A 572,902-nucleotide genomic window follows, 5' to 3' on the forward strand; every position below is an offset into this window, starting at 1 on the left:
CAAAAGAAAAAACAGATTGAAGAGACAACCCATGGACTGGGAGAAAATATTTGTAAATCATACATCTAACAAGGGACTAATATCCAACATATATGAGAAACTCAAACAACTCGATAGCAAGAAAATAGAACACCTTTTTAAAGAACAGACAAAGGATCTAAACAGACTCTTCTCAAAAGAAAAGATACAAATGGCCAAAAGATTTATGAAAGAAGCTCAACATCTCTAATCACCAGGGAAATGCAAATTAAAACCACAGTGAAAAATCACCCCATAGAATGGCTAATATAAAAAAGATGAAAGTTAACAAGAGGTGGTGAGGATGTAGAGAAAAGGGAAACTTGCACACTATTCATGGAAATATAAATTAGTACAGCCATTTTGGAAAATAGTATGGAGGTACCTCAAAAAAATAGAATTCTATAAATAGAATCACTATATAATTCAGCAATTTTACTTCTGGAAAACTGTCAATCATATTTCAAAGAGACTTAAGTAATAAGTGGAAAATTCCATGTATTTATTCATGTAATTCCAATTTCAATAGTTTTTTATTAATTTCATAGATCCGTATTTCCATCTGGTAGAATATTCCTCCTGCCTGAAGGATTTTCTTTAACATTTCTTATGTGTCTGCTGGCAATAGATACTTTCTGCTTTTCTATGTCTGAAAAAGTCTTTAGTTAGCTTCATTTTTGACATATTTTCACCAAGTATAGGATTCTCACTTGGCATGTTGGACTTTTGTTGTTGTTGTACTTTAAAAATGTTACCGTGCTGTCTTCTTACTTACATGGTTTCCAATAAGAAATCTGCTGTCATCCTTATCACTGCTGGTCTGAACATAATGCACCTTTTTTCCAAGATGTTTTTCCTAGCTTTTACTAGCAGCTAGTGAAAAAGGTGCATCGTGTGTATTATTTTTCCTTTATCACTGGTTTTGAGCAAATTGGTTATGATATACCTTAGTTTTGTTTTCTTCATTTTTCTTATACTTAAAGTTATTTAGCTTCTTAAATGTGTGGATTTATAGTTTCTATCAAACTTGGAAAATTCTTGACTATTCAATATTTTTAAGCTCCTCCCCTCTGTCCTCTCCTTGAGGCACTTCAATCACACGTATATTTGGCTACTTGCAGTTGTCCCACAGTTCTCTGAGGCTCTGTTTATTTCCTCGCTACAGGTCATATTTTCTTGCTTATTTGCATGCCTTGTAATTTTTATTGAATTTCATATACTGTGAATTTTGCTTTGTTGGGAACTGGATATTTCTGTATTCCTATACATATTCTTGAGCTTTGATCAGTTAAATCATGTGGAAACAGTTTGAAACTCTGGGGTTTAATATTCATTAGTTGTGACCAGAATAGTGCCCAATTTAGGGCTAAATATTTCCCTCTATTGAGGCAAAGCCTTCCTGTGTACTCTACCTAATTCTTAATGAATCTCACGCCTTTCCAGGCTGTCTGATGGAATAGACATTCTTTGCAGCCAAGTGTGAGTATTGGGTACTTTTGCTTTTCATCCTTCCAGATGCTTCTCTCCTTGGCCTTGGGTAGTTTTCTGCAATCAGGGATTTATGTGAACACATTGTATGCCATCTGCAGGTTGCCAGAGTTCTTTCTGTGTGCCCTTTCTTCTCTCAAGAACCAAGTTGAGCAAATTCTAGCCACTTTGTTACCATTGACTCTCAGCTTCATCTCTTCAACTCAGAACTCCACCAGGCTGTCTGGGTTCCCTCTTCCTGCCCCTGATACTGGAAACCCTCTCAAGGCAGTAAGCTAGAGAAATTATAGGGCTCACCTTGTTCTATTCCTGTCTCTCAGAGATGATGGTCCTTTACTGCCTGATATTCAGTGTCTTAATTAAAACATATTGTTTTATATGTTTTGCTAATTTGTTTTGTTTCAGGCAAGAGGCAAACATACACTCCATTACTTTGCCCTGCCCCAAAACAAAATTCAATACATCAAACAATTTTTGATCTTGGATTTTTAATAAGATCTAAAATATATATTTAACGCATTTTGTTTGTTGTCCTTTGCAAGAAAGTTATTTCCCAAAAATGTGATTGATTTTATCCACTATGTCAAATAATTGCTGTAAGTTCTATGTATAAAAGGTTACAGAATCTCATTGGATTCAAACAAATCCCATGGCAGAATATATTTTATTAGATATATATTCTACTAGATACTATTTCAAATATATACATAAAATATATATTACTAAATATAAGATAAAGATATATGTATGAAACAAAATGACATGGAAAACGTAAAATATAACAAAGATACAGAAAAAGAAAATTAAGGAGATAATAAGCAGTGATCATGATGAGACAGGCAGAAATTTAAGGAAAGATTGCTTAATAGCGTGAAGAACAATATCTTGTTTTGATAAAAGTATGACACAGATGTACCAGTCATGAACCAGGTGCTTGGAATGAGAAGAACCAAAAGATCTTGTTGAGCATCAAGAAAGCTCTAAAATTAAGAATCTGACAAAGAGGAATGAGGCTGTCATTTCTAGTCATAATGAGTCCAAATCAATCATGATGCATTGCCTGGGGGCTGGGCGTGTTCCTGTCTCTCACAAAATGAAAGTTCTTTAGCAAAGAGTAGTGAGAAAATTAGAAAGGCAACCAACAGTGCCACAGGAGCAAAGCCCTCAGCGTCCAAACTGCATGGTGGATAGTGATAAGGGGGACTCCTCCCACCCTCTGAAACACTGTCTGGTTAGTGTTGTCACAAAAATATTCTTTTTGCCTCAAATGCACTACACATTTTTTAAGTTCAAGTGTTCTTATTATAGGTTTTTCTCATGTTGCTCCACCCTGCACTCCACAGCACTCAGAGTCGTCGAGTGTCATACGGCTGGTCTGGCAGATAGTTCTGCACTCATAATCGTCTTCTCTCCAAAGATCAGCGCTACTTTCTGCAGGGCTGTGCTCGTTTCGAAGCTTCTTCTTCCTTCCAGAAGCTTCTAAGCCCCTCACACAGTTACTTCTAATCTACTAAGTGGATGTCAGCCTTAATGGAGTTTAAAGGACATCAATCTTAGATTTAGCAAACTGGGTTTAAACCTTGCTTGCATCATCTCCCAGCTGGTGAACTGGCACAAATAACCTGTTAGACCATTAGTTTCCTCACATAAAACTAAGATAATAAGATCCATCCTTTAGACATGCCTGATACATAGGGGCAAAAATGGACAAGTGTTGGCCATGATTGTTAGAAAAATATCCACCTGACTCCAGTGCCTGGGTTCTATCCACAACGTGCATTGTGCATCTTAGCTTTTATGATTTGTTTCAGAACATATTCAAATTAGATGTTCTTTTAAGTATATGTATTTTGCCACAGAATGGGAGTGGAGAAGGCAAATAAAATTTGGAATGACATGAACAGAAAAATTTGTCAATAAGTATTTCAAAAAATTGAATCGTAATGTCTCCATGAAAATTTCAGTCAAAATAGCCAGTGGTAAGAATTAGAGTTGAAAGCACCTACCTATTACACACAGGAGTAGAACGCTCACTTAAGGAGGCAATGCAAAGCCAAATGAAATAAATAAATGTGCAAGTTATCACAGTCCCTAGGGTTTTAAAAAATCCTTCTTTTTTTCCAAATTAAATCTGTTTATGTCCTTGGGAATGAGTCAAACACACAATGCTGAGACAAGTAAAAAGAATTCAGTGTTTTTTTCCCACTGGTATGTGTTGAGTCATTACCAGTGGTAAATAACTCTTTTACATGAATTATCCATTAAAGATAGAGGAAAATTAAGTACTGACAAGGTTTCAATTACCAATCATTAAATCAAGAAAAATGTTTCTATTATTCCATTTCTTCTTAATTAACTCTATCATATCTGACTTAATGGTTCTCAACTTTGTGCCTCCAAGATAACAAACAAGGGGTTACTCTGTGCTCCTGATGAAGTTAAATGTTATTCTGTATATACTACTATTTTGTTCCTACTGATTTCTGAGATGTTAGATTTAGAATTCATAAATGTCTGGTGTTAGAATTATTACTCCCATATTACAGATAATAAACTGAAGGTCTTCAATCTCAGCAGCAACACGGGACACATAGCTAATACTTAGAGGGCTGGCATTTGTATCCAGGTGCGCTTAATTACTCCACCTCACTATTCGCAAGGTAGTGGTTCCCTTTATTATGAACAAAACATGAGTCTATTTTTTCTTATACTAGATGCTATGGGTTAAATTGTGCTCCTCACCAAAAAATGCATACATTAAATTTATAACGACCAGTACCTCAGAATAGGATCTTATATGGATATAGGGTCTTCGAAGAGGTAATCAAGTTAAATGAGATCATTAGGCTTTGCCTTAATCCAATATGACTAGTATGTTTATTAAAATAAGAGACTTAGCCACATACGCATAGAGAGAAAATGTGAAAACTAGAAGATGGCCATCTACAAACCAAGAACAGAGGCTTTACAAGGAACCAACCCCGCCAGCACCTTGATCTTGGAGCTTTCAGCCTCCAAAACTGAAAGAGAATAAATTTCTGTTGCGGCAGTCACCCAGGCCATGGTACTTTGTTAAGTACCTAGCAAGCTAATATATTTCCATCATATTTACTACAAGCTTATACACTTCCATTGTGTTTACTACGGCATCTTGATATGCATGTATTGAAGTCATTGATTTAAAAAACACTGCATGCCACAGGGACCAGGAGAGCCCCAAATCTCACCTCTAGAGACTCAGTCACTAGACTGATGTGGGTGTACAAAGAGATGTCCTCTGAGAATGGCTCATTTCTCATCCTTGCTCTGCCATCTCAGCTGGCTCTTTTCTGGGTTTGTGTGTGCCTGGTATATCACCCACCACAATCTACCCTCTATGAGGGAATATAATATGTATGTGCCATTCTCCCTCGCTACAGGGTGGTTACTTGAAGGTAAAAGACCCAAGATTCATTTGTCTCTGAATCTCAGGCAGATATTAGTCCTGAGTGCATCAGTTACTAGAGACACACTGCATTGAATTAAGTTAATACTCATTGTATGTTAAAGCTGAAATAATACTTAGAGATCTTCTAGTTTTTGGAGAGCAAAACTGGGTCCAAGTGGGCTGAAATGGTATATTTCTTTAGCAATTGGCCAAAAGCAATCTGACCCTCAGAATATCTGCTTCCATTTTCCTCTTACTCTCTATATGCATCTCTCTCAAATTTAGCATACTATTTTGCATTTAGGTTTAGTTGACTTGTTCTTACAAATTTGTTGGTTTTTACATTTGTTTACAGATGATAAACTTCTCCCTTTTCCCCTTTGTCTGTTTCTATGAGTTATTTTTAAACCTGGATTGCAGTAAGGGAAATTCCTTAGAAAATAACTCTTAGGAAAACTGGCTCTGATTATTTTCTATTTAGAATTATATTGACAACAGCAATCCCCATGGCTGTGCTCAAAGATGCATTGTATAACAAAAAGATATTCCATTTCACATGGTCACATTAAGGAACATTGGTTTTGCCATTCTCTATCATTTTCCCTCCGTTTTCATGTTACTCAGTGGTGTTCCTTGCTTTCCCCCACAGGAACAGCTAACAAATATCATGAGATAGTTTTTCTTAAGAAAGTAGTTTGCAGTTCCAGGAATTGTCAAATGTCTGAATCAGCATATTAAATACACTCAGCCTGCATTCCCTCAGTACCAGTATTTCTTTGGTCCCCAGTTGACTGCTTTAGGTCAAGAAGGGTTGAATTGGATTAGAAGAAGTAGGAAAAGGAGGAAAAAGGAAATGGCATTTTTAGTACAGGGAAGAACACAAGCAATGGGATGGGGTGACAAAGTTGCACACAAGTGAAGGAGCAACACAGGAGGGGTGGGGAGTGGGGTAGGGCACCAGCAGGAAGAGCTCTGAAGGAGGGCCCAGCTAGAGTTTATGCTATATATTACAGGTAACAGGGAACCAGAAAAGTGTGTGGGAAGAGTGACATGATTGGGCCTTGTGTGGGAAATATATTGGAGCAATTGCACTTCTCATTTGAGGAGGGAGTACAGGGTAGGCAGAAAGATGAAACCAAAGGCTTTAATAGTAATCCAGATGAAAACAGGTAATGGTTAGAAATAGGGCTTGGTAATGAGCAAAGAAGCAGATAAAACCAGGAGCATATCAGAAGTAAAATGAACCAGAGTTAGTGAAAAGATGGGGTTGTAAGAGAGATGGCTGTGGGATGTTTTCAGCAGGAGGGATGCCTCAGGGTGGGGCTGCCATTGGCTGAGATAGTGACTGTGAGCAAAGCAATACATTTCTAGGGAGGGTGACAGATCTATTCTGAGCTGTGATGGAATGTCCTGGTAGAAATGTCATGCAGGCAAATGAAAGTTTTCACCTGGTGTCACAAGAAAGCTTGGGTGACAGGTGTATACTTGTCACTTATGAGATGAAGATGGAAGTTGAAGTGAAGAGAGAGGCTGAGCTAACCCGGAGAGATATACAATATGGAAAGGGAAGAAGCTAGAGTCAGAAATCTAAGGACAGTACTATTTAAAGGGTATGTTGAAAAGAAGGACGGGGAAAAGGGAAGAGGAGAAGAACTGAAAAACAAACCAGAGTTTTGTACACCAAAGTAAAGAGAGTTTCATGAAGAAAAGTATGATCATAATTGTAAGTCGATACGCGAAAGTTGAATATGAGAAAGAATGAAAAGAAGCGGAATAATCAGAAAGTCATTAGTTACCTTTGAGGGAGCATTTTCAGTCCCGTGGTTATGTGATAGGGTATAGAGATCGGCCTCAGTTTTGTTGAGAATTCAGGAGGAAATCAGCAGAGGCAGCACATGCAGGGAATTCTTTCAGAAGTTTCGTATAAATAGAGATAAAAGCAAATTGCCACAAAATGTGTTCAATGTAGGGAGACCAAAGCAAATATAGATACCACCATATACAGGAGTGAATGGTAGCACCACATGATGTACCTGAGTCAAACTTGGGAGAACTTCCTTTCTCTTGTTCTGTATGTGTTCTTTCAAAAAATCTTCAAAGATTATTACACTATTAAAGTTTTGCTACAATCTTCAGGAGTTCTTCAGCTAATCAATAGCATTTTCCTTTGCAAGTCACGTGTCAGAAAATTTACGCTTTGTTAACACAAGTAATATTCTTCACTGGGGAATAACTTAATCCAGCTTCTCTCACTTGCCCCTTTGCCATCCTCAGAAATATCTGGTCATGAGTCACTTTTTGCTCATGCAGTACTCCTAATAGGTTCAAGAGATTTTTCTACATAAAGTGTCTCTATGTATTGAGAGACTGTGGCCAAATCTATCTTTTCCTTACCCATGACCAACTCTAAATAGGAGCACCTAGTGTCTGTTGCAGGGCCCTGGCGGGGAGGGGGGGTGGCAGCAAGTGAGGACAAAGCTGCCAAGGGCTAGCAGTAACCAGTCAACGGGTCCTACCATCTGAGTTCCTATGACAAGTTCCCCACCTACATGGTGAGGTGTTTTAGAGCTGTGGTCAAACGTTTTATATAAACAAGAGCTGAGACCACAAACTATTAAGTGCAACATGTCAGTTAATAATTATTTAGTGTCCAGAGCCAAGAAAGTACTTCTCACACAGAGTGTCCTTGAAAAGAGAACCATGATATTTACAATGCCAAGAGGACTTTTGTGAAGCAAGGCTATGTGTGAAGCAAGGCTATGTGTGAAGCAAGTATGCAAATGCAGACTGGGCTAGGCCAAGTTTGGCTCCATTTGGAATAAAAGCTTTCTTTTTCTCTGCTTCTACTACATGCAACAACTATTTTATTTGGTTGCTTTATTAGCAAGTAAGTGGAGCTGCAGAAAAGATTAATACAAATAAGTAAATTTTATTTAGCAAGTAAGTGGAGCTGTAGAAAAGATTAATGCCATTTGTATGACTTTTCTTGATTGCAGTTATTAAGAACAATTCTTTCCTTATCTTTAGTGGTATTTGTATTTTTATGTTACTTTTTTTAAATTTTAAAACTACAGAAAATATTATCTGTAGTATAATAAATACATTAAGATTAGTTAAAATCCCATCATGGGAGAAAAGCACTTTTAACATTATGTTCCAGTATTGATACATAGGGAAAAGATACAAAAATATAAACCAAAGAGATTTCCATAGAAATTATTTAGTGGCTACACAGCATTTCATTGTTTGGATGTGTCATATTTTATTTTAAAAATCCTCTGTTGCTGGATATTTATGCTGAATTCAACTTATTACTGTTTTTAACAATACTGAGAAAAATCTTACACATATATATTCATATATGGCACAAAATTTCCTCGACATACCATTGATAAATGAGATTGTTCAAATGGATTAGCAATATTTCAAATCAGATAATAAATGGTGTTTGTAAAGCACTTACTGATAAGATACAATTCCTAAAGCGTATTTTCAAACTCAAAGTAGAGATATATTTAACTACCCTCCATCTATGAAACAAAACAGAAAACGGAGTGGAAAATCCTGATAAGATTAAACATATTTCTTATTTATTGCCTGACCTAATTTGGTCAGTCACCTCTAGTTACCTTTAACAGTTTGAAGTCTGTGAGAGAGGCCTTTGACTTATGCTTCTTTCTTTAATGGAAGGATTTTTTTCCCTTTTTAAATAGTAAGACTTGTGTGATGATAGAGCAAAGGTTTTTCTAGAGGAAGACATTTGCTCACCAATGTCACTGATCCTAGTTCTCTTTTCTAGCCTGAGGGGCAGTTATTAAAAAGAATTCACCACAAAGAGTCTATTTTTCTTATTAATCCACTTCCACGGGGTGGGGAAATAAAGATAAACTAAGGATGAATCTATAAATTATTTACATTTTTCTTCTTTGTTAGGACAGAATCCATGACCAAATCATCTTGGAATCCTGCAGAGTTCCTGATGCTTAACACTAACTCCATTTGGACCTTAATCACTTCATTTGACCATTGCAATAACCATATAATATCAGAAAAGGCAGATGTCATTTTTCCCATTTTGCCAATGAAAATGAAAGACTGACAGGGCAGAAATGCAATGAGGCTAGCCAGGCTAAGAAGGGGGGGCACTTTTTTTGTAAGAAAGGAACAGAGAATTCTCTCTGGCTGGGAAAGAAGAGTGTATAAATAAGAGCCAGGAAACTGTTGCTTATCAGATCCGCGAAGCCCAGAGGATTCAATTCAGGCCAGTGCTACTATTGCAGGTCAGATTACAAGGAAGAGTGTCAAGAGGGAAAAGATGTTGAAGTCTTTGCCCTAGCTATTTGTGTAATGTCCACACGAAGATGTGATTAAGCACTATACGTGTGGCACTAGCTGTTACTGTACAATCAAAACTTCAATCAGAGTCATCATGAAGCATCTGTCTTGATGGTATGACTTTTAAGTCTAGGTGTAATGAGGCTGGAATGATCTATGGCAGGGGTTCCCAACCCCCAGGCCACAGCATTGGTCCATGGCCTGTTAGGAACCGGTCCACAGAACAGGAGGTGAGCAGAGGTGAGTGAGCATTACTGCCAGAGCTCCGCCTCCTGTCAGATCAGCACCGGCATCAGATTCTCATAGGAGCGCAAACCATATTGTGAACTGCACATGCAAGGGATCTAGGCTGAGCCCTCCTTATGAGAATCTAACTAATGCCTGATGATCTGAGGTGGAACAGTTTCATCCCAAAACCAACCCCCATCCCTGGTGTCAGGAAGGTTGGGAACCGCTGCTCTATAGTGTCAGCTGTCATACACCTGGTGTGGTGGGCAGTATGGTGGCGTTAGGGGAACAGAAACCAAATTTGAGAAGTTCATGTTTATTTCAGTTAATGTTTATTTCAAATTACACATCCTATATGTAACTTCCTCTTCTTTCTCTTTCTCTGCCTTTTTTATTTTTGTCTCTCTCATCTTTCTCACTGTTATTCAGAGAGAACTTAAAGGGGCAATAACTTCAAACACATGGACTGTGACCAATTGACAAATATGGGTGCTATGGGAGCTGCACTCAAGTTTATCTTATTTCCTCCATGTCTTCCCATCCACCCTATCACTAAAATAGACTTCCATGGACACACGGGGCCCACATGAGCACCCACACAGCCTTCCCTGAGAGCGCCATAGGACCCTTCTCCTGGGCCTCTCTTCCACTGCTGTCTGCAGTCCAGGGGCTGGCACCACCAGTCAAGAGGCTGATGACTTACCTAAAACCACACAGGTAATGGCTAATTATTGTACAACAGAGATGTGTAACAAACAACTGAATTACCCTAGCAGCATACAACAACAAGCATTTCATTTTACTAGCCACCTGTGGGCCAGCTGGGCAGTTACGGTCTCAACTGAGCAGTTCTACTGGTCTGAGCTGGGATCACGGGGTTCACTTAGGTGTTGTGAGATTTTTTAAATAATAAAATAGAATTCCAAATACAATTGCATTTATGGAAAATATTGTATTTACTCCAAACAAATTGATGCACACATGTTTTGGCGATAAGGAAAGATTTTACATTTGTTGTTTGTGATAAAATTAAGAATATTATTTATTTTTTTAAAGGTGCATAAACCCATCACTCTTCTGCAATTATTTCCATGTTTGTGTATTCTCTTGTATACAAGAGAATTTTTGTAAAAAACAAAGGGTTGTTATAATATATATCCCATTTTATATTCTGCTTTTTCATATTTTCAAATCTCCCTATTATCAATTGTGAGTTGACTAGAGATTGGATGTGTGGCTTTACTGATCTGGGCTGGGCTCTCACACATGTCTGGGCCCAGCAAAGACAGCTGGTCAAAGCAGAGAAGCAAGGGATACCACAAACACGTGCACAGCCTCTTAATGCCTAGTGCTCAAGGGTTGCACAGCATCACTTCCTCACATCCTATGTTCAGACTTTGGAAACGGGGAAATTCTTTCAATCTCTTGATTAAAGGGACTCCACAGTCACATTGCAAACGATTAGGATGCAGGAAAGGCTGGAGAAAAGAACCCATATTTGCAATCAATCCCCCACTCCATGAAACATACCTGGTCTAGCTTGCTGGAGGAAGAGCCATTTGTCTACAATGGGGCCATATTAAATAAGCCAATACCCAGCCAGCCACCAGGCATACATGAGAGAGCCACAAGAGCAGAAGAACCTCCCTGACAAGCCCAGCCCAGATTGTCACAGTAGGCTTGTGAGGAATGTGTCAATCACTAATACACACAGTAAGTGATTTGATTCAGGGCAGAATTCTACGTCTTTTGCCTACCAATTAAATGTTCCTACCCTGAGCTATGTTATCCTTTGTAATATTTGTTGAATGAGTTAAGAAATGAAAGAACACATGAATCAACATGAATAATCTAAGGTTAAGGTTCTAAAATAGTCTAGATTTAGTTGTCTAGTGTGCCATCATTTTTATTAAGAAGTAAGCTCTATATGGTCAGTGATTTTATTATTTTCTGCCTTCAGCTCCTAGAACAGTGAAAGCCACACACTAAATATTTGTGTTTATATTATCGGTTTCCAGCTGGCATGAATGAACTTCTCTCAAAACACATTTGCTTTAATTATTTTATTCAAAATAGATTCACATTAAATTGCTCTCTTATATAGATCAGAGTGGAAGAGCACAGTGAAGTGTGTAGGGAACACACTCCAAGGCCCTCCTGAATTCCCAGACCTGCCAGCACCAGGCTTCTCACAGGATCACCCCAAAAAGGAACATGAGGCGTGGAGATCAGGCCAGGCAGAACTGACAAAGTGGGTGACTGATTCCTAAAAACCCCTTTCAGAGAGAAAAACATGATTTTAGGGGCTTAACCACAACTGCTAACAGTGATTATGAAAAATACAGCAGCTACTACCTGTATATAATAAATGACAAACGTATTTATTCCAACTTTTATTTACTAAGAAATTTTCCTTGAACCCATATATTAAAAAGAAAAAAATTCAGAAAGATATTTCAGATATTCAGTATTATGCCTCTATACTTAGTATTTATTTAAAGCTTATAAACATTTAGTCAAAACATTTGACAAAATCTGAGTAAGGATTTCTAAATTTGTAAGGGGAAAATTCTTTCCGTTCCTGTTGTAGATTTCACTGACCATTAGTCTTTTAACTGCCGTATTTCCTCCTGTTTACGATGACACTCTGTTATGGCATATGGACCATCTTAAAAATTAGCATCACATTACCTTTACTAATCCTGAGAGAGCAGGAACTCTTCATCGGTCTTACTTATTGGTCGTATAGGGAAAACAAGAGATCCATTTTTAGATGCCGAGAGTTTTACTAGATTCTGGTTTTAAGTATAGCAATAAAAATTGTTTTTGACCCACACCACAAAAATGTCCAAATTTCTTTCATTGCCAAACACACACACATGCACAAGCATGCATGTATGTGCTCACACATACATTTGAGTGTGCATGAGTTAAAACATGGAGTTAAAATGTGTGAAATTATAGGAACTCAAGTATTTAAAATTATGCGAACTACTAAAAGGAATAGTGTCATTCCTGTGTAAGAGACTCACGTGGTTGATCTAGAGTTTAAAATGAACAGGAGTTTATAGAAATATAAACACATATTTAATATTAAATAATAATAAACAATAAATAATAATAATAATAATGAACAATAATATTATAATTAAATTCCATATCTCAAAAAATTCCATAATAAGAAATTCCATATCTGAGAAAAAGAAATGGAATATCCATAGAAGAGTTATATACTTTTACAATTTTAGCATCTAAAGGGTGCTCAACCCCTGCCCACTCTACTCTGCCACTTTATTAATGAACTTTGAGGACAGTCAAGTATATACCTCACCCAAAGCTACCCAGCTCAGAGATAAGAGGCCTGGTTTTCAAACCCAGGAGTCAAGTGTTTTCTACTTTCTCCCAGTGTATTTCTTTATAGACAATTTTAAGTCTTAAAACTAGGAGCTTGATTATAGGTTGTCTAGTTGAACTTCATTTTTTAACTGGAGAGAGAATTAAAATGTCCAAAATGAAGATCGCATGGCTGGGCATTGACAGATCTTGAATCCAGGAACCCCGATGTTAAACCATTATTTTTCCCACTTTACTAAACTCTCTCTTTTTTAATTTTATTAGATTCTGGGTATAATTTTGCCTCACATGCTATGATGTGTTTCCCATTTTTAAAAAGCTTCATAATGTTCTGAGAATAAAAAGAAGGGAACACATCTTTAAGCTTAGTAGCAAAGTTATGAAAACATAAATTTGTTAATGATAGTATGACATCGACTTCAGCATCCCCAGATCTCATTCTTTATATGCGAACATCTATGAGCAAATGCACTTAGTATTTGGACACAGGAACCACATAACAGCTATTAACAGCAAGTGAAAAATATTTCAAACACTACGTACCCCAACTGACATTTGAGTAGCAGTTAAGTTCTTGGAACGCTGCCATTTTGATCTGTTACGTAACAGCTCATTGTAAACAGGATGAAATAGGGCAGTTAAAAGACTAATGGTCAGTGAAATCTACAACAGGAATGGAAAGAATTTTCCCCTTAAAAATTTGGAAATCCTTATTCAGATTTTGTCAAATTATTAATTAAAAATAAAACTCACAAGGTCAAAGTATAAAAATAACAGCCAACCAATTTGCTCTCCTCTGGAGAACATATATCACAGGATGCTTTACTCAGCCCCATACTGTTTAAACATAGTTTTACAGTCTCTCCTGCTTGAAAACCCAGATATGCTCTTTGCAGATATGTTAAAACCACACATACAGGTAAACACGCGCCACATGGGAGGTAGCTCTGTTCCTGTGCACGGGTCCCGCATACAAGGTAGCTCATCTGCATCACCATGACAACAGCCAGGAATGCAGCTCACAGGCCACTACTGCAGGCCTTGGAGCCAGGCAGACCTGGGGCTAAAGCCAGCTGCACCAGCTACCTGTGCTGTTTGGTTACTTATTTAACCTCTCTCAGGCTGTGAAAATAAATTAATTAACCCATGTGAAGCATTCAGCCAATGGCTGGCACACAGGAAAGTGGTAGCACGTGTTATTTTTGTAATCATTATATGAAAAGCCAGCTCGAGCACCTGAGCCTCTGCAGGTACACAGAAATGGAATCCACTATTATTTTAACCATTTTCCTGATAGTTGCTAGTCCACATTACTTACAATTCAGAGCAAGTGATTTTCCCTTGGTCTAAACTTTCCCCTTCATTTTTATGGCTGTTTCACCGTTTCTCAGAATTTCTGTTGCCCTCCACTTACAACAACTTTCCACACACACTCACCCCATCTCAGGAATAAAAATAGTGACCCATTAAAAAAAATTCAAAAACATCATTTCAATCTAAGTCACATTCTTCATGCATGGCTTATTTGAATCTTCTGTGTCCTTCGTTCTCATGATTGTATGTCACACTGTGCATTTTAATGTTCTAATTATCCATAGGTCGAAACAGCAGCCACTATTTTAGAGCTGTAGCAATCCACTTGAAAAATCTGGAGGAAAAATGTTTTTCATATTAACCAAAGCACATTTCCTTCCTGATATTTCCTTATTACCCCCTTTTGACATTCAAGTGAAGGTGATTGCCAAGAAAAGATTTTGATGGTAGAACACTGAACATAAAAGAGCCAGTTCTTGGTTTTTAAATCTCAAAAGTCAACAAGTATGTGATAACTTTCCCCATCCTTCAGAATAGAAAAAAAAAAAATCCCCCAAATCATGGGAGGAACAGAGAATTGCGGAAGGACAGGAAGCTTGATTATTCAGCAGCATCTCTGACTTGAGGTCTGAGCTCCAGGTCCACTCCAAGGCAGGTCTAGTGTGAGAAGAGAACATTCTAGACAGGCCTGGGGAACCTGAGGGCATAGTAGACCTTCACATGTCCCTCTTGTTGAAGCCCCAGGAAGCAGTGCAGCCTCAAGCCCGGCAAGGGAGCAGCAGGCTAGAACCGTCTGGGACAACCTCCATCCAACAATTCCCTATAGCCCAGATTGCTGCAAAAACATCAGTTTCCCATCTCCCCCAAATAGCATGAAACTATAAAGAAGATTAGTCAGATGCAGAGATAATTAAAACTGAGGATGAGATCACTGAAGAACATAGTTGTGAAAATGCATGCCAACAACTAAATAACAGGCAGAATTAAGGATGGCTCAGTGGCTACCAGCCCAGAGAAGCACTGCAAAAATCACAAGCCATTAAACCTCGGGCATCCTCTGAGAAATAAAGGAGAGAGTGAGGTCATCCAGAGTTATCAAGCATTAGGTTTCAGAAATTAAGGAACTCAACATAGAAATTGTGATCAGGTACCAAAAAATAAAGTTACATTTCTTGCACACCTAAATTTATATATATGTAAATTCATATCTACAACATAAACAGACACTTTTAAAAAAATATCAGGATATCGGAGAAGCAGTTCTCTCAATTCACAATTATTTTACTATTTGAGTTCATGAGCATGAGCTTTAGAAAAATCAAAGGGCAGAGCACAGCATTAGGACCGGAGGTGCTGGGCAGATTTTGGCTCCCAATCCCCCATACAGACACTTGTCTGGTGCTTCTTCATTTTTCCATTCGACTTCACCAATGCAGAGCTGGTCTTCTCTTTTTTATCTTCAGTTTCTAGGGTTTTACCAAATTTAAAATGCCAGGGGCATATCTTAACCCCACACCAGAAGGGCTCTAGCAACATAACAGTGGGATTCATCTTGTTGACCTCACTTCTGATTTACCTTCTAACAACAACAAAAATGACAAAGCATGATAAAGGCATGAAAAAACACTTCTTATGAGACAAAGCAAACATTAGAACTAGGCTTAAGTAATACAGAGTGTATTCGTCAGGGTTCTCTAGAGGAACAAAACTAATAGAATAGATGTATATATGAAGGGGAGTTAATTAAGGAGTATTGACTCACATGATCACAAGGTGAAGTACTGCAATAGGCCATCTGCAAGCTGAGGAGCAAGGAAGACAGTGCAAGTCCCAAAACCTCAAAAGCAAGGAAACCGACAGTGCAGCCTTCAGTCTGTGGGTGAAGGCCCAGGAGCCCCTGGCAAACCACAGTGTAAGTCCAAGAGTCCAAAAGCCGAGGAACTTGGAGTCAGATGTTTGGAGGCAGGAAGCATCCAGCACAGGAAAGAGATGAAGGCTGGAAGACTCAGCAAGTTCACTCCTTCCACCTTCTTCTGCCTGCTTTAGCCACGCTGGTATCTGATTAGACGGCGCCCACCCAGATTGAGGGTGGGTCTGCCTCTCCCAGTCCACTGACTCAAATGTTAATCTCCTTTGGCAACACCCTCATAGACACACCCAGGAACAATACTTTGCATCCTTCAATCCAGTGAAGTTGATACTTTATATTAGTCATCATACGGATTTAAAAACTATCAGACAGCATATTTAAAATAACTATAATTAATATGTTAAGAACTCTCATAGAAAAAGGAGGCAATATGTAACAGATAACTAATGGAAGCAGAGATGAAAACTTGAAGAAAGAACTAGAAAGAAATGCTTCTAGCCACCAAAAGAGGACTAGTGTATGATCTCATTTATATGAGGTATCTAAAGTACTCAGATTAATAAAAGCACAAAGTAGAACGGTGGCCACCAGGGACTGGAGGAAAGGGGGAAAGGCATGTTGTTGTTTAGTGGGTACAGCATTTCAGTTTGGAATGATGAAAAAGTTCTGGATATTTGTTGCACAATGTAAATATCATTAACAACACCGACTTGTACCCTTAAAAATGGTCTAGGTGGAAATTTTACATTATGTGGTAGTTTTTTTTCTAATCACAATTTTTTAAAATGTTGAGGCTGCAGAAAATCAAGACCTGTCTTGATATCCTACAGGCTGGGGTGGAAATTGGCATCCCATGCTGGAATGAACTTAATAGTGTCTAGTCTAATTGAAATCTGTATGCACATAACTCAACAAATCTACTTCTATGTATATGCCCTAGAAAAACTCCTTTGTTTGCCCAAGAGGCTCAAAGCTGTTCATTAAATCACTATTTTTATCGCAGAAATTTTTTAAAAGAAAAATATTTTTTGTGTTGGTAATGGATACGTAAATGTTGTAAGTTAATATGGCAGAATACTATATATAGCGATTAAAAATATGATTAAAGTATTTAGCAGCTAGTCATTGAGCAGTTACTATATGTCAGATAGTGTCTGTCAATAAACCTTTTCTTATTTAATTAAAAGAAAAGAATCAGTGATTTTAAAGACAGCCAAATAGAAACTTCCTAAGCTGAAATGCAAAGAGAAAAAAAGTAAAAAAAAAAAACCAGAATATTCAAGAATTGTAGGACAATTTCTACAGATATAAGATATGCATAATTGAAATACCAGAAGGAAAGATAAAAGAAAATGGATCAGAAGAAAATTTAAAGTAACAATAGCTGAGAATTTCCAAAATTAATGACAGGGACCAAACCACTGATCTAGGAAACTCAGAGAACAATGAGCAAGGTAAATATCATCCCATATTCAAACTTTAGAAAATCAAAGACAAAGAGGAAAATCTTGAAATAAAATTCGGGGTGGCACAGAACGTTTTACTTATAGAGGAATACAAGTAAGAATTTCAGAAGACTTTTTAGAAGCTATGAAAGAAAAAAGACAAAGTGAAATATTTAAAATGTTGAAAAGGGCTGGGCACAGTGGCTCACGCCTGTAATCCCAGCACTTTGGCAGGCCAAGGCATGAAGATCTCCTGAGGTCAGGAGTTCAAGACCAGCCTGGCCAATGTGGTGAAACCCTGTCTCTACTAAAAATACAAAAATTAGCCTGGTGTGGTGGCACATGCTTGTAGTCCCAGCTACTTGGGAGGCTAAGGCAGGAGAATCACTTGAACCCGGGAGGTGGAGGTTGCAGTGAGCTGAGATCGCACCATTGCACTCTAGCCTGGGTGACAAGAGTGAAACTCCATCTCAAAATAAAATAAAATAAAATGTTGAAAAGAAAAAAAATACCAACCTATAGGATTTTAGGTTGGCGAAATTATCCTTCAAAAAGGACAGATAAATTAAGACTTTCTCAGACAAACCAGAACTGAGATAATTCACGGCAAGCAGACCTGCCCTGCAAGAAGTGTTCAAAGAGGTTCTTTAGGCAGTGAGATAATGGTACAGGCCAGAAACTAGAATCTGCCTAAGAAAGAAAGTTCATCATAGAAGGAATAAGTGAGGGTAAAACAAAATACTTCATTTTTCTCATTCTTAATTGATCTGAAAAATAACTGTTTGTTACCGCATGTTCTCATTCATAAGTGGGAGTGGAACAATGAGAACACATGGCCACAGGGAGGGGAACATCACACACCGGGGCCTGTTTGGGGGTGGGGGGCAAGGGGAGGCAGAGCATTAGAACAAATACCTAATGCATGCGGGGCTAAAAACCTAGATGACAGGTTGATAGGTGCAGCAAACCACCATGGCACACATATACCTATATAACAAACCTGCACATTCTGCACATGTATCCCAGAACTCAAAGTAAAATAAAATAAATAAATAAATAAATAATAACTATTTGTTTAATCATAGTAACAATGTACTGGATTCTTATAGTATATGGAAAAAATGAAATGTGTGACAACAATGTTATAAGGAACAGGAGGGAGGAATTGGAAGAATTCTGTTACAAGACACCTGTGCCTGAATCAGTATGGTGTTATTTGAAGGGGGACTTAGGTTAGTTAAAAATGTGTATTATACACTTTTGGGCAACAACAACAAAAAATTTCAGTGTACTTGATATGCTGGTAGAGGAGATAAAATAGAGTCATAGAAAATGTGCAATTAAAACCAGAGAAAGCAGAAAAAGAGGAGAGGTTTTAAAAACCACAATAAATAGAAAACAGTAACAAACATGGCAGATATTAATCCAACTATACTGTACCAATAATCACTTGATTGAGAATGATTTTAATACACCAATTAAAAGACTGAGATTGTCAGAGTGGATTGAAAACAAACCTAACTCTGTATTGCTTACAAAAAAAACCCCACACATTAAATATAATCAGAAATGTGAAAAGCAAAAGGCAAGAGGAAAAATAAACCATGCTTACTCTAAGCAAAATGAATTTCAAGTGGCTATATTAGTTTCAGACAAATCAGACTTCAGACAAGAAATTTTTCATGGGTAAAGAACGGTGTTACATGATGATAAAGAGGTCAGTTCTCCAAGAAGACATAAAAATCCTAAACATCTATCCACTGAAAAACAAGGCATCAAAATCCATAAATTACAACTGATGGAAATGAAAGGAGAAATGGACAACTCTACCTATACAGTTGTGGACTTTAACACCCCTCATTCAGTAATTAGTAGGTCAGGCAGGCAGAATGCTGGTAAAGACACAATTTACTGGCAAAGAACTATCCATCATCTTGATCTAACTGACATTCTAGACTACTCCATCCAACAACAGAAAACACATTATTTTTAAGTTATGGAACATTTACCATGATTAACCACATAATGGATCATAAAACACAATTTAGGTAATTGAAAAGAACAGAAATCATACAAAGGATATTTCCAGGCAACAATGAATTAAGCTAGAAAGATAGCTGCAAAACACTCACATATTTGGATATAAAACAGCATACTTTTAAATAACACAAGGGTCAAAAGAACTCAAGGGAAATTAAAAATATTTTGAACTAGTTGCAAATGAAAATATAATTTATCAAAATGTTTGGGAAACAGCAAAGTAATGCTTAGAGGGAAATTTATGGCACTAAATTTGTATGTTAGAAAATAAGAAAACCGGGAGGTGGTTCCAAGATGGCTCCAGGAGGAACAGGTCCATCTACAGCTCCCAGAGTGAGCGACGCAGAAGACGGGTGATTTCTGCATTTCCACCTGAGGTACTGGGTTCATCTCACTGGGGCTCATTGGACAGTGAGGGCAGGACAGTGGGTGCAGCCCACCAAGTGTAAGCCAAAGCAGGGCGAGGCATTGCCTCACCCAGGAAGCCCAAGGGGTCAGGGAATTCCCTTTCCTAGCCAAGGGAAGGGGTGACAGATGGCACCTAGAAAATCGGGTCACTCCCACCCTAATACTGCGCTTTTCCAACAGTCTTAGCAAATGGCACACCAGGAGATTATATCCCACACCTGGCTCGGAGGGTCCCACGCTCACGGAGCCTCGCTCATTGCTAGCACAGCAGTCTGAAATCAAACTGCAAGGCGGCAGCGAGGCTGGGGGAGGGGCACCCACCATTGCTGAGGCTTGAGTAGGTAAACAAAGTGGCCAGGAAGCTCGAAGTGGGTAGAGCCCACCACAGCTCAAGGAGGCCTGCTTCCTCTGTAGATTCCACCTCTGGAGGCAGGGCACAGCCAAACAAAAGGCAGCAGAAACCTCTGCAGACTTAAATGTCCCCGTCTGACAGCTTTGAAGAGAGTAGTGTTCTCCCAGCATGGAGTTTGAGATCTGAGAACAGACAGACTGCCTCTTCAAGTTGGTCCCTGACCCCTGAGTAGCCTAACTGGGAGGCACCCCCCAGTAGGGGCAGACTGACACCTCACACAGCAGGGTTCCCCTCTGAGATGAAGCTTCCAGAGGAACAATCAGGCAGTAACATTTGCTGTTCAGCAATATTCACTGTTCTGCTGCTGATACCCAGGCAAACAGGGTTTGGAGTGGACCTCCAGCAAACTCCAACACACCTGCAGCTGAGGGTCCTGACTGTTAGAAGGAAAACTAACAAACAGAAAGGACATCCACACCACAACCCCATCTGTATGTCACCATCATCAAAGACCAAAGGTAGATAAAACCACAAAGATGGGGAAAAAACAGAGCAGAAAAGGTGAAAATTCTGAAAATCAGAGCACCTCTCCCACTCCAAAGGAACACAGCTCCTTGCCAGCAACAGAACAAAGCTGGATGGAGAATGACTTTGATGAGTTGAGAGAAGCAGGCTTCAGATGATCAAACTTCTCCGAGCTAAAGGAGGAAGTTCGAATCCAACACAAAGAAGCTTAACACCTTGAAAAAAGATTAGACGAATGGCTAACTAGAATAACCAGTGTAGAGAAGTCCTTAAATGACCTGATGGAGCTGAAAACTATGGCATGAGAACTATGTGATGAATGCACAAGCTTCAGTAGCCAATTCGATCAACTGGAAGAAAGGGGATCAGTGAATGAAGATCAAATGAATGAAATGAAGCAAGAAGAGAAGTTTAGAGAATAAAGAATAAAAAGAAATGAACAAAGCCTCCAAGAAATATGGGACTATGTGAAAAGACCAAATCTACGTCTGATTGGTGTACCTGAAAGTGACGGGGAGAATGGAACCAAGTTGGAAAACACTCTTCAGGATATTACCCAGGAGAACTTCCCCAATCTAGCAAGGCAGGCCAACATTCAAATTCAGGAAATACAGAGAACGCCACAAAGATACTCCTCAAGAAGAGCAACTCCAAGACACATAATTGTCAGATTCACCAAAGTTGAAATGAAGGAAAAAATGTTAAGTGCAGCCAGAGAGAAAGGTCAGGTTACCCACAAAGGGAAACCCATCAGTCTAACAGCGGATCTCTCAGCAGAAACTCTACAAGCCAGAAGAGAGTGGGGGCCAGTATTCAACATTCTTAAAGAAAAGAATTTTCAACCCAGAATTTCATATCCAGCCAAACTAAGCTTCATAAGTGAAGGAGAAATAAAATCCTTTACAGACAAGCAAATGCTGAGAGATTTTGTCACCACCAGGCCTGCCCTACAAGAGTTCCTGAAGGAAGCACTAAACATGGAAAGGAAAAACTGGTACCAGCCACTGCAAAAACATGCCAAATTGTAAAGACCATCGATGCTAGGAAGAAACTGCATCAACTAACGAGCAAAATAACCAGCTAACATCATAATGACAGGATCAAATTCACACATAACAATATTAACTTTAAATGTAAATGGACTAAATGCTCCAATTAAAAGACACAGACTGGCAAATTGGATAAAGAGTCAAGACCCATCAGTGTGCTGTATTCAGGAAACCCATCTCACGTGCAGAGACACACATAGGCTCAAAATAAAGGGATGGAGGAAAATCTACGAAGCAAATGGAAAAAAAAAAAAAAGGCAGGGGTTGCAATCCTAGTCTCCGATAAAACAGACTTTAAACCAACAAAGATCCAAAGAGACAAAGAAGGCCATTACATAATGGTAAAGGGATCAATTCAACAAGAAGAGCTAACTATCCTAAATATATATGCACCCAATACAGGAACACCCAGATTCAAAAAGCAAGTCCTTAAAGATCTACAAAGAGACTTAGACTCCCACACAATAATAATGGGAGATTTTAACATCCCACTGTCAACATTAGACAGATCAGCGAGACAGAAAGTTAACAAGGATATCCAGGAATTGAACTCAGCTCTGCACCAAATGGACCTAATAGACATCTACAGAACTCTCCACCCCAAATCAACAGAATATGCATTCTTCTCAGCATCACATTGCACTTATTCCAAAATTGACCACACAGTTGGAAGTAAAGCACTCCTCAGCAAATGTAAAAGAACAGAAATTATAACAAACTGTCTCTCAGACCACAGTGCAATGAAACTAGAACTCAGGATTAAGAAACTCACTCAAAACCACTCAACTACATGGAAACTGGACAACCTGCTGCTGAATGACTACTGGGTACGTAATGAAATGAAGGCAGAAATAAAGATGTTCTTTGAAACCAATGAGAACAAAGAAACAACATACCAGAATCTCTGGGACCCATTTAAAGCAGTGTGTAGAGGGAAATTTATGGCACTAAATGCCCACAAAAGAAAGCAAGAAACATCTAAAATTGACACCCTAACATCACCATTAAAAGAACTGGAGAAGCAAGAGCAAACACATTCAAAAGCTAGCAGAAGGCAAGAAATAACTAAGATCAGAGAAGAACTGAAGGAGATAGAGACACAAAAAACCCTTCAAAAAATCAATGAATCCAGGAGCTGGTTTTTTGAAGAGATCAACAAAGTTGATAGACCACTAGCAAGACTAATAAAGAGGAAAAGAGAGAAGAATCAAATAGACGCAATAAAAAATGATAAAGGGGATATCACCACCAATCCCACAGAAATACAAACTATGATCAGAGAATACTATAAACACCTCTACGCAAATAAACTAGAAAATCTAGAAGAAATGGATAAATTCCTCGACACATACACCCTCCCAAGACTAAACCAGGAAGAAATTGAATCCCTGAATAGATCAATAACAGCTTCTGAAATTGAGGCAATAATTAATAGCCTACCAACCAAAAAAAGTCCAGGACCAGACTGATTCACAGCTGAATTCTACCAGAGGTACAAGGAGGAATGGGTACCATTCCTTCTGAAATTATTCCAATCAATAGAAAAAGAGGGAATACTCCCTAACTCATTTTATGAGGCCAGCATCATCCTGATACCAAAGCCCAGCAGAGACACAACAAAAAAAAGAGAATTTTAGACCAATATCCCTGATGAACATCGATGCAAAAATCCTTAATAAAATACTGGCAAACCAAATCCAGCAAAACATCAAAAAGCTTACCCACCATGATCAAGTGGGCTTCATCCCTGGGATGCAAGGCTGGTTCAACATATGCAAGTCAATAAACGTAATCCAGCATATAAACAGAATCAAAGACAAAAACCACATGATTATCTCAACAGATGCAGAAAAGGCCTTTGACAAAATTCAACAACCCTTCATGCTAAAAACTCTCAATAAATTAGGTATTGATGGGACGTATCTCAAAATAATAAGAGCTATTTATGACAAACCCACAGCCAATATCATACTGAATGGGCAAAAGCTGGAAGCATTCCCTTTGAAAACTGGCACAAGACAGGGATGCTCTCTCTCACCACTCTTATTCAACATAGTGTTGGAAGTTCTGGCCAGGGCAATCAGGCAGGAGAAAGAAATAAAGGGTACTCAGTTAGGAAAAGAGGAAGTCAAATTGTCCCTGTTTGCAGATGACATGATTGTATATTTAGAAAACCCCATCGTCTCAGCCCAAAATCTCCTTAAGCTGATAAGCAACTTCAGCAAAGTCTCAGGATACAAAATCAATGTGCAAAAGTCACAAGCATTCTTGTACACCAATAACAGACAAACAGAGAGCCAAATCATGAGTGAACTCCCATTCACAATTGCTTCAAAGAGAATAAAATACCTAGGAATCCAGCTTACAAGGGATGTGAAGGACCTCTTCAAGGAGAACTGCAAACCACTGCTCAACGAAATAAAAGAGGATACAAACAAATGGAAGAACATTCCATGCTCATGGATAGGAAGAATCAATATCGTGAAAATGGCCATACTGCCCAGGGTAATTTATAGATTCAATGCCACCTCCATCAAGCTACCAATGACTTTCTTCACAGAATTGGAAAAAACTACCTTAAAGTTCATATGGAATCAAAAAAGAGCCCGCATTGCCAAGACAATCCTAAGCCAAAAGAACAAAGCTGGAGGCATTAAGCTACCTGACTTCAAACTATACTACAAGGCTACAGTAACCAAAACAGCACTGTACTGGTACCAAAACAGAGATATAGACCAGTGGAACAGAACAGAGCCCTCAGAAATAATACCACACATCTACAACCATCTGATCTTTGACAAACCTGACAAAACCAAGAAATGGGGAAAGGATTCTCTATCTAATAAATGGTGCTGGGGAAACTGGCTAGCCATATGTAGAAAGCTGAAACTGGATCCCTTCCTTACACCTTATACAAAAATTAATTCAAGATGGATTAAAGACTTCAATGTTAGACCTGAAACGATAAAAACCCTAGAAGAAAACCTAGCCAATACCATTCAGGACATAGGCATGGGCAAGGGCTTCATGTCTAAAACACCAAAAGCAATGGCAACAAAAACCAAAATTGACAAAAGGGATCTAATTAAACTAAAGAGCTTCAGCACAGCAAAAGAAACTACCATCAGAGTGAACAGGCAACCTACAGAATGGGAGAAAATTTTTGCAATCTACTCATCTGACAAAGGGCTAATATCCAGAATCTACAATGAACTCAAACAAATTAACAAGAATAAAACAAACAACCCCATCAAAAAGTGGGCAAAGGATATGAACAGACACTTCTCAAAAGAAGACATTTATGCAGCCAACAGACACATGAAAAAACGCTCATCATCACTGGCCATCAGAGAAATGCAAATCAAAACCACAGTGAGATACAATCTCATACCAGTTAGAATGTCGATCATTCTAAGATGTGGAGAAATAGGAACACTTTTACACTGTTGGTGGGACTGTAAACTAGTTCAACCATTGTGGAAGACAGTGTGGCGATTCCTCAAGGATCTAGAACTAGAAATACCATTTGACCCAGCCATCCCATTATTGGGTGTATACCCAAAGGATTATAAATCACGCTGCTATAAAGGCACATGCACACGTATGTTTATAGCGGCACTATTCACAACAGCAAAGACTTGGAACCAACCCAAATGTCCATCAATGATAGACTGGATTAAGAAAATGTGGCACATACACATCATGGAATACCATGCAGCCATAAAAAAAAAATGAGTTCATGTCCTTTGTAGGGACATGGATGAAGCTGGAAACCATCATTCTCAGCAAACTATCGCAAGAACAAAAAACCAAACACCGCATGTTCTCACTCACAGGTGGGAATTGACAATGAGAACACTTGGACACAGGAAGAGGAACATCATACACTGGGGCCTGTTGTGGGGTTGGGGGAGGGGGGAGGGAAAGCATTAGGAGATATACCTAATGTAAATGACGAGTTAATGGGTACAGCACACCCACATGGCACATGTATACATATCTAACAAACCTGCACATTGTGCACATGTACCCTAGAACTTAAAGTATAATAAAAAATAAATAAATAAAAAAGAAAAGGAAAAAAAAGAAAATAAGAAAATCCAGCCAGGTGCGGTGGCTCACGCCTGTAATCCCAGCACTGTGGGAGGCCGAGGTGGGCAGATCACCTGAGATCGTGAGTTCGAGACCAGCCTGACCAACATGGAGAAACCCCGTCTCTACTAAAAATACAAATTTGCCAGGCATGGTGGCACATGCCTGTAATCCCAGCTACTCGGGAAGCTGAGGCAGGAGAATCGCTTGAACCCCGGAGGCGGAGGTTGCTGTGAGCCGAGATAGCGCCATTGCACTCCAGCCTGGGCAACAAGAGTGAGACTCCATCTCAAAAAAAAAAAGAAAAAATAAAATAAGAAAACCCTATAATAAGTAACTTTCACATTAAGAAACTAAAGAAAGAACAATGTAAGTCTAAAGCAAGTAGAAGAAAACAATAACATTTAGAGCAGATGTAATTCAAATTAAAAACAGAAAAACAATTGAGAAAATAAATGAAACCCAAAGCTGGTTCTTTGAAAAGATCATTAAAATTTATAAAATCCCAGCCAGCCTAACCAAAAGAGAGGAAGAGGGAGAACACAAATTATCAGTATCAGAAATCCATGAGAGGTCATCATTATTGATCTCATGAGTATTAAAAGAATAATAAAGGAATATTATAAATAACCCTATTTGTTACTTGATAACATAGATGAAATGGGCCAATTCCTTGAAAGATACAAACTACCAAAATTTTACAATATTCATTTAAATAGGCTCATATCTATTTAAGAAATTGACTTAATAATTAATAACCTTCCAAAAGAAAGCAAAGCAAAGCAGGTCCAGATAATTTCAGGAGTAAGTATTATCAAACATTTAGAGAAAATAATCCTACCAATTCTCTACAATCACACCTAGAAAGTGGAAGTAGAAAAATTACTTCCTGACTTATTACCTGATGCTAGCATTACCCTAATGCCAAAACCAGGTTAAGACATCTTAAGGAAGGGAATCTATAGACCCATATGTTTCATGTACATAGATGCAAATATATTTTAAACTATTACCTTCAAAATATTAGTGAATTGAATCCAATAATGTACAAAAACAATTACATCCCACAACCAAGTGCGATTTTTTTTTTTAGGTGTGGAATGCTACTTAACATTTGAAAATCAGTCAGCGTGATCCACCACATTATCAGGTCATAGATAAAAAATGATATGATCCTATCAATTGATACAGAAAAAGCACTGGACAAAATCAACTCCCAGTCATGATAAAAACTCTCATCAAGGAATAGAAGGGAACTTTCTCAACTTGATTTAAAAATATTTTTACAAAAAACACCCTAAAGCTAGTATTATATGTAACAGTGGGAAAGTAGACAATTTCCCCCTGGAATCAGGAGCAAGGCAAGGGTGTCCACTGTTCCCACTTCTATTTAACATCTTACTTACTAAGTCCTAGTTTACACAAATTAGATGAGAAAAGGAAATAAAAGTTCATAAATAAATAAAAAGTTATCAAAAACAAAAACGTCTAAGAACTGTCACAGCCTATGGAAACAAGATAACTAAATGTAATGTGGTATTCTGGATAATACCCTGGAATAGAACAACTATGGAAATCTGAATAAAGTATGGGCTCTAGTTAATAATGCAACAATATTGGTTTATTAATTGTAAGAGATGGGCCATACTAAGGTGTCCATAACGAAGAAGACCAAGTGTGGGATACATGTGAGCTCTCTGTACTATCTTCACATCTTTTCTGTAAAACTGTTCTAAAACATAAAGTTTATTTTCAAAATGCTAGAGGCAAAGGTCAGAAAGTTTTGAATACAAGGCGTCCATTCCCCACTGGCTCACACAACATTTCCCTGGTGGGGAAGCCGAGGTTCAGCACTGGGAAGGAAGACCTAGAATACAGGTCTCCTAAATCCCAATCTAGTTCTTTTCCCAGATGTTTGCCTATCCCTTTTGACTTTGTTTTACTCTTCTCCTATTCACACTCCTGTTTCTTACTGCTTTGTTTGTATTTACGTGTATTTGTCAGGAGACTTCTCCAACTCACACAGAAGCAGTTGTTTGCACCATGTCCAGACCAGGTCTCAAAATGTCTTTGCCCGCTAACAGCAGCCAGGCCCCCTGGGAGGAATAACCAAGGCTGGGTCTGAATGCGTTTTCCCTCTAGGTAGCAGGAGCACTATCACAGCTACTGGGGCTATGGCAGAAGAAGTCAACTGGCCAAGGATGGGACAATTTGAGAATCTGATAAGTAATAACTGCAAAAATAGAGCAAATATACAAAAACCCATGCATTCATTATCAAACACACATACTTGCACACTCCACTGTTACCCCACAGAGCTGGAGAAAGTAAAGAAACACAAGCTCATGATCTCGAAAACTGGTTGAAAAATAACAGTAATCACACTTTAATCTTGCTTTCTTAAGAACTGTACCTCAATTGAAAAATTCAAACCAAGATGTACAAAAAGAAGAATATAATTTTAAATATAACTGCCTTGCAATTCCTACTGATGTAGATAGGACAATAGTTGCTAGCGGCTGTTAAATCTTTTAGGCAAACAGCTGATGGGGAATTTTATAATGAGCAGATCAGATTGACCTCATCTGTACCACTGATCCAATTTAACATTAGCAAACAATTCCATTCCTCCCTGTGTGGTACAAAAGGGAGAGCATAATGACACCTATTCCCAAGAATTCTTACCAACTGAGCATGCTAACCTGACCAGGCCTCTCGGTAGAACTAACAGGTTACAGGAAACAGACAGGAGACAGCAGCATATCAAACTTCACCACGGAAATAAAATTAGCAAGATTCTGTATTCAGGAAAGACTGCTGTAGGACAAATAATCTGGTTTTTTCAATGAATAAGTAACAAGGGGGAGAAAAAGGAAGGACAAAATTAGAAAGATGTAAGAAATATACCCATCAGCTGCAAGGGATAGACCTGACAAGCCAACAAGAACATTGATGAGATATCGAGAAATATTTCAACACTGACTGAACATTTGTTAACTTAGGTAATTGTCAGTTAGCCTAGGTGTAATAAAGCATTTCTTATTGCACTTTAAGAGGAGCCTGTATTGGTTAGAGATACTATTGAGAATGGATAAAATGATCTGCAGGCTGGGGTTTGCTTCACAATAATGCTGTGAGTGCGTGGGGGTGGGGTAGACACTAGGCAAGATCGGTCATGTGGATTATTGCTTCATTAGGTGAGAGCTACAAGAGGGGCTTGGCATACTCTTTCTTCTACTTTTATGTATGTTTGTAATTTTCCATCATAAAACATTCAAATCCTATCAGTTGCCCCCTCCTTTGTGCCCCACGTCTGCCATAGCACATTGTTCCTCCCTCAACTATAATGATTGCTTACTGCTTACCAAATCTAGTCTTCAGGGAGTGCCCACGGGCATGATTTTCTGTGCCTGTCCAGGTCTAAGCACAATGACCAGCACACCATAGGCATTTATGCAGCAAATGAACATACGGTTACTATACACCAGATTCCCGCCTATCCACCTCTCAATTTCAAACCACGGAAATTAGAATTAGATCTTATTTTTCCATATCTACAGTATCTTAAAATTGTGTGGCTAATTCTATCCACATCCTGAAGGAGGTGAGGGCATTTTAAATGAATCTTGAATGTACAGATAAAACACAATTGTAAAAAGAATAGCTGTATCCATTTGAAACTAAACAAATAGTAAATACAATCTGGTTTCACAATCCAATTTCTTGCACAGTATAAAATAAAGCAATATGTTTATTATGGATTTAGGGCTGTCACAAGAGAGTCATAGGGCAGACAATATATGCTTACAGGGAGACTGCAGTTCCAGGGTAAACTACAGCTGGAGGAAAGAGCCTTTGGGTGTCTAACTGTGGAAAGAAACAAGGACATTAGAATTTCTAGCCATCACAGGGAAAAGAACAGTGAGAAGAGGAAAGGATATTGACTGAGAGAAAATTTGTTACATTCTCTTTCTCCATAAAAATTTCATCCGTGGTTGTGGGTGACAGCCTGCCTGATGAAGTAGGAAAATGGTCCATGAGAAGTTCACCATCAGGAAGTGGCACCTGAGGCCAGGGTTTTGTTGTTGTTGTTTGCTTGTCTGTTAACTTCCTTCCTGTGGGTTCAAAGAATAGGACCCATATACCAGTGCCTCTACCCATGAAGGGAACCAAATCTGATTAATTTGTTGGAATTCTACAACACTTTCAAAGCTTGAGAAGTACCTGTACTGACCATTTAAACACACTTTTAAAACATTTTACTGAACAGTTAGTATATGCACATGATAAAATGCAAAAACATAGATGGATATACAGTCAACAACCAATCTCCTTCCCCTAGAGATGACCTATGAGCAGTCACTTGTGTATTCTTCCAGAAATATTTAATGCATACATGTGTTTAATGCATGAATACATATATATGTATTCATATATTATATATATATATATATCCCTATTTTTACGCATGTTTTTACATTATCCACTGTTCTGTGCCTTGTGTTATTTTTAACTTATTTGGAGACCATTCCATATCAGCACATACATATCTTTCTATTCCTTTCAATGGTTCATAGTCTTTGGATGGTCTTTAAATTATTACACTTTAGGCTAGCTATGCAGTTCTAGGCTTTCTCCAGTGTTTTGTGGCATGGTGGCGCAATGTGGTTATCATTCTTGTAATGATGTCTTTACAAATACATATATGTGTATAGCTGAAGGAAAATTTTCTAAAAGTGAAACTGTTTTTGTAAAAACTATAGGCATGTTTAACCTGGATCAACATAGTCTAATTGCTACCCAATGATCCTGTAATAATTTATTATCAACACAGTCTTCAGATTGTTACCTGTGAGCAGAGTGAATGTTGAGGAGGTCAAAAAACAGCAGCACACCCTACAGGCTGACTCAATGCATGACATATGTGTTGAAGGGTACCTTCTATTAATTAAACTACTTAAATTGATTTTGCTGTGAGAGTGCGTATCTAATGTTTCAGCTATTCTCATGAATGCTAGCAAAGAGATTACTATGTTATTCAGAGATCAACATCTCATAAAATATTCAAAAATAAAATGAAGATTAAGATAGAAATAAGACAAATAGGCCAGGCGCGGTGGCTCATGCCTGTAATCCCAGCACTTTGGGAGGCCGAGGCAGGTGGATCACGAGGTCAGGAGATCGAGACCATCCTGGCTAACACAATGAAACCCCATCTCTACTAAAAATACAAAAAATTAGCCGGGCGTGGTGGCGGGTGCCTATAGTCGCAGCTACTCGGGAGGCTGAGGCAGGAGAATGGCGTGAACCTGGGAGGTGGAGCTTGCAGTGAGCCAAGATCATGCCACTGCACTCCAGCCTGGGCAACAGAGCGAGACTCCCTCTCAAAAAAAAAGAAAAGAAAAGAAAAGAAAAAGAAATAAGACAAATAATCTCATTTAAAAATGGGCAAAAAATCTAGGCTGGGCACAGTGGCTCACACCTGTAATCCCAGCACTTTGGGAGGCCAAAACAGGTGAGTCACTTGGTGTTAGGAGTTTGAGACCAGCCTAGGCAATGTGGCAAAAGCCCATCTCTACAAAACATAAAAAATTAGCCGAGAATGGTGTAGTCCTAGTACTCAGGAAGCTGAGGTGAAAGGATCACTTGGAGCCTAGGAGGTAGAGGTTGCAGGGAGCCAAGATGGCACCACTGCACTCCAGCCTGGGTGACAGATTGAAACCTCATCTCAAAAAAATAAGATAAAAAGTAAAATCAAAAATACAAAAATAAAAATGGGCAAAAAATCAGAATCGAATTTCTCCAAAGAAAATATGCATATAAAACCAATAAGCATATAAAAAGGTGTTCAACATTATTAGCTATCAGGGAAATAAAAATAAAAACCAAATGAGCTACCACTTCATATCCTTTAGGATGGCTGTAATCAAAATGACCAGCAAATGTTGGCAAGTAAGTGGAGAAAGTAGAAACCTTATACACTACTGGTGAGAATGTCAAATGGTGCAGCCACTTTAGAAAACAGTCTGGCTGTTCCTCAAAAGGCTGAACATAGAGTTGTCATGTGACTCAGTAATTCCACTCCTAAGTATAGATCCAAGAGAAATGAAACATATGTGCACCGAAAACTTGTACATAAATGTTGATAGCATCAGATAATAGCCAAAAAGCAGAAATAACCAAATGTCCATCAAACATCAAAGATGAATACACAAAATGTGATATATTCATACAATAGAATATTACTTGACAATGAGAAGGAAGGAAATTCTGACACAGGGTACAATGTGGATAAACCTTGAAAACACTAGGCCAAGTAAAAGAAGTCATCACAAAGAACTCTGTATGATTCCATTTACATGAAATGTGCAGAACAGGCAAATCTATGAAGACAGAAAGTACACTGGTGGTTGCTAAGGGGTAGGGGGTGAGTGAGTCGAGGAGAATGAGTGAAAAGCAGAGGAACTGCTAAGAGGTACAGGATTTCTTTATAGGATGACAAAAATGTGGTAAAATTGATTATGGTAATGGCCGCACAACCCAGGAAATATGCTAAAAAACACTGAGGGCACCAATACATTGACATATAAAAGAAGATTAGCATGTGGCAAGTAGATTTCCTTCTATTTTGTGAGGATAATTTGGCAAAATGTTTTCCCTAACTTTAATCCTTATGACAAATATGAAATGGAAAGCTATTTTATAGAGGAAACTATGTAAGTATCCATCCTATAAGTATCCATCCTATGCCAAGTAATCAGGGCATAATCTGAAATGCAAGTGTTTTTCTCTTTGACTATCAGACTATAAATGCCTGCTGTGCAAAAGTTGAACATAGTGTCTGTGCCCAAAGTGTCTACTCCGAGTCTTTGGAGTAGTCTGGGCATGTCAACTGTGGCATTGTGAGAATGACACAAACAGCAGCCGACATTTCTCTCGCAGCCATATCACTTTGCAGCTCCAGTGAGCATGGTACAGGTGTGGAGTCATAACTGGATGCGAGAGAGCAACCATGGTGCCGTTTCAATAAATAATTAACTGATTTTTAGCCATTGACGCAGGACCCCCAAGTCAAGCACAGCAACTGTCAGTGGCCTCTGTGTCTATATGAATGGCCTCCACTCCAGGGGGTAGGTAATAATTAACTAATTTTTAGCCATTGACACAGAACCCCCAAGTCAAGTACAGCAACTATCAGTGGCCTCTGTGTCTACGAATGGCCTCCAATCCAGGGGGTAGGTAATAATTAACTAATTTTTAGCCATTGACACAGAACCCCCAAGTCAAGCACAGCAACTGTCAGTGGCCTCTGTGTCTATATGAATGGCCTCCACTCCAGGGGGTAGGTAATAATTAACTAATTTTTAGCCATTGACACAGAACCCCCAAGTCAAGTACAGCAACTATCAGTGGCCTCTGTGTCTATGAATGGCCTCCAATCCAGGGGGTAGATAATAATTAACTAATTTTTAGCCATTGACACAGAACCCCCAAGTCAAGTACAGCAACTGTCAGTGGCCTCTGTGTCTATATGAATGGCCTCCACTTCAGGGGGTAGGTTTAGTCTGGGGCCTGTGTCCAGCTTCTGAGACTGAAGACCTCATGCCAGAGATTGGGCTAACAAGGACATTCTTCCCCCTTATGATTAGATGGGTCTCCTTTAGAATGCAGGGCAGTGAGACAATGTGCTTTGCTCTTGCCTTGCTTTAAACTTCTAGTCTCTCTCACAGCTAAAAATCCGAAGGGTTTTGCTTCACTCCAGAAGTGATAACAGTGTTCAGCGCCAATGCTGGACAGGTAGGCTATCTGCCTGCACGAGGAATCCTCCTGTCCATCTGCCTCCCCTGTTGGCACATGGAGGGCATGGGCTTATCCTAGACACAAACCCCTGGCAGGTGTGATGGTCGGACCTGGTTTTGGTATCTCTCCTCTGGAGGTGTCCTTGTTCATCTCTTCCCTCTTAAGTGAGATGACCTAAAAGGTATAAAATAATTTTTATTGACTTTTTGGGATCACACTTAAAGCATAAATGCAAATATGCATGGAAACTTAGCTGTAATTATGCCTACATAGCTAAGGTATTTATAATAGAAATAAGTAGGAATACTTAAATGCCCATGAAAAAGGACAGTTTAAAACTGTGAGATAATCAAAATGGATTCATAAAACCATTTAAAGTTATCTTCTAAAGGAATACTTGATAACCTGGGAAACTTTAGCATCCCCTGATGGTGTACAAACCGCATCAACCTCTTCCACGTCCCAGGTATTTAACCATGATGCTAGTGTTTTTCTAGTGCTTTTTTCAATGTTCTCCATTACAGCTCCCTCTTGGCAGACTCCAAAATCTCACTCAAGTTTTGGAGGCTTCCTAAATGTTCCTAGAAGATTTAGGCCATGCTGTCTCTGTGCACCCAAATCTCCTTTACAGGAAGCATCCTCCTAGCACTGACCACCTTGAGCCATGTTTATGTTCAAGCATCTGTATTCTTCACACACTGTGGACTTCTCAAGGATGGAGGCAAGCAACTGGAAGCATCTTTGCACCCTATAGGTGATCAGTGTTGGAGACAGAGAGGAAAAGAGACAGAAGACAGAGAATAGAGATGGAAGGCAGCAGCAAGGGAGTGTCCCTAAGGATCAGAAGAAATAAAATGGAACGGTTTTCACAGCCTTTAAGTATTTGAGTGAAACTGAGCTGTAACAAACACATATTATAAAAATACATGACATAATTGCCTCCTTCCTGAACCATATCCTACACACACTGAAATTCATGCCCCTATAAGGCAGAGGATAGGTTAGCTATGAAACCTGGAACTGGAGTCAGCTCCAACATCCCAGCCAGACAACAGGTCATCTTCCCCACCCTACCCCAGGGTAGGCCTTCCCTGAAGCCAGCTTCCCATTCTACACAGAGATGGCCAGTCAGAAATAATAGGGTATATTCATTTGCTAGGGCTTCCATAACAAAAGACCACAATTTATTGTCTCACAGTTCTGGAGGCTACAAGTCTGAAATCGAGGCAGGGCCACCGTCCCTCTTAAGATGCCAGCAAAGGATTCATTCCTGCCCTCTCTCCTTGTTCTGCATATGGTCATATTCTGCCTGTCTCTTCACATCTTCTTCCTCTTTTTAGAAGGATGCAGTCTTATTGGAATAGGGCACATCCAAATAACCTCATCTTAACTCGATCATCTGCAAAGATCCTGTTTACAAATAAAGTCCCATTCCCAGGTACTGTGGATTAGGTCCCTTTGCAGGGAACACAATTCAACCATAACATATAGTGAATGCCTGGAAGAAATAACTTTTAAAAAGTCATATGGGCCAAAGAATTGAAAGTAGGCATCACAAAATTAAACATCAAAAAAGGAAACTTGAAAAGTTTAACCTAAACTGTGCAATTGTCAGAATCACAAGCCCCTGACACATTCTGCAATGTATCAGAAAATCCAGAAACCAATACTTTTGACTCTGTCTCTGAAAGTCCCTTCCTCTTCAACACCTTTCACTCATCCTGCTGGCAGGTGATATGTTCCACTGGTTTGTGCTGCAAAAAGTCTAAGAAGGAAGCTGCATGATGTATTGGTATGGGAGCATCTCTGTACCAGGCTTAGTCACGCCATTTTAATCCATTCTCAACTTTGCAAAATAAGAGTCATTCTATTCATTTTACCTGGGGTCTGCCAGAGGAAGCAACTTTCCCAGAGCAGCATCCCAGGGAGCCCAGGTGAGAAGCCCAGCTCTGTGTGCCAACTGTGCAAACTTCCAGGTCCTGGAGGGAAGGATCATGGACAGTCGGGTCTAGTCAGCTGGAACTTTGTGAGGACACAGCCTCAGCCTTTGTCTCAATCTGACTCTCTTGTTGTATCAGTTGCGGTTCTCCAGAGAAGCAGAACCAAGGGAATGCATATATACAGAAAAGTTTCATAAGGGACTAGCTCATGCAGTTATGGAGTGATATGGTTTGGCTGTGTCCTCACCCAAATCTCATCTTGAATTCCCATGTGTTGTACAAGGGACCTGGTGGGAGGTAATTGAATCGGGGGGTAGGTCTTTCCCGTGCTGTTCTTGTGATAGTGAGTAAGTCTAACAAGATCTAATGGTTTTAAAAAGGGGAGTTTCCCTGTACAAGCTCTCTTCTCTTGTCTGCTGCCATGTGAGATGTGCCTTTCACCTTCCACCATGTTTGTGAGGCATCCCCAGCCATGCGGAACTTTAAGTTCATTAAACCTCTTTCTTTTGTAAGTTGCCAGTCTCAAGTATGTCTTTATCAGCAGCATGAAAATAGATTAATACAGTAAATTGGTACCAGTAGAGTGGGGCACTACTGAAAAGATACTGGGAAATGTGGAAGCAACTTTGAAACTGGGTAACAGGCAGAGGTTGGAACCATGTGGAGGGCTCAGAAGAAGACAGGAAAATGTGGGAAAGTTTGGAACTCCCTAGAGACTTGTTGAATGGCTTTGACCAAAATGCTGATAATGATACAGAAAATGAAAACCAGGATGAGGTGGTCTCAGACAGAGATGAGGACTTGTTGGGAGCCGAAGTCAAGGTGACTCTTGTTATGTTTTAGCAAAGAGACTGGTGGCATTTTGCTCCCCTCCTAGAGATTTATGAAGCTTTGAACTTGAGAGAGATGATTTAGGGTATCTGGTGGAAGAGATTTCTAAGCAGCAAAACACTCAAGTCGTGTCTTGAGTGAATGTTAAAGGTATTCACTTTAAAAAGGGAAACAGAGCATAAACGTTTGGAAAATTTGCAGCCTGACAATGCAATAAAAAAGAAAATCTCATTTTCTGAGGAGAAATTCAAGCTGGCTGCAGAAATTTGCATAAGTAACAAGGAGCCGAATGTTAATCACCAAGACAATGGGGAAAATGTCTCCAGGGCATGTCAGAGACCTTTGCAGCAGCCCCTCCCATCACAGGCCTGGAGGTTTAGGAGGAAAAAATTATTTCATAGGCTGGGCCCAGGGTTCCTTGGCTGTGTGCAGTCTAGGGATTTGGTGCCCTGCATCCCAGCCGCTTCAGCTGTGACTAAAAGGGGCCAAGGTACAGATTGGGCTGTTGCTTCAGAGGATGGAAGCCCCAGGTCTTGGCAGCTTCCACGTGGTGTTGAGCCTATGGGTGCATAGAAGTCAAGAATTGAGGTTTGGGAACCTCCACCTAGATTTCAGAGGATGTATGGAAACGCCTGGATGCCCAGGCAGAACTTTGCTGCAAGGGTGGGGCTCTCATGGAGAACTTCTGCTAGGGCAGTGTAGAAGGGAAATGTGGGGTCAGAGCCCCCACACAGACTCCCTACTGAGGCACTGCCTAATGGAGCTGTGAGAAGAGGGCCACAATTCTCCAGACCCCAGAATGGTATATTCACTGAGAGCTTGCACCGTGCACCTAGAAAAGCCACAGACACTCAACACCAGCCCATGAAAGCAGCCGGGAGGGAGGCTGTACCCTGCAAAGCCACAGGGACAGAGCTGCCCAAGGCTGTGGGAGCCCACCTCTTGCATCAGCATGACCTGAATATGAGACATGGAGTCAAAGGAGATCATTTTGGACCCTTAAGATTTGACTGCTCCACTGGATTTCAGACTTGCATTGGGCCTGTAGCCCCTTTGTTTTGGCCAATTTCTCCCATTTGGAATAGCTGTATTTACCCAGTGTCTGTACCCCCATTGTATCTAGGAAGTAACTAACTTGCTTTTGATTTCACTGGCTCATAGGGGGAAGAGATTTGCCTCATCTCAGGTGAGACTTTGGACTATGGACTTCTGAGTTAATGCTGAAATGAGTTAAGACTTTGGGGGACTGTTGGGAAGGCATGATTGGTTTTGAAATGTGAGGACATGAGATTTTGGAGGGGCCAGGAGCAGAATGATATGGTTTGGTTGTATCCCTACCCAAATCTCATCTTCAATTCCCATGTGTCAGAGGGACCCTGTGAGAAGTAATTGAATCATGGGGGCAGGTTTTCCTGTGCTGTTCTTGTGATAGTGAATAAGTCTCACAAAATCTGATGGTTTTAAAAAGGGTAGTTTCCCTGCACAAGCTCTCTTCTCTTGTCTGCTGCCATGTGAAACATGCCTTTCCCTTCCCTCATGATTGTGAGGCCTCCCCAGCCATGCGGAACTGTAAGTCCATTAAATCTCTTTCTTTCGTAAATTGCCCAGTCTCAGGTATGTCTTCATCAGCAGCATGAAAACTGACTAATACATGAAGGCTGAGAAGTCCCATATCTGCCATCTGCAAGCTGGAGACCCAGAAAAGCCAATGGAATCACTCAGTCTGAGTACCAAGGCCTGAGAACCAGGTGAGCTGATGATGGAAATCCCAGTTCAAGCGCAGGAGCAGATGAGATGTCCCAGCTCAGCAATGAGGCAGAAAAAATGGAGGGAGAATTCCTCTTTTTTCCACATTTTGTTCTCCTTGGGCCCTCAATGGATTAGATGATACCCAGCAATATTGAGGAGGGCAATTTACTGTCCTGAATCCGCAAATTCACATGCCAATCTCATTCAGAAACACCCTCACAGACACACTCAGAAAAAAAGGGTAACCTGGACACACCATGGGAATGGAATTGACACATACAGTTTACCATTAGACTTGTCTGGGGCTCACCCCAAGCTGCAGAATGAGAGGACCCTAATGAATTCAGGGAGTGGCAAAGTCAGAGCTCACAGGACCCTGATAAAGTGAAAAGAAAAGGGACTCTCTTCTCATTTCCTTGTTCTCATTAAACCTTTCTCTGCAGGGCTTTGTTTTGGAGGAGAAAAGCCTATGTGTTTTGTCAATTTAGACTTACCGATTAGTGACAGAGAAGAAACATGAGAAAGGACTCTGACTGGAAGGACAGCCCCATGGTCTTCCCTCTGCAGGACAGCCTGGTGTGGTGAAAGCAAAGGTTGAACCAAAGCACAGGTCCTGAGTTCTGCCATTCCCTGCTGGGGGCTGGCTGTCTCCAGCATCAGGCCTCTCTGCTCTGAGATTACAGTTTATAGTTATTCCTGCAGTGAGGAAGACTTTAATCTTGGTAGGAAAGTCATTTCAACAGCACGTAACAAAGAACAAGCATGTGAGAGACAGAGAAGACAGAGGATGTGAAGCATGACAATGGTGGCTGGAAGGGCAAGAAGCCCCAAGGCTCACCCGAGGGATAGAAGGTAATGGGCAGGGCCAGTGCAGTAACTCAGTGGCTGCATCCTTGGGGGAGAAGCAAAAGGCAAGGAAGAGAATATCTGCATGTCTTGAAGATGAACTAGAGATGCTTGGGATTGTTGGTTGAAGACCACCCCGAAACGTGTTTCCCACATGCTGTATAAGAAACACACAAAAAAGAGAATGGATGAGTGAGTGAGGAGTAAATGCTGGCAAGTTAGTGCGTTGCTTGACTTTAGACCATTTTAGTAAACGGAGTAGAATTGGCACGAATGGCTAGGGCCCAAGATGAGGTGTCTTACTGTCTGCAAAGGATATTTGCTATCTCTTGAGTGTGTGTTGGGGGTGGAGGCCTACAGAGCTTCTGCATCTCTTTCTGGGGTTTGAGGAATCCCTATTACACACACACACACACACACACACACACACACACACACACACACACACACACCAGGAACCCATCTCTCAGTGAGAAGCTGGACAAGCCCCTTGCAGCTTGGGATGTAAGCAGTAGGCTACATTTCCTTCTGCTGGGCATGTGCCACAGCCGCCCTGCAAGCCACTGTCTGAAGGGTGTCCCTCACTCTGCATAGACCGCAGAGCATGTCAACTCCAACTGTGGGGGAAACAGATGATGTAACTGAGCATTCTATGCCTCAAAATCCTATTTCCCTGTTGATATTAGTTATAAACTCCACCAGGACAAGGAATCCACTTGGCTGGCTACCCCTGCATCCAGATAGAAAAAGTGAAAGATAGAATATGCATGTGTGAGTGCAGAAGGAGAAAGAGAAGGGGAGGAGGGTGAGGAGAGGAGGGGGCCAGGCCCTGCTACCTGCAGATGAGCCCAGTTCCTCTCAGCTTCCCCCTCTGCATGAGCCAGCAGAATGCCTCCACACCCCCACCCCAGTCCCAGATTTTCCATAGCAGCTGAAGGAAGATTCATCAGCATGTCAGCACCAGATGTTTTCTGTTTTTTCTGTGGAAAGTAACCTGACCCCTTTCCCACCTGACGATCCCAGTCACAGCTGTCACAGTAACCAAGGACACAGCGCCTTTTTTTTGTTGTTTTTCTAAGAAAATACCAAGATGAAAATCAGGAAGAACAAGGGAAAGCCATCTCCTAGCTGTCGTGGATCTCTTAGAGCATAGGTGTGCCCTGTAACCTGGCAATGCACCCGGAAAACAAAGCGTGCGACCTCAAGGGTTATCACCTGCATTTTGCAGAAACCTAAGAGAAATCCACATCAGTTGCTTGGGAGAAAGTGTTTCCTCTTCATTACACAAGTTCTTCGTAGAAAATAATATATAATATTTCTTTATTTGGGTTTTCTTGGACAAATCCTCTATAGGGCAGCAGTTTCCCATGGCAGCTAGGCCAAGAGATTCCTGATCAGAGACTGCCATCTGCTGGATGAAGGGGATGGCCAGAGGCTTCTGTGCTTCGTTTTGTTTTGTTCTGAATTCTAAGAAACAAATTGCAGGGCAGATGGGGTCTGATTAATGCAGAAGGGAGTGCTTTTGGCATTGATTGACAAGGAAATTGGCTTTTCTGATGCAACCATAATGGATCAGCCATGGTTACGGCTTTCCCCTGTGTTAGCCCTCAGTAGGGTTATGTCTACCTCATTTGGCAGAAAGTTAAGGCTCAGCGAGGCTAAACCACAAATACAGAGTTACCCAAGTAATAAGCAATAGAACTGGGACTGGGACCTTGGACTATTAGATCCCAAAGATGCTTGATCATCCCAGAGTGAGTCAGAGGCAGTTAGAGGATGAGATTCTTAGGCAAGGAAGGAAGTGAGATGCTAGAAGGGTCGCAAGGAAGAAAAAGAGAGAAAGAAAGGGAAGAAGGTTGGTGGTGGGACCTAAGCTCCAAACACTCTCCGTCCTCACCAGGATGGCTCAGGATGAACCCAGAGCTCTCACATAGATGGACAGACTCACAATGGCCAGGAAGGAAAAAAAAGGATGAAGACCACAAGTAGGTATAACCATGCACTTGCAGAGAAGAGGGGGCATATTGGGCTGTGAGATTGTATAACCAGTGCATCAAGGGACACGGAATCAGTGGCACCATTTCCTGAGTCTGCAGTATAAAGGTTAGCTGGCTGCCCAAGGAGAAACACAGCAAGTCAAAGAGAGGTCAGAGGTTTCTCCCTGAGGTCTTTATACAGAGATCATGATGTAGCGTAGTCAAGGACAGCCTCACCGATGTCCTCATGGCGAGCAAAGTCATGCATTTTACAGGGCTCTGTCTTAGAATGTCCCTGCAATGTACATTACATTTTAGGAGCATTCAGGAAAAGTACTGCAATAAAAGAAAGCCATGTGGTCCCCAGAGCACTCTGATGATGTGGCTTAAGGCTGGGACCAAATGAACAGTATTGAACACTAGCAAATGCCTAGGTGCTTGTCTCCGTGAGTTTTCTTTGCGACGCATTTTGACAAGCGTGGGATAGCTCTGAGTTTGACATTTTATCTTCTGAGATGAAGCTGGAGAGAAGCCAGTCCAGGCATCCCGTGCTGCAGTGGCTTTTAGGGGAGCTGAGGACGGCAGTCTTCCTGTGTCCAGGCCCCCCAACCAACCTCCTCCACAGATGGGCAGAAGAATCTCAGTGAACTGCATTAAAATTGGTCTTTACCCCATGAAAGATTGGCAGTGGTGCAGGAAAAAGAACAAAGGGCCAAGCCTCAGTCTCCCCATCATCAAATTAGAAGAGTTAGCTAGATCCGTGATTTCAAACTTCCCTCAATCCAGCTCCCTGCTCAGCCCTGTCCCAGCCCGGCCCCAGAGTCCTTCCCTGAGTGCTGCAGCTGCAGCAGGACTGAGAATTCCCACCCTGAATGCTACAGCTGCTTCCCAAGTATGAAGCTGAACAAATGAATTTTCTCACCAACTTGCTCACATGTCTGACCTGACAGTGCACCTGTACCTCAGCTCCTCCTCTCTGCAGTCCGCCTAGGGCCCTCCCCACTACACTAAAGAGAGGCGTTACCTGTCCTAGGAATAGCACACTGTTCCCTGCTCTCCCCCCACCATGCCCCAGCAGCTTCCCAAGCTTGGCATTCCTACCAATTCATGTAAGCCAATCCCAAAGGACTCTATTTATAGTTTTCAAATATTGGCACATGAGCTGCTTCCAGCCTGCCAGGTACTTTCTGAGAAAGAACACAGTACAGCTCTCTCTTGCTCGCTCTGCCTCTCTCCCTCCTACCTCTCTCCTTCTGTGTGTGTCTCTCTCTCTCCCCAAATGCTGCTTTTAAGCCTATCAGCCCCTTCACCAGGGACTGTGAACACAAAGACCAATGCAAAAAACATCTTCAACTGAAGCCATTCCAAATTGGAAACAAGCCACCATCCATGGAGAGTTTGGGATGGTTTGGAAAAAAGTATTTTGCTATTGCCAAAGTTCTAATTCAGCATCCTTTGAAATCTTACATTCAAGAAGTAGTCCTTATATAACACAAATTTGGTGAGAACATTCCAATGCTCATCATTCAGGTGTCAGGAAAAGATCCAAATAATAAAAAACTTAAATGAGTCCTTATTTTTTTTTCCACTGGGGCACATATGGCATTCACATGTAAGAAACACTCATAAATGTGTGCCCAGTATTACCCACGACTCACTGGAACCCCAGGCCAGGGGTGGGGACCACAGACACTGAGTGATGGTACAGGAAGAGGAAAGGGGTAGGCCTCCTCCACTGGGCAATGGTTTACTTCTGTGACAACAGGGTCTCCATAGCACAGCATGGTGCCCAGCATGATGATGGGCATCGTTCCTGCACCCTGGGGTCCCCAGAGCTGTTTGGGGTCCCACTGATGGGATGCAAGTAGAGATACCGGACAAGAGCTGGAGTGAGCTGAGGCTGCTAATGTTGCCCCATGGCAGGCATCAAAAGTTTCTTCCTGCCCAGGCTGGGTTGGAGCAAGGAAGACCCTAAGCCTCCCCAGCATCTACCGTATTGTTAGATCTGGAAGTGGGAGCCCTCAGAGAGTATAACTTTGAACCCTATCACAAAATGCTGATATAAGACACAAACAGAGAGCATTCCCCTCTCTGTGCCTTGGCCCACACCTGGGATTGGTGGAGCCTCACATCTCTATGACCTTTAACCTTCACCATCACTGCAGTTGCCTGACTTCTCTTGTTGCCAGAACACACAGAGCTCATAACCAGGGAGCATTTGCAGGTATTTCTGCCTCTGTCTGGAATGCTCTGTCTCCTCTCCTTTTCACTCTGCCACCTGGCTCTCCCTGTTGGAAGGGCCACTATCTGAAACTGCCTTATGTCTTCATATGTTTCACGTGTGCAGCTGTCTCCCCTAGTAGAATGTAAGCTTCAGGGGACAAGGCACTGTTTTATTTATCACCATACCTCCTGCATTTAGCATGTTAATTAGTCATAGTATTTGTTCAATTAGACATGGCAAATTGATACTAGCTACTCTTTATTGAGTACCTATAATGTTGTCAGAGAGTTCACATGCCTTCTGGGAAGTTCCCAGAACAATTCCATGAGACACAAACCTCACACCCAGCTTCAGTCAAGCTGGAATACTATCATTAATATATGCAAATTCAGTAAAGGCAGCTTTATATGAAAGTAAGGTACCATTCCCTGAGCCTTCTAATGGGCCATCTGACCAGGGGAGCAGTGGGAGTAGAGAGAAGTGGGTGAGTCCCAGGGTCAGATGTGGAGGGTGAAGCATGTTCACATGTCTGTGCTCCTAGGAATGTACCCCTGCATCTGGGGTGATGCTTCAGCCTCACCCACAGTGCCCTACACACCTGTCATGCACCATTTACTGGAATGGGTTGTTAGGAGAACGTTCTGCACATTTACAGGGTTTAACCTTCATCCTGGAGAAAAATCACAGCCCTCAAGCTTCAAAGATTCTCATAGAAAATTTCTGGAAAATAGAGATCTCTAGAATTACAAGTCAGAATTGATGTGATTCTTCTGAGACTGAACTTGGAACCAATACAAATGAGAAAAAAGCAGAAAGAATGTGCGCCAGACCCACGTCTGCCCCACCCCCCGCCACTGCAGCCTTCTACTCCTCCCCACCCCGTCCTACAGAATCCAGTTCTGACCACCGCTGTCACTCAGCGTCTCTCCAGTTATCCCCAAGGGGCTCGTCAGTACCAGAGAAATGTAAACTAGAACCACGATCCAGTGCCCCTTTGAACCATCAAACTGGCAAAATATAAAAAATAAGAAACCAAGCATTGGTGAGGATGTGGAGCAGTGGAAACCCCCCTACACTTCCAACTGGAAGGTAACGTGGCCCAACCACCTGGAAAATCAATTTGACAAAATTTAACAGAACAGAGCATATACAGACTCTACAACACAGTCATTCCACCCAAAAGAGACAAGTGCCCATGTGCTTGGGAGACGGCCAGCTGTGCAGAATGGCTCTCTGCCCACTGGAAACCAAGGAGGGAAGGCAACAGCCAGCACTCCCTCGGGAGTACAATTAATAAACAGGTTGTGGTATCTTCTTCGCACATGAAATATCATAGAGCAATACCAGTAAATGAACTCACCACATCTGCAGGCTTAAGAAAAATCATAAGACCAAACCAGAGAAATTAATAAACTACAGTTACATCAACAAGTTACAATGTTTCAAACACATACTATTGCCTGAATAAAAAGTCAGTTTCAGAATGGTGGACACATTGTAATTCCATGTACATAAATTTCACAGTAGGCTCCACTAAGCAACTAAGCAATGCATTGTTTTGAAGAGTGGATGTCTGAGATTAGACTATAAAGCAAAGGAATGTGATTAACATGAAATCCCAAGCAGGGGTCCTCTGGGGTGGGAGAGGAGGAGGCATCTAGAACACCTGGGGAAAGGTGTGCAGAGATATTTAAGGGTATTGTGTGGGGAATTCTATAGGAATTATTTGCGTTAATTATTATTATTAATATTCTTTAAAATGTACAATATGTTTATATAGTCTTTACTCTTTAGAAGACATTTCACAATTTAGGGAATTAAAAATACAAAAGTAATGAGTCCTTCATGTTACGACATTCCTGACATAAGCATAACACACTATAAGTAGATCCGTAAGACTCAATGACTAATTTTCCCCTTCTAAAAGAAGGAAATTAAGAATAAAGACTAAAGGACAGGGATGGAAATTATACCTGCATACAGATCTCTAATCCCAATCTTGCTCTGTTACACAGAGATTATTTTACCTTTTAGCCCCATTTGCCATTTTTACTTAGTACTTGTGTTGCTCTATTCGAGTTCATATTCTTGGCACTCAGAATGTTTTCTGGCATGAAAGTTGGAGAAACTTGGGTAACCTTTCAGAGAGTCTCCTGAGCTCGACATATCAAACTTAACTGCCAGGATATTTTTAAATTATCTGCTGTGATTCATGGAAGTCAGCTCCTATGGCCGGCCACTGAGCATTTTGTTGACAATGATTTGCTCCTCTGGGCCAGGCTCTGGGAGGACACTTGTTTCAGGAAAGGAAGGAAGCCCAAGACACAAAGCCTACAGATTAAAAGCCAGTGGCCTGGGCCTGGATGAGAGGAGCTCTGGGGTCTGGGGGATCCAAGAGGCAAGGCCACAGGCTCCTGGAGGAGGGTAACGGCTCCCGGAGTGGACTCCACTGAAAGTGGGCTTTGGAAGGTCCTGGGCTATTACTGGTGGAAGGACATTCCATCAAGACACACAAGAGAATCCCATCAAGACACACTTACCTCAACTTTTAAAAAATGCACATTTTATTCCTCTTCTGTTGCATTATGAGGCACACATAAAATTCCTCTTTTTTATGGACAGAACTGCCCATCTCAGGGCCTGCAGGATGACATTCAGAAGCCGGTGCTCTGCTGGAACCCACTGTTCCTTGCTCTCTGTCACCATCAGCTCCTCACTCCGAGTCTGATTCTCCTCATGACTCCGGGTTTCAGGAGGCCACGGATCAACTTCTGCCATCAGCCCCTTCCCTTCTCAGGGCCTTGCCTGACAGCTTCCTTGTCAGCCTGTGTGCACTGGGCATCTACTGTATGGTTCATTTCTGGAAGGTGCCCCTGAAGCACAGACATCACTCGTAGAACGACTAGGCTCTCTGAGAGCTTGTCATGGACACAGAACTCTCAAAGAATTTTGAGGGGGAGATGAGTAAGGTATTTCATCAGAGGCAATGTCTGAACATGGAGGTGACAATGTGCAGAATCCCGTTTACCTTCCTCCTTCTTTTCTGCAACGTCTTCAGCCTGCTGCATCCCACAGGAGTCATCCACAGAGATGCGCTACTCAGACCCATGAAGAGAAGGACTTGTGGCCCAGCTAGCTGCAGGACCATGGCCGCCTGGCAGCCTCCTCTGCTGATCTTCTCAACTTCCCCTCTGTATTCAAGCACACGCTTCCTGAGCAGCCACTGGCCCAGGACTGAGATAGTCAGGGGCCCATGGCCTGACCCTCCCCACCCTCAGAGGCAGCTGAGATGGGCTAGCAGACGGGCTGGCAGTGAGGTCCGAAGAGCTGCCTGGTGGCTCTTTTTGCCCAGTTTCACTTCCTCCTCTCCTCCAGGCACTGAGGTTCCTCCCCAGTATGCCTTCTGTACACCTAGCTCTCTGTCTGTGTCTACTTTCAGGAGGACACCACCCACGATACTTCAGTTCCACTTAACCCCTAAACCCATCAAATATTGCTTCAAAATAGGATCCCATTGATTCATTATTCCAGAGATGTAAATGTGTGCATACCACATTCTTGATGTATTTTAACACACGAAACAGCTCCAAGCCAAAAGAATAAAAATCCAACTGTGAACCTTCAAGCATCACAATATCTATGTGCATTTCTTGCCTTATTGCTGTCAAGCCCCCTGACTTTCCATTGCTCCAGCCCCAGGGAATCTCTTCCTGTCTCCACAAACCATCTCGAGAAATGTCTGAACTTTTAGCCAGGCACTCTCTTCTCTTCCACAGCTTTCCTATCCAGCAAACCTCACGAACTCTTGTAAAAATCACCTCCAAATCACTGAAAGTGTGAGTTGCCTCTTCTCTATAAACCTTAGGATTTCTTCCACATCTACCATAGGCTGTCTCTCTCTCTCTCTGTTCTCCTTGGCCAATTACATCTCTACTTGTTCCATTACAGCCAGAGCCCATCCTAAAGATTGACATTATACCCCATTCACCTTTGCATCCCCAGTATCTAGCACATAGAGGGTGTTAACAGTGAGGTTTTGTTGAGTGAATGAATGAATAAATGAACAAGTGAATAAACAAATGATACAGCCGGGCACGGTGGCTCACGCCTGTAATCCCAGCACTTTGGGAGGCTGAGGCTGGTGGATCACCTGAGGTCGGAGGTTCGAGTCCAGCCTGACCAACATGGAGAAACCCCATCTCTGCTAGAAATACAAAATTAGCCAGGCGTGGTGGCGCATGCCTGTAATCCCAGCTACGCGGGAGGCTGAGGCAGGAGAATCACTTGAACCTGGAAGGAGGCAGAGGTTGTGGTGAGCTGAGATCACACCATTGCACTCCAGGCCAGGCAACAAGAGCAAAACTCTGTCTCAAAAAAAAAAAAGAAAAAAGGCTGGGCTCAGTGGCTCTCGCCTGTAATCCCAGAACTTTGGGAGGCCAAGGCGGGCAGATCGCGAGGTCAGGAGATCAAGACCATCCTGGCTAACACGGTGAAACCCCATCTCTACTAAAAAATAGAAAAAATTAGCCAGGCGTAGTGGCGGGCACCTGTAGTCCCAGCTACTCAGGAGGCTGAGGCAGGAGAATGGCGTGAACCCGGGAGGCGGAGCTTGCAGCGAGCCGAGATCGTGCCACTGCACTCCAGCCTGGGCGACAGGGCGAGACTCAGTATCAAAAAAAAAAAAAAAGTGATTTGGCATGGTAACTCTCCCAACATCCCTTAAGCTATATAAACCATTAGCTACTCTTCCCATACACTATGTCCACCCCGGGTTTGAAAAACAAACCAGATAATGTGGAAGAAGAACTCCTAGATGAGAAATCAGAAGACACAATTTATGGTTCAACCACCTATACAAAGTGTTTGACTTTGAGTGAACGAGTTTCCCTCTCTGGCCTTAGAGCCCCCGTTTTCTTATCAAATTATGTGTCTACCACATGCCAGGGGCCCTTCCTGCAATATCCCCTGAGACTCTGCAAAGTCTTTCTGCCATTTCGGTTGCATTTGCTTTCTTTTTCAATCTGCATCCCATATCCCTCCCCCAGCAGGCAGAGTGTCAGCAGGTACAGCATTCCAGGTGGATGGGTTTAACTCTTGGGAAAGCATCTGCCATTTGTTTATTTGTTTCTCTACTGACTCCAGAAAAGAAATAATAAAACGCTCATAAAGGAATTGGCAGAACTAGCAGAAAATTTAAGCCAAAACATGTGTGAGTGTATTGTAAAGTCCAATACTTTAAAATCCCTAAACGCTTCTTTTCCAGAAGCAAGAAGAGCTGCTTAGTCTAAGACTGGGGTATAATCTATAAGAGCTACATTGTCCAATAAAAATCTCCATAGCTTAGAGTTAGAGATAGGGATGGAGCTAGAAGAAAAGGCAGCAACAGAGATAGAGATAATAGAGGCAGAAAGAGAGAGAAAGACAGATAGAGTTGGGCAGGAAGCACAGGAGGTCGGCAAGGCAAAGGGATCATGTTATAAAATGAAAATCTGAACAAATTCTTCTGTTCACTCAATCAAATTTCACTCTTGATTTGAAGCAGAAATGCACATCAAAAAGGTGAGATCCTCCACAGAGAGAGAGGTTGCCACTCGGGTGAACTGTACAGCTCTCCACTCTCCCTCCCCTTCCTCCCAGGAACTGGCCAGATGAGACCAGATGGTCCCACCAGATGTGGTTTTGTGCCTGTGCACTCATCATTATGAATTCCACCCCAGCCCAGTGATTGGGTTTGAATGGTTGACTAGGATCTAAGCTCATTTTTAAACCCCAGGACTTCTGTTCTCCCCTCCCTCCCTGTGTGTATTCCAGCACCTCCACCCCATCTCTGAATCCCTTAGGGGGACTTGCCTGGTGATGGGCACACCCCATGGTCTGGGCCACTGGCCCCTGGGCTGCTGGCTGTCAGAATGGTGCAGCCATCACTCATAGGGAGGACTCACCACTTTCTATTGGGCACTGGTCCAAGTTTTGCTCTCAGCAGTAGGGTTGTTTCCTAAATGTTAACATTGTGGGTCTAAATTATATCTTCTATGTTACATCCTGCACCCAGAAGCAGCATAAAAGTCTTTCACAACATGTATCTTACTCTGCAGTTCAGAGAGTATCATACGCACCATAGATGTGAGGAAGCAGAAATTTATTTATTTGTTTATTTATTTATTTATTATTTTTCAGACGGAGTTTCACTCTTATTGCCCAGGCTAGAGTGCGGTATGTTCTCAGCTCATTTCTACCTCTGCCTCCTGGCCTCAAGCAATTCTCCTGCCTCAGTCTCCCAAGTAGCTGAGATTATAGGCACCTGCCACCACACCCGGCTAATTTTTTGTATTTTTTAGTACAGACAGGGTTTCACCATGTTGGCCAGGCTGGTCTTGAGCTCCTGACCTCAGGCAATCCACCCTCCTTGGTCCCCCAAAGTGCTGAGATTACAGGTGTGAGCCACCGCACCCAGCCTAGGAAGCAGAAATATAGTACTACTAAATTAAACTTGGTCTTTAAATAATCATTACTTTAATACTACTGCTATTAAATTTGGCAAACAGGTTTCATATCAACTTCACACAAAATCTTTTCTGGAATTTGGTGCATTGTGTATTGCTCGAGTCTGGGCTCGACAGTCAACAGATAAATCCTAGCCTCATGTGCTGTGAAACCTTGACCAAAAAAAAGCTCACTAGGGTTGTTAATGGTGTTTATGTTATCCTATGACTATCATCTTACCATTATTCTACAAAGTTAAACTAGACTGTGACATCTTTGCATAGAATTCATGAGCAGGCTTCCAGAAGATTCTCCTACTTATAGATTTGTGTTTCCTCAATTTTTGCAGGAGTCATTGAAGCAAATTTAGTGACTAACCAGGTTTGAAACAGACACTCACCCATTGCCCCCAATCCCCTCCAGCCTCTTGGCTTGGCTTCTCAGTGTGGTAGGCACTGGCAGCTGCCTCAGGGGGTTTTGGCTTGGAGCACAACCTCAACCCAGGGGAACACATATGTGACTGGACCCTGGGTCACTCACACTCTCCCCAAAATAACTGGAAATGTAGCATTACATTAGCCACAAAAGCCATGGGCTGAAGGGATTAGCTATTACCCTAACAAGTGCAAGCCACCAGTCCCAGTACAGCAGAGCCTCCCCAAACCTCTTCCCGCCTAGAAGTGGGGCAGGGGGAGTGGAACGAAAAAGAAAACACCTAGGGTTTTTGTGGACAGAGACAACTGGCCCACCCCCCAGCATGACACTCCAAGTGCTCTCTCAGCTCTGCTGGGCAGGTGTGCTCAAATGTTCCTTTATCATACACTGGGTCCCACTAATCCCATTATGGAGCCTCTCTTTCCCCACCCCCATGCTGCTCTCCGGGCTGCCAGGTTCCAGGTGGGGTTGGCTTTCCATTGTCAGACACTTAAGACCCTCTCCTTTCCTCCCTGCCTCCTCTTCTTATCTCATGTGACCCTGATCACACTGTTCCTCTATGCAGCCAACTCCCCCACCACTCCCGCAGCCATCTGCCATCCGCATCAGCAGCTTTGTCTGTTGCCAGAGTGGAGATCTGGCTGTGTGAGCTGTCACTGTTAGGTGGCACAGCAAATGTGAGCTGCATGCTGGTCAAGGGGACATTTCACAGGGGGAAGCAACCCGTTAAAAGCCTCCTGGGGACTGGATGGAGATAGTGTCTCTGCCCCAAAGCAGTGGCCAGCTATGACCCAGTGACCTCTATTCTGCAGCTTATCATAGCCAACAGAGGGCTGGACAGAGAGCCCAGTGCACCAAGGTCTGTAACAGGCACCATGGCACTGAGCAAAGCCCTTGTCCTTGTCCTTTTCCACATAAAGAGAGGCTGGCCCAGAAGGTCAGTGTGGGGAGCAGTTCTCTCTCTTGGGCTGACTCAGATAGTTGGATGTTTGCTCCCTTGAGTGCTCTACTGCTAAGAATTCTGAGGCCAGGTGAGTGCATTAAATCCCAAAGGTGCTCAGCCCTCGGAGGCACTGCCTGGACTCCATCCTCAAGCCAGGGAGGTTGGTGCAGCGGAAGGTCAGAGACAAGAAGTTACTTGGTCCTTTTCTCCTCAACCAGCATGCTGCCCTCTCTCACGTGGGAAAACTGCAGAGAATTTGATTTCTTATTCCAAAAAGCAACATAGTAGAGTAGAAAAAAAAACTTATTTAACCAAACCTTCAGAGTCAGTGGATTGGGTTTAAGTTTATACTCTAAGACTTTGCAGCCATGTATTTCTGGAAAAGGCTATGACCTAATTTCTGCATCAGTGAAAGAGGGGTGATGGCTCCTGTTTTAGAGTTGGTGACAGGACTAAATGACACAACATATGTCAAATCCATAACAAGTGGCCAGGGACCTGGATCAACAATTTTAAGTTACTGATATGATTAAAAGCTCACACCGTGAGTGCATGCAATGCCACTGAATTTGTTCATGTTAAAATATCCGACTGTATGTAATGTGAATTCAACTCCATATATTTTTTAAATATAAAAGAGCCCCAAATCTAGACAATGCTGTTATTTTTCCTTCTTCAATACATGGAGCACTGGGTGCACAGGGAATGTTAGCCAGCGAGGCCGGTGGGGAGGAAAAGATATCAATGGAGAGAGGGTACAGGGTCTAGGAGAACAAACAGGCCAGAAGTCAACCCCACCTCCAGGAGCCTCCAGCCAGCCTCACATAAATCCACTGATGTGCAGAGCTTAGGTTGGACTGAACTCTGAGCACCTGCTGTGTGCCTCACCCCCACAGTCAACAATATCAGGACTTTACAACTACCAGGTGGGGCAGCATGCCAGACAACCAGGAAGAAGTCACCATGATGGTGTCCCATGGCCGGCACCTCCAAAGGCCATTCCGGAGATGTCCTCAGCCAGTAGATCCTCTGACAGCTCGGAGTGGCCCATTAGCCACGAGGCTCCCTCCACATGGTGGCCAAACCAGGCACGCTTCCTCCCCAGAAGGGTGGCGGGAGAACAGAGGAACTGAAACGCAGGCAGTCCCCTTTGCCACCGTGTCCCTCTGCCTGGTGAGGGTGGGGCAGGGCTGCAAGTCTGAGAAGCCGGCTGAGCCTCTGGTCACCTGCTGGGGCATTGCTGGGCCTTCTGCAAGTGTTGTGCGATTATTCCAGCTTGCCCTGAGCTGTTCTGTGGGAAACGAAGGGAAGGGCCATGTTTCCATGTCCAGCTGAGAGCCTTAAAGTAGTTGCAAACATGCAGATATCTGTAATGGCTCCCAGTGGGCTCCTGAGAGAGGCTGAAGTCAGGAGCCCAGGGTCCACAGATCCAGGCCCACTCTCTCCCATGGAGAGTCTCCCATCCTGCCTCACTGTACCTTGGGAGGAAGAGCACAGAGGCACTTCCTTCTGATGGCTGTCAGGATGGAGGTCGTTAGAAGGACCTCCTGCTGGTGGTCCTCTTACCCACCCCTTGCTGACCAGTCCTGGATCTGCAATCTTGATCTCTTCATTTATTTTCTATTTACTACAATATCTGACCCCTCAGACCCCAGACCTGGTACACAGTGCTGTCCCAATAGTAGCCGTAATGAGTCTGCTTCCAGCAGTGTGAAGAAACCCCTGGTCTGATCCACCCAGGACAGGTGAGTAGGCTCCAGTCTCCCTAACCCTGGGTCCAGGCTCTTCATAGTGGGACCTAGGAAAGGGCCCCAGTGAGGAAGGTCGTGCTTATCAAAGAGCCTGGGCCAGTTACAGGAACTTCTAGGGCATATTGCTAGAGGACTGGACACCAAGCCCTGTGCCTGGATCGTGTGAGGCTGCCCCAGGCAAGCACAGAGGGGAGGGAAGGGTACATAGAAGATAAGTAGTAGGGATTCTGAGGATAGATCAGAAAGAAAAGAAGCAGGATGACTTGTGATCACAGATATTGACTGCTGCTGCTCACCTTGCTTCCCCCAGCACTTCTCCCGGGTTTAAACTCTGGGAGGAGGAGCTCGTATGCTGAGGTCTGACACTGTGTTGGATGTCTCAGCCCCACTCCCCACTCCAGACCACGCCCTGCATGCCACCTGTCAACGAAGAATGCACAGAAGCCATGTGACAGGCAGAGAGTACCAGCACTCCACAGCCTTTCCCAGGTTAACAGGTAAGGCATATAACCTAAAATTTGCAGAGAAAATAGGACAGATGCAACATTTCTGATACACAGCCAGTTTTTCAATTATAACTCTAAAGCTGTGCTTTCAGTGAGTAAGAAAACACCAGTACTTAATTATAATGGCCTTAAAGCAGGAAATGGACATTCTAGTACCAAAGAACCTAAGATACAGCAGATACATGTGGAAAAGAAGCCTCTGGTCTGCAATACTGCTTTCTCCAGCCCAGTGGTCACAGGCCGTTTTCAGGTCCTTCGTGATGGCTCGATCCTGGGACCTGTGACCACATTCTTGCCTTCAGTGTAGTGTGAATTAAGACTTCCCAATACATCTCATTATAAATAAAGACAGTTTTATTTCTTAGAAGTGTACTTTAGAGAATGCTACTTGAGCCAGACTCCATCTTTCTGGGTCTGCTCCATGTTACAAGAGCACTTACTACTCTGTATTGCAATCGCTTGTTATCAAGAGTCTTTTCCTCACTTATAAAGGTAAGCACCATTCTATAATTCATCATTGAGTTCCTAGTGGTCAAAAAAGTGCTTAACTTTGAACAAGCCAGATGGGCACTACCTAGCATGCACCCCACCACACCCTTCCCTGCCCTGCTCCTTGGCACCTAAGGAGACACCACCCATCCCTCACAGAACTCCCAACCACTGAGTCTGGTTGGGACTTATGTCTTTCTCTGTACAGGGATCCAGGCAGTAACTCCCATGAGATTAGACAAATGTGTCACCCCCATGTCAGGCTCCCATCCTCACCCAAATGGTTCTGTTGAAAAAAATGCATTAAACAAAGTCTATCCTAATGGAGCTAAACTTGTTTTTGAATGACCAAGATGAAGAGATAGAAGCTATTTTAACTGGAATTGAAGTTTTCTTAATGGAAAAGTAAATGGCCACAAACAGGGGTGTGATAAGGTAGTAACTGGAGCCATAAGAAAGGATAGGAGTTAAAACACAAAAAGTACCAAAATAGGGGGAAATGTTTAGAAAATGAAAGACCAAAGGAGATTCAGAAAGTGTTATGGGTTTAATCATGTCTCCTAAAAGATATTGAAGTCCTAACCCCCCACTACCTCAGAATGGGGCCTTATTTGGAAATAGGGATTTTGCAGATGATCAAGTTAAAATGAGGTCATTAGGGTGAGGCCCTAACTGGATAGGCCTGGTGTCCTTATAAAAAGGGAACATTTACACACAGAGTCACACACAGGGGAAGATAATGTGAAGCATGGCGGTAAGGTGGTTCTCTGCAAGCCAAGAAGCCCCCGGGGCTACCAGAAGCTGGAAGAGCAAGGATGGATCCTTCCCCTGCAGATTTCAAAGGGAGCTTGGCCCTGTTGAGACCTTGATCTCAGACTTCAGTCTCCAGAACTGTGAGACAATAAATTTCTGTTGTCCCAAACCAACCGGTTTGGCAGTACTTTGTTCCTGCAGTCTTGGGAGATGAATACAGATGGTGGAGCACAAGCCAGAGGCTGCAGACTCAGAGGGCAGCAGCTAGGAGGTACTTGGCCAAGACCCTCATTCTCAGCACTGGCGTGACAGAGGAGGGATGGATGGTCACTATAGGGCCATGCAGGAGCTGAACGGGCAGTCACAGCTTAGGCAGCGTCAGCCAACAGCTGCTATTCGGGAAGGAGCCTAACAATGTGTATTTCTATATGATATATGATTTTTGTTAAAATGTGGTAATACATTCAAAAATTGCAAATCACAGAACAACATGGTTGAAGCCAAAAAGGAACTTATCTGTGGGTTTGGAGCAGTTTATGGGTTGGACTTATCTTATGGGTGAAAATACTTTCCATTTGGTTAGACCACTGCATTCAGGTTTCTTTTATATGCAGCCAAACCTAACCCTAACTGATGCTATCTGTTGGTCTCAATGTGGCTTAAAAAGAGAATTAGACACCATTATCCTATTGGCTGGCTCTGATGTGGGAAAAACTCATGGTTTTGAAACAGAAAGATGTGGCCTTCGTCATCTGACACATGGAAAAAATTACATTTCCGTGAAGGTGGACAAAATAAGACGGAAATCTAAAACTTATTGGCACAGCGTGTAGGGTGTGTACGAGGGTTTGCTAGTCTCTCAGGATATATCAGTGTCCTTCCCCACACGTGCATTTCTTAAATCAAAATGATACTTTTCTTTCCACGGATTTAAAACATTATAGGTAGGGTGGTAAAGTGCTGTGCGGAACAGAGGTGAACTCACAGACCTTACGAAGTCACAAAATTGACTCTCAAGGCATGTTACATTCAGAGTGGCTGAGCAGCCTAGAAGACTGCACATTCCGGCTAAACCAGAGGGGCTATATCCCATTCCTATAAGCGTTACTGTCCACAAAAGCTAACATTAAATTTGTAGTTTCTTTTTACTCATGTGCGTAGAAAAGTGGGAGCTGTGTTGGCAGGTAGGTTCTCAAGTGTTGGATGAACAGACACAGCATGTTCCTGTAATCTTCATTTTGACCACTAGGGAAGCCTGGAAGCTTCCTGGGAAGGATGGGTCCAAGCAGATGCTCCATTATGTCTGAAGGATTTCAGGCACTCGGCTGAGCAGCCACAACGGCAGTGGCCGTGCCTTCCAAAGGCCTGGGACCGGTTCTGGGTTGGCACAGGCCCAAGGATTCCCAGACCCCAGGCCCCTTGCTGTCAGTGATGTCCAGGGGTCCTGACAGAAGAGCCCACTGAATGTCAACTGTAGGAATTAATTCCATAGACATGATTCAATTATCATCAATCATCTGTTTATTGTGTTTCTTCATTTGTTAATCTTTTTAAGTCCTGATTTAAAAAAAAAAAAACTGGTATTGTTAATAAGAAGAAACTCAAAAAACGGGTCCCAGTTTGTTTATACTTATTGATCTACACTGTCCGTGGGCACACCAACCACCGAGAAACTCCAGAATAGGTGAATTCCTGTTAATATTTCAACATGCCTCATAGGAATTTTATCACAGGAATGGACCTCAGGGAGTGTAGTCCCATTTTTGCTAAGGTCAAGGTGCCAGAGAATACTTGATTTCAAATCTCAGTCTTAGTAAGGTACTCATGCTTCAAGACACAGTTGAAATGTACCCTTCCATGCAGTCTGCCATGCTTACTAACTTGTGTTCAGAGCACTCAATCCCCCATGCCCAGAATCTGTGATCACTGGGTGTGCTGGGCACCTTAAAATAAGCTTTCATGATCTTCAGTAATTTCACTAGCAGATGACAGCCAAAAGCCTATGAGAGTTCAATGAGGCCCCTGAAATAAGTCTAATTCAAAATCAAAAGCTTTCCTGGAAGTTCTGTAAGCTGCATCACTTCAGTTTCTACACAGGCACAAACAGACAAACAGGAGGGAGAGGCAGCCTGCAAAGCTTTCTTTGCTTATTATACCACATGTCACTCATGTTAGACTTTGAACAACTATTTATAATAGATTTTAAAACACACCTGTATTACAGGGCCAGTTACACCATACTGTAATTTATTTTGCATGTCTAAGCCCCCTTTCAAAGAATCAGTGAAACTGTAACGGGGAGAAACTATGTCTGAGGCACATGTTCCTCCCCAAGCTTCAATCACAGAACTTGGCATAAAATAGACCTTCACAGCATAAATGATCTACTGCAATGGATGGCTAAAAATAGAGGTGGGGAGGGAATACAAGCACAATTTTTAGGAAATTAATTTTCAAAAAGTCACTGGAGTAGAGGAAGTCATTTACAATGTGTCACTCCACGTGAAAGCCCCTTGCATCCCCTTCTCTCTGTTCTCATTTTTTGTCCCTGCTCTCATTCACGTCTTCTCTTCCCTCCTGTCTTGGGGAGTTCAGGATCCTCATGTTCTAGGCTAGTCCCACTCACCTCTGCAGTTGATATTATTTCCTCCTACATCCCTTCGACAGTTATTTGACAAATCTCTTGGTGAGACCTTCTACAAAAATTGAGTGAGCTGGGTGGTATAATGGACTAAATTGTGTTCCCCCAAAATTCCTATGGTGAAGCCCTAACCCCTAATATAACTATATTTGGAGATAAGGTCTTTATGGAGGTAAATAAGGTTAAATGAGGTCCTAAGAGTGGGTCCCTAACCTGCTAGGACTGGTGGCCTTATAAGAATAGGAAGAGAGAAAAAGAGTAGGGTACTCTCTCCACCACCCCTGTATGCACAGAGAAGAGGCCATGTCAGGACACAGCAAGAAGGCAGCCGTCTACAAGCCAGGAAGTGAGCCCTCACCAGAAACCAACGATGGCACCTTTATCTTGTCATCTGAACTCCAGAACTGTGAAAAGATAAATTTCTGTTGCTTAAGCCACCCAGCCTATGATACTATGTTATGGCAGCCCAAGCCAACTAGGACAGATGGGGAGTGTGGGAAGTAAGTAAAGTGTTTGGAATACCTCCAGTGGGGGTAAAGAAAGAAATTATATATCCACTGAAGAGAAGGATTTCTTTGCAGTTCTTGAGGGCCCTGTTGGCTAGGATCACACACATCCTTCTGATTTCTCCCAAGTCTGTGACCACTTCCTTCTAGTGTCCTTAGCTAGCAACTCTCCTTCTGCTGTAAAATGTTAGGCTTCCCCTGTGGCCTTCCTGTCTCCCTTTACATAGGCTACACATGCTCCCTTAGTTGCCTTGTCACCTCCCTAGCATCAGCCACCACCACGTGTTAATGACCAACCTCCTGTGTCTTCTGTACAGCCTTCCTTCCCCAACTCCCAAATAGCATTTCCAACTCCTTACTAAGAGTCCCCCAGGTATTGAAAATTCAACATATCTAAAAGAAAACACATCATCTCTATCCCCTTAGACTGATCGTCCACTCAGCCCTCAGCACTTCCATGCTGCTGCTTGACCAGACAAAAAGCACTAGATCAATCCCTGGGCATCCCTGCCTTTGTTTATCATGTTTCTTTAACATCTTTGGTCCAGCCCAATTTACTCTTCTGACTGGATGATTGTGATACAGTCATCCTTTCTAGTCATATTCTTGGCTTCAATTCATTCCTCACATGACAGCTGCAATGCTCTTCTGATTACACTGCCCCACTGCTTAGTGCAGTTTAAGAGCCCAGGTTAAAGTCCAAACTGCCTGCCAGACCCTTCAGATCTGTCCCTGATTCATCTGCAGCCTCATCCCTCACCATTCCCCAGTGCTCACCTCCCAGTGTGTAGCATAAACTCACTTTGCTCATGGCTTCTCACATTCTACGCTTCTGCCTAACTGGCCCCCACCTTGACCCACTTTATATCGAACCAACCCATGTTGTCTTTCAAGAATCTCCTCCTAGGAAGTTTCTTCTAATTCCCTAGATGCTTAAGTCATTTTAGCTGTCTAAGGCCAGCTCACTATCAGTAGGATAGAGATAGTGTTTGACCCTATAGAGAGAGTAGTGTGCTGGCATGTTGTGGCTTATGTAGATAAACCCACAACTAAGTGCTCCTCCTAATGCCTGGTACCCACGTGCTCAATAAACGCTCACTGCTGATGTTTTTATTTTCATTTTTATTGTTACAATCATCTACTTTGTTCAACTTGGGCTGCAATGACAGAATACCGTGGACTAAGCATCTAAAATAACAGACATTTATTTTCTCACAGTTCTGGAGGCTGAAAGTCTTGATCAGAATGTCTGCAGCATGGTTGGGTTCTGGTGAAGGCCTTCTTCCTGACTTGCAAATGGTCACCTTCTCTCTGTGTCCTCACATGGCAGGGGGAAGGCGGAGAGGGAGAGAAAGAGAAAGAGAGATGAAGACAAAAAGTGAGTGAACTCTGGTCTCTCTTGTCTCTTCTTACAAAGACACTTAATCCTATCATGGGCCCACCCATCACCTCATCTAAATTCAATCTCCCCCAAAGACCCCACTTCCAAATATCACCCCATTGGGGGTTAGAGCTTCAACATATGAATTCGAGGGGGAATATTTAGTCCATAACATCGTCATTATGTGCTGCCATTTAGAGTTTGTCATAGTGACTGTCTTAGTCTACCTGTGCTGCTGTAACAAAATACCTGAAACTGGGTAATTTATAAAGAACAGAAATGTATTTCTCACAGTTCTAGAGAAAGGGAAATCCAAAATCAACATGCCAGCAGGTTCAGCCTTCTGGCGAGGGTCGAGTCTCTACTTCCAAGAGGGCACATTGAATGCTGCATCCTCCAGAGTGGAGGGACGCTGTGTCCTCACATGGCAGAGACCTCAGAAGGGCAAAAAGAGATGAACCACTTCCATCAAGTTTTTTCATAAGGGCATCTAATCCTATCATGAGAACAGAGCCCTCATGACCCAGTCACCTCCCAAAGACCTCATTTCCCAATATGGTTGCAGTGGGGATTAAGTTTCAACATAAATTTTGGAGGGACATGAACATTCAAACAATAGCATTTTGCTCCTGGCCCCCAAAGTTCACTTCTTTCTTACATAAAAAGAAAATGCAGTCACTCCATTTCAACAGCCCCAGTAGCCCCCAAGTCTTAATTTATCTCAGAATTAATTTTAAATTTTAAATCCAGTCTCATGTAAACATCATGTGGGTGAGACTCAAGGAACTATTCATCCTAAGGCTAATTTCCTCCCAGCTGTGAACCTGTAAAATCAAATTAGATATGTATTTCCAAAATACAATAGTGGGACAGGCATCCATGTTGTTACATAGATAAAAAGTGTTTACCACAAGTATACCGCAATTTACTTATTCATTCTCCTAGTGATAGACATTTGGGCTGTTTCCGGATTGGGGCTATTATAAATAATGCATCTATAAACATTTTCATACAAAACTTTTACAAGAAATACTTACATTAGAACATTTTCATTTCAAAAGAGAGAAATAAGAAGAAAGAAATGACAAGTCCGAAACACAACAGAGCAAACATTAAATCTTAAGGCTAGAGAATAATTTTCTTTGAGTCCATGTATCACCTTCCAGACATACTGGGGCAGAGATTTGCCCTCAAGATTCCTGGCAGCCCCCACCCTCATGGCTCTGCTAGAGATTTTTGTTTTTGCTCATACCACAGTTCTCTCAGGTGGGAGTCCAGGTGCCTACAGCCCTCCCAGGCTGGTGCTGCACACTGGTGTTTCTATAGCCATGAGGTCTCTGGGGGTGGTCCTGTCCCCACAACTTCACTAAGCATTCCCATAGGGTGGGTTCTCTGTAACAGCCCCACCGCTGTGGCAGATATGCCTTGGCCTCAAGGCATTCTTGAAAATCTAGGTGGAGGTAGCTATGCCTCCACAGCTCTTGCATTCTGCTTGCCTGAAAAATTAGCACCACATAAACAACATTAAATCTCACTCCCTGTGTCTTCTGTAGCAGTGGCCCCAGCTGCATGTAGGTCCCCTCTAAGCCATAGCAGGGGTGGCCAAGGAGCATTACACCAGAATGTGGAGAACAGAGACTTGGGACAGCCTTGGGCCACAAACCCTGAGGTCCTATGGGTATCCTGGTTTCTCCCCAGAAACTGTTCTGCCCGCAAGGCCCTAGAACTCTGGGCCTGCAATGAGCATGGGAACCCCAAATATATCCGAAATGGCTTTGGGGTCATCATCCATTGTCTTGATGAATAGCATCTGGTCCCTTCTATCCATGTTAATTTCCTTATCAAATGTTCATTTGGCCATACCCTTGGTTTTCTCTTCTAAGCATACATATTTATTCTTTAAATAGACAAGCTTAGAATTTTCAAAATCTTTAGGTTCTGTTTTACTTTTAATTACAAATTCCATCTTTAAATCATTTCTCTCTTCTTTCGTTTTACTATAAGCAGTTAAGAGAAGCCATACAGTATCCTGAACACTTTGCTAGAAGAAATTTCTTCCACCAAATATCCTAGTTTATCGCTCTTAAGTTGTGCATTCTACAAAGTCCCAGGACAATGACAGAAGTCAGTCAAGTTCTTTGTAACAAGAATGGCCTTTCCTCCAGTTTCTCATACCTGTCTCTCACTTTCATCTGAGACCTCAGCAGAATAGTCTTCAATGTCCATGTTTCTATCAGCATTCTGGCCAAGCACTTAAGTAATCTCTAAGAAGAATGAGGTTTTCCTACAGCTCTCCTTTTCTTCCAAGCCTTCACCACCATCACTGTGAATGCACCACTCTTGGCAATCTGGGCTTTTTCCTGCATTCCCTTCAAACCTGTTCCAGTGCCAGCCATCATCCAGTCCCAAAGCCATTTCCACAGTTTTAGGTTTTTGTTGTAGCAACACCCCAATTCCCTGGTACCAATTTTTGTTTTAGTCAGTTCGTGCTGCTATAACAGAATACCTGAGAGTGGGGAATTTATAAAGAACAAAAATTTATTTCTCACAGTTCTAGAAGCTGGAGAGTCCAAGATCAAGGTGCCAGCAGGTTTCTTATCTGCTGAAGATCCAGTCATTGCTTCCAACAATTTTGGAGAGGACAAAAACATTTAAACCATAACAATGACCTATCAAATAATACTATGTAGCTAGCTAGCTACTTATCTACCTGAGGAGACTCTCCAGATGGTGAGGCAAGGTCAAAGGGAAGGATGGCTAGAGTGTTAATTACTAGGCAGTGGTGACTTGATGCAAACAAGATGGGACTGAAGCTTTGAGTTCCTATGGCATACTCACAATCACAATCTCCCCCTATTCAGAGACCATCTTTTAAAATTCATCTGTTTGGATCATTCCCCTCTCTCTTCTCAACCCTTTGGTTGGTTTGTTAGAAGCTGCACACATATCCTTTGTTAAGGAGGATGGCATACTTTCTTTGATGCACTGGACTATGAAGAGCAGGACTAGTTATTTCCGCACCTTTGGGAGGCATGATTTTTCTCTTTGCTGTCTTGAGTTTGCCTTTTTCTCAAAGTCATAGTGTTGATATCTAGAGTCCTAATGTTGCACGGGGCAGAGTGGATGCTCAGAAGGGCTGGTTTCAGCCATGGAGGCTGCAGACTTCACTGTTGCCTGACCTCAGAGGTGCCTACAGCTCCAGTGGTCCACAGAGTTAAAACCAGATGACTGTACAAAGATTTGGGGCCAAGGCCTATTGAGTAATGCCAGAGAATATGCATGCCTGAGCTTGTCCCCATGGCGAGCATCAGCTTTGGAAAGCTGAGTGGCAGTAGGTGGGAATTAAAAACACAAAGCCATCTCGAGCTTATGTTATGCCATGACATAAAAATTTGGATGACTTTGGCTTTGAGTGTTGTAAATCAGCAATATCAACAGCTCATCATCTGGCAGGGCTCGGGATGAGATTCCAGTGGTGGCTGCCACATACCTGGAGCTGGCTGTGACATCGACAGCACACTCACAGGCCAGCAGCCTGCTGCTGCCACATCGCCCAGCCCTGTCCATGTGCTTCAGCAAGGGCTCTCGGAGTCCTCCAAGCTCTGCTGCTCAGTGCCTTTAAGTGAGTTTTTCCATTTCCCTGCTTTTCACTCAGCCTATTTGGCTTCTGTTCCCATGGAACTGCTCTCTCTTTTCATCATATTCAATGAGCTCTTTTTGTTTTGGTGAGGGGACATATATTTCACATTTCATTCAGCCACATAAAAAGTGACTGAGGGTGTGCTGCACCCATCAACTCGTCATTTAACATTAGGTATAGCACCTACATGGCACATGTATACATATGTAACTAACCTGCACGTTGTGCACATGTACCTAAAACTTAAAGTATAATAAAAAAAATAGAAAATAAAGAAACACAATGACCTGGATGTGCAGGGGTGAGGAGAGTTCAGGTTCTAAATGGTGATTTAACAATTACATAATACGTTAGCATCTGAGAATAGGCATACAAGAAAAAAAATCACTGGGAACAAAGATCAGAGAAAAATGTTTAAACTAAAACATACCTTCTTCAATATAAGAAGTACCCCTTGTAGTTTGTTTTGGCTCACTTGAACTTAGCAGGACATTTTGTCCAAAATTCTACAAAAATAGAATATTGAATTAAAACATATCTCCATATTTAAAATTCATAATATGTTCATGAGCTTTTAAAAAACTTTTAATTGCTGTATATATTTTTAGCTATAATTGTTCATGTAACTTGCATATTACATTTTTTAGAGCTGAATTCAAGAATTATTATAATAAAGATTTCTATGGTAATGGAAAAAAAAGTGACTGAGGGAAAGCAAAACTGAAATATTACACTTACCTTGAAAACATTATTGAATTATTTTCCCTATGTAGTAAAATTATTTGTCTTGTGACTGACACTTTCTTAACTGTGCAGCAAGCAGCTCATCTGTGTGAGACCCCTGGCAAGCCCATAGCATTCAGGCCAGTGTCTGGGGACTGATGAGGACACAGGATTGTCTACCCGGAAGTGCACCTTGTCGTGCCCAGGCTGGCTCCAGGCCTGAATAGGTTACATCACGTAATAGAAGGGATGTCAATATATGGAGAAATGGAAAACAAGAGTTCTGAGATCATTACTTCCTGGGTCCCTGTGAAAATGCAGAATAAACACTTTATGGAGCACAGCGTAAAGCGAGGAACATCTCTATCCTACTTGGTGTTTCCATACACTAATTTATCAAGTCCTCATTTTGTCTGGCATTTGCTACAGGAATGAGATAATTTGTCTAGTTTCTTTCACTTAGTATTATTTTTAATATGGAACAAATATAACTTTATACATAATGATGAACAGGAAAAAAATCATTATTCTTTTACTCTCATTTTTCTCTTCCTATTCTCTCTCCCTCCCTTCCTCTTTCCCCTTCCCTCTCACTTTCTCCCTCTCTACTCCTTTTCCTCATTTTACTTTTTATGGAGGTTTAGCACAATGTACATAAAGCAAACTAATTTTAGTACAACTCAGTAAATTTCTACATATGTATATGATTGTGTATATATCCACAAGATGAAAATTTAGAATGGCACCCTAAAAAATTTCCACATGCCTCTTCCTAGTCAATAACCAATCCCTTCCTTTCTAAGGGTAAGTGTTATTGTGAAATGTATCATCATCAATTAGTTTTGTCTTTTGTGAATTTCATATCAATAGAATTGCACAGTCTGAACATTTTTCTGTTATTTTCTTTTTGCCACATGAAGACTACAAGAGTCATCCATGTTGTTACACAGATAAAAAGTGTTTACCACAAGTATACCACAATTTACCTTCTCCTAGTGATAGACATTTGGACTGTTTCCAGATTGGGGCTATTACAAATAATGCATCTATAAACATTTTCACACAAAACTTTTACAAGAAATACTAATTTTTCTTGGTTATATACATAGGCATGAAATTTCCAATCTCTTCTATGATAAAAAATTGAAAATGATACCAGCAGAAGCCATTTCACCTCTCTGGAGATATTGCAGAAATTAATGTCACTATAAAATACTTCAAAGAAACAAGGGCAGGGATACCTATCACACTGCCATTTAACTCACCAGTTAGACCTGTGCAGAAGGCTTATGGAATGACTATTGATTGTTATAAACTTAATCAGGTAGTGCTCCAATTGCAGCTACCCAGATGTATTGTAGCTGTCTGCTGTAACACGGTCTGCAGAGATCTTGATCATCTTGGCTTTCCACAAAACATCACACAGCTCTACCTCCAAGATGAAATGCAAGTCACTGCCCTATACCCTCTACCACAAAAAGAGGCACTTGCTTAGGAGGCCATTTTGGATTTGGAGTGGCCATACAAGTCGTGTTTGAATTTGATGCTTTGATTTTTCTACACACTTGTCCAAAAGACTGTTAGCTTTGAGCAGGACTAGAAAATGAGAAGCATGTGTCACTTGCTCAGCCTGCAGTACAAATTGTTCTTGTAAGTCTTGTGACTGAGCAGATCCAAAGATAATTTATGTATTTGTGGCTAAAAGCAACCAAAAGAACTATCAACCAGCTTCAGTTCAGTGCCATTTACAGCGGATTCTACATAACAATAGCAGAACATTTTTCCCAAATGTACATGGAACATTTACCAATATAGGCTACAGCCTGGGCCATAAAACAGGTCTCAGCACTTTTAAAAGGATTGAAATTATATAAAATATGTTCTTTGCCATAAAATTGAACTAGAAATGAATAAAAGAAAGAAATCTAGCATATTGGAAAATATTTGGTAATTCAGCAACAAACTTCTAAATAAGCAAGAAGCAATACAGTAAATGTAAAGACATTTGCAACTCAAAGATATTGGAAAGAAAAATATCGAAATATGGGATGTAGAACTAAAGAAGTGCTTAGAGAGAAATCTATAACATTAAATTACTGTATTCAAAAAGAAAAATGGTTTCAAATTAAGTAACTCAATAAAGAAGAGCAAATTGAATCCAAAACAAGCAGAAGGAAGGAAATAATAAAGAAAATGTCAGTAGCTAATGAAATGAAAAGTGGACATGCAATAGAGATAATCAGTGAAACCAAAATTTGTTCTTTGAAAAAAATTCATAAAGTTGATAAACCTCTTGCAAGACTTATTAGGAAAAAATAAAAACAGAAGATCCAAATTACCAGTATAAGGAATTAAAAAGTGAACATCACTACATATCCTACAGACATCAAAAAGATGATAAGGGAATATTATGAATGACTTTAGAACAATATATTTGACAAGTTAGATGAAATGGAAAATACCTTGAAAGACACAAACTACCAATGATCAACCTAGAAAAATAGATAAACTTAATAGTTCTACATCTTTAAAAGATATTAAAATATTAGTTTAAAGCCTTCCTACATAGAAAACTCCAGATCTACATCGCTTCATTGGTGAATTCTGCCAAATATTTAAGGAAGAAATAATACCAAATTAACCCAAATTCTTCCAGACAAGAGAAGAGTTGGAAACATTTTACTATTCATTTTTGAGGCCAGAATTATCCTGATAACAATACAGAGTATCTAATATCTTAATACCAGACCAAAGGCATTAGAAGATTTTTAAAAATGCAATCAAAATTCTTATAAGCCAAACCCAGGAATATATAAAAAGGATGAAACATCAAAACCAAATTGGGGTTGTCCCAGGAATATTATCTTGGTTTAAAATTTGAAAATCAATCACTGTAAACTGTACCCACAGACTTAAAAAAAGAACTATCATCATTTCAGTAAATGCAGTAAAAGCATTTGACAAAATTTAACACCCACACATGATAGAAACTCCAAGTAAACTAAAAATAAAAGGAAATTTCCTTAAATTTAGAAAATGGATGTACAAAAAAACTAGAGTTAACACCATACTAATAGACAACCGACTACTTCCCCTTAAGATAGGGAAGAAGACACAGATTTCTACTTTTACCTTGTATTCAACATTGCACAGAAGAACCTAGCCAGAACAACAAGTGAGAAAGTTACTAAGATCAGTCAAATAATACAAGGTCAATATACAAAAAACCATTGTATTTCTATATGCTAACAAAAACATTGGAAATGAAATTTATAAAACAATACAATTTACAGTAACATCAGAGAAATATTTACTCTTTAAAGATAAATGGAATAAAATATGTGCAGGATCAGTACACTGAGAGCTATAAAATATTGATGAAATTAAAGAAGTCCTGAATAAAGCAAGAGGCTGGACGTGGTGGCTCATGCCTGTAATCCCAGCACTTTGGGAGGCTGAGGCAGAAGGACCACTTAAGCCCAAGAGTTCAAGACCAGCCTGTGCAAAACCTATCTCTACAAAAAGGCAAAAACCTGTCTCTACAAAAAATACAAAAAATTAGCCAGGTGTGGTGGCACACACCTGTAGTACCTGCTACTGGGAGGCTGAGGTGGTAGGATCACCTGAGCCCAGGGAGCTCAAGGCTGCAGTGGGCCATGATCGTGCCACTGTACTCCAGCCTGGAAGACAAAGTGAGACCCTGTCTCGAGAAAATAAAACAAAATAAATCAAGAGACTGGAAGACTATGTGTTGTTAATGTGAATTCTTCCAAATTGATCTATAAATTTAATGTAATCCCAAGAAATGTCACAGTGTTTTAGGAATTACCAAGCTAATTCTACAACATATATGGATATACAAAAAACCTGAAATAGACAAAACAAATGTATTAAAAGAAGGACAAAGTTGGAAGACTCACACTCTCTGATTTTAAGACAGTATAAAAGTAGAAGAATCAAAAAAGTGTGACACCAGTATCAAGCTGGGTATAAAGATCAGTGGAGCCATGGCCACAAGGAAACACCTCAGCTTCCCCTGAGTTACAGGCTGGTGGTGGAGCAGAGTTCACCTGAAAGAAATTGTGGTGCTGCTAATAAGGGCAAAACATATACGCTTGCTGGACAGGCAAATAGCCGTGTTCAGGCCACATGGGATAGCAGGAAATGACGCCTTTTTTTTTTTTTTTTTTTTTTTTTTTTTGAGACGGTGTCTCGCTCTGTTGCCCAGGCTGGAGTGCAGTGGTACAATCTCAGCTCACGGCAAGCTCCACCTCCCGGGTTCACGCCATTATTCTGCCTCAGCATCCCAAGTAGCTGGGACTACAGGCGCCCGCCACCATGTCTGGCTAATTTTTTGTATTTTTAGTAGAGACAGGGTTTCACCGTGTTAGCCAGGATGATCTCGATTCCCTGACCTCGTGATCCACTGGCCTCAGCCTCCCAAAGTGCTGAGATTACAGGCGTGAGCCACCACCACAGCCAGCCTCTGAAATGACGACTTTTTTATGAAAAAAGATATTGTGGGAAGGAAGCAGTAAATGGTGGCTACAAGACAAAGCATAAGGCAGAGAGGGTGTGTTAGGCAGGGTTCTCCAGAGGAAGACAGCCAATAGGATGTGTGTGTGTGCATGTGTGTGACAGAAAGAGGGAGTGTGTGTGTGTGTGTGTGTGCACGTGTGTGTGTGCATAGAGAGAGAGGAACTGGCTTCCACAATATGGATCTGGCAAGTCAAGTTTATAGAGCAGGCCAGCAGGCTGGAAATTCACCAAGAGTTGATGTTGCAGTCTTGAGTCTAAATTCTGCAGAGCAACAGGCTGGAAACTCAGGCAAGATTTTTATGTTGTAGTCTGGAGACAACATTCCTCTTCCTGGGGTACCACAGCCTTTTCTCTTACGGCCTTCGACTGATTGGATGAGGTCCACCACATTATGGAAGGTCATCAGCTTTACTCAAAGTCTACTGATTAAAATCTTAATCTCCTCTAAAAAATACCTTCACAGCAACATCTAGACAGGTGTTAAAACAACTGGAGATCATAGCCTAGACAAGGTGGCACATAAAACCAACCATCACAGAGGACAGATGGAGTTGGAAATCCTGATGATGGTAAATTTTATTGTTCTTTCTGAGCTTGGGAACACTAATGGGGAGTGGAAGAGCAATGGCACAAGTTGAGTTTGTAATCGACTATAACACAATGTGGTGCCTTAATTAGCCTTTAATCATGAATAAGGAATGACTTCAGGATAAGAGAAAGGTTGGATGAAATGCTCCATCCCATGTTGTCCACCTTGAGGGAGAAGAGAGAAGCAGCTTCATGTCAGCCACTGGCTGCATGTGGGACCACCCACATGGTCCTCAGGAGAAGATGGTAGCATGATCAGATAACTGTGAGGCTTCCAGCCTCTCCAACACTCCAGGCATGCATGAGGCATGTTCTAAATGATTTGGTTGGATTTTTATGTCTACCATGCAAAATAGGTGGCATTATCTTCACATTACAATTAAGGAAACTAGAGTGAAGAGAGTTTAAGATCACAGGGCTAGTAAATGACTGAGTAAGGCTATTAATAAGTCCCAGGTAAGGCTAAAATCCATGTAGAATGCAGCAGCCCTCCCTGGCTCCCCTGCAAGAGCTTTTCCATGGCTCCAGGTAGGATGTACTCTTAAGAGTAAAGCTGCCGACTGCAGGGCGATAGCTGCTCCCGGCTGGCAAACCTCCCATCTCATTATATGAGGAAGTGATCTGAGAGGGAGAATCAGTCTCCTTACTGATGTTAGCATTAGACTGATGTCTAACCACATTCTGGAAGGCTGGAGGAAAGGAAAAGGCCCTTCTTCTCTCTCAACTATTCCCACCCAGTGCATGCAGAGACAGATCACCCAGATGGGGAGCCTCTTGTTGGAAAGGAAGAACAGTCATTGCCCCTGCTCAGTGCCGTACAGTCAGCCTGGAGGACAGAGCCAGAGGAGAGAGCTCTGACTTCTTAACTCAATACATTGTTCCAGGAACAAGCCGGCAGTCCAGAATTTCAGTGGCACTAAGAGGAATACTTAATTTGTCATCCCAGTTGCTGACATCATGGGTTAGGGGCCTGTCACTCTGAGAGGTCTCCACCTGCTCTGACCCAGCAGGGTTCCTTCACCCTCAGCATTTGAGGTCCCTTCTTCATACCTCTGGACTAGGTTCACACCAGACAGGCTCTCACTAGCTGGAAAGAAACCTGAACTAGGACTTCTCAGGGCTGAAAAATCAGTAAGCCCTATTTAATATCATGGTCAAATATGTTAATCATAACAACCATTTAATAAATGTATGTGCCAGGTACCAGACTGGCACACTTAACCTTTGCAATAATACACTGAGGTTGCTATTATTTTCCTTATTTTGTGGATTAACATACTGAAATTCATAGGAACTAACTTGCTCACGGTTGTTCAACTAAACCTTGTAATTAACTCAGCCTTAACTCCCAGATCTGACTTGCAATCTTTGAGGGTAGAAAGGAGGTCTAAAACTAATGATAACAACCATGACTATCATTTTTCTGTAGCTTACCAAAAATTAAAAATTTAAGAAAAGAAAATCTTCAAACCTAACCCTCATTAAATGCCTCATGGGTCAGGTACAGGCTACACTTATTGACATCCCTATTTTATTGCAATGACCACTGTAGATTGAAAAAGAGAAATCGGTTATTAACCAACTATCATGGAGTAGGATCAGTCCCAGGATGGACTTGTAACTCAACAGCTTAGAGAGCACTGAGAGTTGAGGAACTGATCCTGAGAGTGGTGGAGATCTTCAAAGAAGGACAGATATTTATACTTGGCCTTGAAGGTGAAGTATTTTTTCTGTAAACAGAGTAGATCATGTAGCATTTACAGACACCATTCTAAGAACCAGGCATGGAGTAAAGGCATGGAGGGAAGAAAAAAAACAGAGATGGTATCCAAAGAATGACAAGTAGAATGCATGTGTAGAGAGGAGGTGCATAGCAGAGCCGATCAGGGAGTGTTAGCATTGGGAGTGACAAAAGATAAGTAGGTTGGGAACAAAGTGCAAAGTACCCTGAATGTCTTGCTAAGGAGTCTATTTAATAAAGAAGAGGCAGTACATAAGGAGTACAAACAGAATGACTTTCAATTAAGTAGTTAATAGTGATGATGATACAAATCCCTGACATTTCGTCAAACTGCATTAGTCAGGGTACACTAGTTTATGCTTGATAACAAAGAAGCCCCAATATCCCTTTGGCTTTGCACAACAGAAATTCACTTATCCACTTCCAATTAAAGCAGAGGAGTGTCCTGATGGCACAGCGCTGCCACTGTTCAAGCAGTGCCTGGAAGACCCAGGCAACTTCCAAAGTATACATTTGTCGTTCCAACTCTGTAAAATAAAGAGGCTTATTCTGAGCCAAATAGGAGTGACTATGGCCTGAGGCACGGTCTCAAGAGGTTTTGAGAGCATGCCCAATGTGGCTGGGTTACAGCTTGGTTTTTACATGTTTTAGGGAGACATAAGACATCAATTAATATATGTAAGGTATATATTGGTTCTGTCTGGAAAAGCAGGAAAGCTCAAAGCGGAGGCTTACAGGTCACAGGTGGATTCAAAGATTTTTCTGATTGGCAGTTGGTTGAAAGAGTTAAGTTATTATCTAAGGATCTGGAACCAATAGAATGGAGCTCCTGAGTTAAGATAAAGCCTGTGGAGACCAAGGTTCTTATTATGCAGATGAAGCCTCATAGGTGGCTGTCCTCAGAGGCAATAGATGGCAAATGGTTGTCATTCAGACCCTTAAGGATACTAGACTCTCAGCTAATTTCTTCAGGATTATAAAATGTAAATTTCCCCCACAAGAGACAGCTTTGCAGGGCCATTTTAAAATATGTTAAAGAAACATATTTTGGGGTAAAATATTTGATTTCTTTCAGGTCCTGCTATCTGTCATGTTGGTATCTTATTGCTGCGAAGAGTCTCCTTTGTCAGTCTTAAGATCTCTGTTTCAATGTTAACGTTGGTCAGTTGTGCTTGAATTCCAAAAAGAGGAGAGTATAATGAGGCATGCCTGACCACCCTGCCCATCATGGCCTGAACTAGTTTTTCAGGTTTCTTCAAAATCTCTTTGCCTGGGACAAGGGGTCCATTCTGTTGGTTGGGGAACTTAGAATTCACTTTTGGTTTCAATCCCAACATGCGGCCCCATGGCTGCCACAGCAGATAAGAGTCAGAAGTGACACCTGAGAACTCTGCTCACAGCCTGGTGGCTGGAGGCACTCACGTGACAGTGTCTGCCTGCATGAGGTCTGGGGAGGAGACTCTTCCATATGTCAGCAAGGAGTGGAGAAGAGAACAAGTGAGTTTGAGGGAGCTCTACCACAAACACGAGTGATTTACATTTTTATTTGGCTCAGTCTCTGCCGACATGAGCATGCTGAGTGTCAAACATTTCTCTAACGCTTCTTTTCTTGTCATTTTAATTTGTGATTTTGGTTTCAGGACAAATATTGCTTTTCACATACTTGGCAACTTACTTATTTGGATTACAGAGTGGCCTTCACTTAGTATTCACTTGAAAGAAAAGGAATATTTTTAAATAGTCATTCTATTGATTTAGTAGCAGCACTGTAACATAAAAGAAAAATGTTCTGAAAAAGATCTTGCCATGTGGTTAGGGATTGCAGATTCCAGCCTCCTAAATCCCAGTTGACATGGCACAGAGAACTTCAACACAGAGAATCCAATTTTTGCTTCTCCAGCCTCCACCTTTAACTCTGCCTGACACACTCCTGACCACATTCTCACCTGTCCACAAGGGTGACCTGTAATCTCCCCTGTGCTTCCTTCCTCCTCCAGGTGTCTTCATAGTTCTCTGGTGCCCAGCCCTTCTGGTGCCAGAGGGTGTTTAGCTTGCTGCTGTAGAGTCCAGTCTAGTGTCTATGGCTGCGTCTCCAGGCATCTGGCTTGGGTTTACCTTCCCTACTCTCCCACATTTTGTAAGGACTTGACAGTCACCCAAGATTCTACTCCCAACCTGGTCCCCTCATCTTCAAAATGATAAGTGCATTTAGAAGCCACTTCTACCCACATCCATCGACAAGCATGAGGTCAGTGTGGGAGTTTATACTGACAATCGCTACTACTGAGAAACTGGGGTAGGAGAACTTAAAGTCCAAGTTCAGTATCCAGGGCCAGGAGATGTACACTCAGGGATGCCTCGTCTCTGTTACTTGAAAAGAATCCAGTTCTGAGCTCCTCTTTTTCAAGGTTAGCAAGAGCACCCATCACTCGTGAGGTCTCTCTTGTGATTTCCATGAGTGGCACTAGAACCCCAGGGCTTACATGATTCTGGATGAGTGTGGGGCTCTCTCTTGTGACCACAGCATCTCTAAAGGCCAAGTGTCCTTGTTCAAGTGTCCTCCTCCATCCTAGGTCAAACACTGCTGCCCCGGGTAGACGGAGGGAAGACCCACTGATCTCTTTCCAAATTGGATGTATTCCTTCTACTCCCAGAGTCCCTCTGCTTGTGATAGACACTACAGGCATTCTCTGGGATCTGTCCACGAGTGTGAGGTCATCTTCCAGAACGTGTGGAACCCAACACCCCATTTCCTATCCCATCCAGGGGAACCCAACACCTTTGAATTGTCTGGCTACACCACATCTTACTTGAAAACCACCAAAGTTTCCCCTAAGTCGATTTTTCTTGATTCCACGAAGGGTCCTATAGCCCTGAAAAATGGAGACCTCCCCACTGGGATTACTCCTGAGGGCAAGAAATGCAATAGTAATCTCTTATGTCACCAAGAATGGCCAATGGGCTTCTTCTCAAAGAACACAAATTAATATACACCTTGAGTTGGCATGCCCTGCTACTTGAACTTTCCGTGATTTCATCTCATTACGCTGTGCTGGGAAAAGAACCCACAACTACAAGACACAGCACCTTCCACTGAGTGCCTTTTAGGCATCCAGCACATGTATCAGGCATAGTCTTGATAATCCTGACAAATTCCCTCGAAGCCAGGAATGTTTTCTTCCCCATTTTATAGATAAGAAAAGGGCAGCTCAGACAAGGAGGATTCGTAAGCTCATAGGTCCTGAATCAGGATGTATACTCGGGCCTCCACACTGGTCAGGAGTTGCTGACCAACACAGGGTCTCACTGCCTGGGACCCCAGACTCACCACCCAGCTGCACCCACCAGGAGTGATGGGGCCTTGGCACCTCCTAAAGCTCTATGGCCACATTTCCAGATAAGAAGACAGACAGACAGACAGAGAGAGAGAGAGAGAGAGATTGATTTACTTTAAGGAATTGGCTTACAAAGTTTTGACAGCTGGCAAGTCTGAAATCCTTAGGGCAGGCCAGCAGGCTAAAAATTCAGGTAAAAGCCTTGAATCTGAAATCTGCAGAGGAGACCCAGCAGGCAGGGATTTTATCTTGTAATCTTGAAGCAGAATTGCTTCTTCTTCGGAAAACCTCCATTTTTGTTCTCAAGGTCTTCATCTGATTGAATGAGGCCCACCCACATTACAAAGGGTCATCTTCTTTACTCAAAGTCTACTGATTGAAATTGAATCACCTCTAAAGAAAATCTGCATAGCAATATCTAGACTAGTACTTGAGCAAACAACTAGGCACCATGGCCTGGCCAAGTTGGTTCAAAATTAACCATAGTCCCTGTGCTAAGAGGACAGAGAAAAATGAGGTTGCAAGTGTTTTTCTACTTAAGATGGCTCCCTCTGACAGTCGCAAGCATGACTGGGAAGCCATCTAGTCTGCAGGTGCCAGGTGGAGCTTGGAGTCCAGGCTGGCTCAGACTCTGTGCTGGCTCCGTCCGGCTGTCCTGACTCAAGGATCCAGCTGAGGACACCCTCTAGTTGCAGGCTTTCAACTTGGGGACTTTTTCTTTCAATTTGTTTGGTTTTGTTTCCAGATATTTGAGGATGTATTTATTCTGCTTTAAATACACTCAAACCGTTGCAACGCTGCCATGCTTTCATATATTCTGGGGTTCTGACTTATGCTGTCTTTAATCACTTTCCCTCTTTCCATCCATCTTGCTAATCTCCAAGTTTACTGCTTTCATTTTTTCCATTTTTTAACTATCTATTCATGACAAGCAGTGTCTTCATAGTTATGAGCCTTTGTTTATAACCCTTATATTCATTTAGCTCTTTCTCAGCTCCATGGGTATTTTTCTCTGTCCTCTGTCCTAGAATTTCATTTCTTTTATGATTTGTTTCTAGGCCAATTTTCTGTCTCACTAGCTTGAGTCATCTTTCCCTGCTTTTGTGGAGACGTTTATTTAGTGCATTGGTTTTTAAATTTTGTATTTTAACTGTTCCTCCTTTTCATCATTTATTTTAGTCTATTTTTTTCTACTCAATTCTGATAGCACTTTTGCTTTAATGATTACTTCCTTTATTATTTCTGTTCATGATTATTTCTCTTATTATTTTCTCAAAATTTATTTTTATTATTTATTTTTATATGTCTGTTTGTCTCTTTCATGTGAAAGCTAGGGCTTGAATGTGGCTGTAGCCAAGGCAGGACAAGAATTTTGGCACACATGCTAACATAAACTGCATTCTTATTATCTTCTGTATTTTTTCATTTAAATTCAGTGTCTATTTTATACATGGTACTATCCTTAAATCACAGAGATGTATCCTCATGGAACAAGGCAAGAGTGGTTATGAAGCCCCTGCCTGGAGAAGAGATTGTGCAAAAGTGGACTGGCTGAGGCGGTGCTTCTCAGGGGAGTCCCCTAGGGAGGCTGCTAGTCAGTGTTATTCCTGCGCCCGCCCAGCCTCCTGCCCCAGATCTTGAAATGTCCCCAGATGGCTCATGTTCACAGAAGGTCCGAAGCCCCCAGTTGTAAGTGTCTCTTGCCTCCCACTGGCTTCCCATCCCCCCACTTTGTGTACCCCCACAAGAGACCCCCACCCCACTGGGCACTGAGACTCCCAGAGCTCTTCAAGGTGGGCTTCTTTCCCATGACATTCCAGTTCTTTGCCAAGTGGAGGGGGCTGGTGCTGAGCCGCTGAAACCATGTTGTTACGACCAAGATATCATGGGTCTGATCTCTGTGCTCCCTGGAAGGGACTGAGTACCCAAACACCCATCCACCCTTGCTTGCAGTCTGGGTTGCAGTCTGACCAGGAGCAGGGCAGACGGCTGCAGTCTCAGGCCGGGAGCCTGAGAGAGATTCTTAGTCCCCAGTTACTCCCCAGGAGCAGCACCGTGGTACCAAGCCCAGAACGGGCAAGGTGGGAGAGTGAAGATGTGCGGTCAAGAAAGCCCCAGAACTCCCTGAGACCGTGGACAGCTGAGGCCTGAGGAGTTTCTAGAACCTCAGCAGCTGCAGAGGCATCTGGGCTGATTCCACAGCCTGTCCCCTGGAGCTTCCAAGCCAATGCTGGAACCAGGTCTAGACTGGGAGCCTTGTAAGAAACTGAACGATGTAAAACGTGCCAAGAGTGTACTATTTGATTAAAGGAGAGAGGAGATAAGAAAATATCCAGGAAGCAGATGCTGTTACCCAGCTTCTCATCTCAATAAAAAACATGAGATGAGGATTAATCTTTTATAACCTGGTTACCATTCCCCAGGCCCAAAGTTGATCACTCTCAAGGATAATGAATGAATTTATATCACTGTCTTAGTCAGTCAGGGCTGCCATACAAAGCACCACAGACTGGGGGCTTAAACCACAGACATTTATTCTCTCCCTGTTCTGGAGACCGGAAGTCCAAGATCAAGGGGCGGCTGGGGCGTTTTCTGCCGAGGCCTCGCTCCTGGCTTTGTAGATGCCATCTTCTCCCTGTGTTCTCATGTGGTCTTCCCTCATGTGTGTCTGTGTCCTCATCTCTTCTTACAAGGGCACAGCCCTATGGGGTTAGGGCCTGCCATGTGACCTCATTTTTACCTAGTCACACATTTAAAGACCCCATCTACAAACACACAGTCACATTGTGAGGTCCTGGGGGGTTGGGACTCCAACATATGAATTTGGCTTGGCAGGGAGACATAATTCAGCCCCTCATAAGTGCAAAATATAAAGTCATAGAATGTATTCTCTGCCAACTCAATCTGATCCCAATTCCTCAAGCTCATTGAACACATCTGCTGAGCGTCACCATACTCAGTCTGTTCTGGGAGGTGAAACACAGTCCTGTCTCCTCCTCCCATGAGTGCTTCCTGCTTCTTTGCCTCCTGCTGTGTCTCTGCCTTAGCCAGTTCCAAACTGCCGCCTTCCCCATGGTACTGGCCTCATCCCCGCTTCTTATCTCCTTCAGAATTATCTTTTAGAAGTGTTTGTTTTCTGTTTTCATGTTTCCTTTAGTCTTCTATTATAAAACTCCAAGCTAAGAAAATATGATTCCAAACCATGAACTCTAGCCAGAAGGCACCCATTGAATGGTCACCAGATGATAAAGTAACCATTACATCAAAGATAATCTGTCAAGTAAAGCTTCTTAATCTGAGTTTCTCACCAGTTGAACAAGAAGGGAAATAAAAATTACAAATTCCTTTTTCCCAAGTAAGCATATTAATTTTCCCTCTGGAAAAGTCCTCTGGGGAGACTTTGAACACATATTGACTGAAATTCACAGCAGTCTTGAAGACCAACACCAGGCAACAGAAGTTGTAGCCAGAAGTGTCCCATTCAGCCCATTATCCTAGGACATTTTTGCATACAGTATTTGGACATTTGTTTCCTCCAGCCTTTTCCTAAGAAACCACGAATAGTGTTGCCGTTTTAAAAATTCAGTATCAGAGGTCCTTTACAGAAGTTTTTCACTTCTGGACAGAGAGGTCAATGACTTCCACTCTTGTCCCTCTGTGACCTCATCCCGCTATGGCCCTGAAGAACCTTCTGTGATTTCACAAAACTTCATGCTTGTCCTAACCCATAAGCAAGTGTAGCCATGGGGTACCCCCATGGGCCCAATGGTCAGTGAGAGAGGGGAGGGCTTGGCCCTAGCAAGAGGATTGAGAGTGCACCTTCCCACAGGTTTTAGAGCCAGGCAGCACTGCCTGGTTGACCCCTTCAGATTTGATTAATGTCATCAAAAATAGCAAAAGCAGCAACAAGGATGCCTCCCGCTTAGAGAATGTAGCAGGATGAGCCGCAGACAAAACCCCACAGACACCGAGGTAGTAAAGGAAGTGGCTTTAATCAGCTGGAAGCATTGGCAGACTAACGTCTCAAAATTCGAGCTTGTTGAGTGCACAATTTCTGTCCCTTTTAAGGGCTCACAATGCTAAAGGTTTCACATAAGAGGGTCGTGATTGATTGAGCAACCTAGGGGGGTACGTGACAGGGGCTACATGTACCAGTAATCAGAGTGAAACAGAACAGAATGGAAAGTTTCACAATGTCCTTCCATACAATGTCTGGAATCTATGGATAACATCAGTTGCTAGGTCATTGGTTGAATTTTAACTATCAGGCTAAGTTCAGGCAGGCCCAGGCCTGGTTTGGGGTCTGGTTTTGGGTCTGGGGCCTGGTGCCGGGCTACCTGCCTTTGGTTTCACTTCCTTGTTTCTTCTTAAAACAGTTACTGAGTATAAAACAATATAGAACAATATGGGGGGGGGTCTCTTTCTCTCTTCTCTCAAGAATCCTACTTAGGGGTCATTCATGATGCAAACCCTTTTGGCTAGTCATTTCATCCTTGACAATAAGCCTGCAAGGCATTTAGATGTCTGTGGCAAAGAGAAGTGTTACCAGCTAAGATCAAACAGTATAAGTAAGCATGAGTAGGGAGGAGGCAGAGGAGCATCTGGGATTGGAGCTGAGGTACACCTGTCAAGGAGCCCACTGGGGGAGGCCCCAGATCTGAATAAGGTGGCTTTCCAGCTCTGGTGACAGGCAACCAGCAGGAGCACCCATCACTTCCCTCCTTCCTGTTGGTCTAGGTAGCTAACTTCTCTGGGCCTCAGTTTCCTCAACCGTGATCTGTACATCATGACCCATGCCTCATGGGTGGAGGGAGAGGGGTAAAGGGCTTGGGCAGTGTCCCGCTCAGGATCTTGCACACTGCAGTTGCTCCATAATCCCCTCGTCCCACCCCTAATTTCAAAAGAGAGACTTGTGTGTCTCCAAGCTCTGGGCTTGCTTCACCCAGGGCTCACTCTCCAAAGAGGTGAGCCTCTTTCCTCCTTCCAGTTCCACTCCTTCCTCCTTGGGTGTTGCCAGTGTCCCAGCAGACTTAACGCCATGCCTGCCTTGATTAAGGAATGCAAGCTGCCAAGGGGAGGGCAAAGGAAACTTAACCCCCACTGTTTGCCGAGCCTTCCTTCACTCCCACAGCTTACCTGGAGGGAGCAGCCAGGCTTGGTCCCAGCCCTTCATCACCTTTTGTGACAGTGTGAAGCTACGATGCACTGCTCCTCTGTGCCCCTCACCCCATCCCTGCCTCTCCACCCTAACATCCATGAAGCAACTGGGCCACAGGCAGCTGGAACCCATTATAGTTATTTGGAGCAAGAAGGAAGCCTGCCCCAAACCACTGATTTCTAGGAACCTCAGTCTTGATTCCAGGAATGCTGTTTGTGGTAGAAGCATGACAGTGCCATATCGCTGAAGGCTGCATCTCCTTGCACAGACTCCCAGCTCAGAGCGCAGCCCCAAGGCCTCTGCGTGCTGCCCCTAATTTGACTCAGCCCCTTCTCACATTTAGTAGCTTATTTTTAGGGTGAGTGTCAAAGCTAGATGTCTCTGTAGATACTCCTTCTCTAATTTTGGCTCTCCCTCCAGCATAAGCCTGGAGCTGGGGACAAGAGCTGAGCTGAAAACCTCTGGCCTCACCTTTCTTCTACAAACTACCTTAAGAAAAATGGATTATCCAGGGATAGGAAAGTCAGACTGCATCTGCCAGTGCTGTGGTCATTTGTACAGGACTGGAGGGAAGGAGTGGCTGTCACACAGGTCTCATACACGGGATTTTCTTAGAATCACAGGGCAAGTTCCATTGTTTCAGCTTTCCTTGTGAAAAGGATTTAAAAGTAAACAAGAAGCCAGGCACGGTGGCTCACACCTGCAATCCCAGCACTTTGGGAGGCCAAGGCAGGCGGATCACCTGAGGTCAGGATTTCGAGACTAGCCTGGCCAACAATGGTGAAACCCCATCTCTACTAAAAATGCAAACATTAGCCAAGCGTAGTTGTGCACTCCTGTACTATCAGCTACTCGGGAGGTGGAGACAGGAGAATCACTTGAACCCAGAAGGAGGAGGTTGCAGTGAGCTGAGATTATGCCATTGCCCTCCAGCCTGGGTGACAAGAGTGAAACTCCAGTTCAAAAAAAAAAAAATACAGTAAACAAAAGAGAAGCCTCAGATCCTTCCTTCATTCTAGCAGATTTTGAAAGAACAGGGTAATGGGCACAGAGAAGACATATATATATATATATATAAATTAACATATACTATAATATTATTGCATGTATAATGATATATTCTATATGATAAAGGATTCGTTAGAAAAAATGGGGCCTAGGACAAATTACGTTAAGAAAATGACTTGTAAGTTGTAACAAAAAAACAAATAGGTTCATATATTATTTTCCAAGATAAATTTCCAATAGGTTCAAGAATTCAATCTAGAATTTGCTATAGAAGTGACCATTTTCTGGTGGGTGAAGGGCATGCTAAACACAAAATAATAAAATTAACCACAATTGGAACAAAATGATAGATTGGATGTCGTGAGAATTTTAAACATCTTTTAATTGCAAATAAAATACCAAAAATTTTTCAAAAAAACATTTGCTACTCAGGTCACAAAAAAGCGCTAATTATGTAGAGAAATCTCAAACAAAATGTATTACACCTTAATATCTAAAAGAAACACACACACATGTGCACACACACAGATTAAACATAAACAGACAGTCATCAGAGGAGAAATTATAAAGGGTAATAAAAATATGGGGAAATCTGTACCATGGCTATCCCCTCCTCATGGGACATTATTCTCTCCTCTCTCCATTTAACTTACGTTCAACTGCAATAACTTTATGAAAGTTATCTTCTGTGTGAGATACCTCACTTTTCCATCTGGGCCGCCACAGCTTCATATAAACTATTATTGCTTTGTTATATTCATTTTTTAGTAAAGATTTATTGAGAATGTACTCACTGATGCTTTTTTAGGCACAGAGATTCAACAGGAAATCAGAGATATGTCGTTACCAGCTTCATGGAGCATGCTTTTTATTACAACGAATGCATGTGTGTCTGTCTAGCCTGTGAATCCTTTGAGGACCTGAATCACATCTCTTTCATCTTTGTCTTCATATCCCTAATGCCTAATATGCTATCTGAGACAGAACTAATAGTCAATTTCTGATGAATCCATTCACAGCTAGATCACTGCCCTGTAAGTATGTTTCTAAGCAGAAATATAAAGCGAGATTTACACAGATTTTGTTGCAACTTATTAATAACAGTAAAATAATGGTATCAAACTAAATTTACATGGTAGTTAGTTTCTAAAGACAGTTTACCAGTGAACCATGCCTCAGTGTATTTACAGCCTTGGATGATCATCTCCCAAGTGAATTTTGACCAGTCCTGTGTAACCAATAGAGTGAGGCTGAAGTGGTTGTTGTGACGTCCAAGATTAAGTCATAAGGAAAACTGGAGTATCCACCTCAGTTTGTGTTTTAGAATGTGGATTCTGGTAGAATCCAGCTGTCATATACAACATCTGACTATCCTGAAAATGCCAAGAAGTGAGGAAGCCCAAGCAGTCACATGAAAGGCTGAATGGAGAGGGAGTGATGCCTGGCTGGCCCTCAGCTATTCAAGCCATTCCCACTGAGGCATCAGATATGAGAGTGAACATCCAGCCCAGTTCAACCTTCTGATGATGCCACCATCTGAGCAACTGCATGAGAGATCTCAGGTAAGAACCCACCCAGCTGAATGCAGTCACCCACAAAATTAACAGATATATATTTTTACTTTGAAGCTACATTTTATTATGCACATTTTATTAAGTAATAAATAATCAGAAAATATTCACCCACCAGATAGCATAGCCTGCAGCCTCTTAAATAATAGTTATAATAAGTTTTTAAATGTCTAGAAAATCCTTATGGTATACTATTAAGCAAAGTAAGCAGAATTGCATATTCAATGTAATCCCAACTATGTAAAGAAAAAAAAAAGAATAGAAAAAACTGGAAGGAAATTTACCGTTGTGTTAACAGTAATTGTCTCAGGGTAGTGATATTATGATTTTTGTTCTACTTCCTTTTATATTTTAGCATGAATTTCATTAATAAGCATAGAATTTAAAAAGCAAAGAACAGCTTTGTACCCAATACAGAATCAATGACCCAAAGAAATAGCCCTGGCTTTACGTGTTTCTGTCCTGAATGACAAAGAAACACATGCTCTCTTTCGAAAAGTAGTCATGGAAGAGATGGTTACAGCTTTCCCTTTACACATTTTATGGGCAGCACACTGTGCTGATACAGAAGTTCAATTTTTTAAAGACATGTTCAATTTATTCTTTTTCACTTGAAAACTAGTCAAATCCGATGTCTAGATTAATCAGAAAGGAATTTGGCTCAAGTTTAACTTCTGAGTCTTTCCTTGAAACATTTCCATCTTCCTTTCCTAGGAAATTTTTTTATTTAACTGTGATATAATTATTCATGTACCATGAAATTCATGCTTTAAAGTTTGTGATCTAGTGAATTTAGGATATTCACAAAGGTGTAGAACCAGCACCACTATCTAACTCCAGAACACTTAGATCACTCTGACAAGAAACTCCTGCCCACCAACAGTCAGTCCCATTATCTCCCTCCTGGCCCTGGAAACCACTACTCTAACTTCTTTATATATAGGCTTGCCTATTCTGATTGTTTCATATAAATGGAATTATTATACAGATGCAACTTTTGTGCCTGGCTTCTTTCAGGTAGCATAGTGTTTTCAAGGTTCATCCATGTGGGAGCATGTGTAAGTACTTCATTCCATTTAATGGCTGAATCATACCCCATCTTATGCCACTTTTTAAATACATTTATCAACAGATAGACATTCAAGTTGTTTTTCCATTTCGGCTGTGAGCATTCACATATTGTGAACATAATGCAGCTGTGAACATTCATGTATAAGATTTTGTGTCATCATTTGTTTTCAATTGTCTTATGTATATACCTAGAGTGGAATTGCTGGGTGATTTGGTAGCTGTATACTTCACTTTTTAAGGAATTGCCAGAATGTTCTCCAAGTTGCAGCATTTCATATTTCTACCAGCAATGAATGAGGGCTCTAATTTTCCACATCCTCATCAATACTAGTTACTGTTTGTCTTTTGTATTCTAGCCATCCCAAGGGGTGTGAGGGGATATCTCACTGTGGTTTAGATTTGAATTTCCTTAATGACGAATGATGTTGAGCAGCTTTTCATGTCCCTATCGGCCATGAATTTTTTCTTTAGAAAAATGTGTATTCAAATCCTTAGCCCATTTAAAAATCGGGTTATTTGTCTTTTTATTATTGAGTTGTAAGAATTTTTTATATATTCTGTATACTTGACCCTTATCAGATGTATGATTTGCAAATATTTTCTCTCATTTTTGTTGCGGGAAGTCAGGGACCCCCAACGGATGGACCGGCTGAAGCCATGGCAGAAGAACATAAATTGTGAAGATTTCATGGACGTTTATTAATTCCCCAAATTAATACTTTTTTAATTTCTTATGCCTGTCTTTACTGCAATCTCTGAACATAAATTGTGAAGATTTCATGAACACTTGTCACTTCCCCAATCAATACCCTTGTGATTTCCTATGCCTGTCTTTAATCTCTTAATTCCATCATCTTCATAAGCTGAGTATGAATGTCACCTCAGGACCCCGGGATGATTGCGTTAACTGCAAAAATTGTTTAAACAATATGAAATCTGGGCACCTTGAAGAAAGAACAGGATAACAGCAATGTTCAGGGAACAAGGGAGATAACCTTAAAGTCTGGCTGCCTGTGGGCCGGGTGGAACAGAGTCATATTTCTCTTCTTTCAAAAGCAAATAGGAGAAATATCGCTGAATTCTTTTTCTCAGCAAGGAACATCCCTGAGAAAGAGAATGCACCCCTAAGGGGAGGCCTCTGAAATGGCCATTTTGGGGACATCTGTCTTTTATGGTTGTAGATAAGGGATAAAATAAGCCCCGGTCTCCCGTAGCGCTCCCAGGCTTATTAGGACGAGGAAATTCCCGCCTAATAAATTTTGGTCAGACCGGTTGTCTGCTCTCAAACCCTGTCTCCTGATAAGATGTTATCAAAGACAATGCGTGCCCAAAACTTCATTAGCAATTTTAATTTTGCCCAGGCCTGTGATCTCGCCCTGCCTCCATTTGCCTTGTGATATTTTATTACCTTGTGAAGCATGTGATCTCTGTGACCCACACCCTATTCATACACTCCCTCCCCTTTTGAAAATCACTAATAAAAACTTGCTAGTTTTGCAGCTTGGCGGGCATCACGGAACCTGCCGACATGTGATGTCTCCCCTGGACACCCAGCTTTAAAATTTCTCTCTTTTGTACTCTTTCCCTTTATTTCTCAGACCAGCTGACACTTAGGGAACATAGCAAAGAACCTATGTGAAATATCGGGAGTGAATTTCCCCCAATATATTTTGTGAGTTTTCTTTTTACCTTCTTGATAGTATCTTTTGAAGCACAAAGTTTTTAAATTTTGATTAAGTCCAATATATCTACTTTTTTATTGTTGCTTGTACCTTTGGGGTCATATCTAAGAAAGCACTGCCTAATCCAAGGTCACTAAGATTCACACATTTATGTTTTCTCCTAAAAGTTTTGTAGTTTTATCTCCTATATTTAGGTCTTCAGTTAATTTTTGCATGAAGTAGAAGCCCAATGTAATTATCTTGTATGTTATATCTATCTAGTTGTTGTAGCACCATCTGTTGAAAAGACAGTTTTTGTCTCTGTTGAATTACACTGACATCTTTGTTGAAAAATCAATTGTATGGATTCATTTCTGGAATCTCAAGTTTATTCCATTGATCTATATGTCTATCCTCATGCCAATACCAAACAGTCTTGATTACTTTGTAGTATGTTTTTAAACTGGGAGGTGTGAGATTTCTAACTTTGTTCTTTCTTTTTAAAATTGTTTTTGCTGGGATCACACCTGTAATCCCAGGACTTTGGAAGGCTAAAGGGGTGGATCACCTGAAGTCAGGGGTTTGAGACCAGCCTGGCCAACATGGTGAAACCCCAGCTCTACTAAAAATACAAAAATTAGCCGGGCATGGTGGTGCGCACCTGTAATTCCAGCCACTCAGGAGGCTGAGGCAGGAGAATCGCTTGAACCCAGGAGGCAGAGGTTGGAGTCAGCCAAGATCGCGCCACTGTACTCCAGCCTGGGCAACATAATGATACTCCTTCTCAAAATAAAACAAACAACAACAAAAAAAATGTTTTGGCAACTCTGGGTTCCTTGCATTTCCACATGAAGTTTAGAATCAGCTTGCCAATTTCTAGAAAAAAAAGAGGCACCTATGATTTTGATAGGTATTGTGTTAAATCTGCAAATCAATTTGCAGAGTTTTGCCATCTTAACAATATTAAGCCTTCCAGTCCACAAACACAAGGTGTCCTTCCATCATTTAGGTCTTCTTCAATGTCTTTCAATGATGTTTTGCAGTGTTCAGGGCACAAATCTTGCACTTTTTTGTTAGATTTACTCATAAGTGTATCATTCCTTTTTATGTTACTGTACATGAAATTGTTTTCTTAATTCCAATTTTAGATTGTTCATGCATAATACATAGAAGTATAATTGACTTTTGTGTGTTGGTTTAGTATCCTACATCTTTGCTGAACTCACTTATTGGCTCTAATAGCCTTTGTGTCTGTGTCTGTGTGTGTGTGTGTGTGTGTGTGTGTGTGTGTGTGTGTGTTAACATTTTCTCAATAAAAGATCATGTCATCTGAAAATAGAATTTTGCTTCTTTCTTCCCAATCTGGGTGTCTTTTGTTACTTTATTTCTTATGAGCAGAGTTTCATCTTGGTGCTTTCGTCATTCCTGAATGATGCAAGAAGAACAACATGCAACTTATAGGGCTTTGGGTAAAAGCTGTATTTCCCTCCGTGGAAGCTGGGACAAGTCACAACCTCAGATGCTCACCCATCCCTGATGAAGATGTATAAATCTTGAGTCACTGCAGCTCCAGTCTTCTCCAGCTGAGCCCAATGGTAGACTTCATCTTCTAAGCTGATCCCTGGCCCTGCAGCTTGACTTTCCTCTCCCCATTTAAGACTTAAAATTCATCCTCTGTCTTATAACTTAGCAGATGCTTATCTCAGCCCCTGGTGGGTGTGGCCGTGGAGGGGCAGCTTTGTTCCTGTATCTGCTGGGTGGTTTTTTGCTGCATTCAGACTTTCCAGGGCCAAAGACACCACAGGCCATAGCAGAACTTGGACTCTAACCCAGTCATTCTCATGTCAAGACTGGGTTAGAGTCCTCACTATGCCACTTCCTCTCCCACTAGGCCATGTCCTCAGGACAGGAAGTCCAGCCTTCCTGCAGCCACCTGAGAACTAGATAGAGTAGATCTCATGAGGAAAGGGGAAGTTAAAAGGGAAATTCCAAAGTTTAGAAAATATTTCAAGGAGAGTAGTGTAGAGAAAAGGAGAAGGGATCCAAACATTGTTGAATATTTCTTTAGGGCAAGGTGATTTGATTTTTCATAACTATTCTCATTTAATTAATACCAGGGAGGCACAGTTATATTCCTTTTATAGGCAAAGAAACTGAGATCGCTAAGTTATTTTTGTTTGTTTGTTTTTGTTTTTTAAGAGATGGGGTCTTGCTCTGTCATCCAAGCTGGAGTGCAGTGGCACAATCATAGTTCACTGCAGCCTGGAACTCCTGGGCTCAAACCATCCTCCCGCTTCAGTCTCCCAAGTAGCTGGCACTACAGGTGCATGCCATTATGTCTGGCTTGAGATTGATAGTTTTTAAATAATGCTCAAAATTATAGATCTGGATTTAAAACTAAATCCTAATCCTATATTCACTTGACTCCGGGACTCTGGCTTCCCCCCACTGCAGCCCAAGAAGTAACCTGCCCAAAGTAAATAATAGCAACAAATAAATTTAAAAATGTTACTTAGCAAGTGGCATAAAACAATAAAACAGAGCTGAGTAAGGTGTTTGTGTTTAGTATATCCAGGTGTCCCCTATTAAGGCTCATCCCTCACCTCTAGCCAAGAAATCAAATTGTGATATTCAATTAACTGAGAATTAGGCCGCTCCTTTCAGGAACCTGCCAATACACATAATAAACACAAACGGGCTCTGCTGAGTAGAACAATGTGAACTCAAGAGTGAACAGCTGTGAAGGCAAGCCTTGGCTCTGCCTCTGACCAGCCATGCACATCTGGGCAAGTCACTTCCCCTAGATTCCATTTCCCCATCTGCAAAGTGGGCACTGCAAGACCTACGTCACCGGTTTGCTGGGAGAATAGCATAAGTTTCCCAGACCTCCAACCTGGGGATATTAAACAGGGCTATACCAGCAGCATTACCTGTATGTCCCTAACTCTTCCCGGAGAAACCACAGAATAGCCAGCACCTCCTCCAGGCACACCCACACCACAGTACACACAGAAACACAGTAGGGTGTTTCAGCATTCTTCCTTACAAATTCGCCAGCCACCAAGCACCACCTCCATTCTCTGCTTCTCTTGTGCTAGGACTTTAGGATGAAATTCACTGTAGTTCCCCCACACCCTGTAATAGAATCCATAAATGAGCCCTCCTGATATGTCCAGAGCTGCTGCTGGGCTGCCTCCTGCCACTGCTGCCCTGTCCTGCTGGGCCTTCCCACCTCCTAGGGCATCTCCATGGGACACGGGAATCCACTAAAGCTCATGCTTGTGCCAAGATGGTGCTGTGGGACCCCACCCCATGCCCTGATCCCTGCAGAAGGGAGAGGAAATGCCCTCCTTCTCCACACCAGGTTACACATGGGTGCACGGTCCCCTGTGTCTTGCAAAGTGTTTGTGAACACACATTCTCAGTTTCTCCTCATGACCCTCCCATTCCCAGGATCCTGCCAGATGTCCTCAGGACCTGAGCTGGGGGATCGATTCTAGAGAGGACACCATACTCTGATCAGAATTGCCCTGGCTCCACACCAGTCCAGTCCTCCAGCTTCCTCTTTCCTTGCGGGGGAGGGTCCCCCACTGCTGTTTCTCCTACGGGGAGATGGAGGGAGCTGGAAAAGAGATGAACAGATGAACTCTGCCCTCATCATCCTGAGAAGCCCTTCCCTGCTGCCCCACTGCAACTCTGAGTCCCATACCAACAAGGGCAGAAAGTTGGCAAGGCCACGGAGCCCCTGGCCTTCGCTAGTCAGGGGATGTCTCCTGGAGAATACACAGCCGCTGCTCAACTGTCATGGCAATAAATAACCCAACCACAACTGTCCCCTGGCCTGCCTCCTGGTGAGAAACACTCATTCCCGGCAGGGACACAGGCTCTGAGAGAGCCTCTGTCTCCCAGGAGACTGCTGAGGAGGGTGTTTCCAGGGTCCTGTGGGCTAAGTGACTCATCACCCACAGAGCCCCAGAGGCCGGCTGTTTGCAGCTGGAACTGGGTCTCCTGAGATCCAGAGCAATGGAGGGCAGTACCCTCGGCCCTGTGTCAGGTCACAAAGGAGTTCTGGAGTTGGATGGTGGTGATGGCTGCACAACAGTGGGAACGTCCTTAATACCATTGAACCACACGCTTAAAACGGGCTACCATGGTAAACATTATGTATATGTTATCACAATTACTTAAAATATTTGAATTCAGAGAGAAAAATACATAATATATAAGAAATATTATATATATAATGTATATACACCAATATTCATAAATAATCTGACTAGTAATTTACAAGGGATCTTTTTACTTTTCTGTATTTTCTGAGTTTTTCTTTTAGTTTGCTTGTAGTACCTTTGTAATAAGATCAATAACAAGAATTGTTCATTAGAATTAACAGTTATAACAATAAGCCTTTTCAAAGAAGCACTTTCAAAAATCCTTCCTGTGTATTTCTCCTGTCAATCACTTGTTCAGTGGCTGGAACACAGACATGTCTGAGGGGCTCACTGCCCTCTCTCACCAACCATGGCTACCAGAGTGACCAATAAAGGGGCCTGGGCAACGGTTCCCTCAGACCATCCTTCCCTGCTCCGAACCCTTCACCGCCCTGCCCAGCTCCAAGATGTCTCCACCTGCAGCCTCGCCTCCCTTCTCCTCCAGCCTCGCCTCCCTCCTCCTGCAACCTCCCTTCCCTCCACCTCCAACCCCGCCTCCCTCCACCTCCAAACCCGCCTCCCTCCTCCTCCGGCCCCACCTCTCTCCTCCTCCAGCCCCGCCCACCTCCACCTACAACCCCGCCTCCCTCCAACCTTGCTTCCCTCCACCTCCAACCCCGTCTCCCTCCAAACCTGCCTCCATCCTCCTCCAGTCCTGCCTTCCTCCTCCTCTGATCAGCCTCCCTCCTCCTCAACTCCTTAACTCATGATGGATCGTAAGCCTAAATGGAAAACGTAAAGTGTAAAACCTTTAGAATCAAACACAAAAAAATATTGTGTGAACTTAGATTAGGCCAAGAGTTATCAGATATGACTCCGAAAGCAAGACCCACAAAAGAAAAATTACTAAGTTGGATTTTATCAAAATTTTACCTTTTATGATTCAAAAGACACTGTTAAGAACATAAAAGTGATAAGCCAGAGAATGAAAGAAAATACTTGCAAGTCATATATCTGACAAAGGACTTATATCTGGAATATAAAAAGAATATTCAAAGCTCTACAATAAGAAAACAGCCCAACTTTCTTTTTAAAAAAAGGGCAAAGGATTTAAACAGATATTTCACCAAAGACAAGATATCAAATGGCAAATAAGCACATAAAAAGATTGTAAACATTAAGAAAATCAAAACTAAAACCACAATGATATATAACTGCACATCTGTTAGCATGGGGAAAAAAAGGCTGACAACACTGCATGCTAGAGAGAATATAGCAAAACAGGAGCTTGGCTGGGTGCAGTGGCTCACACCTGTAATCCCAACACTTTAGGAGGTTGAGGAGGGCGGATCACCTGAGTTCAGGAGTTAGAGACCAGCCTGACCAACATGGTGAAACTCCGTCGCTACTAAAAATACAAAAATTAGCCGGGCATGGTGGTGGGAGCCTGTAATCCCAGCTACTCGGGAGGCTGAGCCAAGAGAATCACTTGAACCCAGGAGGCAGAGGTTGAAGTGAGCTGAGATTGCACCACTGCACTCCATCTAGCCTGGGAAAGAAAGAAAAACAGTATCTCTAATTCATAGCTGAAGGGAAAGCAAAATGGTGCAGCCACTTTGGCCAACAGTTTCACACTTTATTACATTTTCCACGCTCTTAGATGAAACCACACAGGTCAGTGAATGGCCAGATCAGGTGAGGTTTGAGGGGAGAGCTTTGCAATCTTCACCATGTGACTTCCATCCCTAGGTTTGCATATTCCTACTTCCCAGCCAATAGGAAGAAGGGAAAACAGAAAGTGAAGTGAAAACAGCTTTATCATAAAAACAAAAAGGTAAAAAGAAAAAGTCAAAAACATCAATATTTGAAGATGATATGATCATGCACATAGAAAACACAAGAGGATCAATAAACTATTGAAAATAGCAAGAGAACTTAGCAAGGTTTATGGAAATAGGAGCAATATACAAAATTAATAGCATTTCTCCACACTTTAATTTTTTTTAACTGAGAAAGTAGAATAAAAAATAAACTACACATTTAAAATGCCAACCATGGCCAGGTGTGGTGGCTCACACCTGTAATCCTAGCACTTTGGAAGGCCGAGGCAGTAGGGTCGCTTGGGCCCAGGAGTTTGAGACCACCCTGGGCAACATAGCGAGACCCCGATCTCTATTTTCTTAAAAAAAGGAAAAAGAAACAAAAAATTTAAAAATTAAAAGACTAAAATACCAACCAAAACTATAGAAATACCAACCAAAACTATAGAGAACCTCAGAATCCACCTAAAAATACAGAAGGTAGTTACTGATGTATTCGACTACATCAAAGTTGAAAACATCTTTTCAAAAACAAAGTTAAAAATCAAATGGTCTCCTGGGAGATGGGTATTTTTAAAGCCTACAGCAAACAGTATCTAGGTTCTGGATGTATACAGTATCTAAAATGCACAGATAATTCTTACAAATCAAAAAAGAGAGAGAAGAAATATATTAGAAAAGTGAACAAAAGATAAAAATTGACAATTGAGAGAAGCAACCTGAATAACTAACAAGTATATGAAGAGGACCCTGATTCATTAGTAATAACAAAAGCACACATTTAAATAATGACAACATACTACTTTGTGTAAAGTATAGAGAAGACGTGAGTAGACAGGTCCCTGTGCTCTGCTGGTGTGAGTGTGGAGTGGCATGCTGCTCTGCACAACAGCGGGGCTATACTTGGTGAGTTTACAGATGCATCTGCCGCACAACCAGCCATCCCACTCCTCATTATAGGTCACACAGAAGCCCTCGCACACACCCATGACAGCATGCATTGCAGCCCTCAGCGGTAACAAGGAACTAAAGGCCACTTAGGCTGCCAGTACAGCCAAGGAGGAGGGAGAAGGGAGCAAGGAGGAGGGAGAAGGCAGGAGCCATCAGTATGTCCAGAGATTGCTATGTGGCCCTGGAAACACCAAGTCTGGGGATGATCGGGTGTGGGATAAATCAGGGGAGGGTGATGAGTGGAGCTCATTCTCCCACACTCCCTTCAGATCAAACTGATTTGGGAGCACCATGGAATGAGAACAATGTCAAATGATGTGTGAGGAAAGAGATTCACATAAGGAGAATATTTGCAGTCTTATGGCCACAGCAGTTTAAAAGCTAGAGACAGTTAACCTGGAGAACAGATTTTAAAGGACAGACATTACCATAAAAAAAGATAAAGTCACTTTATTACCTCTGTCTCTACATACAGTAACAGTGAGGTATGGAGATGTACATTTTAGCTCAGTAACAGAATGTATTGTCTAGAATCAGCAACATCAAATGGACAAAGGAAAATCCAGCAGCTCTCAGCAGGTTGCCAGAAACAGGCCATGCCATGAGGCCTGGGCAGACTCCTGAGACATGAAGAGATTGCAGTCATGTCCACGGCAGCAGCAGCAGCAGCATCTCTTGCATTGGTCAATGTCTGCTTGGATTCAAAATGGTGTTAGTTGCTTTACACATAATAATCTCAGTCTACAAATTGCTACACCTGCAAAACCCATTCTGCAGATGAGTAAACTGAGAGTTAGAAAATGCACTTGCAGAACTCAGATTTGAAGTCACTCCTTTGACTGCAGTCTATCTTCTTCCTGTTTGGAAGACCTATCTAGATAGGCTTAGCTTCAGCATCTCAAAGGCACAGAGAAAACAGCCCTGCAGGATCTCATGCAAGAAATATGGGTTAAGGGGCATAGTTCCAAGAGTACCAGCCAGGATCTGTATGACCCTGGCTGGATGGTGACAGACTTGAACATCAGCAGAGACAGGAGTGGCATAATCCTCATGCCTCCCCACTCCCGGAACTGGCATGGCAGGCATAAGCTGAATGGAGGGCCAGGGAGTGGTCAGCCCTCTGGAAATCACAGACCAACCCTCCTTCAGCCTTGGCTGGAAGGAAGCAGGGAGGCACATGGGGCCTGCAGACCTACTGTTCACCCAGGTGGACAACGTGATGAACTCCAAATCACCCCAGGACTTGGGGAAGGGCCTGGACCACCCTCAAATGCCAGAGAACACACAGAAAACTAATAGGAAGGGCTGGGGAGGAGCCAAAGGGGGAGGATGGGCTTCATCCCCCTAAAGCAGTGCTTCCAGAGTAATCGATTCCAGGGCAATTCCTTATTTCATAATAATGAATGAATGAACAGGACAAAGGAAGGGTGGTATTTAGGAGCAAGGAGAGGAGGCCATGGAGCCACCTATATTAGGAACTGTCACCATCCCTCACCTCAGGCAAAGAGGTAAATAAATGCTCAGAACAGACACCTAAAGGGCCCACAAATAAATGGCTGCAAGAAACTACTGAAATGTAGTTGCTTAGTATGATTTTTAGATTATACACAAAAATAAGCATTAGGATGTGAATTGTGTCCTCCCCATGGATGTTGTAGTCCTAACTCTAGTACCTGTAGACGTGACCTTATTTGGAAATGGGGTCTTTGCAGATGATCAAGTTCAAATGAGGACCTTAGGGTGGTCCTTAGCCCACCCTAAGGGGCCCTAATCCGATATGACCATGTCCTTATAAAAAGGAGAAATTTGGAAACAGACATAGAGGCAAGAAAAATGCCTTGTGAAGGTCAGAGTTATGCCACCACAAGCCAAGGAATGCCAAAGATTGCCAGCAAACCACAAAAGCTAGGGCGGAGACCCAGCACCGATTCTCCCTCACAGTCTCAGAAGGAATCAACAAGGCTGCCGTGTTGATTTCAGACTTCTATCGGCCAGAATCCTGAGAGAATACATTTCTGTTGCTTTGTTAAGGCAGTCCCAGCAAACTAACACAAGTATGTGTTGAAATTCTGAAATGCAATATATGATATAATATAAATTTAGAGCTTAATTAGTAAGTGTGGTGCCCACACCAGTGTCTCATGTTCATATACTATCTTCCCTTCGTGGGACACTACTGACATCTCCTGGTGCATGTCATCCCACTGAAAATGGTTTGAAAAACATCCATGCTCTTCCCACAGTAAACTCGGAAACGTGTCCATACAATACCCATAGAAGGCCTTCTTGTATTCTAGTGTACAGACTTGAAGTTTGAAACCAGAAAAACCTGGTTTTAATTTTGCCTTTGCCACATACTGTTTAGATAACTTTGGGCTGGGTCATACCCTATGCCTGTCTGCTCATCTGTAAAATGGGACTAATAACAACCACTCAACAGAACTCTTCTAAGAAACAATTAAATGATCTAAAGTATGTAAAGACTCTACACAGTAATGGAGACATTTGGAAAAGAGCTGCCACTCTTATGTGGCCTTCAGATTCTCTTGCTTTTTCTCAAATGTTTCTAGTTAGAACAGGGTTCAGCAAACCTTTTTTGTAAAGGATGAGAGCTTTGTGGACCATACAGTCTCTATAGGAACTATTTAATTCTGCCACTGAGGTGCAAAAGCAGCCACAGACAAGATGTAAGTGAATGGGCGTAACTGTGCCCCAGAAAACTTTATTTAACAAAATAGTGGATTGGATTGGGCCTGATGCTGATCCCTGAGTTAGAAGATGTATTAAATATGTTTGGCTATAAGGACTTTAAATTCAACTAGAAATATAGATTATGCATGTTTTACTGAGACTTAGCAAGACCTACGCTGATACTCTCGTGTGCTCATTTTCAAGTACTTTCAATGTGGAACAGGAAGCTGAGTAGATTTAAAACATCAATTGCAGAAATCAAAGAAATATTCAAAATACAACAAAGAATGCATCTTGATTTGAAAAGTAAAATAGGCTTACATGAGAAGTGAACAATTAAAAACATTCAAGTTCCCATTAACACAAATAATATTAGACCAGAAAATTCCCACCTTTCCATCTATCTGCCCTTGTAAGTAAGCTTCACATGGCTTCTGATCAGGTGATGTTGTGTTCAGCAAACTGAACCAGCCTTGCAAGTGAAAAGTATTTAAAGGAATCACAGCATGAACTCGTTCTGTGCCAAAGTAAGCCACAATTTAGATGGTGTTTGCTTTTGAACAGTCAATTTTTCTTTCCAGTTTTCTTTCTGTATTGGGTGCATTGATGTTTAGAATTCTTTGTTACTTGGAGTTTCTGACAATCAAAGTGTTGACTATTTTCACTAGTTTAAACATTTCATATATTTCTAATAAAGTAAAAAAGACTAATAAGGAAACACATTAGGAGGAAAGATTGTTGGGAATATTTTTGGACATTTGTACCCTGACAAATATAATGAGAATTATGTGATGGAATTGGAGGGTAAAAAGGAGAAGAAATGATGGATGTAGCTGCTATAGTCAACTGAAATGCAATCTTTTTTCCTCTAAGAACCACAGTGTGCAAAGGCAATGGGCTTTGAACTGTGCTACTTCTTAGTGCTTGGCTTGGTCCTCAGTTTCCTCCCCAATAGGTTGAAGAGAAGAAGACAATCTATCTCAAAAATATTCCAACTGCGTTCATCCTAATTGCCTCTTATCTAAGTAATAGTGAAAGCTGTTCAAGTTTCTATTGGCCTCTCAACTCTCCTGGCCCATTCTCATAGCCCTCCTCACTAGACTGTAAGTCCATGTGTTCGTTAGCTTCGGCTACTATAACAAAATAACACAGACTGAGCAGCTTGAGCAACAGAAATTTATTTTTCATACAGTTCTGGAGGCTGCAATCCAAGATTTGGGGGCCAGTGCAGTCAGGTTCTAGTGAGGGCTCTCTTTCTAAATGGCTGCCTTCATCCTTTGTCCTCACATGGCATTTCCTCTGTGCTAATGTGGAGGAAGAGAGATGGAAAGCTCTCTGGCATCTCTTTTTATAATATGAATCCTATCAGATCAGGGCCCCACCCTTAGGACCTCATTTAACCTGGATTACTTCCTTGGAAACCCCATATCCAAATACAGTTGATCCTTGAGCAAAACGGGTTTGAACAGTGTGAGTCCACTTACACATGGGTTTTCTTTCATCTCTTCTGCCCCTAAGACAGCAAGGCCAACTGCTCCTCTTCCTCTTCTTCCTCCTCCTCAGCCTACTCAATATGAAGATGATAGGGATGATGACTTTATAATGATCCAGTTCCATTTAATGAGTACTAAATATATTTTCTCTTCCTTATGCTTTTCATATAAGATTTTCTTTCCTCTAGCTAACTTCATTGTAAGAATACAGTATGTAATGCATTTAACCATACAAAAAGTGTCTTACTCAACTATGTTATCAGTAAGGCTTCTGGTCAACAGTAAGCTTTTAGTAGTTATGTTTTTGGGAGAGTTAAAAGTTATATGCAAATTTTCAACTGTGCAGTGGTTAGTACGCCTAACCCCCATGCTGTTTGAAGGTCAACTGTGCAGCCATGCTGGGGGTTAGGGCTTCAAGATATGAATTAGGGGTGTGCAGGGAGGGACACAAACATTCAGTTCCTAAGAGTCTATGAGGGTATAAATAGTGTCATCTTCTTTTGCTCACCATTTTGTCCCTAGTGCCTAGTAGAAAATACAGCACTAGATAATTAGTAAGCGCACTGACTAAATAAATACATAGGCAATAATTTTTTTAGATGACCTGTAGATTACACAATTTTGACATTTGTCTGATCTGTTAAAACTGACATGGGAAAAAACCTAAGATATATCTCCTATGTTCAAAACTACTCTGAATTTAAAGCATAGTCTTACTGGCAGACTTACAACTTCCTGTAATACCTCTATGTCCTGTTATGAGCTAAGACATTGTACAGTCTTCAGTGGGAGAAGGGATTTTTCTCTTATAAAAGGCTTAGTCAAATACGTCCTTTTGAGTTATGCTTAAGATACACATAGTTTGCTCCAACTGTGCCAGTATACATTATTCTACGAATAAAGTTTCCCAAATTTTTTTCATGAGGCAGAGAAATCTCGCACTTACCTATATTATTACAATTAGTACTGCAATGACTACTGATTACCAGAAGGCTGGGGGGTGGGCAGGCAGAATGCTCCAATGGCAGTAACCTTAAGGTAAAAAATATCCAAAAATTTGAACCACATTCATGAACAACAAACTGGGTAACTTTGTGTAAGACACTTCACCTCTCCACTTAGGTCCAATATTTTATAAATGCGTTATTTTGTTTATAATATTTGTATTGATGCATGAAATCATTGCACTTATTCTTCTGAGAAAGCTCCAAATAGTGACACAATGACACTGCAGAGAGCAAGGCCATCAAGATATGAGAAATTACTAAAAATCATGCCCTAAGATGGGTGATGATTGAACTGCAGTAATGAAACTCTATCTCCTAACTCTGCTCAATCTATCCAGTGAAATCAGAGGTCAGCTGTACCACAGGAAACACTGAGAAGTCAAGACAAGATCAGTATGGTCATCTGACCTTTGTTCTCTGCTTGAGGGATAAGCTCATCTGGGAGCCCAAAGAACAAAGCAAGAGGTATCAAGGGAGTTGAAGACGTTTATTTTTCCACAAACCAAGCAATTACTGTACCCTGAAGTGTTGAAATTTCATAATAGGCTATATTTGCAGTATTTCCCTCCAGAATAACAAGAGCCAGAACTCCAGAAAGAGAGAAATCTGAACTGATTCCCAGGCTATTTCAATATAGTCAAAGTTTCAATTATCTTCAGTAAATGAGAACTATTCTAGGTACAATATTCCTTTGTGGTCAATCCGATACTGATGCAATTTCTATCATAACATGTGGACAGAAATTTTCCTGGAAGGCTTTCGATCATATCTCCAGATGGATTTATATCCAGGAGGCAATGACCTAAAAACAAGAACTGCATGTACTCATTACAACAGTGGATCTGCTCACTAGAAACAAACAAGGCTGTCAACTGCCTTGAATAAAATGACATTACATACATTTTTTTTAGCCCATACAACGTACCAAGCAACTGCCAGCTGCATCCACCATGTTGTCTAGTTCAATAATGATGATAGCCCAATGAGGTGAAGTCATTATTTTCATTTGATATAGGAAAAAGCACAGGATCAGAGGACATCCCATTGGCTTAGATGTCACTTCCAATGTTTACCCCACTACACATGTGTGCCTTTGGCCTCCAAGAGACTTTGATGAGATCAACTCAATCACATTATTTGGGCCTTCTATGGAAGTTCTGCTGTCTACATTCCTAACAGTATATAAGGCGTTGAATTCCTCAGAATATTCCTCAGAATTCCTCATCCAGTAAAAATATCCTTCAGGAATGAAAGGGAAATAGACATTCTCTGATACAGAAGAGCTAAGAGAATTTGTTACCAGAGATCTGTTCAAAAGAAATGCTAAAGAAAGCTCTTCATACTAAATGCAAATGGCACTGGAGGGAAACATAATTTCAGGATTTAAGGAAAAAAACACAAATCAAAATATCTGTGTAAATATAATAGACTATAACTTCTTAGACTCTTTAAAATGTATATAATCATTGACAGAAGGAATTATAACATTTTATGTGACAACTATAACATTAAGTGGGGAGGATAAAGGGACCTATATGGTTGTGAGACTTCTGAATTTTACTTTAAATGGTAAGTATTAATTCTAAGTAGACAGTGAGAAATTAGGTATGTGTTATATCTTTGGAGTAATCACTTTTTAAAAAAAGGAAAAAGAGATAGCCTAAAAGCCAACAGATAAATCTAAATAGCATACCAAAAATATTCAAATAGCCTAAAAGAAGTCATGAAAGGAAAAATCAAGGAAAAGCAACAAAAACAAAAAACAGAAGAAACACACAGAAAAACAAAATAATAAATCTAAATCTCAATGATTTCTTAACTGTAAATTATAGAAACATACCAATTACGGGACAGAGATTATAAGATTCAATTCTATGCTGTCTGCAAGAAACCCTTTTTACAAAAGGTAACTGTGAGGTGATAGATACATTAATTAGTTTGATTTCACAATGTATATGTAAATCAAAACGTTTTACATCTTAAATTATACAATTTTTCTTTATCAATTATATCTCAATAAAGCTGGTGGAACTCTTTTTAAATGCAATGATATAAATGACACTAATTATAAGAAAACTGGAATCCATACCCCCAGATTAATCATGAGAAAAACATTACACAAATTCAAATTGGTGGGCACTCTACAAAATACTTGACCAGTATACCTCAAGCTGTCAATATCTGAAAAACGAAAAAAGACTGAAAAGCTGTCTCAGACCAGAATTCCTCCAGGCATCACACCCTCCTTAAAGGTAGAGACGGGGCAGATGGGCAAAAGGCCAGTGGGAGAGGTAGACAAGGTAGCCTCACAAGAAAGTGCTCCTGGGTCCCCTCTGTGGGCTTTCTCTTGCATCTTATGGACCAGAACTGAGTCCCATGTCATCCTAGTAGCAAGGAGAGCTAAAGAGACTCTAACCTCTGAAGCAAAAGGCTAGGCAGGAGGGGCTGCGAGCAGCAGTGCATGTCGGGGTAAGTTGGAGGGTTAATACTTTTTTGTATTTGAATTTGTGCTTTCGTCATCGTGAGAATTATTCCATTCATGTTAATTGGAGGTGGGTGGGAGTGCTGGTCTCTAGCCAACCACCCCGCACTACAGGTATATACAGACTGACCAGGAACCCCATTATGGTTGTTCAAATACGAATATGTTTGTGCAGTTTTTCATTTGAGGAAGATGTGTTTTGGCTTCTTAATGGTGCTATGATTCCATCAAGTAGGCTGAATTATAGCTCCTCACTTCCCACGAGAAGCTAATATTCTCAACTAGAACACCCACAGAGAAAGCAAGGAGAACAACTTTAGAAAATATGTGCCACCCTGCATGCCTGTAACCTTATTGAGACATTCCCCATCACAACAGACGCCCTCCGCTGTAGCCCCCCGTCAGCCATCTCCAAGGGCCAGGCAGAGGTCAGCAGAGTGTGGCAGATGTCACCACACAGGAGTCAACCCTAGACCTGAGCAGGGAATGGGCAGCACCCAAGCCAAAGCTCCCCCTTTCCCCACGTCACCAGGAGGCCTGGAACTCTCCCATTGCCGCCACCATGCGTAGAGCCTGCTTCCCTCCCTAGAAGAATGAGGCTGTCCAGGGTAGAACTGGCTGCAAGGAGGGGCACATGCTTTGCAGCCCAGAAAGACAGATTCCAAAGTGAGCTCCAGACCCAGCGACCCTGGGATTTGGGGAGAATTCCTCAGCTTGCTTATCAGCAAGACCAGGATGCAGAATCTGCCTGGGCAATGGCAGCATCATGAGATGCTAGGAATAATAGAGAGCAGGAAATACTCCTCTCTCTGTAAAATACTAGGTTAATGTTGTAATTTGGCATAAGTATACAGGGAAAATTGTGTGATTGTATTTTTATGTTTATTCATCCTTCACTTTTTAAAAAAAAATGACACTTCTACAGATTATTGTATCATCTTATCCATCATCTCCAGATGTTTTTGTTTGGTTTCTAATGGTTATTCTGAAATTGTTACTACGATTGACCTCTTTTTGTTGATTTTCAGAGGATCCTTATTTAAAAAAGTAAAAATAAAAATAAAAAAACAGAAAATCTAGGAAAGTTGCATGTATCCAAAACTAAGATGCTCTGTTATTTCCAAATTTTTATTTGTAAATGTGTTTTTCCCTCCCTAAGCTTTTCTCAAGGGGCTACATTGTTCCAGATCTTTCCAGCATTTGGAATAAAGTTGAGTTGCACACTTAACATTCTTCTTTAATTATGAAGTTGAAATAAACATTAGTATATGCCAGACCCAATTGTTGTTGGGGACAAAAGTGCATTGGGCAATGGAGAAAGGAGTGAGTCTTTCTGTGGTCGCTCACCACATGAAATAAAAATGATGGATACTCCACATTATCATCCTTTGACAAAAAGGATAAGGGAGACAGTTTCCACTTTGGCAATTTCTTTGTTTACAGAAAAGGAAAGGTGGGAGAGGCCTGTGTTCCCAAAAGCATACTCAGTGTTTTGCAACTTCTTTGAAAAGCTGCTAGGGAACCAAGGCCTTTGCTCTCAACTGAGAGTTTCCAAGGATCATGGTCCTGGTGCTGCAAACAGGGTCAGAGCTGAGGTGGTTGTTCTGTTTGTTTTGTTTTTTTTGCCAAGCTTGGGGCCGTCTCTGGGCTTATTGTGGGCTTGCACTGAGGCACTGCCTGGCAGCAGTACATGCACGGCCCAGAGAAAACTCAGATGCGTCCATGCAGCCATCAGACTGATTATTTCCATTCATCTCTGGTTACTACACTCTGGGGCATCCCCATGCTCCACAGGTAGCATTCCAAGCCCTCCCAATTCTCCATTTTCACCCCATCTCAGCCACTCCCCTGCAGCCCAGGCTCCTTCATTTGACTTTAGCACCCATGTTTCCCCTGCTGAAATGGTTGCTCCTTCCTTTCCACTGGGAGGACAATGATCTTCCATAGGTCACCTTCCCCTAGGCTCAGGGAAGCCCTGCACTCCCGCCAACACAGCAGCCATCACATTGCTTGATAACTGTTAGGAACAGAACTGTGTGCTCCCCAAAATTCACAGGCGGAAGCCCTAACCCCCAGTGTGACTGTATCTGCAGATAGAATGTTTAAAGAGGTAATTATGGTTAAATGATATCATAAGGGTAGGGCCTAATCCAATAGGACTGGTGGCCTTATAAGAAGAGAGAAAGACACCAGGAATGTGTGCACAGGAAAAAGACTACATGAGGACACCGGGAGAAAGTGGCATCTACAATCCAAGGATAGAGGCCTCAGGAGGAGCCAACCCTGCTGATGGACTTCCAGCCTCAAGGATGTGAGAAATGTCTGTTGTTTGAGCTTCCCAGTCTACGGTACTTCATCAAGCAGCCCCAGCCGACTAATACAGTCACTGCCTGCACCTCTCCTCCACAGTGGCCTCCCCTTACAACCAGAAGAGACCATCATTTCAAGTCACTTTTCTAGCATGGGATCCTCAGTAAGTGCATCACCAATAGTAGCTGTGTTGACAAAGTTTCAGCTGCAGCAGCTGTACTTGTTATCTTTCTTGTTATTGCCTTCAAGCAGAAAAATAAAATCTTCCTTATCTCTGTTAAGAAGTGTGCTTCCTGAGACTCCCTTCCCACGCTCCAGGCAATTGCCTGGAAGTCTCCACTCAATGTATCATGAGAAAGAAAGCAGCTTCAGAGGCCCAGATGGGTCACAAGGAGCAAGGTTGTTATGAAGGCTAAAAAGCTATAATGATGTGTGCATCAGCCCTCCGATGCCTGCCATGGGCCAGGGATCACACAGGGCAGTGGACGAAGATGAACAGGTGAACTGGCCTCTCTCAGAGCAACAGCCATGGAGAGATAGGAAACCCCTGTTTTGTTTTGTTTCATTTTGTTTTGTTTTCTGAGACAGAGTTTCGTTCTTGTTGTCCAGGCTGGAGTGCAATCGCGCAATCTCAGCTCACTGCAAACTCCGCCTCCCAGGTTCAAGCGATTCTCCTGCCTCAGCCTTCCAAGTAGCTGGGATTACAGGCATGCACCACCAACCCTGGCTAATTTTTAGTAGAGATGGGGTTTCACCACGTTGGTCAGGCTGGTCTCAAACTCCTGACCTCAAGTGATCCACCTGCCTTGGCCTCCAAAGTGCAGGAATTACAGGCGTGAGTCACTGTGCCTGGCCAGGAAATTCCTGTTCATCTGTCTTCCTTTCCAGAAATTCTGGACATGCCCACAAACAGAGCTCTGTCTAAGATTCATCTTGGTACTCCCAAACTTTAGTTAAACTGACCATATTTTTGCATTTGATTTTTAAAAATTTTTCCTTTCCCCTTTCTTCCTCCACAATTAAATATTTTATTTTGTTTATTTATTTATTTATCATTTTATTTGTTTTTTTTTTTTTTTTTGAGACTGAGTCTCACTCTATCGCCCAGGCTGGAGTGCAGTGGCACGATTTCGGCTCGCTGCAATCTCCGCCTCCCAGGTTCAAGTGATTCTCCTGCCTCAGCCTCTCAAGTAGCTGGAATTACAGGCGCCCGCCACCACGCCTGGCTAATTTCTTTATTTTTATTAGAGACAAAGTTTCACCATGTTGGCCAGGATGGTCTCGAACTCCTGACCACAAATGATCCGCCCACCTCAGCCTCCCAAAGTGCTGGGATTACAGGTGGGTGTGAGCCACCTCGCCCAGCCCACAATTAAATATTTTAAATCAAGTGTCTTCATACCTCTGTTCTTCTCTGAAGATACTCATAATGGAATATTCTGGAGAAGCAGAGACATGGAAGAAACATCAATTTCCCCATGAGTTTTCAAAAGCAGAGAAATTAGATGTCCAACAAAAAATTCTATATATCCTACCAGACACTTCTCTCTATCTCTCCCCTAATTTTAGGGTTCAGAACTAACTCAAGAAAATGTTTCTTGTTATGATCGAATGAAAAAAGTAAGCATTTCAAAGGTGTTATGACTTTATTTAATTTCCAAGGCCACATGAACCTTTTGAAGCTTTACCCAGACCTAACACTTTGCTGACACACTGGGTGAACATTAGGCAGCACACAAAAAGTCATCATATGCAGTCCTTTTGACATTTTTAAAAATTTCAGGCTGGGCGTGGTGGCTCATACCTGTAATCCCAGCACTTTGGGAGGCCCAGGCAGGCAGATCACGAGGTCATGAGTTTGAGACTAGCCTGGCTAACATAGTGAAACCCTGTCTCTACTAAAAATACCAAAAATTAGCTGGGCGTGGTGGCACACACCTGTAATCCCAGCAACTTGGGAGGCTGAGGAAGGAGAATCTCTTGAAGATGGTAGACAGAGGTTGCAGTGAGCTGAGATCACGCCACTGCACTCCAGCCCGGGCGACAGTGCGAGACCCCATCTCAAAAAAAAATTTGTTTTCAAATAAATATGCATAAAGTGGTTATCAGAGACAGGAGCTCCTTGAGTGAGGCACAGTGATAGTTCCTAATATAGATGGCTCCACGGCCTCCTCTCCTTGCTCCTAAACACCACCCCTCCTTTGTCTTATTGGGGCCACATGACTTAACCCTGCCCATTCCTCTTACCTAGAGATGGGCTTCATGACAAGGCCGTTTCCCTAGACTCCACCTGCCCCACTGTGGCTAAAAATAAACCCTTGGAGCCAGCTGGCTCTGTCGCTCATCCTTTCTTTCCCCTCCCTCCCTTCCACCACCCTCCTCTCTCTTTCTCCTTGTCTCTCTCTCAAGGGATCACACCTGTAATCCCAGCACTTTGGAAGGCTGAGGTGGGTGGATCACCTGAGGTCAAGAGTTCGAGACCAGCCTGGCCAACATGGAGAAACCCCATATCTACTAAAAATACAAAAACTGATTGGGTGTGGTGGCGGACACCTGTAATCCCAACTACTCAGGAGGCTGATTAGGGAGGATCACTTGAACCTGGGAGGTGGAGGTTGCAGTGAGACAAGATTGTACCACTGCACTCCAGCCTGGGCAACAGAGTAAGACCCTATCTCAAAAAAATAAATAAATAAAAATTAAAAATTAAATAAAATGAAATAAAAATAAAGTGAAATACATGTAAAGAAATTGGATATCACCTCAAATCTCCAAGTTTTTCATGATAATTTTTCCTGGTTTTCTTTCTGAGCACTGCATGAAGTAGGCTACATACTTGCTTCCAAACAGAAAATGTCCTCAAAAGATGCACACTAATCTGATAATAATGGTAACCACCGGGAAAACAAGTGGAAATGGGTAGTGGTCAAGTGGAATTTGAGATCTAAGTGGATTGCACGGATGTTTTATGATAAGAATATATTCAAAATAAAATTAGAAGAAAATTGTTGGCTATGAGCTTCCTAGTATCCAGTGCAACTATTTATAGAATGAGGCATAAAATCCCTCAGGAGTGACCTGCCTGGTCTCAAAAGGGTTGTGTGACTTCAGGAACTATGAAGCCTAGTTGTGGGTTTCCATCTTGGCACCCAGGATGCTCCCCCTTCTTCCATGTTCCTCTTGGAGACCACTCCCTACTCTCAATTATGGTTTGCAGTGGTGGTGATGGGCCTGGTCGATCCAATCACTCCTCTGACCAGGTAAGAATCATCAAGACACAAAGAGACCTTGAGCTCCTGGGGAAGCCATTCTCATTCTGGAGAAGCTGAGAGGATGCCGGGCCTGCAGGGCTGTAGCCGGCATTGTCGCAGTAAAGATCTGTTGAGGCAGGCCTGTGCAAATAGTGTTGAACCAGCGATGGGAATGAGCTCCTGGTCAAACCACACAAAAAGGAGGATGACCTTTGAGGTGGGTACACCTCTATTTTCTCTTCTTTTCTTTCCTTTTGCATTCTTTCCTCTTTTTTAAAGCCAGTTTATGTTGGCTTTTCTGCCTATAGCGCCTGAAAGAGCACAGGGAAGCTTATCTTACTGCACCTGTAACTCACACCTCCAGAAGTGCAACCCAGCGTGAGCGGATTCCGACCCTTCACCCACGACCTCTTGGACAGCGTGCACAGAGGATGTTTCCTAGCCCTGGACAAAGCTCTCACCCTGTGACCTGCCATGACCAATTCAGGCAGGTGCTATCAGAGGCATTTGCTGGGATGTCCCACTGCTTTCTTTCCTTTCTGCTGTGAGCACAGGATGTTCCAGATTACAGAGAGCCCTGTGTCACCAGCTTCAGAATGTAGCAGTGTGGAGCAAGACACAAGGAACAGAGTTGCCCTCATGAGCCACTGACAGTCCCTACTAGCTAAGAAATATGCCTCTGGTGAGCAGTGGCATTGGCTGGCTTCTGTTGCATCAACTAATGACAGCTGATGAAAACACAACCCAACCAGACACCAGAAGAACAGGCCCTTGCCCCTCCCAGGATAGGTCCACTTGACTATCTCCTTGAAGCCACTTAGAAAGTTAAGGTGGCCTAAGCTTTTCTCAGATGCCTCCTCTGTCTCGGCAGAAGCAACTTTCAAAATTGACTTCACTGGCTGCATTAGCAATCAACACTCTGCAGAAACTGATCATTAAAAGTAAATAGTGAGACATTTTCCCTCACTATTTCCAACTTATTGTTTTTATCATGTGATAGAAAATTCTGGCATCTTAAAATATATACTTAAGAGAATACCACACACTGGTGGCTTTCGAGAACTAGCTCTTTTCTGAAGATGGGAAGAGTCCAAGAAACGAGAAATGACTGTCACCAAAGCTTTAGAAAAAAGAAAAAGTAGAAGAGTCTGTTTATGGTTCCTGGGCTAATGACTTCGGAGAGCTGTCAGTGTCAACAGAGCCAAGCACCACATGGGACAGAATTTGGTTCATTAGCAAATTATGGCTTGTGAGTACAAAAAAATAAATAATTTGCGCTGCAATGGAATTCCATACCCCAAGGAGCTCTGGGAAGATCGATGGGTGCTCTGCTCAAAGGGCTCTTCCAACCTCATGGGGCCTCCTGTCGGGTGTCCCACGTCCCCCATGGCCCTGGTGTGGCCACACTCATCTCCGTGCAAAGCAGAATGTGTGGGGGCACCCCTCACAGGGTAATTGGCCCAACCTTCATCTTCTACAGACGAAAAAAGAGGGCATGAGGCTGTGTAAACCCACAATCAAGTCACAGCCAAACCAGAGGCGAAACCCCAGCATCACAACACAGCCATTCATTGTTCTCCCATAAGCGCATCAGTAAACATGGTTTCCTCCAGGACTTCTTGTTGGAGCTGTAGGAGGTTGAGTCTTACATGCAGCCAGCTGACAGGGTGTGCCGTTGGGGGGAGTAGCTGAAAGATATGGAAATGCTCCTTCCTCATAACTGCCTGAAGCCCCCAGGACACTCCGAATAATGATTAAAATGTCTTCCATGTAAATTCAGCTTCTAGACTATCCTCTTGGTGCCTTCTTACACAAAATCCCGGAGCTGCCCTGGGGATGCTTGTAGTCTAGAGAGCTTCCTGGAAGGCAATGGGTTAAGGGGCTCCCAGTTTTCCTACCAAGGAGAGGAGGGATGGTGGTGTGAGAGATGGGGTGCTCAACAAGCATCTGTTGCCAGCAGAGCCCACCCTGCAGAGTAATAATTCCAAAGTACAGGGAAGAGGAGGCAGGGACCAGGCCTTGGACCTGCTCTGGTAGGAGCCATGCTCTCTCCCTGCCCCTCTCTCCAGGTCTCAGCTGCAAGGGACAGTGACTCAGGCCCTTTTCTCCCTACACATACCCCTGCTCTGTATAACCCAGGGTTCCCAGAACTTGTCTAACTCAATGGTTTGGGATCCCAGTTCTCCAAAGCTCCACGATTATTCCCAGAGTCCCCCAGCATGCCCTGAATACTTTCGACCAGCAAGCCAGGCCACACGGGCCTGGCAGTCCACTTCTTGCCACAAGCCCATGGCCACTTGTGGTGTGTCTGCCACTCCTGCCTCGCCTCACAGCAGCCTCTGCTAGGTGTCTCAAGGTATCCCGGGTACTGTCTTTCCAAGTGACTGAGACCCCTGTCACCATTGCTCTGAGCCCAAGAAATGCTCCTGGATGGATGGCCAGTCTCAGAGATGGCTGATGTCTTCTTCCCTGTGTGTGACACTTGCTCATCTGGGCCGGTGCTCCCTGCCACAGAGATTTGAGTGCAATTGTTGTTATTCATGGTCCTGCCTGCACCCCAGGAAACACTCACACATTTATGCATGAGCCAGGAGATAAACCCAAGAGACAAAAACAAAAAAAATTGCTGGGTGCAGTGGCAGGCACCTGTAATCCCAGCTACTTGGGAGGCTGAGGCAGGAGAATCACTTGAACTCAGAGGGCGGAGGTTGCAGTGAGCCAAGATCGCTCCACTGCACTCCAGCCTGGGTGACGAAGTGAGACTCCATCTCAAAAAAACAAAACAAAAAAAACTTACACAGCATGTTACTGTACTATTCACTGTAGGAAATTGTAACCAATGGCAAGTACTTATGTATCTAAACATACCTAAACACTGAAAAGATACAGTAAAAATACAGTATTATAATCTTATGAGACCACCACATGCATTGTTCAGAGAAACACTGTTAGGCAGTGCATGACTGTATATAACTACATATCCAGAAATGAATTGGCGAAGGAGCTCGGGGAATGCATTCTCTGCAGTACCCTGTGGTCCCAAGCCAGCTAGGAGAAGGTACAAATGGATCAGATCCAAGAGCAATGAGCAGCCAAAATAGGAAGCAGCTGTGTCATGCAAAAGTGGCTCGAAGATCCTGTTAAATTCTTTGCTTTTCGCCATTTCACTTGGAAGGACACTGTGGAGCCCAATCTGTATGGAAGACTTAGGGGTTCGGGGAAAGACTGCAAGTCTAATTTAGGCCACATGGCTCTGAAGTTAGAACTGCTTACAAGCCATGGAAGAGGCCCCTGACTTAGGATGAAACAGCTGACCTGCTGCAGGAGGGTATGCAGCAGGTGCTCTGATCCCTGAACATCCAGGGTCACGCCAGTGCAGTCCTCTTCCTGAGTGACCCCTTCGATCTTGTCACTCCTTGACTGCCTGCCTCCCACGGCTCCCCTTCCCTGCTGACTTCAGGCTTCCAGGTTCCAAGGAAGACTGTGCACATTCCCAAATCCCCTCCTTCAAAATGAACCCCACTGTAAATTCATAAAAATGTGGGAGTAAAAATCTTTTTGATATTAAAAGTACTACCTTAGTTCAGAAACAAGAAAGGGCAAACTCTGTGAGATAAACAAGAGAAAACCCCAACAGCTGGTGTAGCCAGTGCCTCCCAGCCCTTGGGGAATGGGACAAGCCAGGATTCATGATGCAGGGATGAATGCCCCAGCATAGGTATTGATGCACCCATCCTAGAGACATCCTCCCCGAGACTGAACTCGTAGCCTGCTGGTACCTGGTGCAGGGCCCAAATTCTCACCTTTGCCATGGTGCATGAATATCAGAAACACTAGGTAAAAACTGATTTGGAGCCAACAAGCATCACACTACCCGAATCGAGGGGCCCATGAAACTGCCCCACAGGGAGACCACCAAGGCCAGGTGCACCTGGTAGGGAAGCCCACCAGGAGATGGACTTGCACACAAATATGAGACAGCACATTAGGAAGGCTAAGGTCCTGGCACCTGGGCGAAACCATACCTGTAGAAGTAGGTGACAGAACAATGTGAAGGGAGCATGAAATAAGTGTATCCAATGCTGGATTTATTTTAAAAAAGATTTGTTCACCATCCCAGAAGCCATTATCACTTTTACATGGATGTTCCTTTCCTTTCTTCTTTATTACTGAAGAAGATCAGGCCAGGGACTTACATAGGCTTACATAATAATGCTAGCAGTTTGTGGGCAGTGTCTTGTTTATCACAACAATCTTAGACTTAACATAACTAAGGCTCAGAGAAATTAAGCAACCTGTCCAAAGTAACACAGCTAGAGATGGAGGTGATGGAGCGAGGCAGGGTTGGACCAGATCCAAGGTGGCCACCAAGTCCTGTAATCACTGAGAACTCCCAACTCCTGTCTTGCTGTTTTTATTCTACCACATGTATTGTGAAGCACGTCCACAATGCATTGGTTTCCAACTTGTCTGAGTCCAATGACACAGAACACCCATCCATGCACAAGTTACAGCAAATGGATTTATCACTTACAGCTAAGCAGTAAGGACAACGGGAGCCTAGGATTCATTGCAAGCCATCCCCCAGAACTCAGGAAAGGTGCCTGGGGCAGATGGAGTCTCTTTTGCTTGTGCCCCACTTGCACTACAGCTGCCGGACTCTGGAAAGCAGCCTACACAGGTTTTTACACTCCAGAGGCTACATGGTGTGCTGGGCTAAAGCACTGAAGGACATCTTGTTTCTAGGAAGGGACTGGACAGAGCCCAGGCTATTCCAGCCAGTCCCCGGCATCTCAGAATGTTGCACTCTCAGCACAAGCTACAGTTACTCTTGAAATCCACAAGCAAGTAGGTGGGAAGTACTGGGTCAGACCCAAAGAACTGTCCTGCATTTTTGTCCCTTTTTGCTTTCTTCTCCAAGCCAAATGACTACTCTTGGCCTCTTGAAATGTGCCAAGTGTCTGTGCTGACACTGCAGTTATATCATCTCATTTAATCCTTGAAGTAACACCAATTGACCATGCGTTCCAGATACAGAATCCAGTTCCAAGAGGTTTTCCCAAGGTCATAGAGTGAGAAAATACAAGATCAAATCTTATCACATCTGAAATCCATGGTGTTTTCACTGAACTGCACTACCTCTCAAAAGACTATTAAAAGCCCACCCATTTATGGTTTTATCGTAGTAAAATACACACAACACAAAACAAAGTTTTCACCATGTTTAAGTGTTGTAATTCAGTGGCATTTAGTACATTCAGAATGTTGCTCAATCATCATCTCTCTCTCTAGTTTCAGAACTATTTCACTCAGACGCATCAAACAGTCATTCCCTATTTCCCCTCCCTCCAGCCTTTGGAAGCCACTAGTCTCCTTTCTATCTCTGTGGATTTATGTATTTTGCATGTTTTACATAAGTGAAATTATACAATATGTAATCTTTGGTGTCTGGCTTCATTTACTAACATAATATTTTTGAGGATCATCCACATTGTACCATGTATCAGTACTTTATTCCTTTTTATGGCTAAATAATGTTCCACTATATGGATATAACACATTTTCTGTTCATTCATCAGCTGATGAAACTTTGGGTTGTTTCCACCTTTTGGCGATTATGAATAGTGCTACTATGGACATTTATGTACACATTTTTATTTGAACATTTGTTTTCAATTATTTGGGGGTATGCATTTATAAGTGAAATTTATGAATCATTTAGTCATTCTGTTTAACTTCTTGAGGAGCCAACAAAATGTCTTCCATAGGGGCTGTACCATTTTACACTCCCACCAGTGGTGTACAAGAGTTCTAATTTCTTCACATCCTTGCCAACACTTGTTATTCTCTAATTTTTTTTTTTTTTTTAGTAATAGCTATCCTAATGGGTTTGAAGCAGTTCTAATTGTGATTTTGATTTACATTTCTCTAATGACTAAATGGCACTGAACCACTTTTCATGTGGTTATTGTCCATTTGTATACATTCTTTGGAGAAAAGTCTGTTCAAGTTCATTGCCTATTTTGTTGCTGAGCTGTAGTAATTCTTTATATATTTTGGATACTAGTCCCTTATTGGATACATGATGTGCAAATATTGTCTTCCATTTTGTGGTTGCCTTCTTTCTTAATAATGTCTCTTGATGCACAAGAGCTTTTAATTTAAATGAATTCCAACTTGTCTGTTTTTTATTTTGTTGCTTGTGCTTTCATGTCATTTCTAAGCATATATTTGTCAATTGATTTTTGACAAAAATGCCAAGACAATCCAATAGGGAAATAATAGTATTTTCAACAAATATTGAATTTCCACATTTAAAAAATAATTTAACCCTTTTTTCTTATCATACACAAAAATTAACTAAAAATGGGTCATAGACCCAAATGTAAAATGAACTATAAAATTTCTTGGGCCAGGCATGGTGGCTCACGCCTGTAATCCCAGCACTTTGGGAGGCCGAGGCAGGTGGATCATGAGGTCAGGAGTTCAAAACCAGCATGACCAACATGGTGAAACCCCACCTCTACTAAAAAATACAAAAATTAGCCGAGCATGGTGTAATCCCAGCTACTCAGGAGGCTAAGGCAGGAGAATTGCTTGAACCCAGGAGGTGGAGGTTGCAGTGAGCCAAGATCGCACCACTGCACTCCAGCCTGGGCAACAGAGGGAGACGCTGTCTCAAAAAAAAAAAAAAAACACTTCTTAAAAGTCTGTGATCTTGGGTTTGGCAAAGATTTCATAGACATGGCACCAAAAGCACAATCCCTAGAGAAAAAAATGAATAAGCTGGACTTTATCAAAGTTAACAAAAATTTGTTCTGCAAAATATATCATTATTTCTTATTGGATGAAAGGACAAGCTGCAGAATTGAAGAAAATATTTGCAAATCTTAGGTCTGATAAAGCACTTGTGTCCAGAATATATGAAGAACTCTTACAGTTTAATAATAATAAGATAAGCAACCCACTGAAAAATTGGCATAAAAGTTTTTAAAAAAAAGGAAAAACTGGCAAAAGCTTTAAATAGACACCAAAGATATATAAATAAATAATGACAAACATGCTATAATAAATAATGAGATAAAAGATGCCATTAGCCGTTAAGGAAATGCAAATTAAAAACATAACAAGATATTACCAGAAACCTATTGGAATAGCCAACATTCAAACACCAACACCCACTGTCAAGGATGTGGAGAAACCGGAACCCATATACATCACTTGTAGGAAAAAAAAATGCCACAGCCACTTTGGCAAAAAGTTGGGCAGCTTCTTAAAAATATCCACTCAGCATATCCTGAACAATTTCACTTCTAGGTATATATCCCAGAAAAATGAAAACACATATCCACACAAAGACCTATATGTGAATGTTTCACAAAAGCATTATTCATAATATCCAAAAAGTGAAAACAATCTAAATGTTCACCAACTTATGAATGCATAAACAATATATGGTATATTCATCCAATGGAACGCACTTAGAAATAAGAATGAAGGCAATGCTGATACAGGAAACCACACGGATGAACTTCAAAAACATTATACGAAGTGAAAGAAGCCGGACACAAAAGACCACATATAGTATGATTCTACTTATATGAAATTTCTAGGAATTTCTGTCTATAGAGATAGAAAGCAGGTCAGTAGTTGCCTGGAGTCAAAAATGGTAGCTGGGATTGATTGCAAATGGGTAGGAGGAAATTTTGGGGGTGGTGATAATGTTCTAAAACTGAATTGTGATGGTTTACTAAAAGTCACTGAATGTACATTTCAAATTGGATGAATTTTATGGTATGTATACCTCAATAAAGATGCTTGAAGACATACATAGTTTTAAGAAATATCATTTTAATTGCTATATAATATTCCATCAAATGGATATGCCACATTTTATTAAGCAACTACTGAATAACTATTGAATAATGAGATTATTTCCAAACTTTCATTCTTTTAAATGCTTCAACCAATATGTTTGTTTGATTTTGTGCAAATCTGGTTTTTAATGGTCTCTTTAAGTTGATTCCCAGAAACGGAACATAGGAGAAGGGGATGCCCATTGACAGGGCTCTTGTTACCTAGCTGCCATCTGTTTTCTTTAACATTATATAAGGTTAAACAGCTCAGCAATGAATGGAAACATACATGTTAAAAATTGAGGGCCAGGCACAGTGGCTCACTCCTGCAATCCCAACACTTCGGGAGGCTGAGGCAGGTGGATTGCACGAGGTCAGGAGTTCAAGACCAGTCTGGCCGACATGATGAAACCCCATGTCTATAAAAAATACAAAAATTATCCAGGTGTGGTGGCGCATGCCTGTAATCCCAGCTACTCAGGAGGCTGAGGCAGGAGAATCACTTGAGCCTGGGAAGTGGAGGTTGCAGAGAGCCGAGATGGCTTGATAGGGTTTGGCTGTGTTTCCCCCCAAATCTCATCTTGAATTGTAACTCCCACAATTCCATGTGTCATGGGAGGGACCCAGTGGGTCCCTGTGAATCACAGGGGCAGGTCTTTCTCGTGCTGGTCTCATGATAGTGAATAAGTCTCACATGAGATCTGATGGTTTTATAAAGAGGAGTTCCCCTACACAAGTTCTCTCTCTTTTCCTGCCGCCATCCGTGTAAGACCTGACTTGCTCTTCCTTGCCCTCCACCACGATTGTAAGGCCTCCCCAGTCATGTGGAACTGCAAGTCCACTAAACCTCTTCTTCTTCCCATTCTGGGGTATGTCTTTATCAGCAGCATGAAAACGGACTAATACAAGGTGCCACTGCACTCCAACCTGGGAGACAGAGCAAGACTCTGTCTCAAAATGAATAAATAAATAAATAAATAAATATAAATAAAATAAAAATTGAGGGGTTTGGAAAGGCACTTCTCAACAAACAAACCTTACTTGGGCACATTTGGATTATAAAAAATAAACCCCTTCTAAAAACTATAAAAAATAAAAGGGGCAGAATCAATAATTTATCCTGATTTTTCTGCAAAAACTATTTCAGGGACACAAAATCAGATAATTACAACAAGTAAATGCCTGAAGTAAATAAATAGAGTAATTCTAGCTAGTACACAAAAAGGAAAAAAATAGAATGTTGCCATGGTGTGACCCCCTTAAGTTACAATACTAAGAGGTCTTTACTCGTCATAACAGGAATAGTCTGGTGTTCTGGGGAAGGTGTTAATACCAGAAATAGGGGAGCAGGGGAAACACCCCAAGTTTGCTTGGTAGGATCTTGCAGAGGAGGCTCAGGAGCTGAACTGGATAATTCAAACAAGTCATCTGGCTTCTCAAAAGTCCTCATGGGGAAGTGTCAGATCATGCAGGTGTCCACAGTGGACTGGGACCTGGGCAGCACTGAGTTCCCCTTACTGACTGCACCATCCATGAGCTGAGCCTGCCTTCTGGGGAAGGAGGGGCATCTCCAGGAAGGGCAACCGGGCCAGGTCAGAAGGCCTCCTGTGTCTCCGGGGCAGTGTGGTCTTCTTTCAGGAGAGAGTGAGTCATCACTGAAGGAGAACAGAGCGAAGGCTGCACAGTCCAGCAGTACTGGGCCCAGACTCTCAGCCCCTTTCTGGCCCTGCCACGCTAAGATAGGATCATCTCCCTCATGGATGCAGCTGATGTGTGCGTGAGCACACGCTTGCCAGGCAACTGGCCAGCACCGGCTGTCTCTGCAACGCGGAATTTACAAATGCCCTTCCCGTGAGGAAGGAAGAGTAACCCGATTGATTCTCCGCTACCAAGCAAGCCCTCTGCCACTTTACAGTGCAGTAACTGCTTACAATGATTCCCCTTCTCGGGAATCGCTTTTCTAGCTCTTCCTCTACAGTCGGGGAGCTGAGCCCCCAGAAGCCAGCAGTCACACTAGTAGGGCAGGGCAGAGCCCGCTTGACCCCTTCCTTGGGAGGGGGGCCTAGCGCCGGGGCGCGTTTCCTCTTCGCGCTGCCCTGTCCTGGCCCGCCACTGGAGCCGGTAGCCCGCAGGGCAGCGGGGGCGGAGGCGACCCTGGGGGTGGCCTGTGGGCCCCCCTGCGAGATCTCGACGGTTCCTATCTATTCCATTCTCCCTCCCCGTCTCCCTGAGCCCCGCCCCTGGGTCCCTTGCTGGAGCCGCTCACCCCCTCCCCCGCAGGCGTTGTGCTGGGCCCGGGGCAACTTCCCCAGAACGTCCGGCCACCCTGCGCGGAAGCACGCCTGGCAGAGCTGCTGAGCCAGGCTCAGGTCGCGGAGTAGCGGCGCTCCGGACCGGCGGAACACGGCGTCCTCGGCTCAGCTTCGGAAGCGCCCCCGCCCCGCCCGGCGAGCCCGGGAATGGCGCGCGCGCCCCCTGCCGGCCACACCGGGACCAGCGGCACCCACAGAGGGCGCGCGGGCAGGGCGCGAGGCGGCAGGCCCCTCTCTTCCTCCCGACCCTCGCAGGCTGAGCACATCAAAAGGCAGGCTTCCTTATGGGTGCTTTCGTTGAAATTCAGCATTGTGGCCAGTCTTGAAAGTACAAAAAAAAAAGAGGGCAAATGTGCTGCACCACTTTAACACAACTTCAGTGACCCTGTTGTCTTCTTCTCTCAGATCTTCCTTCTGCTGCTGTATCTGCATTTCCTCATAACGCCAACAATAATGAGAGCATGGCCCGGGAACCCGCAAACTTTTTTCTGGAAAAGGCCAGATAGTAAATGTTCCTGGTTTTGTGAGCAAGATGGAAAATCGCCCATAGACAATATGCTGAGCCGACTGAGCCTGTGCCAGTCCCTGGGAGCCGACGCTAACTGGAAACAGCCAGGCCAGTTGTGCAAACTGCCCACTTGTTCATTAAATCGAGGCAGGTGTGACTTCAAGGCTACCACTCTCTGGTCCTTGTCAGGTGCAGGCTCTGTTAGAGGTTCCTGCCACATCCCTGCCTGGGCCACAGGGCCGTCCCTGGGTCCCCAGGTGTCTCTCCAACCATAACCCTGCCTGGGCCCTGCTATGTCATTTGAGCCATGAGGCCCCTGAAGATCAGTGGCCCCTGCTGCCCTGGGCCCACAACCTGTCACTAGCCTGTTGGGGTTTAAGGGTGAAAAGAAAGACCTCAGACACACATATGTGCACATGCATGCACAAACACACGCATGCACGCACACACACGAACATGCACCAACATGCGGACCCACTAACCCGGAACCACTGGGTTTCTGTGGCAGTGAGAGTAGGAGAAAGGCCTAGGATGCAGCTTGTAGTGAACTCTTATAATTCCATGTTACCATTCCCAACAGAGGTTTAACTTTTTCCTACCAGAGGCAGGGCTTACTCACCCTTAACACAGTTTCCAGCTCTCCACCTCCTTCCAGTTCCTCAATGTGATCAATCCAGACATCTGCCTTATACAAACACCTCCTGGTGACCACTGCCCTACGAGACAGCTGGATACAACCTACTTGACTCACCCCACTGACCCCACATGGACCTCACAGATATGCTGCAATGACCACCTCTCAGTCATGGCGTGATTACATGGAACCGGTGCCTGCTTGCTCTAAACCCATCAATTAGAACTCCCTATGGGAAACCTGCCTGGGGTAGACCCCTGGACCCCACTTAAGGCCTCAGCTTACAGGTCCTCCTCTCTCTCGATCCCCACCCAGTGGTTGTGTGTGTGTGTGCCCCAGGCAGCTCCCTCCATTCCGCTAGCCATGTGAGGTATTCTGCCTTCTTCTCTCTGGGATCTGTGAGGAATATGCTGCTTCTGTGACTCTATGTGCTTTGTCCAGTTGCCTCCTCTGTCTCCCCGGACAGATGCACCAGAACCTAGCTCCTCTCCTAGTCAGGGCTGGCCTAAAGAGTGGCTATCTTATTGGGAATAGCTGGAAACAGGTCAGATGGGAGCCACAAGGAGTCTGCCAGTATGAACAAGATTCCTGTGAGAGCAACACCAGACCATGGGTCTCACCCTCAGGCATGAGGCCACCTGCCAGGATAAAGAAGAATCTTGTGAAAGGCGTGCTGTACACATCCACCACCAAATCCCCGAGGCCCATTAGGTGGGGCACAGTTTATAGGAACTCTGCAGAAAGAGACCACAAGACCAAATCAGAAAGAATCACAACAGCCTCAGCCACATGGTTCCCTCCATGAGCAGAGGCACCCACAGCACCGAGGAGAGGGGAGGGGAGCTGAAGAAAGGGGAGGGGAGAGTAGGAGAGGATGTCTTCAAGCCACCCTGTTTTCAGCCCCACAGGCCCCGTGATATGAGAAGCACAGAGGGTTTCTCCAAGTACAGAGAACAAAACAGGAATAATCCTCTAGTTCTCCTTCCACATCCTCATCCTAGGGCATTTTTATTTATGCAGAGTACACACTCCCTGTCTTGTACCTCACTTTCCTAGGTGAGGGTGCCCCCTAACATGCTGGCTTGGTGGGTGTTTTCCTGGGTCATCCCCAGCGGGCACCTGAGCCTGGGCTATGCAACCTGCTGCCTCCTCCTTGTAGGAGCCCCCTCTCCCAGCTGTAGGTCTCTTCCTCTCAAAGGACTCAGCATCAGCCTCATGCAAGAAATATCCTTGGGAAACAGTGGCCTGACAAGAAGGGTGAGGGTGAAGGAAAGGCTAAGAATTGGGCAGCCAGGAGATGGCTAGAATTGGCTAAGAATTGGAAAAATTGGAAAAGGCTAAGAATTGAGATGGAGACGGTGAGGGAGGAGGGAAAGGAACAGTGGACCCACTTTGCTGATAAAGGAGCTTAGGTCAGAACAGCCTCCAGACACAGAGAGGAATGGCCTCCAGGTATGAGGGCAGCAGAGGGGCTGGAAATGGGAAAGAAGAGTGGCCTCCAGGTATGAGGGCAGCAGAGGGACTGGAAATGGGAAAGAGTACAGGGTGTGGAGGAAGAAGGGGCAGCCACATCACTGCAGGAGACTCTGGACAAAGGAACATTTTCCTCCAAGTACCCAAGGTGCTTTGGTATGACACCATCTGGTTGTAAATTGATTTAAGGATAGGAACAGAAATTTGATCAAAAGTCAGAAATATTTTCATACCTTTGACCAAATCGTCCTCCTTACTCACTGGAATTTACATCAAAGAAGTGACATGAGTGGAGAAGGCTTTTCTGGGAAGGATGGGAGGGGCCGGGATAGGGAGGTGCTGGCAGGAAGGGGAGGATTCAGGAGGGAAAGAAAAGGGGAGGGGAGGGCAGGCTGCAGCCCCGGGGAACCTTGCACAGGCCTCGCAGCCTCACCCACCTGGGGTTGAGTTGGACTCTGCTGACTGTAGCCTCTCTGAGCCTCCAGTTCTCTCTGGAGCTCTACCTCATAATATCTACCCCAGTGGCTAGTTTTGAGGACTTCACAAGATAACACCTGGCACAAAGTAAATGCTCAATAAAGGTTAATACTAATATTACTCAGATAACTTATTAGGTCTCTGTTCAGAAACCAACCCTCACATTTTATAGTTATTTTTAAAATTTACGTACAATGCAATTCCTTTCTCTGTCTCTCTCTCTCGTCTACAGTTCTATGAGTTTTGACAAATGCACAGGATCATGGAACCAGCACCACAATCAAGACAGAAAAGTTCCACCCACCTCAAAAGTCTTTCTCACCATCCTTTGAAATCCAGCTCTCTCCCATCTCTAACCCAGGACATCTCCATCCCTAAGGCTTTCCCTTTTCCAGAAGGTCATATAAATGGAATTGTATAGTTTGTAGTCTTTTGAGTTGGACTTCTTTCATTCAGCATAATTATTTTAAGATTCTTGCATTCTGTTGAGAGTATCAATAATTTGGGGTTTCTTTGCTGAATAATATTCCATTGGATGGATGTACCCCAGTTGGTTGGTACATCCATCAGCTGAAGGACATTAGGTTTTCATTCTTGGCAATTATAAATAAAAGTTGCTCTAAGTATTCATGTAATAAGTTTTTGTGTGACCCATAAGCTTTCATTTCCACTGGGTAAACACCTAAGAGGGAGATTGCTGCAACATACATGGTAAATGTAAGTTTTACTTTACAGGGAAATTTTCAAACTGTTTTCTTTTTTTTGTTTTGTTTTTTTGAGACGGAGTCTTGCTCTGTCGCCCAGGCTGGAGTGCAGTGGTGCAATCTTAGCTCATTGCAACCTCCGCCTCCCGAGTTCAAGCGATTCTCCTGCCTCAGCCTCCCAAGTAGCTGGGACTACAGGCAGGTGCCACCAGGCCCAGCTAATTTTGTATTTTTAGTAGAGATGGGGTTTCACCATGTTGGCCAGGCTGGTCTCAAACTCCTGACCTCGTGATCCAACTGCCTCAGCCTCCCAAAGTGCTGGGATTACAGGCGTGAGCCACCGCACCCGGCCCCTTCAAACTGTTTTCTAAGCAGTTGACCCATTCTGTATCTCCACCAGCAAGCGTAAGAGTTCCAGTTTCTCTGCCTCTGCCAGAACTTGATAATGTCCATTTTTGGTTTTGTTTAGCTTTGCCTTGTTTTTGAACTAAGGGAGGTGGAATGAGAGCTCACTGTGCTTTTAACCGGCATATCCCTAGTGTCTCATGCTGTTACATTCATGTGCTGCCTTACCATCTGTGTATCTTCTTCCAGAAAGTATCTGTTCAAATCTTTTCCTTTTTAATTCAACCCTCACTTTTACTTGTAACTGTGTGAACTTGCCACATGCCTTTCCCTGCTTTGCTTTGGGTAACTAGAGGGAAATAAACCCATTGAAGACACTAAGTATGTATGAGACACACCCAGTCATGTTTGGCCATATGCCAGAAGGACTAGTAACTTTGCCATCTTACCCAGGGTGGCAAGTAGACATCCTTCAGCTTCACCCACACCTCAGGCAGCTGTCAGTATTTCATTCCAGGAGTCTTCTTCTTTGCTTTCAACTGGGCCATCATAGAGCGGCCAAGCTCTCCCAACATGCCCCCCGTGCACTCCAAATCTTGGGAGAGGGGTTGGAGACAGACTTTGGCTGCCCTAAGAAGACCCCAGGTTCCTGTTGCCCCTGAAGCTCTTCCTCATGACCAGCCTCGCCCACAGTGAATCTCAGGCTGTATGGGCTTAGGAGAGTTGCTCCAAGATTTAGGAAACCCCCACCTCAGGGCCCTGACTTTCCAGGCATGTCTCTCACTATTGAAGCTACATAGAGGATACTCAATAGAGAAAATCAATGGTTTTGGTGTAAAATAGTTATACCCTAGAAGTTAGCATTATAAAGCTTAGAGAAAAGTCACTCCTATAAATACCCTTGTAAGGAAGCTCCTCTGAGACATTCCTACAGCACTGGGCAGCCAGGAATGACACTGGCCAGACTGGAGTCCCTGCCTAAGATGCTACTTCTGGTAGCCAGGATGCAAAAGGGGGTTACTTAGAGAAAACCGTGGATGAACATCACTGTGAATCACCAAAGAAAGGAGAGAAATTGAAACTTCTGTATAAGACTGCAAAGAGGAGAGAAGCAAGGAGGTGTTTGCTTCTTACGCCCTTGGGAAGCTTGTCTAGTACCCAGGTAGATGTTTCCTATTTTGAGTTCCTATCATACTTTTCTCTCCCCTTCCTTCCTCCCTTCCTTCTTCCTTTTTCTTTTCTTTTCTTTCTCTCTCTTTCTTTCTTCTTTCTCTCTTTCTCTTTCGCCCCCTCTCTCCCTCTCACCTTCTCTATCTCTTTTTCTCTCTCTCTCCCTCTTTTTCTCTCTCTCTCCCTCTCTCTTTCTCCCTCCCTCTCTCTTTCTTTCTCTGTCTCTCTCTTTCTTAGAGATGGAGTTTCACTCTGTTACCCAGGCTGGACTCCTGAATAGCTGAGAGAACAGGCATGCACCACTGTGCTGAGCTTATAATACTTTTCAATAGCTCTTCAGAAGCCAAAAAAAAAAAAAAATGAGAGAGAGGGAGAGAGAATAACACATGGCAATGGCACATACACAGACACAAACATGTAAATATAGTTTTTACATAAACTAACACCCACCAGAGTGGCTTCCCCCAACTCATACTCCTTCCCTGGCTTTAGGTTGTCAAAGATGATCATATCTGATGCCTGATAACAAAAAAATGTTGATAAATATGGTAGTGATAATGGTGATAGTGATGGTGATGTTGAGGATGGTGGTGATAATGATGGTGATGATGGTGATGATGATGATGGTGGTGGTAATGATGATGACAGCGATGATGATGATGGTAATGAAGAGATGATAAAGTGATGATTTTTTCAGTAATGGTGATGATGATGATGATGATGGTGATGATGTGATGACCATGATGATGATGATGGTAATGGTGATGATGACAGTGATGAGGATATGGTAATGGTGATAATGATGATGGTGGAGATGGTGATAATGGTGATGATGATGATGGTAATGGGGATAATGATGATGGTGATGTTGATTGTGATAATGGTGAAGATGATGATGATGGTGATGATGAAGATATAGCACAATCTATGGAAAGTTCACTATGTCCTTGGCTTTGTACTAGTTCTTCTTACACATAATTTCATTCCATGTTCACAGCAACCCTTTTCAAAAATGGAGTCCCAGGAGCATGATCACACAGCGTGGACTGACCAGCCTGACTCTCACCCACAAACAGAGAAGGAGGATCATCAGTGCACAGCTCTAAAACACACTGTCACGAAGAACTCTGTCAATCGGAGAGGTTATTTCTTTTAAAACTGACATTTAAACACTTTCCTTATGCCATAAGCAAAAATCAACTAAAGATGGATTAAAGACTTAAATGTAAAACCTAAAACTGTAAAAACTCTGGAAGATAATCTAGGAAATTCCATTCTGGACATATAGACCCTGGCCAGGAGGGCCAAACAATTGTAACAAAAACAAAAATTGACAAATGGGACCTAATTAAACAACAGAGCTCCTGCATAGTAAAAGAAACTATCAACAGAGCAAACAGACAATCCACAGAATGGGAGAAAATATTTGCTAACTATGCATCTGACAAGGGTCTAATATCCAGAATCTATAAAGACCTTAAACAAGTTAACAAGCAAAAAACAAACAACCCCATTAAAAAGTGGGAAAAGGACATGAACAAACACATTTCAAAAAAGATATACATGTGGCCAACAAGCATATGAAAAAAATGCTCAACATCACTAATCATTAGAGAAATGCAAATCAAAATGACAATGAGACACCTTCTCACATCAGTCAGAATGGCTATTATTAAAAAGTCAAGGCTGGGTGCAGTGGCTCATGCCTGTAATCCCAGCACTTTGGGAGGCCGAGGCAGGTGGATCACAAGGTCAGGAGATTGAGACCATCCTGGCTAACACGGTCTCTAGTAAAAAATACAAAAAATTAGCCGGGAGTGGTGGTGGGTGCCTGTAGTCCCAGCTACTCGGGAGGCTGAGGCAAGAGAATGGCATGAACCCAGGAGGTGGAGCTTGCAGTGAGCCAAGATCGTGCTGCTGCACTCCAGCCTGGGTGACAGAGTAAGACTCCGTCTAAAAAAAAAAAAAAAGTCAAAAAATAACAGATGCTGGCCAGGTTGGGGAGAAAAGGGAACACTTACACACTGCTGATAGGAATGTAAATTAGCTCAGCCATTGTGGAAATCAGTGTGGCAATTTCTCAAAAAACTTAAAACAGAAGTACCATTCCACCCAGCAATCCATTATTGGGTATATACCCAAAGGAATATAAATTGTTCTATCATGAAGACACATGCACATGTATGTTCATCACACCACTATTCACACAACAGCAAAGTCATGGAATCAACCTAAATGCCCGTCAATGGTAGACTGAATAAAGAAAATGTGATGCATATATACCATGGAATACTATGCAGCCATACAAAAGAATGAGATCAGGTGCTTTGCAGCAACATGGTTGGAGCTGAAGGTCATTATCCTAAACAAACTAATGTAAGAATAGAAAACCAAATACCACATGTTGTTACTTATAAGTGGGAGCTAAATGTTGAATACACATGGACACAAACAGTAGAACAACAGACGCTGGGGCCTACTTAAGGGTGGAGGGTAGGAGGAGGGAGAGGATCAAAGAACTACATATCGGGGCAGGGCATGGTGACTCATGCCTGTAATCCCAGCACTTTGGGAGGCGGAGGCAGGTGTATCACCCGAGGTCAGGGGTTCGAGACCAGCCTGGCCAACATGATGAAACTCCGTCTCTACTGAAAATACAAAAATTAGCCCAGCATGGTGGCACATGCCTGTAATTCCAGCTAATAGGGAGGCTGAGGCAGAAGAATCCCTTGAACCTGGGAGGCGGAGGTTGCAGTGAACCGAGATCGCACCACTGCAGTCCAGCCTGGGCGATAGAGCAAGACTCCGTCACAAAACAAAACAAAACAAAACAAAACAAAAAAACTACCTATTAGGTACTATGCTTATTACTGGGTGGTGAAATAATCTGTACACCAAACCCCAAACCCCCAAGACACACAATTTACCTATATAACAAACCTGCACATGTACCCTTGAACCTGAAATAAAAGTTAAAAAAAAATAATTCTGGAAGTGGGTTTTAGAGTAATAAACCCATTTACAGTAAATAAGAAAAAGAGGTACCTGCATGTACATCCTTTGATTTTTTCTTTCTTTTTTTTTTTTAAAGACACTGCCAAAGTACCTGTCTTTCTTTGCTTGGCTTTTTCTCTTTGTTCTTAAATTCACGTGGAAAGAGCAACTGTGCCTTCACAACCATTATTTGGTTGGCTTCGCTCCACAACCCAGAGAGCTGACTTTCTTTGAATTTCTGTCTTATAGAGGGAGAAAATCATCCCACTCCAACACCCTCCTCCCCACACAGAGTGCCAGGACCTGGCCCCCCATGTGCTGTACACCTGCTAGAAAAGACAGGTTTTCCCGCCCATCACCTGCCTGCCCAGGCCAGGGTGTGTGAGTGAATGTGAAGCATGCAAGACTCATGGGAGCATTGCAAAGGCAGCCTTACCTTTGTCTCTCTTGCACCTTTTTGCCTCTTCTGGGGGAACATTTGCTGGGGGAAACCTCAGGCAGGCCAAATGACTCCCCTGGAAATTTTAAATAATGCAGTGTTCCCCAGTGACTCTTAGTTGTGGAAAACAATCCATTTCAGGTTTGAAGACGTGCAGGTGCCTGTGAGAATTCTAGGGTCCAGGCCAGAAGCGGTGGCTCATGCCTGTAAACCCCAACACTCTGGGAGGCCAAGGCAGTGGGATCACGAGGTCAGGAGTTCAAGACCAGTCTGGTCAACATAGTGAAACCCTGTCTCTACTAAAAATACAAAAAACAAAAACAAAAACAAAACAAAACAAAAATTAGCCAGGTAATGGTGATGTGTGCCTGTAATCCCAGTTACTCAGGAGGCCGAGGCAGGAGAATCACGTGAACCCAGGAGGCAGAGGTTGCAGTGAGCCGAGATGGCGCCACTGCACTCTAGCCCGGGCAACAGTGCGAGACTCCGTCTAAAAAATAATAATAAATAAGAATTCTAGGGTCCAACATGACTCAGGGCCGTGCACCTCCCCTCTTCAGCTAGCTGCAATCTTGGGTCTTTAAGAGAAACCTTGTAAAGGGAAAGGAAGAAGAGTAGAAAGGTGCTCAGAGCTATGAGCTCACCTGGCCCATGGCAAAGAGGAACTTTCTCTGGGTGCTTCCGTTAGGTATTCAGAGCCTGTACCCCATTACTTTGCATCTTCTTGGATCAAGGAGAAGGTTTTCTCTTTTGGAAATCACTGTCCACCTCTTTAGCCCCTAAACATCCTGGCTACCTATAGCTTCTCCTTGCTGAGACTTGTTTATCCTGCCGAGTGGCCATACAGGATAGGATCCAAGATTTAAGACATCCCCATCTGGCTTTCCCTGTTTGAGGTACACAGCTATAAATCTTCTCCTCCAAACCACAACCATAGCACAAGACCACACGGAGTTGGTATTATTTCTTTACATATTTGTCTTCCCCATAAGACTTTTGAGTGTGGGAAACAAATCATGTTTGTTTTTGTAACTCTCTCAGCATTTTGCGTGATGCCTGGCACTTAGCAAAGTCTAGGTGGCTGGTTGAGAAAGTGATTAACAAATGAGTAAATGTGCATGGCAACAAAAGTTTAAATCACAGACCAGCCCTGTAAGAAACTCAATCATTGTGGGATAAACCAGCCATTGGGCCCACAGAGCCACGGGAATTCTTCCTTGCCCACGTCCTGGTGTCTCCACCAGGCTCTCCAGCTCTCTATCAAGGCTGCAGTGCAGGCCTGAGCCCCACCTAATCATTTGGCAAGCTCCAAGTCTCTGCCACGTTCTCATCAGTCCCCTCTTCTGTGATCAAGGTCTATTGCTCCCCAGTTCCCAGACGATGACTGAATGATGACCAAAAATACTCTGGTCTTCTCCCTGACTGGCTTGGAGCAGCAACGCCCATCTACGAGTCCCCTTTGCATTCCTATCTGCTGGGTTACATTTCTTATCTAAGGTAAAGTTGGGAAGCTAAACCCAGATCTTTTGGAGAACCAGCCACTTCACTCAGAGGCCCCCATTATGCCTGGGAGGTTTGTCTGTCCCCAAATTCTCCTCCTATCTCTCAGTTCTCCTACCCCTACCACTCAGTTCTTTTTTTGCATACTTTGCTGCTAAGGCTGCCAAGTGATACCATGTCACAGATGAAGGGATTGAGGTGGTGCCATCATATAGGCTCATCCACTACAGGGTGCTTATAGTTCTTGAAATTGGCACCAGCCAGAAGAGTGTTTGATGGATAAAGTTTATTTTCTTTTTGCTTTTATTATTATTATTATTATTATTATTATTTTGAGACAGAGTCTTGCTCTGCTTCCCAGGCTTAAGTCCATGGTGCGACCTCAGCTCACTGCAACCTCCACCTCCTGGGTTCAAGCGATTCTCCTGCCTCAGCCTCCCAAGTAGCTGGGATTACAGGCACTTGCCACCACTCTGGCTGATTTTTTTGTGTGTGTGTATTTTTAATAGAGATGGGGTTTCACCACGTTGGCCAGGCTGGTCTCAAACTCCAGACCTCAGGTGATACCCCAGCCTCGGCCTCCCAAAGTGCTGGGATTACAATCGTGAGCCACCGCGCCTAGCCAATGAAGTTTATTTTCACGTTGATTCCCAAGTCTAGGTCTCGAAAATGACATGTCTCAAGACCATAGCCACTTTGGCACTGTAAGGCCATTGTTCCCCCAGCAATCTGTGTGCAGAGATCTAAGGATGATGGCCCATACACTGAGGCCTCTTGAGTTTGTCTTTAGTCTCCTTTTAGATTCTTTTATAATAGCTTTATTGAGACATAATGCACATACTGTGCAATTCACATATTTGAAGTGTACGATTCAATGGTTTTTAGTATATCCACCATCACTGCAATCAATTTTAGAAGATTTTCATCACCTCATAAAGGAAATTTCTTTTGTTTTATCTCCTGGTATTTCTTTATAGTTATAGACAGATGGTAAAGATGGCTGAAATGTGGGTGGGGAGCACAAAGGGGGGTGAGGAAGTTGCATAGTAGGAAAGGGAGAAGGGTCTGCACTGTCCTGCCTGAAGGAACTTACCATAGTGATGATGTGAGCTGTTATGTGCACTGAGACGGGAGACCCCCAGACCAATGCATCAGTCACGTGAAGATGGGGGCAGCCTCGGCCCCAGCAGTACGAGGAGTTCACCTTGACCCTTTGAAAAGCTTACCAACCCCTGTCCTGTGTGATCACTATTACAGAGGATAAACTAGTCATATGGGAAATGGGTCTCAATGTTTCACAGTTTGAGATGCTGAACATCCACAAATCCTGTCAAATGACTTCATGGGGATTACAGAAAATCCTATTCAATAATTTTTAAAGGTAACTCTATCTAGATATTATTTAGTGAAGATTCCTTGCCAGGCAACATCTGAATCACTTAATGTGTACTAACTCATCTGATTCTCACCACAATCTTGGCATGTAAGCCTGATTGCTTTTCCCATTTGACAAATGGGAGAAGCTAAATAACTTGTCATTGTACTAGAGTGTATACAAGGCAGAGCCAAGATTTGAAGCCAGGCAACGTGGCTCCAGCATCCACATTTCTAACCACTAAATTTTCCATTTCACTAGCTTTCCATTTTGAACCTAGCCACTAACATATGCAGCCCTCATCTTTGCAAATAAAGTTTTAAAATACGGCCTTCTGTAGTAAGTGACGCTGCCCACCAGGGGGCAGGACTGCCCCACAATGCTCTCAGTCACTCCCTTCATTCACTACAGTCCCTGGCCCACTGAGGTTGTAAATTGAGCTCAAACCTTTCTGTGAAAATGCAGGGCAAAGGGCAGAAAGAGGGAACCACTCAGGGGAAATGGCTCACTGGGGACGTGTGTGCACAGAAGTCCTCTCCGTGCCATAGCAGAGGACACAGGCTCTGGAATCCCGTGGGCCAAGTTTTCGCAACATTCTGTGCTAGTTGGCTGGATGCCTCTATACAAAGAAATTAAAGCAAAGAGAAAAGCAGGGGGTAAAGGGGACCATAGAAGAAAAAATTCTTCATATTTTTCTTTGCCTGTCTCCCGACCATAGCCAAATCACTAAACTTTTCTGACCCTGACCTTCATGATCTGTAAAATGGGGATGGGCCAGCTGCTATGTGACCCCTGGAGAAGAAACGTCCCGTCAGCAGGGCCCCTCCTGTCAGGGAGAACCTCAGCCGCCTTCAACAGCTCATTTCCAGGCAGCTAAGGTCACCTCACTCTTCTTGAGCCCTTCAGTGTGGAGCTGCCATTGCAGCTCTAACAAGTTAATCATAAGCCACCCCTCATGGCGCCAGGGCGAGGCTGTTTATAGACTTATCAACTCATGACACACAGGGTGGTTCACGTGACTTAAGCTTTGAGTCCTATATCTTGGCCCAGATGGCAGGAAGGATGCTTTGACCCATGACCACTCTGGTTTGTTCCTGGGTTGGACATTCCTTGGGCTTTCTTCAGTAGAGGGAAGCTTGAATACATAAACCATAGCTAACATGGGAAGTGCAGACATTGCGTTCTGCAAGCAGTAGGCACTCAACCAATGTCTGCTGTGCTGTCCTAATCGGCTGAATGTGGCACAGGAATCCAGGAGAGTCGATACGGCCTGGGAAACCATGCAGAATCTCCCCAAGGAGGAGGCACTTCTCCATATTCATTCTACTCTGACCCAAGCACGTGGCAGGGCTTGCTCTGTTCTTTGCAAAAGAGACAGTTTGATTGACATTTTCCTCACCTCCATCTTTCCTGCTCTAAACCACAAGCCAGACAGACAGAAAGACAGCTCCATTACTTCAGTGCTGAGCCAGTCTCCGCAAGGAGACAGCCTTACGTTGACCAGGCAGTGGGCTGGCGGGTGAGTGACGAGTGACAGGTGTCAAGTGTGAACCTGCCTAGGTGCTCCTGAAGCCTGACCCTGGCCTTCTTACACATCCGTCTGGAGGACATTCCCAGTGAAAACTGAATGCCTGCAACTTCATCAGCCTTTAGGGGAAAAAAATGAAGCCACGTTAACTTATAAAATAATAATAAACTTGGAAGTTAGACATAGAGGAAAGTACACAAATAATAAGGAAAAAGCTCCATTAATTTTCACAGTGAATACACCCAAATGAAAAAAAAAAAAAAAAAAAAAAAACAGAACAGCATCAGTGCCTCAAAAGCCCCTCTAATATTCCCTCCCAAACAGCACTGTCTCTTTCCTCCCCAAGAACTGCCATCCTGCCCTCTACTGCCACAGGTTAGTTTTGTCTGATTGTGATATCCATATAAATGAAATTTGATAATAAGTACTCTATGACAGGTCTGGCTTTTTTGGCCTGTGGTTATGTCTAAGTTTCATCCGTGTTGTTGAGTGTAGCCACTGATAACACCTAGACCACCAGGTCTCAACTCAGTCCTTTTAAAGTGGGCCCCAGGTATCTCAGGGCCTCCTCAAGAGGTGCCTTACATGTACTTAAGAATAGGTCTGCCTGAGGCACCATGCAACACCAAAAGATCACAGTGCTTCTAGTACTATGGGCTGAGTCAATCAGGCTGCAGAAGGCAGGGAGAGATGCTGAAACTCACTGCTCCAACCCAACCCAAGCCACATCTGTTACTGATTTGAGACCTTTCCTCATTTCTAGTGTAAGCATTTAGTGCTATAAATTTCCCTCTCAGCACTACATTAGCTGCATCCCATGGATTGTGATATGTTTTATTTTCTACAGAATTCATTCTGTTCTATGTTTTAAAAAAATTATTTTTGAGACTTCTTTGATGGGTTATTTAGAAGAGTGTTGTTTAATTTCTAAGTAATGAGAAATTGTTAATCTTATTATTATTAAATTTAACTTTTATTCCATTATGATCAGAGAACATGCTCTGGATGATATCCATTTTTTAAAATTTGTTGAGATTTTTTTCGTGGCTGAGAACATGACCTATCTTGGTGAGTATTCCATGAGTGCTTAAAAAATGCATAATTCTACTATTCTGTGGAGCATTCTACATACCAATTAGATTCTGTTGGTTGCTTGTGTTGTTCAGTTCTTCTGCATCCTTTCTGACTTGTTGTCTAGTCATTTGTCTTAGTCTGTTTGGGCTGCTATAACAAGAATATTATAGAATTATAAAATGCAAACATTTTTTCTCACAGTTGTGGCGGGTGAGAAGGCCAAGATCAAGATGTCAGCAGATTTAGTGTCTGGTGAGGGCCCATTCCTCATAGATGGCTCCTTCTAGCTGTGTCTTCACATAGTGGAAGAGGCAAACAAGTTCCCTTGGGCCTCTTTTATAAGGCCACTAATCCCAGTCATAAAGTCTCTGCCCTCATGACCCAATTACCTCCCAAAGGCCCTATCTTTCAATGCCATCGCATTGAGTATTAGGTTTCAACACATAAACTTTAAAGAGACACAAACATTCCAACCATGGCATTCCAACTCTGGCCCCCCCAAATTAATATCCTCCTCACATGCAAAATACATTCATTTCATTTCAATTTCTCCAAAAGTCTTAACTTGTTCCAGCATCAACTACAAAGTCTAAAGTCCAGAGTCTCATCTATAAATATTATCCAAATCAGATAAGGGTGAGACTCCAAGGTATATTTTATCCTGAGGCACATTGCTGTCCACCTGTGAACTGTGAAACAAACAAGTTATGTGCTTCCAAAATGCAATGATGGAACAGGCATAGGATAGACCTTCCCATTCTGAAGGGAAGAGATAGGAAAGAAAGGAATAACATGTCCTAAGTAAGTTCAAGACCCAACAGGGTAAACAGCACTTAATCTTAAGGCTTGAGAATAATCCTGTTTGACTTGATGTCCACCTTCTGGACACACTGGGCCAGGCGTTGGACTGCCAAGACCTCAAGCAGCCTTGCCCACATGGCTTTGCTGGACACAGCTTACATGGCAGCTCTTATGGGTTGCAGCCGCATGCCTGAGGCTCTCCCAGGCTAGAGTTGCAGCCGGCGGCTGCACCTGTCTAACATCACTAGAGCCCCTGCTCCTATGGCTCCACTAGGCATTGCCCTAGCCGAGGCTCTCTGCAGTGGCTCTACCTCTGTGGCAGTTATCTGCCTGGGCCCCTAGATTCTCTGGTCATCTTTTGAAATCTAGGTGGAGGCAGCTGCACATCCATAGCTCATGTACTCTGTGCACCTGTGGAAATGGTGTCATGCTGATGCCACCAAGGTTAGCTACCTATATGTCATCTGGGGGGTAGCCTGGTTTCTACTGACCCATACTAATCTCCTAATCAAATGGTCATTTGGTCACACCCTTGACGTTCACTACTGAACATGCGATCTCATTTTGTATTAATGCCATACTGCCAGACTAAGAATGTTCCAAATCTTTAAGCTCTGCTTCTCTTTTCATTATAAATTTTGCCTTTAAATCATTTTCTCTTCTCACATTTTACTATAAGTAGTCAAGAGAAGCCACGCTACTCCTTCAACATCTTGCTTAGATATTTCCTCAGCTAAATATCCCAGCTTCATCACTCACATCACTCACAAGTTCTACCTTCCTCAAAACATTAGGGCATGGACACAATTCAGCCAAGTTCTTTGCCACTTGTTTCCTTCAGTTTCCAATACGTGTTCCTCATTTCCATCTGAAACCTCATCAGAATGGCCCTTACCGTCCATATTTCTACTAACATCATGCTCATGACCACTTAGGTATTATCTAAGAAGAGTGAGACTTTCTCTATGGCTCTCCTTTCCTTCTGTGCTCCCAGCTGAATCCTGTTTACCATTAACAGCAATGTAGGCTTTTTTTAGCATGTACCTTAAAACCCCTCCAGCCTCTACACATTACCCAATTCCAAAGCCACTTCCACATTTTTAGATATTTATTATACAATATCCCTAGTCCTTGGTACAAATTTCTGTCTTAGTGCATTTGGGCTGCTATAATAAAAATATCATAAACTGGGTAGCTTATAAAAACAAACTTCAGTTCTGGAGGTTGGGGAGTCCAAGATTAAGGTGCTAGCATATTTGGTGTCTGGTGAGGGTCCATTCCTCACACATGGCACCTTCTAGCTGTGTCCTCACACTGTGGAGGAGGCAAACAAGCTCCCTTGGGCCTCTATAATAAGGGCACTAATCCCATTCATGATGCTCCACCCCTATGACTTAGTCACCTACCAAAGGCCTCACCTTTTAGTACCTTCACGTTAGGATTAGGTTTCAACATGTAGATTCCATGGAAGAACACAAATACTAAAACCATGGCATAGTTCTACCAGTTAGTGAGTGGAGAATGTTAAATTCTCCAACTATAATTGTGGATTTGTCTATTTCTGCTTTCGACTTTATCAGTTTTTACTTTACGTACAGTAAGTCCTCACTTAATGCTGTCCATAGGTTCTTGGAACTGTGGCTTAACACAAAATGGCATATAAGGCAACACTTTTTTTCTCATCAACATTAAAACGGAACTATGAAGAAAGAAACATCATTTCCAGCATCTGCTGTAGGCCATTTCACTGAAAGTCAATTTCCAAGAGCCTATCAATTATTTTAAGTGAGGATTTTCTGTATTAAGGCTCTGTTGTTTGATGAGTACGCATTTGAGACCCTTATGCATTTCTGGCGGATTGATCCTTTTATCATCGTATAATGTCACTCATTGGCTCTAGTAATTTCATTTTCTCTACAGTTGACTTTGTTAACTGTAGAGCAAATAAAACTGTAGAGCAAATAAACTGATTTTATTACATTAATATAATGATTCCTCCTTTTAAAAATGTTTATGTACTATGTTTTTATATCCTCTTATTTTCAATCTACCTATGTCACCGAATTTGAAGTTTCTTGTTAGCAGCATGTAATTGGGCCATTTTCTCCCCACTTTGCCAATCTCTGTCTTTTGATTGATATAGTTGCTCCATTTACATTTAAGGTAATTAGTACGTTAAGACTAAAGTCTACCATGTTATTGTTTTGTTTTGCTTCATCTTTGTTTTTCTGTTTCTATCTTCTTGTCTTCCTGTGGGCTAGGACCCATCTTTTAAGATTCCATCTTGATTTTTTAATTGCTATTGCATGTATCTTTGTGCATAGTTTTTGTAGTGGTTGCTCTGGTTATTACAAAAATATTCATAACATCACTATTTTTATCAACCTTTTACTACTTGTGTTGAAGTCTCACCTCCATATACGTTCTTTCATATTTCTCACTTTTTCCTTTCATTGTCTTGAGTATCAGACGGTGGTGTAATATCTTTTCCAATCATCAGATGTGATTGATGACTTGTGATGAGAAGGAGGGTTTGTTGTATGACTCATGCTCTGCTCTTTTCATTCTTCTTTCTTCCCTCTGGATGCTCCAAGGTGCTTTCTCTTACCATTTCCTTTGTGTTTGAACTTCTTTTGTCAATCTTTAAATGTAGGCTTGCTAGCAACTAATTCTTTTCGTTTCCTTCATCTGACAATATCTTTATTTCCTCTTCATTTCTAAAGGAGAGTTTCACTGAATATAGAATGCATGGTTGATTTTTATTTTCTTTCTGTCCTTGGAAAATGTTGCATAGCTTCCTTCTGGCCTTTATGGTTTCATAGGAAAAATCCACTGTCATTCCAATTGGTGTGCTCCTATTCCTATTCAGAATCCATCATTTCTCTGTGGCTGCCTACAGGTTGTCTTTAGTTTTCAGAAGTTTAATTACAATATTTCTTGGCATGGATTTTGGTTGTGGTTGTTGATCCTGTTTGGAGTTCACTTGGCTTCTTGATGTATACATGTCTTTTTGCTATATTTGGGGAATTTTTATCCATTAATCTTCAAATATTCTATAGCCTCTCTCTTCTCCTTTGGGCACACCAGTGATACAAATGTTGGATCTTTTGTTAGTGTCCTACAGGTTCTTGTGGGTGTTCTTTTTCTTTTTTTTAGTTTATTTTCTCTGTGTTATTCAGATTGAGTGAATTACATTGTCGCCACAGTCACTGATTCTATCCTGCCATTTCCACTAGTCTACTACTGAATCCATCTAGTAAGATTCCTTCACTTCTGTTATTATACCTTTTAGCCCTGTAATTTCCATTTGGTTCTTCTTCATCACTTCTATTTCTTTACTGTGGCTTTCTATTTTTTCATTTCTTCAACAGATTTGCCTCTTGAAGCATTTTTATGATGGCTGTTTTCAGATCCTTGCCAGATAACTCCAGCAGTTGGTTCATCTTGACGTTGGCATTCATTGTCTTTCTCATTCATGCTGCACATTTCTTGGTACTTGGTATGAAAGGAATTTTCTATTGTATCCCATTTTACCTATTAGGGAATTCTGGGTCTTATTTAAATATTTAATTTTAGCAGGTAATTGCCCTGATTCTGCTTAGGGAGCAGGGCCTGGCCTGATTTGTGGCCTGTGGTCCCACTGACAGTTTAATCGTCAGAGCCTTTCAGCGTTATGTTAGTCTGCTTGGTTTATCAGGTACCTCTGGGGTCCCTGCTGACGTTACCTGAGGGACAGAAGGGGTGTCTCTCAGTGGGAGAGGGAAGCTGCCAGCACACAGCTATGAAACCTTCCTGGCCTGGTGTGTGTTCTGGTGGGTCCCCTGCCTGTGGGAGATGGAGTGTGCTTCCCAGGTGGGGCTAAGGGGGATCCTGCTGTTTTCTCCAGCCCCCCAACCCTGGACTCTCTGAGATGGGACAGAGAGGCTCCCTCGGCCAGATCAATCATTGCAGTGGAGTCCCTTTTGCTGTTTCCTCTTCCTGGTCATCTGGCTTGGTGATAGGCTCTTGGTGACCTATTTGTTCTGTTGCCTCAGGCCAGGCTTCACACTGTGAACTGATTTTTCAGGAATTTAAGGGCGACTTGTGTTTTTCCCACTTATCTTGTTTGCCAGTTCAACAGCCCTTCTGTCCAAATGTGTCCAGATCTCACCAATCCCTGCATCATAAAATGTCCCTTCCCAGTCCAGGCCCCAAGTCTACCTGGAAAACTCCAATTCATCCTCTGAGACCAGCCCAACTGCCCCTGGTCTGTGAAGTGTGATCCCCAAAGCCATCAGGCAGGCAACCTACCTCCCTGGGGACAGGATGAGACACAGAAGCCCAACTGAGCTACAGACCTACTGTCCTCCAGTGGGCAGATCCAAAGTGTTCATTACACAATAGATCAATGACCCCCCAAGTGGACGGACCAAGGTGCCCACCACATTAATAGAAGGACGACCCCAGTAGGTAAGGCCCAGGTACTCATTAGGTAACAGATTGCTGAGAGATGAATGGGGGACCCATAACATCCTCCTGCAGCAAGTGGCAGGGGCCTGTCCAGCTGAGGTCTCATGGCCACTGGGTCTCTCCAACAGTCCCCAGGGCTGGCTCTGGTCGGGGACCTAGGCACATGTGCACACTGTACGGAGCCCAGTAATTGTGACAAGTATGGTGTTCTTGGGAAGCACACTCCCTAAGCCGCAGTGAAATCAATGCCCTGTCCACCTTTCCACCTTGTGACATTGGTCAAAGGTCTGGGCAATGACTGGCTTCAAAGACTCAATGGGAGCTTCCTGTTGGACAAGATTTAATCTGCCACCACCTGCCCTCTCTTCTGCTCCAAAGCAGTAGTACCGGGACCATTTCAAGTTCACTCTCCCAACATAGCTGGGGTGAAATATCTCTGTGTCTCCTCAGAGTGGAAAGCTACAGTCTCTGGGGGCTGACCACGCAGGCAGAAAACTGTGCACAGGGTGGCAGCTAACTGCCATCTTTATCTGTCCATAACCAAATGAGCCCAAAGCATTGCTTCTTTTCTGGTTTGGATCTGAGGGAGTGAGGTTAGATGGGGTCCTGTGTCCCATCACCTGACTCAGGAGGGAGGGGACAGGCCCAAGAGGGCAGAGTCCGTAGAAAAGGGCAAACTCCCTTAAGGTGGGGAGGGAGGAGCCTTGGCTGGGGGAACAGAAGAGGCAGGTGACACTGGCTGTCTCCAGCATCTGTTGATGTGTAAGTGAATCCACCAGTCTCAATATTCACTTTTAGTGCCCACTTCAATAGACACTGGGAGGTCCTTCAGGAGCTGGCCCACTTCAGGGGTGTGTTTCTGCAGCCAGTGTGTGTGTAGGGGTATTCATAGCAACATCGAAAACATGTCAGGACCCATTATCAACACTGCATTGTGGTTAATCTTCAAAGATCTTTGAATATAACATTTCAAAGGTCTCTGGGCAGAAATCTTAATATATTCCTGACAGCAAAACATTTGTGATTTTATAACTGAATCCACTGATTTGTAAACACACAGACACACATTCATGAACGAGCACACACGCAGACGCACAGACACATGTGGACAAAGATACATCTGTGCAAGCACATGCACACATTTGCAGAGACACATACACAAAAGTGCACACATGCACACGCATACACACATGTGCAAACACACACAAACATACTTCAGGGTACACAAATACCGTCTCACGGAGGCTTACCAAGTTCATAATTTTATTATACTCTGAATAGAGATGATATTTAAGGAGCAGAGAAAATGACTATACAAAAGATTTATAGAACATTCATTTACATACTGGATATATTCTTTACAGTATCAGAAAAGTAAAAATATGCACTAACAAGGCAGAGAAGACGTTACAAGGTATTTGATGCTGAGAATAAATGCACAGTGACTTTTAACATGGCTATAGCTTAACACTGGAGGAATACAACAATACGTTCTTTTACTGAGTAGTTAGTAGGACCCTGGCTATAACATGCGTTGGGCACAGTTCGTGAACTCTCCGCATTTACTCCCCAGGGCAGTACGTGCCTGTCCAGCGGGAGCCCTGGAGACAAAATGCCTGGAAACGTTCCTTTTCCTGTGGCCCTAGAGCCGGTGTCCACGGTGGGGGCTCTCTCACGGTTTCTGAGCCCACAGTACAATCTGTGATGACACACAGCTTGTTCTGTTTAATGCACATGTAACACAAAAGGAAGAAAGAAACTTCCTATACCAGCTCTTCAGAAATCGTGGAAACTTGCTTCCTTTGGTTCCTCAGAGGGAGCTATCTGCTTGGAGCAAATTCCCCGATGCCCTTGACCACGTTTACCTTGTGTAAAAATCACACCTGGCCAATGAGTTCAAAAAGCACGTTTGCAGGGCTTCCTGAATGCCGTCGAGGCATGGCTTCATGAGGGCCATCGCGGGCACCCCGATGTCTCTGTGATTCCCTGGCAGGCTGCGTTTCTCAATACTGAGACCCTAGTTTGCTCTGACTTCTAAATGAGCTCTCTCATCCTTCATCAGAAGGATAAGGAACCTGGCCTGCACTCTTTGGGTTAAACATGGGTAGAGACCGTCTCAGGATGAGGACCTCTTGGGGAAAGTACAAACCTCTGCTCCCTGTGGCCACATTCCTGCAGTGGATGAAAAACCGAGATGCTAGAGGCCTCTGCTAAAGACATCAGGGTCAACACATGAGGATCTGCTGAAAATGCCAGCACCTCCTGACAGTCATGCCACCGCAAGTTAGAGAAGGAGGTCCACAACGACCAAGGCAAACATTTGGCACAGAAATGAGGCACTTGGTTTGGTGCATCAATAGGAGCTAAAAAGTGGAATGGTCCACCTGCTTTCACACACGCATACACGCACGCATGCACACACGCACACACACACAACACCCACTGTGATTTGGCTGCTTCCAACTCTGCCTGTTTCTAAGTTTTCCTCGGCCCCTCACTTTAAAGCAGAGTTCACAAAGCACATTCCCAAACCCCAGCTCCCTGACAGGAGCTTGTGACACCAGTGTGGCCTAAGAATGGGGGATTTGACTTTTGAAAGCAGAGGAGGGAATTTCGGGCTGGATCGCAATCAGGACAGTCAGCATGCCTGCAGAGCACCTAGGCTGTGAGAGGATGGGGCCAAGGCCTTATTCTGATGTGGCCCAGCTCCATCTTTCACTCTGGGGATGTTCCAGGGTCACAAATTCCCCCAAACCTTTGACCACGAACAGATTCAAGCAGGAAAACCAGGGCATTGGAATGTTGAAATAAGCCTGAAATACACTTGATTCAGTGGCTTAGATGATGGCAAACAGTGGCACTCAAAAACAGCTTGTCAGTACCGGGGTTTCTTCTCTTTTTCCTCATCCTCCCTTCTGCTCACACATGCCACAACCACACATGGTCCCCAGCAGGAACCCCAAGGTGGCAAGGAGCAGCACAAAGAGGGCTGATAAATGCAGGCGAACTTCAGGTCGTGCAGCTTCAGGCCTGAAGATGATCGAAAAGCCCATGTGGGGGATGCTGAGCTTAAATCCAGGAGTTTTCCATCCCTCCTGGACTCTCTCCATCAGAAAAGAAGTCATCCACAATCGGGGAAAAACATTCCAATGAGTAAAACATCAGGGTAGGTTGCTTGAGGCAAAGCCACCTTTGGGCGGCACCGCATATGGGAGACCCACAGTCCACTGCACACTCTTTCAGTGGCCAGGGGCCTGCGGTGCATCCTACATAGGGACAAGCCTCACAAAATCACAGCTTGGCAGGCTGCAGCATTTGACACTGGTACAGTATAGCAATGGCAAATTATCATAAATAATTTGGCATAAGTAAAATATAAATTACATAGAAATAATATTTTTGTTCCTTCTTCTCATTTCTCCTCTCGGTCCTCACAGGCTCTCCCCAGCCCAGCTCGCCCAGCTCGCCCAGCTCGCCCAGCTCACCACAGGTGAGCAGGAGGCACAGAGCACTCACCATGGTGGGGTGGCATGGGGTCTCCAACGTGGCCAATTCTTCCCACCACCCCCATCCTCACAGCCCATCGCAAAGGCCCCTCGTTGTAGGCCCTGCTGTGTTCCAGAAGGGCCTGACTTGCACAAACCTTCGTCAAACATACGCCCCCTTCTCAGTTTCGTTAGCATCTCCATCTTGGGAAGACCGAGGTGAGGGAAACCCCCGGCCTCGGGTGCAGCTGGACAGAAGCGCCCATGCGGACGGGCGAAGCATGGCAGTCACTCGGCACCTCTGCCTCAAGGGCTGGGGATTCCTCATCCCCCGGAATGCTAGTGTGCCAGGGACATGGGGACCACCTCGTGTTCTGTGCTGTTTCCTTGCATGTCCCTTTCCCATGGGGACCCTAGGGGGTGGGGTGCACCCATGCCCAGCTTCTTCTACCCAAAAAGCATGTGGCTACAGAGATGTGTCAGATAAGTCACTTTCAGGAAAGGCCAATTCACGGTGATGTTGTTTGTTCTTGTTTTTGCAGAGCTGGAAGATCCTCTTTCCCCTCATGGGCCTGGAATGTCAGGTTTACTAGTTTGGTAAAAAGTGGGGGCCCCACCCTCACCCAACGGCTGTCTCCAGGGCTTCGAGAGGCATCGGTGGGTCCAGGGAGGGAGGGGAGTTCTCAGACCTTCTTTGGGGAACCAATCATGACCTTTGATACGAAGTTGACAATGGCACTGGCAGGCTGCTCAGGGTCATGCTCTGCAAACAGGTGGCACACATTATCCGTGGCACTGCCCTGCTTCCGGGCCACAAATCCAAAGACTCTGCCAAAGGAAAGTCCAGTCAGAGTGGTCAGTGTCCCACAAAGTACCAAGCTTCTACTTCCTCCAGCTGCCAGCGGCACTGTCAGGAGGAATTTTAAGTGGCACCTATCAAAAATCAACCACGTGCCCAGCACCCTGCTGGCCACCTGTTCATGCACTTTACCTCCAGCCTTCACAGACCTACAGATGGGATGTCTGACTCTAGCTCTGCAGTGAGGACCCTGAGGCTGAGAGGTGAGTGCCCTGTCCACAGCCCCAGGTTAGGACCTGAATCAAAGCTGAGGCTCAACTTCCTCTATAGATGCTTCCCCACGCCAGGGCCAGAATCTCCTGGGCACCTGTCCCTGCAGATTCCTGAGCCCCAGTCCTGACATACTGGACCACAGTCTGCAAGGCGAGTGGCAAGGGACTCAGGGGCTCCTGAGATGATGCCAGAATGCAAGTCCTGTCTGGACTTCGACACTCCCACCCACTGGGACCGAAGGGGAAATACACTAGGCGCTCCTCTCAGGCCTTGGAAGCCTGCATTACAAACTACATAGACTTCAGGGAGCTGTTTAAAAAGAACAGCCCATCGAATTATTTTTCTTAGAAGAATTAGAGCCATTATCTTAATAGGCTTTTATGAGTCCTGCACTTCACACAATAATGACCATATCCCTATCCAGGTCCTGGGCAAAGGACTTTCTTCTCTTTCTTAGAAAAATGAAGGATTTTTTTTGTTTAAATTTAGCAGTTTCCGCATCATGAAGGGACCAGTCAATGACACTCAGGTAACCCCAATACAGTCACAAATTCCAAGCACATGAAAGCCCGTGTTTCTGCTACCAGCCAGAGTGGGAGTGTGCCCAGAACACAGTCCCCACCGGGGAAGCCCAGCTCGTCAGTACCAGGGTCTCTTCTCCTTCTCCCCGCTTCTGCTAACGCATGCACTGAGCAACTTCCTGGACAGACAAGCCATTTGAAAACAGGATTCCAGGGAAGGATGCCTGTGATCAGGCACTGTGGTCATTAAATCCGGGTTATGCCGAGGAAACCAGGCTGGGGGGATACAGCCCATTGTGCCTCCAAGTGGGAGGTTAGGATGAGGTCCCTCAGCTGGCCCTGACAGGAACACTGGGCCAGGAATGAGCCCAGGCCAAGCAAGGCCACGGTACTCAGGGAGCCAGGGAAAGGTGTGCTTATAAAAGGGGAACTCTAAGCCGGGCACGGTGGCTCACACCTTTAATCCCGGCACTTTGGGAGGCTGAGGCAGGTGGATCACCTGAGGTCAGGAGTTCGAGACCAGCCTGACCAACATGGTGAAACCCCGTCTCTACTAAATACAAAAAATTAGCTGGGCCTGGTGGCGGACGCCTGTAATCCCAGCTATTTGGGAGGCTGAGGCAGGAGAATTGCTTGAACCCGGGAGGCAGAGGTTGCAGTGAGCCAAGATCGCGCCACTGCACTCCAGCCTGGGCAAAAAGAGCAAAACTCTGTCTCAAAAAAAAAAAAAAACTCTAACAGCTGCCTGGACTGGCTGTGGAGCAACGGTGTGATGAAGGCCCTCCTCCGTTGCATTTGGTAAATTTGGAACACCCGCTTCATCCACACACCTGCACAAAGGGAGCAATTCCTTCTAGCTGTGCAGACCTCAGCACTGCTGAGCCCATGCATTCCCAAATGGCCAAAAAGGCTGTGCCATCCATCTCCCTGTATCTATGCCACAGTGTTATATGACACATGTAAATATTGCACATCCAGCCAACAGCCGGCAGAAAAGTTAACAGCATCCAGATCCTTGTCCATAATGAGAACACTTTTACTTTTTTCTTTTTTAAAAGAAATTGGCATGGTGTAGTCATTTTCTTATAAGGCACCCCCTGTGCAAATCTGGAAGAGAATTCAACTTTGGAGTACAACTGCAGACAAGGAGAGAATGTAAAGAAATCTCAGCAACTTACTTTGAGGAAGGGCCATCTTTGATCCACCTTGCAAATTAAAGAGAAAAACAGAGGTTAATTTTTTTAAACTAAAGGATAGAATTAAGTACACTCCTTGCTCAATAAAAATGCAAATTTCTTACTTCCTGTCTTGTGGGTCCAAGGCACAGAAAATCACACTGTTCACGGGGTAATGCCTCCGGAAGAAGAGCCTGTTGGGACATGGGGGAGAGAGGATGGCTCCTGTTACTAGGGCTTTTGGGTGATGGGGGATGCACTGGGCGGGCTCTCCCATACATGAAGATTCTTCCAGCAGAAAACATTTCATACTTTTACTCATCACTTGGAGAGAAGAAAGTGCGTGCTCATTCAAAGTCAACAGATGTCATGAAGCTGGGCAGAACAGTTGTTACCAGTAGACGGAAGCACCACACAGGCTGAAACTGTCAGCCGTGTGGAAGGCGGGAATCGGGTCAAGAAGCCCTAACAAGCCGGGTGCAGTGGCTCACGCCTGTAATCCCAGCACTTTGGGAGGCTGAGGCGGGTTGATCACCTGAGGTCAGGAGTTCAAGACCAGCCTGACCAACATGTGAAACCCCGTCTCTACTAAAAACACAAAAATTAGTCGGGTGTGGTGACATGTGCCTGTAATTCCAGCTACTTGGGAGGTGGAAACAGGAGAATTGCTTGAACCTGGGAGGCAGAGGTTGCAGTGGGCTGAGATCGCTCCACTGCACTCCAGCTTGGGCGACAGAGTGAGATTCCATCTCAAAAAAAAAAAAGCCCTAACAAACTGGAAAAGCTGGTAGGGTGTGAGATGGACACAAGGAAGCACCTCTGGCCCTGCCAGACACTGCTGGCTGCAGGATCGTGGGGAAACCACTAACAGCCTCCAGGCTCCGAGCCTTGGTTTCCTCACCTGTGAAAAGTGGATCATGTTACCAGCCCACCCCTTCCACAGGACAGATGCCCAAGTCAGATGCAGTCACAGGTCTGAGAGCACTGAGTGAACAATAAAGTGCTGTGCAAGGAATATTCCTTAAGGAAGGACTCCACATGGTCACTGATACGACCCCCATAGAGACCTCCTTCCAGGCTCACCTGACAGCCCTTAGTCACTGACATGACCACCTGGGGCATTCTCCTCCGGCTCACCTGCCCAGCCCTTCCTTCCAAGAGTGCTATCCACCCAGTCCACATGGTCCCCAGAGGATGCCCAACTCAACACTCTGCTGTGTCCAGGCTGGGCCAGTCTAGCTGGCTTTGGGGTCACCCCTCTCCTTCTGGGAATGACTCTGCACCGGCACAGAGTAAAGCTCATCTGGAGATGAAGAGAGAGGCCAGGAGATAGGCTAGGGCAGAGGCAGAGCCTGGGTGTGCTTCAATTCAAGGTGACCCTGCAGCCACCTGCAGCCCCTCTCAAACAGGTGCCTTTTAAGGCTGATTGTTGGTGAGAAGATCCCCCTTTTGTCTAGAATTAGCCAGTCTGAACTCAAACGCTATCTCTTACAGTATGAAAGATCTGAACTGATGTGGACATGACCCATCTCCAGGGAATATAAAGAATACAGGGAAACTAAAGAGACACAGAAAAAAGACAACTCTGACAAGGGCACATAGAACAGATCCTGTGAAGAAATAACATATCTTCCAAGGGCAGCAGGGAGGAGGGAACAGTCAACATTGTGAGGGTCCTTAAGGAGCCCAACCCTGACCCTGAGTCTACCATGTCGCCAAGCTATGCCTCCAGACCCTGAGTCCACCATGCAGCCTAGCCATGCCCCTGACCCTGACCCTGACCCTGAGTCCACTAGGCAGTCTAGCCATACTCCTGACTGTAAGCCTGAGTCCACCAAGCAGCCTGGCCATGCCCTGAGCCTGACCCTGAGCCCACCAGGTAGATGATCCATATCCCAAACCCTAAGTCCACCATGTAGCTCCGCTATGCCCCTGACACTGACTCTGAGTCCACCGTGCAGCTGAGCCACACCCAACGGGAACCCTGAGTGAGCCATGTAGCCGAGCCATGCCCCTGACCCTGTGTCCACCATGTAACTGAGCTATGCCTGACACTGACCCTGAGTCCACCATGCAGCTGAGCCATACCCAACTGGGACCCTGGGTGAGCCATGCAGCTGAGCCATGCCCCTGACCCTGAGTCTACCATGCAGATGAGCCATGCCCCGACCCTGAGTCTACCATAAAGCCAAGGCACAACCCTGACTCTGACCCTGAGTCCACCAAACAGCAAAGCTATGCCCCCTGAACCTGACCATGAGTCCACCATACAGCTGAGCTATGTCCCTGACCCTGAGTCCACCGTGAAACTGAGCCTTGCCTGTGACCCTGACCCTGAGAACACAGTGGGGCTGAGCCATGCCCCTGACCCTGAGAACATGGTGGGGTTGAGCCACAACCCTGACCCTGTCCCTGCGTGTGCCACACAGGGCACTTGCTGAGTGCCCTTTTCATTTGAGACACTAAACCTTGAAATAGGTATTTTGGTGCAGGATTGAAATACGAGAGCATCAAGCATTGGGACCCTGCCCAGGGTCATCTACTGGTCAGTGTCAGGGGCACTGAACGGGTCTGACCAGCAAAACCCACGTTCTGCTTTGTGCTCATTTTTTTCAGCAGATGAAGGGTGATGAGCTAAACCTGCCTAAACTCACTTATTCCTGAAGCTACAGAGGGGAAGATCCTGCCTTCAACCTCCCAGGTGGTTTGGGCAGATGAAGAAAATGTCTTGCTTCTAGGGACATGGGCACCACAGAGAGGCATGGGGGCCCTGCTCGGGGAGCATCCTGGGAAAGCAGCCAGGCTGGTCTGAGTGTCCCCTGCCGGCCTGTCTGCTGTGATGGCTGCTGCCATCATGCTGCTGCCACGGTTGATGCCAACGTGCCTCCTCAACCACACAATACAAAATAATTGCATCTGAAATGCTCTGTTCCTAGGCCACAGGCTGCACTCAGGGATGGCATTCTGGAGGGAGGGAGACAGGAACAGCCCTGTGGCTGCTCTGTTCCATGCTTATGCTGGGCATTCAGTAAAGATCCACATGGAGAACATCTGCTCCAGCATAACTGGCTCAGTAACAGCTCAGGCGTAAGTCATTTGAAATTGGCCAACGGAAATAGTACATATCAAGGTCATACGCTCACCTGAAAGGAAATGACCCTCTGTTAAAACAATAGGTTCCAAGATCATTGGACTCTGATCATAGTATCAGAGTGTTTTTAAGGAACTGAGTTAAAAGATTTTTTGCATTTGCAATTATGTGTGTATGTGTGTAATTTTAAAACGCCAAACGTCTTTTTTTATTTTATTTTACTGATTTCTAAGAAAAATAGCCTTGCAAACAAATGCTAAGAGTTCCTATGTGGTTCCCAGGACGTATTTAATGACAGAAAAATACCTAGACAGACCCTGGGTGACTCATGACCTCAAAGACGGCTAATGATTTACCTGGATGACTACTCACACTAGGGAAGAACAAGAGGAACGTGACAGCCCCGCCCCTGCTGGACGGCTCCTGCCTCCCTCTAGGCACTCACTTCCTCTGATTGTCTGTCAGGGTGATGCCCTGGGCTGACACCTTGAAGTGCACAACTGTGGACACAGGTGGAGGCTCCTGGACCAGGGTGATGCTCAGGGCCTTCTGGATCGCCTGGTGGCCGGTGAGGGACTCCATCTCCACAGAGTTCAAGTACCACACATTGCAGGCTGGAAGACACCAAGGGAGACACATGTTAGTTGCAACTATTGGGACAGGTGTGTCCTGTTAACACACAGGCAGTTGCTGATGTGCAGACTGGGTTTATGAACAACTTGCGCATGTGGCCTATGCTGGGTGCATGTAAGGCAGATGGCCTTTGCCCCTAATTCTGAAAACATGAACAGTGAGTGCTCCAAGGATGCACTTACTCCCATGTCAAGGCAGAGAATAAGCGAGTTACTAGAGCAAAGCAGACCCGCCTGGTGTGGCTTTGCCTTCCCACCAGCCAGAGGGAGCTTTCTATTCGCCCTGCAGCAGTATTAAACCCTCGTGTCCCAGGTGGAGCCCAAGGCACCTTCTCTGGTCTCAGGGTGGGTATGGACAACAGTCACATTAATATGAAACCCAACTACTGTTATAGGTAAGGAGCCCAGAGGCCCTTGAGAAACAACCATGAGGGAAGCATGTGTCCTCAAATCCTGGTTGCCAAGAGAAGGAATGGCTTGCAGTGAGCTCAGAGAACAGGCTGGAAAAAGCCAAAAGTGGCCCGGCCTCACCTGTGTCCTGGCTCCCCATGCTGCCAAGGGAGAGCTGTGGGTCTTGTCCCTGACCATCTCCTCTTGGGAGAAGAAAAACAACTGGGCTCCATAACAACCCTTCTTTCCCTTCTAGCCTGTGACCCTGCAGTTCAAGCATAAGTGCACGTGTGACTTTGGGGCATGGGTGAAATTGAGGTGTTCCAAGACATCCAGCCTTAGCCTGAAGCTCATTCACTGAAGTAAACCAGGGCCTCTCCTGCCCAAAGGCTGAGTAGGCTTCCTCCTGAGGAACAGAACTGCCCTCACTCACTTGCCCCTTGTCTACTGTATACATGTCCCTCTATGTGAGCATGTGGGTGTCTTAATTCCGTGGTTAAAGGCCTCTAAAGTTTCACTTAACAGAAAAAGAGTGTTTTCCCACAGTCTACAGCAACACATCTCAGCACTCGGATGCACGGTACGCGCTGGGTAGTGTTGTCTCCCTCGGCCGTGTCCTCCTGGGGTAGGCAGCCCTGGGAAGCAGCTCCATTTTCTCTTTGCCTTTAAGTCTGACTTTTCAGAACCAGCAAGGGCCATGCCTATTGGCAGGTGTGTTGGCAGGTGCACAGACAGATGTGTTGGCAGGTGGTTTGGCAGGTATGTTGGTAGACGTTCTGGCAGATGTGTTGGCAGGTGCACTGGAAGGTGTGCTGGCAGGTGGTCTGACAGGTGTGCCACAGGGTGCATTGACACACAAGCCCACAGATGGGCTAGGATGTCCCTGGGTGTCACAGTGCAGGGTGACTTGTGAGTTGCTGGACCATCCTTTCTATCCACCGCAAAGGCCATATTGTTTATAGCTGAAGACACTCTGAGGAATTGAGCCCACTATTTTTGATGATCACTTGGTGATATGGTTTGGCTCTGTCCCCACCCAAATCTCATCTTGAATTGTAGCTCCCATAATTCCCATGTGTGGTGGGAGCAACCTGGTGGGAGGTAATTGAATCATGGGGGTGGGTTTTTCCCATGCTGTTCTCGTAATAGTGAGTAAGTCTCACGAGATCTGATGATTTTATAAAGGGTAGTTCCCCTGCACATACTCTCTTGCCTGCCACCATGTAAGATGTGCCTTTGCTCTTCCTTTGCCTTCTACCATGATCATGAGGCCTCCCCAGCCATGTGAAACTGTGAGTCCATTAAACCTCTTCTTCTTTATAAATTACCCAGTCTCAGATATGGCTGTATTAGCATCATGAGAGCCGACTAGTATACTTGGCGATATTTATCAGGTGGATATGAAATGCCTAGAAGTAACCTAGTGGTCCCGCTTCTGAGGAGATTGAGAAAGGAAATATTCTGTAACCACATAGGATAGCTAACCTTCAGGGAAAGACATTTGTGCCACATATTCATTACAGTGGGAAAAACCAGAAACACATTAGAAATGAGAGAGGGGTGAAATTAGCTCCCTCGGTGTAATACCAAGCAACCAGCAAGCGGTAACCAGGAAAATCACATGGCAGCATGGAAAGACGTCATCAGCAATCAGCAGGGAAAGCAGAATAAAAACCACGTCTGCTATGATTAGAACGGGAAAATGAAAAGCATGTGTGCATCAGATAGGAGCTGCGAGGGAGCCTGGAGAATTCAAAACAGACTTCACGAGAGGGACAGTCCGCCTTTGATTTTATTAGCATTACTGTCATGCTGATCATGCAGTTATGAAAGAGAGAAAAAAGGGAAAATTTTGACCTAACTACTAGGAAAATTCCACAAAATTGGCACAATCTCAATCAGTTCACACAGAACCACAGCTGCCACAACCCAGACCCATGCTCTCTTGAAGGAGTCACAGATGGCTTTCTGATGAGGAGCAGTCTTGCTGGCTAGAGTTTGGTAGCAATCTGCTGTTTGGGGAATCTCTCTCCCCAAATGCAGGAACTATGTCATCATTCCTTAAAGCAGAGAAGAAAATGCTGCCACTAGGGAGGCTGTTCTACGGAGCACACATCAACCAACTGACACCAAGTGCCCCAAAGCCTCTCTCCAGCAGAGAACAGGCATGCCTGCGCCTGCCTATGATTGTCCAACTGCACCTGACCCAAGACCATCCAATGCCACTTGACAGGTGCTCTTGGCCAGAGGTGAAGATTCAGTGCCCAGTAAGAGTTACCAGGAAGGCACCCACCAGACCCATGGCATGGAGTTCTGTCAATTGCTAGGCTACTCTGGGAAAGGGACTTGATAACACAGAACAAAAGTCTGAGGCCCACATGTGGGAATTTGTCCTAAGGCAACAATCCAGATTTCAGAAAAAATAAATAATGCAGAAAGATGGTCCTCTAAGCATTGTCTGTGGTATTAAAAATTAGAAACATGGTAAATGAACATCCATAAGGAGGTGAATTATATGATGGACTATTGTGTAGCCATGAAAAAAATGAGACCTGCATTATGTTTGTAAAAACCATGGGTAAACTTATTATGCTAAGAGAAGAGAAAAGAATCGTACAGGCAGCATGACCCCAAGTACAAGGAAAAAGGCAGCATAGGATTGGATCTGCTTGACATCAGGAGTGGTCTTTGGGCTGGAGAACACTTTACCTGCTGTCCACTCTTCCTCCCAATATTCAGGGGCTGCATAGGGGCAACCGATCTATGAGTAGTTCATTTTTCCTTTTCTTTTATTTTCCATTTTTAAAACTTAAAGAACATATAAGACTCTATAAAAAAAAAAAAGTATACCTACCATATGCTAAAAAATGCAACTGCAACATTTCTGGGAAATCTATTAGAAGGCTACTGAAAAGAAGTAAGTCTTTCTTTTCAGGATTATATTATATTCCTCTGCTTCAACAAGAAACAATTAAGAACCGAGGCTTAAAACACAAATAGAAATTGTTTTAGAGATTGGAACAAAGGCATAATGGCCTTAATATTTAAAAAAAGGGATTAAACTGGAGAGCATTACAAGTTTATTCCCATCTTTGTGAGTTGTCTGCTAATATTTCTGAGTTTCAGCTTCCTGAATCTTTATAACGGGGAAATTGGACATGATCATCTCAAAGAACATTGCACATCCAGGAGTCTAGGACTCTAAGTGAATTAGGACAACAGATGAAGTTCAGTTTAGGAAAGAAAACTCACTAAATTGCTGGAGGTCATCAGAGATTGCAATAATTCCACCGTCTTGCTACAATGGTTGTTCTGCACTGATTCTAAACACCTGCAGCCAATCCTCCAGGTGAAGACGACACTAGCTGAGGGGTGGTCACTGTGACAGCCTCACTCCTCTGGTGACAGATCTGCTGTCCTGGTTCCGTGGCTTGGAATCGCGGTTAATGTAATGGACAGCAGACATTCGCAGCTCTCAATGTGTTTCAGAAATGAGATTTTTAAAGGAAAGAAGCTCAAGGCAGTCATAATTTAAGCTTCATATATAAATGCCCAACTCAGATGATCAGATACAAACTCCAAGTTCTGAATGAAGTCTTGACTCTAAGAAGACCCACCCTTAAAAAACATTTGGAGTTATTGATACATTTCATACGTAATTTTAAAAGATGGAAGTGCACTTAAAAATGATAAGTCAAGATAGAAGAGAAAGTTTTAATATCTAAAAACAAGTGCTATTAGGATGCACTGTTATGATCAACTAAATTCATTCAATTCATTTATTAATTCCACACTTACTGGGTGAATGCAGGATAACTAAGAAGCTTAAGGAGAAAAGTGAAATTGCGTGTGCCCTGGTGCTACCATATAGGGCTGAATGGGCAGGGCTGTGTCCCTGAGACAATATGGGCACAGCTGGACGTGGGAGCTGAATGCCAGGCCTAGATCTACCATTCAGGAGCCAGAGCTGCCAACTTGGGTCCTCTGTCTATGACATGGGATGACAGGACACTACACCCACACGCCCTGTGGGTGAAGGGGAGGAGACAATAAGCTGGGCAGGACAAGTGCTCTGTGCCTGTTGCTATCACCGTTCTTCTGCGCTTTCTTGAACACTGCCGATGCATAAGTTGTGATTTTAAAACCACTAATTAAAGGTTTTCAAAATTTCAAATACATTTTTAAAAGGTGCAACTGAAACAAATAAATCCATCAGAGTGGAGCTGGTTTTGTAGCCCTGTCTCCTCAGTTGAGAGTGAGTGAGCTGCTCATCAGATAGGTCTACAGTAAATTCCTGCATCCTTCTGGGCACTTCACTGGGACCCACAGACAGGGTCCACTGTTACTTTAACAGAAGAAAGCTAAGAACCATGATGGGCTCCAGGGACCCCCTAAAACAGATTTAGGGGCTGTGGCCCAGGACCAGCCCAGGTCCCTCACAAGGGAAAGGGTGAGGCCGGCTTCCCAGGAAAGGCCATTCCTCTTGGGCCAGAAAAATGCTCCCAAGGCATTGTCAATGTCCTATTCATTTAATCTTTTCAACTGCTATGTGTGGAAATATTATTATCCCCACTGACCAGATACAAACCTCAGGTCCGCATGGCTAAGTGATTTGCCAGAGATCAAAATCCTGAGTAGCAGAACATGGCCGGAAACCCATGACCACAGCTACATTTTTCATTTTGGAGCTTCGAGTTTTAGCACACTTGCAATTTGGGGCAAGCTATTTTCACCTTTGTTTTGGCCACAGATAACTTATCCTATAAGGAGAGTCTAAAATAACTTAAACACTACAAAATTCCATTCAAAACAGAGTAATTTTACTTTAGCTTGGTAACAGACACAGTGATGTATAATTTTACAGGGAAAAGCTACATAGAAGAATAATACAAATTGTAGAGGAAATAAGAAAATGCCTATACATTTCATACACCTTCATTGTGGAGTTACACCTGTAAACTACTCTGCAGATATGAGGTACAGAATGGAGGTATTTCTAGTCCAATTTTCTACCAGACTCAGAAATTCCCTCCCCAACATTTCTGACAATAAACACCTACCTTGCATGAAAAACTTAAAACAGTTTTGAAAGTCAGGGTTTGAAAGTCAGCAGTCCCCACTGTCCTCTCTAGCTGTGTCCCTCCCTCATGGCCACAGAACCACAAGAGCCCTATGGTGTGTGGTTTGTTTACAACCTTCTTAAACTGGGGCCACTACGACTGCATCTAATGCTGCAAAAGTAACCTGGCCTGGAACTAGTAAGCGATTACAGAAAGATGCTGGATACAAGGTTAATGTACAAATGGTCAACTGCTTTCCTACAGACCAGCAATAAACAAGTAAAATTTGAAATTAAATACACAATACCATTTACAGTAGCACCTCCCAAAAACTACTTACATATAAATCTAACAAACTATAGACAAGATCTATATGAGGAACACTATTAAACTTTGATGAAAGATACAAAAAACTAAATAAATGGAGAGATATTCCATATTCATGGACAGCAGGACTCAACTTTTGCCAAGGTGTCAGTTCTTCCTAATTTCATCTATAGATTCAATGCAATCTCAATAAAAATCCCAGCAACTTATTTTGTGGATATTAACAAAGTGATTCTACAGTTAATACAGAAAGGCAAAAGATCAAAAATAGCAAACACAATATTGAAAGAGAAGAGCAAAGTTGGAGGACTGACATTATTTGACTTCCAGGATTACTATAAAGCTAAAGCAATCAAGAAAATGTGATATTGGTGAAAGAACAAATAGGTCAATTAAAGAACTCGAAAGTAGACCCACATGAATATAGTTAACTGATCTTAGACAAAAGAGCAAAGGGAATACAACTGTGAAAAGACAGATTTTTCAACTGGTGGTACAGAAGCAACTGTACATCTGCAGGCAAAAAAATAAAAAATGAATCAAGACACAGACCTTACTTCCTTCACAAAAATTAACTTAAAACGGATCACAGACTTAAAGGTAAAATTTGAAACTATAAAATCTAGCTGGCCTTGGGTTTGGTGGTGACTTTTAAGATACAATACCAAAGTCACAATCCATAAAACAGGAAATCAATAAGCTGGATTTTATTAAAATTAAAAACTTCTGCTCTGTAGAAGAATGAAAAGGCAAGCCATGAAATGGAAGAAAATATTTTCAAAAGGCCTATCAGGTAAAGGACTAGTGTCTAAAATACACCAAGAATTCCCAAAATTTAACAATAAGAAAACAAAACCCAATTAAACAAACAAGCCAAAGGCCTTTATGGACACCTCACCAAAGAAGATATACAGATGGTAAATAAGCATATGAAAAGGTGCTACACATCATAAGTCATCAGAAACAATGAGATACCACTACGCTACTATTAGAAAGGCCACATTCCAGAACACTGGCAACACCAAATTCTGGAGAGGATGTGGGGCAACAAGAACTCACATTCATTGCTAGTGGGAATGCAAAATGGGACAGCCACATTGGAAGACAGTTTGCCTGTACCTTATAAAACCAAACACACTCTTACCATACAATCCAGGAATGCGCTCCTTGGTATCTACGCACAGGAGTTGAAAACTTATATCCACTCAAAAACCTGCACATGGGTGTTTAGAGCAGCATTATTCATTACTGCCAAAACCTGAAAGCACCCACAATGTCCTTTAGTAGGTGAATGGGTTACTAAACTGATACACCCAGACAAGGAAATATTTGCTGCTAAAAAAAAATGAGCTATCAAGCCATAAAAACACATGGAGGAAACTTAAATGCATATGACTAAGTGAAAGGAGCCAACCTCAAAAGGCTATGAACTGTATGGTTTCAACTATATGACAATACTGGAAAAGTTGAAAATATGGAGACAATAAAAATATGAGTGGTTGCTTGGGGTTGGTGGGGGAGGGAGAACGAACAGAAAAGGCACAGAGGATTTTTAGGGCAATAAAACTATTCACTATGATACTGTAACGGTGATTACCTGTCATTATGCATTTGTCCAAACCTGTAGAATGCATGACATCAAGGTGAACCTAAATATCAAGTCCCTAAACTAGGGACTCAGGTGACGAGGCTGTGTTAATGCAGGTTCATCAACCATAACATGTGCATCACTTTGCTGGGGGATGTTGACAGCGGGGAGGCTATGCGTGTATATGGTGTATCTCTGTACCTTCTTCTCCATTTTGCTGTGAATCTGTCACTGCTCTAAAAAAGAAACTCTATGAATAATTTTTTTAAGTGACCTGCTCTGTCTGGCGAGCTGGTTCTTGGGTGTTGTATGTCTCACTGGGGTTGCTGGCAGTGTGGGTCAAATCATTGACTCATGTCAAGTGACTTGTTGAGTCATGTCTCTGGAACATTTTTACATTTACAGTTGCCGAGACAGATCACCCACATCCTGTCTTACTATATTTTCCCCCAAACTAAATCCAGGGCTTGACATTTATTCCACTGAATTTAGTCTTGCTTGAGTTAGACCGGCCCATGAAGGCCTTGCTGATGTCCCAACAACTGCACCCCACCCAGCTCTGTGCAAGCTTCTATAAAAGGAAACCTCCTTCAAGGCTCACAGAAAAGAAAGGAAACCTGAATACTGAAGTGCAAAAGGAAGTTGTGTCAGTGAGTCCTTTTTCTCCCCAGTCACCAGATGTAGAAATGGAGCTGCATTTACTGACCTGCCCCCTGCTTCAACAGCTCAGCTGCTGAATTGGCTGCCGTCTGGGGAGAACTTTCTGCTATTTCCTCCAATGGATCTGTAGGAAGGGGCAAGAAAATACAGAAATGAGTCCTGCTCCTGACCAAGAATCCTCATGACAAAGTTAGACAATTTGATGACAGAATTCCCAGATGGTGACATGCAATGGTTTTGCAGAGTCAAGAGTTTCTCTTTGGGACAATAATTTGGCCCATAGAAACCATGATCACATTCTGAATAAAAGTAGAGATGACAAGGCCTAACAAAATATTTTTCTAATCACCGAATTAGTCATATGAACAATGACACTTTGAAAAGTAAATCACATTTACCTATATATTAAGTTAGACCATTTTTATGTGAAGTTGTGACTGCTTAGGAAAGTGGGACATACGGTCACATCGCCCTGACATGCTGTGGGTGTTATTTAATTTCATTATGGATATTGTTTAACAAACATAAAAGTAAAAAGAACAGTGCATCCATCATCTAAGTTCAACAACATCAACATTTTGCCCATTCCGTAGAAACGTAAAAATTAAATGTCAATGACCCTGAAGCCTTCTTTGTCTGAGGGTTTTATATTTTTAAACTACAGAATCTTTGCTCTATAGAAATCTTTCATCAAAATCCATGATGTAAAGCTATCTGGGAGCTGTCAGTGAAGTAGAATCTCCTCTTCTCTCCTTAATTTGGATGAACTCATTGGCCTTTTCTTGGGTTCAACCAAGAGAATACGAAAAAACTTCCAGTCTTATTATTTTTCTCAGTGGATCTTCATGGATCTCTAAAACCGGTGGCCTTGACTGCAGACAATCTACACAGAGCCTGACTAGCACTGAGGACCCCTTACCTCTCTCTGGGATAAGCAGCTTGCACGGCAAGGCCAAGGGCGTGATGGAATGCTGGCACACCAAGGCCGTCAGGCTCCCTGCAAAGTGGACAGACAGCAAACAAGAGTCAACAACTGCTGTAGATGTTGTGTGCTCAGCCAATTTATCAGCTGGAATGAAACGGATGCAAAGGCTGAGCCCTTATCTTTTTAGCAACTGGTATGTTAGATTAGTGTGCAGCTTTGTGTAAAACTTCAAAGAAGTATAAAGTTCCACAAGATAGTTGAGAGGTAAGTAAATGGAACTGTTTATCATTCTTATCATAGACACATCATTACCAAATTATATAAAGACTAAAGCATACAGTTTGTTGGATCTTGAATCAGGAGGGTTGACATCAAGCCAACTCCAACTTCAACCATATATATTACCCCTGCACAATGCTTCTTAACAAAGCTCTAATAACAATGATGCCTAAGGCTGCACTGTGCTTTGTGTGGATTGCTCAAGTCATCTTTCCAACAAGCTCGTGAGGTAGGGAAGGCTCCCAATTTGCAGGGAAGGGAGGGTGCTCTGTTGGGAGCTCTATGTTGTTCCTTGTGCTGTGGGATAGGGTCATGCTGGAGCTCCAACCTTCTCAGGACTTACCTGCCTGCCAACTAGGATAGAATCTTATTGACGTCTGTAATTCCTACGTCTGATATGGTGCTTTTCATTTGTTTGGTTTTGACAGAGCTTTTAAGAACAACTTCAAATCTAGTTTATCTTAAAGATAATAATGCAGATCAGCAGGATTTCAGAACTGGGGACTGAAATATGAGTAAACCACCATAAGAGTGATAGTCCCAAATCTCAGGTTGGTGAGCAGAGGGAATCCAGGCCTCATGAGTTCAGAACATTGACAGCAACCTCTCAAGCAACTCACCGAAATATGGTTCATTCGAGCACCCTTTCAACCGCACTCCCTTCGGGGTACACTCGATCAAAAAGTGCCGGACGAGTTCATTGGCCAAATCTCCAGCTGTGGCAAGAAATTTAAAGAAAGAAGAATTTTTTGAAAATGGGAGCATGGGAGAATTCAATAGAGAGAACATAAAAGCCAGGAGCTACAGTTGAAAAGGCTCTTCTCTGAATACGAGTCCAGTCACTGCAAAAGAGGCTGCCAAGAACCATCTTCGTCCTAGGAATGGTAGCCGGGCTGCAGGACAGCTGGATGAGCACAGGCTAGGCCAGATACAGGGCGGGAACCCTTGCAATGACAGTGTGGGGGCTGGAGAGGTCCCTTGGGAGAGGCCCTCAAACATTGTGCAAGAATCCCCAACGAAGGGAATGAGCTTGCAGCTAAGAAAGAGGATCATGAATCTCCAGCTGAATCCTCTCCCAAAGAGGAGAGGTGAGAAAGGCTCAGACACAAAATGATACCTATAATGAATCACTGAAAAGAGCTGGAAGGAGGTCAGTCTTCTGGGTGGGATTTAACCAGGAGCCTGGATCTTTAAAACCTTCCAGAAAGCAAGCACTCAGCTGCACGGGAGCAGCACTCTACCACATTGCTATTAACAGTAAACAGTGCATCTGCTTTAGGCCAGCCCATGAGTCCAAAGAGAAAACACATCATAAAAAGCCACTGAATGGCAAAACTATCTGAGAGTGGAAAAGTACAAACAGCACAACCAAAAGAACAAGAAGTCACTGCCCTATGCTAATGAGTCCAACAGACCTTCACAGTGTGCTGTATTTCTGGGATCCAGTGCTTCCTTCATCACCCTCCATTGGGGCATGTCTGCCTAAACTTCTAATATTTCTGGTGTTGGAAACCTCCTGGCAGCAAGATCCACTGGAGTTGGGCTTGGTCCCCAGTGCCTTGCCCACAGTAGGCTTCCAAAAGATGTTTATAAACATGACAAATATCACTGTGTCAGCATTTCACAAGGGCAGTAAAGCTTGCAGAAAAGGAAATGATCAGATTCCATAAAAGGCTGTGTTGAATTAAAGTGGGATAAGAACATATTGACATTCAGTTGTGGGAAGAAAATGACGCCTGGCTTCCAAACTGAAGGGGACACCAAGCGTGGGTCTGGATTCCACTTGTGAGAAATGGCTCAGTGGGAAGTCCTTCTGGCCAGGGCTCTCTGGAGAACAGCATCCAGAACGTCCCTAGCTGTCCCATCTCCAGTTTACTGGAGGTGGTATGGTGAATGGTTGTGGCTCTTTATGACCTGGTAAACTCTTTGCTCAAATCTATCCTTGGATTGTGAAATCTGAATGTCAAATCCAGGGACAAGATGAAGACACAGCAGTCAGATAAGATTTCACCCAGAGGCCACCAACAACACTCGGTTTCCTCAAGTCTGCTATTCTAATATCCCCTATTTTGTTCCTTTCATCTTAAGATTGAGTCCAAAGTCTGTCAGAGAGGCAGGATGCACGCACAGAGGTAAAAACAGTTATATACTCTCATCTAGATTCCAAAAAGATAATGCATGCAGAAATGTTATTTGTCCTTGCTTTAAAACTTTACACGGAAACGAAGGAGCCAACCAAAACCATCCATCATTCCTCCTCTCCCAATAATCTCTCATCTCTGCAGACTCGCCAGATGCTCTTGGTCCTGCGACCCTCTTTCCTGCCATCATCATTATTCAGTTTCAGTCCTCAACAATCAGGTCTAATTCAGCTCTCCAGCTACAAAAGCCCTTATCTCCACTCAGAAATAGCATCGTGTTGGGCTTCTTATGCTGGAATTCTGGATGCTAGAAGATCCTACTTTTCAAGAATTATCTGTCCTTTCTCCCCTACACAACGCCTTCTCTCTACTTCACTTCAGGACAATCAGTAGCCACAGGCTTCGGGGCTGAGCTTTGACTGAGCCCCGGGTCTTTCCCAGCCTCACTCCCCACCCCTTCCACTCTCACACCATTACCTGTGCCAAAATGAACCCATCTATGTTTCCCGGAAACGCTACAGCCCTGCCTGAGGCTGGACCTCCTGGCAGCCAAATCATACATTCCACAGGGTGTAACTCCAAGGCGATTTTCTCCAGGAAGCATGAAGCAGAGGTTTCATCCAAGAATTTGGAAAAATTCTCTCAGGTATTAGGCACAGAGCATGAGTGAACCAGGTGGGTGTCTCACTTTTCTATAAACACAGGGAGTTTAAAATCCGAGCTGCTTCTGATTTCCCCACTCCTAGTGAATCAAGCTGTCCTTACTGGGAACCAACGACCTGCAATGTCCCCTCAGTCCACAATTTCCATTTGGGGAGACAGACAGAGTGAAAGAATAGCTTCCCTTTCCTTAGTCTAGTCTGCAGCATGGTAGCACACAAAGATGAGTATAATGGGGCAAAAAGGGCAGGGGGAGAAAAAAAAAAGAAAACTGAAAATCAAGTGTCCACCAACAATAGAATGGATCAATTGGCTGTAGGATTTTCATAAGATAGAAAGCCAGAACTTCCAAAGAGAACAACAGCTACAAGCAATCTTAGAAATATGATTGGTGGATGCTGGTGAGGTTGTAGAGAAAAAGGAATGCTTTTGCACTGTTGGTGAGAGTGTAAAATAGTTCAGCCATTGTGGAAGACAGCGTGGCGATTCCTCAAAGACCTAGAGGCAGTAATACCATAGGACCCAGCAATCCCATTACTGGGTATTATACCCAAAGGAATAGAAATCCTTCTATTACAGGTTGGTGCAAAAGTCATTATGGTTTTTGCCATGATTTTTAATGCAAAAAGGATTCAGGCAGGCATAGTCCTTTACCTGCATTAGAGATCATCTCATGAGTCTAGGCTTATTCTAGTATCACTTTTAATCCATCTAAAAATGCCCTACTGGGTATAGATACAAGAATAGTACTCAACAGTATGCTAGTTTTCATATAAAAAATGTGTTTGCCTGCATTTGGACAGGTAACCAGTGAAAAGACACACACGAATCTACTCCAGATGGTTGCCCAAGGGAGGTGACAGGGTGGTGAGGGGGGTAGAGCCGAAATGGAAGCAAAACGGGCTTAGTGGATGCCTTATCCCATGGTTCTAATTTTTGAACAATGAAATGGATTACCTATTCAAAACAATAGAAAATAAAATTAACAAATTAATGTTCTTTCTTAAATAAGGTGAAAACTTTGTAAAATATACCTGAAAAAATAAATACTAAGAATAAAATTTGTGAGTATTGTTAAAGTCATCTTTTATTTTATTAGCCTAAAAATAAACCAACAGAGTTTCTCTGTGGATGAGCTGAACAGATCAATAGGGAGCAGTAACCTTACCTTTCTTGTTCAGCTGCAGGACTGAAGGTGGGGGCGTGGCCACCTTCATGGCCAGGCCATAGGCCCCTCGGAAGGAATGGCTGTCTCGAACAATGAATGAGCCCGGCTCCTTGTCCTTCAACATGGCGATGGCTGGAGAAAGGGAGGAGAAAGACAAGAAGGTCTGCCGGGTGGACAAAGGTCTATGCCCACTCATAACCTTGGGTAGGTCCTCTCCCCTTACTCTTTTTGCAAACTGGATCAGTGGGGACCTGGCCGGGATCCCTCTGCTTGGCTGGAAGAACTACATGTCCATGCAGTTGAGGGACCTTCAGGGAGGTCTCTGTGGTGTCGTGTATGTTTCATGGGTGGGCCTGCCTGTTGAGGAGGCAGAAAGGACAGGAACATCCCTCTCTTTAGCTAGACTGAGGTGCCGGGCACTGTCCTGTGGGCTGCCCATGGAAGAACACAGGATTTCTGTTAATCCCACAATACCTGTGATGTCCAAATGATGGTCCCCACCTGACAGCCCAGGAAACCAAGGCTCACGCTGAGTAAGAAACAAGACCAGATCCAAATATACACAAAGGGGAGAAACAGGCAGTGGGAGGGAGGCTGTCGCAGAACACCCTGCCTCTGCTTGGACACTGCCCCCTGTGGCATTTTTCTTAAAGATTTTAGAACATGAGAACATGAACTCTTTCAACAGCATAAAAGGAAAGAAGTTTTTTTTTTTTTTTTTTTTGAGATGGAGTCTCGCTCTGTTGCCCAGGCTAGAGTGCAGTGGCATGGTCTCGGCTCACTGCAACCTCCACTTCTGGGTTCAAGCGATTCTCCTGCCTCAGCCTCCGGAGTAGCTGGGACTACAGGCACCTGCCACCACGTCTGGCTAATTTTTTGTATTTTTAGTAGAGATGGGGTTTCACCATGTTAGCCAGGATGGTCTTGATCTCCTGACCTTGTGATCCACCCGCCTCAGCCTCCCAAAGTGCTGGGATTACAGGCGTGAGCCACTGCGCCTGGCCAGGAAAGAAGTTTCTAATTACATTTTCTGATGATAGAAAGGGCATACCCAAAATGTTACTGAAAATTTAATACAAATTCCAAGATTCACCAAGGAAGTAACAAAAACCTGGCCTGCAGGTGGCCCCCTATCCCGTGGCTCCATGGCTGATGTGGCCAAATGGGCCCAGCCTGGATGGGGCTGAGGACACATTCCCCATGTGCCCGCCAACCCAGGGCCTCGCACAGTGGGTCACCCAGCTTCCCTGGTGAGGCTGGTAGGCATTCAACTAATCATAATCATTGCTTCAAAAAATCTCTCTCCTTCATGGCCAAAATCTGGCATTTCCAAGAAGAGGGAGTGGGTTAGGGTAATAGTAACCTCAACTCGATACTGCCCAGACAAGCCAGAGTGTTCCCTGATAACTAGACTACATCTCAGAATTTCTTTTCTAGACATTTACTCTTTATTTTAAAAAAGGGAAAACTGGGGATTTAGAGTATAAAGTTATACATAATTACAGCCATGGAAATGCTGCCTTTCTGGAATGCCAAAGGCTCTGCCTGGAAGCGATCAGGGCGCAGAACATGAACCAGTAAGTGCTGGGATGCCCCCGGCATGCCTCAGTAAATACCTCCACGGCGCACTCCCACAGAGGCCCCTCACATGCCCCCAGGCCTGACCGGACCCACAGCCAAGGCATCTGTCTGGCCATAGGATGAAACGAATGGTTTCTTTTACACATTTTTCAATGTCTGCACCGTGGCCCTGTGCACAGGATGAGGGCACGGGGAGGAGCTCAACATGCCCCTGGGGATGAAGCAGGAGCTTCTAAACAGCACGCAGTGGGAAGGATGGGCAGGAAAACACAGGCAGGCTCACCGTGCATGCCCGAGACTGCTGGTAGCTCCAGCCAGGCCTGCAGCCGCCCATGCAAGGGACCCAGGGCTGGGTGGGGGGCCTCCTGGGGCAGGGCACAGGCCCTGGGAATAAACCCTGAATTCTGGTGCACGTTTTCTCACAGCGTAGTCTATAAACTTGGGGGCTGAACGTGAATGACATTTTTTCAGTTTTTAATTTTTATTTTTTTGAGATAGGCTCTCTCACTCTGTTGCCCAGACTGAAGTACAGTGACACAATCATAGCTCACTGCAGCCTCAACCTGCTGGGCCCAAGTGATCCTCCCACCTCAGCTTCCTGAGTAGCTGGGACTACAAGTGTACACCACCACACCCAGCTAATTTTTAAAAATTTTTGGTAGACACTGGGTCTCACTATGTTGCCCAGGCTGGCCTTAAACTCCTGGGCTCAAGTGATCCTCCCACCTCAGCTTCCCTAAGTTGCTGGGATTATAGGAGTGAGTCACTGCGCCGGGCCTACTTTTTTGTTTTCTCTAAGTAGGACAAAAGATCACTTACATTTTGTTTCAACTGTGATATACCTCAGAGCTTTTCTTTTTGTAAGTCATGGTTCTACTTCTCTGTGGTAAATAAAGTGTAGAAGCCTCACGGGACTGAGACTTTGGGCACCTGTGGATGGCAGTGGAGGGAACACGGGCTTTGCTCCGACCAGTTCTCCCCATGCCAGGAGGGAAGCCCCAGCTGCCAGGCTGCAGGGGTGCAAGGGGGCTGTGCTCTCCTGCACAGGCAATGGGAGTAAGAGGAGAATTTTAGACCCGCTGTTTTTCCAAACAGAAGTAGGCTGAGGAGCCTGGTGTGCTGAAGTTGGAAAAACGAGCGTCCACACACTGCACACAGCAGCTGCGTGCTCCACCCTGGCACTGGCATCGCATTCCTCACCTGGAGACAGGGATGAGGGGAGGGGAGGCAAGTGAGTCTCCTCGCACCTTCTCACACTGTCGCGCCCTGCATCTGGAGAAGCATCTGGAGAAGCAACACCCCAGAAGTACAACTGGGACAGTAGTACTTAATTTTGATTTTACTTTAAGGTCCTCTTTTCCTCCTGAGGTATTTTTATGTTAGCTTTAAGAAACCTCAAGGAATTAAGTATGTGACAAATTGCACTCCCAAAGAGGTTATCTGGGTGTTTTTTTTCCTCCTGCATCACCCTGAAATGTCATTGTAGCTTTTCTAGAAAAAGGCACATCTGACAGTTAAAATCCAAATAAATGACACCCAAGGGCAGCCTTCCGCTGTTTGGAGACTCTGACACGGGCAGTAGAAGGTTCGTCTGCACAGGTCTCTTCTATGTAAAATATGTAGAAAATGAAAGTTATCCTTTTAGAGCTCAGCTGGAAAAACCAACACTCGATGCACATGTTGGCCATCCTGAGATGGGGTCCTCCCAGCAAACCTTCTACAATGTGTGCTGAAGATCAAGCACATGCCAACAGCAGCCCCTACACATACTGCACATCCACATCCACTTATCCTGCATCTACCAGGCGCCAGCAAGGGCAGGTACCTTCCACATGGCACTGCTCTCAGCAAACCCCCGCGGCAGGCTCGAACCTTGCTACCCTGCCGAGGAAGCCAGCAGTGCACTCCAACCCAAATCTGTCTGTTTCAGATCCCCCCTGCTACAATGACATTGCACAATGAGAGAAGGGGGCATCCAGCCCCACACATCGCCCTGCCCTAGAAGACGGCACCAATAGAGTGGAAGGGTCTGTGCAGAATCTCTTAGGTGCTGGATAGGCACCTCTCAGTTTGGCCAGCTGGAGGAGGTGCCGAGGCACTGGGGGCCACAGTCATCGGGATTCTTGAGACACAAGCAGGGCCAGGGTGGTGGCAACAGGCACACAGCATCCGGCCGCAGAGAGGCCCTCAGCCATGGTGAGCAGTGTTTCACAAAGGCCAATTCAGGGAAATGAAGGTCTTTCCAGGCCACAGGCTTTTTTTTCTCTCTCTTCCACTTAAAATGACAATCGCTTCTTTGAGATCATAAGAGATGCACATTCTTACCATTTCTGTCATCTACATAACTGAATAGCAGAATTTCAGTGGAGAGCTGGACAGAGCTATTTTTCTGCCACTCAACTATTCATTTCTAGGCATTCCTGAGGCATCTTCATAAGGAGAGAGCTTGATTTTCTTCTGAAGTTGAGGTAAAGAGGCACAGAGGAGCCAAGTGGGTCTCCTGCTGACTGCGGGCAGCTTGTCATTTCTCACCGCTTTAAACCAACCCATTCCCTCTTTCACTCCAGCCTCCACCAGGTGGCCACCGGGATTCACTTTGGTTCCTAGGAATCCTGACTCCGTCTTCCAGGCACTGGAGGCATGGCCCTGCCCTGCCTTGCCAGTCACACACCATCTCTTCTGAGGTATATCCCAGAAGCAACAAACTCTATGCACTGCCAAAATGAGGTATCCAGAGGAAGGTACGCTCAGCTGAGACACAGCATCCAGGGAGAAAAGCCATCCCACAGCCGAGGGAAGCACCTTATGAATTCTCCTCATTGCCCAGGGGCTGTCTCCAAGCAGGGCTGCCCAGAAGAGCTTGCTAGCCTTCCTCTCCCACATCTCTTCTATTCATGCTCTGGTAAAAAGTGATGCTCAAAATATTCAAATATTCATTGCTCAAAAATTAGTATTAATGATTTCAAATTAGAAAAAAAAAAAAAAAAAGCCTGACATTGTACCAAGCAGAGAGATGCTCTGTCTGGTTTGTGTGTGAGGCATGCGGCTAAGTCCACAACCGGGTCTCATTATTAAGTGCTTATGTAGGTGTTCACAAACACACAGTGTCCCTGACTTCTCAGAGGAGGGTGTCTCTCCTGCTTCCTCACCCTGTCCTCTCTGGTTTCATGGAGATGCAGGAGAGTGTGTCTCCTCCTCACAGTCAGCAGTTGTGGGCTGGCATCACTGGCAAGCCAGTGGCTGGTGCAAGCAGCCAGAAATTACACCCTACACACTGGAATGCTCATGGCTGGGGCCCATTCCTCACCAACTCCCTCATTAGTAGTGAGTTTTCCCCTATAAAAACTTAAAGGTTGTAGCATGTCCCCAGGAGGCATGGAATAACGTGTGGGCCCTGCTCAAACTCAATCCATATGAAGGCCACGGCTGCCCGATGTTCCCACCGCAGGGCCCATCTTCACACAAGGCAGCGAAGCGGGCACTAGGGCAGATGCCCAAGGAGGCCCTCATCCTCCCCACATACCTTGTTCTCTTGAAATATCCGCCTTGTACCAGAACTTGGAAGTGTCTTGAACAAATTTCACGATCACAAGTTTATCACCTGGACTATCTGTAAAGCAAAATTTAAAAACAGTGACCATGATGGGCACTTTTCTTCTTGCAACCTCTCATCTGCTGTGATCCCAGAAGTCCAAATCCCATGCCAAGGGCAAGCAAGCGAGCGATGTTCTAAGGAAAGGGAACCCTGCCTTTGAAATGACTGAGTTGGAGGAGGCAGTGACTGTTTTATAACACAAAACAGAACAACAGGATGCTTGGATTGAGCCTTTGCAATACATTTTAAGAATACATAGGAAGGTAGTGAGGAAAGAGAGGGTAAGGTTGGTGTTGTTCAACCCATAGACCACACTGCTTCTTATACACTTGAAATATTTCATAATGACGTTTTGGATGAATTAATTTAATTTGACAAGGAATTTGTTATTTACAAAAAGCCATGTTCCCAAGTGACATGGAAAGTAGAACCACTGCAAATGTCTGCACTTTCTACAACTGGAAGGAATCCAAGGTGGCCAAACACAGAAGCCAAGAAGAGTGAATGAAAAGCCTGAGCCAGTGCTTGGTTTTGGACGAGGAAAATGGAAAAGTACCCCAACGGCTCTGGATTTCCTCTCCAGGTGCCCAGCCCAGCACTAGAGATATGCCAGCTCAGCTGCAGGTCTGAACCCTTCCCTTCCCCAGTGAATGGACAGAGGGGCCCTTCCAACCAGCTGGAAACACACCTACCTGGCAGAGGTGAGGCCGCTTCTGAAGCCTTGGAAAAGTCGGGAAGGACATTTGGGAAGGGGATACTGATGGTGCTCCCGCTGTGCGGGCTGGAGAAGCCACTGGAGGAGGGAGAGACTGAGCCCAAAGAACGATCCCCCTCCGAGGCCCGCTTCTTCTCAGGGAGGGGTGGCTGCCCGGGCAGGGTCACACCCTGGCCCTGCAGGCCTGGACTGTGGTGGCTGCTGTGTCCAGGCGCCACCGTGAGAAAGTTGTGGGACAGGAAGCCATTGTCGGCAGCCCCTGTCGCTGTCAGCGGGATGCTGGGGGTCGGTGACGCTCCATGAGAATTGGCCAGCAAGGCCCCCAGGTCCTCCTCGGGCGGAAGGCCACTTCCCACTGGGGCGGTGCCGAAGCCCAGGAAGGCCTGGCTGCTGGGAGGCGCCAGGGAGTCCGGTGGCTCTGCTAGGGACAGCTCATGGCTGTGGAAAGGAGCCTGGAGCTCTGACGGCGGGAAGCAGGACAGCACTGGGGAGTCCTTCCTGGTACCGGAGAACTCAGCGCTGAGGGGACTTCCGGTGGGCCGGCCGCTCCCCAGCAGGGAAACCATGGGCTTGGGGCTGCTCTCCACCCACTGGCGTTCTGCAGAAGAGGAGCTGTTCAAAAGACAAGCCGACCAAGACAGCATGTAAGGTACAAAGAGACACCTGAAGACCAGCAAGCGTCACCCACACGGGAAGACAGGGATGGGGAAGTGGGTGCTGAGGCCCTCCAGGCAGCACAGGAGGTATTTTCCAAAATATGTACACTAAGGCCCTCTCTGAGCTCACGCTGCCTGCCTTTCAAGCCCCCATTTCATGCCTGGATGCTGCAGCCCGCATGAGGGCACCCAGGGGAGCCGCCCCATGAAGGCCTCCACATGCGCAGATGCTGCTCCCTCGGCCCCTGCGCCTTCCCTCCTGCATCTTCACCGGGTCAAGGCCCTTTCGTCCTTTAAGACGCAGCTCAGCTGTGCACCCACTGGGAAGCCTTTTCCTAGCCCTTAGCCAGCACCTGTGGCCACATACACGTGTGCCCTCGGGAGTAGAAATGCCCTCCCGTCTTGTCCCACAGCACTAGGCAGGGATGCCACCCACATTCATCCCCCGCAGCCAGGCCGTTGGTTCACTGTGGGTCCCCTCCTCCTCGCAGCATGATCCCTCTGCCCCATCTCCTTTATCTGCCAGATACACCATCAGTCCTCAATCCATGCTTGCTAGATGAACCAGTTGATTAACGGATACCACAAAGACTACTGGAAATTACCAACCACTTACGAGTACGGAAAGACAGCTAAAACCACACCACGTGACACACGTATTTCACTAGCAATGGAACATTCATGGGTACAGAGTCTATGCGTAATGTCCTTAAATGAGGGCTCCTCTTTTATTTTAAGGAGAACAGAGGTAGAATTTAAAAAGTTAAATAGGGAGCTACGTGTTCATACAACAAAGCATAAAGAAACTTATTCCTACTCTGAGCAAGTGGAATGGTCTCACGTATGAATGTCCTCAGGGGTAGTATCTTTGTGAAGCAGAAATAGGCCATTTTTCCCTGTTAATACCCACCCTCTCCCACCCCCAGGTCTTTCTGTAAACCAGAAGCCCTCTAAGACTGATTTTTCCTGTATTTCCTGTATGTCCCTATATTTTCTCGTATGTCACCACATACACCTGTCCCCGGCGGTAGCAGTGTCGTGCACACAGCCCTGGTCCCCTGCCCCGCCCCATCTTCAGGCCAGTCCCTGCCTGGTCTAGCTTCAGCTTCTCTGAAGAGCAAGCCCCCGCTGGTCCCACATGCCTCTCAGCATTCTGGGTCTTTAAGGGGAACTTGTGCCAAGTTTAAAGATCCATCTTCTTACCTCTCTCTCCTCTGCCCAGGGCCGTTGCTGGAAATGGTGCAGGAAGAAGCAAAAGCCTGCTGAAAGGAGGGCGTCGAGGACGCATCAGCCCGGAGCATCGTGGATTTGGGTCCGATGGGGCTCTCTGACATCCCCACAGCGTGAGTGAGCGTCTCAGGGCAGCTTCGTGGTTCTGTAGCGGGAACACAGGAAGCAGAGAGACCTCGGTTGTAGGACTGGAGAAGTCATAATCTCTGCTGCTTTTGCATGTTCCACAAGAAACAGTGCTGACTTTGAGGCTTTCTGTCATCCATGGCCATACTGAACATGACATCACTACCCGTAATAGGCTGGAGGAGGCGGCCAGCCCTGCACCCACAAGCATGGGTTTATTCTCACCCATCACTGTTTCCAAAAATAAAGCGACCTAATTCAGTCCCCCACAGTGTCCAGCCCATTACCACGAGCTGGTCATGTGAGGAGATGCACATTGGGCCGCCTGGGCTGGTCCTCCCAGCCCCATCCCCCACAAAGGCTGATGTCCTGTAATGTACTCTCCACTCCATGATCTAGGCTGCACCTCACTTTAGAATTGGCATGGCCTTTCCTCTGCAAACCAGCAGGCGACTTCTCCCAATAAAGACCATAAGTGCAGGCCCTGCGGCAGCCGGGCGGCCTAGGTGTCCTCCACCTTCCTTTGGTCCCTACCCTCCCCCCAGCTGGTAACTGGGCCATCAACATCGAGCACTATGAGGGTGCAAACCCATGCTGCTGCTTTCCAGGTCAAACCCCGCTGCTTCAAAGGCCACACCGTGGGGTGCAGAAGCCACCCTCGCAGGTGGGCCAGAACGCAAACCTGCTTGTGTCCCATGCCTGAGCCCAGGCACATTCCTCTGACAGAATTTCTGTTTGGTTTCTTGCCCAGCAGCTGCATTATTTCTGGATATTTAAAACATCTTACCTTTTATATTTTTTCTTTTTTTAAACCAGGCTTCAAGAAATGGACAAATCTACCATGGTCAGTAAAATAATATTATTAGAAATACTGGTCAGTTTGTTTTCTGTTTCAAAACTAATGAGGATTGATAAGAGAATATTAATGTAGAAAAAAACTCCATATTATTCATTTCCTGGAGAGGGTATTGAAATTTAGAGATTTCCAAATAATGCTGTTTTCCCTACAACTCACAGGACTATCACCTCACATGCTTGAAATATGTGTTATTTTAATTATACTGAAAAAAAGGCTACCTTCTTTACCCTTCAAATGAAAACCAATAATAAAACTGAATACCAGAATCACACTTTATAAAAATGACATTTACTAAGAATACTCTGAAAGGAATTATCAACAGCATATGTGATTTCTGAAGATGAAATACCTAGGGGGTTTTCATTAATCCAGGTGCCAATGAGCACTGGTCTGTGGATTATTCAGACCAGTGAGGAATTATATCCAAAAAAAGCAAGGGAAAGCCCTGACCACTCAACTAAATTACCTCCACATACAGGATGTAATATCCTGGTTTTTTAAAAAAAATTGATCTCTACAGAATTTGCACTATCAATTCACAAATGGAATGCACTTCACTCCAATGAGGTAAACAAGCTCCATCTCTACCAAGACAGAATGAACATTCTAAAAATTATATGGTATCCCCACATATGTGAAGTGAAGCACTTTTTTGGTCACACGTCATTTCAATATGAATTAAAAATTACTATTTTTATTTAGCACGAATTCTTTTCCTAAGGAAACCTTAGAGAATTTTTTTTTTTTTGGAGACGGAGTCTCGCTCTGTCGCCCAGACTGGAGTGCAGTGGCGTGATCTCGACTCACTGCAAGCTCCACCTCCCGCGTTCACGCCATTCTCCTGCCTCGGCCTCCCGAGTAGCTGGGACTGCAGGCACCTGCCACCACACCCGGCTAATTTCTTTTTGTATTTTTAGTAGAGACGGGGTTTCATCATGTTAGCAAGCATGGCTACGATCTCCTGAACTCGTGATCTGCCCGCCTTGGCCTCCCAAAGTGCTGGGATTACAGGTGTGAGCCACCACGCGTGGCCTAGAATTTTAAAATATATTAATCAGCACACAAAATGTCTGGAGTTATGCCTAAATTAACAACTATCCTAAGTTATCTAATAGACCTTGGTAGAGAAAAAGTGAACTTTAAATGTTTAATTTTTCATGAAACTTTAAAAACCACACCTTTATATATTGAGGTATAACTAATATACAAAAAACTGGATATGCTTAAAGTAAATAATTCGGTCAGTTTGTCATATGTAAACGTCCATGAAACCATCATCATGATTGAGATAATTAACAGTTACATCATCATTCCAAGAGTTTCCTCCAGCCCCTTCTCCTGCTCATCTGGTTTATGTCACTTTGCTTTAGTGTGCATTTCCTAAAATTCTACATGAATAAAATCATTCATATAAACTCTTTTTTTCCTCTACTTTCACTTAAGAAATTATTTTGAGATTCCGCCACATTGTAGAATGTATACATAGCTCATTGCTTTTCAACGGTGAGTACTTTTCCATTGTATGGACATATCACATTTTCTCTGTCCATTTACCTGTTGATGGACACTTGGGTTGTTGCCACTATGGGGCTGCTACATATAAAGCTGCAATGAGTATTTTTAGACACTTTTGGGTGAATACCTAGGGATGGAATGGCTGGACCATATGGTAAGTGTCTATGTAACTTTTTAAGAAAATGCAAAGCTGCTTCCCAGAATACTTGCAGCATTTCACATCCCCACCATCAATCCTGCCCCTACTTGGTATGGTTGGCATTTCGAATTTTAGCCATTCTAGTGCTGGCGTAGTGGTATAACACTGTGTTTTTAATTTGCAACTTTATTAATTACTAATGATGTTGAACATCTTTTTGTATGCTTATTAATAGGCATTTTTATGTGTTCTCTGGTAAAATGTTTGTTCAAATCCTTTTCCTTTTTTTCACTAGGTTGTTTGCTTTCTTAACACTCAGTTGTAAGAGTTCTTTATATATTTTAGATGCAAGTCCCTTATCATATATATGATTTGCAAATATTTCTTCTGAGTCTGTTGCCTGTGCATATATTCACTTAAGAATCTTTTGAAGAACAAAATCTTGTAATTTAAGTCCAGTTTATCAATTTGTTCTTTTAGGAATAGTGTGTTTGGTGTTGTATCTAAAATAGTATCTGCCTAATCCAGTCACAAAACATGTTTTTCTGTTTTCTTCCAAAAGTGTAATAGTTTTGGAAGAAACTATAAACATAAGCCTATGATCCATTTTCAGTTAATTTTTACACATGGTGTGAGGCATATATATCAACAAAGTTTAGTTTTTTAAATATGGATATTCAATGGTACCACTACCATTTGTTGAGACTATCTATTCTTCATTGAATTGCTTTTGTAATTTTATCCAAAATCAGCCAAATGTTAAATCCATCTAGGTTATTTTTCATTTCAGACACTGGAGTTTCTCTCTCCAGTGAAGTTTGGTTTGGGTCTTTTTATATGTTCCACGACTCTACTTAACTTTTTGAACACATTAAACATAGTAAAAATAAATGTCTTAATGTCCTTGTCTTAATGTTCATAATCTTAACATTAGTTTTGTGTCCTCATTAGTTTTGTTTTGCTTTCTCTCTTAACTATATTGCTATTTTCAGGCTTCTTTGATTGCCTGGTAATTTTTGATTGAATGCCAGACACTGTGATTTTATGTTTTTGGATGCTGGATATTTTTGTATTCTTATAAATATTCTTGAACTTTATTCTGGGATGCAGTTAAGTTGCTTAGAAACATTTTTATCTTTTTGGGTCTTGCTCTTCACATTTGTTAGGAAGGCCTGGAGTCATGCTCCATCTAGTGCAAGTTATCCCCCACTACTGGGCAAAACCCTTCTGTATATCACTCAATGCCCAGTGAATCTTGATACTTTCCTCTCTTGCTCATGAGAACAGGCACTCTTCCCAGCTTTGAGTTAGCACTGGGTTAGCCTCTCTTTCCAATCTTTTCATTTGGTTCTTTCCCTGGCCTTCAATGTCCCTAATGTCCTCCTACCCAACGCTCAGTTGAATACGTATGGCGGATCCTCTGCAGATCTCCAACAGCTCTCTCTCTGTTCAGCCTTCTCTCCATCCTGCAAGTCATTGTGGTCCCCTGGAGTTTCAACTCCAAATGCCCAACTCAGAGTCTCCCAGATTCTGCGTGAGTTTCCTCTCCCTGCCTTACACCTGGAAACTTTGTCTAGGCGGTAAACTGGGACAACTGTACTGTCACCATGTTTGTTTCTTACTTTTCAGGGATCGTTGTCTTTCACTGCCTGATGCCCATTGGCTTGGAAGCCATTATTTCATATAGTTTGTCCATTTTTTGTTTGTTCAGTCAGGATAATAAATCAAGTCTCTGTTACTCCATCCTGACCTGAAGCATACATCTCTAATCTTTCATATTTAAAGACGAACAATTCACTGAAATTAAAGTTAACTTATCAATTATTCAATAATTATAAATTATTGAAAACTCTATAAATTAATATCCCCAAGACTTAAGAGTATTTAAAATGAAAAAGAGCAAAAAAAAAATATGCTATGAGAGTATGTTTAAAACATAACTGTGGAATAATAAAAATAGCTCAACAAGCCGGAGGTTTGTGTTTGAATTTAAAGTAATTTGTTTTACCTTTCTCAGTTTACCACCTCACCGATAAATAGGATTAATACTGCTACCCACCACAGAGGGTTCATTAGTAGGCTAAAAGGGAGGATGAATAATTTACACAAATGTTCAATGTTATGGCTAAAGAGAAAGAGGTTAAACAGATGTTTATCCAGTGAGGTAGAAGAAGCCAGAATGTTAGATTGTTCACTGCAGGTCGTCAAGAAAGGTGGAAAAACATGCTTATCAACAATCTTGGAGACATTACAATCTGTAAACCCTTATCTATCAAAGATGGCCACATCAGCTGCATCAGCTCAAAGCCAGTACTAGAAAGAGAGAGCATGTTAATTTTCAGTTACAGTGCAGGAGTTAAACTTCCACTAAGGACAATTATGAAAGCTACACAAAATACTAACAACAATAGTTTGAACCCATTCAGATCGCCCAAGGCAGCCAGGGCTTACTGGGCCAAAACCTCCAGGGAAGGGAGCAGGAGATCCATGGCCATTTTTCCTTCTCAGACATGGACCCGTTTGGAAGCATGTGGTATAGGGGCCATACACAAACTAGCAGTGGTAATCACACTGTTCTGGGGAGACCAAGTTTGGAGTTCAGAGCTACCAAGGCACCAGTTCTGGAAGTGCCAAGGTCTCAGAGAAATGAGGACTGCAGAGACAGAGTCAACACTCTGAGCATGTTTCCCCTCAAGGCATTTCTGAGTCCTAAGTGGCAGAGGTACAGGGCCCAATGCCCAGTAAACAAGACAAAGCCAGCTGCTACGAATCTAAAAAAGATCAGCAGGGATTGTGGCAGTCTCTTAGTGGATGCTAAGTAACCAAAAACGGCAGTTCAAGATGCACCTAGGAAGAGGGGCCTTTGCAAACACCACAAGGTTTCAAGGTGAGACCCTTGAAGGGCTACAAACTAGAAACAAGAGGACCATGACAGGATCTGATTAGGCAGCCTGGAAGAAAAATTATATCCTCTCTAAAGAACATGCCTCCCCCACCCAGAGCCTGACTTTGTCTATACTCTAAAAATACAGTATCAAATATTTAATTGTAAAAAAATGATCATCAATGCCAGGAAACATGACAAATGAAAACCAAGACTGCCACCACCCCACACACAGAAAAAACGCCCACAGCTAGTTCAAAAATTGATGTTAAAAGCCACAGATACTAACATAACTGAACAGAATGTTTAAGAAAGCAGAAGCAAAAAGAATTTCACCAAAGAACTGAAGTCCATTAAGAATAATCAAATGATGTTCCCTGCCCTGTGTCCAGGTGTTCTGATTGTTCAATTCCCACCTATGAGTGAGAACATGCAGTGTTTGGTTTTCTGTCCTTGTGATAGTTTGCTCAAAATGATGGTTTCCAGCTTCATCCATGTCCCTACAAAGGACATGAACTCATTCTTTTTTATGGCTGCATAGTATTCCATGGTGTATATGTGCCACATTTTCTTAATCCAGTCTATTATTGATGGAAATTTGGGTTGGTTCCAAGTCTTTGCTGTTGTGAATAGTTCGCAATAAGCATACGTGTGCATGTGTCTTTATAGCAGCATGATTTATAGTCCTTTGGGTATATACCCAGTAATGGGATCACTGGGTCAATAGTATTTCTAGTTCTAGATCCTTGAGGAATCTCCACACTGTCTTCCACAATGGTTGAACTAGTTTACAGTCCCACCAACAGTGTATAAGTGTTCCTATTTCTCCACATCCTCTCCAGCACCTGTTGTTTCCTGACTTTTTAATGATTGCCATTCTGGGGGCAGGGGGAGGGATAGCATTAAGAGAAATACCTAATGTAAATGACGAGTTAATGGGTGCAGCACACCAACATGGCACATGTATACATATGTAACAAACCTGCACATTGTGCACATGTACCCTAGAACTTAAAGAGTGTGTGTGTGTGTGTGTGTGTGTGTGTGTGTGTGTGTGTATACATATATATATAGAGAGAGAGAGAGAAAGAGAGAATAATCAAATGGAAACTCTAGAACTCAAAACAAAATAAATGAAATTAAGCATTCAGTTCATGATTTTATCAGCAGACTAAACACAGCAAAAGAAATTGTGAGTGAACTGGGAGAAAAATAGGAAGAAAATATGCAGTCTGAAGCATAAAGAGGAACAAGACTGAGAAATACACAAAAGACAGTAAGACATGAGAAATGATTCTTAAAAATTCTAACATACCTATAATTGGAGTCCAAGAAGTTGTGGAGAAATTGAATGAGGCAGAGGCAATATTGGAAAATATACATACTGAGAATTTCCTAAAAGACTCAAGAAATCAAGCCACAAGTTAAAAAACAAAACAAACAAACAAAAAACCTAAGAAGGATTAATAAAAAGAAAATTACACATAAGCACTTAATAGTAAAACTTCTGAAAAATCAAATACAAAGTCTGAAACACAGTGCCTTGTCCATTTTGGGGGAAAGGACGAGACACCAATTTCCGCACTAATGTTTTCAACATTTAATCATGTTTCCATTATAGAAAAGCCCAGTACTAATGTTCTGTTTGTATGAACATACTGTTAAGACCCTTGGGAATGGTGTGTCTGCTGCACCCAACTGTAAATACCATGACCATCTCAAGGCCAGGCCTGGCAAATGCTCAGTTTGTGTCATGAATACATGTGCACGTTTTCTGCTATGACTGACCTGTAAATCCATAGAGCAGATGCAGTTGTGTGACTGACCGCCCCTCCTCCCAGTATGGCCCACAGGAAATGTCCTAAAATAAGTGTTTGCTGAATTTATTATTTCTTTCTATTAAAGCTGGGATAGAAAAACAAAGATGCATGGAGTTTAAAACCATCCCTCTGCACCCTCACTTCTATTCCCAGTACTAAGATGACTTATCTCCATTTGTGTTTGTCCGTATTTCTTTTCCATTAAAAATGTCTTTGCTGGGGCTGGGTGCGGCGGGTCATGCCTGTAATCCCAGCACTTTGGGAGGCGAGGCAGGCGGATCACCTGAGGTTAGAAGTTCAAGACCATCCTAGCCAACATGGTGAAACCCCGTCTCTTCTAAAAATACAAAAATTAGCTGGGTGTGGTGGTGTGTGCCTGTAATCCCAGCTACTCGGGAGGCTAAGGCAAGAGAATCACTTGAACCTGGGAGGCAGAGGTTGCAATGAGCTGAGATCATGCCACTGCACTCCAGCCTGGGCGAGAGAGCAAAACTCTGTCTCAAAAAATAAAAATAAAAATAAAAAAATAAAATGTCAGGGGGAGGGGGGAGGGATAGCATTAAGAGATATACCTAATGCTAAATGACAAGTTAATGGGTGCAGCACACCAACATGGCACATGTACACATGTGTAACCTGCACGTTGTGCACATGTACCCTAAAACTTAAAGTATAATAATAATAAAATTAAAAAATAAAAATAAAAAATAAAATGTCTTTGCTGGGCACCAGTTTTCCACTAACATGGCCTACACCAGCCGGAGAACGGAAGAGAGAAACAAAAGCGAAACAGGGAGTGCCTGCGTGTCCTGCTTGTGTCAGCCAGATGAGACCATGTGCAAATTACTACTGCATGGAGGAACATGTGAGGTGCAGCTCTTGAGCTGCAGGAGGACCCACAGGGAGACTTGCTTCATCTGGAGGGAGCTTCATCTGAAGGCTTCCTGGAGCAAGTGGCATTTGATGAATGCCATCCTGGAAGGATGGGTGGCATGCATTCTGACAAAACCACCTCATGGGTTCTTTGCTTATTGGGCAGGGGCCACTCCTGCCATTCACTGCTGTGTCCCCAGCACTGGGCTGGCACCTGTAGGAGCTCCATGTCATTCACATTGTGAATTAATGAATGAACTAGCAAAGGCTTAGAGGTTAGAGGGAGAGGTTCAGAGCATGACGTGGAAATACTGCTCAGGGGTCTGGTTCAGAGGAGTAGGTGGACAGTTGGTTGATCAGTTCCTAGGGTCTCATGCCAAGAAGCAGCACAGAACTTTGGAATAAAAAAAAGTTTATTAATCAAGTTTAATATGCCCACCTTATGGTTGGTTGGTTGAGCTTTCAAAGAGTCATATAAGAGAGGAGCACATACCCAGCACAGCATGCAGTACCTGTTTCTATGACTGACATTGCTCTTAGTGGTTCCCACAAAGCCACGGGGGCAATCCCTGGTGCTTCACATCCCTGTTTACAGAGTCCCCGTGCCTCAAGGCTCTAGAAGACCCCATGCCATGACTCAGAAGCCCTCAATGCACTCCCATGGCGCCTGGGAATTTCACCAAATGAGAAGAGGCTGAAGGAAAATAAAATCCACTTTGTTCCTGTTATCACAGTGCTTGTCCCAGAAAACAGCAAGCCCAGCAATTCCCATGAAAGTGGCTTTGTTTATCATTCAATTAGCACCAACTCTGGGGCACTCTGGCTGTGTAGTTCCCTCTGTCAGACCAGTTCCTGACCGGGTGACAGGACTTAACCCTTTATTTGGAGAAGGGGCTGCTCAAAGCATCAGATTCCATGTTTATCCCAAGGACTTCAGCACAGGGAGACTTGGGCTTCCTGGGCCATTTCTCCTGAAGGTCCTTGGTCTTTGCCTGTGCTCAGAGATGCAAGTCGGCTAACAGAGTGCCACACAGCTCAATGCCACAGCAATTAATCCACTTATTAGATGGGCCTTGGCATTCCCAGATAAGTTGGGTGAGTGTCACATCTTCAGGTCAGTGCAGTCACTTCCAGTGACTGGGACTGCAGACAGCAAGGAGGATGCTGACAGCAGCTACACTTTACACAGAACCTACACCCTGCAGGCGCTGTGCTTGGCACCTACCATCTCCACTTCCCTTAGGTCTGCACAGCTCCTCGAGATGTGCCCATGCTTAACGGAAGAGGAGAGCGAGGCAGCGGGAGCCTGGGTCCCTTTCTAAGTGCTCCTCTGCACTGTCCCTGCTGAGCATCTAGCAAGCACAGAACAGGAGCCGGCAGGGCTGGGGGAGGTGCACCAAAAATCGTATAGTCAAATGCACCAGTCAAGTGAGGATGATCTACCTACTGCAAACCCTTTTGCATGAGTTCACTTCATTTCTAGAAATGTGGCTCACCATAAGAACAGGCAGAATTGTTGTTGTTGCTCAACTTGTACATTTGATGTTCACGGTTAAACTACCATGAACATTTTTAGCAATGTTAAAAATGAGGACAGGACGTGGGCTGAGCTCCTTGTTGTGGGGCGATCAGGTGCCTGTATCCTCAGCTCTGTACCTAGAAGAGCCCAGGAGATGGCCCGGGGTGGGGATGACCGGGGTGAGGAGCAGATGGGATTTGCACCGTCTTGGACAGGGGCATCTGCGGAGGCATTAAGCCCGCTGCTCTCTCCAGAGCCCTGCGCCTGTGGCAGCCTGTCTCTCTGCTTCAGAGGTGGAGACATAAGGGCACCACAGTGAGCATAATGGTCCCTCAAAGCAACTACATGGAGGGTTTTCCGGTGCAGGCCAACTTCTACTAAGGCAAAAGCCGTCTTCCTGAGGCCATGCACCCCTCCCCTATGAAGATGTGTTTCCACAACGTGGGAGGCTCCAGAGGCCACACAGGGATGCTGTTTAGACCGTGTGCACGCCAGCACAGCCCTGCCAGCCACAGCCGATCTTGGGCCCTGAACAGACGCTCCTTTTAGTTCCAGCATCCTGCTGGCTCGGCCTCCTTCTGCCCTTAATTCCCACAATATTCTCACATTTTCCCTTTGCTGCTCAGACCCAGAGCAGGAGGCATAATACCGTTAGTGTGTGGAAACAACACTCATCTCACTTTCTGGTATTCCGCCTAAGCAGCTGGTGTCCCTGGTGCCCTGCGGGGGTGAGGTGGCCGGGAAGGCTGCTGCTGCGGGGCAGCCCCCCGGGACCGGGCTAGAACTTGGGAGGCGCGTGCCCGTCGTTCTGGGACTTCAGGAATGTCTATGCTCCTCTCCTCTCGGCTTCCACCTCCTTCATTTCCTTTACCCAGAACAAGGGTGACAGAGGGTCACGGGCCCTTTTCCAAACGATCTATTTTTATGCTCTCATCCAGGCTTCTGTGGGAAGCTGGATACCACTCATTCTCCAACGGCCACTATTTACATGACATATAAGTTAACAGGAAGAGGAGAAACCCACGGGGCTCAGGCAGGGCCACTGGCTCGCTCTTCGGAAGCCTTAGAGCCTGGCCAAAACCTGCAACCTAAATGTGTAAGGAGTTGTCAGACATATTAAACATTCATGAGGGATCCAAACATCAAAGTTCATCCTCAGGAACCATAACTTACTTAGCAAAAAATCAGGACATGTGACATTAAAAACAAAATCAGCATTTTCCTGTGTTCCCAATTTCCCGTGTTCCTGATAAGGCATAAAAATTATTCACTCATACATCAATTAGTAACTACAAATCGCCTTTGAATGTTTTATATCACCTTTAATGAAAAATAAAATAAATTTAGCTGAGGTCAATATTATAGTCTCCTATCCAAGTGAAGAAACTTGAGTTTTGTTAACTACCTAAAAATACAGTCTCAATCTTTGGCCCATAAATACACAGTCATATTCACAATAAACTTTCAGAAGTAAGTGAGACTATCCACCTAACTAACTATTTCTCTCTCTCTCTCTCTCTCTCTCTCTCTCTCTCTCTCTCTCTCTCTCTCTCCATTCTTTCCTCCCTCCTAGTCACATCCCGGGATTATTATGCAGTTAAATAGGAAGTATCTTTTTCCATTATTTGAGAGAGTTCTAAAAAAATGGAACATCAAATCTCTCGTATCCTTCTTCCATTACATTTCTAGGCGGGGAATTGGGGCTGCTGCAGAGAAACAGCTCAGATCTCCAAGTTCTAGCCTGAGCTCTTCTGCCATAAACCATGGGGTGTTGGGCACATTGTCAACCCCTGGGGCCTTCAGGATCTTCATTTACAGACTCACTTCAATTGGGATCAGATTAGATGATTTCTAGGGTTTATTTAGCTAGGAATTTTTAAATTCTAATTTAGAAAAGCAAGACTTTGTATTGGAGTTTCCTCAGTAGTGATTAGTTTTATTTTTTTGTTTGTTTGTTTTTGTTTTTTTTTTTTAAAGTCCTTATCTTCACTTTGGGAGGCCAAGGCAGGCAGATCACTTGAGATCAGGAGTTTGAGACCAGCCTGGCCAACATTGTGAAACACCGTCTCTATTCAAAATACAAAAGTTAGCCAGAAATCACTTGAACCCGGGAGGTGGAGGTTGCAGTGAGCCAAGATCGTGCCACTGCACTCCAGCCTGGGCAACAGAGCGAGACTCCATCTCAAAAAAAAAAAAAAAAAAAAGTCATTATCCTATAATTCTTTTGTTATTTGTCTATGAACAATCAGGCCATTTAACCAACCTTCTTGAAAGCAAAGAGAAAATGGCAGGCAGCCAGATATAATGAGAATTAATTAGTGACCACCCCAACACTGGAAAAGCATTTTCATGGTTTCCGATGAGAATCAAAGTCCTACAGATACAAACAAACAAACAAAAATGATGAAAAACCCACAAATGGATAAATAAATACTTTCTTGGTGTTGAATCTTTTCTTTTTAAAATCCTGATGTCAACATAATACAAATAATATGAAATTTGTTCTACAGCTTAAGGTCAACTGATTTCAGCAAATATGAGAAATGCTCTCAAAAGGATAAATTGTTTCTGTCTTTTTAAAGGAAGCAAGGTTCTTATTCCCCCAGTGAAGCCAGAATTGCTCCAGCCAGGGCTGAAATGGGAATCCTGTCCACCAAAAGCCGGGTGACCCTTTTATGACATTCTCATCACAATTGGAATTATCCCCTTCAAAAGAGACCATGCCACAGTCTTCCTTTTAAGCAATAACACAAAAGGAAGTAGAAAATGTAGATGCAATAGTTCATTACAGTTGGAGCCCTATTTTCTCTTATTCTTTGAAGATGTCCCATTTATATTCAAGGTTTTGATCAGACTGGAAAGAAAACACATTTACCAGTTTAGTTGGTGTTGTGTAGAGAATTCTAATGTTGAAACAGTGAAAACAGCGTTTTTCTTCATAGTGAGTGTTTCCCAAGCAGTTTTTACACTTGGGATGCACTAAGTGAGGCCAGTTCCTCCAGGGACTCACATAGTCCCTTAGCAACCTACAAGGGATGAGAGTTGTAAAAAAATGTGCTTTGGTTTGAGTTCTCAAGAAAACAAATGACTTCCTTCCTTCTAGACTTTAAAGAAAGATGACACTGAAGTGGAGCTACTGAGGCTGCCTAGAGACCACATCAAGCCTGCAGACAGAGCCAACACACAGCTGAGAAGATCAGGGTCTAGGGAGTCACTGGAAATAAATGTGTGAGAGAGACAGAGAGAGAGACCCACCCGCTGAGTGGCCAAGGAGTCCTCATGAAGCCAAATCTGAGGCCACAGCCACCCACAGCTGCTCAGTGAGTTTCGTTATTTTTCTCAAATTGTGATAAGACATACATAACAAAATTTACCATCTTAGCCATTTTTAAGTGTACAGTGCTGTAGCATCAAGTACATTCACTTTTTCGTACACCAACTATCTCCAGAACTTTATAATCTTACAAAACTATAACTCTTTCCCCATTGAAATAATTTCCTATCCTCCACCCAAGTCCCCACCATCCCACTTTCTGTATGTATGAATTCAATGACTCTAGGGACCTCATGTAAGTGGAATCATACAGAATTTGTCTTCTTGTGACTGACTTACTTCACTGAACACAATGTCCCTGAAGTTCTTCCATGTTGTAGTGCGTGTCAGAACGTCCTTCCTTTTTAAGGCTGAGTAATATTCCACTGCATGCATAGATCACATTTTGTTTATCCATTCAGCTGTCCCTGGACACTCGATAGCTTTCACCCTTTGACTTTGCGAACAGTTACATTTTCTCCTCTCTTGTTCCTTTAGCCAGTTTGAGTTGGGACTGGTTACTTGCAACAGGAAACAGACTCAGTGACACAATGTCCTTGCCTCAAAGCTGCTTCCAGTCCAGTGGGAGTGCAAACAGACAGGAATGCACCAGCACAGGGCAGTCAGGCCAGGGTGAGGGTATGCAAAGCAGCACCAGAAAAGAAAAGAGCCATCTGACCCTCCTCAGGGAAGCTTTCCTTATGCTGAGCCAAAACAAAACAAAAACAAAAACCCACAAACAGAGGAAGTATTGCCCTTCACAAGCAGAGAGAGAACCTGCATAAGAGGCTTTGAGAGCCCTGGGCTGATTATCATGATGGAGAATGGAGGTTACCATAATGTATACACCACGTCCACACAGGAGTGGACAGCGGTCAGAGAAAGCTTCAGGCAGCTCAAGATGATACCGGCGAGGGTCTATGCCAATGAAGAGGCTGTACCTAAGATGCTTGGTTCCAAGTCTTTAGTCCGCAGAATAATTCCAGTCTCATAACTGGACTTGTCCACAGGACAGGAAGTCTTGATGTTTTCTGTTTTCAGGCAGAATTCCCAGAGAATCTGGCTTTCCTTTAGAAACGGCACATGGGACACAGATGACATGTGCTGAACTTTGCCACAGCCCTTCTAAGGAAAGGTCACTTTAGCCTGGTGGCTCAACAGCTGAAGTCCCGAGGAGTCCTGGTCCAGGATCATCATTTTGTCCTACAACCACTGTCTGAGTCCATGTGCACCGCTATATAGGAACAACCGAGGCTGGGCAATTTATTTTAAAAAGAGGTTTATTTGGCTCACGGTTCTGAAGGCTGTAGAAAAAGCATCTGCACCTGGTGAGGGCCTCAGGAAGCTTCCATTGATGTGCACTCTGCACACCCTCACCCTGGCCTAACCACCCCATGCCAGTGCATTCCTGTCTACCTCCACTCCCACTGGACTTGTGAAAGGAAGCTGGCATCACATGGTGAGAGGAAGGCGAGAGAGAGAGAGTGAGAGAGTGATAGAGAGAGAGACAGAGAGAGAGAGAGAGAGGAGGGGAGGTGCCAGGCTCTTTTTGACAATCAGTTCTCGTGTGAACTAACAGTGAGAACTCACTCGTTACCATGAGGACAGCACCAAGCCCTTCATGAAGTATCTGCCCCCATGGAGGGGACAAATATCCAAACTGTATCAATGACTGCACCATGGAAGTCTAAATCACATAAGGCCCAGGGGGAGAAACCTCCCCTGTAATCTCAGAAGTCTCTTACCATGACTTGAAAACCTTATTCTATGTGGCAGATTTCAATGGACCTGAATAGAATCAAAGACACCCTTAAAGGACCTGCCTGTCTAAGAACCCCTGTGGCACTCGGGGCATCTGCATCCCTTATGCCCACCAGCCCATGTGCCAGGGACCACAGGCAGCTAATGGGGGTTTCTCATGTAGTTTCAGAAACTGGAAGACTGCTGCTTTTGAGAGAATATCACTGGTCAGACTCTAACCAGGTCCCTAACCAGGCGTTGCCATCTTCACCCAGTATTTCTAAAGCGTCCTGTGAGCAATGAGGAATGCAACACTGGGAATCCTGTGTTAGGTAAGAATTCGAAACCTCAGCTTCACTTAAACCCTTCACTCAGTTAACAAAAAGATGTACTCTCATTGCAGTAAATATAAACAGAGACTCAGAATGCATTTTATCTTTGTTCAGAAAACATAAGTTATCTTTATAAATTATCACTATTTTACTAATAGTGACTATCTGCGCGGTGCTCAGTGGGCTTACTTGACCCTCAGAACAACTCTTAAAGGTGTGCACTCTCGTCCATCTATACCTGTGAGGAGGCCGAGGCTTCAGCACTTCCCCTCACCTGCACCTGGAGGGAAACACACGCACCACCCAGCTGGAGCAGGACTCAAACATGATTCTTGGGTTTCCCACCTCTAGCTCATTAGCACGAACCTCATTCCTTTTCCTTTTCACTCTGTCCACAGCTCTGTGAGTTAAGAGGAATCCTGGTATTCCACGAGTTGGGAGTATTAGTCAGCTTGGGCTGCTATAAAAAATACCACACAGTGACTGAACCAACAGAAATGTATCCCCTCCCAGTCTAGCAGCTGGAAGTCCAAGATCAAGGCATTGGCAGGGCTGGTTTCTCCCGAGGCTTCTCTCTGCGGTGCACAGATGGCCATCTTCTCCCTGTGTCCTCACATGGTCTTCCCTCTGTGTGTCTGTGTCCTGATCGCCCCCTTCTACAGGGACACAAGTCATGTTGGATGAGGGCTCACCCTAAGGGACCCACTTTCACCAGTCACCACTGTAAAGGCCCTTTCTCCAAACACTCACATCCTGGGGTTCGGGTTAAGGCATCATTCAACATAGGAATGTGCAGGGGGTGGAGGGAGTCACAATTCAGCCTAACACGAATTGTGTGTGGTTTGGGGAGATGCAGCCCCTCTATAAATGGCAGGAGAGTGACATAGGCCCTACTTCAGAGTTCTCAGGGAATCTGCCAAGTTAGGGCATGAAAGGTGTTTACAGCAGGGCCTGGCCCCTGGCAAGCACTCGAAAGATCCATCGCGACGAGGAAGAAATGAAAACTGACATGAGGCATGTGGCTTTTGAGGAGACCACACAGACTTTCTAATGTGTCCCTTCTGACTCTTGGAGCATGGGAATTCTGACCAGCCTGAGGCAGGACTCCAGGAGGAGCCAATTGTGCCAGAAAACCTGCATCTCATGGGGCCCTGAGCCAGCCCGAGGAGGGAGATGATGCGGCTTCACCCGCCTTCCTTCTTGGTCCCGATTCTCCTCTCTTTGTGTTTTTGTTTCACTAAGGTTTCCGATTCATACCATGCCTAATGGGTAGGCTACTCACTTTGCTGATGCAAGGGTCTCATTCTCAACCCACTGGTTTTCGGTGGTACCATTCTCCTTCAGGCTGGCTCTATGTTCTTCATGGGCAGCGTCTCCACGGTCATGCACCATGCCACTGGCTTCTGGACCCCGAAGGTGCTATGGAGCCCAGCTCCATTCCACTGAGTCCAAAACTCACGAATACAGAGGCCACCAGCACTACTGAAATGCCAGCAGGGTGTGTCGGCATTTGGAGGGCCTTCCAGCAAAGCTTTGAACATGCTATAATTGCTCCAATATAACAAGTGATGTTCCAATTAATAAGATAATTTACAGCAATCCACAGTCTCTGCCACAGGTGGTTCTCTCTCCAAGAGGGCTGTCCCGGGACAGAACTGGACAATGCTTGAAGCTCTCATCTGTCCCTCTGCCCATAATTACTCCTGTCTCATAGGAAATAAATTTAAGAAATAACCATTGTGCTCTGAGGGGAAGGAGGGAACAAACACTTGGGAGTTCAGAAAGACCTTCGCTCAAATAGACCAAATTGTCCTGATTTTACTCTACATTGTTTTCTTCCCCCAAAGACCATCCACTTAGAATGCACAACACAATATAAAAGACCTCCTTGTCTACAGCACTCAAGCCTCTCTCTAACCAGCAGTTCAGGGAGGGGGACCCACTGCTGAAGCTTCCCTCCTGCCCATCATCCACCAAGGTTTTCCTGATGATGAACATTCACTGAGGACTTCCCGACCCTCCCAGCTGTCCTGGAAGGAGGAGTCTCATTGGCATTCTACAAAAAGATTAAAGGCTAAAGAACTGTAAAAGCATCAAGCATCCCTCAGAACTGGTCCCTCAGCCCCAGGACCAGGGTCTGGGTACATTACATAGCCTTGACCTATAGAAGGAAGCTGATGCAACAGCAAAACCACAAACCAATGGGAAAGCACATGAGAGTGAAGTAGAACGGGCAAAAAAAAAAAAAAAAAAAAAAAGCAAAGGCCAGGTGCAGTGGCTCACGCCTGTAATCCCAGCACTTTGGGAGACTGACGCAGGCGGATCACGAGGTCAGGAATTCAAGACCAGCCTGACCAACATGGTGAAACCCCGTCTCTACTAAAAATACAAAAATTAGCCGGGCGTGGTAGTTCATGCCTGTAATCCCAGCTACTCAGGAGGATGAAGCAGGAGAATCGCTTGAACCCGGGAGGCGGAGGTTGCAGTGAGCCAAGATCGCGCCACTGCACTCCAGCCTGGGTGACAGAGTGAGACTCCGTATCAAACAAACAAACAAACAAACACACACACACACACAATCAAAAAAACAACCCAGTGAAATGAAAATTAACAAACATACCCTAGGAATGGAATGTTATGATTAGAAAAAGAAAAAAGAAAATGGTTTGTGAAAGCCTGTATATGACGAACATAAAACTGAGGGGAGTGCCTAAATATTCTAAGTTGCTGATAATATTTACCATGAGTCGAGTGCAGTGCTCAAGCTGGAAGGACTGGAGACCCCGCAGAATCACAGAAGCCCTACCCGGGGCATGAAGCCCTCTAAAGCCCTCAAGAGCAGCCTGCCTCCGCTCCCTGATTCCCTCTTACGGAGGCCCTCGGTGGCCACGGACCCTGCTCTATCTGGCACATGGCCAGTAGCACACTGCTGGAACCGTGTCAGAGGTGAGGCTGTGTCTCATTCACTGTCACATCACCAGGGCTTCCTACATAGGAGGCCAGCAGGGAGGGGTCCCCTGCTGAGGATTCATTGCATGGTAGGCACCCCGTCTCCAGCCCACCTGCAGCTCTGCACACCCTGGGCCGACCATGCAGCCAGTCTAGGGCTGGAGGTACCGCTCCTCGAGGCCTCATGTGCCCAGTCCCCAGTTGCTTTTTCTCACGGAGCCACATTTCTGAAATCTGTGCATACCTTTTCACCCACAGTGCATCCTGTTTTACCTGGCACTGTTTTCCCTATCTTAGTGTCATATAAAATGACAGCTTTTCTGAGAATCCACCTATCTTCGAATCTTCAAAAGAAACCCAAACCAAAGAGGCCAGAAAGAAGTGGCACATGCTTCCGGTACTGAAAGAAAAGAACTGTCAACTGTGAATTCTATATCCTGCAGAAATACCATTCAGGAATGAAGGAAAAATAAAGAAATCCAGAGATGAAGGAAAATGAAGAGATTTTGTTGTTTGCAAATGTCCCAGTAGGGAATGGCCAAAGGAAATTTTCTAAACAGAATGAAAATCATAAGATTTGGAACTTCCAAAAGGAAAGAAGAATGTTCAAATGAGTCAAAGTAAGGGTAAATATAACAGTCCATTCTTCTCATGAGTTTCTTAAGTCACTTTTTATAGTTGGAGCAACTAGCAGACATCATCACATGTGGTACTCACCATAAACGGATAAGATACTTCCAACAATTGTACTTTAAAAATGGGGAGGGTGAAGAAACTTAAATTGAAGTAAGATTTCTATGCTACGCTCCAAGTGATAAAATAATACAAGTAGCCATAAATAATGACAAGTTATGTATATACCAAGAGCGAGGACTAAAAAAACTACAGGGAGGGATATACTCAAAAATACTATCAATAAATAAAGACAGAGTTTCCCCTAAATGATAAATAAATCCACAGTAAGGCAGGAAAAGAGAAACAGAAGAGCAGAAGACAGGAAGGAAAAAATCCGGAAAAACGTATGCACCCGGATTTTCTACTAAGAATTTATTTGACATTGACATCCTTGGTCCATCTGGAACTGATGTTGGCATGTGTTATAAAAGGGATCCATTAACCTTTTCTACCTGGCAAACCTCAGCTCTATTTATGAGGCAGCTCCTCTTTCCCCTCCTGACCTGGCTGCCTGTTTTGTCTGGCACCAAAGTTCCAAGCATGTGCTGGTCTGTTTTGCACTTTCATCTGTTTGTTGGTCAATTTATCTGTCCTTGTACCAGCTCATGTTTACCGAATTTTCTATCTTTGTGGTAAGTCCTCATTTCTAGTAGTTGTATACTGGCTACTGAGAATTTTTACTTTATTATATAAATTTTGAATCAGCTTATCAAGTTCCACAAAATAATCTGCTGGCACTCTGACTGGAATTAAATTAAGTACACAGATGAAATTGGGAGGGTCCAACATGTTTGTGACATTGTCTTCCTATCCACAAACATGGCTTTCTCTCCATTTATTTTTATCTTTTTAAATGTCTCTTAACAGGGCTAGGCAAGGTGGCTCACGCCTGTAATCCCAGCACTTTAGGAGGCGGAGGCAGGCAGACCGCTTGAGGTCAGGAGTTTGAGACCAGCCTGGCCAACATGGTGAAACCCCATCTCTACTAAAAAGACAAAAATTAGCCGTGTGTGGTGGTGCACATCTGTAGTCCCAGCTACTCAGGAGGCTGAGGCCAGAGAATCACTTGAACCTGGGAGGCGAAGGTTGCAGTGAGCCAAGATCATGCCACTGCACTCTGGCTTGGGCAACAAAGTGAGACTCCATCTAAATAAATGAATAAATATTTTTTAAAAGTCTCTTAATAAAAACTTTGAAAATCTTTGAAAAACTTTGAAAAATGTCCCTGTTAAGAAAAAAATAGTGTCTTTTTAAATAGTCTGCGCATAACTGTATAATTCCTGTATCCCTTCAATTGTCACCAAGATATCCTTGACTTGATTTCCTCCAGTCAAGTGCAGCATGAGCTACAAAGGAAACTGGGACTTTTCTCGTGATGATAAATCTAGTAGGCAGCAGAAGTGATGGGACCACTGGGAAAACTATCAAGGGAAACCAGACTTGGAGGAGTCAGCTTGGAAGCATGATGGACCGTGTGGTTTTGTGTATCCATTACTCCCATCAACAGATGCACAAAGAGGGGTTCCCAAGACCCACATCTTCCAGAAGCAAGCCTTATCTTTGGTCCCATTTCCTTCTTACCTCCACAGAGCAGTAAATGAGTTCCATAGCATTCTAGAAGCTTTTCTATCTGTACTTGGTCACTCAAGAAAGCCAGGCATCCCACTGGTGACCCTCGTCCTCCTGCCAGCTGAGCCCTCATTCCTCTATCTTCCACTCCACGTTTGTAAAACCCTGTTTAACTTTAATTTACTTGGGTGACCCGGTACCCACCTGCCTTCTCCACCCAGCTATCCATTCTACCTGAGGCTAATCAAGAATCATATGTCCACAGAGAACACTGCTCAAGGAAGGCCACAGGCCACTCTGCTATCTCGTGGTGGAACGAGAAGTTGACATTCCAGTGATTTCTTAGTCCTGCGTTCTTAGGTTATCTCCTGGTAAAATCACAGTGAGCAATGGGACGGAGCAAGAAGGCAGAGTGTGCTGTGTGACGGGGACCTTCTGGTCCCTTGACTCTTACTGTAAACTCATTCTGTTTACAGTCCCTCCTGATAGGAGGGAGAGGCCACCTGTCTCAGGTGAGCCTAATGTAAACAAAATGGGCATGGTATTCTCATCAGACCACAGGACTTCGAGCCATCCCAGACCTGTGTCTGACAGCAGTAAGACCACCTTCCATGCATCACACCCACCAGGCTTCCTGTCCTGATCCTACATCAACTAGGCAGCTTGATTGCCTTGGATGTTATTTTTTTTAAAGACAGGGAAGTGGAAACAGAAGGGTAGAGGAGAGAAGGTCAAAGTGCGCAGCAGTTAGAACTATGTTGATGCATGGTCCTGGCTGCAAACTGCCTTTTTAGAACCATGCGGATTATCAGATCCCAGCTCCAACCACGGGAGCTTTCACTGTGCTTTTGGAGAAATGTTGCCATCAGTACAGGTGCCAATCTGAATGTCAACAGCTTTTAAATCACACAGCTCTTGGGACTGTTGTAAAATCCTGTTTATATGACACATATCAACTTTTCATATAAAGAAAGTAAAATGGAAATCAGAATTACAGCTCCCTTTCTCTGAGTGCCTACTATACACCAGGCACTCTGCTAACCCACACATAGGTGTTATCTGATTTAATCCTCATACAAACATTTCCACATGCAAATCATCTTATGGATGAGGAAACAGATTCTGAAAAGTGAGGTTAAGAAGCTTATTCAAAGGAAGCCAACTCATCTGTTGGACTCAGAAAACTATGTTCTTTCCACAAGACATCCCTGCCTCCCACCAGCAGGGTCTGAGTCAGAACGCAGAATGTAATACAATTACTCTGCCCCTACAGGAGGACAAGGAACCTTCTGCACAGGTTTGCCCTGGGGATTAGGAAGGCACAGGTACTCTGGGAGCAACTTAGAGCCCTGTCACTGAGGTTCCCCCTTAGAGTGCAGGAAGCCCCAGCAGAAGACAGCACCAGGCTCCCCACGGGCCACCATGGCTACAGGTTGGCCAAGGGAGAAAATCACCCCTCTCTCGAAATAGGTGGACCAAAATTCTTTTAATCTCACCTCCAAAGTCAGAAAACTATGTCCGTCCTAACCAGACAATCTCTAATACACTGACACGCATATGGAATTCATGAAAAATTACTAATGTATATAAAATACATTAAAAGGACAGGAAACTTTTGAAAAGATAGCATCTTCCATCAGCTGGAGAGCAATCCATCAATCCTGGAAGGGATACTGGGCAAGATTTTCAGCCTGGGAAGGAGAAGCTGGACCTTGAGCCACTTGGGCTTGTCTCAGAGCGGCTGCAGTGCTCGTTTCACAATAAAGAGCTCTGGGTTTTCCCCTCGCTCCCTCTTAATCTTCCCCATCCTTCCAGCTGGAATACACACACACACGCTGTGTCGGCTGCAGGGCCAGCAGAATCACAGGCCAGCCACGCAGAGGAGGGAGCAGATGCCCAGGAGGCCCACCCTGGGCCCAGGCGCCAGCCCTGCCCGTGCTACCCCCAGTGCCTGGCTGACTCTCCCAGGGTCCCACAGAGCCCCAGCCCCAGTTCAGACATTTGGGAGGGAAGGGACAGTGAAGAAACAAAGCCCCTAGGTCCAGAAGCTCTGTTAACATAATCTGAGCAGGTTCTTTCAGTGAATGCATGGGTTTTTGTTTTTGTTTTTTTCAATGACATGAACTCGTTTAGAAATACTCTCTTTGCTTGCTTCAACCACAGAAGAGACAACAGTAAATCTCATTTTAGAACCCAGCGCCTGATCCTAACGCTTGCTTTCGGCATTTAGTAGAAACAACTGTGCTGGGTGCTCAGAAGTGCAGCCTTCTGGTCCTCTGAAGGTCCTGCTGCCCGCTGCCCGGGATCCCTCAAGGGCCCTGGAACTGGGGTGGGGGCGGTGACAGCCCTGGAATGGGGCAGGCTCGCTTTATCAGTTTCAGTAAAGGAATGCACTGTGCTAGGAAGCAGTCCTGTTCCAGAAAAGCTGCACATCTGTAAACCAGGCTTTTGTTAGCCCTGAGTGAATCTCAGCAAAGACAAAGCATGACTTTCTTCTGGAAGGACTAGCCCTCCAGGCTCAAGGGCTGGGGCGTTTTGTCCCAAAGCCTTGGCGACTTGAGAACTGTCATCAAGTGACAAGGGGACTCTTGGAACAATCAGCCCTCCTCCCAAGTCCTGCCCAGGATTCCTGGCCCAGTGACCTCTGCATCCCACCTCATACCCCTCCCCACCCCCCTCCACTGGAGCCCAGGAGATCAAGTTTCAGCAAGGGCAACTGGATCCGGGCCAGAGGCGCCAGGAGCACAGAAGACACCAGGCGTGTAGGGACTGAGCAGGAAGAAGCAATGAGTCCCAATGTACAGCTTACCTGGCACCCAGGACCCTGGTCAGTCCATGGAAGGGCCTGGGAGGATGTGGGCCAGACAGAGGGAACTCCTTGGGCTGTGTCCCCAGCAGCCCTACGTGGTGAGCAGAGTCCCGAGTCCCTGTCCCAGCGGTGGCGTCCCCCACCCACCCAGGCAGGGCTCTGTGTTCCGGCCTGTCCCGAGGGAGTCGTGCAGGGGGCGGGGCGGCCACCTCCAAAGAGGCCCATTCAGAGGGCGGCCGAGAGAGCTCAGGCCCGGGAAAGAATCCCGGGATTGTTGAGCTGCTGCTGGCTGTCGCGGGCGGCCTGCCCAGTCAGTGCCTCCAGACGGCCCTGGCCCCGCCTTGCTCACTGCTGCGGTTTGCTTCCTTTTCATTTCTTTTCACTTTTTCCTCCCCCAACTTTAATTTCTTGCAACCTCCCTGCTGAAACCCAACCAGGCTTAGTTTCAGCCTCAGGCCAGCCATCACCCAAGGCACAAGCGGCAGGACCTGCCCACCATGCCCCCAAACCTGCCCCTCCAAAATCAAACCCCCATTCCCCTGGGACCCCACACTCACAGCAGAGAGAGGCTTCCAGCAACTAGCCAGAGAGGAAGTGGAAGCCTGAACAGTCTCTAACAACAAGGATGTCCCTAGTCAGTCCTCTGCCCCCCACCCCGGCAGGAGCCTACACCCATGTCCCTTTCCTCTGGATGGGGCCATCTGCCTCTCATCTGGCCTGGCCACCAGGCTGGAAGCCTTTCACTCCTCAAGGCAGCCCAGGGGACCTTCCAATGCAAATCCCACCCTGTCACTGCACTGCTCAAACCCTGCAGGTTTTCTTCCGGGCCCCAATGGGCTATAACATCCTGCCCAAACCCTGTCCTAGAGCCTGATTCTGGATCCCTCAGCCTGTTCTGCCTGGCTGGCACCTACTGTAGGCTGTTGGCAGCCTCTACGCACTGTGTCCCCTTTCTTCCATGTTCTTTGCTCATATGCTTCTCTCATCTAAAAGGCCAAACTCCTAAGCCAACTGCTGAAAAACTCCTATACATTCTACAAAGCCCTTTTCAAGTGACCCCACATTTTTTTCAGCATTTGGAACACCATCTCCCTCAGTCAAGTCAAAGTGCTCTGTTCCCGTGACCCGAAATCTGACTATAACCCAGTCCACATGGCAGAACATAGGGGCCTGTCATGTGTCTGGGCCTTAGAGACACGGTACATTACTCAGGGTTTTCACAAGGGGAAGCACAGAACAGACACTCACTCCTGGCTTCTCTTGTCTCTTGTGTCTGGCAAAATCCCACTCCCTCTTCAAATGCTGGTGTGTCACCCCTTCCCCTAGAAAGCTCTCCCTGGAAGAGCAGGTCCCCGTTCCTCCTGGGCTGCCTCCTTTCTTACAGCCCCTGTGCACGCCTGTGCTTCCAGCACAGCTTGCTGCCCAGCCTGAGCCGAGCCATTGGCCGGTCCAGCCCCTGCACGACCCTGGCACACTCATCAACCTGTGAAGAGTGGGCAGGTCAATGCCCTACCCCAAGAGGGACACGGCTTGCCTGGGACCCTCAGGGCCACCGCTCCGCACATGGGCCAGGAAGATCCCTGGGACCTTCCTCCCAAAGGTCTGAGTAGGCATTTCCTCCCTGGTTGTTTATGTGTTGCAGAGCAGCAGCTCCTGCAAATGATGCTGTCGGAAATGCCTGACCACGGACAGAGCAGGCTCAGCGGAAGCGGATGGACTGGCCTTTCCCGTGCCTGTCACTCCCCAAGCAGAGAGGAAGGCGGCACGGGGCGGCACCAGCATGGGGCAGCCAGGCCCAGGAAGGGTGACTGTGACCAGGATGGCACTCCCAAGGGTGGGTCCCATTCCCTCCGTGGAACTGTGGGCTCAGTGACTCGGAGCAAACCCACAGGGATGGGCAGCAGGGAGGAGGAGGCAGGGCATGCTGCTTCTGTGCCCGTGTCACAGCCATGACTGGGACAATCCTGAGTGTGAATCTACAGATTTAAGCATCTTCTGGAGATCTGTTTATCTTTCCTCTCTTGCTTCTTTCTCCTCAGCTGCAGTGCCAGGGACTAAAGTGATTTCAAAGGTGGGCTCCAGGTGGCAGCAAGTCCACTGAGGAAAAAACATTTAAAAATTCTTCCCGGACAGTCTGCTCCCCCCACCCAAACACCCAGAGATCCCCGGGGACGACAGGACCTGGACTGTCCACATGTTGACTCTGCTACAGCCAGGACCACCCACTGCACCTTAGCAAAATCAAGCAGGGGTGCAAATCAGACACCTGGAAGAGGACAGCCCACCCCACCAGCCGGCAATGCCAGGTCTCCTCTCAGAAACACAGGTGCTGGTCTCACGCAGCTCCCACTCTGCGGGCTCAGGCCCTTTGCAGGCATGATGCACTCAGCTCCCTGGAGCTGAGAGACTGTCTCTCTCCTTCCACTTACCCATCAGAAAACAAAACAAACTTTTATCCAGATCCTTCTCTGTGTTAGATGCCAGGAGTGTGATGAAGACTCTGCTCTGGAAATGTCCTGAGGCTGAGGGAGGGAGGGTGACACCAAATCCCAACCCAGGTCCCACTGGGAAGTCACATCCTTCAAATGCAGGTGAGAGCGAGGCAGCAGAAACAAAAGGACGGAGGGAAGGTGAAGCAAGGAGGGAGAGGAGGAACAGAGGGAGAGAAGGGGCAACAGGAGTTTCCCTTTCGGAGGAAGACACAAGCAGACTTGGTTGCCAGAGGGAGGTGAGAAAAGGGGCATTAAACCAAGGAGAAGGGAGGAGCTGGGGCGCCCAGAGAAGACACACGGGAAGGGATGAGCAAGTTTAAAGGTCTCGCAGCCTCCATAGGGGGCACGTCCTTCCTGAGACACGACCTGATCAGCTGGATGGAATTCTCCCTTAACACCCTCCCACCAGCCCGCACTGCCTGTCCACCAGCCTCACGGGTCCTACAGGGGCTGCATCCCATCACCTCCCACATCTCTGTCCCACCGGACTCGGGCGAACCTTATGTGTGCACACAATAAGAGGAACCCTGGACCAGCCCTACTCCCAGCGATCAGGTGATCTGCAGGTACCTTTGAGGACTGGGCACATGACTTAGCAAAGGAACTTCAGATGCTTTATGTGAAAGCTGCCTCAAAGACGGTGCCACTCCTGCAAACTGTGAGTCTCTCTACTACATGCAAGGCAGTTCTCGAAGGCCTGGGAAGGATAGTCAGGGTGACCCACAGGTTCTGTTTTCAGCAACAGGCTCTGCCCCAATAAAACAAAACTAAGAGGGATACTAGAATGCCTCCGAGGGACCAGGCACTGCAGACTGAGATCCTCAGCTTTATTCGAATGTACTTGTTTGTTCCTGAGAATTACGTGCTGGCCAGCACCCCAGGGCGAGCTCTACTCTGGGGTTCTTGAGACTCAAGTGGAGTGCTCACTTGGGCATTGCGGAGAAGGAATTAAAAACAAACACAAAACACAAACCCTCCACAACCTCAGCGACACTGGGACTTCACAGTAACCCAATCTCATGCTCCTCTGGAAAAATCAAATTCCAGTGAGCTGCTCACACCATCCCTCTGCCAGGTGACACATGGAGACCTGACCTCTGACGCCCATCGCACACTTGGTTGGCCCTGAAGCATCAGAAAAGTTTACTTTCATTCCAAATGATGGAATTCTCACTTGCCTGGCTTTCAGGATTTTTTGTAAACTTGTTCATTTGCTCTTTCTCTACATGTGTGCATATATAAGTGCATGGCCTGTAAGAAGTGCTCAGAAAGTGGCAAATGCCTCAATCTAGGCAGAGCCATAAATACCTGCACACATAACACACATATGTACCATATAACATGTCTACATATGTGTGTCACTAAAATGTGATAGAATTTAAACAGACAACAAGGTGGTTCCTGGCCTAAGTAGGACAGCCTGGCCAATGCCTATCTGTTGAGGAGGTACACTAATCTGGGGGGCACCTTGGTAATGCCCTCAAAGGCTCTGATGGGGCAGGCCCGGGCCAGTAACAAATGTCAAGAAGCAGACTACATATTCCTTCTTCAGCCCTCTCAGTGACTCAAGACATCTGACCCTTCTGCAAGTCTCACAATCCCAGACCCTCCCAAGTGTGTCAAAAAGAATGGGTGCATTTTGGCCAGGAATCACAGCCTGAAGGGACAGTGGTAACAGGTGCTTCAGAGAAAATGCCCAGGCATTTTACCTCTTGACGCCCAGTGCTCTTGGGACACCACTGTGAGGCAGGCTGCTGTCTAGAGGGGATGGAACTGTGGGGAGGTGGATTACAAGGTGAGGGCCTTCGGAGGAAAGTAAAAATGCAAGGGATACCAGGTAAATGCTTCCAGCAGGGAAACATCCTTGCACATTTTATATGCTGGGGCTTCATAAGCATTTTCTTCCAAGCCATTCCCAGTTCTAAGAGGCATCCTGCTGGGCTGAACTGCCTTTTCCTGTTCAAAGCAGCGAGGAGGAGACAAGCCCAGGCTCAGGCCCGAGCTGTGGATTCCGGATTCCACACCAGCCACAGGCTGCTTCAGAAGGGACCCCAGCCCGCGAGCTGCCCCAGGGCCAGGACCGCCTCCCTTCCTCAATCCCGGGATGGAGCACAATTCTCATAGACAATGGGGCTCAGAAAATGCTTGAATAAGGAAGTGCATTTTGAATTTAAAAAATGAAATTTTAAGACAAATTTTTGTTACACTACCGTATTCACAGGCTGAAATTTTCATTTTTAAGAGACTTCCCCCAACACCATGCATGGCACACATATTCTTATTTTACTTAGATTTAAAAGATGCTTTCAGAGGTTATGCAAACTGTTCAAGATCACAGAGCTACAGACGGGCAGGACCAGAGCCACATCTGTCACCAAGCCCCAGGGCCAGCATCAAATCCTGTTAGCAGCACTTCAGAATAACTTCTACATGCTGAGGGTCAAGAACAGTCCACCAGGAGAGGAGGGGGTAATGGAATGAGCTGATAAATAAATTTAGAAAAGCAGATTCCTCTAAACCCAAAGTGAGCAAACGAGAACATTCAGCATGGTAGAGAAGTCTGCAGGCTGACATGGGGACACTTCCAAGCTGGCCTGCTCCGCGGATGAGGTGTCAGCACAGAAAGCCAACACCTTTTTTTTTTTTAGCTTCATCACCCTCAAATGAATTCATGTTCTCATCTCAAAAGACCCCTAAAGGCACATTCACAGGCCAGCACTTTAGGCTGACCTCCACGAACCCAGCACTGATGTTTACTTTTAAATATAATTTAGAAGCAGTCAACTTTTCTTTTTCATGTTGTTCATCTGGGGCAGGGGTTGGAGGAGGCTGCGATGTTTGCTAATCCACACCAGTTTTTTGGGGTCACCATGCACCAGTGTGCATTCTTTGGCACTAATTGGAATGCAAAGTACATCACAGGCATGTATCCAGGCATGTCTATTCCTATGCACACTTACATATGCCTACGTACCTGAATATAAACCCATGGAGAAATCCATATAGGAATGCATGTGCTTTTGAGGCTCTAGAAAATCCAAAGTAAACAAGGGCCTCTATAAATGTCACACATATTCACATTCAGTACATGCCTTTGTCCCTATTATAAACATTCTCATTCAGAGCTCATAAAAATTCAACAGAAAAGGGAGTCGAGTACAGGAAAGAAAGAAGAAGATTGGTAAAAGCATTGTATCTGTCAATTTTTGAAGGATGACAGCTTTTTCAATAAAAATAAAGCATTGTGTCAAAATAATCTCTCTGTCTCTGTCTTCCTCTTGTCCTCTTCTCACGCTGTGTCTCTCTATCAGTCCCTGGGGCTCTGAAACTATTTCAATAAGAAAGTGCATTCTGAATTAAAAAACTAAATTTTAAGACAAATTTTTGTTACACTAGCATATTCATAGGCTGAAATCTTCATTTTTAAGACTGCCCCCAATACCATGCATGGCACACACATTCTTATTTTGCTTAGATTTAAATGATGCTTCCAGAGGTTATGCAAACTGTTCAAGATCATAGAGCTACAGAGGGTAAGGACCAGTGCCACTGGTACTGCCCTTTTCTTCCTCCCTGTGGCAAACATCATGACCCTTTGAAACCTACCAAATCCAGGAAGTCCGCACAGCACCAACCAAACCCCTGTGTCCCCTCTTGTGAGCCAATGAGGACCACTTCACATGCTACCACTCCTGATCAGTCTCATGCACTGGCACTTGGATGGAGGCAATCCTCCCAGCCCTTCACAAAACCTCCAATCGACAGCAGAGAAGAGGCTGCATGCTTGGAAGCCAGGCCCCTAAAATGCCTACACCCTACTCTCCAGAAGAACTGAACACAAAATAGAAGTTGCAAAATATATAAAGGCATCCTCTTGAAGTAAACTAACATTAACTGCTAATCTTTTTCACTGAAGCCTAAAGTCCCCAAACCCCCTCTGAATACCACTTGTAAAGCTGTTATAGGATAAGGATGCTCTGGAACTACCTAGGGGCGATGGTCTCATGACTCCGTAAATCTACTGAATGCTGGTGCAATGTTCACCTTCAAATAGATGCTTTTATGTTATGTGTTTATATTTTTAAAAAATTATGAAATAGTTTGGAAGCTGAGATGTATCAGAACCACGACTCTTTTTTTTTTTTTTTTTTTTGACAGAGTCTCACTCTGTTGTCAGGCTGCAGTACAGTGGTGCGATCTCGGCTCATGCAACCTCCGCCTCCTGGGTTCAAACAGTATTTAAATCCTGCCTCAGCCTCCCGAGTAGCTGGAACTACAGGCATGCGCCACCATGCCCAGCTAATTCTTGCATTTTTAGTAGAGACAGGGTTTCACCATGTTGGCCAGGATGGTCTCTATCTCTTGACCTCATGATCCGCCTGCCTTGGCCTCCTAAGGTGCTGGGATTACAGGCATGAGCCACTGCGCCTGGCGAGAACCACGACTTTTTAAAGGAAACCTTTTCTCATGTCTTTATTATTCATTTGTTTTGAAAATATCATCAAGATTAAGGATCAGCTAAGAAACAGAATAATTTACATCTTACATTTCATAATTTTATCTATTTTTGCTTATAGGGGAGACTTGAGATTAAACGACTCCCATTGTTACATTTTTACAAATATTTTTGTTTTCAAGAAAAGCATGTCCATTTGAGGCTCCCATGTGGAATTTCTGAGAAGCCTAAGGATACTGTCCTCCAACACATGGCTCCTGGGGCATAATGTGGCCATGTGGCAATACATTCAACAGACGGACGATGGCGAGGGCTGCCACTGACGCTCCCGCTTGAGGGCCCCAAATGGGTGAAGCCTGGTTGGGCCCGTCCTCATAAAGCTGGAGGCATTACATCAGTGCCTACAGCTGCTCTGCCATCTCCTGCTCCTGTCCCCAGTCCTTCATGCTAATCACAACCTCTTTTAAATGACAACACATCCCTAGGAGAATTAAACAGTATTTAAATTCATATTTAAATATGCATAATGTGAGCAGATATTGAAATACCCATCATTTTCCTGGAGTAGGTGCTGGCATTTAAAACATGAGCACACTGGGCACAAGCACATCTCTGGGAAAAGCAGGATTCCCAGGGCTCAGCCACCCAGGGCCAGATGCCCAGGGGCCTTCTCCGTCCCCCGACTCATGCTCTGAACCCAGACTTACAGTTGTCACTGGTCTCCCCAGCTCAGGGAACCGCCCTTCATATGGATGCTCTGTTCTCCTAACAGCATCAGTGTCCACTATTTGCTGAGTGTTGATCAGGTCTGGGCCAGGAGCCAGAGCTACATGTTCTGGTCCAATCTTCTCAAGAACCATGTGCAGTAGGAATGACTACTGTTGTACAGGACATGAAACTAGGGCTCAGAGAGGTCCCTAGAACTGCCTGAGCTCACCCAGATAGGAAGTCTCAGAGCCACTATATGTGTGCATCCAGCATTTGACCAGAGAGAGAAGAAATGTCAGGAGAGGACCCACCAGACACCACTCTGCCGTGTCCTTTTAGGCCTCCCTATCTGCTGAGAGATGCTTCGGACAGCAGTTTCCAACAGCTGAGTGTTGTTATCACAGAGCTTACTTGAGCCTGGCAATGGGACTAGAATCCAAATGCTGAATGCGGAAAATCTTTCCAAATATTTGAATGTCAAAATGCAGAAAGATCTCTTTGGTCACTTCAGCCTCTATTCTTCATGACTAGTTAGCTAACACCAAGCAGAGTTAAAAAAAAAAAAAAAAAAGGCAGTGAATTTCTACTGTTTGGTGTGTCAGGGAAGCTTGGGGCCGATGGAGGGGTTGATTCATAACGTTTGCTAAATCCTGTGGTGTAAACAATCCCGCCCTGGCAGATCCCAAGCTGCCAATGTGCTGTCAGCTGGCTCACAAAATTCCTCACACTTCAGCAATCAGCTCTCGGTACCAGCAGGTTCTGGCAAGCCCCAGCTTTGGGCATTCATCCCCCTTGGCTTCTGTTAGTCACATTATTTGGAAAAGACTCCTTTAATTCACCCATCTATTAATAAATCTAGAGATGTTTTGGTTTGCTTTTTGTGTATTCTGTTTATTGTTTATTGAAGAATCGCTTGTTTGTGAGAAGGGTGGGTGAAGGATGCCTGTGGCAGAAGCTGGCCCCAGCTGGCTCCCAGGCCACTTGGCACGGAAGCCTTATGGCTAAACTAAGTGCCCATAATACCCTGTTTTCCATGATGTGATTATTACACATTGCATGCCTGTATCAAAACATCTCATGTACTCCATACACACCTATACTATGTACCCATAAAAATAAAAAATAGAAAATAAAAAATTATAAACTAAGTGCCCAAAGGACCTGGAGAGAAACACAGAGAAGCGTGCGGGCTGCATTTGGTCACCCTATTGCGTTAGCCTGGATACAGATGGGTCTATCTTGTGACAGACTCTCCTTGACCAAACCTTAGCCAGGCTCCTCCAAGCCCTCTTCTCCACTAGGCCTCAACATTGGCCTTCCACGTCCAACCGTGGCAAGCTCAGTTCCAGCAAGAATCCTGCTTTTCATCCCCCACACTTGATATCTAATCCCCCTTGACACGTCATCAAGCTCCTCATCCCTCGCCATTTGTGTCTAAGTCCCTGGCCTGTCTGTAGCAGAAACCGTGTTAGGCCAGTTTAGCAAGAACCCCCCTACCCTTGATGTCCCTTCTTAATGACTTTCCATCCACCAGATCCTTTTGCTCTATTCCTCGGTCATAAATCTCCAGCTGTCTTTGCTGCATTTGGGGCTGAGCCCAGCACTTTCTCCTGTTGCAATAATCCTGAATAAAATCTGTCCTTACAGCCTTTAACTAACTGGGCTATTTCTCTTGGACACCTATCCTGGTGGTTGTCTGGAAAAGAACTTAACACATGGGGCTTATGCTGACTAAGGAGGTATCAAGTTATGTTTTAGTAATGCGATCTGCAGAGGAATTTTATGGAGATAGTGTTATACTAACTGCATACTAATTAACAAGAAGCCAGAACCTAATTTAAACAATAATGACAAAAGCAATACAATTAGAAAGAGCAGTCAGGCTCCAATTCCACTGTGTTAAGGTCAGCTGATTGCACCACCTGAATCCTACACAAATGTTCTGATTTCCTCCTATCTCTTCTGAAACCATTTGGTCTGTTCCAGCCCACTGTCCATCCCACCGTGTTCTTCATGCAGCAGCCACAGTGATGTGTGAAAATGCAAATCTGAGCAGTCACCTCCCCATCCTGAGGTTCAGTAATGACCTCACATTGCATGTGGATGCCACACCACCACCTTCTGGGAACTACAGAGAACGGCTCCTGGCCTGGCTCCACCTTCCCGACCTCTTACTCCACCACTCTTCTGCCAATCTCCTGTTGCCTTTTTGGCTACTCCATTCCCCTTCTACTCTTGCCCCTCCCAACCATTAGCAGACATGAATCTCTTCTCTGTGTCTACAATTTTGCCATGTAAAAAGTGTGACATATATGGAATCATACACTATACAGACTTCAGGTTTTGACTTTTCTCACTCAACCTAATGTTCTAGAGACCCATCCGGGTTGTTGTGTGTATGAATAATTCACTTATTTTTATTGCTGAGAAGTGTTCCATGGTATTGAGGTACTACAATTTGTTTAACCACTGGCCTGTTGAAGGACATCTACAGTTTGGGGCTATTAAAGTAAAAAGAGTTCCTGTACAGGTTTTATGTGAACATAAGTCTATTTCTTTGGGATAAATGCCCAGGAATGCAATCACTGAGTCACATGGCAGATGTAGGTTTTTCATTTTTAAGAAATTGCCAAAATTGTTTTCCACAGCAGCTGTACCATTTTAACAATCCCTCCAGCAACGTATAAGGGGTCTAGTTTTTCCACATGCTCACCAGTATTGGATGTTGTCACTATTTTTTATTTTAGCCATTCTGATAGGTGTGATTTAAATTTATATTTTGCTAATGGCTAATGATGTTGAGCATCTTTTCACGTGCTCATAAGCCACCTCTACGTCCTCTTCAGTGACATGTCTCTTTTTTTCTTTGAACCATTTTCTAATTTTTTTTCCTACTGAATAAAAATCCATTTATTTAATTTAGTCAGTGGCTTTTCTTTTTAATTTCAACTTTTATTTTAAATTCAGGGGATACTGAATTTGCTTAGGACAATGGCCTACAGCTGCATCCATGTTGTTGCAAAGGACATGATTTGGTTCTTTTTTTACGTCTGCGGAGTACTTCGATGGTGTATATGTCCCACATTTTCTTTATCCAATTCACTGTTGATGGGCACCTAGGTTGAGTCCAGGTCTTTGCTATTGTGAATTGTGCTGTGATAAACATACAAGTGCATGCGTCTTTTTGGTAGAATGATTTTTTTTCTTTTGGGTGTATATCCGGTAATGGGACTGCTGGGTCAAATGGCAGTTCTGTTTTCAGTTCTTTGAGAAATCTTTAAACTACTTTCCACAGTGGCTTAACTAATTCACATTCCCTCCAACAGTGTATACATGTTCTTTTTCTCTGCAGCTTTGCCAGCATCTGTTGTTTTTCGACTTTTTAATAATAGTTTGGCTCATTTTCTAAGTGAATTGTTTGTTCTTTACTGCTGAGTATTGAGAGATTATATACATTCTAGATGATATTCCTTTTTTTGGACATGTGGTTTGCAAACCTTTTCTCCTACTCTGCAGTTTGTCTTTTTTATCCTCTTCACAGGTTCTTTCCATAGCAAAAATGTTTAATTTTTATAAAGTCTAATTTGTCAACTTTTCCTTTTATGGTTCATGCTTTTGTCCTAACCTCATAACTCTTTGCCTAGTGATCCCAAAGATTTTCTCCCATTTTAAAAAATACTATGTTTTACATTTTACATTTAAGTCCATCATCCATTTTAAGTTAATTTTTGTATAAAGTGTGAGCCTTTGGTGGCTGTTCATTGTTTTGCCTGTGGGTGCCCAGGTGCCCCCGCATCATTTGTTGAAAGGCTGACCTTCCCCGACTTGCTTCTGTACCTTTGTCAAAAAAATCAGCTGGGCATATCTGTGTAGGCCTGTTTCTGGGTTCTCTACTCTGTTTCATGAACCTAAGTGTCTGTTCCTCCATCCACACCACAGTCTTGATGACTGTAGCTATACAATAAGTCTTGAAATTAGGTAACCTCATTCCTTCCACTTAATTCTTTCTCAAAGTTGTTTTGGCTATTCTGGTTCCTTAGCCTTTCCACATAAATTTTAGAATTATGTTGTCTATATCTACAAAAAAATCTTGCTGAGATTTTGATAGGAATTGTGGTAAAACTGTCTGTCAATCTGGAAAGAAGTGACAGCTCTACTAGGTTGAGTTTTCCATCCATGAAAACAGTATGTCTCCCCACTTATTGAAATATTCTGTGGTTTCCTTCATCAGCATTGTGCAGTTTTCAGCACAGAAGTCTTGTGCATGGTTTGCTAGGTTTACATCTAACCATTTAATTTTTTTGAGCTATTATAAGTGGCATATATATATATATATATATATATGTATACATATGCGATCATATGCCACCTCTATGTCCTTTTCATAAATATATGTATACATATGTGTATATGTGTGTATATATATACATACGAATATATGTGTGTGTGCATATACATATATATATATATATATATATATTTTTTTTTTTTTTTTTTTTTTTTTTTGAGACGGAGTCTAGCTCGTCGCCAGGCTGGAATGCAGTGGTGCAATCACAGCTCACTGTAACCTCCACCTCCTGGGTTCAAGTGATTCTCCTGCCTCAGCCTCCTGAATAGCCGGGATTACAGGCACGCACTGCCACGCCCAACTAATTTTTGTATTTTGAGTACAGACAGAGTTTCACCATGTTGGCCAGGATGGTCTCGATCTCTTGACCTCGTGATCTGCCCACCCCTGCCTCCCAAAGTGCTGGGATTACAGGCGTGAGCTACTCCGCCGGGCTGTGACTTATATTTTTAATTTCAGCTTCTACAGGTGCATTGCTAGCGTACTGAAATAGAACTAGTTTTTGTGTGTCGAACTAGAATCCTGCAAAGTGGCTGAATTTGTTCTAACAGTTTCACTTTTTGTTGTTGTTTTGTTGTTCCCTGGGATTTTCTTTTTTTTCTTTTTTTTTTTTTTGAGACAGAGTCTCACACTGTCGCCCAGGCTGGAGTGCAGTGGTGCAATCTCAGCTCACTGCAAGCTCCGCCTCTTCCCTGGGATTTTCTGTTTGGACAATCATGTCAGCAGCAGACTCAAGATTCCCTGGGGCTTTCTACGTAGATGATCATGTCACCAGCAAAAAGGGACAGTTTTATTTCTTTCCTCTCATCTGTTGTCTTAATTTCCTTTTCTTGTATTATGTCTCTGTAGAACTTCCAGAACTATGTTGAAAAAGAGTGCTGTCAGCTGTGGGGCTTTTTAGATGCTTTTTGTAAGGTTGAAGGAGTACCTGTCTTCTATTTTGCTGGAAGTTTTGAGTCATGAATGATGTGAATTTTGCCAAACTCTTTTTATTCTTTTTTTGGATTGACTGATATAGTCGTGAGCTTTTTCTTTAGCCTGTTAGTATAGTGTATTACATGAATGAATTTTCAAATACTAAACCAGCCTTGCATCTCAGAATATGTCCCATTTGGCTACAGTGTGTCAATCTTTTTATATATTGCTGTGTTCTATTTGTTTATGTTTTGTTAAGGAGTTTTGTATCTGAATCTGCGAGGGATATTGGTCTGTAGTTTTCTTTTTCTGTTCTTTTTGCCTGGTTTTGGTATCAGGGTAATACTAGCTTCACAAAATGAATTAGGACATGATCCCCCCTCTTCTGTTTTCTGGAAGGTATTGCGTAGAATCAGTGTTAATTCTTCTTTACATGTTTGGTAGAATTATCCAGTGAAACCTGAAGATTTCTTTTTTGGGAGATTATAAATTACTAGGTCAATTTCCTTATAGTTACAGGGTATTCAAGTAGTCTATTTCCTATTGGGTGAGTTGTGACAGTTCATGCTCATTAAGGAACTGGTCTATTTAACCTAAGTTTTAAAAACTATGCATGTAGAGTAGTTTGTGTATTCCTTCATTATTCTTTTGGTGTCTGCAGGGTCTTTAGTGATGGTGCCTGTTTCCTTCCTAACAATAGTAATCTATGTCCTCCATTTTTTTGTTAGTCTTGCTAGAGGTTTGTCAATTTTATTGATCTTTTCAAAGAACCACTTCTTTCATTTATTTTCTCTATTACTTCTCTGTATCTTTTTAAATTTCTGCTTAGATTTTTATTATCTCCTTCCTTCTGCTTGCCTTGGGTCTAGTTTGTTCTCCTTTTTCTAGGTTATGGAGGTAAGAGCATAAACTATTCATTTCAGAATTTTCTTCTTGCCCAAAATTTCCTCTCAGTGCGGCTGTATTAAAGCAGTGGATAAAGCCATGTCTCACAATTTTTGATATTTTATCCTCATTTTCATTCAGTTCAGTATGTTTTTGGATTTCCCTCGAGACCTCTTCTTTGACCCATAGATTATTTATAAGTGTGCTGTTCAGTTTCCAAGTGTTGAAGGTGTTCCTGTTGCCCTTCTGTTACTGATTTCTAGTGAGTCCATTGTGGTTGGAGAACATGTTCTGCATGGTTCAGTTACTTTTAGTCCTCTGAAGATTGTTTCCTGGCCCATAGATATTATAAATAAGGCCTACCGGGTCCCTTGGCCCTGAAGTCCATGGCTAGCTGGCCTATTTCTCCCCATCTTTCAGAGCTTTCTTATATTTGTCTTATACTTACTGTCCAAGGTTTTAAGTTGTACTTAGCAGGAGAAATAGAGAAAAGTATGTCTAATTCACCCTCCGGGAAGTGAAGCCTCTCCCTAATGGTATTTTAAAGCAAATACTGTCATTTATATGCACATCAGTATCTAGGCCTAAATGATACGCAGTTAAGCATTACTGCAGATGCCTAAAGCCTACTACTTCAAAACTGCACAGTGGCTGTGAATGGCAGGTACTATAGTCTGCATTTTTAGATAAGGAGGTGGAGGTTCATAGGGGTTACCTAAATGTACAAATTACATGGTTATTCCATGACTGTGAGACTTTCCATGTGCTTTTTAGTTGTGACATTAGGTCACTTCTAGGTTAGACAAGACAAAGTGAAACATCAGCCCTGTATAATCTGCCCATGGCTGTGGAGTCGGCTGATGGAGCTGAAACTCTGACTTTGCCACTTACTAGCTACTCAACTTCTTCGTGTCAATTTCCTTGCCTGTAAAATGGGGGTAACAGTAAGAGTGACCCATAGAATGTGACTGTGAAATGGAAGGAAATCATAAAGATCAGGGGACACATTCTGTATGGGCGAGCTACCTCTGTTATTACTGTGCCCTTGGAGGAGTCTCACAACTCCACTTGACTTTGCAGAGTGGGTGGGGCCTCCTGGCAAGGGCACTGGCTCACCACACTGTCTGATGAAAGCATCCACTAAGTCAGCACTGTGTTATCTCTGTGCTCCTTGTGGGCTAATGTGAAGTTGACCCTCCCTGGGGACTGCTGAAATAAAAATCTAGAAGGCTCACATTAATATTGTTATCATGTCACCTTTTTATATTTAAAGGCAAAGCCCTGACTTCTTCTGTGTGAATATGTACATGCAGATAGTACTCAGGACAAGTTGAAGCCACTGGAATCTAACACATGCTGGTGTGCAGAGCCATCCTCATCCACACATAGTGCAGCGCTCATCCACGCACAGGACATGGAGCTCATCTCCAGGCTGGGACAATCGGGCCAGCATAAGACAGCCAGGCCACTGGGTACCCCACGCTGAGCACCCAGGCTTCCTGCAGCCTCCTAGACCCTTCTGGAGTTTAGACGGGGCTCCACATTCTCTTATGCTCAATACAGTGATCTTAGAGGCCTCCCTCAGGAGCTGTTAATGAGTTTGCAGGCTGTTTCTAGTATTTTATTTCCTCAGGCTTATTACCCACCTTCCACTGTTTGTCATCTACCTATTTCAAACAAACCCGGTTTTGGTGTTGCAGGAGAAGACAGGATTCCAGGCCAGAGGGCTAGATGCCAGCCCAAACCCACTGAACACTTTCAAGCTAGGAGCCAAGTACAGTCACCTCCATGAGGAGGAGGGGTTACATGGGGTGGAAGGGACATCCCTCTTTCTGCATCTATTGAAATGATAAAAAATATAGAACAGATGCATGGCTACCTATGTGTGAGTCCATCATGCTAATGCATATTGGAACATACACACTTCTCATGTAATGCTCACATAATGTAGACATTAAAATGCAGCTTATTTTAAATTTCAGTAGCACTTACTGAGAAATACAGGCAGTATAACTGCTATATGCTACATATGAAGAGAGCAATTTATGGTCCTGAAACCATAAAGGGAATTTTAGGAGAAGGATGTCTTTCTATTACATAGTCCACAGGCTTGGTTTACTATGGAGAAAGAGAGAGAATGGAGCTAGCTGTCATGATCACAACACTCCTGGGTAAGGGGTAGATGAAAATACAAGTTAATGAAAGTCTCAGTCTCAGGTAACGTGCCTAATAACCATTAACAGCAGCCTTCACTAGGGCAAAAAAGCAGCAGCGTAATGAACGAAACTCCCAGAGAAGAGTGATTTTGAAATGTGCACGAGCTTTAGGTTTACATTCTCTCTCCACCTGCCTGAGCTCGGCCTTGTCCTGGACTCTCAGGCAAGTCCTCAAGTCCACCCAGAAGAAGTGCACAGTAACTCGCCCTAAACACCGCCCACTAACACTCTCTCGCCTGAGCCAGCTATGCAGACAGACGGACGCGATCAGGCCATGGACAGAGCCCCTGAGTTCCTGCAGAGATCCAGGGACAGTGATTAGGCACCCACTAATAACAGACAGGAGGGGCCACAAGGTACGTGTGAGAAGGCAGCTGGGGTGGCAGAGCTGGGGCGCCCGTGCGGCACAATCCCCACAGAGAACGTGAAGTGTGGGGTGGGCATTCTCGTTTCTTCAAAAGCACCAATGCTAAGCTGCCCGACAGTCACCACTGATGGTCCCATCAACTGCATATTACAGGAGGGTTCCCCACAGGATGCCAGGCAGCGATGCAAGGCCAGGTTGCCACCACACAGTGGATTTCACGGCCACATCCCTACATCTTTCCCAGCAAGATCCATCCTCATCCAAGGCTTCTGAGATACGACACAAATGGAAACATTTCTGCATACGAGTTCTTCTCTGTAAAAATGGCGACCCCGCGATGCAGCGCCTGAGTGCCGCGCGCCTGTGACCCGCGGGTAGATTTCTTACCACGTCCTCCTTTGTGCTGACTGGCTGGGCTGCTCAGCGGGGGCTCAGGTGGGCTGAACGGAGGATGGCGCAGCGCTGTTTTCACTGGAAAAGAAAGCAGAGCAAGGGGCTGTTGTCACCCTCCTTGGGCATGGAGCAGCACATGCAGCTAGTGTTACTTCATTCTTACCATACGGTGTCTCTGGAGACACAGGAAATGCTGGAGTTGAACACATGGACTCCTTGCTACTTAAAATTCTGCCATCGATAATATCGAGGTCCTGGGGATAGCCAGGGGTCATCGTCTGAAATTGGCACAGGGAGTAGAATGTGAGAACAGGGAGTCAAGTGAAGGCCCCTCCAAACAGTTGTGGTTGTGGCTCCCCCAGGCTGGCCCACTGAGCAAACCCCTCCTCTGACAGTAGGACAAGGAGGCTGAGGTCTGGATCCACTGCACAAAACCAGCCCGCCTCTCCTAGCCATGGAAAACTGGAAAACACTTTCACCTTCAACAGTAAAGGAAACGGAAGGTATCTTACGGCCCATCCTTCTAATACAATATACAGCTAATAAGTGAAGTAGACAGAGTTTGTAATGGTACAGGTAAATGAGTATCTCAATATTAAGCGAAAAAGCTGGATAAAACAGTCCTTACCCATGGTATTAATATATTCACAGATGCATAAAAACACATAGTATTTTAAATACATAGCACAGAAAAAAGGCCGGGTGGAAATATTCTAAATATTAACAGTGGTTTCCTTTGTGAGTCAAGACTATGAATAGCTTTTTTTTCTTGTGAATTCTGTAGCTTCCAACTTTGCCAACTTGAAAAGAAATCCCACCCAAGTCTAAAATAATTAATCGTTTTGGATACACCGACCTGCTTTACATCCATTCTGACTAGAAGCCTTACCTAGGCCTCTTGGAAGAGCAAGAAGCTCTCATCTGTGGCCCTCATCTGTGGGTCACCTCCTAGGGAGGTCTCGGAGGGAGGACTGAGGACCCTGTGTGAGTGTGATGACCCTGAAGGAAGGCTGTGTGTGCCACTGGCTGCTGCTGTCGGGCTATGGAGAATGGCTAAGGCCAGGCCTATAAGAGCCCTACCTCGAACCCACACAACCCACCCACATGCTGTGCTCCTTGTGCCCATTCTACAGATTAGAACATAGAGGCTCGAGTGCCCTGAGTGAGGTGGCCTCACCAGCATAGCTATCTCTGGGGTGCATTACCCAGGCCAGCTGACTGCACACTGTGCTCTCCCAGCCACACCGCTTGCCAGGTACAGAGGAGCCACGACCATATTTGTGAAACCAGGACGGAAGGTGGGTGCGGAGGATAATGTGGGCTGTATTCAGGGACAAGGCCTGGTCATTGCCCATTCACTCGGGGTTCCAGGACAAGAAAGGGAGTGGAATGGGCCCAGAAACTGGGACCTGGCTGTGGCACATACCTCTTTGACGTCCGCTGGTGAGGGGAATGGCGGCAGGTTTGGGGCATAGTCCACACCAGCCTTTCCCCATGCACATTTGGAGAAGGGCAGCTGCCCCCCAGCATCGTTGTCGTACTGCCCCAGGCTCAGCTTCCTGAGTCTCCCGCCCAGGGGCTGTTCAGCAGAGGAGCCTGTTAAAAGGGAGACAAGCAGGCTGCAGGGCGCTTCCTCAAGGCGGAGTGAGGCGCCCCTTCCTTAAATCTTGCCTGCTGCTTCTCAAAGGTGCTGTATGCTGCATCCTGGTCACCACTGCTCTGGGAAGATGCTGTGGTTGCTGAAGGCAGCTGATGGGAAACCCAGGGCATTCTCAGACTCTCAGGGATGAACAAGGCCACAGCCTTGGAAATGTGCAGCTTCCCCAGGCCAGCATGCTCCTTCCAGAACAGGCCACTTGGAGATAGGACCAAGCACCCAGACTCACTCTCAGTGCTGGGAAAGGACAGTGCCCGGATGGAATGCTGGGTGGGACTGACGATGACCCAGCTGGGAAGGAGGCCCCCACATGCCACCCCTGGTGTCCTGTCAGGACCAGAGTGCCCTGAGGACCACACACCTGCGGTGACCTTGGGCAGAGCATGGCCCGACTATGATAATTTGAATCTTAGCAATGAGAAATTCTGGAGAGGGAAAAAACCTATTATTTCAAGCATCAACAATAAATATTCACCATCCCAATCTTTCCTTGCCAGAAACACCACAGGCGGTTATTCCTGACACAGATCCCTGGGGTCCCCACTCTTGACCAAATTCTGTTCTTTTTGTGTTGGTGAAAATGGGGGTCGGGCTGGGATCTAATTTTCTAAAACCTCTTCCCAGGGATTCTTATCATTTGGCAGTTAGGAAAAACCTGCTGCCGGCTATTAAAAGAGGAATGTTTCTATTGATGACATAGTCTGAATATGCAAACCCAACAACACTGTCCCCTACAGTTTAGATTTAAACTATAAATACATAGTCCCTGTAAGTGTAGAGTGCAGAGTAGCATTTCACTGAAAGATGGAGTTTGATTCATAAACATGAGTGGCCCACATAAGGCTCCTCTTAGAATGACTTTGTTCCAAATTGGTTGATGGCCACCCTCCAAAATACATCATGATAGTGACATACAGTCGTGCTGAGTCCATGATATGCCACTGACACCTCCTACATCCAGAGACTTCAGAAGCTCACAGGAATGCAAAGGTCGGCATGATAAAGAGAAGGTTCCACAGAGAGCGACAAGACATCAACCCACCATGCCTGCCTGAGAGGAGCAGCAGGACCGCTGTAAGGTTTCTTGTTTCTGTCTGCAGCATGGGGGGGCTCCACTGCCCGACCCTACCAGCTACTAGATGCCATTCAGGTGAGGCTTAAGGAGGCTCCTGGGCTGAGCCAGGCTGTACACCACCCTCCCTGTCCCATGGGACATCTGCTCAGCACCACACAACAGCGACCAAGCAAGGGAGATCCAAACACAGGTCCTTCCAAGCAACCTTCCACCTCTTCCTTCCATCCTCTCTTCGGTTCCCAGCAGCTCCCTCCACAGATCCAGGGAAAGAAGGAGGAAGAAGTGTGCGTTAGGACCTGGGATTTGGGGTCTCACGTGTATCCCTCACCAGCTGCAGGACATCCTCAGCCCCCATTTCTTTATGGGTAAAATGAGCATAATGCTTGCTCTCTTTTCCCTCCCACAAGGGGGAGGATTAAATGAAATGAAATGGCATATCTGAGAGTCCTACTCACACAGCAGCCCCTCACTACAGCATCCTCATCCCCATGGTGCAGTGGTCCTCATCCTCACACTCACCACCCTCCACAGGACGCAAGTGCTGCAGGCCAGGGAGGGGACCACCCTCACTCCAGTGCTCTTCAACACACACATGCATTTGCAGCCATTCCAAGAATGAGTTTAAAGAGGGCTAGCAGAGGTGTGAGGTCACAAAGTTGGGCTGGCCCCACGCACCACCTGGTACTCAGCTCAGACGTGGAGTTTGTTCCTGAAGCAGTCAAGGTGGCAGGCGATAGCCCTGGGTGTTAGTGACGGAAAGGAAGTGTCATGGCCACAGACAAGTGACTGAGAGCCTGGTCCCCTTCCTGGAAAAAGGAGCCATGCAGCTGGCCTCAAGGGAAATCATTCCACCAGGGAGGACCTATCTTTGGAGAGCACCAGGAGCTCCGCTGCCCTGTACTGACATTACAGTCCACTCACTGCCTAGAACTTCAGAGGTCACTTCTAGAGAGGTAATTTTCAAAGGGGAGGGAATAGTACTTCTGTTCAACATGCAAGATAATATGTGGTGTTTTATCAAAAATGACATGGCAGTATCATTCCAACATGCAGTGTTGCATGAAGAACACAGAAAAAATGGCTATGCAAATCACCGATTTGAGCATTGTACATTGTATACATTTATCAAAATATCACACTGTGCCCCATAAATATGTACAATTATTATGTCTCAACTAAAAATAGTAATAATAATAAAACTGTGGACAGTGTGGTCAAGTGTTCTCTTTGATCTGGAGAAGGAGGATGGGAAGTGCATGTTAACGCACTCTGATCTCAGGCCTGAGGTTGGAAACTCACTGGCTTCAGAAACTGAGGTCCCATTAGGGTTAGCTGACAACAGCCAGCACAGCCTTGCAGCTGCACTCGAAGGCACAACCAGGTCGTAACAGGGTCCGAAAAGGAATTTCCAGGACTAAAACATAAGTCTCAATGCAGGACGCTTAGACTTCTTCTAACCTTTCAACTTGGAAGTTTCCTTCAACATGTCTCCTTTAGAGCAGCTAGGGAATACAATCTGTGCATGAGCTGACACAGAGCCAACAGTGGGCTCCGTTCTGGGCCTCCCACACCAGAGGAGGCTCTGAAACACAGGCATTCTGTGAGCTGGCCCCAGAAATGTTCCTGTTGAACACATGGATTTGAAACTGTTCCTCAATTCTCTCTCTCCCCAAAGAATTACAACGAAAAACAATGTTCTTCATTCAAAAAGAGTCTCAAAAAAAAATCAATCTTCATTTAAAAAAAGTCTCAAAAAAAATCAATCTTCATTTAAAAAAAGTCTCAAAAAAAATGTTCTTACTGTCCCACCTCCGGTGCTTGTGCTCAAATCTGTGTGGCACCATGTCTGGTTAAGCAGAACTACATGCCTCTCCCTCTGGATGGATCAATACTTCTCAGTATCCTGCCACTGGGACCACCAGGAGTAAGATGGTTTCCACAATGGAGGGAACTCAGCGACGGAGAGCAGCTGTGGGTCTGAGGCCAGAAAGAGGCTCTGCAAGCGCAGGAAGAATGGGGGAGTCAAGGCACCTGCAAAAGCAGGGCCACCGGGCCCTGGATTCCAGGATGTGGCCTGTACAGAAAGTGTGGCTTCAGCCCTGCAGGGTCCTGCTTTCCATTCCCAAAAGGGAAAAGACACAGGCACACAAGGTCAGCAAGGCTCAGGCCTCTGTGGGGTGTGGAGATCCCTTCCTCTCGGACTGCAAACCTTGGAAATGAGAAGTTTGAAACGCCAGGAAAAAACAGGACAAAATGAGACAGGGTTTAAGATACTGCAAAACCACTACGTGCTAGGATGCACCCACATCTGCCCAGGAGGTAGTTACAAAAGAAAGAAAAACAGGAGACCAACGTTTATCCAGCAACAGTGACAGTCTAAGCCTGGGCAGGTGCTCTCATAGAGAAAAGCCCATTATCACTCCATTAAGGCGGCCTGCTACGTCTTTTTTGCAGACAAGGAGAATGGAGGCTCAGGTCTGAGTACTCATCCTACACCACACAGCATGTCAGCAGAGAGCAATGATTTGTCACCACATGTATCTGACTTTAAAATCCACAACTGCCAACTCTATTCCTCTGTGGTCACTCTTCCTTACCCACTGGTGCCTTTCCTTCCCTTCCATCCCTTCCCACCCCAAAAAGCCTACACGGGGCAGACAGGGGCCCCATGAGCCCTGGGAGGCACTGCCCACTTCCACTGCCTGTGGTGACAGAGGGGCCCCTGGGAACAAGATGGCTACCCTCATCCTGCTGAGGAAGGGGCACTCTTCCTCCCGGACATGTCCTGATGGGGCAGCCAGCAAAGGCTTCACAAATTCTTCTGTCTCTCGTGTGAATTTCAGATTTAACAATGGTTTATTCTTCCCAGTCTTAGGAAATCTGCCAAGTGTCTAAGTAAATACATGGGGTCCAGCAGAGAACCTGGTGGGGGTGCATTTCCAAAGGGTCTGAGTGCACAGCAGTCTAGAGAAAAGGAAGGAGGGACAGTTTTCAAGTTCTTCCCATCTGAGAGTCCTTGGCTACGGGGAAGGTCAGAGAAGAAGAGAGAGGGCAGCTTGCTCAAGGCGTTGCTACCGGGCTGGCGGGAGCTGCTGTTGAACCCATGTCCTGTCACCAGCAGTAGATGCTCACTCAGAGGCCAGCCCAGGGGCCACTTGGCAGGGGTGGACTCTGCCTCTCTGCTCACAGGGGACGAGTCCTCAAAGCCATCTCCAGAATGAAATAAGAACAACACAAAGCTGGCTTAGGGGATCCTACAGATAATGCAGCAAAGGCTGGGGCTTGGCACACAGTTGCAGGCAGTAAGTGTTATAATGGGCCACACTCAAAATGGGCTGTTCATGTTGTCATTAAAAGTCAAGTTTATGGAACTTGAAGTGGACAAACACGCTCCAACATTAAGTGACAAAAGACAGTGGGCAAAGATGCATGTGTAGTGTGGTTTCATTTTTATTTTAAAAACTAAGAAAATGTCCTAAAATGCTCATAAGAGCTTCTCTCTGGGTTGTGTAATTCTAGGCACCATTCATATTTTTTCGGAAATGTTTCTATCTTTCAGGGTTTTCGCCAGTAATATGTATTACTTTTTAAAATTAGGGAAACAACACACAGATTACCTTCGAGAGGAACAAAGCTTCTTTTATTTTGTAGTACTCTGTGCTGCTGTACTGAATTTCCCTAAATCCCGTTCTAATTTTGCATTAGTATTAGTTCCTGTATTCTCCCAAACTCACGTGTTTGATCCTTACACTTTTCCTTCTCTCTGATAAATCTCCCATGTCTGATAGCCATATGAAAATTAATGTGGGAGGTAGTTTTCTGGACCAATATGCTCAGAGGAGATGTGGAAGTGACATTCTCATTTATAGCGAGCAGGGCTTATGCTTCCCAGAGGTTACAATGCAAGGCGTCCTGCAGCAGGGGTCTCTCTCTCCCTTCTTTAATTATTCAACAGAGGGGATCTCGGTGCTCCTTTAATTGTTCAACAGAGACCCAAGGCAGGCCCACTAGCTGTCTTCTTCAGGCAAGACAACTTGAACGTGAGACTCCACGCTAGGTCCAAGGTAGATGCCCAGGAAGCCCAGTAGTGGAACAGAATCCAGTCAAGGCTCCGGTGCCACATCCAAGCCCAGGACGTTCCACCAGGCGCTGCCTCCCTTTAACCCGTGCACAACGTCTAGGGCAGAGATGGCAATGGAAGCCAGGCCACGGCACCTATGTCTGCTGTGTGCAAGAAAGAACCAAGGAAGGCCCTAGGGCACGGGTGCAACAGCGAGCAGGAACTAAGCTCAGAGTGGGGTTACAAAACGGGCTCCTGTCCGTGAAGAATGGACCACGCTAGGAGTGCTCCCTGGAGACTGGAGCTGCCCCTCCCACACACCCCGCACCTCTCTCACAGGAACACACCCACATACTCACATGCACACAGTCAAACTCTCATGTGCTCCCAGTCTCCGGCACTTTTTCACACCCACACACTTGCAGACACATGTATGAACACTCACTCTCACGTGGTCTCTTACACACATTTTCTCATAACACTCATGCAGACTCAGCCACTCATGCATTTGCACACACACTCTTACACCCACGTCACACACACCTGCATACTTCACACTCTTAGTCTCTCACACACTCTTACACTCACACACCCTTGCACTAACACTCTCACCCACATTCACACAACAGTCACAAGCAGACACACACACTCATGCTCTCACACTTTCTCATATACTTACACTATACTCACTGGCACTCACACACGTGCAGTCTCTCACAGTGTTTTTCATGATACACACATTGTCACACTCACATTCAGTCTCAGTCTTGTACACTCACAGACAGCCTCACACAGTCTCACACTCATTCTCACACTCACACTCACGCACAGTCTCACACGCTCACTCACACCCACCCTGTGCTCCAACACGGCCCCACAGCTGCATGTGCTGCTCACAAACGGATGGTCCGTGATGGTGGAGGGTCAGGTTCTGCATTCTGAATACTGGCCCCACCTCATCACCCTGTATCTGCAAACCTCACACCTGTGTCAAACAAGCCCTTCTCCCCACCTGGGAGCTGCCTGTCAGGAAGCCAGGGCGCTGGCTGTTCCTGGAGGTCCGTCCTTTCCATCCTGGCCCCTTCTCCAGGACGAGGCCACCCATCAGCATCTCCACTGTAGAGGGGTTGGTTCCTGGCTCCCTTCCAGGGGCAGATGCAGCCAAAGGCACCCTCTTCTCACTGAGAGCTGCCCCTCCACTCAAGGCCCCCAGATCCTCATCCCATCTACTGCTCTGACTAGCCCAGCCCCTGGGTCCACAGGTGACTCCATGGCAGTGGTGACTTGCGCTGGGTCTCGAGTGTGCACACAGAGCCCACAGCCCATGTGCTACACCAAAGTTACACCAGGGACTTCCAGAACCACTCTTTTCATGTGGCTACAGGTGGGGCAGAGGTGGGAGAAGCAAAGCACTTTTGCTTCACACTCTGATGTCTGGGTGACCTATGAGAGGCCACAGCTTGGGGACATTTCCTCAGGCGGTTCATTTGCTAGCTCTGGTACGCTGCCTACCAGGATCAATGCTCACCTCTCCAGAGAAGGTCTGCATAAACAGCAAGCTCCGTACCTCTGCACTGCCAGCTCAGAGAGCTCTTGGATTGCTTTCTGAGGACAGAGGCAGTAGCAGCCAGCTGTCCCAGGTGGGGACAAGGATCAGGTCTTATTCAGCTCCAAAGTCTGTCCAAGCTGAGACACCCTGCGGGTTCAGTACTTCTTTGCTAAGTCGGTGAGCTCTGAAGGGGTGAAGAGGTGAGGGGTGAACAGGTGAGCCCAGGCCACAGGTTAGGAGCCCTGGCGCTGAGGCACTGACTTCTGAATTAAACCCAAAGGAGGCCCTAGCACTTGGTAAAACACTCTCTCTCTACCCCAAATCTCTCTTCCAAAGTGACTGATTTATGGTTTTCTTTAGTATGATGTTCTATCATTGCAGAAGATTAGAAAAACACATAGAAACATATGGAAGCAAACCAAGCTCCCTGGAACCTGTGAAGAGCCACATATCTCAATGAAGACACACATGACTTTTACATTTCTTTTTCCTCACTGAGGCTTAATTCCTGAGCACTCCCCGAGGGAATCATTTAATTGTTTGAGTCCATCAATTACTTCTTACACACTTCACATCAATGTGAAATGACCAGCACCTGAAGCAGTCTCTTCCTGTCCCCTAGCCTCCCTCCTACCACAGCCCAGCACCCCTCCTCCTCCACCCTCCTCAGCTGCCCTGGTCTTGCTTGGGACCACAAGGGGCCTCACCCTACAACCATCCTATCCTTGAGCTTCTGGTAAAACTGCAGGGGCCAGCAGTGTAGCCTCAGGTCTCACTCCGCAACCTGCAGCCCTCCCACTCACACCTGCAGAAAGGGGAGGTATGGCCTTCACCAAGAATATTACATTATATGCATCAAAAGGAAACAAACAAACAAACACAGAGGACAAAACACACACACACACACACACACACACACACACACACACACAAATTCCAAGGTACGACAAAGAACTGGCCGTAATGCAATGAGATTGGGCAGTTTGAACAATGAAATCATGAATTGAATAATTATATTGTTAAGGCCTATTCTCCAAACACTACTACAAAACTGTCCATGCCTATATATTTTTCTGTTCAGTTAAGAAGTCAAATCCAGGAAAAGAGAAGAAAAAGGAGACCTCATGGGAGCAGGAGAGAGCTGCCACCACACAGATGGCTGTCACCTCTGGAAGGAGCTGATAAGGGGACAAGAGGGAATTTGCCAGCACTGGAGAGCACCTGCAGGGCTCTGGGCGATCCGCCCTCCCACCCCCAGCTCCCCAACGTACCCCTTCTCAGAAAAACCAAGGAGAAAGGGAACAAAACCCAAGCTCCCACACAGGGATGTTCACGGGCAAAGGGCAGCTCCCAAAGCCCTGGGGTGGGGCAGGGGGGCACCTGCATCTGGCTGCACCCATGGCACACACACCCTGATCTCTCACACCTGTGCCCACCCTGCTCCCAGCCTGAGGCCCAGGTGCTGGGGAAGAGCTGCCCTTACTTCCCTGCCAGTTCCCAGCCAGGAAAAAAAAAAAAAAATCCTGCATCCTCTCCTTACAAAGGTCATGAGTACTCAGTGCAGAAATCTCAGGCCCCTTGAAACCCCCAGTGAACACAGACCCCGGTGATCTGCAGGTGATGTGCAGCTTCACCCACTCCATGCAGCTGGGGTCTCTGTGGAGGGAGGGACAGGCAGTGGCTTTTTCTTTACACAGTCTTGTGCCCCTCTTGTCGCGGTGACACGCTCATTGTCCACCAAAACATGACATGGTAACATGGTCTCCAAAGGTCACATGACTGGACGCTGCCCATCTCTTTGGGCAGTCCCCACACCAGGCATTTAGCTGTCTTCGCCCAAGCCTCCTTCCCTCCAGACACTGGGTGCTACCCACCCAGAGCCTCGGGAACCACGTGACCTTGAGTATAAAATGGGACACATGCCCCAAAGTCCCCTACACTGCCACTCCCAAAGACCAGCATGTTTCCTCATTTAGCAGTCTCACTGTTATTCACGGGTGGAGCCGGCGTCAAGGACAGATAAGGAAACGTGCTGAGGGCTGCCCAGCCAGCAAGTTGCGCAGGGTCACCTGAGACTCCGCCACGCCCAGCGGGATCTGGGATTCACCACAGGGTGCAAAAGGACACCGAGCCTGCGAGGCAGGAGGACGCTCAGTCATTCCGGCCCCACAGGAGGAGCTGGGGATGGTGGGGCCTCAGCCCCAGGTGCATCCTATGACGTACCTTATCCAAAGCCACCACAACAGGGTGGGGGACGGTCCTGACAGGGAATCCTCACGTGCTCTGAGGAAAGAGCAGGAAAGCCAGTCCTTGACTGGGGGCACCCAGGGGCCTCGTGAGAAGGGGATGCATCGCCGTCAGAGCCCTGGAGAATCAGGGATTCAGGCCAAGACACTGGGTGCTGTACTAAACACATGTGGGACTGAACTCAGCCCAGCCTGGGGGTCAGCACTGTTGCCATCAATTCACCCCTGAGCAGTCTGAAGTGCAGGAGAGGGCTTCTCAGATCGCTTAGCCAGAAAATGTTTTTTAAATTTTGTTTAAAACACCCACAAAGCTCTTCGGCAACTTTCCACCTTGTCCAAATACACTGAACTCCCAATTATGTAAACTAATTGAGAGTGTAAAATAACACATCCTGATAGGTAAGTCAGTACTTATGTTGACCCTGAGCTGTGATTCTGTGATTCAGACTGCTCTTGGAGACTGATCTTTGCCAGCGCACGGCCTGGCAGATCCCAGGCCCTGAGGCTCTGCTGGGAAGTGGGATGAGGGAGGGGAAGGAAGATGGGTCAAGTGTTCAGGAGCGGACACCCACCATGCTGCCCACTCACACACTTCATGTCACTGCATTCTCTCCACTGTGGGGTCACATAGCCCACTCTGCCCTGGTGAAATAAAGCCAGCACCCAGGTGGAAGGCAGCCCATGGGGTCGCCTGCCTCTGCCTCTGATAACCAATACGTGACTGTTGGCTGTCCTCTAAATTCCACAGCAGGGTCACAAATCTTAGAACCACCCTGCGGCACGTTCCAGCCTCAATGAGCCAAGGGCCAGCTCTCCTGGAGGCTGGGACACGCACCTAAGTTGAGAACTGCAAATATACAACAGTGGTTCTCAAAGGCCATTGTCCACCTTTTATCACTAAAATCCTAAAGCTCGGGCCTCACCTGTGAAGTCAGAACCTCCAGCGGTGAGACCTAGGTGTCAGTATTTTTAAAAACTCCCTAGTGTTTCCAACACACAACCAAGCTCAAGAATCACAGCAGGTCTCAACCCTGAATTAGCACTGCATTATTTGGGGAGCATTTTTAAAGCAAGTCTGACATCCAGGCCCCACCAGGGCCAACTCAATCTGCCACCCTCTGGAGGTAGAAGCAGGTACCCACATTTTTAGCGTCTGCATTTTTAAAGCTCCCCAGGTGACTCCAACATGCAAGACAAAGTGTCCAACCTCTGTTCTAAAAGAGACGGAATCCGCTCCCTGAGCAAATCTTCAGGATGCAATATTGACTAAGACAGTAGACCTTAGGTGCTCTTACACAAAAGTAACTAGGTAAAGTGGTGGATATGTCCATTGGTTTGACTGTAGTGATCCTCTCCCTATGTATAGATATAACAAACAAAATATCATGTTAAACACCTTAAATAAATACGATGATAAATAAGTTAATTAAAACATAGAAAAAACAGGGGCCGGGCACAGTGGCTCACGCCTGTAATCCCACCACTTTGAGAGACTGAGGAGGGTGGATCTTTTGAGCCCAGGAGTTCCAGACCAGCCTGGGCAACATGATGAAACCCAGTCTCTACAGAAAAATACAAAAAAAAAAAAAAATGATCCAGGCATGGTGGCACATGCCTGTCGTCCTAACTACTCTGGAGGCTGAGGTGAGAGGATCAATTGAGCCCAGGAGGTCAAGGATGCAGTGAGCTGTGATCACACCAACTACACTGCAGCCTGGGTGACAGAGTGAGATCCTATCTCAAATGATAAATTAATTAATTAACTTAAAAAATAAGAACAGGTGAAAACTCATGACATGCTAGAACATTACCTATTTTAAAACATGCCTTCTTTCATTTTCTATCTGGGCACTAGAAGGTAAAGTCCCCATAAGCTACTGATTTATCTTGATGTGATCTTCTAGGAATAAAGCGCGACATCACACAGGTGTGCCTGATAGGTTCTGGAAGCTCCCTTGCATTCCTAGGAGTGAAAACAAATAACAGGCAAAGACTGCTTCACGGTGAGCTTGAGGCCTCCAGACTTCAGCTCATTCACACACACACACTAATCTTTTCGAGACAGTGTGTAAAAGGAGGCAGGGTGGCATGACAAGGATGCCCCAACACTCCTCCCAGCTGAAATGCTCCCAGAAATGGTTTTAGGAGTCTTCTCCCAAAACTGAAACAGGACTGATTGACCAGCCCCTTCCACGTGGAGGGCATAGCCTTAAAGAGCCGCACAACTTGCAGTTTTTTACAGCGTAATGTGTTAGGAAATCATTAGCCAGGGTTCTGACGGACATATCAAGACCAACCCAGGGAAGAGCCTTCCCCTCCCAGGCCCACCCTCCCTCAGTCGTGCTGTCTTCATGTCTAACCCTGATTCTAAGAGAACGGGTAGGCGCCGGCAAAACTGCAACAGAAGGCGGAAGGGGGGAATCCCATTTTTTAGATTGCAAAATTGAAAATTCTTTCCACTGGGAAACACTGAAGTCCATGGCTAGGTGGTGGCATTTCTTCTAAAAAGGCATATTTAAAAGGGAAATGATACGTCCACACAACGAAGCCCTCCAACATGAGAAATGCCAGCAATACCCCATGTTTTGTAAGTCAACTGTAACCTTACGTGCAGATGTGAAAAGCTGCAAACCACAGAAGGGGGACCCCCGCCTGCCTCACACACTGCCCCGCCCCAAATACCTCATCAATGGGGCTTCTGTACAGGCTTCAATGCCTGCCTGTTCACATGCATTGGTTTTCTTTTTGGATCACCCCCCATCACGTGACCTTACTGGCCTCTTCCACTAACACTTCATCTTTTTTTTTTTGACGGAGTCTCACTCTGTTGCCTAGGCTGGAGTGAAATGGTATGATCTTGGCTCACTGAAACCTCTGTCTCCCCAGTTCCAGTGATTCTCCTGCCTCAGCCTCCCGAGTAGCTGGGACTACAGGCACGTGCCACCATGCCCGGCTAATTTTTGTATTTTTTAGTAGAGATGAGGTTTCATCATATTGGCCAGGCTAGTCTTGAACTCCTGACCTCGTGATCCACCCACCGTGGCCTCTCAAAGTGTTGGGATTACAGGCATGAGCCACCGCGCCTGGCCAACATTTCCTCTTTTAATCACTGTGGCGTTTATTATCCCATGCCTCAGTACGGATACAAAAGCTGTCCACCTTCAGGGCCACATGGGCTGCGCTGAACATAAGTGTGGCCACAGGTCCACCAGGCTGATGAACTGTGGGGAGCGACGCAGCCGGTGACTTCTGGCAGAAGCCGTGGGAGCCGGCAGTGCTCTCGGGAGTGTCGGCAGCCTTGGGTGCACAGAGAGGGCTCACCCCTCATCCCAGGTCCTGGCATGAGGCCCATGTCAAGCCACAATGCAGTGGACATGTGGCATGATTGGAAAAAGACCATGTTGCTTTATGTCCCTGAGACTGTGGATTTGTCGTAACTGCTCCACCCTGACAGAGGGAGAGAATTCTACCACCACCTACCTAGGATTCCATAAATTAGCAGTTCCCCTGAGCCAGCACTCAGGCCGTTAGGGTCACACAGATCAGCCCACTCCCAGTGCAGCTTAGGCAGAGCTTCTGGGGACAAATGAAACACCCCAGAGACCTGGTGATACCAAATGACTTTCAAGCATCAGTGGGGAAGTTCCCCAGCAAGTTACAGAGGTGCCACAGGACCTAGCAACCCCTCTCCTGGGTAACGCCCCAAACAACTGAAAGCAGGTGTTCAGACAAACACAGGCACACCCATGATCACAGCATCACCATTCACCGAGGCCAAAGGTGGGAACAACCCAAGTCTCCATCGAGAGAGGAATGAATAAACAAACTGTGCTCTATCCCAGCTGTGGAATATTACTCTGCCAGGAGCAGTACTGAAGTTCCCACATGGGCTGTAACACGTCCGGCTCGAAAACATCACACACCACGTCACAGGAGCCAGCCACAAAAAGCACATACTTTGTGATGCCATTTATGTAAAATGTCCACAGTAGGCACATCCCCAGGGACAGGAGGGGATGAGTGAGTGCCAGGGGTTTGGCAGGGAGGTGTGGACAGGAAGTGACTTCAGGGGGTATAAGGTTTCCCTTTGGGATGACGACAAATTTCTGAAACTAGATAGTCATGATGGTTGCACAGCAATGCAAATGTCCTTACTACCACTGAACAGTACACTTAAAAATGATTAAAATGCTAAATTTTATGTTACATGTATTTCACCACAATAAAAAATTAATGAGTATTTTTTAAACCTGAGGGATGATTTCTGTTTTCTACTGTGGGCCGGACCAAAGATTTTCATCTCAAAATTCATATGACTTTATTGTGAATTACTTTCTTTTTATTTTTCCTTTGACATGAGTGTTAGGGTGTTAAATTTAGTTTTCAGTATGTGCTTAAGGAGGTTATATTCGCTATGACTTTCATCTCAGAAGAGTAAAGATGGCGCTAGAAGGTATCTGTTATAGAAACGATACTTCATTTTGGGCCTGAACCAGTGAAGGTCCCTTGATGTAGCTATCACGGGCAGTGTGGACTGAGCAGAAGGTGGGCTGGAATCCACACCTCAAAGTCCCAGAAGGCCCAGATAGCACCTTCTCCTCTGTGGCCCTAGCCTCTCAGCAGTGTCTTCAGAGCGCCCACCAAGGTGGTAGGGTGGGAAACCAAGGCCCCCTGCTTTGCAGAGTGAGAGTATCTGGGGCAAATGGAAAGCTTCATCAACTCTAAAATTTCAAAGTTGGTTTTATGCAATAAAAAGAAAGTAATTGCAATGGCAGTTTCCCCAAGCAGACTGGAGTTTCTCATTCTAAAACGTTTTCCGAATTGGACACCCACAGAGCTCCCTGCAGTGCAGTGGGCTGACTCGGTTATTAAATGTGCACTCACATACACATGACCTGTTCATACCCACGGCCCTAAAGCATCGGGGTCTGAAGGTGGAGAGGAGCTGTGTCTAGTCCTGACCCCTGGGCAGGAGTCTCTTTTCAGAGTTCTCAAGGCACATAAATATCCCATCTCTCTCAGAAACCTCCAGAGACTGAAGCTCACAGATGGAGAAAAAGCCTTGTTTTGCCAGTGGTAGCAAACAAAGAGCAAGAGTCCCTCACGGACGCATGTCCAGCGCCCGGGGCCCTGGCTCCTTGGCTCCCAGACCTCCTCTATCCTGGTTCTCTGATGTGAGTACCAGGAAGTCCCTTTATAAGACCTGGGTCCTAGGACCTCACTCAGCTCCCTGGAGGGGGTGGTGGCCAAGGGAAGCATCTCAGAATAAAGGTGACCCTGGGCTGACTGAGACCATCCAGAGACAGCCCCCAAAAGGCAGAGGTGCTGCCATCAGCCCTGGTCTCTTGCTGACGCCTGAGTCCTTGGAGGGCTCCAGGAGTGTCTATGCCTGGTGCTGCGGTCACTCCTCCATCCTCCACCTCAGATGCGCACGCTGCTGTCTTCCCCCATGCTCTGAGGGCCCGGCACTGGCAGGATGATGCCCATAACTGGGCACTGCTCAGTTATAACACACAGTACGGAAATAACGACACCTGGACTTTTAGAAAGTACCATGGATCCCCTGTGTCCCTAGCACGGATCTGAAACCCCCATACCCAGATCACTAATAGCCAAATTCAAGGCCCCTTCATTCTTCCAATGTCCAGCTGCTACGGGCGCAGGCGCTGGGGCCCACTTGCTTACTTCCCTCCCTCCCTCCTGAGATTCTTCCTCTGCAGAGTTGGAGGCCAATGCCACCCCATGGAACCCCCATCCTGCCTAAATGCTATCCTCCATTGTCTCTGGGACCCTAATAGAGCTCCCAGGCTCAGTGCACCTTCTCAGTGCCTTCTCTTCTGGTAAGACAGTAACCATGCCAAAAAAAAAAAAAAAAAACAAGCAAGGGCCCAGCCCAAGACCCCAAGGCTCGCCTCTGCCCTCAGGGAAGAGCCACACTCCTTGGCCCCCATCCTGGCCCTCCATGGTGGGGCCTATCTGCATCTCCAGCCTCACTCCCCAGCACTGAACTTCCCTGGCACACTATGCTTTCTCCCGGTCTGCCTCTCCTCCAGACCATCTGCCTGGTAAGGATCCCTCTGCCTCACAAGGCCTGGCTGAGAGGCTCTGGCTGAGCACCCCCAGCACGTTCCCCAACTCTGGAGTTGAAATGAGGTGGGACTGTCTGCCTGTCTCCACTTTGTGAGGCTGTGAGCCTTCTGCCACGGAATCAGAGCTTGCAGATAAGCTGCTTTCTGAATCCTAAAGCGCTCTTCCAGCTTTCACATTTGGTTCCTTTGGTTGGGGTTTAGCACACAATTTAAATCAACGGGCTCTCCATGGTCAATTATTAAAAGCTTACAGTTTCCATTGCTCTGAACTTTCTTTAGGATGCACAGGTTATCAGCCATGGGTTAGCACTAACAGAGCAGATGCCGAGTCTGGGAGGGACATTAAATGCCTGGTGGGAATGCCACAGCACTATCTGCAAGCAGAACAGGGCCTGCCAGGTTGCTGTCATCACAGGGTGGAGGTTGATGTAACATGAATAAAATATTTTGACAACATGAAGCAAAGAGCCCTCAAGGTATGAAAAAAAACCACAGAACTGGCTTTTTGCCACCCACGGAATCATGAATTTCACAGGTTGAGTCATTTCTTTTGTTACTGGGATATCATCAGTTGAAATATTCTCCCACTTAAAAGGGTATGATACAAAAAACCCACCACGTGCAGGCTGAAACCAGGCTGAGACCCAGAGTGGGGCGGGGACAATGAGCCTGGCAGCAGCACCCAGGGGCTCTTCCACAAAACACCAGTGGCAGCAGAAGTCAGACCAGAGTGAGGGAGCAGGGCCTCATGGCTGGCAGGCACTTGTGGGGAGTAAAATGTCCCCAAACCAACTCCCTGAATCTCACCCATTCTACAAGAAGGATACAAAACTGTGCTCACTGGCACACAGAGCACCCAGGTCTCAGCCACCAGAGCTTTGTGATACCCCACCTCTGGAGGGCCTCTCTCTGATCTTGTAGGTGGGCAGGGCTACTCTACACTGTCCAGCGATAAATCTCCCCTCAGTGCCCATTCAGCAGAGTAGTTCAGGTCTCAAAAGGATCATTTGCAGTTCCGCCTGTCCCAGACCCCTGTATTTGCAAACATATGTCGAACTCTTCCTGCATGCCAGGGAAAAAAAATAATGAGCACTTCCCTCAACAGGTTTACTGGCTGGTGTAAGAGTGTGAGTTTAGTGGAATTAGGACATAGCCATGGGGTGCAGAGTCAGAGAGACGAGAGCTCTGTTACGTGTCCTGGTGAAATGAAGGTACCTAAAACAGTGTAGGCACTCAGAGTAACAGTTCTTACTATTACCAACATCATCAACATCACCATCACTAACACCACCATAAACATCATCACTATCATCACAGTCATCACCGTCATCATCACTATCACCAAAGCATCATCACCACCATCAGCATCATCACCATCATCACAGTCATAACCATCATCACTGTCATCATCACCATCACCATTACCACCATCAACATCATCACAGTCATCACCATCACCATCACCACCATCAACATCACCATTACCACCATTAACATCATCACCACCATCAACATCACCACCATCATCAGAGTCATTTACCATCACCATCACCAACATCATCACAGTCATCACCATCATCAGGGTCATCACCATCACCATCAACATCATCACCACCATCACCGTCATCATCCACCATCACCACCATCAATATCACAGTCATCACCATCATCATCATCATCATCATCACCATCATCACTGTCATCATCACCATCATCATCATCAGTCATCACCATCATAAGGGTCATCACCATCAACATCAACATCATCACCACCATCAACATCACCATCATTACAATCAACACCACCACCATATCCATCACCACCATCAATATCATCACAGTCATTACCATCATCACCATCACCATCATCATCACCATCACCATCACTGTGATCATCACCACCATCAGCAGCAGCACCACTATTATTATTATGGTGCTGGTATGAAAGACTTTCTCAGGAAATACTTAGCCTTCACATATAATTTTCATCTCATAAATAATGCAGGATGCACAGAAGTCCCCCGGAGGAGCACAGGGCAATGCTATTCCCAACTCTCTACCACAAGTGGTGGTCTTTCTCATAATGAGGACATAATCTGCAAATAGTGAAAGATTCTGGTAACTTCAGGATGCTGAGGTCTCTGTGACAAACCTTCATCCACAGTCAGAATTAAGAAAGTTGTGTAGCAGTTTGTGTCCAGGGATGAGATGGAAGGCAGGCCAGCAAGAAGGGGCTCATGTAGACATAGTGCTCTCAGAACTTCCAGTCTATGGTTTCCCCTTGTGAGCGAGACTCAAGGTAGTCTCCAGTCAGTCAGGCAATGCCACACTATCTATGGGGCTGAACCTCATGCACACAGATGTGGAAATGATGCCCCTTGCAGGGTTAGGTGATGGTACCATTCTGGGCATGTCATGAGCCTTTTGGACGTGCCAGAATCCTTCCTATTCACACATGGATCTAAGCTGAAAGAGGAGGGCTCCAGCTCAACAGCCCTGGTCTCCTTTGGCTGGCTGAGGAGACGGATATGGATTGAGGGATCTAGGACACCTTCAAAGTGCAGGCACTCCAGCAGCATCCCCAACCTTCTGACGATGTCCCAGGGACTCGGAACTAGCTGCTTTGCTACCACACTTGTACGCGTGTCCCTGCTAGGATCTAGTAATTTTTGTTTTCTGCCGCTTGCCAAAGTAGCCATTTCCTATTGAGAAATGTCAATACTGAAATTTAAATTTTAAAATCAAAAGAGTTCCAGTGTTTTCTATACCTGCTAGTGAGGGAAGAAACAATTCCTTCCTTGCTTAGCTGCAGTGCCTGAGAGCTACAGAAGTAAGCAATAATTTTTTTTTTTTTTTTTTTTTTTGGGCCAGAGTGCTTGCTCTGTCACCCAGGCTGGAGTGCAGTGCACGGTCTCAGTTCACTGCAATCTCTGCCTCCTGGGTTCAAGTGATTCTCCTGCCTCAGCCTCCCAAGAAGCTGGAATTACAGGCATGCACCACCATGCCTGACCAATTTTTGTAACTTTGTAGAGACAGGGTTTTGCCATGTTGGCCAGGCTGGTCTTGAACTCCTGACCTCAGGTGATCTGCCTGCCTCGGCCCAGTAAGCATCTTTTAATGGGATTTCTATCAGGTCAGAAAGTCTTGGACTGAGATCCAAAAGCCTGCCATGCAGGCTGTTCAGAGACCACCTCTACACTGTGCAGGCTTTTGACACTAAATGAAGTGCAAGTCTCAAGGCTTGCTCCATCTCCCAGCTTGGTGCTTACCTAGCACAAGAGGCACGTCCTGGAAGAGGAAGCGGAGCTCCCAGGAAGGGCATGGCTCACTCTGCCCTGTTTCCAATGCTGCGGCTAACCCTTCAGTGTCCATTCATCACTGCTCATGGACAGTTGCTCATGTGTGGCAGGGTTCCTACAAGAAGGTCACTTCCCAATTTTAAAAAGCTCTGGGGAGACTGGTAACCAGTTTTGCTTATACCTAATCTTCTGACATCTTTTTAGTTCTGAAGCTATGAAAAAAATGGACCAATGGCCCCAGATGCCTGTCAAATATGAATAGATTAATAAATACTTTAAATTTGTATTGTCAATACCCAAATATGCACTGAATTTTACTGGTCTGTTGTTGAGATATGAAAGTCCTTAGACTTCAAAATGATAATTAAATAACTTTTATAATAAAACGCATTAAAGAGTATCTAAAATCAAAATCAAAATGTGTTATTGGGCTGGGCGCGGTGGCTCATGCCTGTAATCCCAGCACTTTGGGAGGCCAAGGTGGGCAGATCGTGAGGTCGGGAGTTCAAGACCACCTTGGCCAATATGGTGAAACCCCATCTCTACTAAAAATACAAAAATTAACCAGGCATGGAGGTGCACGCCTGTAGTCCCAGCTACTCGGGAGGCTGAGCCAAGAGAATCATTTGAACCCAGGAGGCGGAGGTTGCAGTGAGCCAAGATTGTGCCACTGCACTCCAGCCTGGGCGACAGAGCAAGACTCCATCTCAAAAAAAAAAAAAAAGTGTTCTCAAAGTAACGAGTTTGGCTGGGAGCAACGGCTCATGCCTGTAATCCCAGCACTTTGGGAAGCCGAGGGGGGCGGATCACAAGGTCAGGAGATCGAGACCTTCTTGGCTAACATGGTGAAACTCCATCTCTACTAAAAATACAAAAAAATTAGCCGGGCGTGATGGCGGGCGCCTGTAGTCCCAGCTACTGGGTTGAGGCAGGAGAATGGTGCGAACCCGGGAGGTGGAGCTTGCAGTAAGCTGAGATCACGCCATTGCACTCCAGCTTGGGCGACAGAGTGAGACTCTGTCTCAAAAAAATAAATAAAAAAATAAAGTAATGAGTTTACCAAGTAATTTAAAAACAGCCAAACTGAGGGTGGATAATATGATGTGGCTTTCGAAAATTCCAGGCCTTATAACTGTTTCTTTGCAGCAAGAACAGGGAATCACTAAGGATTGAATTCAATCAATTGGAAGACATATTAACCTCAAGAGACTACTATATGTTAACCTAAGCCAAGAGACTACTATATGTTAACCTAAGTATGTGGAGTCCTCTTCTCCACATACACTCAGATGCCTCCAGCCTCCTCCAAACCTACATGAGATTGTTATCCAGGAGAAAAGACTTCTGATTTTAATGTTTCCAAGTAACTTCTTTTAAGAAGGTTTGGTGAAGTAAGTCAGGTATGATACTGCAGATAGTTTTTTCCCATTAGAGCCTTTTTAGTAAACTCAGAATTTCCCAAATATATTTGTTTAATGCATCGACCTGGACCTATTGTTCAGGGACTGCTACCCTGCTGTGGTGTTGTGGTTGCTATACGGCTGTATTGTAAAGTCCAATAATCTACTCATGGGGGACTCTCCAGGCTCCTTCCAACTCCCAGCACATGACATACAAAGAGGGAGTTACTCAGGCAAGCTGGAATGACAGCTGTTTGCTCAGTCACACACCTAGTACATGAAAGGTGGATGTGAACGAGCGTTTCTTCACACCTTCCCCGGGCCAGGCACTGGGATAGGGTTTCCTTCTCACAGATGGAGTGAAGAGAAATTCACAGAGACGCTGCCCTTTACCCACTTGCATCACTCAGGCAACCCACAGCACACTCAGACCTGAAGCCAGGACCAACATCTGCAGGGTGTGTGCTCCTTCGCCCAGGCCACCCCAGACCTGAGTCGGGACTGCAGTCCTCACCTGTGTGACTCCAAAGAGGATGGAGACACTGAGTCCACACCTCAGGGCACTGACTTTTGCTCTACTATGCAGGTCCCATGTGAACCTGGGCAGGCCACATAATCTACTGACACCTCCATCAACACGACTGTAAGGCAGAGACTGGTGCCTGCAGCCGGGGTGCTTAGGACGATGACATGGGCCAGCACACCTAAACCAAGAACCACGCCAGCATAAATGGTAGCATCTCTCATCCGTGTTACCAGCACATGGTGGGAATCACATGCACGGCGTCACACAGCCATGTCCCTTGTCCTTTACCTCTCTGGTCTTCACTTTTAGAGGCAAGTCCCTCTAAGGAGCCAGCAGCCCCCAGATGGCAAAACACCCCAACGTGCCAATGTGGGAGGCCCTGGCACCACACGGATGCCACACTTTCTGGCCCAAGGTTATCCTTTGGGTCCTGGTCCTTGCATGGCACTGCCAGGGCTCCCAGAACACAGCTCTGTCTCTCCACCTTCTGTAGCCTCCCAGTGCCCGCAGGCACAGCCGCTACAGCCTGGCCGTCCTCTCCTGGCGTGCACCTCTGTGCAGGAGCTTCCAGACCACATGATCTCACCCACACAGTCCCCTACCTGAGACAACCCTGCTCCGTCCCAATGCCCCTCTCTGCCTGCTGAGTGTTTCCCTGGCCGACCTGACCACCTCCAGCTCTCTGGTCCCCTCAGCCTTCATGCTTTCCCAACAGAAAGAACACTGTATAGTAACCTGGTCCCAACATGCAACTTGCCCCATTACATCGATGCAGCTTGAAGATAGTGCTGCTGTAACCCAGGCAGATGTCACTGCCTGTCCACCACTCTCAGCCCTGGTTCCTCCCAGGCCTCAAGGCTGCACAGAAAGGCACTGTGCTGGTTTCCAAACCACCAGCCTCACGGGAAAAGGACATGTGCAGTCCTGGCCTCCCTGCAGTTAGCATGACCCCGGCCTGGTTTTGGGGCATCCCCAGAGGCCCCCGCACCGGGTCCCATGGCTTTGGGTCCCACCACAGCTCTCAGTCCCCTCACCCCTGGGCCTGTTCCCCCAAGCCCCTCCCATCACTGAGCTGCTCTCCACAGTAGAACCCCTTGTGGACCCCAGGCCTCTGCCCAGCCACTGCCTTCCATAACCAGTCTCCCCACACCACCACGGCCAACTCTGACAGGTGTATTTGTAATCAGAACATTTTATACCACGACTGCTTAATCAATTCCTTGTGCCAAAGCTGTCTGAGGGCTCAGTAGTCTTCTTCATCCCCAACCTTCAGCCCCACTGAAGTACCTGGCATTCTTCCACAAAGCCCTGACCTATACCGCAGGGACAGAAGTAAGTATGCTTTCTTTGTAAATCCACCAACATTCACGAAGGAAGAATGGTTTCACTGTTAAGCCCATTCTGCAATGGAGGCATGACCGGCCCTTTCCAGCAGAGAGCATGCTGTCCCTGCCCCTGCACTGACGTTAACAGCAAGTCTTCTGCCTGGTTCTTCCCATCCTCCAAATCTCCTACCAAGGGACCACACCAGCATGACAGCATTTGGATCCTAGGCCAAAATTCACAAGAGTTGAAACTGCAAGGGAAATGTCCCTCCCTTGTGGATTTCGCCAAAAGCTAACCTACTAGGCTGATTTCTCATCACACATTAGCCTCCCGTGGAGCACCTCCCGTGGAGCACCTCCCATGGAGACCCAGCTCACCTTGCCGCCCGGTGGCCCTGCTGGGGCCCTCTCCTGTGTCAGGCAGCCTGCTGCTTGCCCGGAGCCCACCTCCCACGCTGTCTGGAGACACAGAGCCATTGGCCTGGCTACCGAGGGCGTTCATGTGGGTAGGGATGGGCTCGAAGGTGGGATCCAGCTCCAGGATCAGCCTGTTGAGCTGCTCGATGGACTGGTCGATGTCCAGGGTGGGCGAGCCTGGGGAGGGGCCTGTGCTCAGCTCTGGGCCGGCTCCATTCACAACCTGGTCTCCTGGAAACCTGGGTTTGAACGCTTTGCTGGGAGAGGGCTGCTGTGTGTCAGGGGGATGTGGCCCACTGCCTACACCCCTCTGGACAGCCACCCTACTGCTGGTCCCTCGGGTGGGGGTGAGTGGCACTCTGGGCTGGGCCTGGACGAGGCCAGGATTGTCTGCAGGGCAGCGGCTCACCAGCCGGGCCTCCCCATCTGGGGCGAAGCTATACTGGTGAGCTACAACCATCTGCTGCTGGCGCACCCAGGTCTGTGTGGAGTAGCTGCTCTGCCCATAGGCCTGCATCTGGGCGGACACTGAGGGCTTTCTCAGCAGGGGCTGGGGCTGCTTGGGCTCTCGACTCCCAAAAGTCCGCTCCCGCTCATAGGGGCCGTCCATGCCAAGGCCCAGGTCCGGAACGAGGGTGCCCTGCGGATCTTCACCAACGTTGCTGCCAAAACCGTCAGATAGGAGTGAGTTCTGGCTGCTCTTGTGGCAGGTGAAGGGACCCAGGTGGGCCGACTGAGGCCCTTCCGAGGAGGACAGGGTCCCAAGGCTGTCCACACTGTGCAGGTCGTGGTGGGGCATCTCGTCATCCAGAATGTCTGTCTCCCGATCCTTCAGAGCAGCGTCTCCATTCACGTGAACCTGGGCTGGCACCACGTGGCGGGTCCCACTGTACTTGCTTCGAGCATCAGTCATTTCCTTGAGGGAGCTTCCAGGATCTTCCAGGCCAAAGCCACTGAGCAGCTGGTCCAACTCTGCCTTCTCCTGGGCACTCAGGCCCCTCCTGGTTCCTGGGGCCAGGCGCTCTTCCGTCTTATCCGTCCTGGCAGAGGCTGTAGAGTGGCCGGAGTCACTGCTGACAGACAAGGTGTGGTCACTGTGGTCTGGGCTGTTGGTGGCCGGGATTGCCTGGGGGCCACCTGGGATGCCAGGATCCGAGGAGCTTTTCTTCCTCACCTTCGCGTAAAGGCTGCCATCGACAGGGCCCTGCGTGTGTAGCACTGCGGGGGAGAAAACCGGAGAGAGGCTTTCAGTCAGGGATGAAAGTGAGCCTCACACCCTCTGAATGGGCGTGTGCATCTGTCTAAACAAATAAATGGATTCAAAATATGACTTACAATAAACAAGGACAAAGATTCCTCTAACATCACAAAGTTCTATATATACTCTGGAGGATGCCAATGAAAAGGCATTCAAATAAACATCTTCAGGTGCTAGAATCACTTCTACCTTTCCATGCAAAACAAATTGTCATTTTGAACTCTGGGATTCTTCACCTTTTGAATCATCTTGCCTTTAGGGCTCATGGTTAATTTCATCATGATTGTGAACATTGAGCTCGGCTTGGATCATAAATCCCCAAGAATGGACTGTTCATCTTAGACAAGAAGAGCTTCCGTTCATAGACCTGTCTAACATTTGTTGAGCATCAGCTAGGTGCTGGGTAGCAAACTCCTACTAAATTGAATGTCTTGGTGAAACCCGTCTCTATTAAAAATACAAAAATTAGCTGGGCGTGGTGGCGCATGCCTGTAGTCCCAGCTACTCGGGAGGCTGAGTCAGGAGAATCACTTGAACCTGGGAGGCAGAGGTTGCAGTGAGCCGAGATCATGCCACTGCACTCACTCCAGCCTGGGCAAGAGAGCAAGACTCCGTCTCAAAAAAAAAAGAAAAGAAAAAAACTGAATGTCTGCTCAAATGTCAATACGAAATTCAATGAAAAGAGAAAGTGCAGGAATTGATTTGGGTCTTCCTGTTTGGCACAGCAACTTTGGGCCACGTAGGTGCCGGGTGAATGTCTCAGGATCACAGACACTTGAGGCTGACCTGCATGCGCTGATTTCCATACATGGAATGTCAGGAAAATGAAACTTTGAACTAAAGTGTGGGCAGGAAGGGCTGAAGCATCAGCTGCTATTATTAATCACGGCCATGGCTCTGGCATTCGGGGACTCCCAAGCCTCAATCTGCTGACTGGCCAATTGCCGCGACCACACATAGCAGGTCCTTACCAAGAGCCTCCTAAAATAAGCGGGAGTTTGTAGTCAGCACATGCCTCACCCCATGGGCCTCCCGCACTTTCTTCTACTTCCTCGACTGTGAAATTGCAAGCATTCCACAGCCAGGGAGCTGCTGGTGGTGGGAAGCCCACGCTGCGTGGGCACCTGGAATTTGAGAGACGTGAGCCACTACCTAACAGCAGTCACTGAGCCTGGCCCAGGAGCCCTCTGGAGGGACCTGCCCTGAGCATGTGCCTCACAGCCCCGGGCTCCAGGTTGATGCACCACCATGGTCAGCAGCTGCTGGCCTTTTTGAAAACACTGGGACAACGTGTTGGGACAGAGTCCCAAGGGGTCCTGGGGTGTGGTGCTGAAAACGCGCCCACGCCAGGCTTTCTTCTTGTTTCAACAGTGCCCAAGGGAAAGCACGCAGAGAAGTGGGGAGTGGGGAGAGTGGACACAGGGGTATGGGCCCGTCTGCAGTGGCCCTGACTCCCATCCTAAAGTCAAGCCTAGGGGAGGAAGGGTCTGGGAGTAGAAATGCTACATAAAATGCTGAAAATAAACCAAGGCTTCAAGGCAGGGAAAGTGATGACAGAACATATGCCATGGGATTAATTCAAGGTAACAGTCTCAGTGACAGCTACTGTTTTCTGAGTACCTTTTATTGACAGGGCAGGAGCATCGTGCATTTTCTCTAATTCTCACAGTATGACCTATGTTGTTATTCCTTGTTTATCTATAAGGAACTGAGGATCAAAGAGAATAAATAACTTGCCCAAGGTCAGGCAGCTGCTAGGAGGTGGAGGTGGGCCTAGAACCCAGGTGCACTGGCCCTGAAACCTGTGTGCTCCTGCTGGCCCACTGCCCACCTGCCCAGAGAGCACCAGGAGGGCACACACCTGGAGGCTCTGTCAGTGGCCCTGCCCACAAAGAGGTGGCATTGAACTCACATTGCTCTGACCAGGGATCAGTGAGTGACCAGGCTTCAGACTAGGCAGAGACTAAAAAACCTATTTCGCCCAGCTCTGTGCAAATTAAACAAAGGGAAAGACTGGAAAGACTGGACTAAACTATAAGGCATGTGCAAATATCACCTCTACAATTTCAAAAATGGAAAATGCAATGCATTTGTTAATGCCATCACTAGGTGACTGTGAAGTAGAGTGGTCCCTTGAAGAAGCTCTGGCATCAGATGGACACTGGTTCAAATCCCAGCTCCATCCTGAGTCCACCCTTAGGGTTCTACCAACTGGTGCATTCACCTTGACCTTCAGCTTCCCCGCTATAAAATGAGGGTGTGGGTAGATGGTTCTATGTAAAGGTTGACCTGAGAATTAAATGGCATAGCACACGGGTGAGTGTCTTTATAGGCCCTGAGTAAACATCAATTTAATTTGGTTTCTGTTTAGATTTCCTGTTACCAGGAAAATTTAACAAATGAAAGAACCTGGTAAATCCTTCCTGCTGTTTTCAGCGTGTGAGAAGGAGGTGCTGATAAACGGCTTCTGCTCCGTGAGAATGACAGAAACTACTCCTCCTCCCCACGATGGAAGGTGTTGTATGGCCATCAGCCCAGTCCCTCCCACGCCTGGCGGGCAGCCAGGACACACACTGCAGGGCCACTCAGCCCAGAGCATGAGCCTACCCATTACGGTCACAGATTTCACGCTGCTAAGTCTATATGACTTCCCACACTCTTCTCCCTAAATCTGAGTTAAAATAAATTGGCACAATGACTTAAAAAAAAGCCCAATAATGAGTTGTAAAACAATTCTTCTAATCTAAATTAAAATGCTGTCAAAAAGTGCTTATTAATCAGTCTGAGGTGGAATCCTTCAGCTAGCTCCCTGCCCCGTATGCTAAGAACAGTACCTGATTAGAAGGCCCTGTACCAAATGGTAAGGCACAGGATAGTCCCTCTCCTGGGGGGAGGGTATGAATAATCCTATTTTATTAGTAGTAGAAATCTTAAAATAATAATAGATGCATTAAAAACAACAACTTTTCCATTACCATTGACTAAACACTCCATCTACGTCAGGCCCATTCTGAGCACTCAGAGCAGGGTCTCATCGAATCCTGACAGCCCAGGTGGCGTTCAACCACCTTCCTATTAATACATGAAAGTACAGCCATGGGACAGAGAGAGTCCAATCCAACTGTGTCCAGTGCCAAAGACCAGGCTGGACTCTTGCTAAACTTCCTGCTACATACATAGGTAGTTTTCTACATCAGAAAATGCCCAATAAATGTTAAACGTACAGGAAAAGAATATGAAACATATCAAGTGAATTCCAAGATAGGACTGGTCAAGCTTCTGAATCACTCTGTAGGAGCACAGATCTTCCTAAAGGTGCAGAGCTCTGGGTAGGCCATCCCAGGAGCTCCACAGACAACCCCCTGCACCTACACCTCCGTGGTCTTCAGTGGGGGCAGGAGAGTCAGCCTCAGGGGGAGGGAAGGAGAAGGGGCCTCTGGAACACACCGTTCCTATCCTGTTTTCTCATAAAGGGCTATCATTTTGCAAAAGGAAGAGCTTGAACTTCAGTCGGACAAAGGAGACGGCCGTTTCCCTTTATCTTTGAAGATGGGATCCCCATTCCACCATTTACTCTGTGTGTGTTCCTGGTCATGACATTCAGGCTGTTCAGTTTCCTGGTTTTACGTTTACAAAATGGAATGCTTCCTATCTTTCAAGGGAATGAAAGATACAAAGATGCCATCCATTTTTCTCTTAAAGTTATGAGAACTAGAGAATATGGACATAAAGTACCCAGCTCATAGGCTCCAAGTAAGAGTACTCATAATTACTATTAAAGGCTCTTCCCATAGTGGACAGGGCCTTGCATCCGCTCCCTGGGCTCATCTCTTTACCGCCTGCCCTGTTCCTAGCAGTCCACTGCAGGCATGCACCTGCCCTGTGGCCTTGGCTTTTGTCTTTCTCTGCATCTCAGCTCCCTCACCTCCTCAACAGGTGCTGCCCTACCACCCTTTCCTCACTGAGTTTTTGTCCACAGCACATACTTGCATTCAGAAGAACTGCACCTTTACCCACTGGAACTCAGGCTCACTGAGGGCAGGGAGTTTGCTTTATTTTGCTCTCCCTTGCATTTCTAGCATTAGTGAACAGCCTCTGACACCCGGTGAATATTGAGTGACAGGCTAAAAGTTTGAGCTTTTTCACACATGACAAAATGTGGGGAGCTATTTTGGAAAGCTCAGCTGCCTTAGCAGGCAAAACAAGCAAACGAAGAACAATCACCAACCAAAACCAAACACACACACAGCCCACAAGGATCTGAAGGTAGAAGAGCCGTGCAGCGCTTGGCCACCTGCAACCCAGGTGTCCCCACTCTCTGGGCCTCTTCCCAGGCAGCACAGCCAGGTCCAGCCATCCGTGAGAGGCGGGAGCAGGGCAGCCATCACTACTGACCTGGCTGGTCTCCAACTGATAATGAACACAACTGGAAAAATAACTGAAGTCACCCAATCTAAGGGTTCTAAATTCCAAAGAAAACAAAAGTCATGACCTAAAGGTTAGCCCATTTGCCCATGAAGCAGGAAGCATGGGCCAGAGATCCAGGGAACATTTGAACATTATCTGGCCACAGTGTGCTTGGAACCAGGGGCACAAAGATTAATGAGACAGAGCCCTGGCAAACAGCAGCTGCAAGCAAATGGCACCATGCTATCTGCCATTTCCAGTCTCCTTTATCCTCCTGCCACCTGTGAGGCTGGCGTTTCGTTGCTCAAACCCACACAGCTCCAAGTGGCAGGGCTGGGTAAATATCTGTCTTCTGACCTCTGTATCGTCTATCTTCTCACCTATGAAACTGCTACCTCTACACTGGGCACATAGGAAAGAGCCTCATCTAAACACTTTCTGCCATTGCTATGCTTTCTAAGACTCAATGCAAAAGCTGCAGGATAAGAGCAATAAAAAGAGAATCATGACTAGAAAAGACACCTAACAGAGGTGTGGAAGCAGGGTCACTGCATGGCTGACTGCCAGTCTCGCCAATGAGAAACCAAACAGGAGCCCGCACCCTGCTGTTTGCAGCCCCCAAAGGCGCTGATCCATCATTAAAGAATACCCTCCTTAACTGATGAGAGAATGCTACTGATAATATGGTTCTGGTTTGGAAAAGTGATGTAGAAAGACCACAGAAATGACATAGCCAACTAAACTCCCATTTGTGGTTCCTGGACATGGGTTGTGGGTGGGGTTCCTGGTGCCCTGATGAGCTCCTAGGAGCAGGCAGGGTGAGGAGCCCCCACCAGATGAGGGAGGCTGCAGGGCTTTAAGTCTCCACTCTGTCTCTGGCACCTGATGTGCTATTAGGGCTGACACTGCTGTGAGGAGGTGGTGGGGTAAGGACAGAGTTCTAAAAGGTGGGGTCCTGCCACTCGTCTGCTCCTTCCATCTTTTTATATCATTAAATAACATATTTTAACATTTTGCTTCCATCTCAAAGGGAGCATGGGGAAGTCTGAATCAACCCTCATTCTGCAAATTCAGAACCTAATCTTAGAGTGGGAGGAAGTAACTTGCAGGGATGCCATAGCTCTTCAGCTGCGGATGCAGGAGGAGAACCTTTCCACATCTCAGTCCAGGGTAAATCATCCCATTCGGTGTCCCCTTTCCCTTGCGTTGCCACCAGACCCAGCCAACGAGCATCAAGGACCTCCCCTCCCAAGGGAGGCTGTCCACTGTCTGGCAACGATTTCCTGGTGGCCAGATCTTAGTTAAAAATCCAACAAACATAAATACAGCCCTGAATGACTTTCACTGCATGACATACCAGTGAGGTTTATCGCCTGGAAAAGGACCAGAAGGAAGAAAATACAGAGCATACATTCTTGTCTCCTTGGAGGACTTGCAGCAACAGACTTCCTCACCCACCTTCCCTGCAGGGGATCCTTCTCTTTCCAACCCAACCCTGCTACTGAAACGTGGCTTTCCCACAAGGAGGTAAGAGGGTTAAGAGGCACTCAGAAAGTATTTCAAAAGTCACCCAAAAAATGGAGAAGACCAAAAAAATATATGAAAACATCCCTTCCATCCCGGTTGAAAACAGATTAGGCAATGCCCAACTGTGCTCCCCGGCATGCTAACAATCAGATAGCCAAAGGGACAGCTGATCTCACACTTCAGCACCCTCCATCATCAATCACTCAGCAACCAAAAATATTCATCACTGATGTGTAATCCACTGAACTGTCCACTGGCCCTGCTTCCAACAGAAGTTGGTTTGAAGCAAAGGAAGGACAAATCTGATAGATTTATGAAGCGACGTGGAACCTTTCCTTTTTCTAGGTATTGATGCTAAGAATCTCATGTTCTATTTTTGTGACAGGTGTGCTTAAAAAGTAACTTTTTCATTTCAAAAGAACTAACAGTATCCTCCCTGCAATTTTTTAGTTTCAAAGGAGAAACTAGAAAATTCTTCTCCATGAAAGTTGGTTAGAATTGACTAAGCACTTGCTATGATTGCTAGTCATAAACGGGGACTTAAAAGCAATACTCAGCCCAGTCCTGATGATGTGCTGGAGAATGGACAAGCCCCCTTGGGGAACAGAGAGAGAAACAAGAGATGGAAAGGGTGGTGGGCACATTTCACGGCATCCGAATAGACAGATCAACAGAGGCAAGGGAAAGACGGAGCAGTGTGTGAGAAGAAAGGCATCCACTGATGCTGAAGCAGCCACCCTCAGGTGAGCCAGGTGAGGCTGCAGGAATTGGCATCTTCATCACCTGACAAACAGAGAGAATTCTGGAAACACCCCTCTCTTACAACTCAGCTGACCTCCTAAAGACAAGGCCACCGTGCAAGCTCCTCCCATGCGCCCAGCACACTGTTAGGCCCCAGGGATCCTACTCAATTCCCAAAGCAATCCTGTGAAGCAGGAAACGGGAAGTCCATTTTACAGATGAGAAATCAGAGGCTGAGAGAGCCTGCACTAACATTAACGATTTTTTTTACAAGCCTACTGAATAGAATATCTGAAATTTAAACCAACCTCCCTCCACTCCAAAAAAAGATAAAATTCTAATCCTAGTCAATCACTTTTTATATTTCACAGATCAACTATCTAGATCAAGACACACACACACACACACACACACACACAAACTCATATACACCTCACTCACTCTTCAGAGACTATTAAGTGCTTTGTGCTTTCCTCCCTAACTCCTAAAATTATTCATTATCAGGAACAGACCCTTGTGGTGTCACAGCCGCTGCAGTGATGGTCACAGTTTTTGTTCCGTTTCTTAAAGCTAGTGCATTTCTATCCTCACAGTTAGTGGATCGGGTGCTGTTCCTAGCATGGAGTCTTCAGTTCTCCCACACACCCATGGTACCAGCAGCCCCATCGGGGTCAGGAGCCATGGATATGCCAGAGGTCCTGCCTGTGCCTGGACCACCACAGGGAACAGGTAGCTTCTCCAGACACAGCCAGGAACCATCCTGTCCCTAGGTCACCCTCAAATGACTCACTTGGGGCCGTCCAGCTGAATCAATTCACCATATCCAAACAGTCCCAATAAGTGGAGGCTTATTGGAATGATGTCTGCAGCTGCAAGTGCCCATGGTGGGCTCTGACAACCACAGCCCAGGGAAAATGCTGAAGACAGAGAGGCTTCGGTTTCAAAAACGAGTGCTCATCTGCAGGCAGTCTCCTGGAGGGGTCTCAAGGACTATGCCGAGTGAACACTGCCAGACTCAAAGGGCTCGACTGTACGACTCCACATAGGTGACATTCTGGGGTGGAGACACTGTGTCTGGACACAAATGGGTGTGGTCGGGGCCAGGAGAAGAGTGGGGCTGCAAAGGGTGTGAGGGATGGTTTGGGCAATAGAAATATTTGCGTCTTGATAGTGGTGGGAGTGTCATGGCATAATGTTTGTCAAACTCAGACTACTATATACTAAACAGAGCAAATTTTACTGCATGTAAATTGCATCTCAGTTAAAACAACCGTTGTGAGATCAAGACAAAAATGAGACTCACAGCAGACTAGACCCCAACCTGAGGTGGCTCCTCTTGATCTCCTCCCTTCCTTCCCTCTTCCTCTTTTTCCCCCTCCTCCCTTTCCTCCTCCTTCTCCTCCTCCCTTTCCTCTTCTTCTCCCTCCTCCCCTCCCTCCTTCTCCTTCTCCCCCATGCCCTCCTCCCCCTCTTCAAAGGCCTTCCCTCCTCTTCCTAAATTCCATGAGACAATGGAAACCCTCTCTCCTTGGGATAACGATCATAGTCCCTTTGCGCCTCATTGTCACATAAAGCGTCTTTTGACATTTCCATTGGAGTGATTCATGTGCACACCTTCCCTCCCCTTCTAGAGGTTCTGGCATAATCCAGGCTTGAGTCCTGGCTTGATCATAGCTGTGTGACTTCAGATGAATCACTCCGCCTTTCTGTGCCTCACTGTCCTTGTCTGCAGAGAAGCAACCTGGAGAAGGGGGTGTTTGCTGATATCAGCTCCCAGGACCACTGGGATTCAACACAAAAGGCATGGCACACAGCAGGCATTGGGCAAACCCTCCTTTCTGTGCTTTCCCCCTCTCTGGTCAAGTGAAGAATTCCCAGAACTCACAAGTGATTCATGTGTGGACCCTCTGGGTGCAGAGCTGAGGGACAGAGGAGTGCTCCATGAACATCTAATCAGTGAGTACACAGAACGCAGGTCCACTGACCTCCCGTCTCGAGAATTACACTGAGGAACTGTTCTCTAATATAAAGCTATGGTGAAAGATGGGTTTAAAAAAACGTATTCAGAAGTTCCCTAAGTCATTTTTTGATATGACTGAAATTGTCCCAGGCACCAACTTTGCTAACCATCCACCCAGTGCGACTTTATGGCCAAGCTGCCCAGCTCAGGATCTTACCAGCTGTAAAACAGTTTTCCCATCCCATACTTTGTTTGTTTCCTCGGTGACTGACAGCAATGATGGCAAAAGCAGCAGTAATAAGCTAACTGGGCAACCACTGTCTTCCAAGCACTTCGTACCTATTGTCTCATTAGGCTCAAACCAAACCCAGAAGGGGTATGGATTCTCCTCTGCTTAACCCACAAGGTTAGGGGGATTGCAAGGGACCGAAGCATGTCCAAGTTTCATGGGGGGAGGGCTAAGGGTTTTCTGGCAGATTGTGTCATGCACACCCAGGGTTCCCATCACTGCATCACATGACCTCCCCTCAGCAGTGAGAGAACATTTCTCCTGGATTTGCTAGGTCAACTGACACATGAGCCATGGCACCGGCGCTGGACTTGTGAGTTTTCCAGCAGACCATTCAGTTGATGGGTCTGGTGCTGCACAATGTGGAACAGCCAGTGGGGGTTTCAGTGCTGGTGAGGACAGGTGCTAAGGGACTGCCTGGATTTCAGGCTCCGGCGCATGGAAGAGTCCATCACCAAGCCAGGAGGGCTGAAAACTAGGCTGTGGCCCAGAGCACAAGGCAGGGTTGAATGGGGTTAACAATGAAGCAAGGGGCATTCTCACATTTGCGAGGAGGGGAGGTACGGGTAGCCCGGGCAGTGTCCCAAGGGTACCTGATCCCTGGAGGCCTGGTAGGGGCTGCAGACACCGAAAGACCTTCCCAGTCAGGAAGCGATATCTGAGCCAAGAGGTTCCTTCTCAAGGGGCGTTGTATTATCTTACCCATAGCATATGCAAAAATCACTCTCGTTTTTTCCATGTGGACATTTATAATTAGAGCATGTATAACCTCTCACTCAAACAAGGTCTGCTTTAATTTTATTACAATAGAATTCTGACTCTTTGCTAATTAATGATTTTTGGAGTTTTTATTAAATCATTTTCTATTCCACAGAAAATTCAAGAGCTAAGAAATGAGGACTACACTTGGGTCTTTGAGAACACTGCTTTTAATCTACTAAATCAGATACTCTATGATTTTGATATATTTCAAGACGCGATGAAATGTGCCCTTTTCCTCTTTTTTTATTTTTGTTTTTACAAAAAATAAAAGACGGTAATAAACTCTACTCTGTAGGGACAACTCTTTCTCTCCTTAGGCAGAATAACTCCATTCTAAGGCATTGCTCCCTTGGTGCATCAGTCTCACCTTGAGAGTTAACTCCTTCCCAAGCCCCCAAACCCAAATCACCCTCTGAGCTGCCAGGAGGGGAGGTGCCCAGCAGGAAAGAGGCTGCAGCGGCAGCACCAGGACACCTTGCTGAGACTGCCGGAGGGCGCTGGAAAATCCCTCCCTCTGAAGTAAAGCTGAGCTGCTTGCTCACGCTTTCTAAAAATGAGGCAGACTGTAAATTCTTAGAGAAATATAGAGCAGAAAAAAAATTAACAAAAGCAAGAACCAGAGCAGAACCTTCCACACAGAAACGCCTGCCCAGCCACACACTGCCTCTCTGGGAAGGGAAGGCATCCCACTGCAGAGCAGGAGCGACTCAGGAGCTGGGCCAGATTCCAAGCGCTCCCGCGGTCTCCTGGGTGAGGCTCTGGAATGTGGCGATAAAGGAGCACTGTGCTCCGAGTGGGGCTGTGGCAGGCGTGTCACAGACGCCGCCAAGGTGCCCCCACAGCCGTACTGACAGCAGGGCAGGCCAGGGCGGCTCCCCGGGCAGACCTCTCACACCAGCACGCCGGTGCAGGCTCAGCATTCAGCAGGCGCCTATCTCAGGCCTCTGACTGGGCAGCTCAGTTCCCTTTTGGGCACTCCTAACTGAAAACACAGGGGCCCAAGCCCAGAGGAAAAGAGGAGGTCCTGTTGGCCTTATCTGAGGCCACCCACGCCGGCTGGCCACAGAGGCGGCCAGAGAGCTTGCAAACAGCATGTCAGACCATCACTGACTCTTCCCCAAAAAGAAGTCAGTAAGTTAAGACTCCTCCAGCTTGCAAACCAATAAAGGCATTCCTGGACAAGTCCTGAGCGACATTCCTTCTTGCCCGGTTAAAGCATCCGTTCTGCTGATTATTCCACTCCATAACGCCCTCTCCTCCTGGCTAGTACCAGCTCTTTTCCTCTGGAAGTCTTGGCAAGTTGGTAAATCTCAGCAGGCACACAGCTCAGTTTCAGGTCTTTGTAGCATTACAGAAGCCACACACATGCACACACACACTCACCACACAGGCACAGACACACATACACATATGCACGCGCGCGCACACACACACACACACAAATGCTCTCTGCTTACCTTCCTTCAAAACAGCCCAGCGGCTCTCTCAGTCTGCACCTCTGAGCCCAGTTTTCCTTGACACAGGCTTTCACAGCAGGACAGTGGCATGCCAGAGGAGGGCGGGGGCGTGCCACCTCCCTCCCAGGCACCTGGCCTCCCACTAGTGTAGAAGGTAAAAGATCTCCTTGGCTATGTAGGGACTTTGATTCCGCCAAAAAGGCCAGGGCAATGTAAATAAGAGGGTGGGGTTTGGTGCACTCAGGTTGAGTGAAATTTGAACTCCAGAGGCTGAAAGGTGGAGAAAGAAGCTCCTCCTGGGAGTCCCTCACCAGGTTTCTGCCTTCACTCCTGAGTGTTCTGAACTGACGTCCAGGAGCCAGCACCAACCCATGCAGCTTACAAAGCACAGTTTCAGCCTCCTTTTGCTTTCTTCAAAGTAACCAGGCGGAAAATCTTTGCCACACATGCTCCATCTCCTGGGAGCTGTCTCTCTGTCTTTTGTGCGGGATGTGGCTAAGAGTACAGCGTGAATGTTCACTGCACACAGCATATTTTGTGTGGTTAGCCCAGACCTCCACGTTCTGTGTTCAGTGTAGCAGATCCTTTTCATCTCAGCCTCATTACATTCAACGTAGGTGGGCTTCAGACAGTGGCTTACTCTTTGCTTTGGCTCAACATGGGCCACAATACCAACCACACACTTTTACTCTTTAAATGAACAGAATATGACACAGCAAACAAGCAAAAGCCCGTTCTGATGCCTTCAGGTTCCCACAGCACAATGGAAACCCTTTTAAAAATCACCAATCAGCCATCCAGGGGAGACAGGACATACCTGGGCTATAAGTGCACGCAGAGGGTAACAAATCTTTTAAATCACCCGAGATGGCCACATTGGCATATGTCGCTTACAGGAGGTTAAGGTAAAACTCAGCGCACCCTTGGGAGAAACAATCTCTTTTATGATGAGACATAATGCACTTATTGTGCAAAAAGTTCTATCAAATTTGGTATTCTTTAAAGGGTATTGGCTAACCCACCTTCCTATCAAGAGAACCGAAATTATTGTTACCATTCTGCAAATGATGTGATCACTGCAATAAAGGCAGTGACTAATTTATCACAAAATACTTTGCTTTAAAGAATACACATCAAACGAAAAGAGATTAGAAGTAGTGAATACAACGCAATGAATGTCCGAGTCTCTCCTGAGCACCGGGGTCTTTCCAAACTGTAGCTAACTGTATGTCTAGATATGGCTAGGGGGTCCCAGCCTCCTACAGGATACAAATCTTAAAATCAGACCACTGCATCACAAAACTGTGCAAGAAAAGCAACGGCCAAGGTACCTTTATCCATTTCTAATGGAAAGAGGCAGCAGGATTAGTTGTATGTTCAAAAGGAGTGTTTCCTTTCATGTTGTTCTGGGTTGGGCTTGATTTGGGTGGGGTTGGGGTTTTTGTTGTTTTGTTTTTCGGTGGCTGAGGGCAAATTTTCTTCATGTGGATGACAGCTTTGTAAACGGGCTGCCATAAGCCTTTGTGAATATATGGCAACAGGCACCCACTGGTCTTCAGATCTTGTTTACGTAGCTGGCAGCCACTGAGCAGGCAGGCTCAGAACGCTCTCATTTTCTACAGGTTCCCTGCTAATGGGTCTTGATTATATGGAGCCTGTGCAGGCTGTTAGTATTAACCTTTCTTGAAACAACGTGGTCTTTTGAAGCTTTGCTGATGTTTGGCCAGAAGGCAGTTCTGTGGCTCAGAGTGTTTTGAAAGCCCCCAAGCCTTTTCACCCTGAAGGGTTGTAATTCTGTGCAGGAGGCTGGCCAGTCCACCCTTAGTATGTGCGGGGGATTGGTTCCAAGACACCAGCACCCCCCAGTCCCCCACCACCCCCTGTGAGTATACTAAATCTGTACATACTCAAATCCTGCAGTCGACCTCGAGGAACCTGAGTATAGGAAAAGTGGACTCTCCATATACACAGATTTCTCATCCTAAATACACCGTATTTTCAATCTGTGTGTTGGCTGAAAAAAATCTGCATATAAGTGGACTCACACAGTTCAATTATCGTTCAAGGGACCACTGTGCAGCTAATGAAGAAAAGACTTGTTGAGTTTCCCGAATATCTCTGAAAATAGCAAGCGGGACAGGAGGTTGGCAGTATGTTTAGTGCCACTCCTATTTGGGACTCCCTAAAGGCAGAAGAAAATTCCAGAATGGGAAACCAATTAGAAGGATGAGAAAAGATGTGGAAATTTCAAAAAGTAGTGGGAAAGATTAGAGGTATAAGAATATCCTAGGGCCAAAACACAGACAAGAATGTTCACAGGCAACGTTATTCATACTAGACAAAAAGTGTTACGAGCCCAAATGCACACCAGCTAACAAATGAATAGGCAGAGTGTGGTGTGTCCACACAGTGGCACACCACAGCCATGAAAGGATGGAGCGTAACAGGAATGCAGCTGGAACACAGGCTGAGTGAAAGAAGCGAATCACAGAAGGCCACTCATTGCACGACTCCAGTGAGTGAGATGTCCGGAATGGGAAACAGAGAGAAGGAAAGTAGCTTCGTGGTTGCCAGGGGCTGAGGAAAGGAGGAACTGGGAGTGACCACTAATGAGTACAGGGCTTCTTTTGGGGTGATGAAGATGTTCTGGAATTAGATAATGGCGACAGTTCCACAACCTTGTGAACGTACTAAAAATCAATGCATCGTATACTTTAAAATGATTAGAATGGTAAATTTATGTGCTATGAATCTGATCTCAACAAATAAAAAGTAAGAACATTCTCAGGCTAGAAACCACATGGTAACAAGGGCATATTTAGAAAGCAACGGCAACCAGCCCGAGGCTCGCACATGCACTCAGGTTTTATACAAAGCGTCTGGGGACAGAGGCAGGCTCTGACCCCAGGTAGACAGGGGATTTCTGCAAGGGAGCCTGGGGCACACAACATTCAAGGAGAGAGAAGACACTCTCTTCTGTGCACTGGTCACCGGAATGAAACCGACACTGTGATCACATGCTGCACCCTCTAGTGCAGGGTTCCAGGCCAAAAGAAAGCTGTCCACCTAGACAGATCAGGGTGTGGCTTCTGAGGAGGCCATTACCTGGACTGCAGGTCAGAAAGTGACACGCAGGGCCTCCTGTGAAGTTCCTCCTCATAAGGAGAGACACATGAAAGTGACATCTAAATTCAGATAGCTTCTGGTAGAAAGTTCTGATTTGAAAACATGACACCACCAACTTTCAACAAATGCAGGTCCCTCCAGCCCGTGACCACCCATTCTCCCCCCACTGTCTCCACCGTTTGCTCCTCTCCCAACTTTCTTTCCAAGGACTCATCCTCCTGAGCTGACATCCCTACCTGTCCACCACACTGAGCCTGTGTGATCCCTGCTCCAATGTCAGGCCCCTCCCCACCCACATGGGCAGACAGGCCCGTCCCAGGGGGTCTCTGGAGGGGCAGCTGTGTGCCTAGAGGCCGGGAAGGGGCAGCCTGTGCCTCCTGCACTCCACTTCAGAACACTTTCACCCAAAACTCATTTCTCTCTGGAAACTGGTACCCCTGGCTACAGCGTTCTCCAGCCCTGCGGGCTGCCATTGCCCCTCACTTCCCAGCCCATCCCCCAAACGTCCATGCCTCCCTTGGTCCAGGTTCAAACACTCTCATCACCGGCATTTCTGTGGCTTCTCCTGGGAAACCATCAACATTTTATTGAGGCCCTGGCCTTGACTCTTTGGACTTTAGATAACTTTCTTTGGTTTGACTTTAGAATTTCTCATGACATACCCTCAACTTCCACCAAACTTTGAAAGCCTTGAGCTCTTCAGGAGTGGTGGCCAGGACTCTCCTTTCTCTAGCAGCCGCTACAGCTCCCTGGCTCCTGCTCTTCTCTGCATGTATCCAGCCCTTCCCTCAGCACAGTGGAGTCACAGCCAATGTATGTTTAACTCCAGCACCAAATTTAAGACATCGAGGGCAACACAGATCCATGGTGCTTCCTCTCCTAGCCCATCTAGACCCACAAGGCCTGCTGTCTCCCTCGCCTGTGGCCCACGTCCATGCCCCTGCTGATGTGCATGCCTCTGAAATCACAGAGGCCGTAACAGTGTGGCGTCCACACATCACTGGGCACACCACACTGCTCACCCAACAACCACCTGTTGCCAGGGGAAGCTCCTCCAAGCTGTCCCAGCTCTCAACACCTCCACTCCCCAGACTGTTGTCCACTCCCAACAGACAACCTCGCCTGCCTTGTACAGGTCAAGTGACGCCACAGCCAGTGAACTCACTCCCAGTCTGCTCTCTACCCTTCTCTGCATCCTGGCTCCTGCACCAGGCACCCTGCTTTGGACACACTCATGGTGCTCTCAGTCTCCTGCCTCTGTCAATCCAGTCCCTGCCTGAACTGAGCTCAGCACATCAGCAGAAGGAGATTCACAGCCGGCGACCAAGCCCCCACTCTTGGCTTCACCAACTAGCCCTCTGACCCCTCAGTGTGGTAAAGATTAGATATGTTAATGCAAGCTGCATGCTCGGAAGGTTGTGCAGCTCGTGAGCAGCACTCAGCAAGGGTGAGCTCTGACAACAACAACCATTAGCCATTCCAGCCCTGTCCTGGCCTCTGCACGGAGCTGTGCCATCCAATTCAGCTCTGTATCTGCAGCATCCAGCACTGCCGATGCTCAGAGAGGCAGGGAGGAGATGGAGACTGCATCCTGGATCCTACAGAGCCTGCCTGACAAGCACACGTGGCCTCTGGTTTTCTTTCATGAGCTTCCCAGAAGGTGACACTCTGCCTTCACTCCCCAGGTGACCTATTGGAATCCTCCGATTTATGATTAACAAGAGAGCAATATATTACATGTACAGGAATAAAGAATGAACTCCCAATACTACGAGAAAGATGGTTTCCTCGCAGCCTCTTCCCACCCTCAGGAAAGCACCCATAGTGCCCATCACTCGGTGGCTCCCCCGCCGCTTTTCCTTCTGCCTCATCCTAGTCAGGGGCCCAGCAGCATCCCAGACTCACTGCTACGAGTTCAGGGGCAATGTATGGCTACTGCTGCCACCAAAGGACGGCTGTTGAGATCTTGGCAGAATTCCCACAATCAATCAACACCAAATCTTGCTATTGCTCTAACCGTTTGGCCTAATTTCAGTGAGAATATATCCCAGGTCATAAATTAGCTCACATTCACACTGACAAAAATAAATACTATTGAATTTTCATAGTATAATTTCCCATAGACTGTCAACACCATGAATCCTAAATTAATTCAACTTTCCATAGTGAAGTCTGAAAGACTACTATGTCAAAGGGTGTATTTTCCTTGTTAAGAAATCATCACTATGCACTTATAAAGAAACACTAAACACATCTCTGGCTCTTGCTATGTGGAAGAAAACTTCCTGGGAGCAGTTGTACCCTCCACCTAGGCCCTATCAACTGGAGGGGGTCCCCCCACATCCACAACAGGCAGGTGCAGGCGGAGCGCACACAGGACATTTGCTGGGGACGCCCTCCTCCTGTCCACAGAAACCTGTTTTCCCAGCTCCTGGGGTCAATGGCTTTCCCTGCACTTCGCATCAGTCTCTCGGGCCCTAGGGATTTAAATCTGGGCTCCCAGCTCCAGAGCAACTGTCACTGGGTGTCCACCCTCGACAGGCCTTGACCTTGGCTCCCTCTCTGTGACATGCTCTAATAACACTCCTGGCTCACATAGCAAAGTGGTCACCCTGTCTCTTACCCCGATCCATGGACCTCCATGCCAGGTCTCCCCGACAGACAGCCAGGCAGGCTCTAGGTATATGGCTGTGCTGAGGCAACGAGCCGAGGCGGTCTCAGCTTTGCTCAGCCTGGCATGCGTCCCCATCCAGCACAGTGTCCACAGGGGGAAAGGAGTGCTGTGAAAACCAGCTTTCATCCCCAAAGTAGGTCAGAATTGCTCCTATCGGCAAGATAAACTGAGCAAGTCTGAAGATCCATTAAAGCTCGCTTTTCTTACATAACAGCACAAGCTGCCATTATATCAACCCTGTTTTTCAAGAAATAGCTGGATGTTTTACATAAAATATCCCTGCAATCTGTGCTATGTTAAAAAATTTAAGTAAGGAACACACCCACTAGTCTCTGACACCTATGCCTTCTACCTCACATGCCCTGCCCTCCATGGCATCTTAGATAACAGTAACAGAATACAACAACTGCATCCCCTCTGTCCTTGGACTTACAGAGAGAGTAAGTGACAATTTATATGCAACTGAATGCATGTTTAACATCAAGTAGCTTGCTTGTCAACATTTAAACACAACTTTAACTATCTAAAGTCCCAGAATCAACTGTACAGGGCCAGAGTGCCCAACTTTCAATAGCAGAACTTGATCTTCAAACAAATCTTTATGCAGAAACCCAATATAAAAACAGAAAAAGATCAAGGTGGGGCTGGGGCTGTGGAGGGTTCTTACAGGAGTGGATGGAGAGAGACTGGGGCTGCTCCTTAAGAACCAACTTGGAATCCTGGAGCCACAGGCATAGAGTTTGAAAGCTGTTGACCCCAAGAGTGTTGTTACTCCTAAGGTCAACGCCAGCACCAAGAACGTCACTCTAAAAGGCAGAAGAATCATTTGCTTAAAGGGAGCGTGCATGTGGATGGTGGTCTCCTAGCCCAGATGGCCGAATGGGGCCAGAGATGCAGGCCATGAGGGTGCACCTCCATGTAAGGGTCCCTGTCCCCATAAGGACAAAGGACCCAAGTCAAAGAGATTGTCCCAGCTGCACCTTTTGTATGAACACCTCCCTTTTCCACTAAGTCATCCGCAACCTTTCCCTCCCCTAGGAGGCCCTGGCAGCTCCATCTTGTAGCACTTTCCAAAGAAAGAAGTAGATGAGACAGTCTTGCATGCATAATCTAAAACGCCTCCCCAGACATTCCTTCAAGGCTGAAAGAGAAGAGCCAGAGCACGCACAAGTTCTACTCTTCCAGCCAAGGGCTGAGGAAGATGGTGAGGATGACCCTGTGGGCCGGGCACACAGAAGCATGTTCATGTGAGGAAGAGACTCTGCTTTTCTTCAGTCCCAGCCTCGTTCTCTCTCACATTTTGGTTCTGTATATCAAATACTTAAAGTCAGCAGGTGCTCTCTTTCCCCGACTTGGCACAAGTGCAATTGCAGGCTCTTATAGACAGGCACAATGAAGTTGCAGCCCTGCCTCTTCCAGGCAATGGAGAGAAAGGTTCTACGCACGGAAGACACAGATGGAAACTCAGCAGGTTTGATCGCCTGCCATTCAGGCCCCCTACTCCTACCAGGAGATGGACATAAGAGCACATCTGGGAATAGGGGCTTGACTGAGATGTGACTTAGAAAGGGGTGGCAGCAAGGGCCTTGTAAGAAGAATAAGGACCAAACCCTCATTACACCAGGGTCTACACACACACATACACACACACACACTGCTGCTCACGCTAGGTGTGAGAAGCTTCGTGGCTCAGGGTCCCAGGGAGACTGTGGGGATGGAGCCCTCTTCCAGGTTCATGTCTCAGGGAATCCACCAACAGAAGAACAGTCAAGGTTGTAGTCCCCATAGGTGGGAATTAGAGTCCAAAGATCTGCAGCTTTGGGGAAGGAATGTAGGGCAGGGGCATGAATCATTGCATGCATGTTGGTTAAGTGGGCAGGGTCACCAAAGAGCAATGGAGATACTGATCACAAACAGCAGAGGAAAGTGAAAAGAGATTAAGAAGCACAGCTCCTCTGGACTCTAAGAAGACATAGTAGGCCAGGCGTGGTGGCTCACACCTGTAATCCCAGCACTTTGGGAGGCCCAGGTGGGCAGATCTCCTGAGTTGAAGAGATCGAGACTAGCCTGGCCAACATAGTGAAAACCCCATCTCTACTAAAAATACAAAAATTAGCTGGGCATGGTGGCAGGCACCTGTAGTCCCAGCTACTCGGGAGGCTGAGGCAGGGACAACTGCTTGAACCCGGGAGGTGGAGGTTGCAGTGAGCCAAGATTGGGCAGCTGCACTCCAGCCTGGGTCTCAGAGCGAGATTTCCTCTCAAAGAAAGAAAAAAAAGAAAAAGAAGAAGAAAGAAGAAGAAGGGGAGAGGGAGAGGGAGGAGAAGAGAAGAAGAAGGAGAAGCAGAAACAGAAGAAGCAGAAGCAGAAGAAGCAGCAGAGGAAGAAGAAGAAGAAGGAAGAAGAAGAAGAAGAAGAAGAAGAAGAAGAAGAAGAAGAAGAAGAAGAAGAAGAAGAAGAAGAAGAAGAAGAAGAAGAAGAGGAAGAGGAAGAGGAAGCGGAAGCAGAAGAAGAAGAAGAAGAAGAAGAAGAAGAAGAAGAAGAAGAAGAAGCAGAAGAAGCAGCAGAAGCAGAAGAAGCAGAAGAAGAAGAAGAAGAAGAAGAGGGAGAAGACACAGTAACTACAGAAATACAAACAAGCCATCCACCTTGTAGACCCGTCTGCATGCACAGGACACCCCGTCCAGTGGGATATCGGGGGTACCCTTCCTCCCAGGAAGCAGAGGAGGCCCAAGGTTTGTGTGCCGACTGGGGGTTGGGAGGACCCTGAGGACCCAGGACAAATCCAGCCAACTCTCAGCACCTCTTTCTCTGTCCCAGGGGGTGATGCTACTTAACTATTAAGGCCACTCTTGTGGGCTGATTTCTGCAAACTTGTACAGGACAACATACAACTTGAGCCAATTCCTCTGATTCCTGTCGGATTCGAAAAGTAACGAACACTTAATGAGATGGCGGCTCAGGGACTGGAACAACTCTTTTGACTGCCCCCAATGCCACCCTCCTCTTCTGATGGAGTGTATCAATTTTTTGAAAGTAACACCCACATGACTTGATCCTGGTTTTAACAGAGGGTACGCCTCTCGCACTTGAGACAGGAGGAAGCCGGCGCCCCCAGGCCACTCTCTCAGGTGACATTGAGGAAGATTTGCTGTTTGGTCTGCGATCACGCCTGCAAGGGGGTCCTTTGGTGTTTGTGGGTTGAAGGCTTGCTGCCTCAATTCACAATCAAGAGATGCAGAGGGAGGAAATCTCAGGCTCAGAACAGGACTACCCGCCCATCTGGCCCGTTTCTGTCTCATACAACTTCAGTTGCCTGATGACAGCTGCTTTTCACTGGAGCTATCTAAGCAAGCAATGCTTAGAAAAGCCTGGTTTGGGGACAAGACCTAAAGAAATATTCTTCTGCCTGGTGCAGAGTCAAATGTCATAGGGTGGCTGAATACCATGCAAAGAGCCCTGGAGCAGCTCTCAATGCTGGGGGACAGCACTCCACGTTGCCAACAAGGACCGAGGCTGCAGACACAAGGCACTGTGTATACCCAAGCACTCAGCAAAAAGCAGAGCCAAGACTGAAGGATCTGTCAGGTGCCATCGGCCCCCTCCTCCACTAAAGTTGTCAAAGTTTACTTCAATTTCCAAATCTTAAAACCCAACAATGTCTGGGGAGGAAAGTTTTCAAATCCATTTTCAAAGTGGCAATACTTGAATGGTCTCAGCTTGATCTGGCACTTCCGGGCCAGCTCTGCACACTGCAGCCAGCACTTCCTGACCCAACATGTCCTCGTGGTAGCCCATTCCTGGAGCTCGGAACAGTACTCTGAGAACGCGGTATGGCCACTTCAGGACTGTGTCTTATTGCGAAGGCTGCAGACAAATGTGAATCTCCTCTGTCTGCCTGCTCTAGCAGCCCCATGGGAGCCCCAAAGCGTGGATTCTGGGAATGTTCATCAAGGTATCCACTTAAAGTGGCAGAGCCCAGGCCTGGCAATGCCACGGCCCTCGTCCTGCACACTCTTGGATTGGTAAGTTTGAGCTGCACTCAAAAAGTCCTAGGTCAAGGCAAGAAACCAAGGACAAGAGTGACAGAGCAGGCCTTCATCTCCAACCCTCAGACATTCTTGAAGCTTCCCTGCTGCTCAACCCTTCCTCTAAATCTGTCATAGAGTCTCACTCATCTACCTCCTAAATATCTAAAGGCCCCTACTCTCCATCGCCAGAGCCACATCCAAGTCCAGGCCTCCGTCAGTTCTTAGCTGGGGAGTCCAGAAGCCCATTCTCTACTCTCCTTCCTCTCCAGACTCTGCCTCCCAGAGGGCGTCCTCCAGCCTCTTTGTTATCTTTCTGTATCCTCCAGTCATGTGGCACCTGGGATCCTCACTGTCACCCAGCAAAGAAGCCAGGCTCAGGAAAGGAAGCTGACATTCCCCCGATCTCACGATCCACCACACACAGCACCTCTTACTTCCTCCTGCACACACCAGCCAGGCGGAACACACTTCCACCCCGTGAATATGTGCTGCTCGCCTATGCCCCATGCCCAGGGCTAGGCATACCCTGTCTGCCTTCCCTACCTGCAAGGGCTGTCCTCTTCGTGAATCTCCTTGGATTGTACAGGCAAAGTGGTTGTTTCTCTTCAATTCTTTCCTAATTCCTGGTACCCAATTATGGTACACGGTGCACCCTGTGGCAACAACTGATGTATATCTGTGTCTTCCCAATTAGAGGGTCTGCTGTGTTTCTTCCTGCGCCCACCCCAGCATCAGAGCCATGGCAATTCCCAAGAAAATATGAGATGCGTGAATATGACAAATGGTGTGTATGATAACAAAAATCTCAGAGTTGGAGGGAGGTATCTTTAGAGTCATCCAATTACAACAGGCCACTTTACAGACTGGGAAAGTGAAAGGGAATGAGGCTTATGAGAGCAAGTAGAAAGCACCCCAATGGGGAGTGTGGCCACTGACACCGACGCTCCAGAGATGTCCAGCGAGGAAAATGAGATGTTCTCCATAGGGCTCAGCAACATGGGGGTCCAGAGCTTTGCAGAGCCTCCCTGAAGAGTACTGTGGGGACAATCCTGGTGGTGACAATACAAATCCAGGGACACATATGCTGCTGTGGGCATTCCCTTAGACCATCACAGCAAGTCTGATCCTGAAAGAGCAGGTACATCCTGCTAGGGTAAGAAATCCCCCCACCCACAGCCCTCTTGTGTGACGAGGAGGTGGGGCACCCAGTGAGACTCAGCCCAGTCTCACTGAGTCTCAAAGTCTCAAAGAGGAAAGTCAAGGGTATGAGCCCTGTCCCGCACGGTCTCGAGCACAAGACACACTCTGAGCCACAGCTGCCATCGCCGACAGTGTACGCCAGAAGGCTACCAGGGTCCCTGGCCAGTTACTAGCTTTTGATTTCTCTTTGGATCTGCTCTCTTTATCTCTAAAATGGGCTCACAGGCTCTCTCGAGGATTAAAACACCATAGTGAGGCTTCCGGCAGGCAGCCACACTGTGTGCCGCGAGATATTCTTCCCTCTCCTCAGGGACAGCAACTACCCCAGGGAACACTGACACGACTGCCGTCCCCCGCAGCCACCACCTGCCAGGACCACAGACCCACGGGGAGACCAGGACCATGTGCTCCTCTCTGTGCTGAAGACAGGGCGTTTGTAATCACTTGCCCACATTGGAACGGATTCAAGGCCGGCTCCTTTCTGAGTATAGAAGCAGAATGTTGCGCTCACACATCAAAGCCAGCGCTCCCCTAACAGGCCCAGATTGAAGGCAGCTGCAGAGGGCTCCATTCCAGGACGGCAACCACTGCTAGAGATAAATGCGGCTTAAGTCAACATTTTTGGGGTTTTTTAACCAGGCGGCGGGGGGATAGAAAAGGCAGGGGCAGGGGTGGAAAAGAGAGTGCCGCAATACATCATTTTCCCAGCTAAAAGAGAATGTTTCAGAGGCTGCCAAACCTTCCTTAACTCCTCAAAGCACTGGACAGCTCTGAAGACTAAAGCCCTGGTGGGAATGCGGCTGGGACTCAGCCTTTCACCCGCCAGGCGGCGTCCAGTCCAGGGACCTGAGCCAGGCACTGCTGACCGCAGGCAAGAGCGAAGACTGCCTGGAGTAATAGCTCACCAATGCAGCACACCGGCCTCCATGCCAAAGAGGGGCTGAGGAGGGCTGCAGAGTGGAAGAGAGGAGGGAAATTCAACAAGGATGAGTTTTCTATCCAAAGGTGACTACTCTTTCTGGGGAACACCTTCTCAAAAGGACCCAAGCCTGGGGATTCTGCAGAACTTTGATGGCAGAGGTGGTGATGGCAGCCTCGTGTCTCACAGGGAGAACTTGGAAACCCTGCAGGAGTGCAGCAATAAGATCAAACGCACTTTGGAAGCCCCTCTAAGGGAATCCAGTGTGCTCAGTGAGAAGGACATGGGAAGAAAGTTTAAAGATGTGCACAGATGCTAAAGGAGGTGGGTTAAGTGAAAAACTCAGGCTATAAAACAATGCACAGGCTGATCCTACTATGAGAAATTACATGATATTTAGAAATCATGCCAAAAATACACCAATGACGAGTGCTTCATCTCTAGACAGTAAGATGGCGGTAATTATTCCTTCTTTTTGATAATTTACATCTTCAAAAAATATTGATACAAGCTTAAATGTATGTAAAAGAAAGAAAGAAAAGCATAAAACTCATTCCATTGAATCAGGTACCCCAGACACGCCAGACAGCACGTGGGGATGGAGGGTCAGGAGGAGGGGATGCAGATTTGAGGAAAGGCTCCGTGCTTGTCTGTAACTCAGGAGCTGGAATTCTCAAGAATACTCAGGCAGTGGTTCAAGGGAAGGTTGCTGAGATCCAGTTTTGGGAGAGGACTCAGATTCCGTGTGGCGGGTTCTGGGCTAAGCATCCGGATACCAGTCCTGAGCTCGCTCTGAGTCCTCCCCTGTCACTCCACCTCCCTGGGGGTGCTCATGGGCTTCAGATATCATCGAGGCTGCAAGGGATGAACCAGGCACTGGGAGGAGGCTGCACTCTCACCCACTATATCCCTGAGGAGTCTGGGCATGACTCTGCCCATAAAGGGGGTCTCTGCTGCTTTATGAAGCCTGGAAGCAGTAATGACAAAGCTGTGAATCTGGCTGCAAAGTGTACCTGGCTGCCTTGGCGCCCTATCCGACTCCTCACCCTCCTGTCTGGGAACCACTCTTTCCCGGGTGTCCTTCCCACTCTGCCCTGTCCTTCTCAGTTTCTTTCCAGAACTCCTATGCACCCACTCCCAACTGGCTCCATCTTTTGCATGGCAATGCCAGACCTTCTCTACTCGCCCCTAGACCCAACTCTCGGTGACACAGAGTCCCGAGTGCATGCCCAGACCATCACCTGCATGGCTCCACCACCTCCAACCACACAATCCATAGCAGTCTCCCACCTGCTCACACCACTGGCTCAGAAGATGCTGCATGAAAAATACACCAATGGGAATTGTGATTTGTAATGTCAGGGCCTTAGATATTTAAAGTTCAAATTGCTTCTCTAATCATTCATTCAAGAAACACGCATTGAGTATCTGCTATGGACTGAATATTTGTGTCCCCTAAGATTCATATGTCAAAACCTAATCCCCAGAGTGATGGTATTAGGAGGCAGGACCTTTGGCGGTGCTCAGAGCATAAGGGTGGAACCCCTATAAGTGGGATTGATGCCCTCAGAAAGGAGGCTCCAAGGAGCTCCCTCTCCTCACCACCACGTGGAGACACAAGAAGGCAGGAGTTGGCAACCAGATGACAGCCCTCACCAGAATCCGCCAGGCTGGCTGCCTGATCTTGGACTTCCCAGCCTCTCAAAGTAGGAGAAATACACGCTTGTTGTTTAAGACACCCAGGTTATGGTCATCTGTCAAGGCAGCGTGAATGGGCTGAGAGGGCCTCAAAGTAAAGAAGTATCTCCCTCTGCATCTTCAGGAGACACTGCGGTGGCTGAGAGTCTTTAAGACTGAATTCTGTCTATTTCACCCAGTGATAACGGCAAGTCCTCCACATGTATGGATCTATACACACACGCTCACACACATAATTCCACAGATTCTCCGTAAAGTTTCATGTAACCCCTAAAGGATGGTGAACACTCAACTGATTTTCTGTCTATATGTTTTCTACATAAAATCAACGTAGGTCCTTCACCACCTGTGAGTGACATGCTGCAGGCGCCCAGCTTTCAGTTCCCTGGTTGTGACATGGGAAGGATAAAGCCTGCCCCGCAGGCAGGTCACAGGCTTAGCTGGGAGCCAGCTTGGGGACAAGAGCGGGGCACCCAATGAGGGACTGAGCACAGAGCTGCCCTCCAGAGCATGCTCCTCACAGGAGCTGGGGCTCCTCCACACTGTCCACCGGACTTCACTGCTCCCCTCTTACGGCATTGGCACAGAGAACACCCACCTGTGTTTTAGAACCCCTGCCTCCCTCATGGTCAATAACCCTCCAGGCTCGCCCCTCCCTTGGCAAGCAAGGAACCTCCCAGCATCACGAGAATGACCTTTCCACAACTCGCCTCCCTGTTCTCCATGAGACTCGGCACAGCCACTGATTCATCACCTCAGGACAGAGCGCTGCTCACTGGCTCCCATGCAGCAAGGGACCTCTCTGGTAAAATCCACTCGCCTCAGCCTGGAATTTAGGATGCTAAGTCAGCTGTCCTCAGAGTCCCCATCCAGCTCTCCAAATTAGCCCCTTTCCCCATCTTGCCTTGCGATGATTATTTACACACTTCACCAGCCACCGCTTCACCCTTCTCTCCTCCAGTGGAAAACATCACCATGTGATGGACAGAATATAGCTATGCAGATGCAAACAGACGTTACTGGAAAAAGAGCTCTGTGATCAAAAAGTTTGATAACTGTTGTTTGATAAATCTTATGAAATTATTCTCACAGCTTTAAGATTCCAGTGTGCACTGTGATCTTTTGAAAGACAATGTATCATTTTGCAAGAGTTTTCAGCTACATTTCTTTTAACGTGCTGGTTATCTGGAAGGACTGGTGTGCTGAATAATTCACACCAGCAAAGAACACTCTGTTTACTTTACAGGCCAGAGCAAAGCTCTCCCCGTCCACAACTTGCCCACTAGCCCCAGATATCATCTGTGTTTTAATGTCCTTACCATCAACATTCCATCTGTGGGTCTCCACCTCTGGTCTAGGTGTATTTGGGTTGCAACAATTCCTTGAGTTGAAATTCCATCCCACAAGGCCTATGAAGGAGCAAGCTTTTCCCCAGGACAACAGAGAGGAGCCATGTGCTGCCCTGGGACACACAATTGGTGTCCTTTCTCACTAACCACAGACACCCCCTTCCTGGAGTCATGGGAAGCTCAGCGATCCACAAAGATGAGGCGCTACTGCAGTTCTTTCCACAACACTTGCTTTTAGCTATTTTACATCTGGATGTAACTAATCTGACAAAAAGTGTTTTAATTTCTTTCCCAAAGCAAGTCTGATTCTCAATCGGTGGTTGAAAAAGACAAGGGATCAGCATGACATGCTAGGAAAAGCCTCAATTCCCCTCCTTTGAAATCAGCCTCCAGTTGTGTCTTGTGGAGATTCCAGCACACAGCTGCCCCTTCCTTCCTTTCCTCCTTCACGCTCCTAGCTATGACCCAATGTGCATATTACACAGGTGAACAGAGGACATGTTTGGGTGAGACGGTTTCACGAAAACAGAGATTTAAATGATACAGCCATAAATCAGGAACACTAGACTAACAAGCAAACAGAAATTAAAACAAGATGTCTGTTGCATGTGGGGCCGTACAACAGTAGCTAGTTTGGCTGTGGCCAGCGCTTGGCATCCCCATATGCAAAACGGAAGGGACGGAAGAAGGGGGAACGGTCCCTGGCATTATACATACACACAAGTTCAGGCCAAGGAGCTCCTGGATATAACTTCACTGACAGCTCATCCACCCGTTACAGCTTCACAAAAAGCCCTGACCCAAACTCACCATGCCTTATTCTCACGAAGACCCTCAAAACTCACAACTGTGTCACACGAAGGTGTGATTCTGGACCTCTGAGAAAACAGGGGAAATTTTTTCTTCTTAGCAGACTGCAAAATACTTCAGATATTTGAGTGGGCTGTCTTCCCTGTGCCCTTTGCCTCCATAACTGCACACAAGATGAACACACGCACCTTCTCCATCTGCACTGAGGTTCTCGTACGAGTCCCAGCGTATCAGTGGGTCTGTTGTGTTGTAGTCCACAATCACACCGTGGTCGTTGTACAAGTGTTCGGACCCTGCACAGAGCACAGGCAGCAACATTAGTCCCAGTGAAACCCATCACCTCCATCCAACCGACTCCACCATAAGGACAGGTGAGCAGCCTGACTTGAGCAGGAGAGAGAAGCCTCTCCATCCTCCACCCTCCTGCCAGGAGCCACAACACTAATCAGAGACTGTGGAGGATTTTCCACAACTAGAACCATAGTTAAAGCCACGAGGGGGAAGGGATAAGTAAGCACTGATCTTTCGTCCACTGTGAACCAGGCTTGGACACTTCTGCAAAACGAGTCTTCAGACCACCTCACTGATGAGGACACAGAGGCCCGGTAAGCTGTCTCTGAGCCTCAGAGTCCACAGATTTGAATCCAGGCTCCAGGCTCTCAGATCCACACTCCTCCCTTCAAGTCTTTTTAGGAATACCAAGGGGATTTTTAACACACAAGCCATGTATTTAAAGGTTTTTGCCTAAATCTATGACAATGAACATAGAAAAAGCATGATTATTTCCACAGCTATTAAAAAGGGAAACAAAACTCCCATGCATGTGGATCTTGGTGATGGATCTGGACAATTCACCTTGATGATAAAGGGACTGGTTTCTTTTGAAATATATTTTTTAGGGAAAAAAATTGTTTCGCACATAATACTTGCAGCCTACTATACTTCTAATTCTCTTTTTAAAATGCTGGTTACTTTGGGGTTAATGATGAAATCATGATGGAAATTTAAAAATTCCTTGAAATGAATGATAATAGTGACACAAGTTATCAAAACCTCTGGGATACAGCAAAGCAAGTGTTAAGAGGAAAGTTTATAGCACTAAATGCCTACATCAAAAAGTCTGAAAGATCACATATTGACAACCTCATGTCACACCTCAAGGAACTAGAGAAGCAAGAATAAACTAAACACAAAGCTAGTAGAAGAAAATGAAAAACAAAAATCAGTGCAGAACTAAATGAAATTGAAACAAAATACAAAAGATCAATGAAACAAAAAGCTGGTATTTTGAAAAGATAAACAAAACTGATAGACCATTAGCTAGATTAACCAAGAAGAGAGAAGATTCAAATAAATTCAATTAGAAATGAAACGAAACATTACAACCAGCACGAAAGATCATTCAAGACTATTATGAACACCTTTATGTATATAAACTACAAAACTGAGAGGAAATTGGTCAATTCCTGGACACAGACAACCCTCCTCGATTAAATCAGGAAGAAATAGAAACCCTGAACAGACTAGTAAAAAGCAGTGAAAATGAATCAATAATTTTTTTAATGCCAATAAAAAAGAGCCCAGGGCCAGATGGATTCACAGCTGAATTCTACCATCCATTCAAAGAAGAACTGGTGCCAATCCTACTGAACAATTCCAAAAGACTGAGAAAGAGGAATTGTCCCTAACTAACTCATTCTATGAAGCCAGTATCACCCTGATACCAAAACTAGGAAAGAATATAACAAACAAACAAACAAAAAAGAAAATCACAGACAAATATCCCTGATGAACATAGATGCAAAAATCTTCAACAAAATACTAGCTAACTGAATCTAACAGCACATTAAACAGATAATACACCATGATCAAGTGGATTTCATCCCAGGAAGCAGGGGTGATTTAACATATAGAAGTCAATAAATGTGATACACCATACAAACAGAATTAAAAACAAAAACCATATGTCATTTCAGTAGATGTGAAAAAGGCATTCGATAAAATCTAGCATCCCTTTATGATAAAAACACTCAACAAACTAGGCATAGAAGGGACTTACCTCAAAATAATAAAAGCCATGTATGACAAACCCATAGCCAATGTCATACTGAATGGGGAAAGGTTGAAAGCATTCCCCCTGAGAAGTGTAACAAGACAAGGATGCCTACCTTCACCACTTCTATTCAACATAGTACTGGAATAGTACTGCCAGAGCAATCAGCTAAGAGAAAGAAATAAAGGGCACCTAAATCGGAAAAGAGGAATTAAAACTGTTGCTATTTGCCAATGATATGATCATATACCTAGAAAACAATAAAAACTCCTCCAAAAGACTTCTAGATTTGATAAACGAATTCAGTAAAGTATCAGGTTTCAAAATCAATGTACACATATCTGTAGCACTGCTGTACACCAACAATGACCAAACTGACAATCAAATTAAGAACTCAATTCTTTTTACGACAGCTGAAAAAAAAAAAAAAAAAAAACTAGAAATATACTTAATCAAAACGTGAAAGATCCATACGAGGAGAACTACAAAACACTGATGAAAGAAATCAGAAATGACACAAACAAGTGGAAACACATCCCATGCTCATGGATTGGAAGAATCAATATACTGAAAACAACCATACTGTCCAAAGCAATCTACAGATTCAATGCAATTCCTATCAAAATACTAATATCATTCTTCACGAAATTGGAAAAAAAAAATCCTAAAATTCATATGGAACCAAAAAGGGGCCCAAATGGCCAAAGCAATCCTAAAAACAAAACAAAACAAAAATCTGGAGGCATCGCACTATTGGACTTCAAACTATACTAAAAGGCTATAGTTACCAAAACATCATGGTATAAAAGTAGACACACAGATCAATGGAACAGAATAGAGAATCCAGAAATACAACTGACTACAACTGATTGATCTTCAACAAAGCATATAAAAACATAAACTGGGGAAAGAATACCCTATTTAACAAATGGTGCTGGGAAAACTGGCTAGCCACATGTAGAAGAATAAGACTGGATCCCCATTTCTCACCTTATATTATAAAAATCAACTCAAGATGGATCCAAGATTTAAATCTAAGACCTGAAACCATAAAAAGTCTAGAAGACAACCTAGGAAAAACTCTTCTGGACATTTGCCTAGGCAAATAATCCATGACTAAGACCCCAAAAGCAAATGCAACAGAACAAAAATAAGTAAATGGGACCGAATTAAACTAAAAATCTTCTGTACCACAAAAGAAATAATCATCAGAGTAAACAGAACCCACAGAGTGAGACAGAATATTTGCAAACTATGCATCTGACAAAGAGCTAATATCCAAAATCTTCAAGGAACTCGAACAAATCCTCAAAAAAAAAAAACAAATAATCCCATCAAAAAGTGGGCAAATGATATGAACAGACATTTTTCAAAAGATATACAAATGGCCAACAAACACATGAAAAAATGCTAAACATCACTAACCCCCAGAGAAATGCAAATTAAAACCACAATGCAATACCACCTTACTCCTACAAGAATGGCCAGTCATGCCCAAGGCTCTCCTGGCTGAGTGGTTGTGAGCAAGTCACGCCACTTCTGGGGCTTACTGACACAAGTGGGCCTTCTTGTTCCACTATCCAATATCCTACATTTAAATAAAATTAATCACAGAAATCTCCAAATATGCACAAAGGCAGGAGACTAGTACTACAGCCCCAGCGTAGCCATCATGCACCTTTCACCAGTGTCAGCAAGGACCACCCAGTATTCCACCAAGCTACCCACCTTGAATCTTCTCAGGCGTGGCAGAGAAGACTAATTCAACCTTCCCATAGTCAGGAAAACGGTCATCTGAAAAAAACAATGTATTTTAACACATTTGTGGAGACAATTAACCGGAAAAGTATGGACTGACTTTGTCCTTTATTCCAACCAGTACAGCACCACTCCCAAATCTGCAATAAAGACACCCCATGATACAGAAAGTATAGGCAGTTTCATTGGTTATCCATAATTTTTTTCCCCCAGGGATCAATGATCATTTTCTCCTACTTTGGGAACAATTTTGTCAGTAGGCTGAATTTTGGAAAGAGGGTAAAGGGGATAGTGAAAGAATCAACCAAGGAGGTTCAACCGCAGCTGCCCACAAGCACAGGGCCGCCAGCTCCGCGCCTCACCTTTGCTGGCATTGTCCAGATCCTCCTTCCCAAACACCAGCCCGTAGCCCTGCACAGCCCCAGTGTGAAACTGCAGGCGGAAAATGACGTCACGGGTGGCCGAGCGGTATTTCTTGTGGTAGCATTTCACCTGGGTTAGAGAGACAAAACAAAACAAAGTAGCTGCAGCGGGGGACACACGTTCCCGGCAAGGAACACACTCCGCGGAGGCCGGCACAGCAGGGCCTCCCCTCTGGACTCTGGCTGGGAGTTCACGCTTTGGAGTGGAACTTCAGCCCTGGGGCACAGGCGCCTGCAGACAGCTGGGGTGCAGGCAGAGGCACCACACTGCTGCTGCTGGGTGCGGGGCTCCACTGGAGGCTTCAATGTGTTCCCTGTGCTGCTCCTGTGGAACCGCAGCTCTGAACACCACTATCGCTAGTCCTCAGAGAGGCCACACCTAAACCCTTTCAGACCACGTGAATGTGCCCTGTTTTGGAACACATCCGAAAAATAGAATTCCATGGTCTCTTTTTTCTAGACTTTAACAACTGATTGTGATAGCTTTTCTTTGATCTCAATGCTCCATGTTGCAACTTAAAGCTTTTTGTTTTCCAAAAAGCAGCAGCCGGTCATTACTGTGTGTACTATCCTAAATGATTATGTGCATGCTGTAATTTAGAGACAGAGATACAAAGAAGGAGGAAGGGAGAGAGGGAGACAGAGAGGGTGTTGGCATTTAGACAAGTGTTCAGAATCACCCTGATGTGATCTGAACTCAAGCTGGGGTTCATGAGGTCCCCAGGGTGCAGCTCAAGCACCCTAAATGATTGTGCCAATGAGCCAAAGGGTAGAGCAAGCCCCTCCTTGCAGATGCTTGGCATGTGGGGAACGGTGGGCAGAGCAGGAGCCTGAGTGTCCTGACCTGCCTGTATAACTAGGTCCCCCCTGCTTCTTGTGACCGTGCGCAGCACTGGCATCATTGGAAGGGTTCTCAGGCCACAGCTGGGGGAGCTGCAGGGACAGGGATACCCCTCACTCAGAGATCAGGGGCAGGACCACCAGGTAGTGGCACTTTCCCAAATCCCCAGAAGGCCGAAGGCCCTGGACAGGCTGGATTCTGCTCTCAGACCAAATCGTGCACAGGCAGGTACCTCCCCAACCCCGAGGCTGTGGGGTAGTGACTACCAGAGACAGCCACGTTCCCATAAAAGAGACTTTTCTTGGAGAAAGATGGCTTTAAAATATCACATGCCTCACAACAGTAAATGAGAAGCCACCGCAGCAGGTATGATCCGGACCAGCATGCGGGAGAATTCTGCAGGGAGGGTCTTCCCTAACCAGATGAACATCCACCAGAGGAACAAAAAGCCCAGAAACCCAGCCCAGGAGGCAGGGAGCTGTGACTCCAGGCAGACCCAGAAGATGTTTACCTTTGTGCTATCTACAAGGAAAGGGACGGGTAAATAAACCAAAAAAATATAATTAAGACTGTGGAAGGATGTTCCCTGTTGACAAACATGACTGGGTCTCCCTTGTACGGCCTGGCGCTGGCCAGCGGTGCTGTAAACATGGGGCTCAGACTCAGGCCTGGCCTCCAGGGGCCCAGGAACCAGGGCGTTTGCAAGTAGAAAACTGGCATTGTGAAGAAATGTTGCCTCAATTTGCTTTCCAACAGCCAATGGCACGTTGGCCACAAATCTACCACCTCTGTCCGAGACTGACTTCTCAGCAAGACTCAATCAAAGGCTGCCCTTGCAGGGATCCTTCCAGGATGTTCTGAGAGTATCTGGGCCCCTCCTTTGAGCTCCCCATGCCCCACACTCACTACACTGACCACCCATCAAATGCTTCAACCTGGGGCATATTGTAGAGATCCCCAGAGGGAGGTCCTTCTGGCCAAGGGTAAATCCACACATGCACCCCCATTGATAGAGATGATAGCACCCACCTTTCCCTGTCTGCCTTCAAATGTGCCTGTCTGCCTCCACTAGTGCCTTGCAAATGGGGAGTGAAAAGTGGTTAGGGAAGGGAAAAGGAAAAGAGATGCCCCAATTCAAGCCAGTCTTGCTCTCAAATTTTATAAATATTTAAGGGAACCAGAGATTTAAAAAAATAAAAACAACAACACGATGTCAGCTGATAGCTCACGCAGCCTGTGCTGCCATGGGCGCCAACATTTGCCCACAGGAGTCAGGAAACTCCTCAGGAGGCAGCTGTGGGCTCAGTCCTGGCAGGCAGGGAGTGTCCTGGGTGAAAACAGAGGGAGCTGTGGGCTCCAGTACGGGCCACATAAGGGGCACAGTGGAATATCCCCAACCGCAGCTCACCGTGCCCCTCCCGTCAGTACCGCCCCGCCCAGCGCAGGGCCTCCTTCCAGGCCAGGTCCTGCCCTCCCTCTTCAGGAATCCAGGATGCTCCCCCAGGTCCCCCCACTGCTCCTCATAGCAGCTACACACAAACACACTGCTCCTCCCGCAGCAATCCCAGCTCCCTCCACATACCAGAAGGGAGGAGAAGGCAGGCCACGGTGCCCAGGAGGTACAGAGTGGCAGGAGATGGGAATCGGCCTGTCCCAAACAGGTTCCTCTCCAGGCCCCATATGATTCTCCTGTAAGATTCCTATTTTTCACAGCACAAGCTTTCAAATACTCCTAAGGCTCCACAGTGAAAGAAAGAGCGGTCTATCCCACTGGCAGAGAACAACTGCTGCCTGAAATCACGTGGCCCTCCCTTCAGGGGTTTCTCTGTGTATTTTAATGCTAACTTTGTTTGCTGGCTTGAGATCCTAACGGCCTCATCATACACAATCCCTGTTTCATATTAAACCTCTTTCCTCTTGATTAATGGAGGTAAACACCACCCTCCCCAGTCCTCCTGACCAAATCATGAACTGACTCCAGCTTCTTCTGAAAGACACGGAAAACCACAGGATTTTCCCTAACTCGGGGCTCCCAGCAACCACCATCAACACAGCAGGTCAGATCTTGAGACAAAATCCACTCACCAACCAGGAGCCCTCCATAGTGTGCAATAATTATGCATTATCTACATCAACAAATCTTTTTAGGAGCAATGGCAAGAGATCAGAATTATGCTTGTAATACTTAACAGAAAGAACAATCAACATGGTACTTGGTACGAGGGCCCCCAAATGCCTCCCTTTAAGATATAATAGTAATGCAAACATTTCGTAAAGATTAGACTGATTCAAGTCTATAATTTTCCCTTCATCCCTCCGGCTTTAACTTTATTTACCTGGGTCTCCCCAGAGTGTTTCTAGAATATGTTGATCCTTTGCCTTCAGATTTTAGAATATCTGCATTTAAAATAACAACTCAAAGATGTGCAGTCACAATTTTGTAGCATAGAAAAATGAAATAAGAAATAGCAAGCACCACAACAAAGGCTGCGCACAGCCTGTCACCATGCTATCATAGAGCCAACCACAAAAGTACGTGGGTGTGATGTTGACATCACAAATCGCTGGGAGCACTCAGATCTTGAGAAAGTTGCAGCCTCTTTAGACTTTAAATTCTCTGACTGCAAAATGAGTATTATGATATTGACCTGGCTATGTTGTTATAAAGATTAAATTAGCACTACATATTAATATAATTCATTATCCAATAATGATATGCTATATTTATATGAATATATTATTTAAAGGGCATAAGCTTCTAGAGAGAGGGCACTTGGTACTCAAAAACATATAGGGTGAATGATGATCTCAATGGGAAGGCCTGTAAGCACTCTTGCTTTCTTTTAGTCTGATGAGGCAATTCAGAAACCATCGCCAAAATTTATTTTCTAATAGTGGTATAAAAATATGCCTGTGCCCGGCCGGGCGCGGTGGCTCACGCCTGTAATCCCAGCACTTTGGGAGGCCGAGGCAGGCGGATCACAAGGTCAGGAGATCGACACCATCCTGGCTAACATGGTGAAACCCCGTCTTTACTAAAAAAATACAAAAAGCCGGTCATGGGGGCAGGCGCCTGTAGTCCCAGCTACTCGGGAGGCTGAGGCAGGAGAATGGCATGAACCCAGGAGGTGGAGCTTGCGGTGAGCCAAGATTGCACCACTGTACTCCAGCCTGGGTGACAGAGAGACACTCAGTCTCAAAAAATAAAAATAAAAATAAAAATAAAAATATGCCTGTGCCCTTGACTGGACTGGACAAGTTGCTGGTGACCAGGAACGGAGCCCTGCCTTGACCTCATTTGCTCCTGGAGTACACCAAGTCGAAGGCAGACACATGGAATTCTCAAAGAAGTTATCCCTCAATCCAGTGTTTAAAGACACTGATGACTTGCTTAACTTTAGGCCACATAAGTGTATTTTTATTTCAAACTCTCCATCAACAAGAGAAAAAGCACCATGTACCAAGAGAGTCAAGGCTTAAGGTATCAGCCCCAGGAATGCCAGTCCCCAATTCAGAAGTCAGCCCTCAGGTTCCTATCATCCCCCAATGCCAGCCGTTGCTGGGCAGCTCCTATTCAGCTCTGCTTCCCCTAAATTTACTAAGCAAAAGAGCAGAACCCTCAAAGCATCCCTAACAGAAAAGAGTAACATTCTCACTCAATGCTCCACTGGTGGCCCAGGCAACTGTCTACGCAGGCCTCAAGGAATCTGTGAACTCAGAGAATGAGTTACAACCGCATATTTGGAGGGTAAAAAGTTAGATAGCTAAGCCCCATAGGTCAAAGACTTAAGTCAGGCAGGGCCAACACTAACCATGATTTCTTCACTTGGAGCTGAAAATGACTTCAGATGTTCGCAATATTGTAATTCATGACCTAAAGCAATTGAAAGGTGGGTAAATATTGGCTGCAAACGAAAACACAACCAAGTCCACTATGCTGAGATGACAGCATGGATTAAGACCCAGCCCAGTCTAAAAGGGAGAGGAAAAGGCAATCACAAAATAATGCTGTGATGCGTCCAACAGAGATCTGTAGAAACCTCTCCTGGGGCAGAGTCTCAGGAGAACACTTTCATTTTCCCTGGCCTTATGTAAGTGCCCTCGGTAAGAAACAACCAGCAACAGCACTATTTGTTTGTGAAAACTTCTTGAGCAGGCAACACCTTTGTTTACAAGTCGGGTCACTGGAGCGAGGTTCTAGAGCCAGCAACCATGAACACAAAATTCAAGTGGCCGTGGATTTGTCCAAGCAGGGGCAGCAAGATGAAGCATGTGTTTACAAACTGTGGACCTGAGAGCCGAGACCAGGGAGGGAGCAAGCCGGATCAGGCCCCTGGAGCCCTGCCAGACTCCTGATGAGCCCGCTGCCCGCATGAATTCCTGAACAGGGTTACATAACGCCTCGGCTGCCCTCCCCATGGCACTGTCTGACAATGCCATATTTACTAAACCTCTTGAGGTTCTGCCCTTTTGAAAGGAGCAGACTTAAGAATCTGACCTTTTGGGAAAAGCACACTGCAAAGATGGGATGGGTCAGGTGTGCAGCTGGGAGGGGCCAAGCAGGGATGGGCTGGCTGTGTCGAGGCGAAGGCAGACGGTGGGTCAAGGTCAGCTTTGCTGTTGCCTGCAGCAGCTCCATCTGCTAGTAACTGAGTCCAGGGAGTGGCAAGTGGGGCTCTGTTTTCCCAAGTCACTTTCTGCAGTTAGACTTGACTCTGGCCCTTCCTTCTCTGTGAACTTGACCACTGTGATCTTTGCCAGTAAGTCCCAGTGCAGAGGCCCTCATGAGGAAAGCCAGGCAGATGTCCCTGCAGGCAAGGCAGACACCAGAACCACGGAGGGGAAAACTCAAAGAGGACAAGAGGCCTTTTGAAGGAGGAGGATTAAGGATGGCTACCCCGCCTGGGAAGCCACTTTCCGCCTTCAAAAGTACACAGACAGCCTCAGAAAACACCCAGACTGAGGGCACCAAGCCATCTGCAGTCTTCAGGGTGTAAATCTATGCACATGCTTTCTGCTCGTTAGGATCCTCTCCAAGCCATGACTGTTGCCAAAAGAAATAAAACCACCTGCATATCTGAACTTTACACAGAAAAGGCCCTGTAACTTCTTCCCCCACTACAGCCTTCTCAACTTAAGGATTGCTCAGTGAACCTGCAGCAGGGCACGTCACGCAGGCACAGGGAAAAACTGAAGGAAGGGCAAAGTGAAGGCGGCGTGGGCATCCTGTGCTGAGCATGGCAGAGTGGGTCACTGGAAGGTCGGAAGAGGCTGGAGAGGAGGAATCCGGTGCTGCTCCTGCCCTGCACACCCTCAGAACACCCAGAAGAAGCATGAACGGGAGGAGGGGATGGCTCCCGCTCCTCTCTAGGGATGCTTTGCCAATAATGAGAAACGTGCAACCGCATTTTTTTCTTCCTGTGTTGTTCCCTTAGGTCGTTTTCAGAGGGAGTCAACAGCACTGAGATTTCTGGGCTTTGGCAAAAGATGCACTCCCGACTCTGATGGGAGTGCTGGCAGTGACACCCTGGGTTTCTACTCTCCAGGTCGACCACAGATGTGAGCTCTGCTGTGAAGCCACTCCTTCTCTGACACGCTGGAAATCATCTCTCCCACCTAACCTTTAGCTCTTGCCGCCGCGCACCTTCTGCCATGCTCAGTTCCACCTGCCCTAGCTATCTGCATGCTCATCTCCCTGAAGGACCCAGACTCCCGGGAGCAGGAGCCCTGCACTGCCCACTCACGTGTCCACCGCATCTTCTCATGCAGGCCGCACGCTGAACGTGCTCAGGATAAAGGCTGGTGACAAACCACAGCCACAGGGACTGGGCCGTCAATGGCACCTGACTGCGCTAGTAATCTTACTAAACTTTCTAGGAGAGGTTTATTTAATAAACAGACTTGTTACAGGCTGAATGGTGTCCTTCCAAAATCCATAAGTTGAAGGTCTCAGCACTTCAGCATAGGGCTGTGTTTGGAGATGGGGTCTTCACAAAGGTAAATTAAAATGAGGTCATTAGGCTGGGCCCGAATGAATGATAACTGGTGTCCTTGTAAGAAGAGATGAGGACATAGACACACAGAGGGAAGCCCAGGTGAGGACACAGGGAGAAGACAGCCACCTCCAGGTCAAGGAGAGAGGCCTCAGGAGAAACCACCCTGCCCACACCTGGATCTCAGGCTCCCAGCCTCCAGGACTGTGGGAGAATCACCTCTGTTGTTTAAGCTGAGACCAAAGGGTGAAGCCTGAGTTGAGAGGTCAGGGCCAGGGTGGGTGGACAGTGCTAGATCAGCAGGGCTTGGGGACAGAATGGCGGGATCAGCTGGGGCAGCAAGAGGCGGCTGGCGGGTTCCAGTGGCCTGAGGGACACAGAGTCTGAATGCCAAGCAGGTTAGAGCCAGCAACAGGTAGAAGACCAGGAGGAGATGGCAGGCTGGAGAACGCCAGCCCAGGGTGGCCTGGAGGCCATTGGGAACACTCCCAAGGGCTGCAGGTGGGACACTGAGGAAAGGAGGCCACCGCCTCCTTCACCCACTCACGGCCCCTCTCTGCCCTGCCCCACCCTGTTCCTGGGCCTGCCTCATTTATCAAGTGCCAAACCCACACCTCCACCACACCCCTTCCAAGTCCCACCCACACCGCCCACTCAAAGCCTCATTCCAACTGCTACAACAGAGATGCATGTAATGTCTACTCAGACCACACGCTTGGGCTGCGGTGCCCACTACAGGGTGGGACAGGATAAGACGCAGCACCATGGGGAGAGGGCCTATGGGGTGGGTGGGGTGCTGGGGGCTCTTCCAGAGGGAAGAGGCAGTGGCTGCCCCAAAGACTAAGCCACAGTCTGGTCCGATAGAGGAAAGTGACCTGGTGATGCCGCAGGGTCACATCGATGCAGTTTCATCCTCTGCCAGGCGCTGTCCTGGGAGACTTATGTGACTGAGTACATTTAATCCTTACAAACCTGCACTAGGCAGAGGTCTAACACTTCCCAAAACAAAATATGCAAATATGTAAGCCCTACAAAATCTGGTTTCAACCTTCCAAGACAACGACTTTCCTTGCAAGACAGACATCCTTACAACAGCATCAGCCTTTGTGGGTGCCTCAAGCCTGGGATGCTTCATCTGTTTGTATAATAACACCCCTTCCAACCTGGAGCCAACTCACAGGACACGTCCATCTGAGTCCTCCTGTGACCTCTCCCACCCCGTCTCATCAAGGCCTCTGTAGGCTACACGGTATCAGTAGGTTCCCTCCTGCCAGAAAGCCCATGTCCCCAACGGGATCCTCTAGGGCAAAAACTTCACTCATGGGCCTAGAGCAAGCATAGCAACTCCAAAAGCACAAAACATTAAAAAAAAAGACTACTGGATGAATGACAGTAGGAAGAAGGGGCCACAGAAAATAATGAGGAGGAAGGAGGGAGGGAGCAGAGAGGAGGAAAAGGAAGAAGGGCAAGAGGAGGAGGGAGAAGTTTGTAAAGGCAGGGTGGGAGAGAAGAGAGGGGAGAAGAGAAGGAAGGAGGAGGAGGTAGCTGGGAAGAGAGGAGAGGAGCCAGGCACTTCCCAGGAGACTGCCCCCGCCCGCCTGGTCTCAGGAAGACCCTGCAGCTACCAGCCCATAAACAGCCCAGGGGAGAGGGCCCCGCCTGGTCTCAGGAAGACCCTGCAGCTACCAGCCCATAAACAGCCCAGGGGAGAGGGCCGTCCCATGCTCTTGGTGGGCGGTAGGGGGGAAGACACATCTTAGCCTGAGGGTCACCCTCTATGACTGAGTTGTTCAGCTGCCTCCCATGAGTCATCTTAAAGGGACGGAGCCGTGGGGCAATAACTACTCATCACTGAAGACCTGGTTCAGGGAGCACCCGCCCTTGAGATGCTGCCTCCCAGGGCAGGTAGAACACTACGCAAACAAGATGAGGGCGGGTGCAAATCCTACCAGCATCGCCCCCAGCCTCTCTTGGCCTATTCTTTTTTTTTTACCTCTGAGACGGAGTCTCGCTCTGTCGCCCAGGCTGGAGTGCAGTAGCGCAATTTTGGCTCACTGCAAGCTCCGCCTCCTGGGTTCATGCCATTCTCCTGCCTCAGCCTCCTGAGTAGGTGGGACTACAGGCACGCGCCACCTTGCCCAGCTTATTTTTTGTATTTTTAGTAGAGATGGGGTTTCACCGTGTCAGCCAGGATGGTCTCGATCTCCTGACCTCGTGATCCGCCCACCTCAGCCTCCCAAAGTGCTGGGATTACAGGCGTGAGCCACTGCGCCCAGCCCGGCCTCCTCTTTAAAGCTGGAACACTAGACCCAGTTCCAGAGTGGGTGGAGGAGTAAAGTGCTGAACATAGCCGGTGCTCAATACAGACTCAGGCCCTTCGTCCAACGATCCCAGGAAGTGTCCTGGGAGAAGGAGCCTCCAGGGTGAAGCCTCCTAGGAAACAAGCCCAGGGCTGCCTTCTGGACCACAGGATGTGAGGAACACCAGAGCGGATGTTTCTCTCCCCTCCTGGTCCTCCCTCTCACTTCCAGCCACAGGGATGCTGCACCATCGCTGCAGCACAGCACTGCTGAGGACAGACTTCCAGCCCAGGTCCTCCTCCTTAGGACAGTAGAACAGAGAGCTGAGGAAACGGGCCTATAAAAACGTATGACGCACCCCAAACCTCAGCTTTCTTGCCTATGAAACAGGAGGCAAGATGTTTATAAAGTGCTTACTCAATGCCTTGAAAAGGGCTGGGCCCAGCTGTTGTTCCAGACCTGCCTTCCAGGCCTGAAGAACCCCTCAATTAGGTGGTGAGCATGTGAAACAGGACAGACCTGGAGGCCCCAGAGGGACCCCGCAGGCGTGGATGGGTTTAGACTGTCTCCACCTTCAATCCTCTCCACCTTCGATCCTCGCTGATTTGATTTTTGTAAGAATTCAGGACCAGCAAGGTAGGGAGTTCACCATCCACTAAGCTAAGATTTCAAAATCTAGGGGTTACAGGGAAATTAATGAAAATCCTCAAAAACTTTGTATAGGGTATTTATAATACAATGAAAAGCTATTTCTCGAGTCACCCTACTGCCTTATAGAAGTGGGTCTTCCAAGGCCATGAAATCTTTACATTCTATGATTCTATGCATGCTGAAAGTCATACATATGCCTTAAAAGCTTACCTTATTTCAGATAAAAAATTTTCCTAAAATTATTTTAAATGTATGAATTGTTTGTATTCAAGAAAGATAAAAGGCAAAAATGTAATGGCTAATCTCCTCCAAGAACCAACACACATAAGAATCAAAATTATCTGGAGAAATCATTGTTTTGATCATTAATCAAGCTGTAATTGCACCAGCTGTATTTCACACTTTGGCTATTAATGATACATAAATATTCTATTTCTGCACCCACACTCTGGGAGGCCTGTGATCATGTGAAGAATGCAAATTATAGTCAGAACACAGGGGTTCTCAGAAGTGAGTGGCCGAGTTAGGACATTAATTTCCAGGTTGTATATCTCGAGGGGCTCTAGAATGAAAGAGAATCAAGAATGAAGATTTGTTCCGTCCCTTTAATTAAAATAGTTTTATTCAGAAAGTTAACTAAATGCCTTAAGGCAGTGGTCACCAATCTTTTTGGCACCAGGGACTGGTTTCACAGAAGATGATTTTTCCATGGACTGGTGGAGGATGGTTTCAGGATGAAACTGTTCCACCTCAGATCATCATTCTCCTAAGGAGTGTGCAACCTAGATCGCTCGCATACACAGTTCACAATAGGGTTCGCACTCTTATAAGAATCTCATGGCGCCGCTGATCTGACGGGAGGCTCAGGTGGTCATGCTCGCTCGCTGGCCCGGTTCCTAACAGGCCACAGACCGATAAGGTCCACGGCCCAGGCGTGGGGGACCCCAGTGTTAAGGTAAAAGCTACTTTTCCTTCTTCCTACAGGGTACTTTTTTTGGGGGTGAGGGTTACTGTTTTAACACAGAATCATGATTTCAAGTCATCACCACTGGGAGAGTGGGGACACCAACCCATCTGCGGCCACAGCGGGCACTCACCATGACATCTCCCTTCAGAAGCTGGGCCGGCTCGATGACGATGCAGATCCTGCTGGGGTTTTCTGGGCCAACGTTGCTTTGGGATGAAGAAGAAGGTAGATCATTATGCAACTTCATGATTTTGTGGGAAGAATACATGTAGAGAAAAGCAACCCTACAACCCAAAACTCAGAAATTACACAGAATGCCCAATCAGCCCAGAATCTAATTCCTGAGAATCTAAATGAATCTAAAAAGGTAAAGAAAGCTCCCAGGCCATGGAGGGTCCTCATAGCATCATCATGGTCAGTGACTGACTTGAAGTGACTAAGGTCCAACTCCAGAGGCCCGAGCTTGGAGACGACCATGCAGGCTTAGAGGAAGGGGCCCAGGGTGTGCACAGCCACAGTTTCAGTTACAAACTGAGGGTGCAATTCCAGAGTGACATCAGTGCACAGAGGGCCCAGAGCAAACCCAGAAATGTGACAACAGCTCTTTGTGAGTAATGAGAATATTTGTTTCCTTTACTGACTTTTCATAAAATGCCTGTCCACATACAAAAAGACAAAGAAAACTCAGGAATGTGTACAAATTTGGGGGATGTGTGGCTACGTATTGTTTAAAATGCAAAGGAGGCTAGACATGGCTCACGCCTGTAATCCCAGCACTTTGGGAAGCCAAGGCAGGCAGATCACTTGAGGTCAGGAGTTTGAGACCAGCCTGGCTAACATAGTGAAACCCCGTCTCTACAAAAATATGAAATTTAGCTGGGCATGATGGCAGGTGCCTGTAATCCCAGCTACTCGGGAGGCTGAAGCAGGAGAATCGCTTGAACCTAGGAAGTGGAGGTTGCAGTGAGTGGAGATCGTGCCAGAGCGAGATGCTCTCTCAAAAAAAATAAATAAATAAAAATGGAAAACAAAATGGAAAGGAGCGAGAAAGAAAAACCATAGTAGTGAGATCCTATCGTAGGACTCTCTCCAGTAGGCTCACAGTTAACCTTCCCTATTCTTGGGTTCCACATTCATGGACTCAACTGACTGGGGACAGAAAATATTGTGGGAAATAAATAAAAAACAAAAATGCAACCATAAAAAATAATAGAAGTTAAAAAACAATACATTGTAACAACTATTTTCACAGCCTTTACATTGAATTAGGTATTGTTATGTAATCTAGAGATGATTTAAAGTATACAGGAGAATGCTCATGGGTTATATGAAAATACAATGCCAGTTTTTTTGTTGTTGTTGTTTTCTTTTTTTTTCAGACCGAGTCTCGCTCTGTCGCCAGGCTGGAGTGCCATGGCACAATCTCGGCTCACTGCAACCTCTGCCTCTCAGGTTCAAGCAATTCTCCTGCCTCAGCCTCCCAAGCAGCTGGGACTACAGGCACACGCCACCATGCCCAGCTAATTTTTGTATTTTTAGTAGAGACGGGATTTCACCATATTGGCCAGGATGGTCTCAATCTCTTGACCTTGTGATCAGCCCACCTCCACCTCCCAAAGTGCTGGGATTACAGGTGTGAGCCACCAAGCCTGGCCTTTTTTTTTTTTTTTTTTTTTTTTGACTCTCGCTCTGTCACCTAGCCTGGAGTGCAGTGGTGTGATCTCGGCTCACTGCAACCTCCACCTCCCAGGTTCAAGTGAATTCTCCTGCCTCCACCTCGAGTGGCTGGGTTTACAGATGCACGACCCCAAGACTGGCTAATTTTTGTATTTTTAGTAGAGACGGGGTTTCACCATGATGGCCAGGGGCTCGGTGGCTCACATCTGTAATCCTGGCACTTTGGGAGGCCGAGACGGGTAGATCACTTGAGGTCAGGAGTTCAAGACAATGCCGTTTTATAAAACACACTTGAACATCCTCGGATTTGGTAATCAAAGGGGGTCCTGGAATCAATACCCCTTGAAAACCAAGGGGCCACCATACTCCAAAAAGCAAATGGCCCACTCTCCCCTCAAAATTCCAGCCCCCACGTCCTTTAATGGAGCCAACTAGTGTGACAGCCCAAAGACACTTGTGCAGGGCAGGAGGGAGGGCCAAGGCGTGATGCTGGAGCACGGGCCACGAGAGGATTTTCCCCACTGGACTCTTCTTTGGCTTCTTGGCATTCTCTGACCTGAACCCTCCCACACTCTTCCTGCGGGACAGGCAGCTGAGGGTCAGCTGCAGTTCCCTGAGCCGTCCAGGTCCCACAACAGCAGCAGCAGCAGCAGCAGCACTCACTAGATCCCGGAGGTGTACACAGGCTGCATGGCTTGGTAGAGCTTCAGAAAGGGCCGGCACACTGAAAGAAAGGCACAACTGTCTGTAGAGGCATGACCGGTACAGAACGAACAGGAATTTGGCAATCAGAAAGACAGAAAGCGACGAGGAGACCAGGAGACTGCACCTGCGGCCTTTGAGGTCTGGGAAAGCAGTGCATGGAGCCACAGGGTTGCTGCAGGAAAAGGCCGGACCCGGTCCTAGAAGCCTGCAGAGCAACACAGTTTGACCTTTATCCAAAGGGTGCCAAAGGCTCCTGAAGTGAAGCCAAGCTGCTTCAAAACCAACTAGCAGCTTGGCAAGGTCACTCTGGCCATAATGACCAGGGGGACCTGAAGGCACAGATGTACTTCAGAGACAATAGAAACCTCTGAGCAAGCACCTGCATGCGACTGGCGAGGAAGGGCAAGGGTCCTGAATCCCAGCCATGTGCTGTGTGTGCCTGCATAGGACTGGGAAGGAGAGGACAGGGCCCTGACCCTCAGCCATGTGCCATTTGCTCCTGCATGGGACAAGGGAGGAGGGATAGGGCCCTGCTGACCCTCGGCCATATACTCTGTGCACCTTTGGGGAACTGGGGATGTGGAGACAGGGCCGTGATCCCCAGTCGTGTGCTGTGCTCATCTAAGTGGGACAGGAAGGAGGGCTCAGGGCCCTCACCCTCAGCTACATGCTGTGTGCTTTCCTGTGGGGTCATTTTAAAGGAGGAGGAGGAGATGGGTTCATGAGATGCGTCAGGGGAGACTGGGTCACATTCATGCCTCTTACTGGGCTTCTTCCATGGCTTGTGACCTCAAGGCCAACTGCACAGCTGACCCACTAGGGCTGCAGCCCAGAACAATGCTTGTCTGCCCTAGTCACTGTGCATATACACAGGGGTATTTCTGATCCCCCTTGCTGGCCGCCAGTCCCTCCCCTGATTAAATAACTTGGCCCAACCACATAAACATGGGGCTCTGACCACTGAAGGGGGACCCAGTCAATCGCCAGGGAGGCAGAGGAGCAGATCCTGGGCCCTCTCGGAAGGAAAGCCGAGGCTTATCTAAATTGAGGGGCCCAGGACCAGCTCCAAGTCTGGGCCAGCCAATCGCAGGTGCCACGTCATAGGGGACACTCACCTCCACCTGTGTCGAAGTTGGGGGTGCCGTGGAGGATGACAAAATGCAGGAACAGGGGAGAGGCATTCATTTTCACCGATCCGGACAGGAGCCCACTGAGGAACTGAACATACCTGCAAAACGGACAGCTGGGTTACACTTCCCAGAAGTGTCTTCAGCCTCTGCTGAGAAGGGAACTCAAGGAGAAACACATCCTGGCTGAGTCTGGGGCTCTGGGAGAGAATCGGTCCACTGCTCACAGCCAGGGGTTCTCAGCATGGTGCTGCGCTTACAGGTCTGAGGGCTTCCCACCAGCGCACCAGGCACCAAGCACCAGACACCAAGGCACAACCGGCCTCTTGGCTTGAGCATCCCACACCTGAAAGGCCTCTGTGCCTGTCCACTGAACCTATCGCCAGGCAAAGCCAGGCCACAGGCCACAGGCCATCACAATCCCCACTGGTGAGCAGCAGGAAGCAGAGGCCTGGCACACCGGTGGGCGTGTGCTCTGTCACTAGCATTGCACCTATGGCAGGGTCACATGACCCAGGCCCAGAACCACTCACTGCACCTGCTGCTTTCTGCTCATACTCGAGAGCCCTAAGAAAAGGCTGGAGTCCATACTCCCCTCCTATCCCGCAGCCTTCCACGCCACATCTGATAAGAGGCTCTCCTTCCTGCTGTCCCCCTCTTCAAGGCCCAGCTCCAAAGGCGAAGGCCATGTGGGCCATCAGCCTTTCTGAGTTCTAGGAGTCGGCCTCATGCTTCCAACACTGACTGCACACAACTTCCATGAGCATTTGGTGGTCAAGAGGGAAGCTTCTACACTAGGAGCATCTGACTGCTGGGGTCCTCATGAGGCATGACGTGGCAGCAGTGACCACAGGATGAGCCGGAGGCTTACCAAGCTCTCTGACGCTTCCCTGGCCTGTCCTGCCTGTTGGTGCCCTGCCTGGCGTGGCCCCTGCCCTGAGGTCCCTCACCATGGCCACTTCACCCACATAACCTCCACTGTAGCCTCAACACCTTGCATGGAATCTGTGTTTCCATATCTGTCTCCACCAAAGTACTGTACTCTTTGCAAGAAAAACCCAAACAATCAAAAACTCCGCAATATTTAACAATCTGTGCATCTCTCTACTGCCATGGCAGACTGAGGCAGGAAGTGGCAGGTGACTGTGTTGCCAGCACCTACAACCATCCTACCCTAAGCCAGAAACGGCCATCATGGACCTTGTGTTAAGACAAAAGTCTCTCACTTACGCTGGCAATTCACACCCAGTCCCTTATTCAAGCAGTTAAATTTGTATACAAACAAACTAAACAAGAGAAGATTTCTGTTAAACATTAACAAAAAAGGAAAGCCCTACTTATAGTCCACCCACTAGGAAAATGTTAGAAAAGCGAGTTTGCTTCAGTTCAGTTACAATTCGTAGTGAGAAACAGGGCATGTCAGTATTTCCATCTTCCTGGCAGCAAACTTCTCTTCTGCTCTCTCAGAACAGGGCAAAACCTCACAAGAGTCGCAGAGGACAGATGCTCAGCCTGGAGACGTGGGGACCCTGTGAGGCTGATGACCAGACTTCAGTGGACCTCCAGGCAGCTCCCACACGCCTCTCCTGCAGGGTACTTTCTACCCTGGCAACAAGACTTCTCACCCTCAGTTGTACGTAGGCAGAGGAATGCATGAATTGTATATGTTTAATCATGCAAATTTTACGCATTGTGGATTTCATGGGTCCTTTGGCTCCCTGGTTTTGAGTAAAAGTGAGGAACCACAAATGCCCGGATTGAGAGGCCTGAGTCACCTCCTCTGGAGCAGTTCCGCCCTCCTTCCAGCACGGGGCAGCCCTGGTCACTGGGAAATCAGCTTCCTCAGCTCGTCCAGTTTGTCAGTGGCACCCTGAGTCCCACACTGCCTGGCCATGTGCTGCAGTGACCACGCGGCTAAGACGGACCTGTTCCCTGGGGGTGTTCTCAGTGCCCCATGTGCACCTGGACCAGGCATCTAGGTGAAGTCGATGTTTGTTTTATGACTTCCTGCAAACATGGAAGACTCTGGAGCGCTGGGCCTGAGGGGCTCCTGTTCATGGCAGCATAAGGGGTCCAAGTAGCTAAGCCCAGAGTTAGCGCCAAGGTCCTATGAGGGGCAAACAGCCATCCTCCGGGAAACCATGGCCTCTCCCTGACCCAGGTCTTGTACCATACTGTGGTCACACAGCTTCATTTCTGCTGATGTGGCCTGGCCGAAATTGTTGCCCCTGACACCAGACGAAGCACGAGAAGTATTTCCTTCAGATGAGGAGGGCCAAGCTGACAGCAGAAGAACTTTGTTTTGCCACGAGCTCCCAAAGAAGGCCAAAGTCCAGGGCCACAAGCCCAGTAGTGGTCAGAGGGGAAGGGAAGGAGGCTGTCACTGCCTGGGACCCAGGACTCCAGAGTCTTCTCCCCAAAACCAGTTCTCAACAGTCATCACCTCCCAGGTCAGTCTACAAAGGGCTGCTCAGGTGGTAGCTTAACCAATCAAAAAGTAACCTCTTGGAATATAATTCTCATCTGTCCTTTATAGAAAACAACTTTTTATGCATCATATTTTCAGGTAAATTAAAGACATAAAATGCTAAGGTAAATGTAATTTTTTTTCTTCCTTCACATGCTTTCTTAATAAGGTAAGATTAACAACAACAACAAAAAAAAACCAACATATTGTTCAAAATCCCAAATAAAAGCATGCCTTTAAAAAACATTTTTTAAAAAATAGCAATGCCTTATAAAAACAACAAAGTTCACTGCAACTATAAGCTGTAGTGAATGCTATGAGATTGCAGACAGATAGCCAACGTAGGTAATAGCACTGAGTTTGTGAGTGACTTCTTAGAGAACCACCATCAGTACCAAAGAACAGAACATTCAGGTATGGATGAAAATAAGGGAGGCCAGGCGCAGTGGCTCCCGCCTATAATCCCAGCACTCTGGGAGGCTGAGGTGGGAGGATCACCTGAGGTCAGGAGTTTGAGACCAGCCTAGCCAACATGCTGAAATCCTGTCTCTACAAAAAATTAATTAATTAATTTTAAAAATTAGCTGGGCATGGTGGCATGCGCCTGTAATCCCAGCTACACAGGAAGCTGAGGCATGAGAATTGCTTGAACCAGGAGGCAGAGGTTGCAGTGAGCCTAGACTGCACCACTGCACTCCAGCCTGAGTGACAGAGCAAGACCCTGTCTCAAAGTAAAAAAAGAAAAGAAGGGGAAATGAACATAATAGGACAGAATTGCACAATTAGTTCATCCAGCTGACTATGGAAAGGATCAACTTTAACTTCGTATACACAGTATTTATCTGTGGCATTAAAGGTAGATATAAATGAATCAATTGTAGGGTATCAGATGCCCTCTAAAGACCATCCCAACAGCCTTATCCAAAATAAAATGTTCCTACTTAGTCAACACAGTTTTCAGAGCTGGAAAGATTAGAAACCAGATACTTTATAAAAACAGCTCCATTATTTTCCCATTGCTATCTTTTCTTTCTTTTTAGGAAATAACTCCCTGGAGATGATGTTTTCCATGCTGCTTCTCAAACCAGTGAGTACATTTTAAAAACTAAAGGATTGTTTTTAAACTTGTAAGCAAACGAACATAAAAGCAGCTTGAAATTTTCAGTTGTCCCTTGCATTATTCACAGCCACTTCTAACAGCAAAAACTTCCATTTGGAATCTCCATAAATCTCCCTAAACATTTGAGTTGCACTAGACGTTAGCTTAAATCTGTCTGAAATGGTGGGTGCATAAAAATCAGCATTCAAATGTTACTTTTTCCAAGCAACAGGAACCATCGTCACAGGACATCTTTCCCAACAGCTTACTCATTCTACATTCCCAGCACTCACAGAGTCAGCCATGGCTGCAGGGGCAGCACCAACCGGCCAGGAAAGGTGAGCTGGGCCACCTGTTGGTGTCAGCCAAGCCTGGGCTGTTTCTTAACGTTCTGCTGAGCATTCCCTTCCCTCTCATGTAATGGGAAGAATAATGAGACCTACACATTGGAATTGCTGCAAAGATGAGTCAGTTGCATGGACATAAGGGTCAGAGTAGACCACAACACATCTGCCACAGCCTCTGCTCTCCTGAGGTATGCTGCCAGAGTGTAGGTGGCTTTGCCCACAGAGTTGGAGGCTCAGAGGGGATGTCCAGGCCCAGGCAAAGTGTGTGGCTCCCTGAGGAATGGTCACCCTTTTTCCGCAGGCTGTGGGCAGCAAGGAGGATGTGCAGGGAGGGGCCACAGGGGCATGAAGTAAAATAGCCTTTGCAAAAATTTTAACAGTGAGAGAAGTATGACAGTGAAAGAGATCTAATGTAACCAACCCCCATCTTGCCTTTAACCTCCTAGCTGCCCTTGGCTATTCCTGGGCTTGGACCAAACTAACTTTAGGAGAAAGTAAAGTTTATAGTTTAAATGATAATAGCCCAAAACTAAACCACTTTTGTAAAACTAATGCAAGACCACCACATTGGTAGGATGAAAGCGGCTTGAATTCTGCCAAGGTATAGACTTAAAAGATTACTCTGGGGATCACAAGATTTGCAACTTCCTCAATTACTGCTAGAGATAACATCACCATTGTAGAACCTAAGATTGGCCTTTTGAGATGTCTATTCAGGCTTTTGCATTTCTGACAACTGACAGCTCTACCTGACCTGCCAACTGTTCTCTGGCCCCACCCAGAAGTGGACTCAGAGGCAAAAGGGTCACTTTCCCCTATGATTGCACCCCCAACCACTCAGCAGCACCCCATTCCCTAGCCACCCCCTTCTCCCCAAAATATCTTTGAAAAACCCTAGCCTCCAAATTTTCCAGGGGGCTGATTTGGGTAGTAATAAAACTCTGGTCTCCTGTTCAGCCAGCTCTGCATGAATTAAACTCTTTCTCTACTGCAATTCCCCTGTCTTGGTAAATCGGCTATATCTGGGCATTGAATAATGAACCCATTTGTCGGTTACAGAGACTATCTGAGGAGCCTCATCCTTTAGAGAATGTGGAAAACTACTCTCCTTGTATCTTTAAAGTATTCTTTCAGGCACCTGAGGTACTGTGTCAAAAATGACAGAAATATGAAAAATCAAATAATGCCATTTTTACAGGCAGTTAGACAGGCATGAGCAGGGCAGCAGAGGGCTCTTTCCGCACGCACTAGGAGAATGTGGGGTAATGGTTCGGCAATTATCACATTGCCTCTCTGAAAGTGATACACTGGCAGCTGGTGCCAGGAGGAGGCCGTTTCCTGATGGTCCACGCCTATTGCACTGTTAATTGAATGCAGGCTCCAGGGAGACACAACTTCTTGGGCACGTGCATTAACAGAAAAAATGGCAGAGTATGACCTTCTCAGGGTACATCACCAGAAAAGGGAAGAAACCCTCAGATAGGCATGCGTACAACTTCCTAAACATACTGCATGTGCTCACTTCCCAAGCAAAAGGAGGGCACTATGCATTCGGGCAGCCCCCTCTGAGGGAAGAATCACGGGAAAGGGGCACAAGACATGGGAAGTGGGCCAGCCTATAAAGTCTAGGACCAAGGTTAAACACCACACTTGACCTTCATGTGCCCGCTTGGGTCTCTTCTAAGCGTACTTTCCTTTCTTTCTTGTTCTAAAGCCTTTTAAAATAAACTTCCACTCTGGCTCTGAAACTTGTCTCTGTCTCTTTTTCTGCCTTATATCCCTCAGTCAAATTCTTTCTTCTGAGCAGGCAAGAATTGAGGTTCCTGCAGACCCTTATGGATTCACTGCTGGTAACTCGGATACCTTCCACCAGTAACACTATATAGGATAATTTCTAGGACATCCTGATTTCTGTATGCCAAGACATTTGTTTGGTCTGTCTTCCCTTTACCTCAAAGGGACACCCAAATGTGCATAGACAACATGACTGATGGTCTTAGGTGACTCCCACATGGGGCCTCCCAGGGTCACCTTGGCAGGCAACACTCAGGAGAGATCAGCTCCCCAAAGAAACAACTGGCTACCTGTCACTTTCCCCATTAACTCCGTGATGGGGCCAAGAAACATGTGCTGCTGTCTCAACTATCTCAGAAAGAAAGGAAAGGCAGAAAAGAAAAGAGATGTCAGAAACGTTAATAATTTTAATATTATTTCCATGATGCTGATAATAAACCAAAACTATACCCGGATTTTTGGGGCGTTAGGAGGAGACAGGGTCTAGCTCTGTCATCCAGGCTGGCATGCAGTGGGGCAATTACAGCTCACTGTAACCTCCAACTCCTGGGCTCAAGGGATCCTCCCACCTCAGCTTCCAGAGTAGCTGGGACTACAGGTGTGTGCCATCACATCCAGCTAATTTTTTTTTTTTTTTTCTGATAGAGATGGGGTCTTCCTGTGTTGCTAAGGCAGGTCTCAAACTCCTGGACTCAAGGGATTGTCCGGCCTCAGCCTCCCAAAGAATCGGGATTACAGGTTAGAGTCACTGTGCCACACCCAGTATTTCTTTTTAACTACTTCTCAAAGAGGAAGGCTTCCAAGTTTAGGGAAGGAAGTTCAGGGGTGCCTCAATAACACAATGGTGGTCATGAGCACCAACAGGAGGCCACACTGGGGTGTCAACAAGCTGCTTCTCATGATTTGCTGAAGACAAGGAAGGTATAAAAACAGAAAACTTACATGGGCACATGTGAGTTTTACGGGTCAGCTCCATGGGCCAACTGCTCCATGGCGTTTCAGTGTAACAAAGATTGACCTCCCATCAGAGTTGCTGTTGAGACTTCTGAGCTTCCCAGTCACAAATTCCTTGCTAATTAATTATTCTCAAGAGTGATTATTACGAGTTTGACTTTAAAATGATTTCTTGAGCTCAGTCCTAAAGCAGCCTGCAGCGCACCCATCCCACTCCCCAGGCCATTCAGGACAACAGAGAAGCCTCCCATCACAGAGCCTATTCCCATACAAGCTGTCCTCACACGTTCTTCTGGTCTCAAACTTTCCTCCAGATTTATCTTATGCATTCATTCGTTTACATGCTCGATTACCATTTGGTGAGCATCTTTTCATGCAGGCTCTGGTCAAAATAAAAAGAAAAGAGCAAGGAGTAAGGGGCATTTCCCTAATCTCAGGAGCAGAGGGATTAACCTTGGAATGTAAAATTGAATCCAGCAAGCATTAAAAAATGCAAATGTTCTGGCTTCAAATGTGCAATGACGGGAAGGATGCATGAAAACCCTGGGCATGGGAATGTGAGAAGAGCAGGGCATGGTGGCTCACACGTGCAATCCCAGCATTTTGGGAAGCCACAGCAGAAGGATTATTCAAGCTCAGGGGTTCAAGACCAGCCTGGGCAACACAGTGAGACACTGTCTCCACAAAAATTTTAAAATTAGCTGAGCATGGTGATGTGCGCCTATAGTCTCAGCTACTCAAGAGGCTGAGGTGGAAGGATTGCTTGAGCCCAGGAGGTTGAGGCTGCTGTGAGCCAAGATTGCACCACTGCACTACAGCCTGGGTGACAGAGCAACACTCTGTTTCAAAAAAAGAAAAAAGAAAAGAAAAAAAAAATGAAGAGATATCTTCCCCCTTTTTCCATATTCTTTTAATGTTATAAACAAGCTGCTGGTGCCGTAAGAAATAAGAACAAAAAAAAGAAAAGACGACAGCTGGACTTCCTGTGTGCCAAGCATTCTGCATGGGTTACTCCCTATTTACACCTCATTTTCCATGCAGGAGGTCATATGAATGTCACGATTTTGGAAACTGTTCAACAAAGAAATAACATTTAATGGTTCCAAAAAAAAACAAAAAAAAAACCCAAGTGACTGTTTAACTAAAATATTTTAGAAAATGCTAGGTTTTCTGCACACAACTTGCATTGCATGTGGGCCCTGTTGCTGACCACAGTCCTACACCCTAGCCCATGTTCCTCCAACACACCCGGTTTCAAGAGAAACAGAGCCATGCCATTGGAAATAGCAAGACAAAAGGAAAAGGTGCCTCTGGTGATGCTTGAAATCCCTTTCTGCCCGTCTACCCCCATGTCTGCTGACATAGCCCTCAGTTGCACTGGAGAAAATAGATACAAGGCATCAAAACTTGCATACACAAGGTCGGGTGTGCAACTACCTGTCTCCAAAACGGAACACCATTTGGCAATCACCTTGGCAATTCTCCTACAAATTCCCTGCTGTGGGCTTTGAAATATGCCATGGAGCTACCTGGTTGGCTCTAAGTGTCACCATCTGTGGAGGAAGTAAGTGCACCTGGATGGGGAGCCAGCTGTGGGTCCTTCTCACTGCCTCTCAGCCAGCCCTGCTCAGGTTCTTGACCTCAGCCTGCTGGGGTGGGCAGCAAAAGGAGAAAGTTCTGCACCCCACCATGACTATTCCCCATCACTTACTGAGCTCATTCCAGGGGCCACGCCCAGGAGCAGAGAAGGGAGAGATGGGCAGCATGACAGAAAAATACTCCGTGGCCTCAGGGAACTGATGAGCTACAAGAATTGGCCAAGTGCAACTGCTAATGTGTTTGTGTAAGTAAAGTTTTATTGCAATACAGCCACATTCCCTGATTTCCATATTGCCCAGGGCTGCTTTCATGTTAGAACAGTTGCGATAAAGATCCTGTAGCCTGCAAAGCCTAAAATATCCACTCTCTAGTCCGTTGCAGAGATAGTTCACTGACCCCTGGTCTAGCCAATAGAACCAAGTTCCAACATAATAATGGAAATCAAAACTCACTCACTGCAAGAGAGGAAAATGCCAACTGGAGCAAGTCCTCCCTTTACCTGTCAGTGCAAGCCAGCAGCATAGGGGGCTGTCTCTCACCACAGACACACAGGATGGCTAAGTCCTTAACCTCTGGGAGGGACAAGTCTCCCCACCACCTTCACAGTCTTTGGCATGACCCAAGAATACTATTCATTTAGGTGTCGGGACAGAGGAGATGCCTCTTCTGTTTTCACATTTTTATATGTAAAATTTCATTCACCTCTTCACTCTGGCTTTGGGGATCTATACATACCGTTTTTGGGAAGGCTGCATTAAAGCTGAAACTTTGTCATCATAAAACTTCTTCATTGCAAACCTGTCAAGGGCCTGGTCGGCGCTGAAGGGGAGAGAGAGAGAAAGAGAGTTAACTCAGTGGAGCCCACACCACGTGGGTACTTGACGGGGGATGTGTCTCATGGCTGTTCAAAGCGACCAGCTCCCACAAGGGGCTTCACCCTTTGCTGCACCTGTGCACACCCAATCCACCTGTCCCTTGTTAGACTTCATTTCCCCCGCAGGAATATGCTGTGCTCAAAGTGGGAGCCATAGTGCAGGGTCAGAATTCTCATCTGAAATAACAGCTCCTTATCTAAAGATATTATTCTTAAGAGTGCTGAATACCCAGCTTGCAGAAGAACCAACTGAGGCTTCTCAGCAGGCAGGTGGTAGGGCTGGTGTCCAAAACTGTCCCTTGGCCACCCTACGTCCTAAATAAAGAAGACCATTTTAAGTGGGCTCTGTGCAAGACAAGCAGGCAGACTCAAGTTTCAGGACCACATGGATGCAGGGAGCAACCCAGGGCAGGAGAGTCAACAGACACCCCCATGAAGTCCCAAGAGGCACCCTCGGGACACAAGTGGGCCAGCCTGTGCCCCGCCAGTATGTCACTCCCAGGACTGGGCTTGAGAAGGCTGTAGGGCACTGGGGTTGGAAAGGTGTCTCAGGCCTCGGGGCTGCAGCATTGTTTTTGAAGTGACTGAAAGTAACCCTGCTTTCCAACAATATATTTGACCTTCAATGCCAGGTCCACAGTGCCCACAGGAAGTGTCTGACAGAAACTTCCAGAAATCTCACAGCAGGGCATTCATGGGATTTCTTGATATGACTTCAGCACAAATCCTGGAATATGAGTGCAGTGTCTTAACAATTCCAACTCATTTGGGCCAAATGCTTCCTTAAAACCCTGATAGGCTGGGTGCGGTGGCTCACGCCTGTACTCCCAGCACTTTGGGAGGCCAAGGCGGGCGGATCACCTGAGGTCAGGAGTTCAAGACCAGCCTGGTCAACAGGGTGAAATCCCAGCTCTACTGAAAATAAAAATTACCGCGGCATGATGGTGGGTGCCTATAATCCCAGCTACTTGGGAGGCTGAGGTGGGAGAATCACTTGAACCCGGGAGGCAGAGGTTGTAGTGAGCAGAGATCGCACCATTGCACTCCAGCCTGGGTGACAGAGTGAGACTCCATCTCAAAACAACAACAACAACAACAACAACACCTGATAAAGTGGGCCCGTTACTTAGAAAAATGTGTCTGTGCCCCTCCAGAAAAATGATGTACATAAGCACTGCGGACTTCATAAAAATCCTGGTAGAGAGACAGGCAGGAGGAAAAAGAAACATACTCAAAAGTAAGTTGAGTGTGATTTGACTTTCACAGAATACTATAAAATGGACAACTTGCTACGTGCATTTGCTAGGCAAGGGGCTGTGCTGGTGGGGCAGTCACACACAGAAGGGCCCACTTTAGCACCGAGTCCATCACATACTGAGCAGCAGAGTGCAGCTCCATAGCCTCCCAGTGACTTTTAAGCATTCCTTTTTCTGAAATTTACTTGTTTTATTAAATGCTGAGAATACATTTTGACCAATGTTTATTTTCTATAGTGATATGAGTAGTAGTAATAATATTAGTACTGGTTTTGTCTTTATAACTCTTATTTCTATGGTGTTGATACAAGAATGTTCTTCTCTGGTGACTTGAAGTTTCTTTTTTCTTCTGTTTGCAGTTTGTGATAAAGATCTCAAATGTGTGCTTGTGCTATCTGGGATTACTCTACTTCTGGAATATAATCTAAGAGGGAACATTGTAGAAATGATCAAAAATATATGTATAAGAATGTGTTCATCATGGCAAGCTTTGCAGTAGAAAACAACTGGAAGCAACCTAAATTACAAAAAAAAAACACACACTTAGGAGGCTGAGGTGGGCAAATCACGAGGTCAGGAGTTCAAGACCAGCCTGTCCAACATGGTGAAACCACGTCTCTACTAAAAATACAAAAAATTAGCTGGGCATAGTGGCGGGCACCAGTAATCCCAGCTACTTGAGAGGCTGAGGCAGGAGAATCACTTGAACCTGGGAGGTGGAGGTTACAGCGAACCAAGATCACGCCACTGCACTCCAGCCCCGGCAACAGAGTGAGACTCTGTCTTAAACACACACGTACACAAAACTGGAAGCAACTTGGATAGGCAAAATCAACAAATGCTTAAATACATAACATATCCATTGAATAAAGTGCTATGCTGCCACTGAAATGATGTCGGGAAATGATGCATATAAAATGATATTAATGTAGAAAATCAAGTCACAAAAAGCATGTGGTATCAGCCCATTTAATTGAAAGGCACTTAATACTATTACTCCTAATAATCACAGCAGCGTTAATGATAGCCAATACCTGAGTACCGATGCTGTTCTAAGTGCTTTTTGTGTAACATATGTTGAACTGTCACAACATTCTGGGAAGTAGAGCTACCATCATTTTCCAGGTAAGGATGCTGAGGCTTAGAGAGATTCAGGTAAATTGCCTGACACATGCAGCTGAAATACATATTGACTATTGAGAGAAAACAGAGTTTGTACCAAGAGCGTCAAAGGTGTGTTTTTAGCCCTAAGACATCTACCCTTCCCAAAAAATCCGGGACTATCCACAGTGCATGGAACTTCGGTTCAGGCAGTACTACTTTGCTGGGGATAGAAATGCTCAGGTGTGGCTGGGCGTGGTGGCTCACACCTGTAATCCCAGCACTTTGGCAGGCCGAGGTGAGTGATCACCTGAGGTCGGGAGTTCAAGACCAGCCTGGCCAACATGGTGAAACCCTGTCCCTACTAAAAATACAAAAAATTAGCTGGGCATCTTGGCACACACCTATAATCCCAGCTACTCAGGAGGCTGAGGCAGGAGAATCGCTTGAACCCGGGAAGCAGAGGTGGCAGTAAGCCAAGATTGCACCACTGCACTCCAACCTGGGCAACGAAGCAAGACTCTGTCAAAAAAAAAAAAAAAAAAAAAACAGAAGTGCTCAGGTGGTCTCTGTCCAGAACCAGCCAGGCTATGTTTAGTCACCAACCAAATGTCTTTGGCATCATTGAGGGATGGATGTGCCCAGGAATCTCGATTTTCCTGGCACACACACACACCGATGATTATTCTCACCAAGAGGGTATCTGATTTTCACTTGGGGGTTGGTTTCCTCCCTGGCAGGCACCAACTCCTCAGTTGGTTTCCAGAGAAAACATTCAGAAAGTCAAATTTCACTCCTTGGTGCTAGAAAGGAAAAGGTTTATCGGCTGATATGAATAGGCTTCTATTTCCTCAGAATGGAAAGTTCAGGCTTTACAAAGAGGCCATTGAGAAGACAGGGCAGATGCAAATGTAGACCCCATAAATAATATTTTCTGCACTGCATTTCAGCGAGAGTGAAGATCTGCACTCTGGGAAGGGTCCGGGTGTACACCACAGCTGCCCAGGGCCAGAAGGATGGGCATAGGGCTGAGGTCCTTGTGGCCCTGCTGTGTTTGTGTCATGTCTGGCTTAGGGGACCCGAGTGGCACCTCCAAAGTCTCCACGATTACAGTTCCATCTCATGGAAACCAGCCCAGACCTGGCTCTCCACTCCTAGGCTGTGAGATCATGAGCAAGCTGCCTGGCTCCTCTGAGCCTCACCTCCCTCATCCATGCAATGGGAATGATAGTAACTGCCTCGTGGATTAGTTAGGAGAATTCAGGGAGAAAAGGAAAATAATCAGTATACTTCCCAGAGGCCCAGTGCCTGCAAAAGAGGTGGCTGTCATCATCATTATATACAAGGTATGAGCTGATTTAGTGAGACCACTCTGTTCTTTTCATAATGGTGACTTTTATCTCTGTTATTTTTTGTTAGAGAATTCTCTATTAAAGAACAAGGGACAGTGGGGTCACTTATTTTTTTAATGCCTCCATGGAAGTACTTAGAATCAATCACACAGTCACCCAACCTGGAAAATGCCACTTTCACAAGTGTAAACGCTTAACTGGAAACTGGGTTTCTAGGCACTGACCAACCCAGCACTGGGGAATGGGAAACACAGGTCAGCCGAGCCCTTGGTATCCAGAACAGCTCCCGCGCAGACAGCCTTCAGCCCCATGCAGGCCCAGCTTTTAGCACCTCAAGACAGCGAGCTGACATCTTCATCCTACCTGGCTGAGACGTTGGTGAAATGCATGTAGGATGATATGACCACTCCTATGCGTCCTTTCCCGCCCTGCAGGAGACAAAAGATCAGCTGATTTTCTCTGAAATCCCACAGCAGAGATGTAATTAGAACAGGAAAAGACTCACTAGTGGACAAAACAATAGAGAGCCTGCTTTGGTGGTAAGGCCAGCATTACCCACAGCCTTCCTGTCTGGGAAAGTCAGTACCCAGTGCAACTGGAGTCTCTGCAACAGGGAACCCGCACGCTGGGTGCAAACAGTAAGAGTGGGTGCTAACTGGAGCAGCTGTAGAAGCCCAGGAGGGCTGACCAACACAGCAGCTGCCTGTCATTTTACCCAATTAGGCTGGAAAAAACTGTGCCAGGAGCTGCAGCAATTAGCATGACTTAATTATCCAGGTCAGACAGAAGTGAACGCCTGCCTGCTCACGGGCTGACAATGATCAGGGCTGCAAACACAGCTCAGCATGATGGGACATAGATTCCAGCTTACTGGCAGCACTGCCGGCACCTGAGCTCCACATACACCGCCGCAGCCCACCCTCATTACACATAAAGGAACCACTGTCCCAGGCAGAAGTTCTGGAAAAGGACTCACTCAAACCATAACCACAGACACCAACAGCCCAGCCCACAGACCAGCAACACCAGCAGGAGAAGCAGAAACTATTGGACAGGCCACCTTCACCCAGGGCCACAGAGTGCCACCTTCTAGAACATACTCTTACAACCTACAACAGCAGATTGCAAACCACAGCCCAGGAGCTACTTCTGCCCATTACCTACTTTCCCACAACTTGTGAGCTAAGAGTTAGTTTTACATTTTCTAACTATTAAGAAAAAATTTTGAAAAGATAAGATTCCATGCCATGTGAAAATGTGTTGAAGTTCAGATTTCAGTGTCCAAACACAAAGTTTGACTAGAACATGGCCACTCCCATCTGTTTACCTACATCCAGGGCTGCTTTCACTCTCACTGCAGGGGTAGGTTTGAGTATTTGCAGCAAGACCACGGGGACTGAAAAGTGTAAAATACAATCTGGCTCTTTTTTTTTTGGAGACGGAGTCTCACGCTCTGTCCCCCAGGCTGGAGTGCAGTGGCACAATCTCGGCTCACTGTAAGCTCCGCCTCCCGGGTTCACGCCATTCTCCTGCCTCAGCCTCCCAAGTAGCTGGGACTACAGGCGCCCGCCACCATACCCAGCTAATTTTTTGTATTTTTAGTAGAGATGGGGTTTCACCATGTTAGCCAGGATGGTCTCGATCTCCTGACCTTGTGATCCACCAGCCTCGGCCTCCCAAAGTGCTGGGACTATGGGACTACAGGCGTGAGCCACCGCACCCGGCCTAATCTGGCTGTTTTTAAAAATATTTGCCAACCCCTGATCTGGAATCATATAAAGCCAAAAAGGCAGGGCCTCTAATATGTAGCTCCCTAACTTCTTGAGAAGAAACTACTGATCAAATTCAAGTCACAATTCTGATAAGCCCAGTCATACATGAAAGTCACCCAGGAGCATCCTTCTCTCTGTCAGTGAAAGTCAAGAGCATGCCTTATAGATACTCAATGCGGGCACTTGATACACTCTTTGCAGCTGAATCCTGGCACGTGCAATTATTAATGGTATGGCTACTAGTATACCTCTTGCATAAAACTATATTTGACAGCAATTCACCTACAAAGAAACAACACCTCAGCCAAAACAGGCACACATGGTGGTGACATTCACCCCATTATCAATCACTTTTGTGGCACTATTTATGGATGTATAAAGCAAGTATTTCTTTTCTTTTCTTTTCTTTTCTTTTTTTTTTTTTTGAGACAGAGTTTCGCTCTTGTTGCCCAGGCTGGAGTGCAATGGAACGATCTTGGCTCACGGCAACCTCCACCTCCCGAGTTCAAGCGATTATCCTGCCTCAGCCTCCCAAGTAGCTGGAATTACAGGCATGCATCACCATGCCCGGCTAATTTTTTGTATTTTTAATAGAGACGGGCTTGCTCCATGTTAGTCAGGCTGATCTCGAACTCCCGATGTCAGGTGATCCCCCCGCCTCGGCCTCCCAAAGTGCTGGGATTACAGGCATGAGCCACTGCACCCGGCCTATAAAGCAAATATTAAAAGATCTGAAGGGACAGATAGAAATACCACAACCGTACGGGACTTCAGTACCCCATTTTCAACAATGGACAGATCACCTAGACAGAAAACCAGTAAGAAAACAGGGTACTCAACCTGCACTTTAGACCAAATAGACCTTACAGACATATACAGAACATTGCATCAGAATACGCATTCTTCTGAAGTGCACACAGAAAGTTCTCCAGCATAGATGGCATGTTAGGCCACAAAACAAACCTTAACGAATTTAAGGAGACTGAAATCATATTCAGTATTTTTTCTTTTTTTTTTTTTAATGGAGTCTCCCTCTGTCATCCAGGTTAGAGTGCAGTGGCATGATCTCAGCTCACTACAACCTCCACCGCCTGGGTTCAAGCGATTCTCGTGCCTCAGCCTCCCGAGTAGCTGGGAATACAGGTGCATGCCACCACACCCAGCTAATTTTTTTGTATTTTTAGTAGAGACGGAGTTTTGCCATGTTGGCCAGGCTGGTCTCGAACTCCTGACCTCAGGTGATCTGCCCGCCTTGGCCTCCCAAAGTGCTGGGATCACAGGCATGAGCCACCGCGCCTGGCCTCAAGTATCATTTCTGACCATAGTGGTATGAAACTAGAAATCAATAACAGGAAGAATCTTGGAAAATTCACAAGTTTATGGAAATAAAACAACATACTCCTAAATAACTACTGGGTCAAAGAAAAAAAGTCAGAAGAGAGATTTAGAAATATCTTGGGAGAAACAAAAATTGAAACACAACACACCAAAACTTATGGGATGCAGCAAAAGCAGTTGTAAGAGGAAGGTTTATGGCAATAAATGCCTATGTTAAAAGACAAAAAACTCTCAAATAAAAAAACCTAATGTCAGGCAGGGCGCGGTGGCTCATGCCTGTAATCCCAGCGCTTTGGGAGGCCGAGGTGGGTGGATCACGAGGTCAGGAGATCAAGACCTTCCTGGCCAACATGGTGAAACCCCATCTCTATTAAAAATACAAAAATTAGCTGGGTGTGGTGGCACGTGCCTGTAATCCCAGCTACTAGGGAGGCTGAGGCAGGAGAATCACTTGAACCTGGGAGTTGGAGGTTGCAGTGAGCCGAGATCACGCCACTGCACTCCAGCCTGGTGACAGAGTGAGACTCCGTCTCAAAAAACAAAACAAAACACAAAACCTAATGTTGTACCTGAAGGAACAAAGAACAAACTAAACCCCAAATTAGCAAAGGAAGGAAAAAACAAAGGTCAGAGCAGAAACAAATAAAGGAGAGACTAGAAAAACAATAGAAAAGATCAACAAAACTAAGGGTTGGGTTTTCTGAAGACTAACAAAATTGACAAATCTTTACCTAGATAAGATAAAAAGAGAAAACTCAAAATCAGAAATGAAAGAGCAGTCATCATAACTGATGCCATTTAAGACACAAAGAAACATAAAAAACTATGAACAAGTACATAGCAATAAATTGGATAACCTGGAACAAACTCATAAATTCCTGGACACATACAACCTACTAAGACTGAATCATGAAGAAACAGAAAATCCGAACAAAACAATAACAAGTAAGGAGATTGAATCAGTAATATAAACTCTCCCACAAAGAAAAGCCCAGGACCTGATCACTTAACTGATGAATTCCATCACCGAAAAAAAGAGAAAACTTCGCTATGGTTTAAATATTAGCCCCCTCCAAAACTCATGTTGAAATTTAATCTCCAATGTGGCAGTATTGAGTGGTGAGGCCTATAAAAGATGATTGGGTCATGAGGAACCTTGCCTTCATGAATGGGTTAATACATCTGTGGATTAATTAACTAATGGATTAACCAGTTATCACAGGAGTAGAACTGGTGGCTTTCTAAGAAGAGGAAGAGAGACCTGAGCTAGCACCCTCAGCCCCCTCGCCATGTGATGCCCCATGCAGCCCCAGGACCTCTGCAGAATCCCCAACAGCAAGAAGGCTCTCACCAGACGCAGCCCCTTGAGCTTGGACATCTCAGCCCCTATAAATATTAATATAAGAAATAAATTCCTTTTCTTTACAAATTACCCAGTTTCACATATTCTGTTATAAGTAACAGAAAACAGACTAATGCAAACTCTGCCAGAAAGCTGAAGAAATGCAAACACTTTCAAACTCATTTTACAAGGCCAGCAGTACCCTGATATGAGGTCTTTCTTAATGAAATAGTAAGTATTTAAGGTTTTGCAGGCTGCAAGGTCTTGTTTCAACCATCCAAACCTACCCCTGCATTGTGGGTGGAAGCAGCCATGGATGTACGTGAACAGATGGAGGTGGCCATGTTCCACTCAAACTACGTATGGAACTGAAGTAGGACATCTTCATATAATGTTCATGTAAATACAGCTCTTAGCTCACAGGATGTAGAAAACACAAGAGGGCACGATAGGCTCATGGACTGTTACGTTTTAGTGCAAGCTGCATTCTTTTGGACTTGGAATTGTTAACAAAAATCACAGAATCACTAACTGCACAATTTTCCATGGGTATTCTTCACCATGGACTCAGAAACAAAAGGTATGGTGTGGATGAAATCTCCCAAAAGAACTGCAGGCCATTTCTGGTCAGTCAATAACCAGGGTGTGGAGGGGTGAGGAGGAGACTGCACACACCCACACAAACACAAGCCTCTGCATCACACGGCAGAACGGGAAGCATAGGAGGACCGACCCTCACTCTGTTCCTGCCCAGGCTGAGACAGGCCCAGCTACGCTAGAAATTCCTGGCATGTGTGGAAGGAAACGCGCATTCTGCAAAGCAGGCGGATTTCGCCAAATGTCAGCGATTTCACCCCCGCAGTGATGATGATGAACTTCTGTTAACATCGACATCAGCAATTTCAAATTAAAAGAGGGCTTATCTCTCAGGGCACAATTTCTAAGCGTTTCAAAAATGGTTTACATGGCACCAGAAGAGGGCAAGCCATTAGCAAATCACTTCTGAGAAGTTTCAACATGTTCCCATGAATTCCACTAACAAGAGCTGTCCAGAAAGCCGAAAGTTGCTTAGCAAAAGGATGCATTTTAGAAAGCTCTAGGTGGTCCCCACTAGGACCCATATGTTTTAAATAATCTCATCATTTCTTTCAATTTCATTTAAAAAATTGAAGTGAACAACAACTAAAATGGAATAAATGGCCAAGGATGGCACTTTTCAAGTCCAGCAACTCCAAGAGACTTCTGACAATGCAGCAGGCAGCAGGTCTGGGTGTGCCCTAGAACCTGCACTTTCCACAGGTGCTGCTGCTGGGCCCAGGCTCACAGCTCAGGAATGCTGCTTAGAACAGCTTGCTACGTGATCCTGGGCAATGATGATCCATCAATATCAGGCTCACTGTGTCAAAATCACCACACCAAGCCTGAAAAGCATAGGTTGTTTTAATTAACAAGAATTATATTTATTTAAAAGTCCGTCTGTCTATCTCTCTCTCTCTCTCTCTCTCTCTCTCTCTCTCTCTCTTAGTTTGCACCAAAACACAATTTGGGTGAAGGATCCATAATCTAAAATAATACTTGAAAAGATCAGGTCATCACGGACGATTTGGTGGTCCTAATGGGTGTACCTGTCCATTTGGGGGGAAAATATGATCAAGTTAGATGTGAGGAAAGAGACAACACTAGAGAGAAGCAAATAACATCTGTGTGCCCCGATGGAAGTTTTCTGCACATCAAGTGGTCATCATATGCCTTACAGCTGTAAACACCATCCACAAGCCAGCCTACCTAGTGCCTTTGCAGGAAAGATATACTGAGAGTCTAATATAACTCAAAGGGAAGCTTCTTTCAAACTAAATTCCATAATACAATGGATTTCTGTGCAGTTTTTTAGTGTAAAAGAGTCCGGAAGAAAAAAAAAAAAAAAACTTCTATCTTGAACCGTCAACACTTCCTAGATACTTTGATGGTCCTAAGAATGCTTTGTCAAACACACAAAATAGGGAGCTGCCCATTAATGAACAGTGACCCCAGCCCACTGGCTACATCCTTTCCCAAAGGATTCCTCCCTGACTCAAGGTGTGACTGGAATAAGAGCTTTTCTCTAATAGTAAGTTTCTGGCAGGAGGGTTAAGCTTCACACACTTACCCCTCAGTGAGTTTGCTTTCAGTCCAACCCCTTTCAACAACAATCACATTTGAGGAGCAGTACAAAGCAGTTGAGAAAACTGGGAATTAAGAGGAAAGATCCCAGGAGGTGGGAGGAGGAAGCATGGAAGGAGCCCGATGCAGCCAGGAGGAGGAGTGCCCACCAGCTATGCACCTGGGCTGCTGGCATCCACCAACCCTGCTGGGGCTGACAGACAGACAGTCCCGGCCACTCTGTGAAGATGTACAGGCCATGTCTGCACTGCAATGGCTCCACGTGGAAAGGACAACACGTTTACTGCAATGGCATCATGCCATCATCTAGTCCATCAACTGATTACCATAACTCAAGATGGCATGGAAAGTCTGACACAGTCCATCTGAAAAGGGCATACATAGCTCTTTTGAAAAGGAGGGCTTTCCATGAAAAATAAAATTTAATAAAAATGAAACGATTTGCTCTCATAATCGTGGTCAATTTGGGGTCAACAGTTTCAAATGTCCAGCTACACATTCAGGGACCACAATCCTATAAATTCTAAAGCCAAACTTGGGGAGGTGTGATAACTCTGTTTCCTTCTTTAAGAGCAAGTAGGAAAACCTAAAGACAAACCCATAAGGAGCACATCGCACCAGCTCAAAGCGGAAATGTGCTCAGATGCAGCATTGGTCTCCATCTCAACTCCAAAGGCTGAAGCCCAGCCAGACCCCCAAATGTGAGAGGGGGCGCACTCACCCTGCAGTGAATGACGACCACATGCTGGAGGTTGCTGTTCAGCCAGGACTCCTGCGCCTTGCATATGGTACACATCTTATCCAGGGGCGGTGCGTGGAGCTCTGGCCAGCCCACATCCATGATCTGCAACAAGAAAGGGGAGCTTCCTCGGTTTCCATTTCCTAAAACCTTCTGAGGCCATCTCACAATGACTTCTTTCATCATCAGTACATTTCATTTGGGAGTAAAGAACATGCTGGGTGACCCTTTCCTAAAACTCAGTGAGCATGAGGATCAACTTCCTTCACTGGGAAGAAAAAATAAAGCATTATACTGCCCATGTGATGCCTCTTCTTCCAGGGGCTCATCTGCTCTTCTGCAGCTGGGGTGACAATTCTAGAAAGGTCTTTGAGTTGCTGATGGTGCAGGTTGTGTGGACGGGGCTGCAGTCCAGTGAGATCACAAACAGGAGTCCTAGGCCCAAGCTGCTGCCAAAATCTCCCCACTCGGGTTAAAATCCCAGTTTGGAGAGTGCAGCCAGCCATCTCCCACACCGTGCGGACAACACCTCAGAGACAATCTCCTGGAAAGGCAGCACTTAAGGAGGAAGCACCTTCAAAACTCTAATTAAGTTTGGTGCTTGGACAAAGAAAATCACCACCATGTGCTAAAGACACAGTGACTCGGTGCAGAACTGCAGCTCTGAGCGTCCTGAGGCACACACAAGTCCACAGTGGCCCACAGTGGCCACACGGGGGTGTTGCTTTTCCTTTGATTTCCTTTTGTCAGTAGGACGAGGACAAGGAGCTCTATCTTATGATGAAAGTCGTAGAAATAGTGTAAGACTGTTGGAAATTTCAGAAAGTTGCCAGGAAGTAGGAAAAGTCACTACCCCTGCCACCACTCAAAGATAACCACTGCAATGTTTTCATGAATCCCTTAGTCTCTTTTCTGTATACATTTAGCATAATTGAGATACTATTATACATAAATTCTATACTCTACTATTGTTAACTAGTATTAAAATAGGCAACTTATCATGTTTCTGCTTTGTTACTCTAATGGCTGCAAAATATTTCAACATATAGAATATACATACATATATGTACCACAACTTATGTTGACTCAGTCTTAAAATTATCCCAAACTTTGCTGTTGAAAATGATCATGAAGGGTGAGGGGCAAGGGGAATGAGAGCATTAGGACAAATACTTAATGCATGAGGGGCCTAAAACCTAGATGACAGGTTGATAGGTGCAGCAAATCACCATGGCATATGTGTATCTATGTAACAAACCTGCACGTTCTGCACCTGTATCCCAGAACTTAAAGTAAAATTTGAAAAAATTTTAAAAATTTTTTAAAAAATGAAAATTATCATGAAAGGAGTGGATTAGTATGACCATAAAGAGATACTAGCAGAAGAGAGCCCCATGCTGATGGAAATGTTTTGTCTCTTGTTTGTGGTGGCTTAACAAATCTATACACATGATGCAGTTTAGATTTATTCTATACATATATTTGTTATAGATTTGTTCCATGCATATATATATGCAGTATATATGAAAGATCCCAGGAGGCGGGAGGAGGAAGCATCATGTGTATAGATTTGTTCTATACATATATATTAGTATTTATCATCTATACACACGATGCCGAGAAACACACATGTACGCAAAACCAGGGAAATGTGAGTGAGGTCCGTGGACTATACCAATGCCAACTTCCTGACCTAGATATTTCACTATTAGTGTTGTAAGATTCTCCCACTGGAAAGACTGGGTGAGAAGTACAGGAGATCTCTGTATTATTTTCACAACTTCCTACGAATCTCTAACTATTTCAAACTGAAAAAAAAGTAATTAAAATAATTGATATGAACAATTCCTAATACTCCTTATCAAGTCACATTCCACAAAGACTAGTAGCAAATTATTTTTGCACAAAATAAGCATTGTTTACATTTTACAAAATGCAGAATATAAAGGGATGAACTCTGTACCTTTGGGTTAAGCTTCGTAAGGTCATATCTCTTTTCTGAAAGGTTTAATACCTATAAAAGAGAGGAAAAATTGCCTTGCATAAAATAGATTTTAATATTTTAAAAATTAATACTTTAATTTTTATTTAATTTTAATTAATACTAATTTTTTAAAAAAATATCTAAAATCTTCACACTCACAAATCAGGGGGAAAAAAAGCTTTTAGACAAATCCTTGACATCAGAGATGAAAGCAGAAAACACATTGCATTTTTACATGATGTTTCCCTTCCAGGTACCGAGGATCAGAAAAGATTGAAAAATACAGACTTGTGTGGTCACAGAATAAAAAACAAATAAAATAAATAAGATAAGGATGGCATACAGAACCCTTACACATAAAGTCTATATTCTACTTCTTCAACTAGTATTAAACCAGGCGATTTACTGTGTTACTATTTTTTTTTAATTCTCATGGCTACAAAATATCCCAACATATAGGATACACACACACACACACACACACACACACACACACACACACGTATAAAATATATAATATAAAATATATATACACATATATATAAAATAAATATCACGGTCTTGCTCCTGACAACACAAACTGACCCGATAGAGAGGTGGTACATGGTGGGGAAGGCTGTCCCTCCTCTATGGCCTGGTGGCCCCAGGCCTGGAAAGGGCTGAGTTCATGCCCGGCCAAAAGCCATGGCCTAAGTTCACTGAAAAATCACAGCCATTTGTGGAACCTTGCTAAATACTCAAGTAGTTCAAAATGAAAATAATAATAATAATAATAATAATAATAATAATGTTCCAGCAGCAAGGAGCCTTAAAAATTAACTAAACGTCCCTCTCACTTCAGAGTCAGAGATGTGAGGAAAGTGGAGGGTGGGGGCTTGTCCTGGTCACCCAGCAAGCCCTGTTTATGACAAGGGGGGGCGCTGCTTTGTGACCCACAGTTCATTTCTAACCCTGCACAAGAAAAAGATCCCTGCCATAGCCATTTTGCAGGGAGAGCTCTGGCCCTGACAAGGCCCCACAGACAGGTGCTGGCCAGGGCTCCAGGCCCTCTGCATGGTCTCTTTGGGGAAGGGGGACTGGGGAAGAGGGGAAGGATGGCCAGAGAGGAGACTCAGGATGCGCTGACCAGCCTGGGAGTGGCTTCCAAAGGAAGGAGCCATGGTCCTGCAGAGCACACCGCCTCAGTGATGAAGGAGGAAGCCCTGAGGAGGAGAGGGCCCCTGGTGAGAGGCACCACCATCAAATGGGGCTTGGCCACCACTTCCTGTCCACTGCCAGGTCACAGACAAGACGGGCTTCAAGACCAGAAAGAGGCAGGAGCCTGAGTGAATCAAGGATCGGGGAGGGGTCAGGACCCAGGTAGCACCTGGGCCAGGGCTGCTCTGGCATCAGACGGAGGCCACATCCTACTCTGCCACTTGGGTCCACCTCTCCCAGCCACTGGTGCCCCAGTCATTGGAGCAGACCAGCAAGGAAGACAATGAACACCTTGTAGGTTTGCAGGGCAGATTAGCTTTACCACAGATAAGGAGGCCTCCTTACTAGAGATAACAAGGCAGGTAGAGAGAGGGTGCCAGGGAGCTGTCATTCAATCCCATTAGTGACTGTTGACAGCAGAAGGAAGTCAGCCTCCACCTGGGCTACCAACCATGGGAACAGAAAACAAGGGGCCAATCAGAGGGTGAGAGATGGTGAGAGGCTGTTCTGTATTATTCCTCAGATGTGGCTCCACCATCAACTCGACAAGTGTGTTTTGAAAATCAAGCTGTCTCCTTGTCTCCAGGGCAGCCCCTGGTTTCTTGGGTGCCCACCTAATTTGTCTTCCTAATTTCTGGCTCAGGAGGAGAGTCACAAGTTTGTCTCTTGATACGAGGGATGCAGCATGGGAGCGCAAGGGTGGCTGGCTGGGGACATGTCCCAAGGCACTGGGGAGCCAGCCTCACTGATGAGTGCAGGACAAGGCAACAGCCATCCCTGCGGTCAGCAGTCGTGTGTCCCTGAAAGCTACCTACAGAGACACATAAGTCTCCTCCCCAGGCGTGGCAGCAGAGAGACAGAGGACGAAGGCGCCACGGACAGCTGTGTGAGCCCAGGCCCTTGAGCTTCTCCCTCATGTGTAAACCAGTGTTCTGTGAGTGCCCATCCCTACACAGTGCCTGCTGCAGAGCCTGCCCAAAGGCTCCCAGAGCCGCCCACCGCTCACCAGGTAGTTGTCCCCGTGCTTGGACTTGAGCATGCGCGTGACCTCCTGTAGGTTGTGCAGGTAGGACTCCTCAGAGCAGCCGGCAGGGAAGGACACAGCGATGATGCGCTCCGTGATGTAAGTGAGGTCCAGCCCATGGCCCTCCTCCATGGTGGGACTCAGGATGACGGGCCTGCGAGAGAGCAGTGGGCAGATCAGAAACAGGGTAAGGAGGCAGCAGACATTCATCCTCTAGGAAAAAGGTGAAGACGACGGACACTCATCCCCTGGGTGTTCACATCAGCACCTGGGCGGCCAGCTACGGGAATTTACAGTGTGTGCAGCCTCTGTGCTGTGTTCCCATAACAGCGGGCAGTGTGGGGAGGGGCACAAGATTGAATTTTCCTAGCAGGGCATGACGGGGTACCGCAAGCTGCGGTCAGGGAACGCACAGAGAGAAAGCAACTCAGAGCAGTGACGCATGGGCTCAAATGCAAAAGCACGAAGGCGGGAAGGACTCTTTGTGGTTACACTGGGAGCAGGAACAGGGTTCCAGGCGGGACTCCTGGAGTGGGAGCCTCAACCCTGCTCTGAGGTGTCAAGGTCGGCACGAGGGGGCACCGGGAGGGGGCCAGGAGGAAGCGGAGATGGTGTGAGCAGAAGCCAAACATCAGCAAGCAGCTCCTCGTGTCCGTATGCGGCATCCTGGGGGAGGTGCGGCCAAGGATGAGGCTGGTGAGGTGGCCAGCTATGGTCGTGGAGGACCCTGCAGGCCCAAGAAGGAGGCAGGACCTCACGTGGAGAGGGGACCAGCTGGGGCATAATCAAAGCGGCCTTTCATCTACTGAGTAGCAACTCAGCAGACTCCTATCAGAAGGCTAAGAGCTCCATGGGGCCCCGCTGGGACCCCACCCAGCTAGCCACAGGCCAGGTGGATGCAGGGTAGAATGTGGGGCTGGCCACCCAACCAGGTGCCCAGGTGGCCAGGGCAGGCCCCCAAGTGTGAGATGAAGACTGTGGAGGAGGGAAGAGGGAAGAGGGCAGAAATGGTCATGTCATGGCCAGCAGGCTGAGGACTTGGGCAGGACTGGCAGTGTGGAGTCAGGCACCCAATGTGACTGGAGACAAGGGCCTCCCACAGACCACAGATTCTCCACCAGCCCTGTGGGCCCCAGGGAGGCCTGAGCCCCTCCCAGGAGTGCTCCTAACATTATGGCTGAGGGTGGTATCCAGGAGGAGGTGGAAAAGGTTCCAGGGAGAGGGGATGGGGTTGAACCCAATCGGTGCCCCCATGAGGTAAAGCCAGAGGCATGGGTGCACGGGACGTGTCCTTAAGTCCCTCCAAAGTGCTGCCACCAGCTTTGGGGTTTTCATTTTTACTACTCCTATGTGTTTCTCTCTTTCTTTTAATTTTGGAAAAATTCAAAACCATATAAAATGGTTTTGCAAACCTCCATGTACCCACATCACCTAACTTCAAAATTACCAACACACAGCTAACCTCTGTCCATCAATATCTCCAGCAATCTCCTCCACCACTTTGATTGCTTTAAAGCAATCCCAGATACTATGTAATTTCATTTATAAATCTTGCAGAATTTATTTCTAAAAGATAAGGGCACTTTTTGATTAAAATGTCTACAATGCCATTATCACACCTCAAAAAGAAATAATAACATCAAACATCCAATACCATACATTTATTTTTATTTTTATTTATTTTTATTTTTTCGAGACAGAGTCTCGCTCTGTCGCCAGGCTGGAATGCAGTGGCGCAATCTCGGCTTACTGCAGTCTCTGCCTCCTGGGTTAAAGGGATTCTCCTGCCTCAGCCTCCCGAATAGCTGGGATTACAGGCATGCGCTATCACACCCAGCTAATTTTGTATTTTTAGTAGAGATGGGGTTTCACTGTGTTGGCCAGGATGGTCTCGATTTCCTGACCTTGTGGTCTCCCCACCTCAGCCTCCCAAAGTGCTGGGATTACAAGTGTGAGCCACTGTGCCCGGCCCATACATTTATTTTTTAAGGTTGATTTGTTCAAATCAGCATCCAAACAATTCCCAAGGATTTTGTTTTCTCTACCTTATTTATCAGACATGGATTTCATTCCAATTCAAATGTATTGAACACTGTTAGAACAGAAATAAAGCGCTTCCTACGGTCATGAGGATCCACAGTGAGTGCCTCTCCAGAAGATGCTGGCTCAGGGCCCCCCTCATCTGCTCTAAAGGGGCTCTTGCCAGCACACCCTGGAGTCTCCCCCAAAAGTGACACTTGCACAATCAGGCCTCAGCAGTGCAATTATTTATTCAAAGACAATCACAGGTGTTTCTACCACCTGGGCTTCTGACCCTGACACAGCATTTAGAAACGGACAGAAAACCTGGCCTGTATCACCTTTGATTGGCAATGTTTACAACCAAAGCAGAAATTATGATTTCTACAGAAGAAAATGATGCCATGCCCAAGTTTCCTCTGTAGAGAGCTGACCTACAGCCAGAGACACAGGAATGCATGACCCACACAGACACTCACCGCAGAGGTTTATCACGGCAGAGAGAACTGGACAGCGTGGAACTCCCTGGAGCCTGCAAATAACAAAACAAGGGTCATTTTGAAGTTTCCTTTCCTGCCAGTCTACATGACACAGACACCACTGAGAGGGAACAATGACAGCCGTTCCACAGTTTAATCATAAACAGCAAGTCAATCGTAACTACAAGCCCACCTTATCACCTCAGAAGGGTCTACACCATGTTGTGTGATTCAGCTCACCAGAGGACGCAGTGCCACTAACCAGCATCAGGACGGGCTTTCACAGGAGCCAGTGAGGCCACCCTCCAGTCAGGGCAAGGTAGGCATCGCTTGGCCTGCAAACAGTGCCCTGCCCTCCAACACAGGAGGTGCCAGATGACACCAGCGCTATGACTATCATGGCTGCTATTATTTACTTGAAAGAACCAATTAATGAGTGACTTTCAGGAATTCTCAGTCATACCTACTCTTTTTTAAAGAGCCTATTCAACAGGGAGAAAAGACTCGGGTTATAATTACTTTATAGTTATATAACTCTTCCTTGTGTGTAAGGGTTGTTATATACTATGGTGACAGAGATCTACTATTTCAGGAAAAATGCCCAGCAACTGTGTGAGTAAGAAGGCTCTTCAATATTTCAGAAGTGAGGAAATTGGGACTCAAAGAGGGAAGCGATCTTGTCAGATGGCAGAGGTGAATGGGGAAACCCAGACACCCACTACAGGGCTCCCTCAAAGTCTCTTTCTGCCCCAAGCCAGGTAATGCTGCACACAGGAGCCCAGAGACCCCCGAGTTGGGGGGACACAGAGCCTCCGGCACTCCTCCTGCTCCCCGATCAAAGCAGGCCCACAGACACCACCATCAGAGGCATCAACACCCCCGATCACACCTGGGATCCCACTCAGGCAGGTGCAGCTCACCTGGACTCCTTAGGCAAGAAATGAACAGAAAACAAATTCTATGTATATTTCGGAGACCAACAATACAGATGTTTTCCTGAAATCATACCAATGCAAAGCCTAGCGCCAATTCCAAAACCACAGAGATCATCGTCTCAGCCTCCCAAGACAGGGGCAGGATCTAGGGGCGTGCTCTTCAGTTCTACACCAAGGTGCCGGTGAGCTCAGCCCTGGGTCCACCTCCTCATTGTTTTTCCCGGGAAAGCCCCTTGGCCACTCCACTTCTTTGTCTCCTGCCTTTTGAAGTGAGAATAGTAACAGACAGGGCCAGTCTCATGGAGCTGTCCAGGGATTCACTGAGGTAATTCTGTCAATGGCTTGGAATCCAGCCTGGCACCGCATGGCCACTGCCCGTGCTGGGCAGACCTGGTCAAGTGAAGTCCCGTGGTCTCCAGACCCCGCCCACCCCTGACATCTGAGCTGCACCCCCTGCTCATCCCCTATGCCCACAAAGCTGCAGGAGGCTCCAAACATGTTCCTCTGATCTTCTCAAAGCCCTAACCCAAAGCCTTTCACAGCTCAGACTAGACAGCTACAAAACAGAAGACTACTCTTTTGCCTAGTAGAGCAGCAAAAATAAAAATCTTGAAAACATTTTTTAAAGTTTTGATGAAATATAAACAGATGCAAGATTTCAGAGGACAACTTGTCAGTGTGTATAAAAAGTATTTAGAATACGGCCGGGCACAGTGGCTCACACCTGTAATCCCAGCACTTTGAGAGGCCGAGGCGGGCAGATCACTTGAAGCCAGGAGTTCAAGACCACCCTGGCCAACATGGTGAAACCACGTCTCTACTAAAAATACAAAAATTAGCCTGCGTGGTGGCGCACACCTGTAATCCTAGCTACTCGGGAGGCTGAGGCACAAGAATCACTTGAACCTGGGAGGAGGAGGTTGCAGTGAGCCAAGATCGTGCCACTGCACTCCAGCCTGGGCAACAGAGCAAGACTCTGTCCCAAACAAATAAACAACAAAAAAAAAGTATTTAGAATACAATCCCAGAGTAAACTGAATGCACTAAAATGAAGTCTCCGAAAAGGTAAGGAAATGATACATCAAAAACCCGTTTAGGTTAATTCATACAATCTGTACATGTAACACTCAAATTCAAGCAGCTCAGATGCAATCCTAATAGAGCCAATCTCATTATGGGGAAACTCAGCTTAACCAGGGTCCCATTTAATTCAAAAAAGTATTCAATAAGCCAACATCTCAGGGGAGAACAGCAAGGAGTTTGATCGACCATGGTCCTGGGTCTTACATGAACCCACCAGGATCTGACTATATGTGTCCCACATCTTCACCAGACCACGCATCCAAAATACAGTGACTCCCATTGCAATGCCATGCTGGAGTACACTGGCCCAGTTCCTACAAGTGGGCTGTCGCTTCAGACCCTATGTCACGCTTATCATTTGACCGTGAAAGACTGGCACGCAACTTAACATATAAACAGCATTATATAACTCATGGGGCAAAACTATTTAACTCTCACATGACACATCATTCCAAGATGACAACCACACAAATACGTGACTGCTCACTGCCGGCACCAACGTGATGGGGTAGGAGTGTCACCGTCCCTCAGGCGGGGCCCTGACGGCAGGAGGGAAGGAGGGAAGGGTCCCAGAAGGCATGAGGACTCTGCTGTCCCTGACGGAACCCAGGGCCCATTTCCTCAGCTGCAGAGTGAGAAGGGCAGGTCAGACAGACCCACGGGATCTTCTCAATCCAATAGTCTCTGAATCCAATTCAGCATTATAGGCCTCGATACAGTAACTCCAATGTTCAAACCCCGAAACCATACAAATTGCAACCACTGCCAAAAAAACAAACAAAAAAAACCTTTTAAACCAATAGTTATATAATTTCTAAGGTCAAGGCCAATGGAGGAAACTGTAATCTGTGCTATCACCACAGGGAGGCCCCAGCACCTGAGCTGGTGAAAAGTCAGAAAGTGTTGAATTGCACAAAGTTGCTTACATGAAGTGTTCGGAAATGCAGGGTTCCTGTAAAGTGTCCCAGCATTGCCCAGAGACACCCCTTCCTTAACCTCTGTATTGGGAAGAGGGGCAGGAAGGAGGAATTCAGCCCGTCCCCCAACATACCCAATTTTCTATGTAAGTCTACATCCACTTAAAATCGAGGCGAGAAACCCAGCACAGCTCAGGGCCACCCTCCAAAAACACAGACAGCTTGACACCCACTCAAATCCCCAGCCCCAGACCCGCATCTGTCCACCTCATGCCTCCAGATGTGCAAACACAGGTCTGGCCACCTCCAAGGCATGTGGTGCTCAGCAGCTTCCATAGCACAACCCTGAAGAGCATTGCACGGAGCCCAGCAGAAACCCCAGTAAGCAGACATCACCACCCCTATGTTACATGTTACAGGTTGGTAACATAGGGATGGTGATGAGGAAATGAGGATTTGGTGGGCGGACGTGTTGGAATCCCACAGTTAAGCTGCAGTAGCACCTTCTGACACCAAAACTCTGTTCTCCTTCCATCTCCTGGCTTTCAGGTGGTCCACACCCTCTCCTGCACAGGCTGCCCCTGAATCACATGAACATCAGTGAGGATAAAAGACTCTTGCTTGGGGGAGCTGTTCTAGCCCCGTGCCAAAAAGGGCAGAGAAACTATGGCCCTTCCATCACTTCCAAGTCAGCGTCTGAGATCTCATGTGACTAAAATCCCCCTGAATCATTCAGGGGTTAAATCTGGAACCAAGTAGAGGACATGCCTATGACAGGTCCCCCTGACACACTGGGGTAGAACCCCCTCAGCTGCTTTGACTTGGACTAAAATGAGAACCAGGCCCCATACTGAACTGGAACTGCCGCCAAGAGTTTCTGAAATACTGTGCTTGTCAAGAGGAGACTCAGGGATACAATGTCACTGTAAGTCTTTATTTGAAAGTAAACAATACACCTACACTTGGGTTGCACAAATCTAAACCCTGTGTGTGCACCATAATGCATTTCATGACTGAAGGATGACTGAGAAACTAACTTGCTATAGGTTATATTAAACCTGGCTCCTGAGAAACCCGAAATCCTAACCTCATATAAGGTTTAAAAAACTCTCTCTACTTGTAGGCACCAGTCCTGCAAATCTGTGTTGCAAACTCACTCTCTAGGTGTTTTTTTCTTTTGTTTTGTTTTGTTTTGAGATAGAGTCTTGCTGTTGCACAGGCTGGAGTGCAGTGGCACGATCTCAGCTCACTGCAAGCTCCACCTCCCAGGTTCATGCCATTCTCCTGCCTCAGCCTCCCAAGTAGCTGGGACTACAGGTGCCTGCTACCATGCCCAGCTAATTTTTTTGTATTTTTAATAGAGGCAAGGTTCCACTCTCTAGGTGTTTTGAAAAGAGAGCTGCCTGCTCACGTCCTCAGAAGCCTTCCCAAGCTGTGGTTTCCTTGTGGACCCTATCGCCAATGTCAATCAAATCCAAGCCCTTAGTGATTAGAGTTTCCATGAGATAGAAACACAAGTTGCTTCTTTTGTTCTCTTGTTTTCCAGGGTGAAAAAACCCAGACAGCAAAGCCTCCCACCCAGCCTCTGCCCAGCCCATGCCTCCCTCACCTGTGTCCCTGTTGGCATGCTCTTATCACAGCCTTCAACACCCAAATAAGAGAAAGAGAAAAGGGAGGCCCAGGTAGAATCTGTGGTTAAGGTTAAACCTGCAAAAGGTAAGCCTGCAAAGACCGCCCTGTTCCAGGCTGCCTTTTTTTTTTTTTTTTTTTTTTTTTGAGTCTCACTGTCGCCCAGGCTGGAGTGCAGTGGCATGATCACGGCTGACTGCAGCCTCTCAGTGACTTCTCGGGCTCAGATCATCCTCCCACCTCATCCTCTCAAGTAGCTGGGACTACATGCATGTACCACCAAATACGGCTAATTTTTGTTTTTTTTTTGTAGAGATGGGGGTCTCGCCATGTTGTCCAGGCTGCTCTGACGCTCAAGCAATCCACTGGCCTCGGTCTCCCAGAGTGCTGGGATCACAGGCATGAGCTTCCGTGCCCGGCCAGACTGCTCTTTAGAAGCATTTTCCTTCTACAGGTCCTGGAGCTCATCCTGGCCACGTGACAAACTGGCCCCATGGGCTCAATGAGGTCAATGAGGTCACTAAACTCCCTTTCTCTTCCGGTAAAATGACAGCTGTGGATCAAACACTTGGAGGTCATCCCAGTCCTGGACTCCCTGAGTCAGTGAGTGAAAAGTGAGGAGAGGCATTCCTCAGATAAAAAATTAGATGCACTGCCTGGAGGGTCATTCTGGTTCCACATATGTTTGTTTGTTTGTTTGTTTGTTTGTTTGTTTGTTTGTTTTTGAGATGGAGTCTTGCTCTGTTGCCCAGGACAGAGCACTTCCTAGTGTGTCACAGCAGTGGGCGAGAGCAGACTAAGCGGCAGGAAGGCAAAAACACCTCTTTTGGGAGAAAGTAGCCTAGCCTTATGGCAAAGCACACAGGCTCCACATCAGGCAGTCTGGGTCCAAGTTAAGGGTCCACCGCTTGGCACCTGCAGCCTCAGGAAAGGTCCTCCACTCGCCTAGGCCTCATCTCCCTCCTCTTTCCAGGACTGTGCGCTCATGTCCCGACCTCACCTTGGAGTTAGCAATCCACGCATGGCACACTAGGGCAAACCTGCTTTTCACAGTGGCCCTATGGCACATGGTCCTGCAGTGACCCTACAGTTCTCAGTCCCGCTGTGCCCTCCTGCAGGGCGCCATCCTGCAGTGCGCTATCCTAGCACACCCTAGGCTTCACCCTAAAGACCCTACCCTAAAGCCTCATCCCATCCCACAGCGCCCCACCCCACCACGCGCCATTTGCCAAGACCAGCGGACAACTCTAGAACATGTGATGATGCTCGCTCTAGTATCTCTATGAGAACCATGCTTTCCACTGTGAACTGCGGCTTCTTGCTCAGGAGGACAGCCCTGATCAGAAGGAAGACCTGAGCTTCAAAGAGTCTTTCTGCACATCTGGGAGCAGAACAAGGGAAGAGCCAAGCACATCCACCTAAAGAAGGCAGAGAAGACAGCAGGAGGCTGGGGGCCCTGGCAGAAGGAGGGGAGGCTGTGGACTGCTGGGACTGAAAGGGCCACTGGAGATTCCCCAAGGCCACTGCCAAAGCACATTTCCAGAGCAGCCATCCCTGGAGCTGCTCCCTTGGCTGTCACATCAACACCATGGCCACCACCCGGGCAGGAGTAAGCACACTCACCAGAAAGCCAGCAGCCTCCTCTGCACTCACCCATGTGGGGCATGCAGAGGGGGAGCACAGGGAGGAGGGAAGAGTGAAAGACACAGGCCCCATTCCCTCTGCAACAAAACTTCCTTGAAGTCCACGACGTCCCAGGGAGACATGGGATCCTCCCCAGGTGGGGTGGGATCCCAGCTGGTTTGATGTTCCTCTCCACAGCTGAGGATCTGGGAGCCCCCACCTGACAGGAAGGTTAATTTCGAGACAAGCTTGTAATCAATGAGAGCCCAACTCTGGTGGGAATTCGATTTTTTTTTTTTTTTTTTTTTGAGACAGAGTCTCACTCTGCCACCCAGGCTGGAATGGAGTGGCACGATCTCGGCTCACTGCAACCTCTGCCTCCTGGGTTCAAGCGATTGTCCTGCTTCAGCCTCCCGAGTAGCTAGGATTATAAGCACCCACCAACACACCTGGCTAATTTTTGTATTTTTAGTAGAGACAGGGCTTCACCATGTTGGCCAGGCTGCTCTCGAACTCCTGACCTCAGGCAATCCACCCACCTCGGCTTCCAATGCTGGGATTGCAGGCGTAAGCCACCGCTCCCAGCCAGAATTTGGTTCTTTTTTAACCTATGTCCTTCGACTGCTTGTTTGAACAAATCAACAGTTTCCAAAACCTCACAGTATAGTAATGAAATCTGAAATCAGACAGACCTGGGTGTGAGTCCCACACCACCTGCCAGCTGCAGAATCTTGGGCCAGGGCACTCATGAGCCTCAGTGACCCCATCTGTGGAGCGGGACAATGATGTCTCCCTTGTGAGACTGTTCACAGAATAAAGACAAAAATGTCCAATGCCTGCCTGAGACTAACAAGCCAGCCTTGCTCACTGCAGATTGTCCCTGAGCCTTGCACTGTATGTTGCCGATACATCCAGTTAAACTGTACAGAATCTCTACTGCCCAGGGAAGTCACTGCTCGACGTTCAGCACTGTGCGCCTGGCACGGGTGCGTATCCTGCAGGTGGAAGGCAGTGTGAAGAGTAGAGTCAGCTGCAGCAAACCAAGCCTATGTCGTGCAATTAATGCTAGTGCGGCATTTCAAATGGAGCATCCTTCACTGACGTCCCATTGCCATGGGGTGAAAGGCAGGTGCTCAGCCTGGTCCTCAGAGCCCTGGGTGAGCCAGCCCCTGCCTCCTCATGTGCCTCCCTCACTCCCTGTCCCTACCTTACCTGCTGTGCTTCCTCCTGCCCCAGGTTCTTTGCACATACCACACAGTTTAGAATGCTCCTCATTCATGTATCCCAGCTTTACCTGGTTAACTCCTGTGATTTCTCAAGCACTTGGCTCAGATGGCAACTTCCAGCAAAGCATAATCTGATCTCCCTACCCGACCTGAGTCATATGTTCCTTTCTACTTTGGTCTCCTTTTTGTTTTGTTTTTGTTTGTTTGTTTGAGACAGGGTCTCACTCTGTTGCCCAGGCTGGAGTGCAGTGGGGTGATCTTGGCTCACTGCAACCTCCATCTGCCGGGTTCAAGTGATTCTCCTGCCTCAGCCTCCAGTAGTTGGGATTACAGGCGCCCGCCACCACACCCGGCTAATTTTTGTATTTTTAGTAGAGATGGGGTTTCACCATGTTGGCCAGGCTGGTCTTGAACTCCTGACCTCAGGTGATATGCCCGCCTCGGCCTCCCAAAGTGTTAGGATTACAGGCGTGAGCCACCACGCCCAGCCCTGGTCTACTTTACTGTGCCGACCACAACTGCAAGAAAACAACTAACTGTGAATTCTCGTCTGAGCTCTACAGCCCCCTCCCATGCGGATCCAGCAGAGGCACTGGCAGTCTAGCTCCCAGAGGTATCTCTAGCCTCTGGGGCCGCACTCTGCACACAATAGCCACCCAGCACAGCAGTCTGTAGAATGAAGAAAGGAAGAAACGAACCACTAATCCCAAAGTGGCTGTGGAGTCATCTGGCCATCTGAAGAGGCATGAGGATGCTGTTATTAGATTTCAATAACAGACAGCTAGTTAGCTTTAGTTTTGGGTTAACAAAAATAAATGTACCCATTGACTTTAACAGGCTTATCTAAAAGAAGAATAGGATGAAAAGCAGTGACATCTGCTCCTTCCCAAGGTCATAACATGGAATAACTGGGGCCTATTTAGGAAGACAGTGCCCACAGAATAGCAATGTGGTTAAGCATCAGCTTGACAGCTCGGTAAAAGCTAACAGTGTGACTTGGATACACATGACTATAAACTGTGGATTTTTCTCACCCACTGAGCTGACCTCAGTACCCTGTGCCTACTCAAGTACTGAAAACGGTAATACACATTTTTTAAGTGTTTTCTCACATAATTCCCCAAGACTACCCTTTAAGAAGCAGTCCCCTTAGCATCTCTGCCTCCCTAAGACCCAAGACCCTGGAGCAGAGGTGACCATCCCTCTTCCCAGGGGGGCTCTGACCACTGGCAGAAAGCAGGTCTCCACTATCTGCCAGGCCTCTAGCTACAGCCCAGGCTGGCCAAAGAAGCAGTAACTAGCACTGGCCCTCACTCCTGCTTACCCAGGGGCCAATATGGGTGCAGGGCAGTGCCAGGATAGGTTAAACATGGCACCCCGTTCCCTGCCTCTCCTTGTCCTCACTGGCTTTTGGTGAAGAGGAAAGAAAAGAAGCCCTTGGCAGGGCATGGTGGCTCACACCTGTAATCCCAGCACTTTGGGAGGCCAAGGCAGGGGATCACAAGGTCAGGAGTTCAAGACCAGCCTGGCCAACGTGATGAAACCCCGTCTCTACTAAAAATACAAAAATTAGCCAGGTGTGGTGGCAGGTGCCTGTAAACCCAGCTACTTGGGTGACTGAGGCAGGAGGATTGTTTGAACCCAGGAGGTGGAGGTTGCAGTGAGCCAAGATCATGTCATTGCACTCCAGCCTGAGACGCTGTCTAAAAAATAAGAAAAAGCAGCCCTTTTATGGACGTCATGTTAGGAATCCCAGCAAGGCCTAAGCCTGCAAAGAGAATATCAGCTCCCCTGGGTGTCCCCAGGGCCTGTGCGCTGCTCCTAGCAGCCTGACCAGCCCTGAAAACTAGCAGTGTAAACAGCTCTGTAAAAAGAAACAAAAGGCCAGGCACAGTGGCTCACGTCTGTAATCCCAGCATTTTGGGAGGTGGAGGCAAATGGATCACTTGAGGCCAGGAGTTCGAGACCAACCTGGCCAACATGGCGAAATCCTGTCTCTACTAAAAATACAAAAAATTAGCCGGGCGTGGTGGTATGTGGCTGTAGTCCCAGGTACTCCAGAGGCTAAGGCAGGAAAATCGCTCAAACCCAGGAGGTGGAGATTGCAGTGAGCCGAGATGGTGCCACTGCACTCCAGCCTGGGCAACAGAGCGAGACTCCATCTCCAATAAATAAATAAATCAAAAGAAACAAAAGCCACGGATAAATCCACAAGGAAGCAGGACTATGAACAGCCCGGTGACGAGAGACACAGATCACAGCTGCCGGGCCATGTGTGAGGTGAGGACAATTAAACAGGTTGGGCTGAGACACCTCTGCACATTCTGTTTTTGTTTCACCAAGCAAATGGAGAAGAAATAAATGTAAAATCTTTTTCAAAGGCAACAACCTGAACAACATTCAGCTGGCAAATTTCAAGGCATTTATTTGTTCATCCTTCATTGATTCCTCCACCACCCAGCACATACGACTTGGGGGTTCAGCACACACTCTTTGTAATACTAATGCCTGGGTAGGCAGCCAGCTCTACTGCTCGAGTAAGCCGTCTGATCTTGGGAATTTACTTGCCCTCTGTGTGACTCAGTTTTCTCATCTGGAAAAGGGAGACAGAAACAGCATTCTTGGAAGGATTAAATAAGGAAACATAAACATAGGGCTTAGAACAGTGCCTGGCCAGTAATAAGTGCCAAAGAAATATTAGCTACTTATTCCATCATCTTATTTCTGTGTCAGGCCTCTGTGAGGCCCTGGAAATGCACTTTATCCACAAGTTATTAGGATCCCCCTTAGATCACAAAACCAGCTGTGACCACAATGCCCATTTAACAGTAGGAGAAACAATGCTCAGAGAGGGTAAGTGATTTTCCCAAAGCCACACAGTTAATAAGACATTTTTTTCCCTTCCAGAACAAGAATACCAGGAACCAATTAATTGTCAGGATTGCCCAACTTGATTTTCTGCTTAATGCTTTTAAACATAAGCAGCAATCGTTAAGAACTGCCAGAGAAAGTACACCCCATGGAGGGTGGGAAACTAAAATAAAGTCATCTTGTCATTTTACCTTCATGTTCAACTATGAGAAACAACAGACTAAGATTGTATCTCTATTTATTTGTAACGAAATAGTCACAGGATCCTGCCTCCCTGGCCAGGAGCTCAGGCTGGTTTGGAACCATATGGAAGGAGGCAGCTCAGGAAGACTGGCAGCAGGGAGAGGTAAGCAACACTCAGGGAGGACACAGAGATGTCAGCATTTCCAAAGAAGTCGGAAGCTCCCCTTTGCTCTTCTCACAAATAAGTTTCCCAAGAAGGGGCAGATGGGGCGGATGGTTCTTAGGACACAAGGTCCCACCGAACATCTGCAGCATTGAAGTGAAAGGGGAAAAATGACTTGGAAATGCCCCTTCACTGCAAAGCAGCCAGTACCGGAGGCCACAGAGGAGGGTGGCCAGGGACAGACAAAGTGCCCAGTGCCAGCCCAGCCGAGAGGCGGCACGTGGGGAGTTGGGAACTTACTGTGCTGGGCCTGGGCAGGGACCACCGGCCAGGGCTGCTTTTCCCTTCCAGAAACAGCTCCTCCTACGTTTCGCTCCTTCCCCTGCTTTAGTCAAGCACACCCCTCTTCGTGTTAATGTCTCGGCAGCTCTGGGCATAAAGGAGGCAGCTGGAATAGCCCACCAGGTGGGAGAGCCTGGTGAGTGTGGGAGTCCCCAGAACCACAGCCAGGAGCAGCTGGCAGGTGTGCCCGGCCCCACGGTGAGCACGCAGGCATGGAGCTCACAGGACAATGTCCGCCCGGGGCTGAGGGCCAGCCTGCCGAGGGCCAGCCTGCCAAGGGCCTGAGGGACAGGAACAAGAACAGCGCTCTCCGGGAGAGCCTTCTGACCAGGAAGCTGAGTGGCTGTGCCTTCCTGGGGACTAGCCACTAGGGAGAACCGCCTCTCAAAAGTTCCCCCAGGAAAAACAAAACCTACTTCGAGCTGCTGGGAGGGCAGGTTACTCACCTCTGTATCCCAGGTAACAGATGCCTGATGCCCACTGGCCTTCCTCCCTCCCTCTTTCCTTCCTCTCCCCCAACCCCATTCTCTCCTTTACCACTTCCTTCCTTAGTTCATTTTTGCTCCACTTCATTCCAAATAGAATTTGAGATGACTCATCGAATGAATTCAACATAACTAAATAAAATTTTTAAAATAAAAACCAAACCAATAAACAAGCACAAAAACAGGGTTAAAGACAAGAGTGGCCAGGCCAGAGAGAAGGAAAGGTATGCAGCGAAACCTCAGTTATGGGAATGAGGCACCAGACGGTTCTGAGTTACAAAACGGGAGATGGAGGCCGGATACACGGCAGATCTTGGTGACATAGAGTCCCGGACCTGCCCGAGGCGGGTTTATTTCCTCACTTAGCACTCAGAGCTAAGAGGAAGGGTGGCCAGCCCGGGCCACATCGTGTCCTCAGCTGTTAGACTCACCCAGGCAGCTGTTTAAACTGATCTCACTGATCTCATGACTACATGGTCAGTCACGTCCCTTTAACTGACAGGGAGATTTGTGTGTGCTTTTTTGTAACATCTTACATGCACTTACATTCTTTTATTTTTATCACTTATTTCATAACGAAAACATTTCTTCACATAGAAAAGTGGACCAAGGGAGGGGAGGTGGGGAGGGCCTCATTGGGCCCCCAGCATAACCCTATCAGTGGGCAGGGTGTTCTGGGGGCGCCCATTCCACTGGAAACCACGTGGTGTCTCCTTCCAGGCTGAACACAAACAGGGGGCCCCAGTTTATAACTAGCCAGGGGTGCACTGCTCAGACCAGGCTCAGCTCCACAAGGCAGCCTGCGCTTCCTGCCACCTGCCCACCATTTGGCAGGGGCAGACACAGCAGTGACGGCAGGGGGTCAAAATAGGACCACCTGTCCCTTTACTGGCCACAGTCATCAGACCCGGAGACACTAAACAGGACTTTAACTCCTCCGAGCATTGGTTTCCACCTCTGTGAAACTAGCTGACAACACCACCAGCCTCCCAGGATCTCTGTGGGGACTAAGAAGATGCCTCAAGGCACCAAGCCCAAGCCAGCAGCACTCATCATCAGCCCTGGGGGAGAGAGGAGGGTTGCATGTGTTGTTTCCAGTCCAACTCCCGCATTTTACAATGGAGGAAAGGCCATGGGGAGGGGCTGCTCTGGGGGGGCAACAGCTGGGCAGGGTGTGGCACCCTGAGGACAGGCCAGTTTATTCCTTACTTCATGGTGACAGAAAACAGGCCGAGCCCTAGAGAGCCAGCTCTCTCAAAGTACCCCCAATGGGAGTGTCCTCAACTGCAGGCAGCGGCCAGCCAGGCAGAGCCAGGCAGGGGGCTCCCATCCATAGGCGAGCAAGTTAGCAAGGGCGGCCTGGGAGGGAAGTGCCTTCTCTAGAAGGTGACAACATTGTTAATGAGCCCGTGTTAATGTCAGTCATCTCCGGAGTCTGAAAGTGCCCTGCAGCAGGTGGGAGGGGTTATGTATGCTGAGTCCACTCTGGAGTATGCCCTGCAGAGCTGCGTTCTGTCCTGTTAGATGTCCCACCCAAACTCACACAGATCCCCCTGCAGAGAGCCTGGAAACCAGCCCCTCAGGGCACAGCACAGGCATCCCAAGGACAGCCCCACCAAACCCCCAGCATACAGATACCTGGTCCTGTCCACATGGGATGTCGGGGGTGCTGACGGGGGCAAGACCCACAGATGCTGACCACCATGGGCCACAGAGATAGGTCTCTGGCCCTGCAGCCAGCTGGTTCCATACAATAGCTCAATGTTTGCAAGGCTGAGGGAAGGGCCTAATTCACCCACCCCAGCCTGGCCAACTCTGATGGGCAAAGGGGCTGCCCAGAGAATGCTGAGAGGATCACCCCAACTCAGACCAGGACCATACCTGCCTCCACACCCAGAAGGGCACAGCAGGGCTTTTGCTTTAGAATGAAGAGCTAATGAATTGCACTGACACTGACAGAGCAGCCTTAACCTGGAGTTTATCCCACAATAATCAGATTCATATGGATAACCCTGGAAACAACAAGCAGAGAGGGCTCTGAGCAGCCCTGCTTCCCTTTCATATCCACAAATGCAAACAAGTATTTGCAGGAGGGCTAGCCCATTTCAGGCACTGCAGGGAGAATGCAGGTGTGACAGAGGGGAAAGACCAGGATGGACTGAAAACTGAATGGATGAGAATCCTGTCCTGGAGGTGCTGGATAAGTACACATTTAAGACCCCATAAAGGAGAGAGAAGGCAGTGCCAGAGGTGGCGGCGATGGGCACCTGGGAGAAGAAGAGCTCGTCTCCAGCTCTAGAAACCACGGCCACTTTGCAGATCCATCAGGGCAGCTCTTGGGATAGGCCAGGATGGCTAGAAAGCATCTGATACAAAGTGGGCGCCTGTGGCAGAGGTGGGGCAGGAGGAGCAAATTCCTTCAGAGGACAGAGTCTGGGCAGAGAAATGGAGGCACACTGCGTGTGGTGGGTGGGGCAGCCAGGAGTGACACACGCCATGCTCACAGGATGCATGAGAAAGAGGCTCAAGCCCGGGCTCAAGGAGCCCAAATGCCAGATGATGAATCCATGACGATGAAAGGTGTCAGAAGTTTCTGCATAGGGGAGTGACACAATCTCAATTGTTTTTAACAAGGTTTAGTGGTAGTAGCAGCAGCAAGATTAATATAAGGGGAACACTGGGCAGTGGACGACATAGGTGGAAATGTCAGGCCCAAGAGCAGACAGCTGCTGACCTGGACCTCATCTGTTAGTGGCATCAGGAGTGGCTCCAGCAGGCTCCAGGAGCCCAGGGTGCACTTCCCAGACATCAGGTCGGAGGTTGAAATCAGCAATGGGGGGAGTATTTATACCAAAGAAATCAGCAAACACTGCCGACCGAGCTTTTACCTGGAAAACCTCTATTAAACATTCACCAGCAACCCCGTGATATTCGTCCTCTAGAAGCCTCAGATTCCCCACCTGGGGAATGGGGGTGGAAATGGCACATAATGCAGAGTTCTAGGAAGATCAAGTAAGGTAAGCATGCAAAGTGCTTAATACTGTGCCTGGAACACCACACATGCTCAACACGTGCCAGCTTTTACTAGTATATTACATTATTACTATTGGGGCAATCAACGGAGGCCAGGAGGGCATCCATTCAGGATGTGAGGAGAAGGAAGACAAGGCCAACAGACCCAGGTCCCCTGAAGCTGAGGAGGTAAATGATGCTGAGACAGCAACAGGGAACGCTCAAGGACCAGCACGTATAGGTGCAGGCCCGGCAAGCACACACACAACACAGCCCACGAGACATTCGCTGCCCCACACCTGCTGCTCACCTCAGCCAACCCCCTCCACATCTGGAGCTCCAACAGTGAGAACCAGCTGGGTAACAACAGGTCCCCATTCCTTAAGGACGCTTTCAGCTCTTCCTCCTTGAGTGTTTCTCAGCCCTTTTGAAGGTTATGAGTATTAGTGAATGACATTAACGAGACTGTCTTCCAAGGACTCCCATTGTGTAGGACAATTCAGTATCATAGTAACTTTCTCCCTACCTTACCCCTTTCTTTTAAGAAAATGATAATCTCTCTTTATAAATGTCTTTTAAAATATTCAGTGTGGGCTCAATTCTTCCCATATCATTATCCCTGGAGGTGTGCTGGTAAAGGGGAGGGGAGGGGAGGGGAGGGGAGGAGGGGAGGGGAGGGGAGGGGAAGAGAGGGGAGGGGAAGGGAGGGGAGGGGAGGGGAGGGGAGAGGCAACCACCTCGATGTATCCTCTGTCCATTCCTGTGGCGTAAATACTGCCACCATGGTTCATTCTAAGCTAGCTGGGTAATTCCACTGAAGATGGAGTGGGGATGTGTGAGTGATCTCACTCAATTCCTCACTAAAATGTTCTCTTTTTATAGGTGTGGAAATGATGCCCTTGATATCTAATTGACCTGATCAGTGCTCTAGGCCAGGGCCTACAGCTCCTCCCCACTTCCACACACGTCATGGATAGGCAACCTATCTCAGAGACAGGCCCTTCTCACTCCAAATAGCTTCAACAGCCTCCAAGAGGCCACTCCTCCTAATCACTCTCCCTTTCATCTTCCCACTTTCTCCACTAAATTAACTTCGTTACCACTTCTGAAACCCAAGCTATCAAAAACCCATCACCACCATGGTTTCCTGCCACTCAAGCACCTAGAATGCTCCCTATTTCTATAGAGCTCCAAGTCAGTCCCCTCCAACCACTACACACTATGGTGCCCTCCATCCATCTACCACCACTCATCCTTTCTGCAGAGGCAGAGCGTATTACAGTTGAAGGACCATGGGAAAGGACTTGGAGGCAGGGAGCCTGACTCAAATCCTAGCTCTGCCCTACAGACAGGTTACTCTGGGTAGTCAGTGAGCCCTGTCGCCTCAGTGTCCTCATCTGTAAAAACAGGGACAATGACAGGGACCCAGCACTGTCCTCAGGTGCACCCTGAACTTGCTCCTAGCAGCTCACAAGCAGAAGCTTGAGCCTATCAGGAGACTCTGGGAAGAGGACATAGTCTGAGGCACCAAAAAAAGGAAGTATATCTGCTCAGGTCAATCCTAAAACCTATTGAGACAGTACGTCTCATGCCAAAATAATGTCAATATGCCACATACATGACGTTTACACTACACAGAAACATGGGTGATCTTACTCAATTTCTTACAGGTGAGGAAATAATGTCCTTGGTATCTAACTGACCCGTTCAAGGTCATCTGGTTAGTCAGCTGAGGCCACGTCTGCCCAGGATGAGTGCTCTAGGCCAGGGCCCACGGGCTCCTCCCAACTCCCACACACACACGCCATGGGACAGTCACCTGGGGCTCTGCCAAAGGGCAGCTTCACTAGCTGAGCACAGGGCATCCATTTCCCTTTTAAACATGGGGACAGATGTGTCCTCTAACCTCTGAGGCTTCCATCTGGAAGTGCCTCATGAGTCAGTGGCTCACATTTAGAACAGCTGTGCCTCCTGGATGCCCCAACCTTTTTTCTCCCTCATTTCTATCCCAGAGAGATTAGATGTCCTGTACAAATTGGATCTGAAAATGATAATAAAATAAAATGTAATATAAAACAAGATGAAATAAAATCAGTCTGCGCTGGGATGAGCTGTGAAAAACGGGGCTGCTCAAGCCACCTCCTGTGAGCACAAGCCAACCACAGACGAAGCCTTCTGCATGAGGAACAAGCAGTCCCCCCATCCCTTCCCGCAGGTGCAGGCTTGCAGCTCGGGAGTCAGACCCCAGGCATGTAGGTCCCAGGCCATCTGAGGAGCCTGTGTAGACCCCTGTGGCTGAAGAGCAGGGCCTCACTGCCCTTGAGAGGCTAGCTCTGAGAACCAGCTTTTTAAATAACAAGTACCACCTACTTTCATTCTTATGATAAAAGTTACTTGGTTATAGAAAATTCAGAAAGTAGACATATACAAAAAGAAGCAGACAGAATCAGCCTCTCTCTCCCTCCCATACCCCAAGATAACCAACTTTAGCCAGATAGGATGGACCCCTAAATAAGTACGGGCGACTTTCTTCCGCCCATACTTATTTAAAAGCCAAATGGTGCTTTATGTCCATATCACTATATTTTCTTCTGCACTGCAATTTTTAACAGTGGCATAGTACCCAATTATCCAGATGGAACATAATCCCTCTTTAACAGCATGTTTTTTGGTCTCAAATTTCCCACTCTTATGAATGATGCTATGAGAAACATTCTATAGTTTAAAATGTTAACATCCTTAGTGGCTGCCTCGGGATAAACACCCAGAGATGCCATGTGCTTTGGGGTCCACATCACTAGGACTTCCTCTAGAAAGTGCTGTGACTTCCAGGACCACATGCATCATCCCAGAGAAGAGGAAACATACAAAACATGAAACCCATTCCATCTTTTTCTATTTAAGCATATTTTATCCCCTTTCCAAAAAAGAAACTATCTTGTCAAAGGTAAAGAGACTTGAAGTGTCTGGATAGTTATGAAACCAGTGTCCCAGAGAACACAGCAGAGGAGAAAACGGCACCTCCAAACCTCTCTGCAAGCACCTTCATCCCCTCCCAGGTCAGTCTCAGGCCCCAAGTGGACTATGCCACTGGAGTGTCCTAGAATGTAAATTCCCCCACAAGAGAACCACGGCAGGCCTCCATATCCCCACACAGGGCCCAGTGTCTGGTGCATCAGAGGTCCCCAGGACATAAATATTTATAAACTGATTGATTAATGAAGGAGGGGCAGGGCAGTGGAAGAGAGGACTCATCTGTTCCATAATCAAGACCATAACTTCAAGTTTATGATTTATTACCCACCATATCTGGCAAAGGTAGCACCGTCCTCCTCCCCACTGGAGACTGACAAAATGCCTGGTACCATCTGTTAATGGATGAAATGCATTCCCACAAACATCCATATGTTGAAGTCCTAGTGCCCAGGACCTCAGAGGGTGACAGTTTGGAAACAGGATCTTTAAAGAAGTGATTAAGTTAAAATGACACCATTAGGGTGGCCCTAATCCAGTATGAGTGGTGTCTTTATAAAAAGAGGAGATTATCCTGGCTAACACGGTGAAACCTCGTCTCTACTAAAAATACAAAAAATTAGCCATGCATGGTGGCGGGCTCCTGTAGTCCCAGCTACTCGGGAGGCTGAGGCAGGAGAATGGCGTGAACCTGAGAGGCGGAGCTTGCAGTGAGCCGAGATCGCACCACTGCACTCCAGCCCGGGCGACAGAGCAAGACTCTGTCCCAAAAAAAAAAAAAAAAAAAAAAAAAGAAGAGGAGATTAGGACACAGACACACATAGAGGGGCAGCCATGTGAGGACACAGGGAGAAAACGGCCACCTACAAGCCAATGAGAAAGCCCTCAGGAGAATCCAACCCTGCAGACACCCTCATCTCAGCCTTCCAGCCTCCAGGACTGAGGGTGATAACCGCCCATTGCTGCAGCTGCCCCGCACGGTGGTGCTTTGTCTTGGCAGCCTAAGCTGACTAAGACGACATCTGAAAGCTCTGAGATGCCTGGTGGGTGTTTGGGAAATGCTGCTGCCAGGAGCAACCTTCAGCTCCCAGGATGGGCAGGTGGCCTGGAGATGCTCACCTGCCGCCCTGCGCTCCCCTCACTTCACCCTCTCCTGGCAGGAAGCCAGGCTGACTGTGAACAGCAGCAATAAAGCAAGGAGTGGCATAAGGTGTGGGGCCGGAATGGCCCCTAGCCACACGTGGAAACGTTGCCTCCTCCTCCTGAATGTGTTAAATAAAAGGGAGAGGCAGTGGGGAAAACAATCCAGTAAGTCAAGCTGGTTAATGTAACTAGGAAGATTGGGCAATTTGATGGGCATGCCAAAATATTGAAGGAGGAGGAACAGCAGGAGCATCAAGACACAAGATATCCAACTACTTTCAGCTCTTCCTCCACCTAGTAACTTCCAATAAAGCTGAAGGAGGATGTGCTCTAAACCAGAGAGGTTTTATGTGCATCATATACCTTAACATTACAGATCTATAGATCCCGCCATGAGAAAATAAGTTTATTGAGCAATTAACTTCAAAATTTATTTTCCAGCTGTTAGAATGTGTCCAGTCTCACTGACAATGCTGGAGTTGAAAAAAAACGGGAAAGAGCATATTCCCGCCTTTGGGAAGCTTACAGTGAGATGAGGGGACACAGGCAGGTGTAAACATAAGACAGTGAGCCCCGCATTAAGTGTTGTATGTCAAGAAATGAGTACATTGGAAGCTGAACCAGGCTGAGCAAAGCCACATTCATGTGTGAGTCTTTTCTGCTTACTGGTTAGAATGAAACTGCATCTTGCCCTCCAAGGACCACATAAATGAGGTCACTCCAAAACCACCTCTACAGGCTTCCCACCAACCATGGATCTGCTGTCTCCCTGTTCGTTCCATGAGACAATATGGAATGCATGGCCTGAGCCAGCTGGCTGGGCTCCACAATGGAGCACTAGAGAATTGGCTGTCCCCGCTCCCACTGAGGGGCTCAGTCAGCCAAGACTCTAGCAGTGCAGAAGTAGGAACTAGATGAAGACCGAAGGGGCCCAGGGCCTTCCTCACCACCCCTGTCCAGGAACATCATTGTTACTACTGAGGAGCCGGGCACTGCATGCCCACTGCATGCCTGAAGCCAGCAGGCTGGGCTCTGCAGTCCCGCACTGTGTTTCTTCTGTCAATTCAAAAGCTGACCAAATGACCACTGCGTCTGCTCCCAACCCTGCAAATGCCAGTTGTACCAGTTATTGTAATTGCAGAGCTTAATAAAATACTGCAGAAATCAATGAAATGTGAGCAAAAAAGGATTTGTTACTGCTGCAAACACTGAAGTTTTTGAGAGCCTTGCGTGAGGCAGTCAGTAAAACTCATCAAATTTCTGTAGGGCAGCTGGGGCAGAGTCCAGAGGATTTCTATGCTCCAATTATTCCTAAGTATCTTTAAGCTTTCTTACACTCTGAGGAACCCCAAATGGGAAATTTCAATGACTCATTGTAGATGTACACTATGTAAAAACAGGACAGGGAACCCCAGACCCTGGAGAGAACTCAAAGACAGGGTGGGATGGTACGTCAAAGACAGGTGGCTACTTTTACCGGTTTTCAGACACAATGGAATCCTAAATGAAAGGTTCAGGATTCCGCAAGTTAACTGATACTTCAGTTCAATAATCACTTATAAATTCTGATCCCTTTAAATGACAGATTCTGCCTGGATGTGAAGCCAAATGCATAGTAAGTGACATGCAAGCAGCAATGACCCTCCTCGTTGCCCCTGTATTAATACCAGTAACGATCATTGTCACAGCAAGTTATTCCACATCCACTCTATTCCTGACATAATGCAACATGATTTGCTTGTATTCTCTCTCCATCCTTGTAGCAGCCTGCTGAGCAAGGAACCCTTATCATCCCCACTTTCAAACAGGCATAAGCCACTGCGCCTGGCCGAGGTTATGTGTTGATCAGTTCGTGAAAACACTGTGACTAGAGCTCGCAGGACCCTAACCCTTTATTTCTCCTAGAGACAGAAGCTCAGTGTTGGCTAAATCAGTGTTTGCAGCAACTTTATCGAACATGACTACCACCAATAATGAGAATCTACTGTAATTGATTAGGTATTGACTAGGGTTCCATAGTAAGACAGCCCCATTGTCAGGCTGTCACTTCATCTAGTTCAAACCCAGGACCAGGCTTGCCCACCTGAGGCCATTTGCAGCAAGGGGAGTGCTAGGACACAGGCCAGGTCTGTCTTAGCTTTCACTCCACCACGAGGGACCATCGACTTTTCTACCTCCCTAGAACTCCACAGCCAAGACTAGTTAGCCCTCTGCCCTGATTCCTCCCCGCTGTGCCTCTCTTCTCCCTGCCTCTCCGGTTTGTAAGCAAATTGCCTATCATAGGTTCACAGAAGGCAGCCAGAAAGTGGGCTGGGATCTGTTCTCTCAGATAGTAAAGCTCAGGGAAAGAATCATTAAGTGAAAACCTGACAATGAGGCTGTCCTACAATGGACCCTAATCAATGCCTAATCAATTACAGTTGATTTTCGTTATTGGCAGTAGTTGTGTTCTATAAAGTTGCTGCAAACACTGATTTGACCAACACTGAGCTTCCGTCTCTAGGAGAAATACAGGGTTAGGGTCCTGCGAGCTCTAGTCACAGCATTTTCACCAACCGCTTCAAGGCATAACCTTGGCCGGGTGCAGTGGCTCACACCTGTAATCTCAGCACTTTGAGAGGCCTAGGCAGGTGGATCACCTGAGGTCAGGAGTTCGAGACCAGCCTGGCCAATGTGGTGAAACCCCATCTCTACTAAAAATGTACAAATTGTCGGGAGTGGTTGTGCATGCCTGTAATCCCAGTTACTCAGGAGGCTGGGGCATGAGAATCACTTGAACCCAGGAGGCAGAGGTTGCAGTGAACCGAGATCATGCCACAGCACTCCGGCCTGGGTGACAAAGAGAGACCCTAATTTAATAAATACTGTGGATTCATTAACATGAAACTCTCAGCCATTGGTGCTGTAACTCACACCTGAAGGAAGGACTGTCTAACACATGCGCTTTCTCCACCAGGCACAGGACAGTCATCTTGTGCTTAGGGACACTGGACATCACATCAGCACTACACTTGCATTTTAAACAGCATAATCAACAACAGAAGCACAAAAATGGGGGAAATGTGGCACTAAATAGACTGTGGAAAGGATGCCTGTCTGCAGTATGAGTTGAAACAAGGAAGAGCTTTGCTTTGTTCAGTGTCAGACGGGAACATGCAGGTGGGCAACCCGAATTTTGAGTCTTTTTGTTCATGTCTTCAAATGACCACAAAATTGTCCTTGGTATTGATTTTGGTGTTACAAATAAATTGTATCCAGGAGGCTAATTTGCAAATATGGAATCCACAAGTAATGAAAATCAACTATAATTTAATCTTCAAATTTGTAGATTTAAAATTGCTAGAAACTTGCCAGTTTCTAATTCTAATGCCCCCACTTAATACACCTGTTACTCTAACATTATTAAAAGGGCCGTAATCACAGCCTAGTCCACCCGTAATTTTTATCTACCTGACTCTACTTCTTCATCCCTAGGATGCCTCATGCTGCTACAGAAAGCAAAGCCTTAGAGGAATCCTTCCTCCTGACAAGGAAGCTCCAGGGTGGCAAGTTCAGGCTGCAGATGCCTTCTTCTAAAGACGTGCACTTCTTTTCCAGATTTATGTTCCCTACCTGAGGACCTCTATTGATTTGGCAATGCCTTGCCTTGAGAAGCTTACAGCATTTTCTAGGCAAACACACTGAGGACTCTGGCATCAGAATATTTTCTGGAGCACGTACGACAGAAGCCAATAGTCATCTGCCCGGGATGGAAAGAAGAAAGGCATCAGAGAATGTGAGTTTCTCAGGTGGAAGGAAATCATAAACGTCAGGTCACCCAAACCCCAGAGGCCGCCGAGTTCTCAGTAACCCTACGCCCCGAGCACCCTCAACACCCCTAGGATTGCTCAAGGTGGCCCCGGGTGGCAGCCCCACCCCAGCAAGTCATCTCCTAGAACAGGCTGAACAGACTTCAGTTTGCATCAGAACCACCAGGAGGGCATATTAGGAGAGAGACTTAGGGACCCTATCCCAGAATTTCTGATTCAACAGGTCTGAGTGGGCACAAAGAGTTTGTATTTCTAAGTTCCCAGGTTTATGCTGATGCTGCTGGTCTTAGATGACACTCTGAGATCCACTGACCTAAAATATTTGTGCATCAGTGTGGTTTATACTAACGACCTTGTCACCACATGCAATGCGGGCTTCATTACTGCATCCTCTGCCATCATTTGCACTCAGTCTCCCAATCACCCTAAGAAGGAACACTGCAACATAACTTCCAGCCACTACTTAAATGGCACCAATGATGGGGAGCTCAGGACCTCATACAAGTCCAAGTCCATGTTTAACTCCCCTAATATTCCAAAGTGCTTCACTCTCTTGAATCACAATCTGTGCTCACTGGATGCCTGCGCCTTGGCCCTATTTCCTTCCATGCACAAAACCTATCAAGGCTGATCTCCCTGGTGAGTGAGTTGTATGATTTTCCCAGGGGAAAAAAAGTAAAAATGTACCTGGCTAGTGTGAAACAACCCTTTATTCAGAATGATTTCTTTAAAGGCTTTATGAAGCAAGTGTTACTATTTTACAAAGCAGCCTGTGAACTCTGTGCCATGTGTTGACAAACTCAGTGGGTTTTCAGCGAAACATTTCATCAAATAAGACACATTGTAGCACTGCTGAGGGGCTATCACCCAGATGTCAACGGCTCAATGCCACACAGGAGACTTGTGGGAAAAGTCTTAAGCCATTAGGTCATGGAAGATAACTGCAAGAGGGGGAAAGGACGCTGGCTTGGGAAACACTGGTGTGTCATATGATAAAAACAGTGACCAGCCAGCCTGAGCTCTGTGCCTAAACACATCATCTGCGCCCTGCACAATGCCCCTGTGAAGTAGAGACACGCGGATCAGAAGCCCCAGGTCCCACCACTTTGTTTCCAGTCACCAACTTGTCCCCAAATCAACTGCATCCATACACCGACACCCCCTACCCAACTGTGCCATTTAAAGCTAACCCTAGATATCACATCACTTCATCCATAAATATCTCAGTACATATCTTTAAAAGTCAAGCCGGGCACAATGGCTCACGTCTGTAATCCCAGCACTTTGGGAGGCCGAGGTGGGAGGATCACCTGAGGTCAGGAGTTCGAGACAAGCCTGACCAACATGGAGAAACCCCATCTCTACTAAAAATACAAAATTAGCCGGGCGTGGTGGTGGATGCCTGTAATCCCAGCTATTCAGGAGGCTGAGGCAGGAGAATTGCTTGAACACAAGAGGCGGAGGTTGCTGTGAGCCGAGATCACACCATTGCACTCCAGCCTGGGCAACAAGAGCGAAACTCCGTCTAAAAATAAATAAATAAATAAATAAATAAATAATTTAAAAAAATAAAAGTCAAGAACATTTTAATACATAGAACAAACTGCCAGAATTGTGAAGAATAATTTCTTAAAATATCTAATTCATGTTCAAATTTCTCTGCCATACGTGTTTTGGGGTTGTTTGGATTTATTTTTACAGTCTAAGTTACAGTCTGAATAAAGTCTTACGATGTTTATTCAATATGTCACTTCAGTTCCTTTCTTTTTTTTTTCTTTGATACGGAGCCTCTGTCGCCCAGGCTGGAGTGCAGTGGTACAATCTCGGCTCACTGCAATCTCTGCCTCCTGGGTTCAAGCCATTCTCCTGCCTCAGCCTCCCAAGTAGCTGGGATTACAGACGTGCACCACCAAGACCAGCTAATTTTTGTATTTTTATAGAGATGGGGTTTCACCATGTTGGCCAGGCTGGTCTCCTGACCTCAGATGATCCGCCTGCCTTGGCCTCCCAAAGTGCTGGGATTACAGGCGTGAGCCACAGCACCCGACCCAGTTCCTTTTTCTTCCTCCTCTTTTTGCAATGTATTTGAAAAAGACTGGGGTTGTTTCCACACAGTAGAATTCCCTCTGCCCTGGATTTCGCTGAGCCCTGCAGTATGGCTTCACAGATGTCCTGGCCCCTGGACTTCCTGTCAGTTGCAGATGGATCTGAGGCTGGGTCTGATTCTGGTTTGATTCTGGTGAGGACTTGGCTAGGGTGAGGACTCAGCTGTGTACTTCCTGCAAGGAGGCTTACAACCCTATGACCCATGGTCTAACTCCCCTTTTGTGATAGTGCAGGTTACAGAGGACCAGAGCCTAGAGCCAGACAGTCATTTATTAGGAGTTTGGAAAGGGCACTATGTTAACCCTATCACATTTTCAAGGTTTATTAGCTGGAATTCTTCTTTCAATACAACTTTCCCTCTTCCTTTATTTGGAAACTCCAAAGAACAGTTCCCAAAGGTTAAATGCTCGATTGCTTCTCTTTATTTACCAAATCAGAATGAGTTGGTTCCCTACATCCCCCAAAGGTAACTAGGGAGTGCTGTGGTGATGACGGTGGTAATGGTGGTGATGACGGTGGTGGTGATGGTGTAAGTAGTACTTTTGAAAGTCTGTTGCATATGTTAGATAATTACATCTGTGTCCAAAGTACAAAGCTAACAGCTATTACAACCTGGATGCAAGCACAGCCTGCCCCGGTGAAGTCCCTCATCTTCCATGACCCCAGGTTCTCTTCAAATTCCATAATTTCTGGAAAGACAGGCCATGGGGCTACCCCAGGGCCTGAGGGCCAGAGAGGACGGGATGGGGAGTGCTAGTGGTCATCACGCTGGGAAACGAAGTGTTAGTTAAGTAGAGAAAAACTTCCCACTAAAGTAGAAAATACTCATCCAATTAAACATGTTTCTCCTTATTCTTTCTCTACGATTGAGTCTCCAAATATGACAAGGTTTCCGGCAGGGACTTTTTTCTTTTTAATTTTTTAACAAAAATTGTTTCCTGATACTCTCGGGAAAGTGCACATTTTAAAGAAACCTGTTATAAATGCACCAGGAGAATGAGACAATTATCACAGCAGCTATGAGGACCAGGAGCCCATGAAGTTTCAGATTTTGAAGCCAACAGTTGTCCTGATGCTGGCAGACTGACACCCAGACTTGGGTCCCCAGCAACACACAGTATGAGTGAAGTTTCTGCCCAAAAAGCTCAAGATGCCTTCAGTGACCTGAGGAAACCGCCATGGTACCTGCTTCTCTAAAATAGGACTATTGAGCCACAGGAGACCACAGATTCATAGCCAAGCAACCCCCATATTTGAAGATAAGAAAACAGAAGGTTAGAAAACAAGGCCATGTATAACAGGAGGGGCCTGAGCCTAGACCCTGGCTCCTGGACCAAGCCAGCTCCCTCCCACAGCACGCTGGCTGTCCCCCAAGTGGATGTAGGTTGGAGATGTTGTTGTGTGTGGTTTTCTACATGAGTATCCCTTTTGCAGGTAAAATACACTCAGGTAATATAAATAATGCACAAACGAATGCCTCCTCTGACCTGGAATCTGTAACGTCTCCTTGTCACATGCCAACTTCTCTCCAACTGCAGACATTTAAAAAAAAAAATCAGCACTTTGAGAGCCTGAGGCAGGCAGATCACTTGAGATCAGGAGTTCAAGACCAGCCTGGACAACACAGTGAAACCCCATCTCTACTAAAAATACAAAAATTAGGCCGGGCACAGTGGCTCACACTTGTAATCCCAGCACTTTAGGAGGCAGGCAGAATTACCTGAGGTCAGGAGTTCGAGACCAGCCTGGCCAACATGATGAAACCCCGTCTCTAGTAAAAATACAAAAATCATCCAGGCGTGGTGGCACACGCATATAATCGCAGCTACTCGGGAGGCTGAGGCATGAGAATCACTTGAACCCGGGAGGCAGAGGTTGCAGTGAACCAAGATTACATCACTGCACTCCAGCCTGAGCAACAGGGCAAGAATCTGTCTCAAAAATAAATAAATAAATAAATAAAATCAGTATTTAATGTTCCCCTTCAGTAGTTACTGCTATTTCCCGAACCAATCACATATGGCCACTGCGTTTAAGGGCCTCTCCATATTTAAAATGCGTGACTACTGCTGAAAGAAATCAGAGAAAACACAAGCAAATGGAAAAACATCCCATGCTTATGAATTAGAAGAATCAATATCATTAAAATGGCCATACTACCCAAAGCAATTTACAGATTCAATGCTATTCCTATCAAACTACTGACATCATTCTTCACAGAATCAGAAAAAAAACTATTGTAAAATTCATATGGAACCAAAAAAGAGCCAAAATAGCCAAAGCAATCCTAAGCAAAAAGAACAAAGCCAAAGGCATCACATTATTCAACTTCAAACTATACTACAAGGCTAATGTAACCAAAACAGTACGGTACTGGCACAGAAACAGACACATATTCCAACTGAACAGAACAGAAAACACAAATAAAGCTGCACACTTACAACCATCTAATCTTCAACAAGGTCAACAAAAACAAGCAATGGGGAAAGGACACCTTATTCAATAAATAGTGCTGGGATAACTTGCTAGCCATATGCAGAAGAATGGAACTAGACCCTTACCTTTCACCGTATATAAAAACTAACCCAAGGTAGATTACAGATTTAAATGTAAGACCTCAAACTATAAAAATCCTGAAGAAAACCTAAGAAATACCCTTATCGACATCAGCCTTGGCAAAGAATTTATGGCCAAGTACCCAAAAATAATTTCAACAAAAACAAAAATTGACAAGTGGGAGCTAATTAAACTAAAGAACTTCTGCTTAACAAAAGAAACTATCAACAGAGTAAACAGACATCCTACAGAATGGGAGAAAATATTCACAAACTATGCATCCAACAAAGGCTGAATATCTCACACCAGTCAGAATGGCTATTATTAAAAAGTCAAAAAACATCAGACGTCGGCTAGGCTGCAGAGAAAAGGAATGCTTGTACACTGCTAGTGGAAAAGTAAATGAGTTCAGCCACTGTGGAAAGCAGTGTGGAGATTTCTCAAAGAACTTAAAACAGAACTACCATTCAACCCAGCAACTCACTTATGGGTACATACCCAAAGAAATATAGATCATTATACCAAAAAGACACATGCACTCATATGTTCATCACCGTGCTATTCACAATAGCAAAGACATAGAATTATCCTAAGTGCCATTAAGGGTGGACTGGATAAAGAAAATGTGGTATAGGCTGGGCACGGTGGCTCACGCCTGTAATCCCAGCACTCTGAAAGGCCAGGGCGGGCGGATCACCTGAGGTCAGGAGTTCGAGACCAGCCTGACCAACATGGTGAAACACTGTCCCTGATAAAAATATAAAAATTAGCCAGGCGTAATGGCAGGTGCGTGTAATCCAAGTTACTCAGGAGGCTAAGGCAGGAGAATCGCTTGAGCCCAGGAGGCAGAGGTTGCAGTGAGCCAAGATTGTTCCACTGCACTCCAGCCTGGGCAACAGAATGAAACTCTGTCTCAAAAAAAAAAAAAAAAAAAAAAAATTGTGGTACATGTACACCATGGAATACTACAAACCCATAAACAAGAACGAAATCATGTCCTTTGCAGCAACATAGATGGATGTGGATGCCATAACCCTAGACAAATTAACACAGGAACAGAAAACAAAACACCACATGTTCTCACATGGGAACTGAGCACACTGAGCACACGTGAACATAAACATGGGAACAGTAAACACTGGGAACTGCCCAAGTGAGGAGAGTGGGAGAGGGACGTGAATTGAAAAACCACCTATTGGGTACTATGCTCCTTACCTGGGTCCAACACACCTGGGTAACAATCATACACATGTACACTCTATATCTAAAATAAAAGCTGAAGTTTTTAAACTTTAAAAACAACTTTAAAAATCTTAAAATAAATAAGTAAAATATGTGACCACTCTAGAATCTGTGCCATAAAAGAAAAGAAATCCCACTCAACCTGATTTTTCTTGTCTGCTGCAGACGTCCAGTCATCAGACTTGGCAGCATTCATTCATTCGAAACACTGCTTACAGGTGAGTCCAGGGACCACACGACAATACTTCAGCCAAAGGTGCCTTTGGTGCGTCCAGCCCTGACCTGGCCCACCTGTCACTTTAGGAAGAGATCCCCAGCGCAGAGAAATGCAGCAACCCTGAACCACAGACGCAGGTAATGGTCAGGGCTGATGGGAATCCAGTGTCTGTGAGCCACACACCTGCAGCCCAGGCCTCCTAGCCGGAGTGGGTTTTTAATCATTAGCCAAGGCTTTGTGCTCCCGGGTGGATGTAAGCTGACACCAGGGTTAATATGTTCCCTGCTGTTGACCGTTCACAATTCCCTCCACCTGCAGAGGTGGGACAATAGCTTCAGGAACAGTATCCAACCCACCACTTTCAAATTCCAGCTACAAAGGGAGAGCGCCTGCTTGTGTGAGGCTCACATTGACGGGTGTGTTTTGTTTTTTGTTTTTTTTTAATGTGTTGAAGGTTTTTCGTCTTTCTCAGCAGGTCAGTGAACTGAGACCTGTGGGCTCCTGACTGTGGATGAGGAGTCTGCCTGAAGGGAAGGCCAAGGCTGCTGGGAAGCCTCCTCACTGGGGCGCAGTTCCCAGAAACCCTTTGGAAATAGCCAAAGGCCTGTATGTTATTTTAGGCGTGAGAGGAGACGGTGAAATCAAAGGAAAAGTGTGGATCAAAGTTCAGCCTGTGGGGAGAAGGGGTGAGGGTGGGGGTGCCACAACCACAGGCATCAGTCCCAGAAGACTGTGCCCACAGGGTCATGATGGCCTCACTAGGCAATTGTGCAGATGCTAAGGGGAGCAGCTGGAAACAGAGGCCGGGGCCAAGGGGCAGGGACCATCCTGGTAACCATCTCACCGTCTCGTCTCTGGGAACTGGGCTGAGCTCTGAAGGGCAGCCGTCCTGGGTCCCACTCACCCATGGAGTCATTCAGGATGGAATGGAAGGGGGTCTTCCTTTCCAACCTTGGCTCCCACTGACTTAGTGCCTGACTCCTGCAGGCAGCTCCAGGGCACCCGCGGGCCCTGCCAGCCTTTCCTGGAAGAGCCCTGGGGTGACAGAAGCCTCACAATCCCGCCCAGTTCGAATGACAGTTCATCACCAGAAGCTCCTCTTTTAAACACGTTCCACTAACATCTTCTGCTGTTTATCTGCCCATTCTCAAAGTCTGCTCCATCTGAGCAGAATGCGGCAGTTTGGAGAAGGGGCCTCAGCCAGGCTTGCCCAGGAGCCACCTCCCCCTCGGGTGTCCACTGGGTACCAGCTCCTCGCGGCCCATGTCTTCACCCAGATGAGGCTGGAGAGGTGTGAGCCAAAAAGGATTTCCAGAAATGCCTGAGGAACAACTAATCAATATGAAAGAAGTGAAGGGATGCACCCCATTGTATTAATTTCCTAAGGCTGCTGTAAAGCACTACAAAGTGGTTGGCTTCAAACAAGGCATGTGTTCTCTCACAGACCCAGGGGCTGGAGGTCTGAAACCAAGGCGGCAGGCTGCGCTCCTTCTGAGAGCCCCAGGGAGGATCTGTCCCTGCCTCTTCCACCTTCTCAGGCTGCCACAATTGGTGAGGTTCCTTGGCTTGCAGACACGTGGCTCCAGCCTCTGCCTCTGTCATCACCTGGCTTTCTCCCTGTGTCTGCATCCTCTCCTCTTCTTACAAGAACCCAGTCATGGAAATCAGGCCCAATCTAATCCAGCATGACCTCATCTCTGTCATCATTCCAAATAAGGTCACATTCAGGGGTTTCAGGTGGACATGAATTTCGGGGGAACACAACTCAACCCCCTGTACCTCCCCTACAGATGGTTCTCTGGGATCCGTGAGAAGGAGGGAGGCCCCACTGCATGTTCCAGGTCGAATGTTCTCATAGCACGTCGTTTCCTTACCTGCAAGGCTAGGTGTCAGTGTCACTGGGAAAGGAGCCCATTGGCTTGCCCTCCTTCACTGGTACTCACTGTGTGTGCCCATCAAGAGAAAGGCACGTGCACAGGGATATAGGGAGAAACTTTCAAAGGGGTGAAATGCACAGAAAACTGAGAGCAGTCCAGGACTGTGGCCCTAAACTTGCTCCCTGGCAGCTCCCTACACACAGGCCTTATGGTTGATTCGCTTAAGCCACTCTCTAGGGACTAGAGGCGTCTAGACCAGAAGGCGCAGGTGAGCCATGGGAACAGGAAGTCCCAGCCCACATCTCAGCACATCTTCAGCCTGTCCTACTCCCTCCCACAGAGTAAATCCCGGACACTCCTGCTGGTCTGCACTTGCTCCAAAGCAACAGAGAACCAGCCTGCACTACATCCACACCCTCCCAGGGCTGAGGCCATGGGCAATGATGAGGCAGGACCCTGAGCCGTTGTTGTTCAGGACGCAGCAGCTGGGAGATGGGGGTGAGGGTCATCCCCAACAACGAAGCACCCTCCAGAGGGGCGCTGGGTGAGAAACAGACGGACTTACAGTGCTGGCCCCACCCCTTCCTCACCTTCTGCTGAGCGACCTCACGCGCATCCAGCCCTCCCAATCTGAGTGTGATCGCCCACGCAGCCCTCCTCCCACCCGACTGCTCAGCATCCACACCCATCGTCCTCCACCGTGCCCTGCCAATGCCCGAATGCTGTATGCACAGGCTAACTAAACACCACTCTGTGATGACTGAGTGTCAAGGTAAGATCTGGGGAATGCAGTATCGGTTTGTACTTTTATTTTTGGGTCTCACCTGACTTTTGCCAAAGCCACAGATGTTGAGTTTGGCTCTTCTGACCAAATGGAACACCTGGATGCTGATCTAACAGGATCCTTGAAACTCTTCTCTCTGCTTCCTGGAGATCAGAGAGATTAAGGAGCAAGAACATTTGCGTATATCCATTGACCTAATAGAACTCAATTTCACTGTGACTCTGGTCAAATATGTTTGCATGAAGACTCCTGATGAGACACACAGAATCTGGAAGGGGCAGCGGTGAATCCAGAAACCATGAGCACGCACACATACACGTGTAGGTGATCTTCAGCCGAGACTCTGCTGTGGTGTATAGACCCGTGTCTGTGTTTCTGAAGTTTACTGAGGGGTGGAAACAATCTATAAGCAGGAAATAACCACTGTCCAGTCAAATACCTGGACTTATGGGCCGTGAGGACAAGAAATGCATACCCAGAGACTTGTGGGAAGCCTTCTGTGACAACATGCATGCAGAAACCACTGCAGGCTGGGGCCGGCAGAACAGACCCACATAGGTCACCTGGATCCACTGTCCCAGATCACTGGATGCTCAGCTCACTAAGCCCCACACCCAGTAATTTACAGGTGGAAAGTGTGGGTGTTTTGTTGGAAATTTGCTTAATTTTTCAGTAAAATAAAATGGAGACCATTAAAGTGATTTCATTTATCTGAAGCTCCTCATCATCCATTTGGTCAGCATTCTTTCTGAAAGAATCAAATAGCTTCATGAGACTCCATCACGGTCACTGGGGCAGAGGCAGGGATGGCAGCACGTGACCTGCAAGACTTCCTGACAGTCACATCTGTCCTGTCCTTGTGTTGGTTGGTCTTGTTGCTCTGGTCACTTCCTCTGTCTGGCTTTCTGAGTTCAAGTAAAACATACTGAGCAAGTCTCAACACACACACACACACACACACACACACAACACACATAAAAAAACCTCACACACAACACCTCACACAACACACAAAACAGCACACAAAAAACACCTCACACACAACACACACAAAACACCTCACAAACAATACACATCACATACACAAAACACTTCACACACAACACACACACATAAACACACACAGCACACACACCTCACATAACCCACACAACACACACAAAACACCTCACAACACACACAAAACACTTCACACACAACACAACACATACACAAAATAAGCAACACATACACAAAACACAACACAAACAACACACACTACACATACAACACACACTGCAACACACACACAACACCTCACACAATACACACAACACAGACATGTACACACACACAACACAGGCATGTACACACACAACACACTTCAGCACAACACACACAGCACAACACACACACCTCACAACACACACAAGACACACCTCACACACAAAACACCTCACACACAACACTTCACACACAACACACACCACAACACACACAAAAAACACCTCACACACACAAAACACCTCACACATAATACACACAACACACACAGCACAGACATGTACACACACAACACACCTCAGCACAACACACAACACACAAAGCACAACACACACACCTCACACACAACACACAAAGCACAACACACACACCTCACACACAACACACACGACAGACACACCTCACACACAAAACACCTCACACACAACACTTCACACACAACACACACACCGCAACACACACAAAAAAAAACACCTCACACACACAGGTAACACCTCACACAATACAACACATGCAACACACACAAAACACTACACACACTGCAACGCACTCAAAGCACCTCACACGCAACACACAACACACACACCTCACACAACAGACAACAGACAACTCACACACAAAAACACACCTCACGTACAACACACACACTGCATCACACAACACACAAACACAACATACACACACAAAACACCTCACACACACCACAGACCACAGACACACGCATCTTGCACACAGAGCTGTGCAAAGGTGGAGTGTGAGCTCCAGCCTCAGGCTGAAATGTGAGCCCTGCAGTCACCTTGGAGGGAACTAGCCCACTGGCCTCGGGTGAGGTGAACCAAGAGAAGCACCGCCCTGATGACTCAGCCACTATTCTTACCCAACCCCTCTTCCAGGGCCACAGACCACAGTGGCCAAGGCCAAGCAAGAACAATCACAGCGTGAGTGCAGGCAGCTGGTGCGGGCTCGGGACCTGCCCGGAGCTGGATCAGGCACTGCCCTGAACCCTCCCACACCAGAGGCCGCCACCAGAAGGCGGAGACACCGGCCTCCTTCAAGGACAGTGGCCCCTCTGTAAACAGGCGGCACTTCCCCGGGGGGGGGGCCAGGCCCTCCCTGGACTCAGGCTGGCTGTGGGCTGCCCAGGAGGCCGGGCGGGGAAGTGGGTCCCATACATGGCCTCGGGGTGTCCTAGTGAAGGCTGCCCTGCACCTGAGGGCATCAAGATTTGCTGGTATGAATCAATCGCTTGCAGAGTGTATGAAGGTAAACACAGGATGGAAAAAAACAAGGACACTCTGCCCTTGAACTTCAATCAAAAGCTGTGGGGCCACCATTCGGACCACTGTTAGGCCGCAGCATCATGAAAAGATCCTGCAAACCTGCAACTACCAAGGACAGACTCGCATGCGCCCTTGTTCTGACCGTGGTGCCTCCAAGTCTGCAAATGCGGGATCACAGGAATCATCTACTGTGTCTGTCATCGGTGCCCTCACCCTCAGGAAGCAGGGGACACGCTCTGGAACTCATCAGACTGGTTCTCTCCATCAGGAGAACCAGATCAACAATGAATGGCACACAGCAAAGGCTGTGGGCACCAGAAGAACCGCACTGCCAACTCACCTTCACAGGACAACCAACCAGGCTCTTCCCCACACATCACGTGTCTTCCCTGTGTCACACTAGCACTGAGGATCTAAGCATGTTATTTCATTCGATCCTGGCAGTGACCCCAAGAAGAGCTGGTGGCGTCCTCATTTTACAGAAGAGGAAAGTGGAGCCCAGAAAAGTGAAAGAACTCCATTCAGGGCCACACAGCTCACCAGTGTCATACCCCGGATGGGACTCAACCCAACTCTAGTCCATGCTCACACCTACCACTACATTCTGTGCCTGTGTGCGCATGTGAGCACTGCGTGTACACATACACGTAGACTTACAGAGCAGCTGGACCACAGGCTGTGACTCCCCTGTAAGGAGCCCGGCCACCTCTCCCAGCCTTAGGGACAGTAGTTACCTGAACAATGGTGAAGCATTCTCTCTATGACCCAGAAGACCACAGCCCATAGAACGGTAATGTAAGCAGAAAGACACCAATTGTCCCTTTATAGTTCTAAAAGCCAGAGGTCCCAATGAGGCTATGCTGCAATAGCTTGCCTCTGACATCCCTCCAAAATCATCATTCTGCTCGACTCATGGAGACGTGGTGCATGCCCCTGATGCCTTAGTCTACACCCTCCATAATTTCCCACGTCGCACATTTTCTCTGCTGATTCTTGTTTCTTCCCACCTTCCAGAAAGGCACATGCCAATCATTGTGGTTTCCTTTTCACACTGGCTCCCAGGAAGCTCCAACCCTGTGTCCATGTAACATATGCCAAGTTGACATTCACAAAGGGAGGTTTGCCTCCCAGCTCCTTTCTCAACAATACTATGTGCCGATTTTGAGTCCATGAATTAATCTAACCTCACATCCCACTTTTGTAAGCTGCTGCAGTAAACAGAAGATTCTGCTACCAGGAATATGAAAACGAACATCACAGGTAAATAGCCACGGGTTCAATGCGCCACAATCACGGAAAAGGTTCCTTCTCCATTGTGTCTTAAATGCCCCGGGGAGCCACAAAGGCACCCTATGCCTGCAGACAAAGAACCCTCACACAGTATGTCATTAAGATGACAGACACCCTTACAGTCCTGTCCTGGGATGTCGGTAAGTATGGCTGGCAAGGCTCATCACTGCCTTCTTTCTGCCCTACCAGGGAATTAGGCCCAGGGGTTTCAAAACAATCATGCCCTCAGCCAGCACAACTCCAGGAATTTTGACAGACCCGGCAGCTCACCTCGATAAAACATGCTGGGATGAAGCTATTCTAGAACCTCTCCAAAGGGGTCATGCCCCTCAGGTTAGCTGCAGAGCAGAGGAGGGCCTGGGGGTGGGTACAAGTGCCAGGTAAACTCCAGGTGTGGGAGGGGCCGCCAGCACAGGACAGAGCAGAAGAGCAGCCAGGTCTAAGGGCAGGTCACAGAGGGGCCTGCAGGGGCACTGACACCCCAGAGAGCAGAAGCCCCTTAGTGTCTGGGTGATGTGGGAGTTTCTTCAGTTTTCTGAGCTCCAGCAGGTGAGGGAGGGCAGGGCATCTGAGACAGAATAGGTACTCAATGAATGGTAACAAAGAGAAAAACAAAAACAGCTATCAGGTGACCTGGCCAGGTGCCACAGGGCACAGTGACAACCCAGGTGACATCGGGGATGTCAGTATTATCTGAAAGCAATTCCATGCCCATCCAAAATGCCAAGGATCACAGTGCCAGAAGACTCAGCCCAGACAGGATCAGGAAAGAAAAAAAAGATTCTGTGCTTTCTGCCCTGAGAAGCCACACGGTGCAGGCGGAAACCCTCCTGCCCAAGCTCCGCTAAATGGGGGGGTCTGCTTCTACAAGGCCACCCAGCAGGGAGGCAGAAGAGTGCTCAGGCTGGGCTGGGCTGCCACGTCCATCCTTCCATTTACTCCTCCATGCCAGGAGGAAGACAGCACTGCCCTGTTTAGGGGAGAAAGCTCCATGCAAAATAAAGATGTGAGGGAACTGGGTGTCTTGGCATCAAAGGCCCTCTCATGACCCCACACCACCACACGGGGAGAGCAGCCCAGAAAGGCAGGCATTTGCCAAGGCCACCCCTGACTGCACGCCCACGGGCTGATCTCTGCCCCAGTTCCAGCCCACAGCCAGGATTCCCACACTTGAGCTGATCAGCCTTGCCAGAGGGTTTGTTAAAGCACCGATCGCAGGGCCCCAGCAATTCAGTACGTCTGGGCTGGGGCCTGAGAATGTGCATTTCTATAGGTCCCCAGGCAATGCTGAGGCTGTAGGTCCAGGGACCACACCTGGGGGCCAGCTGGTCAAGGCAAGTTGAAAAGGCCACAGAGAGCTTAGTACAGAGTGGACTCATGCATGTTCATCTCAGGGAAATACACACACACACACACACACACACATTCACATACACATAAACTGACATACATAATAAACACACACATCCATATGTTCACACACAGGTAACAATTACATTATCCACATATATATACCCTCAGATATATAACAACTACATTAAAAACCTACACACATTAATAATTACATACAAGATACATATATTCACATGTGTAACATTTATATACATAATATATGCATACAAACCTTCATATAAACAATTACATAACATATATACACTCACATATAAAGACTGCATACCTAATATACATATATATTCACATACATAACTCTCATATGTATGGCACATGTATGTATTCATGTGTTGACACATGTATAACATACATATTCATTTGTGTGCGTATAACAATTACATGTATAACATGCATGTATGTGTTCATGTACCAATAAAATTACATGCATAACATGCATGTCTATCCATATACATGTAACAACTACATGCATAACATACATGTATGTATTTGTACGCACAACAATTACACACATAATACACACACACACACACAGAGCAGCAGCAAGGGGAGTGGGCAGGAGCCAGGCTGGGCTAGAAGAGCGAGATCTCTTAGCAACCACACCTGTGAAAAGGTTAACAGGGAGGCCGTGTCCTGACGCAGGGGGAGGGCTGTGCTCCAGGAGACTGAAGACTCCTCTCTGGGACCCTGGGCTCCAGAGGGAACAATGACAACATCTAAGCAGCCAGGATGGGCCCTTTGGGCTCTGGCCTGTCTGACAGCCCTGCAACCGGCATCTTTAGAGCCAGCACACAGCTTTAGCCCTCTGGTGCCTCTGATGTCCAGGGCTCACCAACAAATCTGATGGCAAGGGACTGTCTGCGAGGTGGGAGAGCCTCAGCTGCCACCAGGAAAACAGGCTTCAGCCAGGGCCTCGGGACAGGCACACAGCTCTGGGGCCACCTGGGCCTCAGCCCCTGGCTCCCGGGGCCTATGACAAGCCTGAGGAAATCAGTCACAAACCGCAGCCTGTCAAAACCAACTACAAACACAGGCTCCCAAGTCCCCCCACGCCCCCTACTCCCCCACCCCCCCGTCGGCGGTGAGTGCCACAGGAGGAATGGAGTGAGACTGGACCACAGGCCTGGGGACACAGCTGAGGCCAGCAGGGACAGCCAGGCAGGCGCCCGCCCCGGACGGCCTCAGCTCTTGATGCTGCAACATGTTTCTCATAGTTTGTCAATATTTTAGGTTTCTGGGTGAGATTTTATTTTTAACGTTCCTATGACCTCAAATGCATACTTTGCTCTTCCAGAACCAAAGAGACCACACCACATGCCAGCATTAAAAGGAGCATAATAAGGGCACCCCGCCTGTGGCCAGGCTTCTGTGACAGGCCTGACCCTGTAGTCCCTCTTCTCTCATCCGCAGCTAGGTTAGAGAGCACCTCTATGGCCATTGCATAAAGGAGAAAACCGAGGCTCAGGTGGGCAGGGGGCGAGGGCAGGGCCTGGCCACTCAAGTGATGAGGTTAGAGAGCCACCCCCACGCCCACTGGGTAAAGGAGGAAACCAAGGCTCAGATGGGCAGGGGGCAAGGGCAAGGCCCAGCCACTGGAGCCAGGATCTGATCTTGACTTCATCAAAGCAGGGAAGCTGCCACACGGGCGCCGCTGGCCGAGCCTGGGGAAGGATGTCCTACTGCACCACAAGACAGAGCCAGTTAGCCAGTTCCATGTCTGGAGGCCACCAGGCTCACAATCCAGAAAGGCTGCCAAATCTCCGGCAGAACACCCCAGATTCTGTGTATGGCGAAGCTAGGGGGAGCCAAGAGCAGAAAGCCCTGCCCTACTTGAGAAGTACAGGGAACAACACACCTGACAGATGCCCAGGAGGAACCACAGGGTGCACCTGTTTCCCTGCCCCACCGGGGAGGCCCAGACCTGCACACACTTCCCCAGCAGCAAGAGGCAGCTTCCCATTTGCCTCCCAGGGAGTCGCTTCTGACTTGCAGTGAGAGAAGAGGGTCCTGTATCCTACTGTCTTGGCACAGTGAGCCTTTCAATTATCCTGCAAGCTGCTAATAAGCCCTCAGAAACAAAGCTTCACTCACTCAGCTCCAAAGGATGGAGGCAAAGAAAACACCAGGAGGTACCATGACCTTCCAAGGAGCTGCATTTGAAAAGCAGACAGCAATTTAAATTTGCCTAATCACAAGCCAAAGAGAAAGTGCTATTGTGTTTACCTTCAATCTGATTTGAACACACACACACACACCCAGTATTTGTCAGAGCTGGATGTCAGTCTACAAACCACTGCACTACACTGTCCACAGCCACCTGGCGACCCAGGCACCCTCACTGTCCAGGTTTTTATCACTAAGACAACAGACTTGTGCTGTCTTCACTTTATAGCCAAGGAAACTCGGCCCAGGGAGATTCGCCCCGAAGGTAACTATTACTGATAGAAAGGCAGCTCCCGCAAAGGCGCAGCGGATCCTCTTCTCTAAAAAACCATGCAAATGGCCAGTGCAGCATGGTCAAAGGACCTCAGATAGAGCCTTGTGAATGCAAGCTACAGGTCAAAGGGAGGGCATGGATCCTAGAGGAAGCCAAAAGATCCCCAAAGAGGGAGCAGCTTCAAGAAAGGACTTAGTCCTTTCTTGGATGGAACAAGGGAGCCAAAGAAATGCAAAGGGCTTACCTGTTCCAGTCGGACTTGCACACCGCAGGGAATCACCACCTTTCAAAGAGAGAAGAAACAGATAAGCAAATGGATTCTCCAGGAAAAAATTAGCATAATAATCAAGCCAGGCTCCCAAAGACTGAATGAAACTGTCTCTAACCTCACTCTGGCTACAAAGCTGTAGCAGATCAAGACTGACAAGATTTAGAGTTAAGAGAGTCCAGGGTTTTGTTCACTTTTGGAAAGTCCCTGTCATTTTTGCTAATGTCATGGAAACCATGGGGCCTCCCCTTCCAGAAAAATGCAAATCACTCATAGATACAAAATTTAGCCCCCACTTTCACAAAGAACTGGTAGACCTCAAGGATGGAAACCTCTGAGTCGGTCCGTGCTTGGGGAGCTTGGGAGCGGGGCCCAGAGAAGGAGGTGGAAGGCTCTGCCTGGTGGTCTTCAAGACCCCACTCCTCCCATCCTCACCCAGGGGCATGCATTCTCTACACAAGGGGCCATCTTTTCTAGAACTATTTCTACAAGTAGAACTGAAGAGTCTGAATGTGGCAATGTCAACCTGGTTATTCCATTCCGCACAAGAGACGGGGAGAGGAGACTTTGACTCCACCATAGTCTCTGAAGACCGAGAGCTCCCTGGGAAAGATAAAGAAAGTAACGGAGGCAAGGTGGCTCAAACACAGTCAGGAGAGGCAGTTAGTAACAGGCACAGGGAGCCACCAGTCCTGCAGGGCAAAGACCCCACCTTGGGCAGGATCTCCACCACTTACTAGCCACAGGACCTTGGCCTTTAATCTCTCTGGGCCTCAGTTTCCACATCTGAAAACTGCAGGTAACAATAGTGCCTTCCGGGCAGGGTCATGGTGAGAATTAAGAGATGGCGCGTGAGGAGCTCAGAAGAGTGGCACAGGGCAGGGGCTAAGGGAGCCAGGCAGGCATTGCGCTGCTCTGGGGGGCCGCTCAGGAGCCAGGCGCCAGCAAACAGGATTCAGTTCCTGGTGAGTGACCTCACTCCTTAGCTTTCTCCTGGCACTGCCCCCTCCAGATCCCTGGCACCTGCCTTCTCAAAGAGTTTTCTGAAAATGTGCAACCGAAGGAGAATCGTAGAGAATCTCAGAGATCTGACTAATTGTACTTGTGGTTTGGAGTGGGCGGCGGCGTAATCTTGGCTTTTACCAGGATAACTATTTATAGCCTCTTGCTTATCTTACGCAGTCCAGTCCTCAGGGAGTATGTGACACATGGCCGTTCCTGTGTCTGGGACACATCATTACTCCACCATGGCTCTGACTCAGACGGATGTCTGGGGCAGGGGTCCTCTCTCAGGGCCCCTTTAAAGTTTGATGAATGGATGAGAGAATAAGTAAACAAATAAATGTAAAGCAAAACAAAACAAAAACAGCTTTGGAAACAGAAGGAGTCACAGACAAAACCTTACAGGATGGCGGAAACAGCCGGACAAGGAGACCCCATGGTTAACAGAGCGGTGTGACTTATCTCCCCTCAAGCATGGTATCTACTCAGTGCACACATGCATCTTGTTGCCTCACTCCACATGTGACATGCAGGCAAGAAATGTGCGAAGAATCAGGGCCCCTGCCTTTCAAACTCACTATCAGCATTCCTGCAATGGCATGTCAAGCATGATGAAAAAAAAAATGAGCTATGAAGGCAGGAAAACACAAAGAGGAAACTTAAATGCATATTACTAAGTGAAAGAAGCCACTCTGAAAAGGCCACATACTGTATGATTTCAACTCTGTGACATTCTGGAAAAGGCAAAACTATGGGACAGTGAAAAGGTCAGTGAAAGCCAGGGATTAGGAGGGAGAGAGGAACAGGCAGAGCACAGAGACTCTTTAGGGCCATGAAGCTATTCTGCTTGACACTATAAGGATGGACGCACGTCATTCTGCATTTGTCTAAACCCACAGAATGTACAACACCAGGAGAGAATCCTAATGTAAACCGAGGGCTCTGGTTACTAAGACTGTATCAATATTGGCTAATCAAGTGTAACAAATGTACCACAGGAATGGAAAATGTTTATATATGAAGAGGAAGAAGAGTGTGTCCAATTTTTTTTTTTTTTTTGAGACGGAGTCTCACTCTGTCACCCAGGCTAGAGTGCAGTGGCACGATCTTGGCTCACTGCAAGCTCCGCCTCCCGGGTTCACGCCATTCTCCTGCCTCAGCCTCTCGAGTAGCTGGGACTACAGGCGCCCGCCACCACGCCTGGCTAATTTTTTGTATTTTTAGTAGAGATGGGGTTTCACTGTGTGAGCCAGGATAGTCTCGATCTCCTGACCTCATGATCCACCCACCTCGGCCTCCCAAAGTACTGGGATTACAGGCGTGAGCCACCATACCTGGCCTGAGTGTCTGATTTTTGTATAAATCTAAAACTCTCTTAAAAATACAGTCTATAATACATTTTTTAAATTCACTCTCTGGAAGCACACGTTTGTTGAGACAATGAAAAGAAAAGCCTTGTGCAATGTCAGAAACTTGAGTTTTAAAGACGGCAGCCACTTAAGGATTTGGTCCAGAAGCCAGGTCTGTGTGTTCCCACATCCCTCTGTGGCCAGATGGGGTGCAATAACGGCCCACCACCTGGCCTGGCCCCAGGGTGTCCTACAGAAAAGGAGAGGTGAGCTCTGTAAGCCGGGACTGCCCGAGTCCCATCTCACCCCAGACCATCCACGGCTTATATGGCTAACCGGCTCGCGCGATAAGTTGGCACGCCCAATCTTGTCGAACTCCATCCATCACTTGTGCTGCACATTTTCACTGACAGCCTTCTCCTGCCAGGACTTCACTTGGAAATGAAGCAGACTGGTCCCTAACCCCACAGAGCTTACGGCTCACGTAATAGAAACTGCATAAAATGAATCGTTTTTAAGAAAGTGAGCTGGGGAACAGTAGGGGGCGAGCAGCCCCCAGGTTCTGCAGAGCAAATGGCAGGCAGCCTTGCCCTGAGCCTCCACATTCGCATCCTACTGAACTTGCTCCTCTCTTCCAAGAGAACCAGTCACAGGCCCTACTGTCTGTTTGCACATGTGCTGTTACAAAATGCAGACAAAAATGTCTCAGGAAAGACCTTTTGTGGGAGTGGATTTGCAAATAAAAATGCACATGGAGCACCAACCAGAGAAAAAGGGACATTCTAGAAGCAAAGAGTCACCTGTTGATAAAGAGAAAACTCATCATTTCTATAAGTACAAACATCTCATTTAGCAAAAACCATGACCAAGTGAACACAGAGGGCACTTGTTCTTTCAATGTGGCTAAAACCAGATTCCAGGACAGGAAGTCCCTGAAAAGAGACTGTATTTCCGTCACACTTTTCCTCCCTTATACTAAGGCAGGTAAGCTGACCACAGACAGAACCACAGGATGAGGCGGCCGGGCTGGGGATGCTCATACCGGCCTGCTCAGCACCAAGGAACCTATGGGGACTGTGCGACGGTGCTATCAGCTGCATTTGCTGGACAGTCAAGTGTCACTTGCTGTTCTTCAGCCTTAGCAGAGGCAGAAGCACAGTGCTTCCGTGCACAGAGCTGCATCCCTGCTGGAGCGCACACAGCTCTCCACTGATCTACAGGCTGCCCTGCCTCCCATGCATCAGGAGGGTATCTCCTGTGGATGGAGCCAGGTAAGGGAGTAAGGCACACCTGCTTGCTCTCCTCACCTCAAACTCCAGCTCTGATCACACATTCCCCAGCACTGTGGGGTTCTTTCACTGTTTTCACTGGACAGAGGGAAGCACCGTGGGTCGGGGCCAACTCCAGGTGGGCTTGGCCTTCCTCGGCACAAAGAAGCTAACACTTCTTTAGCACTTATGTTCTTAACATGCCAGTCTGACTTATTCAGAGAGAGCAGCCACCCAACGCTGCAGGGCTGGGAGGGTCCCGGTGCACTGCATCCCCTGAGACCGTCCTGCAGACGCCAACCAGAAGCCTCTGAGCTGCGCCTGGCCCCATCAGTGCACAGCCAGCATGGCTGGGATGTGTGCGGTGGCATGGCCAGGAGTCTAGATGGGCACCCGCTGGCCTTGTGCTTTGCCTGCTCTGTAACATGATGCTGAGTGAGCTGCAGGGGCGTGAAAGGATGAGACAAGAACCAGGCAGCGTTCCCTGTGTCAAGGCACACTCCTGGGGAGGCCCACGGCTCATCCAATGTGTGGACTCGAATCAGCTGGATAAACACGAAACAGTGCCCTGTCTGTAGGTCTTTCTCTGTAGCCCTCACAATAAGGCCAGCGAGCCCCCACTCTGTGTATGAGAAGCTGCGTCTCAGAGAGGGCCAGCGCCAGCCACGGGAACTCTCCCAGAGATGACTCCAGCTGGTGCCCCAGCTCCAGGCTCCTCTCCTGATAGGAGCTGCACCCTCTCTCATAATGAGCAGCTCCCTCAGGGATTAGGGTGACAAGAGGTGACAACAGTGAGACAAGGAAGGGGGCAGAGCAGCTCCCGTTAGCAGCTACAGAAGGCTGGAGAGAAGGCAGTGGGTCATGGGCTGTGGGCCAAAAGCCATGGGCTGTGGCATCCCCGGGATCCGTCCCTCCCATGGTGGAGGCGAGGGCCCCTCTGAGAAGCCTGTTTGGGAGCCTCTTTATTGCCTTCTTTCAGCTATCCTGGGATCCTAATCTACTGTTCCCAAGGAAACCACAAACAAACACTGCTGTGCCTGCCCCACACCTGGCTACGTGGGTGCCTGGGTACACTGGCATCAATAACCTTGTCCCCAAGCCAGCAGGTCCACAGGACAGAGGGGCAGAGGGACAAGTGCTTGCCACCAAGTCATGACTGTGTCCTTGGGAATGTGAGTGTGTGGGTGAGCGTATGTGTGTGTGGATGAGTGTGAGTGTGGGTGTGTGAATGTGGGTGAGTGTGGGTGTGTGAGTGTGGGTGTGTGGAGGTGAGTGTGTGTGGGGGTGAGTGCAGGTGTGTGAGTGTGGGTGTGTGGGTGAGTGTGTGTGTGTGAGTGACTACATGTGGTGGTGTCTGTGTTTGACTAGGTATATTTTACTGTGGATATCTGCAAATATATTCTTTTGTGTGAATGTGTGTAAGTTTGAGAGTGTTGTGAGTTTGCATATGAGTGGGTGAGTCAGTAGTTATGTGCATGGGAGTGTAAAAGTGTAGGGGGTGTGAGCGTGTGTGCTTGTGAGAATGTATGAACGTGCATGTGTGAAACTGAGTTTTGTAAGTGTGTCTGTGTGTGTTTCTATGTATGCCTATGCCTCATGTGTGTGTATTGATGTGAGAGCGTGTCTGTGTGTGTCTCCGTGTGTGAGTGTATACCTGTATGTGTCTCTGTGTGTTTGTGTGTGTGCACACACAACAAAGCTTAGCCCTGCAGTTCCATCCCCCAAGGTGAATGAAAGCACTTCAGCTAACAAGTACATTCTGCCTTAGAAAGTGCTTTCATCCAAGGTGCACTGGCCCGGCCACCATTACCCCCAGTGCTAACAGACACAGGGCCTCGGGTGCAGATCTTCCTCAGTAAGGAGTGAGATCAACTCTTCAAACCTGAACCAATCCCTCTCTGCTTACTTCTGGGAGATCCAAGTCCTGGGAGAAATAAAGGACAACTCAGTTCTCCTCGTGCTTGACCGACATTGTTTTCCTTTTGATGAACACAATAAAACTCCAAACTCAGCTTTTATTGTTGTTTCTTATTAAATTTCACTTTGTAAACAGCCATATAGAAAGTGACATTTTTCCATCAGTTTCTCTAAAGCCGTGTGGGTATAGCTGATGCACTACATATTCTGTATAAACATGCATATTCTGTATAAAGAGAATAAATGTAAATTTCAATTCTATCTTTTCCAAATCATCAAAAATTCCAGTCATGGTGGGTCACGTGAATCAGCTTCCTAGAACCTCACAGAAACATGAAGTAAGGACTGAAGAGAGGCCGGGCGCAGTAGCTCAAACCTATAATCCCAGCACTTTGGGAGGCCCAGATGGGCGGATCACCTGAGGTCAGGAGCTCGAGACCAACCTGGTCAACATGGCAAAACCCCGTCTCTACTAAAAATACAAAACTTAGCAGGGCGTGGCGGCACGTGCCTGTAATCCCAGCTACTCAGGAGGCTGAGACAGGAGAATTGCTTGAACCTGGGAGGTTGCAGTGAGCTGGGATCGTGCCACTGCACTCCAGCCTGGGCGACAGAGCAAGACTCCGTCTCAAAAGAAAAAAAAAAAAGAACTGAAGCGAGCACCCTCAAGTGTCAAGCATGCTTTTACACACCCGGCAGCTACAGGGAAAGCCTGGAGGCTTGGCTCCTCTAATCGTTTCTTCCTGCTTGTTCTCCAGGTCATTCTGCCCACAGGTGAAGTCTCTACTCTACTCTGGTATCAAGCAGGCCTGGGCAAACCTTGTTCATGTCAGGATTCTGGAGGGGAGAATCAGCTCAACAATACCAACCCACAGCAATGAAACGGGCGTTCCACAAATGCACACACACCACACAACACCGAATGCAAATCCGTGGGACAGCATTCAGGTGCAAAACAAGTAGAAACTGAGTAGAGACAAACGGGCCAGCCACTGACCTTGCCAAACCTTGCAGACAAGGGAGAAAGCAATTCACTGAGTTAAGCCAAGTACAGAGACATCACCTTATGCACAAGTTCTATCATACATAAAATTACTTTAATCATAATAGTTTTAACTCTAAGATAAGTTGCAAAGACTCAGAAATGAAGTTTACTTTTATTTTATCTTTACAAAAACAATTCTTTTTAAAGAAACTTCGTGATGGCGCCAAGATGGCAGTACTTTCTTTCCTAAGTCATAAAAACAGTCAGAGGTAACCTACCTCTGAGGCCCTGAACTAGCCAGGGAAAAACAGATACGGACGCCAAATATTTGCTGACCACCAGGACCTTACGATATAATTGGGGGTTGGGACTCTTCTATAATCTCTACACGGAGTAGCAGCCTGGTTGCAAGGAGGGTGGAGCTTTTACGAAGGGCCACTTCTATTATACCACAGCTTTGACTTCTTACATTGTATGTTACTGATCAATAAACTAGCAAGATCTTTAATTCACCCATTAGTTAAGATTGAAAAAGGATGCATTGTTCATGTGTTTATATTACCATTATTATCATTTATTACAAGGGCAGGGTAAGGAGAATAATCACAGAAGGAAAGTCCCCTCATTCCCAGTGCTGACACTGACCCAAGTGTTTATCTGCTTAAATAAGCAACAGTCTTAGCTCGGGTAAGGGGCGGCTGTTGTAACAACATACCACAGAATGGGCAGCTGACACCACAGCCGTTTATCCTCCCATAGTCCTGGAGGCTAGGAGGCTGAGATGAAGATGTGGGCAGGGTGGTTCCTCCTGAGGCCTCTCTCCCGGGCCTGCAGATGGCCACCTTCTCCCCGTGTCCTCACGTGGCCATTCCTTGTGTGTGTCTGTGTCCCAGTCTTTCTAAGGACACCAGTCATACTGGATTAGGCCCATCCTAATGACCCTATTTCAACCTAATTACCTCTTTAAAGACCTTATCTCCAAATCCTGCCATACTCTGGGGTCCTGGGGATTTGGACTTCAACATTTGAATTTGGGGAAACAAAATGCAACCCCCCAGCACTAACAATCAAAGGTCTGACAGGACGGGTGGAGACGTCAGGTCGACACAGAACGTTCTGGGCACACCAACAAGAGCTGGGTCCCCCAGGTGAGGCCGGGGGCTCCTGACATGCCGAAGGTGGCCTTACTCATCATTCAAGGCTGCTTTTCCAATGGTGCCTGGGGACAGGGGGCTAGGTAGAGGGTTGAAGAGAGGCCCAGGGTCAGATTTTCAACACAAGCCTGCAAACAACAGCAGATCTATACAAAGAATGGCAGTACAAAATGAGGACATTCGAGACTTTATTAACTTTCTCTGCTTCCTTCAAGAGCTCACCCTAACTTTGCTTCTGTGTCTCCTTTGTCAGGCTTGACCCTGGAATCCCTAATTAGGTTCACATTCCTCAGGAAGCTCTGTTATCCCACTAAGCGTCAAAGCCCAATTTAGCCTGCTCTAATCCCCATGAGAAAACACCCGCCCGGCAGACGCAATTAAACCTTCTCAGCCTGCGGGCTGAGAACCGGGACAGGAGCGGAAGAGAAAGAGAAGGAAAATTCCCAGAATCAGGTCATTATATTTTTCCTTACAGTTAACAAGCAGCTAGTGAAGATCATGTCTGTGGCACAGTAAAATGAAAAAAGAAAGGCTCAAGCTTTCCCAGTCCTTGGTCTTGGCTTGGTCTCGGCTCTTCTCACCTCTAGGGGCCTCAGTTTCCCCTTTCAATCCAACTCTATGGAATCTAATAATTTTTAGACAAAAGAGTAGTGCCCCTATCCCAGATGGGCTTAGCTGAACCTACTGGAACCTTCTTTTTCATTCTTTACTTAGGCTGTGTAGCTGTTTAACATTGGCTACCTTTACCCAGTTGAGGCCCATGGCCCACAAGGCAGGGCCAGGCCTTCGCTGGCCTCAGGCAAACAAGTTACCACTGGTAGGGAATATAATAGATTTAAAGCAAAAGCATAGTATCCTGTATCCATTATGTCACCATTATTTGTCTCAGATCAGAAATCAAATGTGAACCTATTGTTGGAACAATGTCCAGGGGATTCTCGAAGTGGCTGAAAAGCACTTTCAGGATCACTTGCATGCTGTATACACAAGTCCCAGCAAAGGGCACAGCACAGGATCGCTCGGGGGCCCAAACGCCTTCCTGCAGTGAGTCTGTCTTACAAGACCAGGGCTGAGCAGGGAGGCCAAGCATCTCATGGTGCAGCCGAGGCCCGCAGAGGCAGAATCAGGGTCTACAGACCCCTGAAGGCCAACACTTACCACAGTCCTACGCCTTATCTTTTCAAAAAGAGAAAGAGGACATCTGGTGATTGATAAAATGCTAATGGCTTGCAAAAAAAGCAAGAAGAAAAACTCATAAATCATAAATCCAACCTAATTGCAGAAAGATTAAAAGGTAGTATTGAGTTGATGAACCGTCTTTTTATTAGAGCATTATAATGCCAAGGACCAAGATTTAACTGCATCCACATTACTGGATCCATTTCCACAAGGAAAATCCAGGTCCCAACTCATGCATTCCTCACCAGCTACATCTGATCAGCCTATAATTCTCACCGGCCACCTATAATTAATAATAAAGTAATAAAGTACTGACACTGACATTTGTGAGTAATTTACATTTTAATTCATCAGAAGAGACTGATGATTACCTCTACAATAACATCCCTGCATGCTATTGCCTGAATAAGTTTAGTAGGTTGTGTTTTCAAAGACGGTGGCATCACACAGGGTCTTCTGTAAAGGAACTCTGCCATTCCCCCATCAAGAGGTAGAGTCTGTCCCTGTTCCTCTTGAGTCTGGGCTCGTCCTGGGTTTGCCCTGTGGCCTGCTGTGAGTGGTGGAATATGGCAGAACTCCGAAGCCTGGCCTTAGACAGCTGCAGTTGCCGCCTTCGCCTGGAGCATCCCATTCTTGGGCCCAGCCCCCATAATGAAGGGAAGCCTGAACAGCCGCATGGAGACACCTACAAGGGGGCACCGAGGTGCCCAGTGCCAATCGTTGGAAATGGGCATGAGGGCGTTTGTGACCTTCTGGCCACCCAGTCCCCCTGTCAGCACCACATGAAGCAAGCACTGCCCAGCCAGCTCACGAATCCATCACAGCTTGTTGGTTTCAGCCACTGAGTGTACAGGGGATTTGTTAGGCAACAACAGAGAACAGAAATAGTGTGCCCAGCAATGCGCACAGCCCCAGCATGCCCAGACGAGTGTGTTGGGCACCAGAATGCCATCCTTCAGTGCTCTGTGTCGGGAAGTAGAGGAAAGGGGCTCAAAATCAGCACTTGAAAAAGCCAACAGCAGCAATGAGGCCATGAGCTGTCACAGATGAGGAGATTTCAGCCGCCGATGGTGGGGGCAAGAGGCCGACAGAGCGCGGCTGTGGCTTCAGCACGAGGCGGGCAGACATGACCCAGGACACTAGCCAGTGGGCAGAGAGGCAGAGGGGCAGCCTCTCGTCCATCTACGCTGCGATTCACCAAAAAATGCATCAGGCTGAACATGCACGGTATGTGGTGTTCTTGAATGTAAGCTTCGGTTTTAAACAAATATGTATTTTAAACCATATATATACTGTTTCAAGCCCCAGAGTGACTGGACAGAACCGAAAAAGCTCTGTCTTTGCATCCAGAGACTGAAATTAGGGCAAGCCCTCTGCTTCTCCCAGCTGGCTCTGATGAATTTACGGAGACTGTCCTCTGTGAACTCAATTTTCCTCCTCATCTGTGACATAGGGATAATACGACCTCGCGGGGTGGATGTGAACCTCAAGCTCATAGGAAAGTCTTGACAGTGGGACTATATCAAATATACACTGTCAGATTGGAGTGAGGGTGAAAGGGGACCCCACGGCCTTTCAAAGACAGCAGCATAGTTACCGAAGGCCATCTCAGTCGGCCATACAGACTTTGCCTCTCTCCTGAAACACGAACTCCATATTTTTCAGACTAGGCATTTCCTGGACAATTTTCTGATGATGAGGCTGCAGCAATGAGACTGATTCATGATAATACTTAACCAGGGGCAAAACAGACATGTCCCTCGCCCCGTCCTGTTCACCTGAAGGAAGGCAGGGAGGAACCACTGCCCAAGACCATAGGCCTGAGTGGGACGGTGAAACCCGAGAGTCATGTCCTACAGAGATGGCCCCGGGTGTATGTTGATGTGTGCATGGCCCCATCAATCACAGCCAGTTCCTGAGAGCGATCCTACAGGCTCCTGGAAGGACGGGTCCAGATGCCATGCCTGACACCATGAACATTCTAAAACACTCAACTGGTAGTCTAAGCAAATGAAGGAACGCTTTTTGATTTTGCTTTGATTTATTCATGTTTAACATACAAGTTAAAATACCTGACTCTGAAGAAGCTGTAGGGGCCTACTGAGTGGGGACCTTAACTATTGGCACCAGAAATGGCTCCCTTTCCAACTGTGTGCCAGTGACTCCTAATCCCACTCACGAATGACAGGGAGTCATCATCTCATGTCCACCCTACACTGGCTTTCTGTCATGGCTCTGGCCACCCCACAGTGGGGGCAGCCCCTCACCACAGCTCTCTGTTTGGCCAGCAGCAGGAAGGCTGGGTTTGGAGCCCATGTGCCTGGTGCGCAGGCCTTCATGGAGGACACAGCCGCATATCGGCAGGCTGCCCTGCCTGCCGCACGGTAGACTCCAGGGCCTGGCACTGTCAGCTCCCCACACCTGATCTCTTCTTATCCTCTTTCCTCACCTGCAGCCAACATAGTCCAGGCTCAACTCCCTTGCCTAACCCTACCTCCCACCTGTGAGCCTCAGCCCAGGCTGCTCCCTCTGCCTGGAAAACCACCTGCCCACCTCCTACTGGGCAGGTGCCTGTGCCTCAAGGCCCAGTGGCAAGGCCCCTTCTTCAGGAGACACACAAATAAGATGTGCTTTTATTTCTGCTTCAAGAGAAGAGCACAGAAATGTTATGACCCTCTGCTCCTGTGATTTTGTAATATCCTCTTCTTATTTTAAAGGAAAAGGTCCAAGGAGGCAGTAACACTAAAACAAAGCACAGTTTTCCGAGGCTTTTAAAATGAGGGGTGGGCCCCACATCCACCAGGGAGCAGGCAAGCAGGTGTTTGTATTTTCAACCACGCCAGCCTCATGCTGAGAAAGGCGGGGTTCCGGACATGGAGCTCTGGAGCAGGAGGAGCTCCCACTGCCTGTGAGAGCCAAGGCCCGTTCATCAGGACGGCACTGAGCTCACAGGGAGCAGAGCCTCGGGCGATGACATCAGCTAATGCCACCCCCAGCTCCTGCTTCTTGGGGGTCTGTGGCATCTGAGGTTTCCATATGAAATCAATAGCAGGCTCTTCATATCAAGCCCTGGCTTCCACTGACCTGTTGCTAATGACAAGGCAGAGGAAGTGGTCACCCCTAGGGAGGGGATGCCCAGATCTCGAATAAAACCACCCTCCAGAGTGAAGCGCAGAGCTCTGACAGTCAATGTTCAGTGGTCATCCGTAAAGAAAAGGAATAGCACAAATAAGTGAGCTGGTCACTTCGCCAGACTTTGGGTCAGTTGTCTCAACCTCTCATTCATTCATTCATTGCAGAATGGCATATCAAATATCACACTTCGGGGCACTCGGAGATGAGAAAGAATTAGCAGTTGCCTTCGAAATTCAGTTTAAAATGGAAGAAAAGGTATAAACATACAACAGTTATTCAGGGAAGAAAATGGTAAATTCCACAAAGGTAGGCACCAGAGAAATTTTCCCTGAAATACATTTTGGCAAGAGTGTTTAACAATCACATGATGAACAGTTTGGGTTTTACCAACTGTCCTTTGCTCTAAAGAAGGCTGACAAGAGGCCGGGCGCGGTGGCTCACACCTGTAATCCCAGCACTTTGGGAGGCCAAGGCGGGTGGATCACGAGGTCAGGAGATCGAGACCATCCTGGCTAACACGCTGAAACCCTGTCTCTACTAAAAATACAAAAAAAAAAAAAAAAATAGCCGGGCATGGTGGCGGGCGCCTGTAGTCCCAGCTACTTGGGAGGCTGAGGCAGGAGAATGGCATGAACCCAGGAGGCGGAGCTTGCAATGAGCCGAGATCGCGCCACTGCACTCCAGCCTGGGCAACAGAGCGAGACTCCGTCTCAAAAAAAAAAAAAAGCTGACAAGAAAAGAAAACATGAGAAACCCTAAGAGCTCACAACTTATCAAATCTTTTAAAATTAAGCATTGAGCTGCAAATGGCCAACTGGCCAACTCTAATGTCCACATAAGCATATTTCATGAAACCCAAACTAGTTCCTGCTGGTCTGAAGCTAAACTGCCACCCCTGTTCACAAAATCTTGATAATGGCATTCCATTTAACTCTAATGTCCACATAAACATATTCCATGAAACCTAAACTGGTTCCTGCAGGTCTAAAGCTAAACTTCCACCCCTGTTCACAAAATCCTGCCAGTGGCATTCCTCTCTGCCCAGTGTCTCAAATTCAAAACCTAAGGATTACTCACAAGCCGTGCCTCTGACCCACCGGGTGGGTATGCCAATCCTAACAGGTCTACCTTTAAAATGCCCACAAGTCTACTTCCTACTGACCCCACCCATTGTTCAAGGTTGGGCCACTCCAGCTCTTGCTGGGCAGTGCTAAGCTTTCTAACCAACCTCCTGAGGTTCAATCGACTCCCCTCCAAATGCTTTTTAGAAGTAAAGAAACCTCTGAAAAAGCGAAAGGTTTTAGATAAAGATTCTGAAAGCAGAATTTCTCACATCACAGTATTGCAACCATTCAGCCATTCTATCCACTCCACCTCCCCTGAAAGACACAGTTGTGAGTTTGTTATTCTAAAGACCTTCTGAACAGGGGGCAGTTTCCAGTGATAAGGGAGGGTTAACAGCTCAGATCCTTGCACACCGCTTTATTAAGAACAGAAAGGAAGCCTGCGGGCTTCGGAAAGTTCCAGGGTAATTTGGAGTTGAGGGTGCACAGACACACACACAGTGCGCAGAAAGGCAGGAGTTGAAATGCCTAGAAACACACAAAAATGAACTCCGCCAGCTGCTCCCGGGAGGCGGAGAGAGGGCGCCCCGCGAGCTATTTCTGTGCTTGACAGAAAATGGGAGTAGGCACTTCCTGAATCCCTGCCTAAAATTAACTGCTTTACAAAAGGGGGGAAGGGGAAACCCATGGTGAAACAAGTTTTATTTTACAATTCAAAATCTGGAGGTGGGGATTTGAATGCTTCGTTATGGGTTTTGGCCCCGCTGATAAAAATGTGGCTGAAAAAAAGAAGAAATGGGGGCTTCACTAGGAAACCTACCCTTCAGAAGTAGCCCCACAAAAATAAAGCCAGCGGTTTGATTAGAAACGTTCTTCTCCCCGGCGCCTGTAGTCCCAGCTACTCGGGAGGCTGAGGCAGGAGAATAGCGTGAACCCGGGAGGCGGAGCTTGCAGTGAGCCGAGATTGCGCCACTGCACCCCAGCCTGGGCGACAGAGCCAGACTCCGTCTCAAAAAAAAAAAAAAAAAAAAAGAAACGTTCTTCTCCCCATGGAACGTGAAGCCATGTCTCAATGAGAGGCATGAAGGCGCATGCACAGCAACACTGGTGCAGTCGCCAGAGAGCACAGGCTTCAGTGCCGCACATCAACTAAGTGCCTGTCCTGTGGTCTAGGGGGCTGAGACTCATGGACACACACGCTGACAACATGAGAGGGCAGCGTCTGGGGCAGGGGCTGCACGAGACAGAGTGGGGTATCTGGAAGTATGGTGGGCACAGGGCCACGACCCCCGCCCTGAGGACGAGGCCTGCAGAGGTCTCTCCTAGCCTGACAGGGATGGTTATGTCCCAACAGGGGCGGGCTTCCAACACCTCTCCCAGCCTGAACTCAGGCTCTGGAAGACCTGAGTCTGAACGGGCCATAGAGAGGTCTCAGGAACAAGATCCCACTGGGAACCTACACTCAGAGCCAGAATGCAGTCTCCCAGCCAGAGCCAGGGCCCAGGACTGCCAGAAAGTCCCGGAGATAAGCTTCTGCAGAGATGACATTGCTAGATGCCAGGGTGGGTGGCATCCATGTGGAAGAATGACTGTAGTAGAAATTTTAAAAAGATGCACTGCATATGGTGTCTAAACATTGAAAGAGAACAGGCCGTTCTGCAGCTCCCCAACTGCAGCACACCTTCCTCCTCCATCTCGGCAGAGGGAAGGGGTAAGGACAGACCACTCAGGAGAGCAGTGGACGAAACCACACACATTATGACAAGTGGATTTCTAACCTGGACAGAGCCAGAGGCAGGGTCAGAGAGGAAGAGCTGTGATCCAGAAGGAGCACACGGTGCCACAGGGCTGGGGAGAGGCCCCGATGCCACCCAGCCCAGAAGCCCAGAGGTGAAGAGGCCCTGGATTGAGGAGAGGAGAGGACCCCAGTGAGCCTGGAGGAGGGGTGACAGGATAATGGGAGGAAGCATACATTATAGACTCTGAGCAGTTCAAAAACTGAATGGTGGTCTGAAAAAAGGGGTAGTAAGATAAGCACGTCAAAAAAGGACATCACTGAACAGGATGTGAGCTCACACAGGGGAATACAGAGTTTGGGGTCTTCTAGAAAGGGGCCAAGGGCTCCTGCAGATGGCAGCCAGAGTCAGCAGAAAGAGCACCTGGGGCCACATGTGTGGAAGGAGGGACGTTTCCCCTGTGACCAGAGCTGATGGGCAGGAGGTGCTGGAGCCAAATGGCATTTTCAGGAGTGTTTCAAGCTGATTAATGTCAGGCTGGTAGCTTGGAAGCAGGCGGGGGGAGGTGAGGTATTTTCACCAGGGGAATCAGCAGAGGCTGCCAATCAGCCCGCTGCACCCCCAGCAGGGTATAAACCCTCATCTGCACACCACCGGCCAGAACGTGTTTCAAGAGAAGCGGGAGTAAAAGCGATGGTGGCCAACGCAAACAGAGTCTGAGTGGGAGAGTCCACGCACACGCAGTACAGAACGCCAGGCACAGGTGAGAGAGGCGGAGGGCTGGGGATGCATCTGTACCTGCTCGTCAGGGGCTTGTGGGAAATCACATCAGAAGTCCAAGACCAAGCAGGCAGGGACACCTGCAGCACCCAGCTCTGCCCTAGGCCCAGATACCCTGGCTGCAGCGATGTGGGCCAGGACTACGGAAGTCCTCTGTGGGGTGAGCCAAGGCAGGGTGAGCCTGTGCAAATGCAGGAGGCTGGGGGGAGTAGAAAGAAGGGCAGCCAGTCAGGGGAAAGGTCACAGAGCTGGCCAGAACCAAGGCAGCATCGAGCAAGAGGCACTTGGATTCCAGTGTCAGAAAATATTAAGCCCACGGCTCTGCCATTAGCCATATGGAACCACTTTCAGGTGGGCCTCAGGCTAAGTCTGAGGCACTAATTAAGCCCACTAAATGGAATTTGTTTGCTTAAAAGAGCAGACCCCATTCTCAGAAGAAAATTTAGAAAATATATATACTTTCTTGTCATTTAACAGTTAATAAATAAAATGCATAGTGATTTATGCTAGCGGTAGGCAACATTTCATGAAATAAATCTACTAGCGTCAGTACCACAACTGCAGAAAGAGTAGTTTCCAGCAACTGACACTGTAGACATCTACAGTGATTCCTAATACAATGATGCAGATTAAGGTATTAAAAGGGGAAAAGAGCACTCCTGCAGAAGCCACCAGGCCCTGTGCTTGGGGAGCTGTTGAATTCAGTTCTCCGCAGTCCTCTTAGTAGGGGTTAATTCCTGTTTTATAGAGGAAGAAACTGAAGCCCAAGGTCACATGGGTAAGACAAAGCAGAGTCAGGATCCAGACCCAGGTCTGTTATTCATTCTTCTCTTTTATGAGTCCTCAAAGTTTCAGAAGCTGCTTCTGAGAGCTACACATGCAAATTTCCATTTTGTACTTCTGTTCTCCCAAAGAGGCCAGGCAAGAGAAAATAAGTATTCGCCTAGTACAGAGTTTCACGTATGGAACACACACACACACACACACACACACACACACACAGAGCAGGAAATGTTCACCGCGTGCTCTTTTCTTTTGTTTTTGTTTACACTGGAGCGACGTGTGCCCATGGATGCCTGGCCTTGCTGCTCTGTCCCCTGCCCCTCGAGCTATATGGGGCTCCCTCCAGGACCGGGCTCCCCACCCTGGTCTATCTGACCCAGTCAGGGCAGTCACTCAAACATTCATTACTGTCACCATGAAAGTGGCATCTGTTTTGAATTCAGGGGCCTCATCTTCTCTGGGTGTCCCACTCTGTCATCAGAGCCTGGCTGCATGAGGTCAGCTGGCCCCTTCTCTCCTCCGTGACACCCCTGGTAAACAGACACCCAACAACATCCCGCAGGGTGGAGGTGGGGAGTGAACCTTAACCAACAGCACGCTTGTCCAAATTATTTCTCAAGTAATGGAGGTTCTGCAGGGAGAGCTTCTTTCTCAGGTTAGAACTGGTCAAAAGACACAGAGGTGGGGTTCAGAAGAAGATTTCCAGGGCACCTCGAAAGCCCTAGTTTAATCAATAAAACACACTTGCAGGCACGGGGTGCCCTTGCCAACAGCCTCCTACCCTCCCATGTAACCACAGTGCCATGGAAAGTTACCCTCATTTCACAGATGCCGAGAGTCAAGGCAGACAGGCCTGGCCTGAGCCACGTGCAGGATGCAGGGACCCACATTCTCCCTCCGGCTGCACCTTCTAGCCTCCTGCCCAGGACACAGATACAGATGCTGGCTGCAGAGCTGCTAATTAGGTTACTGGCCACGTAGTTAAAATGATGTGGCAAATAGGTGCAGATTCATTCCAGGTATGTGTTGTTTCATCTGTTACAACACAATGTGGAATGAAAACTGATGATTCAGAGAAAACACAGGATACATTTTAAAATTATATTATTTATTTAAAACAAATATCTTGTTTCAAAAGATCATAATTCTCTTTTGGCCTCTTTTTGGGGCAGGGCTAGGACTTCCTACACAAATATAGCTTACACTTATGCCGCACTAAAAAACAAACCTGCCATCACAGGGCGAGAACTTCACTCATAACCAGACAGCCAACATGGTCCCGTCAGCCCGGCCAAAGGTCACCACCAGTTTCAAAGACCTGTTTCCTCTGGTGTAAAGTGGCGAACTCAGTGACTTCCCAGCCTGTGGAATGCCAGCAGGGTCACCATAAAGCCCCGCAGATGCCGAGACGGTGCAAGGAGCAGAGCCCCACAGGGCAAGGCCCCGAGCTGCTGGCAGCTGGTGTCGCCCAGCTGACGCACTTCCTCAGTTGACAGTGGCTTGGTCCTGCTGGCCACCTTCGAGTCCAAGAAAGGCCTAGAAGTCCACAATGAATGCCTCTGATTGAGGCTCAGATTACTAGGGATTTAGAAACCTTAATTCTTTTGTACAAAGTATAATTGTGCTGACATGAAAAGCCAAATGTGGCTTGCTGACTTTGAGAGTGAGCCTAGAGCCCACATGGTGGCCTTGGCTGATGGGATTCACACAGTGGGGCCACTTCCCAGACTCTGGGAGTCAGGAGTAATAGTTCCCAGTAGAAAAAGAGACACAGGTATAAACATGCCTCTAGTAAGGTGTTAATGTGTAAAGTGACTTTCTAATTAAAATGAGTCAAAAATGATTGGTGAGGACAGCCTACCAGAAAAGGGATCTTACAGGAAAAGGAATAAAAGTGTCCTCAAAAAGAGCAGAATTTAAGGATGCTTCATGGTTCTTCTGACAGTAGTGACAACTAGCAAAAAAGAAAGACATGGAAGCCACCAATCAGTACCCACCTTGAGTAGGTGAATGGAGGGTAAACTGTGGCACATCCAGATGACAGAGTGTTATTCAGCTGAAAAGAAATGAGCTATCAAGCCAAGAAATGACAGGGAAGAAATTTAAATGCATATTATCAAGTGAAGGAAGCCCATCTGAAAAGGCTACACATGTATGATTCCAACCCTATGGCATTCTGGAAAAGGCAACACTATGAAGACAGTGAAAAGGTCAGCGGCTGCCGGGGTGCAGGAGAGAGAAGCGCGGCACAGAGGATTTCTAGGGCAGCGAAACTACTCCATACGGTACTGTCATGGTGGATGTCACTTATCATGCACCTGTCCAAACCCATGGAATGTACAACACCCAGAGTGAGCCCTAACGTAGACTGTGGACTCATCAATACTGGCTCATCAATTCTAACAAATGTGCTGTTCTGGTGCGGCGATGCTGACGGCAGGAGAGTGTGTGTCTCTGTGCGTGAATATGCATGCGTGTGTACATGTAAGCACGTGTGTGTGAGCCCTCGGTTCTTTCCCCTCGATTTTGCGGCAAATCTGAAACTGCTCTAAAAATAACATCTTCTAATTTTAAAAACCATTTTAAAAGCTGTCAAACATTAAAACACACACACACACGCACACACACACACACTTGGCAAACATAGGTGGAGACCTGCAATCATCTGGCAGAATCAGACTCTCATTTCGTCCTGTGGGGCTGCAGACAGAAGCTCCCTGTGGACAGCACGCTGCATCTGGGTCCAGCTCTGTGCACGGCCGAGAGCTACCCTCAGGAAATGTCTGCTGAACTGGCTGGCTTAAAAATTAACTGCCTCCGCCCTTAGAGCAAGAAGTGGGGAGGGAGGAGAAGGGATGCCCGTGTAAACATTTACTGAGACGGCAGAGAGAGGCAGAGCCCGTGCTGGCCGCGTGAGCTGGGGCAGGACCATCGCAGGCTTTAGCAAGAGATGCAACTGCTCGGTCCCAGCCCTGTCACCTGTAAGAGGGAGCAGAACAAGCCTCCTCAGACAGAAGTGTGACGAGTAAATGACAGAGCATATCTAAAGCACTCGGCAGGGTCCTGCAGATCCCTCAACAGCGCTGACTGAGTGGCATTCCTTCTGCACAGGCTGGACATGGAGAGATGTATCTCATGACATCCCTAAAAATCCTATGCTCAAATGAAGAAGCTGAGTTCAGAGGGAGTAACCATCTTCCTGAAGCTATTGTAAAGGGTACAAATAGGGGCAGGAAAGAGATGAACTCACAAACAACAAAAGAGCTTTTACACGCAGGGCCAGGGATTTTCCTTTTGGTTATGAAAAACGTATTGGTCCTGGCTGGGCTCAATGGCTCACACTAGAATCCCAGCACTCTGGGAGGCCAAGGTGGGTGGATCACTTGAGGTTAGGAGTTTGAGACCAGCCTGGCCAATATGGTGAAACCCCGTCTCTACTAAAAATAAAAATTAAAAAAAAATAGCCAGGCGTGTTGGCACACGCCTATAACCCCAGCTACTTGGGAGGCTGAGGCAGAAGAATCCCTTGAACCCAAGAGGTGGACGTTGCTGTGAAAGATCGCACCACTGCATTCCAGCCCGGGTGACGGAGGGAAGAAAGACAAACAGAAAGAGAGAAAGAGAGAAAGGGAGAAAGGGAGAAGAGGAGAAAGGGAGGAAGAGAGGAAGGGAGGAAGGAAAGAAAGGGAGGAAGAGAGGAAGGAAGGAAGGGAGGGAGGGAGGGAGGGAGGGAGGGAGGGAGAAAGGAAGAGAGAAAGAAAGAATTTATTAGGCCTTGTTACTAGCAAATTCAGATCATTCATTCCTAGTGAAGACCATATGAAGAAAGGCCACTACTTACACCTTTTGGGGAGGTCAAAGCTGACACCCCAACCTTAAAAGCTGTGGCAATGAGCTTCACCAGATTCCATCCTCCACCAACAGCCCAGGGAGCACCAACCCTGCTGAAGGTGGGGACGAGAGTCTGCAGCCTCCGTGGCCTGTGTGCTGGCAGGAAAGACAGGCCCCTGCCCTGAGCAGAGCGGAGCTGGCTGGTGGGATGCTGGAGAGTGGAGGCTCTGGGGCCCTAGACAGGGTAAGGTCTGGACATGGAAGATGAGACAGGCTCAAAGAATGCAGTAACCGAGAGCTCAGGGTCAGCAAAGCAGCAGCTCCCACAGCCTCCCTCCTTGTGCACGGGTGAGAAGGTCCAAAACAGAAACGCACAGCTGCGACAGCCGAGGCCCCTGCAGGGTTGCAAAGAGCTATGGGAATTGGGGAGAGATACTGCCCCTGCTCACTGTCTCGTGGGAGGACTGGGAGTCTCGGACAAGATGCCACGGATGTATGAGCAGAGCCTTCATGGGGAAGAAGAGGCCTGAGCCATGCGGGAGTCAGAGAATTCTCAGGCATCATTTCATGAGAGAGAAATAGAGATGCAGCCCAAGAGGAGTGAGCCCCAAGCCAAGCGGGAGAGACGCTCAACTCGTGTTTTAGAGAAGTTGGCCCTGGAGCTGGAGTTCACAAGAGGCATAGTAGGTTCTGTAGGCATACGAGCAAGGTGGGCTAAAGTCACCCACACAAACCTCAGCTCCATTTCTGATACATGAAGATGGCAAAGCACCAAAAAGAACACATGGAACAGCAAAAATCAGAACTTTGAAATGCAACGCCCATGAATTCTGGGCCCAGAAGCTAGGTGACAATAGGTAAGTTGTTTCACCTCCCTGGGGTCTCGAGGTTTTTCATCAGACAATGGGGAGAGGGGGCTGGAGAGGTCAATCCCTGGGACCCAGCAGGCCCGTATCCCACTGCACGGCAGCTGCGGCTCTTAGCATGCAGAGAAAAGGAGTGATCTGAAGATGAAAGTTAACTGCCAGACAGAAGTTAATGGTTGAAACTTATCAGTTAGGCCACTGAGCGTCTGTTGACGCCCAGGATGAATGTCTAGGGACAGTTTCTGAAGAAGCCATAAACTCTAGGTCCCGTGTTTTCCATGGCAGAGGACCAAGTCTTTGCCCTGGGCCTGTCTGGTGGAAGTGAAAAAGCTCCTGCATCAGCCGCAGCCAGGACATGGGGATCCCTGATGGGAGAGCCCAGCAAAGGCCCCCAGGGCAGCAGGCGATGAGGGCAGCAGGGGGTTCCGCTGACTTCCCCAGGACCTCCTGTAGTCTCAGCTTAAAAAGAGCAGCAAGCCTATCACAAAGTTCTCTCTCCCTCAAGCAGCCAGCTGGAGAGCGGGGAAAGGCTCCTGGCTTGGCAAGTGCCCAGACGTAGCACCGGGACAGTGGAAGAAGATGCTGAGGCCACCTGCAGGAGCCAAGAGGCTGGACAGAGCCTGGGACCTCTCTCCTCTTGCTGCACTCTCCTTCTACAGACTCAGCAAGGAGGCAACACCAGCACTCCTGTATTTTATATCCAAGAAGGGTGCAAACCGAGGCACATGCAGAGAGAGAAACAGCAAGCTGGACCTTCGCAGCCAGGCTGCAAAGGCTGAGGATGAGCCAGGGGGTCTGAGAGCATTGGAGCCCAGGTGGTAGGAGGTTCTGTGTTTTTCCTGGATTAAAGGGGGAGCTGCGCATCGGGACCCTGTGCAGGGCATCTCCCCAACATTACTCCTGCGCATGTTCCCCTCACTAACTCCTGCGTATGGTCCCTACGTGGGGTCTTAAGTTTACAAAAAAATTATCTGCAGGTCCATTTCACCTCTGATGATTCAAGATGATACTCAATACCCTACACAAAGTGCAACTCTAAGGAGCAAATGTGTCTGCAAGTGGGCAGAGGCGGAAGAGGCATCTCACCATGATGCCAGGCTGCAGGTTTCAAGGATAGGATTCCCATGCCTCCATCTGCTTGCCTAAGCTCCCCTTCATTTCCTTCAGGGGGGCACCACCTGCCACCCTTTCCTCCCCCTTCTCCCCTCCCCAACATCTGCTTTCCTACAACTGCTTCATTTCTCCTACTTCTTTTTTCACTCTTGCCAGTAAGTCAAGTGACAGCCAGGAAAAAAGCAAGTCATGATGCCCACACAGCTCATGTGGCTCACATGAATAAGCACTGCATTCCAGGAAGCAAAACAGTTGAAATCCCAAACTTTCAAGTGATTGTACATACATTATGTGACTTCCCTGAAACTTAAGTATTAACATAACCAACAGCTAAGAGAAAGTTATTTTTCTGTTTATTACAGAAACCTATTATTCACTTTTTTTATGCAGGAAGAAAGTGAGGCTCAGGGCCTATCTAAGTCCATGTGGGCTGCTATAACAAAATATTGGGAGGCTTATAAACAACAGAAATATACTTCCCAAGGTTCTAGGGTTGGGAAGTACAAGATCAAGGCACCAGCAGATTCAGTGTCTGGTGTGGGCCCTTTTCAGGGTTCATAGAGGGTGCCTTCTTGCCATGTATGCTCATGGCAGAAGAGGTAAGGGATCTCTCTGGGGTCCCTTTTATAAAGGCACTAATCTCATTTATAGACACTCCACCCTCGCGACCTAATCATCTCCCCAAAGGCCTCCATTTCCAGCTACCATCACCTTGGGGGTCAGGTTTCAACACAGGAATCTGGGGGAGACACAAACATCAAGACCATAGCAAGGGGGACTAGAAAGGCTTCAGGAGACAAAAAGCCCCACTGGGATCCAAGTCCAGGTCTCTGCCTCCATCCATCCACTGAGCTGCATGGCCTGGCCTGAGAGGACATACTGTCCAATGGCTCAAGAAGAGAGTGATAGCAGTCTTTTGGCGCTTCTCAAAATGTCCCAACGATGGCTCTGCCTCCCTGCCTGAGGCAGGTCCCCAGCTGCTGTCTCGGTCCCCATTTCTGCAGGATGGTTTCTCCACATTGTCAGTGCCACAGAAGGGGCTCTGAGGGCCTGGATGGGAGGAGCCTGTGACAATGTCACTGACAGCAGCAGATCAACAGCACCACCACACACCAGCCACATGCTCCAGGGCATGTGTGGAGCCTGTAGACACAGGCGCAAGTGCTCCCACACAGAGGGGAACACCATCGAGGGGGTTTAACACAGCACACGCTACCACCCAGTCTTGGGTCTGATGCCAGACCAAAGCCTATGAGCTGAACCAAGGCTTCATACTTGCCTGAGCAATCTGAGTGCAGCGTCTAAGGAGCCCACTGGGCAATATATGTAAACACAGTAATGAAGGACTCAAAAGCCGAGTGCAATAATGTGGGAGAAGCCACAGCCATATTCAGTTCCTGGAAGACCGAGCGGCTCCCTTAGCCACATACCCTGCAGGAGCAGCTGGGGAGTTATGGCCCTCATATCCCCAACAACGACGGCATTATATTTTTGGAATGAGAAGGTGCTTTGTTATTGCCAGGGGCTTTCTCCCCTGTGGTTCAAAGCTGTATTATAAAAAAAATGAACACGGATATATTTCCCCACACTGTGATCTGATAGGAATAAGAGCTTATCCATCCCTCAGCAAACTGCCAATTGCTGCCGTTAGAAATTCCATATTCAGTGATAGTTAAGGATTTTGGAATACACTTTGAACCAAAGAATTCAATCCCTTAAGCAGCCGGCGACAGGCTTCATTTAAGAAATGGAAGGAACAACAGCAGGCTCATCTCTGCGGCTGTGGCTCAGAGGTGGCTGGGCCCACAACAGAGTCAGGACAAGCAGCCCACCCCCTCCTCCTACTCCGCAGCCGACCCAAGGTGCAAGCAATGCGGACAAAGGCACCATACAACAGGGGTGAGGGACAACACATCCCAGTCCTCCTAGGGGAGGGGGAAGCTCTCCAAGTCTGAAATGCTCCCCCAAAGGTACAATCTTCCCACTCACCACTGCATTCAGAAGCACTGCTCCCACACCACTGAAGGTGCACAGCACCCCAGGAAAGGAGCCTATCTGTGGACAAAAAACCTCAAATAAACCACGGTCAGAAATCAGCTACGCCTAGGAGTGTGTGAACAAGAAATGCCCACTCCTCTGGAAAAGGGGAAGCCCTCTCCAGAGCAGGGTGGAAAGCAAGAGGAGAAGCGCTCCACACAGCCCCCAGGAGGCCCGAGAAGTGCACCCCACATGACATCTGAAGGAGGCAGCCAGCAAGGAGGTGTGGCCAGGTCACAGGGGCTGCTGGTCTGGGGTTCAGGAAGGGGGCAGCAAGGCCCTGTGCCATCCTCTCTGCTCCTGCACGTGCTCGGCATTCTCCATAATGAAGACTTTAAAAAGTCTCTTGGGAGAAAAGAAATAGAGCTATACTAGTCTAGTTCTTCCAACTTTGTGTGTGTGTGTGTGTGTGTGTATTTCTGTGCACACATATGCATGTATGCGTGTGAGCACAAATGTGTTTGTGTGCATGTGTATTTATGTGCATGCATGTGTATTTATGTGCATGCACATGTGTGTATTTACTCATGTGTGTGTTTGTGTATGCCTGAGATCGGGAGGGTCGGGGAAACCAGCCGCCCTAGTCCTCACATGGAAAACAGACCCACATGCAGTGAGTTCATGGTAACATGAAGTCAGCTTCCAGCATAGCCTTCCACTCGGAGCCGAAGGCAGGGCTGGAAATGATCAAAACAGCTGACCCATGAGGTCTGTAACAGTAGCAAAATCCCAAGACTCTAAAACTCCTCTTCCCTGGACCTACAGCCATGGGGACAACCTGTCAGGGCACCTACAGAGCCCCCATAGGCAGGGCCAAACAGTAGATGGGGCAAAACACTGCTGACACCCCGACTGCAGACCCAAATCATACTTGGGGATTCCGTAAGTACAGCCACCATCCCCAGGAGATCTGAAGGTGCGAGCACCAAGACAACGTAGAAAACCATGTGCTTCTTCCTTGGGGTGTCTGTCACTTCCCACACGGCACTTCCAGGCCACCTCACTTCCCCACTCACCAAAACCCTAAGCCCAACAGGACATAGCCAGGCCTCCTTTGGTCATAGAGGCCATCGGGCAATTGAACCTCTCTAGAGACTCACAAACCTCAGTGAACATCACTAAACCTTACTCCAGGGTTCCCAGGTTTCCGTGGCAGCTGAAAACCCCAATCCGTCTATGCACAACTATCTCCAAAATGAGGCAGAAAAGTCTCCAGGCCAGGGGAATGCCCTGGACCTCCCTGCTCCTGCCCTCTCTCCACCGAGAGGCAGTATGACAAGGCAGTGAGAAACCAGGGACCATGTGCCACTGAGAAGGAGCTGTTGATGTGGCCAGGGGACAACTATTGAATTCTTATCTGAAATCAAATTCTTAAGAATTATTTTCCATAATCAAAACCGTGGATTTCAAAGCTCTTTGGTTTATCCTTGAGATGAAAAGTATACACCGTACCCCAGCCCTGGCTTTCCTAAAGAGTTTTCTTTCCGTGGCTGCAGTCCAAAGAGGCCCCCCCACACATATCATTCAATGAAGGCCAAGTCAGCTATAAAAAGTCCCATGGGAAAGCAACGGAATGCTTACCTTGGCTTCACATTTCTTGTGGCAGGAATACTTGCAGGCTGGGAAAAAAAAAAAGAGAAAGAATGTGTGTCAAGCAGTCTCTCTAGCAAGAATTCTTACATCTTCAAACCCTCTCAATCCTTCAGAGTCTCTGGCTTGAAGATCCCATAGGTGGCCTCTCTCTGGCACGAGAGAGATTTTTACATATGACACACGGCAGTGTGGACAGAAGGCAGTGAGGACATGGTGTGCAAGAGCAGAGTTACAACTGTTGTCTGTTAGCAACAGCTCAGGTGGCTCAGGTAGGAATGTCTTGGGAGCACGGTCATGAGCAGATTGGTTTTTCAAGGGGTCATGAGCAGATTGGTTTTTCAAGGGGTATGTACGTCCAGCCGAACTGGATCCCTAAAGAAGAATAGTGAATTTCAGCAGCAGAATGCATTCGTGTGTGCCCAGAAATTATAGCTGATCCCTGAAAAAAGAAGAGAAACTGGAAGATGCCCCTTAAGAATCAGAATTTAAAGTGTCCATGAAAGACCGGATGGGAGCCTTTAAATTTGTGAGAAAGTCGTGCATCTGGATTTCGGAAGTGCTTCCACTTCCGGCCAACCTGAGAACTGACTGTCAGAATAAATTCATGTCTAAATTCCTATAGGAGAATCCTTCCAGAGGGGCCATTGTGTGAACGGAGCGAGTCCTGTGTCCCTTCGGAGGCCCTAACAATGCAATGCAGAGCTGGAACCAATGCGGATTTCACAGGCCCTTCTGCCCAGAGGCTGCAGCTGTGATCATGAGGCATAAACCTCCCCACGAGCACCACGGGCATGCTGCAGGCAGGCCTTGCAGGACAGGGAGAGAGAAATGAAGCAACAACACCTAATAATCCCAACACAGCCTCCTGTGCCAGCTCCAAGGGAACGTCGGGTACATGCCCTCCCTTCCCCCACGTTTGCCAGCCCACAGGGACAGCTGTGGGAGGAGGGAAAGAGACCTGGGTTGGGGAACAGTGACCAAAGCCTCCTATCCAGGCTCTGCCCCTCAAGCTGGGTCTCTGCTTCCTCCCACGGAGCTATCATGGGTCAAATGGAATCCTTCAAGGGACCCTGCTTTGAAACTAGAAAGCAATGTCCACATGCAGAAGTGTGTGGGACCTGAAGACCAAGGCCTCAGAAGTCAGGGAGAGGGGCCCCACATCCCAGCTCTGCGTGTCAACACCCCGTGAATTTAATCAATGTCTCACTCCCCCTCCTGCACTCTGTTTTCTATGATGTGTCAAAGTCAAAAAGGTTTGTGTAGGGTTGAATGAGGATGAAACAGATAAGGTCACTTGCCCACTGCCTGGCAATTATTAGAACTCCAGTAGTTACAGCTAGGTTGTTATCTTTGTATGATCTATATTTTTGAATTGCTGAATTGTCATTCTATACCTTGAGGTTTGTAAGATTATTCACAAAGACATGTATTTATCCTACACCTTCTGATGGGCAAAACACACAAAGGTGATCAGTGATTTTCAAATCAAGAGAGACTTGCCATTGGGAAACAAGGGGCTTCCACACAAGATTAAAAGTCCAGACAGAAACCATCCCCAGCAGAGGCCAGCACAAAGGACTGAGATAAGGAGAAGGGCGGTGGGCAGGCCTCTGGCCTCTGGCTGAGTGAGAGTCAGGCAAAGAATTCTGCCCACACACGTCTAGCAGCATGTCACAGGACCACGACATCATGCAGCGGTTAGCCTTCCAGATGGCCTGGGTGACCTCGTCTCTTGGCCCCCATGCTGGTGTATAGCCCCCTCCCACAGTGAATCAGCTGGGCTGTGTGACAGTGCAACCTGGCAGAGGAGATGGTGTGTGACTTTTGTGGCTAAAAGACATCGTGACTTCTGTCCTGGTCTCCAGGATCACTCATTCTGAGGACAGCCAGATGCCATGTTGTGAGGACACTCAAGCAGCCCTGTGGAGAGGCCCCCATGGAGAGGAACTGAGGCTTCCCACAAACAGCTGGCCCCAGCTTCCCAGCCACAGAAGTGTGCCACCTCGGAAGCTGGTCTCCAACCCCAACCAAGCCTTCAGATGGTGCAGCCTCTCCAGAGACCCTGAGCCAGAACTGCCCAGTCACCTGTGTCCCAAATTCCTGATCACTGACACAGTGGGAGATAACAGATGCTTACTGCTATGTTAAGGTACTAACTTTGGGGATCATTTGTCATGCAACACGCCAACTCAACACAAAAAAATGGCCCTGGTCAGTGCAAGGGTGGCAGTGGTATGATACATTCATGGTGGGTGGCCTACTCGGCCACCAGACAGCCATCGGCACTGTAGGGCAAAATCATTAAATTCAATTATCATAGTGAAATCATATAAACTGCCCATGAGCCAAGACTACAATCCTGAGAGGCAGGGCCATTGTTTCTGGTATGTAGACAAGTGACCCTCAAAGTTTTACAAATGTTTGGACTAGGACTTCACACTCGATTGTCAGCAGCATGGATAATCCTCAGAGTAGCAAGTCCACCGTCAATCTATCCGTGGCCCAGCTCTGGTCAGCACCGCACCAGGCAGTGTACAAGATACTTTCCCGTATGTTACTGCACTTGCTCCTCGTAAGCACCTCTCGGGGAGGAACTGTAAGGGTGACTCAGCCAAGGGGGCAGCCATGGTCCATGAAGGTGGGACTCCAGCCCGTCTGTGCATCAAATTCAGTGTTTGCATCCAGCCATACTCTCCCTGCCTTTCTGACATATTACAAAATATGAATCAAACAGTGCCCAGGCCCAGCTTCCTATCCTGCCGCCCACAGGAGACAGCCCCCTGCCTGCCCTACCCCTGCCTGCCCTAACCCTGCCCATACCAACCTCACCTCCTCATTCACGCCATCCTGCACCCACCTCCTGGGCCCGGCTCAGCTGCCTCCGTTCCTGAGTTGACACCCTTCTGTGCCACTGAACCATCATGGCAGGTCATCATGGCTTGTCATATCATGATGATCTCCCTGTGTCCATCTCTCCCGATGGGCTGCAAGCTCCTCAAGGGACAGCGTCTCTGTTGTGCATGACCAGGGTCTCACAATAGCAGCACTAACACGAGTAACAGGCAGCTAATACACTCAGCACCTAAAAGTTTGAACTGCATGCGTATTGCCAAATTTCCACCACACCCTGGAAAGAAGCTACCTATCTTCGCCTGTTTTACTAATGTGAGACTGGGGTTTGTGGATGAGACTGAGGATTCACGTGCTGGACAACTGTGTCCCAATCTTGACCTGTTCCAGGTCTGCTTTCAGAAGCCCATAGCCAGCAGGCCCACAAGCTATGGAGACCTCATTACCTGATCACCACTTAGGGATTCGGGGCTGTGAAGGTGCTGGCCAGAAGGGAGGCTGCAAAACAGAAGAAGAACTTCGCACCAAAATCCATCTCTGAAGCACACAGGCCCAGAAGACAAAACGTATGTGTTCACTTTGACCCTCAGCCAGGCAGACCCGCCTCCTTTTTGGAATAGCAGTTGTGTGAGCTGGCAGCTAAACTAGCCACCTTCTCAGGGGATGTCATTTTTATTTGAAAGAACTCCTAGCAGACAAAATGCAGTTATTCAGACTCGAGTGCTTGTCATTTTCTCAAAAATGAAGTGAGTCTGTCATCATAAACCAATGTCAAAATTTGAGATTTCAAGTGAAAATTAGAATTTTAAAAGACTAGTACCCAGGCCAGGTGCGGTGGCTCACGCCTGTAATCTCAACACTTTGGGAGGCTGAGGCGGGCAGATCACTTGAGGTCAGGAGTTTGAGACTAGCCTGGCCAACATAGTGAAACCCCATCTCTACTAAAAATACAAGAAATTAGCTGGGCATGATGATGCATGTCTGTAATCCCAGCTACTTGGGAGGCTGAGGCACAAGAATCTCCTGAACCCAGGAGGCAGAGGTTGCAGTGAGCCGAGATCGTGCCCTGGGTGACAGAGTAAGACTGTCTTTAAAAAAAAAAAAAAAAAAAAGACTTGTACCCATCACCAGGGCCTAACAACTCCTAGGACATTTCTGTTAAAATCAACAATATTATTAACAAATGTGGGGATTTTCCTGAGATTGTATAACAAATATGTCAACATTTAGAAGTTCTGCGAAATTGTCAGTGGACCAATAATTTCCAAATGTCCAGTGCGTGGTGTTCCACACCGGGTAAAAGATGCACTTGGTGTGCAAGACAGGCCAGTGGATTTTAATAAAACAGCGTAGGAAAAACTCTACTGACACAATTTCAGATTCCACAGTGAAACTGAACTTTAAGCAACTGTCACTTGAGTTCTGGTGTAGAATCAAAATGAAATAGCTACAATGGCCGGAAAAGCCTATTAAAATGCCTCCTTTTCCAAGTAGATATGTTTATGGGGCTAGATTGTCTTTGACGCTTCAAACCAAACATTGCAGAAGACTGCATGCAAGGGTAACCAGCCTCTTGATTAAGGCTGCATAACAGAATCACAAAAAAAAATGCACCTCCTCTCATTTTGTTGTTTTGAAACATAGTTATTTTTTATTAAGCTTATGTTCATTTTAACATGTAATTGGTTCATTACCATTGCTTTTAACTGACTTAAATATTTTAAATACTCATCAGTTTCCCATTTCTAATAGGGTAAATCGTGATGAATACAAACCACACTGACAAGAGCCCTTTAGGGTCTTCTAGGACCCTAGCAGTGGGTGCCCGAGACCCGCAGCGCGAGGGCAACCCCGTTCATTCTCCTTGCCTGAGGCTCTCAGAATGGGGTAAGGACCCAACTTTGACCAACAGAAAGGTAAGTGAATTCTCCCAGGGGCTTCTGGCGAAGGCCTTCCCACTCCTGTAAACGAAGCAAGGGAAAATGCCTCAGCTTCTGGAACCTCCCCCTCTGAGCACGGAGCTGGACCCACAAGAAGAACCTGGAGAACTTGGGTTGCAGAACCGGGGCCCAGGCACACTGCCCGGAGCCTGCCGGCCGCTGCACCTCCCCCTGCAGAAGACACATGCCCTGCTGGCTGGGAGAGGCTCCTTCCATGCAGCCCCGTTATTGGCTGCCACGGTGCCTTCCACGAAGCTCCATGTACTTTAGACGCCTTGTTCCACCTGTTCCCATGGGGACCAGGGAGAAAGTCACATTCTCACTCCGTTGCACGAACAGCAAACTGCAGCACAGAGCGGAAGCTGCCTGCCCTGGGCGACAGAGCAGGTTAAGCAGTGACACCAGCTGCCAGCCCAGCTCTAGATGGGCAGAGCCCACCTCCCAGAGCTGGACTGGAACACCCAGTGAGCTGGTGTGCAAAGGCTCTTCTGTGCCTGGTGCAAGAACTGGGGCTCCACATGCATGAGCCCACTAAAGCAAACATCTACCATGAGCTACACACCAGGACCAGGAGCAGGTGTCCAGGGACCTCAGGAGTCTGAACTCACATGCTCACTCCAGCCCCTCTCCAAGGATCCGTGCCAGTCATGTCCCCTCTGGCACACATTTCCCCTTCTGTAATTAGGAGTAGAACAGGGTGATAGCCAAGATTCCTCTCTGCCATGAAAAGAATAGTTTACCTAAGCAATAAAAAGATAAAATTACATATATATACAAACAAAATATTAGGTAGCTATTGAAAAATTATGATCTCAAACTATTTCACATGTGAGAGTTCTTACAAAAGGCAAGGCTAACAGATATACAGCACTCTGTGTTGTATGAAATAAACTTTGTGACCGACAGACATGCGCGGTGGCCTCATCTATAGGAGAGAAAATGACACTGGAGAGAGACCTCACAACTCAGACAGAAAGGAGGAGCCAGACAACAAAACTGGGAAAACTGGTTACTCCATGAAAAACATCATCATAATAATAACAGAAATACCATGAATTTCAGATGCATCAATCATAGAACTGATTCGGAATTGGAAAAGCTGAAATGAATTATTAGAATAAAATATCAGAGAACATCTTTGTGACTTTGGAAAAGGGCAGACATTCTACAACAAGGAACAAGAGTATGAACTAAATGAAAAGATGAGTAGATCTGAACAAACCAAACATTACAACTTTTGCGTGACAAACAGGCCACAAACAAACTTAGACAAGCAACTGACTGGAATGTTTGCAATGTACAAAGTGGAAAGATAAGAAACTGACCTTTTCTGAGGACAAATGTCATTAGAAATTGGCAAAAGTTCTGCCTAATATCACAGATAAGATTTAGTATTCATAATATAGTGAAGTCTCAGAAATTTAAAAAAATGATTTTTAAATTTATTAATTTTCAAAATGTTATTTATTTTTTTCTTTTTAGAGATGAGGTCTCACTGTCACCCAGGCTGGAGTGCAGTGGCATGATCATAGCTCACTGCAGCCTCAAATTTACAGGCTGAAGCAATCCTCCTGCCTCAGCCTCTAGGGTAGCTGGGACCATTGGCGCGTGCCACTGTGCAGGCCAATTTTTAAATTTTTTGTAGAAATGGGGTCTTGTTTTGTTGCCCAGGCTGGTCTTGAACTCCCGGTTTCGATCGATTCTCCCGCCTCGGCGTCCCAAAATGCTGGGATTACAAGCATAAGCCACCTCACCACGCCCTAAAATAATCTAATTTTTAAATAAGCAATGAACAAAGGATTTGAAAGGCTACTTTGCTAAGTAAACAGAAATGCTGCAGGCAGCTTTTTTGTATCTTTTTAGATGTTCAACCTCATGTAATCACCAGATGAATGAAAAACATAATAAAAAGGAGACATCACTTTTCATCCATCAACTTGCAAAAACTGAAAAGCTGAAAAATCTCAAGTGAGAGGGTCAGTGACATTCCATGCAAGTAGGCTCCACCAAAAGCGTTTTCCTGTGAGGAGCCTGAACCTTCTCCAGCCCAGCTTACCCTCCGGCGTCTGAGCTGGTGTGTGGCAGGCCCCTTCTCGTGGCTTTGCCTGAACACTCGGCTCCACAGCTGACAGTCTGCAAACCACACATCAGTTCCCTTGTCAGACGAGGTTTCCAGACTCATGTTTAAGAATCCTGGCTCCCGCTGCAGCAGTTACAGCCCAGAGCTGTCTGGCTTGCAAACGCCCAACATTTTTATATGTTGTCTTGGAACTGCTATTCTTCACAACGTCTCCACGAGCCTTGGGAATCCAGGCCACTGTCTTACAGGGTTGTCAGAATCTTTTATACAACACTCGAAACATATTGACCAAGTTATAAACAAGCCTGTGAGTCACCCTCTGCTTCTCCTAGCATCAACTGTCAAGTTTGCCAGCCTCTCTGTGTCCCAGTAACAGGCTCCACAAGGCAGGAGGGGACTGATTAACCCACAGCGGGGGACCGCCAGACAAGGCCTGCCCAATGCCCACATTCACTGCTCAACCCCATGACCCCATTGTTGCCTTGTTAGTTTTAAATAACTACCATGTTCTCCTGAAGTCCTAATACTGCACCTGGCCCAAAGCAAAAAACACACACCTACCGACCTGCCCGTCTATCTCCAAACCTTTATCTGTAATCACTTAGTGTATTGCTGACTCCGATGGACTCAAAGACAGGACACAAAACTCTCATCTTTCTCTCCTAGCAGGTGCTTAATAATGTTGGGTTAACTGCGTGGAACAACCCATTACCAAATCTTTCTTACAAAACTCCCTTCATCCCACTTTCCCTCTGGTCTCCTTTCTCAGCTTTCTCCTTGCTTCTTTTCTCCTTTCTCCTTGCTTCCTTTCTCAACTCTCATCTCCTTTAGGCCTTCCCTACAGCTGTCTCTCTTGTTGCAGCACTTCTTTATTCTGTGCCATCCTGTCTCATTCCATGATAGTCTCGCTGATTCCACTATTAGATCCCAGAAAACCATCTCTCAAATGGGGAGCATTTATGCGTGGTCTGACCCTGGATCCTCCCTGGATCTACCTTCTTCCAGGGACCAAGTCCCACAAAACTTGTAACTTTTGGGGCCGAATCTACTCAATTCCAGAATGCCGAGACTCACCCATAACAGCACCTTCCTCTGTCCTCTGTGAAATACAACCATTTTGGGATATCAATGGCAACTGGACCATGTTAGGCCACCCAAGGGAACTCAGTGACATGTAGTGAGAACGGGTTGCCTCAGAGTCCTAACTGATGGTATGAGCACACCAGCAAGGTTTTGAGGAGTGTAAGAAAAACCACAACTGGACACTTAACCCCATTGCTCAATGTCATTTCTATCTTTTCTTTCCCTTACTTAAAGTTCCAAGAGTAGAGATAACAGGGCCCTTACATGTTAACATAACAGTTTTTAAAAGATGAAATGTTTTCTTTCTACTTAACCACATATGAAATTTGCATTTAACTAGGAGGTTAAAATGTGAAAGTCAGGGACCTGAAAGTCCAAGAATGAGCCAGAAAAGGAACGGTAGAAATACTGGCCTGCATCACAGAATATGCCCCTAACCCTTCTCCATCTATCATCACCATCAGTATCATCACGATCAGCATCATCATCACAATCGTTACCATTGCCATTGTTACTATCACCATCAACTACACTATCACTATCACCATCACCAGTCACAGCACTATCATTGCTGTCATCAACATCATCATCACCATCATTGTCACCATTCATCAACATCGTCACCATCACCATCATCATGTCAACATAATCACCAGTGCCATGGTCACCATCAACCACACCATCACCATCATCATCTCCATCAATTACACCATCACCACTCACCATCACCATCATGATCATCTTGACCATCACCATCTTCACCAACATCATACCATCATCATCACCATCCCCATCAACACCATCATCACTAATATACCATCATCATCAATCACGCCACCACCCACCATCACCATCATCGTTACCATCATCACCATCAATTACAACATCATTATCGGCATACCATTGCCACCCTCATCACCATCACTAACAATATCATTATCACCATCGTCATTACTGACACCATTGAACACTTTCTGGAGCTCCTCAGTGTTCTTTGTGTTTCATGTGTATTTACCCTGCTATTCCTCACAATGACTCTAAGCAGAAAGAGGCAGAGCAGGAATGCTGGCAGGCTGTCTCCACCATCCACCTCACCTCCACCACGCTCTGCTGCTTCCCCAGAAATAAGCCAAAGAAAGAACACCTCTACCAAAACGTCACATCACTGTGATGCATGATGACTTACATAATCTATGTAAAGGGAATACCTTGTTGTTTCCAGGTAGCATGTACACAAAGGGATCAAAATGCAAATGTATATGACATATGTGAATTATTAGTAGAGAACACTATGAAATTGTCTATTTGGGGAGTGGTCTCTATATAGTCTATTGAGAAAGAGAAAATCCTAGAGATTAACTACTCTAATGTACAAATTGTAAAGATCACGGCACTGAGGAACAGAAATAGGGTGCAACTGTCCAGGGCCACAGCTTCCTGTGGAGCAGCCCATCCCTGACTCTGCCAGGCTCCCATCTACACTTGCAGTGACTGCCAGGACCCCATCTCAACTCAGTGAGCAGAGTCCTCACATCCTGCCTCTGTCCCATCTAAACTTGCAGTGACTGCCAGGACCCCATCTCAACTCAGTGAGCAGCATCCTCCCATCCTGCCTCTGCCTTGTCTACACCTGCAGTGACTATCAGGACCCCATCTCAACTCAATGAGCTGCAGCATCCCCACATCCTGCCTCTACCCCGTTCTACACCCACAGTGACTGTGCCCGGCTCCCAGCTCCAACTCAGTAAGCAGCACCCCCTACCCTGCTAATGCCCCATCTACACATGCGGCAGCACGTAAGGAGATGGGCCAGGTCCGTCCTCCTCCTACTACGCTGACAAGAGCAATGGCTAAAATGATTTCCTGTGAAGATACACAAACACACACAAATAAAAATCTAGCTCTTGTGGGTCAGGAGCAGTGGCTCACGGCTATAATCCCAGCACTTTGGGAGGCCGAGGTGGGTGGATCATCTGAGGTCAGGAGTTCGAGACCAGCCTGGCCAACATGGTGAAACCCCAACTCTACTAAAACTACAAAAATTAGCCAGGCGTGGTGGTGGGCGCCTGTAATCCCAGCTACTCGGGAAGCTGAGGCAGGAGAATCACTTGAACCCAGGAGGCGGAGGTTGCAGTGAGCCAAGACCACAGCACTGCACTCCAGCCTGGGCAACAAGAGCAAAACTCCGTCTCAAAAACAAACAAACAAAAATCTAGCTCATGTGTTGTATCCCAATTCAGCCTGGTGTACTTACACAGGCTCTTTTTCCTTCACAGTGTCATGGGGTGTGCCAATTCTATGGTCCTACTGGAGGCTGGCCAATGTTGACTGAAGACAAGAACGCCCAACCTTGCAATAGAAACCCTGCTGTGCTGTTTTCCTGGATGGTCTCCACAAGCCCCGCTTCAAATCACACTCATCTTACCAGGGCTACCAGCCACAGCGTCCTGCAGCCCCACGCTTGACAAAAGAAACCTAGAGGAAAGGTGTCATTACCAATCTTTACCCCCGAAAGCCACCCACAGGGCAAGCCTCAGATAAGTCTCGTCGGGAAAGGGAAGGGGAAGAGCTCACCCGCAGGGACCTTCACCACCTCCAACAAACCAGATGTTTGTAAAGATACAAAGCTAACCACAAGTTAATACTCACCAAACTAAATACTTCTACCTTTTATTCCCTCCTTAATTCCACCAGTATTCATTAATACCCACAGCTGAAACATTTTGTAAGCCTATAAATATGTCCTGGACACCTACAACAGGGCAGAAACTGATCTGGACCTGGATACTATTGGGAACACAAAAAACATTCATGAATGTACACTGCAGTGCAAGAGGAAAGGAAAATCAACAGGAACCGTGGATTCAATCAGGATGACCTGAGGTACAGGAAAGTAACTCCAGGAAGGTGCAGCGGGAGCCTAAAGGCGGAGGGAGGGTTCCACAGTCATTTCTGTATCGGGGGTCAAGAAAAGTCTGAAGAGACAAGAAGAAAAATAGCAGCAAATGGGTGAGAAGGTGACAGGGAGCTGGGTCACACAGCCTGAGGGAGGCCACCACCCAAAAGGCACTATAAAATTAATTGTTGAGGGCATCAACCAATCAATAATCAATCAATCAAGAATCAGTCAACAATAATCAATCAATCAAGAATCAGTCAACCAAGATAGTCACTCTCACAAACTCCAGTATTTGCACAGGCCTTTGTGGCAGGTTGACTGGGGTTGCAGAGAGCCCAAGGCTCTTGGCTGCACCCAGCCTGCCTCCCACAGCACCATTTCCTCAGCCAGGTGCCTCCCAAAAGGGAAGTTAAACCCTCCAGACCACCCTCTGTTGAACACAAACTCAGGAATGGGGATAAGGCTCAAGATGCTCCCATTCGAGACAGAGCAGCCCTCTCTGTGCGCCCGTGTGGCACAGGTAGGATTGGATGTCGCCGCAAGGTCCCTCCGCCGATGTCATAGGGCGGCCATCTCCATGCTCTTATCTATTTGCTGTTCTCACTCTCCTCACAGATCCTCACCTCCCCACGCCAGATCTGCCCAAGAACACTGCAACACACTTCAAGACAACAGCCCCTAAAACTCTTGAAGTTTTCATCCCCAGATATTCAGTTTTACTCTTTCTCTCTTTCTTTCCACGTAATGATTTTCTTTTCTCGAAAAATAATCACTGGGGCCAGGCACAGAGGCCGACGCCTGAATTCCCAGCACTTTGGGAGGCAAAGTTGGCAGGCTTATTTGAGGTTATGAGTTGGAAAACAGCCTGGGCAACAGTAAGACCCCCATCTCTACAAGAAAGAATATAAATAAATAAGTAAATAAATAAATAAATCATTATCCCCCTCAAGGGATTCTTATCGTATGGGCATGGTTCACGTGCTCAGACATGAATCTGATCCTCACACAACCCCTTGATGAGTATCAGTTATTGTCCTCATGTGGCAGACCGGGAAACTGAAGCACAGAGAGGCAGTGGAGCTAAGGTCTGAACTCACATCAGCCTGGCTCTGGAGATCACAGGTTTAACCTTTGAGCCTCTCAGAAATCAATCGAGGTGGACTTAATCTTCACAAATAGGACACTGAATCAGCTGCGGCACTGACTAATGTTGATGAAGCACTCAAGAGCTGACAGAGTCCTTTTACGTCCCTTGACTCACATGTTCCTCCAAACAGCCTGTGAGTAGGGCCAGCCAGGCCTCACTGCCCACTTCACAGTCCAGAGAATCAAGCCCAGAGTCAGTGAGACCCACTGAGGCCCCGCCTGCTGCTTCGTCTCAGGGCGCCAGCTCCCATCCCTAACATTACTTACATAATCTATGTATAGGACGAACCTTGTTGTCTCTTTACCTTGTTGTTAACCTGCCCCCCATTTAAGATATCCCCCCCCAACACAAGGCACGGGTGCAAAGGAGAATGTCTCTGCATCTCCATCAGATATTCAAAGGGATCATATTATACAATATTGCAGAATGAAAGGAAAGAAAGAAGATGGTACCAATCCCTCAAAAACATCTTAAGTCTAACTCAGGAAACCCTCTTAGTAATTGTCTCCTTCAAATACACATTTGGAAGGAAACAAGTCCCCCACCTCACTCAGTGTGTGAGCAGACCCCAGCGGTGGGGCCACTCATCACCATGTAAACCAGGAGCACCCTCCCAAGAACCCCAGTCCCCCACACACATGGGTGTGACTGTCCAGGACTTCTTTGTCCCTCACTAGCCCAGCAGCCCGGTGGCAGATGTCCACCTGTGTGTGGGTGGCCAGCACCTAACACAGTAGGCACCTCCTAGACCCATGCTAGCCACAGTGAGCTGGCTGGAGGGGCGAGGGTGATAGGGGATCCTGCCTGTCCATGCTCACCCTAGGTTAGGGGCCGTCTGGCTGAGTCATGCAGAGGCCAGGCTTCGACTCCATCCTCTGGAACAGAGCTCCTCACATTTCTTTTTTTTTTTTTTTTTTTTTTTTTGAGACGGAGTCTCGCTCTGTTGCCCAGGCTGGAGTGCAGTGGCACAATCTCGGCTCACTGCAAGCTCCGCCTCCCGGGTTCATGTCATTCTCCTGCCTCAGTCTCCCGAGTAGCTGGGACTACAGGCGCCCGCCACCACACCTGCTAATTTTTTGTGTTTTTTTTAGTAGAGACGGGGTTTCACCATGTTATCCAGGATGGTCTCGATCTCCTGACCTCGTGATCCGCCTGCCTCAGCCTCCCAAAGTGCTGGGATTACAGGCTTCAGCCACCATGCCCGGCCGCTCCTCACATTTCTTAACACTTCAGGCCTGCCAGTGTCCCAGGGTTGCTGATACCCACGTGGGCTCCGTGAAGCACAGCACTGCCTCTTCCCTGGCTTCGAGGATGTGGAATCAGAAGTTGCCACTTGGCCTTGCCCCCCTGCCACACCTAGGCAGACCTTGAACACCCAGAGAGTAGCATTACATCCATCTGAATAAACCAACAGAAAACAACCCCACAACTTAACATAAAATTCCAGATCACAGTTACTGCAAAACAAATACTTGGATTTATGAGCTTGGCTACACTACTCAGTGAGTTTTAAAAATCAAAATCCACCAGCACAATCAACTAACACAACCCAGACGTCCCTGGCATGCAGAAACCTCAAATCCTGACAACCCAGACCGTTGAGAAACATCTGGGAGGGGTCCAGGCCTTCTTCCCAGCCACAGAGTTAGAAAACAGGAAGGATTTCAGACAAAATCCACGAGTAAAGTCCGTGTGGAGGCGGCTGAGAAAGGCTTTGTATTGCAACAGAGGAGCAGAATTTAGAGGCAGGGAAGTGCTGCTTCCCATCGGATAACCACCACCGACCAGAAATTATTCAGATGAAATTTGGCCTGGGTGCCTCCTTCCCCTTTGGGAGCTTCTGGGAGATTCTGTCGTGTTGCCACCTCTCTGGATGGGGCAAGTCTGATGGGAGGGCTGAGCTCAGTTCCCCGGTAGAAGTCAACCCCAGGGTGGGGCTGGGCTTGCCCTCAGGGTTGGGGGACTCACCACCTCCAATTGTTCTGGAAAGAACTTTGGAAATAACATCTGGAGCCATTTCACATGGATTTGCCAGAGAAGAGCGGATCAATGAGCCAGGTGTTTATCTGCACAAATTCATCTGGATTGTCATGCAACTTACATTCCCTGTGCACCTACTGGGCTCTAGGCCCTTTGCTGAGACTCAGGATACCCAAGAAACAGCAGTGCATCGCATCATAGTAGGGGCAGTCGGCCCAGGGGAGCAGATAGATTCATAAACAAATGATCAGAACACAGCAGTTCCTCCATCGTCCTGACAATGCCCACACTCCCTGCCCCACCCACCTCCCAGAATTGCCTGTCCCTCCTCTGTGCTCCCAAGGAGGCTGCAAATACCTCTGATAAAGCACTCCTCACACGGGATCCTGTTCCTGCTCACTACTCCAGCCCACTAGACTCCGAGCCCTTCGAAGCCTTGGTCACCGTGGGCATCGCAATGCACCAGCTGCCGCACCTGCTCAGTAAAAGTGTGCTGGTGAGGGTTCACCCTGCAAGACAAGACAGCACTCCACTTTGGGACGGAGGTGTCTGCCCTGTGCACAGGCATCTGGTGAACAACACAGAGCCAGCCCCTCATGCCTCCTGGGCTCCAGCTGAGGGCAGAGAATCACTGCCCCAGTGAACATCCGGATGGCTGGCTAGTCACTGGCCATGGATAGTTCTGGAGGGAAAAGGGCAGATGCTAGGGGACACAGCGGCAGGGCAGGGAGGCACCTTCCTGAGGACCTGGTGCTTGAGCTGAAACCTAAAGGATGAGGGTCAGCAGGCAGAGCAGCACAGTCCAGCAAGAGGTCAAAAATGAGCCCTGTGCAGCCGGCCTCTCAAAGCACCTGGGGGAGTCAGGAGAGACCAAATAAGGCAGGCACAGCCTCAAAGGGCCACCATGAGGATGCAGGCACAGGTTCTTCCCGCTGGATGGTTTACAGTTTCCCAGAGCCGTTCTCTGAGTACAAACAGGAGAGGAGCGGAGAGGCAAACAGGAGACTGGATCTCAAGGGCATCCCAGCCTGGGCAGACAAAGGGCCAGACCCAGGGAAGCTGGGTTAGGAAGGAGGAATGGGAGGTCTGCACGGCGATGGAGACCGGGGCCCAGCCTCCAGGAAGAAGGCCAGCAAGGGTGGAGCAGCAGGCAGGGCTGGGGGCCAAAGCCTGGCCAGGGGCTCTCCCATTCAGTGGATCTGGGTCCCAGGTATCAGCAGGGATGGGATGCCCGCCCCCCAAAAGTGGGGACACCATATCCCCCGCCTTCTCACAGGCAAGCAGGATCATAGATTTGTTGCTTGCATTAAGTTAGAAAACTAAAGCCTCTGTGCATCAGCAGCCTTTGCAGGCCTAGGGCTCTCGACGGGTGACATTCCCTGGTGTGTCTCCCTAAGGCATTTCAGATCTGCCCACCTCTGAGCCGCAAGCCTCTGCACTGGTAGTCCATCCCACCCACACCCCCAGGCCAGCCTCACAGCCTCCACGTAACTTCCGACCCCCCAGTACTCCTGCTCTGATGATGGGGGCTTATCTCAGCCGCCTCAGCCTACACCATGACACCTCCTGTCCACAGGGACCCTTGGCCTCAACAGACCATGGCACCTCAGGCTTGGGAGCATCCCTGAACACCTCCTGGTCTCTAGCACACACATTAACTTAACATAACTGAAAAAGCTAATGAAAACAATCATGTCTAAAAGACTTCTGAAACATGGAATCCTGTATGTTTTTTATAAAGAGTTTCTAGGCCGGGCACGGTGGCTCACGCCTGTAATCCCAGCACTTTGAGAGGCCAAAGCAGGCGGATCATGAGGTCAGGAGATCGAGACCATCCTGGCTAACATGGTGAAACCCCGTTTCTACTAAAAATACAAAAAATTAGCCGGGTGTGGTGGCGGGCGCCTGTAGTCCCAGCTACTCGGGAGGCTGAGGCGGGAGAATGGCGTGAACCTGGGAGGCAGAGCTTGCTGTGAGCTGAGATCGCGCCAATGCACTCCAGCCTGGGTGACAGAGCGAGACTCCATCTCAAAAAAAAAAAGAGTTTCTATTGTTTATTAACATAATTCCTAGAGCTATGTGCATAAAAACATGATGTCTCCTCCAGTTTGGGCTACTGTTTAAAAATTACCCTAAACTAGGTGGCTTATAAACAGTTGCTTATTTCTCACAGCTCTGGAGGCTGCAAGTCCAAGGTCAAGGCACCACAGATGTGGTGTCTGGGGAAGACCCACTTCCTGGTTCATAGATGGTGCCTCCTTACTGCATCCTCACATAGCCAAAGGTGTGAGGGAGCTTTCTAGGGTCCCTTTCATAAGGGCCCTAATCCCACCCATGAGGCTCCACTCACAAAACATATCACCTCCCCAAGGCCCCATCTCCTAATGCCACCATCCCATGGAGGGTTAGAATGTCAACATAAGAATTTTGGGGAGACACAAACATTCTGACCATAACACAGGGCACACGTGAGGCAGTTCCAAAAAACTATGCCACAGAAAGAAGAAGACAGACACTTCTCCAACAGAAGTCCTCAAGATCTCAGTGCACATATGCCCAAGGGCACAACACTCACCACATGCTAAAGTCAACAGCGCCAGAAACCAGAGGTGGGCCCGTCCCTTGAGTCAGAATGCCTCTGCCTCCAACGGTGCCCATGGCTGCTGTTTCCTCCCAATGCCTCCACCAAGTGCCTTGAGTGGGGGTCCCTCCTCGGGGATGGAGCCTGCAAGTGCTCCCTGAAGGGCGGTGGCCCTCCTTCCTCCAGAAGGCAAAGGTTTTCCTTCATCTGGGCCAGTTCCTGGTTCCTTCTCCTGATAATGGACCTCCTGCCATGAACTCAACAGGACATGCAGCTTCCCAAGCCTACCACATCCTCAGCTTCTGCCAGTTCTCTCTGCAAAAAGCAGCTGTGTGCTTGCCACCACCCACCACAAAGAAAGGACCCAGGGACCATGGGGACAGACCCTACTGAAGCCCACCAGGCCAGAGGGCTCAAGGCAGAAGAGCTTCACCATATGGGACTGCTAAGAGGAGAGCAAGGAGTGAGGGAGGAATTCAGACACAGACACACAAGAACACACATGCATGCACTGCAGGCACCCAGGCTGGAAAGGTGAACGCAACTCACCACACCACCCCCAGGATTCACAGCCAGCAAGCTCAGGGCAACTCTTTGGGGAGAAGCTGAACCAGCGCCCTCTGAGAGGCGGCACATCCAGGGTGCAGTGCAGCACTGCCTGCCAGCACGAAGCAGCCGTCCCCTGGGGAGGCGGTGGTCCCGTCCTGCCTCACTGGCCTGGCAGACCAGGCCCTTTCACGTACACCCCTCCCCGAGTCCCAGCTCTGCACCACTGGATCTGCATTTTCATGCCCATTTTAGGGTTGAGAAAATGGGCTTCATAAAAGCCTACTGTCCAAAACTGCCCAGGGTGTGAGTGGCACAGCCAGAACTTGACCCCACATCCTGATCTCTTTCTACTGCCTCTAGACAAGACATCCCATCCTAGCTGAGGCGCCCAGAGCCACGAACAGGGACACAGCAGGAGCAGGTGCCTGTGTGTCCATAATGCCTGCATCCTGGCTGCCCCTGGAAAGGAACCAGCTTAAAAAAGGCAATGGGAGGCCGGGCGCGGTGGCTCACGCCTGTAATCCCAGCACTTTGGGAGGCCGAGGCGGGTGGATCATGAGGTCAGGAGATCGAGACCATCCTGGCTAACAAGGTGAAACCCCGTCTCTACTAAAAATACAAAAAATTAGCCGGGCGCGGTGGCGGGCGCCTGTAGTCCCAGCTACTCGGGAGGCTGAGGCAGGAGAATGGCGTGAACCCGGGAGGCGGAGCTTGCAGTGAGCCGAGATCGCGCCACTGCAGTCCGCAGTCCGGCCTGGGCGACAGAGCGAGACTCCGTCTCAAGAAAAAAAAAAAAAAAAAAAAAAAAAGGCAATGGGAGCAGCCATGCATCCCTGCGGTGGAAAGTAAGCTGTAGGGGAGGAGGAGGTAAAGAAGAAAGGGATAAACCAGGCGTGAGAAGAGGGGTGAAGTCACCTAACATCATAGCTGTCCATGAGTGATTTTCTTCAAGGGATGAAAAAAGGTACATGGCTGTTTTTTCCCTTGTTACCTCCACTGACCAAAAATCTATTTCACCAGTGAGAAAAACCAGTGCTACACTGGGTTCCCTGGAGTAGAGGAGCATTAGCCAAACAGGACAGGAGATAATGCTGCACGAGGACAGAGCTGGCAGCCCCGCTGCTTGTCCATGTTGGGTACGTGTGGGGTCCTCCAGGCCAAAGTGGGCCTTGAATCCTCGGAGGTGACGCTCTAGGTGTCTCGCTGCCTCCCACCGAAGCAGAACTCCAGAGAGTTCCAAGAGGAGGCGGGAAAGCATCATTACCAACAGAAACCAGTAGATGGGCCACGGGGCCACCACACTGGGCTTTGTTCTCGTGAGTGCCTGGATGTTGCCAGAAGCGTGTGAAATTTAAACCATTATCTGGAGACAGCATGCCTTACTGCATCTTCCTTAACAACCAGGTGACACACAGCAAGATAAGCCTGTTGAACATCTTGTCCAGATAGGGCACTATTTATTCCCTCTCTTCTCTTTCAAGAACAAAAGCTGCTCCTGTGTGCATGCACATTTTCTCTGTTTCTATCTCCCTCAAGATAAGATAATGGACGTCATAGAGCAGCTGAACTCTACAAAGTGGTCTGAACAGGAGGGATGCTCTCACATGTTCCCTCACAATGTGGAATATCTGTGCGCTCAAGCAAATGCATTCACTCAGACGCATGCACGCATGCACACACATGCAATCACAGGTGTGTGCACTGCTTGTCCTCATATGCATGAACTCAATCATGCATGCATGCACTGCACACATAGCCATGCATATGTGCACCCACACACTCAGGCACATACACACCACTCTGGCAGGCCTCCTCACCCCTCCGTAATATTTCACACGCCACATATTTAAAATACCACAAAACAGAGTTCATTTGGAACCAGAGGATCAATCTGGGGTCCTTCCCTGGCCCTTCTGAGTGTGTGCAACTGCAGGACAGAGGAAGAGACACAAGTCCCAACCCAGGGAAGGCACCAAGACAATGATCCTCCAGATAAAGAAAGAAGACAGGCTCCCCGCCGTCCAAGACGTGCTTGCGCGTTTCACAGCTGGAGGCCGTGCTTTCTCCAAGCTCTTCTCTTTCGTTGGTTCCATTTACTCTGAAAATAGTCAATACTACTTAAATGGCAGGAACAGAATACTGAAGTATTAAAAAGGATGTCTGAGATGACTCTTCAGTAAACTCAGTTCTCTTTTATACAAAGAAGGAAAAATTACTCCTCAAGCAGTATAACCAACCTAGTGCAGCCCAAGCCACTGTGGTAAGTTGTGCAAAAGGCCTCTGTGTCTAAGGAGCTCCCCCACTGGATTACAGCTCAAGGATGTGTGGTGCAGAGGCTAACCAAACACACATGCGGCATCAGCCATGTGGAGCTACCCACAGTGGGTTCCCTTCAGAGCAATCCTAACACCAGCAACAAACCTAAGTACCACAACGCTGGCTGTGCACTTTAAGCCTGACTTCTGCCCTTGGAACAGCCCTTACCCTAAGTCCTAGACCCAGAGTGAGGAGACTTTGCCCCTGTCAGGGGCAGGGCCAGGACCCAGCTCTGTCTGACCTCCACCTTTGCTCCTAAATCAGACCTGTCCCCACATAGCATCTGACAGGCAGAAGTCAGTTCATGGGGAACCTTCGGCTGTGCAACTTTGCCTGGGACGTCATCACAGGGTAAGGAAGCCGAGAACAAGCCCAGGTGTCCCTGCTGATGCCATGCTGCTCATGACAGCTCTCCCAGTATCGCCCAATGGCTCCGCTGGCACAGGACCAGGGCTCTCGGATCAACACCAGGCCCTGACAGCTCTGATTCCCAGGTTCTCTGTGCTGCTGGTTTCATGGTTCCAATTCAACCACGACTTTCCTTTTCCTTCTTTTCACACTTGGGAGTCAAAGTTAGAGACCAAAATTTTAAAATATGAGCATTTCTGGCCGGGCGTGGTGGCTCACGCCTGTAATCCCAGCACTTTGGGAGGCCGAGGCAGGCGGATCACAAGTTCAGGAGATGGAGACCATCCTGGCTAACATGGTGAAACCCCATCTCTATTAAAAATACAAAAAAAAAAATTAGCCGGGCATGGTGGCGGGCGCCTGTAGTCCCAGCTGCTGGGGAGGCTGAGGCAGGAGAATGGCGTGAACCTGGGAGGCAGAGCTTGCAGTGAGCCGAGATCGCGCCACTGCACTGCAGCCTGGGTGACAGAGCAAGACTCTATCTCAAAAATAAATTAATAAATAAATAAAATAAAATATGAGCATTTCTATGAGAATGACATTCAAAGATGGGGAGACTCCTTGGGCTTCTATTTTTGCCATGTTCCTGGAAAGGCACAAAGCCCCTACTGGACCCTGTAGGGTATGTGGGACACAGAGGGGCTGCTGTATTTGCCCACAGACATTTTAGAGCAAGCTTGATGGAGGACGCCTGTCCGAGAGCATCAGTGCAATTTCTCATCACCTTACACCTGCAGGCCCCAAACACAAAGGGCCACCACATTTGGCTGACATGGCCCTCCTGAACTGGACAAGCTATGCAGGGGAATGGCCAGTGACAGGCCACAGCATTCACAGATGACCAAGATATCACCTAGTGCAGTGCCGTTTGCAAGTATGGGCTTAAAACAATGGCTCAAACCTGTAATCCCAGCACTTTGGGAGGCTAAGGCAGGAGAATCACTTGAGGCCAAGAGTTTAAGAGCAGCCTGGACAACATAATGAGACTGTCTCTAAAAAAGTAAGAAAATTAGCTAGGCATGTGGCGCATGCCTATAGTCCAGCTACTGGAGTGGCTGAGGTGGGAGGATGGCTTGGGCCAGGAGGTCAAGGCTGCAGTGAGCCCTGATCATCCCACTGCACTCCTACCTGGATGACAGAGCGAGACCCTGTCTCCAAAAAAAAAAAAAAAAGTTTTGAATCACAGGATGTCCTATCAGTTGGCTCAGAGTACACTACAGCCCGTGTTCTCTGCCTTGGATGCAGATCTAGATGAATTACACAGGTGGCTCCCTGGTCTCTGGCTTCTACTTAGCGACCAGGGTGGCCGGTACCCACCACTCATCCAACACATTCTTCAGCACTGACTTCTCCAAGGGGCCGAATCAGAGGAGGGGCACCCCAGTCTTCTCACCCACACTCAGGCCTTTGAACTGTAAAAGAATCCCAAGAGCCCCTTAGAGGCCCCTGGTCACATCCTCAACCCATTAAGGTTTGACTGCGTGCATCGTTCCATCACAGGCACCCTACTCTAAAGTGGCCATCAGGGACCATCTGCTGGGGGTCTGCAGGGAAGGAGGCACTGAGGGGGAGGTCCTAACAGCACAGAAGCCCACAGGCTGAGACTCTGCACATTTTCTAGAGGAAATCCCCAACCCCGCAGATGAAATGATGCCAAAGAGCAGCCCCCGCACTCTCCAAGGACCTGGTCCTCCTAGTGACTCCCTCTGTGTGGTGTACCCCACTGGTCCGCCAAGCAGCCCCTGCCCCCCACCACTCCCACATTCATTACAGTCACACCTCTCTTACTAGATTTATTAATGTGCAGTCACAAAAGAATTGGCAAGTTCCATTCATTACTTGACGTCTAAATATCTGGTACCCAAGCTGGTGGCTTAGTTTAGTGACAGGATCTGAAAGGGGCCATACCAAAATGAACCCGAAATCTAAAGATAGAAACATTTCATTCGCAAACTTGAGTAACAGATCTGAAAGTCAAACTAAACAACCTGAGTTACTGACACTTCAGAGCAGACCTGAGAATAAATGATTAATTTACAAATTGCTGCCTCCTCTCCCATCGGGAAACTCTGCTCTTTCTGTAAAAATGTCCTCATGAGCACTTATCTATGTAAATACGGTTGGCCCCTGCTAAGTAAGGGGGTAGGGGGTTGGGGGACATATAAACTAAGAAGGGGAATTCCATGATTTAACTTTCGGAAACTCCTGAAAAAAAGTTTTCGTTTTGTTTCTTGTTTGTTTTGCTCTGGATTAATCAGTGAGAGAATCATAAACACAGACTTACCTCGGCATGAAATACCTTGACCGTCAATAATTTGTTTGCAAACTCCACACACTTTGGATTTTTTAAAGGCCTTGTTCTTAAAAGCGTGCAGACTCGAGGTTAATTCTTCCGGCTGAAAAAGTAAAGGAAGAAATTGTCAACGTTTCATCTCATAGTTTGTTTCTTTTTCCTTTTCATTTAAGGGAAATAATAAATCTAGTGGAATTGTAAAGAGCAAAAACAGGAATTTTACCAAGCAAACAGAGAACAAGAAACCATCTTGGTGATGCTAAAATTCCCAAGACGACCCACGGATACCATGTTAGCATTCCCAATTCCAGAGTCCTAGACGGACGTTCACTCTCACCCAACTCATCAATCACCACATGGGGTGCCTAGAAACATTACATCAACCAACATCATTATGTGAAAATGCACTCCCTTCCAGACTTCAGCCGTAGAGCCACCTACTTCTGTGACAAAGTAATCCACATACACTTCTAGACTCTCAACCCTTTTTCTTCTGGAAAAAGTAATTAGCTAAACAGCATAATTATGTTATGAGGAAGTCAACTGGCTTTCCTGGTTCAAAGGTGTTCCAGAATCACCATTAAGCTCTTGAGCCTCTCTGAGCTCTCCTGCAGAAGAAGAGACAGTCCAGCCTGTGATACACATGTGGTTCTTCCTCAAACACAATTACAAGCATTAGCACTTGGAAAAACTAACCACTCAGCTACCTATTCATGTTTGTAGAGCCAAGGCTCTCAGCTATATGATAACCTTATAAGAATTCAATTTGCTTTTAGAGTCAAGCACTAATCATGTCTATTTGCTGATATGTGACCGTGTATTCTATCAGTACTTAATATCCATATGGATTCAGTGAGGCCATTACTCACCCACTGGAATAATTAAATTTATTTGAAAAGATGAAATGGTATTTAGAATGTGGAATAAATGGTACAACTACTTTAGAAAATGGTTTGACAATTTCTTATAAACTTAAACATACACCTAACCTATGACTCAGCAATTCCATTCTTATTTACACTAAAGAGAAATAAAAGCCTATGTCCACAAGAGAAAGAAAGGTCATAACAGCTTTATATAACCCAAATGTCCATCATAATAACTATTCTATATGCTAGAAAGTTAAGTAGAGATCTGAAAAACATAAAAAGATCCAAATCAAACATTCATTGAGGAAAATGTAAGAATACAGTGCAAGATACACTGGATGCGATTACTGGCAGATTAGATCCTGCAGAAGCACAGGTGAATGAACTTGAAGACATCACAGTACGAACCTCCCAACGCAAAGCACACAGAGATGAGACAACCTAAATAAACAAATAAACAAGCATCAGTAAGCTGTGGGAGAACTTTAACCAACATAACATATGTGTAATGGAGACTGACGGAGAAGGGCAGGGAAGGGGGGATATTTGAAAAAATAATGGCTGAAACTTTTTCAAACCAGGAGGAAAACTATAAACCCACAGATCCAAGAAACTCAAGAAATTTCTTGGCCAGGCTCGGTGGCTCACACCTGTAATCCGAGCACTTTGGGAGGCAGAGGCGGGTGGATCACCTGAGGTCAGGAGTTCCAGACCAGCCTGGCCAACACGGTGAAACCCCGTGTCTACTAAAAATACAAAAAATTAGCCGGGCATGGTGGTGGTGCCTGTAATCCCAGCTACTCGGGAGGCTAAGGCAGGAAATCGCTTGAACCCAGGAGGTGGAGGTTGCAGTGAGCCGAGATCGCGCCATTGCACTCCAGCCTGGGCAACAAGAGTGAAACTCCATCTCAAAAAAAAAAAAAAAATATATATATATATATATATTTCTAGCACAAGAAATGTGACAGGAACTACCCCAAGGCATACAATAATCAAATTGCTTAAACCCAGTAACAAAGAGAAAGATCTTAAAAACAACCACGGGGCCAAAAGACACATTACATGCAGGGAACCAACCAATAGGATAACAGGTTTCTCATTGTTTTAAAAAATATAAGTGAGAAGACAGCAGTATAATAGGAAATACTGAAAGATGGACACAAAGAAGGGAACAGACACCAGGGCCTACTTGAGGGTGGAGGGTGGAAGGAGGGTGAAGATTGAAAAACTACCTATCGAGTACTACGCTTATTACCTGGAGGAGGAAATAATCTGTACACCAAACCCCCACAACACACAATTTACCTATATAATAAACCTGCACATGTACCCTGAATCTAAAAGTTAAAAAAATAAACAAAATAGAATAAAACAAAATACTGAAAGAAAACTTGTCAATCTAGAATCCTGTACCCAATAAAAATAGCTCTTCAAAATAAAAGTGAACCAAAAACTTCTTAAAATATGCAAAAAAAGATATACAATTAAAGCCCAAAAAAAATCATCACCAGCTGACACCTATGACATATTAAAGACAGTGCTTGGGCAAAAAGGACATGGCAGATGGAATTATGGCTTTACACCAACAGATGAAGAGCACCAGAAATGCTAATTACACAGGTAAATTTATGAGTTTTTCTTATTATTTAAAGCTCACCAAAAGATAATTAACTGTTTAAACAATAGTGTAATGTGACATGTGACATATGTAAAAGTAAATTTTCTGAAAAAATAGCACAAAGTTCAGGAAAGAAGAAAAGGAAATATACTATTGATGACAGCGGTTGCTACCATCACGCTGGCTGCAGCAGGGAGGTGAGGCTGGGGCTGCACTCTCCATGGAGCCGGTGGGAGCTCCACCCCTTCTGAGTTGGGGTGGGAACTCCCTGGGTGCCACTGCAGCTGCCCAAACTGCAGCTGTAGATCCAAGCCTCCCTGCGCTCTTGAGTGGGGCCAGGAGCAGGCAGGATCTGCCCCCCGGGGTGCAGCTGCAGCCACCATCCACGGCTGCAGACCTGGGCCTCCCACTCCACCACACAGGCGGGAGCTGGGGAAAAGCAGGAGCTCCCTGAGTGCAGGCAGCTGCAGCCACCCTCCCAGGCACAGCACCCAGGCATCTCTGCGGCCTGCACCCTCGGGCGCATGGGAAGCCCCCCCCCGCCCACCATCCCTGCTGGCTCAGGAGTGTCTATTCTGGCTGCCTGGCCTGTCTCCTCTCCCGGCCCCCCACCTCTCATCTCAGAGCGGGATTGGGGACAAGTACCAGGGCCTTGAATGGCAGCGGTAGGCAAAGTCCTGGGCAGAAGGGGGTGGGTCCTCAGTAAGGCCCCACCTTCAGGCCAGGGAGGGCCTGTAGGCTGGGGACGGGCTGCCAGTCCCACAGACTGGAGTGGGGACTCATGGTGCCTCTTCCAGCCAGCCCATGGCCGCCCATGGACCAATCAGCAGGCACTTCCTCCCCTCCAAGGGCTTTTCCATGTTCAGCCAGAGCAAGAGAGAGGACAGAGAGAATGGAGAGACCACAAGAGACCAGCTGCACAGAGGAGCTACCCTCTCTGCCGAGAGCTTCAGAGACCTGCAGAGATGTTGGGACTTCCAGCTGCAGAGAGGAACTACCCTCTCCAGGGCCTCCTCTCTGCTGAGAGCAGCAGAGGTCGGGATGACCTGCCTACAGAGAGGACACTGTGGGTCTCCTCTGAGCTGTTTAACACTTAATAAAGCTTATCTTCATCTTCTTCACCCTTCCCCGTCTGCCTATCTCATTCTTCCTGGACACAGGACAAGAACTCAGGCAAAGGTGCCACTGGCCACAGAGGTTTCCAGCCAGAAATTGGACACCCCAAAGATCCCATAAGACTATTATAAGGCTCTCATAGTATTCATGAAGTGGATATAATATCACTTGAAGGTAGCCTGTGATGTTACAGAGGTATAGTATAAACCCTAGAGCAACCACTAAAATCATGAATTATAGGTAATAAGCAAACAAGAGAGATAAAATGAAATAATAAAAATTATTCAATTAATCTAAATGGCAAAAGGAAGTAAAACAAAGGCAGAACAAACAATAGGTAGGAGAAATAGAAAACAAGTAGCAGTATGACAGATTCAAACCTTGCCATATTAATAATCATATTTATGTAAATAGTCTAAGTATCTCAATTATAAGTCAACAAAAGTTGTCAGATTTTATATATATATATATATATATTTTTTTTTTTTTTTTTTTTTTTTTTTGAGACAGAGTCTCGCTCTGTCGCCCACACTGGAGTACAGTGGCGCAATCTTGGCTCACTGCAACTTCTGCCTCCCAAGTTCAAGCAATTCTCTGCCTCAGCCTCCCAAGTAGCTGGGATTACAGGCACCCGCCACCATGCCTGGCTAATTTTTGTATTTTTAGTAGAGACAGGGTTTCACCATGTTGGTCAGGCTGGTCTCGAACTCCTGACCTCGTGATCCATCCGCCTTGGCCTCCCAAAGCGCTGGGATTACAGGTGTGAGCCACCGCACCTGGCCTTTTTTTTTTTTTAAAAGACAAAGGCTAGAAAAAAGAGGTACCTTGCTGATGTTAATCAAAGGGAAGTTGGAGTGGCTATATCAGACAAAGTAGGCTACAGATCAAAGAACATTACCAAGGATATAGAAAGTCCTCTCATAATAATAAAAGGATTGATTCATCAAGAACACCTAACAGTCCTAAACATTTAATCACTGATATGGCTTGACTGTGTCCCCGCCCAAATCTCATCTTGAATTCCCATGTGTTGTGAGAGGGACCCAGTGGGAGGTAACTGAATCATGGCGGCAGGTCTTTCCTGTGCTGTTCTCATGATAATGAATAATTATCATGAGATCTGATGGTTTTATAAGGGGGAGTTCCTCTGCACAAGCTCTCTCTCTTTGCCTGCTGCCATGTGAGATGTGCCTTTCACCTTTCGAAATGATTGTGAGGCCTCCCCAGCACGTGGAACTGTGAGTCCATTAAATCCTTTTTCCTGTATAAATTGCCCAGTCTTGGGTATGTCTTCATCAGCAGCATGAAAATGGACTAATACAATCACCTAATAAAGAACTTCATGGCCAAGCGCGGTGGCTCATGCCTGTAATCCCAGCATTTTGGGACGCCGAGGCGGGTTGATCACCTGAGCTCAGGAGTTCAAGACCAGCCTGGCCAACATGGTGAAACCCCGTCTCTACTAAAAATATAAAAATTAGCTGGGCGTGGTGGCGGGCACCCGTAATCCCAGCTACTCAGGAGGCTGAGGGAGGAGAATCCCTTGAACCCAGGAGTCAGAGGCTGCAGTAGGCCGAGATCATGGCACGGCACTCCAGCCTGGGTTGACAGAGTGAGACTCCATCTCAAAAAAAAGAAAAAATAAATAAAGTAGGGGAAAGAGTCCTGAACCAAGCAGAAGCCTTCACATAAGTTCTGATACCTACACTACAAGCTCTGTGGCCCAGGACAAGTCACAACCTCTCTTAAATAGAAAAGATATCCTCCCCCTCCTGTCTCTTAACAGCTATTGTAAATGACCAAACGCTGTATCATCTGTCAGTTCATAGGAATCACTGGGGCAGTTTTTAAAACAGCTGACCCAGGCTCCACCCCAGACCAATTAAATCAGATTACCTGGAGGTTGAATCAGAACACTGGAATGTTGTCAAACCCCCCACCCCAGCTCCATCCCGTGATTCTAATTTGCGGCCAAGACAGAACCACCACTGTATATAACCGACTATACTGTAAGTATCTATATACATTTAAGGTACTGTTATTATGTAGTTGTTCCTATGTCGGTATCTGGTTTTTTCAAAGAGATTGCATCCTTTCTGATAACACAGGTTGTGTGTTCAGTGCTCTGCAAAAGAAGGATAATGATGCTGCTAATTATGCAGTTGGTAACACTAGCTAAGTGCTTCTGTGTCATTACCGTAATCACCACTAGTCTACAAACCGTGATGGTGAGATGCAAAACCGAGATGCAGCACCACACAGCCAATGGATGAGGCATATGAGACTCAGGCCTCATATGCCTCAAGCCCCAGTCTCACGCTCAGACAAGAGTAGCATTCAAACACCTAACAAACACATCTCTCTATTGCAATGCAGCAGCTGGTACGTACTTTTCACTCGTATTGCAGTTATTTGTTTATATGCCTTCTCTCCTGTGCTATATTGCAATTTCCTAGATGCAGGACACCAGGCTCTTTCCCCTTTGTCCTCTTAGGGCCCTGCCCAGCGCCTGGCAGACAGTGGACCATGGACCCTCAATTAATATTTGTTGACCAAATGAATTAGCCACAGTCTGTGGGCCAAGGAAAGATACTGTGACCTTTCATTCCTCACAAATACCTTTATTCCAACCAGGGAGAAAGAGGCACTGTTTTCCTGCAGCTTTCTTGCCCACTGGTCCACAGCTAGAAAACTTAAAGAGGGAAACAGCATAAGCACTGTTGCGAGGGCTCAGCCATTTGAATTGCTGGATCTCTGAGGAGTTCATTTAGGATAGTGTAATAACATCTGCTCACGCTTCATCTGTACATAACATCTCTATTGTGAAATGAGACCAGACGGGATTAGACTGCCCTTGTTTTCACCTGATACTGTGCTTTCATTTCTCCCAAAGGGGGAGAGGAGGCAGCAATGCTGAAGCATTTAGCAGGCTCAGTTCAGGAATCTAAATTGCACTTAATTGTTAGGAACAAAATGTTGGAAGGGTAGAGAGCAGGCTGCTGGTTCCACAAGGACTCCCTGAGGGGGACACAGTAATTAGTGCTGGTCTTGATTGTGAGGTCTCTTTTGAGAAAGAAAAATCTCTGCAAAATTGAACAGGGAGGTGCTCCACATGAATGCTCCACTCTGCCGAAATGCAAAACCGCAGGGATCTCTCGGATAGGTTCTCCCGGCTAAAGGTCGCCCTGGCAAAATGGTTACACACGCAAAAGTGCAAAGCTGCATCAGCACAATCCCAGCTATGTTTTCCTTTCAGGAAATATTCAGCTCCACCATAGTAAGAGGATTTAGGTAGGCATTCAGGCACCTGGGAAACCTTCAGAGGCATTCTGGAGAGGCAGACACTGATCAAAAACACATTCCCAGCCCAACTTTACTCTGATGTTAAACAGCCAGGAACACTTCCGGGCCTCGGGGATATTTCCCAGCCCACAGGGGGCCGGTATCTGGGGCAAGAGGGACACCCTCCACATCCAACACATATTGTTCCCACACTTCCAGGCAGCAGCGTTTGACCACTAAACTTTAAAAGGGAACGCAGTACACCTCAAGTTAACCAGCTGAAATTTTGACAGTTTTTCACCCCACAGAACCTTACAAAAGCTTCAGAAAAACAAATGCAATAACTTAGGGAAAGGGAGGCTGAACCTAGCGGGGAGCCAACCAGCACCGCTCTGTTTAATTCAGCAATAACTTAGGGAAAGGGAGGCTGAACCTAGCGGGGAGCCAACCAGCACCGCTCTGTTTAATTCAAACACCGTGAAAGGCCGTCCTGTGGACCACAGAGCACCGCTGGAACCCATGCGGTCCCCAGGGAACCTGTAAGGATTCCTACATCCCAGCGCATCCCCCACTTCATTGCAGAGCTAAAATGCCCTTTACCTTTGCAAGAAACACGCGAGGGATAGCAGGTCTGCGCAATGGCCAGTATCCCAATTCCATTGCAGGGAAATGAACCCAAGAAGCCTTTTCAAGAGGCAGTTGAGTTAGAAAGAGCTAAGCCTGAACCCTCTTCCACGCTTACCAGAAGACGCCCCCACTAGGCAAAGCTCCACTGGCCCTCTCGCTCCTTGTCCTGCGCGTGCACACACAAGGGTACACACGCACCCACGAGGACTCAGGCACGGACCAGCGTACACATGCCTGCACACACAGACGCGCGCTCACAAGCACACACGCGTGGACGTGCAGACGGGGTGCACACACACTGACATACGCGCACTGACAAGGGCACACGCATACACATGAGCACAAGCGGGTACACACCAGCACAGCGTCCACGGGCACCAGTGCACACCCGGCGCAGCCCACGTGCGTGCAGCCCTGAAGGCGCCCGTGCCTCGCGCCCCTGGCCATGCACACCAGCTCCGGGCCGCACTCACCTGGCGCCGGCGCCGGCGCGACCGGGTTCCGCGCGCGAACCCTCCCGGTGGCCCAGGGGTCAGGGCGCGCAGCCTCATGGCTGCCCCTGCCGCCCGCGGGGAGCCGGGCTCGGCCGGGCGAGGGTGGCCGCTGACCCCTCCCCAGCGGCTATCTGGGGGGAGGATGCCTCCCGAGTCCCCTGCGGACACAAGTCCCAGGAAATGGCCAACACGGGAGGGGCCAAGGGCTCTCCGTGGCCGCCGGCCCAGGTCCCAGCCGCGCGCCGCAGCCTCCACGGCCACTCCTGCCCGTCAGAAGTCAGACGCCGGGAACAAAAGCCAGGCGCGAGCGCACGGTCCCGCACGGCGTCCCTCCATCTGACACGAATTAGCCCTCCCTCCCCCGCCCGCCCCAACCGCAGCTCCGAGCGAGCGCGGAGGCACAGGCTGAGCCGCCAAACACTGGGAAAGTGGGTGAGGAAACGCCTTCCAGGCGGGGGGAGCAGGATCTTGCAGCCGCCATCTGATTGGAATTACCGACGCGCCGCGCTTGGCGCAGGGTTCAGCTTTACTAGGATTTCAAACCTCTCCGAGAACGCTGGCGAGGTGCTTAAAAGAATCAAAACCGGGCAAGCTCTGGCTTTCGGAATTTCTAAATCTTGAATATTATCCAGTCAACTCTGCATCTGTAATGAGCAGTAATCTACACTACCCTGATAATCTACACTAGCAAACAGGGCATTTGGAGTGGAAAGCAGGTAAACACCGAGGCAGAAAGGCTTTTTTTCTAATTTGCTTCTTCTACTAAAAAACTAGGAGCCTGGCCTTGCAGAGAGGGACACGCCTAACCAGGTAAGGATTTCAAGCAAATATCAAAGCACAGGACCGCCCGGGGCCTTGCACACCTGGGGGCTGGGCTGCACCTCCCTATCTCCCAGCCTATCCCTCCCTCACCGCACCCCCCCCACCCCCCGCCATCCTGCTCCTGGCAAATCAGGACAATTCACAGCACATCTGAAGTCCCGTCTTCCTTTATGGGTCTGCGATTTTAGAAGGAAATTAGAAACCCGAAGTTCAGGAGGTGAAGATGACAGGGTGATGGGAGAAGATGGACAAGCCAGGATCCTGAAGAAAGGGTCACTTAGAAACGCCAGGAGGAGAGGCGGGCAAGATCCACAGGCAGATCCCTCCTTTCAATGCCTGTCGGACTTCACCAGCCTTCCCGGGGCAGTGGATCTTGGCTGTCTGCAAGAAGCTTTGTGGCAAGTCTAAAACTAAAAGAACATGTTCAAGATGAAGCCACTGCCTGTGGTCTACGGTGGGCAGCGGAAGAGACCCCTGCCTCAGAGCAGGATAGGGGGCCTTCTAGTCTCAGGCCAGCTAACCCTGTACTCCTACCACTGGCCTTCACTCCAGGCCCAGCCTAGGAGCAGTGTCCCAGAGCTCAGCCTTTATGGCTCCAACACTCTAACTTCAGATCTACAGCTCCACTTGCAACTCCACATGCCTTGGATGTGGGGAGCAGTCTGGGTGGGCTAAGTCGTGGCCTTTATGGCTGACATATGTGCAAATTCCAGCCATCAATTCAACTGGCTGACGTTAACCTCTCAAGTTCTGGCACTAAATATCCATCTTTCTGTTTCTGCAGTAGAAGAGCAAAGCTGCTCTTCAACTTTTAACTACAAAGGAAAAAACCTCCTCCTAGAACACACCATTCTGGGTTCCAATTCCTCACTAAATCATCACCTGGCAGACAAGCAGGCATTCTCATTTCCCCCTGTCCTTCAAATGACACCATTATTCACCTTTTTCTATATTCATTCCTTCATTCATTTTTCTGTATACATTCATCATTTTTTTCCTATAGCATATCCAAACTTTAGTCTTTTCAAACATTTTTCCCTGAGAACACATCTGTATCGTATTCATTCCAGATTGCTTCACATCTGACACAATACCAGGTACATAGCAGTGCCTACAAACAGCTAAGAACAGGATATGCTGCTGTCATGGTTTACCCAGGGCAAACACGCCCAGAGGTCAGCTGGATCTACCACCGCCCTTACCATGGTGCCCACAGGAACCGGCCAAAGAAATCTGAATTCAGCAATGAACAGATAGCCCCCAGCAGGATAAAACTCCTCCAACCTGAGTACCAGGATTCATACTCTCTGGGGTCCACCCAGGAACAACGGCCAGGAGCACAGGCCAGCCCACTGCCTATGCAAGCCAGAGTGGAAGGCAAATGGTTGAAGGTGGCTTTTTATTGCAGGGATACCCTGAATCTGCTCTTACTTATTTAAAAGAGTAGCCATTCAGAAAACTCCCACACTTCGTTACTAGTAACAAATATCGTGCGTGTGATAAACCTCCCCAGTGAGGACAACAAACTGATTTTTCACTGGCAAGAAACAGTGCTCAATCCTAAGGCGAATCCGCATTCATCAGCAGGCCGCCTCTCCAGCCCCTCTCCCTGCCCCCGACTCTGACCTCCTCCTGCCAGGCTTGCAATCTAGGCTCTTACACTCCAGGGTCCTTCTGCTCTGCGCCCTTGGGCTCACTTGGGGCTTCTCCCAAGGCAGTTTCCCATTCTCCTTTCTGGCTGAAAACCGCTGTCCTGGGCTCAGTTGAAGATCCGCCCCCCATCTGACCTCCCAGACTGGTTAATCATCCTCCATGGCTGAGCCACTCAAGGATGGTTGGGGCCCTGACCCTCTAGTGTGGTCATAAGTCTTGTACCTCCAATAGGAAGTCCTAACCTTGTCTGGGATTTTCCACACACAGCACCAAGCAGGAGCAATAAACACTGGTGCAGGAATGAAAACATTCTCCTTTGCTGTATTTCCACCACATCAACACCGGTGTTCACTGCCTGTCTCAGACCACACCCTTCTGAGTCCTCCCAGAAGTAAGCTGTAGCTGAGGGTCTGGGGATGCGAAGGGACTCAGAAGCCAGGGCACAGACTCCTCCAGGCACAGACCCTCACCTCAAAACTTGGGTGGCAGACTGGCCTCACTCCATCTTAAAGCCACAGTGAGCTCTGTGCTGCTGCCCAGCTTCCAATTTTCTTCGTGCTTTGCCACAATCCTCTGTGCTTTTTACTCGCCAGGTTGTCTCACCCTAGCTTCTGACTGCACTTGGTTCCCAGGAACAAAACAAGGTTCTTCCCAGGAACAAAACGAGGTTCTTCCCAGGAACAAAATGAGGTTCTTCCCAGGAACAAAACAAGGTTCTTCCCAGGAACAAAATGAGGTTCTTCCCAGGAACAAAATGAGGTTCTTCCCAGGGAGGATGAATTCCAGACGGCTAAGGCAGACATCAGCAAACCAGCCATCAGGAAGAGAGGCTACATCTCAACCTGGGTTGGAAACCCAGCTGGAACTAGGGACATGAGCCCCTCCATGAGTCAGACTTTAACACCAAGTACAAGGTTCCCTGGGGGAGAGCTGAGGGGCCACTCGTGCCCGTTTTGTCACTGGAAACTGGAGGCTGCTCCTATGAGTCCATTCCCTCACACGATCATGCATTCACCCACAGATACGTGAGCAACGTGTGTGCTCGATGTCAGAGGAAATACAGCGGCTGGCTCACCCCGCCCCTCCCAGAGGGACGATCTACACGCAGTGTTAGGAGGGGGCACGGAGTCCACAGATCATGGGAAGAACTCCATGAATGGCCTGTGACTTGAAGCAGAAGCAGACACTTTCCAGACAGGAAAAGAGGTGAGGAGAGGCAAGGGTGGTAAAGCGCCGTATTTTTGGTGAACTGGCCAAAGGCTGGGTGGCTAATGCACAGCTGTGTTGGGACACTGAGGGTAGACAGGGCTCAAGAAGCAAGTACAGGGTGGTGAGCAGGATTGCACAAAGCAGTCACAAGGAAGGAGGCCCCAGTACCGAGCTGGGCTGGACTCCAACGTCACAGGGGGCTCTAACTGGCAAAAAGGAAAAAGCATCACAGGTGTATGTTCATCCTGGAGGACCCCTGGCAGTCCTGGGAGGACACTCGGGAGAAAGCAGGAGTGGACATGGAAACTCTAGGTAAGAGAACCTCAGCCTCGGGCAACAGCCCTAGAAACACAGATAAATGTACAGGGGAGAGGACGGCCATAGCAGTGGAGAGGTGACGGGAGATTGGTCATGCACAGGATGATTGAGCATAAGGATCTGTGAGAAGAAAAATGGGAGGCACCTTCGGGAGGAGCTTGCTAGTCTAGAATGGGGGACATTATAGTAAGCCCTGTGTTGGGAGACAGGAATCAGATATTGGTGTGACTCAGAGTTTCCAATCTAGAGACGTAGATACATCTAGAAATCAAAGTAGATGTGAATGTGTGTATACGAACCAGTGCACACACACACATGCACACACACACAGAGATACTCCCAGATCTGTCCTTGGAGGGTGCGGAGGCTCCAATACCAACAGTCACCCCCCAATGAGCCTGAAATCTCTTCTTTTTGGCCAGAAAGTAAGACAGTGCTCACAGAACAATGGGTTTTTTAACAAAAAGACACAGGGGCCAGCCTGAAGAGGCTCCCACCAGGCAAACTGTAAACAACTTGGAGATCAAAATAGTGATAATATTGGATTATGACCCATTGAATACAATACAAATCCAAGACTCTTTGAGTCCCTACTGATAGAAGCAAATGACCGAGGCCGGGCGCAGTGACTCACGCCTGTAATCCCAGCACTTTGTGAGGCTGAGGCGAGCGGATCACAAGGTCAGGAGATGGAGACCATCCTGGCTAACACGGTGAAACCCTGTCTCTACTAAAAATACAAAAAAATTAGCTGGGCATGGTGGCAGGCACCTGTAGTCCCAGCTACCCGGGAGGCTGAGGCAGAAGAATGGCATGATCCTGAGAGACGGAGCTTGCAGTGAGCCGAAATTGTGCCACTGCACTCCAGTGTGGGCAACAGAGCGAGACTCCATCTCAAAAAAAAAAAAGCAAATGACCACAGAGACAGTCTCAGAGAGGCAATGGGAGTCCTGGGAGCAGGTTATTAGGAAGCGTAAAGGTCTCAGCTTCCATGCGTCGTGGGATGGGAGACTCGGGAGTTATGTGCAGTGGAGAGACAGAATCTAATAGGCTGTCACTGGTTGATCTTTAGAGAGAATACATAGTCTCTAAATACTTTCCTTTATTTACTATAAAAGGGAAAAGAGTAAGTCAACAACAGAGAAAGCTTCAGTCTCCACCTAATCAAGGGGTCAAGGTGACCATGACCTTGGATGGGACAAGCCATGGTCAGCGCCACCTGTGATTCAGAGATGAGAATATGCATTACCACTGGGTGTTTCTGCAGAGAGGCATCATCTAAACCAAATCCTCACCACACCTTGGCCAGACAACCCAAGTGAGGGGTGGAGAGTCCAAATCCTTAGTCCCTCTGACGTGTGCTCACAGAGCCACTGTCCTGGCAGGATCCAGCCCTGATTCCCGATTCCTAGCCTCAGTGCTCTGAAATTGGGGCCACCAGATACTCTGGGCAGATGACTCCTAGCTCTCCTCTACCCACTACATGCCCGTCGACACGAAATCTGACATGGCCAGTCCCACTGCTCCATGGCTTGAGGGTGTCCGAGTGTGAGGGAGTTTCTATGTGCCACCTAAAGCACATTTAAAAGCACTTTACGGCCGAGCACGGTGGCTCAACCTGTAATCCCAACACTTTGGGAGGCTGAGGAGGGCAGATCACGAGGTCAGGAGTTCAAAACGAGTCTGGCCAACATAGTGAAAACCCGTCTCTACTAAAGATACAAAAAATTAGCCAGGTGTGGTGGTGGGCGCCTGTAATCCCAGCTACTTGGGAGGCTGAGGCAGGAGAATCATGTGAATCCAGGAGGCAGAGGTTGCAGTGAGCCGAGATCACGCCATTGCACTCCAACCACGGGGAACAGTGCAAGACTGTCAAAAAAAAAAAAAAAAGGCACTTTGCCTCTGATATTGAAAAAGACTGCCTTCAGTTTAAGGAATTTCTGACATCAGCAAGTTGTTGCCAGCTCTCATCTGCAGAAATTGAGCCTGGCCCTCTCTCCTTGTCCAAAGGTGGGAACACTGGTCACTGGGCAGCAGGAGGCCCAGACACTGTCTCTAGGGGCAGGTCTTGTACCTGGGCCCTGTCCAAACACAGACTTTGGGAAAATCCTCCCTTTTGTCTCTTTCCCTGTGCAGCCAGCTTGTGCTCCATCCGAAATCCAGAAGGGACAGTGTAACAGTGTGCCTCCCAGGGCACTCACCCTCTGGGACATTCAGGAAGTGTTCAGGCACACTTGCATCTCACCTATCCAGCAAACATCTTCACACCTGTTCCCCAGGGCCATGCTGGAGGGGGAAGACCAGCAGAGGACTTTCGGTACGTCAAGTCCCAGGGGCTCAGGATATGTGCATGGGGCACCTGAAAGACTGGAGAGGTGGGGAGCTGACTTCCAGTCCCTGCGGTGAGGGGGCTTTCGCCCAGGCTCTTAGTGACCCAGCGACATCCTAGGAGACAAGGAGTCCAACTCCCAGAGTGGTATTAATGATCAAAGATGCCATTTGTGAAGTGCCTGACCCTCAAGATGGTCCAAAGCTGGAGTTACCCACTCGGGTGGAAGCAGGACTTGAAAGCAGTACTGCTTTGTCCTTTACACAACACTGTTTCTCATGAAAATCACAGACACTCAGTAGATAACGTGATGAATGAGAGTCCACTGGCCACAGAGGAGAGTGTATTTATTCCACCAGGTTAACCAAAACGTCTCCATTGGCTACAAAGTTCCCGGGCACGCAGCCTGTCCCCACCCATGGGAGTCCCCTGGGGTGTGCAGGCTGTCAATGAAATGTCATTCTGCGACTGCCACACTTCAGGGCTTCTTCTGACAAACAGATGGTGACTTCTGACATCCTTTGCATGGTGTTTTTGCCCGCCCTGGGGAAACCAGCATTTGTTTCCCTCTGCTCTGACTCGTCACAGAGTTCCTTCCCCCTGACTTTGAGAAGTAAATAAAAAATGCTTTCCTTACAAAATTCCCCTCCAGTGGGTGCTTCTTCCCTCTTCTCTGCTCAAAACAGAGCTGTTTCATTACAGACTGTGCACAGGAGAGCAAAAGAAAGTGTTAAATTAAGGTGGCTCTCCCCAGCCCCCTCCAGCTAAGTCCCTGGTAGGATCTCGCCCCCTTCCCTCCCTTCAGAGGAGCAGGAAGAGTCAGAGGCTGGTGCCAAGAGGAGCATCTTCCTTCCTTCACCTATCCATGGGTCGGGGGTGGGGGTGCCCAGCCCAAAAGATAAACAAGGGCCCACCTGTCTCCACCTCTCACAAGCACGGAGCACACCTTTCTCATGGTAAAACGGACCCCCACAGCTACGGGCTCTCTGTGTGCCTCCAAAATCCATATGTTGAAATCCTCACCCACGAGGTGACGATATTAGGAGGTGAGGCCTTTGGGAGGTGCTTAGGTCATGAGGGGAGACTCTGCATGAATGGGGTTAATGCCTTTAAGAAAGGGACCCCACAAGACCCTTCACCCATTCTGCCATGGGAGGACACAGATAGAAGGTGCCTTGGATGAACCAGGAGCCAGCCCTCACCAGACAATCTGCCAGAGCCTTGATCTTGGACTTCCAGCCTCCAACTGTGATAGCTTCCAGAACTGCCTGAGGTCGCAGAGCTAAATAACCACAAGCCCAAGTCCCCAGGTCCAGCTTACAGACCTACTGCTACCAATGGGTGTCCCAGGACCCAGGCACGGATCAGTAGGCATCCCAGCACTTCCAACAAGCCAGTTTCCTCCTGTCAAATGAGCTGCCCCACCTATTCTAACCGAAAATGAGAACATAGGAAACTGTCTAGTTAATAGGTGCCCTGTGCTGAGGACATCATGATTTACTTTTCCACTCCTTGCCAAGCATTTCTTCACCATCAAGTTGACTCCAAGCAGAAGAACCCTGCAGAGTTAGTTGTACGAAAAGCCTGGAGATCCACGATGTTAGGACTTACTCTGCCACTTTGAGCACCTCGAACACTAAAAACGGAGAGAGGTATGTTCACTTCCTCCAGGGGGGTAAAGAAAAAGGACACAGTTGTTGGTGTTGTGCCTGGCCTTTTAAACTCTTCCGTGATAATACATTGAGATGCGTAAGAGGGCATTTTTTTTTTTTTTTTTTTGAGACGGAGTCTCGCTCTGTCGCCTGGAGTGCAGTGTGGCACAATCTCGGCTCACTGCAACGTCCACCTCCCAGGTTCAAGCGATTCTCCTGCCTCAGCCTCCCAAGTAGCTGAGACTACAGGCATGCACCACCATGCCCAGCTAATTTTTGTATTTTTAGTAGAGACAGGGTTTCACCATATTGGCCAGACTGGTCTCTTCTAGAACACTGAGGAAGAGCTAGATGGTAGTGCATGCCACTGGTCACGAAAGGGGAGGGCTTTCTACACTCCCCTCCCATAGAAATCTCTGTTACTGTTTGATGTGGACAAGGCGCCCAAGGCTCTAGGAAGTTTAACAACCTGCTCAGCTTCAAAACCTGCACCAGATCCTTAAACAGGGTGCTGACAGCAAGAGGACCCAGCCTGGTCTCCCCTCCCTTGGGGGGCTCCCATGGGAAGGCTGGGGCAGTGGGAGGCGGGTCACCCACAGATAGCCATCTCAGTTACCACTGTCCTTTCGGAAACCTCTCTAATCGACCCCCGTCCTTTCACACCTCCCCAGTTTCTTCCTGACCGAAAATGCCCCAACATTGCCTGACTTAGATCAGAAAATGACCACTGGACCACATCTGGAACTGTGGGTAATGAAGCCCTAGGGGATCCCACCTGGGGGCAGCCTGAGCAGTTCTCAGCCAACACTGCTCCTCAAATCCCCTGCAGGAGCTGGTTAAAAACATACCGACATCACACAAACTCCACCCCTACCACTTACACCACAGTCAGGGGACTCCACAGTCTTGGGGGAACCCTAGGCAGTGATATTTCTTCACAGTCTTCCCAGGAGCTCTGATTTGTAGTTGGGTTAAGAAGCACAGAGAGCCATGAGATCTGGGGATAGAGGCAGGTGCCCTGCTCTCCTGTAGCCTGGAGCCTCCCCCAGGAGGCCTGGACTGAGGTGGTCCAGAGAGCTGCGGCGGACCCCGACCCCACTCCTCTACTCACTGCCTGCGGGTTTATTATTAATTATTCTGGGCCACAGTTTCTTCATCTGCTAAAGCGGATGATCAAATTGCAACCGACCTCAAAAGCTTCTAATGAGGCGCTGAGGCTCAGACCTTAACCATCTTACCTGAGCCACTTGTCTCACGTGGCGTCCACGTCCGGCACCCCCTGGCCTCACACACAGTCACCGCACAGCAGCACTGCTGTTCCGGAGCTGGACTGAGCTCCCAGGACCTGCCGTCACCGCAGGAGAGCTCCTTCCTTACAGTCTTCCTGCGTCCCAGCCCTGTGCACATCCACTGAATAAGAGCCTGAGGAAAACCCCTCCCCAGGTGGCCCAGGACGGTGAGGTGCTGAGGCTGGGAGCCTGTGGCAATTTCTACACATCTGTTTTCAGCTTCCTAAAAGGTTCGATGTATTGCTCTTATAATTTTTTTAAATATCACTAAAGTATACTTACAGCATAGTACTCACAATCCTCTTATCCTCCTTATTTAAAAAAAAAAGTTTTTAAATGTTATTCAAGCAAAGAAAAAGGCAGTTCAAGTCCCACCTCACCACTGAAGCTTCTCATCCCATGTCTGCAGTGACAGCCATCACTGTCCACCCAGGCTAGCAGGGAACAGACATGGGCTTGCGGCATACCCCACTCATACTATAAACTACGCGTGTGCCAAGACCACGGTCTCTCAGTGTGTGCGCTCAGCACCCGCCTGGTAAGACACGGCTGTGCTCAACAGGCGCTGCGGATGGAATGACTAAAATGACAAAGACAGACGCCAGGTTTTAAGGTCACCCCCTTGACTACCACACCCCTCAGTCACGCCCTGGGCTGGGCCTTTGGAACACCCTGAGCTGTGGCCTCCTATCTGCTGCCCTTTGAGTTTCTGATTAGATGGTTTACAATTATACTGGCAGGGTTCATCTGTCCATTCATTCATTCCCGAGTTTATAGCCTAGGAGGGAGCAGAGAGAAGATAAAGCCAAGGAGGCAGTGGACCCTCCAGGGTGAGGAGGGAGGGAGGCAGTGTGTGTCGGGCTCCAGTGTAGACTGGGCCTTGACCAAAACAGGTAAGCAGAGGCTCAGGAGCAAAGGGTGGGAGTGGGGCGGAGGGCAAAGCGAAGAATTGTGTTGACTTCAACTGGACTAAGAATTAAGAGAGATAAGGGGCCTGTGTCGGGGAGTGGAAGGCAAGTGTGGGTGGGACGTGAAGGAGTAACCAGCACTCAGTGGAGCCCTGGGGACATTAGATTTGGAGGCATGCTTCTGCTGAAATTGCTGAAATTGCTGAAATTGCAGGGGGCAGCGGCACACACTGGACACGAAGACACTTTTATCAATGGGGTTCCGGGAGCTGCTCCTCCCAGACCTCTAGGTGTCCACTGTTAGTCACCAGCACAAGGTACTGGGGACAATCCTATAGTTCCATCAGATGGCCAGGTCCACATTGTGCATCTTCCCTGCATGAGGTAGGGAAGATGAAGGTCTGAGGGACAGCAAGCCAAGGTCACAGACTTCCAGGAGCCCTCAGCATGGCCCCACGTCTACGCCGCCATCCACCCCTCCACAGTCCTTTCTCATCAGTGCATAGCTGCTCTGTGCAGCAACACGCACAGGAGCTAAAGCCTCCCAACAAACCTCAGCCCAGAAGAAAATGGAGACCACTGCAGTTCACCAGCTCATGTGCATCGCTGCCAGGTGCCAAACCCAGATGCACATGCACAGCGGGCTCCAGCATTGTCCCCAGCCACCCTGGCTCTCATTCTCCAACTCCTGACGGAGTCTCACTCTGTCGCCCAGGCTGGAGTGCAGTGGCGCGATCTCAGTTCACTGCAACCTCTGCCTCCCAGGTGCAGACGTTTCTCCTGTGTCAGTCTCCCAAGTAGCTCGGACTACAGGCATGCACCATCACACCCGGCTAATTTTGTATTTTTAGTAGTGTTGAGGTTTCACCATGTTGGTCAGGCTGGCCTCGAACTCCTGACCTCAGGTGATCCACCCTCCTTGGCCTCCCAAAGTGCTGGGATTATAGGGGTGAGTCACCACCCACCCCGTCCCTCCAGCTCCTAACCTTCACGTTTTTCTTGCCTGTGCCAACTTTCCCAGTGGCATACAGCCTGCTGTAACACATCCCATCTTTGAAAACACAACCCTCCTTGAATGCCTACCCAGCCTTCCCATACCTGGCCTGTCTCTCTGCTGTTCCCCTTATAGGAAGCCTTCCTCAAAGGCTGACTATAGTCACTGCCCCTTACCCCAAGGTTCATGGGCTCCAGAATCCATGTTCAACCCATCTCACTGCAACTTTCCATAAGTCACCACCTAGCCATAGCCTGTCAGACCCAGTAAGGGACACCTGTCCCTCATTTTATTCCAATCCCAGCCGCATTTGAACACACCATCTCCTGATGCATTTTCTTCCCTGGTCGCTGTGACCCCGTGCCCTACCTCACTGGTCCTGCCTTTGCCTCCTTTGGAGGGTTTTATCCCCTTGGGTACTTCTAAGTTTCAGGGTGCCTGGGCTCCGACCTGCAGGTCCTCCCTGTGAATGCACCCCCAGGCCGGCTGTCACCCTTCCCACCACCTGTCTGCCGGCTGATGGTCCTGACCACTCCAAGCTTCTTCTCCCCTGACCTGCTGAGTCCTGAGCACCACCTGCTCCCACCTTCACTGGGCCATCCCCGAAGCACCGCTCACTTCAACCCTCCAAATAAGAACTCCCAGTTTTCTCCCCAACATGTCCTCCCTGCTGCTCGGTCTGCACAAATAGCACCACTTCCCCACACAGTCAAGTCTCAACCTTGGGGCTCCTTCTCTTTCTCTTACAGCACACAGCCAATCTGTCAGCAAGCCCTGCAAAATAAAGCCCCAAAAAGGCCCAGTTCCCCGGTCTCCACTCCCACCATCCTGGTCCACCCACCACTGAACTGACCATCTCTGTGCATCCACAGGCCAACCAAATGGAGCTTCTTAAGACAGGAATCAGGACATGACAATGTAGCACAAAACCCTCTCCAGCTTTTAGAATCTACACCCTTAAAAAATAAATAAATGAAAGTTCTTTTGGCCAGGCGCGGTGGTTCACACCTGTAATCCCAGCACTTTGGGAGGCCAAAGTGGGCAGGTCACGAGGTCAGGAGATTGAGACCATCCTGGCCAACATGGTGAAACCCTGTCTCTACTAAAAATACCAAAAAAACTTAGCCATGTGTGGTGGCGGGTGCCTGTAATCCCAGCTACTCGGGAGGCTGAGGCAGGAGAATCACTTGAACCCAGGAGGCGGAGGTTGCAGTGAGCTGAGATCACGCCACTGCACTCCAGCCCGGCAACAGAGGGAAACTCCATCTCAAAAAAAAAAGTTCTCTTCATGAGCCCACAGACCAATGTGATCTAGCCCCTGCCTGTCTCTGGCCTGCTCTCCAACCTCCTCAGCCAGGTGCTGCCTCAGGACATTGGCACTTGCTGTCCTTACAAACGGGCTCACTTCCCCCAGATCCCTGCTCAGTTTATGCCTCTCCTGCATGAGGCCCTAGGGAAAAGTCCATCCACCTTGGTCTTACAGTCATCGGGTATGAAAAACTCACCTCTAAGAGGGCATAAACTCTAGTCCATCTGTCCATCCGGTTCAGAGGGATCCCCCTGCCTAGAACACAGCTAAGGATTTGCTGAATGAATGAATGATACTCCTGATGGGCCCTGGCACACAGACCACCTACTGGCCCATTCCAGGTTTTTCATGCTCTGACCAGAACACTGCAGTATCAACTCTACCCACGTCCCCGCCCTCCCACCCCATCCCCACAACCTAGTTACTTCGTTTGGCTCTTGACAGGGGTGCCAGACCCATGCCTTGGTCTCCTCTCCCCTCTTCCATCCCTCCCACCCATCCCCACTCAGCTAAACATTGGTCCCCAAATGCAACACTGAGGTCTCCCCTGCGAGGCCTTCTCAGGGTGGATCGGGCAAGGTCTTCTGGCCCCAGGCCTCAGGGCCCCACAAAAGTTCTTACATCACAGGGAAGCCCTGCACCCTCACCCTGCCCTTCACCTATCCAAGGCCCAGACGCGAGAAGGGGTCCATGCCTGTTTGCTGAATTAATGAAGGAAGGAAGAAGGGAAATGGGAATAGAAACACGGCCCCATGGTTCCATGGCCAGCAATGTCCACAGGAAGCCTTGATGTATGGAGAGGGCTTGGTGAACTGCACAGCCCTTTGCAAAAGATAAACGCGTAGAACAAATGGGTGAGCAGCCAGACCACAGGATCCGTCCTGTAAGGCGGTAACCTTGGCTTGCTGTCCCTCTGACCTTCACCTTCCCAACCTCATGTAAGCAAGATGCTGTCCCTAGTTGTCCCACAGCAAGACAGCTAGGACCAGGAGATAGAAGCACAAAGACACATTTGCAGCAGGGTCTCAATGGGCAAGGCACATGAGAACAAAATCTCTATGTTCTCATTTCAAACACATATCACAATGGTCAATTCTCCTTCAAGGAATGTGTTCTAAGGCAATGACCATGCCTGGAAAGATCTACGTGGAAGGGCAGGGTACAGAATTATGCACAACAAAAAAGGCTGGAAGCAGTTTTAATAGCCAGCAACTGGGCTCTGGTCATTTTATGGTACTAACATAGAATGGGATTCGAATACTATGAAGTCACTAAAAATAATAATCACATCCATATTCACTTATATGGAAAACGCCCATGGGATATTAACAAAGTTACAAAACAAAACAGACCTAAGTTTTGGTCATTCCTAAACAGTCTTACCCCACTCCTGAGGAGTCATGCCACCCCAAAGAGACAGAATTTTGCTGTGGAGTGACTGAGCACATCTCCCAAGTCTGCACCCAGCCAAGGAACATGAGCTCACTCAGAAAAAGGGCAAGGAGGGGCTCAGCCTCTTGGGAGCCTGGGTGAATAGCATTCACCAGACCTGTGGGAAGCGCCAGGAAGATCTTCCTAAAACACCCGGTTCCTTCAGGAAGCATCTCCTCGGAGTGCCCCTGCTTCTTTCTCAAATGGGCAAGGTGGGCTCCCTGCTGCACAGAGGGCAGACAAGCTCTAGCACCTGAGCTCCCGGGCAGAAGGCTGGCCTGGTGTCCACTTCCTGCCGCTGGACTCGGGAACTGAGCAAAAGCAGGTGGCTAGACCCTGGGCACGTCCTGAAGGTGGAGGCCCAGTGGGGCACAGCCATGGACTGGATGGTTCTGTCTCACTCCAGGTGTTTCCTTAAGCAAATGGGGAGACCACGGAGGAGGTGGGTGAGGGCACAAAACGTCATGTGGCTGGAGCCCTGGGTGTGGCCACCTCAGGCCAAAGGGAAGGAGCTAGAGTTCCAGCATAGCCACCAGGAGCAGGGGAGCCTTTGGCTGGGTCAGGGTTCAAAACTACAGGCAAGGAGACCCCCAGTGGAATAATTCATGCCTTGGGGAGCACTTTGAAAAGTCATTGGACAGTCTACAATGAGAACTACGAAAACATTCGCACTGCAGACCCTGCTCTTTCCACACCTGTGAATCTCAACTCAGTAAGTGTCCACAGACAGGAGAGAAACAACACCCCACACAGGCAAAGTTAAGTCAGCAGACCAAGGTTCACACTGTGCACATGTGTGTTAGATAAGTAGAGAGTAAGAAGTGTGCAAATTCATGGAATGGAAGTATGGCTGTTATCACCCTAAATTCTTGCACTTGCAGAGACTGAAATAACAGGGAATGACGTCTGCTAAGGCACAGCTGGAGCGGGGCAGGGGTGGGGTGGAGAGGGAGGCTACAAAACCGTGTGTCCACCGGGAGCGATCCTTGGCCTCTCTGCAAATGCACTTCTTGTGTTGGAGTGCTTTTACAAGGAAAATGGAAACATTTAAACAGACATTGAAAAGGGGCGGCATTCTTACCCACCATATTTATCTGCATAAACCTCCCCACGCCCATCACATTCTTCTGGCACACCTAATTCATTTCTTTTTTTTTCATTATTTTTCTCCTGAGGCTATTTTGGCTGCAAGATAGATTCTAACAGAATAACAGGGATTTAACAAATAAAAGGAATGCTTAGGGATGCGTTAACAGTAATCTTGCCAAGCCAGGAAGCCGTCTAGAGCTTGGCACATGAGTGAAGGCGAGAAACAATTTGCCTGGAGAAACAAGAAGAAAAATAACAACAAAAAATCACTCTCTGCCTCCGTTGCAGAAATCAACAAGACACACACAGGCAGACAGACCTCGTTTTATTGTGCTTTGCTTTATTGAACTTTGCAGATACTCAGTTTTTTTTAACAAACTAAAGGTTTGTGGCAACCCCACGTCAGTGCCATTTTCCCAAAAGCATGAGCTCACTTCTGGTCCCTGTGTCACATTTTGGAAGCTCTCACCATATTTCAAACTTTTTCATTATTATTATATCTTTCATGGTTATTTGTGATCTGTGCTCTTTGATGTTACTATTGTAATTGTTTTGGGGTGCCATGAACCAAATCCATATAAGACTGCGAACTCAATGGATAAACGTTCTGTGTGTTCTGATGCTCTGGACTGCTCTTTCCCTCTCCTCGGACCTCCATATTCCCTGAGACACAACAACACTGAAATCAGGCCAATTAATAACCAGTAGTGTTGAAGTGAAAGGAAGAGTCACATCTCTTAAAAGCTAGAAATGAGTCAGCTTAGTGGGGAAGGCATGTGCTCAGACAGGCTAAAAGCCAGGCCTCTCATGCCAAACAGTTAGCCAAGGTGCAAATGCAAATGAAAAGTTCTTGAAGGAAATTAAAAGTGCTGCTCCAGTAAACACACCAATGATAAGAAAGCAAAACAGCCTTTTTGCTGTTACAAAGAAAGTTTGAATGGTCTGGATTAGAAGATCAAACCAGCCACCACATTCCCTTAAGCCAAAGCCTAATCCAGAGCAAGGCCCTAACTCTCTTCAATTCTATGCAGACTCAGCAAGGTGAGGAAGCGGCAGGAGAAAAGTTTGAAGCTAGCAGAGGTTGGCTCAAGAGGTTTAGGTAAACAAGCCGTCTCCATAACATAGCAGAGTAAGGTGAAGCAGCAAGTACTAATGTAGAAGCTGCCGCAAGTTATTCAGAAGATCTAGCTAAGACCATTGATGAAGGTGGCTACACTAAACAACAGATTTCAATGCAGACAAAATCAGCCTTCTATTAGAAGATGCCACCTAGGACTTTCATAGCCAGAGAGGAGAAGTCAATGTCAAGCTTCAAAGCTTCGAAGCACAGGCTAACTGTCTTGTGAGGGGCTAAGGCAACTAATGCCTGGAAGTTGAAGCAAATGCTCATTTACCATTCTGAAGATTCCAGAGTCCTGAAGAATTATGCAAAATCTATCCTCCCTGTGCTCTATAAATAGAACAGTAAAGCCTGGATGACAGAACTTCTGCATACAACATGGTTTATTGACTATTTTAAGCTCACTGTTGAGACTTACTGTTGAGCTCACTGTGGAGACACTACTGCTCAGAAAAAAAGAGATTCGTTTCAAAATATTACTACCTGTTGACAATGCAGGTGGTCATGCAGCAACTCTGACAGAGATGTACAAAGAAATGAATGTTGTTTTCATGCCTACTAACACAACATCCATTCTATGGCCCATGGATCAAGGAGTAATTTTGACTTTCAACTCTTACTTTTTTTTTTTTGAGATGAAGTCTGGCTCTTTTTGCCCAGGCTGGAGTGCAATGGTGCAATCTCGGCTAACTGCAGCCTCCGGCTCACTGCAACCTCCACCTCGAGGTTCAAGCGATTTTCCTGCCTCAGCCTCCCGAGTAGCTGGGATTACAGGAGGCTGCCACCAAGCCTGTCTAATTTTTGTATTTTTAGTAGAGACGGGGTTTCACCATGTTGGCCAGGCTGGTCTCGAACGCCTGACCTCAGGTGATCCGCCCACCTCGGCCTCCCAAAGTGCTGGGATTACAAGCGTGAGCCACTGTGCCTGGCCCTCAAGTCTTACTTTTTAAGAAATACATTTTGGGCCAGGTACAGTGGCTCACACCTGTAATCCCAGCACTTTGGGAGGCCAAGACGGGTAGATCACCTGAGGTCAGGAGTTCAAGACCTACCTGCCAACATGGTGAAACCCTGTCTCTACTAAAAATACAAAAATTAGCCAGGCATGGTGGCGGGTGCCTGTAATCCCAGCTACTCGGGAGGCCGAGACAGGAGAATTACTTGAACCCAGGAGGCAGAGGTTGCAGTGAGCTGAGATTGCGCCACTGCACTCCAGTCTGGGTGACAGAGGAAGACTCCATCTCAAAAAAAAAAACAAAAAAAAAAACAAATCTGGAAAAGATTCAACAGTCCAGATGCCTTTAAGAACATTTGTGATTCATGAGAGGAAGTCAAATTGTCAATATTAACAGGAGTTTGGAAGAAGTTGATTTCAACCCTTATGAATGATCTTGAGGGTTCAAGACTTCAGTGAAGAAAGGAGCTGCAAATGTGCTGGGAACAGCAAGAGCACTAGAACTAGACGTGGAGCCTGAAGATGTGACTGAATTGCTGCAATCGCATGATCAATCTTTAATGGATGAGAAGTTGCTTCTTATGCATAAGCAAAGAAAGTGGTTTCTTAAGATGGAATCGGGCCGAGCACGGTGGTTCACACCTGTAATCCCAGCATTTTGGGAGGCTGAGGCAGGTGGATCACAAGGTCAAGAGATGGAGACCATCCTGGCCAACATGGTGAAACCCCGTCCTACTAAAAATACAAAAATTAGCTGGGCATGGTAGTGTGCGCCTGTAATCCCAGCTACTCAGGAGGCGGAGGCAGGAGGATCGCTTGAACCCGGGAGGCAGAGGTTGCAGTGAGCCGAGATTGCGCCACTGCACTCCAGCCTGGCAACAGAGCGAGACTCTGTCTCAAAAAAAAAAGAATGGAATCTACCCTTGATAAAGAAGATGCTGTACATATTATTGAAATAACAACAAAATATTTAGAAAATTACACAAATGTGGTCGGGCGTGGTGGCTCAAGCCTGTAATCCCAGCACTTTGGGAGGCTGAGGCGGGTGGATCACCTGAGGTCAGGAGTTCCAGACTAGCCTGGCCAACACGGTGAAACCCTGTCTCTACTAAAAATACCAAAACTAGCCGGGTGTGGTGGCAGGCGCCTGTAATCCCAGCTACTTGGGAGGCTGAGGCAGGAGAATCGCTTCAACCCAGGAGGCGGAGGTTGCAGTGAGCTGAAATCATGCCAACACACTCCAGCCTGAGGGACAAGAGCAAGACTTTGTCTCAAAAAAAAAAAAAAAAGAAAGTTACACAAATGTAATTGTGTAAATGTAATAAAGCAGCAAGAGGGTTTGAAAGGACTAATTCCAATTTTGAAAAAAGTTCTACCGTGGATAAAATGCTATTAAACACCATCACATGCTACAGAGAAGTCTTTCATGAAGGAGTCAACTGACGTGGCAAACTTTATCATCGTCTTATTTTAAGGAATTGCCACAGCCACCCCAACCTTCAGTAGCTACTGATCCGTCCAAAGCCATGAACTTGTAGGCAAGACTTTCCATCAGCAAAAAGATTTTAACTTGCTGAAGGCTCAGATGATTGTTACCATTCTTTAGCAATAACGCATTTTTAAATTGACATGTACATTGTTTTTCTAGACATACTGCCATTTTCACACTTAATATAACTACAGCTTAGTATAATCAACTTTTATATGCACTGGGAAACTAAAAGATGTGTGCAACTTACTTTATCTCAATATTCATTTTATTGCAATGGTCCAGTTGGCACCAAACTGCAGTATCTCCAAAGTAAGCCTGCACACACATAATACACACATGCACATTACATGCACATAGACACATACATGTAGGTGTGCATGCATGCATGCACGGTATACATGTGTGTGTTCATGTGGACACACATACACTTGTGTACATATACATTTAGGAACGTGCACTTACATACACACATACGCATATAAACACACACAAAGGCGGAGGCAACCAGTTGGAGTTCAGTGTGTGAATCCCATGTTCAGATTCTCCTTGAACCCACATGCCCTCTTTTGTAGAATAACCCTGTTGACAATTGAGCAGTAAGAGGTTCTAGTAAACTGCAGAAGATCCTGGAGACACTTTAAAATCAAAACGTGATTTTTAAAAAATTACCTTTAGTAAAACAAGTCAGCTACTCTAAGGAGGTTCCCAGATAGATTATTTAGAGTCCTCATCCTGAGACACACTAAGGGCCAAGACCCCCTGAGCAGGGGTCTCTCCAGGCCATCTGGGGACAACTCTGCACCCCCATGAATGTGGGTGTTCTGCCTGTCCTGGGGCCCTAGGAGCCTCCGGCCTGAGTCTGGGCATCTGAAGCTCTGAGGTAGGGAACCGAGGACGACAGAGGGCCCCACATCCCTTAGGCCCAATCCACAGGCGAGCATGATTATTATTTTGTTGGTTGTTTGACTTTTCTTTCCCTAAGCCCATAATTGTGACTTCCTCCCAACAAGTTCCTCCGGTCAGTGGGTACATCTGAGTCACACTCTGGGGGCAGGGGCGAGTGAAGCTTCCCAAGCTGAGGGAAGCAAAGCAGAGGCATAACAGCTGAGATCTTCAGGGGCTGCAAAGTGCGGGCCCCAGGCCAGACGCTGCCCGCTCTCACTGGCTGGGCTGAGGGGAATGCAACCTCCCATAAACCCAAATGGCAAAACTCCACAAGTCTTTGGTACAGTGAGCATGGCATGCAAGGAAGGAATGGCACCTGGCGATTCTCAATGCAACGGTGCTGGGCAGAAGGGCAGGTTGCAGCCAAGAGGCCCTACTCCCAGCCCTCTGTCCTCCAGTCCCTGCCACCAAGCCATGCCCCCCACAGACGATAACCAGGAGCAGCGGGGGCGGGGAGCAACAGAACCTGACCTGTGCAGGGTGTGCAGGGTGCCTAGTCCCCATCTTCCACCAGTTGGTGATGCATCCGAATCCTGATCTCTGCCTGGAGCACATGAGGAGGCTCAGATCCACCTTGGACAAGTCCTGCAAATGTCCAGGGTCAGAACAATCCTTAAGACCAACAGTGCGTCTGGGAAAGTTTACAAGCGTCCTACGTAAGGGAGAGGCTGACTTTTCGTCTTTCCTCAGGGTGCAGTCACGGGTGATATGCACAGCTTTGTCAGAGGCTTTGAAAACCAGCAGCCGCCAAGGCTACTTCCACCAGAACCATCAAACCTGCCTGCAGCGAGCTCACAAATGGACCTTTCTGTCCCAACACTACTATTTAACCCAACCCTCACCCATCTAGGGGGTGCTATCTTTTAATCTTTCAAATACAGGAAAGGAAGAGTCACAATGTGGAACGAAAAAAATGGTCCTGTCCATTTCTGCAATGCCTTTCCTTGCAACACATACAGAAATCTATCTTAAGTAACAACCAGGTAAAGCACCCATATGGGTAAATAACTGAAGGTTTTATGGGAATATGACGTGGCAACTGGCAGAATACTCTCTGGGATTTTTCATCCTAGTTTGTTTTTTTAAGTGCCAACTGACTTCTCTGCCTACTAATAATTGGAGGCGCTGGGGACATTTGGAAATGTGAGGACATTTTAACCATCACCACCACTGGGGTGGCCACTAGCATGTAGTGGGAGGAGGTAGGGAGGCCACGCCATTCCTAGAGCAAACTGTCCAACAATGAATTATTCCACACCACATGCCATGAACCACGCCTTACTGGATTACATCCACAGTTCAAGAATGTGTGTCATGGAATTCTCCAGAGGAAGTCTCCAAACTGGAAGGATGGCCTCTTTTCCAGAGGGCTGCGTAGAAGGCCTGCGGTGAGCAGGCCTCGGGACATCTCTGCTGTCTGCCCATCGTCCCTCTGGCAAATGACAAATGACGAGAACTTCTGCACCACTCCCACCCCCACCAAGGAGGCCTGAGCACACGAGGCAGGCCCAGGCTGGCCCTCCACTGTCCACCCCCATGTGGGTGCTGACGCCTGTATACAGGACACTGCTTCCTGCAGGCAAGAATGAGGGAGCCCGATTCTAGCATCAGAGCCTCTTGTAGGTTCCCAACATAAAAGGAAACAGGGTATTTGCCGTCCTGATAAGAGCAAGCTACAGCAAGCCGGTGCCGAGGAGGATCAAAGAGGCTGCGCCACCTCCTAGGAATGCTTCCTCGGCCTGCATTGTTTTCTTCTTTTATTCTTACCCCAGGGCAAAAAGCAAAGCTCCCAGTCTGTGCCTCATTTCAGGCTAACTTGACACTTGGCAGAGGGTCCCACACCCTCCTCCATGCAAGAGTGGGTGCCTCCACCAACCCCAACCCCTTTGTGTCCATCAGCCCAACTTCAAAGAGGCCGACCCCAGCACCTCCCCACCCTGCAGTGGAGCACACCTGCAGGGACCAAGAAAGGCCCAGGTTTTCATTCTAAGGACTTGGGGTTCAGGCCCACCTCTCCCATCACCTACTTGCAAATTTCCACCGACTCCTGTTTCGTCGATGGAAAAACTGGGACAAAATAACCACAGCCTCCCTGGGCAGGTTTCCCACGCATGAGGAGAGGACAAGGCCCACTGCCTGGGGCCCCCCTCAGCAGAGGGTCCCAGCTCTGCCTCCCCAGGGTCCCACTCTCCCACACAGCCACCCTATGGGACATTCCTCTGTGTACACCTGCAGGAAAACCCTGCTCAGGGTCCAAGTCCAAGCCCTCCTTGGTTATGTCCAAGGCCATGAGCAGGAGGAAGCTTTGCATGACCCCCTCGAGCCCTTCCACTCACCTGGTAATGGCAAAACTGGCCGCAAATCTCCCAGAGCCGAAATCTCCCCAGAGGGAGCCCAAGGGAAAGCACTGGAAGGCAGAAGCAAATCTCGCAACGCCCGTGTATATAGACCTCCCATGTCACTCTTCCAACCCCATGTTTAATGCATATTTAAATATACAGACAGGCAGGTCGTGGTGGTTCACACCTGTAATCCCATCACTTTGGGAGGCCAAGGTGGGCGGATCATGAGATCAGGAATTTGAGACCAGTCTGGCCAATATGGTGAAACTCCATCTCTACTAAAAATACAGAAATTAGCCAGGCATGGTGACGCGCGCCTGTAGTCTCAGCTACTTGGGAGGCTGAGGCAGAAGAACTGCTTGAACCTGAGAGGTGGAGGTTGCAGTGAGCCAAGATCACGCCACTGCACTCACACCTGGGCAACAAAGCAAAACTCCATCTCACAAAAAATAAATAAATAAATAAACAGACATCAAGACACATGTTCAGATTTTTAATAATGGGAGCGGGAGAATTCTCCAAGGGACAGCAGAGGTGGCTTCACAACATTGCATCTTAGGAATGTGCCCTTGGCGAGTTCCAAGAACTTTCTGGTGCAGGGCGGTGCCTCAGCCTCGTCACATCATCTTTACGCACCCCAGGACTATGCAGAGAATGGAGAACAAGAGGCAGGGATGGGGGCTGGAAGGGGCTAAAACAAGAGCCACAGGAGCCAATCTTACGAGAGGCCAGCCCTCCTGCTCTACATCTCTGAGGCCTCCATCAAAGTTCACAGCATCCTATGGCCCCAGTCTCCCTGGGGCCCTTGTCCATCTCTGCACTCACCTCCTTCCACTCCCCCTCATTCCAGGCCCAAGCTCCACCATGCATCTTCATCAGGGCAATGGGCAGCCTGGGGACCAGGACACGCAGAGAGAGCTGCTGTAGCATAGGACAAGGAAACCCTGGCCTTCACATTCGGCGGTCGAGCAGCCCTGATGATCTGATGAAGCTACAAACCCTGAGAACAATCCACACACACTACACCTAGCATGAAGGGATTCACGATGCTGCTGAGGGCCACTGGGGCCCCAAGGTAGGAAGCTGGGTCTACACCACCTGCTCCACCCCCGCAGGACTGCAAGAGCCGGCCGCGGGTCTCCCTTTGCAGCCCACCTCAAACTGGGCTTTTCTGCATCATTGCCATGGTCAGAATGTCTGTGACCCGCCCCCCTACCCCCAATTCCTATGTTGAAGACCTGAACCCCAAGGTGATGGTATGAGGAGCTGGGGCCTCAGGAAGGTGGTTAGGTCATGAGGCTGGAGCCTCAGGATGGGCTTAGGGCCTCATAATAATGACCCCAGGGAGCTCCCTCACCCCTCTACCATGTGAGGGCACATAGAAGTCACCATCTATGAACCAGGAAACAGGCCCTCACCAGACACCGAGGGCCTTGATCTTGGACTTCCAGCCTCCAGAACTGTGAGAAATAAATTCCTGTCGTCTATCAATTGCCCAATCTAAGGTATCAGGTTGTAGCAGCACAAACCAATTAAGATATCACTCTGTCCAAAACCTGGTGTTTTCATGTCTTCCATAAATCTGCCCAACCAAAGCCCTAAACCTAACTTCTCACCCGGTGGCATTCTCCCCAGACTCCCTTGTCCACCTCTCTGCTGCTGTCAGGGGCAACCAGTCCTTGGCCGACTCTGCCTGTGGTCCCGCTGGCTGCTCCTGCAACCCTCGAACTGGGATCCCAGCACAGACATCAGCCTACAAATGACCCCCTTTCCAGGGGCAACAGCAGCCCCACCTCTCAGCACCCCTAACTTGCTCCTCTCAAACCCACCCAGAACAGTGTCCTTTCTGAGGTCCTGGCTGGGGGACTTGGGAATGTCCTGGAGCCTGGAGCCTCCAAGTCCTCAGTGAGGAACCCAGGCGCCACCAGATCCATCTAGAAACAGGCTGTAATCCCCAAGCAACCCTGTGTGACCTTGTGTGACCCCCACATCAGGCAGGCCATGGGTGTCCCCATACACAACTGCCAGACCCCTGGCCTCTGATGTCAGGTCACAGTGACTGCTCACCCCAGGGATTTTCAGGTGTGACTTCATGAAAATATCACTGTAACACCAGAAGTAAACTGAGGCACAGCGTGGTCACCTCTTTGTCTAGGGTAATAGGGATAGGACGTGGTGCGACGCTGGTTGGGCAAACTTCAGAGGGTAAGCTAGGACAGATGCTCATGCCTCTGTAGTCCCACACACCTAGGTTTATTCTTCTGTAGCTCGAGTGCAATATTCTAGTGCTTTGTCCTTGTGTCTCAGAGTTGGACACATGGAGCACAGGATGCTCAAATCCCTGGCACCTTATTCTTAGGGGCCTGAATCTTATCACACTGCCTTTGGCCACCACTGGGAGTGTTAGAGACTGTTGTGTTCCACTTCTCTAATGTGGTGGGTGCAGGGTATGCTGAGGACTATGCAGGGACCCTATGGGACCACCCACCTCAGGATTCAGCCTCAGAAACTTCTCTACTTTCCAGAATAACTTGTTTCTGTTCATTATCTGTTTTTCTTAACTCTTTTTTTTAAATCGCTTAGATACCAAAAAACAATTCAAAACCATTGTTTCCCTCATCACAATGGCTACTAGGAAGCTCATAGCCAAATCATGCAGTCACCTCAGAAGTGTGAGGCTGTGTCATTCCTTAGGTGGGTTGCAGGTATCAGCAAGGGGCCAATTTTTAAAATAAAATTTGCTGAATAAGTAAATGGAAGAGTCAAGCAACATTTTAGAATGAAAAACATGGCCACAATATTTCTCTCCCAAGACTCGTCAAAAGGTGGAATCTATTTCCTAACCCTGGCATCCGAGCTGGTCTTGCTTTGGCCAATGGAATAGAACCTGAGGTGTTGCCTGCAGCTTCTGCCTTTGCCCTTGGGTGACCTGAGATAAACCTGCTAAGAAGCAGGACTATGCAGACAGAAAGGCCAGGCTGTGAAGACCTGCTGAGCACAGCTCCCATGCAGCTAGCCCACTAGACCTCAAGAAAGAATTTGTTTTCCTTTAAACCACTAAGTTATTTAGTCTGCTTCACAGTAGATAGCTGGTTCAGCCACTTAGTCTACTGGTAACCTGAATAGGTCAATCCTTACTAACAGCCCAAGGTGGCAAGTAATTGAAGCACAGTTGCAATACAGTTTGATAGGTAAACATTTCTCCATTGCAGTAATGATGGCAAAAATTCCCTGTGCACCCTGACCATCCAGGGGAGGAGTGGCCTCCCCTCCCTGGACTGACCCAGTGTATGTCTCTGACCCGGAGATCATTCTGGAAATGGAAAAGCCAGCTCATTTTTCCTCAACAGAGTTCTGCAAAAAAAATCTTTATCATTGATAGTTATCTTAAGTAGACTCAAAGAGATGGAATTAGATTTATTTGGTCAAAGGTGGATAAACACTTGAAAGGTCACACCCTTCAGTCTCATCTGCTGCCTTTTTTTTTTTTTTTTCCCATATGGAGTTTCACTCTTGTTGCCCAGTCTGGAGTGCAATGGCGCTATCTCGGCTCACTGCAACCTCCGCCTCCCGGGTTCAAGCGATTCTCCTGTCGCAGCCTCCCAAGTAGCTGGGATTACAGGTGCCCACCACCACACTCGGCTAATTTTTGTATTTTAGTAGAGATGAGGTTTCATCATATGGGTCAGGCTGGTCTCAAACTCCTGACCTCAGGTGATCTGCCGCCTTGGTCTCCCAAAGTGCTGGGATTACAGGCATGAGCCACCGCACCAGGCCTAGTCTGCTGCCTTCTACTGGAGTGCAACATTTCACAAAACTCTGCAACCAAGTTTATGGGACATCCTTGGAGATGCTGGTATGGCAGTGGAATTCTTTTTGGTGGAATTCTTAACTACGTACAAAACAAGTAAAGTCAGTCTCTTGGCTGTGCATGGGAAAAAGACTTTTCTCTCTGAAGATGACATGGGTAAGAACAGCATGGATAAATCAAGGCACACGGAAGATGGGTTTCAGGACAACTCCATGAGTGCCTGGGGATAATTCAACAACAACAACCGTTGGGAGCCAAGACACAGCCCCACCCCCAGCTCCGGGCCCAGCCTTCTCTGGCCATACCCTTCTTTAGCTATGCCCGTTCTTGTTTATGTCCCTAACAGCGAAGCTAGGCAAAACTCCCTGGGCATCCCCGGGCCAGGCCCTCTGCCTGGGCACACAAGGATCATCCAGAGTGAGTGAGGCAGATGGAGTGGTCACAGCCAGGAGCTGCATGGGCACCTGCCAGAAACACAGAACCCCTCCTGCCTGGAGCCCCCCTTCAAGGACTCTCAAACCTAGGCCAACGACAAAGATCTAAAGTCCACAGCCCTACCATCTGGACGGTGAGATAAATACATAAGAACAGTTCCTAAGCTGAGGGCAGCTCACACTTTCACGAACGTCTCCTGGGTGCTCACTCTGAAAGGTGCCCTTGAAGAAGGCCTTTTCACCAGTTTTGGTAGAAAAGCTTCAGGACCCAGTGATGACCTCCTGGGTCCTGAGCTAGTCAACCATGGGGCAGGACTCACTAGCAAGACTGAGTGCCCAACCTCTGAAGCCAGGATGCTCATTCCCTCTGGAGGACACCAATCCTATCCTGGGGAGATCCAATCTCACCCCCAGGGTGTCATCAAAGTCGACTTACAGAAGCTCTGCCCCGCTTCTCCAGAAAGTGGCTCACCTTTGTGTTCCACAAGCCTAGTGATGAACAGTGTATTATCTCATGACAGCCCTGGGTTGAGGCCACTGAGCAGGGAGGACACTGTTGGTGGCTTTTCCCACACCCACTTGCCAACCAGCATAAATCTTCCCACTGCCCCAGACCACAGTCACAGTCACAATCCCAATTCCTTGCAGTGGTCATTAATTTTATGCATCCTCTTGGCTAGGCCATGGTATCCAATTGTTTAGTCAAACTTCAGTCTAGATGTTGCATGAGGGTATTTTTTACATATGATTAACATTTAAGGCCGGGCGCGGTGGCTCACGCCTGTAATCCCAGCACTTTGGGAGGCCAAGATGGGCAGATCACGAGGTCAGGAGATCAAGACCTTCCTGGCTAACACAGTGAAACCCCGTCTCTACTAAAAATACAAAAAAAATTAGCTGGCATGGTGGCAGGCTCCTATAGTCCCAGCTGCTCAGGAGGCTGAAGCAGGAGAATGGCGTGAGCCCGGGAGGTGGAGCTTGCAGTGAGCCGAGATCACACCACTGCACTGCAGCCTGGGTGACAGAGCGAGACTCTGTCTCAAAAAAAAAAAAAAAAAAAACCATTTAAATCAGTGGACTTTGAATAAAGCAAATGACTCTCCATAATGTCAGTGGGGCTAATCCAATCAGTTGAAGCCCTTAAGAGAAAAGACAGATTCCGAATTCTGCTCCAAGCTGCCTTCAGACTCCAGACTGCAACCTTGCTGGGCGTGGTGACTCATGCCTGTAATCCCAGCACTTTGGGAGGCGGAGGCAGGCAGATCAGGAGGCCAGGAGTTCAAGACCAGCCTGACCAACATGGTGAAATCCCATCTCTACTAAAAATACAAAAATTTGCCAGGCCTGGTGGCACACACCTGTAATCCCAGCTACTCGGGAGGCTGAGGCAGGAGAATAGCTTGAACCCAGGACGCAGAAGTTGCAGTGAGCCAACATTGTGCCATCGCACTCCAGCCTGGGCAACAGAGCAAGACTCCGTCTCAAAAAAAAAAAAAACAAAAAAAAACAAAAAAAGACTGCAACCTCAAGAACGGCTAAAATTTATTCATATATATATATGCGTATATACATGTATACGCATATATATATGAACATGCCCTGTTGGTTCTGCTTCCCTGGACAACCTGACTGATTAATATCACTAAGCTCTTGGCTGCCTCCCCGACCCTATCCTCATTCAGCTCTCAGTTTCCACAGCACCTTCTTTTCCTCTGCAGACATGTCCCCTTCTCACAGCTTGGTCCACATTCACACGTGGCTACCTACTTGCTCCTGAGTTCATAGGAACTCCTCGTTGTAAGAAAAGCAGACTGTCTTGCACACAAAAGAAGCTCAGTCTGCATCTCTATGGTGAAGAATCAAAATCCTTAACCAGTAGAGCAGGCTATAAAGACACTGGCCTCCAGAAATGTTGATTTTTTTATTTCTATTTTTTTTTTTTTGAGACAGAGTCTCACTCTGTCACCCAAGCTGGAGTGCAGTGGCGCGATCTCAGCTCACTGCAAGCTCCGCCTCCTGGGTTCACACCATTCTCCTGCCTCAGCCTCCTGAGTAGCTGGGACTACAGGCGCCCACCACCAAGCCCGGCTAATTTTTTGTATTTTTAGTAGAGACGGGGTTTCACTGTTAGCCAGGATGGTCTCGATCTCCTGACCTCGTGATCCACCTGCCTCAGCCTCCCAAAGTGCTGGGATTACAGGCATGAGCCACCGCGCCCGGCCTTTTTTTTTGGAGACAGAGGCTCACTCTTTCGCCCAGGCTGGAGTGCAGTGGTGCAATTTCAGCTAACTGCAACCTCCACCTCCCAGGTTCAAGCGATTCTCCTGCCTCAGCTTCCCGAGTAGCTGGAACTACAGGCGCACACCATATGCCCAGCTGATTTTTTGTATTTTTAGTAGAGACGGGGTTTCACCATGCTGGCCAGGCTTGTCTCGAACTCCTGACCTCGGGTGATCAGCCCGCCTCAGCCTCCCAAATTACTGGGATTATAGATAGGCATGAGTCACTACGCTTGGCCAGTTTTTTATTTCTTAAGGTAATAAGCCAGTAGGTGGGGGACAAAGTTAAATATAAACAAATGCTGAAAATACGCACAAATTTACACTAGTTAACACCAACCTCGCTTTCCAATTTCGCACTCTGCTGGATTTCTTAATCTTAGGCAAAAATTCACATTGGGGGTTCAGGGAGCTAAAAGGAGTTCTCCTAAGTATGAGAACTGTAAATGCAGCTTATTCCTCACACGGGCGCTGGGAGGCTTTGGAAGAGCAACCAGCCACAGTCTGATGGCATGATATGCGTGGATTACTGCAAAGCCACATGGAACTTTAAAGACATCTCAATTAACAGCTTCACTGGGGTTTCAGATTAGTATACATATTGGAAAAAAGATTAATCCAGATGAGTGGTTCTAAACCCTGCCGAGCCGCAACCCAAAGTGTCTGACGCAGGAGGTCTGTCTGGGGTGGAACCCAGAACTGGCATTCCTAACAGTTTCCAGGGGATGCTAATGCTGGTGTCAGGACCTCACTGTGAGAACTGCTGACTTAAGATAGCACTCGTCCAAAAACATGGACTCCTCAACAGAGCCACCCAAGCAGCTGCCCGGCTGGTAGGTGAGCCTGGGCAGGCATCTATCATTTGGCAGTGATGGCAGCCACATTCACGTTTCCACTGCAGTTACAATAGCGTGCTGCCCAAAGGTACTCAGGGTGCTCTTACAGAGTCAGGGTTTGAGAAAAGGCACACATGTTTGTTTTGTCAAATTTGCAAACTGCCTATGGAATCAACAAAGTAAATACGATTTTCTCCCCCTCTACTCTCCCTTTTACTCTGAAGAGCTTGCTCCCCAAGCAAAAGGGATTGCTAAGTAACAGTCTGATTATGTGCAAGACAATAGTGTTTCTAAAGTGCTTAAAAACAGTTAAGAACTACCACTGCATAACTCCTAAGGGAATAACTGATTCAGGCAAAGGCCATCCTTGTATGTTAAAATGGCTGAAAGTTGTTAGGAGGCAGTATCAAAGGTAAGAAGGGAATCGGGTCTCAACCAAGTGATCTGACTTAGCGGGCCAACAGCAGGACAAAAAGACATTCCATCTCATGGCCGGGCACGGTAACTCATGCCTGTAATCCCAGCACTTAGGGACACCCAGGCAGGTGGATCACCTGAGTGCAGGAGTTCGAGACCAGCCTGGCCAACATGGTGAAACCCCGTCTCTACTAACAATACAGAAAATCAGCTGGACGTGGTGGGTGTGTGCCTATAGTCCCAGCTACTGAGGCAGGAGAATCACCTGAAACAGGGAGGGAGGTTGCAGTGAGCCAAGATGGCACCACTACACTCCAGCCTGGGCTACAAAGCCGGACTCCATCTCAAAAAAAAAAAAAAAAAAAAAAAGACATTCCATCTCTTAATGTGAGGCAAGCAAGTAGAGGTACCTCACACATATGTAATCATTTTTTAAAAACTGCTTATCCTGAATCTAATGAGGAGAGAAGAACCGTACAAATTCATACTGTGCAACAATCTACAAGGCAAAGTCCAGGAAGAAATAACATTGTCCCTATTTTCAGATGTCATGATTATCTACATGGGAAATGCCCAGGAATATACAAAACAAAACTTTGCAAACTCACAGGATACAAGGTAAACATACAAAAGTCAATTGCATTTCTATGTACTAGTAATGAATACACAGACACAGAATTAAAAATACAAGGCCATTCACAATCACTTTAAGACGTGAGGCCAGGCACAGTGGCTCACACCTGTAATCCCAGCATTTTGGAAGGCCGAGGCAGATGGATCACGAGGTCAGGAAATCGAGACCATCCTGGCTAACACGGTGAAACCCCGTCTCTACTAAAAATACAAAAAATTAGTCGGGCATGGCAGGGGGCATCTGTAGTCTCAGCTACTTGGGAGGCTGAGGCAGACGAATGGAGTGAAGCTGGGAGACGGAGCTTCCAGTGAGCAGAGATCATGCCACTGCACTCCAGCCTGGGCAACAGAGCGAGACTCGGTCTCAAAAAAAAAAAAAAAAAAAAAGAAGTGAGACACTTGGGTGTAAATCTGAAGACACACACAGGACCTGTATGCCAAACTACACAGATGCCAATGAAAGAAATGAAAGATAATCTAAATAACTGAAAAGATATATCATGTTCATGAACTGGAAGTCCTGCAACTGGTGAGTGGTTGAGTAAACTGTGGTACATCCCTCGTAGGTAACATCGATCAGTAATAAGGAACAAGCTGGGCCTAACATGACTTATTCTGCCAGTCGCCCCCTAAAACAAGAGGCTCGGGCATCCGGCTGATTCTCCAGCCCAATGTGACATGCTGATTTCTAAGCTGCCTCCACTTTGCTGTCTGTACCCACAGGCACCCCGGCAAAACTCCACTCTGGGAGCTCCCCCAAGACCCTCTGAGAGGCTGCCCTGCCATCAAGCTCTTGAAAAGTTGGCACAGGGAGCCCCATTTTTCTCAAAGGAAAGGCCAGTGATTCAAAACACTAAGCCTTGGACTCCAGAGGACCCTGGGGCCTGCAGGAGAGGGTAGGGAGAGGCGAGCCAGGCCACAGCAGCAGGCACATAGTCCTGAGCAGGCCACGGGATCGTCTTCCTTCACCTTCGAGATGCAGCTGGAAGAACTGGGGGCTCCAGAGCAGGCAGAATGGAGACAAGCAGACTCTGGGTCTGAGAGGCGTGATCGGAAGCCCCTTGCCCTGCCATGTCCAAGCTGAGATGGTGGGCAAGCTACCTCGCCCTGCATTCACCTTCTGAGCCTCAGTTTCTACAGAGTTAGTGAGGGTTAAATGTATCTGAGACACAGCAGGCACTCACTGAACATGAGCTGCATGAAAGGAATGAGTGAGTGAATGAATGAATAAAGGAAGGAACAAGTGAATCTCCCCGCACAGGGCCTCACACACAGTCAATAATTCATGCCAGTTACTTCCCTGCCTGCGGCCTCCACTCTGCGGTGTGCATCTTCTATGCATGGCAACAAGCCTGAGGTCTATGAGCGGCTGCTGTGCCATATCGCATTCGTGCAGCTGCAAACAGAACAGTGCGTTATGGAAACCCCGGCAGATGTGGGGGAGTCGTGAGTGGCACCCACGTGATACCCTGCCATGTGTTTTACCCAGGGCCAAGGCCAAATGCCAACTGTTTGACACAATGGCCCTGAAGTGGGCCGCAGCCTCTTTGAGGAAGGACAGATGGATCTGCTGATAGAGCGATAACTTGTACCGGGACACACTATCTCCTCCTCACTGTGGCTGTGAACAAAGCCCACAGTATTCACAGCGTGGCTGCCATCACCACACCCACTCCTCCTCCAGGCAGGGATCTGAGCAGTTGCTCATCTGAGAATTGATGTGCTTCAGGCACGAAGCCTATGTATTATATGAACCCAAACATCTCTCCAAAATTTGGCTAGTGTCTTACGTGCACTCAGTCCCCGATGCAGTATTTGTGAACACGATCTGGGGGTCTCAGCACAAAGCAAAAAGGGGGAGAGGAGACATTTTCCCAGGACAAGTCTGCTGGATGCCCAACATCTTTATAAGAACAAAACCTGCATTTAAATATTACACAAGGGTCCAGGCGCAGTGGCTCACGCCTGTAATCCGAGCACTTTGGGAGGCCGAGGAGGGTGGATCACCTGGGGTCAGGAGTTCCAGACCGGCCTGGCCAACATGATGAAACCCCGTCTCTACTAAAAATTTAAAAAATTAGCCAGGTGTGGTGATGGGCGCCTGTAATCCCAGCTACTCGAGAGGCTGAGGCAGGAGAATTGCTCGAACCAGGGAGGTGGAGGTTCCAGTGAGCCAAGATGGCGCCACTGCACTCCAGCCTGGGCAACAGAGTGAGATTCTATCACAAACACACATACATACATATTACACAGGGACGGGGCGTGGTGGCTCACGTCTGTAATCCTAACACTTTGGGAGGCCAAGGTGGGTGGATCACCTGAGATCATGAGTTCGAGACCAGCTTGGCCAACATGGGGAAACCTCGTCTCTACTAAAAATACAAAAATTAGCTGGGCGTGGTGATGGTCATCTGTAATCCCAGCTACTTGGGAGGCTGAGGCAGGAGAATCACTTGAACCTGGTAGGTGGAGGATGCAGTGAGCCGAGATGGTGCCACTGCACTCCAGCCTGGGTGACAGAACAAGACTCTGTCTCAATAAAAAGAATAGGTCGGGCGTGGTGGCTCACGCCTGTAATCCCAGCACTTTGGTAGGCCAAGGCAGGCGGATCACCTGAGGTCAAGAGTTCCAGACCAGCCTGGCCAACATGGTGAAACCCCCCCTCTACTAAAAATATAAAAAATTAGCCAGGCGTGGTGGCAGGCGCCTATAATCCCAACTACTTGGGAGGCTGAGGCAGGAGAATCACTTGAACCTAGGAGGCGGAGGTTGCAGTGAGCCAAGATCACTCCATTGCACTCCAGCCTGGGCGACAAGAGCGAGACTCCGTCTCAATAAAAAGAAAAAATAAATAAATAAACATTACACAAGGGATTACACAGTGCTGGTGGCTCTGCATCAAGACTGGAATCCATTTTCCGAGGAAGAAAAAGGAAATGATTCTTGCCATTTGGCAGTACAGATTTGAAGGAAACAAACCCCACAACACACTCTGTCCAGAAAGAATATTCTTTTGTGCTGAAGTCACAGCTCCGTAGGTGCAACTCTTCTCAGGAAACCTGCATGGACTCCTGGGGACATTTGTCATCAACTTTCAATAACACAACAACTTGCAATGTGGCTATTTTCCAAGGAAATATCAGTAGGCTAGATTCTCAAGTCTGTAAGATGAGTTGTAAATGGTTCTCTTCTGCAAGTTAAAGGAATAATTTACAAAGCAAAACTCCAAGAATGAAAGTTGTGGCCCTAATAAAAACATGAACAAAAGCCTGGGAAAATGTGCCGGCATTTCCCTCTCTCCTCGTAAGCAATCACTTCTAGAATGTTTTCATCTAGATGTGTAACTATCCCCTCCCATAGTGAAGTGTGCCCAGTGAGCACCGGATTGGGAGGCCAGCCCCTGGCTGTCCAGAGGATGGAATGGAGGCTCTGAGTGATGTCACACCTTGGCAAGTACACGTAGCTAACTCTAAGCTCCTTCTAAAGCTCTTATCATTTTTTTTCTTTCTTTTTTTTTTTAAGCAGCAGCAGCCTTCTTGTCCTTGGAGGAATTCAGATTTAATGAGGACAGAGAGATACAACGAAAATTACACAACCCAATCCCACAGAATGTGAGCAGATGAAGGCCATGGCTAACTGGGCCTCAGAACAGAGGGCCAGGCCTCTGGTAGTCAGCGTCCCACCTGGACCACTCTGGAAGGGACATAGCCTGGGAAGGACTCAGGAGGCCCACAGCTCCACTCCCTTCTCAGTCAGTCTGTCTTGGGGGGCCCAACGTGGAGGAACTTGGGCCAATCTGAAAAACACTTCTTTTGGGGTCAGAGCTCTCAAAAGGGTGACCAACCACAGATGAAAGAAAAGGAATCGAAGGCTAACCTGGTTTCCACTGGAAAGAACCTCGGGTACACAGTGTCGACAGCTACTCCTAACAGCTCAGTGAGGTCCGTGCTATCAACACAGTTTTCAGCACCACTTCAGAGAAGTTTGGGGACCATCCCAGGGCCACAAAGAGAACAAGTGGCAGGGACGAGAAGGGGTGCCACCTGGGTTCCTGCAAAGCCTGCTCCCTTTCCGCTTCACCCCCAGGGTAAACAGGCAGGACAACGCAGCCACAGGCTGCACCCACGCTGGGGACTTCCTCTTGTTTGCTCAAAGCCATCTGGCAGTATGGGAAACGGAAAAGCTGGTGTCCCCAGAGCTGACAAGAGGCGAAACCGTGCAGAAAAACCAGTGTGTACAAATGAAAGGAGAGGCAGTACCTCCAGAGGGTCAAGGGGACTCCAGACAATAGCGATCACAGTCGGCCAAAAGCCTCTGTCCGCTCCCACTCATTCGCCCAGCTCATCTTGGCATTGAAAACGGAAGCCGGGTCTGTCTGGAAATCAGCTGGAACCTTTTTGGCTACAAAGCTGAACTCAGCACCAACAGCCCCCAGCTGGCCGCTCACCAAGAGTCCTGGTCACAGACTCACAGGCCAAGGTCGGCATTAAGCGGCCCAGTGCGTGTCTAGCCCTGTCAGCATGCCGCTGGCCACACAGCTGTGCTTGCCCCGTGCGTGGTGTCCCAGGGAACTATGCTTTGGAAGAACTAACCCAGTCTGTGAAGAGCTAGCCTGGCAGGAGCCACAGCACCTCCCACTCCTCTCACCGCCAGGGCCCACAGGTCCTGGCAGCCAGCCATCAGGGAGAGGAATGCAACTCCGCAGGGCATGACCACGCAGAGGGGCCACCTCACTGCTAGGTGTGAGGCTGCAGAGACCTCCCCATGGGCTCCGCACAGACAACCAGACACCCGACAAGCTGAGCTGATGTGGAATGGGCATGTTCTAAAAGAAGCAGCACTGACAAACATCTTTTACTCACAAATAGCCCGGCAGCCGAGGGACCATTTGGAGTAAGGCCATCCCTCCAGGGCGTTCTGAGAAGTCACTACAGTCATAAATGGGAGGGTGACACCCAGAGACCGGCAACGGCAACGCCTAGGTCGGGATCCAGGTTTGGGAGAACCATTCGCGCGGTAGTCACACACACACTATGCTTCTCACGCCCACTGCTGCAAACACCTTCGTGGGAAGAGGAAAATGAATGATCGTGTGTTCTGTTATCCTGTGAGAAGAGTGAGCCTTTAAAAAGTGAATAAACACCATTCCAGTTGTCGCAAAATCTCTACTAATAATAAGCAAAATGCCTTAAAAGCACAGTATGCTCTCGATGACCTATGTTTTGGATTATTCCTATTTAATGGAGGTGGGGGTGGGGAGTTAAAGAGCAACACATGATCGGGTGCAGTGGCTAAGGCCTGTAATCCCAGCACTTTGGGAGGCCGAGGCGGGCAGATCGCCTGAGGTCAGGAGTTCGAGACCAGCCTGGCCAACATGGTGAAACACTGTCTCTACTAAAAATACAAAAATTAGCGGGGCGTGGTGGCACACGTCTGTAGTCCCAGCTATGGAGGCTGAGGCAGAAGAATTATTTGAACCCGGGATGGGGAGGTTGCAGTGAGCTGAGATCGTGCCTGGGCGACAGAACGAGACTCCGTCTCAAAAAAAAAAAAAAGAGCAAAACATAGCAACTCTGTGTGTTGCGGGTTACCTGTCTCACTCAAATTTTTCATCAGAATAATCTGGTTACACCTGAATCCTTGCCAGTGGAAAATGAGAAAGGCCTCACAGGGATATGTGGGGAGTTGCCACCAGGGCTGCCCCAGAAATCAAGGGTCACGTGTGGCCCAGGCTTGGGAAAACATTTCTCAAACCACGTGGTCCCAATGCAGGCTGGATCTCCAGAGGTGGGGCCCACCCACCAGTCCTTCCCTCGGAAAGAGACCACGGCCCCAAGGACTGAAGCCCAACCAAGTAACTTAACTATTCATTATGCTAATATGCCCTTTGTTGAGGACCCAGGAGCCAACGCCCTGATACAAGCCAGCAGGGCAATGCCTTCACCCACCTCACGAGCAAGCCTATTCTTCCCTTATGGGCTGTGCTCTTGGAAATTTCTGTGCAGACTCTCTCCACCTCCCACCCTGGGGACACCCTGCCGCCCTCCACGCTGCCTCCCACCAGCCCGCTAGGTCGCTGGGGCATTGGTCTCAAATCTACAAGCGCCATGGAAAGTTGTCCAGGGCTTTGCCACAGTTCTCCGAAAGGGTGAAACACCCTACCTTGTGTCTTTGTATTCTTCTTTGCCTTCTGCAAATCCCCTTTGCTACTCCAGAACACAGCAGGTGGCCCTGCCCAGGGCCTCTGCCCACGCTGCCCCTCCATCGCGACGGGTCCTTCTGCAAAGTCGCCCAGGATTTAGTCCCTCACCTCCCCCAGCCCAGCATCCTCTTGGAAAGAAACACCAGTTGACTCCAGATAGAGCAACCCACCACCCCGTCTCTGGGCCTGCAGGCCTGCCCGGCCAGGGACCTCAAGTAATCCAGAGGAGAAACATTAGGATGAGTCTGCCTCCTCCTTGAGCCCCCAAATCCCACCAATTCTGCAAATGCCCACGTTGGAAAAGATGCCAGTAATTCTGGTTCAACATGTTCCAAGGAGGGGAAAACGACAGCCTGCTGTTGACATTCCTGATTTGGAATTGTGAACACATTCTTAGAGGGTAAAAATTAACCACCATCAGTTGGGGAAGGCATTATGGGGAGGGCATTATGGCTGCACTTCAAGGACTGATCACAAGAACCGCCTCACTCCAACTGCCCAGGGCCTGCATCGACGTTTTAACAGAGCCAAACCAGAGCGAGCCCAGTTCTGGACCGTTCCCTCAGAAAAGCAGCCGAGGAAACCCTGAGTAATTGCACTCATAGATCATAGGCTCTGGCATGTGGTTCCCAGACTGAACCATTTATCCAAATTAAAACCATTCTCCAGAAACAAAATCAGACCCTTTTAATTGAAAATAAAACCAAGCAACCCCGAAGGCTCTTTTTTTTTTAAATGAAAGACATTCTTCCTGCTTTCTCATCCCATTAATCACAGAGTTTACACAATCTGTCAAAATAGCTTGGTAAGAAGTCTCCCTCTTCCTTTTCCTGCAGGCCTGGTTTTTACCCTGGGGGTGATAACCTAGCCATGTTTAAGGACAGCGGGTGGACACCGTGAGAATCCAGCCAGCACCCTATGTCTCAACTGCAATTTGACCATATATACTAAGGAGTTCCAAAAAGCTTGTGCTCACCAAAAAAAAAATGGAAAGCAGGGACTTATACACCCATGTCCATAGCAGCATTATTCACAACAGCCGAAGGGTAGAAGTAACTGAAGTGTATCAACAGATGAATGGATAAACAAAATGTGCTATTCATACAGACACACACACACACACACACACCCCCACACACACGGTATTATTCAGCCTTAAAAAGAGAGAAATCGTGACACATGCTACAACATGGATGAAACCTTGAGTACAGTATTCTAAGTGAAATAAACAAATCACAAAAAATACAAATACTGTATGATTCCACTTGTATGAGGCACCCGATGTAGTCCGTTTCACAGGGACAGAAAGTAGAATGGTGGTTGCCAGGGACTGGGGGGAGGGGAACATGGGGAGTTAGTGCTTAAGGGACACCGAGTTTCAGTTCTGCAAAATGGAAAGAGTTCTGGAGCTGGAGGGTGGTGATGGCTGCACAACGTGAAGGTTCTTAATGTCGCCTAACTGCCGCAGTTAAACATGATTAAAACGACAAAGTTCATGTTATGCATGTTTTACCAAAGCTTAAAAAAAAAGATGTTTGTATTCTTTGATGCCAAAGAGTCTGCTAGAAATCCTTTCAAGAGCATGACTAGCTACGATCTGCCCAAAGACCTATGTGCAAGCATAACACAGGATGTAAATGATCAATGAACAAATAGTGAAGTCCAAATATCATGGTACATCCACATACTGGAGTACTATACTGTCATCAGCAGTCATATTTATGCAGAGCTATTTCTGGATTGGGAAATGCTTATACTGCCACATTGACTTTAAAATGCAGGATACAAAATAATACATATGGTATGATCTCAGCTTGGTAAATTAAAAAAGCACAGAAAACATATGGCACACAAGAAGGCTAAAATATGAACCTCTGTGGAGGTGATATTAGAAGGAATTTTTTCCTTTTTCCTTAGCATTTCTCTATCTTTTCCAAGTCTACAATGAGCACATATTACAAGAAAACTATTTTGTAGAAAAATAGTCAAAAAGCAAATTAAGAAGCAAAGATACGGCCGGGCGCGGTGGCTCACGCCTGTAATCCCAGCACTTTGGGAGGCCGAGGAGGGCGGATCATGAGGTCAGGAGATCGAGACCATTCTGGCTAACATGGTGAAACCCCGTCTCTACTAAAAATACAAAAAATTAGCCGGGCAGCCAGGCGTAGTGGCAGGCGCCTGTAGTCCCAGCTACTTGGGAGGCTGAGGCAGGAGAATGGCGTGAACCCGGGAGGCAGATCTTGCAGTAAGCTGAGATTGTACCACTACACTCCAGCCTGGGTGACAGAGTGAGACTCTGCCTCAAAAAAAAAAAAAAAAAAAAAAAGCAGCAAAAATATGCTCATTACTTGAGAGTCTTCTGCTACTCTCCGAGTAATACAGATAAAAAATGTGCCTCCCTCCTGCGTGCAGGACAAGAGAGAAATGCATTCTTCACCCACGTAGAGCCCTCCTGTCTCCCTTAGCACCTACCCAAGACATGGACACAGGCCCCCTTTCCTCCAGCCCTGTCCACCCGGCTCTGCAGGTCTTTCCAGAGGAGACAAACTGGAAACACCTGTCCTTGATCTTTGGAGAAAAACTCATCTCTATCACGCTGGCCTCCCCTGTGTCAACCACTTAGCACACAGCTCCCTCCCAGTGGATCAGATTAGCACCTCCAAGAATGAGGAAGTGGTTCTCCAGAAGGACCACAAGGTGCTTTTCAGGCCCCTGGGGCCATGGAAATTCAGCAGGACCAAAGTACACTGGGCCTGGAGCCCAAAAGGAGGAAACAAAACCCCACGTGGCTCCCACCCCTGAGCTCCGGAACCAGTGGAGGAGCAAACCTGTGGAGGAACGACAACCCCAGGCTGCAGGTGACAAATGACAAACACAGTCACAATAACCCCAGGACCTCTCAGGACAAAGGACAGTTCTGCCCCAGGTTTGTGGGATGCCAGAGCCTGGCCTATGTCACTGCCTCCTGTGCGTACCTTTGATCTACCTCCCAAATGGCCAGTGATGAAAGGGGTAGGCGCCCAGGGACACCTCTAAGAAAGGTGATGGATTACAAGGTGGAGAAGAATGCCAGGACCAGGCCCCTTTGTTTGCAGAGCCAGCCCGGCGCTCCAGGGAGGAATGTGCACAGGCCAGGACGCAGATGCCCCTGCTAATGGCCCAGTGTGCCCCAGGGCCCACTCTCCTGCCCGCCTGCCCTGCACAGCCAGATGTGGGCCTGTGCCTTTTATTGTGTGGCTCCAAGTGAGTGAAATGTTACACACTGCAGCTGTGTTCCAGGGTGATGGGGAGAGCGCAGATTCCTGAATCCTCCAGCGAGAAATAATCCCAGGGCCTGGAGCAGAGCCCGGGCTCTCCTGTAAAAAGAAAAGCAACTGCAGACGGCAGTGAACGGCCTTGGCCAGACACTTCCCGAGGACTTTCTTTCTTTCAGTATCGCCACGAGTGTATTCCAGTGTATTCAAAGCATCAACGAATTGGTCTCTACTTTTCAGGAGCAGTTTCATAAACTCTACACACAAGAGGTGCCACGTCACACTGTGGCTGCCAAGACACAATGAAAGGAGGTGACACACTTTAGTCCACCTGGAGGTGTCCCCGGTGTCCCCAGGGGCATGGCCTGGCTAGGAGTGGCACTTGTAATCGTCAGCAGGGCACCCGTATTCATCCTTCCTGGGTGCCGACAGGTTGCCGCTCGCTTGGGCAGCTGGAAGAAAGATTCCTAAAGATTCTTCTGATATCTTAGAAACAAAGCCAGGCCTGCAAAGGGCGTATTAAGTGCTATTATCTTTCCCCAAAAGAGAAGAGGAAGAGGAAGGGCAGACAATCTAACATGAACCATAATTAGAGCTGAGGGAGGAAGGAAGAGTAAAGAAAGGCCCAGCCTTGGGGTCCGAGGAAGCAGCTGGGGCTGGCGCACTGGCTGAGGTAGACAGCAGGCACGCCGCAGCTCCTGAGCCTTGGCCTGGCCACTCCAGGGGCTGGGCTGTGGGTGGGGACTGCACAAACCCCTCATCTTGGCAAGAACTCCAAGCATTGCTGACGGACCGGGATTCAGATCCAAGGCTCAGTATCCTCACAACACACACAAGTTACTTGAGCTCGCTAAGTCTCAGCGCTCTCTTCCAGAAAAGGGAGACCATCAGGATGGCATACATGCACGGTTCAGCAACGATCAGACTAGGGACAGAAAGTGCCCAAGCCACCTTGGGTACTTGAGTAGTAAAAGGAAGGGGGTCTTGTTAGCCGCGTTATTAGGCTGAGAGCTGGCGGGCTGTTTGCAGAGGGCTCCCAGGGCTTCCTGCCCAGCGCTGGGGTGGAGACAGGGACAGAGAGGTCTCTCCCCTGAGGGGTGGCTCTGAGGAGCACTTCCCTAGCTCTGGGAGCACCTCCCTCTGCCAGAGGGAATTTTCTAGATCACAGACATAGAATCCTTCAGTATAATCTTTCATTCATTTTGCCCAGGAGACAAAAGAGTAGTAGACTACTGCCTTCTAAAAAAAAAAAAAAATCGGCCGGGCACAGTGGCTCACGCCTGTAACCCCACGCTTTGGGAGGCCGAGGCAGGTGGATCACCTGAGGTCAGGAGTTCGAGACCAGCCTAGCCAACAAGGTGAAACCCCATCTCTACTAAAAATACAAAAATTAGCTGGGCATGGTGGTATGCGCCTGTAATCCCAGCTACTTGGGAGGCTGAGGCTGAATTGCTTGAACCCAGGAGGCAGAGATTGCAGTGAGCTGAGATGGCCCGACTGGACTCCAGCCTGGACTCCAGCAAGACTCCATCTCAAAAAAATAAAAATAAAAAAATAAAAAGAAGCATGTGAGAATCCTCCCCTTCCCTGACACAGTGAGGCATTCCGAGGGACCCTAAATTGTGTGCAGTGCTTCATCCCCAAGTTGATGGCCCCCATCCTCAGTCACCCTCATTTTCACTGGCCTCCTCCCTCCTGTTTCGCAGAGGCAACTCCCAGCGAGGGTAGGAGGCAACAGGTGAGGGATACCAGGTAGAGCTGCGCCAGGTGCATGGGGCAGGGGGTTGGGGGGGGGCGGTGGTTAGAGGTGTGTCTAGAGGGCCACGGTGCTCCTGGAGTACACTGAGCAGGACAGGAGATGCCGCCATGCAGACAATGGAGACACCCGAGGGACCCTGAGCTCAGCACTACATCCCACATTGCAGTGATGGATGTGTACCAAACACATTCCTGAGTCACAGAGTACAAACAGAAAGCTCACGAAACTTGGAGAGTCTAGTTTTCTGCTTTTACGAGAAACGGATAGACATCAAGGAAACCACTGTTCCTGCCCGAGCTGCACTCGAAAAGCCCCACGGCAGGACACGGGCCTGCATCCGGATTCAACATACTCTAAGATTCAAAACGCCCTCAATCTAGGAGAATTTAGTCCTGCTCAGCAGCATTTTGGTGGCAGCGATTTTTCTTGTCTCAGCGTTTTAGGAGCAGTGAGGCAGCGTGGAAACGACACAACTGTGAGCCATGATCCCTGTGAAGATGAAGCCACGCAACACGCCCTTCACTGTGGGGGCAGAAAGAAAGAACTGTGTTCCATGTTGTGATGGTTTTTAATACTCTTGCTGTGAGGAAGAGAGTAACTAAGTTAATCAACCACCTACTTAATTAACCAACTAACCAGCATCCCTCATTCTAGATCAACAAGGATAGCAGCAGAGGATTCTAGGTAGACAGGACTGGCTCTAGGTCATTCCAGGCACAGCTTGCAGGGGTTAGCTGATTCCCCAGTGATTTCTGGGGTCCTACAGGAAGGACCCGGGGTCCCAGGGTCAGCTGACCTCCTGGAGAGCTTCAGACGCCCAGACCCACCCTTCCCATGATAGCTCCTGCTGCATGGGGCAAACCCACCAGATCAACCCGCAAGACAGGAGGCCCCTCCCTGGGAAATCTATGGGGGCCGCTGTGAGGAAGCCTCGAAGCCTCAATTCTAAGCGTGCTGCTGAGGCACTCAGCAAATGTCTCTGGCTTCCTAGTAAGTGGCAGGGATCTAAACAATGCTTTCTGCCCTCAGGAAGGTGGAAAGTTCCTCCCCCTCTCAAGTTCATACACAGGGACACAGGGAGGGAACAAGAGGCTTCCCCTGAACAGGGGTGGTTTACAACAGGCTGATCTTAAGAAAGGAATGGGGCACATAGAGTCAGAGAACTGGGCTCATTCAGATCCCTAACTGTTCCCAGACTTTAAGAATTTACTTGGTATTTTACTCATCTGTAAAATGGGTCCTTGTGTAGAGTCCTAAGCAGATATAAGCTGCGACTGCCAAATGGTAGGTCAGCCCTTCCACTCACTGTTCTTGCCATACTGCCTCCTCCTCAGGTCTCTGCTATCCCCTTCAGCAACACCTCCTGCAGTGGAAGAGCATACTTTGACACCCCCTCTCCTGCCCTTTATTTCCAGAGTCACATTTGCAAACAGCTCACTTTCAAAACATTAGGTGCCAAAGAGACACTTTGTTAAAAAAAAAAAAATCAATTTGCATTCAGGAATAAGTAGTGCCCTGGGGCTACTAGTTTTTCTATCTTGGTAGTTTTTTAAAGACATAATTCAGCTGAGCTGCTGATAGCTATGGCAGCCTCAGCTGAGGAATCGCTGTCTGGACATGCATTAGAATTCAGTCGACAGACGCGCAGCAGCAGCCAGGAACAGGGGTCTGGGACCCTAGAGTCCTGTCCCAGAATCCCAGGCTGCACTACCACCATGTTTCATTTCATCTCGGCCAAGTTACTTAGCCTTCCTTTGCCTCAGTTTACTCGTCTGTAAAATGGGGTAATCATAATCCCAACTCCCTCCAAGGAATGTAATTTGGGTGAAATGAAATGAATGCATGCAAAGCATTTAGCACAGGCAAACACTCAATCGGTATGCCTGTTACTTTGTCTTCGGGGTCACCATTACTATTCCTAAGGTCAGGAGTCGGGCTTGCTGCCAGTTCCTCCTGTCAATTCCCTGTGTACACACCCCCCACCCCCTGTGCTACCACACCCCCACCAGGACCCAGTGCACCTCCATCTCTGTGTAATGGCCTTGCCCCTCCACCCTCCAGCTGCAGCGACTCCCCACCCCCTCCCTGGCCCTCAAGGCCTCAGCACAGAAAAGCCTTTCTTAATACTTGTTGATTGATTTGCAAATATAACCTCACAGGCCCCAAAGAGAGAAGAACCAGAATCACCAGAACAAGTAAACCTCATTCAAAAGGGAAAGCATGAAAGCAATTTAAAAAATTAATATGCACAGACCAAAGCCTCAAGAAAATCTAAAATGTCAAAGGGTTGGTTAGTTCAGAAGGGCCATGCAATATTAATACAATGAGTTCTGCATTCATACTTTTCAGTATATTTTCAGAGTCCTCCATGATCATGCATTCAAATAGTGAAAAAAATGGGGGGAAAGCCAACCCGGAAGATCAAAGTGTGTGAATGCGCCCCAAGGAAGCCTGGGGGCTTCCCAGGGGGTTGTGACCACCCTCAGTAGTGCTCTCTGCTGGCCCCACACCCTGATGGCGCTTTGAGTTTTTCAACCACGCTGGAGTTCGGGTCATCTGCTGACACTGTCTGGAGAATGCCTGAGGAACGCCTGAATCTCTTCCCGCCACAGACACTCAAATCACTCCAAGCAAAGGACCCGGGACTCACATGTCAGGCCGCTGCACAGCACCGACACAGAGACCCCTGGGCCGTCCGGGACCCTCCCTCCTCCTGCTTGTCAGCGACAGCTCCCGCGTGCCAGGAGGCACATGCCACACAGCTGGCCCCCAGCCTGGGACAGCACCCCCCACCCCAGAATATCCCCCCACCCCGAGGTCCCGTCCTTCAGGGAAAAAAAGGAAGCGCGTAAAGACCCCCTGCCTCCCACCCACCAAAGGGAAAGGGAAAGAGACGCACTGGAGAGCTTGCCTAGAAAAAGTAGGAGAAGGGTCTTGAGCCTGCCCATTGAAGCCCCTAGCTGCGCTCTCCACCTGGAGTCTCGAGACGGAGTCCTAGGGAGCAAAGTCCGCTCGGTCCCGACAGCGACTGCGACATAGCTGCTCCGGTCTCTGCCCTCAGTCCAGGGCGCCCGGGCGCCACGGGTCCCACTCGAGTGGTCCTGCGCCCCAGCCAGTCCCCAAACCCAGCCAGTCAGCGCCCCCGTCCCCGGACTCCGGCGAAGCTGGCCCGCGCCCCAGCCCCTGTCCTGGGACTCCTGCCGAGCCCCCGCCCCCCACGCGCCGCAAACCCCGTACCCGCGCGCACCAAACCCCTTGCCCGTGCGCCCCCAACCGGGTCCCCGCGCTCCCTAACCTGGGTTCTCCCGTGACCCCATCCCCGCGCCCTGAGCTCCCGTACCCCGCGCTCCCCGAACTCTGTCTCCGCGCTCCCCGAACTCAGTCCCCGCGCCCCAGCTCCAGATCTCTGTGCTCCCCAAGCCTCGTTCCTGCGCCCGGAGCGCGAAAGCCCGCGCCGGGCCCGAAACAAAGAGGACCGCGGCGCGTGGCCGCGTTTCCTCCTTCCCCGGCCCCAGTACCTGGGGGAGCCTGAGGCGCGGTCCGGCAGGGCGATGGCCGCAACGAGGCTGGGCTCCGAGTAGCGCGCGGGCGGGCCCGTCCTCCTGGCTGGCTGCCGGCGCCCGCGGCAGGGCCCCCTCGAGGCGGCGCGGGCAATCGCCACGGCCGGCCCCCGCGCCCGCGCCCCGAGCCTGGCGGGTCACCTGGCCTCATCACCCTAACAATGCAGCGCGCCTCCAGGCGCCCTTCACCGGGGTCCCCCGCCCTGCCGAGGTGCGCCCTGGGACCTCCCTTCGCTGGCCGCAGAGAGGACCTGGAATTATCAGACCCATTGAGCAGCCCAGGCTCCAAGTGGTCTGGAGGCTTGCAGGTTCCGCCGGGCCGGTGTTAGAGTACCTGGGGAGGCGGGTTCGGATCCTGGTTCCTGCACAACCAGTTCATTCTTTCATTCAGCGCCTGTGATTAAGGTGCTCTCCGGGAGCAAGACCTACCCTCCCTCCTGTAGCTCATAGCCTAGTGGGAGTCGCGCATACATAAAGGAGCACAGCCGCTCCGGAAAGCCTAGGGTGCCGTAGAAGCCCCTGAAATACCCAGCTAATGAAGGGAGGAGGTCAGGGAAGTCTTTAGAAGTCACATGACTTCTTAAAATGCGCCGGGACAAATGAGCAGAATTTAGGCAAGCCAGGGGAAACCAGAAAAACGATCCCGAGCAGAGAGATTCTCAGAGGAGGAAAGGCCTATAGGTTGTCCATCCTGACTGTCCATCCCTGAGATTCAGATGGCCCTGAACTCAGTCGCTTAGCCTCAGTTTCCCCATTTGTGAGATCGGGGGAATGGAAAAAGTTTGCAGAAATCAGAAGTGCTCTTCCTCCAGGGAGGTCACAAGAGAAATTTCATCAGCGGTTTGTCCTGTGGTCCTTTCCAGGAAAACATCCTCCCCGCCAGCCTCTCACAGAAGAGACCTAGATTTCATCTGCCACGTGGAGCAGGCGGTCTCAGAATCCCACCCGGAGCAGGGTCCAGGGCAAGTCTTGGAGGACAGTCACCAAGAACTGCTTTGGATTCGGGAACAGAGCTGCCTAACCCATCCGCAGCCCTGGGGTCCTGCCCTGTTCCTCTGGCCCCTTCAGGGCAGCGGGGGAAGCAGGGAAAACAGCCTGTCAGAGATGGCAGAGAAACCGAGCAAGAATAATTATCCTGGAAAAGACTTTCAGAAGTAACCACCAGAAACTTCGAGTCCCCAGATCCAAACAGCTGAGAATGTGGGGCCTGAGCCACGCTCTGACTCCACTCCCACCACATGAGGAGAAACAAGAGCTGCTTTTCTGGAAGACTTGAACAACCCCTGCTGTGCTCTGGAAGGTAGTGTCATTTCTCATCCCCAGACTGATCTGGGTATTTATTCCCAGGCAAAGGCTTCATGAGCACCATGCCCCAGCCCCTAGAGATGAGGCAGGCATTTTTCCTACACTCTAGGAGACACCAGGTCAAGAGTCAATGAGATGAGTCAAGGGGTGCCAGGGAAGATGCCATAGGGGAAGGTGGGGAGGAGGTCACAGCCAGCTGGGTTAGGAATGGGGGTGAGGCTGGTACTGTTACGATCTCCTTTGTCCTGATAAGGAAACAGGATCTGACATTCTAGGCAACTTGTTCAAGGTCACCCACCTGGTCAGGCGAAGAAAGTGGGAGGGATCAGGACTATCTGGCCTTGAGGCTACTCTTAACTTCTTCCCAGCTGCCTGCCCACACCATCCACTCTGTGCAATTGGACTAAATCATCACTTTGCTCAACCCTCTCTTCCATTAAGACCGTGGTGATCTTCACACCCAGAGCCAATTACGTGCTATTCTGTGCATCACAGAAACCATCATAATGCCAAAAACCATGTTGGCTGAATGACAACATGAATTTGAGCTTCTTGCAGTGTTAGGGCACCCATTTACAGGAGGTGACACTGTTGTTTGTCTGAGAGCTCACAGTCAGGAAAACTCAGTGCAGTGCTGGGGTTCTCTGACCCTTTGTCAGGGAGCCTCTTCTAAAATCTCTCCAAACTGCTACCCACACCCAAGCCAGATGGCCCCACCGGCCACACTGCCCTTGTTGGGGTAGCAATGGAATGGGATGCCCCAACCACACCTTTGTTTCTAGAAAAACTGTGACTTGGGTGCTCATTCGTGCAGTGTCTGTGGTTATATTCCCTGGCAGTGTCCCAAGAAAGGAGAAGAAAAACCGGGCTCCAGTATCCCCACGCACTCTGTGTTGGCTGGGATGGCTGTTCCCCGGGTTCCCCACACCTCGTCTAGAGGCACATGAAGGGAAGCCTCTCTGGATCCCCAATCGGGACCTGGGCCCCTTCCAGAGCTTCGCTTCCCCAGCCCAGGGCCTCCCCACTTCGCAGGCTGCAACTTCAAGTTTCCAAGAAATTAAACAAAAACAGGGCATGAACCAGTATCTGAAAAAGGGAATGTGCATTTTTTCCATCCTTAGCCATCCAAAAAAAACTCAACTTTGAAAACAAAAGTCTCCAACATTTAGCTGAAAAAAAAAAAAAGCAGCAATATGCCAAGAGTGGCCTCTCCCTCCTAGTATGCCAAGCAGAGGGCAGGGGAGTCTGGGCAAGAAACTCCCGCCAATCTCCTTCCTCCCTGAGCCCTTCTTTGCAGACTCATTCTTGCTCCTCCCCTGTAGGAGTTTTAGAAGATGTGTTGGAAGCTTGTCATTGCAATGAAGATTGTCTTTGCCACCGCAAAAATCTGAATTTGTATCCCTAGATCAAGGGAGGTATATGAGCAAGGACTTGGATATTTTTCCTTATTTCTTACTTTCTGTCACTGAAAATATTTCCCAAAGACCAACTGAAAGAGACAGCAGGAAACATTACACAGGATGGAGTTACAAAGCTCTACAGCGCATTCAGAGAACTGTGGAGTTGGAACATGAGCAAATGCCTGTGTTTTGCCTTAAGATACTGAGTCTCGGCCGGGCGCAGTGGCTCACACCTATAATCCCAGCACTTTGGGAGGCCGAGGAGGGCAGATCACAAGGTCAAGAGATCGAGACCATCCTGGCCAATATGGTGAAACCCCGTCTCTACTAAAAATACAAAAATTAGCTGGGAGTGGTGGCACGCACCTGTAGTTTCAGCTACTCAGGAGGCTGAGACAGGAGAATCGCTTGAACCCAGGAGGCGGAGGTTGCAGTGAGCTGAGATCGCACCACTGCACTGCAGTCTGGGTGACAGAGCAAGACTCTGTCTCAAAAAAAAAAAAAAAAAGATACTAAGTCCCTTGAGACTCTTACTAGAACACCTGGCCCTTTCCTCTCTTCCTTTTTCTCTTCCCAAACACACGAATCCTCACCTACAGCTCAACAAAGTGGGCTTTACAGTTGCCAGGCCTGGCTAGAGGCACCTGAGCTTTTCCGTGTCTCAGAACCTTTTCGGAATTTACATAACCTTGGTGTTTGTGATGGCTCATGTCAGATGTCAACTTGATTGGGCTAAGGGTTGCCCAGATAGCTGGTAAAATGTGATTTCTGGGTGTGTGGGTAGCGTGTTTCTGGAAGAGCTTAGCGTTTGAATGGGTAGACTGAGTAAAGCAAATCCATCCTCACCAGTGTGGGTGGGCACCATCCAGTCCTTCAAGGGCCCAAGTAGAACAAAAAGGCAGAAAAAGGGTGAGTTCTTCCTCTTCCTTCTTGAGCTGGAACATTCATTTTCTCTTGCCCTCAAATATCAGTGCTCCTGGTTTTCAGGCCTTTGGACTCAGACTGGCAATTACACCACCAACTTTCCTGGGTCTTCAGTTTGCAGACATAGTTGTGTGAGCCATAATTGTGTGAGCCAATTCCTATAATAAATTTCTTCTAGGCCAGGTGCAGTGGCTCACGCCTGTAATCCCAGCAATTTGGGAGGCCGAGGCGGGCAGATCACGAGGTCAGGAGATCGAGACCATCCTGGCTAACACGGTAAAACCCTGTCTCTACTAAAAAATACAAAACAAAAAAAAAATTAGCCAGGCGTGGTGGCAGGAGCCTGTAGTCCCAGCTACTCGGGAGGCTGAGGCAAGAGAATGGCGTGAACCCGGGAGGTGGAGCTTGCAGTGAGCCGAGAATGCGCCACTGCACTCCAGCCTGGGCGACAGAGTGAGACTCTGTCTCAAAAATAAATGAATTAATTAATTAATTAAATTTCTTCTATAGATCTGCATATGCCCTATTGGATCTGTTTCTCTGGAGAACCCTAATACAGCACCTTGTTTCCAAAAACTGCACCTGCACACCAACTTCTACAAACATGGACCCTGGGAGCCCACTTTGTGGATGCCCACTGCATGGATGCAGATTCAGTTTCTTTTTCTTCTTCTTCTTCTTCTTCTTCTTCTTTTTTTTTTTTTGTAGACAGAGTTTTGCTCTTGTTGCCCAGGCTGGAGTGCAATGGCGCAATCTTGGCTCACCACAATCTCCGCCTCCCAGGTTCAAGCAATTCTCCTGCCTCATCCTCCTGAGTAGCTAGGATTACAGGCATGTGCCACCACGCCCGGCTAATTTTTGTATTTTCAGTAGAGACGGGGTTTCTCCATGTTGGTCAGACTGGTCTTGAATTCCCAACTTTAGGTGATCTGCCCACCTCGGCCTCCCAAAGTGCTGGGATTACAGGCATGAGCCACCGCGCCCGGCCCATGCTCTTCTTCTTAACATACCTACAGGGACTTCGTGCCCTGTGCCAGCCCCATGGCCCTCTGCTTCTAGGATCACTGCAGTAAAAAAACAGAGCCTGAATGAAGTCAACATTGGTTACTCTGGTTGGATCTGAGATTCCAGATTTTTCCGACTGCAAGAACCTTCAGTCAATGGCCCCTTCACTACCCCTAACACATGCTTGACTGACTCCAATGATGGGGATCACTCAGCTTGGTAGAAATCAGCCCATTCTTTGCCCAGTAGGAAGGCCTTTCTTGGAAAGCAGTGATACTCTGATGACATCATGACAGATGTCTCCCAATAGCTATAAGGGAACAGGAGAGGGAGCCTGGGGAGGGCTCTCTGCAGGGGCTGCCTGAGAATCAGGAGTCTGCCAGGCAGACCTTCCTGGAGCCATGTGGGTGGAGGAGGGGCAGGCTGCAGGTGCAAAGCGGGAAGCCCTGTAAGAGCTTGGTGTCGGTGCGAGGGGGCAGTGCTTGAGCCTGTGCCAGGCAATGCAAGGAGATGGCCAGAGGGGACAAAGACAGGTGGTGAGAGAGAGCCCACAGGAGGCTGCCAAGAGCTTAGGCTGGAGAAACATGCAGGAGGGGGCCAGATGGTGGAATGGCTAAACTTGGATCCTTTAAATTCAGGTAGATTTTAGTAAGAATCCTGGAGCTGCATCACAAACACCTCTGCAAGCCTCAGTTTTCTAACCTGTAAAATGAGGGTATTAAAACTAAAGCCACATGGACTTTATGAGAACTGGGCGAGATTGCCCTCCTGAAGCTCTTAGCACAGTGCCTGAGGCATAAGGAGAACTTGGCAAACCACGGCTGTTTGGGAGGTGCCGTCAGCCTGGGCGGGCCTTGGAGATTGGCTGGAGAGGGGAGTGAGTGCAACCAGCCTTGAGAGGCGCCCTGGCCTGAGAGTGACCGCTGGTCCCACAGGGTCTGGTGCCTTAGGGGTACTCACAGAAATATAGACCAAAGCAGCTAGATCATTGGCTTAGGGCTCTGTGGTTTTGCTTTGTGGGCCGGGCGCAGTGGCTCATGCCTGTAGTCCCAGCACTTTGGGAGGCTGAGGCAGGAGGATCACTTGAGGTCAGGAGTTCGAGACCAGTCTGGCCAACATGGTGAAACCCTGTCTCTACTACAAACACAAAAATTAACTGGGCCTGGTGGTGAACACCTGTAATCCCAGCTACTCAGGAGACTGAGGCATGAGAATTGCTTGAACCCAGGGGCAGAAGTTGTATTGAGCTGAGATCTCACCACTGCACTCCAGCCTGAACAGAGTGAGATTCCGCCTCAAATAAAATAATAATAATTAATAAATAAAAACAATTATGAATTGGAGAAGGGAATGTCTATTCAAATGTTTTATGTCCACTTGGCAGCAGTCCACTGGAAACGTAAAGCCCTTTGCAGCTACCTGACTGACGGCTAGGAGCCCCACATAAGGGAAAAGCCAGTTCTGCTGGCTCCCTCTGTCGCTTTGCCTGGAAGGGCCTCTTTCCGCTTATTCTAGAAAACTTCCAACTTGGCCAGGCGTGGTGGCTCATGACTGTAATCCCAGCACTTTGGGAGGCCAAGGCAGGTGGATCGCCTGAGGTCAGGAATTCAAGACCAGCCTGGCCTACACGGTGAGACCCCGTCTCTACTAAAAATACAAAAAAATTATCTGGGCATGGTGGCAGGTGCCTGTAATCCCAGCTACTCGGGAGGCTGAGACAGGAAAATTGCTTAAACCCAGGAGGTGGAGGTTGCAGTGAGCTGAGATCGTGCCATTGCACTCCAGCCTGGGCAACAAGAGTGAAACTCCGTCTCAAAAAAGAAAAGAAAACCTCCAGCTCATCCACCAGGTTTCTGCTAGGAGCCTGCCTGGCTGCCCCCCATCACCTCAATGGAGTGTAATCTTCTGGTCTAGACTGGCTCTGACTCAGAGCCGCACAAATTTTGGGAATGGTTTTCATCTCCACAACACCCCTTCCTACCTTTCATGCTGTATGTCCTTTGCACAACATACCAGTTTCTAAAAATTAAGACTACAGTTGTCTAGTTTTCTGAAAAATGATGTCATTTTCTACAAGGAAATGAACCTAGGAGGGGAAAGTCCAGTGACTGCCCACCCGCCCCCATGCACAAGTCTCCACAGTGCCTGGCCCCATATGCTCAGGTCCTCTTCTGATGCCACTGCAGGCACCACAGTCATTAACTAAACTTCCCTCAGTGCTGCCGTTGTGTCAGTTTTCCTCATACGCACCAGGAACTAAAAAACACTCCTTGAATCAAAGTAAACATTATCACTTAGATACACCCAGATTTTATTCCCCAAGTGCCATCAAAAGAAACTAGCGGCTGGGTGCGGTGGCTCACGCCTGTAATCCCAGCACTTGGGAGGCTGAAGCAGGTGGGTCTCCTGAGGTCAGGAGTTCGAGACCAGCCTGGCCACTATGGTGAAACCCCGTCTCTACTAAAAATACACAAATTAGCTGGGAGTGGTGGCAGACACCTGCAGTTACAGCTAATCAGGTGACAGGAGAATCGCTTGAACCCGGGAGGCGGAGGTTGCAGTGAGCCGAGATTGTGCCACTGCACTCCAGCCTAGGCGACAGAGTGAGACTCCGTCTCAAAAAAAAAAAAAAGGAAAAAAAAAGAAACTACCAAGACCCAGGCCGGGCACAGTGGCTCACACCTGTAATCCCAGCACTTTGGGAGGCTGAGGCAGGTGGATCACCTGAGGTCAGGAGTTTGAGACCAGCCTGACCAATATGGTGAAACCCTGTCTCTACTAAAAATACAAAAGTTAGCCGGGCGTGGTGGCTCATGCCTGTAATCCCAGCTACTTGGGAGGCTGAGGCAGAAGAATTGCTTCAACCTGGGAGACGGAGGTTGCAGTGACCGGAGATCACGACACTGCACTCCAGCCTGGGTGACAGAGTGAGACTCCATCTCAAAAAAAAAAAAAAATAGCAAGAGTCTGCTTCTGGTTTCCTGGGTAGGATTCCAGAATGTTCTCTGCTGTGTCTAGACTTGGAGAAGAAAGCTCTGTGGCGATGTTCTTAGGTCAGCATCCTGCTCACTCCCATACTTGGGCCTGGGACGTTGCTGGCACAGCCTGTGGGGGAGCAATGAGCAGCTAAGAATCTGACAGCAGGAAGACAGCCAGAGTGGAAGTGGCATGAGACACCTGTGTGAGCAGGCACTCCCTCTCCCTCCCTCCCTCCTTCCTCCCCTCTCTCTCTCCTCTTCTCTCCCCTTCTTTCTCTCCCTGACCCTGCCTTTTCTTCCTTTCTGCCTCTCCTTCTCTTTTTCTCCTTTTCTTTCCTCTTCTCTCTTATGGTCTCTCTCTTTCTTTCTCTCTCTCTCACTTCTTTCTTTCTTCCATCTTCCCTTCTTCTCCCCCCTTCCCTCTGTCATCTCTCTCTCTCTCACTCTCTCTCTCTTCCTCTCTCTTTAGATTACAGTGGCATAATTTTCTCTCTCCCCTTTATCTTTCTTCCTGTCTCTCCTTTCTCCTTCTCTCCCCCTGCCCCTCACTGTCTCTCCCCCTTTCTCAATCCTTCTCTCCCTATCCCTTTCTCACCTTCCCTCTTCTTCTTTCTCTCTCTTAGGACACATATCCAAAGAACAACAGGACTCAGATGAAAACTGGATGACAATTAGAAGAACTATTTCTCAGGGCTGGGCGCAGTGGCTCACACCTGTAATCCTAGCACTTCAGGAGGCCGAAGCCGGTGGATCATGAGGTCAGGAGGTCAAGACCAGCCTGACCAACATGGTGAAACCCTGTCTCTACTAAAAACACAAAAATTAGCCGGGCATGGTGGTGCATGCCTGTAACCCCAGCTACTCAGGAGGCTGAGGCATGAGAATCGCTTGAACCTGGGAGGCAGAGGTTGCAGTGAGCTGAAATCACGCCATTTCACTGAAGCCTGGGCAACAAGAGCAAAACTCTGTCTCAAAAAAAAAAAAAAAAGAAAGAAAAAGAGAAAAGAAAATAATGCCGGCCAGAGGCGGTGGCTCACGCCTGTAATCGCAGCACTTTGGGAGGCCGAGCCAGGCGGATCACCTGAGGTCAGGAGTTTGAGACCAGCCTGACCAACATGGAGAAAGCTCGTCTCTACTAAAAATACAAAATTAGCCTGGTGTGGTGACGCGTGCCTGTAATCCCAGCTACTCGGAAGCCAGAGGCAGGAGAATCGCTTGAACCCGGGAGGTGGAGGTTGCGGTGAGCTAAAATTGTCCCATTGCAATGCAGCCTGGGCAACAAGAGCAAAACTCCGTCTCAAAACAAAACAAAACAAAACAAAAAACAAGAAAGTAATCCCCATCTCCCTCACTGTAAAGGGTTTCAATGAACAAGAAGATAATTTGGACAAAGCAATCTATGAAACAAAGAGAAACAAGCTATGATGACGTTGATATGTGACTTGGGTATTGCACATGAACAATAATTAGTATGTGAGTAGGCAAAATAGCTAGGCATGGTGGTGCTCACCTGTGGTCCCAGCTACTCAGGAGGCTGAGGTGGGAGGACAGCTTCAGACCAGGCGTTCGAGACTGCAGCGAGCCATGACCATGCCATTACACTCCAGCCTGGGCAGCACAGTGAGACCCTATCTCTAAAGTAAATAAATAAAAATAACATAAAATGCCAGAACGCGTGTTTACTGTGTGGCTTTGGCAAGTTCATTAATTTCTCTGTGCCTCAGAGAAACTGTGCCTCAGTTTCTTCTTCTGTGAAAAATGGAGATGATACCAGAACCAATCCTAGCAGGCTGCTGTGAACACTAAGTACATGTTCTATGATCCATTTAGAACTGTGTCGAGCAGTTCGTGCAAATGTAGCCACTATGACTATCTCACCCTCAGTGCTACCCCAGGGGCAGCTTATCCCCTAAACATAATGACCACTGAATTAGGGGCTGTCAAGAGAAGACAGCAGCAAAGCAAGCTACCGAAGTTGGCTTCATCTCCTCCCTAGCTCCGCCCGAAGCCAAAAAATCTGCCCGAGGTGTTTATTCCAAACCTGACTGATCATGAAAATCACATTGGAGGAGGGGGCGGTTAAACATTCAGATTCCTGAGCCCAGATCCTCTAAATTCCAGGGCTGGGTCCAGGAATGTGCTAAAAAACAAACAAAAAAAAAGCCTCCAGGTTTTGTACTTACTGCATGAGAAAGGAAAATGTACATATTTAAGGGGAGTGCCTTGCTATCTTGGAGCATTATTAACCTGAGCCTCTTTTGTAGTTAAAGACTGTTTTTCATTGGGAAACAAAAATCTGCAGATTTTTAAACTAGTTCAAGAATTTAGCTGGGCATATTCCCAAGGGTTTGAAGGAAAGCGTTCTGATCTGCGGAATTCCTCAGCTGCACTGCGTGCTCTGAGATCACAGCTCTGGCTGCCCTAACCAGCCTGGGCCCCTGCTCCGCAAGACTCACCCACATGGACTTCAGGAGGGGTTTGGGGGCAAACCTGTGGCAATCAAATATATTCTTAAAATTGGAGAGGCGACCAGAAGCATTGAACTCAAGACAATATGGTTTTCAGAGAAGGTATTTTGAAGGATCTCCACTGAAAATCCACTTTCCATGCAAAGGGCAGAAGAGTTTCTCCAACGGGTGGCCCAGATTATAAAGCGCAAGGAAGGAGCTCTGCCCTTGCCGGACCACACACGTACGTGATCCACTTTACTCCCTTGTACCTGCCTCAGTAGCTCTCAAGGCCTTCTGGCCAGAATGACCAAAGTCACCTTGCTCAGAGGCTGCCAAATAGCACCCGGAGAAAACCCAGGCTCCCCCCAGGGCTGACTCAGATTATTTTGTGAATTTACACCGTTGTTTTTTTTTTTTGTTTTTGTTTTTGTTTTTGTTTTTTGAGACAGAGTCTCACTCTCTGACCCAGGCTGGAGTGCAGTGGAGTGATCTCAGCTCACTGCAACCTCTGCCTCCCAGGTTCAAGCAGTTCTCCTTTCTCGGCTTCCCGAATAACTGAGACTAAGGCGCGCACCACCATGCCTGGCTAATTTTTGTATTTTTAATAGAGACAGGGTTTCGCCATGTTGGACAGGCTGGTCTCAAACTCCTGACCTCAGGTGATCCACCCAGCTCAGCCTCCCAAAGTGCTGGCATTACAGGCATGAGCCACCGTGCCCGGCCGTGAATTTACATCTTTACATGATGATAAAACAGAGCATCATACCACACTCCAACGTGGCTGTTGCCAACTTTTACACTCTGCAGATCCCAGATGAAAGTCCCGGTCGGGCGCGGTGGCTCACGCCTGTAATCCCAGCACTTTGGGAGGCCAAGGCGGGCAGATCATTAGGTCAGGAGATCGAGACCACGGTGAAACCCCGTCTCTACTAAAAAATACAAAAAAATTATCCGGGCGACATAGCAGGCGCCTGTAGTCCCAGCTACTCGGGAGGCTGAGGCAGGAGAATGGCGTGAACCCGGGAGGCGGAGCTTGCAGTGAGCCGAGATCGCACCACTGCACCCCAGCCTGGGCGACAGAGCCAGACTCCGTCTCAAAAAAAAAAAAAAAAAAAAAAGTCCCCTCGCCCTCTCTCTGCCTGCCTCTGAACTCCCTTGAAGTGTGTCATTGATTAGGAAGCTGGAGCTCTGCCCTGGTCTTTTTGATGCCGGGCTAGCCCACAGAGGCTGCTGCATTGCTGCTGTTGGGGTGGTTGTTTTTTTTTCAGCAGCATTACTTTTTATTTCTAAATAAGTAAATAAACATTCAATCATGCCACTATTTTCCTTCCACTCTGGAAATCTTCAGAGTTCCAGCATGATGAGGCACAGCAGTTACTGGTCCCCTATCTCTGTCCCACCTTCCTCTCCCCAGTGAAAAGCCCCAGCCAAGCGAAGCAGTAAATAATTTCTCAGCATCAGGCACCTACCCAACGCCCATTACAACGGACAAAAGATGAAGCCTTACCTTGCCCTCCCTTGGCTCCGGAGAGCAAGCTGGGAGATGGCAAAGGAATTTGAACATAGCAGGTCATGGCCACGCGCCTCTGTGGCACCTGAGCTTTCTGTGAACCATTTGGCTGCTGCTATGGGACTCTTAAAAGTCAAATTTTTTGGCCGGGCGCAGTGGCTCACGCCTGTAATCCCAGCACTTTGGGAGGCCGAGGCGGGTGGATCACGAGGTCAGGAGATCGAGACCATCCTGGCTAACATGGTGAAACCCCGTCTCTACTAAAAATACAAAAAATTAGCCGGGCGTGGTGGTGGGCGCCTGTAGTCCCAGCTACTTGGGAGGCTGAGGCAGGAGAATGGCATGAACCCGGGAGGCAGAGCTTGCAGTGAGCCGAGATTGCGCCACTGCACTCCAGCCTGGGCAACAGAGAGAGGCTCCGTCTCAAAAACAAAACAAAAACAAACAAACAAACAAAAAAAGTCAAATTTTTTGATAGGAGATCAAACCACTTGGGGATGCTGAGACAAGAGGATCGCTTGAGGCCAGGAGTTCAAGACCAGCCTGGGTAACATAGTGAAACCTCATCTTTGCAAAAATGAATAGATAAATAACTAGCAGCATGGTGACACGCACCTGTGGTCCTAGCTACTTGGGAGGCTGAGGCAGGAAGATGGCTTGAGCTCAGGAGTTCAAGGCTGCAGTGAGCCGTGATTGCACCACTGCACTCCTGTGTGACAGAGCAAAACCCTGTGGCTACAAAATAATAAAATGAAATGAAATCCAAGCCATTAGATAGTCTCAGCAATTAATATAAAACCTTCTTCCTAGCCTTGCAGGCTTCAGGATTCATTTTAGGCAGAGAATCCTCATTCTGCAAAGGAAAGCCACAGAAAGTGATAACAACGAATCACAAACTTACAGGTTGCCTGAGTCAAGGCTTTCTTCATCTTATCTACCAGGAACAAAACGAGGGGTACATTAACCACAGCAGCTGCCTGCAGCTCTCTGCCTCCCCAGGCCACCAGAGTGTGTGTCTGACCCAGCACCCTCACCCTTCTTGGTGTAAGAAGAAACACTTTGAATTGAACATACATGTTTATATATGGGAAAGACAGATTCGTCTTTCCAATATTGGGGTTCCTGTATGTTTTAGTTTTGTTAATTTTTTTTTTTTGAGACACAGTTTCACTCTTAGTTGCCCAGGCTGGAGTGCAGGGGCATGATCTCGGCTCACTGCAAATTCCACCTCCTGGGATCAAGCGATTCTCCTGTCTCAGCCTCCCAAGTAGCTGGGATTACAGGCACCCGCCACCTTGCCGGGCTAATTTTTTTATTTTTAGTAGAGACAGGGTTTCACCATGTTGGCCAGGCTGGTCTCAAACTACTGACTTCAGGTGATCCGCCCACCTCGGCCTCCCAAAGTGCTGGGATTACAGGTGTGAGCCACCGTGCCTGGCCAGTTTGGTTGATTAAAAGATTCTTTTTTTTTATTTTGAGACAGACTCTTGCTCTGTCACCCAGGCTAGAGTGCAGTGGCACAGTCTTGGCTCACTGCAATCTCCACCTCCGAGTTCAAGCAATTCTCCTGCCTCAGCCTCCTGAGTAGCTTGGACTACAGGTGCCCACTACCATGCCCAGCTAATTTTTTGTGTTTTTAGGAGGGATGAACTTTTGCCATTTTTGCCCAGGCTGGTCTTGAACCCCTGGGCTCAAGCTATCCACCTGTCTTGGCCTCCCAAAGTGCTGGAATTATAGACATGAGCCACCACGTATGGCCTAAAAGGTTCTACTTATTTAAAAGCCACATCCAGGTGCAGTGGCTCATGCCTGTGATCTCAAGGTGGGAGGAATTGATTGAGGCTAGGAGTTAGAGAATAGCCCTGGCAACATAGCAAGACCCTGTCTCTACAAAAAAATTAAAAAAAAAAAATGAGTTTGGCATGATGGCACACACCTATAGTCCTGGCTACTGGGGTGGCTGAGGCAGGAGGATCATTTGAGCTCAAGAGTTTGAGGTTGCAGTGAGCCTTGATTGTGTCACTGTGATACAGGAGTGCTGGGAAGGGAAGAGTGTGGTCCCTTTAAATGATGTGGAAGCGGGGAAGAGAAGTGCTGGGAGGAATCTGAACACAGCAGGTCATGGCCTCTGCTACACCTCAGCTTTCTGTGGACCATTTGGCTACTGCTATGGGACTCTTAAAAGTCAAAATTTTTTTTAAATAAGAGATCCAGCCACTTGAGGATGCTGAGGCTGAAGGATTGCTTGAGGCCAAGAGTTCAAGACCAGCCTGGGCAACATAGTGAGACCTCATCTTTACAAAATACAAAATTAATTAATTAATTAAAAACTATCAGAGCATGGTGGCAAGCATCTGTGGTATTAGCTGCTTGAGAGGGCGTGGTCCCTGGCTAGGGCTCCACCCCCACAGACCTAGGTGAAGACAGGCACTTCTGTCTTCATGCCCAAATGTTGCATTTTCCAAGACCACCCTGGCCCACTATGCCCCCATCTTGAGTCTATAAAAACCTAAGACCGGCCGGGCACAGTGGCTCATGCCTGTAATCCCAGCACTTTGGGAAGCCGGGGCGGGCAGCTCACAAGGTTAAGAGATTGAGACCATCCTGGCTAATACGGTGAAACCCTGTCTCTACTAAAAATACAAAAAATTAGCTGGGCATGGTGGTGGGCACCTGTAGTCCCAGCTACTTGGGAGGCTGAGGCAGGAGAATGGCATGAACCTGGGAGGCAGAGCTTGCAGTGAGCCAAGATCACACCACTGCACTCCAGCCTGGGTGACAGGGTGAGACTCTGTCTCAAAAAACAAAACAAAACAAAACAAAACAAAATAAAAATAAAACCCAAGACCCTAGCAAGGCAGAGACACACAAGCAGCTGGATGTTGTAAGGAATACATCGGTGGAAGAAGACATAAGTGGCTGGTTGTCAAGAGCATGCCGAAGGAAGAGCACACTGACAGGCACCAGCAGGCCAGCACACCAGTAGGCCAACAACTGGCAGAACGACATGGAGTTTGGCCGAGGCAGCTGGAAGAGAGCCCAGGCTGCCGAGTGGCCCGACTCCAGGGGAAAACAGTCTCCCTCTGGCTCCCTCGTCTGCTGAGAGCTACTTCCAGTCAATAAAACCTTGCACTCATTCTCCAAGCCCACATGTGATCTGATTCTTCCAGTACACCAAGGCAAGAAACCTTGGGGTACAGAAAGCCCTCTGCCCTTGTGACAAGGTAGAGGGTCTAATTGAGCTGACCAACACAAGCCACCTATAGATGGCAGGCTAAAAGAGCACCCTGTAACACACGCCCACTGGGGCTTCAGGGGCCATAAACATTCATTCCTAGACATTGGCATGGGGTCAGAGCCCACAGCCTGCCCGTCTGTATGCTCCCCTAGAGGTTTGAGCAGCTGGGCACTGAAGAAGTGAGTCACACCCCCATCACACTCCCTGCAAGGGGAGCAAGGGAACCTTTCCCATTTCAACTGGGGGCTCGCCCGGGATCCTGGAAGGTGAGTGTAAACAAATGTGAAACTGTCGGGTCTGCGTCTCTTCCAAAAGCTTGCCATCTTTCTCTTTCCTGCAGGTAAGAGGCTGATTCCCTTCAGAAACTCTGCCCTAACTGGCCAGTGAAAACCCCCAGACTTTTTTTTTTTTCTCTCACACAGCTCAAAATGATTCTTATCTCTTCCTTTATAATGTTAAGAGTTTTGCTACATGCTGCAGCAATGTTACTAAGTAAAATGACCATTAGGCTCAGACGCCAAAGGTGCAAATCAGACCAATTGTTCCTGGAGGTGCCATGTATACCTCCACCTCAACAGGCACAGGCACGCAGTGCTAAGGGCACCTCTCCTTATCCTTTTCCCTCCTCGCTCAGGCACCTAGGTGTGCCCACAGAAGGCCATGAGTGGGTGTGGGAGAAAGCTGTGACAGTAGCCATGAACCCACAGTAGCTGCACTCCCACAGGGCCAACAGATGGGCGCTTTCTTTCTTTCCCTGGCCAACGAATTAGAGATGGTCTGAACCAGGGAAAAAATATAAGGATTAGAAAGGCCCAGTTGCACTAAGCAAAGTGTTCTTCCCCAGAATCTTCCCCTTTTCCCCCTTAAATTGTTTTTCTCTTTTTTCTTTTTCTAAGTGAGAGTCCCCCCACAACCCCCACTCTTTCTGATAGGAAAGTTAACAGAGGAACAACCCCTGCTGTCTGAGAACTGCAAATTTGGCAGGGCACATTTGAGACACTCTAAACACATACAAATAGCCTCTAAAATATCTTTTCAGTCCCAAACTGGATTCCAAGCTTCAGGCAGAGGCCCTAGAAAGAAATCCACGTCTGAGGGATCCAAAGCGAGGCAACAGGAACGATGTAAACGGGCAGGACCAATTCCTGCTGACTAAACCCCCACACGTCATGGAAGAAGGCCATGCTTCATGGCATAAACAGGCCCAGGGAACTCAGTTTACCGACAGCAGGGAGAAAGGGAAGCATAGGTGAGGGCGGTTAATTCCTATTCTCCAGGTTTTCCCTGCTTCATGGATACGTACCACATCAGTACCCATGGCTGGCACCTGCCAAGTTTGCCGGGGCTCAGGGATAAAGGGTGGAGAGTGAAGGGAGGATGCTCGCTTTCTCTATTCATCACACCCTGAGTTTTTGCTGAGAGAAGGAAGGGAATGAGGGATGCCTCTATTCCCTGTCTTTCAGAATGGGCAACCCGTTCTCTTCACCACCCCCAGCTTATACTCCTCTGGAGTGTATCCTGAACCACTGGAACTGCTTGGACTCTCAGAGTCTGGAGGAAAAGTGCCTCATATCCCTCTGCACAAAGGTTTGGCCAAATTATGATTCACAGGAAAGACTGGCTTGGCCTCAGGGAGGAACCATTCATTTCAATACAATCTGGCAATTGGAACTTTTCTGTAGATGTGAGGGCAGGTAGTCTGAGGCTCCATATGTGTAGGCTTTCTGTACCTTGCAAGGACCTTTGCCGACAGTGTAGGATTGATCTAGCCTTCCTGTTTGCCATCTCAAGGAAGGCTGCAAGGGGCAAGCCCAGGGAAGTAAAGACACGAGTGCCAGAGGCACCCCCAGCAGAGGAGCCAGCTCCCTCAAACCCTGTTCCTCCAAGTTCACCCCTGCCTCCTTCTACAGCTTCAGCGTCTCACTTGCCCACTCCTAAAAATCCTCCCCCTAAACAAGCCCCAGTCTCACTTTTGCCCCTCCAACAAATGCCCAGTGAATTTGGGCCCAGTAAGGTCCAGGTCCCCTTCTCCCTACGGGACTTAAAGTAAATTAAGGAAGATCTTTGCAAGTTTTCAGATGACCCTGATAGATAAATAGAGGCTTTCCAGAATTTCACCCAAATATTTGAACTCTCCTGGAGAGATGTTATGTTACTTTTGAATCAGACCCTGATGGACACTGAGAAACAGGTCGCTCTTCAAGCAGCAGAGAGATTTGGGGATGAGCTTTGTGTCACATATAGCATCAGGGAAGGGGGTGAACATTATCCAACCTGAAGAGAAGCAGTACCAGTGAATGACCCTACATGGGATCCCAGTGACAAGATGGAAGATGAGAAGAGGAAACACTTTCAGGTGTGCATAATGGAGGGCTTACATAGGACTCTCAATTATACTAAGTTGTCCATGATTGACCAGGGATTTGATGAAAATCCCACTGCCTTCCTGGAAAGGCTAAGAGAGGCCTTGGTAAAGCACACCTCTCTATCTCCTGATTCAGTCAAGGGACGGCTAATCCTAAAGGATAAATTTATCACTCAGGCTGCCCCTGACATCAGTAGGAAGTTGCAAAAACCGGTCCTAGGACCAGACAGTATATTAGAGGACCTCTTGAAAGTGGCTACCTCAGTCTTTTATAATAGAGAAAGGGAAGCCTAGGAAAGAGAGACAAGATACAGGTATTCCCAGGGTGCATCTGTGAATTGCTAAGGATATGGCAAGAACAGCTATCTCTCTTCTAAAGTTTATCCGCTCCCATACAAGGTTTAATTTCTTTCACCAGGATGAAACAGCTTGGGGTACAATGTTGTTGTTAGTATATTTTACTTCTTGTCTCTGTAATCTTTGGCACTCAATTCTTTCCTTGTTATAATACACATGTTTAACTCATGCATTCTTAACCTTATAAAACTTGTTTTTTTCTCTCATGCCTAGAAACCCTCAAACTCCAAACCGTCAGGCAACCGGAGCCTCAAACGATGGCTCCCCTTTGCTAGGAACCCTTAGATAGACCTCTGGGAGGAGTCTGACTGCCGTTTTCCCCAAAACAACGCCCCTGTCAACAGGAAACAGCTAAGACCGGTCATCGTCCATATTCTAGTGGCAGTTAGATGTACCTCTTTAAAGGGGGGATATGATAAGGGAGTGCTGGGAAGGGAAGAGCGTGGTCCCTTTAAATGATACAGAAGCAGAGAGGGGAAGAGCTGGGTAGAAGAAGGCGGGTTCCTGGCTAGGGCTTCACCCCCAAGGACCTAGGTGAGGACAGGCACTTCTGCTTTCACGTCCAAATGTTGCAATTTCCAAGACCACCCTGGCCCACCACCACCTGGCCCCATCCTGGGCCTATAAAAACTGAGACCTTAACAAGGCAGAGACACACAAGCGACTGGACATTGTGAGGAACACATAGGTGGAAGAAGACACAAGCGGCTGATCGTCGAGAGCACGCAGGCAGAAGAGCACATTGACAGGCACCGGCATGCCCGCAGGCCATCAACTGGTGTAATGACATGGAGTTTGGCTGGGGCAGTCTGAGGAGAGCCTGGGCTGCCGAGCTGCCCAACTCCAGGGGAAAACAATTTCCCTCTGGCTCCCCTGTCTGCTGAGAGCTACTTCCACTCAATAAAACCTTGCACTCATTCTGCAAGCCCATGTGTGATCTGATTCTTCTAGTACACCAAGGCAAGAAACCCAGGGATACAGAAAGCCCTCTGTCCTTGAGACAAGGTAGACGGTCTAATTGAGCTGACTAACACAAGCTGCCTATGGATGGCAAACTAAAAGATCACCCTGTAACACACGCCCACTGGGGCTTCAGAAGTTGTAAACATTCACCCCTAGACACTGCCATGGCATCAGAGCCCCACAACCTGCCTGTCTGTATGCTCCCCTAGAGGTGTGAGCAGGGGGGCACCAAAGAAGTGAGCCACATCCCCATCACATGCCCTGTGAAGAGGACAAGGGAACTTTTCCCGTTTCAACTGCATTACAGCAACATAATGAGATACTGTCTCTTTAAAAAAGTCTGAAAACCACTAATCTACGGTTCTATTGGCGTGATTCACAGCTGAGAAAACTGGGGCTGCAGGACAGGGTGCTGAGCCAAGACGGGCACTGAGTTCTTTCTCCGGGTCAGAGCAAGCTCCTTCCTCCTCCACCAGTGTCTTTTCTCCTGACTTGTTTTCTGACCATTCACCCTGGGTTCAGCTTGGAGCAGGGCCTGTGTATTTACTGCTGAGGCCACATTAACTCTTAGCAATGATTAAATTTTGACATCTCAAAACCACACTTCCGAATGTCCCCTTCAGAGGGATGCAATGATAACTCCTGCAGACCTTCAGCAAAGGGATATTACTTTTGTGCCCCCTTGGTCCCAGTGTAAAAGTGTTGACTGAAATTAAAAAGGGGAAGTGGTTGTAATTCACCAGGGCCTTTCCTCTTAAGTGGGTCTTGACTTTAATTTCCACCCTCAAGGTGAAGGGCAGAAGGTTTCTCTGCAATTTCACATTAGTTTAACAAATGGTTTAATGAGCACTAAAATCAGTGCTACCCTATGTTGCCCAACCCCAGGAAGAGTGATTCACATTGAATAGAATGTGGATGCTGCCTGTCCCTGGGATGGTGGGGTTCACAGCTTTGCCTAAGAAATCTGTTCAGTGTGTACATTAACACAATGCACGGGGGGAAGGTGATTCACACCAATTCATGGGGGAAGGTGATTCACACCAATGCATTGGGGAAGACATCAACCAGGGGAGGAGACGGCCACATAAGGAAAGAAGCATATTGTGATATGGAAGGTAAAACAGAGGTGCAGGGTGGCCTGGAGGAGGAAATGACTGACACTGAGAGGGGTTTAGGGATGTCCTCATGGAGATGGTGACATCTGAGCTGCATTTTGAGACCTCTGCCGAAATCAGTCATGTCACACTGTGTGATTCAGAGCCACCTGTGTGATTCAGAAGCAGCTGGTGAAAAACACCGTGAAGCTTCCCACTATGGAGAGACCCTCTGACGACAAACTCAGGCCCAACTGATGGCAGATCCTGCTCAGCACACATTTGACAAAGCAAAGTTCACCTTGTTAGAAGTTGACACCCCCCACCTGCTCCTGTGCAGAGGTCCTGCATTCTTACACCCTGGCCAGAAGAGGTGTCAGAGTGGGGCATGGACTCTGTAAGCTGCAAAAGAAGCTGCCTGGGAGGAGTCAGGCTGGAGGTCAGCTTCTACTTTAAATTCTCTATGGGACACTGGTAAAACTACAGCCAGGATTCAATTCCAAGAAGGTTATCAGAGAGACAATCCAAGGTTTAGGTGCAAAGATGTTCAGGGCAGCATTGTTTATAATTATGAGAAATATAACAATCAGAAAACATTTCCTGAGGACACTATGGTCAGGGAGCAGTTTCTGTGTTTTAAAGGAATAGCCTGCTGTGGTTTTGAATAGTTGTGTCCCCTCTAAAACTCATGTTGAAACGTAATCCCCAATGCAACAGTGTTAAGAGGTGTGGCCTAATTAGGAGGTGATTGAGTCATGAAGGCTCTGACAACCTGATGGGATTAGATGCCCTTAGGAAAAGCCCTGGTGGAGGGAGTAAGTTCCCTGGTTGGCCCCTTTGGTTCCTCCCACCTTGTAAGGACACCATGTTCCTCCCCTTGGTCGTATGCAGCAATAAGACACCATTTTGGAAGAGCAGACCAGGCTGTCCCCAGGCACTGAACCTGCTGCGACCTTAATCTTGGACTTTTCAGCCTCTAGAACTGTTGATAAAATACATTTCTGCTCTTTATAAATTATTCAGTCTCTGGTTTCTTGTTATAGCAGCACAAACAGTCAAAGACATAGCCTATTGAGACAGGAATTATAATTGTTCCCATTTCCCAGGCAGCAAAACAGGAACTCTAAGAGGGCAGGTTTGAACTCAACCTGCATGGGATTGGCAAGGTGAAAATGATGGCTTCAGGCCGGGAGCAGTGGCTCACGCCTGTAATCACAACAATTTGGGAGGCCAAGGTGGGCGGATCACCTGAGGTTAGGAATTCGAGACTAGCCTGGCCAACATGGTGAAACCCCTTCTCTACTAAAAAAAAAAAAAAAAAAAAATACAAAGATTAGCCGGGCATGGTAGTGCACACCTGTAGTCCCAGCTACTCAGGAGGCTGAGACAGGAGAATCTCTTGAACCCTGGAGGGGGAGGTTGCAGTGAGCAGAGATCGTGCCACTGCACTCCAGCTTGGGCGACAGAGCGATAATCTGTCTCAGGAAAAAATAAATAAAATAAAATGATGGCTTCAAAAAATTTTCTTAGAAGATTTTGCTCAAACAATCTAAAGTTATGCAGAAAAGACATGCTTACATAGATAAAAACATGCTTAGAAGGAACCTTGGGCAGTGGGCATGGTGGCTCACACCTGTAATCCCAGCATTTTGGGAGGCCGAGGCAGGCAGATCACAAGGTCAGGAGATTGAGACCATCCTGGCCAACATGGTGAAACCCCATCTCTACTAAAAATACAAAAATTAGCCAGGCGTGGTGGTGTGCACCTGCGGGAGGCTGAGGCAGGAGAATCACTTGAACCCAGGAGGCAGAGGTTGCAGTGAGCCAGTGAGAGGTGAAGCCAGCTGGATTTCCTGGGTTGAGTGGGGACTTGGACAACTTTTCTGTCCAGCTAAAGTATTGTAAACACACCAATCAGCCCTCAGTGTCTAGCTAAAGGATTGTAAACACACCAATCGGCACTCTGTAAAAATGCACCAATCAGCGCTCTGTGTCTAGCTAAAGGATTGTACACGCACCAATCACAGCTCTGTAAAATGGACTAACCAGTGCTCTGTAAAATGGACCCATCAGTGCTCCGTAAAATGGACCAATCAGCAGGACGTGGGTGGGGCCAAATAAGGGAATAAAAGCTGGCCACCAGAGCCAGCAGCAGCAACCTGCTCAGGTCCCCTTCCAGGCTGTAGAAGCTTTGTTCTTTTGCTCTTCACAATAAATCTTGCTGCTGTTCATTCTTTGGGTCCACACTACCTTTATGAGCTGTAACACTCACCATGAGGGTCTGTGGCTTCATTCCTGAAGTCAGTGAGACCACGAACCCACCAAGAGGAACAAACAACTCTGGACACGCCACCGTTAAGAGTTGTAACACTCACTGCGAAGGTCCGTGGCTTCACTTCTGAGGTCAGTGAGACCACGAACCCACCAGAAGGAAGAAACTCCGGACACATCTGAACATCTGAAGGAACAAACTTCGGACACATCTTTAAGAGCTGTAACACTCACTGCAAGGGTCTGCAGCTTCATTCTTGAAGTCATAGAGACCAAGAACCCACCAGAAAGAATAAATTCTGGACACATGGAGATCGTGCCATTGCACTCCAGCCTGGAGGCAGAGGGAGACTCTGTCTCGAAAAAAAAAAAAAGGAACCTTGCAAGAAGTAAACATGTTAATGGTGACAACCAGGATTGTCCCTTGGGGGTAGGATTACTGGCAATTGTTAAGGCACCTTAGACTTTTCCTTCATTTTCTAGTTTCCCACTGTGGGGTTACATTACTTTCATGATGTGAAAAACCCATGCTACTTGCCAATGACTTAAATTATATATTCGACTGGGCACAGTGGCTCACACCTCTAATCCCAACACTTTGGGAGGCTGTGGTGGGCAGATAGTTTGAGCCCAGGAGTTCAAGACCAACCTGGGCAATACAGTGAGACCCCATCTCTACAAAAAATGTAGAAACATCATCCACAAAATATGTAGAGACATCCTCATGCCGGTAGCCCAAGCTACTCAGGAAGCTGGGACAAGAGGTTCACTTGAGCCTGGGAGGCAGAGGTTACTGTGAGCCAAGATCGCACCACTGCTCTCCAGCCTGAGTGATAGAGCAAGACTCTGTCTCCAATAAATGAGTGAATGATATGTTCTTGCAGTATTGGACCTGTTGGCATCTAAATATCTCACCTCAAAGATTATAGAAGTGCTGTTCTGGATGTTGCTATCCCTGTGAAACCTTCTCCAACCCCCGCCCTCCCTCCTTGGCTTAATTGCGGATACTGTTTCCAAGTAAAGCAAATTTCATTTCTCCAAATTAAAGTGACATGAAGCAGGTTTTTCACCCTGGTCAGCCCTTGCCACATAGTTGGGATGCCAGAATTCTTTCAAATAGCATGGAAAGTCCCAAAGACCAAACTAGAGTTCAACCTCTAAGTAAATAACTTCTCTTGCCAACATTCCTTTCTGGGGTGAGCCTTCCAATTTTTTTCATGCAAGTCAGTCTGTAAACTCTGCACAGCCAGCCTGGTGAGGCCCTACAGTAAACAGCGCACCTCCACTCCATATACGTGATTAAGGAGCTGGGGTCCAGACCTCAAAGTGTCCTCAACATGCGTTCAGGAAGAGCCATTTGTTACCTATGGTAGACTGCTGAAGCTGATGGTGACTTACTTAGAAAGTAATGAAACAGGACAGGCGCAGTGGCTCACGCCTGTAATCCCAGCACTTTGGGAGGCCAAGGCAGGTGGATCTCCTGAGTTCAGGAGTTCGAGGCCAACCTGACCAACATGGTGAAACCCCGTCTTTACTAAAAATACAAAAATTAGCCAGGCATGGTGGCAGGCACCTGTAATCCCAGCTACTCGGGAGGGTGAGACATGAGAATAGCTTGAACCTGGGAGGCGAAGGTTGATTGCGCCATTGCACTCCAGCCTGGGCAACACAGCAAGACTCTGTCTCAAAAAAAATAAAAAATAAAAACAAAAGTAATGAAACAGGCCAGGTGCAGTGGCTCAGGCCTATAATCCCGGCAGTTTGGGAGACCGAGGCAGGTGGATCACGAGGTCAGGAGATTGAGACCATCCTGGCCAACATGACTTTTTTTTGAGACAAAGAAAGAGAGAGAGAGAGAGAGGGAGGCAGGGAGGGAGGGAGGGAGAAAGAAAGAAATGAAAGAAAAGAAAGAGAAAGAAAGAGAAAGTAATGAAATAGCAGAGGCAAAGTGATGTCTCCAGCAATGGGGTTCTCATTCCCTTTCCTACTGATGCCTGTACTACTCTGGTTAAAAAGAGTAAACTCACTCACAACCCTGGGCCCTCCATCCTGTGTGCTGCAATGGAGTGAAAGTTTGGAAATTCCAACTAAGAAATTAAACATTGAGCAAAGAGTCTGCTTTCTCCAGTATTGGGTATAAAGTCAAATGGCATTAGGGCTGAGGGCCTCGTATGGCATCTTTGCCTGGGTGGACTGGCTGGTGCAGTGAGTTCAGGGTACAGAAGGCACTGAGGAGCCAATGCAATCTGGGGTCTGGGGTCAGTAGGACAGGGCTTGTCAAAAGTACGAACATTAAGAGGGTTCTGTGGCAGGGGTGGGGTAAGGGAAGACTCCGAAGGCTGGAGCAGAAGCATTGGCAGCAGCGCCGTGACTGGGCCAGTCAGCTTTATTCTCTGCTGGCTGTTGGTACTCTGGCTGAATATGAACAAGCCTGGGACACTGGTGCTGACTGGTCACAGTTGCGATGGTCAGACAGTCAATACCTGCGGGTAAAGCCTGTCTCTGATTAAGATGGAGACTGCTAGGCTAGGATTCCTCCCCAGGCTCCTCTTGTCTGTCATCTGCTTATGAACTTTCTAAATTTGGCCCGGCACAGTGGCTCACGCCTGTAATCCCAGCACTTTGGGAGGCCAAGGCGGGTGGATCATGAAGTCAGGAGTTCGAGACCAGCCTGGCCAACATGGCGAAACCTCGTCTCTGCTAAAAATACAAAAATTAGCCAGCTGTGGTGGCAGGCGCCCGTAATCCCGGCTACTCCAGAGGCTGAGGCAGGAGAACTGCTTGAGCCTGGGAGGTGGAGGTTGCAGTGAGCAGAGATTGCGCCACTGCACTCCAGCCTTGGTGACAGACCAAACTCTATCTCAAAAACAAACAAACAAAAAAAATTTCTACATTTATAAATGGTGTTTTAAAAAGAAAAAGAAACCTGGAACATTGCTATGGGCTGAGTTGCGCCTCCTAAAATCCCAAGGTTGATGTCCCAACCACAGTGCCTTAGTGTGTGACTGAATGTGAGATAGGATCTTTAAAGAGGTAATTAAGGCCAGGCTTGGTGGCTCACGCCTGTAATCCCAGCATTTTGGGAGGCTGAGGCAGGCAGATCATGAGGTCAGGAGATTGAGACCAGCCTGACCAACATGGTGAAACCCCGTGTCTACTAAAATACAAAAAATTAGCCAGGCGTGGTGGGGTGTGCCTGTAGTCCCAGCTACTCCGGAGGCTGAGGCAGGGGAATTGCTTGAACCCGGGAGGTGGAGGTTGCAGTGAGCTGAGATTGCTCCACTGCACTCCAGCCTGGCGACAGAGTGAGACTCTGTCTCAAAAAATAAATAAATAAATAAAAATAAGGAGGTAATTAAAGTTTAATGAGGTCATTAGGGTGGGCCCTAATGTAATATGACTGGTGTCTTTAAAACAAGAGGACATTAGGACACAGATACACACAGAGGGACAACACCTGGGGAAGGTGGCATCTACAAGCCCAGGAGACAGGCCCCAGAAGAAACCAACTCGGCCCATACCTGGATCTCAGACTTTCAGCTTCCAAAACTGAGAATAAACTTATACTGTTCAAGCTTCCCTGTCTGCAGTATTTCCTTTTTTTTTTTTTTTTTTTGAGACAGAGTCTCACTGTGTCGCCCAGGCTGGAGTGCAGTAGTGCAGTCTTGACTCACTGCAACCTCCACCTCCCGGGTTCAAGCAATTCTCCTGTCTCAGCCTCCTGAGTGGCTGGGACTGTAGGTGCTCACCACCACACCTGGCTAATTTTTGTATTTTTAGTAGAGATAGGGTTTCACCATATGGGTCAGACTGGTCTCAAACTCCTGACCTCAGGTGATCCACCCACCTCGCCTCTCAAAGTGCTGGGATTACAAGCCTGAGCCGCCACATCCTGCCTGTAGTATTTTCTTACTGCAACTTAGCAAGCTACAATATGAAGCAAAAATACAGACATGAAGCATGAAGTATACATTTGCTTTAATTATCTATGTATGCTCTATGCCACATCTGCCATGTACTACTTTAAAGCCATGTACAGGCCTGTACAGGGACACTCAGCACAGTGTCACATATGTAGATCTAAGCACCTGAGTCATTTTCAAGGACACTTGCTTTTGGGGTCCCAGAGCCTAGGACAGTCATTTGAATCTGCTGTACACACGTTCTCAAAAACACCCACCCCAAGTGGTGTGTTTACTGATCATGCCATCTCAGAGTGAATGTCACCGCCAACCTAACCAGAGATACACAGCGAGTGCCCTCCAGGAAGGTCCTTAACCTTTCCAGCATCCTTAGATGATCTGTTCTTGCTCCATCAAACAAGTGAGCAGAGGAATGTGGCCCTCAGAACAATTGCATCCAGGGAGCGAAGACTGAATCTGGTCTCAGGCAGGGTAAAGATTTGTCTCCGCCTCACTCTCCCTGAGTGGTCAGAAAGCGGCCCTGTGATGGTGAGCAGTCTAAAGGTGGAGGTGCGTGCAAGTGCCCGGTGTGAGCAGGTCAGCCCCGCGCTGGTCAGCTCTTCACTGACTCCCTCCACTGCAGATCTGGAAGTGTGGGTGCTGTACTCAGACAGGAATGTCATCAAGCCGAAGAGCACCTTCTACTGGAGTTCAGGTAAGGTTTTTGCTCCAGACATTTTTCATCTGTAGAATGTTAATATCTAGACATTAAACATTCATATAATCATAAGAGTTTTCCAGGCCCCCTATATATGCAAATGGTAAATAACTTAATTATAGTCAGAAAATCGATAGGTGAAAGTAAAAAGTTCCATTTATAATGTTACTGAGATTAGTAACATTCAGAAATTGAAAATCTGCTTTTAGATTTTTTCCCAACAAATTTTATCTATGAAGTAAAATAGGTTCCTCGGCTCCCTTCTCTTGAAGGCAGAGTAAATGAATATTTATAAGTCACTTTTCACATCCTTACAGGGCACTTCACAACCCTTGTTTTATTAGGGACAAAGCACTCTGTAGTGAGAAATAATCAGTGTTGCGATGTTGGTCATCCTTATGTGCCTATTATCTTTTTTTTCTTTTTTTTTTTTTTGAGACAGAGTCTCACTCTGTAACACCCAGGCTGGAGTGCAGTGGCACGATCTTGGCTCTTGTCTGTCCACTGGTTAAAGCGATACTCCTGCCTCAGCCTCCCGAGTAGCTGAGATTACAGGCGCCCGCCACCATGCCTGGCTAACTTTTGTGTTTTTTGTTTCTTAGTAGAGACAGGGTTTCACCGTGTTGGCCAGGCTGGTCTCGAACTCCTGACCTCAAATGACCCACCTCTGCCTCCCAAAGTGCTGGGATTCCAGGCGTGAGCCACCGCACCAGGACCCCCTTATGTGCCCATTATCTACGAGGCTCAGTATAGGATTTATCTCACCAAAATCTGACCCTAACCCTACATGGTTCCCAGAGAAGTGATTGCTAATTATTATTAACACATGGAACAACTATAATAGTTATTATTATTTTGAACACAGTCTTGCTCTGTCACCCAGACTGGAGTGCAGTGGTGCAATCTTGGCTAACTGCAACCTCCATCTCCCGGATTCAAGTGATTCTCCTGCCTCAGCCTCCTCAGTAGCTGGGATTACAGGCACGCACCACCAAGCCTGGCTAATTTTTCTATTTTTAGTAGAGATGGGGTCTCACCATGTTGGCCAGGCTGGTCTCGAACTCCTGGCCTCAAATGATCCACCCACCTCAGCCTCCCAAAGTGTTAGGATTATAGGTATGAGCTGCGGTGCTCAGCCACATTGAACAATTATAGCATGGCAGGTGCTTATGTGAATCAGCTGCTCAAGTCTTCATAACCAACCCATGGAGAAGGAAGGGCCTCTCACTGTGACCCCACATTGTCAATGGAGAAACAAACGCCGAGACCAAGAACCTCACCGGGCGTGCTGGCTGGCGTCTATAGTCCCAACTACTCAGGAGGCTGAGGCAGGGGAATCGCTTGAACCCAGGAGGCGTAGGTTGCAGTTAGCTGAGATTGCGCCACTGCACTCCAGCCTGGCAACAAGGCAAGACTCTGTCTCAAAAAAAAAAAAGGCCCTGGAGTGGACAGTGGCAGAACTGGGGTATGATGCTGGAGATTGACGCTGAGCGACAAGTCACCACATCCCCCACCTACCTTCCCTCCACACATTTCCTAACTTGCCCCACGTCAAAGAGTTATCAGTAACTATACCACAGTTGTTTTGATGATTGCAAAGAGCAAGAATGGGAATAAATCCCTTCTTGATGTCTCAGCCCTCATGTGGATTTGGCGGAGGCCAAGAGCTGGCTTCATCAGCTTCTGTTTATGAGCAGAGCTTCCAAGGCCTGTCTGTGCAGAGAGAGCTTGAATACATCCCAGGAAAGACCACGAGTGAGGCGCTCATTCAGCAGAAGGGTTTTACAGAATGGCTTGGAATATGTGAAGGCCCACGGAGCTGGAGCGGAGGGAGCCAGGCATCAGTTGCCCTGTCTGAACCTTCAAGAAGGCTGAGGGCTCTGCCTTCCTTGTTCATCTAACTCTGCAAGTTTTGGGGACAGGGAAAAAGTGTTACTATTTCCACAGCTGATCCAGTTCTTACAAAGCCTCGAGCTTGGAAAGAAAGAGAGGGAGAAAACCTTCAGCCCTATCACTGATTTCAGAGTGCAGAGCAGGCTGCCAGGGGCTCTCCAGGCAAAGGCAGCGGCAGTGGCCTCCCTATTGCCCTGCTGGGAGCAGGCTCATCCCTCACCATCCCTCCTCTTCTCATTTCTACCCCCAGGAGCTCAGTTAGTTGCTGCTGGCTCGTTTCTATTTACACAACTGGAAAAGTAATGTGTGGTCTCTCCCAAACAGTTGGGCGATCTGTGTAATTATGCAACAGTAGAAAACAGCAGCTCTGTTTGGAAAGCAGGGTTATGATCTCCTAGCTGGGGATTGTTTATGGAGATGAATCTCATGGCAGGCTCAATTTCCTTAAGCAGCTCCTCTCCCTGCCAGGTCAGGTCCTTCCCTGGTCACAGACTGCACTGTCTTCTGGAGTCTTGGCTGTCCTGGACATAAGCCATTTCTAGTGAGTGGTATGTACCACCTTCCATTCTGCAGTTCTAAGGAGGAATCTGGAAGCATTCACAGCTAATCGTCTCTATGGGTGCCCCCACTACCGTGCCCCTCTGCCCCGGGAACACACAGCTATTGCCATTTGCCTCACACCAGCCCTCTTCCAGTTCCAAAACGTTCAAAGTGATTGCTCGGCAAGAGAAAGGTTGCCTATCCTGCACGAGGCGCTGTGTTTCTCCAGCTCTATAATATACTGGTGGTTTACAATGTCACCATCAGGAACAATTCCCGGCAGAGGGTAATCGGCCAAAAGGACAAGTCAAATCAACACAGGCAAACAGCCAAGCCCAGGTGGCAGGGTCGGTCTGCAGAGGAGGCTGAGCATTTATATGGAGGCCTGAAGGTTTGTCCTTGAAAAGGCAAATTGTCTAGATATCAGGTTAGCATCTGGTGGGTGTGTTGAAGAATTACAAGCTGGTAGTTAAAGGGCAATTGCTTTTCCTTGAGACAAAAATGGCCTAAGTGGTTAGATGGAAAGGGCAAGGGAGATATTGGAATGGTGAGCCCATGAAAGACACAGACTTGGGTCCTGGAGACGGGCCCCACTCCTGTGAGCCAGGGCACTGGCCTGGGGGATCCCAAACCGGCAAGTCAGCCGCCGACAGCACTGTCTGCTCCTCAGCCCATCCTCAGGGCTCCATAGAAGCCTCTCTGTCACCGTGTCTCAGAGACTTTTTTTTTTTTTTTTTTAAGATGGAGTCTCACTCTGTCGCCCAGGCTGGAGTGCAGGGGCATGATCTCGGCTCACTGCAACCTCCGCCTCTTGGGTTCAAGCAATTCTCCAGCCTCAGCCTCCTGAATAGCGGGGATTACAGGCCTGCGCCACCATGCCCGGCTAATTTTTGTATTTTTAGTAAAGATGGGGTTTCACCATGTTGGCCAGGCTGGTCTCAAACTCCTGACCTCGTGATCCGCCCGCCTCAGCCTCCCAAAGTGCTGGGATTACAGGCGTGAGCCACTGCACCTAGCAAGGATTGTTTTTAATAATAATGGAGCCCAGGCGAGGTGGCTCACACCTGTAACCCCAGCACTTTGGGAGGAAAAGGCGGGTGGATCACCAGGTCAGGAGATCAAGACCATCCTGGCCAACATGGCGAAACCCCATCTCTACTAAAAATACAAAAATTACCCAGGCGTAGTGGTGTGCGCCTGTAGTCCCAGCTACTCAGGAGGCTGAGGCAGGAGAATCGCTTGAACCCGGGAGGCAGATGGTGCAGTGAGCCGAGATTGTGCCACTGCACTCCAGCCTGGCAAAGAGCGAGACTCCATCTCAAAATAATAATAATAATAATAATAATAATAATAATAAGAAGAAGAAGAAGAAGAAGAAGAAGAAGAAGAAGAAGGAGAAGAATGGGAAATGGGGCAAATGCAGAAATTACAGCAACTGCTCATATTCCTAGCACACAGAGATTAAAGAACAGGGAATATCTAGGTTTACTTCCTGTGACATTGGGTTTAATGTATATTTGATGCTTGAATCTTGCTCCTTCTTCTTTTTTTTTTTTTTTTGATACGGAGTCTCTCTCTGTTGCCCAGGCTGGAGTGCAGTGGCGCGATCTTGGCTCACTGCAAGCTCCGCCTCCTGGGTTCACGCCATTCTCCTGCCTCAACCTCCCGAGTAGCTGGGACTACAGGCGCCCACCACCATGCCCAGCTAATTTTTTTGTATTTTTAGAAGAGACAGGGTTTCACTGTGTTAGCCAGGATGGTCTCGATCTCCTGACCTCGTGACCTGCCCGCTTCAGCCTCCGAAAGTGCTGGGATTACAGGCATGAGCCACTGCGCCCGGCCACATTGCAGATTTTTTATTTCTAATTATTGTGGATAATACTGTGGTGAATAACTTGCTATCAAATGCATTTCTCACACACTCCCATTTTTTGGATTATATTTTAATATACTTTTTTTCTCACATGGAAGAGTACTAGGACAAACATTATGAAAACTCTGGAAAAACACTTTAAAGAGGTGGATTTTTTTTTTTTTTTCCTTAGGACAGCAGAGGTCGGACCTTTCCTCTTCCCCGCACCAACACCAGCTCCATGTGCATTTATTGTTGGATTTTAACACCCGTGTCCTCCCTCCCTCTCCCCAGTGTTCTTTCACAGCTTTGCCCACTGGCAAAGATGGATATCTTGTTGTATAAAATGGAAAAAAGCAGAAATTGTGAAGATTAGACCTACCTTCCTTCCTTCCTTCCTTCCTTCTTTTCCTTCCTCCCTTTCTCCCTCTCCCTCCTTCCCTCTTTCTTTCTTTTTGCAAAGATTAGGATTCTCTCTGGGTTTTCTAGAAAGCAAGTATCACTGAGCAATGGGCTCACACTAGTTACGCATAGAAGCCAATATTATAGCATCAGCTTTTGTGAAAAGAAAAAGCTTTATTGCAAGGTTGACTGGCAAGGAGACAGGAGGCAGTGCTGAAATCTGTCTCCCCAGGCTGGGATCTGGGGGCAGGTTTTATAGGCAGAGAACAACTATGAGGGAGATAGGAAACTGCAACAGGCGTGACTGGACTGGGTCATGCAAAGAGGTGGTGCTAGGTTCTTGGCTTTTAAGTTTGTACTGCAACAAAACAGGGCATCCTCGCTTCTTAACTTGGACCTCGTTCCTCGATGGACTGCATGTGGTTCTGCACGTGATTGTCTTTTTCATTCTGGTTGGCTCTGGCATCACCAATCAGGCATGCTTGGTTTATCTGGGCATGCTCAAGTTATGTGACTTACAACCCTCGTGTCCACTGCAAATGAAAAACAGCTCATCTTTTCGTTTCATTTTGTTACTGACAAAATGGAACCAGGCTGAACTGTTTCTGCAGTGAAGGATACATGCCCCACTCAGTCCCCGGCAGTGCTAGGCAAGGCGATAGAGGCAGCAGAGGGAGTGAGTACTGGCACTAACCTTCCACAGAAGGACAGAATTTTTTTTTTTTTTTTTGAGATGGAGTCTCACTGTGTCTGTCGCCAGGCTGGAGTACAGTGGCAAAATCTCGGCTCACTGCATCCTCTGCCTCCTGGGTTCAAGCAATTCTCCTGCCTCAGCCTCCCAAGTAGCTGGGATTACAGGTGCACACTACCACTCCCAGCTAATTTTTGTATTTTTAGTAGAGATGGGGTTTCACCATGTTGGCAGGATGGTCTTGATCTCTTGACCTCATGATCCACCTGCCTCGGCCTCCCAAAGTGCTGGGATTACAGGCATGAGCCACCGCACCTGGCCAGGACAGAATTTTAACTGGTAGCTTTTCCGAAGATCTGGCTCAGTAAAGACTAGTAGGAGTAACTGCTCCTAGTAGTGACTAGTTGGGGAAAATCTTGGTGGATATCTGCTTGTGTGCAACCCCTAACACAAAAATGTACCTGAGCCTGGTGTTAGCTGTTGCAGATGCTTGGGACAGCGGGAAAACAGAGCAATTTGGAGCCATCTGTAAAATGTCCATCTTCAGGAGTACACACAGTTGCACCAAAGAGCTGGGCCCCGAGCTTGTGGAACTGAAGGGCCTAGGAAAGAGCCCTGGCCTTTTCAGCAGACAAAGCAGAGGACAGAGGATATGCTGAGTAATCGAATGGCTGGCCCCAAGCAGCAGCAGTGCTTTCCAGGCAGGTGGGCTGGCCGTTGTGGGCAGGACAGAGCCCTCACACCTGGATGGCTCGTGCAGCAGGATGCCTGTTGTTCCTGGCACAGGCAGGTGTAGAACCTCTCCTTCCACAATGCCATGCTGTATGCCACCGCTCAGCATAAAACCAGCTTTCTCCTGTGCTGCCAAACCCCTGCCAGTCCTCCTCTGGCCAAGATCTCTGCCTTTGAGAAGCTCCGGGCCCTCAGTGGAGCTGAAGGCCCTCTTTGTGCTGCCCCAGACTTGGCCCGTGGCTCTATGACTGCACTCAAGGACCCTAGATGTCCATGCTGACCCCACCAGCCCAACCTCACCCCTAGGCCATGGGCAACCAGAAAGGCTGGCCCATTATCTCTATTCCCATCTTGCCAACACTGGTCTGATTATCAAACGAGGGAACACAGGAGAAAGGACACTTCGGCTGACCAGTGCAGTGCCCGTGCAGTAGAAAGGCATACTTCCTGATAGCACCAGCCTGGCCAGAGAGAAATCGAGTCTCCCCACTTCCTATTCGGGAACTCATGAATTCACCCTCTTACCTTAAATGACTTATAAGTGACTGAAATCAATTTAATGTTTAAAATAATTTCAATAGGCCAGGCACAGTGGCTCATGCCTGTAATCCCAGCACTTTGGGAGGCCGAGGTGGGTGGATCATGAGGTCAGGAGATCGAGACCATCCTGGCTAACATGGTGAAACCTCGTCTCTACTAAAAATACAAAAAATTGGCCGGGCCTGATGGCGGGCGGCTGTAGTCCCAGCTACTCGGGAGGCTGAGGTAGGAGAATGGCATGTACCCGGGAGGCAGAGCTTGCAGTGAGCTGAGATCGCGCCACTGCATTCTAGCCTGGGCAACAGAGTAAGACTCTGTCTAAAAATATATATATATATATAAAATAAAATAAAATAAAATAAACATAGCTTCACTTAATATCTGAATGTGTTATGCTATCTTAAAGGGTAAGCCTAGTAACAACAAGCAGTCAAGACACTGGTGACAACAAACTCTGTGGGAGCCCAGCTCCTGCCACTCTCTGCTTAGGGAAGAGTTCATGCTCACTCTAACTCTGTTTCCTTGTCTGTGAGCTTAGGACTGTTCTAGTTAACTATTGTTGAACAACAAAACCAACCCAAAACTTCATGGCTGTAAACAATAATCGTTTATTACTTTTTATTTATTCTTTTTTTTGAATTAGGGTCTCCCTTTGTCACCCAGGCTGGAGTGCAGTGGTGTGATCTCGCCTTCTGCAATCTCAAACTCCTGGGCTCAAGTGATCTTTTCACCTCAGCCTTCCTAGTAGCTGGGACTAAAGCACATGGTATCATGCCTGACTAATTTTTAAAAAATTGTTTGTGGAGATGGGGTCTCATGTTGCCCGGGATGGTCTAGAACTCCTGGGCTAAGGTGATCCACCTGCCTCAGCCTCCCAAAGTGCTGGGATTACAGGCATGAGCCACTGTGCCCGGCTCACTTATTACTATTATGTCTCCTAGTCCTAGGGGCTAATGGGCTCAGGTCAGCAGCGCTGACTCAGGTCTCTGGTCCCCATGGGTGTGCTCAGACTGGGGCTGGAGCTGGGTTGTGTTGAAGGCTCTTCCCTCCCTGTGTGGTACCTGTGTTGCAGGACTCAAACAGCTGGGGATCTTTAGCCCTCTCTCTCTCCCTTCTCTCCATGTGGCCCCTCCAGCATGGTGGCTTCAGGGTGACTGGGCTTGAGGGTAGCACGACAGGCCCAGAGTTCTACAGGCACAACCCTGAGAGGGACTAAGCTGAGTGGAAGCCATATTCTAGGCCTTGGAAGGAGCGTGCCTGAGCCAGATAGTACCAGCCTCCAGGAACTGATCATTAAATGTTCAAAAATGTTGGGGTGCCTGTTAATCACAGGCACCATTAAGATTTAACAAAAACTTACAGTTACATTGTATTAAAATCAAAGGCAATATATTCTTTGTCACTTCCAAATGATTTTTTACCATATATTACTGTTATTTATGCTTTTGGAGTTATTTACATCGATCTTATCTATAGAGTGGAAATACCATTAATGGTGTGTTAATGCACATGTCTTTCCAGCTTCATGTTCAGTGACATCATCTTAGTAGCCTGAAACCCACCATGGGCATATTTACACCCCAGCAAGTGGCAGTTGTACAAATCAAAGCCTTAATATTTTTTTCCAGTTGTAAAATTTTGTTTAAAGAAATCTTGGCCCAGCGCAGTGGCTCACGCCTGTAATTCCAGCATCATGGGAGGCTGAGGAGGGTGGATCACGAGGTCAGGAGATGGAGACCATCCTGGTTAACATGGTGAAACCCCATCTCTACTAAAAATGAAGATAATTAGCCAGGCGTGGTGGCAAGTGCCTGTAGTCCCAGCTACTCGGGAGGCTGAGGCAGGAGAATCGCTAGAACCCTTGAGGCAGAGGTTGCAGTGAGCCGAGATCGCACCACTGCACTCCAGCCTGGATGGCAGAACGAGACTCCATCTCAAAAAAAAAAAAAGAAAAAAGAATATTTAGCCAAATTAACTTTAAAAGAGTTTAATTGAGCAAAGAATGATTCGCAAATCAGGCAGCCTCCAGAGTCAGAGACTCCAGTGTAGCTACATGGTAGAAGATTTATGGACATATAAAGGAAAGTGACATACAGAAAACAGAAGTGAGGCACAGAAACAGCTGGATTGGTGACAGCTCGGTGTTTGCCTTATTTGAACATGGTTTGCATAGTTGACAACCTTTTTTTTAGAAATGGAGTCTCACTCCATCACCCAGGCTGGAGTGCAATGGAGCAATCTTGGCTCACTGCAACCTCTGCCTCTCAGCTTCAAGCAATTCTCCTGCCTCGGCCTCCCCAGTAGCTAGGATTACAGGCGCCCGCCACCCACCCAGCTAATTTTTTGTGTTTTCAGTAGAGACGGGGTTTTGCCATGTTGGTCAGGCTGGTCTTGAACTCCTGACCTCAAGTGATGCACCCGCCTCGGCCTCCCAAAGTGCTGGGATTACAGGTGTGAGCCACTGCGCCTGGCCAATAGGCAACCTTCAATTGGCCAAAACTCAGTGACAGCACAAGAGTAGGCTACAGTCTGTATATAACTCCATTTAGGCTCCAGTTCACATAATGTACAGATAAACCTTTAGGCCAAACTTAAAATATGTAAGTAGCAGCTTTAGGCTAAACTTGATGGAACAATATCTACTGGTGCCTGTTGGCCATTTCCTACTAGTCAGAGTGGTCATGACTGCTTTCTAGATGCAAGGGAGGTCCTCTGTGGGAGGACAGCGCTGTGTGAGAGCACGTGAATGGGATACATACATCACGGCAGCCCTCTTTGGGGAGTCACAACCTGCCACGGGGATAGTGGAAGAATTGATGTAATTTATGGAAAGTGTTTTACCTAGTATGGAGGATATGAATTCTTCAATAAATGGCAGCTAGTTATTATTACATATCTGCTGGGCCTAATATTTGTCCCCTCCCCAGTTCATATGCTGAAACCTAATTGTAAAGTCATAGTAAAAGGAAGCAGGGCCTTTGGAAGGTATAAGGTTAGAAGGGCTCTGTTCGACCGGGCGCGGTGGCTCATGCCTGTAATCCCAGCACTTTGGGAGTCCGAGGCGGGCAGATCACGACGTCAGGAGATTGAGACCATCCTGGGTAACACAGTGAAACCCCGTCTCTACTAAAAATACAAATAAATTGGCTGGGCGTGGTGGCAGGCACCTGTAGTCCCAGCTACTGGAGAGGCTGAGGTAGGAGAATGGCATGAACCCGGGAGGCGGAGCTTGCGGTGAGCTGAGATCGCGCCACTGCACTCCAGCCTGGGCGACAGAGCGAGACTCCGTCTCAAAAAAAAAAAAAAAGAAAAGAAAAAGAAGGGCTCTGTTCCTGTGCTCTCGTGAATGGGATTAGTGCCCTTAAAAAAGAGGCTCCAGAGAGCCACCTGCCCGTTCTGTCATCCAAGGTCACAACAAGGCGGCTCCATCTTTGAAGCAGAGAATGGGCCCTCATCAGATGCTGAATCTGCTGGTGGCTTGATCTTGGACTTTCCAGCCTCCAGAATTATAAGAAATAACATTTCTGTTGTTCATAAATTACCCAGTCTAACGTATTTTGTTACAGCAGCCTGAACAAACTAAAAAATGCCTATGTATCTTTACTTGTATGGCAGGAAAACTCTGGGATATGGGGTTCCATGAGCCTGTTGGCACCACAAAATGGTACTTGCTATTGAGATGGAAGTGGGGAAGGGAAGGGCGTGGTCCCTTTAAATGATACGGAAGGTAAGTGCTGGGTAGAGGAGGGCATGGTTCCTGGCTAAGGCTCTACTCCCAGGCCTGCGCCTATGGACCTAGGTGAGGACAGGCATTTTTTGTTTTCCTGCCCAAATGTTGCATTTCCCAAGACCACCCTGGCCTGCCATGCCCCCATCCTGTGCCTGTAAAAATCCGGAGACCCTAGCAGGCAGACACACAAGCAGCTGGACGTCAAGAGGAACACATAGGCAGCTGGACTTCCAGAGGAACTCACTGACGGGCACTGCCATACTGGCAGGCCACCGATCAGCAGAACAACAGGGAGTTTGGCTGGGGTGGTCAGAGGAGAGCCCAGGCTGCCGTGTGACCCGGCTCCAGGGGAAAACCAATCCACCTTCTGGCTCTCCCATCCGCTGAAAGCTACTTTCACTCAAGAAAACCTTGCATTCATTCTCCAAGCCCACATGTGACACGATTCTTCCAGTACACCAAGGCAAGAACCCAAGATACAGAAAGCTCTCTGTCCTTGCAATAAGGCAAGGGTCTAATTGAGCTAACACAAGTCGCCTATGGATGGCTAAACTACAAGAGCTCTCTGTGACATATGCCCACTGAGGCTTCAGCTGTAAACATTCACCCCTAAGCGCTGCTGTGGGGTTGGAGCCCCACAGCCTGCCCATCTGTATGCTCCCATAGAGGTCTGAGCAGTGGGGCACTGAAGAAGCAAGCCACTCCTCCATCACATGCCCTGCGAGGGGGACAAGGGAACTGTTTCCATTTCACAATCATCTGAATGTTTGTGCCTTCCCAGCCCCCAAATTCATTTTGAAACCCTAACTCCTAAAGTAGTGATATTAAGAGGTGGGGCCTCTGGGAGGTGATTAGGTCTTGAGGATGGAGCCTCATGAATGGGATTAGTGCCCTTAGAAAAGAGACCCCAAAGAGCTCCCTTGGCCCTTCCACCACTGAGGATGGAGCAAGAAAGTACCATCTATGAACCAGAAAGCAGGCCCTCACCAGATACCAAATCTGCTGGCACCTTGATCTTGGACTTCCAGCTTCCAGAACTGTGAGCAATACATTTCTGTTGTCTATAAGCCACCCAGGCTATGGTATTTTGTTACAACAGCCTGAAGGAACAAAGACAGTAAACCACTGGAAGAAAAAGTCTGAGTCTTAGTTATTCATTTGCATCCCCAAAGCCTAGCATACAAGCTAAGTACAATAAATTTCTGTTGAATGAGAAATTTTCTGTATATCTCAAAGCTCATCTGAAGCAGCTGATAAAGGTCTCAGGTTTTTTAAAAAGCTGGAGATATTGGGGTACACCAAGCTACAATAATTCCAGCTGCAGATGTCTCCAGGATTACCTTGTGGGTATTCCATCCATCCGTGTGAAGGCATCATCTCAGCCAGTTCCTGAGCATGTGTCTGTCTTTATAAACAAAAGCAAATAATAAAGCCTAAAGTAAACATCTTTTAAAGACTTAAATATGACTGCTTTTGGATAATTGACCAACTTTTCTGGTCTCCCATGGCCAAGTTGGGGGATAAGGATGCTAAGAACCCTCCTCATGGACCCCATCTACTTCCAGGCCCTCCTCTCTCCATGCTCCCACCCTTGGCTTCAGCCCTGACAACACTGCACAGTCCTGTCTCTCCCCCATATCTTTACCTGCTGGCACGTCCTTCCCCAGCTTGGGATGTGCTTCCTCCCACTCCACTGTGTTGAGCTAACTTCTAGTCTCCCACTGACATTTTCTTTTTTTTTTTGAGACAGAGTCTCACTCTGTTGCTGCCCAGGCTGGAGTGCAGTGGCACAATCTCCTGTTCACTGCAACCTCTGCTTCTCGAGTAGCTGGGACTACAGGCATACACCACCACACCCAGCCAGTTTTTGTATTTTTAGTAGAGACAGCTTCACCATGTTGACCAGGCTGGTCTGGAACTCCTGACCTCAAGTGATCCACCCACCTTGGCCTCCCAAAGTGCTGGGATTACAGATGTGAGCCACGGTGCCCGGCCCCTCCTGTTGACATTTGACTGCAGCTTCCCTTCTCCTGCCCCAGGCTGACGTCCATGTCCACCTCCTGGGCTCCCACTGACTTGCACTGAGCCGCAGATTCACCCGCATGGTGGTCTACAGACTCGCCTGCACGCAGGAGGACATCAGGCACCTTGCTTGCTGCATGGGGAGAATCACACAGGAGCCCAGGAGGGCAGCAGCTCCAGGACCTGGTGTCCTTCCTGTGGTTCTTGTTGAACATCTTGGGCTGGCTTCTCATGGTGATGGAGAAGCTTGTAGCAGCTCTGGCCTTCCCACCCTCACAACAATGGCCAGGGGCCATAGAAGATGTGTCCTGTCCCTGATCACACAGTCAAGGTGAGGAAAATATCCCCAGAGGCCACTACAGCAGACTTACCTCTATTTGTTCATAGCGCGCGAGGGGCTGAGTGAGCCCCACACCCCGAGCCACAGAACCACAAGTTCCTGAACAAAACTGGGTTATCTTAGCAAGGAACGAAGTGATGGCTGTGAGACAGGCCACCGGTGGCCGCGTCACAGAGCCTTGGGGACAGTGGAGCCAGCCAGGGTGTGGGGCCAAACAGTAATGGTAGGAGAACTTGTCTCAGGCCTCGGTGCAGCCCAGCCAGTTACCCAACAAGGCCCAGGGCTGGCAAGAAGCAGGACTTGAAAGAGGGTCATACAGGGTGGGGCCAGAGCTCCGTAAATCCCCCTAGGGAAGGACACATTTATTTCCTACTGGCGCAGCAAGTTGTGGGATCAAGAAGATTGAAGAAAAGGTTCCCTGTCCCCCTCGCAGGGTGTGTGATGGGGTTGTGGTTCACTGCTTCAGTGTCCCACTGCTCAAACCTCTAGGGGAGTGTACAGATGGGCAGGTTGCGGGGCTCCGACCCCACAGCAGCCTCTAGGGATCAATGTTTACAGCTCCTGAAGCCCCAGTGGGCATGTGTTACAGGGAGCTCTTTTAGTTCAGCCGTCCGTAGGCGGCTTGTGTTAATCAGCTCAATTAGACTCCCTTCCTTATCACACGGACAGAGGGCTTTCTGTATCCTGGGGTTTCTTGTCTTGGTGTACCGGAAGAATTGGATCATGGGTGGGCTTGGAGAATGAGTGCAAGGTTCTATTGAGTAGAAGTAGCCCTCAGCAGATGGGGGAGCCAGAAGGGAGATGGTTTTTGCCTGCAGTCAGGCCACTTGGCCGCCCCAGCTCTCCTCTGACTGCTCCAGCCAAACTCCGCCTCATTCTGCCAGTCGATGGCCAGCATGTCGGCATCTGTTGATGTGCTCTTCTGCTGGCATGCTCCCTCGACGTTCTCTCAATATCCGGCCGCCTGTGTCTTCTTCTGCTGATCTGCTCCTCTCCACATCCAGCGGCTTGTGTGTCTGCCTGGTAGGGTCTTGGGGTTTTTTATAGGCACAGGATGGGGGCGTGGCAGGCCAGGGTGGTCTCAGGAAATGCAACATTTGCATGCAAAGGCAGGAGCGGTTGTCCTCACCTAGGTCTGTGGGGGTGGAGCCCTAACCAGGGATCATGCCCTCCTATACCCAGCACTTCCCTTTCCCCTTCCGTATCATTTAAAGGGACCACACTCTTCCCTTCCCAGCACTTCCGTATCAATTGGGGCAGAGGGCTCCATAGGCAAGGCCTTCCCTCAAACAGTGCTGATGTCTGAAGAGTTCATCTTGAGTTGAACTGGAGAGATGCTGTCTTCTTTTAGTTGTTCTGTTGTCCCTCTCTAACTTCCTTCCTTCCTCTCTACATGTATCTCCTTCCATCTCTCCCCATCCCACTTCCTCTCTTCCACTTCTCTCTCTCCCTCCCTTCCTGTCTCCATTCCCTCCCACCTCCCTCCCTCTCTCCCTTCCTCTGTCTCTCCAGCTTTCTCTCTTTCCATTTTTCTCTTTCTCCCTCCTCCCCCTTCCTCTACCACCCCTTCTTTCCCTCCCTTCCCCCCCAACCTTCCTCTCTCTCTTCTTCTCTCCCTCTCTCTCTATCTCCTACTTTATCTTCCAGTCCAAACACTGTGCAGGCTGCCAAATATTAACATGGAAGGAATGTTATGCTAACTCTTTTCAGCATTGGGAATTCATTAGACTCAGGCCCTCTTAGATCTTTCTCTCAAACTTTGAGTTTTTAAAAACATCTTTTTTTGCTCCCCCACAGATGAGGTCAGGAAGTGGCTAAGAAGAGATCCATGAAGATTAACATTCAGTGCTCAATTTCTGAAGGAAACAGGGAGTGAAAGGCCGTGGAAGAAAACAGGGCTGCCACGAACATGCTCTTGGCTGTTTGAAAAGATCCAGCGCAGCTTGAACTTCAAAAATAACTCCATTCACTATGGTTGCAGTTGGGCTTGGGGAATTTCTCACAATCAAAAGCAGCTGCTTCATCTCATTTAGCCATTAGGCTGAGCTCCACAGGCTCGCTGCAGGATCTTAGAGCCTACAAGGCCCTGCTAAGAGTAGCCGCGTTTTCCAGCATGCAGTAGATCAGCGAGTGTTTACATTTGTGTTTGGAATGCTCATGAGTCCTTTGGGGCAAAGACTGAGTCATTAATCAGAGCTTTCTATGAACGTATTGCTGCCCAAGCCTCTGTGAATGTGAGTACGGCCTTGTCCCCTGAGTGACGCTGAAAGAGAGTGAAGCACATGTGCTCCATAGGACTGCCACGGCCACCCCTCTCATTCACTTTTCCATTCAGCGCTGAGACTAAGTTTAACTCATTTTTCTTTTGTTGTGAAAAGAGAATGCACACAAAAATTCAAATGTTACCAAATCGATATCAGGTAAGAGACAAAATTTCCCCTCTCTGGTACTCATATTCCCAGTCCATCCTCTCTGAGGTTATAACCTCTGATTGTGCCAGGCATCATTCTAGAATGTCTGAGCATATGCAAATGAGTGTGCATGATGTACATTATATATATATATATTTTAGAAACAGAGTCTTGCTCTGTCGCCCAAGCTGGAGTGCGGTGGTGTGATCTCGGCTCACTGCAAGCTCCACCTCCCGGGTTCACCCACCATTCTCCTGCCTCAGCCTCCCAAGTAGCTGGGACTACAGGCGCCCGCCACCATGCCCAGCTAATTTTTGTATTTTTAGTAGAGACAGGGTTTCACCGCGTTAGCCAGGATGGTCTCGATGTCCTGACCTCATGATCCTCCCGCCTCGGCCTCCCAAAGTGCTGGGATTACAGGCATGAGCCACCGCGCCTGGCCATGATGTATATATTTAATATATGTGTGTGCATGTATGTAAATGTGAGCGTGTACATATGTACATCCATACATACAGATATGCATTCAGAAATATACATACTTATTATATATATATGGTACAGCTTTGAGCAAGCTGAGCCCTGAGGCTCTTCTGAAGGGGAGGCCTTGGCACTGTTTCTGACACTCTATGTTCCTCAGCATTTAGACTAATTAGAGCCTCCTCCGGTATCTAGAGAAGATATAATGCTCCTCTGAAGCATAGGATGAAAAGGGTGACCCCAAAGTCAGGTCTGTGACATAGGCTGGCCCCTGGCTGATGGTCTCATGCCTCCCCCACTGAGTGCCTCCAGACTTTGGAGGCATGGTGATTTGACCCTAGAGTGAGACTCTGTGAGGCCAAATGGGCAATGGAGTTGGGGAAGCCTAAAGCTAGGACTATCCCAATGGCTTAGTCCTTGGCCACTGTCAGCTGGTTCCTTCTAGGGATGCAGACACAATTGTCCAAAATTCTCTAGGAAATGAACTTCTCTCTACCTTTTGAATTTGCAGTTGCTGCACCCAGAAGCCAGCCAGGTGCATGAGGTGGTGCAGAGTGAGAAAGTGGGGCTGGGGCTGGAGGGGAGGAAAGGCAGCACACCTCCCAGCACTCACCATTTTCCAGGCACTGAGCTAGAGTTCCCAAATAAGGAAGTGATGCTTTTCTCTGGAACCCACATTGTGGTGATAAAATGAAACTCCCTATAAATGCTTCAGGGGGCTTTTTCTTGCACTCATTTTCAATAAGTTGCTGTTTTTCCCCATTTAAAAATAAACATGCTTATGATAGACCATTTGGGATACCCAAAGAGAAGGAAGAAAGAAAAGAGTTCTCCCTTGTCTCACCACCCAGAGACAAGTATGTAGATTTGGGGAGATTTTCTTTGCTCAGGTTTTAGATCATGGCCCTTACTTTTTTTTTTTTGAGATAGAGTTTTGCTCATGTTGCCCAGGCTGGAGTGCAGTGGCGCGATCTCGGCTCACTGCAACCTCTTCCTCCTGGGTTCAAGTGATTCTCCTGCCTCAGCCTCCCGAGTAGCTGGGACTACAGGTGCGCACCACCAGATCCAGCTAATTTTTGTATTTTTTTTTTTTTTTTTTAGTGGAGACGGGATTTCACCAGGATGGTCTCAATCTCTTGACCTCATGATCTGCCCGTCTTGGCTTCCCAAAGTGCTGGGATTATAGGCATGAACCACCGCACCCGACCCCTGGCCCTTATGTATTTTTAAGGTCCACTTGAATATGCACTTATAGGAACTCATGCAAGATGATACAATTCTCACTGTTCACCTTCACTGGTATTTGCAATCATCATCTTAAAGTTCAAACAGGAAAGTTTGTGCTAAGTCTTATTAGCTTGAGGGGTTTCATTGACAATTATACATAGATCTTCACAGACTACATTTGAAAGGGGTCCACAAATTGCAAATACTGAATTGTGGCATTTAATTTCCCATGACCCCTGCAGCCTGGCAGCCTTTGTCTCCAGGCTGAGCTGGATACCCCGGTCAGGAGAAAGAGGCTTGGTGCAGAAAGAGGGCTTCCTGACTCCTTTCAGCTGGAGGTAATGGTCCTTTCTCCTTTTCCAAATCTCTCAGGGTTTCTGCTCTGGTCAGAGAAGGATCTAACCCAAAGGAAGGAGGGGAGGCCACCCCTTCTGGGCCTCAGGGGGTGAAGAATGAGAGAGGACCGGGGTGGGAATGGGAGGCATGGGCTGAAAGACACTTGCCCCCTCCCATCTCGGTTCACTGAGGCCCTGCTGACCAAGGGCGCTGCACTAGGCAACAGGATTGGGCCAGGAGGATGCAGAAACACATAGCGCTGGGACTCCTGCTGTGCACAGACAATCAACTGCCAGGCATATTGCCCAGAGATGCAGTGAGAGCAGAGAGAGAAAGGATTTCCACACACCCAGGTATTTGAAGAAGTGATGTTTGCCCTCATCCGTCCTTCTTGGAAGAGCTGGATCTAGAACATAGGTGGGGAGGAGGGGTTTCAAAAGCGCAGCCTGCCCCTGTGCCCCCAAGTCCAAGGTCCCTAGGCAAGCATGGAGCCGCAGTCCTTGCCCTTTACCCTGACCCCTCACCATTCTTCAAGCCACCAGTCATCTGCATAGAGACAGAGGAAAGATTTCACTGAATTTGAGATCAACATTTGAATAGCTGAAAGTGGCTAGAAAGCTAATGGAATACACCTAAACATTGCCAGAGGTGCAAAAGGGAGGGTGGAAAAGCAAGATAGGAAGCAGTGATTGAAAGGAAGCCTTCAAAATACAATTCCTCTTTACGCTCCACTGAGTCATGACAGCACAGTGTTAAGACCGAGGGCCCCATGGATTTGAATCCTTGCTCTATTCTGCTCCAGGTAAGGGACATGGGCAAGTTGCCTACTCTCTTCAGCAAACACCCAGGGCCCCACATTCAATATGGCCACATTAATATCCACATTTTATGAGTGCTGTAATAATTAAATGCAATAATGCAGGGCACGAGGCCCACACACAATACTGCATTTCACTGAAACTAGACTGTGCTATTGGAAAAACGCCTCCTAATTTTAGAGGTGTTCAAATGTGAAAAAATAGTGTGTCTTTGAAATCCATGAAATATAGCAAGAGCTTGGTAAGTTTAAGGTATGAGGTCATTATTTCACTCCATATACAGTCTCTTTTTTTTCTGAAAAATTAGTTGTGGTGGACTTAAATGTAGGTCCATGACTTTTTTTTTTTTTTTTTTTTGAGATGGAGTCTCGCTCTGTAGCCCAGGCTGGGGTACAGTGGCTCGATCTCGGCTCACTGCAAGCTCCGCCTCCCAGGTTCATGCCATTCTCCTGCCTCAGCCTCCTGAGTAGCTGGCACTACAGGCGCCTGCCACCACGCCTGGCTAATTTTTTTGTATTTTTAGTAGGGACGGGGTTTCACCATGTTAACCAGGATGGTCTCCATCTCCTGACCTCGTGATCCTCCCGCCTTGGCCTCCCAAAGTGCTGGGATTACAGGCGTGAGCCACCGTGCCCGGCCAGGCCCATGACTTCTTTGTTATTCCCTCATTAAAGGTTGGAAGCTGATTCCCCTTGCCTGAGTCCGGGCTGTGTTTGGCGATACTTGTAAAGAATGGAATCTGGCTGAGGTGGAGGTGTGTGACTTTGAGGACTAGGTCCAAAGAAGGCATTGTGGTTTCCATCTTGACTGCTCTTTCCCTTGGATAGCTGACTCTTAGGGAAGCCACATGCCACACCATGAGCAGCTCTGCGGAGAGACCCATGCAGCAAGGAAATGAGGCTTCCAGTCAAGAGCTGCATGACTGAATGAACTTGTTACCAAAACACCAGGGGTTTGGTCCAGGTCCTTCTGCTCACCGCATGGAAAGCTCATCACTGAGATGACAAGTATTGCCAAGGAAGGATTTAATCAGGTGCTGCAACCGAGGAGATGGGAGCTCAGTCTCAAATCCATCTTGCTGACCTACTAAAACGAGGGATTTGTATAGCAGGGAAGAAATGAAACAATGTGTAAGAAAACAGCAACTAGGGAGGGGCACGGAAGCAATCATGATGAATGAGGGGGCAGCATCTCATTGTCTGAATGCGGTGATCTGGTGAGTTTCAGTTCTTTGGTACTTTTCTTGAGAGGCCTGAAGTTAGTTTCCTGAGGAAGGAACTCAAGTAAAACAAATGTAAATTTCAAGCCAGAAGGGTGAATTTCTATGTTTATCCGAAAAACTGTCTATGGGACTATTGGGTCAGTTTCAAACTTGGAAGCAATTCTCCAGCCCCAGTTGAGGCTTTAGAGAAGTCAGTGCCAGCCCACAGCCTGACTGCAACCCCTGGAGAGAATCTGAGCTGGAACCACCCAGCTAAGCCTGGTCTGAGTTTCTGCCCCACTGAAACCAAATAATACATTTGGTTGCTTTCAGCTCCTAAGTGACAGGGACACTTAACCGTCATGAGGCAATGTATAACTGATACCCTACTCTACATGAAAAAATCCCATAAATACAGAGTCACGTGCTGCATAATGACTTTTCAGTCAATGATGGACTGCATCAATAATGGTGGTCCCATAATATAATGGAGCTGAAAAACTCCTATTGAGAGGTGACAGTGTGCTGGTAGTCCTCAGAGCCCTCGCTTACTCTTGGCACCTCCTCTGCCTGGGCTCCCACTTTGGCAGCATTTGAGGAGCCCTTCAGCCCACCACTGCACTGTGGGAGCCCCTTTCTGGGCTGGCCAAGGCTGGAGCCCACTCCCTCAGCTTGCAGGGAGGTGTGGAGGGAGAGGCGCGAGCGGGAACCGGGGCTGCGTGCAGCGCTTGCTGGCCAGCTGGAGTTCCGGGTGGGCGTGGGCTTGGCGGGCCCCGCACCCGGAGCAGCCGGCCGGCCCTGCTGGCCCCGGGCAATGAGGGACTTAGCACCCGGGCCAGCGGCTGCGGAGGGTGTACTGGGTCCCCCAGCAGTGCCAGCCCACCAGAGCTGCACTCGATTTCTCGCCAGGCCTTAGCTGCCTTCCCGCGGGGCAGGCCTCGGGACTGCAGCCCACCATGCCTGAGCCTTCCCCCTCCTCCGTGGATTCCTGTGCAGCCGGAGCCTCCCCGACGAGCGCCACCCCCTGCTCCATGGCGCCCAGTCCCATCGACCGCCTAAGGGCTGAAGAGTGCGGGCGCAAGGCACCGGGACTGGCAGGCAGCTCCACCTGCAGCCCCGGTGCGGGATCCACTGGGTGAAGCCAGCTGGACTCCTGAGTCTGGTGGGGCCTTGGAGAACTTTTATGTCTAGCTCAGGGATTGTAAATACACCGATCGGTACTCTGTATCTAGCTCAAGGTTTGTAAACACACCAATCAGCACCCTGTGTCTAGCTCAAGGTTTGTGAGTGCACCAATCGACACTCTGTATCTAGCTGCTCTGGTGGGGCCTTAGAGAACCTTTGCGTGGATACTCTGTATCTAACTAATCTGATAGGGACGTGGAGAACCTTTATATCTAGCTCAGGGATTGTAAACGCACCAATCAGCACCCTGTCAAAACAGACCACTTGGCTCTACCAATCAGCAGGATGTGGGTGGGGCCAGATAAGAGAATAAAAGCAGGCTGCCGGAGCCAGCAGTGGCAACCCACTGGGGTCTCCTTCCACACTGTGGAAAGTTTGTTCTTTCGCTCTTTGCAATAAATCTTGCTGCTGCTCACTTTTTGGGTCCACACTGCTCTTATGAGCTGTAACACTCACCGCGAAAATCTGTAGCTTCATTCCTGAAGCCAGCGAGCCCACGAGCCCACCGGGAAGAACGAACAACTCCAGACGTGCCGCCTTAAGAGCTGTAACACTCACCGCGAAGGTCTGCAGCTTCACTCCTGAGCCAGCGAGACCACTAACCCACCAGAAGGAAGAAACTCCGAACATCAGAAGGAACAAACTCCAGACGCGCCACCTTAAGAGCTGTAACACTCACTGCGAGGGTCCGCGACTTCATTCTTGAAGTCAGTGAAACCAAGAATCCACCAATTCCGGACACACTATCACCCATGAAGAGTAGTTACTGTAACATTGTAGCACACTGCATTACTCAGGTGTTTGTGGGGTTGCTGATGTGAACAAACCTGCATGGCCAGTTGCATAAAAGTATAGCACACACGATTATGTACAGCCCATAATACGTGATAGTGATAATAAATGACTGTTACTGGTTTATGTATTATATGTTTTTTGTTTGTTTGTTTGTTTTTTGACACAAGGTTTGGCTCTGTCACCCTGGCTGGAGTGCAGTGGTGTAATCTCAGCTCACTGCAACCTCTGCCTCCCAGGCTTAAGCCATCCTCCCACCTCAGCCTCCTGAGTAGCTGGAATTACAGGCGGGTGCCATGGCTAACTTTCGTATTTTTTGTGGCGACGGGGTTTTGCCATGTTGCACAGGCTGGTCTTGAACTCATGAGCTTAAGTGATCCACCTGCCTCAGCCTTCCAAAGTGCTGGGATTATAGATGTGAGCCACTGCGGCCGGCATATATATATATATGTGTGTGTGTGTGTGTGTGTGTATACGTTTGTGTGTGTGTATATATATATATTTTTTTCTTTTTTTGAGATGGATTTTTTTTTTTTTTTTTGCTCTTGTTGCCCAGGATGGAGTGCAATGGCATGATCTCGGCTCACTGCAACCTCCCCTTCCCGGGTTCAAGTGATTCTCCTGCCTCAGCCTCTCTAGTAGCTGAGATTATAGGCGTGCGCCACCACACCCAATTAATTTTTTATTTTTAGTGGAGATGGGGGTTTATCCATGTTGGTCAGGCTGGTCTCGAACTCCCCACCTCAGGAGATCCACCCCCTCGGCCTCCCAAAGTGCTGGGATTACAGGAGTGAGCCACCAGGCCCCGGCCTATTATACTTTTTATTGTTATTTTAGAGTTTACTTTTGCTTATAAAAAAGAAGTTAACTGTAAAACAGCCCCAGGCAGGCCCTTCAGGAAGCATCCAGAAGAAGGCATTGTTATCACAGGTGAGAGCTCCATGCATGTTATTGGCCCTAAAGACCTCCTGATGGGATGAGATGTGGAGGTGGAAGACAGTGATATTGATGGTTCTCACCTTGTGTATGCCTAGGCTAGTGTGTCTGTGTGTTAATTTTTAACAAAAAATGTGAAAATTTAAAAATAAGACTTTAAAAATAGAAAAAAGCTTATTTAATAAGGATATTAAAAAGAGAAAATATTTTTGTACAGCTATAAATTGTGTTTGCATTTTAAGCCAGATGTTATTTTAAAAAGTCAAAAAGCTAAAAAATGTAAAAGTTTATAAAGTAAAAAAGTTACAGGAAGCTAAGTTTAATTTATAATTGAAGAAAGAAAATTTAAAAATAAATTTAGGCCAGGTACAGTGGCTCACGCCTGTAATCCCAGCACTTTGGGAGGCTGAAGCGGGTGGATCGTCAGAGGTCAGGAGTTCAAGACCAGCCTGGCCAATATGGCAAAAATCCATCTCTACTAAAAATACAAAAAGTAGCCCAGTGTGGTGGCACACACCTGTAATCCCAGCTACTTGGGAGGCTGAGGTGGGAGAATTGCTTGAGCCAGGGAGGTGGAGGTTGCAGTGAGCCGAGATTGCGCCACTGCACTCCAGCCTGAGTAACAGAGCGAGACTCCATCTCAAAATAAATAAATAAAATTAAATGTATTGTAGACTAAGTGCAGTGTTTATAGAGTTTACAAAGGTGTACAGTAATGTCTTAGACCTTCACATTCACTCACCACTCACTCACTGCCTCACCCAGAGCAGCCTTCAGTCCTACAAGCTTCATTCCTGACAATGCCCTATCCAGGTGGACCATTTTTTTTTTATCTTTTGTATACTGTAACTTTACTGTACTTTTTCTATGCTTAGATAGGTCCAGATACACAAATACTTACACTATGTTACAATTGCCTATAGTATACAGTACCAGAACACGTTGGACAGGCTTGTAGCCTAGGAGCAATCTGCTGTCCGGTGTAGCCTAGGTGAGTAGGAGGCTCCACCACCTCGGTTTGTGTAAGTGCACTCCATGACCGCACAATGACAAAATCTCAGAACGTATCCCCGCCATGAAGTGGTGCATCACTGCACACATAGGCCACATATGCACCCGGGCTGGACTTTCAGTAAGCACCTGCCCCCTTGTGCTAGTGTCTGAGGAGACTCAGCATGCTGAAATGTCCCGCAGTGAAGGGGAAATGTGGAATGAGGGACACCGGCATGTGCGATGGGCAAGAACCAGCTTGGAGCTGGTTCGGCCACCAGGCACTGGCTCGGGGCAGCTGAGCAGGCCCTTAACTAGCTCGCCTTCCTGCAGGCATCTTTTGCACACCTGCTGTGTGCCGGGTGCTGGTTGAAGATGCAACCTCTGACCTTTAGGGATTGCAAGCTTGAGCTCGGTGGGGACACAGATGATAGATAAATAACACAGTGTGATAACCATCTGGTCAGGGATGGAACCTGATGAGGAAGAAGTGACTGGAATCCTCCTGGGCTGGAAGGTGGGGGAGCTTTTATGTCTGCAGTCTCTTTGGGTAGGGAAGAAAATGAAGCAGGGGAGGCCTTCCTGTAAGGGGAGTCAGTCCAGGGTGTCAGGGGGTGGGTGGGAGAGGAACCTGGGAAGGCTGCAGGGCTGCACACTGTGCGTGGGGCAGTGGAGGCTCAGAATTTGGCACCCTGGGTGATGTCCAGCCATCAGAGTGTTTGAGGTGGGGGCAGTGCTTCAATCAGATGAATATTTTAGGAAGAACAGGCTGAAGGCAGCCATGTGGGGCTGGGGCAGGATGGGGGCCTGGGAGGGGACATAAGGTTGGGGCTGAGAGGCCCTCTGACGGGGGCTGGGAAGGGAAGGAAACAGAGAAGGAAGTGATGGTGAAATGAGGTTCTGTAGGAACTTTGGGCTCGTATAGCAATCCCCACTCTTGGCGCCTGTAGTCCCAGCTACTTGGGAGGCTGAGGCAGGAGGATGGCATGAACCCGGGAGGCAGAGCTTGCAGTGAGCCGAGATCATGCCACTGCACTCCAGCCTGGGCAACAGAGTGAGACTCCGTCTCAAAAACAACAACAAAAAAAGAAATCACCACTCTTGTGTATGTCAAAACACTCTCCTAAACATACATGTTTCCCCACGTCCTCTGACCTTCCCCACCAAACTGTAAAAGGCATCAACACAATCTTAGTAGATAGAGAAGGAGAGAAGTAAGCAGGCATCTTTCGAAGTCTTCTTATGTGCTAGACACTGTGGTGGCAGATTCCAGCGTTCCTTTAATTCAACTTTACAACAAACCTGTGCAGTGTGGCCTGTATGCCCACTCCACGGATGAGGACACAAGGTTAGGTTAAGAGAGGTGCAAGGGCAGAGTGGGAGAGGGGCCATTTAAGCCAGTTCTGCCATGCTCGAACACTGGGAACTCCAGGCTCAGCAGTCACTGCATGAGGAAGAGGGGACAGTGGACAAACGCGGCAGGAGCCCCCAGCCTCTGAGCAACAGCAGAGTATCCTGCGCTGACAATATCTGAATGTCACATACTCTTTCTTTTTTTTTTTTTTTTTTTTTGAGATGGAGTCTTGCTCTGTTGCCCAGGCTGGAGTGCAGTAGCGCTATCGCGGCTCACTGCAAGCTCCGCCTCCCAGGTTCATGCCATTTTCCTGCTTCAGCCTCCCGATGTCACATACTCTTACAAGACAAAGCTCACAGTGAGGGGGGCAGGAGGGACTTCCACTGCTGGGGTCTGCTTTCCCTGCTTAGCGCCCTCACCTCCTCTTGAGCTTCCAACCTTCCGTCTCAGGCTTGTTCTCTCCAAGATGGTAAAACAGAGCTTTCTGTTTGTTTGTTTGTTTTTGAGACAGAGTCTCACTTTGTCACCCAGGCTGGAGTGCAGTGGCACTATCTTGGCTCACTGCAACCTCCACCTCCCAGATTCAAGTGATTTTCCTGCCTCAGCCTCCCAAGTAGCTGGGATTACAAATGTGCACCACCATGCCCAGCTAATTTTGTATTTTCAGTAGAGACAGGGTTTCACCATGTTGGCCAAGCTGGTCTCGAACTCCTGACCTCAAGTGATCCACCCGCCTTGGCCTCCCAAAGGGCTGGGATTACAGGCTTGAGCCAACACACCCGGCCTGTCTGCTTGTTTTTAACAGACATGTTTGCCTCTTCTTTTTTAAAAAAAGCAACACCACCCCCAACCCCAAATAAATCTCAAGAAAGAAAAAGACCTTGATCAATGACTCTTTTTCCTTTAATTTTAATGGAATGCATAAGGTTTAAAGTCAGAGAGAGGAGGGTTGGAAGCTTGGTCCATCTGGTACTTGCAGTGTAAACTTGGACAGGGAATCTCATCTCTAGTTTCCTCTTCTGTGAAATCGAGATAATCCTACCTTCTTCACAAGGTAACAACACAGATTAAACAAGATGATGAATATAAAATGCTTGGTCCCAGCCCTAGCTCATTGTACACAGCTGCTCCACATAAAGTATTGAAGTTACTATCATTGCTATTAACTCTGACTCTCTCTGGTCCTACAAGTGCTCCTTAAGGAGGCTCCTTTAGGATGACAGGGACTGTGTCCAAGGCTGAAGTTCTGCCTGTCCAAGGCTGGGCTAAGCCACCAGTCTGGTCAGTTCAGTGGGTGGTTACAGGGTTAGGGGCTTTGCTGGGATGAGTAGTCAGTTTACCTAAGTGTGCAATCAGTTCATCTTGCCAGGTCAGACATGCCAGCTACTGCTGAAAGTATGTGTATTTAAAGATTGTCTGAGTCTGCTCCAGCTGCCATAACAAAATACCACAGATGGCTTCAACAACTGAAATTTATTTCTCACAGTTCTGGAGGCCAGAAGTCCAGGACCAGGGTGCCAGCATGGTTGGGTCCTGGTGAGGACTCTCTTCCTGGCCTACAGACGTCCGCCTTCTTACTGTGTCCTCACATGGCTTTTCTTCTTCTGCCCTGGTTGGGAGAGGGGGAGAAAGAGAGAGGGCGGGGAGATCCCTTTCCTCTTTTTCTCCTTGTAATCCTGTGGTGGGTAGTCCCACCCTCTTGACCTCATCTAACCCCAATCACCCCCAAAGGCTCCATCTCCAGACACCATCTCATTCAGGATTAGGGCTTCAGCATGTGAGTTACGAGGGGACCACAAACATTCAATATTGGGTATCCTATTTCCCAAGAACGAATAGTCTTCAGGGGAGTGAGTGTTGAGATAGAATGACTTTTGCTTGGAGGCTCTCTGCCCCTCTTAGGGGGCTGCATGGATTCTCCATGGGCGCTGTTGCCCATGCATCTTCTCTGTGCAGCTTCCTGTGCCTGACTGTTTAGACCTCACCGCAATCCCGCATGTTGGTGCTGTTATGACCCCCCTTCTGCCAGGAGGAGAGCAGCTCAGGGAGAACTGGCGTGCCCAGACGACACAGCTAGGACGGGGCGGGGGCTTAATGGAGCCCAGAGCTCTGCGTGCAAGTCCAGGCTCATCCCCACCTGCTCCTCCACTCCCAGAGAGCCCCAGCCTCTCGTGGTGCGCTGGACGAACCTGTGCTGCTGCAGCTGGTGGCGGGTGTACTTCTGGGCGTGAACTTCACGCTCACTGGGAGCAGCCCATGCACCGGCCCCCTCGGTGCGCTCAGGTCTCAGGTGCCTCCGGGAAAGAGGAGAAGGCAGCTGTCTCTGCGCTGTCCCTGAGCCTGATGCCTGTCTGGAATCCTACTGATGAACTGTGAGGACCAGGCTGGCAGCAGCCAGCTCATTAGGTCTTGTCCTCTGAGAAACGCCTGGCAGAGGGCGGGGCAGCCGGCCAGGAGCAGCGCTGGGAGGAGGGTGTTTGTTTTTGACACAGAAGAGCTGGAGAACACTGCCATTCGTGAGCTGACCTGGAAATGCTGGCGGCCCCTTGGCAAGGGAGCTGAAAAGGGCAGCCCCCTCTGTGGAAGGTGGTCGAGGGGTGGTGCTGGGTTGTCTGAGAAGACATGGGCTGGGCCTAGGTGAGACTGAGCAGAGCGTGGGAGCCCAGGGAAAGGTTCAGGGCCAGGACAGGGAAGGAGGGAGGGGAAGAGGGAGGGAAGACAGGAGAGAGAGGAGAGGGAAGCAGGGGGGAAAGGAGAGATGGGGGAGAAGAGAGGGGAGAAGGAAAGAAGAGGAGGGAGGAAGGAAAGGAGAAGAGGAGTGAAGGAGGGAGAAAGGAGACAGGAGGAGAGGAAGAAGTGAGGGAAGGAGAGAAGGGAGTAGGGAGAAGAGGGGAGAAGGGGAGAAGGGAGGAAAGGGAAGACGGAGGGGAAAAGAGGAAGGGAGGAAGCAGGGGCACCCCAGAAAGGGCCAGACACTCTCCAAAGTTACAGCATCCTCACAGCATGCCCCCTGAGAAGGCAGCATTCATGCCATTTTGTTTAAGTGAAGAAACAGGAATGAGTGCCAGAAATGGGACCTGGGCCGAGTTGGTCACAGCCAAACAGAGAGCAACTGGGTGGCCCATGGGTGCATCCAGCCTGTACCCGTGGTTTGGCCTGTGGTATTTTTGCATTTGTTTTCAGTTGAGTTCGTTGCCAGCCTTTAAACATCAGGAGACTTTACACAAAACCAGGGACTGTTGGCTTCTTTTTCCACACAGGCCCTTCTGGACCCACAGAGTCCACATTCCCCAAAGTGAAAGCTGCCTGGCCTCTGGGGGTGCACTGGGTCCAGCACCCACAGGTGAAAGTGAAGTCAGCCAGTGCCCCGTCCTGGAAGCCTCTGGATTAACTGCGCAGAGTGGTCAAGGTCTCGGGGACTTTCCCCATTGCTGGGGGGTCGGGGGAGGGGATCCCCTTACAAACACCTCCAGGCCAGGTGCTTGGCTCTAAGGCAGGAACGCTTTTCTGTGTCTTGGCTCCCGGGCTGGGGACAGACAGGGAGCCCGTGAGTTTGTTGGCTGGAGTCACCCTTGACTGTCATCCTCGGGCTGCATCTGAAGGGAAATGGGGCTTTTAACAAAGTCAGTCATCCAAGAAAAACAACGCCAGATAATTTTGAGGCTAAAGAGCAGCCCTCTGCTCCCATCCCTGCCTGATTCTTTCTAGGGCAGGACGTTTGCTTTATTTTTTCATGGCGATGTCAAGCAGAAACATTTTCCAGGTCCTGGCAGCCCAGTGGTATGGAAGGCGTCTTCCTTCCCGCCCTGGCATTAGCTATGGCTGTCACTTACAGCAAAATGAGACACTCTGCGACTGTCTGACTGCCTCCAGGCGCTGGCTGCATTTGTGCAGGATTTGGGGCCTGGGCAGGCTCAGCCGACTCAGAAGAGCCTGTTTAAAAATGAACTCTTTTATGTTCGAAAGTTTCAAAAATAGAAGGAGCCAAGTTTAGAGATGGAGATGCCATTTAAATGTCTATGGTTACGAGTGCTGTGGGTGGTGGCCTCCCAGCCTCCCTGGGCCGCGCCTGCTCCCCATGGGCCACAACACCACCCCCCCTCCTCCAGCCGCTGCATTTTCTTCTATTCCCAACTGTGCGCCACAGAACTTTTACAGTTATTCACAAAGGAAACCTCATAGTAACAAACACATTTCAGAAACCTAAACCTGGTGCAGGAAAGCAAACGGCCAACATTTATTTAATTTTATATCTTAACATGCATGGTATACTATATTCAATCATCTCCCCTCTATCTTCTAAATGATGAGAACCTCTCAACACATAGAAAATGTATAATAAGGCCAGGCGCAGTGGCTCATGCCTGTAATCCCAGCACTTTGGGGGGCCGAGGCGGGTGGATCACGAGGTCAGGAGTTTGAGACCAGCCTGGCCAATATCGTGAAACCCCGTCCCTACTAAAAATACAAAAATTAGCTGGGCATGGTGGCCCAGGCATGGTGCCTGTAGTCCCAGCTGCGTGGGAGGCTGAGGCAGGAGAATTGCTTGAACCCAGGAGGCGGAGGTTGGAGTGAGCGGAGATTGTGCCACTGCACTCCAGCCTGGGTGACAGAGCAAGACTCCGTCTCAAAAAACAAAACAAAACAAACAAACAAAAAATATTTAATAATAGCACAGCATGCACCATTATATGTCCTACCTAGATTCTGTAATCAGTAACATTTTACCGTTTTTTCTTTTTTGCTATTTTCTTTTTTCTTCTGAACTGCTTGAAACTAAACTACTGAGTTATGATGCTACAGACCTAAGTATTTCAACACACCTCTCCTGAAAGTAAAGACTTTCTTTTTTTTTTTTTTTAAGACAGGGTTTTTCTCTGTTGCCCTCTGTTGCTCGGTTCACTGCAGCCTCTACCTCTGGGGCTCAAGCAATCCTCTCACCTCAGTCTCCTGAGTAGCTGGAACTACACGTGTGCGCCACCACGCCTAGCTAATTTTTGTTCATTTTTTGTAAAGACAAGGTCTTACTATGTTGCCCAGGCTGGTCTCGAACTCCTGGGCTCAAGGCATCCTCTTGCCTCAGCCTCCCAAACTGCTGGGATTCCAGGTGTGAACCACTGCACCAGGACAAGACATTCTTTCACATAGCCAAAATAACATCATCCTACGCAAACGATCAACCATACTTCCCTAGGATTATCTACTATCCTGCCATATGCAGATGTCCCCAATGGCCCCCAAAATGTCTATTACAGTTGGTTTTTGGCCCTGAAGCAGCATCTAACAAAGCTTCCATTGGTTGTTTTGCCTTTTCAGAGTCTCCAAATGTGGCACCCTTCCCCTTGTTTCTTTCTATTGTCCTATTTTTTCAGTGACACCAGGTATTGTTGGCATTTGCTTACCCTAGGAAGAGGTCCGAGGCACAGTCCTCTGTGCTCCCAAGCACCCTAGGAGTCCCTGATCTCTGCTCTGGAGTCCTCTGCCCACCGCAGGCCCCAGCAGCTCCATCTATGGCCCCTCACCCACCCCTGCTACCTCACCCTGCTGTGTCCATAACACCCCCAGAATGATTTCCCTTTAACAGCAGTCTGAGAGTTTGGCCTTGAAACCTGGAAAAGGCTGCAGGGTAAGGCCTGACCTCCTCAGCTGGGATCCAAGCTGTCACCCCTCTCCCGCCATGCCTCTCTGTCTCATCTCATCCCCTAAATGCCCCCTTCGTTTCCAGGTAACTCAGGCACACAGAACTTCCCTGACACAAGCTCTTTCATGCCTCTGTATGTTGACACACGCGGCTCCCTTTTCTGGGGCACTCTTCCTGTCCTGTTCTTCTCACCAGAGCTGCATCCGCGCTTTGTAACTCAGTTATCAATTGGGCCTCTTTGCTCCGTACAATGCGGCCTATCTCCCTATTATAAGACATTGCATTACACTGAGTTTGTTCTTTACAAGTGCATCTCCCTGCGGATGGAGCTCCATGAACAGTTGTTCAGATGTTCTTATAGGCAGTGCTGCAGTCAACATTCTTCCACAGTCTCCCTGGACTGGCTCCCAGGACTCCAGTGTTGGAGTCTGAGTACACAAAGGAGTGGAGGAACTGGAGACCTGCCCACTCCCTTCATGTTCCAACGTGATGCCGGGGGACCGGGCTCTGGGATCTGCTGTGCATCTCACCGCTGTGTGAGGGTGCCCATTTCTCCATGAGGGGTCAGCTTTTAGTACTGCCCACTTTTAATGTTTGCCAAGCTCGTGGATGTAAAGGGTATCACACTGTGATTTCCATGCACATTTTCCTGAATTAAAGGGTGGCTGAGCATCTTCTCATATTTTCTTGGCAATTCAGACTTCCCATTTTAAAAATCCCCTGTTCTTTTCTGTCTCTGGCAGTTTCTCTTCTTCAAAAGGAGGCCAAAGTGGGGTTTATATTAGAATCCTGGTTCCTCACCAGGGATGCAATATGACAGCTGGTCAAGAAACTGTGGCTCAGTTGAGTGTACAATAGAGGAGGGCAGGGAGTGTGTGATAATAGAAATTCAAGGGGCGTATAATGAGTGTGTTGGTGGAGGTCAGGGAGAGAGTGAAGGCAGAGGTCGGGGAGTGTATGATGGTGGAGGTCAGGGAGTGTGTGATGGTGGAGGTCAGGGAGTGTGTGATGGTAGAGGTCAGGGAGTGAGTGATGGTGGAGGTCAGGGAGTGTGTGATGGTAGAGGTTAGAGTGTGTGATGGTGGAGGTCAGGGAGTGTGTGATGGTGGAGGTCAGGGAGTGTGTGTTGGTGGGGGTCAGGGAGTGTGTGATGGTGGAGGTCAGGGAGTGAGTGATGGTGGAGGTCTGAGAGTGAATGATAATGGAGGTCAGGGAGTGAGTGAGGGAGGTGATGGCAGAGGTTAGAGTGCGTGATGGTGGAGGTCAGGGAGTATGGAATGGTGGATGAAGGTCTACCATAAAGATCTAGGAGTTCAAAGCTATCCAGTAAGTAGATGGTGGTGGTTTAATTTTTTAAATAGTAATTTGGACTTTTTCCATGTACAGATCCAGATTCACTGTTTCTGAGTCAGTTCTGGCAAGTAGTAGTGTTTTTGGAGAGGGAGAGGCACCCTCTCACCGCGGGCATGAGTGCTGCTAACCCCTGTGTGGGAGGCTAACTCGGAATGACTTGAAAGAGCTATAGATACTGAATGAAGGGTCTCCTTTTCTCTCTGCCTCTCTGTGTCCTTCTGCCTCAGCACTTCGTGCAGATGAAAGAAGCTAGAGTCATGGTGAGGCTGAAAATTGCTTGGGTAACAAGTAATATTTCTGTTCAACTGGACCCGAAGGACAGGTTGGGAGGTCAGCGGAACCACAGCCCACAGCGCCAGCTGAGGTGGGGCTGTAGAGGGCCTGAACACTCAGGCAGAGGGAAACCCAGCCTTCCGAGCCGTATGCCCATGTGTGGCAGCTTGCCCCCACTGGGGCAAGTTTCTGAGTAGAGACGATTGTTCTATATAAGCTGCATAAACATTAGTTCTCTAATGAGCTGGAACCAACAACAACCCAGTGAACTTCAAGTAAAGGATCTACTCCATGAAAACGGGCAGCTTACCTCTGCACAACTGGGAGAACCTCAGTGTTTTTGCAAAACATACACTTTATGAAGCACAGGACCTCAGAGCTGTTGATAAAGCAAGAGAGCTAGGTGAGAGCTGGATCAAGCCCCAGAGCTGTCATTTACCATTTTGGGACCTGGAGCCTGAGCCTCTACTTTTTCAACGGCAAAATAGGCGTGAATAACATATCTAGAAGGACTGCTAGAAAAATGAAATGACATTTGCAAAACACACAGTGGAGCTGGCATAGAGGAAGAGCCTAATAAACCTGCTAAATCCCCCTTTCCCCTGACGTGTGTGTGTGTGTGAGAGAGAGAGAGAGAGAGAGAGAGAGAGAGAGAGAGTGTGTGTGTGTGCGTGTGTGTGTGTGCATTCCCTGTTCATTTCAAGCCCTGCTGTCCCTGGCTTATGGCCTGGTTTTGGCGTTCCTCTTCCACAGTTCAGGCTTCCAGACCAGTGGGCTTACTGGCTCGGTTTGGCCCAGGATCAAGCCCCTGCCTCCAGCTGTAACCTGAGCATTGTCTGGAATGCAGGACAATACATCAGGGCCATGTGAATAGAACTAATCCTCTTTATGTTGGCAGCATCTCATCGGAAAAAAGTAGTGGGAGTGGGTGGGGAAAATCAGGAGACCCCACCCCCTGCTGTCTCTCAGCAGCTTCTGTATGAAGCCATCAGAACCTTGGGCTGCTCTAAGGGAAAGAGATTTTCCTCTTGGATTCTTTTTTTTTTTTTTTATTGGAATGGAGTCTCACTCTGTTGCCCAAGCTGGAGTGCAGTGGGGCTATCTCAGCTCACTGCAACCTCCACCTCCTGGGTTCAAGTGATTCTCCTGCCTCAGCCTCCCGAGTAGCTGGGATTACGGGCGCCCACCACCACGGCTGGCTAATTTCTTTTGTATTTTTAGTAGAGATGGGGTTTCACCGTGTTGCCTAGGCTGGTCTCGAACGCCTGAGCTCAGGCAGTCCGCCCGCCTCTGCCTCCCAAAGTGTTAGGATTACAGGTGTGAGCCACCGTGCCCAGCCTGTTGGATTCTTTAGGACAGAAAGTAACAGGGCCTTCCAACAATTTATGTTTGAAAACTCCCTGGCACATGAAGCCAGGCGAGCAGGCTCAGGGAACGATCATTTTGTTGATCAGCCAACTGTTTACTGAGCCTGTATTATGTGTCACGTCCCTTGTCAGCTCAAGGGGTACAGGAGTAAAATTCATGACTGTGGAGAGGCCAGACCCTCACAGTGGACATCACAGCTATCATAAAAGAGGCTACCAGGAGAGCTGCCGTGGACCCCAAACACCTCAGCCATTTACTATATGATTCAGTGTGAAAACAGTTCATTTGCATTCAGCTTCTTTAGAAATTCATCTACACAGACTGAGAGTTAAGTCTTAGACATATATAACACGACAGCAAACAGAATCATTTCATTTCATACCCACTGGACCTGGGTTGAACCCTCTGTCAGTCACGCCCCTTCTGGAGAAGTATCAACAGCTCCCCATGTCTGTACTCCTAAAGGAAAAGGTTGATCATGAGTCACGCTGGATATAAGTCTTTTTTTCTGAGGTGGAGTCTTGCTCTGTTGCCCAGGCTGGAGTGCAGTGGCGTGATCTCGGCTCACTGCAACCTCCACCTCCCAGGTTCGAGCGATTCTGCTGCCTCAGCCTCCCGAGTAGCTGGGATTACAGGAATGTGCCACCATGCCCAACTAGTTATTATTGTTTGTTTGTTTAGATGGAGACTAGCTCTGTCACCCAGGCTGGAGTGTAGTGGCTCGATCTCGGCTCACTGCAACCTCTGCTTCCCGGGTTCAAGCAATTCTCCTGCCTCAGCCTCCCGAGTAGCTGGAATTACAGGCGCCCACCACGACGCCCAGCTAATTTTTGTATTTTTAGTAGAGATGGGGTTTCACTGTGTTGGCCAGGCTGGTCTTGAACTCCTGCCCTCGTGATCCACCCACCTACACCCGCCTGTAGCTGGGTGTCTATTTCTCTCTCTATTTTTTATGGTAATCCCATGGGGATCAAATATAACATGCTAAAGTTATAACAACTGATTTTAAATTGATGTCAATTTAACTTGAATTATATACAAAAACTTTACTCCTTACAGCTCTGCGCTCCCCCATTTTATCTTATTGATTATGCATATTACATCTTTATGTATTGTGTATCCATTAATATAGATTTTAAGTTATTTTTATGCTTTTGTTTCTTAAATCCTATAAAAGAATAAAAAGTATAGTTATGAACTAAAAGTACAATCATACAAGCTTTCATATTTGTTCATATATTTACCTTTCCCAAAGAACTTTACTTTTTCTGTGGTTTTGAGTTACTGTCATTTCATTTCAACTTGAAGGACTTCCTCTCACATTTTTTGTAGGACAGGTTTAGTGATAATAAACTCCCTCAGCTTTTGTTTATGTGAAAATTTCTTAATTTCTGTGTCATTTTTGAAAGCAAGTTTGTTTGGATATACAACTTTCGGTTCACAGTTTTTTTTTGGTTTTGTATTTTTCTTTTAGCATTTTAAATGTATCTTACACTGTCTTCTGGCTTATAAGGTTTTTGCTGAGAAATCCCTTGGCAATCTTTTTTATTTTTTATTTTTTGAGACAGAGTCTCGCTCTGTCGCCCAGGCTAGAGTGCAGGGGCGCTATCTCGGCTCACTGCAAGCTCCGCCTCCCAGGTCCACACCATTCTCCCGCCTCAGCCTCCCGAGTAGCTGGGACTACAGGTGTCCGCCACCATGCCTGGCTACTTTTTTTGTATTTTTAGTAGAGACGGGGTTTCACCCCGATCACTTCTGACCTCGTGATCCACCAGCCTCGGCCTCCCAAAGTGCTGGGATTACAGGAGTGAGCCACTGTGCCTGGCCATCCCTTGGCAATCTTTTTAAGGATCCCTGGTATATGATGAGTCCTTTTCTCTTGCTTTCAAGATTCTCTTGTATTTGCCTTACAGTTTAATTACAGTGTGTCTCAGTGTGAGTTTATTTGGGTGTATCCTACTTCAAGTTCTCTGAATTTTTTTGTTTTTGTTTTTGTTTTTGTATATCTACATACTTTTTCAAATGTAAGACATTTTTGGCCAATATTTCTTCACATAATTTATCTTCCTCTTTCTTGCTGTCTTTCTTACTGGGACTCCAATAGCATGTGTATTGATTTGCTTGATGTCTCATAGGTTCTTTAGGCTCTGTTTACTTTTCTTCATTCTTTTTTCTTTTTTCTCCTCAGACTTAATAATTTCAAATGACCTGTTTTCAAATTTATGGATTCTTTCTCCTGCCTGTTAGAGTCTACAGTTGAACACCTCTAGTAAATTTCTCTATTCAGGTGTTATATTTTTCAGCTCCAGAATTTTTATTTGGTTTCTTTTTATAATTTCTATCTCTTTGCTGATATTCTCATTTTGTTCCTATATTGTTTGCCTGATTTCTTTAGCTTATTTTTCTGTGTTTTCTATTAGCTCTTTCAGCATATTTAAGACAATTGTTTTAAGTCTTTTTACCTAGAAAATATAATGCTAGGCCAGGCGTGGTGACTCATGCCTGTAATCCCACTTTGGGAGGCCGAGGTGGGTGGATCGAGGTAGGTCAGGAGTTCAAGGCCAGTCTGGCCAACATGGTGAAATCTCATCTCTACTAAAAATACAAAAAAATTAGCTGGGTGTGGTGGCGTGTGCCTATAATCCCAGCTACTTGGGGGGCTGAGGCAGGGAAATTGCTTGAATCAGGGAGGTGGAGGTTGCAGTGAGCAGACTCCACTACTGCACTCCAGCCTGGGTGACAGAGCAAGATTCCATTAGAAAGAAAGAGGAAAGAAAGAAAGAAAGAGAGAAAGAAAGAAACAAAGGAGGGAAAGGAGGGAAAGAAAGGAAAGAAAGAAGAAAATATAGGCCAGGTGCAGTGGTTCACACCTGTAATCCCAGCACTTTGGGAGGCCGAGGTGGGTGGATCACAAGGTCAGGAGATGGAGACCATCCTGGCTAACACAGTGAAACCCTGTATCTACTAAAAATACAAAAAAATTAGCCAGGTGTGGTGGTGGGCGCCTGTAGTCCCAGCTACTCAGGAGGCTGAGGCAGGAGAATGGCGTGAACCTGGGAGGCGGAGCTTGCAGTGAGCTGAGATGGTGCCACTGCACTCCAGCCTGGGAAACAGAGCGAGACTCCGTCTCAAAAAAAAAAAAAAGAAAAGAAAAGAAAATATAATGCTAGTGTTTCTTCAGGGATGATCTTTTGGACACTTTATTTTCTTCTATTGAACAGATGTTTTCTTGTTTCTTTGCAGGTTTTTTGATTTTTTAAATTGGGCATTCTTAAAAAGTGCCATTTCTCCCAGTCTTTCCAGACTTAGAAAGCCTTCACTAACCAACAACACAAGTTCTATACTTTGGAACCCTCTCAGGGTGAAGGCATAAGGTCCTCTCAGGCCTTTTATGGGCGTGCATCTGCCCTGGGCTTGTGTGTGCTTTTCTCCCCCAATTCCCCCCATTTACTGGCTGCTTTTGAATGTCTTAATTTCCCAAAGAGTCTCACCCCAGCTTCTTTCCAGGGCCTTAGATATCCTATTGTTTTCCTCTGTCTATAACTCCCCCATTCCCATGCATCTACCAGTGTGTAGTCCCATTCCAGCTTTCATGAGCAGTGCCTGCTGCTTCCTGTGGCTCTTCCCAGCCTGTTGTCTAAGTGATTCCACTTTTCTCTGTCTGAGCTCTGAGTTAGGTGAAACACAGACCAGTCCTTCAGGCAACATCTAACATATGTTAGATCATTGCAAATAACATTTTCTCTGCTCCCTCCAGGTTGAAAGATAAAACTGGGAGCTGGTCTGTGGTTCTCTTCACCCATGCCATGCAGGGCAGGGGATAGAGTAAGGGGGGCATGTAAAAATGCCACAAAATTTTCTACTCTTTTGAATGTGGCTTTTTCTTGACTGGACATTTGCTTGGTTGCTGAAGACCTTTGGATGTTTCCCAGAGCTCCTATAAAGTCATTTTATTTTATTTATTTATTTATTTTTGAGACGGAGTTTCACTCTTGTTGCCCAGGCTGGAGTGGAATGGCATGATCTTGGCTCACCGCAAACTCCGTCTCCCGGGTTCAAGCGATTTTCCTGCCTGGGCCTCCCGAGTAGCTGGGATTACAGGCATGCATCACCATGCCCGGCTAATTTTGTATTTTTAGTAGAGAAGGGGTTTCTCCATGTTGGTCAGGCTGGTCTTGAACTCCCGACCTCAGGAAATCTGCCCGCCTTGGCCTCCCAAAGTGCTGGGATTACAGGCTTGAGCCACTGCACCCGGCCTATAAAGTCATTTTAATCAGTCTCTAGATGTTCTTTTCATGTTTGAACGTGAGAACAGGGCCTGGAGTTACCTAGTCTGCCATCTTGCTGACCTCACTCTCTGCTTATGCCTGTTTGAAGTTTTGTTTATATTGTTGTAACCTTAAAGAGTCTTGATGAATACTCTCATTATTTAGGTGATAAAACTCAGAGGTTATAGTGTTTAACGTACACAGCTTAAAAAGTGGATAACTCAGGGACTCAAGCCCAAGACGTCTAAGTCTTCCTCTCTGCGTCCTCTAAAGCAGTGTTTCCAAACTTGGCATTCACACAAATGGCCTGGAGATCTCATTAAAATGCAGATTCTGGCCGGGCGCGGTGGCTCATGCCTGTAATCCCAGCACTTTGGGGGGCTGAAGCAGGTGGATCACCTGAGGTCAGGAGTTCGAGACCAGCCTGACTAACATGGTGAAACCCTGTTTCTACTAAAAAAAAATACAAAAACTAGCTGGGCGTAGTGGCGCCTGTAATCCCAGCTACTCAGGAGGCTGAGGCAGGAGAATCACTTGAAACCAGGAGGCGGAGGTTGTGGTGAGCCGAGATCACACCATTCCACTTCAGCCTGGGTGACAGAGTGAGACTCTGTCTCAAAAATAATAATAAAAAAAAATGAAATGCAGATTCTCTGGTCTAGGGTGGGACCAGAGGTGCTGAATTTCTCACAAGAACCAAAGCGAAGCTGAGGTTGATGGTCTGTAGCCCACAACTTGAGTGCTGGAGAAAATGACAGCCTTAAGACAAGGAAGCAACCAGCTCAAAATGATCTCCTGTCAGTGTCTTCTGGATGTGTAGTTACATACTAGTTTTCCTGTCTTATAGGATTGAGATGTAGAGAAAACTTGATCTAGCAAGGAAGATAAAAAGACTCATAGTGGCACAGGATTTCTAGGCTTTCTTTTCCAGTAATGAAGGTGGCCTGAGTTCAAACGTAAATCCTGGACTTTCCCAAGTCATTCCAAAACTCCAGGCAAAGCTTTGGAATCCCAGAGCACCCCCTCATTAGGAGGGATTTAAGTGGCTTGTACTTTGAAAAGCAAACACTGGAGCCTCTACTCCACACCTGCCTTGCTCAGCTCCCTGAAGGCAGCTGAGCTAAAGTGACTATTGAAGAAGGGTCTCTCCCATGCAATAAGCTCACCAGAGAAGGACAAGGCCTCCCAAAGGAATATATATCCATCTGTAGGTCAATCAGAAAGACAAGGCCTCCCAAACGAATATATATCCATATGTAGGTCAATCAGTCAAGCAAGACTAAAGAAGTACCATGGGGTGAAAGCCACTATAGTCAGTACTGGGAGCTTTCTGCTCCCCTCTGGGGCCATCACTGTACTTCTCTGAGTCAGTGAGCCCAGGATAGTGCATCTGGGCTGTGTTTGTTTCAAGAGTGTGAGAAAATGAGGTTGGAGCAAGGGCCAGGTGAGACTGGGGCAGGGCTGCCAGCTGCCTGCTGAGTCCAGTGCTGCTTTTCTTCTGTGTAGCTGCAGGCCTGCTGATGCAGCAGCGTGGCCCTTGTATGCTCACAGAGCAGGAAGTCACCAAACACAGAGCAAGGGGTCCCTGGGCTGCAGGCTCTGCCAATGTGGTTTCGATTCACTCAAATGTTAAAACATTCTTCCTGTTGATCAGCTAAGTTTGTGGACTGTGCAAAAGGAGTTCGTAACGAGGGCAAGGGATACCAGGAAAGCAGTTGTCATTTCTGCCTTTCTTTCCTGGTTTAGGACCAGGGAACAACAGCAAACAGAAGGGCATGGCCCCATATGACAGAACGAGCCCTGCTGCTTCCTACTGAGGGGCTCCGGGAGGATTCTCCACCCTCCTAGCTCTGCTTTTTCTCATCAGACACTGCGCTCATCAGCAGTGCTCTGCCTGAGTAGACACTTCGTTATCTAGAGGACTTTGGAAATAGGGTGTTAAGACATTTTTGTTAAAGACAAACACCATGTGGGGTGTAAGATTCCAGGTCATGGTCATGTGAGTGTCCATGCCTAACTTGAGTGAACATTAGCTTATGAGAGGGTCTCAGGGCCAGATTCATCTATTGACTTAATAACAGTTGAAGCGAAGGGACATTGATTCAATTATTAATTACTTCACCCTTGACTTAGCATGCGCTATGTTGTCAGCTCTGTGCAAGACACTCAGAGCCCAGAAAACCCAAGTGAAACAAACAAAATAAAAACCCCATCCCTGCTCTGGAAGAGCTCCTAGCCTGGACTATAAACCTGTCTTCATTTCCAGAGACAGCCTTCCTTTCAGGGCCTATGTATGATTGATTTTTTTTATTCCTGCCTTCTGTATTTCATGATCAAAAAACCCTGAAGAATTGTCCTTTTTCTCATGATCAAGAGAGAAGCTGCTCCCTGGCAAGTGGTATCATTCCTTCCCCTGACCCCAGGGAACGTGTTCTAGGGAGTGAAGGAGAGGGGACGGGAGGAGAAGGGATGTACTGTTCAGGTTAATGTCCATTGGCCAGACTGTTTGAGTCTCTAAAATGTTGTTCATTCCACTAAAGTTTCATAAATAGAGAGTCCCAGTAGGCTCTGTGCACATCCTCTAGACAATACCGCACGAAGAAAGAGTAGCTGGTGTGCTTCTGGATTATGAAACAGCAAAACACAAAACAAAACAAAAAAAACAAACAAACACTGAAAACAGAAATGACTACAAATCCATACTTTCCCAGGCAGATCCGTGGAGACCAGAGTTATGGGAAAGCCTCCCAGACATGCTGGGAGGGACTCTCAGTCCCTTCCCTCCCTTTACCCAAGACGGATGTGTGGGTTTAATGTTTCAGTAAGATTTCATCAAACCAAACCACAGGAGATAGATGGGTTTCCATTCCAAGGTTTCTCCTTTATTTTTGTTGAGAAAGTTATACGGAAGTTTAAAAAATATATGTGTCCATATCAGAAGATTGTCACCCAATTCAGAAATAGATTTAGGGTGGCTTGAGATGGTGAGACATTTGGGTTTGGAAAGAAATTGATAAATTATCCACTTCTTTTACCACCCCAGGAAAATAGAAACAGAAAATTATCCAGGCAGGACAGAGAAAACTTTTTGAAATGCTGACTTGAGGGTCCAGCATAAAATATTCTATGTAGTGATTGTTGTTAATCTCTCGGGGTTTTTGCTCCTCTGAAAAGTCAAAAGAAAGGCCTCCCATGCACTCCCTTACCAACAGCCTTCAGTGGTTCCCAAGGGTCTCTCCTGCTGAAAGCCCATAATAGCCCTTGAGAATTATTGAGGAGTATGTTAAAAAAAGATTCTGGGGCCAGGCACAGTGGCTCACGCCTGTAATTCCAGCACTTTAGGAGGCTGAGACGGGAGGATCACGTGAGCCAGGAGTTTGAGACCAGCCTGGGCAACATCTCTACAAAAAAAATACAAAAATTAGCCTAGCATGGTGGCACATCTGTAGTCCTAGCTACAGGGAGGCAGGAGGCTGAGGTGAGAGGATCCCTTGAACCTGGGAGGTCCAGGTTGGAGTGAGCCATGATCACGCTGCAATGGAGTGGAGTGGAACACCACTCAGTCCAGCCTGGGCCACAGAACAAGACCTTGTCTCAAACAAACAAATAAACAAACAAAAAACCCCCAAAACAGATCTGGGCATTGAACCTGGACCCTCTGTATTGCAGTTGCTGAGAGTGGAGCACAGTATTGTGCATTTTTAAGTGGTTCTCCTAAGGTGGCTGTCTCAGTCTAAAAACCTTTAGAACTTTGGGTGTGAATGGTCTCTAGGTGAGTTTGTCTCCTGGTGGGTTTGGTGAGGTGGCTGGGCTACAGCCAGACTGTGCTCTCGAGTCACCAAAGCACCACGACACCTTGGACAACCCCTAATTCCTGGCCTGGGTGGGGCCTGGAACATCTTAATCATTAAAGAAGGACGCTCTCTGAGGCTCATGGCGGCAATGTTAAATGATTGAAAACCCAACTCAAACACGCTTCCAGTCGCCACAGAGGGAATAATTTGAGCAGCAACAAAGAAAAAAGACTGCTCTGGACTGGGGCAAATCAACCATTTTAAAATTAATGAGTTCATCATGACAACAGAGAATGAAACTCGTTGACCACCTGGAAGGATGCTGGGGAACCAATCAATGCGTAATGACTGTGAATCATGCATGGATCCTGCCTTCCCTTCTGTGACCAAAAGCTGGCCTTTTGTTTCTCCAAGGAAGGTACTGAATCCCACTTGTCCCTGCAGTCCCGACAGCAGCCTCTCTCAGACTTGCAAGTGCTTAGTGACTGTTAAATCAGGAGGATGAGGCATTTCTCCACCAGCAAAGACATCCCTCGTATCTGTAATTACCTCAGCCCATCGAGGGAAGTGTCTGCTCCAAATTCTCGCTACAGCGGCCCAGCTAGTTTGCCTCCTTACAAACTATCGGGATCACTGGGGTGACTTTACCCTTACCCTGAGGCTAGAGTCCCTCATTTTTCATCCAGGTGACTGCATGTTACCAGTTTTCTAACATTGTGAGCAGCACCCACAAGCTGCAATCTTCAGACCTGCAACTACCCGATCAGTTGAGTCGGCTCTCTCTGGTTTTGCCAAATTGGCCTAGCCTCAAGAGGCCTCCAGTTACACATTGCTCCTTGAAGAAGGGGGCCGCCTCTGAGCCTAGAGTGACCTCGGAATTGTGGTTGGGAACCAGGTTCACCTTCCAAGTGCCAATCTCACTCTGCAGAGGAGTGGGCCTTAGTGTGAGGGGTGGTAGCCCCTCAGCCTCCTGTTGGTGGAGGCCTCAGAGGAGCAGAGAGGACATCTCCTCCTTTTGAATCCTGGCACCTGAGCCAGAAACCGGCTCTCCCAAGAGGTAATATGCATTTCCAAGCCGAGCTGTACACAGAGCTGAGACCCACATTGGCCACTGGCCAGCTGGTGCCCTTGGGTAAGTAATGGCAGCCCTGAATCTCTGTATTCTCAACTTTAAAAGACGAGAAAGGTGCTTTTCTTGGGAGTGCTGTGTCAATTAGGAAGAGGATGGTGTGCAGCAGGCACTTAATTGGCACTGCATTCCTCCTGTGCGGGGTACTCTGGACCTTTCCTCCTCCCTCTGGGCTCCTTAGAAGCGAGGATCAGCCCCTCTGGGCTTATTATCTCAGGCTGCCCCTTCACCCACCCTGTTTGTTGTCTGCTCCTGGGCAGAGACCTTCATTAAGGGCAACAGTGTCAAGGGGTGGCCCAGGCCCTGGAGCCAACCCTGGAAGCATCACTTCTTGCCTGTTGCCCCTATTTTGAGGCTCAGTGGGAATGCCCATGGCCAGCTCCACAGCAAGACAGATGGCTCTGTCACTGGCCTTGAGTAATGGGAGGCTCCTCTCACCCTACTGGGCCAAAATCAAAGGTTTCTACCATCTTTGTGAGGCAGTTTTACATGTATCAATCTCATTTGGACCCTCTCATAAACTCAAGCAGGGCAGGGGCAGGGTAATTAGCCCTCTTTAACAGGATCAGAAACTGAGATTCAGAAAGCCACTCATCCAGTGTCTTGCAGCTCCCAGGGGCTGGGCCACACATCACGCAGCCTTGGTGCCCCTCCTCCTCCCATTGGCCAATTTTACTGGAACCCATGGGTACACGAGGCCTTAGGACACCTCTGCTATTCTTACCAGCCCTGCTAAAATATCCCTAAGGACAGCAGGCTCCAGGATGTGATGTCTAGATGTTTGCAGCTTTTCTCAGGGGAACTCCAGTTGTTATCTAATCATTTCAACACAAAACCTCAAAATAAACCCACATGAATTATGGACTAAATGCCCAACTCACAAGAATTTTGTAAAATAAACGATGAATCATCTAAAATATTTCATGTATGTGTTGGACAAATCTGAATTGTGTACGCAGGTCTATCCTCAGAGCCTTGGTAAGTAGAGATTCTCTAGGGAAAAAGTTTGAGAGCAAACTTAGGCTTGGGAGAAGCAACAGGGTTGAGGCTGAGCGTGGGATTGATGCTGGAGTGTCACTCACTTTTCTGGCCTTGAGGAAGCCGTTTAGAATCCTGAGGCTCAATTTTCTCATTTATAAAATGAGGTAATGGCTGGGCATGGTTGCTCATGCCTGTAACCCCAGCATTTTGGGAGGCCGAGGTGGGCAGATCACCCGAGGTCAAGAGTTCAAGACTAGCCTGGCCAACATGGCAAAAGCCCATTTCTACAAAAATACAAAAATTAGCTGGGCGTGCTGGTACACTTCTGTAATCCCAGATACCCGGAAGGCTGAGGAGGGAGAACACTTGAACCCAGGAGATGGTGGTTGCAGTGAGGCGAGATCATACCACTGCACTCTGGCCTGGGTGATAGAGTGAGACTCCATCTCAAAATAAATAAATAAATACATACATAATAAATAAAATGAGGTAACAAGACTTTTTTCAAAGGGTACTTTTGAAGTTTCTAATTTTTTTTTTTTTTTTTGAGACGGAGTCTCGCCCTGTTGCCCAGGCTGGAGTGCAGTGGTGCGATCTGGAATTACAGGCGTGAGCCACAGCGCCTGGTCTAATTTTTGCATTTTTAGTATAGACGGAGTTTCACCATTTTGGCCAGGCCGGGATCAAACTCCTGACCTCAAGTGATTCGCCTGCTTGGTCTTCCAAAGTGTTAGGATTACAGGCGTGAGCCACCTTGTCTGGCCTGATGCTTCTTTCTTTTTCTAAAAAAGACAGCTTCATACTTTTCTTTCTTGTCCTTTGCTTTGTTGCCAAGCTTGGAGATGATGAAATTGAGACTTAAAATAAGACAGTACGATCACCTTTTCTTGTATGTGGTTTGCAATTGAGTCCTAAGAGGCAGAAGGGGGCCACTCTGGAAATTCCAAGTCCTTGGGAGTGGTTTGTGTTTACAGTTTCACACAAAAATGAACCAGTTCCATGAAGACTCAGAAGGGAGACTCAGAAGGGTGGAGGGAAGAAGAGGGGTGGATGATGAGAAATTGTTTAATAGGTATAATGTACATTATTTGGATGTTGGATACACTAAAATACCTCTACACAATTGATATGGTTCAGCTCTGTGTCCCCACCCAAATCTCATCTGGAACTGTAATCCCCACATGTTGTGTCGAGGGAGGGACCTGGTGGAGGGAGATTGGATCATGGAGGCAGCTTTTCCCATGCTGTTCTAGTGATAGTGAGGGAGTTCTCACAAGATCTGATATGTTTATAAGTGTTGGGCAGTCACTCCTTCACTTGCACTCTCTCCCCTGCTGCCTTCTGAAGAAGGTGACTGCTTCCCCTTCTGCCATGATTGTAAGGTTCATGAGATCTCCCCAACAATGCAGAACTGTGAGTCAATTAAGCCTCTTTCTTTTTTTTAATTACCCAATCTTGTGTGGTATCTTTATAGCAGTGTGAAAACAGACTAATACAACAATATATCTATGTAACAAAGTTACACTTGTACTCCATAAGTTTGTACAAATAAAATGATAAAACTGAACCAGTTCTAAATCAGGTTAAATTGAACAAGAATATCAGGCATAGTCCATGGAAAACAACCCATACTTCTCTCTGATTCCATAATTTATTTTTTATTTCCAACTTCATGCCTCTCAGTCACGCCGGCCATCTCTATCATGTGCCTTGGACCCTCTGGCCTTGGGGCCCGAATGATGGCTTCAGCCCCTCTGGCCAGCAAGTCTGTCTGCTGCCTCTACTGGACACATGTACTGCCTAAAGCTGGGGACTTTCTTATCTGGTCCAGACCCCCAGTTCCTCTAACACACTCATTCCACAAATAGAGCCTCAGGCTCCTCCAGGCCCATGGCTACAGAGCCTTTCCTCTCCTAGAGTTTCTCTCCTTTTAGACTCACAAACTCTCTGCTTACCTGCAAGGTGACAGCCTCACTTGAGGAGGAGGAGCTGAGGTTCACTAGGTGGGAGCTGGCCCAAGTCAGTTTAGCTCAGAGGTCGGAGTCTTTGTAAGATGCAGAATGAAAATGAAGTGTTACGACCTCAACCTCCCTCTCCCATCACCCGCTGGGCAAATGCCAATGTCACATCCTTTAAACTGACTTCCTGCCTCCTAGGTCTCTGCCCTGCCTGGTTTAGATCGAAGTGATTAACCTTCTCCCGGGAGCTCGGGGAGGGAAGTCTGGCTGAGCCCTCTTGCCCTTCAGTTCTGCTGTCCTCCTCTACCCAGGTGGGTATTTGACAAGTTTGTGGATTTCAAGCAAAATGTATCTAAAATACATTGTCTTACAGTATGAACTAGAGGAAACAGTGTTTGAATGTTATCTGTTTCTTTTGGAACCAAATCATTGGGTTGGATGATTTATTAAGAAGTGAATCATCCGGGCCGGTGGCTCACGCATGTAATCCCAGCACTTTGGTAGGCCGAGGTGGGCTGACCACTTGAAGTTACAGGTTCGAGACCAGGCTGGCCAACACAGTGAAACCCTTTCTCTACTAAAAATACCAAAAACTTAGCTGGGTGTCCTGGCACACACCTGTAATCCCAGCTACTCAGGAGGCTGAGACACAAGAATTGCTTGAACCTGGGAGGTGGAGGTTGCAATGAGCCGAGATCACACCACTGTACTCCAGCCTGGGCAACAGAGCGAGACTCCTTTGTCTTGAAAAAAAAAAAAAAAATTAAAGTGTCCCAATCTGGGGGGAGGAACAGGGTCACTGCTATGAGAAAGCTAGAGATGGCCTAGGGTCCTTTCTAAAATTTCCTCTGATATTCCTCACACTTTCAAATGATTTCTCCTTTCTTCCCACTCCAGCCACAGACTGCTAGGAAGTACAGTATTTTTTCTTTTGGAAGAAAAAGTAAATGGGAAGGCACAGGATTTTTATTAATGCTGTTACTGATTTTAAAATAAGCTAAGAATGTGCCGTCAATCCAGTTGGCTGCTCCCTGCCGCCCACGGAGCCTGTAATCACTGCCTTACAGCTCACGAGAACAATGGCAACACAAGCAAACCACATCTGCATTTCCACATTCTGAGCAGCAGGTCCCTGAAATAGAGGCAGGGTACGGGAAATTATAGGACTTCAGTGAAACTGTAGGATTGCTGGGATTCCCACAGGCGCCCAGCCCTGGCTCGGGGAATATTTGAGTGTGGGAACTACCCTAGCATCTCTGCACTTACAGGAGAACCAGGGGATTCACCCGTCATGAGAGCAGAGCTCCTATACCCTGGCATCCTGCGCCCCAGGCACCCGAGGGATCCTGGGAAAACCCAAAGCTATGTGGCTAAAACTCCTGCTTTGGGGCTCAGGGTTCAGGGGGTACGCTAGACTCCTCTCCCCATTCGATTCTTGCATTTGGCAGACGAGTCACCCGGGCAGTGGGATGAGGATGGCACCAACAGAGTCAACAGAAGGAAGACGGCTCTGGCCGGGCCCCAGGGAGGGAGGCAGCGGTCAGGACAGTGGTCTTTGTGGGGCCTGGGAGGTGTGGATGCTGGGAGGGATGTGGGGGTGGTCCTGGATGACTGTTGTTCTTTCTGGACCTGGGAAGTGGTTACATGGGCGTGTCCACTTCATGATAATTTGATTTTTTGTCTTTTTTTAAAATGTTTGCTATCCATCAAAATTTGAAAAAGCTCCCAGGGCTTTGGTAACTCCCTGTGGGGCAGAGAGAGTCCACAGAATGTCAAGGCTGGATTTTCTGCCAGGCTGGAAGGAGGAGGGCTCAGGGTTGTATTTGATTTGTTTAGGAGATGGAAAGAAACTGGCCATGTCTTACACAAGGGAAAATAGTTGTTTTCCCAACATCTGGGGTCTCGAAGGCACTCGAGAAGTGATTACTTTGGGGGGTTTCTGCTTCTCCTGGCAGGCTGAGCTGTTCTGGCTGGGAGGCCTCACTTGTCTCCCCGTCCACACTGCTGGCCCGTGGGGTCTCGCGATGGCTGATGCTGATGTATGGGAAAGCCACGCACCCCAAGAGACTCCATCCTCCCAGTAAGCACTCCATGGAGGAAAGAGAGAGGTGGTAATCAATAAACTTGAGTCATTATTGATATTAGTTGTATTGAACATTTACCACGTGGCAAGCAGGGGTGCCGGGGAAAAAACGACTAAAACCTGGGAGGAAGTTTTTTTTTTTCTTTTGAGACGGAGTCTCGCTCTGTAGCCCAGGCTGGAGTGCAGCGGCGCGATCTCGGCTCACTGCAACCTCCGCCTCCCGGGTTCACACCATTCTCCTGCCTCAGCCTCCCGAGTAGCTGGGACTACAGGTGCCCACCACCACGCCCGGCTAATTTTTTGTATTTTTAGTAGAGATGGGGTTTCATCGTGTTAGCCAGGATGGTCTCGATCTCCTGACCTCATGATCCGCCCGCCTCGGCCTCCCAAAGTGCCGGGATTACAGGCGTGAGCCACCGCGTCCGGCCAAGGAAGGTATTTTTATTGGCCACAATTAACAGATGAAAAAGGCGAAGATCCAGGTGTGTTTGGAACTTGGGCCAGGTTAGGGGGTTACACAGGCTCAAGAACTGCCTTTCACTTGTTTAGATTCAGTCAAGACCAGAACAAAGAGAAACACGGAGATTTCTGTCCAGGAGTGGGCCTTCAGGGACTGCATAGCTTCTCAGTGCTCGACTTGCGTGATGGGATAAGTGCTCTTAGAGCTCACTCACCCCTTCTGTCATGTGAAGACACAGGGAGATGGCATCATCAATGAACGAGAAAGTGGGCCCTCCCCAGACAGCGAATGTCCTGGCACCTTAATCTTGGACTTTCAGCCACTAGAACTGCAAGAAATAAATTTCTGTTGTGTGCGAGCCATCCAGTCCATGGTACTTTGTTACAGCAGCCTGAAGGTACTAGCAAGCCTTAAGAAAAGTATCAGAAAATGGCCGGGCGTGATGGCTCACGCCTGTAATCCCAGGGCCTTGGGAGGCCGAGGCAGGTGGATCACGAGGTGAGGAGATCGAGACCATCCTGGCTAACACGGTGAAATCCCGTCTCTACTAAAAATATAAAAAATTAGCCGGGCGTGGTAGTGGGCGCCTGTAGTCCCAGCTACTCCGGAGGCTGAGGCAGGAGAATGTCGTGAACCCAGGAGGCGGAGGTGGCAGTGAGTGGAGATCGTGCCACTGCACTCCAGCCTGGGCAACAGAGCAAGACTCCGTCCCCCCCCGCAAAAAAAAGAAAGAAAATGGTCAACCTGTCTCAAGAGCCTCAAGATATTCTCACTAAGGTGTTGTTGATACCCTTGGACGTCTCTTTCTGTACACACATGCACTTGAGCACATGCGTCTTTTCACAGTAGCCCACTGTGCATGCTGCTTGCCACACACCTGACAGTGTCAGTCTTGGTAGGTGGTGTTGGGGGTATGTCAAGGGCTCCCCGTGACCTCCAAGATGTAGCCACTTCTGGCCCTCACCCACTGCCCTTCCAGACGCGTCTCCCAGCTAGCCCTGCACCCCCTGCTCTGAGCACCTCATCTTGCAGACACGGACACCTTCCCCTTGATCTCCTCTGTTCCTTTGGCGCTGCTGCTCTGCTGCCTGGCTGCCTTTTCCCATCTATGAATAGCGTAATTAGATTCTCCTGTAATGAAGTGAGTGGGACTTTGGAGGCCTCCATTCCCATTTTGTCCCTGTCCTGACTTCCTCACATCCCCTCCGGGACTGTCCCTCTATGTGACCTTTGGCCTTCAAGCTTCTTGCCATTGCATCTTCGCTCAACCTGTGCCTTCTCTCTGGAATGCCTCTCCCACCTTCTCTGTGCATCAAGGCCTTATTTACTCCCGAACTCAGCCTGCAGGATTCTACATAGAATTAAACTTCCCTCCTCTGGAGGCCTGTGTACTTGCTGATTGAATTAGTCAAGTGTCTTTGGTACAAGTGGTCAAGGGCATGAACTGGGTGCGGGACGGCCTGGGTCTATATCTTACTCTGCCGCTCTGTAGCTGTCAAAATTGGAACATCTCTGTGCCTCACTCTTCTTATCCTTAAAATGGGGTTAATGGCTGGGTGCGTGGCTCATGCCTGTAATCCCAGCACTTTGGAAGGCCGTGGCAGGCAGATCACGAGGTGAGGAGATGGAGACCATCCTGGCCAACATGGTGAAACCCCGTCTCTGCTAAAAATACAAAAATCAGCTGGGCGTGGCGGTGCATGCCTGTAGTCCCAGCTACTCGGGAGGCTGAGGCAGCAGAATTGCTTGAACCCGGGAGGCGGAGATTGCAGTGAGCCAAGATCGCACCATTGCACCCCAGCCTGGGTGACAGAGTGAGATTCTGTCTTAAAAAAAAATATGGGGTTAATATCTGAGTTCCTTGTAGGGATGTGTGATCATTCATTGAATGGAAATGTGGGAAGTATTTAACACTTGACACAGGGTAAGCACTAGATGAGTATGGCAGTTGCTGCACTTATCTCCTTGTGTTCTAGTTGGTTTTTACCCTTTTGTATGTACCCCAATCCCAGACCCCCACAATGACAGCTACCCGAGAGCAGAAGCCATATTCATGTTTACATTCCCAGTGCCTTATCTATGGGTTGGTACAAGGGAGGTTCCCCCAAATGTGGCTGGTGAATGGGTGGCTTTGTTCCAGGCCATTGATGCACCCTCCATGGCTGAATGGAAATTAGAATCCCCACCTGAGTTACCTCAGATATTCCCATTTCTAGATTACAGGAAAAGTTCCCGTGCTCTTAGGAAAAGGAAGCTCATAGTCACCAGGAAGTATACCTAGTACTTTCATGGATGCTATTCAGTTTAACCTTCTCCTAAATGCCTGCTCTTATTGTGCAGGTAAGGAAACAACTTCAGAGAAGTTAAGCAACTTGCCCAGGCCACACAGCTATTCACCAAAGAGGTAATATTTGAGTTCAGGGCTGGGTGCCCCTAAGCCAGCACACCTTCTTACTTGTTACTCATTTGTAAATTCCATGGTGGGTGGAGGATATATCCTGGAGAGGGTATTGAGTGGTTCGGGATTTACTAAAACCCCTCTTGCTTTACACAGAGCTGATGCTGAGTCTTTCAGAGGAGTGCCTGCAGCATTTAAAAAATGCAGAGAAGTGTTCAGAGCCTGCTGGGGAAGCAGGGAGCTGCTATTTCTGTTCAAGGCAATCAGTGAGGCTGGACCTGCCCAGAATTCATGTGGAATCACCCTAGAGAAGGCTGGTGGCTTGGAAGACACTGGATCTCACTGGCTCAGCTGGGCACGGTGCAAGGTGCTATACATAAATGGTTTCACTGACCCCTGGAAGGATGCTCAGGCCTGGATACTCATTGTGAGCTGCAAAAAAGGAAAGGGGACCCCTGAGAGGGAAGGCAGGAACTAGGGCTCATGGCCAGAGGTGTGGAGCTGCATTGAAATCTCTTGAGTGGGATGCCCATGCTTCCCCACCAGATCCCAGAAACTCAACGTAGTGTCCTGATGTCCTGACTGGCTCTGCAGAAGCCCAGGTGTCACTCCGGGTGAGTGGGCTCAGATCCTCCACGGTCTACATCCTCCAGGCACTCTGGGCATCCCCGTCCTCTGGGTGGGGACAGCTTTCTAGCTGTGCTGGGTGAGGGTGATTATAGCCAGCAATCCTGGCTGGGCCTTCGTTCTTGATCCCCGGTAAAGGCAGGGGCTACAGGGTGCCCTGGTGCACAGAGGCTCACTGGCTGCTCAAGGTCTCCTCCCACAACCATCTACATCCTGACTCAGCGCTGAATTGTGATGCTCTGGAGGACAAGGCTGGTGCTCCCACAGTGTGTACCTGCCTTCCTGGAGGCCAGGATGCCAAGAACTGCCTCCTAGCCACCCGCTTCTTCCAGGCCCTTAGAACTCCAGCCAGAGGGCTGCCTGTAGGGCCTGCTTCTGTGCAGCTGCTCAGAGCAGTGACAGCACTCCTTACCCCGTCCCTGTCTACCCCACAAGTGCTGCCTGCTTACTTGGGTCGTGTCCATGCTGGCCTCTGCTCTTGGGGCCTGGGGAGCCAGAGCCACCAAGGACGGACAGGCCAGACTCAGGAAGCAGCCTGTGGTGGGGCAGCCCACCTACACTCGCCCCTCCCTTGAGCCTTCTCACCCGGCAGCATCCCTGCTGGATGCAGGTTCCCTCCATGCCTCCACCCAGGGGCATCCCCACCCCTCATTGCGACCGTCTCCAGAGCCCTTCCTTCCCTGCACCATCCCTGCTCCTTCATCTCCTGCCCTTTGCCTGCCCTACCTGTCGCCTCAGCAGGCACTCACATGGGCACATCTTGGCCTCCCTCCTGAGGGCCCTGCCCAGACCAGCCAAAGGAAGGCAACCTCAGGCGGCACCAGGCAGTGACTGGGCAGTGGGGACAAGGACCACAATGCCCGTGGCTGTAGGTGTCATGGGTTGGGGAGGGGGTGTGGGTTCCTGGACCTTTGCCCTGGTCCTGGGGTGGGCAGGTGGGGTTCCTGGTTGACCCTGCACACAGCCTCCGGGGTGGTCTCCAGAGGACTGTGCAGTGGGGGCAGCCAGTGGCAGCCTAAAGAGTGCAGGATGGGGGTGGGGGGTGCCCACTGAAACAAATGCTCAAGAGCAGCTGGTTATGGCAGGACTTTAAGTATATATTCCTGTACATCTTTTCAAACATATACACAAAGCAATTCACATTTTCATATACTGGAAAGGCAGGCTAACTTTTCATTTTCCTGCAACATGTGCATAGTAATAAAAAATTCTGGCCGAGCGCAGTGGCTCACCCCTGTAATCCCAGCACTTTGGCAGGCCAAGGTGGGCGGATCACAAGGTCAGGGGTTCGAGATTAGCCTGACCAACATGGTGAAATCCCGTCTCTACTAAAAATACAAAAATTAGCCGGGCGTGGTGGCATACACCTGTAATCCCAGCTACTCAGGAGGCTGAGGCAGGAGAATTGCATGAACATGGGAGGCAGAGGTTGCAGTGAGCCGAGACTGCGCCACTGCACCCCAGGCTGGGTGACAGAGCTAGACTCAGTCTCAAAAAAAAAAAAAAGTTCTATAGCCTTCTTCCAGTTTCTCCCCCCAATTAAATGTAATAACAATCTAATCAGTGCACTGAAAGTTAAGATAATAGAAAAAATTTCATCCAGAATCCCATCACCCACATGTTACCGAGGGAGAAATTTTACCACCTCTTGTTTCAGGCCAGTTCAGGCAGGTGTACATTGTCTCAGAAGGGAGATATTTCTTTCGTCTGATACTGGAGAGTCACCAGAGTCGCCAGACAACAGGACAGGACACTCATCTTGCCCACAGGCTAGGTTTGCTGGATGTCACTAGGTTTGCCAGACACCAACTCTTGTCAGAGTTATTCCATTTGCCTGTTTGGAAAAGGCAGCCTTCACCCCTGCATTCCTAGCTCCTGGGCTGACGGCCTGCCTGACATCTGAGGGTAGTGGAGTGAGGTTGGCACTTGCCCTGCGCTGAGAGTGGAGGGGAGATAATGGTTTAGGTGGGAAAGTACAGCCCCTCCAGCTTCAGGGATCAGCTCACAGCAGGGGGAAAAGTCCTAGAGGAAGACTGGGGTGGGGCATGTCTGCTCACTCACAAAAGCAGATTCATTATTACAGGGCCTTTAAAGAGGGATGTGTGTGGGTAGATGGGATCCTCACCGAGGTGTGACCTGCTTTTTCTAGTGTTTGCGAGGATGTCTCATTAACCTGCAGGAAAGTGCTGGTTTCAATTCGATGGTTTGTTTTCTGTTCTGTTTCCTTTCTGTTACAAACACAAAGGGTACATTAAAGAGCCTTTCCCCATCATCTTGTTTTTTAAAAAATATTTTTTTACTTGTTAGAGTTTATTTTAATTATGGAAAGAATTCAAATCCATAGCAACACATAGCTAATGACAAACAATTCCGAAAACATTTTAGGAAGAGCAACACATTGACTTTTCCTTTTTGAAACGTGTAAGAAGGTGTTCATTATTGCAGTGCCCTGCTTATGCCTCAAGACTTGCTTAGTGCTGTCCTCCAAGAATACCGCTCTGTCCCCTTCAGGATGGACAGGGCCCCACTGTCGTTCCCCTCCTACGTCCTTCATAAAACTCATCAAGTAATGTTTTCACATGGCCCTCTCCCTCCCAGATATGAGCAAGGAACTCATCTGCTGAGCTCACATCCAGAAACGAAGATATCAGTTAAAACAAATAGGCTGGATGTGGTGGCTCACGCCTGTAATTCCAGCACTTCAGGAGGCCGAGGCGCTCAGATCACCTGAGGTCAGGAGGAGTTCGAGAACAGCCTGGCCACCATGGTGAAACCCCATCTCTACTAAAAATACAAAAATTAGCCAGCGTGGTGGCATGCACCTGAAATCTTAGCTACTCATGAGGCTGAGGCACAAGAATCCCTTGAACTCGGTAGGCGGAGGTTGCAGTGAGCCAAGATCGCACCACTGCATTCCAGCCTGGGCGACAGAGCAAGACTCCGTCTCAAAATAAAAAAAAAAAAAAGAAAGAAAGAAAATTTGTGCATAGTCAGACTTATTAAATTTAGGAACTGCATAATCATGAAGACTGTATCCCAAGAAAATTAAATGGCTGGCCAATTTGATGAACCATTTCCTGAGCTTGGTCAATTGAATATAAACAGTGGTGCTTTCTCAGCATAAACATTCTAAATGTGGATAGGAAGTGTGCTGTGCAGGACGGACAGATTATTCTTTTAACTAGATACATCTGGAGAGTCCCTTGGTCATTCCATGAATTTGTAGGGAAAAGACCTTCCTGACCAGGAGACCAATTCTTCTTGGCCAAATTGGGCATGATGCCAGCCTATAACATCGTCAAACACAGCAGAAGATTCAGAGAGAGGCAAATTAAAAGTGATAAGGAGCTATCCATTTTTGCCATATATATATATATATATATATATATATATATATATATATATATATATATATATATACACACACACACAGAGAGAGAGAGAGAGAGAGAGAGAGACAGATGGAGTCTCACTCTGTTGCCCAGGCTGGAGTGCGGTGGCATGATCTTGGCTCACTGCAATCTCTGCCTCCCGGGATCAAGCAGTTCTCTGCCTCAGCCTCCCGAGTAGCTGGGATTACAGGTGCCTGCCACCACACATGGCTAATTTTTGTATTTTTAGTAGAGACGGGGTTTCAATATTTTGACTAGGCTAGTCTTGAACTTCTGATCTCGTGATCCACCTGCCTCGGCCTCCCAAAATGCTGGGATTACGGGCGTGAGCCACTGTGCCCAGCCAACAATGAATCATTTTATGATCAGAGAACAGCAGAGTGATAAGCAGCAGAGCTAACAGTTCTGTTCCAGAGCCAGGTGTGAGGCTCGGTGTTTGGATTGTCTTACTTCCAAGCCATATGGCATCCTACAAGGTGAGCAAAAAAGATCTATTTCCACTGTGAAGAAACCGACATTTAAGTAACAAATTAGTAGGAGAAGGAATGAACTTTTGAACATGGGGCTTTCCTTCCCATTTCAGGTCTCATTCTTTCCATCATGCCACATGCTTTGCAGAGTCTGTGAACTACTAGAAGATGAGTAGCTAACCCGTATGCCTCAGGGTTCATAAAAGTAACAAAGAAGGGTCTCTTAAATTCCTTAAGAAATACTTTTTCAGGCGTATCGGAATTCATAAATGTGGTAACATCCCATTAAAATGTCAAGCATCTGCTTTTGGTTGAAATTGTGTCTAACTTTTTAAATACCAATTGACACCAGCGATTAGTTTTTGGTGAATTGTGTTGCCTCTGGAGATATAGTTTCCAGAGCCACAGCTCAGGTATCAAAGTTCCTGAAATGAAATTGATCTAGCTGGGGATCAGGCCAAGCATATTAAAATAGGGTGGCTATGAGGACAGCGAGGTCGGGGGAGGAAGAGGGCAGAGACGGGCAAGAATATAACTTAGGCCTGACCTTGACTCCCCAAGGCCCCCGATCTGATGTCCCCCTCATGTCTCAGTCTTGCAAGACATTGCCCCAAAACACACCCCCAAGCTCCTTTCTTCAGTTTTTAGAAAATTAGCAAATATTGAGCTGGAATAACCATTAGCGACCATCTGGTCCAAACTCATTATCTGAAATTGGAAGACACTGAAACACAGGGGAAAGAATGACATTTCTGCTGTTCCTGTTGCTGGCTGTGCAGAATACAATGCTTCCTGCATGGACAATAGCAGGAATTATTTTACATGGGAAGAAACTGAAGCTCAGCAAGGTTTGCTAATTTTCTCAAGACACTCAAGATGTTCATTTTCCACAGGACAGCCTCTCTGGGTCTCTTCCAACCTCTCTCTGTCCAATTCTGAGCTGGAGGCTAAGTCTAAGAATGGGACCAAATTCCCTACATAGAAGTGAGATTTTAACCCAGGTCTTTTGGTTTTAGGGTTTATTCCCTTTTCATTGTCTTTAAAGGATTGCTATAACTGAATAACCTCAACAATAAAATTAGATTCATTTTTAAGGCATTGAAAGATATTTATCTGAGGAATGCATTTATTTGCTGTTTACTGAAGAACAACTCTAGATGCTAACAGTATCAAGATGACTAAGAGATAGTTCTGGGCCAGGCGCAGTGGCTCATGCCTGTAATCCCAACACTTTGGGAGGCCGAGGTGTGCAGATCACAAGGTCAGGGGTTCGAGACCATCCTGGCTAACATGGTGAAACCCTGTCTCTACTAAAAATACAAAAAAATTAGCCGGGCATGGTGGCGGGCGCCTGTAGTCCCAGCTACTCAGGAGGCTGAGGCAGGAGAATGGCGTGAACCCGAGAGGCAGAGCTTGCAGTGAGCTGAGATTGCACCACTGCACTCCAGCCTGGGTGACAGAGCAAGACGCCGTCTCAAAAAAAAAAAAAAGGCAGTCCTTAGATCCACGGAGAATGTAGACCTTTACCACCCTCACAGCTCAATCCAACAAATAGACATTCATCCTATCACTTATTGGTTACTTATTAAATCCTCATGGCATACCAGACATTGTGCGAAGACACAGGGCTGTCAGACAGAGACTTACAAGAAGCTTAGGGGGAGCAAGCGCTGGGGCACAAGTTACTGTTGCAACAGAGGGAGCTCGTGGTGGGCAGCATGGGGATACTGGGGCCTCTCTGACTATGGACTGGGCAATGGGAGAGGTCTCAGCAGTCCAGGGACTTCTCAAGGGACATCATCTGACAACATGTGAGCCAATTGTCCCCGCCTCATTTCTCTCTGCATGTTCCTTTAGAGAAAAAAGAGATGGAATTACACCTACAAAAGTGTTGCAACAAACAGGCTAATTCACCAAGAAAGACTTTTCTGGGACTTTTCCCTGTCACTTGCACCAGCTCCTAGTGGGAGATAGACCCATATATGGGGCCATGTTGCCCAAATCCAATCACCATCTGTGGCTCAAGTTCTGTTCTTTGCTGGTCTGAGCAGGTGCTAAAGAGGACTGGAAATTAGAATTTGACAGTACTGAGGAAACTGGGTTTTCCAATTCATTCTTTCGTCGGTGCATTCATTCATCAGCACTATGAGCAGTTCGCAAGGGTCAGGCATGGACGGATGCCTGGGGATACAGATACAGACGAAAACAGACTGTGCCCGGGAGAAATGCTTACTCTCATGGGACCAGTGGAAGGGCTGAGGGGCAATTGTGGTTGAGTGCTGCTCTGTTTTTTTTTGTTCTTTTTTTTTTTTTTGAGACAGAGTCTTGCTCTGTCACCCAGGCTGGAGTGCAGTGGCGCCATCTCGGCTCACTGCAAGTTCTGCCTCCCACGTCCACGCCATTCTCCTGCCTCAGCGTCCCGAGTAGCTGGTACTACAGGCACCCGCCACCATGCCCGGCTAACGTTTTGTATTTTTAGTAGAGACGGGGTTTCACCGTGTTAGCCAGGATGGTCTTGATCTCCTGACCTCGTGATCTGCCCACCTTGGCCTCCCAAAGTGCTGGGATTACAGGTGTGAGCCACCGCGCCCGGCCACGAGTGCTGCTCTGTTTTCAAGGAGCCGCCTCTGCCAGCTGCTCCTCTCCAGGCCTTCTCCAACGATCTGCCCACTAAAAGGTGAAAACAACAAAAACAAAAACAAATTTTCCCACAAAATCAATTTCTTACATCACAAATTTAATGAGCATGATTATAGCTTGACTGATGGAAAATAAGTAAGCAGGGTCTTCTACCATAATTCATTAGCTAATGCATGTTATGCATGCATGTATATATGTGTGCCCACTTTGTTCCAGACAGGATTCAAAATCACTTACAAAGGAAAATACGATACTTTAGTTAATTGATTCTCTGGCTTTTCTTGGAAATTTGCATTCTTCTTTAGAATATAAAGTGCTGGATTGGCAGCAGAAGAAAACGAGAACAGAACCCCCCTTACCTGCTGCAGGGTTTGGACAGGCTGCTAGGCCTCAGGTTCTCCTGCTGAATGAACCCTTTGTACCATCTGTGCATAACTGACCGGGGCCAGGAGGAACTATGGAAATGCTGCCTCAGCCCGAATGTCAATTCTACATTCCAGCAGAATGTCTCAAACATCACATGTACTTTAAGGGAATTCAGTTTTCAACCAGCTCCTACATGACATCCACCTGCCTTAGCCTCCCAAAGTGCTGGGATTGCAGGCATAAGCCACCGCGCCAGGCCGAGTGAGCCTTCTTGCACGGTACGTATATTCAGATACAATGAAGGTAGGTTCATGATAAAAAAAAATGTTGTTTTTCTTTTCTTGCTATTTTTTTTTTGTCATTGGCATATCAACTTTCAGAATGACCTAAACCTTCAAGAATCATACTGTTAAAAGTCTGTGAAAAATATGAGCCATTCCTGGAATAGTAAGAGTTCAGTTCATGGCAGCGGCTGTGATGATTATTCAGACAGTGCAGTTATGGACTCTAAAGTGCTGTAATCAAACATGGTTAACTGCAAAGGCGGACCTAGTCCTGCTGCAGTCCTCTGGATTGGTAACTCCAAGGAGCCCAAGGGACCAGTTCTTCTGGTTTCCCTATGTGGAGACCCGGGGGCCTTGGCCCTTGGCTGAAGGTGGGACATTGATCTCAGCCTTACAGCACAGGCTTTCCCTGACTGGCCTACAAGGACACAAGCCATGTTGGTCATTCTCACCCATGAGTCCCTTTTTGATGAGTACTGGGGCCTAAGGCTGAGGGCCGTGACACTTCCTAGTGAGTAGGACCTCAGCAGCATGTACTGGTCCTATAAAGCCGACCTGCTGGCTCTGTCCTGCAGGGGCCCTAACATGTACCACGCAAGAAGTCTCACTCGGCCGGGTATGGTGGCTCATGCCTGTAATCCCAGCACTTTGGGAGGCCAAGGAGGGTGGGTCACTTGAGGTCAGAAGTTCGAGACCAGCCTGTTCAACATGGCGAAACCCTGTCTCTACGAAAAATACAAAAAAATTAGCTGGGCATAGTGGTGCATACCTCTAGTCCCAGCTACTCCAGCCTGGGTGACAGAGTGAGACTCTGTCCAAAAAAAAAAAGAAGTCTCACTCAAGGAGGTTGCAGCATTATGGTGGCAGGATGAGGTAACCGAGTTAAAGCTGGGATCAGCCTTCCCTGTTGGAGGTACACAGGCCCTGTAGGACCCCTGGTCTTGAGTCCTTCTCCATTGTCAAACTCAGATACCCTCTTTAAGGCCCAAGTCAAACTTTACCTTAGGGAGAAGGGGCACAGATCTTCCTAATACCTGAGTGTGAGGCAGACCCTCCCCTTTGCTGCTCCCACAGGGCTTTGTGCTGCCCTCAGGAGCATTCAGCCCTGGAGTCTGCAGAGCTGCTGTGCGTGTAGCCTCGCTCTCTTGGTTCATGCAGGCATGTAGCCGACCCTCAGCCGAAACACAGAGCCCATTTTCTCCATAAAGAAAAGGTGAGTTGGCCAGGCGCAGTGGCTCATGCCTGTAATCTCAGCACTTTGGGAGGCCGAGGTGGGCGAATCACGAGGTCAGGAGTTCGAGACCAGCCTGGCCAGCATGGTGAAACCCCATCCCTACCAAAAATACAAAATGTTAGCTGGGTGTGGTGGCAGGCGCCTATAATCCCAGCTACTCGGGAGGCTGAGGCAGGAGAATCACTTGAACCCGGGAGGCAGAGGTTGCAGTGAGCTGAGATTGCACCACTGCACTCCAGCCTGGGCGACAGTGCGAGACTCCAGCTCAAAAAAAAAAAAAAAAAAAAAAAAAAGAGTGAGTCAAATGGATGAATGAATGTAGCAAAGGCCAGGAGTAGGCTGTGGGAATTAAGGTTGCCTTTCAGGATCTTTGTGTGAGGAAGAGGACATCAGGGAGTGGGCTCCAGGGACCACTGAACCTGGGGACCGAGGAAGGGGCAGGGTTTGCCGAAAAGTGAGAGCTGCCCTGGCCTTGCCCAGCTGCGCAAGAGGGAGGCTCCAAGCTCTATCTGAGCAGTAGCAAGGAAAGGGCTGGACTGAGCCAATGGGGGTCAGCCTTCTGGCTTTGTTTCACTGTGCAGTTGTTGAGTGCCTAATGTACACCAGCAACAATTCAGGCCCTTGGGGTGCAGCAATAGGAGATGCTCCTGGAGCCAAGAGGATACCGACGGATCCCCTCCAGGCCAAGTAGTACCTGCAGCTAGGTCCATTCAACTAAACCAGATGAGTGTCATCTAGGTCTGTTTGTCCCTAGGGCATAGCAGATGCTCAATAAATACTTGCTTAATGAATAAAAGTCTCCTAATAAAAATAGTAGTAGGAGCCAACATCATTATTGAGTGCTTCTCTGTATCAGGCATTGTTCTAAACTTCACATGAACTCAATCTTCTTAACAGCTTTCATGATGAAGGCCGTAGGATCCCAACTTTACCAGTGAGAAAACAGAGGCATGGAAAGCTAGAGGAATTCAGCAAAGGTTATGTAGGAACTATCTTAAGGAGTGTGGGAGTGAATTCCAAACCTAGCGTGCTTTATCCCGGGCTTGGGTCTGCCCTCGAACCACAGGAGGTAGAAAAAAGGGCACACAGTCTTCATTTTCCGAGGATGTCATAGCAGGTGCTGCAGGCTGGGTGGCTGAACCCTCAGAAATGAATTTCCTCGCAGTCCTGGAGGCAGCAAGGCAGAGACTAAGGTGTTGGCAGGTTTGGTTTCTCCTGAGGCATCTCTCCTCGGATGGTAGATAGCTGTCTCCTCCCTCTTCCCTAAGGATGTGTGTGTAAGCCTGTGTCCCAATCTCCTCTTGTTATAAGGACACCAGTCATTGGATTAAGGCCCACCGTAATGCCTCATTTTACCTTAATTTCCTGGTAAAGGCCCTATCTCCAAAGAAGGTCACATCCTGAGATTCTGGTTAGGACTTCAGTCTTGGAATTTTGGGTAACACAATTCAGCTGGTGACATTGACACAGCCTGGGGCTGCCCAGTTTTCCCAGAAGGGGCAGCAGGAATGGGTCAAAAACCCATCACTCATCAAGAAAAACCAGTTCATGTGTTGAGGAACCGTCTTGTCTGCCGTCCTTCAGAATGAGTGCGCAGTTGTTTTGCTGTTTTCTTGGGAACCAGCTGTGGAACACTGCGCTTCCCTTTCCTTTCTTTTCAAGAACCTTGGTGCCCACCTGGCCTCCTGGAGGACACCTTTGTGCAGAGGCTGCCAGAGATGGAACATAGAGATGGGGGAGGGGAGCAGGTGATGCTGGCCCCTGTTGAAAGAAAGTGGGCAAGAGCAGGGGTAGTTATTTCTCCTCTTACAGAAAGGGCTTGCTGAGTTAGGCTTCATGTGGCATTGTGTTCTTTTGAACGTCACTTAAGGCATACATGAAGCGTGTGCACATGACACAGCCCAGTGGAGCCAGGGAGTGACTCAGCCTGCTGCCCAACACCCACTGCAAGTTGTTCCTGTGGCTGCCTCTAGCTGTTCCCCAATCTGAAATTTGTTTTTCGTTTTCCTTCACTTAAAAAAACTTGTTGGCCGGGCTCGGTGGCTCACACCTGTCATCTCAGCACTTTGAAAGGCCAACGAGGGAGGACTGCTTGAGCCCAGGAGTTTGAGACCAGCCTGGGCAACATAGAGAGACCCTGTCTCTACTAAAAGATAAAAATAAAACAATTAGCCGGCCACGGTGGTGCATGCCTGTGGTCTCAGCTACTGGGGAAGCTGAGGTGGGAGGACGGCTCAAGTCCGGGAGGTTGCGATTACAGTGAGCCATGATCTCGCCACTGTACTCCAGCCTGGGCAACAAAGTGAGATCTTTTCTCAAAAAAAAAAAAAAGTTGTAACATGCGTGTATCCCCAAACAATAAATTGCTTAGTCAGGCTTATGTGGGACTTTCTAGAAATGCTATCACACTTTGTGTTGACTTCTGAGCCTTGCTTTTTTCCCTTCAAGTTTATGTTCCTTTCCCAAGGCTCTCCCAGGCCCAAGGGTCTCTCACGCTCTGTAAAACCTGTGCTCAAAGCTTCTCCCCTGAGGCTGTGGGCAGAGACTGGGTGATACTGAAGTAATACAAGTTCTCAGGAAAGATCCTTTTTTTTTTTTTTTTTTTTTTTTTACACCAGGCCAGGCCCAGATTGGGTATTTTTAATATGTAAAAACAAGACTGGGTGTGGTGGCTCACACCTGTAATCCCAGCACTTTGGGAGGCCGAGGCAGGTGGATTGCCTGAGGTCAGGAGTTTGAGACCAGCCTGGCCAACATGGTGAAACCCCGTCCCTACTAAAAATACAAAAAAATTAGCCAGGTGTGGTGGTTCATGCCTGTAATCCCAGCTACTCGGGAGGCACAAGGCAGGGGAAAATGCTTAAACCCAGGAGGTGGAGGTTGCAGTGAGCTGAGATCGCGCTACTGCACTCCACCTTGGGTGACAGAGTGAGACTCTACCTCAAAAAAAAAAAAAAAAAAAACCAAAAAACAAAACAAACAAAAAAACAAATATGTAAAAACAGGGAGGGCCCCAGTGTGCTTGTTAACATGCATATGAGAGCGCCAGTTTGCAAAGCAGGTACAGCCCAGGCGGGCACTGAGCAGGATTCACAGCTGGGTCCAGACGCCTTCGCTCCCCACAGATGACACCTGCAGCGAGACTCTGCTGACCTTGAACTTCAAGCTCTGTGCTTCCACTTTTGACATTCATTTGTTTCTTAGCCTAAACTTGACACTTCCTTTTAGCAATATGCAAATTCAAGGCTGTCACAGCACAGCATCTGGAAAGTTACAACAGCAGCCCATTGGCGGTGATGGTGGGATTGTGTAGGGCTTACATTTTTTAACTTCCTTGAGTATATTTTTTGAGTTTTCCACAACAGGCATGCATTGCCTAGGAATGAGGAAAATCCAACGTCTTCCTCAGGAACCCAGGCTTCACCCATCTACGTGTCCTCTCTTCTACAAAATGGGGCTTACATGAACACTCTCCTCACCAGGCTTACTAAGGGCTTAGCTTACAGACATTATTGAGCATCTTCTGTGTACCAGAGGTTGGGGGCACGGGAGGAGTCAGATGTGGACCCTGCCCTTTAGGGTCTAGTGCAGAAGAGAGGTTTCCATAGGCAACTAGAATTCAAAACGGCATGCACGGCGGTGGAGTGAGGGGAGGGCTCTGGGGGGGCTCCGAAGGGGTAGATAGGCCGGAGTCTGCCAGATTGGAGGCCAGGGCCTTCTAAGCATCAGAACACATAGGCATACGTGGAAGGTTGAGCCATGGCATTTGGGAACCCGCCTAACCCCCCGGGGCTGGGCACAGAGTCCAGGGAGCACACAGCCTGGGGGTCGGGGAGAGAACGAAGGGACAGCACTTGGTCCCTCGGGGTGTGCATCAAGCTCAGCTGCTGAGATCTATGGATCCCAGTTCTGGCTGCGCTTTATTTTTATTTATTTATTTATTTATTTATTTATTTATTTTTTTGAGACGGAGTCTCCCAAGCTGGAGTGCAGTGGTGCCGTCTCTGCTCACTGCAACCTCCGCTTCCCAGGTTCAAGCAATTCTCCTGCCTCAGCCTCCCAAGTAGCTGGGATTACAGGCCCCCATCACCATGCCTGGCTAATTTTTTTTCTATTTTTAGTAGAGTCGGGGTTTCACCTTGTTGGCCAGGCTGGTTTTGAACTCCTGACCTCAAGTGATCCACCCATCTCGGCCTCCCAAAGTGCTGGGATTACAGGCGTGAGCCACCGCGCCCGGCCTGGCTGTGCTTTAGAGTCCCCCGCAGTGTCGGTGGTGAGCTCAGTGCCCAGGCCTGACCCAGATTCATCAAACCACACTGTTAGAGCAAGACTGGCCTGGATGGTATGGGAATTTTTTTTGTTAGTGTTCTCAAGTCTACAAAAGCTCTGGTTATAGGCAAGGCTGAATGACCTACTATTTGGGGAGCTTTGTGTAATTGAATGAAAGCTAAAAAGATTCATGTTGGTAAAAAGAAAATCCCAGAGGGGCTGCACCACGTTCTAGCAATGTTTGAGGGAGCCAGTGTCTCCGCAGCCTCACCCGCGTGTGGTGTGGGTCCTGTTTTTCATGTTAGCCATGAAGATAGGTGAGCAGCAATATCTCATGTGATCTGATCTTCCACTTCCTTAAAGGCCCCACTGATGCCTTTTCATTTGCTTATTTGGCACCTGTATGTCCTCTTTGGTGAGATGCCTCTTCATGCCTTTTGGCCACACTGAGAGTTCCTTTTCCTTGCCTCTCACAGTGATATTTGGAAAACAAATGAGTGGTGGTTGCTAGGGGTTAGGGCTGTGAGGGAGGAGAGGGTTATACCTCTAAAGAGGTAGCAGGAGGGAGAGCTATGTGGCAGTGGGACACTTCTGTGCCTGGATTGCAATGGTAACACAAATCTTCACGTGTGATAAGATGACATAGAACTACACCCACACACTGAAGCAGCGCCCATTTTCTGGCTTTGACATTGTGCTATAGTTATGAAAGATTGGGGGAACTGGGTGAGGCGTGTATGGGCGTTCTCTCTGCTATCTTTGCAAGTTCCTGGGGATCTACAATTATCTCCAGATACAAAAATTAAAAAGAAAAGTCAGTATCGATCAGTCTGAGAGTAGAAGTTTCATTAACCTATAATTGCTATTTTACTTTTTCCTCCCAATTGATTAGTTGTTTGTTCTCACACAGCCAGACCACATCATATAACATTTAGGTTCTGACTATGTTCCTTGAAGAAAATATACACTCATCATGTGGGGAAACAATGGTGACGTTTCACCTAAGGAATGTGAAGATGGAAATCAAAGTTTTCTCCCAATCAGGTAACTGAGAAAGGCAGGAGGCCATAGAAGCAGCCGCCTCAGCCCCATGGGTCACATCTGTGCTGAGTGACAATCTGTGTCTTAATGAGAAGCAATAAAGGCTAATTATCCCCAGGGTTTGACAGGTCTTTCTCAACACTTCTGCATAAAAAAGCAAGGCCACCCAGTTGGTCTCTGGATTGCAGCCTGCAAGAATCCCATGGTGGTGTTTAAACAAACGAGAAAGAACACATCAAAGGGGCATCTTACAAAGGCCCAGGAGAAACCAAAGGGACCTGGTGGCCTGAGTCCCCAGCTAGAAAGACAGATTGAATGGTCATTGCAAAGGGTAGGCTTGAAGGGGATAATGTGTGGCCATATGGAATAAAAGGAACCTCATCTCATCGGCCATCCATCACTCCCCTCCAACAGGAACAGGTGGGTGATGGACAAAGGCTGTAGATACAGGTGCGTTTCTACCCCACCAAATTAACCTAAGAAAAAGCACGGTAGGAATGAAATTAGGCATTGCACCATTTATCTAATTTACATTTAGTGCCTTAAGAGCCTGTGAATGAACACTGGTTTATGCAGTCTGTTCACTCCGTTTTCAGTGGATTGCTGCAGAAGTAGCCTCTGATTTTATGGGGGCCTGCACACGCTGGCTCCTGCAGTCTTAGGGCCTGGTCTGAGGAGGGGCCCGGAGAGTGTGGAAGGATGAAAAATGGAGCAACCCGGGCCAGGTGCAGTGGCTTACACCTGTAATCCCAGTACTTTGGGAGGCCAAGGCAGGTGGATCACAAGGTCAGGAGATCGAGACCATCCTGGCTAACATGGTGAAACCACGTCTCTACTAAAAATACAAAAAATTAGCCTGACATGGTGGCACACACCTGTAATCCCAGCTACTTGGGAGGCTGAGGCAGGAGAATCGCTTGAACCTGGGAGGTGGAGGTTGCAGTAAGCCGAGACTGCGCCACTGCACTCCAGCCTGGGCGACAGAGTGAGACTCCGTCTCAAAAAAAAAAAAAAAAAAAAAAAGAAAGAAAAGAAAAAGAAAAATGGAGCAACCGAGGCTCAGAGGGTCTAAGGTGCTGGACGACGGCAACTGCAGGGGCAGACTCCGATTCCCAGCCTGGTGCATCCACCACTGGCCTTCATAGAGATTCTTGGGGGTCTGCGGGGGCCTGCTTTATGCCAGGCCCTGGAGGTATGGCCAGGAACACGACCCACTAGGCTCTGCCTCATGAGCTTACATTCTAGAAGTGGGAGATGGAGGTAATCAGTCCATATGGACGGGGTCAAAGGCCTCTCTGAAGATGCGGACTTTCCTAACACTCGCACCAGCCAGAGGACAAAGCATTCTGGGGGTCTGGGCTGGGAGGACACACGAAGTCCTTACAGTGCCAAAAAGCTTGGTCCCTCCCAGGCTGGACAAAAGCTCATGGTGGTTGGGGCAAGCAGGAGGGGAGAGAGGCAGAGCCAGGCTCTGAGCAGCAGGCAGGCGCCCCACCTCACTGAGCTAGGGCCTATGGGGCACGGTGAGGAGCTGGGTTTTAGTTAGAAGTCAGGTGGAAGCTGCTGGAGGATTTTAGGCAGGGGAATCATAGGGTATTATCAGCTCTACAAACAGAGAATTCAGGTGTTGTGTGGAGAAGGGATTCTGGGGGGCAAATGTGAAGGAAGAGAGGCCAGGTAGAAAAGTGATCAGAGCAGAGCAGAAAACACACCTGCATTCACACGCTCATGCACACACACATACACACATGCACACATACTCTCACACACATGCACACATACCCTCACAATGCTCTCACACAATTGTGCACACATACACACATGCACACATACTCTCACAATGCTCTCACATGCCCCACAGACACACACTCTCTTACAGACTCACACATTCACATGCACTCTCATGTACTCACACTCCCTCACACACACAAACTTTTATACATATTAGCATACACACTCAGACAAACATACACACTCAAGCACATCCCAGTGGTGACTGATCAGTGCAGTCACTGTGCACATTGTAACACAGGAGAGAAACGGCAGCTTTAAGGGATTGTGAGCCAAAGCAATCCTCCTGCCTTGGCCTCCCTAAAAGCTGGGATTACAAGCATGAGCCACCACACTTGGCCTCAATGCAAAATTTTTTTTGTTTTTTGAGACAGAGTCTCTTTCTGTCACCCAGGCCGGGGTGCAGTGGCGTGATCTTGGCTCACTGCAACCTCCACCTCCCTGGTTCAAGTGGTTCTCCTGCCTCAGCCTCCTGAGTAGCTGGGATTACAGGCACCCACCACCACACCTGGCTAATTTTTGTATTTTTAGTAGAGACGGGTTTTCACCATATTGGCCAGGCTGGTCTTGAACTCCTGACCTTGCAATCCGCCCACCTCAGCCTCCCAAAGTGCTGGGATTATAGGCGTGAGCCACCGTGCCTGGCCACCTCAGTGCAATTCTTAAATGACACTGAAAATTGTTAGCTTAGTATGATGTTTTTCCAGCCATACTGGGAATACTGAATTGACTTAATTTATGCATAGGAGGCAACATGCTGCCTGAAGAAAAAGTATCCTAAACCCTAATGGTTCAAGTCATCGGGTATTTCCAAGTTCACCAAGAAATTCAAACCCTGTCCTTCTTTACCATTTGAGGGAAAGCTGACACAGATCTAAATCTTGATGTCTTTCATGTGTACTGCCAACAAGTAAGGCAGCACAGAAGAGTAAAAATGCCTCAGTTTCTCAAATCTTGCTCTTGCGTTCAAATCTTGACTTTGCTGTCTCAGTCTGCCTGTGTATTGAATGGGTGCAATAACAGTTATCGCCCATTCTTTTTTTTTTTTTTTTTTTTTTTTTTTTGAGACAGAGTCTCACTCTGTTGCCTAGGCTGGAGTGCAGTGGCGCAATCTCGGCTCACTGCAAGCTCTGCCTCCCGGGTTCATGCCATTCTTCTGCCTCAGCCTTGCGAGTAGCTGGGACTACAGGCGCCCGCCACCACGCCCAGCTAATTTTTTGTGCTTTTAGTAGAGACGGGGTTTCACTGTGTTAGCCAGGATGGTTTCAATCTCCTGACCTCGTGATCTGCCCACCTCAGGCTCCTAAAGTACTGGGATTACAGGCATGAGCCAATGAGCCACTGCACCTGGCCCAGTTATAGCCTATTCTTTTTTTTTTTTTTTTTTTTGAGACGGAGTCTTGATGTCACCCAGGCTGGAGTGCAGTGGTGCGATCTCGGCTCACTGCAGGCTCCACCCTCTAGGGTTCATGCCATTCTCCTGCCTCAGCAGCTGGGACTACAGGCACCCGCCACCTCGCCTGGCTAATTTTTTGTATTTTTAGTAGAGATGGGGTTTCACCGTGTTAGCCAGGATGGTCTCGATCTCCTGACCTCGTAATCCACCCACCTCGGCCTCCCAAAGTGCTGGGATTACAGGAGTGAGCCACCGCGCCTGGCCAGTTATAGCCCATTCTTATAGCACTGAAGGAATTGTGCAATGGCTATGTAACCCCTGGGTCAAGTGCCTGATTCAAGATGGTGGAAAAACATTCCTTTCCATTCTATAGAACACATATGTATTGGATGTCTTTTCTGTGCTGGGTATAGTGCTTGGTGCTTAGGGAAAAAGCACTAGAGAGACAGATGTGGTTTGTGCTTGTGACAGTTTCATGTGTCAACTTGACTGGGCTAAGGGATACCTAGGTAATTGGTAAAACATTAGTTCTGGTGTGTCTGTGAGGGTGTTTGCAGAAAAGATTAGCATTTGAATTTATAGATGGAGTGAAGCAGATCCACTGCAAACTTCTCTACGCTCTCCTCCAAACCACATGGCACTCCTCTGTGCCGTGAGGTTTTGTCATGTTCGTTATCTGTGGATGTCATAGCTCTGCAGTTACCTGCTATGGTTTGGAAATGGGCTTATTCATCTCTACCATCGGTGCAGTGGCTTTGGGAGATGGGGCCTAGCGGGAGGTGTTTGGGTCATGGGGATGGATCCCTCGTGAATGTCTTGGTACTGTTCTTGTGGTGATGAGTTCTCACTCTGATGAGCCTGGATAATTTCCCACAGAATGAATTAGTTCCCGCAAAAGTTGACTGTTAAACAGACAGAATGCTTCTTGCATTTTGTTTCTTCAGGTGTGTCTTCTTGCCCTTTGACCTTCTTCATCATGTATGTTATGATGCAGCACAAAAGCTCTCACCAGAAACCAGGGCCATGCTCTTGAACTTCTCAGCCTGCAGAACTGTGAGCTAAATAAACCTCTTTTCTTTATACATTACCCAGACTCAAGTATTCTGTTTTAGCGACACAAAATAGACTATGATGGAAGATTGGTATTGAGCAGTGGGGTCTTTTTATAAAGGTACTTGAAAATGTGGAAGCCAGTGTGGAACTGGGAAATGGCCACAGGTTGAAAGAGTTTGGAGGAGCTGGCTAGAAAAGCACTGCATTGCCCTGAAGTGGGCATTAAGGATAATTCTGGTGAGGGCCCAAAGAAGACAAAGAGATTAGGGTAAGTTTGGAATTTCTTGGAGACTAGTTAAGTTATTGTGACCAAAATGTTTATAGAATTATGGACAGTAAAGGCCATTCTGATAAGGTCACAGATGGAAATGGGAAGTATCTATTTGGAAACTGGAACAAAGGTCACACTTGTTACAAATATTTGTATTTATGCCCTAAGGCTTTATGGAAGGTTGAACTTAAGAGGGATGACCTAAGATAATCTGGCGGATGAAATTTCTAAGCAGCAAATCACTCAAGAAGTGGTGTGGTTACTTTCAACAGCTTATGCTCAGTTATGGCAGCAAAAGAATGACCTGAAGGCAGAATTTACAATTAAAAGGGAAGCATAGAAATTTGGAAAATTTCCAGCCTGGCCATGTGGCAGAGAATGAAAGGGCATTTTCAGGAGAGGAATTTAAGAGTTCAGCAGAGTAATCACTTGCTGAGGAGATGACTGGGGGTGAAAAGGGAGCCAAGTGGTAACAGTAAGAAAAATGGGGGCTGGGCATGGTGGCTCACGCCTGTAATCCTAGCACTTTAGGAGACCGAGGTGGGCTGATCATCTGAGGTCAGGAGTTGGAGACCAGCCTGGCCAACATAGTGAGGCCTTGTCTCTACTAAAAACACAAAAATTACCTGGGTTTGGTGGCGGGCGCCTGTAATGCCAGCTACTCAGGAGGCTAAGGCGGGTAATCGCTTGGCCAGGGAGGTGAAGGTTGCAGTGAGCAGAGCTGGAGCCACTGCACTCCAGCCTAGATGACAGAGTGAGACTCCGTCTCAAAAAAAAAAAAAAAAAAGGACAATGGGAAAAGGCTGGAGAGGCATTTCGGAGATCCCTGAGGCCTGCCCCTCCCATCTGCCCAGATGCCTGAAAAGGCAGAATAATTTGGGGGGATGGGCCTGGGACCCTGATGCCCTGTGTAGCCTCAGGAAGCTGTTCCCTGGATCCAGCCTGGAGCAGCGGTGGCACAATTGGCTGAGATATTAAAGTGGTGTCATTGTCTGGGATAAAACCTGAGGTTCCTTGTCCCATGGCCATGGAAAACTAGGATGCTTACACACCAGAGTGAGGTTAAACTCAGAAGTTTAATAGGCGAAAGAAAAAGAAGAGATCTCTGTGCAAAGAGGGGTCTCAGAGAAAAATGGGTTGCTGTGGTGAAATGTAGGAGGTTTTATAGATGAGCTTGAGGAGGCAGTGTCTGATTTACAAAGCACATGAAAGATTGGCTGGACCAGGTGTGCCATTTGCATAGCACGCAAATGGCTGAGGACACAGCTCCTGAGAACTCAAGTTGTAAGCCTTGGAGATGTCCATGTGATGTCAAGTCTGCAGGCACCTAGAAGGCGAGAGCTGTAGAGGCTTGGCAGCTTCCTTTTTGATTTCAGAGGATGTTTCTGAAAATCTAGGGTCCAAGGCAGAAAACTGCTGTGGGGCACAGCCACCATAGAGTCCCTCCTGGGGCAATGCCTGGTGGAACTATGGGGCCAGGGTCACCACTGAAAACCTGGAATGGGAAAGCCACCAACAATATGAAACCTCAGCCTGGAAAAGCTGCCAGCACCAAACTCCAACCCATGAGAGCAGCTGCATGGGCTGTGCCCCGCAAAGCCATGGGAGCAGGGCTGGCTAAGACACTCACTGAGTGTTTCCTTACTAGGTGTTGACTTCTGCAGCAACTGAAATATATTCCTTGTCTAATTCTGACGAGGCAGGCTAATTAGAATTCTAATGCATAAACACCCCCTTTAGCTGGGCACTGTGACTCATGCCTGTAATCCTAGCACTTTGGGAGGCTGAGGCGGGCAGATCACCTGAGGTCAAGAGTTCGAGACCAGCCGGGCCAATATGGTGAAACCCCCTCTTTACTAAAAATACAAAAATTAGCCAGTTGTAGTGGCACATGCCTGTAATCCCAGCTACTTGGGAGGCTGAGGCAGGAGAATTGCTTGAACCCGGGAGGCGGAGGTTGCAGTGAGCCGAGATTGCGCCATTGCACTCCAGACTTGGAGACACAGAGAGACTCTGTCTAAAAATAAAAAAAAAAAAAAAACCCAAGAAAACAAAAAACAAAAACAAAAACAAAACGCTTTAGCTGTCTAGAGAACATTAATGGTTGTGCATATATCAGTTGTTCTCAAAATGTGGGCTGTGGATACCTGAGGGTCCTTGAGAGCTCCTCAGGGGATTACTGTCCTTCCCATACCAGGACAATGTTCTTTGCCCTTTTCACTGTGTTTAGATTTTCACTGATGGTGCAAAAGCAATGGTGTCTGATACTGCTGGTGTCTCAGTGTGAATGTGGTCACTGACACTGTAAACCTAAAATAAAAGTCTAAGCCCCCCAACCCTCAGAATGGACTTCCTCCTAGGCCAGGGAACTCTTATATTTAACCTGAAAGACTGGTTCAGGCCATGACGGGGAGAGGGGGTTGGGCACGCCTCATTTTCCCTCTCAGGCACCAACATCAACGCAGACTTTAAGTCTGACAAGAAACATTTACAGGCCGGTTTGGTGGCTCACGCCTGTAATCCCAACACTTTGGGAGGCCAAGGCAAGTGGATCACCTGAGGCCAGGAGTTCAAGACTAGCCTGGCCAACATGGAGAAACCCCGTCTCTACTAAAAACACAAAAATTAGCCAGGTGTGGTGGTGCGTCCCTGTAATCCCAGCTACTTGGGAGACTGAGACAGGAGAATTGCTTGAACGTGGGAGGCAGATGTTGCAGGGAGCCGAGATCACGCCACTGCACTCCAGCCTGGGAGACAGAGTGAGACTTAGTGTCAAAAAAAAGAGGCCGGGCGCGGTGGCTCACGTCTGTAATCCCAGCGCTTTGGGAGGCCGAGGCAGGCAGATCACGAGGTCAGGAAATCGAGACCATCCTGGCTAACACGTTGAAACCCCGTCTCTACTAAAAAATACAAAAATTAGCTGGGCGTGGTGGCAGGCGCCTGTAGTCCCAGCTACTCGCAAGGCTGAGGCAGGAGAATGACATGAACCCGGGAGGCGGAGCTTACAATGAGCCGAGAGTGTGCCACTGCACTCTAGCCCGGGTGACAGAGCAAGACTCTGTCTCAAAAAAAAAAAGAAAGAGAGAGAGAGAGGGAGGGAGGGAGGGAGGGAGGGAGAGAGAGAGAGAAAAAGAAAGAGAGAGAAAGAAAGAAAGAAAGAAAGAAAGAAAGAAAGAAAGAAAGAAAGAAAGAAAGAAAGAAAGACAAGAAAGAAGAAACATTTACAATCTACTGTAATGTATTCTCCTGCAGATGAAGCCTGCTACCTGGAGGCTTCATCTGCATGAAAAAAACTTTAGTCTCCACAATCTCTTATCGCAACCCAGACATTCCTTTCTACTGATAACTCTTTCAACCAATTGCCAATTAGAAAAATTGTAAATGTACTTATAACCTGTAAGCACCCCCGCTTCCTGCTTCAAGTTGTCCCACCTTTCTGTACCGAACCAATGTATTTCTTCAATGTATTTGATTGAAGTCTCATGTCTCCCTAAAATGTATAAAACCAAGCTGCACCCGGACCACCTTGGACACACGTTCTCAAGATCTCCTGAGGGCTGTGTCATGGGCCATGGTCACTCATATTTGGCTCAGAATAAATCTTTTCAAATATTTTACAGAGTTTGACTGTTTTCTTCAACACAGAGTTCGTTACTGCCACAAACTTAGAGTAAGAAAACTCAGTTTCTGATTAAACAGTGAACACTATTGATCAAAGGTCGAGCCCCTGAGTACAGATCTCTTAAATATATCCTGTGGGTTGCAATTGGAAGGGCACAGAAAGCCCCTTTGCTGCTTGCTGAATGGCGCTTGCTGAATGGCACATGCTGTCTGAACAGAAGCGCTTGTGTGATCCTTGCCTTGGAGCTGAACAGACAGCCTTTGCCAGGGAAGGAGCAACTGACAGGCTGTGGTCTTTCACACTTGTGTATTGGTCGGCTCATAGAGACTCTTGTGAAGAGAATGGGGACGCTATTGACAAATGGGGTTTCTTTTTTCCTATTAAATAATAAAATGAGTCAACATTTGGAAGATCTGCTTAATTCAGTGAATCAACATTTTTCAAATGACCAACGGATGATGTTACTGATTCACGCATAGGTAAGAGATTCATTCAGTGTGCTAGAGAGACCAACAGATTTTATACATAGAGTAGGAAAAGTTCATTGATTCCACAGTGTAATTAAACTTTAAGGAACTATCGCATGTCAAGTTTTGGTGGATTATCAAATAAAAATATTGACAATAATCTAAAAATGCCATTAAAAGTGCTCCATCGGCCTGACGTGATGGCTCACACCTGTAATCCCAGCATTTTGGGAGGCCAAGGTGGGCGGATCACGAGGTCAGGAGATCGAGACCATCCTGGCTAACACAGTGAAACTCCGTCTCTACTAAAAAAATACAAAAAATTAGCTGAGTGTGGTGGCAGGCGCCTGTAGTCCCAGCTACTCAGGAGGCTGAGGCAGGAGAATGGCATTAACCCGGGAAGCGGAGCTTGCAGTGAGCCGAGACCACGCCACGACAGCCTGGGCGACAGTGCAAGGCTCCATCTCAAAAAAAAAAAAAGTGCTCCATCATTTCTTTTTTTTTGTTTTGAGATGGAGTCTCGCTCTTTCGCCCAGGCCAGAGTGCAGTGGCGCTATCTCAGCTCACTGCAAGCTCCTCCTCCTGGGTTCACGCCATTCTCCTTCCACAGCCTCCCGAGTAGCTGGGTCTACAGGCGCCCACCACCGCGCCCGGCTAATTTTTTGTATTTTTAGTAGAGACTGGGTTTCACCGTGTTAGCCAGGATGGTCTCGATCTCCTGACCTCGTGATCCGCCTGCCTCAGCCTCCCAAAGTGCTGGGATTACAGGCGTGAGCCACCGTGCCCGGCCTATCATTTCTTAACTACCTATCTACGTGAACCTAGATTTTCTTTTCATATTTCACCAAAACAATACTCTGCACAGACTGAATGCAAAAGCAGATTGAGAATCCAGAATCTCCACTAAGCCAGATATTAAATAGATTTGCATAAAATGAAAACGACACCATTCTTTCCACTAAGTTATCTGGTTTGGGCACATACAGTAGTTGATTTCCTTAAATTACTATTATTTATGTTAATATGTGATTGATTTATTACATTTTAAATAAATAAATGTTTAGTTTAAACAATTTCTACTATGATAAATATTGATAGTATGAAACACATAAACATCAGCTCTTTTGGCCTCTTAATAATTTTTTTTTTCTTTGAGATGGAGTCTCGCTCTGTCACCCAGATCACGCCACTGCACTCCAGCCTGGGTGACAGAGCAAGACTCCATCTCAAAAAAAAAAAAAAAAAAAGTTGCTCATCTAACAGGTACCTGTGAGAGACACGGCTCTGGAGACGAAGACAGCCTCGTGCAGGGGACCTCCTGGGATTGCTGTGGACCTTGGTCCTCCTCAACCCTGTTACACCCACACTGTCGGAAACCAAGGCCCGGGAGGTGGAGTGGCTCGCTCTGCTTCACACTGCTGCACCACAGCATTCACACCCATCCCAGGGCTGTCTGGCTGCATTCTCTCTGTTCTCTACAGTGCTTCAGACAATGAGTTGAAAGTTTACAAACCTGTGCCACTCTATATTCAATATGCACTGACATAGTTGTGTAAAAATTACTTATATATGTCCTAGAAGTGGTATTTACAGATTGAAAAAATTCCTAGAAAGCAAATAAAATGAAACTGTAGGATGCGGAGTATGTGATTTTTATTTAAAAGTTGAGTGAAGATAATTTCCACTAGTGCTTCAAAGTGTTCTGATGGCTTCCACACCTATTAACCTGCACATATGAATCCCACAGTGTCCTGGAGAAATTGTTACCCCAGTTTACAGATCACGAAATGAGGTTCTGAGAAGTTAAGTAACTGAGTCACAGACACATTCAGTGTGGGCAGGCTGGTGCGGGTCTGAAGCTCTTGCCCTCTCCTCTCCAAGGTGCTGACAATCTCTCAGGCTAATGAGGCTAACAGGCCATTACTTGTCCCCTGTGCTTTTCCAAGGACATGGACACAGGGGTAACTCCAACCCCTCCCATTCCTTCAGCAACAATGGGGCATGTTGACTTTGGGTCTCCTAAGGTTAGAGGCTCTCATCACGTTGTCTCTATCCATTTACCAGTGACAACACCAAACAATGTTTGTCTACGGTGCCCGGTGAATTGCCATTAGCTTTGCGGGAAACTCTCAGAATAGAGCATTAAAGGGTAGGAAGTTGAGCCCAGTGGCCAGGAATTTGGACCTTCTAGCCAAGCTTAGGGAGATTCACGCTGGCTGGATTTCCCTCACTGGAGGCTTGTTTGAAAAGACCTCCCAAGCCAGGGTGGCACTGCGTGTAGCTCCTGGAAGCAATCCTCATGCTGGCCAAACACGCCTACCTTGGGTGGTCAGCACAGCAGCCCAACTCCCCAGCTCCACTTCTCACAGTGAGAATCAAGATTTAGAAACTGCTGTGATTACAGAAGCTGCTAATATGTTGTTAGGGCCAGGTACCTCAAAGGACATTTCTTCAGCTAGGCAACCTCTTCCATAACAGTGGCCTGGTGAAAGTGCACACAAAATGCCTAAAAGAAAAGCGTATAATGGAGAGAAACGCACATGGTGCTCAAGTGCCAGCACAGAAACTGCAGTGTGGTGGCCCCAGCCCCTGCCAGTAGGAAGGGATAGTCCATATCAGTACTCATCACTGCAGTAAAAGGTGTGAATAAAAGGGTTGGGAGAATGGATATAAAGTCCAAGGACTTTGCTTCTTAAAAAAATTAATAGGCCAGGCGTGGTGGCTCACACTTGTAATTCCAGCACCTTGGGAGGTGGAGGTGGGCGGACCACTTGAGGTCAGGAGTTCGAGACCAGCCTGGCCAACATGGTGAAGCCACGTCTCTACTAAAATTACAAAAATTAGCTGGGCATGTGGCGGGTGCCTGTAATCCCAGCTACTCAGGAGACTGAGACAGGAGAATCACTTGAACCCGGGAGGCAGAGGTTGCAGTGAGCCGAGATCGCACCACTGCACTCCAGCCTGGGCAAGAGAGTGAGACCTTGTCTTTAAAAAAAAAAAAATTAATACACTTTATTTTCTATAACAGTTTTAGTTTTACAGAAAAATTGAGCAGATGGTACAGAAAGTTCCCATATTGCTCCTGCCCAACAGCTGCCTTTTTATCAACACCCTCCACCAGAGTGAGGCTTTCGTTATAACTGACGGATCTGCACTGACCCATCCTTAACACTCAAGGTCCATGGTTTACTTTAGGGTCTGTTCTTGGTGTTGTATATTCTATTGGTTTTAACAAATGTGTAATGTCATGCACTCACCATTAGAGTATATCATACGGTAGTTTCACTGCCCTAAAAGTCCCCTCTGCGCCACCTATTTATCCCTCCCCCAAACCCCTAATCTTTTTATTGTCTTCATAGTTTTGCCTTTTCCAAAACGTCACAGAGCTGGAATCATACAGTATGTAGCCTGTTCAGATGGACTTCTTTCACTCTGCAGTATGCATCTGGGGTTCCTCTGTGTCTCTTCTTGGCTTGATAGTTTCTTTCCTTTTAGCGCTGAATAATATTTTATTGTCTAGATGGACTATAGTTTATGTATCCATTCACTTACTGAAGGACATCTTGGCTGCTTCCAAATTTTGGCAATTATAGATAAAACTGCTGTAAACATCTGTGTACAGGTTTTTAGGTTTTCAGCTCTTTTGGGTAAATGCCAAGAAGCTCAATTGCTAGATCGCATGACAAGAATATGCTTAGTTTTGTAAGAAATCACCTTAGAAACTGCCTATCCATGAAATTGCAAAGAAGGTAAAAGAAGTTTGTGCTAGCTTTGCTGTTGTGCTTCAGACTGCAACAGTTGCAGCCACAGTGTGTGATATATTAAGATTGGAAAGGCATCACATTTGCCCGTGGAAGACTTAAACAGAAACTTGTTACAATTTTTTTTTTTTTTTTTTTTGGTGGGGGACAGAGTCTCACTCTGTTACCCAGGCTGGAGTACAGTGGTGCAATCTCAGCTCACTGCAATCTCTGCCTCTCCGGTTCAAGTGATTCTCCTGCCTCAGCCTCCCCAGTAGCAGAGATTACAGGCACATGCCACCACATCTGGCTAATTTTTGTATTTTTAGTGGAGACAGGGTTTTGCTACGTTGACCAGGCTGGTCTTGAACTCCTGACCTCAAGTCATCTGCCTGCCTTGGCCTCCCAAAGTGCTGGGATTACAGGGGTGAGCCACCTCACCCAGCTAACATGTTACAATTAACAGCAATTCCGTTTGGTATCATCTGTAGTTTCAGGATGGGGGGAGGGGGGCTTGGATAAGAGCTTGGATAAGACTGTCAATGCCAGGAGACATAGTCGTGTGTCCCTTAATGATAAGGATATGTTCCGAGAAGTGCATTGTTAGATGATTTCATCATTGCGTATATGTCAGAGTGGACTTATACAAAACTAGATGGACTAGCCTACAACACACTCATGCTGTATGGTATGGCCTATTGCTCCTAGGCTACACACCTGTGCAGCCTGTACTATACTGAATACTGAAGGCAACTGTAACACAATGGGAAGTATTTGTGCATCTAAATATATCTGAACATAGAAAAGCTGCAGTAAAAATATAGCATACAAGATAAAAAATGGTACATCTGTGTAGGGCACTTCCCAGGAATGGAGCTTGCAGGACTGGAAGTTGCTCTTGGTGAGTCAATGAGTAGGTGGTGAGTGAATGTGAAGGCCTAGGCCATTACTATGCACTACTACACACTTTATAAACACTTAGGCTACACTAAACTCATTAAAAAATACTTTTCTTTCTTTAATAATAAATTAAGCTCAGTTTACTGTAACCTTTTTACTTCATAAACTTTTTGATTTTTTAAACTTTTTTTTTTTTGAGATGAAGTCTCATTCTGTCTCCCAGGCTGGAGTGCAGTGGGGCAATCTCAACTCACTGCAGCCTGTGCCTCGTGGGCTCAAGGGATTCTCCTGCTGGGATTATAGGCACTCGCCACCATGCCTGGCTTTTTTTTTTTTTTTTTTTTTTTCTGAGACGGAGTCTCCCTCTGTCGCCCAGGCTGGAGTGCAGTGGCACGATCTCGGCTCACTGCAACCTCTACCCTCCGAGTTCAAGCGATTCTCCTGCCTCAGCCTCCTGAGTTGCTGGGATTACAGGCGCCTGCCACCTCGCCTGGCTAATTTTTTTGTATTTTTAGTAGAGACAGTGTTTCACCATCTCAGCCAGGCTGGTCTTGAACTCCTGACTTTGTGATCCACCTGCCTCTGCCTCCCAAAGTGCTGGGATCACAGGCATGAGTGACTGCACCCGGCCAATTTTTGTATTTTTAGTAGAGACAGGGTTTCACCATGGCCAGGCTGGTCTTGAACTCCTGACCTCAAGTGATCCACCCGCCTCGGCCTTCTAAAGTGCTGGGATTGCAGGTGTGAGCCACCACACCTGGCCTGGTTTTTTAAACGTTTTGATGCTTTTGTAATAACACTTAGCCCAAGACACAAACACATTGCATAGCTGTACAAAAATATTTTTTTCTTTATATCCTTATTCTGTAAGTTTTTTTTTCTATTTCTGTTTCTAGTTATTTACTTATTTATTTTTTACTTTCTAAAGTTTTATGTTAAAAATGAAGACAAAAACACACATATTAGCCTGGGCCTACACAGGGTAAGGAGCATCAATGTCACGGTCCTTTACCTCCACGTCTTGTCCCACAGGAAGGTCTTCAGGGACTAACACACATGGAGCTGTCGTTTCCTGCAATAGCAGTGTCTCCTTCGATACCTCCTGAAGGGCCTACCTGAGCCTGCTTTGCAGTTAACTTCTTTTTTGCATAAGTAAGACTACACTCTAAAGTTATTATAAAAGTATAGCATAGGGCCAGGTGTGGTGGCTCACACCTGTAATCCCAGCACTTTGGGAGGCCAAGGTGGGCAGATCACGAGGTCAGGAGTTCGAGACCAGTCTGGCCAACATGGTGAAATCCCATCTTTACTAAAAATACAAAAAATTAACCGGGTGTGGTGGTGTGCGCCTGTAGTCCCAACTACTCAGGAGGTTGAGGCAGGAGAATAGCGTGAACCTGGGAGGTGGAGGTTGCAGTGAGCCGAGATCGCGCCATTTCACTCCAGCCTGGGCGACACAGCAAGACTGTGTGTCTGAAAAAAAAAATAGCATAGTAAATACTAGGGGATAGGAGTTCTTTAGCTCCATTATAATCTTATGGAACCACTGTCACATACGTGGCCTGCCACTGACTGAAGCGTCAATATGCGCTGCATGAGTGCATTTTTGTGGCACATGAGTATGGTTTTGTTTCTTTTTGGCAGTCAGTGCGCAAGGGTGAGTGTTGAAGAGAACATCACGCAGTACATTTTAACGTGTGGCTTCCACTATAAAATCTGTGGTTAACTACTGACCCTTTTATTAAGCTTATTATGAGGGTGATTTGAGAAAAGATTTCTGAAAAAAAAACACACGTGCTTCAAATTTTTATGCAAAACAAAATTAAACCTAAAACGGCTAGTGGCAACTGCTTAGCCTTTGGTATTGCTTTTAATTATTTAATTATTTATTTATTTATTGAGATGGAGTTTCACTCTGTTGCCCAGGCTGGAATACAGTGGCACAATCTTGGCTCACTGCAACCTCTGCCTCCAAGGTTTAAGTGATTCTCGTGCCTCAGCCTCCCAAGTAGCTGGGATTACAGGGCACATGTCACCACACCCGGCTAATTTTTGTATTTTTAGTAGAGACAGTGTTTCACATGTTGGCCAGGCTGCTGTCGAACTCCTGACCTCAGGTGATCCACCCGCCTCAGCCTCCCAAAGTGCTGAGATTACAGGTGGGAGCCACCGTGCCCAGCCTGGCATTGCTTTTAAAAACACGTGTTCATGGTGGAGAAAAGCTGTGGTCCTAGTGTCCTGTCTTCTGTCCTCATTGTCTGGGAGGCCTAACCTTAGGCTTCCCTCGGAGCAATAAAGGAACTATAGGGTCTTAGAGCTGGGAAGGGGCTCCCATGTGCCTGATCTTGAGGCCATGGAGCCTGCGAAAGGGAAGCAAGAGGTCTATGGGATGCCACAAGGCTGTGGCTGGATCAAGCCATCGTCCTAAGAGGATTCCAAACAGTCAGAAAAGCGGGGAGATGAAAAGGGCCTCACAGTGCTGGGCAAGGGGCGCACAAAGGGGCTCTGTTCCTGTGCCCCCAGGGTGCCCCCTCTGCCTGCCTGGCTCTCATGGTTGTCAAAACAGAGGGAACATTCCTCAGCTGACCCAGGACACAAAGGCTTGTCCTGGGCTGGGAGCGAGGCGCAGTGGTTTCATTAGTCCAGGCACAGTCATAAATCCCTCCCCGGAAGCCTGGCCTGCCGCCTCAACGACCAGCCTGAGAGCCATGGCCAGTCCCACAAGTCCAAGGTAGGCTTATTTTTCTTCATTTGTAGAAAAGACTTTTTAGTCACTGTAACATCAATTGTTCATTGTGGAAAATTTGGAAACTACTGAAATCAAAGAATAGAAAGCAAAAGTCATATATACTATCTGTATCCACAAATAATTACTGAATACAAACACGATGTATGTGTATTTACATACATATTACGTATATATTTTTATATATATGTCAAATATCTGTATATGTTTGAATGGGGCGGGATTAGTGTTTTGTCAACCTTTTTATTGTGAAATACAGTACTTAGAATGCATCAACATAAGATGTGCAGGTTAACAAATAATTATCATGTAAATCCCATGAAGCTGTCAGTGACACCAAAGACCCCGTGAAATAGTTTCTTCTGAGTCCCCCACCTTGACTGTAGCAGTAACTGCCATCCTAATTTTGAGGACACATCCTGTTGCGTTTCTTTGTGGTTTACCATCTACATATGTGTCCCTAAAAAGTTTAGTTTAGCTTATTTTTGAACTGTGTATGAATAGAACTCTCCCATTTATATACCTTTGTTTCTGGGGTGTTTTGCTCAGTTTTGTTTGGAAGATGAATTTATCAATGTTGTTGATTGAATGTAGTTCATTCATCCTCATGAGTGTAGAGTGTGCCTTTCCAGGAATAAGCTACTTTCTGTTTATCATTTACTGCTGAGGGAACATTTGGGTTCTTTCCAGCGTTGGACTTCTACACACAGTGCTTCGTTGGTTCCCGTGGCCTGTGTGCCCGGACTTCTCATGTGCAGGCCTTGGATGAGAAGCATTGTGTCAACAGGTATCCAAAGAAGATAATGCTGAACTGCTTTTCAAATGGCTGCACCATTTATGTTCCAGATACTCCCCATCCTCCCCAGCATTGTCAGATATCTGGAAGGTTTCTGAGAGTTTCTCATGATGGTGCATGCAGAAATAGCTGACACATAGTAGACATTTAGTATTGTTTGTGGAGGGGCAGGGAATGATGGCTCACGCCTGGAATCCCAGCACTTTGGGAGGCCAATGTGGGCAGATCATTTGAGGTCAGGAATTTGAGACCAGCCTGGCCAACATGGCACAACCCCATCTCTACTAAAACTACAAAATAAAATAAAATTAGCCACTGTGGTGGCACACGCCTGTAATCCCAGCTACTTGGGAGGCTGAGGCAGGAGAATCGCTTGAACTAGGGAGGTGGAGGTTGCAGTGAGCCGAGATCCATCACTGCACTCTAGCCTGGACGACAGATCGAGACTGTCTCAAAGAAAAAAAAAAGTGTCTTGCAGCTCTATTTATTATGAGTGTAATTAGTTATATAATTACTTATATCTCATTAAATATATATTGTATAGCTATACATTAGTAGCTTAACAGTATATACTATACATATAGTTTCATACAGTTCTATTTATTATCAATTATATATTAGTTATTTGTCAGTTATACATGTTAGCTCTATGATGAGTTATTTTAGGTAGCTAAAGTATTTTAGTGAGTATAGACAGCCTACTTTGACTCTGCATCTTGTTTTTCATTTGTAAAATAAAGATAATAATCCTTGGGCCGGGCGTGGTGGCACATGCCCATAATCCCAGCATTTTGGGAGGCCGAAGTGGGTGGATCACCTGAGGTTGGGAGTTCGAAACCAGCCTGACCGACGTGGTGAAACCCCATCTCTACTAAAAAAACAAAAAATTAGCCAGGCACGGTGGTGCACGCCTGTAAACCCAGCTACTTGGGAGGCTGAGGCAGGAGAATCGCTTGAACCCAGGTGGCAGAGGTTGCAGTGAGCCGAGATCATGCTACTGCGCTCCAGCCTGGGAGAGAGAGTGAAACTCCATCTTAAAAAAATAAAAATAAAAATAAAAATAAATAATAATAATTCCTGCCTCATAGAGTTGTCATAAGAATTAAATAAGCAATCAGACAGATTTCTGGTACATCATAAACATTTTAACAAATGTTTATTTCCTTGTCTTAAATAATAACTGTAGAACACTGCTGAAAGGGCTGCTTATCAGAGTTGCCTGATTTAATGTTAGCTAAGGGCATTCACCTTGCCATTCATGTGCTTCAAACTACTCTAATCTAGAGGATTGTGTAATCTATTTAAAATCTTATTTTCATTTAAGAAAACTGTTAACTTCTCTCTCTGTTACTTTGCCTTGAAAAATATTTTTAAAATGTGTGCTACCAAATAACTCATGAGTCATCCATCGTTTCTTACAGTGACCCATCTGGAGAGAGTGACTTTTAAAATGTGTGAATGTTCCAGGATCACGACACCCTGGAATTCAGGATGGCCAGGACTGCAGCCCCCTTTTGTGAGGTTTCCGAAGCAGACTTGGGCCTGCAGGCCAGATGGACACAGCAGGCCTTTGCTTTCTATGCACCACCAGAAAATGCTTGATGATTCACTGGCTTTCTTTGAATCAAATGTAGATTATACAGAGCTGTTAAGTGTGGACTTTTTTTTTTTTTTGACAGAGTCTCATTCTGTCACCCAGGCTGGAGTGCAGAAGTGGTGCGATCTCGGCTCACTGCAAGCTCCGCTTCCCGGGTTCCTGCCATTTTCCTGCCTCAGCCTCCCGAGTAGCTGGGACTACAGGCACCTGCCACCATGCCCAGCTAATTTTTTGTATTTTCAGTAGAGATGGGGTTTCACTGTGTTAGCCAGGATGGTATCGATCTCCTGACCTCATGATCCGCCCGCCTCAGCCTCCCAAAGTGCTGGAATTACAGGCGTCAGCCACGGCGCCCCACCAAGTGTGGAATATTTTTAAGACAAAGGATATGATTTTTTTAACCTGTATCTTTGATGTGTAGTTTTTGACCATTAAATATGACCTTTTTTGATCTTATATTTAAAAAGATGCGCTGGCTTATATTAGACACAAGTAGAAAATTTAACTTTTCCAAGAGCAACACATAATTTTTAGTCATGGTTTGCTCATATTAAACATATGGTTACTGTATTACTAAAAAATATCAAAGTAATTTATGACTTTTAGAAAATCCACAATGCTGGTCCTTATTAAAAAAAGCATCAGGGTGAAGGTTACTGGAAGGAGTGCTCTTTTGCAGTTATTTGTCTTTGGATATTTTTAACATCTTTCATTACAGAAAGCTAAGTAGAAGTAGACAAGGAACATTTTGTCCTTGAGTCTAAAAATATGATTTTCCCCTTTCTTTCAAATTTTGAAGACTTTAACATCTCATAGTTTCTTTTTTAATGAAATCATTTAAACATAAAGTCACTGGAATATTTTTAATGAGCCATTTCAAAGAACTAATGAATTAAAATAACTTTCTGTTTCTCATCTTAACTGTTCTTTCCCTGACTGTAGAATTATTATTTGGAAAGTGGAAAGACTGGCCGGGTGCATTGGCTCACGCCTGTAATCCCAGCACTTTGGGAGGCTGAGGTGGGTGGATCATGGGGTCAGGAGATCGAGACCATCCTGGTTAACACGGTGAAACCCTGTCTCTACTAAAAAATACAAAAAATTAGCCGGGCGTGGTGGCAGGCGCCTGTAGTCCCAGCTACTCGGGAGGCTGAGGCAGGAGAATGGCGTGAACCCGGGAGGTGGAGCTTGCAGTGAGCCGAGATTGTGCCACTGCACTCCAGCCTGGGTGACAGAGCAAGACTCCGTCTCAAAAAAAAAAAAAAGAAAAAAGAAAGTGGAAAGATTAAATCTTGGCAGGAGGGAAAGATAGAAGTTGGGGAGAGCTATGTGTAAGGTGATAAAGTTCTGGAAGATGTGAATGGGGAAGAGACAGTCCAGTGGAAGGCCCAAAAGCCCGATTCTCTGAGGCACAGTACCAAATCTCTTCCACTGTCTAGATCTGGAAACCCACTGGGTATCTGTCCTTAGAAGGACACACTACCAACTTTTCAGTCCTCATTTAAGGCGTTGGGAATGTCTTTACCTCTTCCTGACACTGTAGTCTTCGTGATGTTGGGGACCTCAGCCTCACCTGGGACGTTGCCTGCTTGTCTGGTAGCTCCTCTCTGGGCTTTTACTCCAGCACCCTTAGTCCTGGGCTGATTCCCCCTCCTGCCTCCCAGCTATTCTCATTCTTCACACAGGCCCAGGATGGCCTCAGCTCTCAAGGTGGCAACCATCCCCTACGAACGATGAATGCACTGCAGTTTATTTCCAGCCCAGTCTCTTTCCGTAACCTTAGGCTCCTATGCTGAGCATCTCCATGTTTCGCCATTACTTCACTGGATGAAGTAACCCTTGCTGGGTAACTCCATATCCATGCATTCACTCTGTGTCAATTGTAGGATGCACACTTCACCCAGTCACCTAGACTAGAATACTTAGTTATCTTTGTCTATTTGGACTCCATTGTCGACTCATTCAATTAGTCACTACTTTCTCTTCTGTTGACTTAATTTCTTGAATTCCATTCAAATCCTTCCAGTTTTCTTTATCAGCCCTGGGCTTTAGTTCAGACTATTCCCACTATCGCTTATTTCATCTTTAAAACTAGCTGCTTAACTGGTTTTTCTCCCTCTAGAGTTCTCCTTCTCTCCCCAGTTAATAGCTGCAATACAACCAGAGATCCTTCTACAACACTACTTTATTTATTTATTTATTTATTTATTTTCTGACATAGAGTCTCGCTCTGTCACCCAGGCCGGAGTACAGTGGCAAAATCTCAGCTCACCGCAACCTCCACCTCCCGGGTTCAAGCAATTTTCCTGCCTCAGCCTCCCAAGGAGCTGGGATTACAGGCGCCTGCCACCATGCCTGGCATGGTGTATTTTTAGTAGAGATGAGATTTAGCCATGTTGGCCAGGCTGGTCTCGAACTCCTGGCCTCAGGTGATCTGACCACCTTGGCCTCCCAAAGTGCTGGGATTACAGGCGTGAGCCATCGCGCCTGGCCTAACATTTCTGATCTTATCTTTTCTTTAATTAAAATGTTTCGATGGGTTGGGGGTGATGGCTCACACCTGTAATTCCAGCACTTTAGGAGGCTGAGGCGGGCAGATCACCCAGATCACCTGAGGTCAGGAGTTCGAGACCAGCCTAGCCAACATGGCAAAACCCCGTTTCTACTAAAAATACAAAAATTACCTACTTGGGAGGTTAAGGCAGAAGAATCACTTGAACCCGGGAGACGGAGGTTGCAGTGAGCTGAGATCGTGCCACTGCACTCCAGCCTGTGCAACAGAGTGAGACTCTGTCTCAATAAATAAATAAATAAATAAATAAATAAATAAATAAATAAATAAAACGGTTCAATGGCTCTCTAACTCATCTAGGAAAGGTCCAAACTTCTTAATGTGATGAATAAAGAAAGCCCTTTCCACAGACTTCAACCTTTCCTGTCTGAGTCTGAGCTGGACTCTGGTGCTGAATCTGAGCGCCCCCGGTTAGTGAGAATGTTGCCTCTCCCTCCATGGGCTCTCTAAGATTTATCCCACATGTCAGACGTCAGATAGCGAGTCTCTCTAAGGACAACCACTGAGTTGAATTCACTGGCACATCCTCTGCACATATGGAGTTTTGTGCTAAGAAGTTTAATAATATTTCATAAAAGTCATGATGGAATTTATTGTCTACCATAAGGAGCCATGCAATAAATTCCTGTGTATGTTCCACTTCAGGAAATATTTAGTCTCTGCAATTGGAGGCATCTGTTTTCTGTTGTCAAAAATTTAAATTAGTGTAATCTGAGGTCTCCTTTACCGTTAAATGCCAGAAAACTCAGAACCAGATACATTAGTCAAGAATCGTAAACTGCTTGGCTCTGCTGTCTGAGACTAGGAACCCCTTTTGCTTACTTTAAATAGATTCTTTTCTTTAACCCCTAAAAAACACTTTTCCCTGCTTGTTCTCCAACAACCTGTAAGACTTTTGGATGTATGTGGGGTACTTAGAATGATGTCAATGTGGCCGGGCGCGGTGGCTCACGCCTGTAATCCCAGCACTTTGGGAGGCCGAGGCGGGCGGATCACGAGGTCAGGAGATCGAGACCATCCCGGCTAAAACGGTGAAACCTCGTCTCTACTAAAAATACAAAAAATTAGCCGGGCGTAGTGGCGGGCGCCTGTAGTCCCAGCTACTTGGGAGGCTGAGGCAGGAGAATGGCGTGAACCCGGGAGGCGGAGCTTGCAGTGAGCCGAGATCCCGCCACTGCACTCCAGCCTGGGCGACAGAGCGAGACTCCATCTCAAAAAAAAAAAAAAAAAAAAAAGAATGATGTCAATGTTCAACATAATGGGTTTTCTCAGTTTGATTATTAACTTCTAGCTTTTACCCATGCATTTTTACAAAGTTGCAATTTTCACATAACATGAGAAGGACCAATAAATCTTGGCCATCCTGCCTTTTCTCCAGAGCTTCTCTATTGCTTTCACTTCTCTTACACAGCTCAGACCCTCATATTCTCTGACCGGGATATATATATACACATATATATATACACATATATATGTATATATGTGTGTGTGTATATATATATATATATTTTTGTTTGTGTTTGTTTGTTTGTTTTGAGATGGAGAGTCTCGCTCTGTCATCCAGGCTGGAGTACAGTGTAACGACCTCGGCTCACTGCAGCCCCCTCCTCCCAGGTTCAAGCAATTCTCCTGCCTCAGAGTCCTGAGTAGCTGGGATTACAGGTGCCCGCCACCAAGTCTAGCTATTTTTTTTTTTTGTATTTTTAGTAGAGACGTGGTTTCACCATGTTGGCCAGGCTGGTCTCCAACTCCTGACCTCAGGTGATCCGCCTGCCTTAGCCTCCCAAAGTGCTGGGATTACAGGTATGAGCCACTGCGCAGGCTCGGCCCTGACCAGAATCATTTCAATCTTCCTTTTCGGACCGTTTGCATCCAGATTGTCTTCTGCCAATGCAGCTTCAAAAATGACCACCAGAGGCCGGGCGCAGTGGCTCACGCCTGTAATCCCAGCACTTTGGGAGGCCGAGGCGGGTGGATCATGAGGTCAGGAGATCGAGATCATCCTGGCTAACAAGGTGAAACCCTGTCTCTACTAAAAATACAAAAAATTAGCCGGGCGTGGTGACGGGCACCTGTAGTCCCAGCTACTCGGGAGGCTGAGGCAGGAGAATGGCGTGAACCCAGGAGGTGGAGCTTGCAGTAAGCCGAGATCACTGCCACTGCACTCTAGCCTGGGCAACAGAGCGAAACTCTTGTCTCAAAAAAAAAAAAAATGACCACGAGAGCAATGTTCTTAATATTCATGAGGTGGGTCAGCTATCTGACGAGATGAGATTTTAAAATTTATGTCTGTATGTATATGTATGTATGTTACTTAGGCAAGAGAACTACTATGTTAAGTCTGGAATTTGCTTGGTGAAGGAGATGATAGTATTCAAAGATTTAAAAGTATTAAAATTCTATTATGTTGGCACAAAAGTAATTGCATTTTTGCCGTTAAAAGTTATGCAAAACCACAATTACTTTTGCACCAACCTAATAGAAACCTCCTGGAAGAGAGGAGTTGGAGATTCCGATCCCTTCTCCCTGAGATTCTAAGTATAACAGGACATTAAATAAAACCTTTTCTGTTGCCTTGACATCCAGAAATACCCAAAGGCTCAAAGCGGTAGGTAAAAGACTATGTATTGTGAAACCTGTTTGGAGACTCTTAACTCTTTATCCTCCTCCAGGATATATAAGGAATGCAGAAGATATTGGTGGAGACCTTTTTTGGGGAGAATGTTGGTGTACTGTGCATTCTGGGTCCCTCTGTAGGGAAGTGATCAGGTACTTCTTCACAGTCTCAAGCTGCCAGTTGAGTAAGCAGGGGTTTTGGAGAGTCACTGGGAGAGCTGCACATGTCACCCAGGCATTCAGAGCCATCAAGTTCTCATACCTGATTTCCACTGGAAAACATCTAAAGGTGAGAAGCTGGCTGGTGCCCTGAAGAGTGGGTCACAGCAGGAAGATGCCACATTCCCACTGATGGAGGGGTGAAGACGTGAGTTTCTCTGGTCAGCTATGGAGTCAGGCTATGTGTTAGTCCATTTGCCTTGCTATAAAGGAATACCTGAGACCGAGTAATTCATAAAGAAAAGAGGTTTATTTTGGCTTATCATTCTGCAGACTGTACAGGAAGCATGGTGCTGGCATCTGCTTTTGGGGAGGGCCTCAGGAAGCTCAAAGTCATGGTGGAAAGTGAGGGGAGCCAGTGCATTACATGGTGACACAGGGAGCAAGAAGGATGCCAGCCTCTTTTATTTTTTTTTTGAGATGGAGTCTAGCTCTGTCACCCAGGCTGGAGTGGAGAGGTGTGATCTTGGCTCTTTACAACCTCTGCCTCCCGGGTTCAAGCGATTCTCCTGCCTCAGCCTCTGGAGTAGCTGGGACTACACGCATGCCACCACGCCTGGCTAATTTTTGTATTTTTAGTAGAGATGGGGTTTCACCATATTGGTAAGGCTGGTCTTGAACTCCTGACCTCATGATCAGCCCCCCCTCAGCCTCCCAAAGTGCTGGGATTACAGGCGTGAGCCATGGCGCCCGGCCACCAGGCTCTTTTAAACCATCAGCTCTTATGTGAACTCACAGAGCAAGAACTCACTTATTACCATGGGGAGGGCACCAAGCCATTAATGAGGGATCCGCCCCCATGACCAAAATGCTTCCCACCAGGCCCCACGTTCAACATTGGGGATCACATTTCAACATGAAAGTTGGAGGGAAAAACATCCAAACCATATCAGGTTGCATCACTTGACAGTGACCTGGCTGAAGAGAATGGGCATTTACCAGCTTTCCTCCTTCCAGGTGCCAGGGAGGTGGCACTTCTCCCAAACCATTTGAGGTTGGATGTTGCTGCATGAATTGCTTTGCCCATTAAAAGGTAGCAGAAACAATGTGGGTCACTTCCATTTTTAAGGGCCAGTGAATGATTTGCTTCTTTCTCTCTGGCATATGTGTTGAATGATCACCTCCTGAGTGCCAGGGAAAGCAGATCAGGCAGTCCATGAACAGAGTCCATGCACAGAGATAAGGCAGGGTCTTAGATTAGCCACTCAAATCACCATGGACCACAGGTATTGAGCCAACATTCAGAGGTGAATATTTTTAGGTGGTGTTTCCTGTCAGTCCAAAATGCCTTTATGATGTCTCTTTGATGGATCTGACTCAGGATGATGGACTGAACACCCACATCCACCACTACCCATCCCAAATCTCTTTAAGGTGGAGGTAAGGATATGAGGAGAACAGAGAGGGCTGGGTTATTATCAGCCATGAAACTCCAATACACTTCTGAAAAATGGAAAACAACTGGAAGGGTGCTGCCTGGTGCAGTGTGGTGGAGGAAACAAGCCCAGGATGTGCCCAGGGCAGGCTGGGACCTGGGAGGTGGAGGTGTTGACCTGGCTAGCAGAGCCCTGGAGGAACAGAAGAGTGGGAAGACAGAAGGGCACACAGCTCAAGCAGGGAAAGGATTGAGGAGCTTGTGGGCAGAGGGTTGACCCTGCCCCTTTTTCCACCAAGCATGCATTCCCTAGGCATTGGCAATTCAAAAGGTCCTTCTTGAAGTAAACTGAACTAATCCTCTGTGCAAAGTCTGAGCAGCTGCTATTGAGGCTGACACTCTAGAGCAAGCCCTGTTCATTTTAGCTTTGACTGACTCCCTTGAATTCAATCACTGCTAGCCCACTTAACCTAAAATGGACGTTGCCAATTGACAAGTACAGCCCACCTACAGAGTTTCTGACTGTCTGGTTCTTAGATGTAAACAGTTACTGAGCATCACCAGACCCTTGAGAAAAATCTGCAATATAAATTGGACAGACAAAATGAGCCAAGGTAATTCAGAAGAATAGGAAAGAATTACCAACAACTACCATAAAGTTTAAGTATGGTCCACCCAGAACTGCATCCATACAGTAAGGAAAGGATGCTACCGTAAAGTAACAATCAGAGAATAAAAAAGCCTCTTGGAAATTAATTATGTGTCTGATTGTCAAAAGAATAAAATTTAATACAAATGTTAACAGATAAAGTCAAAGAATATTTGGAACGTAGAACAAAAACTTAATTAAAAATATGAATAAGAAATATTAAAAAACACTAAGGATTAGCCCAGGACTGTATTAGCTGATTGACAGGATTTCTAAAAATAAAAAAGAAAGAGCCAATGTGTAATTGTTAAATGGATTGTAAAAGAAAATTTCCATTTTGACAGAGACATGAGCATTCATTGTCAAATAGTATGAATGAAAATTTCACTTCCAAAAATAATAAAAAGTCACCACCACCACCACCAAAAACACACCATCACCACCATCACCCTCACTACCACCACCGTCACCATAACCGTCATTACTTGCATCATTACCACAATCACCAATGCCATCACCACTGTTACCACCACCACCATAACTACCACCACTGCCATTACCACAATCATCATGACTTGTATCATCATCACAATCACCAATGCCATCACCACCATTACCACCACCGCCACCACCATCATCACCATCAGCACCACACCCCCAATACCACCAGGATTTTTACCACCACGACTATCATCACTATTGTCACCAACAACACCAATACCATGATCATCACCACTGCCACCACCACCACAATCACCATCTCTATCATCTAACCACCATTGCCTCCACTATCACCATCACCATCACCACTATCACTACCATCGCCACCGTCACCACTACCACTATCAGCACTACCACTTCTATCATCACCACCACCACCACCACCAAAACCACCACCATCACAATTACTACCTCCATCACCATCACCACCATCACCACAATGATCATAACTACCGTTATCACCACAATCGCCAATATCATCATCACCATTACTACCACCACTATCACCATCACCAGTAGTACCACCCCTACAACCCCAACCACAATAACCATCACCACCACCAATGTAACTGTTATTACTACCATCACTACCATCACCATCTCCGCCATCATAACCACCATCACCTTCACCATCACCATCACCACCATCACTACCATCACCACCATCACTGTTGTCACTACTAACATCATCACCACCACCAATACCACCATTATCACCACTGCCAATACCACCACCACCACCACAATTAGTGTCTCCTCCATCATAATCACCTTTGCCTTCACTATCAGCACCACCACCTCCATTATCACTACCACCATTACTACCATTACCATTATCACTACAACCACCATCACCATAATCACTACTATCACCACCACCACTATCACCACTACAATCATCACCATTATCACCACCATCATCAGTACAGCACCACCACCACCAACACTACCAATATCACCACTGCCACCATTGCCACCATCCTCTCCACCACCATCATTAGCATTATAACCACCGCCTCCATCACCACTGTCACCACCATGCTTACCACCAGGAACAATAAGTATAACATCTATTTATTGAGCACTTACTACAATCCAGTCACTGTTTCAGGTACTTCCCACATTTTAACTTATTTAGTCAGCACATTAACACTGTAGGGTGAAATTTCAGAACACTAGGAATGAAGAAAAGGTGGTAAAATCTCCCAGGAACAAAAAAAGTCACTCATAAATAATAAGACTATTACTGGCACCAGACTTTCCATTATTAACTGTAAATGTTAGAAGGCAAAGAACAAAGCTTTAAAAGTTCTGAGGGGGCCAGGCATGGTGGCTCATGCGTGTAATCCCAGCACTTTGGGAGGCCGAGAAGGGAGAATCACAAGGTCAGGAGTTCAAGACAAGCCTGACCAATATGTTGAAACCCTATCTCCACTAAAAAAAATGCAAACAAAATACAAAAAAAATTAGCTGGGCGTGGTGGCGCATGCCTGTAATCCCAGCTACTCAGGAGGCTGAGGCAGGTGAGCCGAGATTGTGCCACTGCACTCCAGCCTGGGCGACAGAGGGAGACTCCGTCTCAAAAAAAAAAAAAAAGGTCTGAGGGAATATCTATACATTAGAGAAACTATCAAGTATGGTGGCAGAACAAATTCTTTTAGACTTTTAAGAACCCACAGATGTTTTTGCAGGAAGTCTCTGAAGATGAATTCCAAAATGGAAGAGGAGGGGACTGGCTCCAGGATATCAGAGACCAGACGGGGTCAAGAGCTCTTGAAGGATGGTCTCCAGGAGCACAGCATAGAGAGTGGGCTCCACAACTGGAAGAACTTGAAGACAGGAAAAAGGCACAGAGGGAAAGATTATAAATAAGCAGTTTTACCCTAGGTAAAACAAAACACTGGATGAGAAAGCCGTGAACACATATGAATAGAAACATGAAGTCAATGGGCCTTAAGAGGGAAAAATGGATTCTTAGCTATTGAATGAAAAAGAGATTAGAAAAGTTTAGAGGGCTGGCATGTGTTTCCTCTCTTCTCTATACCCTTTCCCTCCACACTGTGAAGAAGGGCATTCAGAATCCCAGGATTAAAAAGAAAGAGAGGAAGGAAGGAAGGAAGGAAAGAAGAAAAGGAAGGAGGGAGGAAAGAAGGGAGAATGGTCAAAATATATGACAGATGAGGTCCAGAATATGCAAATTTGTTGCACGTTTTCAGCCACTGGTAGAATATGAGAAAAGAGAATCTGTATGTGAGCATTTAAAATATACATTTGAATTTTTATCAAGGTGATACAAACCCATACTTAACAAAAAATTAAGCACCACTAATAATCTTATGATGATACATAGTGGTCTCTTACTCCACACCCCCTATTTTACTTTCTCATGCCCCAGAGGAAATCTCTATTCTTCTAAGTTATTTTTGACATGTATTTCCATATTTCCAAAAAACATTTCTTATATAGATACTTGTGGATTTATTAATTTTAGACAATAATTTAACTTCCTGTTATGACAAGTGAGACTTAGCTTTCTTACCTGGTAAGAAAGGGTACATGCAGTGCCTCTGCCACACTCTCCCAACAGTGGGTTTGGGTCCTAAAGTTAACTTAAATCATTGGTTGACCTTAATATCATTGCACTTGTGTAAATATTGTCCACTCTTGGGCTAAGAGGTGTCTGTTCCATGTTTACATTTTCTTTTTCACTTCAAACTTTTTTCCTGAAATTATTAATGACTGCTTTTTTCATTGCTTAGATTTCCTTTTTATTCAAGCTCATTTCTTCAGTATGCTCAATCTGATAGCCTACTTCATATTTCTCTTGCAAACCCATCTTGAATATGCATGTCTGCCTGCTCCAGCCTGCACTGGCTCACCCCAGGCCTGCTGCACAGCTGTCATTCAGGATATTCTCAGGCTGGAATATCCTGAGTGACAGCTGTGTATCAGGCTTGGATCAGGCCTTATTTCCTGGATCCAATGCTGTGCTGGGGCCTCCTCATATTATATTAACTTTCTAAAATTGATTGCTAAATATTTGGGAGTTTTGCAAACCACAATCATTGGCAGCCACGGTGGGAGTATGTATACCACCCAAACTGCCAAATGCCAGAAATCAAGCCTTTTTTGGGAGGGTGGTGAGGATCTGTTCTATCAGCACATTGCTGATTCTATGTCTGCCTCTTTATTAATTTATTCCTTTTTTTGATGAAGCATATTTTATAGTATATTCTAGGAAAAGGAAAGGACACCAGAGAGGTAAGATTTTTGAGTCCTCACATGTTTCAAAATGCCTTTTTAGGCTGAGCATGGTGGCTCACACCTGTAATCCCAGCACGTTGGGTGGCTGAGGTGGGCAGATCACTTGAGGCCAGGAGTTTGAGACCAGCCTGGCCAACATGGCGAAGCCCTGTTTCTACTAAAAATACAAAAATTACCTGGGTGTGGTGGGACGTGCCTGTAGTCCCAGCTACTTGGGAGGCTAAGGCACAAGAATCACTTGAACCTCGGAGGCACACTGTCTCAAAAAAAAGAAAATACTTTTTTATTGTACTCTTATTCTTGACAGATGATTTGGCTGAGTAGAGAACTCTAAGAAACATGATGTTTCCTCAGACTTTTGAAGGCATTGTTCCGTTGTCTTCTGTCTTCCAGTGTTGCCTTTGAAAAGTTGGAGTTTTTTTGTTTCCTGATCTTTCTCATGGGACCTGTTTCTTTTCCTGTCTTCAGACTTCTTAAGGACCTCTCTTTTCCATAGTATTCTGAAATGTTAAAAGACGTACAATTTGTGTGGTGTTGATGGGCCTTGTATATCTGGTATGGCATGTTCTCTAGTTCCTGGAATTTTTTTTTTTTTTTGGCAGTATTTCTCTGACATTTTCTTCTTCAGCCTCTCTCCAAGACCTCACCTCTCATTTTCTCCATTTATTTCTTTCTGGAACTTCAACTGGTTGAATGTGATATCTCCCATAATAACCCTTTAATTTTGGGTGGGTCATTTTCCCCCCTTCTAATTTCCTTTTTTTCCCCCACCTTCTTCCATCTTTCATCATTCTGTTTAATTTTTTAGTTAACTATCATCTTTTTAACTTCCAGGTTCTTTTTTTTGTTCTCAGGTTGTTAATTTTAAAAATGACATAACAAGGAATTTCATTGAGCCAAGAAAATGCTTGATAAAGGAATCCCAGAAGAAAGCATAAAGGGTATATCTTCAAATAAATAAAAAGATTGCTTTCAGATGGCAATGAATTAGGAGATTATTCTTCCTGGCAAAACCAGGCTATGTATGCATGCCCTCCTGCTGCAAACATCTTAAGGGAGGAGCCAGTCCCTGGATGGCTTTCAGCAGTGCCTGCATGATATATGTAGGGTACACAGGTAAGAAGGAGTCATATCCCTCAGTTCAAGTATTGCTTGGTTCTGTGCAATGGCAATTTAGGAACAATGATGGCTAGAGCTAGGTTGGTGCAAAAAGAATTGCAGTTTCAGATCGGGAATTTCAAGTCATTATAACCAGGCTCAAACACATCTTTATTAATCAAAGTAAGAACCATTACAATCAGCACATTTTTGCCAAGGACATATAAGTTTGTTTATTCCTGTAGGATAAAAATACATGCTTTGGGATTAGACAAACTCTTGGAAAGCATTTTCTGCATCCTGCTGGTTGCAGAAGGGTTTTCCCTACAAAAAGTTGTCGAGATGCTTGAAGAAGGGGTAGCCAGTTGGTGAGAGGTCAGGTGAATATGGTGGATGAGGCAAAACTTTGTAGCACAATTCATTCGACTTTTGAAACATTGGTTGTGTGACATGCAGTCGGCATTGTCGTGGAGAAGAATTGGGCCCTTTCTGTTGACCAATGCTGGCTGCAGGCATTGCAGTTTTCAGTGCATCACATTGATTTGCTGAGCATATTCTCAGATGTAATGGTTTTGCTGGGATTCAGAAAGCTGTAATGGATCAGACCGGCAGCAGACCACCAAACAGTGACCATGACCTTTATTTGGTGCAAGTTTGGCTTTGGGAAGTGCTTTGGAGCTTCTTCTCAGTCCAACCACTGAACTGGTCATCGCCGGTTGTCCTGTAAAATAAACTTTTCATTGCACATCACAATCGGATCGAGAAACGCTTCCTTGTTGTGTAGAATAAGAGGAGATGACATTTCAAAATGATGATTATTTCGATTTTTGGTGAGCTCATGAGACACCCACTTATTGAGCCTTTCCACCTTTCCAATTTGCTTCAAATGCTGAAAGACCATAGAATGGTCAACGTTGAGTTCTTCTGCAACTTCTCATGTAGTTGTAAGAGGATCAACTATCATGACTGTTCTCAATTGGTCGTTGTCAACTTCCGAAGGCCGACCACTATGCTCCTCATCTTCAAGGCTCTTGTCTCCTTTGCAAAACTTCAACCACCACTGCATTGTACTTTCATTAGCAGCTCCTGAGCCAAATGCATGGTTGATATTGCAAGTTGTCTCCTCTGCTTTATGACCCATTTTGAACTCAAATAAGAAAATTGCTTGACTTTGCTTTTGGTCTAACATCATTTTCATAGTCTAAAATAAACATAAAATAAACAGCAAGTAATAAGTCATCAGCAAAAGAACATAAAGTGAGAAATGCCCATTAAAATGATATATGACATAACCACATTTATTTAAGAATGCATTCCAATATCAAATGGCAAATTCCAACAATGCAAAAAACGTAATTACTTTTGCACCAACGTAATATTTTCAGTGAAAACATAGTGATGTCTGAGCATTGAGCAATTGAAGATTGAAACCAAGAATTTACTGTAATTAACACAGAATTCATGTAAAGGGTAGTATTAATTTCTACTAAAACAGATGCAGTATGTGGAAGAACATATAGACAGAAGCATAACCAAGTGCTAAAAGAAAAGTGTCTCTGCTATTGAAACTAGCTAAGGATTTCACCAACTTATAGTGGGGAGGGATTGGGGCTAACCTCAGAATTGTATCATGTCTTAATTAGAGCTTTTAAAAGATATAGTCATAGGAAATTAACTGCATAAATCCTAACTGCACAAATCATTCTACAGTGAGAATTCATCATTTTCAAAAAATTTTTGTCTTTATAAAGTTGTAATTGTTATTTTTCATTGAGTTTCTTGTAAGTACTAAATGTTGCATTTATGCATTATGTATATAGTCTCACATTATATGTGTGTTCATGATGTATATATGCAGATTATAAATATATAAAATCTTCACTCAGAATTTTGAGATTATCCTCACTTTTTGCTTTAAGAAACTAAGCCCAACAAGGTCAAGTTGCTTGTCTAAGGACACTGAGTGACTAAGGGCAGACCTGAGATTCAGAGCAGGCCTTTTGCTTTTAGATTCTGTGATCTTTCTCCCAGCAGCACAGGTACTCCATTCTCCCCACCGAGGTGTGGTCCAGTCAGCTGAGCTGCCTGCCTAGGGGCATCCCAGAAGCTGGGATGAGTGGAAACAGACTAAAAACAGCAATAGAATGCACCCACATAACATCTCCAGCAGCAAACTTCTCAGTTTTCGTTTTCAGAGGGGTTTTCTTTTTCTCTTGGAAAAATATAGGAGTGTGGAGATTTTTCACATCTCCGATCAAAGTGATGAGAGACATGAATTATCACTTTAGCTCAGGTGGTCTTTGACATGAGGCGTTGGAAGCCGCTATGCTGCTTTGCTGCTTCTCAACACAGACATCTCCCACCCTTGACATGGAGCAGGAGGGAAAGCCCTTTGCGGGGAGGGAAAAAGGAGCTTCCAACTCCAAACTCAGAATAGAGAGCTGGGTGCAGGTGGGGTGCGCTCATCTGGTGGGGTGTGCTCCTCTGACAGGGGAGGAGAGTTTACCGGCTCTAGCTCCTACCGTGACTGTGACAGCCACTGCAGGGAACAGCTCAGGGAGTTTATTTATTTTAAAATTCAAAGCTGTAGGTCTGGAACGGTGGCTCACGCCTGTAATTCCAGCACTTTGGGAGGCTGAGGTGGGTGGATCACCTGAGGTCAGGAGTTCAAGACCAGTCTAACCAACATGGTAAAATGCTGTCTCTACTAAAAATACAAAATTAGCTGGATGTGGTGGCACATGCCTGTAATGCCAGCTACTCGGGAAGCTGAGGCAAGAGAATCACTTGAACCCGGGAGGCAGCGGTTGCAGCGAGCCGAGATCATGCCGTTGCAATCCAGCCTGGGCAACAAGAGCGAAACTCCATCTCAACAACAACAACAAAAATAAATAAAATAAATAAAATTCAAAATTGTGGGGAAAATGAAGTCGAGGTTTAAAAAAAACTTAGGGCACAAAGTTTTATTTTTAGGGATAGCAATGGTACATGATGGAAGCAGAGGGAGAAAAAATAAAAACCATAAAAAGTCACAGAAAAGAGGGAGGGATGGGGATGGGAAAAGGATTGAGGAGAGAGGAGGATACAGGAGAAGGAGAAGACTTGGAAAAACAGATTTTTTTTTTTTTTTTTTTTTTGTGACGGAGTTTCACTCTTGTTGCCCAGGCTGGAGTACAATGGCGAGATCTTGGCTCACTGCAACCTCCACCTCCTGGGCTCAAGTGATTCTCCTGCCTCAGTCTCTGGAGTAGCTGAGACTACAAGGGCCCACCAAAATGCCCTGCTAATTTTTTGTATTTTTAGTAGAGATGGGGTTTCACCATGTTGGTGAGGCTGGTCTTGAACTCCCGACCTCAGGTGATCTGCCTGCCTTGGCTCCCAAAGTGCTGGGATTACAGGCATGAGCCACTACATCCGGCCCCCTGTTGTTTCTTTAAAAAATATATATTTTAGCCTGTAATCCCAGCATTTTGGGAGGCCGAGGCGGGCGGATCACGAGATCAAGAGATCGAGACCATACTGGCTAACACAGTGAAACCCTGTCTCTACTAAAAATACAAAAAATTAGCCGGGCGTGGTGGCGGGCGCCTGTAGTCCCAGCTACTTGGGAGGCTGAGTTAGGAGAATGGCGTGAACCCAGGAGGCGGAACTTGCAGTGAGCCGAGATTGCGCCACTGCACTCCAGCCTGGGCGACAGAGCGAGACTCCATCTCAAGAGAAAAACAAACAAACGAATATATATATATATATATATATATATATTTATTTATTTATTTATTTTAGTCCATGGATAGAGCCGTGATGGAAACAAAGGAACACATAGTGCAAAGATGAAAAGAGATTTTTAAAAAGAGAACAAAAGGGAGAACAAAGCAAAGTAAGCAGAAGAGACCCCATCGCAGTGAAGCAGCTGCCCCTTGCAACGCGTGTCCCACTCACACTGGAGTCGCTTGCCTGGATTCTGAGCAGCTCTCTGGCTATCAGCACTGTTTAAAATATGACAACATCTGACCTCAAGATTTTCCTATAGAATACACTGGCTGACAGAAAGATGTACTGTAGCGGGTCTTAATATTCTTTCTTTGGCACAGGGCTGTGAGACCAGGAAAGCAATACGGGTGTAGTCAGGTGGAAATATCCATAACCATCATAGCAGAAAATACTCAGATGCAAAAAATGGATTATTTTTAGTAGAAGGAAACAAGTTAAAGAAAAGTAGAGAGAAGGTACCTTCAACCAAATAACATTTCACAGTGGTTATGTATTTTTTTGAAATAGAATTTTATTTACTTATTTCTGCTTCAGAGACATTATGTGGCCCTATGGTCTATGAATATCATCTTAATTGTTCTTTAACATTTAATTAATATTTACATAATTTAATATCTTCATTTAATATTTACCCCAAATGAGCCAGGAAAGTAAAAGTTATCACAATTTCTTTTTTTTTTTTTTTGAGATAGAGTCTCACTCTATCGTCAGGCTGGAGTGTAGTGGCGAAATCTTGGCTCACTGCAACCTCTGCCTCCCGGGTTCAAGTGATTCCCCTGCCTCAACCTCCCGAGTAGCTGGAACAACAGGCATGCGCCACCACATCCAGCTAATTTTTGTGTTTTTAGTACAGACGGGGTTTCACCATGTTGGCCAGGATGGTCTCTATCTCTTGATCTCGTGATCTGCCTACCTCGGCCTCCCAAAGTGCTGGGATTATAGGCGTGAGCCACTGCGCCTGGCCCACAATTTTAAATTAATTAATTAATTCATATGAAATGGGGTTGGGGGTGTCTCGCTCTGTTGCCCAGGCTGGAGTGCAGTGGCATGAACATGACTCCCTGCAGCCTTGACCTCCTGGGCTCAAGTGATCCTCTCGTCTCAGTCTCCTGAGTAGCTGGGACTACAGGCACGCATACCTGGCTAATTTTTGAAATTTTTTGTAGAGTCAGGGGTCTTCCTAAGTTTTCCGGGCTGGTCTTGAACTCCTGGACTCAAGCGATCCTCTCTCCTCTGCCTCCCAAAGCGCTGGGATTATAGGTGTGAGGCCTTGCGCCTGGCCTATCTCAACTTTTAAAAGGATAGACAAAGCCACTTCCAGTTCCGAAAGAGACCAGGCCTGTGAATTGCAGCCTGGCATGCAGGAGTGCCCTGGCAGCTTCCCTATAGAAAGTGGCAGCAGTTAGTCTGGGGACTCTGTGGTGGGGTTGCTTCTGCAGCTGTGCCTGACACCTTAGGCAGGCCCACCCTATGCTGGTCCTGCCTTGCTGCCCTGGGGCCGAGGGCCAGCATCTGTCCCTGTTTCACAGGAAGCAGAGAATCACTCAAGAGCTCATTTGGGGTGGTCACCCACAGTCACACAGTGATAATATTGCACCTCCACCTCTATTGCCAACCACTGCCTTTCCCTCACCTCAGGCAACTGCATTCATCTCCTAATGCAGCAAACTCTGACTGACCATCTTCTAGGGACAGGCTGGTTCCAGGGCCAGAGTGTCTCCACGGTTGAGTGATGCCTGGGGCTGACTGATCATGCACAGAAAAGCTAAAGGAAATGGAAAGTCCTGTTGGAGGACGGGCAGAAGGCTAGGGAGGGGCTCAGAGAGGCACATGATTCAGGCCTCGACGGGGGCATGGGCAGATAGAGGTGGGCAGGAATCAGCCATGTCACCTGCAAAGCTTTGGTGGGAAGGGGGAGGTGGGGGTGGGGCACAGGCTGGGCTCAGGAGCCACCACACAAGCCATTTCTGAGGGATCTTCCACTCCACCTGGCCATTTGAGAAAGAGGGGTGGATGAACACCTTTACCCAGGAATCGCTCTGTCTGCGCCCAGGGAGAAGGCATCCCTGAGTCTGGCCTGCAAGGCCCTGTTTCTCCTTCCCTCCAGGCAGCCTTCAGCCAGAGCCAGAAGGAAGAGGAGCTGACACAGTCACCCACAGAGACCTGTTTCTCTCTAGACAGTGAGAGATTCGGGCACAGCAGAGGACCTGCCCTTCTCATTCCTGCGGGGCCCACGGATTCAAAGAGTCCAGGCCCTTAGTCCCATGGGAAGAGCCCTTTGCTGACCCCTGGTGAGTCCAGCACATGGCTGAGTTGATTACACCACGATATTCCAGCTACAGGTTCTTGATTTCTGCCGAGGCCCACCGCCTGGCTTTGACGACACACATCTTTCTGCATTGGCGGGAGTCTCCCCATAGCAGATGAGCCACGGTGGCTTTCGGTAGGGCTGATACATGCTTTGGGGGTTGTATCTGGAAAGGACATGTGTTCTCCATGAGGAGGTGGAAGCAACCAGCCAGTGGACCGGCCCTGTTTCTGGGCCCCAGCTCCCCAGGCTGGGTGGGTTTCAGTGCTGTTGGGGTCACCTGTGGTCTCAGACATGGTTCCCATCACTGAGTGCATAGGAGAGGACCTGCAAGGTTGTAAACAACACTGTTGCTAGCCTCCACCCGTGACATCAAGTCAGAAACGAGGATGGGAGTGAGGCTCATAAGTCCATATTTTTAGAAATCTCCGCAGGAGCTTTTACCTGCAGTTAAGGGGGAGGACCCCCCCACCCCGCCGCCCGCCACTGTCTGAATCACGCTGTTGGTGAGGGGCCCGGACGGGCCCATGTGGGCTGAGCAGCCTCCCAACTCCTGCAGCACCAGCAGAGGGGCCAGAGGTCAGAGAACTGGACCTGCCCACAGTCTCCAGGCAAGGTGAAGAAAAACAGACTCCACTGTCCAAGTAAGCAGTGTAATGTGTCAAAGAGAAGAGGCTGGGACTCCATCCAAAATATGGAATGGATTGGAGATAAATGACTCCTTGAAACCAGAGCTCAGCAGCCACTGTGTGAGCCAAGGGGACTCCAGCAAAGCTGGGCATAGCCCAGCTCAGGCTCCAGAGAAACCCCCTCCCCAACGCGGAGGGCAGATCCTGGGGCGAGGTGTGGGTGGCCCCTAAGAACTCCAGCAGGGCCCTGGTCAGATGGAGGCAAGCCTGGGCCTGTCTGGAACCTGAAGGTCTGGGGGGTCTCAATGGTATAGGCTGGCTCCACCCCAGGAGGATGAGAAGCAGGCAGAGGACCTCAAGGAACGTCCCCTGGGAGTGGAGGAAGGACTTATCCTTGGGTCCCATGCAGTCGCATGCTGCAAGGGCCACATAGGGGTATACCTGGACTTTCTCGGCCACTAGAGTTTCTGATCGTCTAGTGTGGGCATCCATGAAAAGGTTAAATTCAGTAGGAGAAAATAGTGAACGAGAGGGCAGTTAGCACAGGACTTTATTCTGTGTGAAAACAGGGTTGAAAATTAAGTTCTGAATAAAAAATCTCTCTGAGCATTCAAAATAGATGTCATATGCCTCTGCAGACTGTTGCCTGCTGACTGTGACTCTTCAGTGAATGCCATAGGCCTATATAAGGAGGAAATTTGCTTGCACTTCTTAAAAAAAACCCTTAAATCCCAGCACTTTGGGAGGCCATGGAGGGAGGATCACCTGAGGTCAGGAATTCGAGACCAGCCTGACCAACATGGACAAACCCCATCTCTACTAAAAATATAAAATTAGCCGGGCGTGGTGGTACATGCCTGTAATCCCAGCTACTCAAGAGGCTGAGGCAGGAGAATTGCTTGAGCCCGGGAGGCGGAGGTTGCGGTGAGCCGAGATCATGCTGTTGCACTCCAGCTTGGGCAAAAAGAATGAAACTCCTGTCTAGGCGCAGTGGCTCACGCCTGTAATCCCAGCATTTTGGGATGCCCAGGCAGGCAGATCACCTGAGGTCAGGAGTTCGAGACAAGCCTGACCAACATGGAGAAACCCTGTCTCTAATAAAAATACAAAATTAACTGGGCATGGTGGCGCATGCCTGTAATCCCAGCTACTCGGGAGGCTGAGGCAGGATAATTGCTTGAATCTGAGAGGGGGAGGTTGTGGTGAGCCGAGATTGCGCCATTGCACTCCAGTCTGGGCAACAAGAGTGAAACTCTGTCTCAAAAAAAAAAGAAAGAAAGGGTGAAAGTCTGTTACAAAAAAAAAAAATCTTAAAAATCTGGATGGCGTGAATTTCCAGCTGAAAGAAGGCCAGGAGCAACAGGTGTAGAAGTGAGGAGAAGGAGGATGAAGAAAATCACACTGAGTGTGGAGTCAGGGTTGGGCCCTGCAGGTGAGAGCCTGTCGCATCCTCACAGCCCCTTCCGTGATCCTAGCCCACAGGCTGACGGCGGGGTGCTGCACGGCATGGTGGGTGTGAATGAGGCTCTTCGCAAGGTCTATTGCCCAAGCAGTCCTCTTACGAAAGTAACTGGTACTATCTTCCGTGCCTCGGTTTCCCCCACTGTAAAAAGGGCATGCTAATAGCAATCTCCCTCAGAGGTTTCTGTGAGGATTCCACATGCAGCAGAAGCTGTGCTCTTGTTAGATTTCAGCAATGATCATGACTGGCGCAGAGTCGTTGAGGAAGGAGCCTTTGACTTGGTGTACTTGTGTGGGCTTCCATCTAAATGGGTTAAAAAACCCAACCCCCACCCCCACCCCGACCTGACATTTACAACAGCAGTCCATCAGCTCTTCAGGAAGGTGATCTTTCCATGGGCTCTTAACAGGTAAGATTTCACTGCAATAGTCCTAAAATTTTAAAATCTGCTTGCGTTTTTTTTTTTTTAAGTGAGCTATTTGGGGCAGCTAAATACTATCTTTGAGTCACTTTTTCCCATGACAGTCCCGTTCACGGGTCCATTCATTTGACACCAACAAGTCAGAAATGAAATAGGAATATCTGTAACCTATCACCTAGGGATTCACGTCAATATCACATGCAGGTAATTACATTGAAAATTGAGCTTGAGGCATCACAGTTGTCTTCATAAGCATAAAAGCCATAAACGCATTAGGCGACAAGCACTGCGCGCATACTCAGCCCCCCGCGCTCTCTGCTGCTTCTCGGCGCTTCAAGTTGACCTCTCCTGGGAGCAGGACCTTCCAAATGGAGGACTAAGGAAAGAATGTGAGAAGGGCTGGAAAGAGCTGTATTCTAAAATATCTATAAAGTGCCTTGAAA

The 572,902-nt window shown here is 46.9% G+C and overlaps 1 protein-coding gene, 4 long non-coding RNA genes and 1 other non-coding gene across 30 annotated transcripts, besides 51 other annotated features; 2 read left to right on the plus strand and 4 right to left on the minus strand.

Moving 5' to 3' along the window:
- Positions 71,780-71,929: an enhancer, noted in NCBI's record as "active region_25975". NCBI's record gives its function as "activates an Ori minimal core promoter by ATAC-STARR-seq in GM12878 lymphoblastoid cells {active_cell/tissue: GM12878}" and the evidence as "EXISTENCE:reporter gene assay evidence [ECO:0000049][PMID:35858748]".
- Positions 101,339-101,539: a silencer, noted in NCBI's record as "peak6511 fragment used in MPRA reporter construct". NCBI's record gives its function as "represses an SCP1 promoter by STARR-seq MPRAs in K562 erythroleukemia cells {active_cell/tissue: K562}" and the evidence as "EXISTENCE:reporter gene assay evidence [ECO:0000049][PMID:32103011]".
- On the minus strand, positions 112,222-114,736 carry LOC124901628 (uncharacterized). The gene is made up of 2 exons (XR_007060318.1): positions 114,513-114,736; positions 112,222-113,901 (listed from the first exon to the last, which is right to left on the minus strand). It is a non-coding gene; the product is annotated as an uncharacterized LOC124901628 (long non-coding RNA).
- Positions 114,618-114,797: a silencer, noted in NCBI's record as "silent region_18166". NCBI's record gives its function as "represses an Ori minimal core promoter by ATAC-STARR-seq in GM12878 lymphoblastoid cells {active_cell/tissue: GM12878}" and the evidence as "EXISTENCE:reporter gene assay evidence [ECO:0000049][PMID:35858748]".
- TNS3 (tensin 3) lies at positions 135,276-442,708 on the minus strand. 25 transcript variants are annotated; one of them, XM_047420724.1, is made up of 33 exons: positions 442,549-442,616; positions 439,961-440,017; positions 417,159-417,272; positions 389,158-389,269; positions 367,029-367,066; positions 341,225-341,263; positions 302,125-302,177; positions 299,609-299,780; positions 297,385-297,435; positions 295,404-295,526; positions 288,434-288,498; positions 284,223-284,306; positions 275,216-275,328; positions 274,059-274,119; positions 271,849-271,924; positions 260,907-261,036; positions 260,515-260,580; positions 256,922-257,026; positions 228,487-229,743; positions 206,309-206,478; positions 205,046-205,160; positions 204,877-204,960; positions 164,954-165,125; positions 163,072-163,706; positions 162,308-162,394; positions 157,204-157,335; positions 153,855-153,950; positions 152,950-153,027; positions 152,077-152,154; positions 143,819-143,987; positions 140,408-140,476; positions 140,286-140,312; positions 135,276-138,342 (listed from the first exon to the last, which is right to left on the minus strand). In XM_047420724.1, the coding sequence occupies exons 2-33, from the start codon at positions 439,970-439,972 to the stop codon at positions 138,198-138,200; spliced, it is 4,728 nt and encodes a 1,575-aa protein (XP_047276680.1). In that variant the 5' UTR covers positions 439,973-440,017; positions 442,549-442,616; the 3' UTR covers positions 135,276-138,197. The 25 variants fall into 25 exon arrangements, with proteins under 25 accessions (XP_047276680.1, XP_047276679.1, XP_047276681.1 ...); XM_047420723.1 differs by lacking the exon at positions 442,549-442,616 and adding an exon at positions 442,173-442,233; XM_047420725.1 differs by lacking the exons at positions 439,961-440,017; positions 442,549-442,616 and adding an exon at positions 442,173-442,233.
- Positions 151,602-151,961: an enhancer, noted in NCBI's record as "active region_25976". NCBI's record gives its function as "activates an Ori minimal core promoter by ATAC-STARR-seq in GM12878 lymphoblastoid cells {active_cell/tissue: GM12878}" and the evidence as "EXISTENCE:reporter gene assay evidence [ECO:0000049][PMID:35858748]".
- Positions 153,185-154,384: an enhancer, noted in NCBI's record as "BRD4-independent group 4 enhancer chr7:47332661-47333860 (GRCh37/hg19 assembly coordinates)". NCBI's record gives its function as "activates an origin of replication core promoter dependent on BRD2, P300/CBP, MED14 and CDK7 cofactors, and independent of BRD4, by STARR-seq in HCT116 cells {active_cell/tissue: HCT116}" and the evidence as "EXISTENCE:reporter gene assay evidence [ECO:0000049][PMID:35650434]".
- Positions 175,173-175,975: an enhancer, noted in NCBI's record as "H3K4me1 hESC enhancer chr7:47354649-47355451 (GRCh37/hg19 assembly coordinates)". NCBI's record gives its function as "activates a minimal SCP1, AML or CMV promoter by ChIP-STARR-seq in primed H9 embryonic stem cells {active_cell/tissue: H9 hESC(primed)}" and the evidence as "EXISTENCE:reporter gene assay evidence [ECO:0000049][PMID:30033119]".
- Positions 186,683-187,288: an enhancer, noted in NCBI's record as "H3K27ac-H3K4me1 hESC enhancer chr7:47366159-47366764 (GRCh37/hg19 assembly coordinates)". NCBI's record gives its function as "activates a minimal SCP1, AML or CMV promoter by ChIP-STARR-seq in naive H9 embryonic stem cells {active_cell/tissue: H9 hESC(naive)}" and the evidence as "EXISTENCE:reporter gene assay evidence [ECO:0000049][PMID:30033119]".
- Positions 204,465-204,965: an enhancer, noted in NCBI's record as "H3K27ac hESC enhancer chr7:47383941-47384441 (GRCh37/hg19 assembly coordinates)". NCBI's record gives its function as "activates a minimal SCP1, AML or CMV promoter by ChIP-STARR-seq in primed H9 embryonic stem cells {active_cell/tissue: H9 hESC(primed)}" and the evidence as "EXISTENCE:reporter gene assay evidence [ECO:0000049][PMID:30033119]".
- Positions 211,041-221,327, minus strand: LOC124901629 (uncharacterized). Its single transcript, XR_007060319.1, has 2 exons — positions 213,931-221,327; positions 211,041-213,407 (listed from the first exon to the last, which is right to left on the minus strand). It is a non-coding gene; the product is annotated as an uncharacterized LOC124901629 (long non-coding RNA).
- Positions 218,061-218,220: a silencer, noted in NCBI's record as "silent region_18167". NCBI's record gives its function as "represses an Ori minimal core promoter by ATAC-STARR-seq in GM12878 lymphoblastoid cells {active_cell/tissue: GM12878}" and the evidence as "EXISTENCE:reporter gene assay evidence [ECO:0000049][PMID:35858748]".
- Positions 231,075-231,665: an enhancer, noted in NCBI's record as "H3K4me1 hESC enhancer chr7:47410550-47411140 (GRCh37/hg19 assembly coordinates)". NCBI's record gives its function as "activates a minimal SCP1, AML or CMV promoter by ChIP-STARR-seq in naive H9 embryonic stem cells {active_cell/tissue: H9 hESC(naive)}" and the evidence as "EXISTENCE:reporter gene assay evidence [ECO:0000049][PMID:30033119]".
- Positions 231,666-232,257: an enhancer, noted in NCBI's record as "NANOG-H3K4me1 hESC enhancer chr7:47411141-47411732 (GRCh37/hg19 assembly coordinates)". NCBI's record gives its function as "activates a minimal SCP1, AML or CMV promoter by ChIP-STARR-seq in naive H9 embryonic stem cells {active_cell/tissue: H9 hESC(naive)}" and the evidence as "EXISTENCE:reporter gene assay evidence [ECO:0000049][PMID:30033119]".
- Positions 232,258-232,848: an enhancer, noted in NCBI's record as "NANOG-H3K4me1 hESC enhancer chr7:47411733-47412323 (GRCh37/hg19 assembly coordinates)". NCBI's record gives its function as "activates a minimal SCP1, AML or CMV promoter by ChIP-STARR-seq in primed H9 embryonic stem cells {active_cell/tissue: H9 hESC(primed)}" and the evidence as "EXISTENCE:reporter gene assay evidence [ECO:0000049][PMID:30033119]".
- Positions 239,728-240,591: an enhancer, noted in NCBI's record as "H3K27ac-H3K4me1 hESC enhancer chr7:47419203-47420066 (GRCh37/hg19 assembly coordinates)". NCBI's record gives its function as "activates a minimal SCP1, AML or CMV promoter by ChIP-STARR-seq in naive H9 embryonic stem cells {active_cell/tissue: H9 hESC(naive)}" and the evidence as "EXISTENCE:reporter gene assay evidence [ECO:0000049][PMID:30033119]".
- Positions 260,596-261,505: an enhancer, noted in NCBI's record as "H3K4me1 hESC enhancer chr7:47440071-47440980 (GRCh37/hg19 assembly coordinates)". NCBI's record gives its function as "activates a minimal SCP1, AML or CMV promoter by ChIP-STARR-seq in naive H9 embryonic stem cells {active_cell/tissue: H9 hESC(naive)}" and the evidence as "EXISTENCE:reporter gene assay evidence [ECO:0000049][PMID:30033119]".
- Positions 263,252-263,760: an enhancer, noted in NCBI's record as "H3K4me1 hESC enhancer chr7:47442727-47443235 (GRCh37/hg19 assembly coordinates)". NCBI's record gives its function as "activates a minimal SCP1, AML or CMV promoter by ChIP-STARR-seq in naive H9 embryonic stem cells {active_cell/tissue: H9 hESC(naive)}" and the evidence as "EXISTENCE:reporter gene assay evidence [ECO:0000049][PMID:30033119]".
- Positions 279,559-280,060: an enhancer, noted in NCBI's record as "NANOG hESC enhancer chr7:47459035-47459536 (GRCh37/hg19 assembly coordinates)". NCBI's record gives its function as "activates a minimal SCP1, AML or CMV promoter by ChIP-STARR-seq in primed H9 embryonic stem cells {active_cell/tissue: H9 hESC(primed)}" and the evidence as "EXISTENCE:reporter gene assay evidence [ECO:0000049][PMID:30033119]".
- Positions 307,472-307,972: an enhancer, noted in NCBI's record as "H3K4me1 hESC enhancer chr7:47486948-47487448 (GRCh37/hg19 assembly coordinates)". NCBI's record gives its function as "activates a minimal SCP1, AML or CMV promoter by ChIP-STARR-seq in primed H9 embryonic stem cells {active_cell/tissue: H9 hESC(primed)}" and the evidence as "EXISTENCE:reporter gene assay evidence [ECO:0000049][PMID:30033119]".
- SNORD151 (small nucleolar RNA, C/D box 151) lies at positions 324,842-324,925 on the minus strand. Its single transcript, NR_145813.1, has one exon. It is a non-coding gene; the product is annotated as a small nucleolar RNA, C/D box 151 (small nucleolar RNA).
- Positions 330,660-331,476: an enhancer, noted in NCBI's record as "OCT4-NANOG-H3K27ac-H3K4me1 hESC enhancer chr7:47510136-47510952 (GRCh37/hg19 assembly coordinates)". NCBI's record gives its function as "activates a minimal SCP1, AML or CMV promoter by ChIP-STARR-seq in naive H9 embryonic stem cells {active_cell/tissue: H9 hESC(naive)}" and the evidence as "EXISTENCE:reporter gene assay evidence [ECO:0000049][PMID:30033119]".
- Positions 335,289-335,832: an enhancer, noted in NCBI's record as "H3K27ac-H3K4me1 hESC enhancer chr7:47514765-47515308 (GRCh37/hg19 assembly coordinates)". NCBI's record gives its function as "activates a minimal SCP1, AML or CMV promoter by ChIP-STARR-seq in primed H9 embryonic stem cells {active_cell/tissue: H9 hESC(primed)}" and the evidence as "EXISTENCE:reporter gene assay evidence [ECO:0000049][PMID:30033119]".
- Positions 335,707-335,766: a silencer, noted in NCBI's record as "silent region_18168". NCBI's record gives its function as "represses an Ori minimal core promoter by ATAC-STARR-seq in GM12878 lymphoblastoid cells {active_cell/tissue: GM12878}" and the evidence as "EXISTENCE:reporter gene assay evidence [ECO:0000049][PMID:35858748]".
- Positions 340,175-340,858: an enhancer, noted in NCBI's record as "OCT4-NANOG-H3K4me1 hESC enhancer chr7:47519651-47520334 (GRCh37/hg19 assembly coordinates)". NCBI's record gives its function as "activates a minimal SCP1, AML or CMV promoter by ChIP-STARR-seq in naive and primed H9 embryonic stem cells {active_cell/tissue: H9 hESC(naive and primed)}" and the evidence as "EXISTENCE:reporter gene assay evidence [ECO:0000049][PMID:30033119]".
- Positions 340,859-341,540: an enhancer, noted in NCBI's record as "OCT4-NANOG hESC enhancer chr7:47520335-47521016 (GRCh37/hg19 assembly coordinates)". NCBI's record gives its function as "activates a minimal SCP1, AML or CMV promoter by ChIP-STARR-seq in naive H9 embryonic stem cells {active_cell/tissue: H9 hESC(naive)}" and the evidence as "EXISTENCE:reporter gene assay evidence [ECO:0000049][PMID:30033119]".
- Positions 341,313-341,402: an enhancer, noted in NCBI's record as "active region_25977". NCBI's record gives its function as "activates an Ori minimal core promoter by ATAC-STARR-seq in GM12878 lymphoblastoid cells {active_cell/tissue: GM12878}" and the evidence as "EXISTENCE:reporter gene assay evidence [ECO:0000049][PMID:35858748]".
- Positions 342,113-342,660: an enhancer, noted in NCBI's record as "H3K4me1 hESC enhancer chr7:47521589-47522136 (GRCh37/hg19 assembly coordinates)". NCBI's record gives its function as "activates a minimal SCP1, AML or CMV promoter by ChIP-STARR-seq in naive H9 embryonic stem cells {active_cell/tissue: H9 hESC(naive)}" and the evidence as "EXISTENCE:reporter gene assay evidence [ECO:0000049][PMID:30033119]".
- Positions 348,636-349,182: an enhancer, noted in NCBI's record as "H3K27ac-H3K4me1 hESC enhancer chr7:47528112-47528658 (GRCh37/hg19 assembly coordinates)". NCBI's record gives its function as "activates a minimal SCP1, AML or CMV promoter by ChIP-STARR-seq in primed H9 embryonic stem cells {active_cell/tissue: H9 hESC(primed)}" and the evidence as "EXISTENCE:reporter gene assay evidence [ECO:0000049][PMID:30033119]".
- Positions 353,711-354,302: an enhancer, noted in NCBI's record as "H3K4me1 hESC enhancer chr7:47533187-47533778 (GRCh37/hg19 assembly coordinates)". NCBI's record gives its function as "activates a minimal SCP1, AML or CMV promoter by ChIP-STARR-seq in primed H9 embryonic stem cells {active_cell/tissue: H9 hESC(primed)}" and the evidence as "EXISTENCE:reporter gene assay evidence [ECO:0000049][PMID:30033119]".
- Positions 357,369-357,488: an enhancer, noted in NCBI's record as "active region_25978". NCBI's record gives its function as "activates an Ori minimal core promoter by ATAC-STARR-seq in GM12878 lymphoblastoid cells {active_cell/tissue: GM12878}" and the evidence as "EXISTENCE:reporter gene assay evidence [ECO:0000049][PMID:35858748]".
- Positions 357,789-357,868: an enhancer, noted in NCBI's record as "active region_25979". NCBI's record gives its function as "activates an Ori minimal core promoter by ATAC-STARR-seq in GM12878 lymphoblastoid cells {active_cell/tissue: GM12878}" and the evidence as "EXISTENCE:reporter gene assay evidence [ECO:0000049][PMID:35858748]".
- Positions 362,260-362,857: an enhancer, noted in NCBI's record as "H3K27ac-H3K4me1 hESC enhancer chr7:47541736-47542333 (GRCh37/hg19 assembly coordinates)". NCBI's record gives its function as "activates a minimal SCP1, AML or CMV promoter by ChIP-STARR-seq in primed H9 embryonic stem cells {active_cell/tissue: H9 hESC(primed)}" and the evidence as "EXISTENCE:reporter gene assay evidence [ECO:0000049][PMID:30033119]".
- Positions 362,858-363,454: an enhancer, noted in NCBI's record as "H3K27ac-H3K4me1 hESC enhancer chr7:47542334-47542930 (GRCh37/hg19 assembly coordinates)". NCBI's record gives its function as "activates a minimal SCP1, AML or CMV promoter by ChIP-STARR-seq in primed H9 embryonic stem cells {active_cell/tissue: H9 hESC(primed)}" and the evidence as "EXISTENCE:reporter gene assay evidence [ECO:0000049][PMID:30033119]".
- Positions 364,493-364,993: an enhancer, noted in NCBI's record as "H3K4me1 hESC enhancer chr7:47543969-47544469 (GRCh37/hg19 assembly coordinates)". NCBI's record gives its function as "activates a minimal SCP1, AML or CMV promoter by ChIP-STARR-seq in primed H9 embryonic stem cells {active_cell/tissue: H9 hESC(primed)}" and the evidence as "EXISTENCE:reporter gene assay evidence [ECO:0000049][PMID:30033119]".
- Positions 379,273-379,984: an enhancer, noted in NCBI's record as "H3K4me1 hESC enhancer chr7:47558749-47559460 (GRCh37/hg19 assembly coordinates)". NCBI's record gives its function as "activates a minimal SCP1, AML or CMV promoter by ChIP-STARR-seq in primed H9 embryonic stem cells {active_cell/tissue: H9 hESC(primed)}" and the evidence as "EXISTENCE:reporter gene assay evidence [ECO:0000049][PMID:30033119]".
- Positions 379,985-380,696: an enhancer, noted in NCBI's record as "H3K4me1 hESC enhancer chr7:47559461-47560172 (GRCh37/hg19 assembly coordinates)". NCBI's record gives its function as "activates a minimal SCP1, AML or CMV promoter by ChIP-STARR-seq in primed H9 embryonic stem cells {active_cell/tissue: H9 hESC(primed)}" and the evidence as "EXISTENCE:reporter gene assay evidence [ECO:0000049][PMID:30033119]".
- Positions 380,967-381,473: an enhancer, noted in NCBI's record as "NANOG-H3K27ac-H3K4me1 hESC enhancer chr7:47560443-47560949 (GRCh37/hg19 assembly coordinates)". NCBI's record gives its function as "activates a minimal SCP1, AML or CMV promoter by ChIP-STARR-seq in naive and primed H9 embryonic stem cells {active_cell/tissue: H9 hESC(naive and primed)}" and the evidence as "EXISTENCE:reporter gene assay evidence [ECO:0000049][PMID:30033119]".
- Positions 381,474-381,979: an enhancer, noted in NCBI's record as "H3K27ac-H3K4me1 hESC enhancer chr7:47560950-47561455 (GRCh37/hg19 assembly coordinates)". NCBI's record gives its function as "activates a minimal SCP1, AML or CMV promoter by ChIP-STARR-seq in primed H9 embryonic stem cells {active_cell/tissue: H9 hESC(primed)}" and the evidence as "EXISTENCE:reporter gene assay evidence [ECO:0000049][PMID:30033119]".
- Positions 396,897-397,770: an enhancer, noted in NCBI's record as "H3K27ac-H3K4me1 hESC enhancer chr7:47576373-47577246 (GRCh37/hg19 assembly coordinates)". NCBI's record gives its function as "activates a minimal SCP1, AML or CMV promoter by ChIP-STARR-seq in primed H9 embryonic stem cells {active_cell/tissue: H9 hESC(primed)}" and the evidence as "EXISTENCE:reporter gene assay evidence [ECO:0000049][PMID:30033119]".
- Positions 416,456-417,184: an enhancer, noted in NCBI's record as "H3K27ac-H3K4me1 hESC enhancer chr7:47595932-47596660 (GRCh37/hg19 assembly coordinates)". NCBI's record gives its function as "activates a minimal SCP1, AML or CMV promoter by ChIP-STARR-seq in naive H9 embryonic stem cells {active_cell/tissue: H9 hESC(naive)}" and the evidence as "EXISTENCE:reporter gene assay evidence [ECO:0000049][PMID:30033119]".
- Positions 417,913-418,640: an enhancer, noted in NCBI's record as "NANOG-H3K27ac-H3K4me1 hESC enhancer chr7:47597389-47598116 (GRCh37/hg19 assembly coordinates)". NCBI's record gives its function as "activates a minimal SCP1, AML or CMV promoter by ChIP-STARR-seq in naive H9 embryonic stem cells {active_cell/tissue: H9 hESC(naive)}" and the evidence as "EXISTENCE:reporter gene assay evidence [ECO:0000049][PMID:30033119]".
- Positions 441,569-442,106: an enhancer, noted in NCBI's record as "H3K27ac hESC enhancer chr7:47621045-47621582 (GRCh37/hg19 assembly coordinates)". NCBI's record gives its function as "activates a minimal SCP1, AML or CMV promoter by ChIP-STARR-seq in primed H9 embryonic stem cells {active_cell/tissue: H9 hESC(primed)}" and the evidence as "EXISTENCE:reporter gene assay evidence [ECO:0000049][PMID:30033119]".
- Positions 442,107-442,644: an enhancer, noted in NCBI's record as "H3K27ac hESC enhancer chr7:47621583-47622120 (GRCh37/hg19 assembly coordinates)". NCBI's record gives its function as "activates a minimal SCP1, AML or CMV promoter by ChIP-STARR-seq in primed H9 embryonic stem cells {active_cell/tissue: H9 hESC(primed)}" and the evidence as "EXISTENCE:reporter gene assay evidence [ECO:0000049][PMID:30033119]".
- Positions 461,183-461,272: an enhancer, noted in NCBI's record as "active region_25980". NCBI's record gives its function as "activates an Ori minimal core promoter by ATAC-STARR-seq in GM12878 lymphoblastoid cells {active_cell/tissue: GM12878}" and the evidence as "EXISTENCE:reporter gene assay evidence [ECO:0000049][PMID:35858748]".
- Positions 470,990-471,231: a silencer, noted in NCBI's record as "fragment chr7:47650466-47650707 (GRCh37/hg19 assembly coordinates)". NCBI's record gives its function as "represses an EF-1alpha promoter that drives an FKBP-Casp9 reporter gene in an ReSE screen in HepG2 liver carcinoma cells {active_cell/tissue: HepG2}" and the evidence as "EXISTENCE:reporter gene assay evidence [ECO:0000049][PMID:32094911]".
- Positions 474,342-474,888: an enhancer, noted in NCBI's record as "H3K4me1 hESC enhancer chr7:47653818-47654364 (GRCh37/hg19 assembly coordinates)". NCBI's record gives its function as "activates a minimal SCP1, AML or CMV promoter by ChIP-STARR-seq in naive H9 embryonic stem cells {active_cell/tissue: H9 hESC(naive)}" and the evidence as "EXISTENCE:reporter gene assay evidence [ECO:0000049][PMID:30033119]".
- Positions 474,889-475,433: an enhancer, noted in NCBI's record as "H3K4me1 hESC enhancer chr7:47654365-47654909 (GRCh37/hg19 assembly coordinates)". NCBI's record gives its function as "activates a minimal SCP1, AML or CMV promoter by ChIP-STARR-seq in naive H9 embryonic stem cells {active_cell/tissue: H9 hESC(naive)}" and the evidence as "EXISTENCE:reporter gene assay evidence [ECO:0000049][PMID:30033119]".
- LINC01447 (long intergenic non-protein coding RNA 1447) lies at positions 482,061-490,015 on the plus strand. The gene is made up of 4 exons (NR_108090.1): positions 482,061-482,459; positions 483,234-483,856; positions 487,383-487,924; positions 488,819-490,015. It is a non-coding gene; the product is annotated as a long intergenic non-protein coding RNA 1447 (long non-coding RNA).
- Positions 486,103-486,642: an enhancer, noted in NCBI's record as "NANOG-H3K4me1 hESC enhancer chr7:47665579-47666118 (GRCh37/hg19 assembly coordinates)". NCBI's record gives its function as "activates a minimal SCP1, AML or CMV promoter by ChIP-STARR-seq in naive H9 embryonic stem cells {active_cell/tissue: H9 hESC(naive)}" and the evidence as "EXISTENCE:reporter gene assay evidence [ECO:0000049][PMID:30033119]".
- Positions 494,797-495,508: an enhancer, noted in NCBI's record as "H3K4me1 hESC enhancer chr7:47674273-47674984 (GRCh37/hg19 assembly coordinates)". NCBI's record gives its function as "activates a minimal SCP1, AML or CMV promoter by ChIP-STARR-seq in naive H9 embryonic stem cells {active_cell/tissue: H9 hESC(naive)}" and the evidence as "EXISTENCE:reporter gene assay evidence [ECO:0000049][PMID:30033119]".
- Positions 515,366-521,770, plus strand: LINC02902 (long intergenic non-protein coding RNA 2902). Its single transcript, NR_171030.1, has 3 exons — positions 515,366-515,470; positions 518,815-518,878; positions 519,029-521,770. It is a non-coding gene; the product is annotated as a long intergenic non-protein coding RNA 2902 (long non-coding RNA).
- Positions 519,981-520,521: an enhancer, noted in NCBI's record as "H3K27ac-H3K4me1 hESC enhancer chr7:47699457-47699997 (GRCh37/hg19 assembly coordinates)". NCBI's record gives its function as "activates a minimal SCP1, AML or CMV promoter by ChIP-STARR-seq in primed H9 embryonic stem cells {active_cell/tissue: H9 hESC(primed)}" and the evidence as "EXISTENCE:reporter gene assay evidence [ECO:0000049][PMID:30033119]".
- Positions 532,316-533,194: an enhancer, noted in NCBI's record as "OCT4-NANOG-H3K27ac-H3K4me1 hESC enhancer chr7:47711792-47712670 (GRCh37/hg19 assembly coordinates)". NCBI's record gives its function as "activates a minimal SCP1, AML or CMV promoter by ChIP-STARR-seq in naive H9 embryonic stem cells {active_cell/tissue: H9 hESC(naive)}" and the evidence as "EXISTENCE:reporter gene assay evidence [ECO:0000049][PMID:30033119]".
- Positions 540,226-540,739: an enhancer, noted in NCBI's record as "H3K27ac hESC enhancer chr7:47719702-47720215 (GRCh37/hg19 assembly coordinates)". NCBI's record gives its function as "activates a minimal SCP1, AML or CMV promoter by ChIP-STARR-seq in primed H9 embryonic stem cells {active_cell/tissue: H9 hESC(primed)}" and the evidence as "EXISTENCE:reporter gene assay evidence [ECO:0000049][PMID:30033119]".
- Positions 542,284-542,797: an enhancer, noted in NCBI's record as "H3K4me1 hESC enhancer chr7:47721760-47722273 (GRCh37/hg19 assembly coordinates)". NCBI's record gives its function as "activates a minimal SCP1, AML or CMV promoter by ChIP-STARR-seq in naive H9 embryonic stem cells {active_cell/tissue: H9 hESC(naive)}" and the evidence as "EXISTENCE:reporter gene assay evidence [ECO:0000049][PMID:30033119]".
- Positions 570,251-570,965: an enhancer, noted in NCBI's record as "H3K27ac-H3K4me1 hESC enhancer chr7:47749727-47750441 (GRCh37/hg19 assembly coordinates)". NCBI's record gives its function as "activates a minimal SCP1, AML or CMV promoter by ChIP-STARR-seq in naive H9 embryonic stem cells {active_cell/tissue: H9 hESC(naive)}" and the evidence as "EXISTENCE:reporter gene assay evidence [ECO:0000049][PMID:30033119]".

The sequence above is a fragment of the Homo sapiens genome, chromosome 7, assembly GCF_000001405.40.
Source record: "Homo sapiens chromosome 7, GRCh38.p14 Primary Assembly".
In the NCBI taxonomy this organism is placed as follows: domain Eukaryota; kingdom Metazoa; phylum Chordata; class Mammalia; order Primates; family Hominidae; genus Homo; species Homo sapiens.

Coding starts and splice junctions, on each gene's coding strand:
- TNS3 (XM_047420724.1), bottom strand. Junction 153,951..157,203: donor CCTGCAGCTGAACAAGAAAG/GTAAGGTTACTG, acceptor TTCTTGCCACAG/CTGGAGATTTGGCCAATGAA. Junction 153,028..153,854: donor CTCGAATGAACCATATTTCG/GTGAGTTGCTTG, acceptor TCCACTTTGCAG/GGAGCCTGACGGCCTTGGTG.